This window comes from Macaca fascicularis, chromosome 4 (genome assembly GCF_037993035.2).
Source record: "Macaca fascicularis isolate 582-1 chromosome 4, T2T-MFA8v1.1".
Classification (NCBI taxonomy): domain Eukaryota; kingdom Metazoa; phylum Chordata; class Mammalia; order Primates; family Cercopithecidae; genus Macaca; species Macaca fascicularis.
In genome coordinates, this window is record NC_088378.1 from 27,119,322 (window position 1) to 27,696,037 (window position 576,716).

The following is a 576,716-nucleotide window of genomic DNA, read 5'->3' on the forward strand; positions in this document are numbered from 1 at the left end:
GAGTTATTCAAGGCAAATGTAGAGCATCAAATGCCTACATTAAAAAGGAAAAATTATGCAAATCAATAATCTAAGTTTCAACCTTAAAATACTAGAAAAAAGAGAAAAAAAAGTAGCAGAAGTAAAAAATTACCAATATCAGAAATACAATATATCAGATTGTGCAGACATTTGCCATTATTATGAGAGAACTTGAGCAAGCTTTCATATGTTTAAAGGTCATTGGTCTATATTTTACTTTAAACTTCTGTTCATACCTTTTGCTCATTTTCTATCAGCTTTCATACTTTGAAAATAATTTTTATAAGAGTTTTTACATGCTAGTGAGAGAGTACTACATTCGTGATATGTGTTACCAGTATTTTCTGTACATTTGATTTTTTGAGTTTGCTTTTGATAATTTTCTATGCAAAATATTGTATTTTTTACTATTATATGGCTGAATTTATTGATCTTTTTAGTGCATCAAGGTTTTGAGTATTCTTTAAATGTTCTTAATGCTGGATTAAGAAAGAATTCACTAATATGTTTTCTAGTTTACTATTTTTCTATTTTTTTTGCATTTAGATCACTGATACTTTTAAGTTTTTCTTATGTGTAGTGTGAGATATGAGACTTGTTTTATCATTTACAAATGGCTGTCCAGTTGTCTCAATTTAATTAAAAATGTTTATCTTTTACTCAGTGATGTTAAAGTGCTACCTTTATCATATTCTATTATTATGTACTTGGTTTATGTGCTTATGGAATATTTATTCTATTCCACTGGTCTGTTTTTCCATGTGCCAATATTACAAGATATATTACAGAGGCTTTAGGTGTTTCATTGTCTGGTGGGGCTTGTCCCCTTTTATTGCTTATTTCCCTCTCCATTCCAGTGCTGGAATTACAGGCGCCTGCCATCACACCCAGTTAATTTTTTGTATCTTTAGTAGAGATGGGATTTCACCATGTTGGTCAGGCTAGTCTTGAACTCCTGACCTCCAGTGATGCACTCGCCTCGGCCTCCCAAAGTGTTGGGATTACAGGCATGAGCCACCGTGCCCAGCCTGATTTGAAACATTTTAAACGATTTATGCAGCATTGGGATTTCATGATCATTGAAAGTATTCATGAATTTATCTGTGAAACCATCTGATCTTTGTGCTTTCTATTGGATAATCTTTGACATTTTTCTCTATTTCTTCTTTGGATAACTGTTTTTAATAATAGTAAATTGTATTTTTTCTAGGAAATTTTCTATTTTACACAGGTTTTCTAATGTATTCATACATAAATAATATAGTCTCTGGAGATTTTTATTTTTATTTCCTTTGTGTCAATGCACAGCAAAAGTTTGGTGTGTTTTCTGATACTGTGATTCTGTTTTTGTCTTTTAACTTCCAGTCCTGTTTCCTTCTTGCTTTTCACTGCCAATCTCTAAGTGATGCCTTCCTTTTTTAACTCACACCACTTTCCCCCAGAGGCAGTGCCTTCTTAAGTGGTGCCATATCTAGTCCCAAACAATTTTAATCACTTCCTTTCAACTCTCCAGTACCTGACACTTCGCTCTATCATGTGTGTTCTCAGTATATCAGCTTCTAGGGTGGAACCTTCTCTCTCTGGGGTGACTGGTTTATGTTCCATCACCTCTCTGACCCTCTCCCCTTTTTTTTTTCTCCATAATATTAGTCTCACTCTACTCTGATGTGGTCATGAAATGGGCTTTACTACTTTCTGGTATCTATTTCTTAAATTATGCAAAATGTTACTTTGGGCCTTTGTCTTCTGGTTATTCCCTATGTGAAGATTAAGCTTATTTAATTTGTTCTCCTTGTTTATGTGTTTGGCTAACTTGCAGGATGTGTAGATAAATCTACTTTGACAGTTTCTATTATATTATCAGGTGCTGTTTATGAATTGATGTTTCTAATCTCTTTAAGAATCATGATAACTTTCTCCCACATAAAAGACTGTTAAACCTTTTTCTTCTGAAGAAAAAGAAGAAAGAGTACAAACGAGATATCTGCATTTTGCTCACCTCTACACCCTTTTATATTTCTTGGAGACCATATTTTTCAATGGATATATTGTTTTGTGATGTGTGAACATTTCTACTGTACTGAGGTTATGGCTTCTTCTTTTGAGAGATGAAATGCTCTCTAAGTCTTCTTTATTAAGCCTGCAAATCCTTTTGATGTAGCTGGAGTTGAATAGATTGCAAAACAGATGACAAATGGGGCACAGGTCAATGTTAATAGAACCATCTTTCTCTAAAATGAATGAGAACAGGAAAAATAAATGGTATGACCTATTCAGAATTATTGTGGGTGGAATTCTATAATTAAACAATAAGAGAGAGCAAGAGCGTACAATGTTTGCCCTGAATTTTGAAAATTTTTGAAAATTTGCAACTGCAATCTCATTTCTTTTGACCACATTTTTGGTATATACATTAAGATACATGAGGCAGTTTGCTAGATAATGTAAAAACAACGTATTTCAGTAAGCTCCAAGTAACTTCAAAGGAAGTTAATAATTGAAATAAGGAATACAAGACAAAAATGACTATAATTAGATTAAAGGACAAACATGATTATAAGCAGAAGGTGAAAGCTGGGCCAAATCAATACAATTTCAGCTTAGATTTTACATATTAGCCTAGTGGGAGGGTGACAACTTAAAAGGGTTATAGATGGCTGACAGAAAAAGAGTCAACTTGGTTGTTGGTAGAATGTTGGCATTCCCAACAATCTTGGTATGTTTAGTGAAAGTAAAAGATAATACTAATGATTTCAAATTGTCTTGAATTATTTTCAACTTACAGGCAATGTTTTCTGGATCATTCAAAGAAAAACTGTCTAATTCATACATAAGTTTCCATGGATTTTTTTTTTTTAGTTAAATGGGTGAAAAATAGAGCCTTGCTATATATCAAACTCAGCTCTTCACTAAAGAAAGCCATAGTATCTGACCTCAAACCCTTCTTCTAAGCTTTCTGGAAATTTTCATATTGGGAGTTCCTCAAAACTGTTTACATTCTTCAAAGATCCGAAGAGCAGCATATCACTTCAAGATAGAGTTATCCCTCATAATATAAACGTTCTATAATATTTACAGAGACATTTTCAGTCATTAAGACTGATCTATATGACATGATTAAAGAGGCAGAAAGAAAATTTTCAATATCTACAACTACCTGCCATTAATCCTTGATAAGATTTTTTTACGCTTTTGTGATAAGTTTATTTTAAATGGAAATGTAAGTGGCTAAAGTAGCACATTAATCTCTTATCAGTAATTTATTCATATAAATAAAGGATTAAAAATGTAATGGTAAAGAGATGAAAACACGAGGGTTCTGGGGGATGGGAAGAAAGAAGTATTAGGAGCTGATAATATTACGTGTATTTCATGAAGGTTAAAGAGCTCTCAGACAAAGCCTGCCATTTAGTTTACATCAAAATATCTAGACAGAAAATAAAATGTTGTTAGTCATCCAGTTGTTTTGACATTACACAGGCCATATAACATTATGAAAAAATGAGTATTACTTTTCTGCTAGATGTTTCTCAGTGTATAATCACAGCCATAAACATAATAATTTTTACCAAAGGTAGTTAGAATATGTCAATGTCATTAATTCAAGTTTTTAAAATATAGAAATTAAGAGCAAATTGATATTGTAAGTTATGAGCACACTGATCACACACATCTAATTTGGGTCCCACATCCCCACTAAATTATAATAAATCTTTTAAAGAAATTTTGTGGAATATGTTAAACCACAAATAGAAAGAGAAGAGGACAAACAACAGAATCTTAGAAGCTAGAAAGCAAGTAAAAGAGGAAAAGCTGAATTAACGAAATGGAGAAGACGGTTCCTAGGTAAGCCGAGGGGAAAGCGCAAACCAATATATATATTTTTTTTTTCCTGAATAATTGTCAAAAAGCTCAGAAAATACCAGCCCCAAATATCTCTGAAAATTGGGGCAGGCAGGACACTCACATAAAGATGATGTAGGTAAAGGATATTTGTGTAAGAGCCCTGAATCCCTCCCAGAGTTTTTGCCTCCAGATGAGTGTTTCCCTCCTACACTAGCACAGTTATGAAATGTTATTTCTTAAACAGAGGATAAAGTCTTCATCCTGGAGATCTATAGAAACAGTAAAAGCCATCGGTTTCTTATTGAAAATAGGGCCATCAAATGACCTCATACATACTCATTGCTGCATCGTGATTCTCTTTCCTCTTCTCAACTCCCAGAATGCTGGCAGCCAAAACTGTATACTTCACACAAGGGATAAATCTCAGGAAAAATTTTTATCTCTGGAGGAAATACTTAAAGATACTGGTGTTGAGCACTTTCTCCTCAAAATATTTTCAGACATACAAGTTTCAAGGAGTATCTCTCATGAACCCTTTGCCAATAGAGGTACCAAGAGATATACTCCAACAAAATAAGCTAATACACTAAGAGAAAGTGGGCCCCAAAATACAAGAACCAGAGAACTGAAAAAGCAGAGTGGCAAATCGAATCCCTGGAATAACACAAAAGGAAAGCTCAGGGTGATAACCTGCGTATCAGACATGGAGGGCAAACAGTTCAGCTTGGGGCAGTCTGACTCAAAGGACGTGCGCACTGAGGCTACCATCAGCAGACCTTTTTCTGTGATAGTATTTTATGATCTGAAATAATTATTGGGGCATATATTTCAGCAAAATTGGAAAATAAATGAAGAAAGAAAAAAAAAAAAAAAACAAGAGAGAAATAATCCAGGGAATCCAACCTAGAGGAAAAGCAGAGAGAATTCCAAGATAAAGCTAAGGATGTCCCAAGATGGCAACTGGGCAGCAGATAGGAGAGTAGATGTCTCCAGGTAGGTTATGTCCAAGAAAAAATGGCAACATATGGATGGCCTAGTGTGACTGACATTGTTGAAAATTGTACTGAGAGGCTGCTGGAAGATAGGGGAAGAATTAGCAACAGATACAAATAAAACAAAGCAGGAAAAAATTGGGTGATATTATACTATTATAGTAAAATACAACATTCAATTATGAATAACATTTTCATGGATAGAACAATGTAGACACAGGTAGGGGATCCAGCAAGATGGCTGAATAGGAACAGCTCCAGTCTGTAGCTCCCAGCGAGACCAACACAGAAGGCTGGTGATTTCTGCATTTCCAACTGAAGTATCCTTTTCTTCTCATTGGGACTGGTTAGGCATTGGGTGCAGCCCATGGATGGCGAGCAGAAGCAGGGTGGGCGTCGCCTCACCCTGAAAGTGCAAGGAGGGAAGGGCCTCCCTTTCCCAGTTAAGGGAAGCAGTGAGGGATTGTGTTATCTCGCCCAGGTACTATGCTTTTCCCAGGGTCTTTGCAATCCACAGACCAGGAGATTCCTTCGTGAGTTTACACCACCAGGGCCCTGGTTTCAAGCACAAAACTGGGTGGTTATTTGGGCAGACACCGAGCTTTCTGAAGAAATTATTTTGTGTACCCCAGTGGCCTAGAACCCTAGCAAGACAAAACTGTTCACTCCCCAGGAAAGGGGGCTGAAGCTAGGAAGCCAAGTGGTCTCGCTCAGCAGGTCCCACTCCCCTAGAGCCCAGTGAGCTAAGAACCACTGACTTTAAATTCTTGCTGCCAGCACAGAAGTCTGAAGTCGAACTGGAACGGCTGAGCTGCTGAGCTTGGTGGGGAGCGGGGTGTCTGCCATTACTGAGGCTTCAGTAGGCGGTATTTCCCTGACAGCGCTAAGGAGGCCTGGAAGTTCAGACTGGGCAGAACTCAACACAGTCCGGCAAAGCAACTGTGGCCAGAATGCCTCTCTAGATTCCTCTTCACTGGGCAGAGCATCCCTGAAAGAAAGGCAGCAGCCCCAGTTAGGGGCTTATAAATAAAACTCCCATATCTCTGAGACAGTACACCTCAGGAAAGGGGCAGCTGTGGGCGCAGCTTCAGCGGACTTAAATGTTACTACCAGCCTCCTCTGAAGACAGCAGCAGATCCTGACAAGGAGGGTTCTCCCACCACAGAGCTTGAGCTCCGCTAAAGGACAGACTGCCTCCTCAATTGGGTCCCTGACCCCCGTGCCTCCTGACTGGGAGAGACCTCCCAACAGGGGTTGACAGATGCCTCATACAGGAGAGCTGCAACAGGCCAGTGCCCATCTGGGATGGATCTTCCAGAGAAATAAGCAGGCTAAGTTCTGTGGTCTCCACTGGTGATAACCAGGTAAATAGGGTCTGGAGTGGACCTCCAGCAAACTGAAGCCGATCTGCAGAAGAGAGGCCTGACTGTTAGAAGAAAAACTGACAAACAGAAAGCAATAACATCAATATCAACAAAAAGTACCCCCACACAGAAACTCCATCCAAAGGTCTTCAGCCACAAAAATCCAAGGTAGATAAATCCACAAAGATAAGGAAAAAAAAAGCACAAAAATGCTGAAAATTCCAAAAACCAGAATGTCTCTTCTCCAAATGATCGCAACTCCTCTCTAGCAAATGCACAAAACTGGACAGGGAATAAATTTACAAATTGACAGAAGTAGGCTTCAGAAGGTAGATAATAACAAGCTCCTCTGAGCTAAAGGAGAATGATCTAAACCAATGCAAAGAAGCTAAGAACCTTGACAAAAAATTACAGAAACTACTAACTAGAATAACTAGTTTAGAGAAGAAAATAAATGACGTGATGGAGTTGAAAAACACAGCACAAGAACTTCGTGAAGCATACACAATTATCAATAGCCGGAATTGACCAAGCAGAAGAAAGGATATCAGAGATTGAAGGTTAACTTACTGAAGTAAGGTGTGAAGACAAGAGAAAAAAGAATGAAAATGAATGAACAAAGCCTACAAGAAATATAGGACTATGTGAAGAAATCAAACTTACATTTGACTGGGGTACCTGAAGGTGATGGGGCGAATGGGACCAAGTTGGCAAACACAATTCAGGATATTATCCAGGAGAATTTCCCCAATTTAGCAAGACAGGTCAATATTCAAATTCAGGAAATACAGAGAACACCACAAAGATACTCCTTAAGAAGAGCAACCCCAAGACACATAATCATCTGATTCACTAAGGTTGAAGTGAAGGAAAAAGTGGTAAGCACAACAGGAGAGAAAGGTCTGGTTACCCACAAAAGGAAGCCCATCAGACTAACAGAGTAACAGTGGATCTCTCTGAAAAAACCATACAAGCCAGAAGAGAGCGAGAGCCAATATTCAACATTCTTAAAGAAAACAATATTCAACCCCGAATTACATATCCAGCCAAACTAAGCTTTGTAAGTGGAGAAATAAAATCCTTTACAGACAAGCAAATGCTGAGGGACTTTGTCACCACTAGGCCTGCCTTACAAGAGCTCCTGAAGGAAGCACTAAATATGGAAAGGACAAACCAGTACCAGCCACTGCAAAAACATGCCAAAATGTAAAGACCATCGACACGATGAAGAAACTTCATCAACTAATGTGCAAAATAACCAGCTAGCATCATAATGACAGGATCAAATTCACATATAACAATATTAACCTTAAATGTAAGTGGGCTAAATGCCCCAATTAAAAGACACAGACTGGCAAAAAGACTCAAGACCCATCAGTGTGCTATATTCAGGAGACTCATCTTACATGCAATGACACACATAGACTCAAAATAAAGGGATGGAGGAATATTTACCAAGCAAATTGAAAGCAAAAAAAAAAGAAAAGAAAAGAAAAGAAAAAGCAGGGGTTGTAATCCTAGACTCTGATAAAACAGACTTGAAATGAACAAAGATCAAATAAGACAAAGAAGGGCATTACATAATGGTAAAGGGATCAATGCAACAAGAAGAACTAACGATCCTAAATATATATGCACCCAATACAGGAGCACCCAGATTTATAAAGCAAGTTCTTAGAGACCTACAAAGAGACTTAGACTCCCACACAATAATAGTAGGCGACTTTAACATCCCACTGCCAATATTAACAGATCAACGAGACAGAAAATTAACAAGGATATTCAGGACATGAACTCAGCTCTGGACCAAGTAGACCTAATAGTTACAGAACTCTCCACCCCAAATCAACAAAATACATATTCTTCTCAGTACCACATATGAGTTATTCCAAAATTGACCACATAACTGGAAGCAAAACACTCCTCAGCAAATGCAAAAGAACAGAAATCATAACAGTCTTTCTGACACAAAGCAATCAAATTAAAACTCAGGATTAAGAAACTCACTCAACACCACCTAACTACATGGAAACTGAACAACCTGCTCCTAAATGGATTACTGATTGAATTACAAAATAAAGGCAGAAATAATGAAGTTCTTTGAAACCAAATGAGAATAAAGAGACAACGTACCAGAATCTCTGTGGCACAGCTAAAGCAGTGTTAGGAGGGAAGTTTATAGCACTAAGTGTCCACATTAGAAAGCGGGAAAGATAAAATTGACACTCTAACATCACAATTAAAAGAACTAGAGAAAAAAAGCAAACAAATTCAAAACTAGCAGAAGACAAGAAATAACTAACCCCAGAGTGGAACCAAAGGAGAGAGAGGCATGAAAAACTCTTAAAAAAAAAAAAAAATCTGGAAGCATTTTTTTTTTAAAGATTAACAAAATAGATTGACCGCTAGCTAAGCAAAGAAAGATGAAAAGAGAGGGCCAGGTGTGGTGGCTCACGCCTGTAATCCCAGCACTTTGGGAGGCCAACGTGGGTGGATCATGAGGTCAGGAGATCAAGACCGTCCTGGCTAACACGGTGAAACCCCATGTCCACTAAAAATACAAAAAATTAGCCAGGCATGGTGGTGGGCTCCCAGCTACTCGGGAGGCTGAGGCAGGAGAATGGTGTAAACCTGGGAGGCGGAGCTTGCAGTGAGCTGAGATCAGGCCGCTGCACACCAGCCTGGGTGACAGAGTGAGACTCCATCTCAAAAAAAAAAAAAAAAAAAAAGAAAAAGAAAAAGAAAAGAAAGAAAATAAAAGAGAGAAGAATCAAATAGACACAATAAAAAAAGTATAAAGGGGATATCACCACTGATCCCACAGAAACACAAACTATCACCAGAGAATACTATAAATACCTGTAAACAAATAAAATCTAGAAGAAATGAATAAATTGCGGGACACATCCACCCTCCCAAGACTAAACAAGGAAGAAGTCGAGTCCCTGAACAGACCAAAACAAGTTCTGAAATTGAGGCAGTAATTAATAGCCTACCAACCAAAAAAAGCTCTGGACCAGACAGATTCACAGTGGAATTCTACCAGTAGTCCAAATAGGAGCTGGTACCATTTCTTCTGAAACTATTTCAAACAACAACAAAAAAAAGACAGACTCCACCCTAACTCATCTTATAAGGCCAACATCATCCTGATACCAAAACCTGGCAGACACATAAGAAAAAAAAAAAAAAAAAATTCAGGCCAATATCCCTGATGAACATTGATGCAAAAATCTTCAATAAAATACCGGCAAAACAAATCCATTGGCACATCAAAAATTATATCCACAATGACCAAGTTGGCTTCATCCCTGGGATGCAAGTTTGGTTCAACATACACATATCAATAAATGTAATCCATCACATAAACAGACCAATGATAAAATCCACATTATTATCTCAATAGATGCAGAAAAGGCCTTGAATAAAATTCAACTCCCCTTCATGCTAAAAACGCTTAATAAACTAGGTATTGATGGAACATATCTCAAAACAATGAGAGCTATTTATGACAAACCCATAGCGAATATCATACTGGAAGCATTCCCTTTGCAAAAGGGAAAAAAACTGGAAGCATTCCCTTTGAAAACTGGCACAAGACAAGGGTGCCCTCTCTCACCACTCCTGTTCAACAAAGTATTGGAAGTTCTGGTCAGGGCAATCAGGCAAGAGAAAGACAAAAACAATATTAAAATAGAAAGAGAGGAAGTCAAGTTCTCTCTTTGCAGACGACAAGATTGTATATTCAGAAAACCCCACCATCTCAACCCCAAAACTCCTTATACTGATAAACAACTTCAACAAAGCCTCAGGATACAAAATCAATGTGCAAAATCACAAGCATTCCTATACACCAATAATAGACAAGCAGAGAGCCAAATCATGAGTGAACTCCCATTCACAATTGCTACAAAGAAAATAAAATACCTAGGAATACAACTTACAATGGATGTGAAGGACTTCTTCAAGGAGAACTACAAACCACTGCTGAAGGAAATATAAGAGAGGACACAAACAAATGGAAAAACATTCCATGCTCATGGATAGAAAGAATCAATATCATGAAAATGGCCATATTGCCCAAAGTAATTTATATATTCAATGCTATTCCCATCAAGTTACCATTGACTTTCTTCATAGAATTAGAAAAAACTACTTTAAATTTCATATGGAACCAAAAAAGAGCCTGTATAGCTAAGACAATTCTAAGCAAAAAGAATAAAACTGGAGGCAGCATGCTACCTGATTTCAATTTATATACAAGATTACAGTAACCAAAACAGCATGGTACTGGTACCAAAACAAATATATAGACCAATGGATCAGAGCAGAGGCCTCAGAAATAAGATCACATATCTACAACCACCTGATCATTGACAAACCTGACAAAAGCAATGGAAAAATGATTCCCTGTTTAATAAATGATGCTGGGAAAACTGGCTAGCCATATGCAGAAAACAGAAACTGGACCCGTTCCTTATACCTTGTACAAAAATTAACTCAAGATGGATTAAAGACTTAAACATAAAACGTAAAATCATAAAAACTCTAGAAGAAAACCTAAGCAATACCATTCAAGACACAGGCATTAGTGAAGACTTCATGACTAAAATACCAAAAGCAATTTTAAAAAAAGCCAAAATTGACAAATGGGATCTAATTAAACTAAAGAGCTTCTGCTCAGCAAAAGAAACTATCATCAGAGTGAACAGGCAACCCACAGAACGGGAGAAAATGTTTGCAATCTATCCATCTGACAAAACGGTGATATGCAGAATCTACAAGGAACTTAAACAACTTTCCAAAAAATAAAAATAAAAATAAAAAACTGGGCAAAGGAGATGGAACAGACACTTCTTAAAAGAAGACATTTATGTGGGTAACAAACATATGAAAAAAGCTCATCGTCACTGATCATTAGAGAAATGCGAACCATAACCACAGTGAGATACCATCTCACAGCAGTTAGAATGGCGATCATTAAAAGGTCTGGAAACTGCAGATGCTGGAGAGGATATGAAGAAACAAGAACAGTTTTAAACTGTTAGTGGGAGTGTAAATTAGTTCAACCATTGTGGAAGACAGTGTGGTGGTTCCTCAAGGATCTAGAACCAGAAATACTATTTAACCCAGCAATCCAATTACCGGGTATATACGCAAAGGATTATAAATCATTCTACTATAAAGACACATGCATACATATGTTTATTGCAGCACTATTTACAACAGCAAAGACTTGGAACCAACCCAATTGCCCATGAACAATTGGCTGAATAAAGAAAATGTGGCACATATACACCGTGGACTACTATGCAGCCATAAAAAAGAATGAGTTCATGTCCTTTGACAGGATATGGATGGAGCTGGAAACCATCATTCTCCACAAAATATCACAGGAACAGAAAACCAAACACCACATATTCTCCCTCATGGTGGGAGCTGAACAATGAGAGCACCTGGACACAGGGAGGGTAACATCAGACACTGGAGCCTGTCGGGGGTTATGGGGCAAGGAGAGGAAGAGCATTAGGATGAATACCTAGAGCATGCGGAACTTAAAACCTGGATGATGGCTTGATAGATGCAGCAAACCACCACGCCACATGTACACTTATGTAACAAACTTGCATGTTCAGCACATGTATCCCAGAACTTAACGTAAAATTTAAAAATATTTTTAAAAACACTGTAGACATTGAATAATACTTAACACAAACACACTCATTGTTAGAGTAAAGGAGAAATATCTGAGGGGATGGCAATGCTTGCAAATTCTATTACCAAAAATTAAAACATGAGCAATTAAAAATCCTTGCTGTGACTTAGATTTGTCATTATTGTTATCATAAGCATTATGTTCTTTTCAAGAGAATTCTATTTTTATTTATTGATTTTACAGTCAGCCTGATCATGTCTGTAGCAACACTAAAAAAAAGTTGCAGTATATTGATGAGCTTTGATGTGATTCTGATTTAATAGTAATGGACCAATATTCGGAGACTAGTGGTTCAATCTTAAATATACTTATTCATTTAACATATACTGAGTACTGGTCCCTGTTCTAGATATTAGTTAGGAAAAAAAAAAAAAAAAATCCTGTTCTCAAGAAGCTTGTATTCCCGTGAAGGAAAAGCAAACTATAAGCCTAAGTTGAATGCTGATAACTGCCATGAAGAGAAAACGCAGGATAAAGATAAACCAAAAAATGCAGGATATTGATTATCAAATTACACTGAGTAAAGCAAACATACACAGTCTGATAAGTGATCATTGATCATCAAAATAATCATGTGTTTATATAAATGTATACAGTGTCTCAAAATGAGATTTGGCAGGTAAGTGTTTTCTTTATAATACATGATTTGCAAATATAAGATGAACTTTTCAAGGTGAGAAACTTTTTCCCCATCTGTGTTAGTTTACGAGGGCTGCCATAACAAACTATCATAGGCTGTATAGCTTAAGCAACATAAATTTATTTCTCACGATTTTGGAGGCTGGAAGTTTGAAATCGAAGTGCCTTCATAGCTGGTTCCTTCTGGGGGCCGTGAGGAGAAGATCTCTCCCAGCCTTCTCTCCTTGACCTTTAGATAGTGACATTCTGTGTGTGCATGTCCTCACATTATCTTCTCTCGGTATATTTCTGTTTTTGTGTCCAAATTCTCCATTTCATAAGGACACCAGTCATATTAAATTAGGGTATGCCCAGTGATTTTATTTCAGTTGGTTAGCTCTGTAAAGTCTCTATCTCCAAATAAGGTTACACTCTGAGATACTGGGGGTAAGGACTCCAATGCGTCTGTTTTTTGGAGAGGAAACAATTTAACTCATGATAGCATCTTAGGTCTCTTAAGGGGTCAGATCTGGAATTATTGACATTTCTCTAGGCCTAGGAAATCTCAGGGTTTCTCTAACATCTGCCCTGTAATAGTTGGTCCCTGCCAGTGCATTCTACATACTTCCTGTGATGTGGGATGTTCAGGAGAACCAGCCCATCAAGGTAGAATCCTGTGCTGCTCCTGGAACTTAGCAGCCCTCTCTTATGGATGTGGGTCTCATTTCCTGTATTAGCGATGCAAACTAGAGTTGTACAGTGAGGAAATGCAGATCTCTGTGTTGCTATTGACAGCCTAATGATAATTACCTCTGGTCACAAGGCTACAACCCTCCCAGCAGACTGGATCATTTCAGATACTGGCGCTCAAAATCACTAACCAGCTTTGGCCATGGATATTATCAGTACTGTTCTTCCATCCTTACTTGGCCTTCATGCCATCCTCACTCCCAAATAGCTCAGGAAGTTGAGATTCATGAGTACCTTAGGTCTGAGCCCATGTATGTGATAGAATGCAATGTAAAAGCTACATAGAGATTCTAGATAATATTGATTTTTAATAACTTTTAAAATCCAATATGGAAAAAATAGTTGATTTGTAGATATACAAAGCTTAGAAATATCTAAAGATTCTGTTTGTGTGCAATAATAATTATACTCAATATGGAGGAAACAAAAATGATGTTTAAGAAGGAAAACTACCTAATATGATCCAATCTTATCTAAAAGTTCAAACAGGGCTAGAATGTCCTCTTAGGTGTGGGGAAATGCCCAAGATATTCTGATTTTTTCCTCCATCTGCACTGGAGAAAGTATAATATTCCTCATATGTGAAGTTATATATTTATCTGTTGTTTAGTTTTTATACTTAAGGTATCTTATCTCAAGATTTTCTGGAAATAAGATTTTATAGCCTATGTTTTCTCATTTCATTTCATATCACTATTATGGGCTGAATTGTGCCTTCTGTACAAAATTCATATGTCAAAGGCTTGAGCCCCAGTGCCTTAGAATGTAACTGCATTTGTAGATAGTGCTTTTAAAAATATAATTAAAGTTAAATAAAGTCATAAGGGTGAAGCTCAAACCCAATATCTGTGTTGACCTTCTAAGAAGAGACAGGTACACCAGGTGTATGTGTATGCTCAGAGAAAAAGTCATGAGACAACACAGCGAGAAGGCCACCATCTGCAGGCCAAAAGAGGGCTAAGGAGACACCAACCCTGCTGGCACTTTGATCTCACATTTCCAGCCTCCAAAACTGTGAGAAATTCCTGTTTGTGGAGACAAAGGTGATTCCATCTTGGATGATAATCTGCCATATTGACATCTGATTAGCCCCAGTCCCATGAATGCCTCCTGATTCTTATTTTATGTACTGTCCTTAGTGTGAGAACATGTCAACCTTGATGTTACTGTACAAATTACAGGAGATGACGCACATAGCTTTCTTGCCTGTTCTAAAGGGTTGCCTTTAATTGTCTCTATAGAGCACATACATACTGGTACATCAGCTTTTCCTCTGTAGTTCCACCGGGCCTGCATCAGTTGAAAAGTGAACTGAAGCAGATGATTTCTTCTGAGTCTGGAGAGTAATAGTGTATAACTCTAGTTATCCTGTGGCCACCCAAGACCACACTCCTGTCTGTAAGTTCCTCCAATAAACCACCCTTTGCCAACAAATTGGATTTGTTTGCCTAACCCTAACCTTAACCCTAAGCTTTACATACTTCTATGAATAAAATTTGGCCTCAGTTCTCAGAAATTCAGAATCCAGTGAGAATGGCATATCCAGGGAACTAAGTGCCATAGGTTGCTATAGGACTGCACTGCAGAATTCATTTACTCATTCTTGAGTGGTAAAGCAAAGTTTCCATGAAAATTTAACATGAAACTGATTCCTAAAGGATAATTGGAAGCTAAGGCAGGAAATCTATGGGAAGGCTTTACAGTTTGAGAAGTTACTCTACGTTGGTAGGAGTGTAAGGGGAACTATACGTATTCTAGCGCTGCAAAAATGTGGAGTGAGAGGGAATGGCTACAGAGAGTTAGCTGTGACAGATGAGTCTACAGAGAAAAGCTGAACACAGACAGTGAACTGTAGCAATGCTATGATGAGTTTAGACTCTCTTCTATGGGTAGACACCAAGAAGAATAGCAGTAGAATAATATAATTAGATTTTCACATGAACCTTTGATGACAGTGTAGGAAATGGACTGAAAGGACAAGACTAGAGGCACAGAGATCACTTAGAACATTGCTATAGTTACTCAGTGATGGATGCTGGTGATCTGAACTAAGGAAATAGAAGTGGAGATGGAGAGAAATGGATGGACATTGAGAAGACAGAATTGTCAGAACTTGGTTTGAAAAGTAGTGGCTCAAAAGGAAAGGGAGATGATAAGGGAAAACACACAGACACAGACAGATTTCTGGCTTCAGAATCAATATCTGTGGACACAATTTTCTTCTTAAGACTTAATTGAAAACTATGAAGACTGACGATAGAAAACTCAAGTCTTTGATGTATTTAGCTGAAAACAGTAAATGGCCCAACAGTGTAAAATAATGGCACTGATAAATTAGTATTGTCCACAAATATGCTTGCGAAGATAGCACTTACATAAATTACACCTTAGTTAGGTTGCTTTTATTCATTCTTCCAAGTCAATTCAGCTCTGAGTGTGGGGATAGGAGAATGTTTGAATGCCCAGAAGCAATTTCCATGAGATATCATTTGAAAGAAATAAATGATGACATAGTTGTCTCCAACTATGTCAGGAACTGTGTCAGGAAATATGTAATATGTAAGGAAACATCACGTAGAATCAAAAGCAACTGATTTATGTATGCTTCAGTAGATAAAAGAGTTAGTTTAGCTCTCGTTTCATGTCATTGATTCCTTGGTTAAACATTCTCAGTGATATTATGTAGCCTTTTTCTGAAATTTAAGGGCAATCAATATTTTCTTTATCATGAATTTCACACTCAGGCAACAAAACTGACTGCTTAGAAGCATCTTTGGTTAACTACTTCATGTTCCTCATTTCCTCACTACTCTACCTGTCCTTTCACATGGCCCTCTCACACAACAGTAAGACTGCTCCTTCCAAACACCATCACATTATGATTTTCACAACCTTAGGCCTTTTCTGGTAATTCTCCCCTTCTCCTGAATTGCCTTCTACTGCCATGTCTCCCACCTTACTGCCATTGGGTCTGCCCTTAAATATCCCCACTTTGTCCTTTTGTGTCACACAGGTCAGAATGAAGCACATCATCCTCTGGGCTCCCAAAAACAGGGTGTGTGTGGTGTGTAACCATTTTATAAGCATGATATCATTGTTTCCTATTTGCTTACAGATCTGTCTCTTCTTCTTGACCTGACATGCTTGAGCCAAAACCCATAACTTATTCATTGTGATATCTTAACCCCTAGTGGCTGTGCTATGGGTCTGGCGTGCAATTAATGATCACCAAATGTTTGTAAATGAATTAGTGTGAGATTGTTGCCTAGAATTCTTATAGAAAGACCAACATTATGTTGTATAATCTGTGCAATTTATTCCCTGGCAATTTAAAAATAATACTCAGAATGTGTAATGATATCTTTAAAAATAATGACAAAGCTTTACTTTTACAAGTAAATGTGACAGAGTAGCTATTTTAGGACATCACTCTCATAGTTAAAGCTGCCCAGCTAGGGCTATAACTTTAGAGCCTTCTAATTGAGAGACAGGCTTAGTCACTAGCTCTCTTATTATACCAGTTTTCAATTTAGGGAAGTTAACATTAACCAGTCAACCATTAATCCTTTTGATGGGAAATTTTAGCACAGATGATGTATTCTCCCAAGAAGGGCAAGAGCAGGCCTTATCTTTTCTGTACCGATAATGATTTTTTCTTGTTAAGTTCAGAATGGTTGCAGAGTAATTGGATGTAATTATTTGCTAATTTAATTTAAGTAAACCACTTATCTGAATCATCATTAGCATAATAGAGTTTCCCCACAGCTCTGAAGAAATTGAACTAAATAGGGAGAAAGGTGTTCCTAGAAGATGGCATCAGGGGCAATGGATTGTAAGGGAGCAGAAAATTACACATGCTGATTAAATTATCTTCTCTTAAAAACATCAGTAGGCAAAATGCTTTGTGGTGGCAACTGCCTGTTAGAAAGGCAGCAGAGACAAGAGAATGTAGTATCTCTAGAAATTAAATGAAAGGGAACGTTAAGAAGAAGTGCAGCAACTCTAAGACTGAAAGACAGATGGGTGAGAATGAATTGATTCTCAGAGACATTTTGAGCAGACTGAGAGTATTGTTCTCCAACTTAAGTAAAAGTTGATTACTACATGCTGCTGTGAAAGTTAAAGTCCAGGTAAGAAAGCATTATAGGAAGACATTTTGGACTACATATTTTTTTTGGAAAATATCTATGTGGTCTAGTATGGATATGTGTTTGCTGCTCCCTTTCCACATCGCCTTGTTTTTTCACATCAGGAGGCTCTCCCTTATGCCAAAGCTTAAACTCTCCTGAGCACTGTGTTGGAAGTGGTTGCTAGATTCTATGATCTGTTTCCTCTAGACAAGGCCACTTTGGGAAGAAGCAGCACAGGCATAGCCTTGGAAGCATGATTTCTGGGACATGGGCAAGCTATCTTCATCAAAACAATTTATTCTTCCTGAGGTTGATTTTTGGTGGCATTCTTATATCTTACCTCTGGGGACAAAAACAAAACAAAAATAATAAATAATCCCCAAGAGAGAAAATGTCCTTAACATTTTTTTTTTCCAAGTCCCTCAAAATGAAGAAAATAATTGTGGAGGGCACAGGCGGGAAAGCAAGATGGGCTTGAGAATATAAAGATGGGACGGTGAAAGCAGAGGAATCAGCAGACATAGGAATCTGCAAGGTCATACTGGATATTGACTGGCTAAAGTCAGAGCGCTCCTCAAGAATCATATGGCCAAAGAATATCAATGGATCAAGTAACAATTGATTGACCTAGACACTGAAAAACAAGGCAGGGTGGTTGCTAGGAAATTAAGACAGAAAAGAAGAAATAGAGGGTAGGAATAAAAGAAACTATCCTTTATTGAGTCCATAGAATAAGTCATCCAAGTATTTTATAAATTAATCTTCCCAACTGCCCAGTGAGGCATAACTGTTATTAATATACGTGTTTTATATAAGGAAACTGTTTTTTAAAGAGGTTAAGTAAATTTCCCCAAGGCAAAAGGCAAATAAGATTCAGAACCAGGATGCAAACCTAAATCGGCCTGACTTTAAAGCCAAGTGATTTATATTACAAAGTTTTCTGAAGTAATCGGACTACAAATTTCTAAGTGGGAAAAAAGCCAATAATGGGGCTTAACCCATCTCAGGCCTGCAAGTACAAATGGGTACATTTCACTAGCGGAAAAGAAAGGAGTAAAGTGGATTTTCCAGTTATGGTCTATGAACAATGATACATCAGATCAGGTGGTGGCAGCAGATAAAACAGCATGAAGACATTTACCAAGTGAGATGGGGGGAGGTATAAAAGAAACATAAATGACCTACTTAAGAAAAACTGACCATTTTTCCCCAAAAGTGACTCCAAATTAGACTTAAATATAGGCTTGTCCCAGATATGGATCCAGAGATATTTATATCAAAATATAAATATGGGAAATTCTTCACTTTTATATTTAATAAAAGCATTGCTAATGATTCTAATGGGGAATACATTTAGGAATATTCTGGAAGAGAGGTCTTATAAGGAAGGACTTTGCTCAGTGTTAATGCAGTTGAAAGTTAGAACTCAAACAAATGAAACCGTGGTGGGACCTGGAGGGGTCCTAATATAAAGACATTTATTTGCTGTCTTATTGGCTGAGTAAGGACCTGCCCTCTGCCTTTTTCCTCAGAGAGCTCCGGCTGGTGCTTCGCCATAAGCCAGCATTATGTTAACTGTTGCCTTCACTGAATATACTCCAGGAGAGCCTGTTTTTTGAGATTCACAGCCTTCTTCATCCTGGAACTGTTGACCTATGGTCATGTTTGGATCCTATCCAACACACACTTCTGAATAGTTAATCAAATCATTTTCCCCCTGGGCAACTTCTGTTTAGTGAGCAACCATAAAAATGTCTCATTGCTTAATGTATTATCTCTGAGTTAAAATTGCAGTAATGCACTGAAAAAAATAACCAATTAGAAAGTATTTCTACAAAATTTTATATTAAAACCAATGAATTTTAATTTTTATTATATATCAAATTATAACAAAAGCCATTTTACTTTTCTTTCACCTTCTACTAGCTATACACGCTTCATAATTAGGCTTTTCTCATTAAGTGAATATACTTATAATGAAGAATAAATTTATTTAAGGACACAAATAGCTACCCACAAATGACTTTATTCCTAAATTTAGATTTGTTTCCTGTGAAAAATATTTTAATATGTTTTCTTCAATTTTTGCTTTCAGCCTCAGTTCTACAGAGCATTAGTACTTTAGGGAATAGTGTGAATGAGAATCCATTAATACTTCTCATTTCACTCTCATGCTTTAAGGGTTTACAAAGGTTCAGCCTAAAACTACAGGGTACCTTGGCCACTTCCCTAAACCTTATGTCTTCTTACACCCAACACTCATACCACTTTTTTTATGTGACCCTGTTCACTTGGTCAGTTCTCTCCTGATATGGCTTTATATGGCTATGACAATACAAATTTAAGCCCCAAAAAGCTGGTGATGCTGACATTGTCTATAAAAATGTGAAAGGGAGTGGAGATTTTTACTTCCGACCATGATAGAATAACTGATATAGTACTTGTTCTTGCACCATAAACGATTAGAAACCTGATGAATATAAATAGCACAAATTGCCTGTACAAACTGAATGAGAAGCAGAATAGAATATGGATTCATTGAAAGAAAGAAAACAAAACTATAGGAGCAATGATTGCCACATAATTCTGTCTGAAGAAACTTTTCAAGTTGTGGTGCACAGAGGGGAAACCAAGGCAGGACACGGCAGGCACGGTGCATTAGGTAGGAAAAGAGAAGACTCAGACAGGCCGGTATTTGTACAGCAGAGTACTGGAGAGGAGACTGATACAAAGAGGGTTTCAGAAATACACATGAAGTCAGATGCCGAATACTAATCCATGCTTACCTAGGGTGAAAATCTATGATGCAAAGTAAATAATGACTGGGGCATTTTCACCTGAATAATTCCCTGAGTTCTCACAGTTAATTCTAACCAACCAAAGTGGAGACTTCTCACTGAAAACAGATCATTCAGTGGAGACCACAGAGAATAAAATATTAAAGTAATGGATAATGAAGGTGAAAAATAAGGCTTAAAGAAAAAAGCTGATTCATATTTGGCTTGATTATTACCAGAAGAAGTTGAACACTCTCTAAAGGAAAACAAAAATTCCAACATTCCACCGCATAATAAAAAATGTTCAGCATTAATTAAATATTACTAAACATGCAAAGAAACATAAAACTGTGTCCCATATCAGGAATATCAGTCAATAGAAACAAGTCCAGAAATGACAGTGATGAAGAAATTAGCAGGAAAAACCTTAAAATAGCTATTATAAATATGTTAAATTATTTTTTTAAAAAATTATGAACATAATGAGGTAAAAATAGATAAAATAAAATCAAAAGAAATATTAGAAATAAAAATTTAACTGGGTCTGCATATCAGCAGATTACATAGTATAGAAGAAATGGTCAGTGAGCTTGTAAGCATAACAATGGCAAAAATTTTCAAACTGAAGTATAGTAAGAAAAAAGGCTTAAAAGATATGAGCAGAGCCATAGTGAATTCAGCAGTCTAATATACATGCAATTGACGCCCAAAAAGGATGAAGGGCAATTAAATATTTGAACAAGTGACTACGTTTTAAAAATTAATCAAAATTATAAACCCACAGATAAATATCCTCAACAAAACTGAAGCAAGAGAAAAACAAAGAAATTCACACCAAGATACATAAAAATCATATTGCTGAAACAAATGTTAGCAAGAAAATCTTAAAAATGGAAAGTCACATCACATACAAAAACCAAAGACTAGAAAGTCTGAAGATTTCTCATTAGAAATAATACAAGTCAAAAGACAATGAAATGACATATGTAAAATACTTAAAGAAAAATACAAATGGAATTTTATATTCAGTGAATAAATCCTTTATAAATCAAAGCAGAGAAAATATTTGAGACATAAATAAGCTGAAATAATTTGTTGCCAGCTATATTAGTCTATTTTCACACTGCTATAAAGATATTACATAAGATTGGATAACTTACAAAGGAACGAGGTTTAACTGACTCACAGTTCCACGTGGCTTTGAAGGCCTCATGAAACTTACAATTGTGGTGAAAGGTGAAGGGGAAGCAAGGACCTTCTTCACATGGCAGCAGGAGAGAGAAGTGTGTGTATAGGTCAGGGGAAACTGCCGTTTATAAAACCATCAGGTCTTGTGAGAACTCTGATATGGTTTGGCTGTGTCTCACTTTGAACTGTAGTAATCCCCACGTGTCAGGGGCAGTGCCAGGTGGAGATAATTGAATCATGGGGGTGGTTTCCCCCATACTGTTCTACTGATAGTGAATAAGTCTCATGATATCTAATGGATTTATAAATGGGAGTTCCCTGCACAAGCTCTCTTTGCCTGTGACCATGTAAGATGTGACTTTGCTCCTCCTTTGCCTTCTGCCATGATGGTGAGGCCTCCCCAGCCACATGGAATTCTGAGTCCATTGAACCTCTTTTTACTTATAAATTACCCAGTCTTGGGAATGTCTTTATTAGCAGTGTGAGAACAGGCTAACATAAACTCCTTCACTATTATGAGAGCAGGATAGGGAAAACTGCCCCCATGATCCAATCACCTCCCACTAGGTCTCTCTCTCTCAAGACCTGGGGATTACAATTCAAGATGAGATATGGGTGGGGACACAAAACCTAACCGTATCACCAGCCAAACTGCACTTATTCAGAGGAAAAATAAATAAAAAGAGATGGAAACTCATTGGCTATTTTTTATAAAGATAAACACACACTTCACTTGTAACCCAAGAATTCTACCCCTAGGAGTTAACCCAAGAGAAATGAAAACATACCCACCAAAGCCTTGAACATGAATGTTTCTAACATCTTAATTCATAATAACCAAAAACTTTATACATGCCAATTGTACCTCAAAGATGATTAGACAAACAAATTGCAGTATAACCAAACTATGGAATGAAATATTACTCAGCAATAGAAAGGAATGAACTGCTGATACAATATTATGGATGAACCTTTTTTTTTAACTTTAAATTCTGGGATACATGTGCAGAACGTGGAGGTTACACAGATACACATGTGCCACGGTGGTTTGCTACACTTATCAACCTGTCATCTAAGTTTTAAGCCCCTGCATGCATTAGGTATTTGTCCTAAGGCTTTCCCTCCCCTTGCCCCTCACCCCCTGACAGGCCTTGGTATGTGATGTTCCCCTCCCTGTGTTCATGTGTTCTCGTTGTTCAACTCCCCCTTATGAGTGAGAACATGCAATGCTTGATTTTCTGTTATTATGGAGGAATCTTAAAAACCAAAGCTTCCCAAATTTTCTTGGTTCATAGAGCCTGAAGTGTTTGTCATATTGTTGTAGGCCTTAGACCAAAAGAAATATATTACACTACTTAATTTGATTAAGTATTTAAATCCAAACAATTTACAATTATTTATGTATTAACATTTCAATAGCTGTTTAAAAGTAACATATATTAATAGAAAGAAAAATGATATTACATATTTATATTATATATAGTTTTTATTTTATTTTTTAAAAACAGCAATTATTTCCCATTTGGATTTGTGTATCAGTTGAGCATCATATAACTTTCTACACAGGAATTAGACTGGAAACTACCACCACCATCCTTTCCTATTTCACAGTAATTTTCACGTATTGCCTATTTTTTTATTGAAGCAATTACTGAAAATGCAGCTTCATAAAGAATTCATGTTATCAAAAGGAATGGAACATAATTTAATGTTGAAATTGCATATTGCTTTAAGCTATGAGTCCACAGAGCATTTGGCAGATATGACTATGTTTCCCTCAAAAATCTAAAATATGTGGTGTCCTTGTGAATTTCTCTACCGTGTCCCTGCAGAGTTTTGGAACAATGATCAAAAACATTACTCTGAGTGAAAAAAAAATAGCCAAAAAACTATGCATCATATAACTCTATGTATATAAATTCCTTGAAAAGACAAAATGAACTACAGTAATAGAGAGAAATTTGTGAATTCAAAACTGTGCTTAAAATGATAATGGCCATAAAACTTCATCTGCAATAGCTATGTCCTCAGTGTCATAGTTAATTTATAGGATTCAATTAGCGATGTATTTCTAATCAGTTATGTTTCCAATTGCATTAGACCAAATAGGAGAAAGGTGTTTTTCTAGAGTAGCTTGAGTGAGTGGAGAAAAGGATGAGACATAGGCGGATGTCTTTATTAATTTTAATTATAAACTGTACCACTGAGGTATGAACCTCATATCTAACAGCAGATAATATGAAGCAACTGGGATCTTCATTTTTAAAGATAGAGACAGAAACAAAGACTTTTTCCTTCCACAATATTGCTTAGGGCTCTGCCTTGGTTGTATAAGCTTGTCAAGGGACATAATGTTAACATGAAATGCATAGCAGCATAATGTCTTTATAATGCTTCTTAAGAGCATAGCATTGTTCTTTACCAAAGCGTTGGATGTGTACTTCAAGTGACCTCTACATGTAAAATTATTAAGACATATTTTCAAAGATCATTTGGACAAATAAAAAAATTGGGGTATGTGACTGCATTCAAAAAATAAGAGACAACAGAGGGCAGAAAATCAATGCCAAAGTCAAGACTCAAGAGGCAATAAAGGACCAAGTTTTATGCTAACAATGTATTGAGAAAGCAAAGATTTTCCTAGATTAGAAACATTACTAAATAAAGGCAAGTAGGAAGAAAATGAAACAAACAAACAAAAAAACAGGAAATACCTCAGCAGGCAACACAGATAGAGGTCAGACATGCAGAGTTTAGACGTGAGAATAAAGGGGTTTTAAAGGGAGTCTGTATTAGTCTGTTTTCACATGGCTGATAAAGATATACCTGAGACTGGGTAATTTATAAAGAAAAAGAGGTTTAATGGTATCACAGTTCCATGTGACTGGGAAGGCCTCACAATCATGGTAGAAGGCAAAAGGCATATCTTACATGGTGGCAGACAATAGAGAATGAGAACAAGGTAAAAGATGTTTCCCCATAAAAAAATGATCAGATCTCATGAGACTTATTTACTACCATGAGAACAGTATGGGAGAAACCACCCCCATGATTTAATTATCCCCCACTGGGTCCCTTGCACAACACTTGGGAATTATGGGAGCTATAATTCAAGAAATTTGGGTGGGGACACAGTCAAACCACATCAAAATCCAAATCCATTATCTATAATCTTCAGCTTCATATGAATGCATATGAACAATTTCACAGACTAGAGAAAGGTTTACACTTACAGAAGAATACTTATAAGAATTTCTTAGTATTTCAGGGATATTTGTTATAAATGCATTTATTTGAAAAATAGAACTTCAGGATTATTTAACCCTTAATAGTTTTGTCAACATGATCTAAGGGCAATAACAATTCCAACTGTACTCCATTATCAAGTTAAATACTTCAGAATCTTTTTCCAGAAAAATTAATTTACTTTCTTCTAATATATAACTTGGATTAGCAATTATGTAAATGAAGTATGAAGAATTTTGTCTTCTGGTAAGATGTACAAAGCTAGGAGAATGTTACTCTGACCATAAAAATAAGAAAAAGATCAGAACATCTACAGAATTATAACTTTTCTCATACTCATCAAAGAGCTGTAGCTAACCTGTGAAAACTAGCATGCAACCTCAGGAAAGATGGGTACCTCCAAGTAAAGACCAGATGTAATTCTTGGCTTACTAGAACAGCAGGAGAAAAAATTGTTTCAATACCAGAAAGAAAGAAAAAAATTTCCATTAATGCCTTAAAAATAAATATGAGCTAGATGAAAGTATTTAAAACCTAAAAGTCACAAACACAAACACAAAGAGAGTTCACCTTCCTCCCCAGAGTTCTTATTTATGGACCTCACTTGGTGCTTTTGAAAAAGATTGAGGCACAGCAGGAGAGTAAACAAAGCTTTTCTCAAAAAGGCAGCCCTGGATCAGGGAAATCAGGACAGGCATAGAGCTCCACCACGTCTTTTTGTCCCTGAGGAAAAACTTTGAGACAATGAAGGAAGGGCAGAAAGCTGCCTTTCCCAAGCCAAAGATGAAGACAGGCTGTGTTGGGGTAAATGTAAAAGAAAAACTTTCCACTTCAGAATGAGGGGCAAGATTGTTAAGAAAGTCTCACCTTGGCACCTTGATCTTGGACTTCCCAGCCTCAAGAACTGTGAAGAAAAAAATTTGTTAACAGCCTGAATAGACCAAGACAAGGTGACAGTAGAAATGATTACTGAAAACAATAGAGTAAATCAATAAGCCCCAAAGCTGTTTTTGGAAAAGAAAAAAAAAAAAAGATAAAATTTTAGCCAGACTGAAAGAGAGAAACAGAGACAGGATACAAATTATCAATTTTAGGAATAAAAGATGGATCATCACTACTAATCATACAGTCATTAAAAGGACAAGGAAATAATGTCACAATTTTATGTCCATAAATTTAATGACTCAGATACAATGGATAAATGCTTAGAAGATACAAATTACTAAAGTCATGCAAGAGGAAATCGATAACCTAAATAGTTCTACATCGCTGAAACATGAATTTGTAGTTAAAAGCCTTCCGACAATAATAACAAAAACTCCCAGCCTAAGTGACTTTATTTTTGAGTTCTACAAGACATTGAAGGAAGAAATATTACCAATTCTGTATAAGTCTTCCAGAAAATAGAAGGACTCACCTTTCTACTGACATTATGAAGCCAGCATTACCCCAAGACCAAAATCAAGCAAGAACATTACAGGAAAAGAAAACTAAAAATCAATATCTGTCATTAATTTACAAGAAAAATTTCTTTTTCTTTTTCTTTTTCTTTTTCTTTTTTTTTTCCGAGATGGAGTCTGGCTCTGTCACGCAGGCTGGAGTGCAGTGGCGCTATCTCCACTCACTGCAAGCTCCGCCTCCCGGGTTCATTCTCCTGCTTCAGCCTCCAGAGTAGCTGGGACTACAGACTGCGGCCACCACGCCTGGCTAATTTTTTTGTATTTTTAGTAGAGACGGGGTTTCGCCATGTTAGCCAGGATGGTCTTGGTCTCCTGACCTCGTGATCCGTCCGCCTTGGCCTCCCAAAGTGCTGGTATTACAGGCGTGAGCCACTGCACCCAGCCAAAAAAAGTTTCTTGGCAACATTTGCAAATCAAATCCAGCAATTGTGTTAATGAAATATAGATATCAGTGGAAGAGAGAAAATGTTTCTGAAATAGACCCATATACATACATATATATGAATATATGTATATATATGACCAACTGATTATGGAAAATGTTATACCAACCAATTCTATGTGGAAAATTTAGTTTTTAACAAATGGAATAGAATAATTGGTATTTATTTACAAAAAAAAAAATGAACTCTGACCCATACCTTGCACCATATGAAGAATTAATTCAAAATAGATCACAATCTTAAATGTAAAACTCAAACCTGTAAACTTCTAGAGAACAACATAATGGAATAACCTTATAATCTTGAGTCAGGCAAGAATGTTTTAGATAAGACCACAAAATCACAATCTATAAAAATTATTGATAAATTGGACTTCATCAAAGTATTTGCTCTCTGAAAAGCAACATCAAGAAGATAAACAACAAGCCACAGACAAGGAGAAAATATTTGCAAAGCACTTATCTGGTAAAGGACTTAAATACATAATGTGTACATAATGTTTAAGAATCAATAAGAAGAAAACCATTTTAAAATGTGCAACATATTTGAATAGACGTTTCCCTAAAGAAGATATATAAATAACAAATAAGCATATGAAAAGATGTTCAACATCATTAATTATTAAAGAAATTCAGATCAAAACCACAATAAGATATCACTACAGACCTATTAGAATGACTAAAATAACCAAAACAAAATAAAATAAAATCCATGACAGTATTTATTTATAACATCCCTATTGTCCTCATACTCCCTCTATTGCAAACACCATTTGATTGAGGTTCCGTTTGAAAGATTATTAAAGAACAATGTGTTGGGGTCCACGTGTTTCCTAAACAAAGGAATGAACACACAAGACAACACAAGCCAAGACAAACATGGCGGCCGCCTCGAATCGCGCACTCTGCTTTATTTTATACAGTCGTTTGTGGAATGTTACCAAGTCACAAGACACATTGTTGTTTTTCTGACCTTTCCCTGACTTCTTTTGCAAGAGCAGGACTTATGGAGAATGCCCTGCTTCATTTGCGAGAGCAGGACTTATTGGGAACGCCCTGCTTCGTTTGCAAGAGCAGGACTTATCGGGAACACCCTGTTTGTGAACGTAGTCCTCTACATTTCCCCTTTCCTTATTTACAAGTTTGAATTTCTTTTAAAACCATCATTACATGTTGGGCTCGCTGGGATTTGGTGTTTGCCCTTTGGCACCGTCTCCAGCAGACTGTGAAAATGACAAAGGCAAGAACAACAATCAATACATTACTACAAACAGAGGTCAGCAAAGTTTTTACAGGACTCATAGGGTTCAAAGGTGTCAAACTTTGTGCAATACCAGTCATCAAATCTGCACAAGTCAGCAACGGTAACTGATTACAAAATGTTTCAGAAATGTTCTGTGTTAATTCTTGTATTTCTAGGGAAAGATTATTATGACCAATTAAAAGTCTCTTTATCTCAGTCCAATTATGTACAGTGCTGTTAAAAGGAACAGGAGTAATACAAAATTGGGTAGTGTTCCAATCACATTTCAACAAAACTCAGGTATTCAACACTGTTAGCTGATATCCCAACCAAGAAACCACTTGTTCCAGATTATCTACTCGTTCAGTCAAATGAGCATCTATGTCTCGTTGCTGCTGCCACAACAAATGTGATTGTTCATGCCATTGTTGCACAAATTCTGCATTTTGTATACTCTGGTGTAGAGCTAATACAGCAACAGCGGCGGTGGAAGCAATTGCTACAAGTCCTATCACCGCGGTCACGACGATTCCAACCATCCTCCGACTGCGGTGGACAAGATCTTGCATAACCTTGTAAATCTGAGTAACCCCAGCAGATTCACTCCAAGTACGTGTTAAGTTTACAGGTAGCCAGGTTTCTTTTCTGGCTCTTAGTATATATAAATCGGAATGAGACTCATTCCAATTATTATTCCACCAAGTAGTATTTATACAACTTAAGAATGTACAATTGTTTGTACAGTTAACTACCCCTGTATTATTATCCCATTTAAAAATTCCTGTTAACAACAAGTAAGGCTTTCTTACACATGCAATAACATATCTAGAACTATTTCAATGCAAAGATATATGGAAAGGGTTAGCAATATTAGTAAGATTTAAGGACATGTTTCCCACGAAAGTGAACATTGGTTTACCAGCAGCTAGCAACTTCCAAATATGACCTTGTATTTGTGAGGTATTAGCCAAATGTGGCATAGGGGGTGATAGACCACCATCATGCCAAATAATAGTTTCATTGCCATCTGCAGCGATGTTGTGATTACCTATATGCCAACGCAGGTTGACATGGTTGAATTTAGTCTGAAAATCATGTACACTCCAATCTGTAACAAGGTATTTACGACTCTTCCCTTTTACTTCTAACAACAATCGTGGCCCACTACTTCTACATCTAGTCCACTCTAGTTGGGAAACACCTCCAGACACATCAGGGATAGGGCATAAAGATAATGTACTTGGCAGAGTTTCATCAAGTACTGCAGTATGATTATACTTGAAACTTTGAGCTACAACAATCATAGTAAAGGCAGAGATATGACTATGGTTATAGCAAACAGCCCAAGCCTCATGAGAAAGATGCAGACAATGCGGACTACCCCCAAGACATATAGGTAACGCTTCAACCCCAAATTGATATGAACTATTTACTGTGCCAGTGTCTAATTCAGGATCCTGGTTTAAAAAAGGCGATGGCATCCAAGCAGTATCATTAGTAAATACTGGGACTTCTCTGTCTCCCCAGGCCACACCTTGATATAAGGGTGGAAAAGGAATATAAGCCCAGTATGTAAATTCTCCAGCTGTTACCTGACAATTTACTACAGCCAGCATAGCCAGGAATAAAGTCAGTGGAGTTTTGGGCTGCCCAGCTTGTTGAACAACCCCTTCAGCTTCTTAACTGTTTCAGTTGTCCCCATGTTGGGGGCTCCGCACCCTTCGAGTTCTGAAGGTGAATGTTCTCTGAGCACTCAGATTTGGCTCCTGGAATTCCTTCAGGAACTCTTTGGATCGGCTTCTCTTCGCCATGGCACTGTTTCAACCGTCGAGATGGAAACCAATCATCTCCGGCACCTGTACGGAGAAGAGCATAGCCTCGGGCCCATTGTAAAACGTTTCCTTTTAAATATTTCCCTTGTAATGAAGGATAATACACCCACAGATTACTGTTTTGTGGCTTTTCTAAAGGCTGTTGAAAATATTTCACCGCTGCAGACTGCTGTAATTGGCGCCAATGGTTGAGAAAATTTAAAGTAAAAAGGGCTTTCAGAATTTGATGTTTTGGGGAATCTCGCCCATCTCCCCCTTTTTGCTTTAAAAGTTGTAATTTTAAGGTAGCATTGGCTCTTTCAATAATTGCTTGACCTTGACTGTTAAATGGAATACCAGTGGAATGATGAGTATGGTATAAAGAGAGGAAGGCAGCCAATTTGCGAGAGCAATAAGCAGGGGCATTATCAGTTTTTAATTCAGCAGGGACTCCCACAACAGCAAAGCAAGTAAGTAAATGAGTAATAACAGAGTCAGCCTTTTCAGAGGGTATGGCGTAGCCCACTGGAAATGTGACCACATATCAATAGTATGATGAACATATTTTAAACGACCAAAGGAAGGAACATAAGTTACATCCATTTGCCAAATGTACTTTGTTGAATGCCTCGAGGATTAATACCTGGACTTAAAAAAGGTGCAATAATAGGAGCACAAGATGGGCAGGCTCTGACAATAGCTCGGGCTTGACGGCGTGTTATAGAAAATCGCCGTTGTAATCCTAAACTATTAGTATGATGTAGTTGGTGCTCATCCTGAGCCCATTGGACACTGCCAATAAGTAAAGAATCAATCTGACTATTGCCAAAAGATAAAGGTCCTGGCAAAGCTGAATGAGAACGAATATGAGTGATAAAAAGGAGGGCAGTGCGGGAAGTAAGAGTTACAAATAATAAAGAAAATAATTTTTGTAAAGGAGTTTGAGGAAATAATGGTAAAGAAGTCTGAGAAATATATTTAGTTACATATACAGCATATTGGGAATCACTAACTATATTACAAGGGGTTTGAGGCCAGTCTTGTAGAACCATAAGAATAGCAAAAAGTTCTCCTTGTTGTACTAATTCAAATGGATAATGAGAAATTTTTGAATTGTCTGAAGTCCAGTATCCAGCCTTTCTATTGCTTGAAGCATCAGTAAAAAAGGTGGGACCTTTAACTGGAGTGTAAGAGATAGGATTATATGGCAGTAAAGAATATTGTTGCAGAAAAGCAAACAATTGATTACTAGGATAATGCTGAGAAAAAGAACCAGTATACTCAGTGCAAGCCACTTGCCAACCCTCATGAGTTTCCAGCAGAGATTCAATGTATTGATTAGATAATCGGGTAATAATTTTTACAGGGTCAGCACCAAGCAACTGATGAGCTCGATGTCATCCTTTAATAATTAATTCAGCCAATTTATCAATATATGGGTGAATTTTCTTAATGGCTTTATTAGCCAAAAACAGCCACTCCAGAATATTATTATCTTGGTGTAAAACAGCCCTTGGCGAATGGGGAGTATGAAAAAGACACAACGAAAGTGGAAGATTGGGTGCAATATAATCAAGGTGAGCTTCACTAATTCTATTTTCTACAAATGACAATTCTTCTTCTGCTACAGGGGATAAAGTTCCCATAGGTTGAATACAAGTATTTACAGCTCTAAGATCAGTTTATAAGTGCCATTTTCCTTTTTTTTTTTTTTTTTTGACAAGACAAACACAGGGGAATTCCATGCAGAAGTACTTGGTTCAATATGCCCCTCAGCCAATTATTCCTTAACTAAATTCTTTAAAGCCTTAAGTCTTTCTTTAGATAATGGCCACTGTTCCACCCTAACAGGAGTTGTAGTTTTCCACTTCAATTGTAAAGTTTGAGGCTTGTGGGCAGTGGCTAAGAGTTTAAAGGATTGTAGCCCATTTTGAACATCATATTTTTGGCAGCTGAAGAAATATGAGGAATGCTTAAAAAGGCACCAAATTGTTGTAAAAGATCATGGCCCCAAAGGTTAATATTAATGGGAACAATATAAAAGAACACTTTTCCTTGTTGTCCTTCAGGTCCTACACAGCTCAGGGGCTCGACAGTTTGGTAGACTATAGAAGCAGTACCTAGGCCGGATAGAGTAACCGATACTTGTTTCTTTTTCCAATGATCAGGCCATTGAGCCAAACATTATTATATACATCCACTGCTGTGTCGACTAAGCCCTCAAAAAGTATCCCATTAATTTGCAATGAACATAAAGATTTTTGATCAGAAACTAAAGTTTCCCAGAAAACAGTTTTCCCAGTACTACCGAAACCTCCTTGACGAGACACATCTCTAGATAAGAAAGGAAAAAAAGGCAATAAAAGCAATTATGCAATACATTCCCCTGCCTCTAGGTGCATAAGTTGTAAGACTTGTACCATAATAAGGATTTCATCAGTAAAATCAGGATCAATAATTCCTGGGACCACCATTAACCCCCACATAGCATTGCTGCTTTAACCTAGTAAAAGTTCTACATGTCCCTTTGGCAAAGGACCACACACTCCGGTAGCCAGCTTATATATTCCTCTATTAGGAGATAAAGTATAAGGTTGGACAATAGCTAGGTCAGCAGCGGCACTCTGCTTAGTGGCAGCATAAAGCTGAGAAACTGGGGTAGGGTAAGATGTCTTTAAGGAGGACTTGAGGTCATTCCTTGATGTTGTAAGCCACTGCTCACTGGGTACTGGGGTAGGCCTGCATTGTAGTTGTTGGGGCCCCAAGCCTGCGGGCCCCGGCTCCCGTTTCCTGAGAGGGGTGACAGTACATTCCCACTTTTATCAGTTTTTGAACGGCATTCATTGGTCCAATGTCGACCCTTGCCACGTCGTTTACACATATCAGATGGTAACCTTTTTTCTTTTAGAGCAGAAGAGCCTAATTTTTTCTGGCATTCCTTTTTAAAATGACCGGGTTTCCCACATTGATAGCATATACCTTGTTTAGAATTGCCTTTTAAAGCCTTAGAAAGTGCCCCAGCAAACAATTGAGCATTGTAAATAGCTCCTCCAACACCTGCACAAGCCCGAATGTATTCAGCGAAATCAGCTCCACTAGCATTTAGAGGACGCAGCAATTTTTGGCACTCAGGATTAGCACTCTCAAAAGCCAGAGTATCCAAAAGAATTTTAGCAGCAAGGCCTGAACCTACAGTCTTTAATACAGCATCTTGAAGACGGGCTACAAAATCTGGATAAGGCTCAGTGGCTCCTTGTAGGATCTTTACAAAAGATAAAGAAGTTTTACCCACTATTCCAACCTTAGTCCACGCTTTTATAAACAAGGCTTTAATCTGAGTGAGAGCAATATCATCTAGGCCTGCCTGAGCATTAAGAGTGGCGTATTGTCCTGAAGCCGTAAGCTGCTCTTTAGTAGCCCTGGGGGATTTCGCGTAGCATTTTTTCTAGCTTGTACTCTTGCTTCCTCCCACCACCAACTTTTTAATTGAAGCCATTGCCAATGATCAAGGACAGCCTGTCCCAACGTTTCCCAGTCAATAGGAATCATCATATATTCTGAAGAGAAGGAATCGAGAAGGCCAAGGACAAACAGTGATTGAGGTTCATAATTAGAAATTGCAGCTTTCATTTCTTTCAAAAATTTAAATTGTAGGGCTGTAAAAGTCACATTCTGGCCACCGTTTGGGAACTGAGCATTGGGGCCAAAAGCAGCCCGTGTTATTGGGAATAAATCTAATTCCTGAAAATCATCCTTTTCCTTCGATTCCTTCTTTTCTCCTACAGGAGGAAGAGGCACAGAGAAAATCTGACCTGACATAGGCAAAGAGGTTGGAGGTGGAGGCAAAGGGAAATCCTTTTAGCAGAAGGGAAGGTAACAGGGAAGGCTCATGGCGGAGAGATAGAAGAAACAGGAGCAGCGGTATCTTGCAATTTTAACAACTGTTGTAACATCTCTAAAATGTGCTGCAAATCAGAATTTCCTTCAGATGAAGGAGGCATTAGCTCTTTTTCCAATTCCTTGTCCTCAACAACCGGGGCATAAACATGTTCCTCTCTAAGATCATTCCTCTCTAAAGCTTCAGATGCCTCACCTCCTGTGGCAGTATCCCCATGCTCTGAGTCAGTTTCAAGTAACTCTAATGCCTGAGTAATGGAACTACACACAAAGTCCACAAAGTCAGAGGCATCATTTGCCCTCACTGATGAGCTCGACGCAGTACTTTAACCACTTGTAACCATTCCCTTCGATTTAACTGCACTTTGGTTTGATATTGAAACCAATAACAATGTTGTTCAACATGGGCAAACAATCACTTCAAAGTCTTATGTTCCTTAACTAACTTCTACTCCTATAGACATCAACAGTCCCTGCAGTAACCACAAATATTCAGAGGCCAGAGAGGTGGAATTCCCCATAATTTTCCCGTGGGTCCCCCTTTCTTTATTTACCTGCCCAGGGTGTTCCCCCTCCGGTTCCTTGCTCTCATGGAGCCACAGACCCTGCTCGCTGCGCCAGATGTTGGGGTCCGCGTATTTCCTAAACAAAGGAATGAACACACAAGACAACACAAGACAAGACAAACATGGCGGCCGCCTGGAATCGCGCGCTCTGCTTTATTTTATACAGTCGTTTGTGGAATGTTACCAAGTCACAAGACACATTGTTGTTTTTCTGACCTTTCCCTGACTTCGTTTGCAAGAGCAGGACTTATGGGGAATGCCCTGCTTCGTTTACAAGAGCAGGACTTATCGGGAACACCCTGTTTGCGAGCACGTAGTCCTCTACAAAAATGCACAACTTCAGGTCAATAGAAAAATACTACACATCAAGGAATTGCTGTCTTAAAGATTAAAATAAAGAACACACCATTGAAAATTATTGAATAAAATGGACTAGAAAAATTAAAAGAAATCAAAAAAAAAATTAGAAGGCAGTGGACATGTTAACTATGGCATAAATATATAGCTTTAATGAACTAATTCATAACATGTAGTAAATGGCCCTTCCCCATTACCATGTTATTCAACCAATATCATCATAGAGTAAAACTAGACATGACTTTTTTTTATTTTGCTGTCTATATATTATCTAAATAATATATAAGTTCTGCTTTTAACAAGTTTGTGATTTGGGTAAGTCAGTGAGGTGCTCTAGTCTTTAGTTATCCTATTTGTCAAATTGCAGGATTGTCTCTTCAAGTTCAAAATTTCTATGATTACATATGCAAGCTTTCTACTTACATGTGTAGGCTTTTCTCTAGACATTTAAGACTATTCATATTACACTAGTAACTATTTTTTTAAAATTTGTATTATTTTATAATAAAATACTAAATGTAAAGAATTTTTTTTCTTTTTTCTTTTTTTTTTAAATTTATTTATTATTATTATACTTTAAGTTGTAGGGTACATGTGCATAACGTGCAGGTTTGTTACATATGTATACTTGTGCCATGTTGCGGTGCTGCACCCATCAACTCGTCATTTACATCAGGTATAACTCCCAATGCAATCCCTCCCCCCTCCCCCCTCCCCATGATAGGCCCTGGTGTGTGATGTTCCCCTTCCTGAGTCCAAGTGATCTCATTGTTCAGTTCCCACCTATGAGTGAGAACATGAGGTGTTTGGTTTTCTGTTCTTGTGATAGTTTGCTAAGAATGATGGTTTCCAGCTGCATCCATGTCCCTACAAAGGACACAAACTCATCCTTTTTTATGGCTGCATAGTATTCCATGGTGTATATGTGCCACATTTTCTTAATCCAATCTGTCACTGATGGACATTTGGGTTGATTCCAAGTCTTTGCTATTGTGAATAGTGCTGCAATAAACATACGTGTGCATGTGTCTTTATAGCAGCATAATTTATAATCCTTTGGGTATATACCCAGTAATGGGATGGCTGGGTCATATGGTACATCTAGTTCTAGATCCTTGAGGAATCGCCATACTGTTTTCCATAATGGTTGAACTAGTTTACAATCCCACCAACAGTGTAAAAGCGTTCCTATTTCTCCACATCCTCTCCAGCACCTGTTGTTTCCTGACTTTTTAATGATCGCCATTCTAACTGGTGTGAGATGGTATCTCATTGTGGTTTTGATTTGCATTTCTCTGATGGCCAGTGATGATGAGCATTTTTTCATGTGTCTGTTGGCTGTATGAATGTCTTCTTTTGAGAAATGTCTGTTCATATCCTTTGCCCACTTTTTGATGGGGTTGTTTGTTTTTTTCTTGTAAATTTGTTTGAGTTCTTTGTAGATTCTGGATATTAGCCCTTTGTCAGATGAGTAGATTGCAAAAATTTTCTCCCATTCTGTAGGTTGCCTGTTCACTCTGATGGTAGTTTCTTTTGCTGTGCAGAAGCTCTTTAGTTTAGTTAGATCCCATTTGTCAATTTTGGCTTTTGCTGCTGTTGCTTTTGGTGTTTTAGACATGAAGTCTTTGCCCATGCCTATGTCCTGAACGGTACTACCTAGGTTTTCCTCTAGGATTTTTATAGTATTAGGTCTAACATTTAAGTCTCTAATCCATCTTGAATTAATTTTCGTATAAGGAGTAAGGAAAGGATCCAGTTTCAGCTTTCTACTTATTGCTAGCCAATTTTCCCAGCACCATTTATTAAATAGGGAATCCTTTCCCCATTTCTTGTTTCTCTCAGGTTTGTCAAAGATCAGATGGCTGTAGAAGTGTGGTATTATTTCTGAGGACTCTGTTCTGTTCCATTGGTCTATATCTCTGTTTTGGTACCAGTACCATGCTGTTTTGGTTACTGTAGCCTTGTAGTATAGTTTGAAGTCAGGTAGCGTGATGCCTCCAGCTTTGTTCTTTTGACTTAGGATTGTCTTGGAGATGCGGGCTCTTTTTTGGTTCCATATGAACTTTAAAGCAGTTTTTTCCATTCTGTGAAGAAACTCATTGGTAGCTTGATGGGGATGGCATTGAATCTATAAATTACCTTGGGCAGTATGGCCATTTTCACGATATTGATTCTTCCTATCCATGAGCATGGTATGTTCTTCCATTTGTTTGTGTCCTCTTTGATTTCACTGAGCAGTGGCTTGTAGTTCTCCTTGAAGAGGTCCTTTACATCCCTTGTAAGTTGGATTCCTAGGTATTTTATTCTCTTTGAAGCAATTGTGAATGGAAGTTCATTCCTGATTTGGCTCTCTGTTTGTCTGTTACTGGTGTATAAGAATGCTTGTGATTTTTGCACATTAATTTTGTATCCTGAGACTTTGCTGAAGTTTCTTATCAGCTTAAGGAGATTTTGGGCTGAGACAATGGGGTTTTCTAAATATACAATCATGTCATCTGCAAACAGGGATAATTTGACTTCTTCTTTTCCTAACTGAATACCCTTGATTTCTTTCTCTTGCCTGATTGCCCTAGCCAGAACTTCCAACACTATGTTGAATAGGAGTGGTGAGAGAGGGCATCCCTGTCTTGTGCCAGTTTTCAAAGGGAATTTTTCCAGTTTTTGCCCATTCAGTATGATATTGGCTGTGGGTTTGTCATAAATAGCTCTTATTATTTTGAAGTACGTTCCATCAATACCGAATTTATTGAGCGTTTTTAGCATGAAGGGCTGTTGAATTTTGTCAAAGGCCTTTTCTGCATCTATTGAGATAATCATGTGGTTTTTGTCTTTGGTTCTGTTTATATGCTGGATTATGTTTATTGATTTGCGAATGTTGAACCAGCCTTGCATCCCAGGGATGAAGCCCACTTGATCATGGTGGATAAGCTTTTTGATGTGTTGCTGAATCCGGTTTGCCAGTATTTTATTGAGGATTTTTGCATCGATGTTCATCAGGGATATTGGTCTAAAATTCGCTTTTTTTGTTGTGTCTCTGCCAGGCTTTGGTATCAGGATGATGTTGGCCTCATAAAATGAGTTAGGGAGGATTCCCTCTTTTTCTATTGATTGGAATAGTTTCAGAAGGAATGGTACCAGCTCCTCCTTGTACCTCTGGTAGAATTCAGCTGTGAATCCATCTGGTCCTGGACTTTTTTTGGTTGGTAGGCTATTAATTATTGCCTCAATTTCAGAGCCTGCTATTGGTCTATTCAGGGATTCAACTTCTTCCTGGTTTAGTCTTGGAAGAGTGTAAGTGTCCAGGAAATTATCCATTTCTTCTAGATTTTCCAGTTTATTTGCGTAGAGGTGTTTATAGTATTCTCTGATGGTAGTTTGTATTTCTGTGGGGTCGGCGGTGATATCCCCTTTATCATTTTTAATTGCGTTGATTTGATTCTTCTCTCTTTTCTTCTTTATTAGTCTTGCTAGAGGTCTGTCAATTTTGTTGATCTTTTCAAAAAACCAACTCCTGGATTCATTGATTTTTTGGAGGGTTTTTGGTGTCTCTATCTCCTTCAGTTCTGCTCTGATCTTAGTTATTTCTTGCTTTCTGCTAGCTTTCGAATGTGTTTGCTCTTGCTTCTCTAGTTCTTTTAATTGCGATGTTAGAGTGTCAATTTTAGATCTTTCCTGCTTTCTCTTGTGGGCATTTAGTGCTACAAATTTCCCTCTACACACTGCTTTAAATGTGTCCCAGAGATTCTGGTATGTTGTATCTTTGTTCTCATTGGTTTCAAAGAACATCTTTATTTCTGCCTTCATTTCGTTATGTACCCAGTAGTCATTCAGGAGCAGGTTGTTCAGTTTCCATGTAGTTGAGTGGTTTTGATTGAGTTTCTTAGTCCTGAGTTCTAGTTTGATTGCACTGTGGTCTGAGAGACAGTTTGTTATAATTTCTGTTCTTGTATGTTTGCTGAGGAGTGCTTTACTTCCAATTACGTGGTCAATTTTGGAGTAAGTACGATGTGGTGCTGAGAAGAATGTATATTCTGTTGATTTGGGGTGGAGAGTTCTATAGATGTCTATTAGGTCTGCTTGCTGCAGAGATGAGTTCAATTCCTGGATATTCTTGTTATCTTTCTGTCTCGTTGATCTGTCTAATATTGACAGTGGAGTGTTGAAGTCTCCCATTATTATTGTATGGGAGTCTAAGTCTCTTTGTAAGTCTCTAAGGACTTGCTTGATGAATCTGGGTGCTCCTGTATTGGGTGCATATATATTTAGGATAGTTAGCTCTTCCTGTTGAATTGATCCCTTTACCATTATGTAATGGCCTTCTTTGTCTCTTTTGATCTTTGATGGTTTAAAGTCTGTTTTATCAGAGACTAGTATTGCAAACCCCGCTTTTTTTTGTTCTCCATTTGCTTGGTAAATCTTCCTCCATCCCTTTATTTTGAGCCTATGTATGTCTCTGCGTGTGAGATGGGTCTCCTGAATACAGCAGACTGATGGGTCTTGACTCTTTATCCAGTTTGCCAGTCTGTGTCTTTTAATTGGATCATTTAGTCCATTTACATTTAAGGTTAAGATTGTTATGTGTGAACTTGATCCTGCCATTATGATATTAACTGGTTATTTTGCTCGTTAGTTGATGCAGTTTCTTCCTAGCCTCGATGGTCTTTACATTTTGGCATGTTTTTGCAATGGCTGGTACTGGTTGTTCCTTTCCATGTTTAGTGCTTCCTTCAGGGTCTCTTGTAAGGCAGGCCTAGTGGTAACAAAATCTCTAAGCATTTGCTTATCTGTAAAGGATTTTATTTCTCCTTCACTTATGAAACTTAGTTTGGCTGGATATGAAATTCTGGGTTGAAAATTCTTTTCTTTAAGAATGTTGAATATTGGCCCCCACTCTCTTCTGGCTTGTAGAGTTTCTGCTGAGAGATCTGCTGTTAGTCTGATGGGCTTCCCTTTGTGGGTAACCCGACCTTTCTCTCTGGCTGCCTTTAAGATTTTTTCCTTCATTTCAACTTTGGTGAATCTGGCAATTATGTGTCTTGGAGTTGCTCTTCTCGAGGAGTATCTTTGTGGCGTTCTCTGTATTTCCTGGATTTGAATGTTGGCCTGCCCTACTAGGTTGGGGAAATTCTCCTGGATGATATCCTGAAGAGTGTTTTCCAACTTGGTTCCATTTTCCCCCTCACTTTCAGGCACCCCAATCAGACGTAGATTTGGTCTTTTTACATAATCCCATACTTCTTGCAGGCTTTGTTCATTTCTTTTTCTTCTTTTTTCTTTTGGTTTCTCTTCTCGCTTCATTTCATTCATTTGATCCTCAATCGCTGATACTCTTTCTTCCAGTTGATCGAGTCGGTTACTGAAACTTGTGCATTTGTCACGTATTTCTCGTGTCATGGTTTTCATCTCTTTCATTTTGTTTATGACCTCCTCTGCATTAATTACTCTAGCCATCAATTCTTCCACTTTTTTTTCAAGATTTTTAGTTTCTTTATGCTGGGTATGTAATTCCTCCTTTAGCTCTGAGAAATTTGATGGACTGAAGCCGTCTTCTCTCATCTCATCAAAGTCATTCTCCGTCCAGCTTTGATCCATTGCTGGCGATGAGCTGCGCTCCTTTGCCGGGGGAGATGCACTCTTATTTTTTGAATTTCCAGCTTTTCTGCCCTGCCTTTTCCCCATCTTTGTGGTTTTATCTGCCTCTGGTCTTTGATGATGGTGATGTACTGATGGGGTTTTGGTGTAGGTGTCCTTCCTGTTTGATAGTTTTCCTTCTAACAGTCAGGACCCTCAGCATTAGGTCTGTTGGAGATTGCTTGAGGTCCACTCCAGACCCTGTTTGCCTGGGTATCAGCAGCAGAGGCTGCAGAAGATAGAATATTTCTGAACAGCGAGTGTACCTGTCAGATTCTTGCTTTGGAAGCTTCCTCTCAGGGGTGTACTCCACCCTGTGAGGTGTGGGGTGTCAGACTGCCCCTAGTGGGGGATGTCTCCCAGTTAGGCTACTCAGGGGTCAGGGACCCACTTGAGCAGGCAGTCTGTCCCTTCTCAGATCTCAACCTCCATGTTGGGAGATCCACTGCTCTCTTCAAAGCTGTCAGACAGAGTCGTTTGCATCTGCATAGGCTTCTGCTGTGTTTGTTATTGTTTACTGTGTCCTGTCCCCAGAGGTGGAGTCTACAGAGACAGGCAGGTTTCCTTGAGCTGCTGTGAGCTCCACCCAGTTCGAGCTTCCCAGCATCTTTGTTTACCTACTTAAGCCTCAGCAATGGCGGGCGCCCCTCCCCCAGCCTCGCTGCTGCCTTGCCAGTAGATCACAGACTGCTGTGCTAGCAATGAGGGAGGCTCCGTGGGTGTGGGACCCTCCCGGCCAGGTGTGGGATATGATCTCCTGGTGTGCCTGTTTGCTTAAAGCGCAGTATTGGGGTGGGAGTTACCCGATTTTCCAGGTGGTGTGTGTGTCAGTTCCCCTGGCTAGGAAAAGGGATTCCCTTCCCCCTTGTGCTTCCCAGGTGAGGCGATGCCTCGCCCTGCTTCAGCTCTCACTGGTCGGGCTGCAGCAGCTGACCAGCACCGATCGCCCGGCACTCCCCAGTGAGATGAACCCAGTACCTCAGTTGAAAATGCAGAAATCACCGGTCTTCTGTGTCGCTCGCGCTGGGAGTTGGAGACTGGAGCTTTTCCTATTTGGCCATCTTGCTCCGCCCCCCAATGTAAAGAATTTTTAAACATTCTTTTTAAAAAATAGGTGGCCAACTGTTTCTGAAAGAAAACAAAAAGTACTCATTGTTGCCATTTATTAAATTGATGTTCCATAAATACCAGCATCTATCTTCTTGTTAACTCTCAGTCAGGAGCTTTAATTATCAATTTGATTGCTAATACACAGATACTCCTCAATTTATAATGGGTTTGCACGCTGATAAACCCAGTAAATATCATAAGTCAAAAATGTGTTTCATACACTTGTCCTATGGAACATCATGACTTACCTTACCTAAAATGTGGTCATGACGTATTAGCCTACAGTGGGCAAAACCATTTAACACAAAGTCTATTTTAGAGTAAAGTATTGAATCTCTCATGTAATTTCTTTAATTTTTTACGTTTAAAAATTAATCTCATTGGCCAAACCCAGCATGTAATGTGCTGAATTATTGTAATGTATTGAATACTATACAAGACTGTGATGCTTTCATACCCTGTAAAGTTGAAAAGTCACGAATTGAGGGCTGTCTGTATTCCAGCTGTTAATCTACCAAAAGATCCTGACATCTTTACTCTAATCTGGTTAGAGTTTTATTTTAAAAACATCTTTGTACATCTAGGAATTGTTCTGTTAACCGAACAATAAAAATCTTTCAGTATGTCTCAAGATTATTTTCTCTATTTCCCCAAACTGCCCAATTCTTGACTAAAAGTAGTGCCACTGAAATTACAGAAAACATACTGTGTTGCAGTCCTATTTTCTGTAGTAGATAGCTCATTTCACATTAAATATGTTATTTGTGACCACTTTACACAAGACATAAAGTACAATTTCTATACCACTCCTCAAAATGAGCTCTGAACAATTATAACATTACATATGTTTTATTTTTACTCAGTTTTAGCATTATGCTATAGTAAAAAGTGATAGAAAATCACTAGTGAGGCAAACAGAAATCACTAATTCCTCCTCAGCCACCTGATAATTTGTAGTCAATGATGAAAAAAAATAATCTGTAACTGGGCTTCCAAAAGCAAATTTCAGTAAAATGGATATCAACACCATAAACTGAAGTTATTTTAAGTCTTTTTGTATTTAACAGCTTTTAGCAGAGCTAAGCAGTCTAGCTAAGTCATTTTGTTTATTTTATTTTATTTTATTTTATTTCATTTATTATTATTTTGAGACTCTCGTTCTTTGCTCAGGCTGGAGTTCAGTGATACCATCATGGCCCACTACAGACTCGAACTCCTGGGCTCAAGCAATCCTCCCACCACAGCTTTCTGAGAAGATTGGATCACAAATGTGGGCCACCATGCCTGGCTATTTATTTATTTATTCATTTATTTATTGTAGAGACAGATTTCCCCTTCGTTGCCCAGGCTTGTCTTCAACTCCATGGCTCAAACAATCCTCCTGCCCTGGCCTGTTAAAGAGCTGAGATTAAAGGCATGCAGCCATCTTGTCCTAGGCCCTAGCTAAGTCACTTTAGATACGCATATGATAAATTTCCTCCTCCCTAGACAAGGACTTGCAAACTCTAACAAAACTAAATAAAATGAGATGTGAAGGAAAATTTTTATAGACTTTAGGCAAAGATTCTTTTGAACTAAGAAGTACTAAAGACTCTTTCACATCAAAGGTACAATTGTAAAGCTGAGGGTATTAATGGTGTGAATCATGACCTTTTGATTTCTTTAAAGTACATTTTATGGGGCTCATGATGAGATTAAAAATTTGCGTTATTTCCAGAGTTCTGAAAGCAGACATCAGATTTCCTGTTATTCAAAATGACCTACTAGAAAATCTTTGCCTAGTAGTCTTACATTTCTGTAAGTAAATATTACACATTAAAATTCTTCCATATTCTTCAAAAAAATATCGGTAATTTCCTCAACCACATCAAAACTTTATTTTAAAAGAAACAAACATTTACATTTATAAAAGCTTGTGCAATATATTTTGTTTCAGTCATGCAAAAACTTATCACCAGACTGGTAGTACTGCCATTTATAGTTGTCAAATTTCCAATTATTAAAATATTCAATTTAATTTTTTAAAGGAATGTATTTCTCATATTAATGGAAATATGCCAGCTGCTGAATTCTAAATGTTGACACTTTCTGGAAACTACATGAAACAACAAAGAAAACAAGACAAAACAAAACAAAGTGATCCAAAAGCATGTATCTTCACCAAAACTTGGAAGCAAAACATAGAGTCAAAACTATATATATATACACAGCCAAAATAAATGAGACCAATGAAACCTACATGGGCAGTCGCAAACAGTGCTCAGAACTACAGAATGTGGCAGGACCCTAAATTGGAAGATCTCAAAATCCAACAGTGAACATTCATTCACAGAGGGAGAAAACCTCATCAGAATGCTAACTGTTGTGAGCAACTCTGGGACCTTAAAGGGAGCAATAACTGGGGATGCTACTGGCAAACAATCACAGCTTGTAAAATTACAAATGCATATATTTTTGAATTGAAAATGCCCCTTCAATGAGTTTGGCCGTGTGTGTGTGTGTGTGTGTGTGTGTGTGTGTGTGTGTGTATACATGTGATAGTATCCAAGATTATTCATTGCAACATTGTCAATAATAGCAAAATAATTGAAAATGACCTAAGTGTATAATTGAGGACTAGTTCAATAAATGATGGTATATCCATACATTGACATCCTGTACAATTGTAAACAAAATATGAGCACTAGTTTTACTTACAAGCATGATGTAGTAATTTTATCAAACTAATCCTCTTGCTGAAAACAATTACTAAAGCTAGTTGGAAAAAAAAATCCATTTCAAGGAGTCAAAAAATCAAGTATAGTAGCCAAGAATCAAGGGTCCAAAATTCTAGAGAAGAAAGGAAACATACTGTGGTGAGTTCCATATTCATCTGTTTTGTACGTTGGAGGGATTTGACAAGTTACATAATAAGGAATGGAGGCCAAGATAAATCTTTCAGTGGCCTCTATGAGCTGGCAAGACAGAAGTTGGAGTTCTGGCAGTGAAGGTGGTTGACACTTGAGGGGTTCAAGACTACAGAGAATGCAATTCCTGGAGAACACATTTACCATGCAATTTTTCCTCAAAGGCATTTGCTTACTCCTAATCTTCCATATGTAGGGTAAGACACAAGAAATCAAATAAAATGGACAATCTAAGAGGCTAGAGATTGAAGCACAGCATTCAGCAATCTGTAGTAATACAGAATGAAGTTCAGGTCCCATTAGAGTGGAGATAACCTTGTGAACAACCCAGCTTTCATTGAGAACACGATACCCTAGGAGTAACTGCTCTAAGGCTGGGAAATAAACTAGCCCTAATACAGCTAGAATCTCAAACTCAACTGTATCAAAGCAATCTGTTCACGGTCTGCCAGTGAAACATTAAATATTCTGAAACCAGGGCCTCTACAGTGTTTCAGGATTTAAAAAAGTCATGTATGAAATAGGACCAAATGCAGGAAAGAAAAAGGATCAAAACCAAACAATAGAAATAGATTCCTTGCAATGCAGATATTGTATTAATCAGCCAAGGAGTATGCAACACTTATTTTTAAATTAATCATATTCTGGGCCATGAAGAATACATCAGCATATCTCAAATAATTGAAAACACATAGTGGAATTAAGCTAGAAGTCAAATAGAAAAAAATAGCCAGCAAATTTATAATTGTTTGTAGTTCAGCAATATGCTTTAAGTAACCCATGGAATCAAAAAAAAAAAAAAAAAAAAAAAAGAAAATAAGAAAATATTTTAAATTTTATGATAACAAAACATGACACAAAATGTGTTAAATGCTAAGGCAGACTTAAGAGCAAAATATTATATATACACACACACCATATACACTTCAATGCAGATGTTGGAAAAGAATCAAGAATAAGAATGAATAATCTAATCATCTGTTTTAGGAAGCCAAGGAAAATGACAAACTGAAGTTTATTTTTATAGGTGTAAATGCAAATATCAATGAAGTAAAAACAATGCGCAAGAGAGAATATTAGAAATAATGGACAGTGAAAACCATTATGAAGAAGACAAATTGGGATGAGTAACACTACTGTTGTTAACATTTACTATAATGTTACCACAATTAATCCATGTGGTATTGGCACATTGGAACTGAAAAGAAAATTGAGACGCAGACTCACACATATAACATTTATCTCTTTTACAACAAAGGAACCCTTACAACATAGTGGAAAAAAAATGTCTTTTTAGTAAATGGTGCTGAATTATCTCTATATCCATATAGGAAAAGTCAACTTTGACTCCTACTTCACATTATATACATAAAATGAATCCTACCCAGATTGCAGACCTAAATGTGAAAGGTAAAACAAAACTTCTGTAAGTTCATAGAGGAAAATATCTTAATGGCATTAAGATAAGTAAGAATTTCTTAAGTTGGGCATAATAAGCACTATTTATAAAGGAATTAAAAATTGGGCTACTTTACAATTTAAGTTTCTGATAAAGATGAGTTTAAGAGAGTAAAGTTGCAAGTCACAGAGTAAGAGAACACATTTATAACAGATATAGCTAATTAAAGATTTGTAATAAAAATATATTAAAAATTCCTATGCAGTTATGCATCACATAACAATATTTTAGTCAATGACAGACTTCATATACAATAGTGGTCCCATAAGATTATAATGGTGTATTTTACTATATCTTATTTATGCTCAGATATGTTTAGATACATACATACTGTGTGTGTTTGTTTTCACACTGCTGATAAAGACATACTCAAGGACTGGGCAATTGACAAAAGAGAGAGGTTTAATGAACTCACAGTTCCACATGCCTGGGGAGGCCTCACAATCATGGTGGAAAGGAAAAGGCACGTCTCACATGGCAGCAGACAAGAGAAGAGAATAAGCGCCAAGGGAAAGGGGTTTCCCCTTATAAAACCATCAGTTCTCATGAGACTTATTCAATACCATGAGAATAGTATGGGGGGAACCGCCCCCATGATTCAATTATCTCCCACTGGGTCCTTCCCACAATACGAGGGAATTATGGAAGCTACAATTCGAGATGAGATTTGGGTGGGGACACAGTCAAACTCTATCACATACTTTTCATTGTGTTACAATTGCCTACAGTATTCAGTACAGTAATATGCTGTTTAGGTTTGTAGCCTAGGAAAAATAGGCCATATCATATAGCCTAGGTGTATAGTAGGCCTTACCATCTGGATTCCTGTAAGTAGCACATTCTATGATGTTTACACAATGACACAATCACCTAATGATTCATTTCTTAGAATGTATTCTCATCATTAAGGGTCCATGACTGTATTTTTAAAAAGACAAAAATCTAATTAAGAAAAGTCCAAAAAGCTTAATCAGAGTCTACATAAAAGAGGATATCCAAATAATCAATAAACATAACACAAGTGTCTCAATATCACTAGTCATCAGGAAAATCCAATTTATAAGATCAATGATGTTCCACTTCATACCCACCAGAAGTTAAAATTAACAAAACTTACAATAGCAAGTGTTGGCAAGGATCTGGAGCAGCTGGAACACATATACTCAGTTAATAGAGTGTACATCGGTACAACCAATGTATTAATCCATTTGCATTGCTATAAAGGAATACCTGACACTGAGTAATTTATAAGGAAAATAGGTTTATTTGGCTCACAGTTCTGTGGGCTGTACAACCATGGCACCAGCATCTGCTTAGCTTCTGGTGAGACCCAGGAAACTTCCAATCATGGTGGAAGGCAAAGGGGGAACAGGTGTGTCACATGGTGACAAAGTGAGCAAGAGAGGGAGGGAGGAGGCACCAGGATCTTTTAAACAACCAGATCTAGTGTGAACTAAGAGTGAGAAGTTACTCATTATTGTGAGGACAGCACCAAGACATTCATAAGGGATCCGCCCCCAAGACCCAAACACCTCCCACTAAGCCCATCTCCAACACTGGAGGTCACATTTCAACATGAGATTTGGAGGGAACAAAACATCCAAACCATATCAAGCAGTTAGAAAACTGATACTATCTACTAAAGACGAACATTCTCATACTTGATAAGCCAGCAATTCTACTTATATATATAATGTGCTCCCCTACTCTGCACACATATAAACGCAGTAAAAGTCACTAACCAGACTGTTTAAAGCAGTACTATTTTTAATAGACAAAAACTTGAGACACTGTGAATTACCACACATAGTAGAATGTGTAAATAAATTTGTTGGTATATGCATACATGGATAATACAAGACAATGAAAAAAATACTTCTGCGTGAAACAAAATGAATGAGTCTCAAAGGTGTAATGTTGAGGAAATAAACTGGGTACAAAAAAGATGTTATTTACTATTTCATTCATATGAAAGTCAAAACAATTGAAACAGTTCTTCAATGACAGAAATCATAACAGTGGTTGCCCAGAGGGTATCGACCAGGTGAAGCATGAATGAGGCTTCTGGGGTGGTGTTAATGTTCCATATTTTTATTTCAGTTGTGACTTCATAGATGCATCAAGCTCTACACTTGAGATGTGTGCACTGTACTGTGGGTATGAGATCTATCTATATCTGTATCTACGTCTGTTGGTATAAATGAGGAAACTTTGTATATACCTGTATACAGATAATCTAGGATACATTGTTAAGAAAAGAAGGCACTGAATAATGCTTGTAATATGTAACATTTGTGTAAGAAAAATAAACAATAAAAATATATTTTTGTTTCCATTTGTATTTTCATGAGACCCTATAAACATGCTTATCCTTAGAAAGTATAGGAGTGAATGGGAAACCGAGGCAACAGAGATGAAGTTAAAGGACACTTTCCGTGTCCATTTATAATACCATTTTGATTTTGAATGAAGTTAACATTCCTAATTTTAAAAATATTCTTTGATACATATACGTTCCAAAGATGAAAATAATTTGTTTGCTTGCTACATTGTTCCTCAAAATTGCTAGAATGGTTATGTTTCCCTTTTCTATAAAGCATTGCTTCCTTTGTGACGAACGTACCTTTCATTCAGATCATCCATTTAGATAAGTTCAACTGTGCCCATGATTACATCAAATATATTAAATAGTTTCTCACTGAGTTGTGTGTGTGAGTGCACAGAGACACAGAGAGAGAGAGAGAGAGAAAGAGACATGCTTCTTTCCTAGGCAAACACCATACACTAAATGTTTTAATGTTTTGAGATGCTTCCTTTAGTGTTTATTTTAACACTACCTTTGCTAACTTAGATTGCCGGAATACCTTCAGATATTTTACTGAGTGCTCAACCCTTGGTGTTGTCTTGGGGTACATGAGTCACTTTTCCATCTCAGCTGTCATTCAGAGTATCACTTTTCCACAGGCCTCTTATATGTTCCATGTATTCTGATTCAGTCACTTGAAGGACATTCTGCTGTCATTGATTTATAGTAATTGTGAAAATGACACAAAACTAAATTTTTTAAATGCAAAATTGTTTTTGTCAGTGGTAATGTTCCCATTTTTATATTTGGTTCGTGTAGCTCTGATTTTTATTTGCTGCTTTGGCTGATGCCACTTGGCAACACTAGGTCTTCAATGCAGGTTGCATTTGGATCATTTAATAACAAAACTGGAAGGAAATTTGAAAGATCTTAGCAATAATACCACTTTACAAGGTACTTTTCCATAATATTCCTCGCCAAAGATGAAAGTCCTTTTGCTGCTGTAGCACTTCTATTTTCATTTGGAGATGAAGCATTGAAGGACAGAGAAGATAAATGACCAGAGTTACTCCTAGAGTTAAAGCCTGACCTTGGGTTTGTGGACCCCTCATCCGGTGGGCTCTCCACCACAGCACGGGTTTTCTGAAAAGACATCTGGCCTGGCAGAGCTACTCAGAGGCATGGAGTATTCTACTGACCTACCATTGTTATTTAAGAGAATTTGGGATGGGGTGGGTAAAAAAATAGTACTAATGACTTAACACAAGTACTAAACTCATGCTAATAGTTCAATAAGAAGCATAGATAAGTGAAATGATGACATTGTAGAGGGCAAACGGCCTGGAGCTGGATGTGGCTATACGAGAAACGAAGAATTTCCTTCTTTTTGCTATCACTGCTTTGCTAACATGTGTTTCTTACTGGAACTTGTATGACTCAAATACTAATATGTAATAATTCACTTCATCAATTATTCTGAGCTCTTCTTTAGAGTTCAAGTATGTTTTACAATTATTTGTCTTCTTATTTTATTAACCTGAATCTTCGGAAAGCTGAATTTAAAGAAGTTGTTTTTGCTTTCTTCTTATTTGGGGCACATTTTTTTTTTTAAATGACTAATGATTTTCAATAGTTGGATAGTTTGGGAAAATAAAGGTCTCTATTTTATACACAAAGGAAAGCATCTACAGTAATAACTAAATGTTTTATGGGCATATATGATTAATAAGGGGGAAAGGAAAGGTAAAGGGTAGTGCTGATATAATCCTGAAATGAATAGAGCAAAGAATGTTGCAAGGAGGCCAGCTCCTGGGAAGTCGTGCTGAGCTTCCATTTCTTAATTAGTTTGCAAATAACAAAGGGAAGCTTTTATGATGGTGACGATATCATATGGAGTCACAAAGGGCAGGAAGGATATGAATAGGATTAGAAAAAGATTTGAGCTCTCAATTCCATTGGTTCTGCTGCTAACTAACAATGTGCCTCTGGGCCTGCCACCTAAACTCTCTGACATTTATTTTCTTTACTCTAAAGCAAGTGAATGCAACACACTCTTAAGGCACTTTTCAGCTTTCAAGTAGGAAAAAAGACAAGTCTTTCCATAGGGTGTTACATCTCTATCACCGATTATAATTTGCAAGATGGATTTGGGGATACTGGAAAAATAAGCCAATATTTGTAATAATACCCTGAAAACTGAAGAACAATTGGGAGTTACTTCATCAAGGTTCTAGGCCTGGTTTTGAAGTAGTCAGTTACTTTGGGCAAATTTTCACGTTTCTCTAAGGATTAGTTTCATTTTCTGTATGTGCCACTTGACATATATGGACATTGAGTTTTCTATCAGCAATATTTGTTATCTCTTTGCTTTTTTCTCCAGAAAAATTACTCAAGGGTGCAAGTTAAATCTCTAAAATATACAGTATCTCAATACCAGTTTCTAAAATATTTCTGCAAGAAGTTGAGAAGTTTTGAAAAGATATGCCAGAATGAGCCATCATACAGGTGCTTTTGCTAGGGTTCATTAAAGAAAAAAAAAACTTGCCCTATTTGAATAATGATTTATCAGGCTTTAAGAAATCTAAACATAAATCAAAAACCTTGGGAAAAATCAATTCTTATTTTCAGATCTTTATTTATTAAGAGGGGATGAAGAGTGAGTAAAAGCAGGGATGTAATGGGAGTAGTGTATACCAATTGTGCAAAATAACTAAAACAATTATGAAATACTTACATATTCCTGGCCAGTATAACTTGAATTATGAATGAACCATTAAAGACAAAGATTCTTAATCAACCTTTTATCTTTTCCTTTTAAAATGCAAGGCATCAAACTTGAAAGAGTTATAACTATTTTATTTGATGGTAACATACAAACAAATGACAGTTTAGATAATATTTTAAAAGTGCTATGATCATTGTAACTTTAATCAGATAAAACGTAATTAGTATTAACATCGTTTACATTATAGCTGATTTGTCTAAATTCTAATTACAATAAAATATGTCATGTTTTATCTCATCAAATAGTTTTTATATTGAGAGTGAAGGAAACAGTAAAACAGAGGAAAAATTAGTGCCATATTCAAAAGCATTACTTCAGAAATTTACTTTAATATCATATTTATATTAAAATATTTCATTTGTCTCCATGATATTTCTATGAGATATTAGACTGTTTGTCGCTATATCCCTATTTTACTCATGGAGAAACAAACATAGTATGTTTAGTAAATTTTTCAGGTCACTCACTATGTCAGAATAGCACTGGGAATATAATTTATTATATTTTTCTTATACAATCCAGCACCTAACACAGTGCCCTAAAAGAGTAAGTATTCAATAAACAGTCATTGAATGAAAGAATGGGCAAACCATTCTGCTCTATGAAATCTAAAACATCTATCGCATTTGCTATTTCTTTACTCAGTAAATTGAGCAGGCTGGAGGAGCAGTTGAGCAATCAACTTTATCCACTCTCCTACCCACAAGTTTAGATTGTCACCTGAAGGGGCTTTGCAAGATGGTACTGCCTGGTCTTTCCTGAAATTATGCACTTCCAGGATGTCCCACATTCCCCATAGAGTCATTGATCTGGTTCATGTAACACTGGCTTTCGTGGTGTGAATGAGGTCCACCAGCTTCTGGCGGAGGCCAAATATCCATTATTAGTAATGAACATATTACTGATACCTAGCCTAATGATTTTTAGTGAAACCGTTTTATATCTTGGTCCTAAAGAACCATAGTTAGTGGCAATCCTTGAAAATAAATCATTCGGCTAGTATTGGCTCTGTCTTTCTCAGGCCTTGAATAATTACAACGCTAGAAAGGATAACTCAATTTATTTCCTGAGTTAATTTGTCATAAGTTCAGCCGCAACTGTAAACATGATAAAAGTCACAGAGACATGACTTTTAGAGTTGATAAAAACAATGTGGTAAAGAACACGAGTATTTATATTACTAGGAATATGACAAAAACGTAACAGTCATTCCCAGTGAAGCACTGTCGTGTAGATTAAAAATTGTTATCCATGTCATTGGCACTGATGACCAGTTACCTAAAATATAAGTAAGACATCTCAAGAAGACATTTAAGGCTAAAATGAATTCCTTAAACTTTAATGGCATTCACATTTTGCCATTATGAGAAAGAAAACATTTTATTTCACAGAAAGAATATATTAAAGTGAAATGAAAATACCTTTACATCTGTCACCCAAATTTAGTGATTGATCTAAAATTTCACCCAGGTGACATTTTTATTAGGACACAGTCTGGAGAAATTTCAGAATTCTACATCTCATTTGCTAATATTTTAAACAAATGATTCACCAGACCTGCCTAACTGAATGGTGTATTTCCACTGGACTGAATGTCCTAATTATCATTCAAGACATATCTTAAAGATTTATCAAGCATTTATTCTCCATCTTACCATGTCTAAAGCTCAGAGATATTTTGAGCTCTAAAAGAGTATCACAAGAAATTAATAGCAGTCTGTAGTACAACTGCTACCCATTCTTAGAGCAAAGCCACAACTAAAATAGAAATAGACATAAATAAAATAAAATCATTAAGCATCAACTTATTGGGTAAATTAAGTTTAGATACCCATATGATGCAAAAAAGTCACTTTTATATAAGCTTTCCCATCTTTTAAACTTAGAGCACAGTCTGTGTTGTCATTAAAAAAATAATAGCTAACTGAAGCCAGGAATTCCATTTTGTAATTGTGTCAATTATTTTAAAGACACCATTATTAAGTAAACTTTGAATTAGCTTGTGTACAACCTTATAGTGATCGGAGATAAGATAAATACAAGCACCACAGCAAACACACATAACAGATTCTTGAGACTTAGACCCTTAAACATGTCTGCTCATCGCTCAATCCATTTGGCCACCTTTTCTGTCCACACCAGGCCAAAGAGCAATATGTTTTCACAGAAATTCTCTGGGTTGCATAATCTTAATTGCCTGAACCATTGTGGACAAAATATCTCATTTTAAAAATCTTAAAGCACTTGTAAGGGTCATACTGTGTGTTTACTGTCCTTGTTGCTTCTGTCCCGGAGAATTTGCTTGGCCAGAGCTCTCTCCAGGGCGGGGTGCGGGAGTGAAAGGAAACTGAAATCCATAGCCATTGTACCCATCCAAGTAGACACACTGGAAGAAACTGATGGGACCTGAGGAACAGAGTATGACAATTTGTTAAAACATGCAGAACATGAGTGAAAAAGCACAGTGAGGCAGTACAGTGTGGCAGATAAGGTCACGGATTCTGCCATCAGCCTCTGTAGCTGTTGGCAAGTTACTAAACCTCGTTGTGTCTTGGAGTCTTCATGTATAAAATCAAAACAACGAAAACCTCACAGAAATATTATGACAGTTAAACGAGTTACATGTGCTCTTAAAATTCCTCCTGGTACACAATAAGCCTTTAATAAGTGATAATAAAAATGGCCTGGCAGAGAAAGTCAAAGTTCTGATCATACAGACATCTGTTGATATACATAGCAATCACAGAGACATAGTCACAGGTTTCAAAACATGAGCTTATCAATATGCAAAACAACAGACTCTGTGTGTGTGTGTGTGTGTGTGTGTGTGTGTGTGTGCATGTTTTATGATGTCACAGAGAGGTGGCTGCCAACATCTAGAAGTTTTGTTTGCCCTTACTTTAGAGGCAAGAACTTTCCTAAGGTGGTTTGATTGCTCTTTAAGCAACCAAGGTAGCAGCCAGGTAGCAGCTCTGAGCAGAAAGCAAAACAGGAAAGTTAATGGAATGTGGTGCAAGTAAGGATTCTGGACTCAGTAAGCCGGTACTCTCAGGTAGCAGCTTTGGTAAAAGATGGCAGGTTTAGCATCTCCTCACAATCTTGGGTGCCAGATTTCCAGTGTTTTCTATCCTACCCGTTGGCATTCTGTCACCCAACCATAGATTTTTGCAGAAGGCCAGGAAAGAAAAATGATAATTAAGGCTAGTGGTGTGCGGGAGATAAGGAAGATGGCCCAATCTATACGAGACTAGGGGTTTATGAAGTAGAATAAAGCAAAGGATAGGAAAAAGGAAGCTGGAGATGCAACCAGGCAGTATTCCGATTCCATTTCCATGGGTCACTGAGTTTTCAGGGATGATAATAGTTTGAAGAATCTTGAATTTAGTTCTCTTTTCCAATGCATCTCATCTGGAATGATTTCTCTTTTCTTCTATCTTCAAACCGAAGCAATAATACAACTCCCCTCTCTTCAAGTTTGTGGAGGTTATGGGGGCTTGGGAGTTAGGCAGGCTACAAGAGGGACAGTAGTAAAGCCAGCCCTGCACGAGGAGGAATGGCAACCCAGTGCTAAAAGTAGAAGGGCCCATCGATGACAGGCTGCCTTCCAGCTGCTTATCAGAAGTGGACACTGTTCTGACACATTTATTTAGTTGATGTTGAATAAGCTGATAAAATATTATTATGACTGCAAATATCAGAGCTTACATTAAAGGTTCATGAGTATCAGGCTATAGAACTGCCTTATTGTAAGTTGAAGATACCAAATATCATTTTGATGCAATAGACCCCCCCAATGAAGTTAGAATATTTGACACCATTTTACTAAAAGTATTTGTGTTTTGTTTTTAATTAAAATTTTTACTTCAAAATAATTGTAGATTCACATGTAATTGTAAGAATTAATACAGAAAGATCCCACATGTCTTCACCTAGTTTCCCTCAGTAGTAACATATTGTAAAACCATAGAACAATATTCCAACCAGGAAACTGGCATTGACACAATTCACCTATCTCATTGAATTATATTTTAATAGTTATTTATAAATATGAGATTTCAAATGTTTATGTGACATAGCCACAAATTATTACCAGTAGGTTAATAATTGGGAAAGTGTTGCCATATAAAGTGAAAATATGTCCAGATTGACCTATAATTCTTTTTCTTATGGATTTTGTAATATTACTCAAAAGTTTCATAAGACTCTGCTTATTTCCCTATATTTCTCACAACCTTATTATATGAAGGATTATAATAAGTGTCTTATCTACTGCACTAGTTCCAGCATCCAAAGAAGTACTTGGAACACAGTAGGCGTTCAGTATCTGTCTAATGAATCACCTATTAGTACTGAGCAGGAGGCATTTGCTATTTTAAGGGCATTTTAGTAATTTCCTGCACAAATACATCCAAGAAGCACTGGAGAATCAAGAAACATCATTTCTTCAGACAAATATCTAGCTCTTTACTTTAAAAGCATTCTGTGAAAGAAACTTCAGTTATACCTATTTCAAAATTGCTTCCTTTACGCTGTTCTGCAATGACGTTAATGCATATGTAGATTCAAAATTTATTGCTTTACCATATGAACAAAAATGTCTAATTTGGAAGAACCAAAATAATGAGAAACTTGGGCATTGAATTTTGTAACTGCATATGAATATTGATTAGATTCCAAAATAAATGATCCCAAAGATTGAATATTTAGAATCTACCATATATCTAGAAAAATCAAAAAGAATCTTGAATCTTAGAAGTGAGTTTCCAAGCAATCGAATTGCTAAAACCTATTTCTTCATTTTTTTTCTACCTGATATAAAAAAATTTGGCATATTACTTCAGCTGTCCTATTATAAAGCAGACGGTAACACACATTTAAGCATAGATTCAGCCATAGTACTAAGGATCAAAAATATGCAGAAGGATTTGCGATAAATGCCACTTCAATCATTACTTGTAACTCTTCCAACTATGTGCCTCTTGCCTAACACAAAAGTGCTACGCTTCTCTTTAAAATATAAATGACCTACTTTAATGTTATTCTTCATGTCTATGCTAAAAATTTTCTTCTTCGAATACTGGTCTTAAAAGAGTTTAACATTTTTACATAGATGTAGCATCTTTAATATAGAATGATTTATTACTTTTAATCTCATTACAAACTTACTTTTCTGCTTCTTTGTTGAAGACACGTCTTCAGTTTCTTCTACTGGATAAAAAAAAATGAAAGTAAATAACTTGTACATTTACAGCTATTATATAAATATGTATGGGACTGAGAATGTCTAAACAGGAGCACACTGTGAAAGAAACAGGAGTTACTCTTTTTATAGTATACCCCAGATTTGTACACAGATTCTATTAATATTTTCACTATAAAATTTGATAGGCAAGAGCCAGAGATAGAAAGGGAGCCCATGAAAAAAAATGGCATGCTGCAAACAATTGTTTAAATAGGAAAACTGGCCCTGATGTGTCACATATTCACTAATGAGGATAGTTGACATGCATCCCTTTCCTGAGAAGAGATCTTTGATGCTCAGAGTTACAATTTGGTAAGGGTAAAATCTGGCTAAAGATGACCATTTTAGTCAAAATAATTCCAAATTTGGAGGGACATATGTTTTTCATGATCATCCTTGCCATGAAAGTAGAGCAGCAGCCCACTATCCTGCATTCTTCCCTTTTTACATCTGATTCACTGACTATTTATTTTTGCTGTAGCAATATACATCACAAGTTTATGTAGTGTTGGATAACTTGGAACTATTCCTTTGAATCCCTTTCTTCTGATTAGAAGTTCTTAACTGGTATCCATGAATGGGGTTTTGGGGGGTTTTCTATAAAACATTGAAATAGTAAGTTGTGAGAGAGAGAGAGAGAGAGTGTGTGTGTGTGTGTGTGTTTGTGTGTATATGTATGTTAGTGTGTGTGTTTCATAGAAAGTTAGGTTTATAGATCTTATCAATTTTTCAATTGGTTCTAGAGCTGTTCCCCTCAGAGTGTGATCTATGTACCAGTAGTTTCAGCATCACTTGATTCATTCATATAAATTCAGATTTTTAGGTTTTAACTCAGACATTTAATTCTAAGGAGACCTACAGTTGATCTGTACGAACATTAAAGTTTTAGAAGCACTGGTCTATGAGTAGAAAACCTATTAGGGTGGCTATTCTTAATTCAATTTATATATATATATATATATTATATTATACATATTATATATATATAGTATTCAGAAAAGTATCTTAATTCAAGTGTAAATCTTAACTTTTATTTCATAAGGTACCCGTCCTGTGTGTCTTTCTCAAAGCACTATTTTCCACGTTGTAGTTAATTTTGGGCAATGGCAAAGAATTTATACTTTGTTGGCTAGAACAATGCTTAGGCAAATTCTTATTGCCTGCAGACAAATTTAGAAGTGGAAGAGAAAATACTTGTTTTTTATATGCCAACTATATACCTGACAAAGGTCTAATACCCAGGATCTATAAAGCACTTAAACAAATTTACAAGAAAAAAGCAAACCACCCCATTACAAAGTGGTCAAAGGACATGAACAGATACTTTTCAAATGAAGACATACATTCAATCAACAAGTGTATGAAGAAAAGCTCAACATCACTACTCATTAGAGAAATGCAAATCAAAACTACAATAAGATAACATCTCACACCAGTAAGCATGACTATTATGAAAAAGTCAAAAACATATGTTGGTGAGCTTGCAGAGAGAAGGGAACACTTACAGACTGTTGGTGGGTGTGTGTATTAGTTCAACTATTGTGGATAGCTGAATATCCACATTGATGACAGTGTGGTGATTCCTCAAAGAGCTAAAAACAGAACTATCACTCAAATCAGCAATTCCATTGCTGGGTAGATACACAGAGGAATATAAATCATTCTATCATAAAGACACATGCATACATACATTCATTGTGGCACTATTCCCAATAGCAAAGACATGGAATCAACCTAAATGCCAATCCATGGTAGACTGGATAAAGAAAATGTGGTACATATATACCATGGAATACTGTGCTACCATAAAAAAGAACAAGATTGTGTCCTTTGTAGGAACATGGATAGAGCTGGAGGTCATTATCCTTAGCAAACTAATGCAGGAACAGAAATCCATATATTGCATATTCTTACTTATAAGTGGGAGCTAAATAATGAGAAAACATGAACACAAAGAGTGGAGCAACAGACACTGAGGCCTATGCAAGGGCTGAGAGAGGAAGGAGAAAGAGGATCCGAAAACATAACTAATGGAGAGTACGATTGATCTGTACAACCAACCCCCATGACACGAGTTTACCTATATAACAAACCTACACATGTACCCCTAAACCTAAAATAAAAGTTCTTTTTTTTTTTTAAGATAATACCTTTTTTAATACCAGACCATAATGAAGAAGCCAAGAACCTTTCAGAACAAAAATCAAGTCAGCTGAAGTCCTCACTCTACAGATGGAGAAATTTTGTCCTGGAAAAACTTTATGAAGGTCATATATCTGGAGACTGCAGGTTTTTCTGATTGCCTGTCCTCTGGCTTGGGCTGGAAGAGTGCAGGGGTTGAGTCCTACCTTCCATTTCTCCCTCCCTCTCTCCCTTCTTCCTTCCCTCCCTCCCTCCCTCCTTTCCTTCCTTCCTTCCTTCCTTCCTTCCTTCCTTCCTTCCTTCCTTCCTTCCTTCCTTCCTTCCTTCCTTCCTTCCTGATGGTGATGCTAATATAGGTGACTCGTGTCAAGTCTTCTTGATAAAATCATGGTATTCTTGTAATTCTTGATGGAATAGTGATTTTGAAGTATTATTCCCGTAGATTGGCCAATAAATGCATCTGATAATTGAAAATAAACCAATACCCAACTAGAGTCTTTAATATGTGAAAAGATGTATATATTCTAAATAAAGTTAAAAAGCTGTTTGTTTTAAAAATAAGCCTACCATGTAAACGTTGCCTAGAAAAGCTGAGGACTAGATCAAGAATAGCTAGGAAAAAAATAAAGACAGATAAAAACCTTATAGATTTGAGAGAAAACTTGTAAATGATCCAAAGACAGCAAACTCACCTTTAGCTTTCTTTGAAGCGGGTACATCTTCAACATCTTCTAGAGTACAGAAAAAAGGCACATAGAATCACAGTCAATTTTTCAGTTTTCACAAAGAGGAAGTATTGTATTTAAAGGTTTTTAAGAGTCACAAGATCCCTGAATCTACAAACTCAGCACCTACAGTCTCCATAAATAAAAGCTTTATGACCAAAACAGGCACTTCTCTGACATGGAGAGAGGATGTGGAGAAAATGATGAGTGCTGCACTATGATAATCAGGCTGGCAAAGGTTACTTAGAGAAAAGGCCTGTGGTGACCTCCAACACCCACCCCCAGGTTTCCCTCCTCCTCTGACTCCTAAAGCTCCTTGCAAAAATCATAATCACTTATAGAATTTAGGAAAGTTAAGGTAAATGGATTCACACATACAGGCTAGATAAAGAGATCGGTGTCTACCCACACAATTTATTAGCAGATTGATTAGATTTGAGCCTCTTCGACAATTCTAAAAAGCCCAGAAACAAACCCATGCATATACATGGGTCAACTAATCTTTGAAAAATGTACCAAGAATAAACAATGGGGGGAATATAGTCTCTTCAATATACGCTGTTGGGAAAACTGGATATCTATATGCAAAACAATGAAAGTGGACCTTTATCTTTCACCACCCCAAAATTAATTCAAAATGGATTTAAAGACTTAAATGTAAAATCTGAAACACTTTTAAAAGTAAACGTCGGGGAAGAGCTTCTTAACATTGGTCTTCGCAATGATTTTATGAATCTGACACTAAAAGTATAGGCAACAAAAGCAAAAATAAACAATTGGAACTACATCACACTAAAACGTTTATGTACAGCAAAAGAAAAAATGAACAAAATGAAAAGGCAAATTATGAAATGGGAGAAAATATTTGCAAGCTATTTATCAAAAGGAGATTAATACCTAAAATATACAAGACATTGATACAACTCAATAGCAAAAAAAAAAAAAAAAACAAATAAATGAGCAAAGGACCTGAACAGACACTTTTCTAAAGACTATACAAATGACCAACAGGCACGTGAAAAGATGCCTTATGTTATTAATTATCATGAAATGAAATAAAACCACAATGAGATATCACCTCATATCTGTTAGAATAGTGATTATCAAAAAGTCAAATAAGATGTGTTGGTGAGGATTTAAGAGAAAAGGGAACTCCTGTACACTGTTGATGGGAATGTAAATTGATATTGCCATTATGGAAAGTAGTATGGAGGTTCCTCAAAAATTTGTTTATTTATTTATTTATTTCGCCACTAGACAATAGTCATCCTCAACATATTTAAGAAGTAGTTACCATATGATCCAGCAATTTCACCTCTGGGTATATATCCAAATATATATCAAGTATATTGTATGCTTGAAACTTTCTAAGAGAGTACATCTTAAATGTTCTCACCACACACACACACACACACACACACACATACACACACACATACATACACACACATACACACACACACACATACACATACACACACACACACACACACACACACAGAATGGTGGTAACTATGTGAGGTGATGGCTATGTTGATTAGCTTGATGTTGGTAATTATTTCATAATGTATATGTAGATCAAAATATCATATTGTATATAAAATATATATATATAATTTTTATTTGTCACTTATACCTCAATAAATTAGTGGGGAAAGGAAGATACTACATTTGAACTAAAGCTCAAATACGTATACAATGACTCTTAAGTTGTATTGTGTAAATCACTTGGTCTTTTCTGCATTCAACTTACAAGCACATATTGGAATAATGTGGAAGTAGTTTTAAGTCAGGTAATTCTAATGCATTTTAATGGAATTATGCTTTAATTTTTAACATTTGAAATTATCTGAAAGAAGGTCAGTTTTGTATTTTTTATTTAGATTTTGCATACCAACTGTTCACTAATAAATGAAAAACGGGTAAGATAGGGTCAGCATGCAAATTTCCTCTAATAGGAAGGCAATGTGACCTTTATAGAAAAATGTTATTATGTAGAAGAACATAACAGAAAAAGAATGAAAATTACTAGAATATTTTTAATATATATTATTAAAGTTTAGTTCTGATCAGTTTTAAATAATATTTAAACATATGTTTAATTAGATTAAATACCGGATAAAATGACCATGGTCTTGAACTGCTTAATCAACAGCTATAAATAATAGAACAGTACAAACTGTTACATGATGTTGTGAAATAATGTGTATATTTTAAAAATGATTTCAGTTCCTAAACAAATCAAGTAATATCTTAATTGTGTAATAAGAGCCTACTAATTTCTATGAAAGATCTGTAAAAAAATAAAATGAGGCAAAATCCGTGTCCACAAGGAACATATATTTTATTTTTGTAGATTATAGCACACTTGAAACTTATTCTTTGGGTCCGTTTATTACCACTAGAAAAATAAATACAAGTGGAAGGAATGAAGACCTCCGTGTCTTCAAATTCTGTATTCTGATCCAGCATCAACTGGCTATAAGTGATAAAATCTGGCAAGAGTTGAGTCACATGTCAATCGCTCAGGAGACAGAAGCACAAGAAAGTCAAGCCTAGGACAGTTGCTATAGAGATGCAATTTCTGTGGAAGTGACTTAGCAGCAAAAGTTTACTGAACTAGGAATAAAATTCAAGAAAGGAATAAGGCACTTACTGTCCGCGTATTCTTACAACTTGCACATTGAGTGAGTGGTAGTTTTTACAAAACAAATATTTGACTCTGAAAAGGTAGAATCATGGCAGTGAAAGGAATGTCAAATGTGCCAATGAAATTTTAAAGAGTGACCTACTTTTGTGGGACAGACAGTCAGGAAAATGTTTAATGAAGGAAATAAAATTTGAAATGGGACTTGTAATATTTTGAATAAGGAGATGCCAAAATTAAAGTGAGGGCAACAATAAGAAAAAAGGCTACAGACAGCAAAAGACAGAGATATTCAGAGAGTAGAGGGAATGTTTTGGAAAAGTTGGATAAGATTATCATGTGGAACATCTTATACATCAGGCTAAGTACCCTCAACTGAATTTCACAGCTAGTAAAATTGCTCAAGAGATAAATAATGTTTTAGAGATGTAATCGGTAGAAATAAATAAGACCAGAGCATGAGAAAGTGAATGCAGAGAATGATTTGGAAAGTATTCTAATAGCACAGAAACAATACATTCTCCAAGTAAGAGTCAATGAAGGAGTTAAATACAAAAAAGGCTTTGCCAAAAGAATGAAATAGAATTAAATACAAGTAAGCACAAGAGATTAGTACTATAAGGAATATTAGGATATGTTATCTGAGTCTGGAGAAAGACAGTGGTGCCACTCCCAACTACAATGAAATCCCTAGGGGACATTGATATTTGCTGGGTATAATGAAAAGTTCAATTTTCTATGGGTTGAACCGTGGTGCTAGGCCAGTCACGAAGTTGCAAATGCTTAGTAGGAAACAAGACAGAGTTGGCAAGATGTCTGAAAAGGTTAGAAGTGATATGCATCAAGTTAACGGGCAAAACTGGGTAAATTGCGACATCATCATTTCTAATTCTGGCAAAATAGTCAATATTTCTTAAGACTTTCTACGTGCTGGGCCCTATTAAGTTATTTCATATGTGTTAACATGTTTGATCCTGACAACAACCATATGAGGCAAGGACTTTTTTTTTTTTTTTTTTTTTTTTGAGATAGGATCTCACTCTGTCACCCAAGGTGGAGTGCAATGGCACGATCTTGGCTCACTGGAACCTCCGAGGTGAGGACTCTTTTTTTTGTTTGTTTGTTTTGTTTTGTTTTTGTTTTGTTTTGTTTTATTTTTGAGACGGAGTCTCGCTCTATCACCCAGGCTGGAGTGCAGTGGCCGGATCTAAGCTCACTGCAAGCTCCGCCTCCCGGGTTTACGCCATTCTCCTGTCTCAGCCTCCCGAATAGCTGGGACTACAGGCGCCCGCCACCTCGCCCGGCTAGTTTTTTGTATTTTTTTAGTAGAGACGGGGTTTCACCGTGTTAGCCAGGATGGTCTCGATCTCCTGACCTCGTGATCCGCCCACCTCGGCCTCCCAAAGTGCTGGGATTACAGGCTTGAGCCACCGCGCCCGGCCTAGGTGAGGACTCTTATATTGAATCTACTGTACAAATGGAGGAGAGAGGGGTTAAATGCTGCCCAAGGTCACAAAACTCATGAGTGGCAGAGCCAGAACAAGAACATAATCCAAATCTGCCTACATCAGGGCCTCTTGAAAGAGGATTGAAATTTATCCCACAAATACTACACTTGCTATGTGCCAGCCACTGTTCTAAGCACTTTATAAATGTTAACACTTTTCACCTCCTCAGAGAATCTGTGAGGAATATACTCTTATTGTTTCTATTTTATAGGTGGGACAATTAAAAATCAGAGAGATTCAATGTCTCAGAGCTATAAGAAGTGAAGGAACTGGTTTTTAAGACTATGGCATTCTGGTTCCAGAGATGGTGCTGCTAATCACTAAGCCATTCTGCCTGTATTAGTCTGTTTTCATACACCATAAAGATGGGCAATTTATCAAGGAAAGAGATTTAATTGACTCGCATTTCAGCCTGGCTGAAGAGGCCTCAGGAAACTTACAATCACGGCAGAAATGGAAGTCAACATGTCCTTCTTCATATGGTGACAGGGAGAAGAAGAATGAGAACTGAGCAAAGGGGATAACCCCTTATAAAGCCCTCAGATCTCCTGAGAACGTACTCACTATCGTGAGAATAGCATGGAGCGACTGCCCCTTTGATTCAATTACCTTCCACCAGGTCCCTCCCACAACACGTGGGGATATGGAGATATAATTCAAGATGAAATCTCGGTGGGGACACAGCCAAACCATATCACTGCCTCTGAAGGATGACATTCTAAACCCACTTCTCTCTGATTCTAGTACCCGTGCATTACGTTGCCTAACACACCTGCTGGCAGACTCTGACAGAGTCAAGTCATGCATGAGCCACACACTTGTGCAGAACAGAAATGAAGGAGGAGGCATTCCACTAACCCCCTTAGAATGAGAAGGGGTGCTAAGTGTGTCCCTCTGCACTTCCAACAATCTATTCTCCCTCAGTGGCAATGAAAAGTTACTTAATTTTCTTTGAAACTGATAAAGACAATGAAGAGGTAAGCATAATATTTTATTTCTGCTTGCCTAAACATTATAAGTACTGTAAGCTACTGTTATTTCTAACATTGAAGAATAAAAATGTACTATCTTGACTTTCAAATTGTAGATTTCATTCTTCACTTACATAGAAACAGATTCCAGAGGAATCAGAGATAGCAGTGAATCCATCCTCCCATCCAAGCAGTTGTCTGCACTATAAGAGTCATGAAAAAATGGGCCATCTTGTCTGTTTGGCTGTCATTTTAATCAGGGACTAGGTTTTGTAGAACTCTTTAATACTTATTGAATTGGCCTACTGACACAAGGTTTCTTAAATAGCTATTAAAATTAGAATGATTACAATAGAAAGTCCTGGATTTTGTTTGGTCAAGCAGTCCTTGCATCTTTTGGTTTACTGAAGGAATTTCTCCTTTGTCCAAAATCCATGATTTGCCTCATCTCATATAACTGTCTGTTTCAATACTTAAGAAAAATGTTATTCTGTGATCAAGTGGAATGCCTGAAAAAGTAAGAAATTACCTCTCTTTTCTGCCTGAAAGTTTTTACTTATCTCCAATACTGCTCTGCAGCCATGGGTCAAAATTTTCATGGCCAATGGGATTTTTAACAGGGTTCAGGTATTAAGTCTTCATCTCTTTGGAGTCAAGGGTGGCCTTGGTTCTATAAGGTTGAAGACAGAGATGATTTAAAGACTTAATGTGTTGATATTTAGGAGAGTGTGTGTATGGACTCTAATAAATATGGACTCTAATTAAAATTGGCTGATAAATATTCCAAGTATATTAGAAAACGTAGAGGCTAGCCTCAGTACCAAATGGTAGGTATAGTATATAATTACATATATTTTTAATTACGTGGGCTTGATAGTGAATTTGCAAATTTTATACTAAAATGCAGATTTCTTATTCTTAGCAAGCAATCGTATCTTGGTTCTACGTTTTATTCTCTAGAGCAGTGGCTTTCACTTTTTTCTTCACAGAATTCCTTTATAATCTTAAAATATTAAGGACTCCAAAACATGTTTTTATGAATTATATATATTGATAGTTGCCACAATAGAAATTAAAGCAGCATTTTCTAAACACAACTATCTGAAACACATATTCTCTTAGAGCGATGATATACTCATAAGTTATTTAGGTTCTGGAGAAGGTATAGGAGCAGGCAAACATAAAGAGCGACTTAGGTTCAATATGTAACATGTTTTGACTTCATGGAATGCTTGAAAGGATGTCAGGGACTTCAGTAATCTACAGCAATCCACCTGATTTTAGTCAGTTAGACATAAAACTTTGAATTCTACTTTGCCTAATCACTATTCTTTGTCCTTGACCCAAATTTGGTTTCAAGTCATGTAAGGTTTTAGAGAAACCTCTGAAAAAAGGCTATTCTAAATAAATAACTAGCCAGCATACTACACATGGAAATAATTAAAAATAAACTTGTCAAAAGGAAGAGATGTTTATTAAAAAATAAGTTTGCTAGGCATTTAAACCAGTGTCATGTCAAACTATTTTTTAAAAAAGAGAAAAGTAAAGGTTACTTCTTGAGAAGAAAGATATGTTGTTTCTCTGGCACAGAAATACACATAAAATAATGCAAAATATAAGCAAGAGCACAAACAGGGCAAAATGGGACTCCTCAAAGTAAGAATTATTACAGAGAAAAAGCCTGGTTGTATTTCCACCTTACTTTACATATTTTGTGGAAAATGAATATACAATGTCAATTGCCTGCCAATTGAAAATGCTAATTTTGCATTTGAAGAAACATTTTGAATTGAGTTGAAATATACAATAACAATAAAAGTTGTGAGACTGGATGCAGTGGCTCACTCCTCTAATCTCAACACTTTGTGAGGCTTAGGCAAGAGGATCACTGGGGCTGCAGAGTTTGAGGCTGCAAGTGAGTTATAATCTCTCCACTGCACTCTTGCCTAGGTGACAGAGCAAGACTCCATCTCAAAAAAAAAAAAAAAAAAAAAAAAAAAATGGATGTTAGGGAAAGAGGGATAGATATTAGTTATGAAAACCACCACTTCTAAATTTGGATAACTGGAATACAATCAACACCCTTATATATTTGCAAAACATTTTACTAGAAGCATATTCACAGCATTTTTCATAGATAGTTGGAATCTCAGTTTCTTCTTCATATAAAAGATTAATTCATAATGTATATTTTGTGATGTAGGCTGTGTGTTTATAATATAAAAAGTAGAATCTTAAACAGATTTTTTTAAATTTCAGTCTAGCTTTACAGTCAAAGTGAATATTACCTTGAAGGTTTCCTATGATTTATTCATTTAAGATAAAGTTACTTTTCCAGCAACAACTATAAGAACTATAATGAGATACTTTTCTGTGCCAGATACTCTACTAGGTACAAGATTTTACATATGTGTTTTAACCTAAGTCTCATCAATACCCCTATGAATTATGGGGGAAAATATCTGATTTTACAAGAGAACTTTGCGACCCAAAGTTTTGAAAAGAACTTCCCTAAAGCAACACATTTTAAAAAGTGTTGAAAGAAGGCATGAAGCTAACTTTTCTCAACATCAAGACCCTCACTCTTTCCACTAAACTGTACTATCTTTACTTGCAAAGCACTTGGCTCAGTGCCCTGAAGGAACCAAAAGGTAACAGGATGCTACTTAGAAGTAATTTACAGTCACATGTAGAGAAAATGAAAAAGTATCCAACCAAATAGAAGGGATTCTGAAGTACGAGATAGTATAGTATGTGACAATTGATAGTATAACTGCAAGGTAGTTTCAAGAGTGAAATGGTAACTTCCTCTTACTTAGATCAAAGGAGTTTTTTATGGACTCTCTTCCACTGGTGATGGACTTTGAACAATTTTAATGAATTGTATAGTTAGAGGTATGAAGAATTGTTCAGGAAAAGAGAATGATGGGATCAAATTTAGGAGGCAGCAGTATTAGGAACATGAAATGTTCAATTGGGCTAATACCTACAATATGTATAGAAAATGATGACACCAAAAAACTTTTTAAATGTAGTTTATACCTGGATTCTAGAGTCCCTAGACTCCTGGGCTTAGAAATGTAGAATTTATTCCAAATCTGCTATGAAGAAATAGTCAGTGTTTCTCACATACATGGCCCAATCATTTTAAAGTTTGGAAAATTTAATGTCAGTGGACATAAAAAGGAAGAATGACAAGTCAGAAAAGGGGCTGTTGGGGAGTGAATGTAATGGTTTAGAGGAGAAACAGTAAAAGCCTACATGACTTAAAACAAAATTAGGGTCAGGGACAAGAAATACCGATTAGTCAAAATAGAATTCATAGTTTTATGTCTAAGTGACTAAAGAGTAGAAGTCAGATAGCAAGAGAAGAATCTTCTCTTGGGATATGGAGAGGGTGGAGGGATAAGGGAAAGAAGTTTATGATAGGAAGATTAGTTGTAAACTTGTGCAGACAAAGGGTGAAGTTAGGAATTGAATATGTGACCAGAGCTAAAAAATAGGTTAAGCGTCAGAAGAATTTTGGGTCTTATCCACAAAGAGGTAGATAATGTAGATAACAAAACTGGATGGCCCCAATGAGGAATAGTGCAAAAGAGCAGGAAAGAGAGCTGAGGTTGGAAGAATTCAGCCTCTGAGGAAAAACAGCAGAAGCCCAGTACTGAGCAAATAGACAGAAAAATAAAAGGAATCCTATATTATGAAAGCCAAGAGAGGAAAACATTTCAAAAAGGGCAGGTGACCTACAATGTGGAAGGCATCAGAAAGGTTAACAATAGGGGAGAAGTGAGCAAAAGGTAATTCACCTTTACAATTTGGAGCTCAGTGTTGAACTTGAGGTTAGCTATTTGGGGAGCGTGTTGGGGCAGAAATGGGGGCAGATATCCAGGTTGCATGGAATTAAAGCTGGAGGAGTGGAGAGAAATCACTGGGAGATCTAGTTCAGAAATGGCTGCACATGCAAGTGGAGCAAAAGGACAACAGCTCTGAGAAGCAGAAAGGGCAAGGAAAATTTTGTACAAAGGAATATTCATAGGCAGAGGTAGGAGAAACTCTTACAGTGAGAACTACAGAGACATGATTGAGGGAGAAAGCAAGAGAGGATGGAATCAAAAAGGAATAGAGAATGGTAAATCTTCGGAGAAGCAATGCTTCTTGATATGAGAATGGGAGGCTGGTGATAGGGAATATGCAAAAGAGTAAAAAGAGATTTTAATTTGGGGAGAAGGCAAATTTTGAAGAACCCACATTTATGGCATAGATTAATTTTGTCTTTCTCAGTTTTAAACATAAAATTTTTCTGTGTAGTGTCCAGTCTGCTCTGCATGCTCTTAGCAAACACTATAAATAAATCAAAGCCACCTAAATAATGCATGTATACGTACCAGCGCAGTTACTCTATGTTCATCTCTACCAGCAGTCTATTTTGACTTCTGCAGTTACAAGAAATCCTCGGAGTAAACATGTGGGATCCTTAGTCATAGATGCAAAAAAAAAAGCTTAGCATGAATTTTTGTATTCTTCCTCAGCCCTCTTCCTTTATAAAATTCACTGCCTTTCTCTGTTTCTGCAGAGATACCCAAAGCTCCAAATTATTTTCTCAACTAACTGGCCGAATTGTGTGTAACCAGTTTAACAGAATATTACATTCTAAGAGTTTACATTTTTCTAAGAAATATTAATAACCCACGGTCGTTCAAAGCAACATTAGACAGCCAGTTTATTTTAGTCCTCAGGTGTGAGATGCTCCTTCTATATGTGCTATTACTTAAAATAATCATGAGTTTTAAAGAAAATGAACTGCTACACTGATAACTCACTGAAGATTATTAAAATTGAGTCTAGGGAATAATACACTGTGCAGGGAAAGTTCATATTTGGGATTTTGTAGGCAGCACACAGTGAAGCCAGGAGTGTTCAATAAATGTATGCTACCCTTTGTTAGTGTCTGTCCCATCACTCCCAGGATAAACACGGCTCTCTTGAGGGCAATGTCAGAACAACTTAACATCACCTTTAAATGAATGAGGCCACAGTGCTGGGACCCAAAGTCTAATAATGAACAGTGACAAATGTTTCACCAAATGTGCCTTATACACAACCTTTCTCTGGAGTCTAGCAAAAAGGGTGATCAGAGTGCTGAGTATGATCACTGGTACCTATTAAGGAGGCTTCAGCCAAAGTTAATAGTTCCATTTTTTTCTCCTAAAACAAAATCATCATGAACTTAATCACCCTTGCTCTAAAAAGTGATATTGTTTTAAATCCAAGCAAAAATAAGAGATATATGCTTTCTTTTTATTTTTTCATGTAATAATTGCATGAATTTTGACACAAAAGTTTAATAACTGAAATCTGTCCCTAGTTAGGGGAGTAACCCATTGTCATTACATAATAATCATCATCATCTTCATTCTTATAGTTACCAATTAATATTCACTTATTATATACCAATCCCTATTTATGCACTCTATTATTTTATCTTAATCTACCCAAAATTTATGAGATGAATATTGTTATTCAGAATTTTAAAATAAAGGTATTGAAGCACAAAAATGTTCTAGAATTTTTTTCAAGTTATTCAGCTTTTAAGTCATGATGGTAACTGGTACTTCTGAAGCTAGTTTCCCTGGTATCAGCTACTACCCTATGATACTATTTGTATATGTATGTCTATTATGAATTTAGTGCTAATTTGTTTAGCAAAAACTACAGTAGTGTTGCCATTCCATTTCAGCATGTGACCTCTAACAAAATAGAAGTCATTTTATAAAAACAATCACTTTTAAATCATATATGTGTGTGTGCATATATGTATAGGATGTATATATACGTTTATAAACACACATATATCAAATATATATACACCCATGTGTAGCCTGAAATAAGCTTTAATCCGTTCATTACAAGAAGACTTTTTTTTTCAGTTTGTATATATCTGTTTTGCTTTAATAAAGATTAAATTTAGGATTCTACGATGAAGTACTTGCTAAATTTTTAATGACATAATTAGTTTTACACAATTGTCTAGAACTGGGATGTAAGATAACTTGTTTTTTAATTTAGAAAAAGAAAGACAATAATCTTGGTTAAAATAAGATTTGTGGATAAAATCTTAAAAACAGACACTAATACTTCTGAAGATATGATAGACAATACACTAAAGTGTTCACTCACAGCAACAAAAATTAATACGTTTTGTTGAAGGACTGGGTTTAGAGGAGGTAAAGGAAATCTTCAAATAGAATTGTCCCTTCTGTCCCAGGGAAATTAAAAACAAAACAAAACAAAACAAAAAACTAACCCTGCTGATACATGAAAAGTGGAGCCACATTAGGATAAGTGCTTATATTGAAACTGAAACTCAGTAATTAAGTGTGCAAGGAGCAAAACGGTGGTGTAGAGGCTGAGATCCTTTATTAAGCCAGGGAGAGTGGGACAATGATAAAATTGTCCTAGGGGACTGTGAGAACATAATAGCACTATAGAACTTAAATTTCCTTCATATTTCTTCCCCCAAAATGGATAGAATAGGTAGACAGCAAAAACCATGAACAATATTTATAACAAATTAGATGAACCCTAAGATACCTATGTATTCAGACAAATTAGTCAAAAATCTACAAGGAATCAAAGTCTGTGGAAGAGGAAGCAGAGGGAAACCATGGGGAGTCTGAGAGATGGGGATCAGTCTCTCAGATAGCCAATAGGTATTTCCCAAAGGAAATCAGACTGATGAGATCATCAGCTAAAGTTGTGAGGGACTTTGTCAAGTCCAACAGCAGGTAAGCATTGAGAGCTGAAAGTGCTGGAACCATCGGATACCCTGTGACCTTGGGAAACTGAGAAGCCAGGGCTCACTTTCAGAATGGAGTCCCACAAATGGTAAGGAACTGCTGGGAGTGGAATAAAAGGTGAGCAGGACAGGGTCAGTAAAGACAAAGAAAACGATAAGGTCAGGTAAGTGAGAAAAAGTAGCCCAGCTAGGAAATCTCAAAAAGCTATCTGTCACAAGTTTTGTACATTATTTATTTTATTTTTTAAGGTTTATTTTTTAAAATAATCACACAGTAAATTGAGTTTTTTTGGTGCAAACTTCTATGAATTTTAAGACACATATAGATGTGTGTGACTACAACCACAATCACCTCCAAAAAACACCTTTGTTCTCCTCCTTTACAGTGACACTCTCCCTCTGTCCCTAACCTTGGGCAACTACTGAGCTGTAACCCAATGGAAGAATCTCATATGCATGAAAACTTCCAGCATGTAACTTTTGGAGCTTAGCTTCAGACGAAATAATGCATTTGAATTCATATAACTATTGCACATATGAATTTTTATTCCTGAGAAATATTCTGTTGTGTGGATGTACTACAGCTTCTATATCCATTTGCCTGTTGAAGGACATTGGGTTATTTTCAGATTTGGTGATTGTGAGTATAGCTGCAATAAACATTTATGTTCACGTTTTTGTGCGAACATAAATTTTTATTTCTCTCATCCTTCAGGAGTGAGATGGTTGGGTCATAACATAAGCACGTGTTTCTCTTTATAAGAAACGCTCAGTTTTCTATAGTGCCAGCACCATTTTGCCTTCCCAACAGCAATGTATGAAAGTTCTGGTTGTTTCAAATGCTTGCCAGCACTTGTTTTTGGTTTTCCATGTTTTTAAAAAGTTGACTTATTCTAATAAATGTGTGCTGTTATACAATGGTGGCTTAGTTTGCAATTCTCTGATAGCTAATAATGTCAAATATCTTTTCTGGTTCTTCTTTGCCACTCATACATCCTTTTGGTGAAGTATATGGTAAAATCTTTTGTTTATTTTTTAAAATTAATTTTAACTAACATTTTATTTCACCCAATTTGTAAAAAACACAAGGCCTTTGTTGGATATGCAGTCTTTATTCTTCCACAGAGCATATATTTTTGATTTTCAGATGGTATACAATTTATTATTTTTTCTTTTACAAATAGTCCTTTTGGTGCCATATCTTATAACTCTTTGTCTAATGTTACGTCTCAAAGATATTTTCTCCTAAAAGTTTGATAATTTCATGTTTTACATTTAGAGATATATCTTTCTGATTAATTTTTGCATACTATGTGAGGTTAAGATAACAGTTTATTTTCAAAAAATACATAGATGTCCAATTGTTTTAGTGTCATTGGTTAAAAAGGCTACTTATTCTCCACTAAATTGCTTCGGAACTTTTATTACAAATCAAATGCTTATGTTATGTGGTTCTATTTCTTGGATTTTTAATGCTACATCTTGTGATTACTGTAAGTGTACAGTAACATTTAAAATTAGGTAATATGATTATTCCAAATTTGTTCTTTTTAAAAAATGTTTTTGCTATTGTAAAAGAGATTTTATATATTAAGAAATTCTGTCTAAGATTTTGATTGTAATTGCATTAAATTATAGATCAATTTGGGGAGAACTGACCTCTTTGCTGTGTTGAATCTTCCAATTTATGAATATGGTATATCTCTACTTATTTTAGATTTTCTTTAATAATTTATACCATCTTGTGATTTTCAACATATAGATCATGTATACATTTTGATTTATACATAAGTATTTCATATTGGGTAACCTGTACTAATTTTTTAAAATTTTGTTTCCAATCGCATGTTGCATGTGGAAAATAATGAGTTCTCCGTATTAACTTTATGCCCTATTACTTTTTTTTTTTTTTTTTTTTTTTTTTTTGAGATGGAGTCTGGCCCTGTCACCCAGGCTGGAGTGCAGTGGCGTGATCTTGGCTTACTGTAAGCTCCGCCTCCTGGGTTTGCGCCATTCTCCGGCCTCAACCTCCCGAGTAGCTGGGACTACAGGCGCCCACCACCACGCCTGGCTAATTTTTTGTATTTTTAATAGAGACAGGGTTTCACCGCGTTAGCCTGGATAGTCTCAATCTCCTGATCTCGTGATCCGCCCGTCTCAGCCTCCCAAAGTGCTGGGATTACAGGCGTGAGCCACTGTGCCCGGACACCCTACTAACTTTTTAAACTCCCTTACTAATTCCAGTTTTTGTGTTTATACAGGTTTTAGATTTGCTACACAGAGAATCATGTGAATAGAGATGGTTTTGTTTTTTCCTTTCCAAATGTATTAATTTTTTTTCTTGCTTTTTTTGCAGTAGCATAAAGGAGAAAATGGAAAAGAGACAATATTTTGAAGAAACGATGGTTATGGATTCCTCAAGTAGGTACAAGAAAACGATAAATTCCTGTGCCCTGGATGATGTGAAAGAAAAAAGAAAGGTTTTCAGGAATGAAATGATGTAGAAAAGCTGTCAAATAAGTAAAAACTGAGAATGTTTTCTACTAATAGAACTCTACCCAAGGCAATTTCACAGAAGGCACTACTAGGAAAAGTATGCTATTAAAAGAAAGTCAAAAAGGCAAAAGAAATGGTGAACAAACTGGTAAACATGTAACTACATATAGGCACATACTGATTAAATAAATAATACTAATAAAATTCACATATTCAGGATTTTGAACAAGATTACCATGTAAATCAAAATTAGATGTGTTAGAATTTAAATGTTTTCATATTCCTCTCTTGTTTAGAAGGGGTTTTCAAATAGCAATTTTATACTTTGTTAGGTGGGTATGGTAAAAATGTAAGGATAATCACTAAAGTAATAGAAATAAGGTATAGTGTCTGCAAAATGGAATAATGCAAACATATAAAAGGAAAAAACCCTCAATTTATGAAAGTCGAGAAAGATGATAAAGAAGCATTGAGAGAGCATGAGAAAGAGAAAGCAACAAGTAAGACAGTGAGAACCAGACCTACGATATTAATAATCACGATAAATGTAAATAGTCTACATTCATCAGATTAAAACTAAAGATCATTGTAGTACATAATGTAAAATAAAATTTAGCTCAATATTTTTGGATAGACACGTATGTAAAACATAATGTCACGAAAGGACATAAAGGTTTAATTGAAAATACATTCAGATAAAATATTAACCAAAAGAAAGCTAGAATAATTAGACTGGGAGAGGTGGCTTATGCCTGTAATCCCAGCACTTTGGGAGTCCGAGGCGGGTGGATCATGAGGTCAGGAGTACGAGGCCAGCCTGGCCAAGATGGTGAAACCCTGTCTCTACTAAAAAATACAAAAAAATTAGCCGGGACCAGTGGCGAGCACCTGTAATCCCAGCTACTCAGGAAGCTGAGGCAGGAGAATCTCTTGAACCCGGGAGGCGGAGTCTGCAGTGAGCCGAGATCCCGCCACTGCACTCTAGCCTGGGCGACAGAGCAAGACTCCGTCCCAAAAAAAAAAAACAAAAAAAGAAAAGAAAAGAAAGAAAGAATAATTATATTAATATCAGACATACTGCATAATACTCTTGTTTTGTTTTTGTTTGACACGGAGTCTCGCTCTGTGGCCAGGCTAGAGTGCAGTGGCACGATCTCAGCTCACTGCAAACTCCACCTCGTGGGTTCAAGCAATTCTCCTGCCTCAGCCTCCCAAGTAGCTGAGACTACAGGCATGCACCACCATGCCTGGCTAATTCTTTGTATTTTAGTAGATACAGGATTTCACCATGTTGGCCAGGATGGTCTCTATCTCCTGACCTGGTGATCTGCCCACCTCGGCCTCCCAAAGGGCTGGGATTACAGGTGTGAGCCACAACGCCCAGCCATACACTCTTTTTAAAAAGTGCATTGTAAGGGATATAGAAGTCATCATATAAAGCTAAATGTTCAATATATCAGAAAGACACAAAATTGATATAAAGTTATGTATAACATGAAATAGCACCTGATATAAAAATTGATTGAACTACAGGGATAAACTGATAATTTCTCATCATAGAAGGAGATGTCAATATAGTTTCTTCAGTTATTGATACTTCAAATATACAAAAAGTCAAAGAATATGCAGCATAATTGAAAGTACAATTAAGCTTGATTTAATGGCTACAGAATTGTGCTTTCAACCATTAGGAAAGACACAATCTTCTCAATGATATATACAGTATTCACTGAAACTAATAGGTTAGTACACAAGATAAACACTGAACACATTTCAAAGAAAAGACTCTTCCTGTGATTACTACACAATTAAATTGGAGTTTGGTTAAACAAGAATAACTTCAGTAATTCTCATAGTTTTGGAAATTTAAAAATATATTCTATAAATAAAATCGATATAATAAACTAGTTAAAATTAATTATAGTGGAAATTAAATATGCTTAACATTGAATTGTAATGAAAATACTACCTATAAAATTTTGTGGGATGCTGCTGAAGTAGTGCTTAAAGGAAAATTTATAGCTGTTACGTACATATGTAAAAGTAGAAAGGAAATAGATTAATAAACTAAGCATACATATTTGATATTTATAAAAGAAACAGAAAAACCTCAAATAAATGGGAATCAATGCAAATATCCATCAAGAGTAGAACTGATTAAATATGTATGTTCACAAAGTAATATACTATATGGCAGTGAAAATAAGTAAAATGTAACTACCTAAAAATACTGATAAACCCGAGAAGCATAACATTAAGTAAAAAATTTCAGAGTATGTTCTACAATGTGCTATACACACACAGAGATGACAGACCAACACATGTCATAAAATTAGGAAAAAGTAATCAAGGGAATCATAAAAATGAAACTCATTGTAGTAGTTACTTCTGATAGGAATGGAGGGTTGGAATAGTGAAGTCCCAGTATTTGTAGTATCCAGTTTTCAACTATATGTTACTTTGTATATACCAGAAACTACATAATAAAGTATTTTTAAAGAATAAAATACACTGGAATAATTTACATTTGTAAGAAGGATAGGAAATTCAAATTTTTGATATTAATTTGTATATAAATGAAAGTTATGAAAAAAAATGATGATCTCTCTCCCAAAACTTTATTTTCCAATGAATTATTTTAGAAATGGGAAGGTCTTTTTTTCTCTTTCTGTTTTTGATTGCAATATATAATCAATCTTACTTGCTGAAACAATGTAAGAAAAAAAGCCATACATACAGTTATATATTTATAGCAATGGATTTTTTTTTCCACAATCAATATTAACAAAGTAGGAAAAGAGACTTAATAGTCATTTTAGTTTCAACGATTCAGTTTACTTTTTGGAAACATTTAGATCTAATTTTAGACAAATGAATTCAAAACATAATCGGGCATGAATAACATTATTCACACTCATTTTGTAAAGTTAAGTAAACAATGTTTAAAGACTTCTTCTGTAACTACATCCGAATTAGACTATGAAATTTTCTTGTGCAGTGCTAGATATGGGACTGGCATATGTTGTAAAGCAATAAAATTGATTCATTTATTTAAAAGTTAAAATGTTGATATGTCATTTTATCTTAGACAATTTAATTAGTCTGAGATAACATAAATTACTTGATTTTTGAGGTGAATTTACTCTGAAGTAGCTTTTAGGTTGAATTTGATTATTTTAGAAAATATCATTAATTTAATTATGTAAAAAAGGAAACTAAAGATCCTATCAACATAAAATGAAGCATATTCTGTTTGTGTTTAAGAATTTCTGTGTTTAAGAAAATTAGTTGTTTTCTGCCACTGAATTATCATTTTATAATTTACTTACTCATTAATAGTAACATTATTATTTGACAAATTGAAATATTCCTTCAAAGGGGAATGACATTGGGAAATTCTAGTTTTCTGAAATTATTGAACATTTTCAATTTGGGAAAATATAATCAATAAAAATAGCTTACACTTTTATTTATTCATCATTATATATATTATAACAAATAACATGCCTTAGTTATGGTTAATTATAGTCATTAAAAGAATCCATACTAGATATTAATTTCAGAGTTTTCTTTAGAGACATAAGATACACTAAACATGTAAATTCAGAAAAAGACTATTAACTTTTATATCTATGAAATCTGTATTTAATTTTACCTTATGCTTAAATTTCAGATGAATTTTCAAAGTGCTTAATTCTGACATCTAAAATATCTATTATACTCTAATATTGAAACAACTACCTTATTTACTTAGCATATTTATAAAGGAAGGAAAAAATGCAGAGCCAAAAATCTAGATCAGAATATTAAAAGTTATAAAGCTTATACCACAAAAGTAAGACAGAAAGAAAGTTGTTTAAAACATGGAAATCCTAAGTACTTTTCTAGAAGGCTTGGTTGAAACTTCATTGTAAAGTAATAAACTTCTTGAAAACACTAAATTTATTATTATAGCAATGTCAAAGTTAAATTTATTATCTTGGACTAATATCAAAATTGTATGTCAAAGATTATAATGATCTCAAAACTTGGTGCATTCACGTAATTTTGATGAAGTACTAATGGCAAAAATGCTCCCCTATTCAAGAAAAAAAAAAAATTACAGGAAAGACGGCAAAGTTAAACCTCTACACACAATAATCTCAAGAAATGTTCCTACTACATTATTTCATTTGAATTATTCATTTTGAGGATCTAATCAACCTAGCTTTATTTAAATGTTGACTACCGGACAATAGCAAGAAAATAACTATGCACACCTATAAAATCTTTTTCTTTGATATACCCAAATCTATTTTGGGTATATCAAAAATAGACCCCCTGTAGCCTTATGACTCATCTAGTTGAAAAACCTTCCCTCAGTATTGTTTGCCTTTTAAGAATGTATTTTATCATCCCTTGGTTTTATTTCACATTTTGCCTTTGGGTAAGTTCCTGGAAAATAATATTTTAGGATGTATTTTTGCTTTTTTAGAGAAAAAGTTTTCAAAAAATTTAAAATGTTAATATCAGGAATAGATAGTGGTGTTATTTAAATTTTAAGAATGTAGGTTTTTTTGCTTTTAATTTTTAAGATAATAAGTACTGGAGGCCGAGATGGGCGGATCACGAGGTCAGGAGATCGAGACCATCCTGGCTAACACGGTGAAACCCCGTCTCTACTAAAATACAAAAAAAAAAAAAAAAAAAAAAAAAAATTAGCCGGGCGCGGTGGCGGGCGCCTGTAGTCCCAGCTACTCGGGAGGCTGAGGCAGGAGAATGGCGCGAACCCGGGAGGCGGAGCTTGCAGTGAGCCGAGATGGTGCCACTGCACTCCAGCCTGGGCGACAGAGTGAAGACTCCACCTCAAAAAAAAAAAAAAAAAAAAAAAAGTACTAAATATAACACAATCTCACACATCCTCCTCCCAATGTCTTCCTCCAAACTCCATGAAAAGCACACTATTTATCATATATTTACCATATCTACAAAAATAAAGATACAGAATGAAAATCAAATGACTATTTAGAAATTAGAAAGCCAGAGGCTGGGAGCAAGATGGCTGTCTAGATTCAGCTAATACGAGCCTCTTCCATGGAAAGAAACAAAAATATCAAGTAGATAGTCAGACTTTGAATAGATGGTCCAAGAGATTACACTGGAATTCAACAGAGAAGTGATAGGAAGCACCAAAAGCAGAGAAGGAAAACAAAGTGTAGCAGTCTGTCTGGCTATGATTGGCTGGGAGCCAGGAGAAGCTCTGGAACATGGGGAAAGTGTAAGTAAGTGTTTCCAAGGGCTCCACATTTCAACCACAGACTAACAGTACTGGATATGGGAGAGTTCCTCAACTCTTGCAGGCCTGAAGACTAACATGGAGAGCTGCCTGAAAATTATGCAAAGGCATTGCTCCAAAGAAGGAACTCATATTGAGTCCCACAGGCTTCCAAGCCCTGAGCAGCTACAGCTTGACATCATTCTGAGAGCTCAGCTCCAAAAGGACTATGTCCTGCCCTGGAGTCAATGCTGCCATTGCCACCATAAGGTCAAGGAGGGAGAAGGAAGGCCTGACACTTTCATGTGCCCTGAAGACAAATTCCACTGTTGCTGCTGCAGGTTGCTGCAGGACCAAGGTGCAAGAAAACTACATGCCCCTCGTTGCCTGCCTGTGCCACTCTATTGAGAGTGGCCCCATCATCCTTAGTGGCAGGTCCACAGCTGTCCCCAGTCTCAGAGCACAGCCCCAGAGAGAACTGTGTTCTGCTCTGGGGCTAACATCACCATGGCCACTAACGAGAGAGAGGGAAGGCAGGCCATTTTCAGACACCCAAAGTCAAAGCTAAAGTACCCTATCCAAACCAACAACACATACACATCTTTAGGAAAAAGTCCTCTCCTATTAAAGCAAATCCATAAAATTGGAGGAAACAACTGTTACACCAGATACACAGATAGCAACATAAGGATACAGAAAACAAAACAAGAAAATACGACACCTACAAAGGAATACAATAATTATCTAGCAATAGATACCAATGGAAAAGAAAATCACAAAATCCCACATAAAAATACCAAAATACTGATTTTAAAGAAGTTCAGTTAGATACAAGAGAAATCTGAAAAACAATACAGAGAAGTCAGAAAAACAAATTAGGATATGAATTGGAAATTTAAAAAAGAGATAGCTATTTTAAAATGGAACCAAATTGAAATTCTGAAACTGAGGAATTCATTGATAAAATACAAAACACACTGGAAACCTTTTTCAATAGGCTAAATCAAGTAAAAGAAAGAATCTCAGAACTTGAAAACAGGTCTTTGGAAATAATCCAGTAAGCCAAAAATAAAGAAAAATAACTTAATGATGAGCAATTTTTTTTGTTACAATTAGGATGACATAAAGTGACAGAATATTCAAATTATCAACGTCCCCAAGATCAAAGAGGGTTGGAAAGGGTTAGAAAACCTGTTTAATGAAATAATAGATGAAAACATCTCAAGTCTAGCAAGACACTTGGACATCCAGTCACAGGAAAAAACTAGCAGGAATTTATAGAACATTTTGTCAACAACTACAGAATATTCAAGTTTCTCCAGTTAGAGAGAAAACTGACTAACAGAAAGCAACATCAACATCAACAAAAGGGATGCCCATGCAAAAAACCCTATCCAAAAGTTACCAGCATCAAAGATCAAAGTTAGATAAATCCACAAAGATGAGAAAAAGCCAGTGCAAAAATGCTGAAAATTACAAACCAAATGCCTCTTCTCTTCCAAAGGATAACAACTCCTTGGCAACAAGGGAACAAAACTGGATGGAAAATGAGTTTGACGAATTGACAGAAGTCGGCTTCAGAAGGTGGGTAATAACAAACACTTCCAAGCTAAACGAGCATGTTCTGACCAAATGCAAGGAAGCTAAAAGCCTTGAGAAAAGATTACAGTAACTGCTAAGTAGAATAACCAGTTTAGAGAAGAACATAAGTGACTGATGGAGCTGAAAAACACAGCACAAGAATTTCCTGAAGCATACACAAGTATCAATAGCTGAACTGATCAAGAGGAAGAAAAGATATCAGAGATTAAAGATCAACTTAATGAAATAAAGTGTGAATTCAAGATTAGAGAAAAAAGAATAAAAAAGAATGAACAAAGCCTCCAAGAAATATAGGACTATGTGAAAAGACCAAACTTATGTTTAATTGGAGTACCTGAAAGGGATGGGGAGAATGGAACCAAGTTGGAAAACACACTTCGTGATATTATCCAGGAGAATTTCCCGAATCTAGCAAGTAGGCAAACATTAAAATTCAGGAAATACAGAGAACACCACAAAGATATTCCTTAAGAAGAGCAACTCCAGGACACGTAGCCAGCAGATTCACCAAGGTTGAAATGAAGGAAAAAATGTTAAGGACAGCCAGAGAGAAACGTCAGGTCACCAACAAAGGGAAGCCCATCAGACTAACAGCAGATCTCTCTGCAGAAATCCTATAAGATATAAGAGAGAGGGGGCCAATATTTAACTTTCTTGAAGAAAACAATTTTCAACCAGAATTTCATATCCAGCCAAACTAAGCTTCATAAGTGAAGGAGAAGCAAAATCCTTTACAGACAAGCAAATGCTGAGGGATTTTTGTCACCACCAGGCCTGCCTTACAAGACCTCCTGAAGGAAGCACTAAAAATGAAAAGCAAAAACTGGTACCAACCACTGCAAAAACATACCAAAATGTGAAGACTATCAACACTGTGAAGAAACTGCATCAACTAATGTGCAAAATAGCCAGCTAGCATCATAATGACAGGATCAAATCCACAGGGAACAATGTTAACCTTAAATGTAAATGGGCTAAATGCCCCAATTAAAAAACAAAGACTGGTAATTGGATAAAGAGTCAAGACCCATCAGTGTGCTATAGTCAGGAGACACATCACACGTGCAAAGACATACATAGGCTCAAAATAAAGGGATGCAGGAACATTCATCATGCAAATGGAAAGAAAAAAAAAAAGCAGAGGTAGCAATCCTAGTCTCTGATAAAACAGACTTTAAACCAACAAAGATGAAAAGAGACAAAGGAGGGCATTACGTAATGGTAAAGGGATCAATGCAATAAGAAGCACTACCTTAAATACATACGCACCCAATACAAGAGCACCCAGATTGAGAAAGCAAGTTCTTAGAGACCTACAAAGAGGCTTAGTCTCCCACACAGTAATAGTGGGAGACTTTAACATCCCACTTTCAATACTAGACAGGACAAGAAGACAGAAAATTAACAAGGATATTCAGGACTTGAACTCAGCTCTGACCCAAGAGGACCTAACAGACATCTACAGAACTCTCCACCCAAATCAAATAGATATACATTCTTCTCAGCACCACATAGTACTTACTCTAAAATTGACCACATAATTGGAAGTAAAACACTCCTCAGCAAATGCAAAGTAATGGAAATTGTAACAGTCACTCAGATCACAGTGCAATCAAATTGTAACTCAGGATTAAGAAACTCACTCAAAACCACAAAACTACATGGAAACTGAACAACCTGCTCCTAAATGACTACTGGATACGTAACGAAATTAAGGCAGAAATAAATGAGTTCTTTGACACCAGTGAGAACAAAGACACAATGTACCAGAATCTCTGGAACACAGATAAAGCAGTGTTTAGAAGGAAATTTATAGCACTAAATGCCCACATGAGAAAGCAGGAAAAATTCAAAATTGACACGGTAACATCACGATTAAAAGACCCAGAGAAACAGGGCAAACAAATTTAAAATCTAGCAGAAGACAAAAAATAACCAGGATCTGAGGAGAACTCGAGGAGATAGAGACATGAAAATCCCTTCAAAACATCAATGAATCTAAGACTTTTTTTTTTTTTTTTTTAATGATTAACAAAATAGACCACTAGCCAGGCTAATAGAGAGGAAAAGAAAGAAGAATCAAATAGACACAATAAAAAATGATAAAGGGGATATCACCTCTGATCCCACAGAAATACAAACTACCATCAGAGAATACTATAAACACTTCTATGCAAATAAACTAGAAAATCTAGAAGAAATGGATACATTCCAGGACACATACACCCTCCCAAAACCAAACCAGGAAGAAGTCAAATCCCTGAATAGACCAATAAAATCTTCTGAAATGTAGGCACTAATTAATAGCCTATCAACCAAAAAAAAAAAAAAAAAAAACCCAGGAGCAGATGGATTCACAGCCAAATTCTACCAGAGGTACAAAGAGGAGCTGGTACCATACCTTCTGAAACTATTCCAAACAATAGAATAAGAAGGACTCTCCCCTAACTCATTTTATGAGGACAGCATCATCCTGATATCAAAACTGGCAGAGACATAACAAAAAAAGAAAATTTCAGGCCAATATTCCTGATGAACATTGATGCCAAATTCTCAACAAAATACTGACATACCGAATCCAGCAGCACATCAAAAAGCTTATCCACCACAATCAAGTTGACTTCATCCCTGGGGTACAAGGCTGGTTCAACGTGTGCAAATCAATAAACGTAATCCATCACATAAACAGAACCAATGACAAAAACCACATGATTATCTCAATAAATGCAGAAAAGTCCTTCGATTAAATTCAACACCCCCTCATGCTAAAAACACTCAATAAACTAGGTATTGATGGAATGTATCTCAGAATAATAAGAGCTATTTATGACAAACCCACAGTCAATAGCACACCGAATGGGCAACAGCTGGAAGCAAGGATGGCCTCTCTCACCACTCCTATTTGACATAGTATTGGAAGTTCTGACCAGGACAATTAGGCAAGAGAAAGAAATAAAGGGTATTGAAATAGGAAGAAAGGAAATCAAATTGTCTCTATTTGCAGATGATATGATTACATATTTAGAAAACCCCATTGTCTCAGCCCAAAAACTCCATTAGTTAATAAGCAACTTCAGCAAAGTCTCAGTATACAAAATCAATGTGCAAAAATCACAAGCATTCCTATACACCAATAATAGACAGAGAGCCATCTTGAGTGAACTCCCATTCACAACTGCAACAAAGATAATAAAATACCTAGGAATACAACTAACAAGGAATGTGAAGGACCTCTTCAAGGAGAACTACAGACCATTGCTTAAGAAAACAAAAGAGGAATAAACCAATGGAAAAACATTCCATGATCACAGAGGGGAAGAATCAATATTATTAAAATGACCCTGCTACCCAAAGTAAGTAATTTATAGATTCAATGCTATTCCTGTCAAGCTACCTTTGACTCTCTTCACAGAATTAGAAAAAAACTACTTTAGACTTCATATGGAACCAGAAAACAGCCTGTATAGTCAAGACAATCCTAAGCACAAGGAACAAAGCAGGAGGCATCATGTTACCTGACCTCAAACTATATTACAAAGCTACAGTAAACAAAACAGCATGATACTGGTACCAAAACAGATATATAGACCAATGAAACAGAACAAAGGCCACAGAAATAACACCACACATCTACAACCATCTGCTCTTTGAAAAATCTGACAGAAACAAACAATAGGGAAAGGATTCCCTATTTAATAAATGGTATTGGGAAAACTGGCTAGCCATATGCAGAAAACTGAAACTGGACCCCTTCCTTAGAGCTTATACAAAAATTAACTCAAGATAGATTAAAGACTGAAATAAAAATAAACAAAAGATCAATAAAATTGTGTACTGAAATAATAAAATTAAAACAGCTAGCTAGCCTGAGCAGAAATATAAGAGAACTTAAAGTATAATAAAAAGAAAAAAAAGAAAAAAAAAGAAATAAGACCCAAATAAACTCAGAGGAAAAAGGAGACAGTACAACAGATACCACAGAAATACAAAAGATCATCAGAGAATTATATGCACAACTATATGCTAGGTAACTGGAAAACCTATTGGATACTGATAAACTCCTGAAAACATAAAACTCACCAAGATTGAATCAGGAAGAAATAAGACCTGAACAGATCAACTGTAGCAAAATTTAGTCAGTCATTCCAAAAAATTCCAGTCAAATTCTATGAAACATAAAAAGAAAAACTTCATACCAGTTTTAAAACTATTCCAAGAAATTAATGAGGAGAGAACTCTCCCTAACTCAATCCACAAAGTCAGTATTACCCTGATACCCAAACCAGACAAGGACATACAAAAAAATAAAACTCCCAGCGAGTATCTCTGTTGAATATAGATGCAAAAATCCTCAACAAAATACTAGCATAATGAATCTAATATCATATCGAAAAGATAATATACCATGACCAAGAAGGATTCATCCCAGGGATGCAACGATGGCTCAACATGTGAAAATCAATAAACCTGATACATCTCATCAACAGAATAAAGGACAACCCCTTTGAAAAGAGGGCAAATGAACAGACATCTCACAAAAGAGTACATACAAGCATCCAACAAACATATGAAAACATACTGAGCATTAGTAATTATGACAGAAATTAAAACCATAATAAGATACCATCTTACACCAGTCAGAAAGTCTATTATGAAAAAGTAAAAAACAAACAAACAAACAAACAAACAAAAAAACCCAAAAAACAACAACAACAAAAAAGATATTGACGAGGATGTGGAGAAAAGGAAGGCTTATACACTGTTGGTTGGAATGTAAATTGGTTCAATTTCTATGTAAACGTTATGGAGATTTCTCACAGACCTAAATTAGAATTAACATTTGACCCAGCAATCCCACTACTGCATATCTACCCAAAGGAAAAGTAATAATTAAATTAAAAAGATACCTGCACTTCTATGTTTATTGCAGCACTATTCACAATCGCAAAGTCATGGAATCAACCTAAGTGCCCATTAAGGGATAATTAGATAAAGAACATGTAGTATTTATATACCACAGAATACTATAAAGCCATAAAAAAGAGTAAAATCATGTATTTTGCAGCAACATGGATAGAGTTGAAACCCATCATAATACGTGAAATAACTCTGAAACAGAAAATCAAATTTATCACGTGTTCTCACTTATAAGTGGGAGCTAAACAATGTGTACACATGGACGTAAAGATAGAAATAATAGACGTGATGACTTCAAAAGGGGGAAGAATAGACTGTCCTAGCCAGATAATCAAGACAAGAGAAAGAAATAAATAGAATGTTCGAGTGAACAATCAAACAAGAGAAAGAAATAAAAGGCATCCACATTGGAAAAGAATTCAAACTGTTCCACTTTGCTGATGATATGATCTTACATTTAGAAAACCCCAAAGACTCCACTAAATAACTTCTAGATTTGATAAATAAATTCAGTAAAATAGCAGAATACAAAATCAACATAAAAATGAGTAGTATTTCCATACACCAATAATGAACTAGCTGAAGAAGAAATCAAGAAGGTAATCCCATTTATAACAGCTATAAGAAAAATACCCAGGAATAAATACAATCAAGAAAGAGAAAGATCTCTGTGAGGAAAACTACAAACACTGATTAAAAAAATTGAAAAGAACACAAACAAAAGACATGACATGCTCATGGCTGTAAAAGTTAGAGGACCTGGTCCCTTCTAGACAAGATGTGCAGGCACTAGAGTGGAGTTAGAACATGCAAGGGGAAGAGAGTGATGGCCACAAAGCACAGCTATTTCATGAAACTCCTTTAGTTAAACAGAAACAAATGACTGAAAAAAAGTTCTGAGCCCCAAAACCCACTCCTACCACCAACGCTAACAAAATACACATATACATAATGCTGTAAAAGGATTCAGACAAAGAATGATACTTGTTTAGTTTCAAATATATATAGTATGCTCTTCTTTATAAATACCTAAGGCAGTTTTTTGATGCTGGCTCCTAAAAAGCATGATAAAAACAGTGGTGTGTGCTATAGAGAAAATAAGCTTCACATACTCAGAAAACCACCTTTTAAACAGAATCATTCCATGATGTCTCTGATCATTTATTTTAATATGGTCCCTATAAATGATATATTTTAAATGATATATTTTTCTTTCTCAAATCTTTCCCTTTTCAGTTACTGCTCATAATCTTACTCTTATTACTACAACTGCTATTACTATGAAGTTAGGTGTCCCAATAATTCCTTGACTTTTTACTTCCCTCTGGGAGGAAGTAAACCATAGCTTTCTGCGGCACATTCTAAAATCTTTTGGCCTTACATGTTCTCCACCTGATAGTTTTACCTTAAATGTGCTTACTTCCCACTTCTTTCTAACACTACCCCTCAACTTCAACCAATACTTCTGATGCTGTCTTTCTTTGTTAGCCATTTCTATCCTTTTCTCCAGCTAACCAAATCCTAACCATTCTTCAAGGCAAAAATCTTGGCATTACCTCATTTATGAAGTCTGCTCTCATTACCTTTGGCTATAGGGGAATGGTGTGGAATAGGGTAGCTTCCAAGGGCCTTTGCTTTTATCTACACATTTTGCCCTTGCCATCAGTGAGACAATTTTGGGTCCTTACAATATATTTCCTTTTTTAAATTCCTGAGGCAAGTCTACGATCACCTGAAATCAAAGACCTTTGAATAACATATGTGGTAAGTATCATATTTTAATGATTCATTTTTATTGTCTTCAATATTAGCATTAGGTACAGTATAAGCACTCAGTTGGACCTTCTCTATCCAATTCTGTAGCCACTGACTACCTGGGGCTTTGGGAAATTGAAATGTGACTAGCACAAGATAAAATGTGCTGTAAGTATAAAATACACATAAGATTTCAAAATCTCAATACAAAAAATGAATGTAGAGGATAAATACATTTCTATATTGATTATATATTGAAATAATACGTGTATAAAATAAGTTACATAAAATAAAATATTACTAAAATTATTTTCACTTATTTATTTTTGTCTTTTAATGTGTCAACTAGAAAATTAATATTACATATATGTCACATTTTATATTTGTGTTGGGTAGCACTTATTTAGAATAACTTTTTTATAAATATGGAAATAAAAAAGGATAAATTGTTATTTCCTTGAATTTTAAGAACTTGTAAGAATATTTACAGTTATATCCTATATACAGAGAATTTCTATCTGTACCTGGATCCTGCTATTCTAGAGAATCTATTCTGGGAGCTGTGGTTTATACTATAGAAGATACATCCATTCCTAACTATGATGTTTTTCTTAGATATACAATTATATTTAGGTTTCTTAGATATACAATTATATTACAATTTATGTTTACAGTTAAATTATAACTATACAATTAAATTACAATTTAAGTTTCTCAGATATACAATTTTATTTAGGTTAATGAACATTAGAAAACAGCAGCAAAAGCATCACTTTTCGACCATATGTGGTCTTTAACAAATTTCTAGTGATTGACAGTTTAAGGCAGATACAGAATTATTTTATTTCACTTGACTTTAATCACTGAAAGTATTTATTTATTTAAATGCAAATCACTTTTATTTTCAGGCTGGAGAAAATAATAAGGCATTTCTGTTACAAGTTGTAATTTCAACTAGCATAGTTCTTTTTTTTAAGTTTCAACATAAGTAGCAATAAAAGCTAATAAATTCCTGTCAGAGGATTTAGTTTAGAATAAACTAAAACTGAACACATCAAAAATAGAAATATTTTATGAATTTCATCTTGAAATTGATACCATATATCAAAGAGAACTTGGCATTAATACAAACTGTACTTACTTGATACTCTTGCAGATTTTTCTGCTAAAAAGAGAATATAAATAAGTTTTGTTTAACTGAGATAAAATGCAAGGAAATTATAAATCAGTAGACTTTATAAAAATATCTAATTATTTTGTTTCTTGCTTATTATTTAGGAATGAATGAAGAAATACAGTCCTCTATTGCCTGTCAACATGAGTCTTTGTTTTATCATAATTTTTAATTTTAAAAAATTTTTATTTAGAGATGAGGTCTCAGTTGCCCAAGGGACATGAAGTAGTACAATCATAGCTCACTGCAGCCTCAAATTCCTGTGCTCAAGCAATCCTCCCCCCTCTGCCTCCCAAGTAGCTGGTATTACAAGTATGAGCTACCATGCCTGGCTGATTCTTTGAATATCTTGGTTAATCTATTTTATCTAAGAAAATATGTCAGCTATCACAAAAGCTATTCATCAAAGTGTCACAAAATATTTATGCTTTTTAAATACTCTTACTAAAATCAGGATCTTTGTAAAATTAAGAGTTTTGGCTCAACTATTATTATGCCTAACTTGAATAAAATTACTTTGTATTTTGTAACAGCTAAATATTTTCTTTAAAATTCCCAGACTTCATGAAATATATCATTTAGAATTATTTTTCTTTCAAAAAACAAGTAAGATAAATAATTACCAGACTATAAAATAAATCTTAAAAAACAACATGCAAAGTAAGTCAGTTTACTTTTTCATAATAATTTATTTATTTCAATGAGAGGTTATTATTTTTCAAAGAAATGTGCTTTCTTATTAAGCTGCATGTAGGACAAAATAACTAAGGTGAAATTATTATCCCAAACACTAGAGCAGACATTCTAACTTCTTGAAAAAGACTAGTAACATGTCCATTCTAACATTAGTCTCATTTAAAGAGCCAGGCTAGAATATATAACTTTTAAGCAATCTGTATTACATGGTTTATTATGAGATTTGTAGAGTTTCTAACATAAACCTCAGGATTAAAATTTTATTAAAATTAGATTATTCCTATTAAAAACATTTGCAGCTTGGATAGATATTTTCTGTATCACTAGAGTACTATGGTTCATGCATAAAATTATAAAGTAAATAATTTGGAAAACTATTTCACTAAGACTAACACGTTATTATTTTTTTCTTTAAAAATACTAGCATTGGTTAGAAAGGTAGAAATTTAGGGAAAAAATAGACTTTCACTGATACATAATGAACTGTTAAATGAAGGAATGAATAAGAATATGCCTGCTCTCAATTATCTCTGCATTGGACTTGTGCTTTCGTATGTAATCACAATATGAAGACTTTAAAATGATAGATTCACAGAACAGAGTAAGAAATCTGAATCAGAAGTCTGAATCCCTTGTACAGCTGAGTTACAGAGGTTTCCTCAAATCATCTCTCTAATAGATCACTCCCTTGGGGGCAAAGTGGGATAGACTCTATCCTTGGGCTGCTCTGATTGGCAGAAAACTTTCTCTTGTATTTGCAGCAGCATAATAGAACACTGAAGTGTCAATAGATGGCCTTAACCATTATAGTGTTTGGAAACATAACAAACTTGGAGTCAAATCTTGTCTGTACCATATAAATGCTCTTGATATGTCAGATTTTCTTTCATTGCACTTATCTCATCTTCAAACTGGACATGATAATTGGGCTTTCCTAAGGATTGAGTAAACTAATAATAGGAAAATGTATAACCATACTTTTTCTAATTAATTTACTTTTCTCATCATTCTGGCTGATTATCTCAAAGGATATTAAGCAATATTTAAAAGAATGTTTCAATATAAAAATTGTGCCCCTATATTATTCTACAGATGTAATTTTCCTTTGTATTGAAAGTTTTACCTCTTAATATTAGTGATAATTATGAATACATTAATAATTTTATGTGTAAGTGGTATGTCTAGATATATCTAGTCATTTCAGGGATATGTACCACAGTGAGCAGTAAAAGGGAGTCAGTGAAAAACAAAGCTTTTTCTCCACCTACTAGAGATCTATGTATTTGCTATGAATGGAAATAGTTGTCTTAGTTATGCTATGTTTACCTAGCAACTTAGAATTTACAGCACTTTTTTAAAGTAATTGAATTTGCCTAAAATTATGTTGCCAAGGCTACATAATTTAGAATAAACCTTATAGTTTTATGATAATAATATCATCAAAATAGATCATTCTCTTTTTAAGAAACACATGTCTCCATTATGCATGCTGGCATTTCCTATTTTGTGTCTAGGTTGAATTAATTTAAAGGTCTAATTTATAAGTAATAAAAAAAATTCATAATCTTAACTGTATGTTATTTAATCATAGATGAAAATAAATCCCAGTAATATTTATTTTTACTACCATATTACTTTTGACATTGTTCATGCTAAAAAAGTCTTTTGTAATTGAGAACATTTTCTTCTGGTGTGTAACAGAATATTTTGTTCACGTTAATGTTGCTGACAGTTTTGATTTCTTCACATTTTCTTATTTTCTATTGAAATGTAAGCCTTCTGCTAGATTTTCTACCTGTCCACTTACTCTGCTGTTAAGAGAAGTTTGTATCTTTTAGATTTCTTTGTTTCAAAATAATTTAATATTAATATTAAGCAACAAAATAATTCAGATATTTTCATACCAACATAGTACTTATGTAATTCAAGATTACCTTTTGTCACATTGTGTAACTGAAGACTTTCTTTTCTTGTTGAGACTGTTAATAAGGAAAATGTAAATTAAAATTAAATTTTTAAAGTAAATTTCCATAAAAATTGTCTCACATCAATGCTGAGCTTTAAAGAATGAAGATAATTTAAGTGTTATAAACATTTTCTCAAGGTGGTTTTCAAAAATTTTTTCTATCTAACTGGTACCTAACAAAAATAAATGTTAGCACTAGACATTGTTTTATAAACAGAGGTATAACATGAATGTAGGAACAAAATTAACTAGAATCTATGAAAAATGGGTCATTCTGATTAACTGGATTTGGAGATAAACAAAATGAGTTATTTTGTCATTGACAATAATTCTGATATGCCTAAGAATGCTTTCCTACTGATCTAATAAACTATCTCTTTGGTAATTAAGACCTTTGTAAGCTTTATGATAATTACACTCAAATCAGTAATTGTCATATTATATGGTGTAGTTTTCTAAATAAATAAACCCAATGCTAAGAAAAATGGCAGCACTGTAATTCGTTTTATACCTTGCTCATCAGTGGCAGAACAAATCAATGCTTATTTGCGTGGGTTGACTTACATCCATTGCTTCTTTGACACTGCTGTTACTAGGTATCCACCAATTACTTACCACATTTCTTCTCTTACTCATGCTAGCACTCATCACATACATTTTTAAAAGTTTTTTTTTTTCATATGGTATAAATACATTTTGACTTAAAATATTTTAGCTTCTGGGCTTTGCATTCTATTTTTTTATTCTTTTAAAAAATTACCTTTTTCTTCTTTGAGATGCTTCATGTCTGCTTTTTCTGTGTAGAAGAAATAGTAATGGTAATTTATTTACTTATTTATTTTTAATTATACTTTAAGTTCTGGGATACATGTGCAGAACTTGCAGGTTTGTTACATAGGTATACATGTGTCATGGTGGTTTGCTGCACCTATCAATCCGTCATCTACATTAAGTATTTCTCCTAATGCTATTCCTTCCCTTAACCCCCACTCCCAGAGAGGCCCCAGGGTGTGATGTTCCCCTCCCTGTGCCCATATGTTCTCGTTGCTCAACTCCCACTTATGAGTGAGAACATGCGGTGTTTGGTTTTCAGTTCCGGTGTTAGTTTGCTGAGAATGATGGTTTCCAGCTTCACCCATGTCCCTACAGAGGACATGAACTCATTCTTTTTTATGGCTGCACAGTATTCCATGGTGTATATGTGCCAATTTTCTTTATTCAGCCTATCACTGATGGACATGTGGGTTGCTTCCAAATATCGGTCACATGCTATTTCTGGTTCTAGATCTTTGAGGAATTGCCATACTGTCTTCCGCAATCGTTGAACTAATTTACACTCCCACCAACATTGTAAAAGTATTCCTATTTCTCCACATCATCTCCAGCATCTGTTGTTTTCTGGCTTTCTAATGATTACCATTCTAACTGGTGTGAGATGGTATGTCATTGTGGTTTTGATTTGCATTTCTCTAATGACTGGTGATGATGAACTTTTTTTAATATGTTTGCCTTCTTTTGAGAAGTGTCTGTTCATATCCTTCGTCCACTTTTTGATGGGGTTCTGTATGTTTTTCTTGTCAATTTCTTCAAGTTCCTTTTAGATTCCAGATATTATTCCTTTGTCATATAAATAGATTGCAAAATTTTTCACCCATTCTGTAGGTTGCCTGTTCACTCTAATGATAGTTCCTTTTGCTGTGCAGAAGCTCTTTAATTTAATTAGATACCATTTGTCAATTTTGGCTTTTGTTGCAAATGCTTTAGGTGTTTTAGTCATGAAGTCTTTGCCCATGCCTATGTCCTGAATGGTATTCCCTAGGTTTTCTTCTAGGGTTTTTATGGTTTTAGGTCTTACATTTAAATCTTTTTCTTTGTTTTCCGTTTTATTTTATTTTTATTTATTTATTTATTTTTGACAGAGTCTCACTCTGGCACCAAGCTAGAGTGCAGTGGCACGATCTTGGCTCACTGTAACCTCCGCCTCTCAGGTTCAAGCGATTGTCCTGCCTCAGCCTCCCAAGTAGCTGGACCACTGGCATGTGCCACCACGCCAGGCTAATTTTTGTATTTTTAGTAGAGACAGAGTTTCACCATGTTGGCCAGAATGGTCTCGATCTCTTGACCTCATGATCCGCCCACCTCAGCCTCCCAAAGTGCTGGGATTACAAGCATGAGCAACCACGTCCAGCACATTTAAATCTTTAATGCATCTTGAGTTAATTTTTGTATAAGGCATAAGGAAGGTGTCCAGTTTCTGTTTTCTGCATATGGCAAACCAATTTTCCCAACACCATTTATTAAACAGCGAATTCTCACTTTCCCCATTGCTTGTTTCTGTCAAGTTTGTCAAAGATCAGATGGTTGTAGATGTGTGCTGTTATTTCTGAGGCCTCTGTTCTCATTGGTCTATATTTCTGTTTTGGTACCAGAACCATGCTGTTTTGGTTCCTGTAGCCTTATAGTATGGTTTGAAGTCAGATAGTGTGATGCCTCCAGCTTTGTTGTTTTTGCTTAGGATTGTCTTGGGTATGTAGACTCTTTTTTGGTTCCATATGAAATTTAAAGTATTTTTTTTTTCTAATTCTGTGAAGAAAGTAAATGGTAGCTTTATGGCAATAGCATTGAATCTGTAAATTACGTTAAGCAGTATGGCCATCTTCACGATATTGATTCTACCTATCCATGAGCATGGAATGTTTTTCCATTTGGTTGTGTCCTCTCTTATTTCCTTGAGCAGTGTTTTGTAGTTTTCATTGAAAACGTCCTTCGCATCCCTTGTAAGTTGTACTGCTAGGTATTTTATCCTCTTTGTGGCAATTGTGAATGGGAGTTCACTCATGATTTGGCTCTCTGTTTGTCTATTATTGGTGTATAGCATTGCTTGTGAATTTTGCACATTGAGTTTGTATCCTGAGACTTTGCTGAAGTTGCTTATCAGCTCAAGGAGTTTTGGGGCTGTGACGATGGGATTTTCTAAATATACAATCATGTCATCTGCAAACAGTGACAATTTGACTTCCTCTCTTCCTTTTTCAATACTTTTATTTCTTTCTCTTGCCTGATTGCTCTGGCCGGAGCTTCCAATACTATGTCAAATAGGAGTGGTGAGAGAGGGCATCCTTGTCTTTTGTAGGGTTTCAAAGGGAATGCTTCCAGCTTTTTCCCATTCAGTATGCTATTGGATGTGGGTTTGTCACAAGAAGCTCTTATTATTTTGATAAAAATTCCATCAATACCTAGTTTATTGAATGTTTTTAGCATGAAGAGATGTTGAATTTTGGCAAAGGCCTTTTCTGTACTATTGAAATAATCATGTGTTTTTTGTCATTGGTTCTGTTTATGTAATTGATTACATTTATTGATATGTGTATGTTGAACCAGCCTTGCATCCCAGGGATGAAGCTGACTTGATTGTGGTGGATAAACTGTTTAATGTGCTGCTGGATTCGTATTGTCAGTATTTTATTGAGGATTTTCGCATCAATGGTCATCAGGAATATTGGCCTGATATTTTCTTTTTTTTTTTTATGTCTTTGCCAGGTTTTGGTATCAGGATGGTGCTGGCCTCATAAAATGAGTTAGAGAGGAGTCCCTCTTTTTGTATTGCTTGAAATCATTTTAGAAGGAATGGTACCTGCTCCTCTTTGTACCTCTAGTGGAACGTAGAATTTGTCTGTAAATCTGTCTGGTCCTGGGATTTTTTTTTTGGTTGGTTGGTAGGCTATTAATTATTGCCTCAATTTCAGAACTTGTTATTGTTCTATTCAGGGATTTGACGTCTTCTGGTTCAGTTCTGGGAGGGTGTTTGTATCCAGAAATTTTTCCATTTCTTCTAGATTTTCTAGTTTATTTACGTAGAGGTGTTAATAGTATTCTCTGATGGTAGTTTGTATTTCTGTGGAATCAGTGGTGATATCTGCTTTATCATTTTTTATTGTGTCTATTTGATTCTTCTCTCTTTTATTCTTCATTAGTCTGGTTAATGGTTTATCTATTTTGTTAATCTTTTTAGAAAAAACAGCTCTTGGATTCACTGATTTTTTAAGGGTTTTTTGTGTCTCTCACTCCTTCAGTTCTGCTCTGATCTTAGTTATTTATTGTCTTCTGCTAGCTTTTGAATTTGTTTGCTCTTGCTTCTGTAGTTCTTTTCATTGTGATGTTAGGGTATTGATTTTAGATCTTTCCCACTTTCTCTGTATCAGAGTAATATATTTATTAACAAGTCTTCTTAAGGTGAGGAATTGAATTTTGTGTAGGCAGTTTTCACAGTTCAGTAGTAATATGAAAAGAAGTCTGTAGCTTTAATTTAGTAGTAACAGGTAGAGCCTGCTTTCGGCTTTACATTCCTGATCCTTTTAGATATTTAATAAAAATGCAATACCTATATGTTTTGCATGATGAACTATAATTATGATATGTGCTATAAAATCAGTGTCTTCATTTTCATCAACTGTTTTTAAATCATGTAATCTGTATAATTTTGTATTTTTGTTCCTGTTTATGTGGCTACTTTGATGTATATATCTTAAAATGTCATCTTTACCTTTACTTTCTTTTTCAGATATTTCAGTTTTCTTCTTCCCTAGGGGGGAAAGAAAAAAAAAAAAAAAACAAGAAATCATCATTTTAGAAAACATGACTTTCTTCCTCCTCCTTTTCCTCCTCCTATTTCTTTTTTTCCTCCTCCTATTCCTCTTCTTCATTTTTTGAGACAGAGTCTTTCTATATACCCTCAAATTCCTGGGCTCAACGGATCCTCCCTCCTCACCCTCCTGAGTAGCTCGGTTTACTTACAGGTATGACCCTCTTGCCCACCTCCTCCCCTTTTCTTTTATGCTTTGAAGGGAGAAGCTAGAATAAGCCATGCCTTTGTTAAAAGTTTAAACTAGAAACAACAGGAAAAACAACTACATGTTAAATTTTTACCTTTAGGAAATAAGAATTTGCCTGGCATGATGGATTCATAAGTAAACTAATGAATTAAAGCAATAAAAATGTAACATAATATTTCTAAGCAAAATATGGATCCAGTTTTCAAAGCAGTCTTGGTAAATTGATAATTTTCTTGCTACACCTTTTAGACAAAAGTGAGAAGAAAAACAATATTTAATCGGTGACTTATAAGTTTGTATGTGGTAAAAATGGACATATTGCATCATTTACTCCTTATAACAAGCCTGTAGGGAAGTCATTATGCTGTTCTGTAGAACAGAATATCTGGAATTTGAGGAGCTAAGGGATTTTCTAAATGTTGCACAGCTAGAAACTTAAATTTACATACCGTTTCAACAACTCTATCTTATCTCCTCTGAAAAAGTAAATATTTACCTGATTCTGTGACTTCTGATGTTGCTCCTTTAAAAAAAAAATGTAGAAATAAAGGAAAAAAAATAAAAGAAAAAGTATAGGTTTTTATTCAGTAGCAGACAATTGAAACTTATCTTCTGATATTTCCTCCCAAATTACAATAGGCACATATACTCAAAATGGCAAGAAAATGTACTAATGCTTAATATTTCTGATAACTGTAACTAGACATCTATTTTAAAAATAGAACAAATACTCAATTAATCTAAAATGGTATATTTAAATATTATAGAATTGGTTAGATAGAATAAATAAGATCTAGTACTTGATAGAACAACAGGATGATTAGAGTCGACAATAATTTAGTGTGCATTTTAAAATAACTAAAATATTAGAATGTTTGTAACACAAAAAATATGATAAATGCTAATGTGATGGATACCCCATTTACTTGCCTATATAAAAATATTTCATGTACCCATAAATACATCAACTTCTAAGTACCTATCAAGTTAAAAATAAAATAAAATGAAATATAAAAAATTGAAAAACATACATGATATAATTAATGAATTCTAAATTCTATGGCTCGTTTTCTTAATTACAAATTATAAATCTGTTACATAAATTCTTAATCTTCATTGATGTATGCAAATATTCATTCATATAATATTTATTAAAGCAGCTTCATTTATAAGATGCTGTTAGAAATGCAGTTGAGTGTGGTCATGGGATGAGATTAAAAGTATAACAAAAACAAACTCAGTTCATGTTGATTACAGTCTGATAAGTGATAGAAGACATAAAATTATATTTGCCTTTTGCCTATGCTCATACAGAACCATGCTTTCTTCTTGTTCCTTCAGTAAATTTACAGATTAATATTTCTAAGTATAACCTGGCAAGTGTTTTTTAAAAAACTTTGTATCACAAATAATTTCAAATAATAACATTTCCAGAAAATAAAAATTCTCTGATAGTTTAAGAAATATCTCTCGTAAAATGTCAATGTTTTCTATAAATGTGATATCAGTTTTATCAGTCTTACATAACTATTTTGGGTAGCTATTTTCAAAATTCAAAAAAAATATTTTTAAACAGTGAAGGTATACAATACATAATATTACATAAAAATATAGTATTTTTAAATGGCTTTATAATGATGTTTCATATTAGCATTCTAGTTTTGGTTTTCAACCCTTAATTTTGGTACCAGTGTTCACATTAGTAGCAATAATACAAACTATACTAGAGAATTTCTCCAGCCTCAAGGCTGTACTTAATGTTTGAAATTGGCATTGAATCCATTATGAAGTAAACTGTAGCTGCATTATTAAGGAATCTGTCATGTGTTGTCCAGAAGACAGGTTAGTTCTGGGTATCAAAACATATAAATACAACATCCAGATACACTTTGGATTGAAGTACTCAATTTTTAATCCAGGTTACAGTCTGAGTATTCTAATAGGATTAAATAAACAGTTTTATTGTTTACTATGGCATTTTTATTATTGATTAAAACGTCCAGGAAACCCCAGTGATTTTGAATTACAAAATAAAATGTACCTCAGGGCTTTAAAAAAATTAGAAAATAAAAAGCTAATGTGTTAAAATTAAATAAATTGAGGACATATGTGCTCTTAATTTTTCTTAACCCACATAATAACTGTTAAAGGGTTCTTCATACTGTGTTTATTCAATATGTCTAAACAAACAATTGAAAGTAGACAAGAGAGAGATACAATTACTGGGGTTTTTTTTATTGTTGTTTTGTTTTGTTTTTTTTGCACAGGTATTAATTATCATGGTGAATGTGTTAGCAAACCAGGTACATCAACAGAAAACAAGATAAGCATTCCCTCATACGTCCTGGTCCAGTGTCATATACCTAATATGTGCTCAATAAATACATGTTCAAGGATTAATGAGTGGAATACAAGCATACTCATTTTATTGTGCTTCACTTAATTGCAATTCTCAGGTATCACATTTTTTACAAGTTAAAAGTTTGTGGCAACCCCATATGATTAAGCCTATTGGTGTAATTTTTCCAATGGTGTTTGCTTCCTTCTCATTTCCGTGTCTCATTTTGGTGATTCTCACAATATTTCAAATTTTTCATTATTATTATATCTGTTATGGTTGTCTGTGATCAGTGATTTTTGATGTTACTATTGTAATTGTTTTGGTGTGCCACACAACACCCATATAAGCTGGTAAAACTTAATGAATGTGTGTATTCAGACTGCCATTCACCAGTCCCTCTCACTTTCCTTTAGTCCTCTCTGTTTCCTGAGAGTCAATAGCTTTGAAATTAGACCAGTTAGGCACCTAAAATGGCCTCTTAAGTATTGACAAGAAAGAAAGACTTGCACATCACTCACTTTAAACCAAAAACTAGAAATGATTAAGTTTAGTGAGAAAGGCATGTTGAAAGCTGGGATAGGCTAAAAGTGAGGCCTCACGTACCAAAGAGTTAGCCAAGTTGTGAATGCAAAGAAAATGTTCCTGAAGGAAATTAAATGTTACTCCAGTGAAGACATAAATGCTAATAAAGGGAAACAGCCTTATTGCTGAGACAAAGAAAGTTTTAGTGGGCTGAATAGAAGATCAAAGCAGCTACAACCTTCCCTTAAGCCAAAACCTAATCTATAGCAAGGCCCTAACTCTCTTCAATTCTATGAAGGCTGAGAGATGTGAGGAAGCTGCAGAAGGTAAGTTGGAAGCTAGCAGAGGTTGGTTCATGAAATTTAAGGAATGAAGCCACCTGCATAACGTAAAAGTGCAAGGTGAAACAGCAAATGCTGATTTAGAAGCTGCAGAAAGTTATCCAGATCTAGCTAAGATAATTGACCAAGGTGGCTACAATAAATAATAAGCTTTCAAGGTAGACAAAATAGCCTTCTAGGGAAGATCACTTGAGCCCAGGAATTTGAGGCTGTAGTGAGCTATGATCCCCCACTGTACTCCAACCTGGTGACAGAGTGAGACCCTCTCTTTAAAAGAACAAAAACAACTTAACAAATAGCCTTTTATTGAAAGAAAATGTCACCTAGAATTTTCACAGCTAGAGAGAAAAGTCAGTATCTGACTTCAAATCTTCAAAAGACAGACTGACTCTCTTGTTGGAGGTTAATGAAGCTGGTGACTTGAAGTTGAAGCCAATGCTTATTGACCATTCTGAAAATTCTAGGTCCTTTAAGAATTATGCTAAATCTACTCTGCCTATGGTCTATCACGGGAATAACAAAATCTAGATGACAGCACATCTGTTTACAGAATGATTTATGGACAGTTTTAAGCCCATTGTTGAGACCTAATGCTAAGAAAAAAGATTCCTTTCAAATATTATGGCTCATTGACAATTCACCTGGTCAATCAAGAGCTCTAATGGAGCTGTACAAGGAGATTAATATTGTTTTCATGCCTGTGAACACAACATCCGTTCTGTAGCCCATGGGACCAAGGAGTAATTTTGACATTCAAGTCTTATTACTTAATAAATACATTTCATATGGCTGTAGGTGTCATATATAGTGAGTCATCTAATGAATCTGTGCAAAGTAAATTGAAAGTCTTCTGGAAAGGAATCACCTCTCTAGATGCCATTAAGAACATTTTTGACTCATGAGAGGGAGTCCAAATGTCAGTACCAATAGCAGTTTGAAAGAAATTGATTCCAACTCTTATGAATGACTTTGAGAGGTTCAAGGATTCAGTAGAAGAAGTAACTGCAGATGTGGTGGAAGCAACAAAAGAATTACAAGTGGTGACTGAATTGCTTCAATTTCATGATCAAACTTGAACAGATGAGGAGTTATTTCTCATGGATGAGAAAAGAAAGTTGATACTTGGGATGGAAACTACTCCTGGTGAAGATGTTGTGAACATCGTCAAAATCACAACAAAAGATTTAGAATATTCCGTAAACTTAGCTGATAAAGCAGAAGCCAAGTTGAGACAATTGACTCCAATTTTGAAAGAAGTTCTACTGTGAGTAAAATACTGTCAAATACCCATACGAACTACAGAGAAATCTTTTGTGAAAGAGTCAATGTGCCAAACTTTATTGTTGTCTTATTTTCAGAAATTACCACAACTACCCTAACCTTCAGAAGCCACCACCTTCATCAGTCAGCACCCATCAACATCGAGACAATACCTTTCACCACTAAAAGTATTACAACTTGCTGAAGGTTCAGATGATCACTAACATTATAAGCAGCAAAATACTTTTAAATTAAGCTATGTACATTTTTTAGTCATAATCCTCTTGCACACTTAATAGACTATAGTGTAAACATAACTTTTCTGTGCACTGAGAAAACTAAAAATTGTGTGATTTATTGTGGTGGTCTGAATGAAACCTGCAATATCCCTGAGTTATGCCAGTACAATGACATCTAATTTTCCTTGAATTGCATTTTTTGAGTAACTAAACATCTCTTCATGTGCTTATTGGTCTATGGCTTCTTGCTCTCCCCATTTTCCTTTGGTTGTGCTTTTTGCCTCCAAGGTATGCCTGTACACACAATATCCTTTGTCAACCAGACTCACTTATATGATAATAGTATAATAGCTATTACATTAACAAACACACCATACATTTTAAACTTCATACATAACTCAAAGAAATTGTGAAATTAAGACAATGAAATAGGACATTCTTAAAATTCTAAAATGGTACACTTACTTGGAGTTGGTTTTGGTTTGTCTAAAAAGGAAAAAATAACAAAAGAAAATCAGTGATAATTTTCTATCTATGGGCGATATATCAGCCCTTTATATTTCCTATTTTTGCTTTTTACAGTAAAAATAAGTCTAAATATAACAACAATGAACAGTAGGGAATGCATTTTTAGTAATTTTTAAATCATTCTCCCAATGAGTTTCCCACAGAACAGTAAAGCCTGAAAGTGTGGAATCTTTCTTGGTCTCTTTTTTTATTCCTGTAAATCTCATATTTGATTTGATACAATATTAATGAATGCTCACAAAAATCTCAACTTCTTACTGTTTCTGAAATGACATAAAATATATATTCTACCACAGTCCTTTTAGAATACATATTAATATTAATTTATACTCACAATATTAATTATTAATGTTAATTTATACCAACTCTCCCAATCCAGTATGTTGAACAATAAGGCTCTTTTATAAAATCTCAAGAATGAATCGGTGGTAGGTAAAAAAAATCATAAAGACATTCTATTTTTTTCCAATATAACACGTGTTCTAAAATATATATATATATATATATATATGTGTGTGTGTGTATATATATATTTATTTATTTATTTTTTATTTTTTATTTTTTTTTGAGACGGAGTCTCGCTCTGTCGCCCAGGCTGGAGTTCAGTGGCACCATCTCGGCTCACTGCAAGCTCCGCCTCCCGGGTTCACGCCATTCTCCTGCCTCAGCCTCCCGAGTAGCTGGGACTACAGGCGCCCGCCACCTCGCCCGGCTAGTTTTTTGTATTTTTTAGTAGAGACGGGGTTTCACCGTGTTAGCCAGGATGGTCTTGATCTCCTGACCTCGTGATCCGCCCGTCTCGGCCTCCCAAAGTGCTGGGATTACAGGCTTGAGCCACCGCGCCTGGCCTAAAATATATTAACTAAAAGCATTAACTGTGTCATCTTATATCTAAAGTTCTATTTCTTCATAAAAAGTAGAAAAGATTTAGCTATGATTGCAGTTTTGAATCATCTAAAATTAAGTCAAATAACTAGTATGTTAACTGTTAATGGAGGGAATACAAATTGATACATTTTTGTAGAAAGCAATTAGGAATATCTATACAAATTACATTTAATATACCCTATTACTAAAAAAACAATTCTACTTTAAAGAATTTTTCCCATAAAAATAAAAAAACTAGACATATTGTTAATTAAATTAAGGGAGATCTTTAAAACAACTTTAACATATGTCAGTTAGAGTCTAATTAAGTAAACTATGTACAAATACACAATAAAATAGTGTTTTTATAAAATATTTTATGTGCTGATATAAAAAAAGCTTCAAGATATATTCTGAAATAGAAAAAACTAGTGACAGGATAATTTATAACATGTCAATATTTGTGTAAGAAAAACAAAAGAGGCATATATATATATATATTTGTACAGGTAGATAGATAATGCTAGAAGGATACATTAGGAAATAACAGTGATTACCTATGGAAATTATCAGATATTTTTGAAATGAGAACTGGTAGAATTTTAAAAAAGAGAGAGAGATTTTTGCAGTTAACTTCCTATGTGCCTCAGTGTTTGAACCATATGAAGTGTTACATATTATAAAAACTGAATGACATTTTAAAAGAATTAAGCTAACTTTTAGAATAGGGTAACTTCTCTTTTAAGAGGATATATCAAGCTGAAATTCACAATTTGTGAAATTTAACCTATGTAATTTGATAGGATATTTTAAAATTATCAGCAGTTAATCAACTTCATTAGTATGATAAATTATATTAATATTGACAACAGTGAAATATTGAATATTTTCGAAGGACCTTGTGAATCATGAAAGCAAATCTAATTTGTTAATTTTACTTATCATAATTGCATATTTGGCAATCCATGTTTGATTGACAGCAATATTGCCCTTAGGTCAGATAAACTAGATTATACTACAAAACCACAGGACCACACATTACCAGGAAACACAGTGAAAATCACTTGTATGCATTACTTTAATTTTTGAATATAATAAAAACAGTGAACCTAAGACAGAATATAAACCAAAAATGGTAAAACACCTGTTTTTATAGACGGAGGTTCTCTTTCTTGATGTTCAGCTTTTTCTAGAGAAAGAAATCAAATTTCACTGGCAATCTGTGGATTCTTCAGCAAATATTTCTTATTTACACATTTGCAAGTGATCCGCAGTTTACCCAAGAGGCATGCCCCAAAGTCGTTTTCATGTAATTTGAAACAAAGAAAGCATATTGCCATAAAAACACATTATAAACAGGGTTAGGTTAGGTTCATTCTCTGGACACCCAGGAAAAGACATTTTTCTACATTTGGCTGAAAGACAGTATTAGGGTTTTATCTCTTTGGGGGCTGTGTTGAATAAGAGGATAGAATATGGCAAAGAGGAGATAAGAATACTGTTTCATTTGCTGAAAGTTGAGTCATTCTTTGGGGACATTTTTAGTGGATGGTATTTGTCTTTGGCATTTTACCAATTCCTCTTTTTTCCTCTCTGAATCCTAGCTACCTTCTTGCCAGTAAGAAGCAATGCACTGCTGAACAGTAGTTTCTTATTGAAAATTTAAACTATATCCGTTGCATTCCAGAGAGTAACACATTTTGTATTTTTATTGACCTGTACCACCCTCCCTTTCCAGGTTTTCTTAAAACTCTCATAGCTGAATCTCAACTATTCTAGGATACGACAAAATGAAATAAAAATGTATGAATAATAGACATCCCTCTTAGTTCTCTGAAAAATATTTGAATTGAAAATTTTAAAGAGATCATTCTCTTTCATCAAAAGTAGAATTTAAAGTCAACCATACAGGTGGAATATCTTGAATGCGATTGAGAATATCTGTCAATTGAGTAGGACTCCGGACAGACCAAGTATTACCTCTAATGACCTCTAGGATCAGTTCTTCTGAGCTGTTCTTGATGTTTACTTGTCCTTTCTTTCCCTCACTCCTGAATTTGGAGTTTCTCTAAAATTACTATTTTTCCCCCAAATCATGCACCAATAGTGAAGTAGGTGGGAAGATGTGGGACCCCAGGTGTCATCAGATTAAACAGATATTTGTAAATTAGGAACTGACACCATTCAAGAATAAACTTCCATGAACTGAATTTGCATAAATGTCATAGTAAATAAGCATTCAAAATAAAAGAAAATGCAGAAGCCAAAATTCAAGGTATTAAACTGTTATAACAACATTAAAAATAAATCAAGGGAACAATAATAATATAAAATATATATTCAAAATACAATTCACAGGTTCTAGGATGTGAATATATTCTGATTACAGCCATGCATTTGTGCTATATATCCTAAACCATGTTTATGTATTCCTAAGCTGTGTCACACATTTACCTTTGGGCCTTGTGAAGGTATTTTGCATGCAAGAGCCAGAATATATTTGATCAAAAGCCATTCATGCATTTGTCTAAGCTTATGTTCCACAAATGTACACCATTTAACGATTAACATCACAATTTTGACACAATATTGAATATATTTACTACCACAGTGGGTAAATATTTATGTCTTTCTGAGTCCAAAAGTCATCTTTAAACTCTCCATCACTATACTCTCTGTGTCACACTTGTACAGTGAAACGAAGGATCTTCAAAGTCCACATGTCCATAATTATAATGGACAAATGGCAAAATGTTTATAAATTAAATGGATTTCTAAATGCCAAAGTTTACCTACAGTTTAATTAATGTAGCTTAAAGCAAACAAATTAAAAACAGTATATAGTTCACAACACTGACAACTGTATAACATTTCATTTTCTTTTGTTATTCATTAACGTGTGATTAAAAGATTTCTCACCTACCTTAACTTACTGTGAGTGGTATTTCATAGCCCATATGGATTCCCTCTTTTAATAAACAATAGTGACACACTTTTTCTTTTATATAGTTATAGTCATTAATTAGTAGTGAAACACAAGAATGTTAAATCAATGCCATAGCAATAACATTAATTCATCACGAATAACAATTACATAGCAATCACATTAATTTATCATTAATAGTTATTTAGCCACAGGCAACACTGAAAATAACATTTTTCTTTAAAAAAAAAACTAAGCAAATTGCTAAAGCTGAAATGGTCAAGCAATATTTCTCAGGTGTTATTCTATTCATCTCTTACTTGCTGGCTTGGGCTTGGCTGTGGAGAATGGAGGGAAGCACATGGCATATTGATGAGTACAAACCATGGAAAAACTAACTTTAGTGTTTGTATTTACTTATTCTTAGCTTTAGGTCCCCTTCTTAGCTTAAGCTTAACCTGTTTTCTTTGACCACTAATATTTTACTGTCAGCAAATACATTAATTCAACTGCAAAAAACTAGTAAGACACATGGTATACACATAAAATTTAAAACAATCTATATATTTGAGTCACAAATACATTGAGCTAGCTTCTTCATAATTCCCAAACATCCATACAACTGAATAAGATACTCAGGTGGTCATATTAATACCTCAGGGTACAAATTAAGGGAACATTTACTAAAATTCTAAACTTAGGCAGTGGCTGGAATAAAGTACAATGGTCATATAAAGTAATGTGAAAACGGCCTCATGAGATTCTTTCTTTCTGCTGATAAACTAGTCTATAATTTCTACAAATAATTAGATCTCTCCTGAATTCTATTATATTTTTTTCCTCCAAGAAACTATTTAAATCCTTATTATGTGATTATCTCAGGAGAAAAAAAATGTTTCACAGAGTTTTTCTTTTGGAATGATTATTAGTAAGAGATGAGGTTCTCTTCATGGCTGAGGTGGGTAGGATTTCTGTCTTGGAATCAAATAGAGGAAGTTTAGTCACTCAAATGTGAATTGATTTCAAGTCTCATAGGTTTTCTTTTTCCTTACAGGAAAAACTTCTGAAATGCAAGAGTATGTATCTTTTCTTTTTCATACGAACTAATGAGACACGGAGTGTTTTCAGTTTAACATTTTATGTTCTGTTGATCATTCTTTAAGGCAGACTTTAAAGTTATATAACCATATCCCTCTCTATGGAGCTTTCATGAAAGTAAATTATTCCAGCTAATTTATAAATAGCAGAAAGTTCCAGACTTCTGTTAAGATTTGAGGAAATGTGGTTTAAAAATAAGATTAAACATCTAAGTATATATGATAATCAATGCATTATATAGATTTTCCCATGAATTACACATAAGCTTAGGTCAATCACACTTAAAGTTATGCTACTCTAGTTATTATTTTTTAATAAAAATTATATTGAACACATTTTTAGTCATTCACAAGAATTCAGAATGTTAGCAATTATGGTACTAAAAGCCTGCACACTTCATTGAAGGGGTGTGTGTGTGTGTGTCTGCATGCACACATATGCGTGCACCACATAGCATATAATAAGACGTAAAAAAAGATATAAAATACCTTATTTACCTGTTTTTTCTATTGTGACAGCTTTTACCTGCTTGAGAAGTTTTTCTTCTGTGATAGGAAAAAACATTAACACAAGTAGGGAATTTGAATACATCAGTGACATATTTCAACCATGATTTTTGTATTCTTTTTGAAATAGTACCAATGCCAAGGAAAACTTGTTGCCTCAATAAAACAAGCAAATAATATCTTCTATTCAAATTGGATGAAAGCACAAAGAAAATCTGTCCAGCTGAAATGTCCTTTGCAGCTATCTTGCTATAGAAGTTTTCCTAACTTAAATTGTTCCCTAACGTGCCAATATGAACCCTATTTTTCGCCTTCACTGTATTTCAGTGTGTTTATCTGCCCATAGGTACTGCTTTATAAAATACATGTTCCCTTTCTATTATTAAATTAGAATAGGAAGAAGCAATTTTTGATCTTCTTGTGCCTATACTTCCCTGGGAACCCAGGAATAGGTGGAGAACCCAAATTTCTTACAGTGTGAAGCTGGGGAAGAACAAAGTTGATACATTTGCTGGATGTCCTCTGTTCTCAGTGATTTTTCATAGTCAAAGATGTTTGCGTCAAAGTGAAGAAATTATTGCCCTGATACTACATGAAATTAAACTTCTCAAGGATTTCGCACTGGGTATGAATTGACTGATCAAATATCCTAAGAAGAAATTTTCACTGGATAACAGAATTTAAAGACCATGATGGTGTAACTGAAGTAAAAGAGTCGTTCCTACGAGACAATGCATTTGATGTATGCTCAGAGACTAAAGTCTGTCACTTCTCTTTATTTCACCTCAAATTGACTAATATTTGGGACATAAGAAAATAACAGTGTTTCATTTAATGATAAGCTTCTAAAAGTTGTTTCTAACGTTCTGCTTTTGTCAATACAGACAGCTCTTCTCACCTCTCCACACTCCAGCCCTGCTTTCTTTATTCCTATATATTCTGTCATTGATGTCTAATAGTTTTTTTCATAGCATATGGAAAACAAATCAAACAGACTAAAACCCATTGTGTACAGATTTTTTAAAGTACAATTTATAAAAGTAAGCAAAGGATTTCCTAAGATTTGCTTAGAGAAAGTATGTTTTTCACTTTTCAAAGATTCTGGCCTAACTATATTCACAACATTGGGTACATAATTCAGCCTGGAATGAAAAATAATATTCTACAGAATAATTGGGGCTTGGGTGGCCTCAAAATTAAATTCATATTTAATTAGCTGAAATAAAAACTTGTTTCTATTCTTAAATAAAAATTAATTCATAACCTTGTTTTGATAAATTATGTATCTTTTTTTTACAAGCAGAACAAATTAGCTTACTTCTACTTTCTACAAAATGCAAGACCAGGAATAAAAAGAAAAGAAGAAAGGGAAGGAAGGGTGAAGAAAAGAAAGAGTCAGGAGAAGAAGCAGGGAGAAATGTTGATTTCTTCAGCATTTTTGGGACTTGGAGAGTCTAAAATGATCGTATTTGAATAAGCCAATCTGAATTACAAGTTTGGTCAGAATGCCGTGCCCAAATCAGAATAAAACAGCAAGTATAGAGCCCATTCATCTAAGTGCTGGGTGACTATGGTTTTTGTACAAAGCTAACTCTCTGGTGGGAAGGGAAGAGTAGTGGTCCAGTTACATCTCACTGGTTAAGTTCTTCGTACAAAAAAAAAAAAAAAAAAATTCTGAAGATGACTAAAATTGGAGATGGTCTAGAAGCTGATGACTTAAGACATGAATTGTCCCAAATAACTTTAAACTTGCCTCTAAACTCTTACTTCTGCTAAAATTAAACCATTGAGAGATAATTTGAGACTACAAATACCACCTGCAAAATACCTGGTTTACCATGAGAAACAGTCTTTTCTGGTTTCACTATGTCTTGTTCTGAAAATAATAAAAAGAAAATCTTTTTAGGTATTTGGAAGCTGGGAAAATAACTAGCAGATGTTAGCAAATGTGCCCACAGAGAAAAATATTCTGAAACCTTCATATCATCCTTGTTTCTATGTAAAACTTGAAGGTTTTACTTCATGAAAACAATATGCCAAGAATTCTTATTTACAAAATTTTTGAAACTATAGTTTTCAAGGCATAGGCTGTAATAAAGCACAAATATAAAAGTACAGATTAAAAATACATGATTTTGAAAACATTTCAAAATTTTTTGTAAAAAACTCTATATAAGCATAAAAGATAAAATTAATATACATACTGTGTATTTGAACTTTTTCAGATACAGCTAAAAAGAATAAATAAATAACATATTAGATTAAATTACCTGCAAAATGGAGTATTTAACAACAACAAATATAATTGGTTATTGTAAATAGAACTAGGCATAACTAGTTTTAAATAGCATTGGGTTTCTGGTTAAAGTAAAACTGGCAAACATACAAAATGCTTTTATCTGGTAAAACATACCCACCTACAGCAAATAAATATAATCAGGAAAATAATAAAATATAATAAATCATAATAATATTTGTAATGTAACAAGGTTGCTATGAGCCTTGATATATTATAAATATATCACAAGAGCAACTATATCCAAGCTTATAATCAGCTGCCAGGTAAGTTCTGGTGAGAATTCAGGGGCTGAGGTACTATTGAATATATATCTAGATTTTGATTCTTGATTTGTTGATATTGAAGAATCTTGCTAAGTAACCTTTTATAATGAAGAAATAGCTACTATAGAGCCTGAGGGTTTTTTTGAACTTGCCTCAGGTCAATAGCTAGTTGGTACCAGAGGTACGACTTAAACGCTAAATAACAATACAGACTTGGAAAGGTCACCCTTTTTTTAAGATCAACCTTCTAATAAAATGATAACATTTTAGGGACAATCTCTTAAAGGGAGCACCCAGGGTTTGGTGCAAATCAGAAGTGGGGCACACCCCTAGTTTCAAAATTGATTAACTTGAAAATTCTGGAATAATAACTTATTTTCTGAACTTGATCTATTGAACTGCTTCTTCAGATATTGAGTATAGATAATAATTGCCATGCTGTCTGTTTCTCATAATGATATGATGAAAGTAAAAATCCTATGCTAGTCCTTAGCTCACAATAGATGCTTAATAAATTCTTGCTCTCGTTCCCTTCAAACCACAATAGTCTATAACTTTGTGATTTTATGATTCTGGTATATTACTGGAAATAATTCAGAATTATGAAAACAAAGCCACCAGAATTATGGGAATAAAGCCATAAGTTAAACATGATTATTATTAATTTCATAAAAACCTTAGAAATGTCTAAAGAAACCTGGAGTCTCGGTTGAGATTTATTTAAGGCCATTTTCTAGATGCTTTTGTCTAGGGAATATTTCCATTCTCACCTAATCCAGTACTATAAAATCATGTTGAGCAATGGAGTGGACAAAATAATGAGGAACTTGGAGACTCTGTGCATGTCTCCCTAGTGAGATGTAAGCCTCTTTTAGTACTTAATAAAATAAAGGTAATGTCAACTCTGAATCTACATAAAATAAAGCTCGTGTTACCTGGTTTTGCTTCTTTTTTAATTTGGGGCTCTGAGGGAGAGAAAAGGCAGAAAATTTAAAACCTGAAAACATAAACTAGAATACAAATTAATTTTTAGAAATAACTTTTTTGGTTATCATAATAGGCAGGAGAATTGCTTGAACCCAGGAGGCAGAGGTTTCAGTGAGCTGAGATCATGCCACTGCACTCCAGTTTAGGTGACAGAGTGAGACTCCATCTCAAAAAAAAAAAAAAAAATATATATATATATTAACGAAAATTTATTCCAGTTTTACGCTGGTTTGTCAATGATGGACTATTAAACACAAAAGAGAAGCATGCTTTGCACTTGTCTGTCAAGTTGTTGGTATAGCTAATTCTTTTAAATCTAAATTTTCTACTTTTTTCTAAGATGATTGTTGCAGGAAATGGTTCCAAAGTCAACATAAGACAAATTATTTTAACAACAAGAGTTGGAAGAGACTCTTTGAAATAGCTCTAATTGGGTACTTAGGTGATTTAGCAATTTAGACATATAGTGTTATGGCTCAAATGTGTTCTCCCAAACAATCTGTTGAGTCCTGACCCCCAGTACCTCAGCATGTAACCTTATTTGGATAGAGTTGCTACCTACGTAATTAGTTAAGATAAGATGAGATCATGCTAGAGAAGGGTAGGTTCTTAATCCAATATGACTATTGTCCTTATAAGAAGAGGAGAAGAGACACAAAGAGAGAGACACAAAGAGAGAAGATGACCATGCGATAATAGAGGCAGAGATTGAAGTCATATATCTTCACACCAAGAAACACCGAGGATTGCTAGAAAACACCAGAAGCTAGGAGAAGCAAAGAAATATTCTCCTCTACGGTTTAAAAGGAAGTGTTGCTTTGTCAACACCTTGATTTTTGACTTCTAACCTCCAAAATTGTAAAAGAGAAAAATTTCTATAGTTTTAAGCAACACAATTTGTGATATTTTATTGTAGCCATCTGAGGAAACTAGTCAAGTTTGGCTTAGGAACATAGGTGCTGCTGAAACAAATACCTACACATGTAAAAGTGGTTTTGAAATTAGGTAATGGGTAGAGGCTCGAAGAATTTTGAGACACTTAATATAGAAAGCCCAGGTTGTTTTTAAGAGACTATTGGCAGAAATATTGACATTAAAGGTTATTCTGATGAGGGCTCAGAAAGAATTCAAGACAGCCATAGAAAAAGCTCTTGTCATTTTAAATGATGCATTTCTGACTTAGTCCATTTTGTGCTGCTATAATAGAACATCACAGACTGGGTAATTTACATGGAACAGAAATATATTTCTTATACTTCTAGAGACTGTGAAGTTTGGGATTAAGGTATTAGCAGGTTTGGTCTCTGGTTCGAAGATGGTGCCTTGCTACTGTGTCCTCCAGAGAGAAGGAATGCTGTATCCTTACAGGGCAAAGGCAAAAGGGGAAGACAGCAGGCTAGTTGAACACCGCATGAAACCTCTTTTACAGGGGCCTTGTTCCCATTTACAAAGGAGGAGCTCTCATGGCCTAATCACCTCTTCAAGGCTCCAGCTCTCAATACTATTTATTCTATTTATTACACAGATAACACTTAAATTTTGAGAAAACACATTCAAATCATATAGATGTATATTATTATAAGTAGAAGTAGAATGTCGCTAGATAAATGAATTTTAAAGATGAGGTCTCAAGAAAATGAGGAATATATTATTGGCCACTGAAGGAAAGGTAATATTTGTTATAAAGTAGCAGAAAACTTGGATAAATTGTGTTCTTCTGTTAGGTGGAAGGTGGAGATCGTAAGTGAATACTTAAAAATTTAGCTAAGAACATTTTCAAGCAAAGTATGGAAGGTGCAGACTCATTTCTCCTTGTTGTTTATAATAAAATGTGAAAAGAAAGATACACATAAATTGAAGAAGAAAGTGTTAATCAAGTAAGAACTGGCACTTACTGATTTGAAAAATTCTCAGCGTATCTAGACAGTGTGCCATGGAGATAGGGCCAAAGATGGCTGGACAAACTTTTGCTAAAGAGATTAGATGTATGACTCATGGAGCCACTTTGGCAGAAGACAGAAATAGAGATGTGGTTATCCAGGAAAGATCTGTGGAGGACCCTCTTATCTAATAGTTTAGATGCCCCATGAATTAATTGTGATACTAGTCAGGTTTTCGAGAATTTTAAAGAAGCAAAAACAATGCCAGCCTGGACAAAAGGGAAAGAGGCATGATAAAATGAAGGGATAATGACTCTAAGAGAAGAGCCATGAATTCAAACGCCTGGATTGATGGGACCTCCTGTGGCAGACAAGGCAGGGCTCTCGGCTTGCTGAGCTAAGAGGGCAGGGCCACTGTTCCACCAGGCTCAGAGTACAGAGCACTGAGGCAGAGAGAATATTCTCAGGCTTTGAAATATGCTAGGTTTTGGATTTGCTCTAGGACTCAGGACCTCTTTTTATTTTATTGTAATTTCTTCCCTTTAAAATAGGAATGTCCATCCTATACCTGTCTCATCATTTTATTTTGGGAATAAATAATTTGTTTCATGTTTTCACAGGTTTATAGAGAAGAGGAATTTTGCTGAAAGAAGAATCATACTCCAAGTTTCATATATACTGATTTAGATGTTTTAGATAATGAGATTTGGAACTCTTGATTGATATTTAGAAAAAATTTTGGACTTAGAACCATGCTAGAATGGTTACGACTTTTAGAAATGTTGGGATGGTGTGAACGTATTTTGCACCTGTGGAGGACATAAATTTTGGGCCAGCCAGAGAATGGACTGTTAGGGATTTAATTGCGTCTTTCCAAAAGGTATGCTTACATCCTAACCTCCAGTACCTTAAAATATGACCTCGTTTGTAAATAGGGTTATTGCAGATGTAATTAGTTAAGATGTTGTCATAGGGCAGTAGGGTGGATACTTAATCCAATATGGCTGGTGTACTTATTAGAGGAGAAGGGTTTGCAGAGATAGAGACACAAAGGGAGAAGGTTTCCAAGTGATGATGGAGGCAGAGATTAAAAGTGATGCTTCTACAAGCCAAGGAACATTAAGGATTGCTGGAAAACACCAGAAGATGCAAGGAAGAATTCTTCTCTACAGATTTCATGGAAAGCAGGTCCCTTGTGACACCTTTATTTTGGACTGCTACCCTCCAGAACTATGAGAGAATAAATTTCTGTTGTTTTAAGCCACCCTGTTTGTGGAATTTTACTACAGTAGCCCTACAACAATAATACAATTATGAAACATTAAACAAAATTTTAACTGTGTTCAGAGCCAGACAGTTGAGTGTTCTTTTGAAAAAGTTTCTACTGCCTACTGTAGCCTTCAGAAATGTGCATCTGACTGAAAAGCCTCAAAAGAGAGAAGGATGAGAACAGATGTTTTGCTGATTGAATGTCTGTGTCCTACAATAATCAGAGAAAATTTTGGTTTTGTGGGAGTCAATTCAATTAGCCAGTTACTTCTTCTGAACCATATAAATTTCTCAGAGATTTCACCTACGCAAATAGAGATTTTTCTAGAAGTGGGTAGCATAGAGAAATATATATTTTATTAGTTTTTTTAAGTTGATCAAGGATAAAATTTGATATAATATTTGTGCTAGGACATGACATTTGCAAAGAGATATTGTGCTATTTATTATAAACATAGAAAGCATATATGTCTATAAATAAAATATACATACCTGGCTTCTCTTCTTTTTTTCCTTGTAGTTCTAAAAATATAGATGAACATTAGTAAAAATGATTATAGAAAGATATTTATTTCCTGTATTCATGTATATTTATTTTTATATAATTATTTTCTATGTTATTCATTGGTTTCAATCTCATATTAACTTTGAAAAGTTAATGTCATATTAACTGCTTTCTTATGATTGTGGCAAACTAGTACATAACAACAAATTCCTCACTATTGATCCCAATAAGAAAAATTTCGAGGGCCAGGCATGGTGACTCATGCCTATAATTTTAGTACTTTGGGAGGTCAGCCAGGTTTGTTGGTGGGTGCCTGTAATCCCAGCTACTGGGGAGGCTGAGGCACAAGAATCACTTGAGCCTGGGAGGCAGAGGTTGCAGTAAGCGGAGATCGCACCACTGCCCACTGCCTGGGCAACAGAGTGAGAGTCTGTCTCAAAAAAAAAAAAAAAAAAAAAAAAAATTTTTTTGGAGAAAATAATGGAAATGTGAGCTGAGATTTTTAAGGACAAGGTGAGGAAAGATACTTCTAGTGAATAAAGGATGAAGGAAAATTTCAGCATAGCATTTTCTCAGAAATACACGGAAGAGAATGAGTACATTGTCTGCACAAAACAAGCCTTTGACTATAAGCAAAATATTCAACATGAAATCAAGATAAATAACAGCATGCATTTAAGATCTGTTTTATGTATGTGTCTACATATGTATGTATTTGTTTTTTGAGCATGCATATAACATACGTGGAGGTTTAGGCTTGACTTCTTTGCCTAGAAAAAAATTTTAAAAATTATTAAAGGCTGAGTCATATCATTCTTATTAAATTGACTTTATTGAATATGATATAATATTATATATTTGAAAATAAAAATCAAACAATATAGACTCCACCTATCCTTTTTTGTCAAAATTCTATAGAATGTGTAACTTATGGCTAAATTCTTCAGTGCAAGATTGACAAACTTTTTCTGTAACAGTTAGATAGTATATATTTTCAGGTTTTAGGCCATATGGTCTCTCACAATTCTTTATTTGTGTGGATATAGAAGTAGCTATAGATAATAATGTAAATAAATATGAGTGACTGTGTTCCAATAAAACTTTATAAAAATTAGTGGCCAGTCTGTGGGCCATTTTGTTAGCCTCTGCTCTATTCATGGTCAGTTTTAATTTTCTGTCTTTTTTACATCAACAAATATTTGAATAGTCAACAATTTTCTCTGATTCTGTTTTCTTGCAAATGCCATCTAGTACCTGTCCATCACTGTTCAACTCAGCTTTTTAAGGTATATAATCTTTACTTGTTTTTTCTACTTCTCACTCCCAATTCATCATTAATTGACTATAATCTAGTTTCTAGCTCCACCATTCTATGTATTAGTCTTTCTGGTCACCAATTTTCTGTTACTTTCCAAGACTAATGAACACATTTGACCATACTGATCACTTTCCCTTTGCTTTTAAATTCTTGTTCACTTGACTTTTGGGAAAGGTAAATATAATATGTATGCTCTACTGTAATGGGATAAATATTAATACTGCCTTCTTTTAATTTCAAACCTATCCTAGTGACTTTTTCTTTTAGCAAAGATAACATAACAGAGGTCTAATTAGTCCTCATACTGGAAACTAAGGAAAACAGACAAAATATATAAAACAATGATTTTAAAGATATTGAACATCAGACAACAAAGAACAGTGATAATTTAGTGATGGGAAACAAATCAGATGTACCCTGTGATTGCTTCTGTTTAGTGCTTGGAGAAAGTTACAAGGCCTTAGTGCAGCAATGAGTTGCCCAGAAACTCAGCCTAGGCAAATTGCTGAACTTATAAGATGGAGTTGGGAGTCTGGAAAGGCCAAGACAGTTAGTGATCACAGGTCAGTGTAAGGTAGAGTATTAGAACACAAAATACGTGTGACAGTTACTGCATAGTTTCTTTGACTTGGGTTGCAAATTTACCTCTCATCTTTCTGATATTCAGGCGAAAACAAAAAGCACAAATGTTAATTTATGATGTTCTTAAGATATAAATACTTACTTTGTTTAAGAGAAGCAGAGTAATCACTGGCAATGATAACTGAGATAAATTTGTTTCCTGGGTTCTCAGAACAAAAGGCTGTATAATGTAAATACCAGCCTCAGTAATATTTTTACCTTAATATGTAATGGTTTTTATAGAACTCCACCTATTGTTCTCAACATGCACCAGAGATGCTATACAAAACACAGTTCAATAAGAAAAAAGTCACTTTGAGCCCAATAAATGGGATTTAGGGACACAGCTATGTGTTCTGGCTAAATGTAAGGATAAAATCAAGGTTACAGAGATTCTCTCCAGTGGTATTGGAAAGGACAAATAGTCATATTTCTTTCTGAGAATCTAACACGTGTATTGACACAAGCCTCTAAGAAACATGAATGGAAACACCAAAAAACCCTAAAACACACGTACAATTGTGTGAAAATATATATGTTCAGTTGTGCTCTTAAAGCCCAACTAGATTAAGATAACGTTGACTTAATAGTTCTGCTATTTATAAAACCAAGTTGTGATAAATACAGGACAACTGCCTATTCCCACAAAGCTGTCTAATTATAAAATTTGGGTTTCAAGTTAGTTGTCCACATGCCATGTCCTATATCAGCCTCATCAGCATTCACATAACATCTTTCTAGTTATTCTTTCTCTTTATACTATCTGTTAGAAGCTGACTTCTGTCTCCCAAAATATATGTGAAAGTCCAGACGCCCAGTACCTTATGAATGTGACCTTGTGTGGAAATAGAGTATTCGCAGTTATAATTAAACTAGGATGAGATCATTAGGCTGGGCCCTAATCCAATATGACTAGTGTTCTGATCAAAAGAGGAAAAGAGATACAGAGACGGACAAACATAGAGGGAATGTAATATGAAGACACACAGAGAGAACACCGCGTGACAACAGAGGCAGAGACTGGAGCATGGGAGTGATGCATCTACAGGCTCAGTTCCAGAATTTATATATGTATCAATAGTCAGAGGTCTACAATGAACCTAGGTCTATATAGTTTAGCGTGTTAACAATTCTAGCTTTGCAGTCATTATTGAATAATGTCAATAAAGGCTTTTACATAATCTGTTTTATACCAAATTTCTTCCTAAGATGATTGTTTAACAGTGATCAACGGTGAAATAATTTTATAATCTTTCTGATCCACATGTCTGTAAATAGATTTAACATATTTTAACAGATATTTGTTAAATTACTATATTAATTCATTCATAAATTTTCTGTCTTATATTTACATTAAACTTTATAACTACCTCTACAATGTAAGAGAAATATATCAAAAACCAATCAAAAGTGCCCTAAAGCCTACATATTATGTGGTTTAGAATTTTCATTGTAAAAGTAGAAAAAAGTAAACTTTCCAAATACATAATTTGGTTAATTATATCACAGAAACTGCTTTATTATTAGATCAAATGAGGAAATTAGTCTTGTTCCTCAACAGAGATTTATTATATTTTAATTTTGTCAAGACAATGTAGGTCATTATCATAAAATTTGACTTTTGTAAAATTTATAAGTGTAATATTATTTGGGGCATACAACACACATACAGGTCTTCACTGGAAAAAATTTTACTTAGATAATCTTATAAAGACTCATTAAATAAGTCCATTAAAGTTTAATACAAGATAATAATTTGATGTAAGAGCAGCAGGACCTTATAAATTTTATAATGCAAAATGAAAGCATTTTAAAACTTACAAGATCCTAGAAATCATCTGGAATCGCTTTTTTGATAAGCCACAAAACAAGTCTTTAAAAATTTCAGAAAACCGAAATGATAACAAGTACTCTTTCAGACCACAGTGGAATAAAATTGGAATTCACTTCTAAAAGGAACCTTCAAAACCATGAGAATACATGGAAATTAAATAACATGCTTCTGAATGATCATTGGGTCAACAATGAAATCAAGATGGACATTTAAAAATTCTTTGAACTCAATGATAATAGTGAAACCAGCTATTAAAAACTCTGTGAAACAGCGAAGGCAGTGATAAGAGGAAAGCTCATAGCCTTAAATGCCTACATCAGAAAGTCTGAAAGAGCACAAATAGACAATCTAAGGTCACACTTCAAGGAACTATAGAAACAAGAACAAACCAAACCCAAACCCAAACCCAGCAGAAGAAAATAAATAACCAACATCAGAACAGAACTAAGCGAAATTGAAACAAACAAAAAACATATAAAAGATAAATGAAACAAAAAGATGGTTCTTTGAAAAGATAAATAAGATTAACCAAGGAAAGAAGAGAGAAGATCCAAATAAGCTCAATTAGATACAAAATGGGAGATATTACAACTGACACCACAAAAATATGAAAGATTATTCAAGACTACTATGAACACCTTTAAACACATAAGCTAGAAAACCTAGATGAGATGAATAAATTCCTGGAAACATGCAACCCTCCTAGCTTAAATCAGGAAGAATTAGAAACCTCCAACAGATCAATAACAAGCAGCAGCGAGATTGAAATGGTAATAAAAAAATTACCAATGAAAAAAAAATTACAGGACCAGAAAGATTCACAGCAGAATTCTATCAGGCATTTAAAGGAGAATTGGTACTGATTCTGTTGACATAATTCCACAAGATAAAGAGGAAAGCCACCCTAAATCATTGTATGAAGCCAGCATCACCCCAATACAAACAAGAAAGGGACATAACAAAAAAAGAATACTACAGATCAATATTCCTGATGAACATAGATGCAAAAAATCCTTACTAAAATGCTAGCTAACCAAATCCAACAGCATATCAAAAAGATAATCCACCATGATCACGTGTGTTTCATACCAGGGATGCAGGGATGGTTTAACATATGCAAGTTAATAAATATGATATACCAAATAAACCGAATTAAAAGCAAAAATCACATGATCATCTGAATGGACACAGAAAAAGCATTTGACAAAAAGCAGCATCACTTTCTGATTAAAACCCTCAGCAAAATTGGCATACAATCCTAAATGTAACAAAAGCCATCTACCACAAACCCACAGCCAACGCAACACTGAATGGGAAAATGTTGAAAGCATTCCCTCTGAGAACTGGAATAGGACAAGGATGCCCACTCTCACCACTTCTTTTCGACATAGTACTGGAAATTCTAGCCAGATCAATCAAACAAGATAAAGAAATAAAGGACATTCAAATTGGTAAAGAGGAAGTCAAACTGTCGCTGTTTGCCGATGATAAAATTGTACACCCAGAAAACCCTAAAGACTTCTCCCAAAAGCCCCTAGAACTGATAAATGAATTCAGCAAAGTTTGAGGAAACAAAATTAATGTACACAAATCAGTAGCTCTGCTATATACCAACAGTGATCAAGCTGAGAATGAAATCAAGAACTTAACCTCTTTTACAACAGCTGCAAAAACGTTAATATACTTAGAAATACACCTAACCAAAGAAGTGAAAGACCTCTACAAGGAAAACTACAAAACACTGCTGAAAGCAATCATAGATGACACAAACGAATGGAAACACATCCTCATGGATGGATAGAATGAGTATTGTGAAAATGACCAGGGTCGAATCAACATGTGAAAATGACGACACTGCCAAAAGCAATCCACAAATTCAATTCAATTCCCATCAAAATACCATCGTTAATTTTTACAGAACTAGAAAAAAATCCTAAAATTCATATGGAACCATAACAGAGCCACATAGCCAAAGCAAGACTAAGCAAAAAAAAAAAAAAAAAAAAAATTCTGGAGGCATCACATTACATGATTTCAAGCTATATTATAAGACCATAATCACCAAAACAGTGTTGTACTGGTATAAAAATAGGCACAAAGACCAATGGAAAAGAACAGAGAACTCCAAACTAAAGCCATATACTTACAGTTTTGCTTTTGACAAAGCAAAGGAAAACATAAAGTGGGGAAAGGACACCCTATTCAACAAATGGGGCTGGGATAATTGGCAAACCACATGTAGGAGAATGAAACTGGATCCTCATTTCTTACCTTCTACAGAAATCAACTCAAGATGCATCAATGACTTAAATCTAAGACCTGAAACTAGAAGATAATATTAGAAAAACTCTTCTAGACATTGGTTTAGGAAAATTCATGACCAATAATCCAAAAGCAAATGCAACAAAAACTAAGATAAATTGATGGGACTTAATTAAACCGAAGAAATTCTGCAGAGCAAAAGGAACAGTCAGCAGAGTAAGCAGACAACCTACAGAGTGGGAGAAAATCTTCACAATCTGTACATCTGACAAAGAAATAACATCCAGAATCTATGACGAACCCAAACAAATTAGCAAGAAAAATAAATCCCATCAAAAAGTGGGTTAAGGACATGAACAAATAACTCTCAAAAGAAGATATATAAATGGCCAGCGAAAATGTGAAAACATGCTCAACATCACTAATGATCAGGAAAATGCAAATGAAAACCACAATGTGATACCCCCTTACTCCTGCAAGAATGGCCTTAATCAAAAAATTAAAAAATAATAGATGTTGTCATGGCTGCAGTGAAAAGGGAACACTTCTACACTGCTGGTGGGAATGTAAGCTTTATAACCACTTTGGAAAACAGTGTGGAGATTATTTTAAGAACTAAAAGTAGGACTACCATTTGATCCTTTAATTGCACCACTGGGTGTCTGTCCAGAGGAAAAGAAATCATTATACTTAAAGGATAATTCCACAGAAATGTTTATAGCAGTGCAATTCACAATTGCAAAACCATGGAATCACCCCAAATGCCCATCAGTCAATGAGTTGATGAAGAAATTGTGGTATAGGCTGGGCATAGTGGAATACTACTCAGACATAAAAAGGAACAAATTAATGACATTCATGGCAACCTGGATGGAACTGGAGACTATTATTCTAAATGAAGTAACTCAGGATTGGAAAGCCAAACATTGTATGTTCTCACTCATAAGTGAGAGCTAAGCTATGAGGATGCAATGGCATAAGAATGACACAATGCATTTTGGGGACCCAGTTGAAAAGGTTGGAGTGGGGTGAGGGATAAAAGACTACAAACTGGATTCAATATATACTGCTCAGGTGATAAGTGCGCCCACATCTCACAAATCACAACTGAAGAACTTATTCATGTAACCAAATACCACCTGTTCCCCAAAAACCTATGAAAAAGTAAAATAAAATACGTAGGAATTAAAAAAAAAAAAACCCACAAACATCAGGTTTCACAAACTCTTCAGCATGTGAGGCAGTGTTGTGTGTCTGTGTTTTCTCACTAAGAAGTCCCTGTCAGTCTAAGTTCTAGTGCAATGGTCCTCAAAGTGTACTTTCCAGAGCAGCAGCAGCAGCAGCACCTGGAGAGTTGCTAGAAATGTAGCTCCTAAGACTCCATTCCAGACCTACCAAATCAGAAACTCTGGGGGTGGGGCCCAGCAATTTGTCATTTAATATCCTCAAAGGATTCTGATGACCACTTAGCTGTACAGATTATTCCCCTGAAGAGATAAAATCATCATTCACCCCATATAGTGCATACAAGGATAATTTATTAGGATTTGTTAATCAACGGATAAGAAGCACAGAAAGAAGAGTGCAAAGAGGTCCTAATAATGAAATCTCACCATTAAAATATAAACATCTTTTAATTGTTTTACATGTCCAGTTTCATGAATTTATATATTCAGTTAAGAAGATACTGGACCCATTTCAAATCTGAAGACACTTTGCAGTTAAGCACATATCATATTAATGAATACAGTGTGTGTATATGTCTGTCTACCCATGGTCTAAGTCTATGTCCTCTCTAAGGTCTATATTTAGGTGGCAATAGTAAGCCCAAAAGTAGATTACTGGGGGATAATTCTGTAAGGCAGTGGTTCTCAAACAACAATATCACCTAAGAACTTATTAGAAATGTAAATTTAATCTTCCAGGTGTACCTGATGCATGTTGAAGTTTGAGAACCACTATTTGATAACCATAGTTGCTTTTTTTAAAAACAGCATTCATGTCACATAAAGCTATGGATGTTTGTCACAATTCTGAGTCCCATATAATTGTATATATTATGTTTCAGCAAATAAGGCTTAATTAGAGTCAAAGAGAAAGCTTTCGGTCTACTGAGACATCAGTAGGTAAACCTAAAAGCAGAGCATGTTTGTGTTGATCATGGTGTGTCAACTTTTCAATCTCAATGACAGTAATATTCAAATTAGACATTTGTGATTGAGGTCTATAAAAGATATGGTATGAAATCAAATTTATGTAAGAAAAAAATATTTTAACAAATAAAATCAAACAGTAGCCTTGATGTTCTCATGGAGGTAGTAATGGGCTCTATATGATAGAATATGTTTCAAATAGTAAGTAACAGTATAAAAGTATACACATACACCCATATATGTTTATTGTAATGATAGGAATTTTAGCCTTTTTTATTATAGTTATTATATTTTCTGTATTTTCCAAATTTCTTTAATTGCATTAAAAGCAAATAAAATGTCAAAGACATGTTTCCCATTTTTGCCCCTATTATGCATAGATTAATTTTAAAAATAAAAATATAAAGGCCATATTCAATGAATTAGCAAAGAATTAAAAGGGAAAAATTGAGAGTCAAAACTATCCTTAAATATCATACACATGAATAATAACAGTCATAGCAGTTTAAAATTATGGCTATAAAAATAGCTTATCTGCACTGTATTAATTAAATTTTGAAAGTAACATTTATTCAAAGTAATAAAATTTTGAACCATTATAATCAGAAGTTATTTATTGTGTAGTACACTGGGACAAGGAAGAGATAAGGGTTCTTAAGTCTTGGATTCTGGTTCTCACTTGGACACTCATTTGCTATGAAACCTTGTCATGGCCATTTAACCTGCTTGGTTCTTCTGTTTCCAAAAAAAAAAAAAGAAAAAAAGAAATGAAGAAAGTTGAATTAGATGATATCAAAAATCTCATCTAGATATAAACTGATATATTTATGTTAAATTTTAATTTAAATATTCAATGCAATTTCTATGAAAGTTTCAATGTAATTTTCTACAAAATAGAAAAAAGAATGCTAAAATTTTTATAGAACCAGAAAAGTTTCCAAATAGCCAAAGCAATCTTGAGATAAAAGAACAAAGCTAGAGACATTACTCTCCCTGCTTTCAAAATATACTGTTAAGCTATTGTAATTAATACAGCATGGTACTGGCATAAACCAGATACATCAAGAAATGAAACAAGATAGAAAGACCAAAAATAAGCCCATGTATTTAGTTAATTGATTTTTGACAAAGGTTCCAAAAACACACAATAGGAAAAGAACTATCTCTTTAATAAGTGGTGTCAGGAAAACTGGATATTCACATGCAGGCAATGAAACTGGGCTCTTATTTCACAGTGTATACATAAAATCAACTCAAAATTATAGAAGACTTAAGATAAGACCTGAAATTATAAAGCTACTGAAATAAAACACAGAGGAAGAACTCCACTGGTCAAAGGAGTTATTTCTCAGATAGGACTCCAAAAGTACAGGGAACAAAATAAAAAATAGACTAATGGGATTGTGTGAAACTAAAAAGATTCTGCACAGCAAATGGAACAATAAAAATGAAGAGACAACCTATGGAATGGTAGGTAACATTGACAAATCATACTTCTGATAAAGGACTAAAAGCAAAGAGATTTGAGGAACTCGAACATCTCAATAACAGAAAACAACCTTATTTTAAAATGGGCAAAGCATGTGAACAGACATTTCTCAAAAGCAAATATACGAATGGCCAACAGATATGTGAAAAGATGCTTGACATTTCTAATCATGTAGGAAATGTAAATTAAACTACAATAAGATAACACCTCACACCTGTTTGAATTAGTATTATCAAAAAGATGAATGATAAGTGTTGATGAGAATGAGGAGAAAAGGAATCTTGTACACTGTTGGTGAAAACATAAATTAGTACAGGAACTTAGGAAAATAGCATGAAGTCTCCTCAAAAAACTAGAATTACCATATTCAGCAATTTTCAGCTAGTTTTCAGCAATTTCACTTCTGTTATATCCAAAGGAATTGAAATCAGGATGTTGGAGAGATATATGAACTCCCATGTTCATTTCAGCATTATTCACAGTAGGCAAGATACTAAGTGTCCATCAACAAATATATGTATTTAAAAATGTGGTGTGTGCGTGTGTGTATATATATATACACATATAGTGTGTATATATAAACTATATGTTATATATTATATATAATATATATACACAGACATACACAAAATAGGATACTACACAGCCTTAAAAAAAAAAAAAAAGAAAATTCTGTCATTTGCAATATCAGTGGAAATGAAGAATATTCTGTTAAGTGAAATAAGCCAGGCACAGAAAGACAAATACTGCATGATTATATGTGGAATCTAAATAAGTGAATCTCATAGAAACAGAGAATACGAAGGTGGTTATCAGAGGGTAGAGACGAGAGGGAGAGATGGGAAAAGACGTGATGTTGATAGAAGGGTACAAAGTTTCAGTTAAACTGGAGGAATAACTTTTAGTAATCTATTGTACTCATGGTGATCACAGTCAATAACAATGAGGTGGGAGGCAGAACTCAACTCTGGAGGTGGCGCTCAGATTGAGGCCTAGCTAAAACAGGGCCTCAGTGAAAGCAACGTTCAATCAGATACTTCCACTAGCAGACCATGTCAATTTACCATTGCCACGACAACACTCAGGAGTTACTGTCCCTTACCATGATAATGTTCCAGTGATTACTACTCCTTTCATAGAAATGTCTGCATAATCTGCCCCTTAATCTTTATGCAATTGAAAGTGGGTATAAATATGACTGCAAAACTGCCCTGAGCTGCTACTCTCTGCCTATGGGGTAGCCCCTTTTCCCTCAGAGTTACCCATCTTGAGTAAAGGTAGTGAAGTCAGTGTCTACAACACCCAGACAAGAGCTATCAACTTGGGGGCCCCAGAGCCAGAATCAATGTGCCTGCTACGAGCAAGGGATCCATTGACACTAAGAATATTTTTACTATCCCTGGTGAGAGAAAAAAAGAAAAAAAGTTCTCCATCAACTCTAGAGCAAACTCTCTCACTGTCCCCAGTAAGCTGCAAGCTGTCTTGCTCAGGTAAGTTTACTGGGAGTCTTGAACCCTAGGCCCAGTGGAGAGTTTCCCACAGTGGCAGATAAACAGTTGCCTGAACATTTTTCTTTAGTGTCTCCACTACTGGGTGAGCTCTCTGGTGGCTTAGGGACTCCAGGATATTCCCTTGAGTAATGCAGTTCACACCTTCCCTTCTTTATTTGATTATTTGATGCTATGGATTCCCCTTCCCTGTTTCTTTCTGTTTTCCACACCTATTGAGGCAAACAAAATTTAGTCAGGCAGATGGGTCCCAATTTTGTAAATAATTTGAATCCAGTTGTCTTGTATAGGTCATTTTATCTAGTGTGCTTCTTTAACTCTGTCTACAGGCACTGTGATATTTGTTGTGTCTAGCACGCTTTGAAATTGGCTTATAAATAAAAGAGCACTCATAAATTAAATAAGACTAGTCAAAGCTAATTAGTTTGAAGAGAATATTATGCCTTCTAAAATTTAACATTAGAATTTTTATCTAAGTAAATCTCTGATGTTCATAGGCTTTAAAATGGTTAAAATGGCTTTAAATGGTCATGAGTTTTGCATGGTATCTTGTTTCTTAGAAGTGGTCTAGATAAAATTGTTAAAAGTGGAAGAATGGAATCGATGTTTAAATAATGAGCTTATTGTGTGGTTTAAAGTCTTAAAATGATAGAATAATCCTCATCTATAGGATGTCAATGTCTGCTTGGCAGTTCAGGATTTCTTCCTGTCTAGGTTTATATAAAATGTGCCAAAGAAATATATCCTTTATTTGGAAAAAAAAAATTTTGTCTAATTTGGAAGTTATTAAAAGGGAGGTTCAAAATATGAGGGAACCAGTGAGTAAAAAAGAGAGATGTAAAGAATGTTATGGATAGAAAATGTACTTTCTGGTTTGGTGCAGTGGATCACAACTACAATCTCAGCACTTTGGTAGGCTGAGGTAGGCAGATCACTTAAGGTCAGGAGTTGGAGACCAGCCTGGCCAACATGGTGAAACTCTGTTTCTACTAAAAGTACAAAAATTAGCCAGACATGGTGGCACACATCTGTAATTCCAGCTACTTGGGGGGCTGAGGCAGGATAATCATTTGAACCCAAGAGGCAGAGGTTTCACTGAGCCAAGATTGCACAATTGCACTCCTGTCTGGGTGGTGCAGTGAGACTCTATCAAAAAAAAAAAATGTATTTTCTTTTGCAAGAAAGTATATAATAAAAGAGTAATTTTATATGAAGAGGGATCTTTTATAGTCAATTTTTATCCTAGTGCAAAATGACTGGCTATTTAAGACAGAGGTAATATAGGACAAGTAAGAAAGTTCAAGCATGTTGTAGATAGTCTGTGTAATTTTTGGTAAGATTCATAAAGGGGAATTTATAAAGGGAACTTTGTGTATAATTAAAAACTTGCTACGATTAAAGAAAATTATTTGTAAAAACCTTTCCAAAAATGGCCTATATATTAAAACCAAATTTTCTAAAGGTATTAATTTGCTAAATTACTAGACATTTTTATTTTCAATTCTGCAATGTATTTCTTTTGAAAGCTATGCAGATTCATGTAACTCTCTCCTTCAGCTTTTTTGTGAGCTCCTCTTATTTTTTCTCCTCTGTTTATGACTGCTGTTGTAGTCTGACGGTAAAGTGTTTTGTCCTAGATATCTGTGGGAGGAGTGTTTTCTCCAAATATAGCTAATTCTATGCTGTTGGTTTTCCTCAATGTATAATCTCATTTTGGCTTTTGGTTTTTAACTCTTAAGTTGCTTAGAAAGGTTTTAGGGCTAGTAGGTACCTGCTCAATTCCATTCCTTTTGGCCCATGGATCTTGATTTTTGTTTTGTATTATCCCTTTTTGTCATGGTCCGCTAGAGGCAGCATCAATGGCCAAATTTCGTTTTGTCCTTTGCTGATGACAAAGTCATGTGCTGCCTGCCCTGGGTCCATCATGTCCCTCAGTGGGACCCCCGTGACTGAGGCATTTGGAGTCAGGGGACTTGTAGCCAGTTGGATGTTCTGGCCTGGATCAGAGTGGAAGTGGGTGGGCACTTATTGGCCCTTGAACCCCTTTTAAGCAGTGTGGGAGCCAGAGACTAGGAGCCAGGAAATGAGTTTATAAAAATGACTTGTCTATGGACAAGTTTAGCTGCTGTGGTCTTAGCTTATAGTAATTAGCTACACAAACTTCCATTCTCCCTTCTGGAATTTAGGTCAGGTTCAAAAGGCTCTCCACTATAAAAATAAAATATTACCCTTCTTCAGAAAGGAAAAATAGCTCCCCTGTTTAACCAGGAGACTTACTTTTGCTAAAGCTTAGAAAGAAGAATCCCCTGAAGATCAACTACAACCAAAATGGAAGGGCCCTTATCAGGTGTCACTGAGTCCCCTCACTGCTGTTAAGCTTCAGGGAATACCTAGCTGAGTACATAGGATTAACCTATGTCTTATGAGTCACAGGTACAAAATGGGGACACCAACACCTATATCTGTGAACTTTTGGGGGACCTCTGCTATTTGAAGAATCAACATCTCAGCCAGAAGTGGTAACATGATGCTGTGGGTGAGAATGAGAGCTTTAATTTTTCTTATTCCTGATTCGAATACTTCTTTTGTATCACTTTAACCAATCTCTTGGGAAACATCTCTTTTGTCTTTGTTGGGTATAGAGGCCATGTTAAGGCCCAGCTGAATCATGGTGTCACTGTTTATCCTGTTTGCTCTTCTAGTTACTATGATCCAGTATGTGTGGGAACATAACTCTATAGTAAATATTTCAATAATTATTGCATCAGGAAATCATCTTCACAGTTGCTGGATTTGTCATCAACATTCACAGGATAGAGAGGTCTATCTTATGTCTTATCTGGAAAATCACTCACTACAAGTCTCACTTCCACGTCTCACCTGGTTTTTACCTCAGACCTAACTAACCACAGTGATGCTGAAATATTTAAATCCCTACTTGGTAAATAGAACTCTCCTCAATTCATGGATTGTACCGGAATCCTCCAGCCACCATTACTTGGACCGAAAAATTGTGTATCTATATCTACAGTGCACAAATGAGTCTATCATTTGCACCCACTGTTGTGTTACTGATGCAACAGCAGAAGCTTCCTTGTGATTCTTTGATTCAACTACAGTTGGCAAGTTCCCAAGGCTGCAGTAAGGTAAATGGTATTCCACTTCTAAGTTAGGAGACCATATATGGTGCATTCTTCCAGATCACGACATACAAGGGAAAAATCACTGCCTAGTCTGGAAAGGTAGGAGTACCCCCCTTCTGAAAAATAAAGATTGTCCTGCTGCCCCCATTGGAACATGGAAAAAATATCTCTATAGACCCAACTTGGAAGCAAAGGATAAACATCACACCCTGTAGGGCTTCAGTTTGTGCCCCCTGCGGGCTCATTTTTGTTTCAGGTCATGAATGGGAAGAAGTAAAACACTGTCACCTTTAGGAACTCCCTAGGGAATCACCTGTTTTCTTAGGAGTAGCTTTCCCTTGTACATCAAAAACTTGGAACAGAGGTGAATGTACATTGGCCAGTGTTTTTCCCCCCAGGGGTCACTGTGTATTATTTCATAAGACCCAAGAATACCAGAAGCCAGCCAGCAATAGGGTTGATTCTGGCAGGAATCAAGGCAGTGATAGGACTAGCAGCACCCTGGGGAGGCTTTGTCTACCATAAGTCGATCCTAAGGAGCTTGACTCAAACCCTAGAAACCTTAGCCACCAACACAGGTCAGGCATTAAAGGGAATTCAAGTGTCCTTAGACCCTTTGGCAAATGTAGTTTTTGATAATAGACTAGTGTTGGATTATTTACCTGCTGAACACAGTGGATTCTGCACAGTTAATAATAAAACCTGCTGCACATATATTAACAACTGTGGACAAGTTGAGATTAACATTCAAAAGGTCTAAGAGAAAGCTACCTGGTTACATAGATATGACCAGGGCACTGACCCCAGCTATATCTGGCCAACTATCAAAAGTGCCTTCCCAAGTCTTACCTGGTTTTTACCTCTCCTAGGAACTTGATTGCTAACTTGTTACTAATTTTGGCCCTTGCTTATTTAATTTCCTAGTAAAGTTTGTGGCTTCAACATCAGTGGACCCCAACCTTTTTGACACCAGGGACTAGTTTCATGGAAGACAGTTTTTCCACAGCCTGGGGTGGGGGGTATGGATAGGGGGAATGGTTTCAGGATGAAACTATTCCGACCTCAGATCATCAGGCATTAGATTCTCATAAGGAGCATGTAACCTAGATCCCTTGCACATGCAGTTCACAATAGGGTTTGCACTCTTATGAGATTTAATGCTGCTGTTAATGTAACAGGAAGTGTAGATCAGACAATAATGCTCACTGGCTTGCCCACCACTCACATCCTTCTGTGCAGGCCTAACAGGCCACAGACTAGTAACAGTCTAGTAACTTGGAATTGAGTAGTAACTTGGAAGCAAAGGATAAACTTGGAAGCAAATCCCGGGGATTGAGAATCCCTGTTTTGGGGACCCCTGTTTTAGATTACCATGATTCCAAGTAAAAACAGTGCTGGCACAAGACTTCCAGCCAATCCCATCTACTGACCTGGAGAATGAAAGTGTCCTGCTTCGGGGCCCCTTACAGCAGGTATCTGGAGATTTTTACTCCTCTAGTGCTAGGCAGGGCCTACTCCCATAAACTCAGCAAGAAGCAGTTACAGAAAATGAACCTCGCCCTTCTGCAGTCCGCTTAAGATTAACGAGGAGTATCTAATCTTTGAGGGGGCAGGAAATGAGGAAGGAGGCAGGACTTTGACTCCAGAGGCAGAGTTCAGACACTGGACGAGATTAAGGACTAGCTAAAACAGGGCCAGGGCAAAAGCAGCTTTCAATCAGACATGCCCACCAGTGTGCCATGTAAATTAACCCTTGCCATGACAACACTCAGGAGTTACTGCCCCTTTCCATATGACTCAACGATGACTACCCCTCCCCTAGAAATTTCTGCATAAACTGCTCCTTAATCTGCATGCAATTAAAAGTGGCTATAAATCTGACTACAAAACTGCCCTGAGATGCTACTCTCTGCCTATGGACTAGCCCTGCTCGGCAGGAGCAGTCACAGAGCTTAACACCCCCAGAGCTGTAAAGCTGCCTCTTCAATAAGGCTATTTTTATGTACCTCTGGCTTGCCCTTGAATTCTTGCCTGAGCAAAGTCAAGAACACTTGCAGGCTAAGTTTCACTTTGGGGCTCGCCTGCCCTGCATCTATAATATATTATATATTTTTAAATTGCCAAAAGAAAATATTATTTTATATTCTAATTACAAAACAATGAAAAATTGGTGAGGTGACAGATATCTCAATTAAGTTGATTGATTCTTTCTACAATGCATCCATAAATCAGAACATCACATTGTACCTCATATATATATATACACAATTATTATTTATCAATTAATGTGGCAACTCACGCCTGTAATCCCAGCGCTTTGGAAGACCGAGGTAGGTGGATCACTCAAGACCAAGAGTTTGAGACCAACCTGGCCAACCTAGTTAAACCCCATCTATACTAAAAATACAAAATATTAGCCGGGTGTAGTGACACACCCCTATAATCTCAGCTACTCTGGAGACTGAGACACTAGAATAGCTTGAACCAGGAGGTGGAGGTTGCAGTGAAATGAGATCGTGCCACTGCATTCCAGCCCGGGTGATGGAGTAAGACTGTGTCTCAAACAGAAAAAAAAAATGAATGAATGACAAATTAAAACTTTAAAAATGTTATTAATTTAAATCTCAAGAGTAAATTGTTTAATGGGGAGATGCAGTTCAGATAAAAATCAATCTGAAATGTTGTAGCACTATTTTCTCCTGGGTTTATTGCTCTTTAAGAAATCTATTTACTCGACTCCTGATAGATTTTCTGCTGTGGGAGCATGTTTAAATTTAAGGGCATATTAACAAATCTCGTTTTTAAGGCCAGTGATTCCGATGCAGATATATCTATGCCTACCACTACTTAGAACAGAGCACAGGTTGACTCTGCTGTAGATTTCCATCTTAGCTATAAAGAGCCATCTGACAGGCATTTTACCATTTAAATTGACTTGAAGATTAATATCTAAACTTTTAACCACATATATTCAATATGAAAACCATTAGGAGGATGCAATGAAATATCATAAGGACTTTAATGGGATGCTTCAATCAGTTTAGAAATTTTATCCCATTTTACTAGAAGTATCCCATTACTAATATCCCATTATTACTCAGAGACACGTTTTCTGAGATTCACAAAACTTTTAGTTCTCAAGATTAAAATGGAAATATAAATGTTAAATACATAAAATATAATATAAAACTATAATAGAAAACACCTTCTGATCTGTATATGAATTAGAGTAAACAAATATTCTTTTTTCTTCCTTACTTATAGAGGTATTCTCATATAAAGGCAGTCTTGTTTATCAAATGTGCTGTAAAAAGTTACTTGAATAAAATAATATAGTTTAATGTATCTAATTTTGGAAATATGTTTTTAGGGATTTCATGGATAATGATGTATGTTAATATTATTTACACATTGCTGAACATCAGGGAAGGAAATGGTAAACGCTTTGAAAATTTCCCTTTAGTCTTCTAGAAGTCATTTGGTAAGCAAGAATTGTCTCTGACAATTAGAATAAATTTCTGGAAAAAATTTGCTTCACGTTAGGATAGATAGAAAAGTGGCCTGATAGATAAGAAGTAAAAATAATATTTGTGGTGTTTTTTATTTTTAAAAGCAGCAATACTGGGCAAGATAAGATAGTGTTTGGAAAGTTCTTTAACCTAGGTCATCTGTAGCAAGGTCTGTGGTTGATATGACTTTTTCATCCTAGTTGGTATGCATTGGCTATGCATTATGCTAAGTTTTCTAAGCACCCATTATTTTTGAAGTTTTTTTTTGAGGCTGCACTACAATAATTTCTATGAAATATTTTTACTTGTTATTTAAGCATCTTACTGTTGACCATTCTGTTCTCACTTTTCATCTCAGACAGTTATCTCGTATTTTGCCTCAAATGACTAGTGAGAAACCCTTTGGGTCCTGCCTCTTGATGTTCAAAGGTGATTAAAGTGATGTTAAAGAGACTGTCAAGCAGCAAATTTTTGTTCGCACCATGATCAAGCATGAAAGATTAGAGGAAGTTAACAGAGAAGTAGATGTGATTAATCAGAAACACTACTTTGAAGCTTTTTTTAAAATATGGATCTTAGTATAACACTGATATTATGCAATGATTATTTAATCATCCAATCATTCATTCAGTAAACATTTAGTATGTGCTAAGCCCTTCAGTCTCCCAAGAATTTTTTGCCAATCAGGCTTACCTATCAATTGAAACTGAATTCTTATGGATGAGTTTAATTCTGAGCATAGCCACAGAAATAAGATTTGGTTGAAAGGTCATGCTAGGTATATTTCCTTCAAAGGCCATGCAAAGGGCATGTGCATTCCAGACATCACACATTTCCCTTGAAAATATGGAGAAGAATAGAATATCAAGGGGTAAACGAACCTTTTCCACTATTGAATCACATATCCAACCTTCTGAAACAAAGTGGATATACCTCAGTAATTCAAACTTAAGTCCAAAATTGAATTCATGATGTACTATTTCTTCATCCACACATGTTTCCTATATTAGTAAATGATACCATACTTCCCCTACTCTTCCAACCAGAAGGTTGGAAGTCTTCTAAGATTCCTCTCCATACTCACAAGTGTGAATAACTTCATCACAGACTTGAGAAATATTTTTATATATAAACATTACATTAATCCATGAAATTGAAAAAAAAAAACAAATTTGAGCTAAGAGCATTGTTTTAAACACTAGATAATATATTGAGCATTACAGATAGTACATAAGCATGGTTAGTTAAAAAAAAAAGAAAAACAGGGGATTATTAGGTTCTAATAATTAATGAAACTAGCCATCTCTATTGTCCATAGAGTCCTGTTGATTCTATTTTGTAAAGATATCTTGAGTATGACCCCACCTGGTTATTTCTTCCTCCATTTCTGCCTTCATTATGGCCTCAAATATATCATTTTTCCTATTCAAATGTCCTTTCTCTTTTTTGCTACTTTTCACTAAACCATGCCCATTTACTAAGACTCAGCTCACTCTTCATCTTTCTCTGGAAGCCTTTCCTGACCTCCTTCCACCGAGGGTTAGAGAAAATTTGTACTCTCAACATCTTATGTAAGTCGCCATCCCTTTACATTGTAATTGCAATAGTTTACACTCATTTACTCATTTGTGTCCCCCAAATAAGGTATGAAATTCACTAGGCAGGGGACTGCAGCTATCATCTTTGTATTCTTAGCACTTGTGCATTGTCACACATAATAAACTGTAATTGTCTTTAATAAACAAGTGACAACACCATATAAAATGGAGAATTTCTTTGCTGAGAAATTTACACTCCAAATACACTTCTGCTAACAATTCATCAAAATGTTGCTAAAATATTAGGGAAGGAGTTGCAGAAAAAGAGAATTACTCTGTAACCCTTTACTAAAACATACCATTAAAGGAAATACTACTTTTTCTCTCTGCATAGGAGATTTTTCAAAATTATATCATGGCCATCTTGCTTTGGGATATGTGAAAATAAAACGTGTATAAGTTTATATATGAGATTTCTCATTAATGTTGATTATAATTACTTTGCCTAACAAATGGAGATAATTATGCCATGTTTAGGTGTGACTATTGGATAGCTTTGGTCTGGAATAGAAAATGCATTGGAGATAATTTTCTATTGATGAGTACTCTCTGGCACAACATGTTTTATTTGTTAAGATTTACTAAACTCTGTCACCCTAATCACCTCCCCATCATACCCTAATCCTTTAAGTGGGTCTTGGGAAAAAAAAAGTTAGACAATAAGAAATGGGGTCCTACTATGATATATGACCTGGGAGATCCTATTCTTGTTTGGAATGTCAGGACATTGATTAGGGCATGGGAAGGGGGTGAACGGTTTGTGAGAAGGAGAGCACAGTAAAATGTCTGAATCTTGATGGACATGGCTAAAGTAGTCAAGCATGGCCCTTAAAGGAACCATTATTTCTCTCAGGTTTGCTATTTGTCACTTCAGTATCAGCACCTGGGCTTGAGAATGTCTTGTTCTGAGACGAAGGAAATGAGACTAGAAGAGATAGGTAGTTATTATGTCTTTACTTGTCCACTGCACTCAAATAAATACTCCTATTTTTCTTTCTTAAGATGTTTTGGGTTATTAAGTGTCAAATTTGAGCAGCAAGTAAAAGAAAAGGAAAGACGTCACACAGGTGCCCATAAGAGGCATCTGACACAGTTTCCTCTGGAATATTATTTAATTATTAAACATCAGGCCTCTTTAAGCATCTCACCAATGTGAAGTACTTCATCACAGACATGAGAAAATTTTCCATACATAAATTCTATTATATTAATCCACTAAACGGGAAAATAGAAAAAGAATGAGCTAAGAGCTTTGTTTTAAAAACTAGATAATATAATTGAGCATTAAAAATAGTATATAAGCATGGTTGGATGAGAGAATGAAAAAAGGAGATTGAGAATAGGTTAAAATAATTAATGAAACCAATATATTTTAGAATAGCAAAGAAGCTATAAACTAAGCAATATGTTCACATGGAGAAAACTTGTTTCTTTTAAATTTCTGAACGTTCTATCAGAGGAACTTACAAATTAGCCTAGAAACAGAATGCTTTCTAAGAGAGCTGACTTCTTAATAGTCAAATGTGTAAAAAGCTTCCAAGTTTTTCTTTTAATTTAGAAGAACCACAGCATCTGCTTCCTATGTGGTAAGTAATAAGGACTTCTCCAATGAATGGCTTTTACCACTCTGAAAGATGCAGTTTAAATTTCATTACTACCACCTTCCTGAGTTAAAGTTTAGTTTGGGTTGAAATTGGGAAGGAAGATTTTCAGCAATTTATTTTTAAAAGAAAAGAACAGAGCATTATTTTTTTAATTCCCATAAAGTACATAAGCAAGAAAATCAGTCTGAAGAAAGCTCGAAAAATTCAAATTATGGCTTTTGGAGGAGTCTAAAATACAGACAATTGAAGATTAATAAGATTAACTATCTGAATGGTGGCCAATAACACTTTATTTACAGTATATGCATAAGTAATCTTTAGTAATTTTAATGAAGTTATCATCGTTCTGTCTTTTTTCTCTTGAAAGAGAGGATGTGTATATTTCTGGAGGATCCACAGAGAATGAATTTCTCTGAGATTTTAAATCAGTTGAGAAAACTACATCTGTCATAGACTGGTTCAGAAGCTATTAATGAGATTATACTTGATTGACTGAATTGGCTAAGAAATAGTTCTTCTAAGAGTCTGAAGATAAATTCAATCAAAAGAATATTCAAGACTGTAGCATTCAAGTGACATGAAATAAAAATTGATTTTAGTTTTGTAAGCAAAATGGCCAATGATTGTGTTCTATTCAGATTTTGAAAGATATAGCAATGTTTAATTCTAGAAAGTTGTTGTCTCATGTACTTATTAGTATAATATATAACTAAAATATTAGATGTTTATTTTGTGTCCAGAACCACTGTAAGCATTTTAAAAGAAATATCTTACCACTTATAGTAATCTCCACGAAGTCACTTTCCCTATTTAATGAATTAAGAAAGAGGCTTCCAGGTCTATTTTACTACATAACGTACATATCTTATTGCCCTTGATCATTCAAAGACATTAACTGGGCTCTTACTATGTGCCAGCGACTGTTTCCAGCACAGGAAATACATGAAATGAACCGCAAGCGTTTCTGCTCCAAGGAATATGTAGCATACTGTCCTGATAGCATCTACATTTGTTATCTAAGCTTTACTTTAGGTATCCAATTCAAAATAGCCCACAATTCCAAATTTTTCCCCTTTCCCCCTATCCCACTCATCTCTGTTTATATTGAGAACAAAATTGTAGTGGTATTTTTCAAGTTCTATCTTTTGTAGCAAAATAATATGGAGGACATGTTGACAAGAGGAATATACACTGCTTTAAAGGTTAAATTGAAGTAAAAGATAACTACCTGTGATATTGTAAATCTTTCTCTCATGTCCTTGAAGTGAGTAAGGCCATGTGAGTAAGGTCATTGATAAGCTGAAAGAAGCCAGGTCATCTACCAATTTTGTAACCCGGGTATCCAATTGATCTTTGTGAGTCTGCTTCCCTGTCTGTAACTTGGGCAAAATAATGAAACCTAACTGTCAATTTATGATTTTACATTATAAAATCAATTTATACATGTATGTAAATGAATCCTCTTAATTAATTGATTGATTGCTCCACTAACATTAGTTATTTTTAAATTTTCCAGGATCTGGCTTAGTAGGCACTCAATAAATGTCCTTGAACTAACGTGGTTAAAACCATTACAGCTTTCCCAGTTTATTGTACATCCATTGTAAGTTTTCTTGTAATAAACCAACCTCAATACATATATGTACATATATGTATATATACACATATACATATATACACATATATACATACATACGTATATATATATATACACACACACATATATATAATAATGGCAAATATCTGGTGGTTATTCAATAAGCCATTTTGTTAATGATAGAAATGCTGATTTACTGCCGACTCATAAATGAAAAATTCACATGCAGGTCTCCGTGTATATTTATGTAGTATTTATTATCAGTCATCACAGATATTAACTGTTTAGTAATCTTTGCATTGATACATTTCTTGAGTGTTTAAGTTATTCACCTATGCATCCTTAAAGGTTAGCAAAGCCTAATACATGATAAAAATTTAATTTTACATATAATATGTAAATATATGATTCTACATATTGTTATAAATATATATATATTTCTCTTGCAGGATCACTATGGTAACTTTTAAATAGATATTATAATATATTTAACCTATGGATGACAGATATAAACTAAATAATCAATTAGAAGTTTCTAAAGTGATATGAGCCAAAGAGACTCTGGTGACTGATAAGTATCAATGCATACTGTTTTGCTTTGACTAAGTCATTCACCCATTATGTAAAATTTTCAGCCAATTGGTAAAATATAAAGACAGTTTACCCTTGATATACATGTTCTAGCTCAATATGGGTTTATTTATTTATTTTAAGCTCACATAAACACACAGGTAAGCCAGTGATCCTTTGCATATGCAGTGTCAGAATAAAGGAACAGTTGTCTTCTTCAGTCGTTTTTAGGATGACCAAAGTCCAGAAATCACCCATCAAGTGAGTGGGTGAATGATGCTAACCCGTGCTTAGGACAGGCGAGGACCTCACTTAGTTAGCAAGCAACCATACAGTAGCTTGGTGCATGATCATTTAACAGATAGGGATAATGGAATAAGTGAATAAAACATGGAAAGATCAACAAAAATAGGACCAAACACGTCCATTTTGAATTAGCCAAGTTTGTGGCAAGAGAGAAACTTGATTTTATATATAAATTTGAGATAATAAATTTCTATATTTCTATCAAGTAGCCAGGCGATGCTGATGTTATTCTGTGGACCACACTTTGAATAGTAACTGTATAGATTATAACCTTTAATATTTTTCACTTGCTTTACTGATATATTTTATTTATATATGTTTATAGTTCTTTTAGGCATTTTCGTTATGTCACATTTAGATATGCATTACCTCACTAAATTCTTACAATAAACTTGATAGACTGGCATGGAATGTACTGCCAGTAATTCCATTTTAAAGAAGCTGAGACTTAGAAGTTAAATGATGATGTCAAATCACTTAGAAGTTAAATGATGATGTAAACCACTCCATATCAATTGTCCTAGAGCTCCTCTCTCTATACCATTCTGCCTTCATTGATCTTTTACATACAGAAAACTGCTTTTGCATGTGATATATATCATAAAGTCAAGAAACATGTCAAAAATAGATTTTAAAAAATTGTTAACCAATCATTTCCTTTCCATAAAGATAATGTTGGACCTGCTGTGGCTATAGTGGATTTTGAAAGATTTTTTCTGCCTTAGATATCAAAGATATAACCCATAGAAGAGATAATATAGGAGCTAAGACACAACATTGGAAGAAATCTAATCTATGCAACAAACGACATGAATGCCACATGATACATTAGAAGAAAACACGCGCAAACAAACCAAGGATAAAGACATGTTTACCGCTAGAGAGTCACGGGTAGACGGGATAGTTTGTTGATGAGATTGGAGGTAAGATGAATAAACAGGATGTTTTTAGTGAGCGATTAAGTGAAAAGGGAAGATTCAAAAGATATTGAGAAGAGAAAAATTCACAGAACAGGTAATGGTTTTTAAATGTCTATGTGGGCTTCTGGTGATGGTTATGGTGGATTAGACAAGTAGAAACCATGAAAATAAATATGTGAGGGCAGTATAATATAACGACAATGAATGACAGTAACCTAGCACCGTTCCCTACAGATGTCCATTTTGTAAAGATAAGTAGCATAGGCTTGTGGTGGATCTTTAAAGAGAAAATGGAAACAAGATAAGTTAATGAGTTTTTATATTTATTCAGGGAAGAGATAAATAATAATCAGAAAAAACAGGTTTTAACCAGAAGAGGAAAAAAATGGAGAGAACCAAATCTGGGAGACACATAACTTCGTGCCTATTTGGATCCTGGGTTCCGAAACAGAAAGAAGAGGTGTAAATGATTCAGAAGTTTAAGCCAATGTAACTGAATGGCAAGTCATGACTTCCATGAGATAAGGAATAAAAGAAAAAGACAATGGAACAGATGTTGAGTTCAATTTTAAGGAAAGTGTTTTGCAGACAGAATAACGATATAAAGAAGTTGATTAAGAAGTTAGAAATGCAGTTACAGAACTGTGAAAATTTTGTATATGAATATTATGAATATTAATTTTCTTTTCTGTTCTTTTTTTTTTTTTTTTTTTTTTTGAGATGTAGTCTTGCTTTATTGTCAGGTTGTCAGACTGGAGTGCAGTGGCGCGATCTCGGCTCACTGCAATCTCCACCTCCTGAGTTCAAGGGATTCCCCTGCCTCAGCCTCCCGAGTAGCTGGGACTACAGGCATGCTCCACCAAGCCCGGCTAATTTTTTTTGTATTTTAGTAGAGACAGGGTTTCACCATGTTGACCAGTATGGTCTCGATCTCCTGATCTCCTGATCCGCCAGCCTCGACCTCCCAAAATGCTGGGATTAAAGGTGTGAGCCACTGCGCCAGGCCTAATTTTCTTAATATATAAGTTAGATAAATGATTGCATATTACTTGTGTAAGTCTTTTTTATAAACATATTTTTTCTCTTGTGTTAACTTTTTTAGTTTATTTGAAGATTGTTTGACAAAAAAACTGTGTTTTCGGTGCACAGCATTAAACACAGGTTTCTGATAATTTTAAATCAATGGACCAAATAAAATTGTCCATGAAGAAACTGATGGATCCATGAAACTGCTAATAGGGATCAAGCTGAAAATAAGCTGATTCTATAAGATTAAATAACTGGTAAAGATAAAGTTTTATGACTGTTATTTAAAATATTATTGGTCCTTGACTTAAATGCTTTGTTTTCCAGGTTTCAAAAAAAGTCTTTCTTAAGCAATTTGGTAAAATAGAGTTATGTAAACAAAGATAAAAACATATTTCCTCTTATTTAATTTCTCCAAAAATTTAAAAACTATTTGCAAATATTTTTATGGCAATATGGTTATTTACAAAAGTCCAATAAAATCTGCTCTCTCTTTACAGCAAAATACAATTGAAAACATTGCTTATACTACCAAGGTGCCAAGGCTTCGATTAAAATGTCACATTTGAAAATATGCCTAAAATTCCTGACCTCAAGAGTTCTCATTCTTACAATGAGTAAGTAAAAACTGCCACTTCCTGGAAGGCCCAGGAACCTGAAGACAGTAAGTAAACTCTAAGGTCGGCCTTGGTTTGGCTTCCTAGCTTCAAGAGATTTTTAAATCCAGGGTTTCTATATGATCAATTAAAAATATATTTATAAAGAAAAGTTACAGTACACCTGTTATTAGATTATAACTATATATATCATTTTTGAGCTATTGTTATCTATCTATAGGCTAGACTAGGTCTTAAATTGTTCTAGGTTCCTCCAATTCAACTTTCTTCCATAAAAGTGGCAAAATGAGAACTGCTCTGTCCTTAAAGCCCTACAAGGTAATGCTAGGCAAGTTTTAAAGAACAACTCTCATGTCTGGTATATGAAACCCAGAAAGTTCACAAAACCACCTGACGCCATGACCAAAGACATTCCAACTACACACTAGGACAAAACGTTGCTGTTTTCCACATGAAACAACTTTCCTTGAGATTTTGCAACAAGATTCCATATTCTTATGAGACTCTTACACCGCTCAAGACTGCCTTTTTCATTTGACTAGATAATGGCATAATTAAAATTTCAGTCAGTAGATTCTGTTGGTAACTTGATATATCTTGACCTAAAAATCCTTTTAATCTGTATTGTGAGCAGCTCTGACAATATCCCTTTCACAACTTTTTGTTCAAATTGTACTGGCAATCTTTTTGGCAAAGTTGGTATTCTCTGTTTTAATTCAACCCAGTCATAAACTATTATTCAGTGGCTACAAGTCTGACCAGAATATGTTAGACTTTTAGATGTTTTGCTGGTTCAGAATTAGGTTTAAGCTTTCAAACTATTATTCAAGCCGGATTTATTATATGTTTGCTGATTGTTTATTTCTGTGATGATTTTTCAGTTTTGTTCCTATTGCCTGTCAAATCTTTGTAAAGCCACTCTTCCAACAGTATAATATTAGTGCAAGATCTCAAGATGATTGTTGACGTCTGCCTATGGACAGATAAAATGGAATTTGATGCTGGGCTCCAGCCAAATCTGCCCTGAGAACAATTTTCTTTCTGGCCCATTTGTTACTTTAATGTGGTCTGAGTCTCTGATGACCCCAAACATTTCCCCAGACATGGGACAGAGACAAGTGGGACGGGTTCATCTTGGCACCAATGGACAATTAAGCCTAACTGTAAAATGATTGATTAGTGATGCTTTCAGCTAAGGATGTTGATCAAAGGGGGGAAATGTGAAAGCTGATATTCTAAATTGGGACATTCTTGTCATAATCAACTGGAACAAAGTCTAGAGAAGCCAAGGGGAGAAAACACTTAGGGCACAAAACAGGGCTCCAAGAATGTAATTCTCTGCACATACTTGACTACTGGAATTGCTTGTTGTAACCTGAAACCAGTTTTACCTATAGCTTCTGAGACAACTTGCTGCAACTCTAGAATGAATTTTGTCCACATGTGTCACTCACCCATGGGAGCTAGCAAAACTTTCTCAAAAAGCAATACATAAAATTTCTCTTTTCTTAATAAATCCTCTAATCTTGTCTTTGTTCTTTGGACATAATCAAAGACCACTGAGTCTGCAGGTATGCCATGAATTGCAATTCTTTCTTCCCAAATAAAACATGAAATTTAGAAATTTGTCTTTAGATCTTTATTTTTACTTCAAATGCATTTCATGTTTGCCATCATTTTTATAAAGGGGTAAAGAAAAAAAGAAATTTGGTGTCCAATAATATGCTATACTAAAAATAAATAATTGTTATACTGTTGCTCCAGTATTTAAAAGCATAGTCATTTCTTGTTGTTTTATTTTTAACAGTTATAGGTTAAATGATTTAGCTTTGCCAAAGAAAGGATTTTTTTCTTTTTCTGAGAAATAAGAGGTGATAACCATTGTCTAATATCGCTGAGGGATCACAAAAAGCAAGAAAATCATCCTCCGGATTTGGCAGCAAATATTTTATTGGTCACTTTTACAGGAGAGGATTTAGAAGAAAAGATTACTAAGCAGTACTTCTTCATAAATACTCAGCTTTAATTTAATTTATCTTTTCATCATTCCTACAAAACTCTGGGGAAATTTTTTCTTCCTCTTAATTAAAAGAAATGTCCTCCACCTAGAGTATGTATTCCAACACTTCTTATATCTGGGACAGTTCTTTCTTAATTAATATCTCTCTCTGTTGGTTCCTTGCTCCTCCTCTTCATGGAATACTTCACCCTATCATAAACATGAAGACAGTAAAAATATTTCTTTGATTCTACATACAAGAATGTCATTTTTGGCCTCCATTTGACAACAAACTCCTCACAAAAGTAGTTTGTGCATTTTCTTCACTTATGATTTATACTTTTTAAAAATTCCTATAAACTAATTTCTGTTTCCACCACTCTACTGCAAATGCTCTCCAAACATTCACAGGATGACAGGGTTTTGGGTCATATGTATTGGCTTTGTCTCACTCATCATACCCTCATGACCTTTCTGAGACATTGATGCTGACTTCTGACATTCCCACTTTTGCCTGAAAGTGTCTACGCTTTGGGAGGCTGGCACACTGTATTGCCTGATCTTTCTGGTAACACCTTTCTTCTCTTCACTAGCTCTTTTGCTTTTCCAAGAAGTTGTAATCAGTTATTTTCTCTTTTCTTATGCTTATTTTTTAAAAGTAATTTCAACTTTTATTTTAGATTTAAAGGGTACATGTGCAGGGTTGTTATCTGGGTATATCGTGTGATACTGAGGTTTGGGGTACAAACGATCCCATCACCAAGGTAGTGAGCATAGCACCCAATAGTTCGTTTCTCAACCCTTTATCCCCCCCTCTCTCCCCTCTCTAGTAGTCGCAAGTGTGTATTTTTGCCATCTTTATGTCCATGAGTATCTAATGTTTAGCTCCCACTTATAACTGAGAACTTGCAGTATTTGCTTTTCTGTTCCTGCACTGATTCGCTTAGGATAACGACCTCCAGCTGCATCAATGTTGCTTCAAAGGACATAATTTTATTATTTTTATGGTTGCATAGTATTTCATCATGTAGCTGTACCGTATTTTCTTTATCCAATCCACCACGGATGGGCACCTAGCTTGCTTCCATGTCTTTGCTATTGTGAATAGTGCTGTGATGAACATATGAGTGCATGTGTGTTGTTTTTTTAGAATGATTTATTTTCTTTTGGATAAATACCCAGTAATGGGATTGCTGGGTTGAATGGTAGTTCTGTTTCAAGTTCTTTGAGAAATCTCTAAACTAGTTTCCACAGTGGCTGAGCTAGTTTACATTCCCATCAACAGTGTGTAAGTTTTACTTTTTCTCAGCTTTGAAGAGCTCTTTCTTTCCTTTGTCTTCTACTCTAAACCTCTCACTTCATAAATACAAAACCCAGCCTGAGATTCAAAGTGAATGTTCTCAACTTACAAGTGTCTATAGAAAATCCCTATGTAGAGACTCCACAAGCATCACCCCACATGAATTCCCTTTGCAACTTCCAGTTAATCACCTCCATCCTCTCACGCTTCAGACCTTGTAGTTATACAGAACTAATGTCATCAATATCTACTATTTTCATATGAAACAGTTTTATGATTACAAAAGCCTTTATAATACAGTGCAGGGAGAATGATTGTCTTTTTAAAGCATAAGTACTCAGAGGCCTGAAGGAATATGTAACAAAATGTCATTAGTAGTTTTCAATAGATTTCAAAACTGAGTGATTTTTTAAAACTTAAAAAATAATTTACTGAACATTAGTCATGGCTCTAAATACTTTTGAAAGTAATCAATGTTAATAAATTTAATGTAAATATCACAAGGTCATTACTTTCTCTTTATGCCACCTTTATGTTGCTCCTACTTTTATTTTATAATACATAGATTGTTATAAAAGATTTTGGTTCTAACTCCTGATTCTAATTTATTTCAATGTAATTTCACTCTGCATGCCAGTATAAGACTAACAATTCCACCTTCTTCTCAATTATGGCCTCAGGAATCCAAATTTCACTTTAGTCTTCTAAGCCCCCATTCCTGAATTTAAAGAGTCACCTTCTTTTTTTTTTTTTTTTTTTTTTTTTTTTTGAGACGGAGTCTTGCTCTGTCACCCAGGCTGGAGTGCAGTGGCCGGATCTCAGCTCACTGCAAGCTCCTTCTCTCGGGTTCACGCCATTCTCCTGCCTCAGCCTCCCGAGTAGCTGGGACTACAGGCACCCGCCACTTCACCCGGCTAGTTTTTTGTATTTTTTAGTAGAGACGGGGTTTCACCGTATTAGCCAGGATGGTCTCGATCTCCTGACCTCGTGATCCGCCCGTCTCGGCCTCCCAAAGTGCTGGGATTACAGGCTTGAGCCACCGCGCCCGGCCAAGAGTCACCTTCTTTTGGCTGTATCCTACTACTGCAGCTTTACCACCTTCTGCTAGCCATGTGACTCCTGGAATGTCCTCACCTTTCCCACCAATGCTGTGCTCATTCCTGTCTCTGGGCTAGCTCATAAATATAGCTATCATACTGAAACTGGACTAAATAGAAAGCATCACTTCTGTTTCATGTAACACATATCCTAGGTGAGTATGATGAGCTTCACTCAATAGATAAGAAAATTAATGTTCAGAAAAATTAAGTAATTTAAGTAAAGTTATACCCCTAAACAAAGTGCAAAGGGAGTCAAATTCATGTATCACTAGTATAAAGACAACACTGTTTCCATCATACTTTATAGTAATGTAATCTCCTTGTATCAGCTGCTCTTACATGGTTGACTCTTGAACAACACGAGTTTGAACTGGGCAGGGTCACTTATACCTAGGTTTTTTTTTTTTTTTTTTTTTTTCTCAATAAAGACATTGAAAAGTTTTGGGGGAGGTTTGCAACAATTTGAAAAACACACACATGAACTGTGTCGTATAAAAATACATAAAAAAGAGGTATGTCATAACTGCATAAAATACATGTAGGTACTAGTCTGTTTTGTCATTTATTACCATAAAATATACAAATATATAAATCAATTATAAAAAGATAAAATTTGTCTAAACTTCCACTATAAACACTTCCAGATCATACTAGGTGCCATGCACAGTCAAGAGAAAGGTAAACAAATGTAAAGATGCAGTATTAAATGATAACTGCATAAAATTAACTATAGTACATACTGTACTACTGTAGTGATTTTGTAGCCTCTCTTGTTACTATTGTGATGAACTGAGGTTTTGTGAGTATCTGCTTAAAATGTTGTGTGACATTAATCTCTGCATGAGCAGTTCGTCTGTCCAGTAAATTGCATATTTCAGTAAAAGGTGATTTTTTTGTAATTCTTATTTATCATTTTCAGTGCAATACCATAAACCTTGACTAAAATGATGGGACCAATATGATATGAAGTGCCACTAGTGACGCTGGAAATGCTCTAAAGAAGCATAAAAAGTCATAACATTACTGGAAAAATTTGAATTGCTTGATAGGTACTGTAGATTGAGGTCTGCAGCTGTGGTTGTCCAACATTTCAAGGTACATAAATCCAGCATAAGGGTAATTATTCAAAAAGAAAAGGAAATTTGTGAAATCATCATTGCAACTACACCAGCAGGAGTGAAAACATTGTACTTATTGCAAAATACTTTTTTATCTCATTTCGAAAATGCAGCTTTTATGTGAGTGCAGGATTGCTATAAGAAAGTTGTTCCTATAGACTCTAACATATTTGAAGAAAAAATGAAGTCATTATATGACAACTTAAAGAAAAAGAAAGGTGAAGAATGTAAAGTTGGAGAATTTAATACCAGCAATGGATGGTTTGATAATTTTAGAAAGAGATTTGGCTTTTAAAATGTCACAACAATAGGAGAAGAAGGTTCAGCCAACCAAGAGAAGGCAGCAGACAAGTTCTCAGACACCATTAAGAAAATCATTGAGAAGAAAGCATATCTGCCTGAACAGGTTTTTAATACGAAGGAAAGTGACCCATTTTGGAAAAATAATAATACTACAAAGGACATTCATTAGTAAGAAAGAGAATTGAGCCCCAGAATTTAAGCAGAAAAGGACAAGTTAACTCTACTATTCTGTGCAAATGTAGTTGGGTTTATGACCAGGACTGACCTTATCTAGAAAGATGCTAACTCCCAAGTCCTGAAGGGAAAACATAAACACCAGTTTCAAATCTTTTGATTGTACAAGAAGAAGACCTGGACAATGAGAACCTGTTTTAGTCTGTTTTCATACTGCTAAAATAAATACCTGAGACTGGGTAATTTTATAAAGAAAAGAGGTTTAATTGACTCATAGTTTGCATGGCTGGGGAGACCTCAGGAAACTTATAATCGTGGCAGAAAGGAAAGCAGGAACATTTTACATGACAGCAGACAAGAGAGAGCAAGTGTGAAAAAGGAACTGCCAGACACTTATAAAACCATCAGATATCATGAGAACTTACTTACTATCATTAGAGTAGCATGGGGGAAATTGTCCCCATGATCCAATCACCTCCCTTACAGTCCCTCCCTCAACACATGAGGATTATGGGGATTACAATTTGAGATGAGATTCGGTTGGTGATACAGAGCCAAGTCATATCAGAAACATTTTTTCTGGAGTGGATCCATCAATTCTTTGTCCCTGAAGTCAGGAAGTACCTTTCCAGTAAAAGACTGCCTTTTAACATTCTCTTGATAATTGAATAATGCCATTGGCCACCCACAACTCTCTGAGTTCTGCACCAAAGGTGTTGAAGTGGTCTACTTGCCCCCAAACAGAATGTCTCTAATTCAGTCTCTAGATCAGGAGGTCTTAAGAACTTTTAAGGCTCATTATACATGGTTCCTTATGGAAAGGATTTTCTGCTATAGAAGAGAAACTTGACAGAGAGAACATCATGAAAGTCTGGGAGAATTGTATTATTGAAGATGTCATCTTTGTTAGAGGAAAAAGCTATGAAAGTCATCAAGCTTGAATCAGAATGTTTCTGTTGGAGGAAACTGTATCTAGATGTTGTGCATGACTTCACAGGATTTATGACAGAGTCAATCAAAAAAATCATGAAATAGACAATAGGTATGACAAAAAAGGTGGGAGGTAAAGGATTTCAACATTCAGGTCTTGGACAAATTAAAGCACTAATACACAGCATGCCAGAGGAATTAATAGAAGATAATTTCATGAAGATGATTACTTCTGAATTAGTACCAGACAAAGAGGTAGAAGATTTGGAAGAAACAGTACCAGAAACACATTGACATTAGAGAATCTGGCAGAGGGGTTCCAGTTACTCAAGACTGCTTTAACTTATTTTACAACATGGACCCTTACACGAAGCATTGCTTCAGTCAAGTAAATGCTGGAAGAAAGATTGGTACTATCTAGAAACATTTTGTGGAAATGAAAAAGCAAAACAGTTAGATAGAAATTACAATCCATTTATGTAAAGTTACACTTCTCCTGACCCATTTGCATTTATTCCACCTCTTCGACCTCTGCCACCCCTGAGACAGCAAGAGCAAACCGTCCTTTTCCTCCTCCTCTTCAGCCTACTCAACATGAAGACATGGATGAAGACCTTTATGATGATACACTTCCACTTGATGAATAGTAAATGTATTTTATCTTCCTTATGATATTTTAAATAATATTTTCTCTTCTGTAGTTCACTTTATTGTAGGAATATAGCACATAATACATATAACCTACAAAATAGTTGTGCATCAAGTTTATATTACCAGGAAGGCTTCTGGTCAACAGGAGGCTATTAGTAGTTGAGTTTTGGAGAAGTCAAAAGTTACATGTGGATTTTTCAACTGCATGGGGAGTTAATGCACCTAACTACCACATTGTTTAAGAGTCAACTGTATATTCCTGAATTTCTAGCTTAAATATATAATCTCCATTAACTTTTCACTTACTGCTACTTAGGAATGGATATAGGAATGGCTCCTCTCTCTAACTTCCTAGGGAACTTTTCACTAACATCATTTCCTTGTAGCCATCTTTCAATAGCTCATGTATATGTCCCTGATGACACTCTTTGAGAATGGAAATAATATCTTACCACTTGTTTGTAAACTTCGCATCACTGAGCACAACTTCGGGCATATGGTAGTGACATTAGCATGATACATGTTTTCAATAAGTTGATTGATCATATTTTATAATAAAAGATGCCTTAATGCTGATTTATCTTTCATAATAGTAAATTAAAAACAAATACCACATAAAAGTAGACATATTCTTTCCTCCGCTTAGTCTATTCTGCTATTAATACTTATGATTGCATTTAGATTCTTGTGTTGTGTTTTTCAGTTCTATCAGGTCACTTATGTTATTCTCTCTACTAGCTATTTTGTCTGTCAGCTCCTACAATGTTTTGTCATAATTTTTAGCTTCCTTGCATTGCATTAGAATGTGCTCCTTTAGATTAGTGAAGATCAATTGTATCCACATTCTGAAGTTTACTTCTGTCATTTCAGCCGTCTCAGACCCTGATCGGTTCTGAACACTTGCTGGAGAGGTGATATAGTCATATTAAGGGAAGATGGTACTCTGACTTTTTGAGTTCTCAGCATTCTTGCACTGATTCTTTCTCATCTTTGTGGGCTTATCTACCTTCAACCTTGAGGTTGCTGCCCTTTGAATGGAGATTGTTTATTTGTTTGTTTGTTTTTTGTTTTCCTTTTAATAGCCTGGTTTCCTTGCCATAGTGTTTCTGTAGTTTGTTGGGTGTCCACTCCAATCCCTAGTCACCTCAAATTTTCCAGTACCTGGAGGTATCACCAGTGAAGACCGCAAAATGACAAAGACGACTGCCTGCCCCTTCCTCTGGGAGCTGCATCCCAGAGTACAAGAACAGACACATAAGCCAATAGGTTAGAGAACCCAAAAATAAGACTCACACCTACAACTATCTGATCGACAAAACTGACAGGATTCCCTATTCAATAGATGGTGCTGGGATAACTGGCTAGCCATACGTAGAAAATTGAAACTGACCCCCTTCCTTAGACCATATACGCAAGTTAACTCAAGATGGATTAAATACTTAAATGTAAAACTTAAAACTATAAAAAGCCTGGAAGACAACACAGGCAATACCATTCAGGACATAGGTATTGGCAAAGATTTCATGATGAGGTCGCCAAAAGCAATTGCAACAAAAGCAAAAATTGACAAATGGGATCTAATTAAACCAACAAGCTTCTGCACAGCAAAAGAAGCTATCAACAGAGTAAACAGACAACCTACAGAATGGAAGAAAATTTTTGCAAACCATGTGTCTGACACAGGTCTAACATCCAGCATCTATAAGGAACTCAAACAAATTTACAAGAAACAACAAGCAACCTCATTAAAAAGTTGGCAAATGACATGAAAATACACTTTTCAATAGAAGACATAGATGCAGCCAATAAACATATGAAAAAAGGCTTAATATCAGTGATTATTAGAGAAATGCAAATCAAAACTCCAGTGAGACCATCTCACACTAACCAAAATAGCTATTATTAAAGTCTAAAAATAACAGATGCTGGTGAGGTTGTGGAGAAAAAGGAACGTGTATACAAAGTTAATGGGACTGTAAATTAGTTCAACCATTGTGGAAAACAGTGTGTTGATTCATCAAAGACCAGCGTGGCATACCATTTAACACAGCAATCTCATTACTGGGTATATAAACAGAGGAATATAAATCCTTCTGTTACAAAGACACATGTACACATGTGTTCATTGCAACACTATCTACAACAGCAAAGATATAGAATCAAGTCAAATGCCCATCAATGATAGACTGGATAAATAAAATCTGGTACACATACACCATAGAATACTATGCAGTCATGAAAAAGAATAAGATCCTTTGCAGTGACATGGATGGAATGGGGGGCCATTATCCTTAGGAAACTAAGGATAAACTTATAAGTGGGAACTAATTGATGGGCACATATGAACACATAGAGGAGAATAACACAAACTGGGGTCAATTGGAGGGTGGAGGGTGGGAGGAGGAAGAGGATCAGAAAAAATAACGAATGGATATTAGGCTTAATGCCTGGGTGATGAAATAATTGGTACAACAAATCCCCATTACACACTTTTGCCTATGTAAAAAACCTGCACATCCTGCACATGTACACCTGAACTTAAAATACAATTTAAGTAATAATAATAAAATAGACATAAATACTTAATGTAAACTAATAATAGGAAATTGTTAGTGCATGTTACTTTTTCTATTATATATCATCAGTAAAATAAAGCATAAATACAATGTTATGCAAACAGGAAAGGACAACATAATGCACCTATTTTGTACACAGTTTTTCCTTTTCTGAAGATAAATCTAAAGTTCAGTTGTAACTTTTGATGTAAACACTCAATATACCATTTTATCTCTATTATGCTTTCTTGCTCAGTTGCCCAGACTGGAGTGCAGTGACGCAATCTCGGCTCACTGCAAGCTCCGCCTCCCGGATTCACGCCATTCTCCTGTCTCAGCTTCCCAAGTAGCTGGGACAACAGGTGCCCACCACCACGCCCGGCTAATTTTTTTGTATTTTTAGTAGTGACGGGGTTTCACCAAGTTAGCCAGGATGGTCTCAAACTCCTGACCTCGTGATCCACCAGCCTCGGCCTCCCAAAGTGCTGGGATTATAGGTGTGAGCCACCATGCCCGGCCTCAAAATTGTTCAACTTTTCACTGATCTTCCAAAGAATGCATATTTTAAAATTACACAAAATTACTTCAAATGGGCATGCTCACTCACTAAAAATCACTAAAAATAAGAAAATAACTTAAACAATTTATTTTGGTCTAATGGCAGTGCTCTTAAGATAAGTGACTTTAATAATTTAATATTTAACATATACATAGAAGGGTTAATTACAATAATTGCTTAAATATAGACTACGATGTGTGCAAATGAATACATGCAAACATTTTTAGACCAACAGCATGAATGTCTGCTTTTATGTAGTATCACTTTCACTATACAGAGAGATACAGATATAGATAGATATAAATATATAAATCTCCTTATATAGATATAAAATACTTGAATTAGGATTAACAAATGGAAAGACTATAATGGAAATTTTCCTTAGGATTTATTGTCTTCCTTTTTTACATTTTCCCCTATTCTATGCTACTCATCCACTCAACCTTCATCACTTGCCTTGAGTGCCCTGCTAATCTCTTGAATTCTTCCCTTGCCAAACCTGTTTTTAGAAAGTCTATTTTAAAAATATTTCAACTTTCAAATTAATAGCCAATAGGTCAATGGATTACGTCTCCATAAAATATGTGCACATTTAATTGTGGGAAAGAAAAATGTTTAATCTGTTAGGTTGGATCGCGTGGGACTCCTTTTTTAGAGATAAAAAATGGTTGAAAGCAGGTAAATACAGGTTCATAAAAATCAATGCATGATAATAATAAATTGTGGGCATTTGTCTCGCTCTGTATGGAGCCTCTGACATTTAAGGTGCCCTCTTAGCATTTCATAAACAGTGTTCAATTGCCCAGTAAATAAAGAAAATGGTTCTAGCGCTTTGATAAACTTACCCAAAATCTGCTACCAGAAAGCAAGGAATTTTTGTTAACTTTAGCATACATTTAATTTTATTGCTTATTACTTGTAAAATATACAGCACGTAGCATCAGTATTTTTTTAATGTTTTGGATGTCTAAATGTTTTATCCAGCCATGATTGTAAAACTGTAAAACTAGCTTTGTTCCAACCAAACAGAACATCTCCTTGTATGTAAATCTTACAAAATACCCTTACCTGCTTTGGACATCTTTTCATCTTTTTTAGTTTCAGGTTCTGTGGTAAAACATACACATAAACACGTACAAACAAAAGGGGAAAAAAAATTTGAAAAATAATCAGTACAAAGTGGATTAATAGGTAGGCTTCACTGATTTTTCTTGTCTGTTCTCAATTTCAATTATAGTTATATACTGTTATCAAAATATTAATAGAATATGTATCTTTGGTAAATCATAAAGTAACTTAAGCAAAAATACTTTGATTTTAATATCCAGTTTGCAAAAAAGTTTAATGCTAATCAAGTAATTTGGCTTCTTGTCTTTAATAAAAGCCAGGACTTATAATTTATGCTTTCTCCAAATATTGCAAATTTAAAAATTAATAAAAATTGCTCAGAAGAAAAATGTCATAAATTTTCCTAATTTGATCAACTTAAGTAATTTTTTTGGACTACTATACATTTAATTCATGGGGCTCCACCTGGTGGTTAATATAATTATTGTTTTCCCAGTATTTCTATTAGTATTAATTTTATAAAATAAATCAATTTTACTTAAATTTAATATAATAATATAAACAATCAGTGAAATGAAGTATCTTGTTCTCTTATTGTCCTGGGACAGTGTCTTTTGTCCAGAAATTCTGCATTCTAAAAACACCAGTATAAAATAAATTCATAGCTTCTTTAAACTATTCAAGTAATATTTATAGCCCCACCCTAATGAATAGATACTTGCCTATATTTTCATGTTGCCAGCCTATCCTCTTATTTAACCAACTTTGCTTAGGCTTTATAGTTATCTGTTCTTGGTATAGAGTCTTCTTTTGATTAATGGAAGAGTTCTGGTACTTTATACTTTTCCTCCCTTCAAACAGCAGAAAAACTTACGTCATAGTTGGAATACCTAGTGAGCATAAACTATGTATAAGGGATAATGCTACCAGTTTTATTTGGGTTTTAGCCTAGCCATGTCTCATTTTCTGTAGTTATAATTTAAAAAGCTAAGTTGTTTAACTGCAGAATTGTATATAATAAAGAATGTCATAGGCTTGTACATCCTACTCCCTATAATACTTGAAAGCACTCAGTATGCAAGTATGGAATGCAAGTAGTATTGGTGCTATTAATGCACTCTGACACTCTTTGGCACATATTTCTCCCCTTTTTTTGACACATTCACTTAGCTTGTAGATATACCCTATTTTAATGTTTTCTATGTGCCACAGTATTATAGAAAATTTTGTTATTGTCTGTAACCACTCTTTAGATTTTAAGCTCCATTAGTGCAAGAACTGTGTTTTATTACTCAAATATCAGCACTGGGTGAAATATCTGACATGTGGTATATGATCAACGAATATTGTTGAAGGAATGAATGAGTGAAATAAATGGAATATATAGAAAGACTAAAGGTCCCTGTTGGGTATCCATAGTCCTAGAAGAAATTGATTCATCTTGTGCCTCTAGAACTAGAGATAAAAGTTCAATGTCGCATAGCTGTTGCATTTACATTTTATTTCAGAAACTTAAAAAAATAAGTGATGTCTTTATGTTTCCAATGATAGCAAATATGGCCTCCAATAATTCAATGATACCTTCAATTGTTGGGTTTCCTGATGCTATGTTTTGTCTCAGTCAGTTTAGGCTAAAGTTAATTCCTACTTAGTCTACAATAACACAATTCTCTCTTTTGATGGTGAGTTCTGATGAGATTTTGGCTTCTTTGGAAAGGAAACAACTTTTTTTTTTTCTCCAACAGTTCTGTCTTTATTGAATCTACGCTAGGTCAACAGTACAGTTTAAACTTTCAAGCAAATTAGCACAATTCTAGTAATAAGAATTATTTTTTCTGGGGTACTTATTATGGCTCAAGTGCTGGTCAATTGTTAACTTGTGTTATTCCGTTATTTTATGAAGTACATGCTATTTTAATCCCCATTTGGTAGATGAAGTGACTGAAGCTTACAGTTCATTCAGCTGCTAAGTGGCAGAATTATGATTCCATTTTCCCTACCTATTTCCCTTCACCCGGGTCATATCCCAAGGTCTGGATAGAATGATCTTGGTCTCCTTCTTAGTTCTGTTTCTGAAGTATGGCTAATTTTGAATATTTGGATTTCTTAGAAACAAATTACTGCAAATTTAAATCTTTTTTTCCAAGGACACAGTTCATTAGCATTTTGCTCATCAAGAATAGGTATCTATTTGAAACAGTTTTGCTTCCCACTCTGCACACAGCTCTCACTCCTGTCAATCACATTGTTATTGCAATCTTGAAATGAAATCTTCTCGGACTTAATGTGTGTCTAACGATCTTTTGGAAAAATTGTGGAGTATATTTTTATCAACTATGGATACAATACAACCAGAACCAACTTCGGTCTTGTACACAGAATTTTGTATGCATTCTTATGAAAAGATGCTATCTAATGTGTAGCTATGGGCCCTCTTTCTAGAATAGAATTACTGGCTTTAGTGTTATGTGAACAGTAATGCTAAAGATGACCTAGGATAAGTTTTTTTGGTGTATGAAGAGTCAGTTTTTGGGTTCTATAATCTGACTTTAAAAGCAAGCCCATTTCCTAAGTTCTGTGACCTTGGGCATTACGTAAAACCTCAAGTTTTTATTCTGCCATTGCTAAAATGGAGAAAATAATGTTGTAAAATTGATGTGAGAGTTTGGAGTGATGTGTATAAAGAGCTTAGCTATTTTTAAATTATGCTCATAAACTCAAATTGCATGATCTTTCAAAGTAATTTTCTTTTTTTTTTTTAAACAGAATTGGGACTTTGCCCTTGAATATTCGAGGCAGGAATTGATATGTGAGAAATAGGCAACGGATTTTCTAAGTTGAACAACTCTTTTATTAGGCTACTCGATTTTTAAGAACTCAGTGCACTTATTTTGTAGATGGTATTTCTACTGACAGTAAAGTATTTTTTGAGCCATATGAGATTGCAGTTTCTAACCAGGATTTATTTCAAGCCATATAAAAACAACTATATATATATTTACATATGTGTGTATATATATATAAACTTTGTCTATATATGAAGCTCAATAAAAAGTTATAATGAGATGCTTCTGGAAACTAAGGACAGTTGTTAGTTAATACTGGCCATTGGGACCGTGAGTTCAGAGAGGCGGCAGGCAAGCATTTATTTTTCATTCCATCTTCACTGTTTAATTTTTTTCTACCACTAATTACTATTGTAGAATAATAACATATCTAATTTCTGTAAACATTTGCCACTGAAGCCTTTCATTTTGGGCTACACGTACAAGCATTGCGGAAATATGGAACCAAGAAGGCCCCATGCTAAGTTGTTGAGGCAGGCAGCCTGCCATTTCCTGTGCAGACTTTTCCAGGCTGTTGATTTCATTTGTGAAATGTAAATTGCTAATGGGCCTGGGGAAGGGAGCTTCATTAGTGATTTTTCAATGTTATCAATAGTATTTTTAAGTAGAATAAGCAAACCAAAACTTCAGCATGCAAGTGCTTAAGTCAGAAGGGCAGCAGTGGAGACCAACTCTGTTTAGGAGTCTTTGCTTTGTCTTCATAAAATGAAAAGAAACACATTTATTCAATATATAAATCCCAAGAATCTGCATTCTTTTCAGAATGCCTCTATTTTAAGTACTTTGCAAGGCAAAAGCTAAATATCATTGATTTTTTTCTCATTTTTTTTTTATTATCACAGTTGCTTCTTTAGCACATAGGTATCTTACATGTGCAATAAAATAAAATAATAATTATTATTATTTTGCACCAATGACACTTTGCATTTGCCACATGGTAATCTCTAAGGTAAGTATATTATATATGTCATCTATATTTTATTTATATAATATTAAACATTCATTTGTTTATTAGCTCTCTAACCCCAATAGCATATAAACTTAATGAGTCATGGGATGAATTTTTATTTTCCCTAATACATGACAGTGTTTAGACTGTTCTTTGCACAGAAGAGAGATCAACAAATATTTGTTGAAAAAATGGACAAATTTCACAATCCTTACATACCACTCCTATGTGGTAAATGTTATTATTAGACTCAATTTACAGATAGCAATACTGAGACTTAATAATATGTTTAATAATATGTAAATATACTTAATAATATGTTTAAATATCCCTAGTAAGTGCCAAAACTGGGATTCAAATTCTGTTTTCAAAGTTTTAAGCTCTTAAACACACTTCTAAAACTAAAGTTGCTACAGATAGAATTGAAAGCTTTGAAGCACTGAATACATGAAAACTATATGGCACACCACATTCTACTTCTTATAAGTTGTCCGTCTATATTATCTATGTTGTGTTATCTACACAAATTACTAATAGTCATTAGGATTATAATTAACATATACAATATAGTCACAGAGGTTTCTACTTTTTTCAAGCCAGTCTTTAAATCATAAATCATATTATATAGTTTCCTATGTTGAGCTGGTAAAACTAAGCAGTCTGAGCACTGATAGAAAATGAATAACTCTCTCACACACTCCTGGAGTAGTATTCAATGTTTAATGACATGGGAAGTTGTTATATTTAAAAGCAGTTCACAAAACCTACTTCTGTAAAATATATAAAGGAACATTAGCAGTGTTATCGCTGGTCAACCATAGGTGAGTTTTAGTATGAGGGGGTTTGGAAAACATGGTGGCTAAGGACATAGGTCTAAAATCAGACTGCCAGACACCAGTTCTGGATGGCAACTGTGTGACCTGGGCAAGTAACTCTCAGTGCTTCCATTTTCACGTTAATGAAAACAGGATTGCTGTGAAAATTAAACACTACACGTGAAGTACTTAGAATGGTGCCAGGTACAAAGCAAATGGTGGATGTCAACCATTTCATTAATATGTTAAACTACTTTTCTCACACTTTTATAACACAATTTTAAATACAATATGGATTTTAAAATAAAAAGAATTTTATTTGTTACAGCAACATTCATACATTTATTCCAAATCCATGGATTTTCCATCATTTGAACCATTTTTTATTCAGGATCTACTGAATATTTTGACTTTGATGAAAACCTGCTACTATTCCTACTACTACCTGCTATTACTACTATTACTACTACAACTACACAACTACTACACACAAAGACACACAATTTCACAACTTTGTTGTTGTCCTAACTATATTATTTAAAAGAAAATGTGATGCAATGTCCGTGTGCCTGTACACACACACACTCACGCTCTTCTACATTCTGTTTTCTGTACGAGGAAGTATTTCATGGAATATAGAAATACTGTCACTCCAAATAGCTTGACTTCAATATTTCAGATATGGGATAACCCTCCCTAAATAAGTCTTAAGAGGAATGCTTATTTTGCAAATATTCAGTCTGCTGTTCTGGATGGTATCTGATTTCTTCTGCTGCAGACACATTGCTTTGTGGTCCAGATAAATATAACTGCGAAAAAGACAAGATTTGACTGCCTTTGAGTTTGATTTTGAACTTCTTCAGTTCATAGATTGTCAAAAGAAGAAATTGTTCTAACTTTGGGTGAGGTCACACAGCGAACCAACACCCAACATCTACTGCTACATAGCTTTTCATCTTATCTGGCTGTACATTTCTTTACTTCAATATTCTACTGACTGCTTAACATTTTCCTTTCTCTTATTTAGCCACATCCATATGGTCTTGACACTTCATGCATTCTCTATGCTCCCATTTTTCCTGATTATCTTTCTAAATTAGTATCATCTTTGCTCATGAATTGAGGAATCCTTCCATGCATAATAAAGAAGCAAGGTGTTTATATTCTCAAGTGATAGTTCAACCTCATTCATGTCAAGGAGTTGCAGAGATCATTTTTGCCACTGCAGTTGAAGGAAAACAAACAAACAGGCAAAAGCTAACCAAGCAAACAATTCCTCAGTTTGAAATTTATTTCCTTTTCAACCAAGTAATCTAATATGTGGTCTCTGAAACTCTCCAAATTTCCATTTTCTTACCTTTTGAAATGGGAACATTATAATTATCTCAGGAATTTGTGGCTAGAATTAGACTGAATAATTTAACAAATATTTCCTGAGCATTCAAGTACTAATATTGAAATAACAGATCTCCATTGATTGGATGAAAATTTGGCCTGCCTTACTGAAGGGAGCATTGGCCAACATTTCACTTTTCCCCTGTCCCAGCTCTTTTTTCACTGTCTTGTGAGATCTTTGAAGACAGGAAATTTATCTTTTCGTCTTTGGAGCCTCGCTGCCTAGAACAGCCACAGAACATTATGTGAACACTCAAAAATTGTTATGGATATGTAACTAAATTAAAATGCTGTTTCAAAACGACAGGGAAATCAAAATGCTAACTTCATTTTTAGGGTGTTTAAATCAAAATATGAAGCAGAATCCCTGTCTCACAATCCAAAACACTTACATGTGTGGAAAAACACATTAGAACTGACCCACCAGACACTGAACCCTGGTGCACATTATCTTCAGATATTTATATTTAATTTGTCTGTCTGATAAAACTATTCAGAGTGGCTACATGAACTAATTTATTTATTGCTAGTTATTTCAGGAAGCAAAAGCCTCAAACTACTGACATCAGTGCTTTTTCCATAACACATAGGCACACACAGAAGCACACCTCCACACACGCATGTTCTCTGTCTCTCTCTGTCTGTCTCTGTCTCTCTCACACACCTCTCAGACCCATTAAGTCAACAACAGAAACAAAACAAAAGCAATTATGCTTGATAAGTTTCTGTAGGTGTAGTTTTAAAATGACTCCAGTTTGTAATGCAGGTGCTTAAGTCATGACTCAATGCTTTATGCCTGAGTCCTGATTCTGCAATCCTTCCTTGGCAACATTCCCATAGGAGTTTGATGCTCACAGAAAAGCTTTGCTGAGTGGATATTAAAAACACAAAATGGGCCACAGGGTATTCTCTCTTTGCAGCACAGAATAAATGTATACATTGTCCCTGCCTTATTCTGTCATCATTTCATTTTCATTGTCTTTTGTCTTTTGTATATGCTAAATGCAATGTGCCACGCTTCTGATAGTGTCACTCTGCTTTTATCTGTTCTTTCTTTTATGCCTACTTATATGTGCCTCATTATTCTTTCCTTCCCTGAAGCTTCCCAATGTGAAGAGTGGGCATTTAAATAGGTAAGATATAATTGGAGGTGGCTGCATGCATTTGTAGGTCCTGCAGAAACTGTCAGAACCAGGCCCTGTGTTGTTATTTGAAGATGGCAGATGGCAGGTTGGAAATATTTCAACTAATGAACCTGCTGACTTTAAACCATTCAATGGGTTCGGAAAGTTGTGCAAAAGCCTCTTATCAAGGTAAATAGGCAGGCATTCCTTAGTTCTCCTTTACTGAGGGGAAGTCACTAGACTCTTGCTTGTTTTTCTGGGTACCAGTATTGATTTTCTTGAATTTGAAGTAAGAATAATAAATTAAGTAGATAGAAGGTCATAGGTTTAAGTATGAATCATCTTATATCTTGTTCAAAAATGTAAAAATAATAGATGACTTACAGTAGAAATAATATATTTTTTAAAATGTTAATAGACAGAAGTCAGGTGTGTGGTGCATGCTTACAATTACAGGTACTCAGGAGGCTGAGGGAAGAGGATCTCTCGAGCCCAGGAGTTTGATGCCAGCCTGAGCAACAGAGCAAGACTTCATCTCTTAAAAAAAAAAAAAATCCCTTCAAGGAGAGAAGCATATTAGAACATATGCATAAAATAGCTTGGAGTGGTAAGAAGGGTTGCAGTGCGATAGCAACCCATTCTTTCATTCAATTCTGCCTTTTTAATGAGGGCTGACATTTAAAAAATACCCAGGAAGGAATATTGGAGCTCTATGCTTAGACTTGCACGTGTATTTCACATACACACAGCTGTACACATATTGTTGTTGTATATTAACATTTAGGATGAAGAAAATAAAAATTCTCAGTGCTTGGATACAGTACTTTTGTAAAGCCAGTGCTTGCAGAGAAAATCCTGGCCCCCTCAACTACTTTTGAAAATAATACATGACCTCTTTCCATCCTATCAACTTGACATTTTGGCATAAGGGACATAATGAGAAATGTGTCAGGTTGGAAATTCCTGCCTAAAGTGAAAGTGCTACTGTTATGGGTCCACTTTTCACTTTCACAATTCTTCAGAAAATGACTAATCATGGTTTTTAAAGGCATCTTCTAAGATTTTATTCTTTAGAATCTTGATGGGTCTTTTTTTTATTAATCAACAGATTATCTGTAACCTTCCTCCATTCCTAGCAAACACAATAAAATTATTACAAAGACAAAAATTTTGACTATGAGTTAGGATAAGTTTTGCTAATATATTCCAATATTGAAAAAAAAGAAAAATAAGATTATTTTTAGTGGTTATTAAATCTGATAGCTAAGTAGCTAATTCAGCATAAAAATCTTGGACAATCATTTGGTCTTTGGGCATCAGTTTCTTCACTGTTAACATGATAGTCGTAATATTTCTCCCTAAAATACTTCAGGGCAGAATTAAATCGCACTAAGAATTTGTATTAGAGACTAGGCACCAAAAAACTCAGAAAAAGGAAAGAAAAATTAAAATACTAAACCAAATATTCTAGACTCAGTATTAGACTATGGAAATGTTTTACCGTAAGTTCTAATATTTTGTAGAGGACGACAATGACATGAGTGAAGATGACATATGTGAATTGCAATACTATTGGAACATTTTAAACATTTAGAGTGGTGAATAAAATATATATAGATTAATTTAATCTTCTTAGAGTTATCATTTTCAAAAGACAAAATACATCCCTGTTATATCAGTTTAAACAGAATCAGAACACTGAAGACTTTGAAACTGGAATTTTTGGGACAAAACTCAAGCTTTTTATGTTAATCACTGGACACTGGAATATCTGTGATCTCTAGATGTAGCAAGACAAAAACATTGGTTAAGTTTGCTATGGCATATGTTGAATCAACTTATTTTGAAAGGTGCCTTTTGGGGTAAGTCTCTGAGACCAACTGTCTTGATACTTTCTCAAAAAAGCAGATGACACAACACATACTCCTTCGATAAATCATTGAGTTTTCCCCTGCAGGTTTGTGTCTGCATTAATCAATATTAAAATAGTGCTTATAGAACCAACATTGGACCTTTGCAATGAGTCATAAAAACTAGTGACAACTGAACATGCAAAATTACCAGTTTCTGTAAAATAAATAGCAGAGAGAGTGATTACTAGTATTGGAATTCAAGTTTGTTGGTTATACTCATGTTAAGAAGAAGGTTTAGGGTTCCTCAATTTTGAGACTTAACTTTACTCTCTACTAACTTTATTTCTCTTACCCTTGGCTCTTTCCATAAGAAATCTCACCCATGCATGGCATGCCCACATCTTCAAATTCAGAATACAGGCTCATAAGTGTATCTCCAACCCCAGTATTTTTTCTGATACACCCAGATAGCCAGCTTCCAGTTCTAAATTTCTATTAGAGTGTCCTAACAATACCTCAAATTCAGCATGGAGTAAACCAGATGTATAATCTTATATTCTAAGCATGTTCTTTTCTAGTATCCCATCTCAAAGTTCTATCTCACCTCAGTGTAGCATCTTATTTTGATTGAATCTGGCTTCTAATATGTTGAAGCAATTTTGAAATGTATTTCAACTTTTTAAAATATTATCAAGTCCATGACATTGAATTCTGAGTATATTAATATTTTTCTTAATGTCACCCAAATTTTCTTATAGACATACACCTATTATTAATGTTTGGTTTACATAAATGTCTTGTAAAAACTTTATGTAGTTTAGAGAGATTTCAGCTATTGTTTCTCTATCATCTGTTTGAACTGAACTGTGTCATAGAAATAAATTGTTAGTCCACACTATAAATTAACTAAGAAGTACTGATTACAAATATCACCCACATTTTTCAGTGATCATAAATTTATTATTTGGTCATTTGTTCAATTAGCTATTTTTAAAATAAATAGAAACTGGCAAACTTTAAATTTCAAGTGCTTGCTTTCCTTTTAAAAATAAAATCTGCAGATTTTTAAAATATCAGTTATTTTTCTTTGTTCATTACATGCATTGCAATATATTTTTCCAATCTGTGGCTAATCTTACTCTTCTGGATTTGCTCTCTTTGTGTCTTAAGAAATTCTACTGTAACCAAAAGCTATATATATTTTCTCCTCTATTTTTCTGAATGTTTGGAGTTTGTCTTCTACCATCAAGTCTTGAAGATGTCTTAAATTTCTTTTTGCCCAAATATGAAAGCGGAATTTAAAATTTTTCCTACGTGAGAAGCAAGTGTGGTTTTCCATTTATTTTCTCAATGATACATTTGTCATCTAATGTATTGTCTTACATTTAGGGCTTCATTTCTGGGCTCACTGTTATATTCTCTCAGTGTGCTTTACTATACCAGTACTATTTCCGTATCATTTTAATTAAAGCAATTCTATAAAAAATAACTATGTTTGGTCAGGCAATTCCACCTTATTATTTTTCAAAAAAGTATTTTCTTATTTTTGTCCTTTCAAATTTAAAGACATCTAAGAAAACATTTTTTTCCACTCTAAAAATACTGTTGATATTTTTTATATGAATCATATGAATTTATACATTACTTTAGAGGGAAATGGTCACTTCCAGGGAAAAGGAAATATTGCTTCACTTACTCAAGCCTTTAAAAATGGATTTCAAACTTTTTTCACTATTTTTTACATGAAAATGTCATCAATATTTACCTACATTTATTCTTTGTAACAGAATTTGTTTCTGAATTTGTTTGTGAATAGGGTACCCTGAACTAATAAATTTTTGAATTATTCATCACTTATGTTTAGGAATGCTAAATATTAATTTTCATAAGATGCTCTTGTATTCAGATGTTTTGCTAATTTCTCTTATTCATACTAATATTTTGTTTGTGAGTAAACTTGGAATATTTATGAAGATAACTTTTCTGCAAATACAACAACTTTGATTATCCTTTTTCAATTCTTATACCTTTTCTCCATTGATACTATATTTGATACAATGTTGAAATCAGGATGACATTTTTAGTGTGTTTTATATTTAATATTTAAACATAAGTACCTATGTATAATTTGCTATGTTATATAAATGCATATATGTGATCATATTACACATATTCATGCACATTGATTTTTGCGTTGTTTCGTTTAGTCAAAATCATTTTAAAATTCTTGTATCAACCTAGTCTAAATCAACCTAGTTTAAATCACTCCATATTGTCCATATTTTCTCCATACTATTATAATAATCTTCAGACATATAGAAAGGCATATAATGGCAGAAAACCCTGACTAGCCAACACAACTTGTTCTTCATTCCTTCTCTCACCCAGAATCCCTTGCAGTATCAGGAGCCTAAATCTTCCCTGGTGGCAAGGGGATGGGACTGATGCATGCCACCTGGCACACATGCCCTCACACTCTCTCCTCCTTATTGCTGGCTGCAATGCCGATGCATAGGCAGAACTTGGAACCACGTGCTGAAGATGGCAGAGGCAGCCTCAAATGACCACACACCCCCAACCAACACCAACATCCACCTGAAAACCTATCTTATTATTAACTTTTTTCATATGATTTGGAATTTCGGGTTGTATGTCAGCCTGAGTACTGCATTATTGTGGTCGTTGCCGTTTCTGTTTCTTTTTTTTTTCCTATGGATTGTGATTGTGTGTCCTTCCTTTGACCCCAATCTTTCACTGGGCCTCTAGTCCCAAGTATACTTTAATGGCTCCAAAACTTGGCTCATAGTGTCAGTAGGGATATTACTGAACAAGTAAGTCTCTCTTCCAATACGTGACTTGCTTCAGGTCCTAGATGAGGGGCTGAGTTTATTTCCTCCACTTTCCTGAGTCTGCGCTTTCCTATTAACTGTAGCGCCAGAGAACTATTCACAGCAAATGTTTTTCACCTTCTTTTCTTGAATGGGGATTCCACTTCAGTACCGGGTTAACTGCAATGAGACTTGTGCAACATCCCTGCTTATTCCAATGAACATTATTGCCTTATGTGATCCTGGTCAGCAATTCTGTTTAAAGATCCAGAGCCCAGCACCCCTACAGCTTCTTTCCAGCTTACTACCTTGTTTTCACTCTGTTTTTCAACCAATTAAATGTTTCCCTCTTGTTTGCATATGGTTATGGCTTTTAAAATTTATCCATCTATATTTTATCTTTCATTTTAAAGACTGAAGATGAAAAGAGCCTTCAAATCTTGAACATGCACTTCCATTTTCCTGGAAAATGACAGTTAAAAGGCCAGAGTCCTTGTCTCCACTACATGATTACTGAATCAGAATCTCTGGTCATGAGTCCTGAACATTTTTATTTTAATTCAATAGGAGAGTTTAGTGCATAAGCAGATTTAAGAGCATAAATTAGAACATGGTTCTACCTTTACTCAAAGAAGAATATGCTGTGGCTATTTAAGTATTATAGGATTAACATATAATAGATTAATTTCTCATTTAATTGTGCATGATATTGTCATATTATGTCTGATGCTCTTTTAATGAAACGTTTTAAGGAGCTCTCTAATTGCTAAAAGAAGAAGTGTTAAACCTTTAACCAAAAAAACTTTCTTTTAAAGTTAATTCCTGTTACTAAAGATTTATTTGAGATGTGACTGTTCCAATATGTGTGAGATGGTACTCATCCCCTTTAATGAAAGAAAGCCTAATGAGATAACACCTCCTACAGGTGAAAGTTAAAGTTGCTTTGCATGATATGATTACACTTTGCTGATAAAATATCCCGGAGTTGTCGTTCACATTCAGCATCACAGGTCTGAATTTTGGCTGCTCATTTGGAACAAAAAATAATAAGAAATTCAATGCACAAAACTTTAGAGCATCATTAATATTCTGGCAAATTATCTGGGAGAGATCATTGTCACTCTAAATGGGAAAAATTAAAATGACTAATTAAAATCCTGACAGTAATTTAAGGGCTCAATTTCTAAAATAATAATAATAATAATAATAATAATAATAATAATAATAATAAAATGAGATTTAAAATAATTATTCTGGTGATTACATTTAATTATCTTTTTGTAGAAACCATTGTCTAGTCATAGTCCTCACTAAAAATTAGGAAGAAAATGGTACATTGAAGTAAAACTGAGGATTTAGCTAATGTATCTTCTTCAATATGTTATACGTTGCCCCTGTCCCCATCACTAATATCTCTAACCATGAACCGGCTGGTGCTAGATCTGACCACCTGGTATGGGATTATGAAAAGAAGATATTTGGAAGAGTAGAAGAAGATTCTTGAGAATATATTTCCAGACATCAGATACTAAAATAAACAAAAACTAAACTTTTAAAATAAAAATATAGATAGATAAATAATATTCCTGTCTGCACCTTTTAAAAATATTTCCACCTTGCATTGGCAAAAGAAATATAGCATCATTGTGTGATTAAATTACTTAATGATATCTAACCATTTCAACTTACATTGCTATATAATATCCAAGTCAATCAACAGTAAGATAATGTTAAAGAAACCTAGAATTTATTTAAGATGAATTAATGTTTCAGTAAGTTCAGGATATTTTTCTTACCTTTCTCAATTAATTTAAACTTTGAATACTAAAATATAGCACTATTTTTCTGCCTGTTGGACATTTAACATAACATATATGAATCCTCTTGCAAAGCAAAATATACTAGTTTACATCTTATGCCAAATTAACACAATAGTGTATAGCAATAAAGTAACTACCATAAAAGCTGATAAAAAAAAGTTTTAGTTATAATAACACATTTCTAAAAGAAGGCATAAGTGCCTTAATAGGTTTGAAGTCATGTTGCATTAATTATTATTTTTTAATTAGGTACATATGAAGTTGAGAAAAAGATAATGTTGTGTTCTTACATTTCATTAAATAACAGTTATGTTTATTTTAACATTAATTGAAAAATTAGGAAAGTATGACTTAAGGCTATAGTTTTATACATTGCTACACTCACTAATGGGGGGTCTCCATGCATCCTTCATTCCTCTTACTGATCTGTCAGGTTTCCTCTCCCGCTGATCTCCATACCACTTCCAACCCCAATCCATGCCTATGTAAACTCACCAGAAATCCTTCTCTTATCAATAAAATAATCTCAGTAAGATGAAAATGTTACCGCTAAGCCCCTCTACTAAGTGTGGTCAATATTTTACAGGGAAACGGGCTCTTCTTCTAACATTCACAATAGTAAGTATATTACATGGTTTTTATAATTTCAGTGACTCATTAATATGGGCACAATGGAAAATTTTTAATGTTTACTTTGACACCAAGAAATATTAGACAACTCTGAGCACAATGCCATGTCCACAGAATATACTTGGATTAGTTAGAAATTTAATGTTTTACATTGAATTTGGCAAGTTTGTTTGTGTTTTAGGGGACATAATTTGATGTACGGCATATCAGAATCTATCTTACTTCAAGCCTATCACAATGGAAAGGCTAGAGATGCACCACGGCACATTAGAAAAAGCACAGTGCTTGATTTAGGAGACTGAAGTTCTAATGCTGTCTCCACTACAAACTATAACTTTGAAAAAGGTCTTGACTATTCAGGTTTCATTTGTCTGTAAGACAAGAGGATTGGACTACAGTTTCTAAGTTCCTCCCAGCTATATGATATGTTTAGGATTCTATTATACATGAACTTACAGAATCAAAGGATTTCACTGAGAATTTTTTACTATTTCATTTTATCTTAAATCTTTGGTTTCCATGGCTATTCCTAAGATCCCCCTTTGGATATTTATACAATGTAGATTCCTCCATTTCACTACAGACCCATGGAGTCAGAATAGCGTGAGACTTTTTAAAATTTTTGCAGTATTTCTGACGCAGCTACACTTTCTTTTTTATTCCATAGAACAATTTGGAATTTAATGATGGCATATAAATATTTTTTCTTTTGCTTAAAAACATATGAAGGCAAACTAAAGCTATGGTTTTGAGACCCTGAAAATGAAGTGATTTATTACTTTGTTGCAAATAACTTAATATGCAAAAGGCAGATCAATGTGGCTTCGCATTTCTTTGTATAATATTACCTTTTTCCTTTAGGGAAGCTGGAATTTTCTCTTCTTTCCCTTTAATAGGTTCTGAAAAGAAACATCGAACATTTATTTGAAGCCAAGACAAAGAGATTTTCAGATATCTATATAATGAAGTCAGTAAGCTGAAAATATCAGTAAGCTGAAAGTAAGCAGAAATTTTATAATGCACTTTAAAAATGATTTTACTCATATAGAAACAAATAAACATCAGTATAGACTACAATAAGCCATAAACTGATCATTTTTCCTTAGCACAAACATGTTGTTCAACAAGTTATAATCTACTTGTTGATTTAAGAGAATGAGTATTTGGATGGATAGGACCTTATTTATCTGTAATTTAAAAAAAATCACATGACTTCAGCATCCAGAAGTCTTCCAAAACTGTTTAATCGGCACAGAACCAGTTTATTTCTTTTAGCCCACATTATGTCAAAAAAATAAACAACCAAATAGAAAATCCTGCACATATCATGTATGTAGTGGTGTTTCAGTCTTCAGACTCAAGTTAAACTTCAAGAATGAGACTAAAACAAAATTTGAGAGACAATTTCACCTAGCAGACAATTTTATCTATAAACTTTTAAAGTCTTCAAAATGAAGGCCTTGGTTGAAGTAACGTAAATAAAACTTTACTTATTCTACCACCTTCCAAACATATCTTCAGTGTGATTCAGACCATATCATGGGCTCCAGACATATATATGAGCAATGCCTTGAATATCATTATAATTAACAGTCTAATAAAAGATAAAACATAAACACATTTTATTCTTCCTCTGCAACATTAACGCTCAATATACATTTTATGGACGAAAATGAGTTTTAATACAATTATAAGGGAAAGAAAGAGATCTATCCTTTCAGTCCCTTTTTCTATTCCCACCATATGATTTGGGTGAAAATACAGAGACTATGATGGTGGTGCTTGTAAATGGAGATGCCACTGTAGTAGTCACTTAGAATTAACTCTGTCCAGATAGTTTTGGATGTATTAAGAATTGATTTTGAGGTTTCATTAAAAGAACTGTATCTTTCACAGCAAAATTTTCTTGTTGGGTAAGCTGTAGCTTTAGATATCCATAAGCAAGTAGAACTTTTTTAAAAATGTATTTTGTGGCAAATAAATGTTCATGTTGCTATTTATGGTGCTATGTATAAATAGGGCTATTTTTTTCATATACTTCAGCATATGAAGATGAAATCAAGAGCCATGAATTGAACAAACACACTGGGAAGCTTCATTAACTGTTTTTCAAGCTGATGGTGGTAATTTGCTGCTCTTGTACTTCCTGGCTAAGCCAAAAGGATTAATGTGTTGTGAAATGAGAAGTGGTGGTGGAAACAGACTCCCAGTGGGGCGGGAGAGTGCAATGCTTTGAGTCTCAGAATTCAAGATTCAGCATGTTGATCTAAATGGGTGAGTGTGTATGTTTGTGTGAGGGTTTAGTAGTTATAAAATATAGGACCTAGAGTGACAGCCCACAGAACTACATTGATTTTGGTGGAGAGAGAAGGAAAGGGTGGAGTAACAGATACACTTTTATAGGACATTCAAAGATTGTAAACCCATTACCTTAAGCTTTGGAGAATGATCTCAGAAAATAAAAGTGATTTCTATTTCCAAGTTTGCTACTGGCAAGATGCCTTCTGTTCCTAGGCTGAGTCATCACTTGCACTGACTTTCCTACAGATCATTTATTCTCAGCATCTGTTTTGTCCTCAGGGGCTTTTGTCCCAATTTAGGAAGTCCACAGACTTCTCTGAGCAATCTCTAACTACTCAAGGAAGTGAGTAGGATATTAAATCCGACAAAAAATGAAGAGAGTATTACATGGAAACCCTGTACTTCTTCACTAGGAAGGAGAGATACGTCAGTGGTTTGAGTCAACTCTTAAGCCACTTTTCAACTTATCTAGCTTGTTTGTCAAAAGCAGAATATTGGAAAACATTTTTTAAAATATGGTAGTTTCTTCGTGTGTGTTCAAGAGCCTATAGGATGATTTATGGTTCTTGGTGATCAGGGCCTATAAAGTGTTTAATGGTGCTAGGATATAAAGTGGAACTCGCTCAAAATTATTGAGGTAAGAAGATTGTGATGGAAAAACAATTCCCTAAGGAATAGGAAAATCGTTTCAGATTTGCCACTGCCTTACACTGCCCCCAGAGACAAAGGCAGTAAGGAGGAATTGGGTGAGTATCCATGATGACGTACAGCATGGTTGGGGAGCAGTTTCAAAGTCCTCAGACAACTTACCCCAACCTTAATTCTAGCTTGGAATTGTTGGGTGGAAATGTCTACAAAAAACATGTTGAGGACAAATTGAAGTTGGGGGATCGTAAGTTGCATAGTCCTGAGCATAGTTAAAGAAGATCAGTTCTGTCGAGATTCCTCTCCCATTATATCCAAACATACACAGACGTGGGACACAAAACTAGTCAATAATTCTGAGGCCCAATTGCATTACTCCAACAACAGAGAAACCTAAAGGTGCTATCATCGTGTTCTCAGAGGAGGAGAAATTACTTAACTACTGTGTTGCCTGTTTGGATTCAGTTTGCTCTTTCTCAGTCTGTAGGTGAATCTGCCGTACTCAGATATGTTAGGCCAGGAGTTAGAAACAAGTTATCTGGGATAAGGTTGAATGCCACAAGGAGGATAACCAATATCATTGGTCACTAATAGGATTTTCTGTGTTTTGGATGGTCAAGACCTCATATGCAAGACTATGTCCCTGTGGGTGTGTTGAAAAGGCTTAAGTGAGTCCACTGGTCCAGGAAAGTCAATAACTGAACCAGCAACAAAAGTAGCAAGACATATCATTCTCCTGTTTTTTTTTTTTTCCTTTGAAACAGTCATCCCTAGAACTCTCAATATTTCCTTACATAAAGACAAAAGCCTAATAATGTATCTCTGAATGCCTAATTGACTCATGGTTGTCACAGCTCTGATCAATGTGGCTCCAAATGATTTCCTTGTAATAATGCTGGTTTTAAACTTGAAATATCATTTTAAAATGAATTTGGATGTACACATGCAAGTGGAATGTATGAGTAACAGGCAAATGTGGACAACCTCTTAGTGGTTTAATAGAAGTAGCTGACAAAATACAACTCTAATAAAATAAGTGAATTTTTAGCAAGTGAAATTTCTGCATTCTGATTCTGCCACAGCTTAGCAGCAGGCTTCAAAGAGACTCTCCAAAAACAATAACATGGCAGATGCTTTTAAAGTCCCTAAAATCTTATAGGAAATATTAAAATTTTCTCTTTGATTCTTAGTAATGATAAATTATATTCAGAAAAAAATAAAATTCTTCTAAAACAGTATTCAACTTATATATAACAAAGGCATTTTGGGGACATTAATGCAGTTTGAATTAAAAAGTAGATATATTTTATATCATACTAAATCAATAATCATATGCTATAAACCTTCATATACATTATTTTCTAGTGATTGAAAATTTTAGAGAAAATAGTAGATAATTTTACATTGAACAAAAAATTTTCAGTAAGGAATTTCAATTGTAAAATTATCTATGTTCTCTAAAATTTGAAATCACTAGAAAATTATGTATATAAGTTTTGCAGCATATGATTATTGATTTAGGATGATATAAAATACACAATTGCAACAATATTAGAAGTTACAAGAGCCTGCTTAATGAAGTGGTCAGTGTGGATTTATTTCCTCCAGGTAATGCTTTCCAGGAAAGATTTTAACAATCATTCTTCCAACTAGTTTAAACTTTGGCACATGTGAAGATGTTAAGTAATAGTTAAAAGTTTTGATAATTATCATTGCCCAAAGTGAAGCGTTGGAGTTAAGCCCCCAACTTTTCTTTTGAGCTGCTTTCATAGTGAACAATAACATGTGTTTCAAATATTCCTGTGATATAAATGCAGACTAAAATAAAGACATTAATGCCCCCCAAATCTCTTCCACATGACAATGGAAGAAGAAAATACTTAGATTTTACAAATGTTAATTGCAAATTATATATGTATATCTTTTCCTGGTAGTATGTTTTCATGACACTTTTGGTTTTCACATAATCAAGGACGCTGTTTTTATTGATTTTCGTATTACATGAGAGTGGAGTCTGGGAAGGGAACTGTCCCAAAATACAGGTAATCACTAAAGAAAAATAGATTAAGCCCATCTGTGAGAATTAAGTGTAGTTACTCCAATAGCAGAAGAACTAAGACTATTTTTCATAGTTTATGTCCAATGCATCCATGCCAAATAGATTTTTTGTGTGTTTTTATAAGATCTACACTCAAAGCAAAAGTGCTTTTGTGAATACAAATATAAGACCCCTATTCTAAGGTGCAAGTAGTGTCTGTGTTAAAAAGAAAAAATAGAATTTAAAGTGGGGCAGAGATGACTTTGACTCTTACCTTTCCCTATTACCCACAGTGTGACACTGAGTAACTTATATTGCTAGACCTCACATTCCTTGTTCATAAAAATTGAGGTAGCCAGTACATTTTGCTGAAACAAATATGTTAATTAGGTATCAAGGTGCCTGGCAAAGAGTAGATGCACCACTTTTGGCCTTCCTCCAAACAATTCCCACACCTTTACCAGGCTAACTCTTCATCTCCTCATTTACATTTCATTTTATTTCTTCAGGAAAAAAATTCCTGGTCACATAAAATTGATCAGAATCTCCTATTACACCCTCTCATAGCATCCTGGATACCTCCTAATTAATTCATGGTCCAATTAATTAGGATACCTCCTAATTAATAATAACATAATTGTTATAATTTTAATTATGTTATTAATACTGTAACTTCTCAGAGAATATAGTCTATGCTTTTCTTCACCCTTCGTGTCTAGTGAGTATCTGATTTAATTACTGCATATTAGATGCATAATACTTATTGAATATAGCACTGATCAGTCCACACAAAAAATTAAGGTGAATGATATCAGATCTTGATGTTTAAATAGATGAATTTTAGTTAATTTATTATATATACATATATAACACACATATATAATAAATTATATATTATAGTACATATATAACACATATATGTACTATAGAATACATTATAAATATTACAAGTGTGTTAATTCAGAAGAGAGGGGAGTCATTGAAGGCTGAAATAGGTAGAGAAGACTTGATGCTTTATGTGGACATTATTCTTAGGATCAGGTTAAATATTTACATAGGCAAAGAGGAAAGCAGTTAGTCCACTCAGGAGATAGAAGTTTCAAATTTTAATTAAGAATTTCATGCTTTTTCATAGAAATACAGAGTGTGACAAGACTAAAGCAGGCAGAATATGCCTCAGAGCATTTGAAAATATCAGAATGCAGAGGTCTAATTACCAAATCTTACTTCCTGTTTGTAGCTTTACCATTTTTGCTGTCATCATCATCTCCAGTGTTTACCAAGCACTTGGGATATATTATGCACTAAATATATATTTTAGGACTAGAAAGGAGAGAATCAGAGAATTTGAGGACAAGTGCTTCTTAATATTCTTCACTTCCCTTCTATATTTTTTACCTTTTTCACTAAAAAAATCCTTTTTAAATTTTTCTTTCTTTTCTTTTTGGGAACTGTAATCAGAGCAATTCCTGGGTAACAGTGAGAAGAAATAATTTTAGGGACAAATACATAAATACAAGTTTTTAAAAATATGTGGGTGACCTCTGCAGTTCTGGTTAACATATTTGCAAAGGGGATGCTGTTAATGTACTATGTTCTCAATAATATATATTTCCTAATACATTTGTACTATCATATCAAATTAACTCTGTTACCTTTATCTTTCAGAACTGAAGAAGTTTTCCCAGATTTTTCTTTTCTAATTTCTGCAAGAGAGATCATGGGAAGAAAAGGTTACAAAGAATAATAGAGAAAAAAATGCAAGTTTCTTCATGTGTTTTGTGTACTGAGGCTTAAAGATCACAGGGCATCTGAGTTGATATTCACAATGCAGATATCTCCAGGCATATTTTGTCTATAAGACATTGGACTAAATATGAAAACAATAGAAAATAAGCCCATGAACTACTATCCACAAGTACAGACTATGCCATATATATTTTAAAAGGTACAAGTAAACTGACCTGGACTTTGAAGAAGAAAGATATGGTAAAAATGATAGCTAATGTTGTGTACTTACTATGTGTCACGCAATGTTCTCTACCAATTTCTCATTCAGTTCTCTCAACTCCATGAGGTAGGTAGGTTCTGTTATTATTCCTGCTTTTCACATAAATTAACTAACTTTCCAAGATCTTTAAATAGGAGACCTGGGATTTGAACCACTATATTGATGCTCTCAAGAACATAAGTGCTGGCTCCAGTAGTTGCATAATGGACCCAGTAAAGGATGTAAAAAAGCATGTAGTGCTGAGGCAGAACTTGACAAGGGAAATAAATTAGACCTGCAAACATGAAATGGAAAGTAATACACATTTTAGAGAAACAGACAGAGAATAGGAGACCTGGACAGGACAGATCTATCAGTTTTCTGTGCAGGCCATTTACAACCAACAGAAGTGGAGGTGATGCTGTGTGACTTCCAAGGCTAAATCACAAAACGTCATGCAGTATTCATCTGCGAACCTAGTGACACTTGCTTTGGGAAATGTAGCTGCCATGTGAGTAATCTAATTAACACTACCATGCTAGAGAGGCTACATCTAGGCAGTCCAACTCACGGCCCCAGCTGAGCTCCCAGCCAACAGCTAGTATCAACTGCCAACCCTCTGAGAGAGCCATCTTTCACATCCAGGAGTCAGTGATTTTACGTGACTGCAGCCCAGCTGGACATCTGACTGCAATCATATGAGATAATCAAGTGAAAATGGCCTACTGTATCCTCCTGAAGTCCTGACCTACTAAATGATGAACAAAATGAAATCAGCTGTTGTTTTGCATCACTAAGTTTTGAAATGACTTATATCTAGAAATAGTTGTGAAAAAGTAGTTAACCAACAAACAGCAAAAATTTGAATCTGTGATAAGTACTCCAGTAAAGTTATACAGATAATAGGGAAAAAAATTATTAATTCTAATTTTTAAATTGGGGAAGGTTTTCACTGAGAATATGCCTTTTAGGTTTAGGCTTATAAATTGGGTAGAATTTCATTGGCCAGGAAATGCCATTTTAATTGCATAACTGTAAGTAGGTGTATTCAGTTTTTTGGGGTTTTTTGTTGTTGTTGTTCGTTTGTTTGTTTGTTTTTGTCTTCCTTTGTCGCCAGGCTGGAGTGCAGTGGTGTGATCTCGGCTCATTGAAATCCCAGGTTCAAGTGATTCTCCTGCCTCAGCCTCCCGAGTAGCTGGGATTACAGGCACCCACCAGCACTCCTGGCTAATTTTTGTATTTTTAGTAGAGACAGGTTTTCACCATGTTGGCAAGGCTGGTCCCAAACTCCTGACCTCAAGTGATCTGCCCGCCTCGGTCTCCTAAAGTGCTGGGATTACGGGCGTGAACCACCATGTCGAGCCATGTACTAGGGTTTTTTATTTTGTTTTTTAAACTGAGAATGATTCCTAGAGTTCTTACTTGGTTTACAATAGGAAAATTTTCCCTCACCTGAGATACAAAATGTAAAAGGAGAGGTCTTTGGAGGAAGATATTATTTCTGTTTTGAATGTATTGTGTCTCATATGTTGACAAGACACCCAAAAAGGAAACATCCAGCCAGCAGTTGGAAAGAACAGGTGAAATGCAGATCATTTACAGGTACTACAGGGCAACCTACAGTATTGTTTATGAATGAAAACTATCAATATAACTAGTAGCATTTTTTTAAAGGCCCCAAATTAATCTGATTTGCTTTGTTCACACAGATTGACTTGACTTATTAAGCAAACTAATTATATAAAAGCAAAATAAACCAGAAAGTGAACAATTATTTTCTTAATAATATGTGACAGGTGAAAACACACTCACATACAAAGACTAGTGTTCTCAGCTGTTTTTTTTGTTTGTTTGTTTTTGTTTTTGTTTTTTTACCAACATGTTTTAAATCCAATCTCATATAATTTGTCTATATTGATATATCATTTATGTATTGGTAGTGATAGCCTTAATTTTATACATTTTGATGTGCTATTGTCAGACCTTTAAAAATTTAAAATACAGATTATGATCAAAATAGCTATAGACATCAAGCTTTAAATAATCTGAGATAAAAAGTATTCATTTTGAAAATAATACTCAATAACAATGCATCCAGGAATTTTTCAATTTAAGTTATAGGCCTGAGTATATTTAACCAAAAATAAATAGCAAAGAGCTTTTACTTTTAATTGTATTGTAGAATATAAAAGGTATATATGTGTTTCCTTTTCCTTCTGCAAGAATTCTTAAAAAAAAAAAAAAAAGAGGCTCATGAAAAAGACAAGACAAAAGGCTGAAATAATGGAAAGTCTCATAACAGAGTATCCTCTGTATCCTCAGCCCTAGAGTTCTTTCCTGACACAAGCACAAACATTTTGAATCCAAACTACAAGTGTTCATCTGTTTAAAGGAAACAGTAGTAATTATTAATACCATGGATCTGCCTATTATTTATTATTGATTGCTCTGAATGACCAAGTATAAATTCAGTTTTATCATTAGTGACATTTAATGAGGATGTTAATAAAAATATTTTGTTGGTGCTTTCTAACATAGCTAGACCAAATAAAGAAAGTGAATTTGGAGAGTGTAAACAAAATTACCATGCAATTAAGATCCCCTGGTTCTATAAAGAATCAAATCCAAAATTCTTAATCTTTCTTACCCAGCTTGCTCTACTGAAGTGCTCAGAAACTTAACTTAAAAACTGTCTCTCTCTTTCTCTTTTGTAGATGTAAGATGCTTGCTGATCTGAGATACTTTTTTTCACAAACATAATGAATAAAACCAACGTACCAAACTTTTTGGGCTTTTCTTCTGATGGAAAGAATAATTATAAAGAACCACCTGACAAGCTTTATCTGAAAGTGCAACGATATCTGATAATTTCCCAGAGTGTAACTTATAATGTACATCATCACACAGCATTAAAAAAGTAAAATTGTCTCATAACATCTTTTGGTTGCTTCCTAACATGATACTGCACTGTTCCTAAAGTTATCTAATAGTGATTAATTGCATGATTGTTTCCATAGTTAATATGTGAATCCCTTACATGAATGTCTCTTTGTTTTATTTTAATTCGAATGCAATTTTGATAAGCCAGGATATTTTAGGGAAGATATTTTATAATATTTTCAATCTACTACAAACTCCAACATATAAAATTTATAAGTAAATACAGAGACATAATTTTCAAGTCGCCTAAATGGTTTAAAATACTGTGTTTATAATTATCATGAAGGAAATAATAATATATTGATGCTTTATGTAACAGTAATTTTGAATTCTTCTGAAACATAGACTAATTTTACTGGAGACACTGTTCATTAACTTTGTAATTAGAGATAACTTGGTCAGGACACCATCTTTAACTTTGTATAATGATACATTTAACTGTTCTGTATTCTATGGGCTAAAGAACTTGGTACATCTATTTTTTTTAACATTTTACTTATTTTTCCTGAATATGTGTTTTAAAATCCTTACAGCATTTCCAGTTGAATTATATCTATACATGGCTATGTTTTTAAACTTGGAAACTTCATTTTATTTATTTCATAATCTTTGTGTTTTATTTAAAAAGAATAAAATTTTGCAACCTATGTAATCCTCTATCTCTAACTGGACAAACCAATTCAAAAGCATAATATAAAATTTTCTTGAATGACATCTGAACAGTGTTGTCAGTACGTGAAGACTATGGGAAGATCTTCCTCAAGAAATTGTAAATAAGGGAAATTAGACTATTCTCTCAAATTTAAGTTATATATTTAACAGATTGGGGGGATGGAGAATAAATGAATTCCAAAAGCATCAACTAGAAAATACTATATAACACTTTGTAAATACTTCTTTGAAGAGCTTCCTTCAATTACACTTGTATACTCTAGACAAGCTGGGCTGTATCGGCATGTTAAAATGGTGACATATACAATGGCATAAGAAGGCAAAATAACAGTCTTATGCAGTAGTCTCAGTATTCTAGTCTTTTTGATAAGCCCTTCCTTATATTAGTATAGTTCTTCAAATTACCTTAGCTGAGTGACTTCTCTTGAAACAATCTGAATATCCTTTTCCTTTGACTAAATTCTGGTTCAATTTCATAATTACTTGGTTTTGAGGCTGTGTAGCTTGGCTGCAAGCATTGAATATTCATATATACACACTTTGATATTCTGATCCTTATGCGCCTTAATAATCTGACTACTAATCAAAATTGGTAGGGTGCACTTTAGTTCATCTCTATCCAGCTCTTTCAGAAAGATCAGCAGTATGTAAAGATACAAAAACATAAAATTAGCCCTCCTTTATTTGATAAGAAATTAGATATGCATTCTGTTAACTTCTATTTTAATGTTGGGTAGATGAGATGAACTAGGATATCTTAGCGACAGGGTTAGCTACTGAACCACTAAAGAAGACTTTTTCAAAGAAAACTTTATTAGTCATGAAATTTTTCTAGTGGAGTCTCGTCATTTTAAGATGTCAAAGTTTCCGTGTTTAAATTAAGATAATAACTTTATTACAATATTGTAATTTCCTTGAGGGCAGGGCTCAAGGAAATTCTGGTATCCACGTATAATGATGAAGCATTATTTTGTGTAGTTAGGCATTTTTAACATAAGATCGCTTCAACTTCTCACTTGTCTCCAATGAGGTAGGTGTTATCCATAATTTTATAGATATTTTACCTGAAGCTAAGAGGTAAATAACTTGCCCAAGGTCACAGCTAGTAAATTACCAATGGAAAATTTGAATCCAGGCTATGAGATGACAAAGTTAGTGTTAAACTGCTACACTATGCCTCTGGGAGCTTCCTGGATTATAGAGTAGATATCACCACAAATTGTCCCTAAAAGCGAACAGGGTGTACATTTGAATCACCAGATAACATCAGTGTTCTTTATGATTGCCAGCCTGCCACAGTCTTGTAAACAATATATCTGAAGCAGGAACTAGGTAGTCTAACACATACTAGAAATTCCACAACTATTTGTTGAATGAGTTAATAAATTTGCTAAATTTTGTGCCAATCACATTTTATCAGGAAACTTCTCGTCAAATCTTTACACAGTAGCCTGATCATCATTATAAGCATCTTTCACGATTAGCTATTTTCCAATTCGTAATCCTAGTCTGGCAAAAATGTCAAATACAATGAAATGGCCAATATCTGATAGTTTTCCTGGACAAAAAATGAAAATTATGTATATTTAAATCTAATGTTTACCTCACATTTTATTTTTTTGTTGTCTAAGAAATTTTGAGTGACTTTCCAAAGTTCAGTAATCTCATACATATATTTACACATTTTGACCATTTATTTTTTTGTAATAACCTCTGATAATCCATTCATTTAAGATATAATACATTCTTTATTTCTATAACAATATTATTCATTATACATATTCTATATTGTCTTTTGAAATTTTTAAAATAGAAATCCTGTCCTAAAACACATTTATGTGGGATCTCAAGAATCATTATCATTGTAGTGTAACTGTTCAAAATGAAACTTAATTTATAAGATGACATATATTGAAGAGTTGAAGAAATATAATTGAATATAAGAAAAAATGTTAACTGAATAATTATTAATATAATCAAAATAAAGGAGACTTTTAATGTATCTTTCTGCTACTCATTGTATAGAATTTCAAAATATACTTCAAAATTAACTTAGTGAACTGGACTAATTCTTCAAGATTTCCATGCACTTAAAAAAATTAATAGACCTTAATTTTTGAAGCAGATTTATGATTACAGCAAAACTAATCAGAAAGTGCAGAGTTCCTGTACATTCTTTCTGTAACAATCTGAATGTGTCCCTTCAAAATTCATATGTTGAAATCCTACTCCCAAAGTGATGGTATTAGGAGGTGGCACCTCTGTGAGATAATTAGGTCATCAGCGTGGAGCCCTCATTAATAAAATTAGTGGCCTTAGAAAAATTAAAGGAACCCCAGAGAGCTCTCTTGCCCTCTTTTTGTATGTCAGGATACAAAAAGACAGCAGTCTGCAATCCAGAAGAGGGCTCTCACAGCACATCACCATTCTAGCAGCCTGATTTGTGAGAAATAAATTTTTGTTGTTTGTAAGCCACCCAGTCTATGGCAGTTTGTTATAGCAGCCCAAACTAAGACACCCTCTTCAAGCACACTTAGGCTCTATCACCATCAGTATCCCTCAAGAGTGTGGTACATTTATTACGATCCAAGAAGCAATATTGATACATCATTATCAACCAAAATCCATAGTTTACACTAGGGTTCACTCTTAGTTTTATACTTCTTATAGATTTGGACAAAAGTATAATGACACATATCTGCCATTGCAGTTAAATTCAGAATAATTTCATTATCCTAAAAATTCTCTGTGCTCCACCTATTCACCCTTCTCTTCTCCCCAAACCCTAGTAACCACTGAGTTTTTAACTTTCCCCACAGTTTTGCCTTTTCCAAAATATTATACAGTTGTAATTATACAACATGTTGACTCTTCACATTGTCATATTTCACTTAGAAATATAATTTAAGGTTCTTCTATGCAGTTTTGTGGCTTGAGAGCTCATGTATTTTCCACACTGAATAAAAATCTCATTGTATTAATGTACCAGAATTTATTTATCTGTTCACCTGTTGAAGGACATCTTGGTTGCTTCCCAGTTTTAGGAAATATGAATAAAGCTGATATAAACATTCGTATGCAGGTTTTTGCATATATGTAAGTTTTCAGCTTATTTGGATAGACACCAAGGAGCATAATTGCTGGATTGCATCGTGAGAGTAAGGTTAGTTTTCTAAGAAACTATCAAATTGTCTTTTTGCATTTCCGCAAGCAAAGAATGAGAGTTTCTGTTGCTCTACATCCTCCCCAGCATTTTGTATTGTCAGTGCTTTGCATTTTAGCTGTTCTAATAGGTGTGTATTGGTATCTCATTGTTTTAATCTAATTATATGTTATGTTGAACATCTTTTCATATGTTTATTGCCATCTGTATATCTTATAAGCCCAACTTATAATTTTTTTCTTTCATGGACTGTGTCTTTGGTGTTTTATTTAAAATATCATTGTCAAACACAAGGACACCTAAATCTTCTACGTTATTTCCCAGGAGTTTTATAGTTTCATGTTTTACATTTAGATCTATGATCCACTTTGAGTTAATTTTCTTGTGGAGGATGTAAAGTCTATTTTTGAGGGTTTTTTGTTGTCTTTTTTATTTTTGTTTATGGATGTCCAGTTGTTTTGACACCCATTTGTTCAAAAGTCTATCCTTTCTCCAGTGAATTGTTATTTCTCCTTCGTCAAAGATCAGCTGATTCTATTTTTGTGAGTGCATTTCTGAGTTCTGTTTTCTCTTTCATTGATTTATTTGTCTATTCTTTCATTAATGTCATACTGTCTTGATTATTGTATTTTTACAGTAAGTTGTGAAGTTCAATAGTGTCAGTTTGCCACTTAATTCTTCTTTTCCAATGCTGTGTTGGCTCTTCTGGGTCTTTTGCTTTTTCTTATAAACTTTAGAATTAGTTTGTCAATAGCCACAAGATAACTTGCTAGAATTTTTTTGGAATTGTGTCAAATCTGTAGCTCAATTTAGGAAGAATTGGCAGCTTGACAGTACTGAGTCATTCTATCAATGAATATGGAGTATTTCTCAATTTATTTAGTTTCTGTTTATTTCTTTATGTGGTTTCCTTCCAACAGATCTTATACATAATTTTAAAATATGTACCTAAGTGTTTATGTTTTTGGTGACAATATAAGTGATCATTGTGTTTTTAATCTTGTTCATTCAAATTTTTCATTACTGATATATGAGAGCAATTGACTTTTGCATACTAACTTTGTGCTCTGAAACCTTGTCATATTCTCTGATTAGTTCCAGGAAGTTTTTGGAATTTTCTACATAAATAAGTATGTCATCTTTGAACAAATACAGTTTAATTTTTTCTCCCAACTTATATACCATTTATTTCCTTTTCTTATATTGTTGCATTCGCTAAAACTTTCAGTATAATGTTGATGAAGTGGTATGAGAGCAAACATCCTTGTCATGTTTCTGACCCCAGCAAGAGCTCTTTTAATTTTGCACCATTAAATAGAATGTTAGCTATAGGATTTTTGTAAAAATTATTTATCAAGTTTAAGAATTTTCTGTCTATTTCTAGTTTGCTGAGAGTTTTCAACCATGGGTGCTAGATTACCTCAAACGCTTTTACCATTACTATTCATAAGGTCATGTGTTTTTTCCTTCTTTAGCCTGTTGATGTTATAGATTACTTAAACACTTTTCAAATGTTGAAGCAGACTTGCATATCTGGAATAAATTCCACTTGGTCATATATAATTCTTTTTATGTATTGTTGAATTTGATTTTTTATATTTTAGATGTTTATTAATCTTTTTAAAAAATCTCCACACTAACTGTGTTGTAATCTTTGTGATGGATATGTATACAGAAAGAAAATTGAGGTCCAAGACTCTCAAAAAGGGTTTGGTTGGAGTAAAATAAAAGCCAATGCCCTCTCAACACACCGGAAACTGTTCTTTTTGTTGTGCTTACCAGAGTGACAGCATGCCTCCCCTGTGGATAAAGAAGTCCAGGAGCCCTCGAGTCCTTTCTCTTGAAAATGATATTATAAAAGGAGGACACAAGTTTGTGTTTTAAAATATAAACCGTATTATATTTAATAGATATTTATTGAGTGTCTCTTTTCTACTGAGACCTGGAAGAACAAAGAAGACTGTGTGGAGTTCGAACTGTGTTGTAATGCATCCACACAGACAGATTAAATACAACGATAGAGGGCTCAGAACTCTGGGTGCATGGCAGAAAGACTGGCAAACTCGACCTGAGAAAATGAAAGAAGACTTCACAGAAACACTGGCATTTGTGATGGATTCAAAAACTGATAAAATTTGCCATGAAAGAAGAATTAAAAAGGCATTTCAAACATAAAAAAAAGCATAAGAATACCATGGAGTGTGAAAGTTAATGTGGATTCTTGAATGGAGAAAGTGGGATAATGAGGCAGTGAGCCTTGGCTACAAAGTCACACTGAGGCTTGGTAGCAAAGGCACTTGTGGTACCCTCTAAGGAATTTAAATTTATAGCTTCCAGTGATAAGGATTTAAATATCCTAAAGCCAAACTTTTTTTCCTGCCATTGTATCAATTTGCAAAATTTTGCTAACAGAATATGTGAAAATCTGACTTACAGTACAAAGTAATTATTGCCATGTTGTAAAAACAATCAGAAACCACCAGTCATATACAGTTGTTATCTGCATTATCCTATCTCCAGAGACAGTATATTCTTTTGTTCCACTTTTTATAGTATTTTTGTGCATGTATCAAGGGCATAATTTCTATATCCTGTGTGCTATTATTACTAATTCTCATGCTTACAATCATACTTAAAGGATTTTATGTCATCTAATTTGGCATCTGATAGCATGCCTTGTTGCTGAGACATTTTTGCAACATATCAGCAAAACTTTAAATATTATCAGTCCACTTAGTAAATTTAAATAATATTTTAAGATATTTTCATTTTATAATCTAAATTGGACTTTCCTGTTGATTGATTGTGCTTGCAATCGGAAGACAGCTTGTTCTTCAGCATTGGGGGCGATGTGGAAATGTCTCGAGCATGGAAAACATGTCTTATAAGTGAGAAGTGCACAATATTAAAGATAGAAGGTCCTTTAGAGATGGCTTAATGCAATAGTATTTGCTTATTTAAAAAAAGGCAATGCAAGCAAATAAGTAGCCCAGTCACAGAACTAATTATTGATAGAGCTAAACTAAGCCCGAAGTGTTATTTCCAGATAGCTCTGTGCTCTATTGTTCAAGCAGGTATTTTATAATCGCCACTGGCTATCATCAATTACTTCTTCTTTGAAGGCCAAAGTTGTAAGTGCTAACTCCAAGTTAAGAATTTTTGACGATGGAATGTAATGTAAAGGCTTGAAATGAGGATGTAGATGTTTTGTTTGGGAAAGAATTTTTCCCTTTCTTTCTGTGTAAAAATCAAGTGAAGTAAAACTCAGATTTTCAGGTCATAATGACGAAAAACTTTTTTTTTTTTTTTTTTTTTTTTTTTTTTTTTTTTTTTTTTTTTTTAAGACGGAGTTTCGCTCTGTCGCCCAGGCTGGAGTGCAGTGGCACGATCTCGGCTCACTGCAAGCTCTGCCTCCTGGGTTCATGCCATTCTCCCGCCTTAGCCTCCCAATTAGCTGGGACTTCAGGTGCCTGCCACCACGCCCAGCTAATTTTTTGTATTTTTAGTAGAGACGGACTTTCACCGTGTTAGCCAGGATGGTCTCGATTTCCCGACCTCGTGATCTGCCCAACTCGGCCTCCCAAAGTGCTGGGATTACAGGCGTGAGCCACTGCGCCCAGCCAAAAAACTTTTTAACTACTATTTTGCCATTCCAAGATCTGAGTTAAATTTTGATTTTTAAAGCATTGCTTCACAACTAGCTTGTACTGTATCATCGGTCTATAAAAATTGGAGTAATAATAGTCATTAAGATGCAGGTAAATGTTGTGTAAAATATTGATAAAACGTTCATTTTCATTACTAAAATTACTTGACCTGAAATATGTGACTTAATTTACAATGAGAATACAGTAACAATGCGTTTTTACACAGGGCCGATGGTTTCAGATTATGTCTGCAATTTAATTTTAGAGTATGAAACTTAAACTTCATTAATTTGTTCCAGGATCTGCAACAGCAATTGATGGTAAGGAACTTTATCTAAGATAGTGTATACCAATCCATTTTTCTTTTCATAAATAGGCCTTTAGTGGACAGTCAATCCGTGAATAAAAGAAAAAAGTAAATAAAAAGGAAACAAAATTTCTCAGGAAACAATCTTTGCTCTGACCACTCAACTTTGTAATGTAGCAGCTTGTAATATACTTTCTATTAAAAATTCTTAAGGGAAAAAGAGATACAACCCACTGCGGCTTCAGCATAATAGTAAGAGTGAAAGTAAATATTAATAGATAAAAAACGAAAACAGCAGCTCAATAATCTTAAACTCAAAAAGTGTTTTCTTGCTGTATCGTATGGTGAACATTATAATGCATTTCTAATTTATTTTATATAATCTTGTCTAGAATGTCAAAGGGACACATAAAGTTGATTATTCCCTCACAAACATCGTTGACACACATTGCCCATTTTGGGGGGCTGAAATTCTCTTTAGTGTTGAATGGCTATCCTACCAATGTCTGAATCACATGATTCAAATGTTGCATGGCAGCAAGTAGACCTCTATAAGAAATTAATGTAACAATACAAACTTCCATTGAATATGTATTATTCTGCTGTGATAAGTAGGATTTAGATCTGTCTCTTATTAAAGGAATAAGGTGAGTGGGAGGAAAGAGTTAAGACAGGAGGGACTAGGCCGGGCGCAGTGGCTCACGCCTGTAATCCCAGCACTTTGGGAGGCCAAGGTGGGTGGATCACGAGGTCAGGAGATCGAGACCATCCTGGCTAACATGGTGAAAGCCCGTCTCTACTAAAGATACAAAAAATTAGCCAGGAAGGTGGTGGGAACCTGTAGTCCCAGCTAACTTGGGAGGCTGAGGCAGGAGAATGGCGTGAACCTGGGAGGTGGAGCTTGCAGTGAGCCAAGATAGTGCCACTGCACTCCAGCTGCCTGGGCGATACAGTGAGACTCTGTCTCTAAAAAAAAAAAAAAAAAAAAAAAAAAAAAAAAAAAGGAGGGACTAGAAAGTAATTTCCCATTAATGAGATAAAATAATTATAAGAATAAATTGTTTAGTAAGAAGAAGTAAAATGTATTATGTGAGTAAGTGAGACAGTGGAGTGGAGAACTGAGTTGCTAATGGTTCTCTTGAAAATATATAAACTACATGAACATGGAGAGTATGCTCATTTTCATGCATTGCCTTCGGATAGACCATCTTCTCTCCAAAGCCCATGTCATACCCCTCATACCCATTCCCCAGCGCCTAGCCAGTTGTGGGCGCTCAATAAATATTAAACAAACAAAGCACAAAGTATTTTCAAAAAGTTTAGAATTCACAGGAATCTATAATATTGTTATTATAATTTAACATTTATTGAGGGTCAACAGCATGACTTAGTCAACATGTGCAAATAAGTTATTTTATAATACATATTAAGCAAATAATTAAATACAATTGTGTTAACTAAATCTTGTTTTACTTCATTGATTTTAAATGAAAAATTGTTTCCCTCTTTTGTTATAACTTTGATACACCAAGAAATATGAACATTCATTATATTCAAATGGATAAAATTTTCTCAGGGAAATCATGACTCTTAGATATTATTAACATTCACTTGAAAGTACGGAATAAACCTACAATCAGTATACATCACAGATTTTAAAAGGACCAGTGCATACACAAAGAAGAGAAGAATCTGATAAGGTGGATGAGGACAGTGACAGATTTACAAAACTTGCAATAGCACTTGGGTTTTGCCTGGTGTTGTGACAATGTAAAACACTATTACAATTACATAGGGAACCATTGTTTACAGAATAGCATCAAAAGCAAAGAAAGAAACTCTTCAAGTGGACACAAATTAGCCTATTTATGAATTTTGAAACATTCCTTAATTTAAGGCAAAGTTGAATCTTTTATTATAGTGACGTGAACTCTGATACATTTACGATCAACAGGCTCCAACTTTACACTTAATAAAATGATTACTAATTATGTTAAAATTTATTCTTGATGGTTAGTAGACAATCAAATTTTATTTAATTTCCCAAAAATATTTTTTTGTCCTGTTTCTACTTAATTGACTTTCGAAGTGACTTTTAATTGTTAAGAGAAATTGAATACTACGCTATTGTGTAATAAAACTTTCAACTTAATTTTGAGATACTGGAATATCCATAAGTATCTAAGTCCAGAGATTCAATATGCACAATTATACTTAGATCACAAAGTGTACTTAAACTCCATTAAGAGTTACAAAAATCATATAATTTTTCTAAATAAAGTGTACATGTTCAAACAAATAAATAAAAATAAATCTTTAAAGAGGATTTAACCGTATTTCAATGAATTATAAACTAGTAATAGATTATTTATACTTCTGAAGATAACTAAAAACTACATAAGAAAGCAAAGTATACAAGTCTTAAAGCATTATGCACAACTATTAGAATAATATGAGAAAATTTATAGAATGTCATTATCACTTCTCATACTACACAAAATATCTATTTTTCATATCAGTTATTAGTAATATACTATCATAAAAATATGCAAAATATCCAAATATATTATTTCCTATGATTATGGTTGAAAATTATGAGGCCATTGTCATACAATATTTAAAATTGAAATGATTTACTAAGTCAATATAAAAATAGCCATTGAAAGAACCTCATCTTTTTCACACAATCCAAGAGCCTAAGCTTTGATAAGATAAAAAAGAAGATTTTAGTAGACAAAATTATAAAATCATCTGAAGGAGTAAGATCATATCTCTATGAACCATTTCCAGTCTCTTGTCCACTAGAGGAGACATTATAGAATTAATGAAACTGACACCAATGTGATGATAAGAAGAAAGAAACAATCTATTTTCAAATCAGTTGTCTGTTTGGTACTATTATTAGCGTGGGTGTTTCATATTCTAGTCAATTTTCTTTTGATATACTGTGGCTATGAAAACAACCTATGAATGTCATGAGTAATCAGCACTTTTATACTAGAGTGGGAAAGCTATAAACTCAATGAAATCAAAGTAGTTTGGTAATTTATGTCATCTGTGTTGAAATTGATTTTATAAGAAAAGAAAAATGCCTAAGTATGTGTTACATGCTTATCTAGAAGTTTAAAAATGTTCATATCCTTTCACATATGTTTTCGTGTTTGACCTGTACAACATCTTGTCAGATAGGCAGGTCAGGGATAATTATCTTTATTTTTTAAAGCATAAATTTAGACTCAGAAACGTGTGTAACTGAACACACTGAAATTAGGATCCAGTGTTTCCACTTTATGTTTCAGAAACTAAAATTCCACTCTTCTTCAGAAAGAAACCGACAGAAACATCTACTGAATTGTAAAATTTCAGAGTCCCCAGAAGCCAAAATAAATTGGAAAACATTTTCCATGCAATTATAATGGGATTTTATTTTGAAAAGCCCAAGGAAATAAATTCTTAACCAATCTTTTTACTTAACTGAATTCTTAACTTTAGTTTATTTATTTGGCATGTGAGGGATTGAAGGATTTTCTTGATATATTTATGTCAAAAGTTCTTAACTTCTGATATTAGAATTTCATAAATTTAATTGCATCTCAGATTTGAAGGAGAAATCATTTAGACTTTGTTCTTGACAAAATTATTGCAAGTTCTAATTTAATTTATTATAATAAATATAGTATTATTATATAAAAGCAAAGACATGAGGGAACAACAATTAAAATTATTAGCACACTTGAGCTCTAAGCGAAACCACATCACTTTAAATGTTTTAAGTTTAGTGTACTATAGCATTTTTTCTCAAGCAGAGTCTGGAGTGATCTACTTATGATATAGCTACATAAATACAAAGAAAATTCATTAACTATTTTATATCATTATAGTTTATAACACTGAAATTTCAGACCTCTTGGGAGAATGAATAGTTGAAGGCATAATATGTCATATAATATACTCCACTTACTTTTGCTGTTGTTTTCTTCATTTTAACTTTTACATATTATTTTTTTCAAGCAATAGAAATAGTTGTTGCATATATAGGATTGGGCTATCTTTATTTTTCAAATTATGATCAGTAAGGTGGTGTTAAAACCACAAATCAAATAGGAATATGTCTACCAGTTCCCCTGGATCATTGTCTTATTCCCAACAATCTTCAGCATGTCTCCTGATGTAATTAAGCAGTTTGTAGAGTTTTCCTGTTCAGAACTGATATTCAAAGTTTAGTTACACAAAAGAAAGACCAACCCAGATTGCTGTCTCACATTCTCCCTGGCACAGAAATACATGCAAGGACAGTGATAAAGAGCAACAGACTTAAAGGTTATTGTCTTCCGCCTGTCTGAATCCAGTGCTTTCCTCCGCATGCTGTTGTCTTTCTAAAGAAGATAATGTCAACCTCCTTCATTTTTTTTTACCTTGCTCCACTGTCTTGGTTGTTTTCTCTTCCTTCTTTCCAGGTACAGCTGCAAAACAAAGATAAGGTTTAAAGAAGATTTCCAGACAGAAATACTGCTTCTGCTCAAAAAAAAAAAAAAAAAAAAAAAAAAATTAAAATTAAAATTTAAAAAAAAAAAGCATTTTGGAGTTATTTTAATACGAAATTTTTCTTTTACACAAGTTATTTTGAAGCTTCTTAAACATTTCTCATTTCTCTAATAATGCAATTGAAACCAGATTTTATATCTAAAGAATTAGAGAAAAAAGTGACAATCCTTTGCATTCTTCTGCCTTCATTTCTACAATTGTATCTGATTTATTCCTTTACACTCCGCTTTGATAAACAAGCTCTACATAGAATTCCACTTGACAGGACTATGATTAATCTACTTACATTCCAGGTTATTGCTGGAGTCACTTAGTGTCTTGTAAATGTCAACTAGATGCTCCTTTAAATTCACACTTAACATGGTTTAATCAGCTGAAAGAATAGTGTAGTCATGCTTTAGATTCATTTAAATATTAAATGAAACTATCCCAAATCATCAGTAACCCAAAAAGGATTATCTGGGTGCTGTAGCCTTTCTCTAAGATGTTTTGCTCTCAGTGAAGTATTCACTGTTTACCTATTTACAGTAGTTGACAGTCGAAGAGTAGAACAGTACAAATTATTCACTCAGAATTGGTGCACCCCATTGAAAGAACTAATTCAAGAAAATATTCAGAGTTCATTAGCAACCATTAGATGAAAGATTGCTGAGGAACTGATTACTGCTATTGCACCCAAGTATCATCCCACATAGAACTGCAAGAGGAAAAAACACAACTTTAAAATGAAGAAATGTGTCTGTAGCCAACTTAACCCATCGATGAAACTTAGAAACATTCATTCATATCAGGACATCCAGACATCTTGTGCTTCCTGATGAGGTGCCGTGTGGCATATACAGTATCATCTCTAAAGTATTATTTCCAAAGTATCCAACTGAAATTTAGCTAAGCCAGATTTAGCTTTCAGTTTAATCAAATACAGGATGTACAGAACATGTTAAACCATATTGTGAAGAAATAATCAGACCAATTCAAAATGTCTATAAGGTAACTGTCCTGATCTTTCAAAAAAGTCAATGTAATTAAGAAGGAAAGAAGGAAGGAGGGAGAGAGGGAGAGAGGGAGAGAGGGAGAAAATGAGGTGAATTTCACTTTTAATTATATCTGTTGAAACAAAAATATATCCAAAAAATTGAATATGCACTGGTTAGAAAAAATAACTTATATTTCCAGGAAAGTAACCTATTATTTTACCCAGTTATGACCCAAAAATAGAGCAAACCATATGACTGTGAAGTAAGGAAAATGTTAAACTAAAAAGCAAATAGATATGTATGAACCTCTCAAATCACACCTGTAGAGAAATCTTATATAACACAAGGTATTGTAGGGTAAATGCCAATGAATGCTATGTTCTTTATTTTCCTGTTTTTGTTAGATTATAGTCAGTATTAGGGTTAGGACAGTGGAAAGGGTTAAGCAAGTTGGCCTTTAATGCTGAAATAAAGGCACAAGTCCCAAGATACTCCTGAGATGACTTTCCAGAACTGATTTATTACCAGAAAACAACTATGCAGTTTAGCCTGGAATTATCAAATTCCCTTGAAGGGCAACCACAATTCTGGTTATTCTAATGGATTATATGTCCTAGAAGAAGGAGCAATGAATGTTTTAGAGTGTATAGTCCAGTTTTACCACTGAATTGCTGCAAAAATGAGTGCACATTATTTTACCTTGAGCCTTACTCTTTATGTTAAAAACACAGATCGTGCTACGAGGGCTGTTTTAAGGTCTAAGTGAAAACAATTTAAGAAAATCAGCCCCGTGGCGGCCATATAACGCAGTAAATAGAAGCTGTTATTATTTTATGTACTTCTGCCTAAAACACATCTCACTTTTACAAGCTAACACCTATTTATTCATCCAATCTTATTTTAGGGCTAAAATACATTTTCTTTAAAAGGCAAATTAAATTTGAAAAATAAAGAAAATTTCTACAAAAATAACATTAACATTGTTCATAGATGAGTTAGATGTAGGTAAGGAGTAAATTGCAATGTAGAAATAAATATCTGAAGAAATAGCCTGGAATTCACCCTAGAGAAACAAAAAGATGGAAAATATACAAGAAGTTAACAGACCTAGAGAAGATATAATTCATCTTAACATACATGCAATTGAACTTATAAAATAAAAGATTAGAGAATGTGAGGAAGAAGTGATATTTGAAGAGATAATGGCTAAAACTTCTCCAGAATTTCAGACACTAGCAATAGGATTCTGGAAGCACAAGAAATCTAAGTAGGGAAAGGATGTACTAATTTCATTCATATCTTTCCCTTACACTGTAACAATAAAATAAAATAAAACAAAATAATTTTCTTTTAAATTGCACAAGTCCTAATATTGTCTCTTAGAAAAATATCATCTTTCTATGTAGTAGTATCACATGTTGGCTTTAATTTCAGTCTTTCCTGATACTTAATAATGCCACCTGCTTCTCATATACTTATTGGCATTTAGAAAACTTCTTCTGTGGAGTGCCTCTTTAGATTATTGCCTAATTTCTTAATGTTTTTTAAATTGATTTGTATGCATTTGTAATATTCTAAATGAGTCTTTTTAAAGATATATATATATATACACACACATATGTATACATATACTGTAAATGTCTTCTTCCACTTACATTTTTTCATTCTGGCTTACATTAACAGGAGTTTTAATGGTAATTAAATTCAATTTATCAGTCTTTCCTTTGTCACTCATGCTTTTTGTATTCTATTTAAAAAGATTTGCCTCCACCATGGTTATATTTTAAATTTTCCACATTTTTTCCTGGTAGCATTATAATTTTTAATCATTTAAATTTAGAAACCCAATCCACTGAATTATTATTGTGTATGACATTGTGAGATAAAATTTTACTTTTTTCCTTACTGATACCACTCAGTCTTAATTACTACTGTAGGTTTAAGATAATTCTTAATATCTACTACTACAAACCTTCCAGTTTGATCTTGTTCAGGATTGTCTTGGCTATTCTTAGACATTTGCTTTTTCATATGAAAATCGAGCCAGCTTATCAATTTAAATAAAACAATAGCAACCACAAGAAATCTGCTAGAATTTTGACTGGTATTATGATGAATCCATAGATCAATCTGAGAATCGATATCTTTACAAAATCAAGTCTTCTGATTGGTGAAAATAAAATATCCTTCCATTGAGTTTTGTATTCCTTAATTTCACAAATGTGTTAAAATGTAAGAGATCTTCAAGAATGTTATATATAATTTGTTACATTTATCTCGAGGTATTTTATGGATTTGATGCTATCATATTAGAACAGCATCGTAGTCATCTTTCACTTTATTTTCCAAAGTTTTGCTCTTGATTTCTAAAGCAAAGTTATGTTTCATTTGACAGTTTATGCAGAAAACTTGCTAGTTACTCAGTTGTAGCAATTTTCCTCTATAGATTGTTTTGAATTTTTTAAGGGGATAATCATATCATTTGTGAATAATGCGTTTTACTTCTTACTTCTCTATTTGCATACTTATGACATCTTTTTCTCATCTTACTGCACTGGATGGAAAACCCACTATGGTGTGTGATAGAAGTGGTGATCGCAAACATCCTTATTTTGTTTTGATTAGCAGAGGGAAAACCTTTAATTTTTTCCATTAGGTATGATGCTTGCTAATGGTTTTTGCAGATGTTTTATCAGGTTAAGTAAGTTTCTACTCTGGTGATGAATTATATCAAATGCATCTACTATGATGAATATAATTTCCTTTTATTCTGGCTAATTACATCAATTTGTATGTATTTTAATTTTTTTGAGCTTGCATTTCTGAGATTAAGCCAAGCTGACTGCATTTTGTCTTTCATACATACTAGCAGACTTAATCTCTAATATTTTGTTTAGACCTATGCCTCTAGGTTCACAAGAAATATATATATATATATATTGCTCTAATTAAGTTTTGGTATTAAAGTCATTCTCACCCCATATAATGAGAGAATATTACCTCTTTTTCTATCCTCTGGAAAATTTGATGTAAGATTGGTGCTAATTTTTTCTTAAATATTTGAAATAAATCACCAGTGAAACCATCTGGCTAAAATTGAGGGAGGGAAACAGAATTACAATTATAAATTTAAAATTTTAATTTTATTAAAATGTTTTAGTTTATTAGAAAATCTTTTTATTTGCTTATTATCTATAGAATCTATAATGATGATCTTTTTTATTTCTGATATTGATATTTTATACCTTCTCTTTTTTTCTTAATATATTTTCATAAGCATTCACAATTTTTATTGTATTTTATTGATAATATTTTGACTTTTCCTGTTGTACTATTTGATTTCTAAATTAATAGCTTCTGCTCTTTCATTTATTTCTCTTCCTTCTACTTTCTTTGGGTTTAATTTTATGAATTAAAAAATATTGACTTCTTAGCTATCTGTTATTCATCCTTTTTCCTTTTCTGATGAATGTTTCTAAAAGCATATAAATTTTATCACACATTTGTTCATTAGATCTCCAAAATTCCACTTTTTTTCTTTGACTTACAGCATACTTAGAAACGTATTACTTACATTTACCATAGCACCTAGCATTGTTCCTAACATAATTAATTAATATAGATTTGTTTTGTGGTTGGATGTATCACTTGACAAAAGATATGTCTTGATAACAAATACTTTCATTTGAGAGAGAAAAGAGATCAGTTTCAATGTTAGTGGTTTTCCTGGAAAAGGAGGTTTTAAGTGTAGCCAGTGATACATGAGGAAAGGCAAAGGAGTGGGAAAGACTTAGATGTTCCTAGAGGAAGTGTAGTTGGAGCAGAGGATTTCCAGAGAGGAGATAAGGGATAGTCTAAAACTAGAGAATAGGACCAAATGCAGAAACCTTTGAAAGCCAAATTAGAGCTACACTTTACAATGTACGCTATAAGAGGCTAGTAAGATGTGTGGTGCCTGAGTCTATTCTATGAATGTTCTGTCTCAAATCAACATGGAAATAAAACATTGACCATTTGTAACTATAAAAGAGCCACATAGGTAGGTATTCCTATTCATAATTCTTTTATTCAGAATAATCATTATAAGTGTGTTTAGGAAATATGTGTTTTTTAGTTATTTTAATTGAATCCCCTGAAGAGTAAATGTCTCTCAGAAAACAACTGTAATGTGACTTACCTATAAAGACCAAATTTTCTTTCCAATGATAGGTTCATAATTCCTGGCACACATATTAAATAGAGGAGGCTAGTCCTTTAAAGCACTATGTTTTTTGTTGCTCACAAAAGATCACTGGAAATGCTGATTATCTATACAGAGAAGATGACATTTCACATAAAATGTTTATCCTTTCATTTCTGGTTCCAATGTAAAATTCATCAATTCTAATTCTATGAAGAGCAAACATTAGAAATAAATAGCTCATCTAAGTAAGTGAATTTTTGAACTGCCTGGAGTCAAAAGAAGACCGTCATCAATTTCTCTTTCTATACCACAAGATATCTGGAATATCCTTTAGTGCTGAGTGAAGAAATTCTCTTTTTTCTACATTTGTAGAAGCTTACTTAGAAAAAATAGATTCGTATTTCACACTTCAGAAATCAAAACTAATGAAAAGGAAACAAAGCAGTTAACACACTTGGAACGTAATGCCCAGATTAGGGCTATTCTTGAGCTAAATTGGGAGCTGGGACATTGGTTTTATTTAGTTTCAGGCATTTATTTCACTATTCTTCCCTACAATTTTCCTTCAGCACACAAATCTCCAATACAGTTGACATCCCTCCTTTTTTTCGCTATATCACCCATGGAGGCTCTTATGTATGCCCTTTATTAGCAGTATTAGCAGGTACTTTTTTTTTTTTTTAATAGAGTTTTGCTCTTGTTGCCCAGGCTGGAGTGCAATGGCACAATCTTGGCTCACTGCAACCTCCGCTTCCCGGGTTCAAGCAATTCTCCTACCTCAGTGTCCCAAGTAGCTAGGATTACAGGTGCCCGCCACCACACCCAGCTAATTTTTTGTATTTACTTATTTTATTATTATTATTATTATTATTATTATTACTATCATTATTTTGGTAGAGACAGGGTTTCACCATGTTGGTCAGGCTGGTCTTGAACTCCTGACCTCAGGTGATCCACCTGCCTTGGCCTCCCAAAGCACTGGGATTACAGGCGTGAGCCACCGTGCCCACCCTAGTAGGTACTTTTAAAGGAGAAGTGAGACTTGTCTGGAGGAGAAGTATGCTAGAATAGTGGTGAGGAAGTGAGAAGTGGTAAGAAAATATTGTGCAGTGGTTTGAAGTGTCTCTCATATGACACATATTACTTCCGAGAGGTAGACCTACAGCTGTAGCATGATGAACTATTATTTCCAAAGATATAAGAAACTGCCAGAAATATAAGAACTGTCCAGGATCTATTCAGATTTTACAGGTACTGCCTGGAGCGGTCATTGACTGAAACATTGGAATAAATCACTAATTATGAAAGAAAAAATATTGCATCAATTTGGTCTCCAGATGCATATTATAGTGGAAAGAGGAAAGAGAGGTTTCTCATCAATTCTCAGGTGATGTTAACTACTTAACCTGTTCACAAGGCTATCACTTCCTGCTGCAATCTTCCTACAGTCTTCTAACATACTCGGAATTATGAACATAGCATTATGGGATTGTTGTAGCATAGAAAACAAGGCATGTCTAAAGATGAAGTTGGAAAGGATATAGGAGCCAGTTCTTGAGGCATGCTATATGCCATTTTAACAAGCTTGGATTTTAGTTTATGGAAAACTGGGGAACAGAGTATTAAATTTTAAGCGGTTTATTCAGTTTTGTGGTTTGACTGAATTATTGTGGCTATTGGGATGTTCTACTACATGAATATTAGTGGAATAAAAATAAAAACATGAGGGCAGCATGAGGTTATTTCAGTTGTTCTGGCAGAAGACACTGAAGGCTTGAATTAGTATGGTAGTAATGGCTACAAATAAGAGAAAATATGCTCAAGAAACAGAAACAGTAAGTTGGAAAGAGAAGATGAGGAGTTTAGATTAAGAAAGGTTGAATGTGAAGGGGCATTTTTTTTTTTTTTTTTTTTTTTTTTGAGATGGATTCTCGCTCTGTCTCCCAGGCTGGTGTGCAGAGGTGTGATCTCGGCTCACTGCAAGCTCCACCTCCTGGGTTCACGCCATTCTCCTGCCTCAGCCTCCCAAGTAGCTGGGACTACAGGCGCCCGTCACCACACCTGGCTAATTTTTTTTGTATTTTTAGTAGAGACGGGGTTTCACCGTGTTAGCCAGGATGGTCTCTATCTCCTGACCTCGTGATCCGCCCGCCTCAGCCTCCCAAGGTGCTGGGATTACAGGCATAAGCCACTGCGCCTGGCCGTGAAGGGGAATTTTTTTTTTTTTTTAAGTGTTAGTTTTATTTTAAGTTCCGGGGTAGAAGTGCAGGAAGTGCAGGTTTGTTACATATGTAAACGTGTGCCATGGTGGTTTGCTGCACCTATCAACCTATCACCTAGGTATTAAGCCCAGCATGCATTAACTATTGGGAAGGTGATTTGAAGGTATTTATTGGGCAGTTGAACATACGAGCCTGAAATTCATATAAAACTGTGAGATGGGGACACAGGATTGAAAAAACTTCGTGATATAGGGCAGAGTTTCAACTTTGAAAGCAGATATATCTCAAAAGAAAATGGTACAGAATGAGAAGTTCAGAGGATTAATAATGAATTATGAGGAACACCAACAATTACCAGGCAACAAATGAAAGAAAAAACACAAAGAAGCCGGAAATAAAGGCCAACTATATGGAGAGAACCGGCAGACTATACTGTCATGGTAACCTAACAACAGAGAAGTTTGGAGAAGAGACAAAGTAATAAATGCAATGAGAAATCTAGTAACATGAGGATGGAAGGGTTCTGTTGGCTTAGCAATGATGATGTCATCAGCACTGGCTGGAGCTTCAGTGGCATGGCAGGGGCAGGAGCTTAGTCTTTGTAGAAGGCCAGAGGCAGCACTAGGACTCCAGCATTCAGAAAGCTGGCTAACATGGGAAGGAGATAAAATGGTAGAGAGACAGAGAGAGAGACACAGAGAGAGAGAAAGATGTAAATCAAGGAAATGAAATAATTTTGAATCAGGGAAAAAACATTTCCAAGATGAGGAACAATGCCAGTAACAAGAAAGAGGAGGATGCCAGAAAATGGGATGGATAACTGATTTGGAAGGAAAAACTGGAGAAACTGGTCTTGAAGGGAAGGAGAAACACTACCTCTGAGACTAAAAGAGAGATGGATATGTGCCACATTTTCTTTATCCAGTCTATCATTGATGGGCATTTGGTTTGGTTCCAAGTCTTTGCTATTGTGAATAGTGCCGCAATAAACATATGCGTGCATGTGTCTTTATAGTAGAATGGTTTATAATCCTTTAGGTATATATACCCAGTAATGGGATTGCTGGGTCAAATGGTATTTCTCATTCTAGATCCTTGAGGAATTGCCACACTGTCTTCCACAATGGTTGAACACCATGGAATACTATGCAGCCATAAAAAATGATGAGTTCATGTCCTTTGTAGAGACATGGATGAAGGTGGAAACCATCATTCTCAGCAAACTAACACAGGAACAGAAAACCAAACACCTCATGTTGTCACTCATAAGTGGGAGTTTAACAGTGAGAACATATGGACACAGGGAGGGGAACACCACACGCCAGGGCCTGTTGGTGGGTGGGGGACAAAGGGAGGGATAGCGTTAGGAGAAACACCTAATGTAGATGACGGGTTGATGGGTTCAGCAAACCACCGTGGCACATGTACACCCACGTAATAAAACTGCATGTTCTGTACATGTGCCCCAGAACTTAAAGTATAATAGAAAAAAGAGAGAGAGAGATGGATATAGGTTAAATAAAAACACCAGCTACTATCCTATTTTTTATTCCCAGCCAACTATCTTCATCATCATTTCTCATACACTTCACTCCCTCTTTCCTCATTCGATTTGTCACTCTTTTAGTTTTTTGAGTGTCACTCCCCTGAGAATTCTGTATTGAAAATTATTAATATATTATGTACCTGACAAATCCCATGACCACCACTTTTCTATTGAAAGTTTTTTTTTTTCTGCAGTTACTGAAGTTATTTTAGTCTGCTTTTATATTTCTCCTTGTTCTTTCCCCAAACGAATGCGAATATAAGTGTTGCTTTATCTCACTGCGACAAGCTCAATTACCTCCACGCAAAGGGCACCCATGTGTCCATCTCCAGCCTATCGTTGTCTGGAGCTCTAGTTTTACTTCCAGAACTACCTATGTGATGCTACCTTCATGTGCTACTAGCACTTTGACTTAAATTTATCTAAAATTAATCTTGCCTTTCCTCTTCAAATTCTTTCGCTTTTCTTTTTCATTGTTATTAAGAATATTAACAATATTCTTCTAGCAGCCAGTCTGAAGAAGGCTATTGTCATTACATTATTTTTATTTTCTTCCCTCCCAAAGCTTATCATCAGTTATGAAATTCCACTGCATCTACTTCTTTATTAGAGCTAACGAAATTTCTCTCCCTTCCAATCTCATAACTAATGCCCTAGTCCAGGTCCTAACACAGGTCACTACATTGTTGAGAATCTTCCTAATCTGCCTATTTCAAAATTTTCCTTTATGAGTTACTCTTCCTAAAGCATACGTTTGAGTGTTATTTATATACTTACAATTTTTCACCACCCCGCTAATTGCCCATGGAATCAAGTCCAATTTTAAAATAAGGCCCTTTTACTGAATTCTTAGCCCAGGTTATATTAATTCCTACAATGGTCTTGAGATTACTGCTGTTCCTCATATGCATACTATAAATTTGTATCACTTTGCCTTGCTCTGAAATCTATGCCCAGGATATTTTTTTTCTAACTTATTTACATAGCAAAACCCCATCTCTTATTTAAGGCTTAACTCTAAAGTCATCTTATGCCCTAAACATTGTCTTTTCCCCAGGTAAAATTAATTTTTAAACTTTGGGTAGAACTTTATCTGTATCTCTAGCCTGATGGCTTTCAACCTTGAAATATGGTAATACAAGAAACTTTCATTGATGGTAAAACTTCAGGCCAACTTAGTGACTTAATAAAGATTCTCATATTTTTAGTATTTTAAATAACTCAAGAACAATATTAACATTTAAAATTTTTCTTGATTTTTCATATAATATATAACCCATAAATATATGGTGAGTAAATATGAAAATGATTAGAAAACTGCAAGGTGAAAATCAAAATAAATTAGCAAACTGATATTATATTAATGATTAAATACTATATATCTCCAAATAAAATATGACGTAAAAGTAGGGTTGAGATAAGGCAATTTATGCTACGTATAAATAGACACATTACAGTTAACACCTTAAAATATTATTCTTCATCTTCAAGAACTTTAAAACAATTACAAAATTAGTAATTACCACTTAACATTGCACACAGTTCCTAGTTTAAGCCTCGATTTAGAACAATTTTTTAATACCTTAAAAACCAAAAAAATTACTTTCTTCTTCTACTTACATGTGAAAGGCTAGAGGTGGACAAGCTGTAAAGTATGCTAAGTATTGCGGAATTTGGGGCTTGGGTAGTAAATACGTGATGAGAACAATATTTTTTTTCACGCACGGCTGATTGTCAGTGAGAGGTAGGAGATGAACAAGTTACTTGACAAATGAGAAAAGTCTCCTTTGATTTTTGTTTGTAATTTGTCAAATTGGTAAAACCCTTCATGAGTTTTAAAACAGTTATGTCACTTTGAAAAGAACACTTACTTCTGTTCATTCTGTAGTTGAAAATAAACTCAGTATGTAGAATTATATTTAAATTGAGAATTGGGGTATAATATCTATAATCAGCTATAAGCAAAGTAGTTGATGTCAACAATGTATGTGAATAGATAGATAATTTATTTCCTTTCACTTCCCTCCAAGCCTGACAAGCAAGTCTACTTAACCCCAACCAAAATGTTTGGCCATACTCTTTCAGTGAGCACTTTTGGTTGAGGACTCTTGGTGAGCTCACTAATTGATGGTTCAATTTCAATTCTGTCTCTCTGCTAACTCCAATTTGTCCTGATTGAAGCCCATACTATGTGAGCTTGTATTTCTACCCTAAATACTGTTCAATCAAGCCTAGCCTGAAGTTGCCTCCTTATTTTGCGTTTGACCTAGAGGTTTCTCTGTACATAGTGAACCCAAATGGAGGTAGAAACAGGCTGTAATCTACTCTTGTGCTAATCACCAAGTTTTGGCCAACCAAAGAGGACCAGTTGTTCAAACTGTGTCCAAAAAGAGCAAACGTCAAGCTGTAACCAATCTAGCTGTTTCTGTATCTCACTTTCTTTTTCTGTATGTTATGTTCCTTGTTTTGTGCAGAAATCCTTCCACCATGGGGCTATGCTGAAGTTTCTCTGAGACTACTCTAGCTCAGGAAGCTGCCCAATTCATGAATCATCTTTTGCTCAATTAAACACTGTTAAATATAATTTGGCCAAGGGTTTTCTTCTAACAATATCCAGGCTCTCAGTGACACAGAGTGCAGAGTCTACGGATCAGCTACTAGGAGTTCAATCTTTGCTTCTTAACTGTGTCTCCAGACTGTCTTCCACAACATGGATTCACTAAGGCTCTGAATATAAAATCTAATTCCAGCTGGGCATGGTGGCTCACTCCTGTAATTCCAACACTTTGAGAGGCTGAGGTGAGCAGATCACAATATTAAGAGATTGAGACCACCCTGGCCAATATGGTGAAACTCTGTCTCTACTAAAAATGCAAATATTAGCTGGGCGTGATGGTGCGTGCCTGTGATCCCAGCTACTCAGGAGGCTGAGGCAGGAGAATTGCTTGAACCTGGGAGGCAGAGGTTGCAGTGAGCCACTGCACTCCAGCCTGGTGACAGAGCAAGACTCTGTCTCAAAAAAATTAAAAAAATACTAATAATAAAATAAAAATAAAATCTTACTCCAAAAGAAACCTATCTTCTGCTGTTTGGACATTTGTTGCTTTTAGCCTTGTCTAAATTTTGAACATAAGTTGGCCACACTTCTGTTCTTCTTTCAACATAAATCAGTGTTGTTGCCTTAAGTTCACTTACTGGGCCCATGAACTCTGCATCTATGTCTAGGTTAGTGATTTTCTCTGACTCTATATTAAGACTCACTTTTTTCTTGTTACTACAGTTACTCTTTTTGAAGCAAACAAGTTTAACCCACATTTCACTTAATACCAATGAGCAATGTCGATTCCAGAATATGACACCACATAATAAGAACCGCTGATAAATAAATTACTCTGCCATTTACAGTACAAATGATGTCAATGAAAGATGTATCATGATCACCTAGTTAAAAATTGACATCACAAATATTAGATTATAAGAAAAAGAGATGACTAGGAAACAGATTTTATCCCTATCTACTGTGAATTCAGAACAATAGAGTTGTATTTGAAAGAGAGCATCTATTAATATCAGTAACTTAATTGCTTCTAATTATTACTTTCAAATACAGTTCATATTTTTCTTAAAGAATTCACTATCTAATCTTTGTTGCTTTCCCATAGAGATATATGTATATATAAAATAATCAATAAATTAATTTATATAATAACATTAATTTATATTGTATTTATTAAGAAACATAAATTTATATTAGATATTGAGTTACATTCCTATATTCATTTATATTCATATGTATACATTGTTTGGGATTGAGTATGTGAATATGTGTCATATATATTTTATAGCTCCCTACAATCCTGTTATATGTTTTCTTTATAAAGCATGTGAAATAAAATAGTCTTTTAGGAGAACCTGTTACGTAGTTTTAATGGGGTATGTGTGTAAGGGTATGTGTGTAGGTTTGTGTGTGTGTATGCATAAGTGTATTTTGAGGATAGGCTTATTAAATTGTCTCTTGCTATACTTCCAAAGACATTGGCTACATTACTGATTTCATTTCAGACTTCCCAATGTATTTCTTAAAGTGAAATGTTTCCAAGTCACCATCTCACATAATACATTTCATATTTTTATACCATTCTTGAACAAAGTGAATTTTGTTCATGTGAGTACTTTCAGTTAAAGTTTCATTTATTTGATTCCTAATCTCTTAAGGCAGTATGTTGCAGTCGAATGCTCTCCAGATGATGGGGATCCTATGGAGTTTAAACAGTTACATTTCTATAATTTTTCAAAATTAACTTGCAATTTGACTAGCATAACTAGCTTTAATTTATGGTCCTAAAGGAATCACACGTTTTTGCTTTAGAACAGTAACGATAAAATCTTGTGCAAAATAGGTTTGTTTCTATATTAACAAACTAGTAAAATCAACAAATAGAGCTCTTCTCTAAGCACAAAACAATACATTGTTAGAAACCTTAGCAGAAATAAGGTAGAGTCATGACATCTTTATCTTTAAGCTGCATTTACCTTTTTTACTTGAAACAGCACCAACCTCCTCTTTGACTCGTTCAGTTTCTGCAAGTTCAGATATTAAAGGAATGAGAAGTGGATATGAGTGATGCGAAATTCATATTTTATACTATTGAGAATAAAACTAAACAAAAGATAAAATGTATGTTGCACACGAGAGCAAAGCAAGCTGTAGAGAAAGCCAAAATACAAAGTGCTTATATGTTTTTTCAGTTAATAAACTTCCTTAAATAGCAATAAAGAAATTCTCTTCCAAGGTGCAACATTATTATCTTAAAAATGTAGGTAGTGACCATAAAAGAAAGTGTCCTATTCCATAGAGTTTAGATCAATGGTTCTCAAAATTAAGGCCACATTCAATACAATGGGATACTAATTTATTAGTCTACCTTTTTTTTTTTTTTTAAATGGAGATTCACTCTTGTTGCCCAGGCTGGAGTGCAGTGGCACGACTTCGACTCATTGAAACCTCTCCCTCCCAGGTTCAAGCAATTCCCCTGCCCTAGCCTCCCCAGTAGCTGGGACTACAACCGCCCGCCACCATGCCTGGCTAATTTTTGTATTTTTAGTAGAGACGGGGTTTCACCATGTTGGCCAGGCTGGTCTCAAACTCCTGACCTCAGGTGATCTACCTGCCTCGGCCTCCCAAAGTGCTGGGATAACAGGCGTGAGCCACCACTCCTGGCCATAGTCTACAAATTTTAAGTTACATATGAATTATAGGGAAGAGCATTTGAAAGGGCTTCTTTGTTTGTTTAGCTTTTAATTATGATTGAGTCTGCTTTTAATTAAAAGTTGTTTAATACCGATTGCAAGCAAACAATATATGACCTCAATGAATTAGTTTTACATTGTAAAATATTAGCTGTAATGTTATAGAAAATTTCGTTTGAATATTTCTTCAAGAGAGACAAAGAGAATAAAAATAAGAAAAAATGGTCTTTTGGTTTCTCTAAATACTAAGAGTGGAAGATATGAGAGCTGCCCTGAAGTCATAATCTGAAATGTTGGTGCTAGGACAGAATATTGGACCACAAATCAAAACTAGTTAAAGTCAAAGTTTTCTCTAGTCCACAGCAAAATAATAATAATAATAATAATAAGCTCGTGAATTTTCACGAAGTCTAATTTACTCATTTTATAAACTTTTGATTAGTTGAGGTTATTTCCCTTGGTCATATATATTCTAATTTTTATTCTTATTGGCATTTATATGTATCAGCCTTCACCCATATATGCTCAGCACTGACTCTGTGAGAACAACCAAATCAAACAAGGGGAGCCTTTACACCCCTCATCCTCTCTGTGCAACAAAACCCTGGCTTTTGAGAGACATCAGACATCAGAAGGAGATCTTCATGTCACTTTCAGGTTTTAATTCCACAATGATAGATGCCCCAAGAGTCACAATTTAAACCCAGGCAAGAAGTGACATAAATAACCTCTTCTTCAAGCTATCTCAATACCCTGATCTTCAAGACTGAACAGACCCCCGGCTGTTTTATACCTTCCAGGTAAAGACTTTAGATCAATGGTTCTTAAACTTAAGCATGCATCAGGTTCACGCTGGAGGGCTATTGAAACAGATGCTGAGCGCAAAAGGTCTGATTCAATATGTCGGAGGCACGTTCCGAGAACATGCATTTCTAACCAGTTCCCAGGGGATGCTTAGGCTCCTGATTTGGACCACACTTTGGAAACTGATTACCAAATTTCCCCTGTGAATCTGTCAAGACTAATCCTACTGTGAGTCCCCTCATTACTTACCTCAGTTACTACCATGAGTTTCAGCCTTCTAGCAGAAAACAGAGTCCATATGACTTTGTATTTCTCCTAGAAGCTGACCTACCTCCAAAGCCCTTCCTCTGTGTCCTCTGTCCATCAGCAGCACTCACTCCTGTATCTTCAGCCTCTTCTCAGAATGTTCACTTTACTTTCTTCCTTTAACCAAATCCTAGCTCACTAAGGCCACTGTATCCCCTCCTAACGGTAGTCTTCTAAAATGGGGAATGCTTTTCCATCCTCCACATACCAAGGTGTATAGAAGTAATGCCTATTTATATCCTCTTTGTTTCTCATTTTTCTTCATAGATTATCTCCTTGCTTCCTCCAAACCCTAGTTCTTTTGAGGTACATGCTATCAGGTTGCACCAGTCTCTACTTCTCTTCATTGTTGTCATCAACCAGTCTTGTGGCCTCTCCTGACATTCCATGATTATTTTTGCACATAGTTACCATCTTCTCTACTATTACTATGAATATTATTAAGAATCATTCTTAACCCTGTCTGCACCTTAGAATAAACTGGGGAGTTTTTCTAAGCGTATGATTTTCAGATATCTAGGGTGGGCAACAGAGCTTTGAGATTCTAAGTTAATGAGTCTGGTGTGACCCCTGAGTATATTTTTAAGATTTCCAAGATACTCTAACATTTTGCGAGGGTTGGGAGTCACTGTTATACATAATTCATACAACTACATGATCTCTGACCTCCTTGGCCTCCTCAATTCAGAAAACTAGAAACCCCACTTCTCTGGTAATTTCCAACTATATTAGTACTCTCAGAATTTTCTTTTACTGCCAGAACTTTGATTTTAAAAATTCTGTTCTTAGGAACCATTTTTTTCTTTTTTCTTGAGCTCACTTACTCAAGAACTCCCATTATACAGTATCTGATCCCATTAATACTTCCATTCCTTGTTCTTGCCACTTTCTTATTTTTCAAGATTTTCCTCATATCTTTACTTTACTTCTTATCAAGCTTATGCATAAATGAGCCATAGTTAAATCGCTCGCATATTTTCTGTTGTTGTATTCATCTGCTGTATTAATTTCCTAGGACTGCCTTAAAACTGTTGGGTAGATAAATACAAAACAAATGTATTTTTCCACAGTTCTAGAGGCTAGAAGTCCAAAATTCAGGTGTTGGCAGGACCCTAGAAAGCTCCCTGTAAAGGATCTTGGGAAGAATCCTTCCTTGCCTCCTCCTAGAGTCTGCTAGTTGCCAGGAACCCTTGGCATTCCTTGGCTTGAAGCTGCATCACTGCAATTTCTACTTTTATGTTCATGTGGCAGTCTTCTATACACGTCTGTGTGTACCAAATTTCCTCTTCTTATAAGGATACCAGGCATCAGATTGGTGGCCCACCCTAATCCAAAATGACCTCATCTTAACTTGAGTACATCTGTGAAGACTCTATTTCAAAGTCAGGTCACATTCACAGGTACCAGGGTTGAGCTTCAACACATCTTTCGGTGGGAGGCACAAATCAACCCACTATGTCTGCCAAAACACCAAATATACTTTATGCCTATCACCTGAGCAGTCATCGAAGCTGAAGGAAGACCCCCACTCTGCAGCAGACCACACTTCAAATGTGGATCACATTTATGAGATCACTTAGCACTGGCCAGCAATATTACCACAGACCCAACAAACTTGCTTTCTCACACTCTTAACAAATGTTTCAATTATTCTTTTCCCTCCATAAACATCCTACAACATAGAAATAAGCTGCTGTTGAGAAATTCATAGAGAAAATAGGGGCAGACTAAACTCAATCACTGTTTCACTACCTCACCAGCACATACTCATGCATTTTTCTTTCCAGTTCCAAAAGGTCATCAGTTCCTGCCCCTTTAGAGTACCAATCCTTCCATATTTTGTTCTGGATTCCATCTCCTTTTGCCAAGTCAAGGCCTTTGTTCTTGCCAATATTGCTTCGATCAGCTCCCTCATCAGTTTTCTCCTTCACTGATTCTTTCACAATGTCTCATGTCACTCTTTAGAGCCACAGACAACCACATCCTTCAATTCTATATGACATTTTCAGCAACCTCATGTCTCTGCATAGAGCTGCTGCACTCAATGTCACTACTTCTATCCTCTCACTCTCTATTTTTTAAACCTGTCTTATTATGAAATATATTATAAATAGAAGGCATATAACATTTGTGCACAATCTAATGAACAGCAATAAAGAATGTTCACCTTTGAACCTCCTGCACACCTAAGTCATAGAATAGCCCCAAGGCCTTTGAAACCTCTTACTTGTCCTACTAGCACTGCAAGCTTCTCTCTCTATCTCAAAGTTACAGTTGTCCTATATTTTGTAATAATTATGTCCTTATTTTTCTATATGGGTTTTTATTACATATATTTGTCTCTAAATAAAGGTAAGATAATTTTATATGAATTAAATTAGATTATAATATTTAGTGAGATAACATTATATAAATTAAACTGTATTATTTAATTTGTGTGATTTTTTGAGATGTTACTATGTTGATATGAGTAGCTGTAGTTGATTAACTTTAACTGCTGTCCAGCATTCCAATGTTTGGCCTACAAACTACAGATTTATTCTCCTGCCAATGGACACTAAGTCACGTCCAGTTTTATGTTTTCTAAATAATTCTGCTATGAACATTCCCGCACATGGGTCTCCTTTTGCACATTGGCAATAACTTTCATAGAAGTAAACTTGCTAGGCATGTACCCTAGATAAATGACACATTTTTCTCCCTAAATTCTGCATTCATGTCAGCAGCATATGTGCAAGTTTCTTCTGCTCCATATCACTACCATCATCAGAATAAGCCTATTCCCTAATTTTGAAAATTTATTCTTATGTAAAATACTATCTTGTACTTTTAAGTACAATTCCATTATTACTTAGAGGTTGAACATCTTTTGATATGTTTATAGAACATTTGCATTTTCTTTTTTTTAATGCAGTCTTATATCTAGCGGCCATTTTCTTTTCTGCCCATTGTCTATCAAGGTCTTTGTCTTTTTAAAAAATTTTTGTAGTGTTCATCTATTTTTGCTATTAATCTCTTGCTATTTAAATATGTTACAAGTATCTTTTACAAGTTGGTGGCTTGTCCGTTATCTTTCTTTATGGCATTTATTGATAAATTGAAGTTCATAATTCTAATACAATAAAATGTCAGCTATTAAATGTATGACTAGAATTTTGAACATCTAGTTTTTCAAATCCTCCCATATTTCAAGAAACTACATATTTTCCTATGGTTAAAAAAACGATAATGCCATATTTTGCCTTTAGTATTTAAGTTCTTGAACCATTTGGAAGTGATATTTTAGAATTGTATGAAATAAGAATAAACTATATTTTTGTATTGAATATGAGCTATATCAGCAACATTAAAAATAATCTATCCACTCTCTGACTCTCTGAAATGGCTGCTCTTTCTTATGTCAGATTTTTACTCAAGCGTGATGTATTTTAGGTCTCTTTTTTTCTGTCTTATTGGAAAATTTATATCTACACCAATACCATTCTACCCTTTATAATACAATATCCAGGGACTACTTTATTACTAATACTTAAGATACATAGTCCTGATCTCAATAGCCATGCTTTATAGTGCCATGTTGCTGTGTTCATTATGTCACTTTTATAATACTAAAATTTATTTCTGGTTTCCCATTTGAAATCCTGTCCCTTTCTCCCCTACCTCTTCATGTCTTAATTGAACTTAGATTTTACTTTTGTTAGTACTCATCAGTCTAGCTTAGATCTCTTTGTGTCAATCTCGATGAACATTCTTTGACTCTGAACCATGGCATTTTTCAGCTTGGGGCTGGCACTCAGAACACCAACCTCATCTTTATATATAGTTTCAAATAAGAAGCACGCCTTACCCTACCACCTAAGGCAGCCCTAGGTCTCTCACATCTTACCTTTCCTCATACTTAAACCTCATAAAATCATCACTCTAGTGCTGTATGAGTGATGTTTTGAATATATTCTGGCAGCACCAGCTGTGATACTATTAGTAATTATATAATATATAATACAAAACTGAGCAAGTGAAAATAGGTGCAGGTAATAATTATTCTGGGACAATATAGTACATGAAGACTGTTCTAACTGACTAAGATCATAGATCAACCAAGATTATATTTGGCATGCAGCATGTGATCTAGAGACAATTCATTTTATATCAAGCACTATGTTTCAGGCCTATAGATCTTCCCATAGACTTTTGCCATTCCCATGCTAGAGTACTTAAACTGAGTCAAAAAAAACATGCAATTTTATTAAGAGCAATTGTCTCCAAATATTCTTCTAACATACATAACTGAATAAATTCAATGGGACTTTACTTTTAAATTCTGCATACAGACATCTCCTAAATGATCCTGACATACATTAGTAGATTTGATGATAGATACCTGACTCACACGTTTAGACACTGAAATGTGATTAAGGAGATAAACATAGTCAGGCTTGGTGGCTGAACATAGCACCCAATCTGTGCAATGCTAAAATCAAGGGGTGAAAAATGCCCGATTATTAGAACCAGAGTTAAAAATGACTATAGTTTGGCCTTATCCTGCATTTTGGTGGTTATTTTTCTCAAAATTCAAACTGACCACTGACTGGCTGACCATGCATATGGAATACATCATCCCAGTCCCAAGGTCCTTGAGGTGGAATAAAGTGACCTGGGACAGTGCTACCCAAGTTCCTGAAAAATAGTGATCCTTGATGTGGTCATTGAAAGAGAAAGGGGTGATGTGGTCACATATATTTGGTAAACAATGTCTATTATATTTCTTCTTGAAGATTCACCATATATGCAGTGTTAAAGCCATGAAGTGCTCTACAGTCTACACATCTACTTGTTGGGTCCTCTTCCTGCTTGGAAATTGCTGATTTTATTGTCAGCCTCTGTGTTGCCATCCAATGTGTGGAGAGGCACATGAAGGGGAATGCAGGCAGGGCAGTTGGGTGTGTTGACATATTTTTGCTTACACTATGATAAATAAAGGAGTCTTTGCTGAGTTGCAGAAATGGCCAGGCTAGGTTCAGCATCCCTGCCTAGTCCAAGGTACCCTTTCTTCATCCAAACCACACCCTAACACATAACTTTTGATGTGGAAACATGAAGTGCTCTTGTTTAGCGTCGCACCAGTAATCTGAAAGGTTTTCATTTTCTTGAAGCTCATGTTACCATGAGACTCTATGATATGGTTTGGCTGTATCCCCACCTAAATCTCATCTTCAAGTCCCACACATTGTGGAAGGGACCCGGTGGGAGGTAATTGAATCATGGGGGTAAAACTTTCCCATGCTGTTCTCGTGATAGTGAATAAGTCTCACGAGAGCTGATGGTTTTTAAAACGGGAGTTTCCCCACACAAGCTCTCTTTTTGCCTGCAACCATCCATGTAAGATGTGACTTGCTCCTCCTTGCCTTCCATTATTATTGTGAGGCCTCCCCAGCTATGTGGGGCTGTCAGTTCATTAAACCTCTTTCTTTGGTAAATTGCCCAGTATGGGATATGTCTTTATCAGCAGCGTGAAAACGGACTAATATATACTCTACTCCGAATTTGATGTACCTCCCAAGCTTGTCCATGTCCTCGAGTATTTTTCCTACAGTGATTTCAGGTGTTTCCTCCAGATCTAGAGTAAAAAATCCCATACCACAAACTCAATCCACCTTCCAGTTATTTCCTTTAATCCAGTCTTAATGACAAATCCCCTTTTACCTTTTTCTTTGACTGGCTTTAACCCTGTCAATCTCATCTATCCCTTTAAATTCAATACTATGGAATTGCATCACATAAATACATAATTTATGTTAAATAATCTATCTCTATCACTTTCACTTGCTCTCACAACTTAACAGACTGTAAAATCATATCCCAAATGTGCAGGTTATATACAGAAAACTATTACTATATGTATGATTTAAAGGCTTTTCAAGAGTATCTGTAATGACATGTAATTTTTGTTTTAGGCATTAACTTTATAAGTAGCCTTTATAGCAGCTGAATAAAAATTCTCCTGCTGTATGACTTCAATACCAAAATCCATTTTTAGTTGGGAAAATGGGTGGTCACCTTGTTATCAGGTAATTTAAGCAGTTTGTGAATTATGTCTAATTAATTTTTGTGTTGAAGGATAATGTTTGTGTCAAGTGCAAATCTCTCAACTGTATAGGGAGTAGAATATTAACTCTTATGAAACTTATATTGGGTTTAAGATGATTTGGCAAGCTAATTTGCTAATTTTCTGCAAAATATGCTGATCTCTTCAAAACCTGATTGGATGATATGTTTCATAGATAGCAGAACTTACAGAATTTTTTATTGCAAATGAATATTTTTATCTACATGTCACATTTTTCTAGGAAGAAGATGTTCATCTTCAGAGCAATCTTCAATCTAAAGCTCTCTGCCAGTGCTACAAAATTATCAGATTTGTTTGATATATTTTCTTGATTATGCATTTCTACAGACTAAGTATCAGCATAGTAAAGACTCCATGATATAGAGTTCCAATCAGCTGTACATTTAACTAAAATTTTTCATGGAAATATAAATGGAATTTTAGATTCATGTTAAACCTCTCTTGCAAAGTTCTCAATATCTATGTGTATACTTTCAACTGTAATTTTTTTAAAAGAAGACATTCCTACCAAGCTACTCAATATATTTTTCAATTATTATCTGATGTATCTACTGATGTAATATGTCTCAAAAACTACTTGGGAGGCTGAAGCAGGAGAATCGCTTGAACCCAGGAGGCAGAGGTTGCAGTGAGCCAAGATCATGCCACTGCACTCCAGCCTGGTGACAGAGCAAGACTCCATCAAAAACAAAAACAAAATTTAAAAACAAAACAAAAAACCCTCAGCACTAAATAAAATATGCATTTGTTTTATGTATTAGTAGCATTACCAGTACTTGTTTACCCCTAACCTCTCAAAAATATATATAAGCACATTGATGTCATGTATAGAACTGAGGACTGACCTAAATCCCATAAACAAATCTTATATATTTCTTCCTAAAACAAAATATTTTCCATTATGCTTAAAATAACTTTTATTAATAACAGTCAGGTACTTCATCAAACTAAGAAATATCAACAGTTTCTCAGTATTTTTCCCTAAGCATATTGTCAAAGCTCCCATTGCTGCAAATGCCAAGGTATGTTATGGTTATCAGTTAATATTTCACAATCCAAGAATAGAAAGCTTAAAAGGGAATTGTGACATTCCAAGAGCAATGGTTAGGAAAATGTTGAGGGGCTTCCTTTCGTTAAAGATGGGATATTCATGGTAGACAAATTAGGTTGCCTACTGGTTTGATCAACTGATTAATCATTAGGATAATTCAGTATGATGTGTACTGAAGAATTCACTTATTATACTGCAAAATGAGAAATAAAAATATAACACTTCGCAAAGGTGTCATGATGTGGCCAAATTAACAAATGAAAGCTCTATAGATAAATTTTAATAAGAATGAATTCACAGAAAAGGAAGGGATAAGTAATTTTGCATATTCAACACAACAAATAATCATTCCAAAAAGCTGGTAAGCCATTCTCAAAATTAGCACTAGCATAGTCTATAGCAGAAAACTCAAATGAGTAAGCTGCTAAAATATGCTCTTCTTTAAAAATTTTGTTCAACATACTTGCTTTTACTTGTTTTTCACTTGGAACTGTTAATGACAAGAAATAATAAGGTTAACAGTAATAACAAGTCTGCTTATCTCTTTCCAAAATAATTTTAAGGTTATTTTAATTGTTTAAAGATTGTGTGTATAATATTGGAAGCTAAACAAATACAAGATCTGAGAAACAGAAAATAAAATACTGTGCAATTTTTTTGATATAATCCAAATATATTCTATGAATTATAGAATTTAATTGTTTGTTATTCATACAACTTCTTCCAACACAGAATGTTCATTCAAAACTCATTCATCTTGCTCTCCATTTTTAATTATCCAAATATCTCATTTTTTTATACACAGGCAAATGCATTTTCCTCAAAGTCTATAAAATAGTGTGAAAAGAATGAGTTTGTTTGATAAATTATTCAAATCGAAGGTTTTCATTTTTGAACTACAGCTGATTACTGCTAAGTTGCTGCATTGTAATCACACACCAAAATAAAAATATAATAATTTCAAGAAATTTATCTTATTTTGTCAGGTTCAATATTAGACAGTAATATTTAACTATTAAAACTTTTAAAATTGGCTACACCAACAGTCATTCTGTATGTCTCTCTATCTTTCTATAATGCATGCACTACCTTGGGTTTCTTCTTACATACATAAGTGAGAAGATGTGTTATGCTTGAGGAAATGCAACTCTGAACCAATAGGGTGTTCTCTGGAAAGAAGACAAAACATTTCTTCCCAAACGTCAAATACTGTGAAAATGTGAAATGCTGAAATGTGCAATTATTGTATCTTGTAAATTATTTTAAAGGTTTCATTTTCTTAAATTTATAAAAATGTAATTATTCTATTTGGTGTTTCTTCCTTCACCCAATAAGCCATCATCAAGTGCCCAGTGTGTCCTGGCATTACAACAGGTGCTCTGGGAATAAAGAGAAAAAACAGTCGGCTTCTTCTTATTTCTGACTATATAAGGTAGAAAAGGGAAAAGATAATGATTTTAACAGCATATGGAATATTATAAAAGTAAGAAAATGATGCTATGGGAACTAATTGGACAGACACTTACAACAGATTTGAGTTGTCCCAGGATGTTTTATAATCTTTAAAAATGAATAATAAATGTGGATTCAAACCTGTAGTTTTCCATGGTTTGTGGCAGGATGGGAGTACAATTGAGCCCCTTTTCATGGTTATTTAAATAAGACTGAGCAGATGCTATTTCCATTTAAATAAAATGAAATGAGAAGAATGACTGATGGGTATCACATGAGGTTATGATCACCTATACACACACACACACACACACACACACACAAAAAAACACTAAATAACTCAGTGAAGCTCCTTCAGTAGGAGTTAGCCAGGCAAAATCAAGAGGTGATAGTTTTAAACGAGGGAAATATAAATGGTTTCAGACATTTTTATTTGAAATGATTAATTGGGCAGGTTAAATGCTAGAAAACTTCAAAACAATAATTTGGTCTCCATAACGACTGCACTTTTAGGGTTTTTTTTTTTTTGATAGGTTTATTTGTCTGGTTGTTTGACTCTCAATCATTTGTTTTTCTTATCAGAATGTAAATATATTTAGGGCAAAATCTACTTTTACTCTCACTGAAACTCCCTTGAACACTCAGGAAATGTTATTAAGATTATGAATTGGGAGATAATATTTGCTGGAAGTGATTATTCCATACTATAAAAACAAAGCAATGTATAATGTATTTACAGAAAGTGTTTTGTTCTTGTTTTGTTTTGCTTTTACACTAAACTGTGAAACAGTACACTTCACAAATACTGCACAGATGAATTCACCAAGGATCTTGTGAAGTTGCAGACTCTGATTCAGTAGGTCTTGAATGGGACCAAAAATTCTGCATTTCTAATAACCTCTTGGGTGATCCTGATGCTGCTAGTTCACAGAACACACATTGAGGAGCAAGGGTGTAACATTTGGCTTTCATTTTCTAAAGCTGCATTGATGTTATGTCCATGTCAAGAACTTGGAAAAAACCACTGTGAGATGGAAGCATTCCCTGCCTTTTACTGCCACTGTCTTACCACCTGTTTGAGGCTACAGCATTAATAAACACTGGACATCAGTATTTGGGGTCCAGCAACAGTGGTCTTACTCACCTGAATGTTCTTTCTTTGGTGACTTTGCTGTATCAAAAAGGAAAGAAAAAAAATCAACATTTTATGTCATTCAATTGCAATTCAGTATTCAATTGCAAATCAAATAATATTATGAAATTGTGAGAACAGAGGAATTTAAAAACAGTTACCTGGTTCCACATGTTTTTCTTTCTTTTCCTGTTCTGAAACATATTATTATTGTCATTATTATTATTATTCTAAAGTTTATGAATCCCAACTTAATTATTTGAACACAAAGAAACATGCATGTGCTGATGCCAGATTGCAGCAACTAATAATAGCTTACATAAAAAGACTAAGATTGTATACTTAAAATAATTATTTCTTCCATTTATCTCAGGAGTTGCCTTATGGGGCAGCATCAAAATATTCTGAATATTAGAGGAATTTGAATTTTTTACAGATGATAAACCAGAAAAATAAAATAGAATCCAAAAAGGGTAAAAAAATGAAATTTGCTATTATATTAGATCAATATGAAATGAATTTGAGTCAAAATAGTAAGTACAAAAGACAATTACTACAGCTTTTTAAAAAATTGCTTAGTTTTTTGAGACAGGGTCTCATTCTGTTGCCAGGTTGTAGCGCAGTGTTACAATTCAAGTTCACTGCAGCCTCTACTTCCTGGGCTTAATTGATCCACCAATCTCAGCCTCCCAGATAGCTTGGGTCTACAGGCACACACCATGTGTAGCCAGATTTGTTGTATGTGTGTGTGTATGTGTGTGTGTGGAGACAAAGTCTCACCATGTTGGTCAGGCTGATCTCAAATTTCTGAACTTAAGAGATCCACCCACCTCAGCCTCTCAAAATGCTAGGTTTACAGGCATGAGCCACAGCACCCCACCTTATTGCAGTTATTTTAAAATAATTCTCAGAACGTTGAAGATTAGCGCATTTCATGTGGACTGCCTCTTCTAAGAATCTTCTTACATGGAAGAAATAGCTATTAAGCTAAGACAAAGGCTTTGTGAGATACATTTAAGACACTAATATAGAAAAAGAAGTTTCAGGGTAAAACATTTGCCTTGCTTTTCGGACAAATGCTCCTTTTGGAGTCCTCTTTATATGGCATTTCTTTTCAGGAATCTACTTTTGTCAATATTGTATGAGACAAAGCATTATTTTGTTCTCAAGATTAAGCTGATATTTACATTATAATAAGCACTAATTTTATAAGAATTGCAAGTACTAATTTTATATGAAGTGCTATCATCTACATTTCTATTCTTATTTATTTTGCCTTGACAACCTTGTCAAATTAATTTAAAAGAAGATTTTCAAGAAATACTTTAACATACACACATTTGTATCTGATATTTTAAAGAAAAAGAATGGAAAGATTCTTAAAGTTTTATTTAATGAATAGATTTTGAAGACTAGAATATGTGCATGCTGAAAGAATTCTACAGACTATATTTTAAAAATACAGAGTGTCATAGAATGCTATGGTCACCACATCAATTTCTCAAGTATACAATTTTGTTAGTCAGGCTTTGTAATTAAACAAGTATGGTATGAGCAACTTATCCTCCTTTAAGAAAGCCTTTAAGCAGTAAAACAAAAAAATGAAACAAATGGTTTGACCAAGTGTTTCAGGTCAAAAGGAAGAAGCTATGACAATTTAGCTAAAATTAAACAAAATTAGAACATTATCAAATGTTGTCTGGCAAATGAAGAGCAATTCAATGCATTGTTTAAGGTATTGCTTAACTGAAGCTCTAATCATAACACATTTCTAAGAAATTTGTGATGACAGTCACAAATAATCAGTGATGACAGTCAAAAAAGTACTGGAAGCAGATTTCGATATGCATCAAAATTGAATACCAACTATACATAAGATTAAAAGTTAAAACAAAGTCCCCTCAATCTTATCAGAAAGCCATTATACAAGCTGGAAAATAGCTGTGCTAATTTGTTCATTATACAGGATAGCTCACGGTGTAGTTATTGAATTACCATATTACATATACATTGATTTACTCTTTAACTCTATAGGGACCACAAAATCATGCTATGGTTGATTTTTGAGGCCTCTCTCTTTTACTTTTTATTTTGAAAAAAATTATAGCTCACAAACATTTACAAAATGTACAGGACGGTCTCGTACTCTTCATCCTGTTTCCCCTAACCATAATTAAAAATATCTGAAAAGTGAACAACCTTTAAGTTGTGATTATTGGAAAAGTAGAAGCAAAATAAAATATAAAATTGGGCTGTACCATTGAATAAAGCAACCCTCAAGACAAAAAATCCAAATCAAAGAAATTCAAAGATACAACACTAAAAATAATAAAAGCAAGTCTAGATGATAAACCACAGCAAATGAGTGAATTTGAAAAGAATTGATAGGTGTTTTGAAGAAAACTATTTCTTCTCCTTATTGCTACCCAAGTCACAATCTGCGGACCTTCTCAAGGAGGGAAACCGCTGAGTTGTGAATGAATGCGTGAGAAGGCATGTTTATTTATTAAGTGCATCAGTGCCCTGAAGATTGCCAAGGAGCTGCAGTGTCTGCAGGAACTTTTAAATCATATAAACTGTAATAAAGGGTCTTAAGGCTCTCTCTATATATACTTTAATACTATTTTTCGAATCTCCAGTTGTCCTCCATTTTCCTGCTGGTTCAGTGTTTATAGAGTGCCTTCTGTATCACTGTGCCAGTACTCATCAGCAGCTCTGCACACACATAAATCTGAACTGAGAGAACTCACACCTCTCTATAGATGGATTGCTCCCCCTGGCTGAGTTGAAGTATAATTTCATGAGTGTCTCCACAGGGCATTTTAGAGCATTTTTACGACATTGAATGTCTCAGCATCCTTACTTTATGTAGGGCCAAAACATACATAAATATATTTCAATTGGTATGTATTTTAAAACATATTTTTGATACTACTAGACTCTTAAAATCTCTATATTGCTGCTAATGTGTTAATTTTTAATAGTAAATGGAATAAGTTTAGGTGATTTTTTCTTTTTTTTTTTTTTTTTTTTTTGCTTTCTTTTGTTAAATATATCTTATTTTCTTCAGAGGAGAACATATATTTGTGAAAGACATACCTTAAGGTATTGAGCTTGACTGAACTGTTAGCAAACAGCCTTAATAGTGTATTAAAGCAACAGTGGATGAGGCTGAATAGCAACACAATTAGACAGAGCTCATAGTGCGTGTTGGGGGAAATTATGTTATGGGAAATATGTCATATATCACATGTACATTCCAAAATGCTACAGATTACAAAAAGAAAGATAGGAAAAAAGTTGTAAAGCTAGCCTGGAAAAGAACTTCTAGTCAATCTTCAAAAGACTGAGAACTAACCAGATTAGGACTAAATTTACAAAAACATAAGTCAGTTTGGGTTAATGGAATGCAGTTTTACTTTTGATTACAAGCTCGTCAAGAGTATTGTTAGATGATTGCATGAGCTTGAGAAAGTGTTCTAAAAATGATTACTATGCTTCTCAGTCCACTATAACCCCCAGACTGTGTATTTTTTTCAGTTGGACAAAAAACAACAGAGTTCACATGCATAAAACGTAGGAAAGGCGGATTCAAAACTCCAGGTCTAAATACAGCAGCAGGCAAATAATAGTAGTAAAAAAAAAAAAGTACACAAATACACTGCATGCATTTCCTTACTTTTTCCCTTGGGCTGTTCTACTGAAAGAAATACAAACAAAATCATTGCTCTTAAAACTTTAAAGATAAAATTTACTACCCTACATACTGATTAGACTAATTTTTCCCACCGCTCCTTCCAATTTTCTCTCCTTAAATTTCACAGTGAGGTGAAATTTCACAGTGAGGTTATGAGGTATTGTTAATTACTGTAGGTGCTTCCATAATTTGATTGGCAAACATTATTTGACAATAAATTAACCCATGATTATAATGTTTAACCATTTTAAATTATTTACACCTGATGTGTGTTTCTTAAACACATAAAAACACTATGTGAACAAGTCTAGGAGGCACAGATATACTTGCCAAATGAATTATTCAAGACTGAAAGGGATAAATCAGTTCCTAATTGATGCTGGTCTGTCAAAAAGTAATTGAGTGTGTGCTTTCTAGTAAAATAAATGTTTGATACTGAAAATTTTTCAATTTCTTGTCAAGTAAACATTTCTTTGGAAACAACTACTGCGAAAGGTAAATACATGCAGTGTTTACTTCTATTACTGCCAAATACCTCTCATAGCAGTACTGTCAGAATAGATTTGGCTCTCTCTCTCTCTCTCTCTCCCCCCCTTAATCTCAATCATTTTTTCTTCTCCTCTATACCACACATAATTCCTTCTTCTATGTCAATCCTTTAAGAAGGTATGCTATTTCAGGGTTAATCAAACATAAGGCAGAAAAAAAGAAATATGTCCAGTACCTTCTGCAGGTTTTTTTGTTTTCTTGGAATCTGAAAACACAAAGATAAATTATTAATAAAACAGATATAATAAATCAACCAGCTGATTAGCTCACAACAATTTTCTATAAACAATGAAATAAAATTGATTATTCAACAAAATTGATCATTTGCATGATATATTTCTAGAATATGAGACTTAGAAACTGTTCTGTTTTGTGGGAATGAGTATTAGAGTGAAGCAGGAGTGAGAAACTCTTTATAAAATATTTTATGTTAATATTTTATAAAGAATATAAAACATTGAAAAACATAAATAAAAATATATCCACATACAATTTATAAAGAAATTTTGTTTTCCTTATATAAGTTAATAACCTGTTAATGGAACATCAAACTGAGTAAATATATGGTCTATTTCCATAAAGATGCTTAGGAGTTCATGTAGTTAACTTGAAACTTTTCATTTGTTCGGCCGGGCGCGGTGGCTCAAGCCTGTAATCCCAGCACTTTGGGAGGCCGAGACGGGCGGATCATGAGGTCAGGAGATCGAGACCATCCTGGCTAATACGGTGAAACCCCGTCTCTACTAAAAAATACAAAAAACTAGCCAGGTGAAGTGGCGGGTGCCTGTAGTCCCAGCTACTCGGGAGGCTGAGGCAGGAGAATGGCGTGAACCCAAGAGGAGGAGCTTGCAGTGAGCTGAGATCCGGCCACTGCACTCCAGCCTGGGTGACAGAGCAAGACTCCGTCTCAAAAAAAAAAAAAAGAAAAAAGAAACTTTTCATTTGTTCAATCTAAGTCAGTCCAGGTGAATTGTGCTGCACTCTCTCTGAATAATCAATACACTTTCAATACAGATATTCAGGTATTCTTATGGTAATAGAAAAGAAATAGATTAGTGCTGACTCATGGGTTACTGATGAATACATCATTATATTTATAACTGTTACATAGTAATGTCTATTTAGTGGTCGAAAGACATCTATTTCATTTATAGTAGATAAACGTTCAGCCTAGATCTGATAAATTTATTATTTTCTATTATTTAGGCCATGAAACTTTCTGCTCCTACCACTTGAAAATGAAAACAAGAGGTTTTAAAGTTCATTTGTTTTAAGATGGAAGCACCTTAGCTTGAATTTTTGCTTCGGATATTTTATTTTTTTAATCTTCTTTGTCCTTTTACGGTTTCTGTTTTACTGTTTCTGAATTTTTAAATTCTCTAATTACTGTAATTAGAACCATAATAATAAACTATGAATTGATACCTGCAAAAGGTAGCTAAATTGTTTTCTGGCTTACAATTATCTGGCTTGGAACCTAGAATGGTAGACATTTACTAATAGTTTGCAAGTTTACGGATTTCTGTGCCTTACAGTGGTGTGGTGGTATCACGACTTCACTTCCATGATGAAGAAAGGGAACTAAAATGTCTGGATATGATAACGGACTCATTGTCTCTTCACAAAAGGCAGTTAGATGGTCAACAAAATTGTTTTATGTAAAAATGATAATCAATGCCAGTAACATTGTTGTGAAGGTAATGTCCCACTTCTGTAGATGTGTCAGCTAGAAACACATTTTAGGAAACAAACTAGGAAAAGAATCCAGAAAGTCATAAAAGTGAGCATGTTTTTTGATGTGGTGATTCCATTTCTAGGAGTCCAAAGAGAAAAAAAGCAATATTATCATAAAAATATATATGTAGGGAAATGTTTTTCTCATGACATTACTTTGTGTCTCTCAGTAACGGGAATATTAAACACTACCCTCTGAACAATAAGAGAGTGTTGATGAATTTGTGGTATATTCACACAATAGAAAAATACACAATTATTCAAATGATGTTTTTGCTGATTATGCCACAATCTGGAAAATATTAACTAAATAAGATAACTTAAAAAATGCAAAATGAAAATCAAAGCATAACATAAAACAACTTGTTGTGTGATGTGAGTGTGTATGAACAAAGATTAGAAGAAAATATGCCAGCATACTAATGTTAGTTGTGGACAGATTAAATAATTAGGCAAGATTTTATTACCTCTCTTTCTGAATTTCAAATTTTTCTGTAACACGAATATGTTTTATTTGTAAGGGAAAGAAACAAACCTTGACTTAAAAAATAATAGATTCCTGAGACAAAACATTTACTTATTCAACATTTATTAAACCCTATTGTGTCCAACCCACTACAATGAAAGTAATTTTAGAATAGATTTTTCTTAATTAATCCCAGCTCTGAAAACCAATCTAAAAAATATTCTTGCTAATTAGTTTGTCATCAGGAAATTTCAATTAGTAGGCTAAGTTTGCTATCTGAAACACGTGCTTTGCAAATATTTTCTCATTCATTTTCTTCCTGAATAATTATTTTAATTGGATAAGCAAGCAATTCAAATATACAGAAAAAATATGACAAGAAACAGTTTTATATTAACAATATGCAGTGGCCACTTCTACTTAAAATATGAGAATCTTATAACACAATAGCCTAAGGTATGAACTTGATAGTTCAATGTCCATTGTAAGTTATCAATTAGTTTGACTCCAGTATACAGAAATAGTATTTCTGCCTGCCCAAGCAGTTGCGTGTTCCTCACTGACCAATCTCTTGAGTCTAGAATATAGCCAATAGGAAAAGCACAGGAGGATTATGAAGAGAACATGGTCATGCAGTAATAAATTCAACCTAAAGTTTGGGGGAAATGTGGGAACAGAGAGAAGATAAAACATGCCATATTAGAACAAGATTATTTCCAATCCCTATATTCTCTGACCAGATACTGGAATGGATAGAAAGCTCAATATAGCAAATGTAACAAAAGAATATCTGTAATTTTAATCTGCCTTTCTATTTCCTAATAATAAAAATCAATAATATATTTTATCAGATATCAAATGTACTAAAATGAAAGATTAAAACATCATACGAAGTCCAGAGTCAGGCAAATGAAACTCAGAATGTCATGATAAAGTTGTACATTTTCTTTTAGAGTCAACAGTGCAACAGAAATATAGAACTAAAGTGATAGAGCAACTTAAAACTATAGTGCTTGTGTCCAAAGATCACATACTGACTCTGAAGAGCTATTAATACTAGATGGTAATATTCATGCTATTAAACTTCATTATGCCCTTTCAGCATTCTTGGCTCAAACAGCTTAAAACATTACAAAGGCTTACTTGGTGAATATACTTCCCTGAAGACCATCTGCCCAATAATCTGGCCAGCAGTTTTTTAAGAACATTGAGGCCCCCAGCACCTGTGATTTAAAATCAGTGATGTGTTTGCAATCTGTTAAATCCATCACTCACTCATCTGTAGCAGTGTCTCAAGTAAGGCCTTTTATGTTCGTAAGTGATGCCAGATGAAAATGAAATACCAATTTATATTGAAGGGAAAAGTTAACTTTCTGATAGCCTACTAATGGTAGTACTGAAGTATCCTATCTCCTTTGTGGAACCTACTTGATTGACAACTTCAGTCAATTAGAATACCAGGAATTTTGCTTTGTTTTTCAGCATGATTTATCTTCTGGTCTGAATCCAGAAGCCGTAGAACTAGGGACTAATTCTCACATGTATTCAACTCTATTTGCTCTAGTTGTATCCAAAAATAAATCTCATCTGGCTGGTTCTCAGTGAATTTCTATCTTTCAGAAGATAACGTGGAATTCCTAGAATTCTGGTGGCTAGGAATTCATCAATCAAGCTGAGTTTGGATGAATAATATCTACCTGGATCTGCTAGTACAATTCAAGGAGCAACTAGTGATTACATACACCTAAGAACAGTCAATAGCTGATTATAACTTCCCAAACCTAAAAAGCTCACTGGAATATACCTTCCAGTAGTTAAAAAAAAAATCATTCCTTGCCTGTGGTGTGAGAAAATAGGTACTTATTCATATTTCTTCTGGGTGTTATATTTATCTCGAGTTCTGAATACTACCGGTGCATGCACAGAATATATATTTGTTTAGAAATGTGCAAACCAAGGAAATGTGCTCATCCTCCATAAGGGATAAAAGTTAATTGGACATAGCCCCTTTAGACAAAAGGTTTAAGTCAATTAGAGGAATAGGAAAATAAACACAAGTAACATGAAATACAAGGTGGCAAGAAATAAATAATAGTAGAGAGATACAAATGGGAGATTATACATGCAGGAAAGTATTTTTAATTGGTAGCATCAGACCTACTTCTCAGAGACAGGAAAATATATGAATTTTCAGAGAAGGAAAAAGGATAACCTCTGTTAGGATAACAACAAGAACAAAGGCAAGATGCCACATTGTACATGTAAAATAGAGAACGACTTGGTACAGATGAAGATGATAAAGGAAGAAACTGGGTGAGTATCGGATAACAGCTCACCATGATGTCCTGGCAACCTTGCACATGTCCGCACAGGCCATGCAGGTAAAGTTTTGAACCACAGTTAATTTAAGTTTTGATAGGATGCCTTGCGATTCTCCCAGAACATAGAAAGAAGGGAGGCTTGCAAAGACCTGCTGTGAGACCACCTCCCACATGGCTCCCTATCTCTCCCAGGAAATGTCAAGAGGCAGTTTCTCATCACCTCCTGATTCTGCCTAAAGCTGCCTGGAATAGAGCTGCAGACCACAAAATCATTTTGCTGTAGTCTGGATTAGCTCCTCAGCAATGACGTGTCCCCAACTTGTGTTGCATTTTCTGGCCCCTTTTGTTTGGGCTTCATCCTTTTTGGTGTGTGGTGCAACAACCTTGGAGAGCTGGAACCTCGAGTTTTGCTATGAAAGTAATATATTGCCTCAATCTCAAATGGGATTATTGCATCTTTACTGTTGGAATTGTTTAGGTCTCGATCATGACCTTACCTTGAGGTACTCTTTTTTTTTTTTTAAAAAAAAAAAAGACATTTATTCAGCATCACAATCAGACTATTACATTTAGCAATCAACAGCATGGGTGCAAAAAAAAAAAAATCTACGTTAAAACCCTTTGTTGGAATGCTTTACACTTTCCGCAGAACAGAAACTAAAATAACCTGTTATACAATTAGTCACAAATACAGTCCTCGAGTTTTTTGCCCATACACATGAGTATTTGTCTAAAACATGTCTTCTTTGTAGCAGCTAGGCCCTGCCACCACTGTGCTTGGCTGAGTTCACAAATCTGTTGTGACCTGAAGCTTCCCTGTCACTTCTCTGGCTCTCCTCTCCTGCTAAGCTTTGTTTCCTAATTAAAATCTTCTGCCACTGCCACAGCTACTGCTGCTGCTGCTGGAACCGCCATAGCCACCTTGGTTTCGTGGTTTTGCAAAGTATGGGCCTCCACCACCATAGGGGCCAGAGCTTCTGCCTCCAAAATTTCCTCCCTTCATGTCTCCAAAATTTGAAGACTGATTGTTGTAATTGCCAAAATCATTGTAGCTTCCACCACCTCCAAAATTGCTTCCATCATTACCAAATCCATTATAGCCATCCCCACTGCCACCATATCCACCACCACCACGGCTGCCACCAAAGCCACCACGATCACTGAAGTTTCCTCCACGACCGAAGTTGTCATTCCCACCGAAACCACCTCCACGACCACCACCAAAGTTTCCAGAACCACTTCGACTTCTTTGGCTGGATGAAGCACTAGCCATCTCTTGCTTTGACAGGGCTTTCCTAACTTCACAGTTGTGGCCATTCACAGTATGGTATTTCTGAATGACAGTCTTATCCACGGAGTCATGGTTGTCAAAGGTTACAAAGGCAAAGCCCCTTTTCTTGCCACTGCCTCGGTCAGTCATGATTTCAATCACTTCAATTTTCCCATACTGGTCAAAATAGTCTCTCAGGTAATGTTCTTCAGTGTCTTCTTTAATGCCACCAACAAATATATTTTTCACAGTTAAGCGGGCACCTGGTCTTTGAGAATCTTCTCTTGAGACAGATCTCTTTGGCTCCACAACTCTTCCGTTCACCTTGTGTGGCCTTGCATTCATAGCTGCATCCACCTCCTCCACAGTGGCATATGTGACAAACCCAAAGCCCCTGGAACACTTGGTGTTTGGATCTCTCATTACCACACAGTCCGTGAGCATTCCCCATTACTCAAAATGGCTCCTCAGGCTCTCATCGGTTGTTTCAAAGCTCAATCCTCCAATGAAGAGCTTCCTCAGCTGTTTGGGCTCTTTAGGAGACTCTGACTTAGACATGACGGCAGGGAGAAGAGAGACTTTAAGGATGCTTCTTCGGCAGCTTCCACGGGCAGAAAGGAGCAAGCTGACCGCCTTGAGGTACTCTTAATAGGCAGTCAGGAAAGACGATTCAGAAAAAGAATTTAAAAAACTTTAATTGCAGGTTAAGTCTTGTAGAGTACATTCAGTGGTCAGTGTAAAGCCACTCAATATTTTAAATAGGTTATGACATGAAAAGTTGAATAAAATCAGTTGAATATTTTGGAAAGAGGTAATATTAGAGGCAAATTAATTATCTTGGTCAAAGTTTTTCGTGTTCCTCTCAGGACTCCTTTAAAATCTTAACTATTAAAACTCCCAAACAGCCTTTTTTAATGTAGCTTCTATTGATACTTATAATTTTAAAAAATTAAAGCTGAGGAAATTTTTCAAATATGGCATTATTTCTGCATTTGTTAAAAATAATAAACCTGTTAAATGTTAACATAAATAACATGTTTTTATGACCAATACACTTCCCAATACAAAAAAAAAAAAATGGTGACATGAGTGACTTTTTTATTGCTTTTGTGAATATTATTAATGTCTGGTTTAATGAGAAAGCAATAGGATTTGCATATCTGCTTGGGCATTTACTGTGTTGTATTATTACCATTATTTAGCCTCTAGAAGTCTCTACTGCAAACTCAAGTGAGAACGACAGTGAGAAAGGCAAATGAAAACTTCCTATCACTTATAAAAATAAGTGAAACCTTGTAGAACCACTGAAAATGTCTCAGAGATCCACAGGAGTCCTTGACCACTGATTTTGTAGATCATTGTTCTGGTTGACATGAAAAGTTAGTAAGACCAACATGAGATCACAAATGGCAATGTGAGATCGCAAATAAAGAACTGGATCCTGCAAATGAAGATTAGTTGTTCTAATTATTATAGGAAGAATTAAACCAAAGGATCGTTCAGTAAAAGTGAAAATTCTGGAGGACTAAATGTAAGGGAAAAAATTAAAAAAAAAAATCGGGGTTGAAGGTTATACCAATATTTCAGTCTTGCTGTCTACAAGGAGTGTTTTATATGTTTTTTAGCTGGTCATGGACTCTGGATCTCCTGAATCTACGTAAGCAGAGCTCATCGCAAGCTCCTCCAATATTGCATATTGATTATGGACAATGTTTCAAAAGGAGAAAAAATGAAAAGAGGTATATAAGCCAGAAAAAATAGAACAAAAATATCCCAGAGGCAGAGCAATGAGAGAAAAATAAATAAATAAACAAACAAACAAACAGATAAAAAGCTTAAAGAGGTGAAATTGAAATTTGACTACTGTTTTATATAACCCAAAGGGTTAGAAGACTTTGATTTTAATGCCGATGAGAATGGGTCTGTATGTTACATAGTTCTGAAATTTGATAAAACTGTCAACATAGAAGGAGCCCTAGGATTTTGAGAAGTTATGCTTTATTCCTTATATCTTGAGAAAGATTAGATTAAAATTGCTTTCAAAAAGTAGCTCACCCTTTTGTGTGAGGTGAAGTAGAAAAAGCACATTCATGCAAAAGTATGCACATAATAGATACAGTTATCCGAGGGGAATATAGACAGGATAGCAGTCAAACCCCAACTCAGGATATTGGTAAATTGTACTCACAAAAGGCTCAGTGGGATTTTGCATAAAACTTACCTTCCTTCTTTTCATCCTTTCTAGCTGCTGCTGAAATAATGAAAATGGCATAAAGACATATGAAATGATCATTCCTCAGAATACTCCCCAGAATATGAGAATGTATTCCATATATTCACAAATTCAGTGGTCATCTACACACTAATAAACTCATCCAAATCTGTGATAGGAGTGTAACCAGAAAATATCACTTCATATAAAGATTTTTGTAAACTCAGAAATAAGCATTAGCAAAAGAATAATAAAAATATATGGAGTTACACAGACAAGAAGTCAAATTTATATGTATATGCTTAGTGTAAATTCATTTTACATCTTAAATTGTTGTATCTGAGGAAACCACAATCTTTTCTAGAAGGTCATAAAATATAGACTATGAGTGGATTAATCAAAAAAAGTGGAAGTGATATTCCAAAAATTATCTATGCTTAGCTACTGAGGAGTTATATACCAGTCTGCAGTCTACATTTGCATTTATAATAGCCATGAATAAAATACCCAATTTTAGGATGGGTAAATAAATATCCTACCCTCCTTTTAGTAAACTTATGCCTTCTTTTACATAGAGAAAAAGGTACAGAACACTTTAATCACCTTTGAATTCTGGCTTCCTCTGTGCTGATATTTATCTAATTCTGAACCATGAATCTAAATCTGGATCCACGTTGTTGCTTAAGGGTATTACCAGAAATATTAGGGAGAGGCACTCAACAGACTTAGAATTGTTCTAAGCAATATGACCCCTGGTTCTGTTTTATGTTCACCCAGGAGCTAAAATCATTCAGAGGTATCTTAGGTCACATTAGTTGAATTTGAGATTGTGCATAATCCAGCATGGTAATCCCACCTCAGTGGGATAGAATGTTGGGGATCACTTAGAAACAACACTTAGAAAACACTTAGAAACAACTGCTATGGACATTTGCTCTATGATACAATTGCCAAAGCTCTTTCAGGTACATCCTCTTATTGGGTTTTCATCATGACCTTGTTAAAAAAAGCAGCCCAGAGCAGAAAATGAAGCCTCTGAAACAATAAAATAATTTTCAGAGTATAAGCAGCAGAATTGGCTCTAATGATCAGGAATAAAAGACAGGATAAGCAGCAGAATTGGCTCTAATTATCAGGAATAAAAGACAGGAAGAAAATGTATTTTAATTTATGACAAGTTATTTTTCTCTATTTTCTAAATGCTATTGATGTGCTGTTACTTTTGTAGTAGAAAAGTGAATTTATAAATAAATTAATTTACAAATAAGATAATTCTACTTTGGGATATTTGTTTCTTTTTAATGTAGTTTTAGCTAATAATACACAAAATGTATTATATAACAATTATATAACAATTATATAATATAAATATTATATATTATTATGTTATTATATTATATATATAATAAAATATATAATATTTATATAATATATCAAATTATATAATATAATATAGACTATAATATATTCTATATAATATGATCTAGAATATGTTATATATAATAAATATCCTACCCTCCTTTTAGCAAACTTATGCCTTCTTTTACATAGAGAAAAAAGTACAGAACACTTTAATCACCTTTTCTGGCTTCCTCTGTGCTGATATTTATCTAATGCTGGACCATGAATCTAAATCTGGATCCATGTTGTTGCTTTATTATATTTTATTATTTTATTTTTATTATATTATATATTTATTTATTATATAATGTGTAATATATTATATAATATATATAATATATAATATAAATATAATATATTACATATAATATAAATAATATATTTATGTTATATATTATATATTATATATATTATATAATATATTACATATTATATATTATATAACATATAACATATCACATAATAATATATAATATGTAATATATGTTATATATAATATATATCATATTATATGTATATGATATATTATATTATATATTATATTATAATATATACTACATAACATATGTATATTATATATTATATGTGATATTATATATCATATTATATCATATATCTTATATACTATATTATATATTAATACATTTTTAATTTATATATAATATATATTATATATTATATATTTATGTATTATATATTATTTTTTATATGTATAATATATAATATATTATATAATATGTATAATATATAATATATTATATAATATATAATATGTATAATATATATAAATAATTTATATTATATATTATATAATTATATAATAATACACAAAATTCATGGCCTGATGAATTTCAAAGCCATGAGGTTTAATTTCAGTAAGTCTGTGAGTTTGACTCAATAGACTTGTTTATTGTTGATTCTTTACATTGAAAATAAGAATTTCCTTCAAAAAATTTTATAATTTTCAAAATCATCTGATCATGATTTGGATGGATGGGAGTGGGGAACTCTTTAAAGAAAGACAAAATAAAACAACACAAAATTACCCCCTTGAAGGAGCTCTGGTCAATGAATTGCTCTGAGCTCTAAACTTCATCAATTTAACCATAAACACTTGTGTAAAGGGCAACCTGAAAAAGGCCTTGACCAATGACAAAAAAAAGGGCTGAGAATGTGAATACATTTGACAAAACCATAGTTTCTTGTCAATTCTACAGACAAGAAAGCCTCTGAAACTTAAATTCCTTCAAGAATTAGCAAAATCTTGTTAAATTGCAACAAATTTTTTGATTTCTAAAATAATACATGAAAAACAATCTGCACATAGGCATGTAGAGATGCAAGCATGCATGCATGTACATGCATCTTCTTTTATTCCCATCCTTATATATTTGATAGTTTCAGTTTCCAGTTTATAGTGACAATGGAGATAGTTGAATGAAGCAGTTTGACCTATTCCATCATAACTGACTCTGTTTTCTGTTGCTGCCCTGGTTCCCTTGAAGGTGCATAGCTTTTGTTTATTGCCAGTTGGAAGGCCATGTTATCTGCCAACCTGGATTCCAGGCCCACAAGCTAATCAAAGCCAGGGTCTCGGGATTCAATTGCTTCCAGAACGGTTTTGTAGCTTGTGTTCCATGTGTCCCACTTCTGGTCCTCAAATTCAGCTTGCCTGGTTCTCATCTATTTAACTCTGTTATGGGATTGGATGACTCTTGAATTTACTGAGTAGACATGGTTCTGAATAACTGAGGTTTTGGGTTTTGCATTGTAAAAAAAACTGGAATGGCTAACATTCTAGTTTTGTTGATGTTGTTCTCTTTCTATACTCTTCCTATAGTATCCGGGAAATTCTTAATATTTGCTTTAGGAATCCAGAAGAAAAAAGCCAGTGGAAATATACTAACACAGAGTGCACATAACTCCATCTTTTAAGCTGAGTTTAATTTTTCATGTGTTCTCTCTTTGGCATTTTGATATCACTAGGTGTCTACCTCACCATTGCACCTGACTAAAAAAGTAATTCCCCATCTCTCTACTTCCTTTCCAATTTGGGTCTATATGGATTTCTTCCAACAATTTTTTTATGTAATACCTATGAACTAGATTGATTTCCCACCTAAATTCTAATTGGCTACAAAAAAATTATTGTACAATTATTCTCCTTCCGCTCAACATTCATCCACTGAAGAGTGAATCATCTTTTCCCTTCAGCTAGTCTCTTCCCTTGAAATCTGTACATAAGCATGAAGAGATGCAAGCATGCATACATACACATGTATCTTTTTTCCCCCATTCTTATATGTTTGATAGTTTCAGTTTCCAGTTTATAGTGACAATGGAGATAGTTGATCTCCTCATTACCCAGGTTCCAAAGCTCAGTATCATTTTTGTTCTTTCCTTTGTTTCTTTTCATATATTCTATCAGACATTAGTTCTTCAAAATGTTAATGACATTTGTGGTTTTTCTCTTGACATTGCCACCGTCCTAGTTGAGGTTATTGTCTCATGTCTTAATAGAAACAAAAGCCTTTCCTTATATTTACCTAAATTTGTTAGATCTCCAAATTGGAATTTCCTGTAGTAGTGAGATATTTATTTTGTAGTCTCCTCAGCGCCTCAAAAGTTTGGAAAAATAATTTTTCTTAAATTATTTTAAAATTCCAAAGAATCTATGCTAAATCTTAATAATAGTTATAAATAAATATCAACGTATACACATACATATGCATGGAAACCAGATTTTTAATATGTCCTTGGTTGTAAAAGTTCAAAATCAATAAATGAACAGATCTAATCTAGCGTTTTACCATGCCACAAAGATCATGATCAGTTTTACCACTTATACTTCAAAAACATCAGTCTACTATAGGATTATTGCCAATTTTGTTTAAGTTTTGTCTCCACGTGAAGTACTTGCAAATATTAATTATTTCTCTGCATAATTTAATTATATGCCTATGACATTAAAATAAACATATCTAAGAAAGATCTATGCGGGATTTGCAAAGAAGTGAAAAAAATGCAATTCTGCTTTGGTGTGTCCCTGCACTGGTGTGTCATTTTTATTTTAGTAAATGTATACACAGAATACCTCACTCTTGCCTTGTTCACTGTGCTTCACCAATCTTTTCATCCAATTTCCTTCCAAGGATAATTCTAACAAGACTTTGAAACTCTATGTTACTATTTACTCAAAAATAAATATTTTATTCCAAAACAATAAACTCTGAAGTTGCCTTGTCCAATGTATTTTAAATCTTGAATGGTTAAATGTAGTTTAAAGAGCCCCTACCCTCAAGCTCAAATATGAAGCAAATTTTCGAATATCTCTTAATTTTCTTCCTCATGAACGCCTCTAACATGAGGCTGAAGTAACTAACACAAAATTCCTGCCTCAAGTCATAGTTTCATATCTACACTATGGTCCTCAGAAGTCTCAGTTAAACAGAAGGAGTCTAAGGTGATTGTGGTTTTCTATGAGAACATATATACACTAATAGCAATGATTTCTTAAACTGGTAGTCATTGGCTTGAGGAACTCACCCTGACCTGCATTTTCATGTGTGAAAAAATCAAAGGTAATACAATTTGTCCTGCCTTTTTACCATTCATAATATTTACTATATTCCCTATCAGAACCTTCCTAAAGAAAAACAAGTTTTTCAACATGAAAACTAAAAACTGGTGTCACAGCTTTTAACAATTCTAGCTTATTTTGCTCACAGACAACATCCTTGAGTCAAATGGCATTTAACAAACCCATGCTACCAATATTTGGGGGGGTGATTCTGCATGTTGTTGGGTCCGAGATTAAATACAAGAGAAAAATGTTGCTCAGATATAATACACGCAGTCATACATCATGTAATACGCTGAGTCTCCTATGAGAGCCTTCTACCCCCTGAAAATTGTACCACCACCTATGTGTATCTCCTTTATTGCTTGATATTATATAATCTAGCATAGAAGAGATGGTAAAGATCGTCTCCAGTAAATATTGTATCTTTTATTTTCTAAGTGTGTTGCATAAAGTTTTGCCACATGACAAAAACAGAACACTTGTACCCTTCCCTTATGCTTTCATCAAATTAATCCTCATGGTGTGAGACAAAAGGACTTTTGATATCCTGAAGATATTTATAAATGATGAAGCTAATTTTCTTAGATGGCTCATAAAAATAGGATAATTATTTTATAGCCATATCTGGAACCCAATTTTTACAGTTTTGATGTTTATGAAGTACTATTAATTTAATAACATTCTGATTCTCTCATGTGACATAAATTACAAGGTATACTGAAAATTATAGAAAAATGCACATTATTTTATATCTGTCTGTATTTCCTTATGCACATCTATGGCTTATTTTTAAAAATACACATAAAGCTCAAATACTGAAACTTGGAGCCAAGACTAGTTATTGGGTCCTTAGGCATTTCCTCTGCAAATCTGGCATTACTCTCAGTCATGTTTGCTAATTACTAAATAAATACTTGAACTGTGTATTTTCATTCAAAAATATGTTTTTTTTGCAATATCCCAGCAGATGGTGCTATTCTGCAATAAACAGTTTTTGCTTTTGTCAATCAAGTGCTATAGATGTTTAAAAAAAAAAAAAAAAAAAAAAGCCATGATTTTTAAAGTATCTTATTGCTTACCTTGTGCTGCAATTTTTACAGTCCCTTGTTTGGTTTCAGGAGCTTTTCCCGGCTCTTAGAATGAAAAAAACCATAAATTACCATGAAGTACGATTTTGGAAAAACATACAAATAAAACAGGGGCAGGGGAGCACAAACACAAATGAGCATAGAAAGTGTTGCCTTTGACACGCAGAATTTTTGTTAAGAAATAAACAGTTATTAGAGGAATTGCTGAGAATTGAGCTTACTGAAAGAAAGACATGACTGAAGCAATTTAAAGCATAAGATAAGGATTCTAAAAACTGTTTTGCCTCACTGTTAACTGGCCATGGAATATCACTTTGCATTTGTTGAGCATCCGAATTTGAAAATCTCAGAATTCTATGTAAATTATGTCTGTATTATCAGTCCTTCGAAATCAATGGTACACGTAGAACCAAATAAGATGACTTACTGAAATTCCCTTAGTGACTAATGTGAGAATAAAGCCTAGAACAACCAATCTCAAGTTCAAGCCTTTGACTCTAAAATGCCCTTCCCTAAACTGCAGTGGCACCAATCACTATTAGTGTGGCCCGGGGCAAAATATATACGAGAGAATGAGCAAGCTTCATTTTGGATCTTTCTTCCCTCTTGTTCTACATTTTTTACTATTTTTTTTCTCCTTTGTTCAGAATTTTTCCTTTAAAGAAACAGGATTTATTTTAAATAGCTTATATGATAAACATTTAAATATACTTAATCAGAATGGGAAATAATGGGTAAATAAAAATTTCAAAATATAGTGGCTCACTTCACATTTGACTTAGTGTGATTCCTGATTGTCTTTACTGTTTTCAATAATTTAATTATTATTTAATAATGGAAAGTAAGATTGGGTCATTTGTTTTATATATTCACTTTCATTCATTCATCACATGTTTAGGAATAATTATGTGTGGACACGAAGTTAGGTGTATATGTAGTAGTTGATTCACATATATGTTCAATCTTTCATTTAATTGTTGTCAAATGTTGATTATAACTTGTTTAATGTTGATTTGATTTCTAATTCATGCTTTACCTCTTGGTAAGATAATTATTCATTTATATATAACCATGATTATAAAAATGCTAATTTTTATTTGTTGTTATATAAAATACATATTATTTGATCCATAAATAATTCTAATTACTATTGCTATTTCTTCAGACAAAATATCTTTTGCCAAAACTGAATTAAGTCTACCCTTGATATTTTCATAATTAATTTTTTTCTGGAGGAAAACTGCATGCATGCTAGTACCATCTTTGTCAAACCTAGACTAGATGGTCTCAATTAGTAATTATATATGACTGACATTTAGTGGACAAGTATTAAATTATTGTTGACCAAAACCAATGGAAGAAAGGAAGAAAATAATATGACCAAAATTTTCAACAAAAGAACACCATTCTGCTCAGATGTTTTACTTCCTGGAGATCTCAAAATATTAGAAAATTATACTGTAGTTTGCAATTAAATGTTAAAGAAAAAGATTTTAAAATATCAGTAGGTAAAGTACCTTAGAATTTGTAGAAATATTTGCAAAACTTTGCAGCCAATTTTCCTTCTATCTTCTCCTTTTTCTTTATATCCTCTTAAATCACTGATACTAAACAACCCCATCACACCTAAGATTATATTAGACCACCGAGGTCACACACACCTGCAAATTATGTAGTGCTTTTCCTAGGGCCTTATCACTTCTCCCACAGACCGTTGGGTTTCTCTGTCAGCTGCTTTCTCCCTCAGGGATCAGGTTCAGAAACATGCCCCTGATTGCTGAGCTTTTCCCATTTGAGTGTCCCAACAGGTTGGTCATCTCTCAATGGAATTTACCTCTTTAATAACCTTAGCCTGTCCTGGGTTTGGCTGTGTTCATATTGTGCATATTGATTGGGCGTGTTTTAGGGTTCCTTACTTATGGGCTCTTCTTTCTACTAAGACTTAGTTCCCTCCCTAAGTCTTCCCGACACCTCATTGTCTCATCCCCAACCCATGCCAAATAAAACAGTCCACAAATGCACACTGATGCATTGAAGATACTGTTTCCAGGTAAAAGTGTATTTTAAAGAGGTCATTCTACAATGTCTACCTGCAAAAGTATGATTTTAATGGAGGAAAATCTCGGGATCGTAGCAGTATAATGTTTGGCCCTCATAACTCCATCTATTCCTTCTCTGATTTTAAGCTTTAAAGTTCATTTATGAGGTTGGTGCAAACGCAATTGAAGTTGCACCAACCTCAACTGTGTTTGCACCCTTCTAAAATATTAGTTCACAAACTACTACATGATCTACATCTCAATAGAAATTAACAGTTTAAAACCAAATGCCTTTTCAGTAATTCTGCCAGCTTGCATCCAACCAACAACAATATCATCCTTGAAACTATTGAGGACACATGCAAAGAAGATCAGATTTGACATATGCTTTTGAACAGCATTTCCATTTTCAAAATTGCATGACATTAGGGGAGGAAATCGACCCCGAGTCCATACATGTATGACACAAGAAAGCTGCACCAAATATTGTACTACTGAAAACACATTAATCCAGACAGACAATTTTCGTTATAAATAATTTTTCTGTCTCTTTTTGATTTCTGCCAACTACAAAAGAAACTACATTTTTGTTAGGGAAAATTCTAAACCTATACAAAAATAAAGAAGACAGGATAATGAACCCACTGTTTCCAACACCTACTACAGTATTTCATCTGTACTGCCTGCACTATACATATTCTAATGAGAATTTCATTATATCAAATGATTTTATCTTGTCATAGTTTTGGTTATAGCTATGTTTTTGGAAATAAAGTACAATGATTTAAATAAAAAACAGATGACCAAACAATATTCAACTAAAGATTATAGTAATTCTGAAATTGATAAATAGTATTTTGGACTTTTAAATCAGAGACAGGATGGACCTAGATTAAAATGTCAGCACAATTCACTTGGGGGTGTTTTCGCAGGAAATTATCAGAGAAGTTAGTATTTGTAGATCCCTGAAACATGTAGTATTTATATAAACAAATTGTCATGAATCAGATGGGCCAAATGTTTCAATGTCTTCTGATTCCACAGACATGGAACAATCTGATTTACAAAACTGAAAAGATATCATTAGTCTGCAAACATTTTGTTAAAGAGCCAATTTTTGCACAGAGATTTAAATATTAGTTTAATATAATTAACTTTTCATTTCTAGGACACTGTTTACATTTTGACTTCATTTAATGTAAAGTGCAAATCCAATACATTTTCAAAAATAGGTTTCATATAACTTTAGTGGCAAATGGACTGCTACATTGTCAGCTGCCAGAATTGGTCTTTGGCTAATGGGCAGCAGATAAAGAATAATAGTATTGTTGAAAATCCTATCCACATCTTACATGTTTTTGAGCATTCTCCCATCTCTGAAAAAAATCAGTGTATTTATTACGTTTTAATTTTAGAATAAGTTGGTAGAGATAAATTACTACCTCACAAGAGACAATAAGCAGTGTTATTCAAATACCTGAATAACATGTAAGTCCCTTACTTATAGTAACAACAAAATAAGAAAGAAAGATCCTCCCAGCTGCAGTGAAGTGACTGGACATTAGAGAGAGGAACTGACAGGGGCAGGAGAATGAGTAGCAGCAGATGGTAAAGCAGGTAGTGGGCTCCTACCACACAGACTTTGTCCTTGTTATTGACAATACCCAGCCCACTGACCTCCACACTACGGATTTCCATTTCAGTGTGAAATAATACAATTATTTACTCGTACAACTTCCCTTCCTAATACCCTATAAATTCCCTGAGATCACTGATTGATTGTCACTTGTTCAACTTTATAACTCCAGAGTCAACAACCTGCTGGAAAAATTGTCTCTATGAAACATGTAAGAAATGGCACAGAATATCTAAGTATAAAAATGAAAACAGAAATCCAATTGACTGCTTTGAAATGGAACATTAAGTTCGGGAATCTATTTCACTTTTAAGATGATGCAAAATCTCTTTTTCTCTTTGATCACTGACATGTGTTATTCAGAAAGTGTATTAACTCTAAATTTTAGAACTAGATTTTTAGTAGAATATATGGTATCCCACATTGCATTTGGGAATTTTGTAAAATTAACTAATTTAGACAAATTTGCAAATTTTTAATTAATTTGAATGGATTTTGATAAAAGAATAGGGGGGAAACAAACAGCAAAAAATGAAAATATTGGAATTCTACTTAAGAGCATGTTTGAGATAAACATTTTTTCAGGGTTCAAATTATGAATCAAATTTCTTTTATTAATTTTCCAAAGAAAGGAAAACAGCTTTAAAAGCTGTCTCTTGCTATTTCTTCAACATTACAAGGAACTTAGAATCTTTTTTTTTTTTTTTTTTTTTTTTTTGAGACAGTGTCTCACTCTGTCGCCCAGGCTGGCATGCAGTGGCACAATCTCGGCTCACTGCAACCTCCGCCTCCCAAGTTCAAGCGATTCTCCTGCCTCAGCCTCCTGAGTAGCTGCGATTACAGGCATCCACCCCTGCGCCTAGCTAATTTTTTGTATTTTTAGTAAAGACAGGGTTTCACCATGTTGGTCAGGCTGCTCTCGAACTCCTGACCTTGTGATTCACCTGCCTTGGCCTCCCAAAGTGCTGGGATTACAGGCGTGAGCCACCGTGCCCGGCCAACTGTTCTTATTTTCTTAGGTAAGAAAACTAAATATAGAAAAGGTAAATGGCTTTTCCATAGACCAGGAGATAAATTCATGTTTATTAATTCAGCAGCTACAATTTGACCCAGCAATATAAAACCTTGACCCCTCAAAATATATACATCCTTTGTTTTTTGCATAAGACAGTGGAAACTAATGACAAATTATTTTGCAGTCCAATGAGTTGCTAGATCAAATTCTAAATTATTGTTTCCTATTCTTATAAAATCCAGTGTTATTTTTAGATATAGATAGTAACAAAATACCAAAATAGAGAAAGGTTAACATTTAAGCTAAAAGTTACTACATACTTGAAAGCTCTAGGCTAAGCCTCTTGTACTTAGAGCTCCAGGAAAGCATATTTCAGGGGCACTGCTTCATTTCAGTATGATAATTACCCTATTGAGATGAAATTAATCATGAAGCAGCCTTTGGCCATCCTGTGTGACCAAGGGGACTGAAGCCTGTAAGAAGGGCCTATTTGCAGCCAGATATGCAAATTGCAAAAGGTGCACAATGCAGAAATATGAATAATTTATCAAAATAATCTGTTATTGCTAGAGGTTAAAAATCTAAATAAGTTGGCAAAATGATTTACAATAGGTAGCATAATTTTGCTAGATATTTTTCCCCCCAGAAAATCTTCACCTCATCATGCCAAGTATTTTGTTTTGGAATCTAAGTAGCCTTTACCTTAATAACTTAGCATTATAGCATTTAATTCAGAAAAAAATTGATTATTCCACGGCTACTAAAATAGTCTATTTTTTAATTTTTTAAAAAGAATATCTCTTCCATTTAAATCATTCCAAGGATTTCTTAACTTGAAAAAGAAAGAATTTGGATGCTTTTACTACATGTAAGTCAAAATCTACCTATAGATGTTACACATAAAATCAGCTTTCTCCAAAAATTAAGCATAGGAAAACAGAAAGTGTTTGGGAAATATTAATCAGAATAATGAGCATTTCCCCCTCATGGCATTAACTAGCTTTCTGGATAGAATGTGTGAGAATGATAAGTTTCTTAATTAATCAACAATTTAGGATTGAAGACCAAGGTATCAATATATTTAAATGATTAGCAGAAGAAACTTTTTTTAATATAAAGGAAAGTTATGTGCAAGAAACAGATCATCTGGCCATTTACTCTTCAAAATATTTGCCATATTAAGGGCAGATTACATTTAGACCAAGAAAAAGGTTTATTCCATGTATCTAATAAAACAACAGAATGCAATACGACAGGAAGATATGAAGTCCCATTTCTTGAGATGCCAGAGAAAGAAATACCTGTCTTAGAAGGGTCCTAGACATTTTTGCCTAAAGCAAAGAGAGAGTACCAGCTGGTCACTCAAGGTTCCTTTCTACCTTCTATAGCAACTTTCTAAAATCAGTGATTATGAACACAGATAAAAGTATTAGAAGAATTTGCCTACATTATCTGTGATGGCAAATTTCTTGATTATTTATTCATTTGTATTATTAAGACTTATCCTGGTAGTCCTCCACTACCATAAAATAAGCATTCTTTTTGCATTGATAAGATTTTAAAAGCAAGCATCCTGACCAACAAATTGGAATGATTTCCTTAGGAGAAGCATACACTTTCCAGAACAGTTAGGACTCAAACAGAAATGTGAATTCTACTTACAATTTTAAGTAGAAATTTGACACTTTAGTGAAATAAATATTATGATTTGGAAAGACTATTGCATTCTCCATAGGAATGATTTACGTATTGGGCTAGGATTGATTCAGACTCTAAGAAAAAAATATAGTAATGATTTTAAAAGTCAAGAGTTTATTTTAAAAAATAAGCCATTTTATTTGACATAAAGAATATGTATACACACACACACATACACACACACAAACATATAAAGGAAACAAAATTTCTGATTATTTAGCCATATTCTCCAGTTAGAATTTCTATTTTAAAAGTTAAATAAGGTCTAGTTGACAGGACCTCTAATTTTGACAGTCCCCAACATTTTTGGCACCAGGGACCGGTTTTGTGGAAGACAATTTTTCCTCCCAGGGACAGTGGAGGATGGGGGTAATGGGGGATGGTTTCGAGATGAAACTGTTTCACCTCAGATCGTTAGGCATTAGTTAGATCCTCATAAGGAGTACACAATCTAGATCCCTCGCATGAGCAATTCACAATAGGGTTCACGCTCCTATGAGACTCTAATGCCCCCGCTGATCTGACAGGAGGCAGAGCTCAGGCTGGGATGCTCCCTTGCTGGCTGCTCACCCTCTGCTGTGCAACCTGGTTCCTATCAGGTCACAGACCAGTACAAGGGTTCGGGGGCCCCTGCTCTAATGCCCAATTTACATATAGGGTAGAGAGTGCTTTCCTCATTAAAGGGTGTCCTAGAACAATATAATCTAAGTTTAGCACTTAAATAAAAAGCCCCTGTTTTTCTAACATTAGTAAGCAGTGTATGTGAATATCACCATTCTGTTTTTCCTTTCCTAGAAAATAAGAAACACACACACCACTTTTATCTCCTTACCCAATTTGGAAATGTTATAAACAAACAGAATTGTGTGAATGTAGTCCTCTAAAAATATATCAAAATAAGAAAAGTGGAAAGAAAAACTAAGGCCAAAGACTGGCTTTTGTGTATCTTGTATCTCTAACACAGTTCTTGGTACTGAGCAGGCATCCCGAAACATTATTGCAGTGAATAAGTGAATAATGATTGGGAGACAAGGTGTTTGAAAAGCCAATATTATATGCCTGACAATTCTAAACCAAGTATGTGGCAATTATCCTCACAAAATGACTCAGACTTCTTGAGCCCTTTTTTTCCTCTACAGTTCTATAGATGTCAAAATCTAAACATGTTGTAATCAGATTCAAAGAGAATTCAAGTTTTTTGTAAAAGTGGCTAAGTTTGTAAAATGCAGATTACATTGATAAATTACCATGATTTCTAAAGGGTAGAAATCCTGAATGAAGAATTCTAAATCAAGTAGACCAAAGAAGAATTCAGAGGTTATTTCTAAGCAAACACTTTCCGGTAAATTTAGTCCTCAGATTAAACAGGGGGTTAGAGGTTGAACATTGTGCAATTTGATTTTAAATGAGAAAATGCTTCTCTAAATAATTGCTGAGGTTTGTCACTTACTCTTCTGTATTTATTGCTTATTGGTAATAAGGCATCTATATTACCTAAACGTAAGAACTAGTTTCACCCACAGTTTGGTTAGGAACGTTGTGTGAAAAAAACTAAATAAAGTGTATGGTAATCTGAGTTTTAGAGATTGGCAATTTTTAAGAAGGCAGGATATAGATCAGATTTAAAGGAGGTTGGGTGTAGTGGCTCATGCCTATAATCCCAGCACTTTGGGAGGCAGATCACCTGAGGTCAGGAGTTCAAGAACAGCCTCCTGGCCAACATGGTGAAACCCCATCTCTACTAAAAATACAAAAATTAGCCGGGTGTAGGAGTGCGCACCTGTAATTCCAGCTACTAGGGAGGCTGAGGCAGGAGAATTGCTTGAACCTGGGAGGTGGAGGTTGCAGTGAACCAAGATCACGCCACTGCACTCCAGCCTGGGCAACAGAGCGAGACTCCATCTCAAAAAGAAAAAAAAAAATTTAAGGAGAGATAAGGTGTAGAGTCACAAAGGGCGAAGGGAAAGAAAGCTGTAGAGTGAATGATAATGTATTCGCCTAGAATTGTAAATCAATCCAGCTGGAGCAGAAGAGCCTTGTTTGATGTTAAGAAGTAAAACATGGGAAATAAGCAGAAGGCCATTAGCCTGAGGCTGTCTTCACATTGCAAGTTCCTACCTAATGAACTGTAACCTAACTCAGTATGTAAACAACCTGAAACCTTACTTAGGAGTATAATTTTTGTAACAGAAAACAGAGTCTCAGTCAATCACAAACAGCTGAGCTTCAGCCAGTCATAGGCAGCCAACTGACCAGACCATGCCCAAATAAGGCAAATGTCTAGATTTAACCAATCAAGCTATTTCTGTAGTTCCCTTCCCGTTTGGGCTATAACAGCTCACTGCCCACCTGAGCAGAGCTCTCTGAAGCTCTTTAGTTTTGAATCATGCCAGGTTTATGAATCATTTTTTTTGCTCAAGTAAATTGTTAAATTTAATTTGTTTAAACATTTTATTTTAATAAACCAAATGTTAAAGTTTGTTTAAAAGTAAATTATGGTTAAAATAATTGACCTTGAAATCTCAGCAAATAACATAGACTTTTGTCTTAGTACATTGAGCACTACCACATTTTTGGGCAGGAAAGTTACACGGCAGTGGTTTGAAGAGATAAAAGTGTCCAGGATTGTCTGGGGAAAGGGTTTCTATCCCTGTAGCGTAGAAGCCAGGTACAATGTCGCTGGAATACTCGATGTAAGGTGATAATACCTTAGACTAAGCAAATGTTAATGGAAATGAAAAAAAAAAAAGCTAGATATTTAAAAGAAGAACCTAATACAATTTTGAGATTTGTTTGACATATACAGAGAAGGAAAGAAGGCTGTTTGTTCAAATTTAAAAGAAGAACCTAATACAATTTTGAGATTTGTTTGACATATACAGAGAAGGAAAGAAGGCTGTTTGTTCAAATAAGACAGACTGATAAACAGAATAGGTTTTAACATAATTTAAAGCTTTTGACACATGTTAAGTTTGAAACAATGGTAGAAATTCAAATGAAAATATTGAGTAGACATTTGAAGAAAGGAGGGTCCTTGAAAAGATATGGAGATTCTAAAGTCATATACGTCGAGGTGTAAACTGAAATTAAGAGAGTGAGCAATTTTTCCCAGAGACAAATGAACAGAAGGACTCAGACTACCATCCTATCAAGAAATATATTAGTTAATAATCTATAAGAAAAATCCAAATGTTGATTTCAACAAGGCCAGGGAAAAGACATTTTTTTTAAATGAGGCAATAAACTTCAGGGTTAAATAAAAGAAATAAAATTTTGTATCTAAGAAATCTCTGGAAACCACTGTGGACATGGTTTTGGAATAGAAATGAGGATAGAAGGAAGCCTACCTTTAGCGCTCTAAGGTGGACAGTAACAAAATGGAAGTAGAGCATGGAATCCATTCCTGTGACAAATATGGCAGAGGCACTAGGACAAAAAGAAACTACAAAGGGGCTTGAAGATGGCAGGAAGAACAAGCAAAGGTTTTTTTTTTTCCTGTTTTGTTTGAAAAGAGTAAAGAAATACCAAATGGAGACAAATATATGGAAAAATCTGGGAAGTGGGAAGACAATTAGGGTAGCAAGATCCCAGAATGTGTGGGAAGAAATAAGAAAAAAGCATAGGTACAGGTATCTGCCTACGGAGATAAAGCACATCTTAGTCTAGAAATCAAAATTCCCCGGTTAAAATAGCAGGAATATATAGCTGCTTCCTAGAAGGACAGTATTCTGATCAATGATGACACATTGCAGAACATAAGGAAGAGCTCCAAATTTTAAAAACTCAACATAACTGAAAATAGAATTTTACTAAATAGAGAAAAGTTTTGAGAGTCAAAATCAAGAATTAAGAAAATACAGGAGAAAAGAGGAATTGAAAAAATGTAAGTAATACAAATAGAAAATAGTGAGATAAAAGACAGCAGTTGAAGGGAGGAAAATGGGACAAGATATTTGATATTCAAATTATTACTGAAACGATTCAGGTTTTATAATATATAATTAGGATATTACATATTATTGGTGAATATTCTAAAATATTAAGGTTATAGGGCAACTTTTCCTTCTCAAACCAAAAAGGACCACCTAATAAATAGTTAAGAAATCCCTAACAAAGACAGACAAGTCACACTTGATTATTTCCTTCTCTCTGATATTGGACTCTCAATCTTCTCCTTGGAATTTTATAAACATTCATTAAAAGCAAAGCAAAAATTAGGATGAAAGGACAATTAATGTTGAAGCTATGTACTATGATAGATGCCACAGGCTTGATGTCCTTTCCAACCTAATATATAAAAATATTCATTTCTGTAAACATGGAAATGATTTTATATGTTGTTTGTTATCTCTAAGATGTGTGGGAAAATATGCAGTTAGTATTTGAGATGCAATATCACTGAATTACTGAGCCATTTAGATTATAATCTATATTTAACATTTTTAATTTTAGAGACTGTGGACTTTTTGTAATGTGTGGTGAACTGTTTTTTGCTTTTTGTTTTGTTTTGTTTTTTGAGAAGTTTCTGTCACCTAGGCAGGAGTGCAGTGATGCGATCTCAGCTCACCGCAACCTCCATCTCCCAGGTACAAGCAATTCTCCTGCCTCAGTCTCCCAAGTAGCTAGGATTACAGGCATGCACCACCACACCTGGCTAGTTGTTGTATATTTAATAGAGATGGGGTTTCTGCCATGTTGGTCAGGCTTGTTTCGAACTCTTGACCTCAGGTGATCCACCCACCTCAGCTTCCCAAAGTGCTGGGATTACAAATGTGAGTCACTGCGTCTCCCATGGACTGTTCTTTAGTTCACGTTTGTGTCATGGTTCTAAGAGTTCAAATGCTTTAACTGTCAGCTCACAGGCTAATGATCTAGATAAATAAATGGGCTTCTCAATATTGGCTTCCCTGAAAGGGAATTTCACCACTTCATTCTTTCCTTTCCATCAGTGTTAAAAGGAATTATGCACAGCTCTGAGGAACAGTAGTCCCCAGTGTTAGGCATGCAGATCTAAACTTAAATTAGTATTTAGCTGGCAGCCTAGTGGTTCTCATAATATTAATACAAGCTAAGGTTACTGAATATTAACATTGCTTCTGGAGCCTGCATTTTCACGTATTGCAGCAAATGTACCACTTTCTTTGGAAAACTATTCTATAAAGCATAATGTGTTTCTTTAGCAGTCAACCTGGAGGTTACCTTGAACCACTGAATATTCAAAATCTATGCTTACATGCACAAATACATGAATCAATATTCAATTCTAGACCAATGTGCATAGAAGTGTTTGAGAGCAAGTGAGTGAATACTAGTACCAAAAAACAATTTCCCAAATACCTTGGTAAAAGGCAAGGCATTTGTCTTCTAACAAATGGCTCAACTGAAATCTACTTTTATAGCTACTAGGCTTTCCAGTTAGTCCATCTCCATCATCTCACAGATGGTCTGAATTCCAACTAACCCATTTGAAGGCAGTAGAAATTTTATAAATATGAACCGTACGCAGAGTTTTAAAATTAAAGAGTTTGGAAAATTCATTTAAGGATAAAATGTTACAATGTTTTCTTCTGTGGAGTACATTTTTGAAGACTTTAGCATCAACAAGAAATCTCAGAAGCAAACACAATTGGTTTTTGTATTACATGACAAAATGGCTAAAGGAAGGATGCAGTAGAGGTTACCATAATAAATTCTCAGACCAAAAAGTTTACTAATTCTCATCTTTCAACCAGGCTCATATATGATGTACAATTTAAAAAGTCAATTTAATTTAAAAAACAAATAATTGCATTTTTTTTTAATCAAAGGAGGAATGTACCTTTCACCAATGGCCCCATATTAATTGTAATCCTCCTGGGTACCTAACCCAATACTTCAAGTACTATAAGCAGAGAACACTCATTAGATTACTTACACTAAGAAAAATCTCCCATCTATTGAAAAGCAAATGGAAGCTTAATGATAGTCCCACAGTATTGTGTGCTATAATGTTTTATAGTTCATATTTAATTTATCTTGAGACCATATTTGACTCCCAATAATAGCTAAATATGTCTACTCAAATTTCTAAAAACTACATTGATTGTTCATCCTTCATTTATTGAATTTTCTAGAAAACCAGATAAACACAAATGCACAGATTAAAATTTTAGTCAGAAACATTTTTAAACCAAGTAAAACCCAAAATAGAATGATGTAGGACCAAAGAAAACCAACACTTATAAATATTCTGAATGTTATATTCAACAAAAAAAATTTCACAAACATCAAGGTTATATAACACATTAAATTCAGAAAGCATCTCCAATATACCGAAAAGTTACTCTACACTAGTATTTGAATAAAAAGTTAAATTCTAAACACAGTATTTCAAAAGTCTTTGCATTAATTACTGCACTTGATCTGTATCATTGCTTTATAAGATAGGCTGCTAGGCCTGGACTAAACTGCAAGCATTCTGACCCTCGTCCAAGATGCTGCCAATATAACAGGAATTACCACTTCTCTTCAAAATAATGCCATTTTTCCTTGCAGTTTTAAACTATAAATTTTAGTATAAAGCTTAAAACTTTATATGATGTAATATATAATACATTAAATTTTTTTTACATTATATGCATGTATATAAAATGAAGAGCCAATATAATTTCTCAAAGGTTTGCTGCGACTCATTGTGATAGCCATATATAAACATAGGAAAATATTTTACATAAATAGCTCTGCCTTTAAAATAAAATAGCAACAATGGCAATTATAACAGCTAATTTCTATACAGCAAATTTATAGAAAATACCATATTGTTTGACTTAAGAAGAGAAAGTATTATTTCACATAACAAGCAGTCCAACATAGAAGGGTTTCAAGGTTTACTGATTCAAAAACCAAAATTGTCATCTTTATCTCTGTGCTCTCTCCTTGCTCCAAGCCTGGTGATTTGGCTGGTGGAGTAATTAATTTCAGGGGCTTCCGTAGAGCAGGAAAAAGAGACAAGAAACCCACAATACCTTCCTACTTTCAGGCTCCAAGCTCAGGGTGCTTGCTGAGAGGGCCCAAGCTTAGGTGGGGGTGAGGTGGGGGAAAATTTATTTGAATGAAAGTTGGGAGCTTTGATAATATACTGGATTGAACATCTTTTAAAAAGACACTATTGTTTTATTATCTGAGTTGAGCATGACCAGGCAAGCTATAGAGTCTGTTCCTGATTTCACCCAAGGGGTGAAGAGAAGCAAGTCTACAGAGTGGGTTTGCGTTGAATTTTTACGGAAAGAATAAAGTTGCTTTCTGCTTATACCAACCGAACTGAATGGAACATGTTTTATTAACTCTGTACATACAGAAACAGAGTCAGGGCTCTTTCCCATGCCCTTATTTGTCTTGTTCTACTATTCTGTTTTACTTCGCAGTCAACCACTTCTCACCCTCCAAAATGAAATACTCTCATTTCTTGGAAACTTTTCTGATCCCTGTATTTCTTTCTCCCTCCCTGGGGCCGACGTAGTGCTTCACCAGTACTTTCTTACTTAAGGCATCTGTCCCTTTCTATGCTTGCTTTTGCTGTTCACAGACATGTATCTATCTCTCCCCCTAAGCTGCATACTCCCCATAAAATTCCCATATGCATTTTGTTTTTTTCTCATGCCACCCTCCCTGTGGCTACGGACAATACATAATCTTTACCCTTTTTTTGTATACATAATGAACTGAAGGAACAAGCCCCTTGAATAAAAAATGTTTATTATTTTGAAGAATTAAAGAGCAAGGGAAAAAAAAGCATGGCAATTTTTTTCTTGTGAAAATTAATCGGAAGGAAGGTAAAAGTAAGGCCTCTGCCTTTTATGTTGCTTGATTCAAAATTGCTATAAACCTTGAAAATGATAACAAAACATGAAACACTTTTGTAATAAGAAATTATTTTTCCACAAAGACCTCACCACAATAAATCACCTAGGAAGTAGCAATATTGTAAACACATTAAGAGCGTAAGTCCTAGAGGTGCCTGGTCTGGGTTTAAATCCCACTCCAACCAATTTCTGATTGCGTGGCACTGGCGAGTCATTCAACAGCTCTCTTCCTCAGTTTTCCAAATATGGTTTTAAAATGTATTAACAATAGTACCTGGTTTTATGCTGCTACAAACCAGTGCATTGGAATACAATGAATCAATGCACTGAAAAATTCTTATAGGAGAACCTGGCCAATAATAAATAGTCAATACCATGTGCTTAGTGCTATTTGTCTTGTTCATACCAACACTGTGCTCACAATATTTCATCATCAAAATCACTGAATTTCATTGAAGCATCTCACTACGCATGGTACTAATTAAGCACTTGAATAAGGTCATATTTTATATTTTCTAATATAAAGTACAAAATTCTCAAATCTATGTCTTAGAGAAGTAACTTGATAAGAATTGTTTTGGGCCAGGCGCAGTGACTCACGCCTGTAATCCCAACACTTTGGGAGGCCAAGGCGGGCGGATCACCTGAGGTCAGGAGTTTGAGACCAGCCTGGCCAACATGATGAAACGCCATCTCTACCAAAAATACAAAAATTAGCCGGGTGTGGTGGCGGGCACCTGTAATCCCAGCTACTCAGGACGCTGAGGCAGGAGAATCGCTTGAACCCAGGACACGGACGTTGCAGTGAGCCAAGATCCCGCCATTGCACTCCAGCCTGGGGGACAAGAGTGAGACTTTTTCTCGAAAAAAAAAAAAAAAAGAAACTGTTTTGCAACGTACGTATATAAATTAATTTCCATACTCTACCATCCCAGAAGTCCTCTTTCAAATTCCTTGTTTAAATTTACATAGCAGAACACATGTTTAACAGTAATAATCTCTGACAAGAAAAATCGTTTTACAAGTGATTTATAACACTTTAAAGTGGAATCCATGGAATACTAGTCCAGATAGATGCTCTTCTAAAAAACAGTTCAGGGTCAAGTAACACTAGAGAGCACTGCATCAAAAATGTTACCCTCCTAAGACTTTACAATGTACTTTACATCTATCAGACTGAAATTCTACAGTAGAGAAACCAATCTAAGGGCATTGTTTCCTAAACATACTTGATGATAGAATTCTTCTTTAATGCAACACTCATTAACGAGGAACATAGACTGGGTGATGTTACTCCTGGAAATGGAAATAATCAGTATTCCTTGCTTCTCTTTCAAACGAACTACAATAATAATATCATATAGTCACTTAGTGACTCATTTAACAGATGTGTCTTGAATACCTACAAAGTTCACAGTACTTATGTAGAATATTTACAGTTTACAAGCCTCTTTGACATATATTCTTCAATTTAACCAACACGATGGGTAGTAGTCAGCAACACAGCTTTCACAGATTCTCAAAAGCAATGTGGATTAGTGAAAAGAACATAAATATTGCAGTCAGAAAGGTCACGCTTTGAATTCTGGCTTTGCCATTTCATATTTTCCTTGAGCATGCTTAAGTTTTCAAAGGCTCATATTGCTGTGAGGATTAAACTAGGTGACATATGTAAAGTACTAACCATAGTACTTTGAACATAACAGGCACTTGCAAAGGTATTCTTTCTTCCTACTTTTGAATGCTAGCAGACAAAGATTCTTCTGGTTATGTATTACAGTTATTAATTCACCTTAATTTTGAACACAAGCATGACATTCACTTTGCAAAATGTGCTTCGCTCTGTCAGTTAAAACAGATAATGTAATTTAAACACACACACACACACACACAACTTAGAGTTTAGTGAGAAACAATTAAATACCCAGTATTGTATGCCATGTGCCATTCTGTAGGATAGAGATTTTATGAAAATTCATTGAAAAAGACACCTGCCCAACCAGAGGACCAGTAAGGGGTGAGATTTTATGAAAATAGCAACTGGTATTCAAACAAAGGGGAGGTGGAGAGATGAGGATAAGGATTTGAACAAAGAAGCCTCTGAAAGAATCATAATTGTGAGAGATAATGGATTGACTTTAAACAATTAGATGGACTTTTATATGGATAGAGCAAAGGGTGAGGAGAGAGTTATCAAGAGATGAAGCCAGAGAGAGATCAGGAAAGGCATTGAAACTCTTCAATTAAGACTTTATCCTAAGGACAAAGTAAAGCTTTGGCAGATTTAAGTGGAGAGTGAAATAATCAGATATGCCTTCTGTGAAATCACTGATGCAGAATATTTGGTGTAAATTACACATGGTGAAGGACTAGCCAAGGAGGACCAGCCTGGCCAACATGGTGAACCCCGTCTCTATCAAAAATACAAAAATTAGCTGGGCATGGCTAATTTTTCTGTTCCAGACTAGAGTAATGACCCAGACTGTTCCAGACTAATGTTCCAGACTAGAATAATGATGACCTGAACTAGGACAAAGGCAGTGGAGTCCAAGAGCTGTGGGCAGATATAAGAGATCAAATTGGTAAGACATTTCTATGCCCAGTCACATAAAGTAAAACAGAACACCATGCATTTCCTCTCCTTTTGCAAGCACCTAGCATCAGGACAATAAAATATTACTCACTGCACTCACAAAAATTACCAAACAGTTTTACAGCAAAACAAAAAGCGATCAACGAAGAAATAAAATGAACCAAAATATAATGTTAATCATTTCTATAACATTTATTGTATTTTCTCTTCACATATTGAAACTAAAAGTATTTTAAGTGTATATTTATTGCGTGTCCACAATAAGTAACTAGGGAATTTATGAGAGCAACAGCAACAAATAAACACAGGGCCAGGGAAAATACATGCTGTATTAATTAAATGTACAGTGATTTATACATAGTTTTACTAAAATGATAGTGGATTACATCATTGTTAATACATATCTAGACATCACAAATATTAGTATTTAAGAGCCAGCTTTGAGGGTGAAATAGAATGTGTAATTAAGAGGAAGACAGAGATGAAAGGCTGAATCTTTCCAAAGGTTGTAGCCTTTATTTCTGTCCCTTAGTGTGTTAATATATTTCTAAATTTTGCTTCAAAAATACATAATAAAATGACACCTATTGATTGTCAACGTATGTCAGCAGTGTGCTAGGCACTTTGAAAATTATTACACCCAATACTAATATAATGAAGGGCCAAATTTGATATTTACAAGCAGAAGAGTGCCTGGCCTGTAGTGCCTGTAGTTGTTATTCAATAAGTTTTGTTACATGTATGAATAACTTTCTTTCTTTTATTGTTTTTTTTGAGTCAGAGTCTCGCTCTGTTGCCCAGGCTGGAGTACAGTGGTGGAATCTCGGCTCACTGCAACCTCCACCTCCTGGGTTCAATCCCAGCCTCAGCCTCACGAATAGCTGGGGTTACAGGAGCCCGCCACCATGCCCCATGCCCAGTTAATTTTTGTATTTTTAGTAGAGATGAGGTTTCACCATGTTGGCAGGGCTGGTCTCGAACTCCTGATCTCGTGATCCGCCCACCTTGGGCTCCCAAAATTCTGGGATTACAAGCCTGAGCTAACGCTCCCAGCCTGAATAACTACTTTCTAAGGAAGATTGATTATGGCAAATAAAGGGTCCTTCAAGCAACGAGATGAGTGTGAATATGAAAAGGAGAGTTTGGGAATAGAGGCTGAAGAGAACTGAATTGCTTTGTATGACCTAGTTGGAAAGTTTGTAGTTTCTGGGGGAAATCCAAAAGTCAGGGAGTGAGGATAAGCTATGGCAGAAGGAAGGCACCAAAGAGGAGTCAGAGAGATGACATGCAGGGGAAGGGAACCTGGGAAAGGGAAGTGAAGAGTAGTCTGAGGATATTAAATAGCAAAGATACCAAATACTTAATCTATATTTATTAATATTGCCACATAGTGAACTCTTTCCCCATCCCCTCTGCCATCCACAGATCTCTTTTTTAAAACAATTCTATGCTTTGTACAAATGGTTTCTGAAAATGGATTTTATGGAAACTAAAGAAAAGTGCTTCTATGAAAAAAACAAAAAACAGAAAACAAAAGGCCAGCATACAGAGAATTAAGAAGCCAGTCCATGAGCTGAACCAAGTAAGTAAGAGCAGAACTCACAGAGAGAAGTGATCTAGGGCATGTAAACCTTAGCAACATTTAAGAGAACATGGGAAGGATTTGGGACTTTTACAGAGTGTAGGTATATTAGAGACAGTTTGTACCAGCTTATGAGACCAGATAGTTAAATTTTCAGAAATCTTCCTGGCTGGTTAATTTCATGTTGATAGCTTCAAATTGGCCTTGGTGGAATTATGTACACCTTGGAAATCAGCAAACACTATAACTTAGTACTATTTTTATCTCCCCAAAATATAGCTTACCAGCACACCATGGAATCTTATCTAGTTATTAGAGGAACACAGGACCTGACCATTGACTTAACTAAAACCACAATTTACTTCCCAAGTCTATGTTATTGGAAAACAAGGGAAATGGGTGGGAGCTGGGGAGGACATGGTAAATTTAAAGAGTAGGCAGTGCTGTCCAATATGGCAGCCAATAACCACATTAGGCTGTTTAAATGCAAAATTAAATAATTTAAAATTAAATAGAATTGAAAATCTGACTTCTCAATAACTAGTCATATTTCAACAGCTAAAGAGCCACCTGTGGCTAGTGGCTGCCACATGCAACAGTGCAGACATAAGATATTTTCTACCAATACAGAAAGTTTAATTGGATAGTGCTAGAAGACCATTCATATTTTAAGAAATGTCCTATTTTTCTTCCTAGATTTAGAATTTCATTGTGGTCTTGCTGCCTGGTGAGATTGTGAATATTCTTCTGTGTCTCTTAATGTTCTGTAAGCAAGATGCCTGATCATCACTGTTTACATCTCTTTATCAACAGACTATTGGCTACCAAACTCTGAGATGTAGCTTTTAGTAACTTCTATGAATAAATATTTTGTGGCAAACATTTTACAAATTAAGTAAAACAGTATCAATTTTTTAAAAACTTCTAAATAATAATGGTAAATCTTAAAATGAACAAAATAATTCATATCATGTGATAAAATCATAAGAAAAAAATAAAGAAAATTATGTTGGGTTCATTAGTAACTAGCTAACTTAGACCTTGACAGCTTCCAGCAGATTGGAATTCTTCCAAAAATATCTAAAATGTCCAATAATTCTCTGTGTTCCAACATAGAACTAAACGTGATTACTTAAAGAGGAATGTGGTGGGCAACGAAAAAAATCACATTAAAAAGAAAATAGCATGGAGAAAAGGGGGGAAAGGCAAATAAGAAATCAAGATATCATAGTACTTCTTGATTTCAAAAGTTAACACTCTTTAAAAAGTTTGGAATCCATGCAATGTGATTCTGTGAAAATGTCATTTAATGGTTTCATCATCCTGTTCTCAACAAATTCCCAGTGTCAGGGGCAACAGTAGCAGTAATGTCAATGACATCAGCATCTCAGTCTCTCAAACTGAATCTTGGACATAATATCCTGTGATTGCTCCCAGAACAATTATCAAAAACACTTCAATTTCAGAGACTTGTAAATGTCTGGATTTTCTGGCATCAAATAATCAAACTGCTACTTTAATTAGGATTACATCTGAAATCACACCTTGGTGAAATACCAGAAAGTACTGGCTATAAAAAATAATTAAAATAGTTTTTCTAAAGGGTATAGAATTGACTATTACTCAAAATTACTTAGGAGTGTTTTAAGTTCTTAAGGTGAAGCTTTGATTCTTTATGGTGAACTTGAATTGATGACTTTATAGCGTGATCAAAGTGAATTCTGCAGGAATAAATAGGGCGTTGTAAGAAAAAGCACTTGAGAAGAGAAAGAGTGGTGTTTAATATAGCCAGTTGGCAAATGAATATAGTTTCCCAAAAACCATTCTTTTTTTTTTTTTTTTTTTTTTTTTTTTTTTTTTTTTTTTTTTGAGACGGAGTCTCGCTGTGTCTCCCAGGCTGGAGTGCAGTGGCGTGATCTCGGCTCACTGCAAGCTCCGCCTCCCGGGTTCACGCCATTCTCCCGCCTCAGCCTCCCAAGTAGCTGAGACTACAGGCGCCCGCCACCACGCCCGGCTAGTTTTTTGTATTTTTAGTAGAGACGGGGTTTCACCATGTTAGCCAGGATAGTCTCGATCTCCTGACCTCGTGATCCACCCGCCTCGGCCTCCCAAAGTGCTGGGATTACAGGCTTGAGCCACCGCGCCCGGCCCAAAAACCATTCTTGAAGGTGTTTTTTCACATAAAATTGTAACAAATATCATTGGCTTTGAAGATGTGCTTGCCTATTATGATAACAAACATGTCAAAAAACCATTGACAAATCATGAATAGGCTTCTTACAGATAAAGAGATAGTCAACAGTGTCAAATGCAAAATCTTTTCAGTAATGACTAAATCCAGAGACTCTCAGGAGAGGATGAAGCCCCGTACTCACCATTAGACATCTCTACCAGATTAAGAGTTATCCATTACTAAGTGTTGGTTAGTAAAGGTTCAAGGGGTAACTAGTTGTCTCTTGCATTCAGCCCATTTTCTTACCTTTCAATCACACATCGAAATGCACTTTTTCAAATGCTTTGCTACACATGCATTAAGTCAACACAGTTTCTCTGATCTTCAAGTTCTCTATCTGATGAAGAATTAAGGTTAATTTTACATGACTTCTTTAATTTTGATGAACCTATGCCACATCTTTGCATTTAGCATTCCTTTTAGGTTCCAATTAATAATATTTTCTGAAATATTGATCAAGGTTAACCTTAAGGTTACCAAATCCTTTCTATTGAGATTTTTAAAAAAATTCTAGAAACCACTGAAATATCATTAAAACACAGGATAAGTGTTACCTCATGTTTAACAAGAACTTACTCCATAGGATTTATATAAATATGTGAGTTATAGGAATGTTCACATTGCCATGATACTCTGAGATGCATTGCTTGAGGGAGGCTGACCATGGACATATATGGGATATTAGCAAGCAGTTGACATTGTCCTAGAGTTCATTTGATAAATAGCAAATGTGTATATACAAATATCAGCTTTTCTTTAAGTCAGGAAAAATCAAATCTTTTGTTCTGTATGTTGTGGAGGTTTTAGTCAAATAGAAAATATATGTGTAATAATAAAGAGTTGCCAATCAAGAACTTGGAAACAGGAAAATGGAATTGCCATTAAGTCTTAAAACACACATTATATTTTAGGGGAAAAGCCACTACATACAAATTTAGCAATTCGCCTAATAGTTTTGCCAAAATTCCTCTCTTTAATTATTCTGCTCACAATTAGTAATGCAAGAATCTTTTGATTATTGCTGGAAAATGAGTACCCTAGGATTATTATTGATCTCATCTTCGTAGGTAAAAATGTAATGATAGGCCGGGCGCGGCGGCTCAAGCCTGTAATCCCAGCACTTTGGGAGGCAGAGACGGGCGGATCACGAGGTCAGGAGATCGAGACCATCCTGGCTAACGCGGTGAAACCCCGTCTCTACTAAAAAAATACAAAAAAACTAGCCGGGCGATGTGGCGGGTGCCTGTAGTCCCAGCTACTCGGGAGGCTGAGGCAGGAGAATGGCGGGAACCCGGGAGGTGGAGCTTGCAGTGAGCCGAGATCGCGCCACTGCACTCCAGCCTGGACTAAAAAGCGAGACTCCGTCTCAAAAAAAAAAAAAAAAAAAAAAAAAAAAAATTAATGATAATACAATTTTGAATATCATTTCAGTTTTACATACATCTATATATAGAAACTTTAACTCAAATTTTATTAAATAATTACATGAATAAGAAGTAAAACTAGGTAATATTTATATTTAAGGAGTCCTTTCTAATTCTCTCATTCAGCAAATATTTACTGAGCATCTACTCTGTGCCAGATGCCACTCTAGGCTCTGTAAACACAATTATTAAACCCTCAGAGGCTTGTCCTTTTGTAGCTTTGCATACTTCTTGGCAATATAAATGTATGATGGATATTCCCGAACGGTGTTTACTACAGATAAGGAATTCAACTAAATGCTTATTGAGTGATCAGGCTGAACTATCTTTACAAGCTAGATACTTTTTCATGTTTAATTTTCCCATGAGACATGATTTGACCTTTAGCTTATCAAATGCTACATACCAAATACATAAAAATAATAAAAATATTTACCATGTATTGGCTACTTGTAATATTCCAAGTACTGGGCGAGACAGCTTACCTATATTTTCTCATTTAACCTTCACAAGACCGCTGTAAAGTTAGAGCCATTAGTGTCTTTCCATAGAAGGAAACTAAGACTCATCCATAGAACTTGCAGGTGACTGAGACAAGGCTCCAAGCCAGACAGTCTAAGCAGGTAGCCCTTGAGCTAAACATCTATGTAATGTTAAAACATAGTTCTTTCTATCCCATATGTAAATATATATTTATTAGGCAAACACTATATACAAATAGGAAGTATATTAGCCAAATAATCATAACCACAAATATCACAATAAAAAGAAAATGATGTGGTCTCTCTCTGAATTCAAGAATACTACTGCTGTAGAGACCTAAGAAAGACGACCTAATAAAGGTCAATGGTTCCTCAGTGATAGGTAGACATTAGGCTAATTTATTTATTACATACTATATGAACTGCACTGCATATACTGTATAGACAAAAATAACTATTGGCCTAAACGAAAAGATTGCTCAAAACACAAAACAACATCAGCCAATATTTTAGCCGAGTTCCCATATTCTAGTTTTATATGTGCTCAATAGACATATTTACCTAGAAGTATAAGTATCATTGAAAGCTTTAGCACTGTTGGGCCTAAATGTTTTTGGTTTTGCAAATACTCCAGGATGGAGTATGAGGTTCACAACTGCGGCCACCAGATGGCACTAGCCTTATCCTTTTCTGAAGAGAATTTCATATGCAAAATTCAGTGACAGCAGTGTCACTAAAGTTAAGGGGACAGAGCAAGAGGCAACTAAACAACTTTTCCAGCCAACAAAACAGATGAGAAATGTGTTGTTGCTTCTAATTGTTTTCACCTTTATAATTGCTTAAAATGATCTGTACTCAGGCCCTTTGAAAGCATCGGACCTCACTTAGGATAATACCTTTTGTGATCCAGATCTCCACAACTCTGTTAACTTCACCTCCTACCACCTGCTCCTCACTCATGCTATTCTATTCCACTGCTTCTTTTCCTGTTCCCTGATCTTTGGAGTTTTTGCATTTCTTCTGTGTGAAACTTGGATTTTTATGGTATGAAACTATTTTCACAAATGTTTGTATAGCTCAATCCTTTCTTCATCCAAGTTTCTTCTCAGATAGCATCTCCTTAGAGAGGCCTTCCCAGACCACCCAGTGAAAACATAGCACCTTCTTTATTCTCTATCCACTTGCCCTCTCAATTCTTCATAGCAAGTATCATTCTCGGATATCATACTACATGCCCTTTATGATTTGTTTCCTTCACTGAACTATGAAGTTCTATACATGCAAAAATTTTGTCTCCTTGTCACCACCATTATTCTTTTCCTTTTTTTTTTTTTTTGTTTGTTTGTTTGTTTGTTTGTTTTTGACAGAGTCTCTGTCGCATTCAGGCTGGAGTGCAGCGGCATGATCTTAGCTCGCTGCAACCTCCACCTCCGGGGTTCAAGCGATTCTCCGGCCTCAGTTTCTCAAGTAGCTGGGATTACAGGCACCTGCCACCATGCCTAGCTAATTTTTTTGTATTTTTAGTAGAGATGGGGCTTCTCCATATTGGCCAGGCTGGACTTCAACTCCCGACCTCAGGTGATCCTCCCACCTCAGTCTCCCAAAGTGCTGTGATCACAGGCATGAGCCACCACGCCCAGCTACCATTTTTCTTTAGTACCCAGAAAAGCATCTTTCTCATGAAAGGACTCAATAAGTGAACAAATGGATTAATGAATGAACACCTAAGGAGAATAAGAAAATCATTAAGTCTACATAAATCATTTCTTAAGAATGTGGATTTGCATACCACCAAGGTCACTCTCAGTCCTGCATCTCCTTTTATATCTGTTTCATACAATTATTATATTATGATCTCTCCAAATTTGAAATTTTCTAAATTAATTTGAGGTAAGCATATTAGCTATACCTTTCAGATTCAGGTATTTTTGACTTAACATCCTATAATATAAACATTTTTGATCCCTATTACCAAAATCACAGAATGCAGTTTGGTTTTACTTTCAGTCAAATGAGATAGGAATGGTTTTCCACATTCAGTTCCAGGGATTCAAATTATTCTTTATATTCTAATGCATGAAGACTGGTAGCAATGTATATAAATAACATTACAAAGGGCTATTTCTGTGATTGTTTTGAAGATCAGAAATATGGTCATAGGGGCTCTTTTCATGCCTTTATAGAGCGAAATCACAAAGGTCAGCCAATGAGAAGAGAAAAGAGGGTGTTTTTCCTCATTCCCCTACGTATCCTTGCCCTTTTGTACTGTAAATTGCACAAGCTGGCATTTAAATGCACAATATCAAAGACAGAGCACATGCGTTCAACCTGTGCAAAAAGACAGCTGGCTAGGGGCAGAAAGAGAAAAATACTGCCCTAACGCCTTCAGGGCCAAGCTGCCAATGATACATCCCACCTCTCCGGTTTCTCATATCACAGTATTTGCCCTGTGGACAAAGAAGAAGTAGCGAAAGGAGCACGTTCCTTCCAACAGAGCAACAGCTATATTCCACCTCTGAGACCAATAACCCCTCCTAGCTGCCTTTGTGAAGCAAAGACACCAGGGATGATGATCTGAACCATTTCAGCCCTTAAATCACGTTTGTAACAGTGGCTATTTTTGTCAAAGGCTAACTCCACATTTTGCTTATTTGGTTCTCACAATTAAAATTACTCATCCGGGACTGGGTAGGTATAACACACAAATGAAAGTGGGATTCAGACACTAATAAGAACATGCTGTAATAATTTCGACCAGAGGTAGCTTGTCATAATGGGTAGGGTAAGTGTGATGGTTATTTCCCTGGTTTAGGAATACACGCCAGCTGGCAAGGAAGGGTGGATGTTCGCACTATTGTCCTCCAGCAACTCAGTAGGAAAAAGACTAAAAAAATTCATTTGTGCTCACATCATCAAATATGTCTTCAGCTGTTGTTTCACACTGTGTGTGTGTGTGTGTGTGTGTGTGTGTGTGTGTCTGTGTGTGTGTGGTTAAACTAAGCAGCTGAAAAGCAAGTTATTGAATCAAGTAGTGGCTAAATCCAATCTTTTTTTTAATGTTTTGATTTAGAAATAAAAATTCAGGATCATCTACCTCAGTTTCCATGCTTTCTTTTTTCCTGCTCCAACATAGGCAATGATGATGTCATACAACACACTTCCATCCCAAACACTAGCACTCTCTAAGCAGTGATTTTCCAAAAGACCAAGTATCTCTTCACTCACCCTCAGTCCCTTGGAGACAGGTGGCTATAAGAATCTCAGAATCTTGTATAGTTTGACAAAGTCTCACACTTTGAGACTTTGTAAGGTACTCTTTCCCCTACACTCAACCCCCAACCCCAACAGAAAGCCACTGACTCCATTCCATCTTCTCGGTTTATAAAGACAAAGCAGAAGCCTGAAAGGATGAGGGCTGTGCATCCAGTGTCAGGGTTAGACCTCAGGGCCAAGCTCCCGACTCCAAGCAGAGCATTCTGTTTCACTGCTCATGGCTGCTTTTTAAATGAGCTTTGATGAGTGTTTTGCTTACCTGGCAGCACAGAATCACCCAAGGATCATTTTTAAAATACAGCTGTCTTTCTTATCCTTATACCAGGCCAACTGAATCATAACCTCTGATGGGAAGAGAGATTCTGGTATTCTAAACCTCTAGAGATGCTGTTTCAAGATGAGCAGGTCTATGTGAACCTACTCCCAGAGGCCATGGGAGCTGAGAGGCTAAAAAAAGAAACCGACAGATCCAGTTTCTCTGAAAGAAGCATTTCCTGGGGATTTATGAGCAGAAGCCATATCTCGGGTGGCTGAGAGGTGGTGGATCCCCGCACTGTTACCTCCGCAGAGTCAGGGCTTCTATACCACAGGGAAAGGGTGTAGATGTTTCAGGAGGAATTTGCCTATTATGCAGGATTTATGGTAAGTACTTGAAAGTAGAAATCTGGGAGGAACTGAGGTTAAGCAGAAGTCAGCACAGTGGATTAGTTTCCATGATGGAGTTGCTTTAGCCTCTACACATGGATAATTTTTTAAAATTTATTTTTTGTTTTAGAGATAGGGTCTCACTCTGGCACCCAGGCTGGAGTACAGTAGTGTGATAACTCACGGCAGCCGCTTATTTCCTGGGTTCAAATGATCCCCCTGCCTCAGCCTCCAAAGTGGCTAGGACTACAAGCATGTGCCACAGCCCCAGGTTTATTTTTTAATTGTTTAGAGAGAGGGGGTCTCACTATGTTGCCCAGGCTGGTCTCCAACTCCCAGTCTCAAGTGATCTTTTTACTTTGGTCTCCCAAAGCACTCACAAATGCATAATTTTAAAAGCTTCTGAGATGGAGCATAATCATCCACACTGGACATCTCTGAGAATAAAAGAAAGTGTGATGAATAAGTATGTCAACGCTACAGGAGAAAACGGGTGTGTATGTCACCTCAACCTTGGGTGATACTACTGAATACCTCCTGCCTCCCAAGTGCTAATGGTCATTGAAATTTTTACAATCATTTTAGAATCAGAGAAAACAGATTTCAAGTCCTAATTCCTTCCTATATCAGCGCTAGAAATTTTTACTCTTGAGAACAAATGAATGTGTGCTTTTCTGTGAAATGAGGGTGACAATTTTCATCAGTTTTTCTTCAGTACCCAAGGAGTGATTGAAATCTTGTAAACAGAAGTGAATGTTGACATGAATGGTCAAACCACAGGTAAAGGGGGATCCTGAAGTTTTAAGGAGTTAATGCAAGCAAAGTGCTTGTAATTTAATGGGTGGAAAATAAATGTAAGTTCCTTTTCCACTCAGGGCTTTCATAAACAAAATTACAATGATCTTAAATGATCTAATTGTATATTCTTGCATATAAATCATTTTTTAAAAGCTTATTTTATAAAGCTGTACGAAAACAAATGGTTTTCATAAAGTTTAGAAATGACTGTCCTCTGACACGCACTAATTGTAAAAGATGACAGCCCAAATACAAGCAGCCTTTCAAATGTTCTTTCTGGTTCTACTGTTTTCCTGGCAGAGATGCAAGGATTTAAAAAAAAAAAAAACAGCAAAACTGTCTATTACTCTCTCAAAACAATTAACACGAAAACTTTTGAATTCAGTGAAGGTCAGAGGATTAATAAGTTTTATCTGCAATGTGTTTGAAAAGCTAATTAAGACTCCACATACAGCAGAGGAGACTGGGAATACAATATTTAGTTTTTCTCTACATGACCACAGTGAGCAAAAGTGAATAAAGACAAAGTGAATGTAGCAATTCACAGATGGGAGGCAAATCCTTTTTGAAGGATATAAAACTAAAAATACATCTCATGTGATGGAAGATGCTTCCTTTGTTTATTCAATGGGTGGATTCAGCATCTGCTTCATGCTGGCATTACACTAGGTGCTAGATACTCAGTGTCAAAAAAAAAAACAGAATGGACTCACTTACTTCTTTTTTTCTCTAGCCTAAAGATTACTTAACTAACAAAGGAACCACATTATAAATTAATTGAAAAAAAATTAATTGTCCTTAAATGCCAAAAGGAAAATGGCTTTTGGGTTCCCCAAAATATTGTTTAACAACAACTGAACCAGCCAACTGAAGTGCTCATGTGAAAACAGTGTTTTAAAAAGTCATCATGACAGAAAGGTATCTATTTCCCTCTGATTCTTTTTTTTTTTTTTTTTTTCCTAGCAACATTCTTCTTCCAGTTAAAAGAGAGGAAACAGCAGAGATCACAAAATTCTCTGAGGAGATATATCCGCTAAAAAGCATTTAAATAAATAATGATACATGTTTTATTTTCCTTCCTTTGAAGCTCAGTTGCTACATACTGGGTGAATTCCCTTTATAATGCTTTCCGTGGCTCTCTCCTCCTCAATCTGCCACGTTGGATCAGACTCTCCTTACCTGTCACCAGTACTGCTGTAATTGACTTGAGCTCTGTAATATTTATTGATATAACTTTCTAATTACTATTTCTCTTAGTCTCTTGCCCTTGACAATATATTGGCAGATTAATACTTTTTAGGCAAAGATATGATTTTGTCAATCCCTTTCCTTTACACATTTACCTGTCAAATGAAGTGTAAATTATCCACTTGTGCCCACAAACTTAATTACATCAGCTACCTGATAGGAATATCAGGATCTGTCTTCCCAATTTCATTTCCCACTGTCTCTGCTGTTCTCTCTTCATAGTTGACCTGAACTTTTCTTCATCCTCTTCCCACCTAATCTCTTTTGACTTTTTCAGGAGGACTCAGTCATAGAAGTAAGTATATACAGATGGCCAACTCTGCATCAACAGGCTCTGCATAGGTGAGCGCCACCATGTTTTTGCAGATCAGGAATATTTGGGGACAGGTGCAGTGGCTCCTACCTATAATCCTAGAACTTTGGAAGGCCTAGGCAGGAGAGCTGCTTAAGGTTAGGAGTTTGATACCAGCCTGGTCAACAGAGTGAGACCCTTTCTCTCCAAAAAAAAAAAAAAATTGGCTCAGAGTGGTGGCCCACTCCTGTAGTCCCAGCAACTCAGGGGACTGAGGCAGGAGGATTGCTTGAGCCTAGGGGTTTGAAGTTGTAGTGAGCCATAATAGCACCACTATACTTCAGCTTATAGAGAAAGGTCACATCTCAAAAAAAAGAAAAAAAATTGAAATATTTCCAAAAAAACAATAAAAACACAAATATAAAAATATATACATAAATTATAAACTGATACAGAACAACAACTATTTACATTACATATATTTTGTATTATATATTTTAAGTAATCTAAAGATAATTTAAAGCATATGGGAGGATGTGCATAGGTTATATGCAAATATCTCATTTTTAATAAGAGACTTGAACATCCTTGGATTTTGGTATTCTTGAGGGATCTTGGAACCAATTGCGGGGACATAACTGTATTTAGTTCTGCCCACACATCTAACATGTTACCCAAGTTTGGCCAATCAGAAAATTCCCTTAGAATTTTGAGTTCAGAGTGTTTTTTCCTTGGAGTTCAGCATTTAACGACTTTGTAAGCCTGACATTTACAGAAGCAATCTTGTTACAAGGTATAGAGTTTTTATCCAAAGCCTTAACTAAGCAGGAAAGCTGATGGGAGATGGGAAAAGAGAGATTGAGAGAGAGAGAGTCATGATAATATCCTTTATAACTCTGAATCCAACATTCCTCCCATTGGAATTCCAAGAAAAGCAATCCAATATATATTTTAAAAACCAATTTGGACTAAATTAATAATGATGAGTCAAAGACATAAAAGTTCCCCACAAAATAGTGGGAATTCCACACATTTAAAAAATTTTTGAATGGAATCATTGTTGCTCACAATTTATTTTAGGTGAAAATGGTTAAATAAAATGAAGGAAGTTTATGTAACAAGACTTAGGCCTAACAAAGAAAGTCTTCAGTACTTATTACCTAAGGTTAAGTTCTAGATTGCAAACCCCTCTACTTACCCTCAATGACAACTATAACAGGCTTTAAAACCTCCTAAATCTGCTGTAGATACAGATTATAATAAAGAGGTTGTGTGTTTCCTTCAAGGGGCTATTAGGAAAAAATTAGTAAAAAGGTATAACAGGAATAAATTATGGATTACTATCTGGCACAAACGATAGTGGATATTTTCTAACTATAATTACTAGCAAAGCAAATAAATATAACAGCGTTATGGGTAGCTGTGTCTAATTTGTCTTGGGCTGTCTCACTGTGTTTATTAATAGTTTGGAGGAATAAACATGTTGTTAATTTTATATTCCAGCTATAAAATGCCATCTTTTCACATTAAACATTTAAAAAAACAGAAGTTAAAGCTCAGAATAAAATTAAAAGAAGCATTTGAATTTTGTTTCCTATTTTATTCACAAGATAAAACCAATGACAGTTACCCCTGCTGTTAGTTATAAAATTTTTTAAATTTACATTAACATAATGTTTTCTGGCAAGTAAATACTGAATTGACAAATATATTTTTCTTCCTAAGTCTCATTAAATAAATACATATTTGTTCACTCTCTAAATCAGCTACCAAAATAGACATATTTAAACAATTATCAGAGAAGTTATTTTCCTCCTATAAGAAGTTGTGCAACAAGGTGAGTTATATCAAACATAAAATGTTTTATTTAGTTTGTTATCTCACTCTCATTATTCAAGAGTTTTAAAATTGCTATAACTATTTTAAATCTGTATGGATGTTTATTTGAGTAATAAACATTTAGTTTGAAAATTACAAAATACAAATATAAAGTAACTTAGACAAAATGAAGAATTAATTACATCATGTAGTGTAATGTCAGGAGGCCAGGGGAATAGTGCTTTCCAGGGATACATGAACCATAGTATTGAAATACCTTTAAACTTCTACCTTAGTATGTTGTTTTGTCTTATTTTATGGGGCAGCATTATTTTTAAAATGCTACCACATCAAGGATGTAAATATGGCCACTAGCATTTCTTGCCCTCACTCAAATTACAATCTATAAAAAGAAATCATCTTCCTTTTTTCCTTTTTATTTAAAGCATAGGGACAGCACTCTGGCCCAACCTGGGTCATGGGTCCACACTCACGGGGAAAGTGACAGGTGGAACGATGACGGGAACTTGAAACCCCAGTTGAGCCTACATGGTTGGAGTTTAGGGGAAGGGTCATTCACCAAACGAGCAAAATAAGAAGAAAAGAGAAATGCCAGAGGAAAATTAGAACTATCCCTTGTCATTTTTTCTTGATTCAGTCTTTTATTAGGCAAGAATATGAGTTTTTAATCATTGTATTTATATACCCTACCCATCCACATTCAAAGGCACATATGGAAACTTTATGTCTCGTGTTACCAAGGCATCAAACTGAAAAAAAAAAAAAAAAAAAAAAAAAAAAACTGTTTTCTAACCTGCAGTCTTTAACTCCCTCCTGCCTAATTGTCCTTTCCTGTCCCTAATTGGTTATTCGGCCCTACTTCTTTCACAATGACATTCACACATCCACACCTTCTCACCAAGGCTAAATCCTTTCAATAGGGACCATTTTACAGCAAAGTTGAAGTCATGGCTCTTTTTATATGCATTATGTTTTCACAGGCCCTCTATAAACAAGAAAGAATAACTCATGCATCAATTAGCTTTCTGTCTGCGTTTTTTTTTTTTAACTGAGAGTTAAGATTTCATACGCTCATTTGTCTTGTCATTTTGATAAAATTTGAGTGAAGCTAAAATTCAGTTACAGTAGGAAATTAAATTGTACATGTACTTTTGAAATCTAAATGCTGAAACTGTGAGTTCTATTGGAAATGGAAGAAATTTCTTCAAGTAACAAATGATTACAAATGGCAAGCATGTGCCATTAGGACATCAGTTAATGGCTTTGCTGCACGAGAAAGGCTGCTCAGGTGTTATCTTCATCCTTCAGTTGATGAATAGCCTTTTACACCTTTGTGGAGACTTCAGATTTTACTCTGAGTGAAGTGGAAGCTTCTGTAAAGGTGCATCAACCTGGGTGCCTAAGCGGCTATGATGAGTACAGCAACTTTCCCAACTTATGCATGAATAAGAAAAAGCTTTCTCATTTTTCAAAGTTGCTGAAATTCTCAAGGGTTTTCATATTGTTGTTACACTATCAACTTGACTTTAGAGGAAACAGGCTATGGTACCAGAGCTGACGTGGTTCATAAAGGTAGTGAGAAAAGTTCAGCTACTAAACATATTTCAAAGGTGAAAATGAGGGGATTTAATAATGAAGTCAGGAAGAGAAATAAAGGAGTCAACAGTGGCTAGAGAGATTTAAGCCTGGGGAAGAAAAAGTTGTAGTAATTTACTAATAAGAGGAAAATACTGAGTATAGGGCCACATTCAGAGGTAGAGGGGTGTGTGTCTGTGTGTGTGTGTGTGTGTGTGTGTGTGTGTGTGTGTGTGTAGATGAGGGGTGTTGTTGTTCTTTGTTTAAAAAAACATATTAACTTAGAGAAGTCTACTGGATATTTAAAGTCTACTGGAGATGGTGAATAGGCAATTGGATAGATGAGGGTGTGAGTTTGGAGTTCAGTGAGAGGCCACAGTTGGAGATACACATTTGAGAGTCATTATTATAAGAATGGTTTTAAACTTATAAGACCATGAGATTACCAAGGAAGTGAGGATAGAGAGAGAATTGAGCCCTAGAGTGCTTCCAATTTGAGATTCCAGAAAGAAAGGGAGGAAACCAGCAAAACAAAACAAGAAAGTGACCAGAGAACTTAAAAGGAAAGAATATTGTCTAAGAGGCTGAGTGAAGAAAGATGCTGTGAAATGCTCTTGAGAATGGAGTTCACCTTTGGACATGGTAATATGGAGAGTTGACAAGAACTGTGGTGGAGATGAAAGCCTGAGTACAGTAGGGATGAGAGACTGGAAGGAGAGTGTAGACAATGCTTATGAGGAGTTCAGCTGTAAAGGGGATCTGAGAAATCAGGCAGAAATTTGAGAAGGATGTGCTGTCAATACCAGGATATTTATATAGCACACAACATGTCTGTCTGTCTGTCTATCTATCTATCTATCTATCTATCTATCTATCTATCTATCTATCATCAATCATCTAGCTATCTACACACACAGAGAGATACATATGCACATATATGACATAACACATTTTATGCTACTGAGAATTACCATAGAAATCAAAATGAATTTGCAGAGGAGAGAATTCCAGGAGTGATGCTCTTTAGTTAGCAGGTGGGGAAGGCGTATACTGTGCACCAGTGGAAGGATTTTTCGTAGAAGTATGAACATTGAAACCATTGTATTGTATTGTATTCCACCAAGAAGGCAGAGAATGTAAGGAGACAGATGAAGTACGTTATGAGATCTGATGGTCAGCACTTGTGGGAGATCTCTTCTAATTTTTATTTTCTGAGAAAAATAGGAAGCAAATAATTTGGCTGATTGAGAAGAAGGGTGAAAAGGTAAAGGAGAGTTTTAAAAAAGGAACAGTTCAGAGAGAGTAGTCTCAGAAAAGAGAGGGTGAACTATTAGGATTCCATTTCTAAAACATAATGGAATCACCAGGCATTCTTTCAAAAGTTAACTTAGGATTGATTTCACAAATGTCCACTGAGCCCCTGCTGCATGTGCGGCATAGTGGAGCAATAATAGTAAGTAGTACAAATTCTTGGGAATGTTGGTGTCTATACATATTTTTAGGGGGAAGACAGTCCAAGTGGTTTACCATATTCCAGTGATAGGCTTGCATCACATGTCCAAGCCATGGTGTATTTTCTCCTTTCTCCTCGGATTTGTATAACATATTCTCACCTCTACACCAGCACGGTATCTTTCAAGGCAATTATTTTATGTGCCTTTCCTTCTAGTGTTTTTTAGCATTAGCTACTTTGTCTGTTAGCATAAGCTACTTCAACATTTTTGGCCTTATATTCCAAAATTAATATAGCTAACAGGATATGTGCAAGTGACTAACAGAATTACTTAATTGTTTATACTGCCATAAATTATTTTTTGAAAAATACTGTTTTAATTGCAGAGACAATTTATTACACGTGCTCCTCAAGCCTCCGTTAACTACTTACAACAAACAAACTTTCAAATAATAACCACAATTCTTATTTTCTGGTCTGTGTGAATCATTTTTCCCTATTTTTTTGCATTATAAATAATTATTAAACTTTCTTTCCTACCTTAGGCTTATTGTCTTTGGGGTTTTTCTACTGAGATGTCTCAAGATATTTCTTTGCCCTGAGGACAATTAATCATTATTCCACATGTGTAATAAATTTTAATTTTTTAGTGCCCTTGGTTTATGCAGACATCAATAAAACATTCTATGATAAGATTCACAGTGATGTATTTTGCTGGAATAGGCAGTCAGGAGAGATGGTGGAAATACAGGTTATATATAGTGAACATTTACTATGGCCTCACTTCCTGGAATAAACTCTTGACCACACCATTTTTATTTTTTTTTAATAACTAACCTTCTAGAAGAGTTAGACAAGTGGCTAAATTTAAGACAATGATAACAATAATAATAATAACTTCACTTCAAAATTTAAATAATCTAGATATCAGTTTCATTTAGCCAGATGTTTAATTTTGAAAAAAATAGAATCTTGTAAGTCTTGTCAAAAGTAATGTAATCCTTCTTCTTACAGGATTACCTCCACAAATTCAAGAAAGGTACCCACTCTTCCTCTGTTTGAAAACTTCAAATGGCAGCGTTCACTGACTTAAAAGTTTCCCCATATAATCTTGAACATCCCACATTGTCTACTTCTAACTTCCACCATGGAGTCCTCATTCTTAGGGATAATAAAAAGTAAATCTACACCTAAATAGGAGAGTAGATCAAAGTTAGAAACATGGCTTTGATGTTCTCTGTTTCCTCATTTCCATATTACACATCCACATTTCTGAACTACTCTCTCCTGAATATAATCTGGTTTGTTTCAAAATATCTTTATTAAAATTAAAGACTATTATCCAAGTGTAATTCTAAAAGTACAAAGTAGAGGGAAAGGATTTCAATCTTTACTAGACATAATATTTTTATGAATGAAACCTGCAATTTCATTTGCTTTTGCTGATCACACTACATTATTTTATGTTGGGTTGGTTTTCTAAAATACTTAAGTTTTCCCTCCATAGATGACACTAAAATTTCTCCCTTGTTATTCTCTAAATAAAAATAAAGAAATCATATCACCAATATTTTCACCATCTAGAAATGACTTCTTGAAGAGAATTCTTATATTTCTCTTTCAATGTTGTAGCTACTCCATTTCATCATTTTTTAAACCTAATCTAGGGAATCATCACCCAATCCAATTTCAGCTCAAATGTTTTGGACAAAGTTTATGTAATTTCTCTGCTGGAGGGATAGGACCCATGGCCTAAGATAAAACAATCAGATTATTTTTTCATCCTCACCAAAAAGGTTAGTTCAGGAATGGGCTTATGGAGACTGATACTACTCAAGTTTTTGTTTGAACTTTCAGGACACTGATCTATTCCACTCCTGCCCCCACCCCCCGCCCCCCGCCCTGCTTTCCCAAGCCCCTAGCAGGACAGGAACAAGAGAAGATATAGGGCAGCACCTATGGCCAATTCACAGCTACATGGGCCAATCCCAAGGGACTAGAGTCCAAAAACAGAGAGAGAGAAATATCCTGATGATATCATGTGACCTCTGCATCAAGCTAAACTCAAAGCCAGTTTACTACAGAATAGTAGTTGGATACACTAATAAATTCCTTCTTTTAGATGACGTGCCACTTGCAAGATCGAGTATCTTCAGTGATATACCACTGTTAAAAGTGTTTGTCTCTATCCGGATTAAAAATAAATATGATACGTGTCTTGGTCAAATACCTAATTATATAGGCCAGTGGTGTCCCTGTTCTAGATCTGTAATAGTCTCCCACCTACCATAAAAGTGAAATAATTTCTATACTTATGCCTTGATTTTTGTGTGAGCCCTTGCATTTACCCTATGATAGTGCTCATGGTATAATTTTTACTTATCTGTTTGCTAAAGTCCTTGGAGACAAGTTCTATGTCTATTACACTGATCTATGTCCAACATTAAGCAGATTTCCTTGCATATATTATGGGATTATTAAATATTTGTTGAGTGAATGAATGAAGGAAAGCATAATTTCTACAAGAGAAGTAAGAGTCAGACCGACAGGATCTCTTCTGCATTTTTTCCTCCATGTTTACCACTGTCTGCAATATCATCTCAAGGAAATTAGCAAAAAAAAAAAGAGGATGGAAAAAAATAAGACACTAAAGCAGTCTACCACCATTGTTTCCTAGAATTAGAAGACCACATGCTTTCAGGTCCCACAAGACAGTGAAGCTTAATTTGGCGACTTTCATACTGACTTCACTCTACTTACTGGTGATGATGGGCAAGTTATTTACCTATCCCAATGCTGGATTTCTCTTTCTATAAAAGGTGGATTATAATGGTTACCTTACAGAGTTCTTATGATTAAATGAGAAAACAGATTTAATAACTGTTCTTATGATTACTTTAAAATGTTCCTGATAAAATGAATCTAACCGGCAGAATTTGCTGTTGTTTCAAAAATACACTTTCGGGATATCTAGAGAGGCTGCAGTTGAGGGAGATATCACTTTGATGTTTTTAAAGCTTTACTTGCACTGAAAGGAAAATCCTGTAGACTTCTAGGATATGTAACAACAAAATTCGCCTGGATATTTCACATCTGCAAGATTAAATACGTATCTCAAATCACAGAGAAAACTCAGGCCACACTGTCACATTGTTGTTTAACAAATTGATCAAAATCTCTCCATATTTTTAAATTGAGATTAACAGATTAAAAATAACTTGGTTTAACTGACATTCCACTTCCTGTGCCACTCTGCGCCATTTTCCCAGGAAAATTTAATTTATGACATTTGTGAGACTACTGTGTAATTACATATTTTATTTCTTTTTTTTCAGAAAACAATTTATCCTATTAATAAGTATAAACTGGAATTTAAAATAATTTATCTAATATGTGTGCAAGACCTGGTAAAAATATTGATATATCAATGCATACAGAGAAGAAATATGCGGTCTATTTACTGATATTTATTGATTCTTCTTTATATATATTTCAATTCTCCCTATTGAAAAAACTTAATAAAAGATAACACAAGGCTGGGTGCAGTGGCTTATGCCTGTAATCCCAGCACTTTGGGAAATGCAGGCAGGAAGATCACTTTAGTCCAGGAGTTTGACACTAGCCTGGAGCTTGACAATACCAATCAGACGCATTTGTTAAATCACAGTGAGACCTCACCTCTACAAAAATAAACAAAATTAACCAGGCATGGTGGCACATGCCTGTGGTCCCAGCTACACAGGAGGCTCAGGTGGGAGTATCACTTGGGTCCAGGAGGTTGAGGCTGCAGTGAGATGATATTGCACTACTGCATTAAAGCCAGGGAGACAGAACGAGACCCTGTCTCAAAATATAATAATAATAATAATAACAATAATAATAATAATAACAACAATAATAAAATAGGCTGGGTGCAGTGGCTTATGCCTGTAACCTCAGCACGGATCACGAGTTCAGAAGATCAAGACCATCCTGGCGGACATGGTGAAACCCTGTCTCTACTAAAAATACAAAAAATTAGCCTAGTGTGGTGACATGTGCCTGTAGTCCCAGCTACTCGGGAGGCCGAGGCAGGAGAATTGCTTGAACCCGGGAGGCAGAGGTTGCAGTGTGCCGAGATCATGCCACTGCATTCCAGCCTGGTGATAGAGCAAGACTCCGTCTCAAAAAATAAATATAATATAATACAATGTAATATAATATAACACAACTCTCAAGTTTAGGGGTGATCTTGTTTATGTCTTCAGGGAGGGTAACCCCAAGTCCCCAAAATAAACATTAAAAAGATGAAAAATAGTCACATATATACTAGTCCATTTTTTCCAGGCCTAAATATTTCTAATATGAACCTTCTCTCTTTCTGAGTTTTTATATTTATTTTTAAATCCCTTTTTAAACTAAAATGCCCTTACCTCATTTTTGCATTCAGCCCAAGCACACTTTTGTATTGTTCAAACCAAAAGTGAATACGTGAAAAGTTATCTCAGATATTCCCACAATAAGTCATGGTGGTAACTCCATTTTACCTTCTCTAAAACAGATTAGCTTCCATATGCCTAATCCAGAGCTAATATCAGAGGTAGTCAAAGATATCATAGTAAGTGACAAGTCAGAAGACTTTCCACTGTTGGAAAATCTCTTACTCTCAAAGGTGTAAACAACTATTGTCTTACATAAGTTCCATGATTATAAAACACTTGAAAATATACTCTGTTTCCTTCAAAACCCTTCAAACATAGCCAATGTTTTCAACACAGTCAAGCTTCCATCATCGAAACTCAGATTTGCAACCTAACCTGTTGCAGAACAAAAAGCTAACTTGAATCTACTATTGCCTTGTAATTGTGAAGCCTCACTAAGTCAAGGCTGGGGATTACTGATTAAACCAGGTCTAATTTGTACTAGACTTCCCATTTTTTACTCATCTGAATGAACTTTTAAAAATTTTTATCTGGAATATAAACTAATATAACTGTCCCAATATCGCTCAAAAGTCTGTGAATTATCTACATGTTATAACTTGATAGTAACTCCTGGATTACTATCAAATATCCTGAAAAAATTTATCTAGATTTCAGTGTTTAACAATACCAATCAGACACATTTGTTAAATCTTGCCCAAACACATGTTTGCAAAACCCCAGAGAAAAGATAACTTTCTAAAACCAAGTGCTTTTCAAATAAGGAGAAAGATGTGGGTGATCAGAAAAAAGAAACTATAATCGTCTCAATACACAAGTCTAGAAAATGGAAAGATGTTCATTTAAACTAAAACTTAACATGAATACATATGAAAGATACTACATATTATTTTGTACAATTATAAATGTACACATAAATATTTCAAATAGGTTTCTTTTAGTTACATGTAAATGTAGAAATTTAAGTGATTTGTAGTCTGCCATATATATTATTTTGAGCTAGAACAACTGTTACCAAAGATTCAAAAGTAAAATAGATGATATTCTAATGCCTGGTAGACAATAACATTTAATGATATATTCAAAGCAATAAGCTTCTGTAAAGAACTCTTTGCAATTTCTCAATGACAAAAGTAGATTTTGTAGAGAGAAAGCAGATAGCCAAAGGTTTTAGTTTGTGCAGAATTTAATATTATTTGCCCCATACAGTAACTGAAAATATTCTATGGAAATAGATATGAATGTATCTCTCAAAACAGCACAAATTCTTTATGAGTTCTATACTAGACGAATCTTACCTGATCAATTCATCACCACAAAGATGTTTCGGTGTAAAGCTCTAATGGCATATTGTAAATGAATGGTCCTTAAAGAGCTTTGCTAAAATACATTTCACAAACTTTCCTCAGTGAGCACAAAAGACATTTTGGATACATCTTTTTCTAAAATTGAGGCTTTTATCTCAGAATGTATTTATTATTGGAGTTTTAGTTTTATCACCAGAGCCATCTAATCATATATTGTATATCTTACAAATGCATGCCTCTCTTTTAAGGCAATCTGCACAGAATCCTAGTCATGATTTGAAAACATCAACTTTTAAAATATCAGAGCACCTGTGGTATTATCTCCAAAAATAAAAGAATATTTTTCACCACATACTCATCAAACTATGATTTCTCAATTATCTTTTCGATTTCTGTTTATATATTCTGTCCCTCTGAGCATCAATCTCCTACATTCTGTTTATGTACATCGGGCACTAGATTGAACTATTAAAGCAAACCTAGACAAAACACAAAAGACTTTACTCCTCATACAACCATAATCCTTCCCCCTTCCCCGCAAAATCTCCACTTCAGTCTCCATTTTTGCACCTCCCATTCCAACCTGGCTTTATCCTTTCACTCCACCGACTGCCCTTGTGTCTTCTGCCCTCGTAAAACAAACTGTAAGTGACATTCACAAAGTTGATAACTTTTTGCTTTTTGTAACATCTATTTCTGAAACATCTGTAATACCAAGCTCTTAACTTTTCCTTTCATTTCTCTGGCAATTCCTTTCAGCCTCTCTTGCTTTATTTTCCACTATTGAATTTGTACGTGTTGCACTTCCCCAGGTCTTGATCCTGGATTCTATTCCCTTTTTCTTTTGACACAACGTCTCTTTTTAATCTCGTCTATTCCAAGAGCACTAACTATAATCTATAAAGATTGCTGTATTTAAAACTTCAACTCAATTTCTTCCATTACACTTTTAATAAAATCCAAACACCCATACATGTTCCTTCATATTCTGACTCCTAGTACCAACCAGTCTCTCCTTCCCCGACACGTGGTGTATATATATATACGCATCACACAATGATACAGGAATCAATGGCTGAGTCCTTTCAATACATCAGATCTCATTGTAAATGTTGTCTCTCAGAGAGGCCTGCTCTAATAACCTTATCTATTTAAATAGCTTCCCACCCCAACGCATTATTTTCAATCATTGCCTTAAATTTATTTTCTCCACAGCCCTTACTCAGAGTTCAACTTATGGACATTTTGTCTTTATTCACTGTGTGCCTCACTTGTCAAACTGTAAGCTCCATTGGGGCAGATCTTGTCTGTTTATCCACTTCTGTGTATTCAGCACCTAGTACAAACTTGGCATATAGTAGGCATTTTTTTAAATATTTCCTTCAAGATGCATGCATGAATGAATGAACAAATTCATTCTTTTCTAGTAGCTTATTACAGAAAAGCTACGTGGCTTTTAATGTCCTTCTTGTAATTTATAGTTCTATACATGTAATTCCTGGAAAAAATATCCTATTGTAAAGTGTGATAATTAAATATGATTTTATACCATTATCAACAGTTATTTTGTCAAAACTATTTTCACAGTTAATAAGTTTATAAACATATAAGATAATGACAAATTTAACTCCAAAAAGTTTACAATTGTAATTATGAAAAGGCCAACCCAACAGCAACGGGTCGTCTTAGCTTTGGCCTGTTTCTCTTGTGTGTCTATATGTTTTGCCCAGGTTATAATTGCTTGGTTATGAGACAAGTCAACTTGTTAATTGTTCACATATTATAATCTAATCAAGTAGGTGAAACGTTATTTCTTCAAAAATATCACCTTGTGGTGGAAGAGAGAAAGAACATCCATGCTTCTTTTATCTACAATGAAGGTGAAGAGCAACATAAACTTCAGGTAAGTGTGACTTGTGAACACTTGGAATTTCCAGATTTGATCATGTTGCTTAGTTGTATCATCCTTTTCATCTTTTGGGGGAACTCCAAGATAGGTTTCATCACTATAAAGTGTAGGCCTTCAAAAATCATCTCTTGTTGTGTGAATTGTATCATCTTGGACATTTCTGAAAATATCATTTTTATAGATACTGTTGATAGCCTCTTTCAACTTCCATTTCACCCCACTTCCACTTGGGAGACTTGGGATGCATCTTACAGACTCACTCGCAGCCAGAGTTCTGGAGACATATCAAGTTCCACCAGACCGAAAGCAGAAATGGTTTGGCAGAGCAGATGAATGATTTGGCAAGTGAAGATGTTAGTAATTTGCTGAGGCCTGCCTCCACATTTCCAGGATCCAGTCTTCGTGGGTGTGAGGAGACAGTGCTAGTGAACAAAGCAGTCTCCTAACCTATTGATCTGCCCTGATGCTTCATCCTCCAAATTTTGATTATTTGATTTCAATTCTTTTAGTCTTTTAATAACATTGGAGGTACTCAGTTCCCAGTATGAAATGTCTTCTTGTAGAACTAACTACAGTGTTTAGTGTTTCTAGCACTGAAGTCCTATGCAAACCTAGAGGTTTGTTTTTAAAGTCTTTATTTCTTTTGTTGATTTTTTTTCATGGTATTTCTTTAAGTGAAAATGTACCTTATAACATTGCAAAAATATCAAGATTATTTTTTTTATATCATGTTTTTAAGTGGCGGGTATTTTTTTTTTTTTTACCATGGATGATTTCAAATGAATACTAAATAAAAGAGTGTTATAATTAACCCCAATGTGCCAATTGCTCAGTTTCAACCCTTATTAATTAATGGGCTGGCAATTTTGTATCATATAAAGCCCACCCATCCACATCTTCCCCAGAGATCACTGACAAAGTGTGGTTTACCAGTGTCATACAATAGAAGCCCATTTATCACTGAGTAGAGTGTAAGCCTTAGGTTTGTTGTGTCAGCGTAACAATAAAATATAAGGGGAATAAAATAAAATAGCATATAACTAAATGCATATATTTTGTAATAGAAATAATATTAACATTAACATAAATATAATAAAATATCACAATAACACTCAAATATTAAATAAGCATGTAGGCATATCTTATGCCTTATAAATTTGCTACTATTTGGGGCCCCAGTAGTGAGATCATACGCTCTGCCATATTCCTCTATTTTAGGAAGAAATGAAATATTTTCCCCAGCTCTTCAAGATTTCAGGTTATTCTCAATTTCTCTCATTATCTCTATAAAATTTTACTACTTTCATAATAAGCTTAAAACTTGCTGTTTGTAAACCAGATTGCTGTCACATGAAAATGTAAAGAATTATTAAACCCTAAAAAGAAACGAGTTAAAAACTAGCACTAACTGAAACTCAATCTCTCTGTCTCTCTCTCTTTCTCTGACACACACACACACACACACACGCACACACTATTTTGAGTATTTGGGGGTTAAGGGATGGTAAACAAATAAACTGTGCATATTTTTTATCAGGAAGTTGAACTGATTTGGAAAAACCAATGGAATTTTGTGTAATCAAAAGTGAAAATGTTAAGCGTACAAACAGAAAACTGGTTCCAAGTAGGACAAACTTGTTTTGCAACGCTGAGTAGTCCTGCCCAGATGTGCTGAGCCATTACCCCAGTTTGGTCTCTGCTTTGGTAGCTGAGCACTGTCCTTGTAGGAAGTGATATTGGCATAATCAGTTCTCTTGCCAGTGGCTCACAACCTCACTTTGACATGACTGCTGGGCTAATAACACAGGTCTCCCAGTGGCAGGGGAGTATCAGATTTTCCCATGAACCATTGCACATAAACATGTTTCACCATTTCCCTCAAAAAGCTAAAACCAAGCCAAATACACACACACACACACACACGCATGAGTGTGCTCGCACACACCCACACACACAAATCATTGAGTTTTGCCAAAAACATGTTTTCAGATTTTGCATTTGCATGCATATGAAGAATGCTTGAAAATTACACCTCAAAATTTTCTTCTGCAACTCTTTTAGTAAAATCAATAGCAAGGAAGAAGTATCTTGGTTTATCTTTAACCCTCAATCATGTAATTTTCACAGATCCACTGCTCTAAGCAAGCAGTTTCTCAGTATCCTCATAGAGTCGGAACTGTTTTTCCCTTCTTATGATAGAATATATATTTCATCAGAAAATAAGAAAGCTTTAAAAGAAAATGAGTGAATATTTAATAGAACAACAGACTACAAAAATACATCCTTAATAATGGAAACTTGGATGCAAAGGAATGGGCAATCGACTCTTGCACACACAGAATGTCTGGCTGATCCTTCCTGCTCATTTCATGAGCTGTTTAATCATACAATTCTTAACATTTTACATTTTTTCTACCCCATTTATAGCATGATACCAGATATTTTTAGGCATTTCTATTTGCTGCTTGCTAATCGTAATCTTTATATAGTTGACATCCTATTCTTTTCTTTTTAGGGTTCTCACCACCATCATTTTTTCCACATACACTATTACTACCTAGAAAGGGAAAGATTTTCACTAAAATGCCATCTAACCCAGCATGCCCTCCCCAGACGGTTCCCCACCCTGAAGTTTTCAATCTTCTTTGTTTAAGCTTACCTACCACCTCATTTTCTAGGGTACAATTTTCAGCTTACTATTACACAGGAAAGATCTGGAAATCTCATTTACTTTAAGTTCTTAATAGCTGAGAGGAATTAGGTTTTTACCCCATATACACAAGCCTTAGAAGATTTGCATTTTAATAGGGGACAATTCCTTCATAAGTCAAAGGAATGGAATGGTTCTAATGGTAGAATTTTAAGCATCACTGAGATCTGTGGAGGAAATCTTTGAGGTGAGAATGCTTATCACCAAACCATAATACTTGAGATGATTGTCTTTCCCACGTAAACTTAAGCCTAACCTGACTAGAAGCCAATATTCATGTTTGAACAAGAATAGAAACAGAACAAAATTTAAAGCAAAAATTGAAACTGTCAAATAGTTGAATAACCTTATTTCTTAATAGGGTGCATTATTCTCTCTCAGCTTCTTATCTTTGCAATGTGGTATTGTTATTACTATGTATCTCTTCTCAAGTTCATTGTATCTTGACCAATGTTGCCTTCACCTTGATTAAACCTTAATAGGTTTCTTTCTGACTTTCAGTGGCTCCTGATCTCCCTTTTCTTAGAACATTTACTTCAGAAAACTGGAAAACTTGTCATTGTAAACTCTTTCTCGGCTCTGTTGAGATATAAACCTTGTTTTGTTTTGTTTTTTTTTTTTTGGTAGGGGGATGAGGAGACAGGGTCTCCCTCTGTCATCCAGGCTGGAGTGCAGTAATGCAATTAGGGTGCTCACTACAGCCTCAACCTCCTGGTCTCAAGCAATGTTCCTGTCTTGGCCACTCGAGTAGCTGGGACATTTGCAAGCCACTTTCCAGTTTCGCAACCCATAAAGCCTTTCTCAAGGAACTGAGAGCCATCCCTCTGAAATGTAATCACCAAGAAAGACAGTGCCCCATCTCTCAGTTTCTGTGGAAGAGTAGGAGCCTAACTTCCTTAGACTCCTTGCTCCACATTGTGAAACTGCTTCCTGTCATGGAGATATAAAAGTGAAAGTTTATGTTTTGAGGGAGAAAGGCTAATATGCAAAAACAGATGTCCTGCGATTCCCCATACCAACCATTACAAACACTCCTGTGATTTTGTTTTGTTTTGCTTTGTTTTGTTTGTTTGTTTTAGTGGAATTGAGTTCAGGCTCAGTTCCAGTCTCTCTCCTATTCCAATAACCTTGAATAAAGTCTTCTTTGCCTGTTTAACTTTCTCTAATGCAAGTTTTGCTTTGACCCCTTCACTTTTTGGGTAGATATAAGTAACTGTATACACTTTGTGTATGTTGCATGAGGAGTCTTTCATGAAGCAAACATCCTGAACATAATCCATGTAAGGAAACAAAGAAAGTGCAATATCTTTTTTTTCCACTTTCATGAAGCAAACATCCTGAATATAATCCATCTAAGGAAACAAAGAAAGTGCAATACCTTTTTTTTCCACATCAACGGCAGTTTCCTTCTCACTTTTCTTTTTGACATCTTTTTCTGCTGGTAAAATAAGAAAAGTATAAGCCTTTACCTGTTTAACTTGCATATATTATAGGCTATGCATGATTGCCAGGGAGGCATCTAATTTATCTTGTATAGAGGAATCCTAAATCAGCCATAAGTCATGTCAAATATGAATAAGGTAGCACTTTCGTAACACACTAGTGGCTTAGGTATAATTTCTCTTCAGGAAACGGATTTTTTTTTTTGCCAAAGGCAAAAATTATTTAATAACAGTAAAAACATTAAATGGCATTATTAATTATGGTATTATTTAACAGCTTTCGTAACATATATTAAAAAGAATATGTCGAATGTTCTCTGAACTATGAGGTCACCAGAACCATGTCAAAATTTCTGAAATCTCTAAAGTTCACTTAGGACATCAGATGAATTATTTGAAAAAAAACAATTTAAAAAAACTTATGTACACACACATATATATATATGTATGTTTGTGTGTGTAAAACAAACCAATCAAGTATTCAAATATTTTCTGCCCTCTACATAAAATGACTTGATCTTTTGGTGGGCTTTTAAAATTAAACTGAATTATTTAAATAGTAACTGTCATATTCACATATATAGTTAAGTAGTGAATCAGAGAGAATTAAGCAACTGCTCTTAAGAAAGAAAAAAATAATCACAGTAGTAATTTTCAAAAAGTGTTTAGGCTTGAATTCCTTTTTAAAAAATTGACAATTTTAATTTTATTTGGAATATTTAGACATGTTAAGAGTGTTCATTAATAACAATGACACTGTATTTATTAAGGGAATTTCTTTCCTAGAGAATAATAGATTTACCAGTAGTATTAAGCATGGACACTAATTGATTTATGTGGTACACAGTTTTTAAATTTCTTACCTTTCTTTTTTGTTTCAGGAGTAACTTTCTTCTCAGCCTTCTTCTTTTCCCCTTCTTTTTCTAGAGAAGAAATTTAAAATATTTGCTTTAGGGAAATTTAGTATGAAAGCAAAACCAAGGTTGAAATGAAGGATTTTTGTTAAGTCAGTTCTGCTTCCAGCTAGCTTTGTTACTGAGCAAGTAGTTTAATCCCACTAAGCCTTGTTTTCCTCATTTATCAAATAATAGTACCTCCCTCAAAGTTAATGTTTACAAAACACTCTGTAAAGTGCCTGGCTCACAGAAAATGCTTAACATTGTAGACTGCTAATACTGTTTACAAATAATAAACAAGATAGTTTGAACTTTCTGAACTAGACAATTGTTTATCTAGTGCTTAAAAGTATTGATATATAAAAATTAAAATATATTTCTTGGAAAATAAACTACAGATAAACTAAAAGAATTAATTTTTGTTTTCTTTAAATACATTCAATTTCATTAGAAATAATATATTAGGCCATTAAAAAGATATCTATTTTGATATAGCTGTGTTTCATATCTGGCTCTTGTCAACAGGCATTTAAGCCTGATGACAAGCGTTTGGCAGTGTGGTGAAGACATAACTTCCACTGTCCTTTCTGAGTGGTTGTATCAACAAGGTTGTTCAGTCTTTGCACCCAGATGTTGCAGTAAGTCTGGATGCACATCAAACTGTTTGTGGTATTTCTAAACTTCGTGGAAGAACCCTGTTTCATAAATCTGAGACCGTCTTGGTCTGAGGGGGCAAAGACAGAGAATTCATGTGCTGCCCAGGCATAGCAACGTAGCAGATGGACATCCCTGGACACTTTTCTGGTAAGCATAGTCATTTCAAATAACAAAGTTCTGTACTAATACATAGTTGTTTAAATTGAATGTTCAGTGGTTTTAGATTTGAGGCAATAATAGCTGTTGCTAATGTTGTAAATGTACTGATTTTTATCTTCAATTAGTGCTATTGATCGTATATTTGAAATGCCTTTCTCTTTGTCAGTTGTCTCTCATCTCAGGTACAGGTACATTCAAAGACTTCTATTATCCAGAACTATTATAAGATCATTATTATGCTAAAGAAATTCAATATATAGTTCTACGATGAATCCTTAAATTGTGTCTACTAATGACTGCATCTTATTAAATATGGGAATTAACACATTCTCTTAGGTATAGAGCTTTTTTACCTACAAGATCAAAGACAACACTTTCTTTCAATGTTAGACACATAATTTTTAAAGAACCACTTTCATGACTTCTAGATATAATCTAATGTCGCAGGGAAAAATGTATTCACACTTTGTCTAAACGTGTCTACAGCATACTATTCCAGCTCATCCAATCAGAAGTAGAAAGTCAAGAAGTCAAATTTTGATAGTTCCACAGATAGAAATAAACCAGTTGATTTCCACTTTTCCTTTTCCTAAAGATTTATGCATATTAAACATGCAGATCATATTTAAAATTCTGAATAAAGATACTTTCAAGTATCACTACTTTCAGCTTCTCTGGGAGAAATTTTATGTAGCAGTGAATTTTACATTTTCTCTAAATAATTGTATATGCCAGACAATTGAATAGGCATTTGCTAAGCATCACCTCTGATGTCATGTATCAGAAAAGGGGTTAATTAAAATACAAATGACTTGTAAACATTTCTAAGTTCATGCTAAACACCAATGCCATAATCACCATAAGATCAGAACTCAGCATCCAAGTCTCCAAATTCCATAAGGTTAATGAATAAATATTTCATTAAAAAGTTTGTGCCAATTAGTCAGTCTTACACTGAACTTCACAAATAAAGTAGATATTTGAACCCGGAATATGGAAGGCATTCATTTCTTTTTCTATTTGTTGCTCTTGTGCAACAATTTCTACCCTTCAAATTAATATAGCTGGGATTTTATTGTGGTGATATAATATTCTTGTCTTAGTCCAAATTGAATTAATTCTCCCATTATACACTCTGCTTGTGATTACAGTCATACACTGTGAGAGTCATGAATAAGAGCAGAAGTCCACAAAAAGCAGATACAAATAATGTCCTTTAATAACATTTTTATGAATTAGACCTTTAAGCTGTCCTTATGAGACTTACTTTATTCATAGTGAATTTCATTTAAAATGTCAACTTCTGAAGATTCTACATTTCTTCAAGCACTATAGTCTCTGTTCCATAGGTGATTTGGCAGTAATGGAATTAAATTTTTCATTTATAAAAACTTAACAATTTAATTATATCCTACTTGGATATAAAAATAACCCATGTTTCTTTTATGAAAACTTCCCTGCCCCTGACTTTTTCTTCCTCAACAGCCAACAGTACTCTTCCCTTTCTGTTTATCTGACTTTGAACACACATAACAAGTTCCCTCTTCCATCTCTTTCTTATTGGTTTGCCGTTTTGTTTGTAACAGCTAGAGAAGAATTAGAGCATTTAAGCCCATTGATGTTCAGAAGGTTAAAAATTAAATATATCTATAGGATATGAAAGTATCAGAATATTACCTTTCCCTGACAAAAGTATAATAAGCCCTGAAACGATGGCTGTATTCTGGCAGGGATTACAAGAGAGTGTGGTTGGGAGAGAAATCTTCCCTACAATGAGAAGCTCTGAGTCACAAATATGTTATTAGCTTCTGCATAAATTAACATCAGATGAAAGAAAAATTAGACGACTTACTTCTTACTTTCTAAGCCCTCACAATGGGCTTTTCTTTTGCTTTTAAATGTTTTTATGCCATCTCAAAGCCAGACAATAACACAATACTTAATTACAATTGTAAAACTTTCTAAGATGCTGGTTTCACGAGGAAACAAATGCAAAATGTTTTATTTTTGTCTTATGTCTTGTTTCTCCCCTCTTTGCCCTTCTAGTGTAGAGATTATCCTAATTCTGTGTGTCAGATGCGTGCTTTTATTCTAACACTCTGGCCAGAATTGATGTATTCCTGGTTCCAGTTAAGTAAATAAGAACTTGTTTCTTTAAGAACAACACATTCCAACATATCTCATCACTGTCACCTTGTTTTCTTAGAGTGGTAGAGATTGACCTGGAACCCAGCTCACAATATGACCGTGGAAAATTTTACATAAGCTTAAGATAAGTTCAATTACACGAGTGATTATTAGAGTTGTCCCATTGTTATCTACAGAGGGGTGTGGAGCACGACAGAAAGCACAGGTGCTGGCATTGATGACAATGGTCTGAATTCTGTCCATGACTCTTCCTAGTTGTGTGACCTTGAAAAATGTGCTATAGCACACCGAATTTCATTTTCCTCATTTGAAAAGTGGAGCTAATAAAATCTACCTTGCTTACTTGTAAGAAAAGCAGATAACTGGGCTAAAATGCCTGAAACAGAGTAGATGTAGAAAAATAACGATAATAATGACAAGTTCTACTAGATTTTACAAATAATAAAAATCTGACCACATATAATCTTTTTAGGTTATTTTTTTAGGTGTGACATTTACTGATCTTTTTGAGTAAATACAACTTTATTCTTATTTTTCTATATCCAGGGATGGTATGTCTAGAATATTTTTTATTGAGAAATTAAAGGGAAAAAATACCCATAAGCAAGACAGAAACATGTTATGAAGGGTACTATACTGCAATGAGGTGGATTCAAGTCTCTATTTTGCTGTAATTAGTAGTCATTATCTTATGCAACTATAGACGAATGCTGTATCTTCTGTCTTCAACCATAAAAGTCAGAGAAATGAGTAGAATATGTTTGAGTCCCCTTTCACCTGCTTACACCTTATTTACCAAGTGAAATATGCATAATTTTGCATTTATTTTCTAATTTTTCTGGGAATAGGTAACCTAAAAAGAGTTGCAAATATCTATTGTGTGTTGTCTGGTTTTGATATGGCTTAAAATTGTTTAAAGCAAGAGAAAAGTCCATTTTAGAGGCTTAAAATGAATACATATGTATATGCTATATACATATATACATATACATATTTTATATATATAAATTTTTTGGACAGGTGATGATAAAGATTAGAAAAAAAAGAGAACTTTGTTTTGAGAATTAAAACCTGAGACCATAGGAGGTGGCTTGGTTTTTTTAAAGGTGGATCGGGGTAAACCTTTCTAAATGGGCAATTGGAAAGATTATTGAAAACAAGTGGAAGAGCTTTGGGCTATTAGCGAGAAGACTTTTCAGCAGAGGAAAAATGTCTGCAGAGACCCTGAAATCAGAGCAGGCTAGATTAATTCAAAGAAGAGCCAGTGAGGCCAGAGTTGAGGACTCAGTAGGGGAGTGCTGAGTGCTTCAGCCGAGATGTAGTGGGGCAGATCTCCTAGAATCTTGTTACCAGTATGAATTTTCCATTTCCCTGTGAGTAACATAGGAAGCCACTGAGAGGTTTAAGCAGAGAAGTTACACAATTCTGAGTGAAGATTTAAGAAAATCTTTGGCTGTTGCTAGGTGGTGTCAAGTGTCTCGTTGGATTTTGTGATCAAATTGAAAGGGAGAAGACTTAGTGAAAAAATACTTCAGAACAAATATTCTTCATTTTTTTTTCCAAAAATTTCCTTGGAATTTTATTTGGGACTCTGGAAGGCATGCAACTTTATAGAAACATGGTAAGAGTACCTCCCTTCACATTGTAATTAGGTTGCTATAACAGAAAAGCTTTTTAAATTAAGGACTTCACTTGAGTGATGTGGCATAACTAAGCTGGTCTTTCAGGCTCTGAATCCTTTTTTTTTTTTTTTTTTTTGCCTTGACTTTTCTTTAGTCATAGCTGAATTATTCTCAGAAGTCTGCTCTTCTCATTATTAACTATTAACAACAAACAACTAACAAGTAGCAATTCTACAGCACTTTCCAGCGACTACCCGAGACCTTTAGTCATACAATTTATTCACATAAATCAACAAATGCTTATCTAGTCTTATGCCAAAACCCTTTGCTAGTGTTTGGAGTTTTAAAAACCTCCTTCCAGTAATACTAGGTGTGAGAGCAGTAAGAAAGTTCATAATTACAATAAGGACTTTGAGAAACAGTGGACGTGAAGCATGTGGGAATCAAGAGAGACATGCAACTCATCACAGCTGAGTGGAGTGGAAAGCTACTCCTGGGGATGTAACCTCAGACTGAGTCTAAAAGGGCCTGTGGGGCCTGGCGTGAACTGTGGATAGCATGTGTTATTATAAATGCCAGAAAGGAACTGAGGTACAGTCATAGCTCATGTCTTGTAGATACAGTTGAGAACTCAGTGATACTATATCATTCATGAAGTAAATGTTGTAAAGGACTCTAGGTCTTATCTGTTTAAATTCAAACTTCCTCAAGATACCATACTACAGGCAGTGACCCAAGATTGTGGCCACTGCACTCTAGTCTGGGCCACAGAGTGAGATCAGTTTCAAAAAAAAAAAAAGGCCGTTGTGAATGTTAGCTCCAGATCAACTGCAAGAACAAACCAGCAATCCTAAGAGGACCCACAGACCCTCTGAAGGAAGCAGACTGCTTCTGCAGGCCCTGGGAGACACCTCAAATACCAATAGTGCCTCAAATGTGGAAGGGGGAAAGGGAGACCCTCCTCTCCCAAACATACACCCCCACTGTAGAAACTGATGGGCTGTTTGTGGGAGAAGTTTCCGACTTCATCTGGAGCTGAGCCAATTTAGAGAGTTGAGCAAAATACAGGGGCAGAAGAAGCAGCAGAAAGACCCTAGGAGTTCATTGGGTCCCCTAGCAGACCATTCCTCCCTGGTGCCACATGGATGCCTCAGGAGGGTGGCCAGAGGAGCAGGGGGTAAAACCACAGGGAGGAGAAAATCTCTAGCTGAACTTCGTAACAATTTGAATGGAGTGGGAAGCCTCCTGGCCAGAACTCAGGGGAGGCTACAAATCTGGTGTGCAGACTCCACAGGTGGAGGGAGAACCAAGCCCTTTTCTTTTGCAGCTGGGAGTTGGGTAGCCTGAGGCAAGTTTTCAAGCCCATCTCGCCCTCCACCTGGAAACAGACTTGGGCTATTGGCAGGGGACACGGTGGGAGTGAGACCAGCCCCTTGGTTAGCTTGGGAACTGGGTCAGGCCTGCGACTGCCGGCTTTTCCTAACTTCCCTGTCAATCTGCATGACTCAGCAGAGGCAGCCATAATACTCCTACATACACAACTCCAGTGACCTGGGAATCTCACCCCCATCCCCCACAGCAGCTGCAGCAAGCCCACTCAAGGAGAGTCTGAGCCCAGACATGCCTAGCCCTGCCCCTACTTGATGGTTCTTCCCTACCCACCCAGGTAGCAGAAGACAAAGGGCATATTATCTTGGGAGTTCTAGGGCCCCACCCACTACTGGTCCCTCTCCATAAAACTGCAGCTGATGCTCTGTGGAAACGGCCACCTCCCAGCAGGAGGCCAACCAGCACAAAAATAGAGCATTAAACCACAAAAGCTAAGAACTCTCAGAGTCCATTGCACTCCCCTGCCACCTCCACCAGAACAGGCACTGGTATTCGTGGCTGAGAGACTCATAGATGGTTCACATAACAGGATTCTGTGCAGACAACCCCAGTATCAGCCCAGAGCCGGGTAGACTCACTGGATGGCTAAACCCAGAAGACAGACCACAAACACTGTAGTTCGGCTGACAGGAAGCCACATCCATAGGAAAAGGGGGAGAGTACTACATCAAGAGAACACCACATGGGACAAAAGAATCTGAACAACAGCCCTCAGCCCTAGACCTTCACTCTGACAGAGCCTACCCAAATGAGAAGGAACCAGAAAACCAACCCTGGTAATATGACAAAACAAGGCTTCTCAACACCCCCCAAAAATCATACTAGTTCACCAGCAAAGATCCAAATCAAGAAGAAATCCCTGATTTACCTGAAAAAGAATTCAGGAGGTTAGTTATTAAGCTAATCAGGGAGGCACTAGAGGAAGGCAAAGCCCAGTGCAAGGAAATTCAACAAACGATACAGGAAGTGAAGGGAGAAATATTCAAGGAAATAGATCACTTTAAAAAAATTCAACAATTCAGGAAACTTTGGACACACTTTTAGAAATGTGAAATGCTCTGGAACGTCTCAGCAACAGAACTGAACAATTAAATAAAGAAATTCAGAGCTCTAAAACAAGGTATTTGAACTAACCCAATCCAACAAAGACAAAGAACAGTGAATAAGAAAATATGAACAAAGCCTCCAAGAAGTCTGGGATTATGTAAAATGACCAAACTTAAGAATAATCGGTTTTCCTGAGGAATAAGAGAATTCTGAAATCTTGTAAAACATATTTGGGGGAATAATCAAGGAAAACTACCCCAGCCTTGCTAGAGACCTAGACATCCAAATACAAGAAGCACAAAGAACTGGGAACTTCATTGCAAAAAGATCATTACCTAGGCACATTGTCATCAGGTTATCAGAAGTTAAGATGAAGGAAACAATATTAAGAGCCATGAGACAGAAGCACCAGGTAACCTCTGAAGAAAAACCTATCAGATTAACAACAGATTTCTGACCAGAAACCCTACAAGCCAGAAGGGATTGGGGCCCTATCTTCAGCCTCCTCAAACAAAACAATCATCAGCAAGAATTTTGTATCCTGTGAAACTAAGCATCATATATGAAGGAAAGATAGTCTTTTTCAGACAAACAAATACTGAGAGAATTTGTGAATACCAAGCCACCACTACAAGAACTGCTAAAAGGAGCTCTAAATATTCAAACAAATCCTGGGAACACATCAAAATAGAACCTCTTTAAAGCATAAATCACATAGGCCCTATAAGACAAAATAGAAGTTAAAAAGCAAAAACAAAAACAAAACAAAGTACATAGGCAACGAAGAGCACAGTGAATGCAATGGGGCCTCACAGTTCAATACTAACATTGAATGTAAATGGCCTAAATGCTCCACTTAAAAGATATAGAACCACAGAATGGATAAGAAATCACCAACCAACTGTCTGCTGCCTTCAGGAGACTCACCTAAGACCAAAGGACTCACATAAACTTTAAGGAAAAGGCATTTCATGCAAATGGACACCAAAAGTGAGCAGAGGTAGCTATTCTTATATCAGACAAGACAAACCTTAAACCAACAGCAGTAAAAAGAGACAAAGAAGGAGATTATATAATGGTAAAAGGTCTTGTCCAACAGGAAAATATTGCAATCCTAAATATATATGCATCTAATACTGGAGCTCCCAAAGTTGTAAAACAATTACTAACATACCTAAGAAATTAGATAGACAGCAACACAAAAATAGTGGGGGACTATAATACTCCACTGACAGCACTAAACTGGTCATCAAGACAGAAAGCCAACAAAGAAACAATGTATTTAAACTATATCTTGGAACAACCGGACTTAACAGATATATACAGAACATTTCAACCAACAACCACAGAATACACATAATATTCAATAGCACGTGAAACTTTCACCAGGATAGATCATATAGTAGGCCATAAAATGAGCCCCAATACATTTAAGAAAATTGAAATTACATCAAGCACTCTCTCAGATCACAGTGGAATAAAACTGGAAATCAACTCCAACAGGAATCTTCAAAACCATGCAAATACATGGAAATTAAATAACCTGCTCCCAAATGAGCACTGGGTCAAAAACAAAATCAAGAAGGAAATTTAAAAAGTATTTGAACTGAATGACAATAATAACCAACCTACCAAAACCTCTAGGATACAGCAAAGGCAGTGCTAAGAGGAAAGTTCATAGCCCTAAATGCCTACATCAAAAAGACTAAAAAAGCAAAAACTGACTTCTAAGGTCACACCTCACAGAGCTAGAGAAACAAGAACAAACCAAACCAAACCCCGCAGAAGAAAGAAATAACCAAAATCAGAGCAGAACTGAATAAAATTGAAACAACAACAAAACAAAATACAAAAGATAAAAGAAACAAAAAGCTGGTACTTTGAAAAGGTAAATAAAATTAGCAAGATTAACCAAGAAGAGAAGACAGAAAATACAAATAACTTCACTAAGAAATGAAACAGGAGACATTACAATTGACACCGCTGAAATGAAAAAGATCACTCAAGGCTATTATGAACACCTTTACCCATATAAACTAAAAACCTAGAAGAGATGGATAAATTCCTGGAAAAATACATCCCTCCTAGTTTAAATCAGGAAGAACTGGATACCCTGAGCAGACCAGTAACAAGAAGCAAGACTGAAATGGTAATTTTAAAATTACCAACAAAAAAAGTTCAGGACCAGATGGATTCACAGAATTCTAGCAGACATTCCAAGAAGAATTGGTGCCAATACTTTTGACACTATTCCACAAGATAGAGAAATATGGAATTCTCCCCAATTCATTTTAGGAAGCCAGTATTACCTGAATACCAAAACCAGGAAAGGACATAACCAAAAACGAAAACTACAGACCAATATCCTTGATGAACATAGATGTTAAAATCCTTAACAAAATACTAGCTAACCAAATCCAACAACATATCAAAAAGACAATCCACCATGATCAGGTGGGTTTCATACCAGGGATGAAGGTATGGTTTAACATACACAAGTCAATAAATTCAATACACCACATAAATAGAATTAAAAACAAAAATCATATGATCATCTCAATTGATGCAGAAAAAGCATTAGACAAAATCCAGCATCACTTTGTGATTGAAACTTTCAGCAAAATCAGCATATGAGAGACATACCTTAATATAATAAAAGCTTTCCATGAAAAACCCACAGCCAACGTATATTGAATGGGTAAAAGTTGTAAGCATTCCTCTGAGAGCTGGAACAAGACAAGGATGTCCACTCTCACCACTTATCTTCAACATAGTACTAGAAGTCCTAGCCAGAGCAATTATACAAGAGAAAGAAAGAAAGGGCATTCAAATAGGTAAAGAGGAAGTCAAACTGTCACAATTTGCTGACAATATGATCATTTACCTTGAAAAACCTAAAGACTCCTCCAGAAAGCTCCTAGAACTGATAAAAGAATTCAGCAAAGTTTCCAGATACAAGATTAATGTACACAAATCAACAGTTCTTCTGTACATCAACAGCAACCAAGCCAACCAAGCAGAAATTAAATCAAGCACTCAATTCCTTTTACAATAGCTGCAAAAAAACATAAAATAGGAATGTGCCTAAACAAGGAGTCAAAAGACCTATACAAGGAAAACTACAAAACACTGCTGAAAGCAATCATAGACAACACAAACAAATGGAAACACATCCCACACTCATGGATGGGTATAATCAATATTGGGAAAATGACCATACTGCCAAAAGCAATCTGCAAATTCAATGCAATCCCCATCAAAATGCCGCCATAATTCTTCAGAGTTGGAAAAAACAATTCTAAAATTCATATGGAACCATAAAAGAGCCCATATAGCCAAAGCAAGACTAAGCAAAAAGAACAAATCTGGAGCCATCACACTACCTGATTTCGAACTATACTATGAGGCCATGGTCACCAAAACAGCATGGTACTGTTATAAAAATAGGCACATAGATTAATGGAACAAAATAGAGAACCCAGAAATAAACCCAAATACTTACAGCCAACCGATCTTCAACAAAGCAAACAAAAACATAAAGTGGGGAAAGGACACCCTTTTCAACAAATGATGCTGGGATAATTGGCTAGCCACATGTAGGAGAATGAAACTGGATCCTCATCTCTCACCTTATACAGAAATCAACTCAAGATGGATAAAGGACTTAAACCTAATACCTGAAACTATAAAAATTCTAGAAGAAAACATTGGAAAAACCCTTCTAGAGAGTGACTTAGGCAAGGTTTTCAGGACCATTAACACAAAAGTAAATGCAATAAAAACAAAGATAAATAGCTGGGACCTAATTAAATTAAAGAGCTTTTGCACAGCAAAAGGAATAACTGGCAGAGTAAACAGACAACCCACAGAGTCGGGGAAAATCTTCACAATCGATTCATCTGACAAAGGACTAATATCCAGAATCTACAAGAAACTCAAACAAGACAGTAAGAAAAAAAAAAAAAAAGACAATCTCATCAAAAAGTGGACTATGGACAAGAATAGACAATTCTCAAAAGAAGATATATAAATGGCCAACAAAAATATGAAAAAATGCTCAGCATCACTAATGATCAAGGAAATGCAAATCAAAACCACAATGCGATACTACCTTCCCCCCTCAAGAATGGCCATAATAAAAAACAAAAATCAAAAAACAGTAGATTTTGGCATGTATTGGTGATTGGGGAACACTTTTACACTGCTGGTGGCGATGTAAACTAGTACAACCACTATGGAAAATAGTGTGGAGGTTCTTTAAAGAACCAAAAATAGAACTACCATTTGATCCAGCAATCCCACTACTGAGTATCTACCCAAAGGTAAAGAAGCCATTATTTGAAAAAGGTATTTGAAGACGCATGTTTATAGAAGCACAATTCACAATTACAAAATCGTGAAACCAACCCAAATGCCCATCACTCAATGAGTAGATAAAGAAAGTATCGTGTGTGTGTGTGTGTGTGTGTGTGTGTGTGTGTGTATGTATAATGGAATACTACTCAGCCATAAAAACGAATGAATTAACAGCATTTGCAGTGACCTGGATGAGACTGGAGACAATTATTCTAAGTGAAGTAACTCAGGAATGGAAAACCAAGCATCCTGTGTTCTCACTGATATGTGGGAGCTGAGCTACAAGGACACAAAGACATAAGAATGATACAATGAAATTTGCAGACTTGGGGGAAGAGTGGGAGGGGGACGAGGGATTAAAGACTACAAATACGGTGCAGTGTATACTTCTTGGGTGATGGGCACACCAAAATCTCACAAATCACCACTAAAGAATTTACTCATGTAACCAAATACCACCTGTATCACAATAACTGATGGAAAAATGTTAAAAAAAAAAAAAAGATGTCTTACTACATTTTTTCCTTTAAGCTTCAAAAAGGTGTGATGAAAGGATTTTAATAATCACTTTATTTTATACGGTCAAACAAGGTAAAAAAAATACGTTTTAGTTTGGGTTGGAACTGCAGTAATTTCAAGATGATAAGATTTATAGAATAAAGCGCATGATCTTATATGCATTAGAATATACTTCATTCTCAGGTAAAAGTCTACACATCTTATAACCTATGAGGAAATGGGTTCAGGAAAGATGACTAACGTGGCCAACTTCACGGGTCATATAAGTCAGGGGTCCCCAAACCCTGTGCTGCAAGCCAGTATTGGTCAGTGCCATGTTAGGAACTGGGGTGCACAGCAGGAGGTGAGCAGAGTGCACATGAGCATTGCTGCCTGAGTTTCGCCTCCTGTCAGATCAGCAGTTGCATTAGATTCTCATAGGAGAGTAAACCTTCTTGTGAGCTGCACAGGCTGCACATGCGAGGGATCCAGGTTGTGCACTCCTTATGAGAATCTAATGCCTGATGATCTGAAGTGGAACAGTTTCATCCTGAAACCATCCCTCCCCTCACCCCGTCCATGGGAAAACTGTCTTCCAGGAACCAGGTTCCTGGTGCCAAAAAGGTTGGGGAATGCTGATGTAGGTGACAGAACAAATATTTAAATTTAAAGATGATCACAAACCCTGTTTCTGTCCTGCAACACGGATAATGAAACTTGAGATAGATATACTCTCTGAAAAACTTTCAAACTGATTGAGTCATGGGCAGAAAAGAAGTGCCACCTTTTATCTCATCAATGCCAAACTTACCTTTCAGCTGTCTCACAACAAAAGTTCTTTGACTTCATGATTTTTTTCCCTGTTTCTGAATTTAGTATGCAAAAGGAAATGCAATGAGCAAGATTATTTAATACATTTCAAATTAATTAAACTTAGCATTTAAAATGGATAAGGTAGATTCCTCCCATACCTTTTGAAAATGGTAAAGCTTTTTACATGAGTGATTGCATTTATTTAAAATGGGTTGTGTTTATATAGCTGAGGGGTGCCACATCTGTTCTTTCTCACTTTCTGTGAAACAAAAAAGGCAACCACTGTGTGTGTGTGTGTGTGTGTGTGTGTGTGTGTTAGAGAAACAGAGAGAAGGAAAGAGGAGCAAGATGGGAGAAGGAAAGGGAGATGCTATATTTTATTTTTCCACTCAGTGCTTTTGCATTTCAGAAGGCAAATGCTCAAAGTTTATTGACTTGGACTCAGAGAAGAAGCTCAATTCACATGCACTTGTCTATTTAGATAACTCCATAAATTACAATTGCTTTTGTTTGTTTACTTGGTGTTGCTGACATTTGGAAATTCTTGAAAACTCTTTAAAATTTTTATGCAGAATCACTGCTTACTCAAGATGTTTTATTGTAAGCTTTCCCAAAGTGTCTTGTAGAAATAGTAAAGAAAACATAAATATAAGTTTCTTTTCTAACAACTTTTCATTGACAATATCATGTTATTTACATAAATTTACTTTTTCCATATTTTATCTATATGTTTTTCTACATTTTTCTGTAATTGGAAATGGATTGCAAGAATATTTCATTACATTTAAAATGTCAAAGATGCCTAGAAACATTAGAAAATTGAGCTTTTTCTTTTCATGACTAAATTATCAGTACAAGAAAAAGTTGGTTGCAACTCAAAAGCAAAACATACATTTCCTTAAAGTAGTATTTCAAAGATACTGCTATTTTTATAACAGTTTTGGACTTGATTTATTAAATAAATTAGTAAGACCCAATAGCTATTTTAAAATATGATTTGACTTTAAAATAAAAAATTACTAGTATATGGAACACATGTATAAGTCTGATTTTCAAATGAAGCCTTTCAATTTTTAAAATTATGCCTAATGGATATCAGTTCTTAAAATAGAAGCAAGTGCCCATGTAAAGACTACAACTTTTTAAGTTGTAATCATTTGAATATGCTGAATTCAGGCTTATTTGAACTGATACACTACATACATTTTACCATCTTTTATGGATTAAAACAAACTAGTAACACATTACGTCTTCTACTTCTTAATATAAAATTTATTCTAGTAAATTAAAAACTTTTTAATATAAAATTCTCATTTAATTGAAGCAGCCTTTTTTTTTTTTCTTTTTTTTGAGACAGGGCCTCACTTTGTTACCCAGGCTAGAGTGCAGTCATAGGATCTCGGCTCACTGCAACCTCTGTTTCCCAGGTTCAAGTGATCCTCCCACCTCATCCTACTGAGTAGCTGGGACTACAGGCATACACCACCATGCCCAGCTAATTTTTATATTTTTTGTAGAGATGGGGTTTCACCATGTTGCCCAGGCTGGTCTCTAACTCCAGAGCTGAAGCGATCCACCCACCCTGGCCTTCCAACATGTTGGGATTACGGCATTCCTTATCCTTTATTAAATGAGCAATTTCTAAGACTCTTTACTCCATCTATGTAAAATACACTTGGTCTTGAAGATGCAGCCACTTTTCTCACTCATTCTAGAGAGGGGAAGGATGATGCCATTTGAAATTGTAACAAACTGGTACAGTAGGAAGAAATATTTATGTCGAACAGACCAGATAGCAAACAAATGTTTTATAAGGAAAAATTGGTACTTGTAAGCAAGAACATTGGAGGAAACATTCTTTTCTATAAAATGTTTTATGAGAAAATGTGCTGACACAGAAAAGTTTCAGAATTCCATAATAAGAAAGTAATTAGATCAAATTCGCTCAAATTCACAAACTGTCATCCTTGACTTCTTCTTTGGTCTTTTAAAGGTCAAAATGCAGGTGAAAAAACATTTCTTTTATACTAGCGTTAACAGTTAGGAAAGGGCTTGAGGCAGGAAACTGGCCCTGACCTGAACAGAAGGCCCTTTTCCTGTTTCCCACATCATGGGGAACATTCTTGGTCTTCAGAGTAAATATCTGTTGCTACTGAACAGTCAAGACAGACAGATGCCCCTAGCTATCTTGGCAGATGTAGAGGGTAAGAAAAACAAAACTACTTCCTCTTATGGATACGACAGTGAGAAAAAGTTAATTGTTTTCACAAAAGGTCTTTTTAATAATCGATAACAAGAAATCAAAACCAATATAACAAAAGAAGAAAGTTGTAAGTTTAGAGATACAAGTTTCTTGTCTACTAAAATGTATTTATAGCTCATAATTCATGGGGAACTATCATTTCTTACCCTTTTCATTTTCCTTTTTTGGGGGGGATGCTTTGCCACCTATTAGTTTTTGTGTCTTTTAAGAAAATTTACTCAACAGTTATTAATACTTACCTACTTTTCCATGACACTAAGTTGAATTATACTTGTTCTAACATATTAACTCAAATATACCTATATTACCTCAGGCCAAGCCCTAGTACAGTGTTTCAATTAAAAAAATAAAAAAACAAAAGTCTAAAATTCGAAGAAAAAAAATTGAAGATATGTTTAGATCTTTATTGAAATCTCTCAAATAGTCAATATCATATGACCCTAAACAAAATATTCTAAAGGTTCCATTCTTAATCTAGTTCCCCAAGCCTCCCCCATCACAGCTTTCTCTCCAAAATTCTTTTTTCTTCCAAAAGCACTACCAAATCCTACTAGTAAATATCATCTGGCAGATGAGGAAACCCAGTCTTTCAGAGATTAAGGGAACTAATAAAAATCTTACAGTTAACCCTTTAGTTCAAACTCATGACTACAGCATCCTCATTTATATGTAGCAGAGAGAAAATTTAGAGTCAAGAGTAGATGAGCATAATTTTCTAATTGACAAATCTAACTTTTCCTGGCCAATCTTGGTGTTATCCATCTCTCTGGAGCACTGGGGCCTCTTACATCCTTTTCTCTTTCATATTCTCTCATCCTTGGCTTTATCAGTTTGTATTCTAATGACATTTGTGATAAATTTATGCATCAATTCGGCTAGGCTTTGGTAACACTTATTTCATCAAAGATAAGTCTAGATGTTTCTAAGAAGGTAGTTTTTAGATGTAATTCACATTTAAGTCGTAGACTTTGAATAAAGCAGATTACCCTCTGTAATGTGGGATGGGCCTTGTCTAATCAGCTGAAGGACTTAAAGAGAAAAGACTGAAGTTCCCCAAGGAGGAAGGAAGTCTTCTTTCAGACTGCCTTCAGACTCAAGACTGCAAAATAAACTATTCCCTGGGTCTTCAGCCTGCCTGCATGCCCTTCAGATTTTGGACTTACTAGCCCCTGCAGCTGCATCAGTCAATCTTTTAAAATAAACAATATTTTCTCAATAGATAGATAGTCAGATAGATATCTCCTATTGGTTTTGTTTCTCTGGAGAATGTTGACTAAATCAATGTGTTCTACATTTCCTTTCTTGGGTCTATGCTGTGTTCTAGACAGCTTCAGATTCATGGCTGACCTACTCTTTAGTTATATTTGAAGCCAACCTTTGTACGACAGTGTTTTTGAGATCATTTGCTCCTTAGGATATTGATGAGTATTATCAGAAACAGAAATATTTCTGTGATTAAACAAACAAACATGGGAACACTGGGTTTAAAAAAGTTAAACAGATTTCCTTAATATACAGAATTTTTGGATCCTTTGATATATGTGTGTGTGCATTGTGAATGCAAAAGAAAAACTACAACATATTAAGCTGCCCAAAAGTTATTTTGTCATGAAAACACTTTTTAACAAATAATATCATAGAACTAGAGTTTCTCATAACATACTCCAAGAAATGCTGTGCCAGGGCTAACTTATGACTTCAATATCTATATCTCCCTCATTTGTAAACTCCTGACTTATATATTCAGTTGTCCACTGCAGATTACCACTTGTGTGAATCAAGCTCAACATCCTGCCTGACACGTGGTAGTCTCCATGTTCTCTCCAGGTCCCGTCTCTACCCTGACCCTTATAGGTTACGTTAATCAAGCCCCATGTCCTCTGAGTGTGGGCTGTTTTGACCTATGAGAGCAACATCAAGAGATAATAGAGTAAGACAAAGAGAGAGATCTGGGCGTTTATTCTCTAGTTTCCCCCAAGGCTCACTAAGAATTTTACATACTTCATTTTGCAAAGTGTTGGTTGGTGGTTGTGGTCCCCTGCTGAAGGACACGACCTTCAGATGTTCTGATTGGACATCTTTCCCTAAAGCTATAAGGCCTTCTGGATGTCTAAACCATTCTATTCTCTTGCCTCTTCAGGCATAGGAGTGATTTGGCTAGCTCTGGGGTGCTCCACCAAAACCCTGCAAACCGTTAAAAATAACATAGTCATTAAACTCTCTTAATCACTCATGTAAGTGTTCCAGGGACCTCAATAAACCCAGCAAGCCCCAAACCTAACTCATTATTGTCTCTCAAAACCTGTTCTTATTCTTAATGCCATTCAATTAACCAAATCAGATAAGAACTTTAACAATTATACCCAGCTCTAACACTTAATTGCCATTTTAGGATAATGGAAATAGACTGAGCCTTGGTAGGAGACACCTAGCTTCCAATTCCAGTTATACCAGATTTAGAGCTGTGTTATCTTAGGCAATTTACTTGATTTCTCCGATCTTCTCTGTAAAATGACATAAATCATGTTCACTGCTTGCAGTTGTTTTGAGAGTAAAATGTGATTGTTTAAAAAGAAAAGTAGCGTAAGTTTTCCCATGGGCAGAATTCTCCTAAATTTGTCTTATACTCCCAACTCTTAAGTTCACCCCTCACCAATTCATCCTTTCTATAGTTGACACATAATCTTAAAGACAAATTTAATCATACTACTCTTTGCTCAATTGCTTAAGCAGTACCACACAATCTATAAGGACATGTAAAAGCTTTAGCTGTGTATACAAAGCCCTCCAAGATACGGTTCCAGTACTGTATTGAAAAATTATATTAGAGTTTTATGTATACTGACCAATGTCATGAAAGCAATCACCTTATCAGCTTCTATGGATACCAATAAAGAGCTACCATAAAATTAATGTTTTTTATATGTTTAAGAAATGTCCTGATATAAAAAAAAATTAATAGCAACCAATGCTTGAGTACCTAACTGTGCTAGAAAATGTGCTATATTGTTATTAGCAACTCTCTAAGTTAAATAGGTGGTAAAAGTAGTTTGGTTTATATATTTTATCATAATTTATAAATAAAGGCCAATCCTATTAAAAACCACCAAAAGATATGATTTTATTTCTCCACAAAACAAAGAAAAAAATATTATATTGACCTGAAGTTCAATAAAATCTATTGTGTCATAGAGTTAATGAAATAAAAATTGAGGACAAATTTCTATTTTATTATTTTATTTTATTTTTTACTTCTCAGGATATATCTCACTGAGGAGCTAAGGTAATAAAGTTCTTGGTTTAATAGAATTATAAATAAAACCTTACTAGCTCCTGTAGAATATTGTCTTCAGATGTATCCTATGGTAAAAAATTATCTTATAATAAATTTTATATAATGTTCCTTTCTCCTCTGTATCTATGCAATTCAACTAACTTACTCTTTATGGCTCAATGAAAGATTTGCGGTTTCACTTCATAACCCGGCCTCATTTATATCTCATCCTCCTCCTAACTTTTACAGCCTTTATGATCTCTGTAACTTATTTTTGTGTTTCAGTAAATAATGCTTCATAGTATTATCCATCGTCCCAAAACGTTTGACATCTCTATCATATCTATAGTTGCTATTTAACCACTAGGCAAAGCTATGTAGGGTTCACTCTGTTCTTATGGCAGTTTATTACCAATCTACCAGCCTGAAAAAAAAGTTGTGAAATATTTGGGTATAAAAGCATAGAGGGACTTCAGAGACTATTTAAGTTTGGTTCATAGGTGAAGAAATTGAGGTCCTAAGAAGTCAATTGATCTGTCAAAGACCGTACAACTCATTAGTACCAAAGCTGAGATTGGGCAGACTCTGATCGGCTCTCTAGAGTTCTCCTGTTCACATACAAGTGATAGCATTTATACTATTATTTATAATTGCAAGACTAATTATTAGTTATATATTTATTCAACAAGTTATAGTGTACTTGATAGTAATTTACCTTTCTCTATTTGACTTAATTCATGTAAATTGCAGCTATTTAATGTAATATTAAAAGTAATTTAAGTATAACTTAACTTCTTCCTTCCACATCTTTGCCACAAAAGAGGAGTCCTGGTAATTTTATACTAAATGCCCAATAATTACATGCGGGTGAAAGTAGTGGGAAAGACATTATCTGGTATTGTTGATTAAAGATGAATGGAATCATATATGGTAATTTTGCTTATATAAGGATTTTATGAAACAGCTTTTCTGCCTTCCTTGGTAATTGGAAAGAGGGTGGGCAACATTGCCTGAAGTTGTTCTGTTTAACCACTCAAGGGTCTGAGAAATACAGCTCTTGGGGTAAGGGGTTAGCAGGAATGCTGAAAAACATTTGACGATAAAGGACTTTCATGCTAAGAGCTAAAATCACCTATCACGTTAATATTATAAGATACCATTTGATTGGAGGAAAAAACTCACATAAGTCAGCTCCATTTGTGAAAGAAATGGATAACCCTTTGAACTTGTAGGCATTTCAGCCCTACTAAGAGCTCTCAATAGACATGGAAATTCAAAATTGTTTAAAAAGATGAGAATTAACATTATAGTTACAATAGGTTCATTTTAAATTAGTTTGAGTTATATCCATAATTAAATACAAATTGACAACAATGACCAGAATGACGATGTAAAGTGGTTATTATATAAGATCTTTTCAAAACCTATTGTAGCCAATTTGTCCTGGCCAAAGAAATCCTAAAACATAAAATAAGAGTCAAAGGAAATAAATGATTTAATATATAATTCATCCTTTTGTATCAAAAAATTCAAAGTAATAAAAACTTCATTATGGCAGACAAAGCATGCAATGTGGGGACAACACAGAAATCCAAGAAAAGCAAGAGCAATTTCAAGGCACTAAATAAGTGGACTTAGAGAAGAAGTACACAGATACTTCCCCGAACAAAGTAAGTGCTGTGGAAATTTTGTTTCTTAAGTGCTATGAAAGCACAAAGAAGGCTTTTATGGGCTTTACAGATGTGTAGTATTGGCTTTACAGATTTGTAGTATTCTTTTACACACAAAGAGAGCCACATTTTTTTTTTAGATTTCTACTAATGAAGTTTTATTTGTTTCTAGTCTCCCGTGAACAAATTTAATAATCTAGTCTCTACATGAGCTCTACTTTTTAAAAACATTAAAATTGAAATATGTACATGCTCCTACATTCTGACCTGTTATAATTGTATTCCTCACGTATAATAGCACACTTTAGTGCCAGATGAAAGTTCCCCCTTTTTACATAAAGCGTTTTATTTTTGTTTTTTTGTGTGTGGTTTTTTTTTTTTTTTTTTTTTTTGCAACTTGGTACTAAGGAAGTTCCAGACTAAAATAGTGCATCAAGAGGACTGGCATAATCAGCCTCACTAAAAACAGCTTGATTAATACTAAATATGTCCTAGCTCCTAATCAATTATGTTAATGAAGTCATAGGCAGCACATCTGCAAGCCCTGACAAAGCCCATGATCTCAGCATTGCCTGATAATATAGACTCCTCGAGCTGCTTAGGGTTAGCAGCCTCCAAGCTTTCAGAGAAGACACTGACAAAGGCTTGTGGTCCTCAAACCTTGTTATTTTATTCACCACAACACAGTACTAGGTTCTGGGATGAACTGTCAAATTACATTGCTCTTTTAATACAATAACAGAACCTAAGAGTCCTACTTAACAAATGACACATCCTTTTCCAAGGGACAGATTGCTAGGCAAAATATATGCTACTTGGTGTTTTATGAGCCTCTGCTAGGAGATAACTTGGCACCAAACACTTGAATAATCTGACTATCAAATTCTCCCTCAAGTTGGGAAATCTGAATTCCTTGCTTTATGTCCATCTGGAACAACAACAGAATTAGAATCCCATGAAAAATTGAGGTAATGCTATTATTTATATGTGTTGTCTTGTCCAGTGAACATTTTGTTGAGTGAGATAGTCAGTTTTGTGTCAAATTCTCTTAAGTAATATGACATATTATAGTCCAAATGCCAAAAGAAATGTAATTCTGATTTTTTTTCTCTCTCTCTATTTTCTTTTTTTTTTTTTGGACTGGTTGTTTCTAAATCACTTGTTTACTCTCTAGATAAGTGACATACAAGAGTAACCTCTTCCTGGATGAATCCTCTTGGGTGTCATCACTTAGTCTCAAGGGATGGCCAAAGTCAATGGGCAGTTGTTGAGCTGAGTGGGAAGATCTTGAACAAGCAGGTTGGAGTGTCCACATTGCACACAGAAGATCTTTTCCAATGTGGGACAAAGCTAGGGGTTTCTACCCCTTTCTAGGGTGGCTGTGATCTGAGGAAGACCTCCATTTGTACTCTTGTAAAAATTTAATGGTGCTTTAGCTTTAATTACTGGTGTTTTTATATTGGCAAATTGAGTCTTGACAGAGAAGAAAATGTTTTCTATTCATCTCTGAATCCCTGGTATTTTGGACAATATTTGAAATGATCCCATGTTTGGGTTTTAATAAAAGTTTAAGAAATGAATGAAGACTTAAAGAAATGACTTTAAATTTCCAGCAAAATTTATTACAATACTGATCTTGAGACATCATATTTTTCAAGAATTAGTAGCAGTATTGTGTATAGTACTTATAAACTATACATACATGTACATACAACAGTGTGTATTTGTGTGTGTGAGTGTGTGTGTTTGTGTGTGTTTGTGTGTGTATGAATATACACACACACAAAGCTAGGAAAAGGTGGAGCTCAGATTCAAACCCAGCAACTCTGGCCGCAGCCTCTTCAGAGACTAAATTGATCAAGCTGCGGTAAAACCGCAAGAGTTGCAAGGCATAGCCTTATCTGTTTGTCTCTATATTTTTTTTTTCTTGATTCCCAAAGTACTAGAGTTGGCATCCTTCTGGAAGCTGAGGGTCACCAATATAGGATCTTAAGGGGAAATTTTTGGTTTTCTAAAGAATGGCAAATTGCAATTTTAGGAAAAGCAAATTGTAGTTTAGAAATACTAAAAGTATGTAAGAAAACATTGGATTTTGCTGTTGCTTTGTGACTATTTTTGTTGTTTTTGTTTCTCTACATTCTATTTTATCTACAATAGAGATCTTTAAGAGAAAAAAAAGTACTTGCCTTCAAGGGCAGGTGATGCCAGGGTGGGTCTGGAAGCTTGTTCTGTCGGTAATGGAGGTGGAATGGCTGGGCTTTGTCCTGTACGTACAATGCAGAAGTAGGCATTGGAAAAAAAAAAAAAAAGTATTAACAAATCTAATATCCACAACTAAAAAGCTAGATCTGTCCTCTACATGCATAATTCATAAAACCAAGCCAAGTATAAATCATATTATTATGCAATAAGAAAGCTATTATTAAGTGAGATCTTCAAGAAGATACCTTCGCAGATTCAGTTATCTTCAGAGCCATTTCTGAATATATTATTTTCCATAGATGGATATGCAATGTTAAATGTATCTACTGGACTTCATTAATGGAAAATGTACATGTACTCAAATTAAGCAATTTATTTTTAACACGCACATTAAATTATGGAAACTAAAATCTCAGAAGCTGAGGGGGAATCTTAATATAAAAGAAATCACTGTGTTTTTTCCATTTAACTAAAAATTCTCAAATGATATAATATGAGCAATAAAAGAAGGTTGAAATTCATAGGCCTTTTCATATTGAAAAGACACATTTTTTTTCCTGCCATAATAAATGACCTGTAGTTAAGTAAACAATGAGCCAAAGAGAAAATATATTCAGTTTTATAGAACCTTGAAAGCTTCTCTCAAGTCTCTGAGCTTATTATGAACTGAAAGAGAGAGAGAGAGAGAGAGAGAGAGAGAGAGAGAGAGAGAGAAAGAAAGAAAGAAAACCCACAATCATTTCCAAGTACTTCTTTATCCCAAGTGATTTCTTTAATTAACCAATACCATCCAGGCCATGAACTCTCAACATTAGCTATCATATGATCCCATATAAATTGCTTGTAAAACATTTTATCATTACTTTTCATTCCATAAACTTCTGCTGTGTGTTTTTTATCCTGAAATCAACATGCAACATGGACATGTATACCTTCTAAAATCTCACTGATAACTAGATATTATCAAATGTCAGCAGACCTGCCTGCTTACTGAAAGGTTTCCTTTCTTAGAATTCACCAAAATTAGTTCTGGATGGTGTAAAATGGTTTGACAAGCAAAGTAATTAGAGTTGCACAAACACCACATTCCAGGCCTAGACCCTCCTGCCACATGGAGCTCTGTTCATCATATTGTGATCTTGTAGTTGTTACACCCATACAGGTTAATTACTGAGCATGTTTAAGTATGTACAGAAACCATACATACTGTTTCATAACTTACAGGCCATATGCCTACAAAAATATCCATTTATAATATTGTTAATTTTTTTTCCTTATGGAAGTAAAGATTGACTTAAACATGATATAACATGGAAGTTTATTTTTTAGTTAGCAAAGAAAAAAATAAGGCTGGAAACACTAAAAAGATTGATCCATATTATCTTTCCCTAGCTAATATTTATATAGTGTTTACTATGTGCCAAGAATGATCCAAATGGTCTTCCTGTATTAAGTCATTTAATCTTCACAAGCTCTTTAGAATGTACGTATTAGTCTCATTTTGTAGTTTTTAAAACTGAGGTTAACCGGAGTTTAGGCTACTCAGCTCCTAATATGTGGAACTGGATTTCAGTGCAGGTTCCCAAGTTGCAGTTCTTAAAGCTCCTCTCAGATTGCCTAAGCCTAACAGAAGGGTCATCTATCAGGAGACCATGACTACAGCTGACGAGGGACAGGGGAGTGAAGCCTCTACCCTAAGTTTCTACTTTCTCGGTGGGTTAAAGGGATTTATGCTTGGAAAGATCTATTCCCCAACCTTGTTTGAGGGCCATTCTTGAAAAAATAATTCTAAGGTGGGGTAGTATTTTGTGGCTTTGAAAATAAGCCTACAAGGACAAAGAAGGAGTCAGTTAAATGACAAAACTTTTAAAATACTAGTGTCCATAAATATACATCAGTTGTTTCTAAATACTAAGATATATCACTATCTTCATAGAATGGTGCCTGTTGAGCCTCAGCTGTTTTCTACCCTGTCAGAATAGTACCTGTCGACTACCCTGTCAGTGAATAGTAGTGGCTGTATAATTATAGTCTTTTATAGTCTTGTTGAGTTATTGAGGAACTTATTATACAATATATAAAATCATTTCCCTGGAAATTTCACGTAATTTACACTATTCCATATTTTTAGATTTATCTAAAGGAACTATAAAGTTATTATTTTATTTAAAACAACTTTATTGCATTCTTACTATATACAAACACTGAAGAATTATTAAAACCCAACCCTGTCTTCAAGAAGTTCCCAATATACTGGCTGAAACAGACGTCTAGACAGATCATTACGTTATAGTGTGTTGAAGGAAAATCATATATACAAAGGATATACTGCAGAAAGAGTCTTGAAAGAGAGTAAGTTAACAGCCTAAAAGGAGCCTGCCAGGTAAGGAAGGATGGGGAAGATGGAGGGATTCTAGGTGGAAGGTATGTGGTAAATTGAACAAAGAAAAGCCTGAATGCCAAAATAGATATATTTATTAAAACACACAAACTGGTGCTTCTGCAGCATAAAATGCAATATGCAGTTGATATCAGAAATTCTCCACAACTATAATCTCTTTTTATTCTGCTCTCTAACATGGCTGATGGCATGGTTGTAAGGCGGTGGATACAATGGGTACAATGGGAAAGTAGGAACACAAGCAAAAAAAAAAATTAAAAAAACAAAGGAGAAGCCAGCTGGCTGCCTGTCTCCATGGCGACAGTGATACTAGCCCTGGCAGGGAATTACTAACTCAGGACAAGGTTTTGTCGTGTTAGGGTGCACCAAAACAAATCAAATGGGTCATACTTGAGCATGACACACGACTTTGATCCTGACTCGTATAATAAGTGATGTCAGAAAACTTACTAAAATCACACATTGTTTTGCTAGGTGAATGAATACATCATATAACATATACAATAAATACATAATAAATTATATTAAATGTAATATTATATTAATAATACAGTCCTACCGCAAAATCAGAGTTGTTTAGTATAAAGACTGCATGCTTAGGAGTCACATGGGTGTAAGTGATGGCTTCAGATCCGTCACTTAGAAGCTGTGTAAATTTGAAAACATCATAACATCTCCAAGCTTCAGTTAGGATATTTATAAAATGCGGATAGTTATAGGGGTGTTATAAGGATTAAGTGATGAAGCACCCAGTGCATGGGAGATACTCAAAATATTAATTCTTTTCCTGATAATGTGTTTACAATTTAAATCCCATCTAATTACACAAGAAGATTTGAAGCTGACTTTTGAAGTAAGAAAACAAAAACAAAGAAAATTGAACATGACAGAAATAGCAGAATTCATTTGCAGAAAAGAGGCTTATAATTTTATTAGGAATATATTCTTTTGGAATTCCTGAAGATTGTTACTCTCTGAAGGAAAGATTTAGCCTGTTGAAATTTACATTCGAACTCTAAAGGTGCCCTTCATTTTACAAGCTATTACCTGAAAATCCCTCTGACATTCAAACACAGTAAGTTGACTTCATTTCTGTTCCTTGAGTGATTTGGGCTGGCTTATTTCCATAATACCTGAATGGTAGGTTGGCAAATTGCTAATATTTTGTTGTTCTGAGTTCTTTCCCGTACAAATCAATTTGGTTGTTTTTGATTTAGTCAAATTCTTTTGGGGCTAGTATACAGTGTGCATTCATTCTAATGATCTAAGTTACTGATGTTTTCTTTACTTTGCTAGAAATGATGAATGAGATTACTCAAAATCTTGTCAAGGTAGGAGGCTATGAGCTGAATTCTGATTGCATGAAGGAAGAAAAACAATTTACTACACTAAAGTTTAATGTATCTAGTTTCTTTATGAATGAGATTCCCTGATTGAAAGCCATTTCTGAACATCTGAAGCCTACTCCCTCTATCTTGTAACAAATGTTGAGGCTATTTTTTTCTCTAACACCTAATAGAGATTTTATGTCATAGACCCTCATTGGATTTTCCTGGAAGTATGGAGAGTTACATCCAGAGAACTCTGAACATTTTGGAAGGACCCCAATCATGCAAACAATGAATGGCAATAAATCCTGGTACTGGAAAGTTATGAGGACCTCCAAGTAACCATTGAGTTGAAATTTATTTACATTAAAAACACACGATATAGGAAATCATTACAAATCCCTGTGTCAATTTATTCTTTCAGGTGCATAGAAGGCATTTATAAATCTATGACTAAAAGTAAAGTGAGAAGATGTGAGTTTAATAAGGAAATGATAGTCATGTTTATTAAAGCAATAATATTACTTATGTATTGGTATAAGCTTCCTAGACTACTTTTGTAAGATGTAGAATATTTTCAAAGTTTGGAATTTAACAAATACTAAAATTAAATGAAAAGATGATTTTATATTTTGGCTGAGACATGGGATTGTGCTAAGGTCCTGTGTTAATAGGGGCACCTTGACCTTCATGCTTCCTTACTATCACTTGCTTCTGCCTTGTACTTTTGGACCACTTAGAGATGGAAGGAGGGGACCCTAGAGATATGGAGTAGCAACCACTCCTCCCTTTCTGAACCCCATCTATTAAAAATAATTGAATTGCCACTCATATAATAATCAGAGATGTTCAAATTTGCCTGTTAAACAAAGACCTCTCCAACTGGGAATAATCTGAAGAAGTTCAGGAGTTTGTGTGAGGTGGGCAGGCACAGGAGGTTTTTACTTCAAACACAGGCATCCTTATACCTTTCATTTGTGTATTGCTAAATGTCACCACTGTACTTTGCATTTCTTTTCTTCCTTCCAGGGACTTCTCAATCCCAAGGGCAACCATAGAGTCCTATACAAAGAAAGATAGAGCAGTGTGAAAGAGGCCTGGATGGAAAAACAAAGACAGAGCCAGTGAGCCAGAGCCAGAGAACCGGGCAGAAAGGCAGAGAATGGAAAACACACAGAAGGCAGATGCATAGAGAGACAGAGATTCAATGGGGAAATAAGGAAGGAAGAAAGAAAGGAAACCAAAACGTTCTCAGCACTACAACTTCTGCCTTGTTCTGTTCCAGAACATTATGAGCTCAGTATTTTTTCAGTCTCTCAATTTTCTACAACTAATAATTTGCTCTTTCAGTTAATGGCAAAGGCTTAACAACAAAGGCTTATCTTTAATACTAGAGAGGCACTTTTAGAATTTATGATGATAAGCCTTTTGTTCTGGATATGGTATGTTGCACAGGTCTAGGGACTGGGATTTCAAGTGTCTAGTCCATACCCTTATTCCTTTATTTATTAAATATTTTTTCTCTTTTTTTTTTTTAGTATATATTTATTGAGTCATTAACATACAACATATATAGGACTTCCACTGAGGACACAGTAATGTATATTATGGGAAAGATATGTAAAAGTGCCTTGAAGAGACTTGGTCTTGTGAGGGACAGACAGGAAATGGGCAATTGTCATCTAACTTAGGTCTGTTGTTTCAAAGTAAAATAAGAATAATAACATCTGTGTTAGCTGGGATGTTGTGAGTGTTTGTGGAGATAATAGTACAAATGAAATTACTGAGGGACAATGGTGAAGATAGGGCCGTATCATGGAACTTACATTAGCGATAGAAGGAGACGGGAGATACAAAAGCAAGACAATATTTCAGATTTCATAAATGAATGGCAAGCATAGAGTGGTGAGGCAGAGAATGAGTGGAGAAAGAGACAAACTAAACTGGACGGTAAAGGAAGAGCAGGGCCCCACTAAACTATATGGAGTTTTGTGCAAATCACATGAACACACATAGAACATTTTAGGCTGCTCATGTGAGTTTGGATTTGTCCTAAGGGCAATAGTAAGCCTTTGAAGGGCATTAGCATGATAGGATTTTAAAAGATCGCTGGCTGCTATGTGAACAAAAATAATGTTGTAAAGAAAAGGATATGAGCTGTATCAGATCAGTTGGAAACTATTGAAATAACCCAAGCTGGCTTGGACTACACAGGGGCAGTGTAAACTCATTCATTCATGCAGGAAATACTTATTGAGTGCCTACTCAGTACCAGACCCTTTCCTAGGACATGGAATTATAGCAGTGAACAATATAGAAAAAATCCCCTAATTCATGCAGCTAAGACTCCAGTGGGCAGAGACAAAAAAAAGAAAAATAGTAACTAAATAAGTAAAAAGGAAATGAAGTACCCTATAAAAATTTATCAGGGAAATGTTATAAGGAATGCCTTTCAGAGTAATGGGTAGTGATCTTACATGTATGGTCAATGAAAATCAGAAGTTGTAGAGAAGTGGATAAATTCACAGCACATTTTAAAGTAGATCTAACAAGACTTAATGAATTTGATGTGGCAAGTGAGAAAAGTAAATCAAGGATGACTTTTATAATTTGACTTGCGTATCTGGGAACAAATAATTGCAGTGCCCAAACAAGGGCAGAAAATTTTCCATTCACCCAGCTACTTATGAACTCATTTGCTTAGTCTTTATTGCCTCTTGCATTATATAGTTTTCACCTTGCTGGAGTACCTGTATAGAAGATCACCAGTGAGGAAGCCAGAGATGGCTTATTTGGTTATCCCAATAATACATCTTATTGTTAATTAACTCTCAAGGGTTTTTTTTTTTTTTCACAATTTTAGAAAATTTTTAAGCAAATGAATTATTCAAAATAAATTGGCTATGTGACCCTACTATAAGGTGTTTAAAACACCAAAAGCTTAAACTTCTTAGATCAAAGGACATCCTCCAGGCCAAAATGTTTCCACTGGAACGGTTTCTTTGCTTCCTGATTAAAAGCTTCCCTAATATATTTCAATGTGTTATTACATATTTGCGTATTCACTTTGATAGAAAGCAAGAATAGCAGCCAAATACATATTTCATGCTTTCTTTTGATTAAAAATGATAAAGGTAATATTAGTGGTTTTTTTCTTTCTCATCTCCAATTTATGAAGTAAAAATAATTTTCCATGGAATGGCCAACTAAAGAAAGGAAATATGATAAATTCAGATCATATCATTGTTCCATTTATCCTTGTACCCTGTTTATGACAAAGTACCTGATGTTTGGGGTATAATAAAAATAGATGCATAGAATCATAGAGTTTAAGAATGTAAAAGACATTTGAAATCAACCATTCTAACACTCTAATTTTTAAGATAGACAAAAAATGGTCTCTGGAAGGATAAATAGCCTAACAAAGATCATGCATTGAGGACAAACCTAATATAAGATCAAAATTTTTAACTCCATTTCATTTTCCTATTTAATCAACTATTTGGACAGTCAAGATAAATGCCAATCATTTTACCTGTTACCATAAATTCCTCATAACCATTGACAAATCTATAGGTATTCACTTCCTAAGACTTAAAAAAAAAAAAACATACTATTTTACATGATCATTTTCTGCTTAACCTTTGTTAGACATTGAATGGACTTGACATATCCCATAGAATAGGCCCAATACTTTAAGACCAATCTCCACATTAGCTGACCAATTTCTGCAGTTCTAGATAGACTGTCAACTGGGATATTTTTAAAACTTTCAGAATTACCAAATCTTCATTTTTTAAAAATAATTTCTTCTAGTTATCTGAACAATATCTCTTTCAACTCAACAGAAAATCATATTTGCATATAGGTAAGGGAAAGGGGAGATGGTGAAGACAGAAGATATAGGTAAATATGAATTGTGTTTTTATTTTAGTACAAAGACCAAAGCTGATAGGGAAAGAGATTAATGAGGCCAAGTGGATGGATTGAAGTCTTAATTAAAAATAATAAATCTGTTTAATACGCCCAGCATGTAATGTCCTAACTTGCCATAGAATCATCCAATGAAATGTTCAATACATGGGATTTCAAATTTTCAGTGATAAACTGCCTAGAACTTGGCTAATTTCAGTCAATCCTCAAAGCTTAGCTCTTTTAGCTCTTCTTGGACTCCCCTCTACCCATTCCCCTGAAAACACTTTATGCTCTCAGAGGACCCAATGTATGCGTTATCCTCTGCTTCCGTGGTTCTCAATACATTTGTTTATTTACAAGTTTTTTTTCTTAATCCTCAGCAGACAATAAACAACTTGAAGCCAAAATATGGACCATATTAGGCAATATATATTTAGTAAAGGAAAGAGCATTATTAAAAGTGAAAATTATTGCTTAAATGAGTGAGTAAACAAATGAATATTGCTAAATGAGACTCTATTTTACTGCTTCTGGAGTGTTTTAATGTAAACAGACTGACTTACAGTATTTTTAGAGCTCTTGGTAAAATATGAAATAATACCAAAGATATACAATGAAACTTTAACTTATATATTTATGGGTTTTTTCCCCAATTATTTATAGTTCTATACCAAAGTATTTATTTTCTTTCTGGGGGAAGTGTACTAATTTATGAGTAGAACACTAATCTTTCAAAGAAAGTTATACATTTTTCCATGATTAGTGGGAAAAAGTGAATTAAAGCTTCAAGATGAAGAAAGATAGCTTCATTATTTAAACAGCTCTACTAACATATAGCACTTTTAATGTATTCTGAATATCTATAACTCCCTGCAAGTGGAAGGACTACGTCAATTATCTATTGTGGTATCATTCAGCCTAACGAATTCCGCACTCACATATGAAACTTGAAGAGTGTTTTAGTGCCTGAAGATGCCTTAGAGTTCACTGAGACCATTGAAACCCAAACAAAATGGATAATTTGCCAAATTCATCCAACTGATTTACAAGTAGGACCCAAGTATGCAGAGTCCCAGTGCAATGCTCTTATACAACAGTATCCTGTCTTTGAGCTTGCATTTGCAGGTATTTTCAAAAAAGCATAGGGGACAGGGAATGAACAAAACATAAGATAAAATTTTAGAAAGGTGCAAAACAATTTCAATTAACTACAGACAAATATTATATTGCCATATTATGTTTTAGAATTCTAGTTTATATAATTTTAGAATAATAAAGAAAACAGGATTAAAATGTAATATTCCATATTACAGTAGGAAGATATTATTGATGGGCATTTTAACACTTTTTTTATTTGAGGATACCTTAAAATACAAAGAACACATGTTTTCAACCATCAGTTATGATAAGACAAAATTCAGTTATAATGAATTCAAGTTTCTGGATATCTTTTTTCAATCTCAAAAATATTTAACATTTTTTAATCAAAATAGTGATACCTATTCTCCGAGGTGTTGAATGGTAGGAGAGGCTGTAGAACACATATCATTCATTTCATTAGAAATCCATTTTTCTTCATGGCAAATATTTAAAATATTAGATTTATGTATAAATTGTTTAGGTCCGTATTTAAATATAATTAAAAATGAATGACTTTCACAACAGAGTGAGACTCCCTTTCGGAAAAAAAAAAAAAAAAAAATGAATGACTTTCCAGAAAAAACACAAAACTTTAAGTAAAACTTCAAGCTAAAATCCTAGGCTTCATTTATATCCCTCGGCATGCCCTTCCCCTCTCACATGTTAACATACTGGCTCACTAATAAATAAATAATAACATTATTCATTTAATTTAATTGATCCCTGCTGTGAATACAGAAGAGCTATCAGTTCTCATAAGGCTGTTGTTTACCAACCAAGTATTCGCAATGCATATTCCTGAATATGGGTATATTGAATATGTCATAACCTCTCAAGTTGAAATGTAATAGTTTAGGTTTTATATTCAGTATTACTTTTCAGAGATCCAACATGTATTAGTGACTCACTAAAAGACTGAAAATTGAGTCACATCTAATTTTTCATTTTTGGTAATATGAATGGCAACCAGAAAGGTGGAGAAGTAAGAGGAAAAATGGTTCCCAGAAGTAAAACCATTACATTTACAAAATATATTAAAATAATTTAGAAACAGAGTAACAAATTTGTTCTTAAGAGATAGGAGGCTTGACATTTTTGTAAACTACCTAAACATAGAAAATAAATAATGCCTCCTGTCTCCTATCTTTTCTGGTTGTTTGACTTTAGGATTCTACTAAAAAGGTTATTGACAGAGAGCAGCTGGCATACTTGATTACTAAATCAATTCCCAGACTCCTAGAATCTGTTGTTTTCATTCTAAACAACCTTAAGATCCACCAACAACTCCAGAGATAAATTTACTCTGTGTTCTCTTTCATCTCAATTTGCTGTCACTCTAACCATTAAGAATACAATTTACATTTAAAAATCTAATCATGGAACTGGATGATATTTTATCAGGCCTTACAGTCAGCTTAGTGGATACTCATGAAATTTGAAAGTAAACCATATCCAAGACTCTCTCAACAATTTTGGTGATAAACCATTTGTGCTGTCAAGTATAAGATCACAGACAACTCTGTTTGTGGTTTCTATGCCAGATTCCTTTCACTCACCAACCAACAAAGGCAGCTCAAAGTTATTAGCCAAGTATCTGCTTTATTTGGCAATTATATTGACAAGGTTTAAGTGTATATGTCATATTTAAAATATAAGGGAAATAGCAATTATACATTTGTCTTAAATTATAGCACTTAGGAAACAGAGTGAAGAAAAAGGAAAAAAAAAAAAAAAAAAGAAAAAGACCTAAGTGGTAGGGAACCACTGTTTTTGAAAACATATTTGTAATTCTCCCTAAGTCCTGGAGACAATATACAGCCATTTGAGAAAATTCTATAATTGCCCTTGGTTCAATTTCCTAATTTCTGAGTTGAAGAGGTTATAACCCACCTCACAGGGCTTTGTGAGAAATACATAAGATGATCCATACCTAGAACTTAGCACAGTACCTGGCATACCATTAGCACTCAGTACCACACGTGTTACATCTACTTTTACTGTCCTCATGTTGTCATCATGATCATCTCTAACAAACAATCTCCAAAACTTCAAAAATCCTTAAAGAGTAGATGTAGAATAATCTCTTGAGAACTACCTGAGTTTTCCTCCAATTCCACTTAGCATGCTAAGCCAGGCTCTTTGTAAATTTCCTTTCTCATTATCCTTAAATGCAAGGGAATGATTTTTAAAGCTATTATATGGCACATGAAAAAGTGTTGCTTCTCTGTTATACAGAGATCTAATTCCTATAAAATAAAATCAATTTGGCACTTTAATCACCCCGGTAAACTATTTCCATCCTACTTGGTATTTGGCAAAAGGAAGGGATGTTGCAACTGTAATACCTCCTTTCCCCTTTGTTTCCACGTGTGGGAAAATGCCTTTTTTTCCCCTCTATTTTTTGGCTCCTACACATGCAAATATTCTATGTTCAAAAGAAATTAAAAGAGACATGAAAAGCGTAAAACCATATAGCCAATTAAAAAGAAATCTAGTTTTGGAGTTTACCTCAGAAGGAGAAAAAAGAACTTGAGGTTTTACTTCAGCAGAAAATTTTCTACAGTGTGCTTTAATAAAGATAATAAAACTTCACACATTTTCAACCACAGACATATAACATAAACTGAAATATTTTATAGATAGAGGATAAAATGGAAGCATGTTAATACTTGTTATTTAATAGGCTTAACATGACAAATTCACAAATATATTCTCACTTGAACGACACATTTGGAAGTCATCCAATCTCTCTCTCTGCTTTGTGTTGTGTATAATTGATACTATGTTGTCATTTAAAACAGCACACAGTGCTTATCCAGTGTCTGCCAAGAGGCTATTTATAATCACATAAAAATAATATTCCTCTGGGAGAAAATCATTATTAATGTAAACATTGTCATGAATTATAGAAAATGGAAAATGTTTACATTTTAATGCAACCAATATATAAGAGAATATTAAATCATCATTTTGTTTCTAACAAGGAGTTTCAATGACAATATTGGTACTTTGTTCATATCTATTTTCACTCACTTCCTATAAGAAATTGGAATTGGAATTGTTGCAAACGAGTCTTATTTACTAAACAAGGGTTCTTTCCCCAAACACTGTGGACGCTTACAATAGAAAGTGGTTTACAGGTGACACTTTTCCCTCAGGAAAGCAGCATATTAATCACAAAACAGAAATATGGAATCAAATAGGGCAGTAGGCATTTGTAAGACAGAATACCAATAATTAAGTGTGAATAACTAAGGACAGTCACAAGTATGAATGGTCTAATTTGGAAGAGAACACAATGGTATAGATCACATCAATATGGTGCAATGTTTTGTTCAGTTTTTACCCTGGATTGATTTCTCACTTACTATTATTAATTTTGTTTTTTGTTTGTTTTTGAGACAGAGTCTCGCCCTGTCGCCCAGGTTTGAGTGTAGTGGTGTGATCTTGGCAGACTACAAGCTCCACCTCCCAGGTTCACACCATTCTCCTGCCTCAGTCTCCCGAGTAGCTGGGACTACAGGCACCTGCCACCACGCCCGGCTAATTTTTTTGTATTTTCAGTAGAGACGGGGTTTCACCATGTTAGCCAGGATGGTCTCAATCTCCTGACCTCGTGATCCACCCGCCGTGGCCTCACAAAGTGCTGGGATTACAGGCATGAACCACAGCGCCTGGCCAGTATTATTAATTTTTAAAAAACACATCTAATTTTATTACCACTTCTTCCCCTATTTGGGATGAAAAAAACAGACAAATAAATAGGAAACAATACTAAACTCATTGCAAGCAATTAATAATAACAACCACAATAAAGCTGAAGATAAGCATTGATAAAACACGCCTCGATAAAGCCTTTTCTAACCACTGTGGCCCTCTCTCTGGAATTTTATAGAGTATAATCTGCATCATACGATTTAGTGCTTAATTAGCACCTTCTTCCCTTTTTATCCTACAGCTGCTTTATATTATTCATTGTTTTATTCATAATATCTGACTGGATTGTTATCTCCTTCTGGTTTGAAACTCTTGTTATGACTGCTAGCATTAAGTATATACTAGAGATTCAATAACTGCTGAGAGATTGATTAATAGAACAACTTCGAGCATAGCAACTCAGATGTTGATGAGGATGTAAATAGGAAAATACGCTGTCTTTTGAATGTGGAACAATTATTAGAACTATGTAAGAATAACAGTATTATTACGTCTTAATGTATGATACTTTAGAAACCAAAATCTGAAATATACTGAACTAGAATAAAAGTCATAGAATTGACTAAAAACTATTAAGCAACTGGTTGAATAGTCTATAATCAGTACAATCAGTATAATCATTAATGCTACAATCAGTAACGTTAATGTTAATATTGCAAAATTCGTTTTTGTCTTCATCTTTTGCAAACACAAAAGCATCCTCTACAGAGAAGAAAAAAAAAAAAACTATAGAAAATAGATACTTGTTTATCAAATAGCTCTCTCTGAAAATAGCCAATTATTTATATCAAAATTGATATGAGCATATTTATTATTTCCATATTTAAAAATAAGTCTTGCTTAAGAAAGGGGATAAGAACTATGCATTTATAGAAATGGTTAGAAAGAGTCCTATTCTCTACTTTTTATCCACTAGGCCACACAAATGAACCTTAGAACAGCACTGGAAGAATATATTCATGTAATTTTCTAGAGTTCTTTTTCAATCTTCACTTGTGCATATAAACTAACAGATATGATTATTAAAATACATGGTGCATTAATAAATAACACATAATTATTTCAATGATTCTTTGATTAAACCTTAATTTTCCTTGTTTCTCATGCAGCAATTCAAATTAGTCTGTATTATTTCTTCCTTTTCAGACTATTTTAGAACATGCTTTTAATAGTCCAGTGGGTTACCTGAGAAGGAATTTATTCTTGTCTGACAGCAAGCCCATGCCATTAACAGTGACAAGGCTAGACCAAAAAAGCCACTTTAAGGAAAGTTCTCTCAAAGCAAAGATATACCTATAGAACCTGCCTCCTCTTTCAAACGACTAGGAGACAAAATTTTAAAATTGCAAGAAAAATGAAAGCTTAAGCCTTCATTTTGTTTTCTTTTCTGGACACAGAGGATGTAAATTAATATGAACACTGTATTAAGGGCAAAGTAGTCACTAGCCTTCTCCAAAAAACTGAAGCGTTTTATCACAATGAAACTGACAGAGAGAGTGGTAACAGCTGCAGAGGAAACCTCCACTCAGAAGTACATGGATCTATATCTGTGTGCATTCCAGTTACTTATAGTGACTAGAACGTTTAATGGATTGATTTCGACAAATATGACGATCTGATACATTTATCTTGAATAGTTGAATAGCTTCCATAGACTTCATATAATCAGAAAGTAACTCTCATGAGGGTATGGCAAGTCCAGGAACTCTGCGCTTCCATAATTAAGCCTAGGCTTGCTCTCATTTTTTCTCTCATTGTAGCCAAATTCTGTATGCTGCCTGTAGTTTACTCATGCATGCAGCAAACCAGTCTTTGTTAATTCTGAGCTTCTGTCTCTAGAGATAAAACCAATAACTCCTTTAAAAAATCTTTACACAGGTCTATTTGCAATGCTTACAAACCTGTCATCTTTTAAAATAACAAGATTATTTCTACAAATGAATAAAAAGGGCTGCTCTGGGATGATCAGCAATTTTTTTCATTGAAATAAATATTCTACACCCTGAATTTAATTCAACAAACATATCAGGTTTCTGGCAAGGTATGAGGCAGTGGAGATTTAAAGATAAATATTTATTGAAGGTATATATAAGCAGCAAAAAAAGATGTTCTAGGGAGAGAATAATAATGCTACCTGAAAATTAAATCAGAAAGCTATAAGAAATGGGGAAAAAAATCACAATTCTGCTATATATGGGAACATCATCCCCACCAAACACTTAAATAATACTTATTATGGTTATTAGAGTCAAGAGTGTTTTATGTGTATGTATATGCTTGTTGTTTAAAAGGTACATTAACCCTATAAACTTACCTCATTTTATAGATGAGGAAAGAGGCTCAGAAAGTTAAGTAACTTGCCCATGTTCACTTGAATTTTTTCTTATATAATTAATTCATTTTATGACACTAGTTACTCTATTTAATTCTTTTCTCTCCTACTTATTCCACGGCTTTGACCATTTTCTCTTTTATTTGCTCCTGAAATCTTTGTGTAGTTCATTCTGTGAATGTTGTATCACTAGTGGTTTTGTTATCAGGTAACTGAGGAATCCAAGGACCTGGGCTTTCATTCACAGTAAATTGAGAAGAAGCTCCATTTCCCAGACTGTAGTTCGTCTGATAAATAGTCAAACTCTTCCATTATTAAATTTAAAGGGCATGCAAGTGGAGTTCCAACAGAGGCATAAGATGACTTCAATTACAATAAACGAAATGGACCCAAACATATTTTCTGAAAGATTTTACTCTTAGAAAAATGTTGTATGTCTAAACGTCTTATAACATCTTGGGTTCTCTTGGTGTAACTTCTTTTTTTATTAACCTCTGTTGAATAGTAAGATTTATGATGGGCTTATTGGGTATTTTCTCTCAAGTTGGAGATCTAGAATATTTCCTCTGCGTAAATATGCCAATCTATTTTTGCAGTCTTATTCAATAAATTCATTATACTATAGAAGTTGCCTTTTAGCTGATAATTTTAATTCAATTATAATAAGACACTTTTATTGTATTCCCCTTGATCCTTCAACTAAGAGAGTTAATGTTTGTAAACATTACCTGAGGCTTTTGGAATAATGTTCTGTCTCACAGAATCACATTTCAAGTTTGTATAAACCAAATAGAGCAATTTATTTTTATCATATTTAATAAGGCCAACTATATAACCTTATCAAAAATATAAGCAGATCTACAACTATAGGCATTAATCATTTTAATCATTCTTCTACTTTAATAATCATAACATTTTTTTTTCTGGATGTGTATGTATGCTTGATGGCTAGCAATACGTTCTACATAAATTCTACCTGGGCTTCATGAGGGCAGGTACCATACATAGTTTGTTTACTGCTGTATCTACAGAATCTAGTACAGTTCCTAGAATTCAGAAGACGAACAACATTTGTCTAAATTCTATCAGGACTACAGAATTTGTCCATATGATCCTCGTAACACTCCAAATTATGTAATATTATTGCTCATGTTATATAATAGATAATAGAACAAAGGCTAGGAGATATCAGATGGCTACTATGGGCAAAATGAGTCTGGTATGTTATTTGTTGATGTGTTTCTGAAAAAATATTTTTCTCTCATTATCAAAATTCTACTTGTAATAGTCATTATATATGTGCTCAATTAGTAAAGAAGAGCCAACACTCAGAGAGCCATGTGCTGTAAATGCACTTTGACCAGAAATACAAAACAACAGGACTCAGCCAAAGGAGGGAAGGAAGATACATTGCTCCATTTCAGGTTATAAACAGGTCAAGTTCTAGCAGCATCCTTACTGCATTATATTTTTAGTGGATAGTCATGCACATGTCACTGTTGGTCCTCCTTTAAGTCTAGATCTCATTTAAATATCCACCACATACATGAATTTAAATTGTCAAGATACTTTGTAGAATTTTGTGTTGCAACAATAATTTCTAAAGTCACACATAGTGCTCATTGCCACCCATGAATAATGGCTTCCTAAAGGTTACCCTTCCTTCCTTCAAACCTATGCTTTACACACACCAGTTTTGGCCATATTCTACAGATTTTTTCTCATTTCTGATCCCATAAACAGACTGCTACTCATCATGCTTCATGAAATGCTGCTTTCCTTCACTGTTCTGCTGAAATACTTCAAAGACTTCCCTTTATGCCAAACCTCACCTCTTTCTGATTAACCAAGTGTTCTATAATGTCATCAAAACATATATCGCTTATTATTGTCTGATGTTTGCCAAATTTAGTTTATCCTCTTTCAATCTGATATACTCATTGTCTTATAAACACATCAACTTCACATGCACTGTAATGTTTGCATTCATTTTCTCTTTCATTCACATACAAACAAAGCAATGCCAATGTATTCCTCAGCACTTAGTCAAATATTATCCATCTTTCAAGTCCTAGATACACTGCAACTTTTTTTGACAGCAGGAATCACAGATGTTTCTCCTCTGAAACTTAAAACATTTGGAGTTTGTATTACACAATCTAATGCCTAAGTCTAAACTTATTCTATTTTTTTTTGTCTTTTAAATAGTTATTCATTTCACTTGCTCCAATCAGTGATCATCTTTTAGTATTCTTATATCCTCTACTATGCTGAGCCTAGGACTGCTGAGCATGCAGAAGATATTTAATATTTGTACTCTGACTTATTTTACTCTCTCTCTCCTAGTGACCCCTTCTCCACCTCTGACCTTTCTCCAAAATTCCACACCTGATTATCTAGCTGCTTACTTCACTTAGAAGTGCTGTGAATTATCATTGCACTATATAGATGTCACAGTTGGCTGTGAGAATTAATGAGATAAGTATGCAAAAAAATGGTAATGACCTTTGGTATTTGGCAGATGCTAAACAAATGATATTTGGTTTGGAATCTTCACATACTTTCCTTTTGCAACTAGATAGCATTTGTGGCTTGAAGAACATGTGATGAGTTCAAAGTCTCCCACTTCTCCCAGCCTTGTCCAGTCCAGTGAGCACTGACCCCACTCTCTTCCTATACTCCCTACTTAAGGTATCCTTTTATATTTTACAGACCACCAGCTTCTAAATTATCTTTTACTTTCCTATATTTTTATTTCTACAAATCCCATGACTCTACCTCTGTGATAGCTCTAAAATTGTCATAATTTTCCCCATCCCATATTCTAGGATCAGACTTTATTTCCTCTCCTTGGACCTTCCCTGATTGATATTTTTAATTTCATTCTCTCCAAATCACCTTGTACAACATTTCCAATCCTGTTATTATTTTTTTCTAGATTTCCCGAATACTAACCAAAGTGACCTCGTTTGCAATTCCCTGTCTATGTCTGGGATAAAGATAGATTTGGTATAAAGATACTACTGAGGACTGTGGAATTCGGCAGTCTTGGATTTCAATCTCCTGTCTGCTACTGTGTGCCACCTGGACAAACCACTTAAGCTCTTTGTGTCTCAATTCTTTCATCTATAAAACATGGATGATAATACACTCTTTTGAAGGTTTTATTAGGATTATATAAGATTTCAAGAGCCTAGTGGAGAGTAAATATTTAGCAACTGGTATTCACAGAAAGCACTTAACATTTTGTGATTCCGTGCTTTGATATTATCACCTTAGCCATGTATATTTTTATTCTCAATTTCACATAGACATATCCTACCAATATCTCAAATTCTATTTCAATTTTTATGTCTTCCGTACCATCTTCTTTGGTCTTTCACACTACGAGTACTATTTTATTTTTTGCAATAAATATTCATAATAAAAAAGAAAGCAAAAAAGGGATTTGGGAGAACATGTACATATGTGTCATTTAATCATCTAAACAACCTTAAGTAATAAATCTTATAAATAAACTGAGATTCAGAAAACAAAAAAATCACAAGTGAAGGACTTAAATCTTGGCTTGTGTGATCACTGTGTTTATACTTTTCCCATTGGTTCTCATTACACTATTAGAGTCTACTGGAGCCAATCATAGTTTTTTTAATTTCTTTTGTTAAGCAGTTCTGTTTATAAAAATTAATATTTCTTGACTTATTTGTTTTCTTATAGGTCTTCCAAGGAACAAAAGGAAATTTACTTATTTATTAAACAGAATAAAACCCATTATATCTTGTAATTACCATGTCGCAGCATTGGATAATTTTAAACATTTAAGGCACTTTATGGAAACTTCATGATCTTTTTTTTCTTATATTGAGTATTTTCTGTTTCATCCGCATAGGAACTGTTTCATCATTACTCATCAATTGTTCCTAACAATGCTTAAAACTAAAATAATAAGGAAACGGAATAATAATGAAATTGCCTAGAAAGATGATGCAACTGTAACATATATCATTATTACTGCATCATCACTATGATTGTTTATAGTGTTGAAATATCACATCATCATTCAAGAAGATATAAAAGAAGCCTGGAGACACCTTTTTTTTTTTTTTTTTTTTTTGAGACACCATTTTTATGGTCTACTTTGTTTCACTGAATACAGTTTATAATTCAGAATTACTTTTTCCATCCATAACTGCAAACAGAAGAAAAGTGACAGAGGAAGATATTTCTAAATTATTAGATGAATCAGAAGATGAATGCAAAAAGACAGACAGCAGTAAGCTAGACTCTAATGATTAGGGTAAAATTGAAATTGATTATACAAGTGAAATCTCAGACTATGAATCTTCATAAGACAATGAATTTTCTTACACTATAGAATCAATGAGTGCACAATACATTTCAAAGAGAAAAAAAGGAAATATATTATGGTAGTTCCCTCTTATCCATAAAAAATGTATTCCAAGATATCCAATAGATACCTGAAACAATGAATAATGCTGAATTCTATGTATACTGTGTTTTCTTGATCTGACATCTGAGATAGCTAATAAGTGTCTTACAAGCAGGTAGCTTAGACAGCGTGGATACACAGACAAAGGGATGATTCACATACTTGGTGGAATAGAGCATGATAACATGACATGCTACTCAGAATGGTGTCCAATTTAAAACTTGTGAGTTGTTTATTTCAGGAATTTTCCATTTGATATTTTCAGACTGTGGTTGACTATGGGTTACTGAAACTGCAATAAATCATGGATAAGAGGACACTACTGTATTCTCATCTAGTTAGCTCTTTAACAGGAAGGACTTTATCATGGTATATTTTGTGACAAGAACCTGAGCCATTTCATTTTGCTAAAAGAGCATGTCACGGTACTCTTTATAAAATTCATGTGCCAAAATCTGTGGTTTCTAAGTGCACAAATGCTTAAGAAAGAGAAAGGCAGGCATCCAAAAGAAATGGACAATGTGAATTTAAAAATAATTGAAAGTTTTACTGTAATCCATGTTTGTAAATATAAAAATGAAAACTTGGCTGGGCACAGTGGCTCATGCCTATAATCCCAGCACTTTGGGAGGCCAAGGCGGGAGGATCACAAGGTCAAGAGATCAAGGCCATCCTGGCCAACATGGTGAAATCCTGTCTCTACTAAAAACAAACAAACAAAAAAATTAGCTGGGCATGGTGGCGCGCACCTGTAGTCCCAGCTACTCGCAAGGCTGAGGCAGGAGAATCGCTTGAATTAGGGAGGCGGAGGTCGCAGTGAGCTTAGATGGTGCCACTGCACTCCAGCCTGGAGACAGAGTGAGACCATGTCAAAAAAAAAAAGAAAAAAAGAAAAAAAAGGAAGGAAGGGACGGAGGGAGGGAGGGAGGGAGGGTGGGAGGAAGGAAGGAAGGAAGGAAGGAAGGAAGGAAGGAAGGAAGGAAGGAAGGAAGGAAGGAAGGAAGGAAGGAAGGGAGGGAAGGAAATGTTTTATTATGAAATGAAGATGACATTTTCTTTTCAACAAAATTATGGACCATCAAAGATTACAAAAATTAAAGTACTGCATTTTGACGATGCACGTTCTAGAAAAACCAGAAGTAATAATATATAATAGAACCTATTAAAGATCTATTCAAAATTTGAAATTGGTATCTGCAAGATGAATACACTGAAGGCTCAGAGATGATAGCTGATGAGCAGTTAGTTTCTTTCTGAAGATATTTCCCATTTGAAGTATATATATCTTTGAAAACAGGGAATATAAGATAGAAACATTTTGCTTTACTATATTTAAATTCTTATCAAAAGTTTCACTCTCCCGTTATTGCTACTCCTGTAAACTATTAGAAAAAATAAATATTTTTTTAAATAATTAAAACTCCAAGTGGTTGATAAATAGAGAAAACTACTCATTCCTGGTATACTGAGATTAAAATGTATATTTTCTATGTCTTCATTGTATACTTACCAAGTTATCCTTTATCATACAATTATTTATGTCTTAGCTTACCTCTTTTCTGGACTACCAGCTTGCTGAGAGAATTCAACAACTACTTACCGAGTAAACATTAAAATTCCCGAAACTTTTGTTGTGTGAAAATAATTAAATGATTGGAATTAGAGTGCATATGTTTTAATGGAACTATGCCTACCTTGGAGCAGGAATTTTTTTAGACGTCTAAAGCAAAGCTAAATTGTACCTAGTCTTGTCAAATACAACCAGTGAACTCTAAAATACATTAGATTAAACCATTAAATAACAGTGACTATAATGCAATTACATTTGACCTCTTCTCAGTGGGATTTAACCAAAAATATACTTAAGCATCACTAAAGTTCAAGGAAAGGATCTTAATAAAATGAGAGTACTAACTTCCTTGAGGCTCTTTCTAGCTACAGACTTAAAACCCATTGAATTAGAATACAGGCTGCCAAAGAATGCCTTATTACAATCAGAGAAGATTTTGATAGGTGAGTACACTCAATTTAAAGAATATAAATGACACAAAAAGCAGAATAAATTACCTTGACATAATTCTTGGCTCAAGTAAAAGTCAGACAGTAGCTGAAATTTTAATAGTGGAATAACTTCTAAGGGATAAACTTTAACTTATATTAAACTTTAATCATAATAGCTACAGAGATGAAAGCTAAAAAAATTATTAAAATTACTAAGCAAAAGCACACTAGCCCTGGTCCTTGTACTGGACGTTTAAATTGGTTTCTTTATCTATAGTGAATATAAAGAGGTCTGTGAACCATGTGATTTCTTCCTTACAGAAATTTGTCTCTTTAACTTGGATGACTCTGCCCAGAAACCCATGCAATTTATTAAGCCCAGATAGAAGTTGGTGAAGAAGGAATATGAAAATGCCAAGCAAGATCCTGATATGTTTTCTTAAAAATAGTCTACCTAAATGAATAAAATTATCAGTATAGCTGTCACTTAAGAAAAATGTGGTAAGCCACACAAAATTGAAAAGGAAATTGGAATTACTGGAAGGTTGATAAAGATAAATAAATCTGGAGGAATATACCTTGACCATCTGTAGTATCAATTTCCAAAAAAAGAAAAAGAAAAAAACCCATAAATTGTGTTTCGATGTTGCAAATAATGTCTATCTTGACCAGTTTTAATAGTTCTCTTATAAGTAAGTGACAAGTAGACTACTGTAAACCCTAGGAAAAAAAGTGGAGGTTAGTCAGTTTCAAGACAGCTACCATAAGACGGAATCAATCTTTTTCTTTCTCTCTCAATCTCTCCCCAGCCCTCCTCTCTCTGTCTTCCCTAAGGTGGGTTATGAGTTACTAAAACACATCCTATATAATGCTGACTATCTGCACAACCAAAAAATCTCAATATGAAGATGTTAGGTCATTAAAAGGAGAAAGTATTTCTGGAGACGGGAGATCTTCGGTATTCATAATATACCTAAAATTACGAAACGTAGATACAGGCCTATGCCAGTTGCCCATAGGACCAGTGTTGATAGCATGCATTCACTGAAGAAAATATAATTTATAATTTTCTTCATGTTTCAACTTAATATAGAGTGAGTCAGTACAAAAGAATTTTGATTCAATACAACCAAATGAGCAGATCTTTATAATTTATACTGGTTTATTAAGATGGTCCCTATAATTGAATTGAGGATTATTACTGACCCTAGGATAGTGCATATTCACTATTCACAACAGAAAATCAGAAAGAGCAATTCAATTAATCTTCAGGTTATAGACAAAATCTTAGCTAAAAATTTTTAGGATATCTTAGAAGCATTTTATTTGATGGGATAAAAGGCAAAACTTGTGACTTATATCATCGTGTCAGCACATTTCATCAGCAAGGGTTTTCAAATTAGAACTGCAATTTGGGCTACTTTGTAGGGTGTGACAATATTCTACAAAGGAAAAACTGAATCCCAGAGGGAAAATCAAATTATAGTTTTAAAAACTCATTACCAATAATTAATAATGAACTCTAGCTAAACAATAACAGGTGTTCCACTAATCCCAAACAGAAACAGATGGAAGCACAAATGTTTTATAAACAGTGGATACATGCAGAGCAATAAACTTGGCAAGAATTGTCTTATTCTTTAATTGTCAGTCAGAGTCAATGTCTCATCACTTACATTTTCTCTAAATTAATATGCCCAGATTAAATCTGTGTTTCTCATTCCTTATTTTTGAAAACGCAAGTCATATTTAGGGCTTTTTCACTCCATGTTTTGTATTGCCACACTGACAAAGAATATTCCTGAACTTTGTTTAGGTACATTTACATGACATCATATCGTTTATTAAATGAAACAACAGGCATACTACAAAGGCTTCCCTTCTCTCCCTTCTTCCTTTCCAACTCCTGGACAAGAAATACTCGCTTTTCAAGTATTTCTTTCATTTCTTAAACCTTCAAAATAATGAATGTAGGTAGGTTAAATAAATTAAGAAGTCAATTAGTAAGTCAATTAACGATACAAAGAAATCTAATCCTATAGAACTGGGAATTATTTTTAGGGGTTGGAATACTCGATAGTGTGTAGATCTGAACTTAGGACTTTTTAGAGTATGTTTGCATATGCCTTTAGAAGGGTTCTCTGTGTAGTCAATAAAAAATCATCTTTGCTTCATGCATAGATGATTTTATTATTTCTTCTGACCTTACTCTCTTAGATTTTCAGAAAGAAATGATTGGTATTGTGACTGTTAAACTACTAGCATCCCTCACTGAATTTCTTAGTGCATGGTTCTCTGTGTCCTGAGACTTTCTTAGGAATTATATTTTATGATCAATAAATAACTACTATGAATTATTTCAGTGGGACAGAAAATACATTATTTTCTTCAGGTAATGAAATTTTAAAACTAATGGAATGTGAAGAAAATAATACATGTTAGTCATTTATTAATTCGTGATCATCAGCAACATAGATTCATCTCATCTCATATGTAAGTAAACACCTAGTTGACTTTATAAAAATTATGTGTAGAGTATGACTTTCTTGAACCAACACAGGTGAACAAAATGGTCAGCACACCTCTGACCTAAAATTGAACTTTTGGTCTTTTGAGACGGAGTCTTGCTCTGTCACCCAGGCTGGAATTCTGGGGCAAGATCTCAACTTACTGCAACTTCCGCCTCTCAGGTTCAAGCAATTCTCCTACCTCAGCCTCCCAAGTGGCTGGGATTACAGGGACCCACCACCACATCTGGCTAATTTTTGTATTTTTAGTAGAGACAGAGTTTCACCATGTTGGCCAGGCTGGTCTCAAACTCCTGACCTCAGGTGATCCACCCGCCTCAGTCTCCCGAAGTGCTTGCATTATAGGTGTGAGCCATCGAGCCCGACTAAATTGAACTTTTAAATTATTTATTTATTTTGAGATAGTGTCTCACCCTGTAGCCCAGAATGGAATGTGATAGTGCCATCATAGCTCATACACCCCTGCAGCCCCAACCTCCTGGGCTCAAGCAATCCTCCCACCTCACCATACCAAGTAGCTGGGACAATGGGTACGTACCACCATGCCCAGATAATTTTTATTACCTTTTTGGCCAGTCGCAGTGGCTCACGCCTGTAATCCCAGCACTTTGGGAGGCCGAGTCGTGCAGATAACCTGAGGTCAGGAGTTCGAGACCATCCTGGCTAACATGGTAAAACCCTGTTTCTACTAAAAATACAAAACTTAGCTGAGTATGGTGGCAGGGGCCTGTAATCCCAGCTACTCAGGAGGCTGAAGTGGGAGAATCACTTGAACCCAGGAGGTAGAGGTTGCAGTGAGCCGAGATTGCACCATTGCACTCCAGCCTGAGTGACGAGAGTGAGTATCTGTCTCAAAAACAAAACAAAACAAAAACAAACAAAAAAAAATTGTAGGGATCTGGTCTCTCTAGTTTGTCCAGGCTAGTCTCAAACTCCTGGGCTGAAGTGATTCTTCTGCCTCAGCTTCCTAAAGTGCTGGGATGACAGGTATAAGCCACCACACCCAGCCCTAACATTGAATTTTTGATATATACAGACTGAAACTTTTAAGTATTGAAAGGTTCTCTTCATGTAGGGAACTCACCAGGCAGGCGGTGGTGAAATGAATGAATTAAAGTTATAACATTTGTTTATAGTCACTAGACGGTTTGTCAACAATGCAAGGGTGTGACTGTGGTCTTCATTTTAAATGTAAGAACACTAAAGATGAGGTGGAGTTCAATTATTTGCTCAAGACCTAATACCAGAAAAGGATGGAGTTAAGAATTATCACTGTATTTCTATCCAAAGCCTTGTCTTTCCACCATATCACACTACCTTCCTGAAGGTTTATTTCCGATTATGCTATGTTACTATACACAAACATCGATAGTAATTAGCTTTACCTATTAAGTTGTAATATTTCACGATTTTCCTCCTCATTTAAATTTCTTACTGAAAATGCAGAAGAAGGAAAAGAGGAGGAGGAGGAGGAAATTATTTAATTAGAATAAATTACTGGGATGAACATTTTCTGGAGTCAAAGGTTCTCATTGTCTAGTTTTCTAGAGCCTAGATGTGTTACCTATTTGTTTTAGAAATGAAATGTCTCTTTGACAACATACGCATAAATTATAATTATATATTTTAGAAAGGCTTTCACAAAAACAGTTAAGAAAATAAAAATATAGTGGATTTAAGCAATTAGCTTCATTTATTCTCATATAAATGAACTCCTTTCTTAACAATACTGTCTTCTTGGAAACATTTTCCCAAACATGAACATAGTTCTGTCCTTTTATAAATCTGCAAAAGGCATAGTACAAGCAATCAAGTTACTCATACTTAGTTCAGATGTTAGTAAAAAATACCTTTTTATACTCTGGACAACAATTAAAGATATAAGACAAGGTAGATATATTCCTTTAACTCAAAATCCTACCCCATTGTTTTGATATTAATTCCAAGTTTATCTATCTCCATCAATAGTTCTTTGGAGTGCCTAAACCGAGTTCATGTATAAGGGAGAAAATTTTAAAGTTTTGCAAAACCAAGTGTAAATATTTGAAATGTGATGATTTTAATGTGAATTGTATTCACTACTAAGAAAAGAAAGATATTTTCATTGTCATGGGTCTTTTCTTCTAAGTTTACCAAGAATAAAATAAGATGATTCACTGCTTCACTTCAAGACATTATTAAAGATTTTAGCGTTCTTTATATAGAGAGATATTAGCACATATTTTACATTTCAGCTGACTTCATTTGCAATAGGCCATGCAGTGACTGAAAGTAAAATTAAGACTTTAATGCAAGTTATTACCGCTGCTTTTTATTGGTTTTATTCTAGATCTACACATGCATTATGCAATTCTTAAAAAATGAAAATACAGTTAGGTACATAAAAAGCCAACAATCTTAGAAACAAAGACTATTAAAACAGACAAGTACAAGAATTGCTTGGAATACCTGGTTTTAAATCCCCATGGACAAACATGTCAATCATATATCGACAGAATGCATACTGATCTGACAGAGTAGAAAGAAAAAAAGCAATGAAAAAATGTCATCAACACGTCATTTTTCTACAGAGAAATGATTTAACAAAACAAACAAAATAGCACAATTCTATTTTGGTTACTACAATATTTTCTTTAAAAAAAATAATTTGCACTTATAGGAAAATACAGAAGGAAAGAAAGACAACAAATGTAATGTTTCATTTCTTCCATACAAAAATAACCTTAAAAACTGAAAAGGACCAGTTCAGTGTAATCTTATAGTGGTTGTTTTCAGAATAAAAATCTGTTTTGTAGAATAATTGATTACAAAAGTCATCATAGTAAAGCAATTTTTTCCCATTTGTCTTTTTATAAACTTTCAATAAAGAAACAGAAGTTTTACAAGAGGAAATTGTTTCCAACTTGGAGTGTTTTATCAAATACTCGGTCCCAGCCCTTCTGCTAATTGTCTCTATGGAGCTGCAGAATGTCTTTTCCAAAAGACCATCAGGAGAACTAACCTCTTTGCCACCTGTTAGGTGACCTCTGAATAAAAATGCTGTTTAATTGGGAGAGTAAATCAAGAACAGAGTAACAGAACCAAATAATATTGTTGTTAAACTAATCAAATGAGTAATCTTCTTAAGATCATCTTATGATCTTGACTGATTTATGGCCTATGGTGAAAGTAAACAAACAAACAAAAAAGAACATAGTATGTAAACATCATTTTGGGCAGACTTGGTCTTCAGGAGTTGGGTTTTTTCTATTGCCTCTAGATTAAAGACATTGCACTTAACTTTAAATCCTCACAGAACTTTAGATTCTCCTGAGGTCAACCCAACTCAAAGCTCAATCAATGAATCTTTACCGTATCTTCTTTAAAGCATACATATTATGAAATAATTTACATTTCAATATTCCTGAAATATGCATTTTATTAATCCACCAAATCCAAAGGTAGCTTCAGGACCAAGAGAGTTTATTGAATTTAAGCAACATGTTACAATCTTAATTGCTCCAAATTATGCATGTCAAACGTATGAAATAACAAAACTTGTTACTAAACAGATACACCTATAAGGATTTTTGTAAATCTCATTCTTTTGGAGTAGTAACAGCATTTTTAGAGGAATCCATTTTATTATGAAATTCTGTTAGGTCTTTGAAAATAAATATAGTTACTGAAGAAGATATAAAAATATAATATTTTTCATTAATACCTAAATATGGGCAGGCCAAAACTCATAAAGTTCCAAAAATTTAGATGTATTTTAGTTGTTGAAATTGTAGCATATTTTCCCACAGGAGAGGTAGGGAAAGGGAAGGCGGCTAGTCCTGAGGTCAGTCCATGCATTGATTTGCCCTTTGATGTACTGGCAGTAATAGCTGGAGTTTCTAATCCCAGGACCTGGGACCCCTATGATTGGGAAAGACATAAGGCTAAAGTAGAGAGTATTTTCTCTTTCCTAGACAAAAGACTGTTTTCCTGAGCAAAACTGTAGAAATGGCAACTTGACCCTAAGACAAAGCAAAATGAAAAAGTACATTTTGCTTAAATGAAAAGTTTGAAGTTAGACCAGTATGAACTTTTTGAAATTGGCAGTATGTTCCCTTTATTTCAGTACCTTAAGTGACTATACTATTTTTATATTTGTTCTCCTTATACTCTAGGAGTAGTACTCAAAGGGTAACTTAAACATGAGAAAGAGAGGGGAGTTGTCAAAATACATATTTTTGGGCTCCATCATCCACAAAATTTAAACGCCATAGATCTGGACCCTAGGAATATGCAATTTATACAAACTCCTTAGATGAATCTAAATAGACTGCATTTACAGAATCACTGATCTAAAATCTTTCATTCGTTTTTCCCAAAATAATTACTCTTAAAGGCACTATAGACTCCCATGACAGCAAATAAGAGTGTTTGTTTTTATTTACGTTGGAAGTTTAAAATGCAGGGACCATTTGTAGTATAACATCTCCTCCAAATGAAATATTATCTGCCCCAAGTTGTGATGGGATGGTTATATACATAACATGTTGAACAGTGTACTGAATTAATTAAAATCTTCACACTTCGGAGATTCTTCTTTAGCTGAACACTGACAATGTAATGAAACTTTTCAGCTTGTATGCTGAAATATTATCAAAGTACAGTCAGCCCTCCATTTCCCTGGGTTCCACATTTGAGCATTCAACAAACCACACGCCTGTAATCCCAGCACTTTGGGAGGCCAAGGTGGGAGGATCACTGTAGGTCAGGCGTTCAAGGCCAGCCTAGCCAACATAGTGAAACCTTGTCTCTACTAAAAATACAAAAACTATCTGGGCATGGTGGCGGGCACCTCTAATCCCAGCTACTTGGGAGGCTGAGACAGGAGAACCACTTGAACCCAGGAGGCAGAGGTTGCAGTGAGCCGAGATTGTGCCACTACACTCCAGCCTGGGTGACATAGTAAGACTCCGTCTCAAAACAAACAAACAAACATATATATATATATATATATATAGTTATGGCTATCATGTTGCATCTGTACTGAACATATACAGACATTTTTCTTATTATTTACTAAACAATACAGTATAATAAGTATTTACAAAGCATTTATTAAATACATTAGGTAGTATAACTAATCTAGAGATGATTTAGTGTATACAAGAGGATGTGCATAGGTTATATGCAAATATTACTCAATTTTATATGAAAGACTCTGAACATCTGTGGATTTTGGTATCCACAGGGAATCCTGAAACCTATCCCCCACAGATACTGTGGGACAACTGTACCTTACTTATATTTCTTATATTTCCTAGATCCAAAAATCATTCATTTAATTAATACACCAACAGCCCAATGAACTTCTAATTATAAAAATGAAATTTCTTATGAAGTCATAGGATTTTTTTAACCTAGAAAATTATTTGTTACAACACTTAGAAGGTTTTGTTATATGTAAATAGTGCTCTGATCTTGTATTCTAATGGCACCAATATATCAATAGGAATATGAGAAAGATGTTTTTATTCCTATCAAAGCTGATAGGAATTTTCAACTATTTTAAGTTAGGATGCCCATTTCCACCTGTCCTTGGCAATGACCTTAACAATGTATAAGAATTCTAGGTAGGTATGGGTTGGGAAGTCTCCAGTTTATTTGCTTAACCTATCTAAGAATACAGAAAAACCAAGCCTTCCTGATTTTGAAAGATTTGTTTTCTAAAAGTGTTTCTTTAAACCCAACTTAAATATCATAGCAGAAAACTTTTCATAAAGAAAATATAAATTGTCCTGCCATTCTAACTTTCATAGTTCTGAGATAATAATTTATATAATGTTAAATTTGCTCATCATTGTAAGCACTTTTTTCCCAAATAAACACCCTTCTTGGAATAACACATGCTGTCCTCCATTTCTCTCCTTGATCCTCAGGAAGCAGTGATACATGTCATTCAAAGGATACCTAGTTGGTGTTCCCTGTGGAGTGGTAACCAAGGGAAAATACATTCTGGGTGCAGAGTGTCAACAAAAACAAATTTAAAAAAATATGAAACCTCTAATGAGAATGGGGAACATGTGGTCCAGTGCTCTATAACAGATTCACATTAGCTATAATTTCTCTGCCTGCCACAAATATTTAAATAGTTGTTTAAAAAGAAAGAAAGAATGAATGAATGAGCAAAGTATGTGGCAGCTGAAAAATTTGTTTTTCCTTCCCCACGGACCTCCCAGAGGTCATCAGAAAACTAGGGAGCAATGTCTGATTATGCCAACTCTTCCTACTCTATATAAACAGATTTAGATGGGTTCATAAAAACTAGATTATTTGATATGTGTTTGTGTGTGTGTATGTGTGTGTGTGTGTGTGTTTTTATGGTATGTGTGTATATACATATGCATCTTATCCCTAATGCTTCAAGCAGAAAAAGAGATGTATTATTTCCGTATACCATATTGAGAGTAACTACATTGAATATATTCACATGTATACTATGCAATTCAATAATTACTAATAAACATGTGCCATGTAAAAAATCTGTTTCCAAGTGAGTGAAGGACCTATGAGCTTTGTTTCTTTAAAAAGAAGTATTTAGAAATCTATATGAAAAGAATGCCTCAAACATATTAGGTCTAACTTAACTATGTGAATGAGTATTCTCTTGTCCAAAAAGCTAACTCAACAGTTATACTAAGTCATCATATAAAATTTTCAAAACCAAAGCATCAGAAATTAAAAAAAAAAAAACTATATCTTTGTTTATCTTGTTTAGTTAAAATCATAATGTAATTAGCTTTCTTTAATTTAAAAATGCTCTTAATTAAATCTTTACTTAGTAAAAAATAAATGAAAAGTAAAATGACATATTTACATGTCTGATCTGCCATTAGAGGTTAAGTTTTGATTACTTACCTAATGACACATTTATATAATTGATGGCAACTGTTCTCAATACTGAGACTTGCTTTAGCAATTGCAATTGTTTAGCTGATAAAATCACATTTGTGCTTTTGTTTTTAACTCTAAAAGATATTTGAATGTCTTTTTAATAGATAAATAGCTCTTTGCATAGAAATAAAAATAGTAGACTGAAAATGGATATGGTAATATAATGCTGTCTTTAATAAATCTGATTACTGATAGAAATGAAATACAATATTTGTGGCCTGGAAAATAAATATTATTTTAAAGTGTTCTGGTGATGAGTTTTTATCAATAAAATATGGCTCCAAAATCCCCAAAGATATGAAAAATTAACATCAAAAAAATACATTCACATTCCTAGTTGCTAAATAAGTATTTTGACATTTCCAAATATAACTGGCATCAATTTTTACATTCTGTATTTATGGTTAAAAATTAGAATGTACTTTGTAGGTTTTCACTGATTTCATGTGATTATTTTTCTTTTCGAACAACCATCTAAAGTGTAAAGGATTTTAGGATCTAAGTAATCATACCAGTGAATCCAAAGATTATTTCGGCTGTTTTTTTTTTTTTTAAACCACAGTAAAATATTGTATTCAATGTATTTTCTCTTTATTTACTTCATTCTTTTTTCCTACCAAAATACATCATTAACGACAAAATTTTGATAGAAGTAATAATTAACTTTTACATTTTTTTCATGGTGATATAATCACCTTGAAAATTGGAAAAAGTTTTAGAGCTCCTAAATTTTAATATGACTTATAACTTAAAATATTAAGTAAATTAAAATTATCTAAATTAAAAAGTTTGTAGATAACTAAAAAAAGAAAAACTCTTTCCTTTTTAAAATATGTATTTTTTGTCATATAAATCAGAGTTGACAAATACTACATGTGAATCGTTTACAAATGCAAATTCAAGAGAAAAAAGATGAAAATACAGTATGAGCGGATTGCAAATTTCATCCCTTGTCCCTTATAATGAAGAAAAATTAATTTCAGTTTCATCCTCTAAATAGCTTGCTCTGTAACAAAATTGTAAGATGTCTTAAACTAAAATCTAATAGAAACCAATTCTTTGACACAGTCCTTAGATAACATTAATCAAAAGTTCTGCAAAGTAAAGAAAAATTTGGTTTTGCAATGCCTCTAAGAAACATCAGTTATAGAAATAGTCCCTACATATTAGATCCCCGTATTCTGTAAAGGAGTCTTAGGATTATATAGCAACCTGGAGTCAGGAATGGACTTAGGAAAAGAAAGAGTCAACGAGTGCCAGAGATGTGGTACAATAAGACCCTTAGTTGCCCTCCTAAACCTTCAGCTCTGTATATTCACATAGCAACCTTCCATAAAAAAAAAAAAAAATTCAGGTTTATATTCCACCTGCATTTAAATGCTATATTTTTGCAAAGTGGGGATGTAAGTTTGACATCACTCTTGCTGAAGAGTGGCACAATATGTCACATTCAGAGCTTTCTAAAGTTAGAAATTTAGTCAATGGAAACTGAAAAAGAATCTTGAGAGCTGTCTTCTCTATAACATCTTGCCTATTAAATAAATTTAAAAATTTGATGTATATTCTAAATGATGTGCTCTTGCCAATGCAACAGTAATGTATGGATAGTTTTTATGATATTTACTCTATATGATGCCAACATGTGCCCCTTAACAAACTCCTTAGGAATTGCTGTCATTTTGGGGGACCACTTTCCTCCAAAGAGTACGACATATGCAATCTTTATTCCACCTCTTAATAGACATTCTATATCTCAAAAATTCAACATTTATCCCTAATCTTTATACGATTTTGGATGCTACCTCCAAACCCCTTTTAAAAATATTTCAAAATGCCCCTTTAGATATGTGAACACATTTTAGTATTTTTATAAATAAACACTAATTTCCAATGTACTGTATTTCCTTTCTGATATATTTACTTTAATGTCTTTTACCCCCGTTTGAAGTCTGGTTTTGGTCTTTCTCAGCTTTTAATTTCACTGCATGTGCTTCTTGCCCAATATTCTCTTAGAACCTCTGGCAGCCTCCTGCTCTGAATGTTTACCTTTCTGTTCATGCTTTGACACAGCTGTTTTCTCTTTGTCCTCCTTTTCTTTGGGTTTTGATGGTGTTTTTTGTACTTCTTTTACTTTTGCAGCTGTTTGCTTCACTTTCTCCTGTTTTCCACCTTTCACTTCCTTTTTAGTCTTTTCTTCACTCTTTTCTGCAGTCTTAGCTTTCTTCTGTTCTGTATAAAGTTAAGAGATGTTGAAATATTTTTGTTTATTTACAAACATAATGTTTCATCTGTACTATGTCATTAAGGAAAATTGGAAAAGAAAGAGGGAAGAATGGAAAACAATGAAAAATACTGTTCTTAACATAAACACTTGTGACTTACCAGAGTTTTATAGTTTATAAAGTGCAATATTAGATAGACTACTAAAAGTGTTGTGGCTCTAATTTGTACATGAAAACACTATTTTTTAAGGCAATAGTAACTTAGCATGTCAACAAGGAGGCATTTGTAGTATGCAGTGGATGGATATACAGGCATGTTCAGTGAAAGACAACGTCCATACCAAAGAGTCCAGTGAAGTAGTCTCCTTTTATAAGCACATGATCATTTTGCTCCATAACTGAAAGATCTTAAGGGTCATTCAAGAAACTGAAATGCCAATAGTCTTTTTTAAAGACAACAATTAGGAATGCAAGTGTAAAATTATCCACATTGGTGTTGACTAATAGAAATAAAACAATAGAATCCATTAGAGGATAACTGAGAGACATATAGTCTCTAATGATTTGGCTTTAGAAAAACTGAAAGTGCAGAAATTGAGATATTGGCTCCTATTTATCTTAAGTCAGCAATAATTCTACTAGTTTTTAAAGTCCTTAAACATATCCTGAGAAATTCAAAGGGCTATAAATAAAAATATATATGAATAGATACATAAATTAGAATATATATATATATTACACACATATATTCTTAATTTGATATTATCTGCATTTTGGAAGAGGGAACTGGGATGCAAATTAACTAGTCTGTGGATCATTCAAGCATCTTTTAAAAAGCAATAATAATGCAGCACATAATGTGTGGAAAATTGTTCATAATAGATGCTGCGTATTGGACATTCCTTATTATATGTGACTACACATAACCACTATATGCCACAGCAGCTCTACTGCAATGTTGGAATCCTCCATGTCATTTGCTAATGTACTGTGGAGGCTTTATTGTCACCCATGTTAAAGAATTTGATGAAGGCCGGGCGTGGTGGCTCATGCCTGTAATCCCAGCACTTTGGGAGGCCAAGGCGGGCAGATCACGAGGTCAGGAGATCGAGACCATCCTGACTAACATGGTGAAACCCTGTCTCTACTAAAAATGCAAAAATTAGCTGGGCTTGGTGGTGCATGCCTGTAATCCCAGCTACTCAGGAGACTGAGGCAGGAGAATCACTTGAACCCGGAAGGCGGAGGTTGCAGTGAGCCGAGATTGGGTCATTGCACTCCAGCTAGGGTAACAAGAGGAGCGAAACTCCGTCTCAAAAAAAAAAAAAAAAAAAAGAATTTGATGAAAAAATGTAATCAAGTTTATTGACTTTGGTACCCTAAATGATGATTTCAGGCTAAACCAAGATAATATCAGAAGGTCCCATTGAGATAATGAAAATGATAATGCCAGATGCTGGTTAGCTTGCAAAACAAAAATGATCTGTGGTACTGCACTTAATTGACTATGCCAGCACTTCCCAAAACACTGTTTCTCAGATACTTCAGATATTTACAGGAAGATGTTGATACTGTATTAGGTGCTGGAAAATATTCTCATGACCAAATTCATTTGGAAACCATAAGCTAACCTGGTCATTTAACTTGGACTTTCTCAAAACTGAAGTGTACTGAGAATTTTTAAGAAAGGGAATTATGATATACATTATTCAATATTGTTTAATCATAAAATTATTATACAAATATTACCCAATTACTGCATAATTTTTTTTAAATTGAGATGGAGTCTTGCTTTGTCATCCAGGTTGGAGTGCAATCGCATGATCTTGGCTCACTGCAACCTCTGCCTCTCAGTTTTAAGCAATTCTCCTGCCTCAGCCTCCCAAGTAGCTGAGATTACAGGCTACCACCACCAAGCCTGGTTAATTTTGTATTGTTAGTAGAGATGGGGTTTCACATGTCCATAAACTTTCAACATCTTTGTGGCTTCTATGACTACACTCAGGGGATTTTCTTCTTCTTCCTGTAAATCATTTCTAAACCTCCTTTGCTGGTTTCTGCTCTTCCCTGCAGTAAACTCAAACATTTCTGTGACTGAAACCAGCAACTTTCTGCGCAGGACTTTAAATTGAAATCATACCAGAATTCCACACTGGAATGTTTATTAGTGTCTGTCTGGGAAGAAAGTTTCACTGGAATGGTCAACAGCACCTCAATCTCATACAACTCATTATATGTTCACCTAAAAACACTTCTAGAGACTTTGTGTTGACCAGGACTCATAGCTAATTGCTGGAGCTCTAAAAATCAGCATAATAATAAAACTATCTGAATAAATTTTAGCATAGCAAAATTAAAACCCTGCAGTATCTGACTTCCTCCTATCTCCCATCTTACAGCATCTTTCCAAAAATTTATTCCACTACTGAACGGCTTTCTTTCTTTTGAATATTTTATGTATTTTTCCATGTGTCAAATATTGTCAGATTGAATTCTCTATATTTTCTATATTTTTCCACATATTTAAATTTCTTTCTTTCTTTTTTTTGTTTTTTTGTTTGTTTGTTTTTGTTTAGACAGACTCTCAGCCCTGTTGCCAGGCTGGAGTGCAATGGCATGATCTCGGCTCAGTGCAACCTCCGCCTCCCGGGTTCAAGCCACTCTCCTGCATCAGCCTCCTGAGTAGCTGGGATTACAGGCATGTGCTACCATGATCCACCATAATCGGCTAATTTTTGTATTTTTAGTAGAGATGGGGTTTCACCATGTTAGCCAGGCTGGTCTTGAACTCCTGACCTCAGGCAATCCACCCACCTCGGCCTCCCAAAGTACTGGGATTAAATTTCTTCATGGTCAATTCATATGCAAAAAAAAAATGGCTCTCCCAATTGAATTAATAATGTCTTCCCCTGAGCTTCCATTTGCCTGAATTTTTATTAAAGTATACATTTTATTCTTCATTATATATCTTGAATTATAGATAGTTTGATCTATCGGTCTTCCCTACCAGACAGAGAGTGCTTGGGGGTAGGAATTCTATTATTCATTTTTGTATCACCATAGTGTCTAGCACAATGCTTTTTTCAGGGAAAACACAGGATAAAGGTATACTTGATTAGGAATTTTGATGAAGGAGAGAGTAAATATTCCACTATACTCAGTCATATGTATAATATAGTGATATAGAGACTGCATATGTACATATGTGTTTAGAAATAAACTTGTCTAAACCTGTTAAATTTGACAGCTTTTTTTTGTTTATACTAATTGGTGTGAAATTGCTATATTTGCTTACTCTAAATGACAGCTATTTACTCCTTGTAAGTTACAGTTGATTTAACCTTAACTTGTAGTATGGAATTATAGATGTGCGAAATTCAGATTTATTTTTAATGCCATTATAATTTATAAGTGGGCAATTATTATTTTCTAAGAGGTAGAACCACATATATAGCCAACTCATTATAATCGTTGACTTTAAGTATAAAAATAATAAAATATTTTCTACCTATTTTAGACACTTTTCAATCACCTTCACCCTGGAAATAGATAACTTTGCCTTATACTAGAAAAAAATGAGTGAGAACTAAACAATGATGTGGCTATAATAAAGAAAATATCATGAAACTAAAGCAACACCCAACTTCTATTTAGTTTTAAGTTGAGTAGATATTCTTCAATTTTGTGCCAAAATATTTTTCCTGATTTTTCCCTAAAGTAATTTAAGTGATGAACTTTATTAAGGAATGAAAAAAATAAAAAGTATTGCCATGAGTATTCAAATCACCCGGTTTTATTTAGGAAGGCATTTTATTCATGACTTTTGTCAAATGGAAAATAAAACGGCTAAATCAAAAAAATTACATCAGCATATTTCATTAGATCTTGGAATTAGCATGATCCATTAGCTACTGCATCAGATTCAGAATGTCTGATGCCAAAGTATTAAATAGAACAATATCCCTCAATAAACATACTACACATGTTGGGAGTTAGAAAATAACAAATTTTATATCTCATTCCATAAAGAAATGCAAACTGCTTAACTTATCTTTGCTTCAGTTTCTTTGCATTGAAAAAAAAAAGAATCGCCACTATAGCTGCCTCTTCCTCTATGGAAGCTGTGGAGATAAGTAACACTGAGCAAACGAATTTGAATTCTGCAAAATAAGTACATAAACATTTCTAATATTATATCTGCATAATCCGCATGTCTAGAGCTCTTGGAGTTTCCCTAGAACTTGCTCAAAGTTTAACGTACAGCAAGAATTACTATTTCATTATTATTTTACATTTGAAAAATCTAAGTATCAAAAAGCCATTTATCAAAGATGGTGCAACTAAATGAGTCAGGAGTAGAAAGAGTAGAATCAGAATGACTAACCCAATTTCTAATCACAATAAATTTCACACTTATTAATATTAACCTGAAAAGATGATACAAAAAAATGTACTTTAAGACATATAAGGGCAGATGTAAATATACATGAACCATGTGAAAGTGACAAAATGTCTTCCTGAAAGTGACCAAGGAAACAATAACCTCTCTTCATCAAACACACAGACATCTGAAGGTCACACTGACATCCACATCAAATAGACAGCCTGGCCCAAACTTAGCTCACCTCACTCAACTTCTCTTTTCATCATTGTTTTCTTCTTCTTCTACCCTGTCTTTGTTATTTTTAATGAACTACAGAAATAGGCTAGTTTTCTCAGTGGATATGGGGTCCTACATATGTATCAAGGTAGACATTAAAGGTCCACTCTTCCCCAGGAGAAATCCCTGAAGTGTTCTAACCAGTGACTGCCTTTCAGCAAGCAGTATGCAACAGAGCAAGAAACATGCTGGGTTCTATGCAAGTGCCTCTGGAAATCACAGCTCTTCAAAGGGAGATTCTACTTTAACTGATCACACCTTTCAAAGATACTTTATAATTTTTTCTATCTTTAATGTCACATAGAAGGCTTATGACTTTTTTATCTTATTTTGTTTCACCAGAAACCACCTATTATATAAAGAACACTTTCTATTAATTTCTTATAACATAATACATATACATATAAAATAAAAATAAAAAGTATATACTGTATACAAACGTGTACACACATACACATACATATACATGTTGTAAACAGACACATATATACTTATGCATACATATATATACACATACATATGTATGTTTGTGTGTGTATGTGTATGTGCATGTGTACCTCCCCCAGAAGAATGATGTAAATATGTAAATGGAAAGTATTTATGGCAAGCAGACTCAAGATGGCCCCCAGTGACTCCCAACTTGTGGCATTCATATCCTTGTGCAATCATCTTCCCTTCAATATGGGTTGGCCTAGGAATTTGCTGCTAACCCATATGGCAAAGGTGATTGAATATGACTTCCATGATTAGTCTAGATAAGATTGTAATTTCTGTCTTCCTGTTTCTCTCTCATTAGGTTTAATGAAGCCAGCTGTCATGTTCATAGGACTCATATGTCAAGGAACTAAAGATGGTCCATAGCCAACAGCCAGCCAGGAACTGATTGACTAGTAGTCCTCGAGGAACTGAATCTCACTAACAACCGTATAATGAACTTAAAAATAGTGCTTCCTCAGTTGAACTTTCAGATGAGACTGAAGTCCTAGTTAACACTTTGTTTGCTGCCTTGTAAGATTGCGAAACAGAGGCCTGAGCTAAGCCATGCCCAGATTTTTGATCCACAGAAACTGTGAGATAATAAATGTGCATTGATTTAAGCCTCAAATGTTGTGGTAATGCTCTACAAAGCAATGCGTAACTAATGCAGTATTCAACAAATTTTTGGAAAAACTGTGATGCTTGAAGACATGTATTTAATTATTTTTGTGAAGAATACTCAATTTATACTTACCGCACCTGGGTTTTTAGTCTTACCCCAATCATAAAGTAGTTTTATGACCTGGCAAAAATTTATTTCTCTCTCTCTAGAGGTCACTTTCTTCATCTGTTAAACTAGGCAATTAATTTATGTGATCTTTAAAATGTCCACTAGATTTCATACATCTATCACATAAGATTCCATGTATACGTAATGAAAATAAATTATATATATGCAAAATGTGTTTTCATTTATATTTATGAAACAGGAGAAACAAAATAAAATTACTTTTATTTACTGTAATTTAATCTTGAAAGTAAATTCATGTTATCTTCTAAAAATGTTTCAATTTACAATTCATCCATATTAAATTTAATAAAATGATATTTGGTTATCTAATGGAAGATTTATTGAAAATATATCTGCTTCAAATATCTCATTATTTTACATTTAGTAGATAATCAAACTAAATCTTAAAAATGCTTCTAAGTTTTACCTAAATGGGTAGTTTCTTAAAACTACTGAATTGAAGCTTCTAGCCGATCGCCGAAAATGTATATTTAAAAAAAAATGGGAGAAGTTTAAATGTAGGGAATAGGATTAAATTATCAAATAAACTCCATTTTTTTCTAGTAATTGGCAGATAAATTTAATACATAAAAACTTTGTTATTCAATATGCCAAAATATATAATATTAAAGTGATATACTAATGAATATATTTGGCATATTATTATGGTACTTTCAGTTCTCAAACTTTTAAAGTAAAAATATTGATCAAGATTTATGTATGACCACTTTCTTTTTTTATTTAGACAGTCTCACTCTGTTGCCCAGGCCGGAGTGCAGTGGCACTATCTCAGCTCACTGCAACCTCTGCCTCCAGGTTTCAAGATATTCTCCTGTCTCAGCCTTCCAAGTAGCTGGGATTACAAGTGTGTGCCACCACACTTTGCCAATTTTTAAATTTTTACTAGAGACAGGGTTTCACCATTTTGGCCAGGCTGGTTTTGAACTCCTGACCTCAAGCGATTCACCTGCCTCAGCCTCCCAACATGCTGGGATTACATGTGTGAGCCACTGTGCCCAGCCAATTCTTTCTTTTTGATACAAGAAAATAATTTACTGTGCAGAAGTTGCCTATATGTCCATTTTTGCTTTGGTTACCTATGCTTTTGAGGTCTTGCTCAAGAAATCTTTGCCCACACCAACGTCCTAAAGCATTTCCCCAATGTTTTCTTCAAGTAGTTTCATAGTTTCAGGTCTTACATTTAAGTCTTTAATTCAGTTTGATTTGATTTTTGTATATGGTGAGAGATAGGGGTCTAGTTTCATTCTTCTACATAATCGGTTTTCCTAGTACAATTTATAGAAGAGACTGTCCTTTCCTCAACATATGTTCTTGGTGCTCAGTGGCAAAATAGAATGACTATAGTTAACAATAATTTATTGTATATTTCAAAATAACTAGAGAGTGAATTTGGAATGTTCCCAACTCAAAGAAATAATAAATGTTTGAGGTGATGGATATCCCAATTACCCTGATTTGATCATTATATATTGTATGCTTGTATCAAAACATCACATGTACCCCATAAATATGTACAACTACTATGTACCTATAAATATTGAAAATAATTTTTTAAAAAGAAAATTCTGAATTTGAGTATTCTAAAATCAAATTCAAGGTATAATACTGGTGAAAAATTGTGAACCAAATATGTTATTTTAGTTTCTTTATTGTTGTGGTAACAAATTACAACAAACTTAGCCAATTAAAATAACACCCACTTATATTATCTTCCAGTTTTTATGATTCCAAAGTGTTGGCTCAGCATGGCTCTACTGAATTCTCTGCTTAGGGCCCACAAAGCTGAAATCAAATTGTCACCTAGTCTTTGTGTTTTACTGGAGACTAGAGGAAAGAACTGGCTTTAATGCTTATTCAACATGGAGGCAGAATTCATTTTCTTCTCACGTTTTCAAGCCAGCCAATGGGCAAAAGTCCTCATACTTCAAATCTCTTTGTTGTCTGCTAAATCTCTCCACATTTAAAGACTCATGGTATTACATTGAACCCACCTGGATAATCCAGGATAACCTCCCTATTTTAGAACAATCTTCATTGTCTCTGCAATTTTTTTTTTCCATGTAATATAACATAGCCACAGGGATGACACCAAGGGGTGAATGAGGGTCATGGGGCTCAAAATTCTGTCTACCACATATGATGAAGCTCTTCATTTTCCTCTCACATTTTGAGATTCTCTAGTAATTGTTCAGTTTAATTATTCTTTTAGATATTAAATTTTAAATGTAAGACCAAATTAACTTTTTAATGTAAATAAAATGATAAAAGTTTACAAATATCCAACTATCTGTTACCCAAAAATTAATTTTTCAAAGTAAAAAGAATTTAGTTATGGAAATAATAAATTGAAAAGTTACCTTTTGCCACTGTCTTTGTTTCTGGTTTTTCTTTTTTCTCAATTTTTTCCTTGTGAGTTGCTTAAACAGAAAATTTTACATTAGTACACAGTTTTAATAGATTTCAAAACCAAGCTTTCTTTTGACCTCAGCTTCATAAGTGCTAAAACCTAATATGTAATATTTTGAAAATTTATGACATTAATAAGTCTAATTCAGAAATAAAGAGTTACCAATGTAATAACAGTTGTATAGAATTCAATGTAAAAGTCTAGGCATTAAAATTTAGCTTTTTGAAAATCAGATCCACTCTTTTTCAAGTCATTATTACAAATAGATAAAGCTTTCAGGGAAGACAAACTGAGAGGGAAAATTTTTTATAAGAATTTGTCAAAAAATATATCATTATGTTTATTTTTAAATTTCAATTAAATTGTGTCATTTGGTAGATTACCAAATAATCATACATTTTTTCAATATTTACATACTACTTTTTCAAGAATAACAATGGTAATTAAATAAACTATGAAAATTAAGTAGTAAAATATGAGATTTAATTGGACAGTTGATAAAGTATATGTATTGAATTACCAGAGAAAAAATTAGTTCCACAGATTTCCATTTCTCTAACGTATAACAAAAATAGTAAGAATGTACATCAGCTTTATTTACATCATCAAGAAATGTTTAAAATATGTACTCAAAAATCTATTATTTTTAAATACAGTTGTTGAATAGTGTCCTCCAGAATCTTGGAGAGATGATTTAAGCCTTAGAAAGCCTAATGTTCAGTTGAAGACCAGTGTCCCTGACAGATGCAGAGTTGCTGAGAGCCCAAGTGCCTCCTCCTCCAGAGTTTCAGCCTCTCCACCATTCAGGCCTGCCCACAGCCACCTCCACTACCACTTGGGATTATGCGTAATATATTAGACAATGTTAACAAAAGGAGCATTATGCTAGGCTAAGCAAGGCATTAGTCACATAAGGTCACAGGATTACATTATAATAACATATCTCCTAAAAAGTAAACATCTTTTAATTGGCATAAGGTAAATAAAAGAGCACTTACAATGTAGAATTTATTTCTGCTTTTCAATTTGAATACATTTTTCTGCAGCACTTATAATTTAAGGGCAAAAATTCCTAACTTTTTTTTTTTAATAGAAAACATTTAGCTACTGTGAAGTTTGAAAAAAAAAATCACAAGGAATAGCTGATTATTTCATTAAGTCAGAATACACAGAACCTAGTGCTAATAATTCTGCTTAACCCAATAGCAGACAAGAAAAGGTCATCTATTTCTAGAACAGAGAAAGGAGATGGTTGTATTGAAGTTCATGGAAATTGAACATGAAGAAAATATGATAAGAAAATAAGAAAATAAACATGAAGAAAACAACAACTATTTAATTGAAATTTTCTTTTTTTTTCTGTAGGTTATTGGGGTACAGGTGGTATTTGGTTACATGAGTAAGATTTTTAGCGGTGATTTGTGGGATTTTGGTATTTTTAAGTGTAAATATACCATAAAAAATATTGAAACGTATTTCAACTGATCTGATTCCTAAATGTCATAATGTGTTCTACCTAACTGGAGTGTTTAACAAAACAAAAACTTCAGCAGACTATGCATACTCTGGATGCATAAATCAGCTGAAATCTGGCCCGGTTATCCTAGACACAATCCACCATAAAACAATAGCAAAAATTAAGTTAGAATTTTACTTCACATCATACATTGAGATGGATTTTTGAGGAATTAACGTACATTTAAAATAGGAAACAATCTTTTTTGGATGGGCACTGTGGTTCACACCTGTAATCCCAGCACTTTGGGAGGCTGAGGTGAGCAGATCACTTGAGGTCAGGAGTTCGAGACCAGCCTGGCCAACATGGCAAAACCCCATTTCTACTAAAAATACAAAAATTATCCAGGTGTAGTGTGTAGTGGCACATGTCTGTAGTTCTAGCTACCAGAGCTGCTGAGGCATGAGAATCTCTTGAACCCTGGAGGCAGAGGTTCCAGTGAGCTGAGATTGCACCACTGAACTCCAGTCTGGGTGGCAGAGTGAGACTCTGTCTCAAAACAAACAAAAACAAAAACAAAAACAAAAATCTTTTTTCAACTTGAGGAAAATATTAGTGGCTATTGAATTAATTATTGAATGAAGATTCAAAGCCAGAAACACCACAAGAAAATATCAGCATATCTAACCACCTAAAAATTCAAGAATCTAAACATATGCATACATGCATACACACATATATGAACTCACACATGTCCGTTCACAAAGACAGAAAGCAAAATATTAACTGTAAAACAAAGTCAGAAAAATATTTGAAAATAAGTTATAGATGAAGGGGTATACATATCCAAAACACACACACACACACACACACATATCATTTGGAGAAATGGGCAGTGAGTATGAACAGTTACACATGATATATACATCGCTAAAAACCATATTTGAATCTTTCAACTTATAAATAGTAAGAGGTTAAAAATACTTTGCAGAGACATGGATGAAGCTGGAAGCCATCATTCTCAGCAAACTAACACAGGAATAGAAAACCAAACACTGCATGTTCTCACTCATAAGTGGGAGTTAAACAAGGAGAACACATGGACTCGGGGTAACATCACACAGTGGGGCTTGTCGGGGGTTGGGGGCAAGGGGAGGGAGAGCATTAGGACAAATACCTAACGCATGCAGGGCTTAAAATCTAGGTGACAGGTTGATAGGTGCAGCAAACCATCATGGCACATGTACACCTATGTAACAAACCTGGATATGTATCCCAGAACTTAAAGTAAAATTTTAAAAGAAGAAAGAAAAACTAAGAAAACATGATACCTTCAAAGGAACACAATAACACTCCAGTAACAGGCCTCCAAAAAAGGGAAATCTATGAAATGCCTTCCAAAATAATAATCATGAGGAAACTCAGAGAGAAATAAAGAGAACACAAAAAATAAAAAGGAAGGAGAAAAATAATTCACGATCTGAACATGAAATTCAGTAAACAGATAGATATCATAAGAAAGACCCAAACAGAAATCCTAGAACTGAAGAACTTAATGAATAAAATAAAAAATAAAATTAACCTTAACAATTAACTAGATTATCAGGAAAAAATACAGAGGAAGAACATTCTCATTTAAACACTATGCAGCTTTTTAAAGAGAATGAGAACAATATTTAGTGATATGAAAATATTTCAGGATGTATTGTTAAATTGTAAAAGTCAGGTTATAGGACATACTAGATTTTGTGTAAAAATAGCAGGAAAATAACATGTACTATCTGGAAAACACATAATAAAGCTCTGGAAGGATGCATGTAAAATTTACGGAGTGGTTTACTGTGAGTATGTGGGTTTGGCATGATATGGGAATCAGTAGGCTGGGAGCAAGGTAAGAGGAAGGTTTTCACAAAGTATCTTTATGTGTAGAGCAATTAGATCTTATTATCTATTCTACATAAATAAATAACAATTAGAAATTAAAGCAATCTAATAGATAATCAAAATATGCAAGTTACAATAATGACATCTACTTTCTTACCTATCAAACTGACAAGTACTTCTGATATAGTACCCTCATTGCTGTCTAAGGCAGTCTGAAAACTGCCAGAGGAAAAACTGACACAACATTTCTGGAAAGTAAAGTGGTAACTGAGTTCAACAGCCTTAAGTATTTATCTCAATTCAGAAATTCCTTTTTTCAGATTCTAGTCAGAGAAAATAATCCTAATTTAATTTGTAAAACTGCATGGTCATCTAATATCTGAATGTAAAGAGTAGGAAGTCAATGGGAAAGGAATCAGTGTGTTAAAACAGTAATAAAAATAACTTCATACCTTTCTTTTCAGGTTTTTCTTTTTCTCTTACTTTTTCTTTTTCTTTGTGTGTAACTAAAAAGAAACAGATAAATAGTTTTCATCTAAATAACAGGAATAAATGAGGAGATGCTTGCATGGCAGTTTTTTATGTCAAAAACTTACCTGCTACTTTTAGAAATCTTTCTTTAACTGGATTGAGATTTTATGTAGTTAGAAGTTTAAACTTCAAGATAATTATAGATTTATTTCTTATTTCTATTTTTATTTCATATCCTCCAAGCACAAACTAGTACCTAAACCAAGTTTGATTGCAAAGATAATAATACCCGTCAGCTTTTCCAAATCCTTAATTGAAATAATTGGAAAATTTAAAAAATTATCATGCTATATGCCAAAGGAGCCTGGCTTTGATATTGGATGAATGCCAGAAATATGAGGATGAAAATATAGAGAAATAATTTTCTGATCTTGAAGCAGAGAACAATCAACCTAAATAGTATGTATTAATCTTATACAGAAACACTCCACACTAGATGTTTTAAAATATATACTGGAATAAGACTAGAAAATACGAAATCTTTTCAGCAAAAATAAAATTTAACTTAATATGAGCAGTGATCTCATCAATTATTACGACTAAAATTTAAATCATAATCTTACCCCATACCTTAGTCATAATTCTTATTCATTATCCATGCTAGAAACATGAGACTCATCCCAATTTGTCTTTCTCTTTTATTTTTCCTTTTCATTCATTCACCAAGCTCTTTCAATCATGCCTTTTTAATATTCCTCTTACTTGTTTTCTTTTATCCAATATTATTCTCCTTAACTATCACTTATTTACACAAGAATGTAGAAAGAACACCTGCTATGTGCTAAAGACTCTCAACAAGATAGAGTTCATTCCTGTCGCCATGATGTCAATAAACTAATGATTAGTGGATGCTAAGCAAATAATTATAAAGGTAGGTAATTGCAGGGAGTCAAATTGCTATGAAGAAAAAATGCAATGTGGAATGTTGATGTATAAAATGACCTAATCTAATCTGTTTGTTGGGGAGGAGTCCTTGGTAGAAATGACATTTAAGAGTATGAGAAATGAGAAGAAATTAACCTAGTAAGAGATTAGGAGGGCAAAGGGGAAGAGACCAATTTCCAATTCAGCAGTTGAAGCAGGATATCTCTTTTGGGCGTATTATTTTACCTATCATAATATTATAATATCCTGACTTCTCTTTTGAACTTTTAGATTTTAGATTTTTATGTCCCATATTAACCTTTCTAACATGAAAATCCGATATCATTCACTCCTCTGTTACAAATGTTAGTGCCTCCTCACTGCTTAGCGTGATATCTGTCACATAGTGGGTGCTATATCAAAATAAAAATATTTTACTGCTCTAGGGATCTGACATTTGCTTACCAACCCCGTGTTTACCAACCCAATGTCATCTGCAAAGAATTTCTCCTTGAACTTTATACTCTAGTTATAACTAAATGCTAGTAGTTCCACAAGCACACCATGTGCCCTCATGATGTTTCTGCGTCTCTGCCTGTGTGTGTCTTCCACCTAGAATTACCACACCCACATTTATTCATTTTCCTTTCCCTATTCCATGCACTCTTTCATCTTGGTTCAAATGTCTCCTCTGGAACATTTTCTTTGATCTCTACTTATTCCATACACCAATTGCACCATGTACATAATTTAATAATAATATTGATACTGTTAACATTTCTAACTACTCAGTAAATGAAATCCTTTGGGGCTACACCATATTTATTATTATTATTATTTTACATTTCCAGGTCATCACAAGATCTCAGTCACATAGTGGACTCTGTAATATTTTTGAATAAGTGAAATTCTAAAATATTCTAAGAGCTAGTTTTATTGTCTAGTTAAATTCTATTTATGGATGATGTGGTGGAGCTATAATAGACACTGCTTGCTTCCAATTATGTGAAATTTTTGACAACTCATTAAAATTTCTCAAATAATTAAAACCTATTGAGAAAAAGGAGGAAAAAACTCACCTTAGAACATTAAGATTTTTTTTTTCCACATCTAATGGTTCTTTTAGTTGTTTCTGAGCTACTAAGTTCAATATAAATAACTCACAAAATAAGGCGAGGAAATAACTATTCATACTGACCACAAACGGTTTATTTTGGTTCCTTTGAATCCCTATTAATTAAGCAGAAAACCAACAGAAAATTTTGGCAAAAACAAAGCTTCTTTTAAAGCTTCTCTGGGGGGACCCAGGTTTGTGTGAGATAAGCTGTGCTTTCAGAGCCCCGATTGGAAAGACCTCCCAGGGAAACACCTAATCTCTTGTCTCTGCCTCTGTAAGAAATGAGGACTCACCCACCTTGGACAGCTGGTTGTCCATTTCACTAAAGGATTTTCAGATTGACGTGTGCATAGGCATAAACGGGAGAATTAACGCAAAATCAAAAGAGCAAAGGGACTGAATTCGGACTCAAATTAGCATATTCAGGCCTCATTCCTGTTACCCTAGGGAGAAATCTAGTTCCTCCCAGTTGAAGTGTTGATTTACAGACCCTGTACTGTATGCTAGCATTTTATTATCCCCCTCAGAAATGGTATCACAACACTTCGTAGTGAAGCAGCTGGACCCTTGGGCCCTAGGGAGCTTTTCATAATGGCAGACGGCCACCGAAGCTTCTTGGACAGAAACTACAAACTTTGGCAAGACTGTGCTCAAATACCAAGTTGTGAAACGACTTTCAACACAGCAATGCAACAATCAGCAACTGCCCTGGTAATCACTCTAAAATAAAAATCACCTGATACAACAGCTGCATTTGTTTGAGCGTCTCTTTGCTTAGAGCCCACAACCAGGAGATTTCATATGGAAGAAGAGTACCTCCTTGTCACCAGCCCTGTTTGGCAAGTTATATCTTAGCCAGCACAGTTTTTAGCTCAGGACGGAATAAGCTTCTTGCACCTGCTAGAGTTTAATTTGTTTGTCATCCTTATTTACAAGAAACAAAAGTCCCTTTGGTATGCTGATAATTAAAAACAAATGGAATCCACCAGTTGGAATGGCGCTGATGTCTGGTATCTGAGTTGGCACGGTCCTGCTATTCCTACCCTTGCCCAGACTCTGACCTTTCCCTGACCAGAACATTCAGCTCAACTGGACCCAAGCACATCTCTCACCCTCCCATCTGGCCCTTTTCCAGCCCTCCCCAAGCTGTGCTCTGTGCTTTTGCTTTTGACCCTGGTAGTTGCCAGGCAGACTATGTCTTTTTCTCAGGTATATCAGAGCTCATAATCTGCCTGACCCTGTTTTTTTTTTGTTTTTTTTTTTTTGTTTTTCCACAGGGAAAAACAGTCTCTTGGGGTCAAATAATGAGAGGTAATGAGAGCCAGATTGTCAGAGTTCTTTACTTAATCTTCCTGTTCTTAGCTTGAAAGTCAAAAATTGTAATGCCAATATTTTTAAAGTACTGATTAGTATAGGCTACTACATTCTTCAATTGATGGCTAACAAATAAATTTAACCAAACTCTAGAACATACTTAACTTTAGACTATTGTATAGGACTAATCTTAAATACCCAACCGCAAAAAAAAAAAAAAAAAAAAAAAAAAAAAAAAAAAAAAAATATCAGAGGGATAAGCAGGTAAGCATTACACCTTTTCATTATTAACAACAACAACAAAATACTTTGAGGATCCTCTCATTTTCACATTTCTTGTGCTTTTTTGGTAGGTATTAGTGCTAAAATAGTCTACAGACTTTAAGTGGGTGAACATTGCAAACAGCTTCATAAAATTCATATGTATTTATATTCTAATTTGTAATGTTTTATGAAAGAGCATGATACAAATTCATCTTAAACCCTTAAATTCCGTTTTAGCCACCAGTAAATGATAAGGCCAGATCTTTTGGTTAGTGTCTATGTCTTTGTGTGTATGTTTCTTTTTTATTTTGGGTAGCTAATTTGTAGAAGTTCAGTTCCGTGGTAAGGCAAGATGATCTCGATGCTTTTTAAGAGATAATCATAAACTCCATAGAAATGCAATATTGAGTTAAAAATCTTCTTAAATATTATATTATCCATTTTTCCTAAAGGAAGAATTTATTATTTTAACTTTAATACAAGCATGTAATTTTGGAGCTGATAGGAATATAAGAGGTAACTACCCTGAACTTCTTTGTCCACGGATAAGAAAACATGATCATAACAGTCCATGACAGACCAGGAAAAGAATGTAGTTATCTAATTGCTAAAACAGTACTCTTGCTTCAAAACTACACTGTTATGTCCGTCCCAGGTTCTGTGCAGACTGTAAACTCGTTCTCATGAGCCAAATTGTGCTGATAGAATTCTCCAAGCACATTGTCTGTGATCTACCTTCCAATAGTGTACTTACTTCTTTTTCATAATAAAAGTACTTTCATTTACCTATTAAAGTGAAGATTTGGCAAATTACCCAAAGTTGTAAAACTAATCTGATACTTATGCATTAAATCACAAAAGATATTTTATAATTCTAAAATATTAGTTTTATTTTCAAATTCAATTTAATTGTATGGACAATTTCCCCTTCTCCTGGGGCTACATAGCCATAGTAAGAACTGCAATCGCTTTCTCATAAGTGAACATTCACTATGGACACTGTGATGCGTAGCTTTGTGCACACTCTTCTGGCTTCCTTGTCCAGGTTTATTTTTCATGATTGCCAGACAGGGAAAGAAAATATATTTTGTACTCTAAGGAGTTAATTAAGTGCAGCTAAGAGAAGACAAAAGTAAAAGTTTATACAGTAGAGGATGACTAAATGAATTTGTGGGCTTTAAGAGCATTTTTATAAGGGGGTTCAGGATATTTAAACACATTTTAATGTATTTGATTACATTTTGACTTTTCAGCCTCACCATCAGCTAAATCCCTTGTCAGCCTATGATTCCAATCTTGCAATTTGTTTCCCAAAAACTGAAGGAGTTCTAGACAAATCAGTGTTATTATTCTGAATCACCCTTTTTAAAAACTCCTTTTGATTTTTTTTTTTTTTTGTGCATGTCATATTGTTATGGGTTGAATTGTGTATCCCCAAAAATCTATGTTGAAGTCATTACCCCCAGAACCTAAGAATGTGACTTTATTTGGAAATAAGGTTTTTACAGAGACAATCCAAGTTTAAGTCATGAGGCTAGTCCCTAATCCAATAGGACTGATGTCGTTATAAAAAGGGAAATTTGGGCACAGAGAAGGATATGCACAGAGGGAATGCATATCCTGTGAAAAGACAGAGCCACAGGGAGAGCATCATTTGAAGATGAAGGCAGGAATTGGAGAACTTCATCTACAAGGCCCGAAAGCTTGCCCACAATCCTCCAGAGGCCAGGAGAGAGGCATAGAACAGATTCTCCATCACAGTCCTCAGAAAAAACTCATCCTGTGGAAACCTTGACTTTGGACTTCTAGTCTCAATATGGTAATATTAAGTCTAATGCTGGTAATAATAGTAATAATTAGACTTCCGTTGCAGCCATTGAACCAAGTTTCCACCTGGTTCCTTGACGACTGACCTCAGCTTAGCTTTTGTGTCTTCCCTGTTAGGTTTCATAGTCCACACCTGAACCACAAACCACTAACTCCTCTGAGGTCCTTCCAGAAAACTGCAGTCACACCTACTCAACAACGGAGGTTGCCAAACCCCAAACTACGTCTCTCCTCCAGGACATCTCTGTGAAGTACTTACTACACGGTGGTATAGTTGTGTATTTACTTTTTCAAATGTATCATTAACTGGATCTTATTCATCATGGAATTTGTAGTGTCCAGTATGGTGTTTGGTACAAAGTAGGTACTGTGAATAAGTGAATGTGTATTCTCACCTAGTGGCTGTGGCCACTTTTTCCATTCACACTATCTGCCTGTCAGAATACACCCTATTCCCACTGTCTAGCCCACTCTGAAGCTGACCGAATGCTGTCTGTCCAGTATACATTTCTGTTAAGTAAACTTTTCCTTTTTTGAGGTCACTTGTTCACCCAACCACCTGACAATACAGGTGGATGTAGCAGAAACCTACTGTTCTGCCTGCCTAGCAGGCCGTCCTGTGGTCTAGGAGCCTTCTCGGAAAAAGTTCACATATTTAGTTATATGTTTACCACCGGGTTCCTGCCTTTTCTGATTTGTTCTGTTCTACAAGTAAATTGACATGTTTATTAGTTAAATAGAAGCCCAAATCTTATCTAATATCACCAATAAAACTCACGATTGCAAAAAATAAGGCAATATACAATAAACAACTACATGGGGTGGGGAAAGCTAGAGGAAACTTAGAAATACATTACTGTTTTTCTCCAGATAATTGGATTGTGGGGGTGCGGTTCCTTTTTTTTTTTTTTTTTTTTTTTTCATTTTCCAAATCATCCATATTTATCTGTATTATTATAATTTTTGTTGTTTCAGTGTGGGTGTTTTCAGATTATAAATTCAACTTAAATTACAATGGCTTAATTAAAGCTAAGTGGAAAGTTGTCTGTTGGAATGTCAAATGCAAAGTTTTCTGTAGGAATCCAGTAGAGATTAACAAAATAGAAGAATACTTCATTCACAAATTAAATCATTATTTCCATATTTATTGAGTGTGTTGGGTACTCTGTTAGATGTTAGAGTGGTTTTTAATTTGATATAAGCACACACATTCAGACCTGGGGAAAACCTGAGAGACTATGAGCCCGTATCCCTTTGTTCATGGATAAGGAAACAGAATCATAAAAGGGAGTGGCAAAGCTGACCTAGAACATACATGAAGACAAACATAGTTCCCTTCCTCAGTTACTTAGGTTGACATACACCCACAATTAAAATATGTTGTCAAAGTACTTGGAAGAGCAAAAGCTGGGGTGTAACAGCATGGACAAAGTGCTTAAATGTCCCCAGTGAAGAACAGCAGTGAGGACTTCTTACAGGAACTGATATTCCATATAAGAATCAAAGAAATAAGCAGGCTTTTGCCGAGGGACTACACAGGAAGGGCCTGACGGCTGGAGAGAAGAGAGCATACAAAAGCGCACAGTTATGAGACAGTGACGATGCCTGCTTAGGGACTACTCAACAGCTCAGCCTGCCTGCAGTACAGGGGGCATCAGTGGGGTCTGTAGTGCTAAGGGTGGCAGGGAGGAGGAGGTTGTATCTGTGGGAAAGCCTGGTAAGGAGGTAGCAGAACAGGGAAGACGTGATAAACTACGAAGCTGGAACATTGTAGGGGTAGCAGTGATCATATGAGGAAGGTTTTATAAGCCAGGTTAGAAAATGTCACTTTTATCTCTTAGCACTGGGGCACCAACAAATGGATTTAAGCCCATAAGTGACTGGATTAGCATGGACCTGAGGGGTTAATGCTGGGAAATTAGTTAAGAAGTCACTGTCACAATTTAATTGAGAGATGATTGTGGAGAAGATAGCAGTTTGAGAAGAGAGAAAGTAGACTAAATTATAGTAAAGAGGAGCCAAATATATTGAGCTCTAATGTTGAGATACCAAGAGGTCTATGACAGGGACAAGCTTTGGCGTTGAAAGAGAACAAGAAGTCTATGGCAGGAACTAAAATTCAAATGCCTTCATAGATGAGGCAGGTAAATTAACATGTACCCCAATGGTGAAAGAGGGAGTGGTGGAGACTGTAGTAAACAGAGGGTGCAGGTTCTACTTCAAGGCATCCAGTTGCTCGTTATCGAAAACACTGGCTCGTCAAAAGAAACCACCGTGGGATATACTTGAACTCTAAGCCATGAGTTCAGCAGACAGTGGTTCTAACTCTGGCTACTCATTTGAATCATTAGGGCAGCTATGTTCAAACCCCGGCATTACTTCCCAAACATTAATGGCCCCAGGATGGAGTCTGCACATGGATATATATTTTTAAAAGCTATCCTGGTGATCGAAACTGCAGTCGGGGTTGAGTATCACCCCTGGCAACAACAGCTCCTAGATATTTAGCCTGAATAATTTGGGTGCACAGTGATGTCAGTTATTAGGACAAAGAATACAGACAGGTGAAGACATTGTCTGCAATAGATGTTAATATGGGCTTGAATATATTAGATGAAAGAAGTCTTTTAGGCCGGGCGCGGTGGCTCAAGCCTGTAATCCCAGCACTTTGGGAGGCCGAGACGGGCGGATCACGAGGCCAGGAGATCGAGAGACGATCCCGGCTAACACGGTGAAACCCCGTCTCTACTAAAAAATACAAAAAAAACTAGCCGGGCGAGGTGGCGGGCGCCTGTAGTCCCAGCTACTCGGGAGGCTGAGGCAGGAGAATGGCGTAAACCCGGGAGGCGGAGCTTGCAGTGAGCTGAGATCCGGCCACTGCACTCCAGCCTGGGTGACAGAGCGAGACTCCGTCTCAAAAAAAAAAAAAAAGAAGTCTTTTAGTTACCTGTGTAAAGTCAGGTGGGAATTTTATAAGAAGGCTCAGAGACTTTTTATATTCTATACCTTCAGACTTTTCAAATATCAAAATTAACGAACCACATGGGCTCCTAAATTAGTTGATGGCTTAAATGAAATACTAAGGGATTATCCAATTAAGAAAAAACTCAGGATATTCAAGACATTCTTAAGATTTTGTTTAAGATATGTGCACGTTAAAGATGCATTTTTAATGAGGAATTTATAATATCTTAAGGGAATGATGACACTACATTGGTCATACATAAACTGTGTCCTATTGTCAATGTGACTAAGCTCTTCACATATAGTAAGAAAAGCAAAACAAAAACAAAACAAAATTTTAAAACCACCAAAAAAACAAAAGAACTCATCTTGCTGCCTAAGGAAAAAGCAAAAATAGTAGTTATTCTGACTTGTTCTGATCTCCCAAATAATGAAATTTTGAAATTTCAGAAATTTTCATAAACCTGTGATCCATAAGCATAGTAACTTTACGTTTTACTTTTGCTATGTTGATATCTGAAGATATGCAAAAGTCTTTGTGATAATGCTATTTTTCTACCATGACTGTAAACTTGGTAATATTTGCCATTTTGTGATTTCTGTCTTTAAATACTTTTATCTTTCTATTCACAAACATAAAAATTGCTCAACATCAGTAATCATCAGAGAAATGCAACTCACAGCCACAGTGAGATATCATCTTACACATTCAGAATTATTACTATTAAAAAGTCAAAAAAAACGATGTCATGGATGCATAAAATAGGGAACACTTATACATTGTTAGTGGCAATGTAAATTTGTTCAACTTCTATGGAAAACAGTATGGGGCTATCTCAAAGAACTAAATATAAAACTACCATTTGACCCAGCAATGCCACTATGAGGTATCTGCTCAAAGGAAAAAAAAAATCGTTATATAAAACAGACACCTGTACTCACATGTTGATCACAGCACTATTCACAGTAGCAAAGTCATGGAACCAACCTAAGCATCCATCAGTGGATGATTGGGTAAAGAAAATATGATATATATATATATATACCATGGAATACTGAAATACTATGCAGTCATTAAAAAAGGAATGGAATTATGTCCTCTGGAGCAACATGGATAGAGTGGGAGGCCATTATCCTAAGTGAACTAACTCAGAAATAGAAAATCAAATCAAATATTGCATGTTCTCACTTACAATGGGTACACATGGAAATAAAGATGGAAATAACAGACACTAGGGATCCCAAAATGGGGGAGATTAGAATGGGGACTGAGGCTTGAAAAATTACCTATTGAGTATTATGCTGAATATTTGGGTGATGGTTGTACTAGAAGAGCTCAATTCCCATCATTATGCAACATACCCAAGTAACAAACATGTGCATGTATCTCTTGAATTTAAAACGTTTTCTTAAAACTTGTATTTTTGTATTTAATTATCAGTCCCTCTAAACTCTGACTGGCATACATGCTTGTCAAGATTCCTTTCTAAATGGTGCCTTTAATTAATCCTTTGACTCCAGGATGCTGTTTAAGTAATTAGATCTGGTGATTTGAAGTTTATTTATTGAAAAGACAGTGTAATAGGCTAAATTATAGCCCTCTAAAACATGGCTACATCCTACTTTCTGGAATCTGTGAATGTTTTATACATATATACACACATATAAATATATAATAGATATATAATAGATATATGTGTGTGTGTGTCCATATATATATATATATTTGCAACATGATTTTGCAACATGATTAAGTCAAGGATCTTGAGATGGTGAGATTATCTTGGGTTATTCAGGTGGGCCCAGTTTGTGGTAATTTGTTACAGCAGCCATAGAAAACTAGTACACCTATGACAAGCCATCTGACCTGTCTACCGAGATAAGTACTGCCACATCTCATTTCTCAGTTGTGTTAAGACTGAAAATAGTGGAAAGGAGATTTAAAGGTGCATACAGTCTATACATCTTTTATATGGTGTGTGCTCTACAGGTAAGCTATTAGAATTAGGTAAGCCCACACCAGGCTACATGGCACACAGACTGATGGGAAGGGAACAGAGATGGTATCTAGGAACTGGTAGATATGTGCAAATGCAAGCAGATCAGTGAGGTCAACCAGCAGGAAGCGAGGTCCTAACCACAGGGTTTCAGAGACAAATTCTAGATCCTATGGCTATGAACAAATTCTGGTGCTACAGTCTCAGCAGGCACCAAAGAACAAAAAGAAAAAAGAAAATTGGATATAGGATGTAGTGGAAAAACCACATGTTCTTATGTTAGAGATAACAGGCAAAAATGTCGCTCTACAAATTACTAAACTTGACATAATGATTGAGTCCAGCTAAACCTACGTATTCTTAGTTTAAATGGAATTATATCTACGATGCTAGATTGTTCTATGAAGATTAAGTGAAATATTAGACATAAAAAATTATATACAGTATTTGGTCCATAGTAGATAAACACTCATACAATATTAATTTTTTAAGAAGGGAACCACAAATATAGAACTGACAGGGCAGTAAAAGTAGTTTAGTGTTGTGTTACAGAAACTTGGGATGACATATCTTATATTTGTTCAGCCTATGATCAGACAGATATCAAATGATACTAAAGATAGAGAAAAAAAGGAATTCAGATAACAAACCTACAAGAGACCTCACTTATCCAATTAGAGGTGGTTAAGATGATTCATTAATTAGCTGATAGTTACTGTTTAAAATTAGTCAATAATTCTTTCAAGAATTTCATATATACATTTCATAATTATTTAATCCTTATGACAACCCTATTATACCCATTTTACAGATGAGGAAATAAAGGCAAAGAAAGATTAATTATCTTGCCCGAAGACAGATAGCCAGAAGTTATCAAATTTGGATTCTAACCCAGATAATTTAATTAAAGACCTTCTAAAAGTAAGAAAAGTTATGGTAATATCACCCTTTATGAAAATCATACCTTGTGCTCTTAGTTTATTTATTTATTAGAATATCTGAGTATTTACCATGGGTAAAGGAAATGTTCTTTAATAATCATGACTGGAACCTTTTATGTATGACAAATAGCAGTCTCTCTAATTCTCTGCAATTAGTCTGTATCTATCTTCTTATTTAAAACACCTGTGGGCAGAGTTATTTATGATTACAAAGGATCCTCAGACTGTTGACAGCTAGAGAAGACTGGTTAACATTTCTTATCATTTAACATGTGGACCTACATCTAACCATGGGTATCCATTGTTGGATATAGCTTTAAATATGATTGTATTCTGCAAGATCATTTTGACCTACAAAAACTTTAATTTGAAACCATCACCCTAATGTGGAATCTTGTGCGTTCTTGTAGGTAACTTGTACTAGAGCGCTCTGCTTGGTACTCACAACTATTCCATTGCTGTTAACTCATTCTGCCTGTTCCCCAGGACCATTTATATGAGTCACAATTTAGTCAATGATATTTGGTAACCCAAAAAATTCTTCTAAGCAAATGCAATGTTCCGCTATATTACTATATACGTTCAATACAAGGTCACACATACATACAGTATTCTGATTATATTTATAAAATAAAATAAATTTCTACCTCTTTTATGAGGAAAAAATCCAAGGTTAATTTAGTTCAAGGTAAACCTTAACTAACATGTCAAAACTTATGCCCTAAAACCATAATAAGTACTCATTGCCTGGTTATCATTTAAAAGGCATATTCTTTAGCTCCGTACACTGCTGCATTCTTCCCTGAGGAAAATATCAAACAAAATAAACAGAGGGACAAAGTAGAAATAAGTTAGCTTGATATGATAAATTAAAATTTCTTAATGTGGATGCCTATAAAAGTAACTAATTTTTATAGAAAAGGAGTCAGAATTGAAACTCATTTTTTGACACTATGAAATCAATTAGTTAGCATATTAATATAGAATTGTTTTAGGAATATATATCTGTGGGATTACATACTCTGTGTGGGGGTTGTTTTTTGTGGGTTTTTTTTTTTTTTTTTTTTTTGTATCCCACTTGATGGGTAAATTATATAGGTGTAAACTCCAAGGCTCTCCCAATGAGTTCCATGCTACTAAAAACTTTTAGAATATCATATTGTCCCTTAAAGGAGAAAAAAAATATATAGAGAAATAGAATGTGATCTAGCTTCCACCATAACGAAAATCTTTTGTCTCCCCACAAACACACCACTTTGAGCATAATGAATCTTTACACTCAAGTATTTATTGACTCCTTTATAATCATCACAGACTACTACTACCTTTCAAATACCATATCTTTTCTTCTAAGGGTTGAAAACGCTGTGATAATAATTTAAATTCCTAACTATCTATCACATACAACCATAACTGACATGGAATATGGCATGCAGAAAACAGTATTTATCTATATACAAGAGCAGTTGCAAAACAAAACATTTATTTTCACTGAACTATTTGAGAATAAAAAGCAAGCATTAGTTTACCTCATTTACAGATAGGAAACTAAGCAATAAAGTGAAATCTTTTGTTCATATTCACACAGAAAAACTGTGGAAAAAATAAGCTATCTCTGATTTCCAGCTCAATGTGGAACAACTGAAGCTCTACTTTCACTTTCTTGAGAAATAGTTACTTTTACAAAACATATTTGGTCTACTCAAGAAATATATTCAGATTAATAATCTCCAGCTCAGTCTTTGAAAAATTTATTTTAAACTTCAGCCAAATTCACTGTTTTAATTATGGAAGACTTGCTAGTTTAATAAACCTACTCTACAGCCCACTGCTCAAAGTCTTTGACATCAGAATTCTAATATAGCCAGGTCCAAAATGCAAATGGTGCCATCTGCATTACCACCTCCACTCCAGCAGCACTGTTATTAAATTAATAGCACAGTCTGCAAGAAAAAAACAGCAGGGACCCAAATGATGTGGAACCAGTTGAGTTTCTGTTTAACCTTCAGCAGATAGAAACACAGAGCCAGTTCAGTCATGGTTCGCTTAGTCAATCCGTACTCAAGAGCTGTGTCCAACTTCTATGACCAAAGGAATTAAGAACCAAAAAAAAGAAAGAGAACAGTAAGAAGACATTAGCTGCCTAAGTACAAATATAAATAGGCTTCAACTGAGTGAGCTTCAATGTTCTGATTGTTGAAGAATTGGCTGACCAATCTAGAATGAATTCAAACATTAGGATTAAAGACATAATATCTGTAGAATGATTTGAGCCCTTCACAAAAAGGAAGAACATGAAGTATATTTTAAAAACAACAGCAACAACATGGCATTGTATTAATATAAACTCACATGCTAGTATAATTTAATTGGTACTTTTGTTATTTGAAAATTTACTATCTGCAACTGTAGCATTTACTACAGATAATTTTGCATTAGCTGGTTTATGACACAGCAAACACTGGATAAAATTCCATTTTTATCTCAGAAACAAATTATCTTATTTTCTGTCTGGATTACACAAATATAGTTATTATGAAATCTTTATTTTTGCCCTGGCTCATTCAAAATCACGTGAAACTAACCATTGGGAAAACCTGGGCATGCTTAGAGAATATATTTTCGAATGTCTTGCTTCCTATTAGTTTCTTTAAAGTTTTATGACTATCTCTGTCACCCACAGAAAAGTTATGCTTATAAGATGAGCAACACAATGCTGGCCTTTCTTAATATGCTTCTGCTGCAAGATTGCTGTAACTGGATTTAGTTCAGTTGAAAGTGATATTCACCATCATGTTGTCACTGTCCATCTACCTCTTGAAGCTGTGCATTATATGACCTCTGCCATGAGGTCATATAATGACTCTGCATTTCTGCACCAAAGATTGTAAAGATATTGCATGACAGAAGGAATTCAGGTTAAGACAAAAATAAACTCTGACTTGTTACAGTAACTTCTTAAAGAAAAAAATATATTTCCTCAGTAAGTCAACATATATTTGAGCTACTCTCTTAGTAATTGTAAATAATTAAAAAATTGTTACATATTTTGAAGTTACTTTGATTCCAATTATAAGGTATTATTTATGTTATTTATACATTTATAACTGAAATTAACTGAGGAGTAAATGTACTTATTTAATTTCAAAAATGTTACAAAGAACACTAAACATGAAAATTTTTCTTTCTCCCATATGAATACACAAAAATGTATCTTTAAATGAAGAATAACCATAAAATTAAACATTTACCTTTAGTTTGTATTTTCCTTTCAGGTTTCTCTTGTTTTTCAGTCTTATCTTTGTGGATTTCTAAGAAAAAATAGAATTTATAATTTTAAAACTCTGAAAATGTATAAAATCTAAGCCATAGCTATGACCTAAACTTTATAAACCTACCACAAAGTTTAAATTATTATACAGTCACTAACAAGTTTATTGGAGTCTAAAAAAGTCTTTGTAACATATTGCTAAACAAATCACTTATTTATAGAAATAAGGGAAAAAATGGAGTTATCTCAAAATTAGAGTCATTTGGAAAAGCTTAAACATTTAATAGACAGAGCTATGTTGTCACCATTTTCAGTGCTAAAATTGGTCACAAACTATAATTATGTTTTATTTCAATTACTCTCAATACAAATTAAGACTCCTTAATAAGAATGTCATTTAGATTTAGGAAGATTTAGTTTTTACATATTAAATTAAGAATTTGTGAAATGAACTGTAACAACTATCTAATAGGAAATACATCTCAGAAGTATTGACTCTGAGCTATGTTTATAATCAGCATTTGGCATTACATTTAACCAATAATTACTGCAAGCAGATATGACACATTTCATATAATAAGTTAGTTGTACGTTTTTTTCTAAACATCAGGTTTTAGTAAATACATTCAATTTTCTGCTAGCTTCAGTATACATACATTGCCAAGGCTAAGAAAATGGAGTTAATTCTGAATTTGCAGTTAATTTGGATAGAAGTAAATTTGAGATTAGAGTTTACAAATATGATTACTACCTTTGAAAAGTGACTTAATTTTAAATATCATGTTTTTTCTTAGAAAAATGCTAATGAGGTTTACTTATTTATTTATCACAACTTTATTCCACAGATGGTCTGAGATGGTGTTAATTACTGTACATATTTTAAATTCTCCATTTGTAAATTTGCATTTGCATTTTTGTAATTTTTCCAAAACTCTACTAAATTAAGATCAACCATAGAAACACCCTAAATATCTTCAGAAAAGACAGTCACTAGTTTTCATTTACCTGTTAAGGAGGTAACCACCATTGTGAAGATTTTCTTCCTAATTTTCCTCATTAATCAGTCATCTTACTATTTACAGGGTCACTAATCAACTCTTATCTCAACTCTGACTTTGAATATGGTGATGGAGATATGAACAGGTAAGGCACTCATTCTTATCTCTGAAAACAATTCTCCAAAATGCAAGGAAATATCTCCAAACGATATAGGAAATGTCCATCTTCCTGCCTCTCTCACTATTTTGTTTATTTCTTCTCTAGTCTCCAAATTTTACTCTGCAGCAGGGTTTCTTACCTTAATACTATTGACTTTTTGAATTGGGTGAAGCATTATTTGGGGGAGGGGCTATTTTGTGCATTTTAGGATATTCAGCAGCATTCCTAGCCTCTACCTTTTAGATGCCAGTAGCCCCCATATCCACCTCCCAGTCTTGACCATGAAACATGTCCAGAGACTTTGCCAAATGTCTCCTATAGGGCAAAATGAACCCTAGTTGAGAACCACTGCTCTAAACTTACATGATAACCAGAGTAATCACTATCACTGTCCAGACCTATACTATCCAATGCAGTAACCATTAGACATGTGTGCATATTAAGGACATGATATATGGTTAATCCAAATTGAGATGTGCTATAAGTGTAAAATATACACTAGATTATGAAGACTTAGAATAAAATATAAGTAAAATATCTCATTAATAATTTCTATGTGAACTGCATTTTGAAATGATATTTTGGTCATATTGGGTGTGATGGTTTTATTAATGGCTCCATTTGGCTAGGCTATTATCCCAACTTATTTTATTTAACACTAACCTAGAGTTGCTTGCAGGTATATTGCAGATGCAATTAAAATCACTAATTAGTTGACTTTAAGTAAGATGATTTTGCAGATTTTGTATAATTTGGATGGGCTTCTCTGATTTCTTTGGAAAGCCTTAAAAACAGGCCTGAGACTGACCAGGGCAAAAGGAGAAATTCTGCCTCTGAATGACAACTTTGGTTGACAGCTTCTAGGCTCAACTTGCCTGTGATCCTCCCTTCCTGACTTCCTGTCATATGGGTTAAAAAATGCGTAGCCAGTTACCAACATTTGCGTAAGCCAATTCCTTGTAATAATTTTTAAAAGTATAAAAGTGTCTCCAAGATATTCTATTGGTTCTACTTCTCTGTTTAATCCCTGACTGATACATTGAATTAAATAAGATATATTATTAAAGTTAATTTTATATTTTTCTTTTTGCTATTTCAAATGTTACTACTAGAAAATTTTAAATTACATATGTGGCTCCTATTATATTACTACTAGACAGGTCTAATGCAGGTCTAATCCCAGGGGGAGCAAAGGACCTTTATAAATAACTTTAGGTCATCCACAGAGACAAATTGATTTCAAATGAACTGCAAAAACCAACTTGATATTCTCTCCTGTCAATACTGTTTTGCTTGCTCCCTCCTCTCCAAACCATCAGATGCTATGAAGAAGACTGGTGCTTTGTTTAATTCAGGTCCATAAAGCAAGCAAAATATCAAAGATTTATAATGATCTTTGGATATACTGAGGGAGTTTGCCTTTAAGAGATCATACCTTACTCCTAGTAGGTATTAACTGGAATATAGAGATGGCATGAAATTTTTAAAATTGAAAAAATGCATGGAATGCTACAGTCACCACGTAATGGGGAGGCCTTAAAATTGTCATTTAGAATAATATTTTTTGTAGAGGTAGGGGTGTGTGCATGTGTGTGTGTATATACGTGTGTCTTCCGTAGACATCAGTTGACCATTCAAAAGAATAAAGAAGGGATTCTGGAGCTCACATGGGAGAATAAGACGTGAGTTAGACTCTTACACAGAATCTGGTACTGAAGGCAATCTTTGAAAAATCCTGTCGAATCTCCCAGTATAACTTAGATTTTGGAGAAAACACTGGACCAGAGTGGTGGTGGTTTGGGGGACTAGAAAGCCAGTCCTTGTTGATCATAGTAGGGTTTCCTGCATGGTAGGTGTAAATTTGCACATCAGAAAACAGGTGAAAGAAGTACTAGCAGGAGCTACCTTGCTCCTCTTAGCTCTTGTGTACTCAGTCATATCCTGACAAAGGGAATGAGTGCTAGGTAGTAGCAGTAATTGAAATGAGCTAGGGACCATCCTGAACAACAACAACAAAAAAAGACAAATCTCAAAAAGACTAGGGTCAAGACCACCACTCAGGTGAAGGGAAAGGCCGGGGCAAATATATTATCTCCCTTTTCCAAATACATGAAAGGGAGGTAACTCTAAAGTGAAAAGCAAATACTTGCATGTTGGATACACTTCATTATAAGCTTTACTTAAGCAAAAATAAAAATGAATAAAGGAAAATTAGACTGAAAAAATGGTAATTTATTTCAGAACAGTTATTTTTTACTCTGTGGTAAGTACAGTAGATGCTACCTAGTTCTGCAACTTAGATCAAACTCACAGGTAAAGCCTCATTCTTTATTTTCCTTATTCTGCACTTCAGCCTTAGAACAAACTAAGACAACCTCACTGCTCTGGGCAGATGCAGGCAGTTTTCTTGTAAACAGAGGTCACCCATTCTTAAAGAGATACATACACAGTAAAGTCTCTACAGCTCACAACAAAGTATACAAACTTACATAGGCAGATTTTTGTTTTACAGGTACATTATTGACTATTTTTTAGCTGAAATATTAATATTTCTACAGAGGCAAGCATAGATAAACACAGCTGAACTAGTAAAGACATACATCCACCTACATTTCTTTGCTCAGGAAGACAAAAAATTATTTCTGATGATTCAGACTTAAGGGGAAATTAAATGTTTCTCTGCATATTTTATTGCAACTTTGCATTTTCTTTGGGGACTGGATTCCATCACTGGTGTCACTGACTACGGGTATCTGATGTCAGAAGAATCCAGTAAAGCCTCCACATGGTGTGCCAGTTCTGTCGCCTTACACTTTAGCCAGGAAATGATGACCATTCAAACTCCTGTCCAATTCAGTAACATGTTACTAACGTAGACTTTGGAAAGATATTTTTCTCATAAGGAGGCAATGCCTGATTTGTTACCTTCAATTGTTCTTTCCAGCTAAGGCTATATTTGTATAAATTGGAAAATCAAATTTAAAAGATTCAAGTCATTAAAGGTGGTAATTTATCGTCTCACAATCTTCAAATAAAATTAAGTTTTCTATATTATGTTATTACTAGCTTCTGGTTATTTAATAATTTGCAAAGATAGGTGAATGTCTCCACTTAATATAACATGAAATAATGTATAATAGCATAAAACTTTACTTAAACATCATGACACTTTTTGAGGACCAGTTCACTTAAACCTGAACCAAACCTGGATACAAGAGACTTAGAAGAAAGGCAAGGCAGTCGTTATTCACCTCCACATATATGTCCTTTGCAATTAGGTGGATGTCCAATGTCTCTGAAAAGGTGTTAAGTCTCAGCACCAGATGCTAGTTGGAATCATAAGCCACGTTTGTAACCGGTAAATCTTGAAAAATGTTTTGTATCTTAGAAAGCACAAAGGTCAAAGTATCTTAATCCACGTGTGAGTCTGTCCATAAATTCTTAAAGATATGAGTTTCTATTTGAATTTTGAGAAGGGGAGAAGGGAAAAAGATGTGGGAAAAGAAGTTACAATTATCTTAATGTGTTAGGAGGCAACCAAGGGAAATCCCTTTGTTCTACTGAGTCACTGGCAGCTTTGCCTAATAAGAAAGAATCAGTAGTACTCCACTAAAGTTGCCGGTGTCAGTAACGGTTTCAGTGGCACTGGAGGATTTAAGAGAAGGGCAAATTAATTTCAAAGAATGCAGGAAGTGTATTTCTACTTCTTTGACTACTCCTGACTTTGCCCTAACACTTTTCCGGCAGCTGGTAGGGAGATATGAGAGAAGATAAGTGGAGGAAAAGGTAGTATCTCCTCTTAGATTCTTATCACTATTCATCTCTCACTCCAAGACTAAAAGCTTTTGAAATTCAAAGAAAACATTATCATACTAGGCTTAAATGCATTTATAACTTTATTTCATTAAGGAACTCAGAGAATTTAAACTCTGACTTTCATGGTTTATCATTCAACGGCGATAGCAATGAAATATATCTTCCTCACATACACTGTTTTTCCAAAGTACAATGCCAAACAGAGGAGGAGGTATAATAATTTATTATGCTGTTGAGAATAAATAAAAACTAGTCGTATTTTTAGACTATTCTTTATTTGAGGATTCCAATGATCTGTAAAGAATTATTTTAATTATTTTAATAATCATCTGAAAGATGTTATAAATCTATAGTATACCAACATAATTAAAATATGCATTTTGATAGGAAAATGTAGACATAGATAAAACTATTAAAAGATCTATACAAAAATATTTGCATCTCTGACATCCATTAAAATACAGCTTAATGTTGAAGATAATTAACACTGGAGTCAATCTACTCTATTCAAATCTGATTTCCATACTTACTAACTGTGTGAACTTCATTTCCTCATCCATAAAATAAGATTAACAGTAGTATCTACCAGATAGGATTAATGGGGATTAAAATAAGTTAAAATGTAAAACATTTAGAGCATCATTTGTGTCAAGTAAGCATCATGTGAATGCCAGCTATTATTATTACTTGTCTCTCTTTCTCACTAAATAACTAAATTTGATGAGGGCAAGAATTATGTCTATTTTGTTCCACATTAAATTTTCAATGCCTAACATGACTAGAATATACTAGACACTTGAGAAATGCATACTACTTGAAAAAATATTCAACCATGATTACGAGTTATCAGTTCTTCCATATTTTAGAAGGTGGTGATGGATCATATTTTACTTGTTTTTATGATACAACTTTCAAAATACCATTTAACTACTAAAATGATTACAGTTGAAAATTTGAAAAAATATTTCTTTTCTAAACGTTTTAAATTTCTATTCGATATACAGGGGAAAGTTGCAAGATTTTACTACTTATGGAAATAAAATATGCCAAAAGTATTTATAAACTGCAATAATTGGCCAGGTGCCGTAATTCACACGTGTAATCCCAGCACTTTGGAAAGCTGAGGTGGCCAGATTGCTTGAATCCAGGAATTGAAGACCAACCTGGGCAACATGGTGAAACCCCATCTCTACAATAAATAAATAAAATAAAAATGAGCTGGGTGTGGTGGTACACACCTGTAGTCTGGCTGCTTGGGAGGCTGAGACAGGAGGATCCCTTGAGCCCAGGAGGTTGAGGCTGCAGTGAGCCATGATGGTGACACTGCATTTCAGCCTGGGCAACAGAGTAAGACCCTGTCTCAAAATAAATACAAAAATAAAAGAGAAAACAGAAAAACAATTGCAACAATTCAAAGTTTTTTATATTTCAGAAATGTTTTTCATACTGTTTTTTCTAGAGCACTAAAAAGCTAAATTATAGTTAAATTAAGGACATTAAGCATGTTTTTAACATTGCTTTATTTCAAAATTTACTTATAGATGCTCATACAAAAACTAGATAAACTGTAGTTGAATATATTATGCCTATAAGAAAACGTTAACAAAATATAACTATTTCAACAGAAAAAAATCGAGAGCAAGATTTAAAAACGGAAAATATTACTTAACTGAGCTTAAAGGAAGGGACTCAAAATTTCTCTTCCTTTGTTCTGCAGGTTTAATATTATTACATTTCTCTAGGATTTGTTATTACTGATTAGGGTTTTTCAGTGATAATCTATATTTTATTTTGCCTTATAACACTTGTCTCTATATTTATGGTATTCTATATGCAGAAATTGCAAAATTTAGCCCTTTACTAAATATATTTATGCTGGACATTTGAGAGGACAAGGATAGATTTAATGATCCTCTTGGTAGTCCAAGTGAAGAGTTTTCAAGTATAATGGAGAATTTTCTTGTTCTCATGATATGTGCTGAATGTCCCATAGGAACACACAATTACTCAAAGGGTGTAATCTCTAAAACTTCAACAAATTCCTAGTGAAGAGTCACTTCATTGGTTTTTCTTCTTCCTCATTAGGCTGTTTAATTTTTTCGAAATGTTTACATAAGGTCTGTGTCTGCCACAGTGCCAATGTTACTAATCATCAGGCCAATGCATTTTCCCAGAGTCTCTGAGCTCAACTTCCATATGTAACTGGGAAGAGAGGCTACAGGTATTCGAAATGAGAAGGCTGGTAGTAGTAACAACCAATGAAATCAAAATTGGTGAAAACAGATTGTGTCAGTGATTCCTATGAATGAGTTGATTTTGCAGTGACATATTTCTAAGTTATTTTATTATATTACATGTATTTTGCTTATGGTAGTTTTTTTTGACAATAGCGACAATAACAAAATACTTATTTTATTGTCTATTTATATTCATATTTTATTATCAAATACTTTTTTATTTTTATTTTTATTTTTATTTTATTATTATACTTTAAGTTCTAGGGTACATGAGCATAACGTGCAGGTTTGTTACATATGTATACTTGTGCCATGTTGCTTATGATAGTTTTGATCTACTTATACAATCATACCAAAGTTTGCTGTTGAGTAGATAGATAGTTTGTAATTTTGTCTAAGACCTTACATGGCCAGTTTAAAGCATGCAATTTTTCTCTATTAATATGTCAGCTGTTAATAAATTCAAAATATTATCAATTGAAGATTTTCAAATGACAGATTTGAGAAGTTAAAAGGATAATCTCTGTCACCAAGGCAATCATCCTGATTCTTTTAAGATGACAGTTTTGTTTATTAAATTATTAAAAGAGTTGTGTATTTCAAAGAATGCATTATATTATGGTACTATGTTTTCTCTAGATACCTCACAAGCAACGATAAAATAAAATGCCTTCTTACATTATTTCTCATTTTAATATCAAAAAAATCAAATTATTCACTTAAACATAGAATCCTTATTTGTAAGAATCTGCCAATTGTTATTAGGGCACAAAAGATTAATTGTAAGAGATGAACAAGCAAATCTTGTTATCTATTTAGTGACTAATTAAATAATGCCAAACACAGTTATTTTGCTGAATTATCAATATTTTAAATAAATATTCCAGATTATCTGTAGGTATCTATATATTCTTTGATTTTCTAATACTTTTTATGTTTGATTGGTAAACAAATATTTCTGGGAAAAGTGTACTACTCACCATTGATGAAGACTATAAAAAGGAGTATTATTTCCCCCTTGAAGCACCTAGTATGTGTATGACTAAATGGGCAACCACTCCAGATACAGTGATAGGAAGATATTAAGAACAGTTTCTTCACAGATGTTGAAGCCCATAAATGTAAATTATTTTGGATCTTTATTTTATCGTGTTTGATTACTTGGTAAGGTAAGCTGAACTTTATCAAGAAAAAATAATAGATTCAACACTGTATACTAATGACCCTTAAAATTTTTCAAAAATAAATATACTAAGATGATATCTACCTAATCTCACTTTTGCCATTAAATTTGTTATCTTAGGTTAATTCATTTTTCTCTTTGAATTTTATTTTCTCCATCTATAAATGATATATCATCTCCCATGTGTACATAAACCAGACAGAGGTAGAAATTATTGCAAATAATACATTTTATAGATAACCAGTGGTGAAGTTTGCAGATTTGGAGATCTGAGTAAGATTTTGGCTGTGTTAGCATGTTTCATATTTGATGATAAGTGCTAGGTAAGACCGATGTGTCTGTACATCAGAATTATCTGGGAAGATTTTAAAACATATTCCTGAACTACAACTCAGATGTTATTAACTTGTCTCTCATGGCAAGGAAATTTTTAGAGATCTACAATTTAAATAAACTCTCAGGTAATTTCAGAACCACAGTCCAAAGTGAAACTACTGTCTTGATCAATGTTTCTCAAATTTTAATGTGCATATGAGTCATTGGGGTTCTTAAAAGGCAGATTTTGATTCATTATGTCTAGATAGAGCTTAGATGCTGCAATTCTAAATAGGTTCCATATAATGCTAACATTGCTGGTCCATGGGTCATGCTTTGAATTTCAAAGCTCTAGTGCAGATGAAACTCTCGAAAAAATTATCAATGTATGGCATCACAATTTAATCATAGAATTGTAAAACATCATAGCTAGAAAATACCTGGACATCAGTAAATCCGGCAGTTTTGTTTTACAGGTGTGAGAACTGAGAGCCACTGAAGTGACTTGACCATAGCCAGTTAACAGCACAAAGGGAAAAAATACCATTACCTCCTTGTTGCATTCATTCAAGCTTATCTCAGTCATGTTTAAAATTTTGATATGTTCAGATGATGAGCATCAACTATCAATAGTTATTCCAATGGCTCAGGTCAATGTGACAGTGATATATATATTAACTTAGTTTGCATTCTATCATTCATGTTTTGGGATTTTGAACAGTAGATTTATATATACATACACTAGTCACTGTGTGTAAAAATATTGTGCATTTATTCACTTATCCTCGACTGTTTCCCTCACTGGCCTCAGGATGCATACAATTCCATATTTTTAGAATTACTCTTTTGGGTTGCAATGGCTCTCACCCTGATTATGAGTTAGAATAACATTGTGGAGATTTTAAAAATTCAACTATTTAAGGCTTGAGCCCTAGAGATTCTTATTTAGTAAATCGGAGATGGGAGGTAACCTGGAATTCTGAATTAGAAACAAAAATCAGATGATGTAGACATTTGTGGCTTTCCAGCTAGAATCCATTATTTCTGATAACATTCCTCTTAATTTTAGGAACCACTTTTTTCCCCATGCTAGCCCACCCTTGGGTTCCAAGGACGGGTGCCCATTTCATAGGCCTTGACAAAGTGCATATTTCATCTCTCTGTCCAACTGATTGGCTCCAGCAAGGATATGCCACTAAATCCAGATTAATGGGAATGAACCAAATGCTTTTGCAGAGACATTGTGGAAGAGAACAGGCTCTTCTACTAAGTTGCTAAGGTAAAATAATTTTGGCCTCAACTTTCTGATCCCCATAGGAGCCACTAGGAGAGAAAAGCCTGCCTGAGACTGAAACAAATGAAACGGAGGAAGGAAAGCAGGTTCCAGAAGTGAAGAAAGAGGATTTATTAATAACATGATTTTAAAAAAAAACTGTATCAAGTCATTTTGGAAGCCAACTCTCGCTCTGTCTCCCAGGCTGGAGTGTAGTGGTGCCATCTCAGCTCACTGCAAGCTCTGCCTCCCGGCTTCATGCCATTCTCCTGCCTCAGCCTCCCGAGTAGCTGGGACTACAGGCGTCCACCACCATGCCCGGGTAATTTTTTGTAATTTTAGTAGAGACGGGTTTTCACCTTGTTAGCCAGGATGGTCTCGACCTCCTGACCTTGTGATATGCCCGCCTCAGCCTCCCAAAGTGGGGTTACAGGCGTGAGCCACCGCACCCGACCAAAAAAGTTTTTTTTTTTTTTTTTTTCATTAAGCAAGTGTGAATTGGATTTTGGTCTCTCATGGGCAAAATAGTTCTAATTAAGACATCACTTGAATCTGACACACAGAGTTGAGAACCATTGGTAAGGCTTCCATTATGCTTTTTTTGGTTGTTGTTTTATTTTTCAACAGACCCTTTCTAAATGAAAATCTATAAAATAGGTAAAACTTTAAGCCATCTGCACTCAACTAGCACATTAGTTTCTCTTGAATTTGAAACAAGAAACACAGAACTGCAGAGAAGATTCTGAAATACATTAGACCTAACAGCTTCCCCCCCACATCCTTTTCTCTATTACTCATCTTAGGTACAGGTAGAAATATAACACCAATGAAATTATTCTTGCTCCAAGAAGAACTACATAAAATGATTGTGCCTGAGTTGAGTTGCTTCAGAGACTCTTTTAATATCTTCTGATGTTGGCACCAAAACCTGATCTCTTGCTTTTCTTGGCCTGTTAATTCAGGCTCTGGTTTGACCCACCATTATTTGTTTCATCAGTTTGCGTGCCTTGACAGAGATGAGCTCTTTTAGTAGCACAAAGTGTTACATTTGCCTGAGTCATTGGGCTTAGAGTTTACTTCTTAGCAACTACCTGGAGAAGTGACTGGATCCTAAATCTCCTTTTACCTCACCCTCCTCAGCCTTTTTCATTTTGAGCCAACCTCCACACCTACTGCCTATTCTCTCTGGGCTTTGTCCTTCTCCCATCCCCATCACAAGTCTGATCCATGCTTGGAAAAGACAGGCAGAAGATAAAACTCTAAGCTCCTCCTGCAGCCTGAGAGCGATATGCAATGGTGCAGTTATGGAGATGAGTTTTGATCTAGATTTATTTAGAGGAGACATCCAAAGATAAATGTATACTTAACAATGTTACTAAGGCCTACCTAGTAACCAATATTCTGAGGCTATGAATTTTAACAAGTTTAGTCATCTTTCCATTCTCCTTCCTTTTTTCATGCACCGTATTTTCCAGACACTTAATGTTCAGCCTGGTGTAAACCACTGAAGCTGCCAGCAAAGATGGATGCAATGAAAGCTCTGTCACACACATATGTCCATCCATCTTACTCCCGATGATGCGATACAACCTTCTGAATGGCCTAATCCTAAAGTCTTGAATATTTATGATGCTTAAATTTTCTGGCTCTTTCTCATTCACTCTGACTGCAAGAGCTATTGTGGATTGTAATAAAGTAAGAAAAATACACAATGAAAGAATTGAGTTAAAATTTACCAGGCAGCTCTTTTCAACTCGCAAAGTTTTAGGGAAATTTAAACATACAACTATAGGGGGAAATGTAATTTGTTTTGCTCTAAGTGAGGAATCTCTTCCTCTGCCATTGACATACATCAAGTACAATCTCATAGAACATCAGCCTTTATATTGGGTCCAGCTTATCCTTAAGGACAATTTCTTATTTCAAAGAGCAAGTAGTTCGCAACAAAGGAAATTAAACAATGTAGATTGGCTTCTGGTGCTTTCCTCTAAGGCAAGAGTAAACCTATAGCCCACAAGGCCACCATGCTCCTAAAATTAAAGATCAGTTTCTCCTGTCCAAAAAACTAAATGTGCATAACTCTGAATGACTGCAATTATTCTTTCTTAACTTTAAAGCTACATGTCAGGAAAAAGACATTACAAAACCTAATTTCTTGTTAGGAGCCTATTATTCTCCTCTAAAATTACATATTCCAAAGGATATAAATGCTGTAATGATTATTCTTATATACAGATATATTATAGATGGAGGTTTAAGTAAGAATAAACTGTAAAAAGGAGATAGAGATAGGTGTATCTGTTAAGTTGCACTTAAAAGTGTTAGTACCAGTATTTTGTTAGTAAAATAAACCAGTAATAAACCAGTATTTTATTTTGCACATAAATAGAGAAAAACATTAAGATACCTATGCTGAAAAAAACGTATATTTTTTAACTTTGCATTAAGACTTTTGGATTTTCATTTTCTCTTTATTTCCCTCCCTTTTTCTTTCTCTCTGAGTGTGTGTGTGTTTGTGTGTGTGTGTGTGTGTGTGCATCTCTATCTGTCACTGAGTCTGGCCCTGGTTTTAACTTTAACTTTGGGTCTTTATGAATAATTAAGGGAATTAAAATTAATTTATATTTCTAAAAAATAGAGTATGTCCATTTATGATATCATTGCTATTATTCATATTTTCATATTCTTTCAGTTCAATTTATTAATGATAAAATCATATAAAGATTTACCCTCATCTTTATCAAATATACAATGCCCCAACTATTCTATCTTATTTACTGTCTTGTTTAATCATGTATTCATTAAACTTTTAACTGTGGTATTTGCAGGACATTTTACTAAGTAAGGTGATCTTTTACACCTTTGCAATTACTTAAGCTGTAAAATAACATGTTGCATTGATCCTGATGCTAGCAATACCACGTCAAAACTCCATTATGGTCATTTATTATTTTATTTAATAAATTTTCATCATTAGTCTTTGGCAATGTGGTAAGCACATAGTACATGTTCTGTTCTACCAGCTCATTGCTTGCCTCATAGAAAACACTTGAAAAAGATTAATTGAAAAATACATTTGTTGATTGAGTTTAATCCCAGAAGGCATAAAACATGTCCGTATTCTGTTGTAGTGATTAGCTAAGGATATACATTGTGCCGTCATGAAATCTTAGACCTCTGTGCTTTGCTCTCACTCACAAACCTAGGAGTTACCCAGAAAGCAAAATGTTTATTTTCTATTACAATCATGTTCAATTTTTTCCCTTTTACATTTCTTAGAAATTTTGCAAAACTCTGCATCCCTTTCCACAAGTTCTAAAATTTTTCATCATAAGTTAAAGGATTACAAGTGATATAATTTATAGATTATTGTAAAGTTGCCATATCCCTTTTAAAAACTGAGTTAGTGGAATCCAAACACTATAATATTTTTAGATGTCATTATCAACTTAAAATATTTATCAAAAAATTATTTCTTAACATTTGGAAATTTTTTATCTTTCTCTTTTTGAATTCATATTTTCATTCCACCTCTCTCATACAAATTTTACTCAAGAGCTACATTATGATTCTCTAAGGAAAAAAATTGTGTATATTGAAATTTTAAAATTTCCTTCGTATTCTGTGATTTCATATCCTGTAATATATTAACCTTTAGACTATAAGAATCTAAGAATCTAAAGGTTAATATATTGCAAATCTTCATAAGTTATTATTAAGCCTGAAAAGTGGAATTTTTTTTAGAATGCCATCTAGTGAATGGGGCTTTAAAAGTAGTTCCCCTATCTGTGGATTAAGGTATTTTACAGTTAGAATGAGACAGGCTTCATCAACAAATCTAACCTTATATTTTACTTTTAAAGATACAAATATTGAGAAGCCTTATGCACATCTGTATAAACACACACACACACACAGACACACACACAATATTATTAGGGCAATGTTACTTAATTTTTTTGTCTCCTTCCAAGTAATGTCAAACGACATGAAGAACCAACAACAAATGTATTTATATCTGAAGTGAAAATAGTACAGTTATAAACCTGGGCATGCTCTCAAGCAGATCAATTTTAGGAAAACACTCAAATGGCATTCAATTCCTTTAAATCTCTCTGCTCTTATTTACCTCTTAGAAAGGGAGGTGTTAACATTTCCATGATATATACCCTGGTGTCAAAAATATTGCTTAAAAGCACACTTCCAGATAGTATACCACTATATACAAAATATAATTTTTTCAGAAAATGTGATTTATAATAGTATTTGGTTTTCATAGTTGTAATTTTTAGATAATTGTGTAATAAAATATAGTATTTTCTAAAGATTCAGTGCCTGGGGGTCTCATCATGAAGTGTTTTGTAATAGAACTTAGTATTTTAAAATTTTGACAAGTTGAAAAATAACTATGCATGAAGAACATAAAGACACTAGGTACCACATGTAATACCCTGAAGCTATATTTATATATAACAACTGATTCCACGGACTAGCAGAATCACATATTTCATCCATATTAATAATCCGTTTAATAATCAATACTGCAACCCTGAGATTAGTTGACTACACCGTTATTCCATATCAAATTAAGAACTGCAGACTTCAACCACAAATAACAAGCTGGCTGAAACTTTATTTTGTTAAGAATAGCAATAACTCAACAAATAAAGCATACTCAAATAAAATGTTTTAGGTAGACATAGGACAGTTGAATAAAAAATGCTACAGCCTGATAATTTAGGCAATATAAAATGACTAAATATTATTGAATATATATGAATTGACAAGGGTGTTAATGAAGAGTCATTTAGATGGGTGAAAAACAAATGTTTTAAGAGACTATCATTCTACATTGCCCCCAAATTCTTTCTTAAACCAAAATTTGTAAATGTAAAAATGAATAAAATAACCTATAAGACAAGAGTAATTTATAGAATTTTTCCCCTGATAATAATGTTAAAACTATACTTGAAATGTAGAATATATACTATAAATGTTTTATAAAATATTACCTACTACTTTAAAGCTCTCATTGCCTCTATACTTCTATGAAAGAAAAGCTTACACATAAAAAATAATAATTACAGTGAAATGATCTTCTTGAGTTCACTTTCAATTAAGGTTTATTATTACATAGCCTCTGTACCCAAGATAGGGCATCTGAGATTTTTACTTAAATGTCAATTTTTTTCATGTAACTGTGAATAATACTATTAAGAAAATATATTCAGGTGATTTAAAGTCAGTTCCCCTAATTTTGAGTATGTAATCTTTAAAGACATTAATGTACATGTGTTGAAGGACATATATCCCTTAGACTATTTTTAACTAATAAGCATTTCTAACATTTTTTAAAACTACCCTAAACAAATATTTAATAATTTTTCTGGTAAAAATTTGATATGCTCAATCAAGGAAATAATTTAAGAAACAATAATAAAACAGCTTTGTATGAATTTGCAGTTTATACTAATTATTATATGAAGCTTAATTTTTAAAGAATTTCAAAGAAAAATTTAAGTCAAAAGAACAGATTTCTTAAATAGTAAATATCAATTTATGAAAAATATGGCTTTATGATAGTCTTATGGAATTCAGTTTATAAGTATAAATGAGCAAACATCATTTATCTGTTTTCCCCTCTTCCATTTCCAATGAAAATAAACACGCATAAGCTGTTATTTCCAGATAATGACTGATAGCTCACTTAAAGTTTGTCTATGTTCACTCTCTATGGGAAATCAGCTACAGAAAGACACTGCTCCTGATCTCTTGAAGTTTATAGACAAATCTAGAATCTCTAAACCTGAATTTCATGGCTGAAGTCCATCTTGAGTGCTCGAGTTCTAATTCTGGATTTCTAGGTGTAGAAACCCTTCCTTTCTCCTCACAGAGCTTTATAAACATTTTCATTTCTGGATGCCTTTGCCACAGTTGAGTTTGACTGGCTTAGCTCTTTTTTGCTGCATGAGTTACAAATCCAAAGTTTCTAATTTAACATACACTAAATGGATTTTACCCCAGATAGTGTGAGGTACTCATCATTTTCTCGGGGAAGGCTGAAACTGTAAGTTTGGATCCCGCTGTTTGAATCCACAGTAGGTATTAGGAGAGAGCAACAGAAGCCAGGGTTATCTTCCTGGGTAAGTACCTTCGACAGCCTGCCCATGTGTAGCAGTGACTAAAACATTGCAATTGTTTAAAATCTGGCTTAAATATTGGCTCTTTTCTCACAACAAATGTACCTCAGGATGTACTATCTGCTCCCCAGTGGAACTTCCATGAAGTTCCTACCCCTGCCTGTCAAAATTCCTGCGCTTCTGAAATTCCTGCCCCACTGCTGTCCTCCTTTGTCTGAGGTTTATCATTCTCTTCATTCAGGTTGTGACCACCTCACTCAGTCACCTTATCTATTCCTGCAAGGAATTCCTCCACAGCACATCCAGGCACATCCAGGTGACTCCACTCCATGACAGTGACATATCACACATACTGACTGGATATGCCTTTGCCTCCTAGACTGTTATGTCCCTCACCATCTTGTTGTCCTGGCCCACGGTCATCACCTAACTTGCAAAATAATGATGGCAAGAAAATAAGAAGGAAAAGAATAAGAATAAAAATTTAAAATCAATACATCTGATCATGGTGAGAATAAATCATGGGTGTCATCATTTTCTGGGCTATTTCTTTTTTTTTTTTTTTTTTTTTTTTTGAGACGGAGTCTCGCTTTGTCACCCAGGCTGGAGTGCAGTGGCGCGATCTCCGCTCACTGCAAGCTCCGCCTCCCGGGTTCACGCCATTCTCCTGCCTCAGCCTCCGAGTAGCTAGGACTACAGGCGCCGCCACCTCGCCCGGCTAGTTTTTTGTATTTTTAGTGGAGACGGGGGTTTCACGGTGTTAGCCAGGATGGTCTCGATCTCCTGACCTCGTGATCCACCCGCCTCGGCCTCCCAAAGTGCTGGGATTACAGGCGTGAGCCACCGCGCTCGGCTTTCTGGGCTATTTCTAAGGCTACAGAATTCTCCCCTCATTCCTCAAATTCCAGCTCATATTGGTCTGTATATAAATGAATCCATACAAATCTACTGAAGAAGGTATTTTAAAAATAATCATCAGAAAAATAGTGAGACCACCTTCATTGGAAAAGAAATTGAGTATATTTTTTTACTGACTATAAATCTTGACCTAATTATTAAACAAAACCTTCATATTAAAATAAATTAAGCCTACAACTCAAGTAAAATATATCTGAACCATGCTGAAAATTGATATTACCATAAGAGAAAAAGAATTATTATCAAAGGTGAGAACAACAAACCTTTTTTTCTCAAGGGAGGCTCCTCTACTTCTCCTAGACCAAGATTGAAACAAAAAATTAGAAAATATTTTAACATAGAATAAGACATCATTATTTCCCCCTTTCTTTGTTCATTTAAAAAAACTATTAGTTTTAACAATCATAGTCTTTACATTACTTTGCTTCCCAAATTCCAGTTTTTAAGTATAAACTTTGTTTATATACATTTATATAAGATTGTTTCATTTTTATGAATTCAATAAAATTATGGCAGTGATCCAAATTATATATTATAGGTTATAAATCATGTTAATTTCAATTCTCTATTGTTCGTCTTGTACTCTTACTGGGGCCAAAACAAATATAAATTCAGGAAAAGTTATAAAAGTACTCTAATAATAAAAGCATTCCTGGTAGTCAAGGCTGAATACATGATTTCTGATGACTAAGACTGACCCTAAAAAATGTTATCTAATAGATGGAATCATAATGCTTTGTTTTTTTCATACGCATTCAATGGCAGTTTTTATGTGGTTTGAGTTGGCTATTTCCTTTTATTCATTAATATATATAAGAGAGCACATAGGTTAGTTGCATAATTGTTAGGACATTTAGAATGTGCCCTTCTATTCTACACCACCATTTGGTTCAATAAATTTACTCTTTTGATTGTACTTTTAGTAAGATTGCTTTCTGCTATTTGACTATAAACATGACACATGTGTATAAAACACTTACATGTATTTTTAGTTTTACTGTTTTTATTTTAATCTTCCTAGAGATAAACTTGAAAAATAACTACTATTTTTTCCAAAGAATCATATAAATGTGAGTTTGTATTGTGGTTTTATAGTAGTGCATAATGAGACTCTCTTTGCTGTAATGCTACATTAATATCAGCATTTAATGTTGACATCTTTACCATACTGTCAGATAAGCTATAAGATAAAAATTAAATAAAGACCAATTTACTGTGTTTGGCAGCCTGTTGATACGCTTTTAGCAGTAAGAAGTGTATACATTTTGTTTTAGCTTGACCCAAGGGCTCATTTGAATGTAAACTGAGGCAAGCCACTATAAAACATATCTAATATTGGTCCTAGCAGTTAGATATATCTCTATGTTCTTTGTACCTTTATCAGTGTCTTCGTCACCATCATCTTCTTCATCAGCTTCAGATGAGATTATGTCGGATAACAAAGAAAAGAAGCCATAGATCCAGTCCGTGGTTTCCTCCACAGCATCATGTACAAGTTTTAAAGGATCCGAGCCAATCTTGGCAATAGAGCTTGCTAAAAGTAATTTAAAAAAAAAAGAAAGAAAGAAAAAAATTGCAATCATTTCCAAAGAACTTAAGAAAAGCTGTTTTTACTGATTTGTTCTTTTGACACAATGAATATGTCAATTTCAACATTCTAAATATCTCCTGGCTACAATTTCTTGCTCAGAAATAGAAACTTTATCTTGCTATAATATACATGCATGCCAAGAAAGAAAATGCCCTTGGGAAGTTTATAATCCAAATAAGAGTTAACACAGGAAAAAAATTAGGCGTGAATTAAAATAATGTGTATTTATGTTACCCAGATTGCAAATAAACGCTGTGTTACGGATGTTCAGGAATGGAAGAAATCATTTCGGCCCATATTGTATGGGACAGCATTATAGAAAAGATGACTCTGTAAGTTTTCAGACAAATAACAAGTTCTGCAAGTTGACTAAGGTAGTTGTGGCAAAATTAAGACTGATAGGCCCATTTATTCTAATTTGTGATACCACAGGAAGAATCTGGAGTAGTCAAGTTAGTGATCATATCAAGCTCTAGTTGGAATAGATTGTATTTATCTGTTAGTCATCCCTGTACATTAAATTAAAAAGTATTCGAACTGCTAGTAACTTCAATGGATAGAATCTATAAGTCTTCCCTTTTCTATGTCCTAGGAGATATAAAATGTTTGTGAAATGAAAGATTGAATCATAAAATGTGCAAGTAAATGATTAGGAATTTCCAAAATTTTGTTTTTCCAATCATATGAAAACTGCTCTGAAGAGGCAAGCATAGCCTTTAGGATGTGATTACAGAGGTGATCTATCTAGAAATATGGTATAAATTACCTCTGATTTTTTATCCATCAGTAATTAAATTTTAGAGCTATGTTTTCCTTAATTTTAAAAACTATTTTAGCTTTTCAGAGATTCTTCTCTGTTTGACATATTTAAGAGATGAGAATTATATCAATATATGATATTATCTAAAGGTTAAGTACATAAAATTAGACTTTTACTCTGATTGACATAGGAAGTCATTGGAAGATTTGAGCAGAAAGATGAAGTGATTTGACTTCCTTTGCTGTGTTGAAGATTGAAAGGGTGCCAGGCTGGAATCAGGAAGACAAATATGAAGCCAACTGAAATAATCCAAGAGAAAGATGATGGTGATTTCTATCAGGGTGGTAACAGTGTGTGTGGTGAGACGCAATCAGATTCTGAATGTATTTCAAAGAAAGAATTAATAGTAGATGCTTCCAGTGTGGTTGTGATGTGACAGAAAGAAATTCAGGATAACTTCGAGGTTTTTGGTGTGAGAAACTGGAAGGAAGGAAATGCCCTGAGCTGGGGGAGGACTGGAGAGAAACAAGATTCTTGTTGGGTGCGAGTGGGGTTGGGAGTAGAAAAGTAGCTGAGTTTTAGACTTTCAAAATTTGAGTTGCCTATTAGATACTTACATCAAGATGTAGACATTTGTATAATGCAATGTGATGTAGAAAAGAGGAGTTCTACATGAAAACAGAAACTTAAGAATCCAACAGAAGACAGAAGGTATAAAAGCCATAACAATGAGTGAGATCACCAAGGAAGTTGACCCAGAAACACTTAAACAAATGTCAGGGAGATAAGTCAGAGAGATAGGAAGAAGGCTGCAATGGATTCTGAGGGGACATGACGGAGAGAGTGACAGGCAGAGCAGGAGTGAGCAAGAGAGAGAGAGGAAGAAGGAACCAAGAAGGTGTAATTCAGTAGAGGCAGTGAGTATATTTTTCTGTCTATGACAGAGATTGAGTAATACTAGAAGAGGAACTAGGATCATAGTGAGTTTTTCTGTTTTTACCACTGTTCAAATAGGAAGAATGTACCATGGTTTATACTGATGGGAAGATCTCATAGAGACGGGAAAATTATATGAAAGAGAGTATTTCTGGGGACATTTTTTAATTTTTAATTTTATATTCCATTCTGAGGGATTTGTGGAGCACACAGACCATTCAGTGACCCCCGGTATAAAATGCTGCTCTCTGGGAAGCCTGTCTCCATGATTCATTGATAACGTATTTTCACTCTTTGCACCCCATTTTACTACATTCCTGAGTGTTTCGTGTGAGCAAGAAATGGCCATTTGAATGGTGAGATTAAACCTTAGACAAAGGAAATGAAATATAATTTTATAATTGCAATTGAGGATTTTAAAAGAATCATATGTAAGGAACTGGATTGTTCTGGCACCATTAAAGGCATTTTTAGCACTGGTATATTTTATACCTAATGGAAAAATCTGCAAATGAGATTTTTATGATGAGAATAGATTGAGACTATTTCTCCATTTCCCTTCTTTCTAAGTGTTAACTGAAGAGCTTAACAATAAAATCCAACAAAATTGAAATCAGTTTAATTATGCTTATGCTTAAATGCACTATATGTACTTTGCAGACATATATATATTGCCTGGCTCTAAAATAGTCAAAGCAGGCTATTTTTATGAAGTTATCATTGCTAGCTTGAGATCAGCTTCTGATTTTCTGATTTTCAGCCATGTGGACCACTTTTTCCGAAACCTAAATACACACACACACACACACACACACACACACACACACACACACTTAAATAAGACAGTAGTCCTGAAGTTGATTCTTATTATCTCTTTCAGACCTCACATCCAAATTCAGATCATATCAATGGAAAAAAAAATTATTCAATGCAAACTAAAAATTTTATTGATGTCTTTTTTTAAGGAGATACTTAGGTAATTTTACTTTCTTAGCTTTCATGTTTCCCTAAGTTTAATTGCATACATGACAGTGATGATCATCTTAAAAATAATAGTCAGACACCATTATAAAAACTTTACATGTATTAACTCACATTTTCTTCTCAATAACCCAGTGACGTAGGTATATTATTTTCTACCTTTTTGTAAAACATAGGAAAACTAAGGCACAGATAATTTAAATAAGATGCCTCAGGTTACATAGCTAGTAAGTGATGGAGCCACATTTACACCCATTTTAGGTCACCAAAACAAGATTCTTAACTATTGTGCTATACGCTGTCAAAACAAAAAGCATAAAATCACAATTGATTCTAGGGTCACGTTTGGGATGGGGAGATTTTAGAAGGGGTTTTCTTGCTCTTAAAAGGAAGAACAAAGACTTTACTGCATGGGAACAAAAAAGCTTGCAGCTGCTGCAGTCATCTTGTAACCATGAGAACAGTAGCTGGCTCTTTGAGAAAGGCAAGGACTAAAACTGGAAAAAAAAAAAAAAAAATGAGTCCACGATGACATTGCTAAGGCCTTGAAGTATCCAATGTTGAAATCACCCTACCTTCAGCACTTCTGTTATATGAGATAAGAAATGTTTCTCAGTGTTCAAGTCATTCTTAATTGTATCCAAGTTTTCTTACAGAAAAATATACCACTGAATGCCGGGAAAACTGCTTTAGGTTACTTGTGGTCAGTAATTGGATTCTTGGCACTGATGAAAGAGTGCCAAGAGAGACAAGAGAGGCCAAGAAAAGTTTAAAGTTAAAGATTTTTGTTTGTCCTCTGGTTTTGAAGCTAAGCTATGCACATAAACTTAAGTTTCTAAATGGGACTATACAAGAAAAATAATCATTTTCTCAGCTTCCCTTCTAAAAAATCAAGTCCATAGTTTCACTGTTATCTTTGGCCATCAGTCTCAGAGTCTGTAGGTAATATTTGACCCTTCTTTATTTTTCATATCCTGAGAAACATCAGCAAACAATGGTTACAAGCTTGGGCTCTGAGTTCAGACTGATAGCATTCAAGTTCAAGCTTCCTACCCAGTGCTGTGCCAACTATACTGAAACAAAAGAAGAAACAGTAATAATCATTCTTCCTTTATTTAAAATGTTGATATTTTCGTCATCATAGATTTTTGCATTAATTTTGAAAATTTAAATTCTGCATGAAAATATTATTTATTTCAATTTTTGAGTGTTTTGGAGGACTCCAATTTTGCACCCATGGTACTTTGCTCCCTTTTCTCTAGTCCTGGTACTTCCCCAACCTATTAGCTCTATGATATTGAGAAGACTAACTTTTGCCACATCTATAAAAGTTAGCAATGCCTTGCTTTTCCAAAGTCACTATTCTAAATCAAGACCTCAACCCTCTAGTGCCTGTTATTCCTGTATTCAACCTCTCTGTACTCCAATTTGTAACATATTCAGTTAGTGGGAAAAAGGATAAAGTACTCCGTGCTTCCATTTGCTGAACCATAAAATGACAATAAAAATAAGACTGCATAAGGATCTTATGCGTAATACATGAGATAATATAGACACTTCAAATGGTACAATGCCTGGTAATTAGTAAACATCAATGTGAAGAAATAAGCAAGATTGTCTGTTGAATGACCAAAAGTTCTTCTGAGCTTGCTAGCCGGAACTAATAGCTTCCCCTCCCCTCAACAAGGAGGCCTGTGTATCATCTCAATTTCTCCCAAAGTCTTCAAGTGCTACACAACTGGTGTTTCCAGTATTTCCTGATGCACTTGGCACCTAAACTCTGACTGCACAGCACTCAAACTCAAATGATTAACCCCAACCTTAATGCTACCCTTATGCTTTCCTTCAAAGGAAAGAACAGCTAAGAGGTGGAGTCTCTAGATTTGCCCATCTGCATCTGTCTGAGCCACTCCACAGGAAGGCAAGAAAACAAGGGTCCCAGGAATCTTCTGCCCTTCTGCCCATGACTCTGCTTGCACCAGATGGCACTTATTGGTGTTCACTGAAGCACAGTATACATAAACTTTTTGGTGTAAAGCATGTGTATTTGTCCGTTTTCACACTGCTGATAAAGAGACACCCGAGACTGGGTAATTTATAAAGATAAAGAGTTATAATGGACTCACAGTTCCACGTTGCTGAGGAGGCCTCACAGTCATGATGGAAGGTGAAAGGCATATCTTATATGGCAGCCAGCAAGAGAAAATGAGAGCCAAGTGAAAGGGGAAAGCCCTTATAAAACCATCACATCTCGGGAGACTTATTCACTACCACAAGAACAGTATGGGGGAAACTGCCCCCTGTGATTCAATTATCTCCCACTGGGTCCCTCCCACAACATGTGGGAATTATGGGAGCTATAATTCAAGATGATATTTGGGTGGGGCACTACCAAACGATATCAGCATATAGGGCAGAACATATGATTTAATAAATGTTAGATAATTATCAGTTTAAATTTCATGATCATTTAACTCAAACATACAACAACACTCCATAAATGCAGGTTGCTGTAAATATTAGCATGAGATCACTTAGTCACTGCGCCCTCATAGCCAAGCTTGGTAAGGTCCATGAAATCCAAAGACTGTTTTCATTGGAACTCATGAAAGAACTAATGCTTGCCCCTCACCTCCCAGAAAATATTCAGATCCAAATATTTGGAACTAAATTGAGGTAAGGGTTTTTTATAATGTAATGAATGCTACCCAAACCAGGACCAGGAACAAGTAAACTTGGTATGTGTTGCTGTATGTACCTTCTGTATGGTAGTACTCAGTATGAGGTTGGCTAAACAAAACACAGATTTCTCTTTTACAACAATTATTGAGCACTGATTATGTACAATATTCTAAGTGTAACATATAATTGATATCTAGGTGGTTCTAATTTTGGTATGTGAGGAAACTTATTTCAAAATACATAGAGATAATTTTCTAGACCTAAAGAAATAATTTTAAATGACTAGTTTTTCTCCATTTCTGCAAATATGTATATGAATACTTTTGCTTCTGTTGGTGAAATTTTTATCAAGTTAAGAAAAATTTTAGTAAATTATGTGTCATTTAATATGCCCCGAGTTACATGTCATTTTTTGCTTAAATTCCTGTGAAATTACTTAGTCTTTGTCTTGAAGGTAAACAAATTTCCTCAACTTTCCCAGTGCCAAATGAAACTTCAGACGTGTTTCCTCATTCTCAACCCACAGCCTCAGATGAGAAGAAAGGAAAAACAGATAGGAAAACAAAACAAAAATGTTTTTTTAAAATCTGAAGTGGTGGGTCGGTATAAGCATAAAACAATGCTGTCTCCACTAAGTTAATAGGTTTCTTAGACTCAGAAATGTAGCTCAGAGCATACAAAGGCTTATGAAACAGTTTGGGCTCAAGGTCTGGCATTCTTTGTAATAGTCAACTATTTCCTAAGGATGTAGGGTAGAAATGCTAATTTAATTTATTTCTAAGCAGAATTCATTGGAAACAAAAAGCATTCATAGTGAATTTAATAGTCTTCTGAGACTTTGGGTCCTGGAGTTTCCAGCATCAACAATACTAGGCACAGGTATTTATGAATAAACAAAAATATGTGCCCATACATTCACAGTGAAATTTGGTGTCTTCATTGACTTGATGTTTACTCAAGACGTTGTACTTTAGAGCTTTTTAAGTCCAAACAATTTCTCATAAATTAGGCCACTTGTCCTCGGTATGTTTGGTTGACTTCGATGATGTTAGAACTGCCATTTTTAATTACTGTCATCACAGGGGAAGGGGTTTCAACCTCTTAGAGCCAAATGCCTTTTTTTCTCCCATGAATTTATTGCTTTCTTATTTTCTGTTTTATTTCAAATTGAAAGTAAAGACAAAATTAGAGACATAAGTAAAACATCCAAAAACGTTTATTGCAACACCTTTATTCCTCTGTATTTAACCCCTAAGATGAGTTTATATCCTGCCAGTGGAGGTTTCTAAATGTATAGTACCGGAATTACACATTTTCCTATTATTTTTTCTTGAAAAATGCAGGAAGGATGGCTATATTTGTATAAATTGCTTCAGTTCCAGAAGCAACACTTGATATTTGGCATCTGATAAGCCACTTTTGTTGTAACCAAAATAGTAATAATTTATGGTCCTAAAACCATGTTTTAAAAATAGATTTTCCACACAGAAGCATTTTAAGAGAGGCTCATTTTTTGAGATCCTCTTTTTATATTCACTTATATTGACTCTTTAAAATTATTTATACTAAAGGATTAATTCAGGAAGACCTGGCTAACTGATAGCAATTTGAGAGGAACAAGCGTAAAAATAATAATGAAACTCAGAGGTGGAAGCCAATGAAAATTGAATCCAGTTACTGTGCTATATTCTTTGCATTTGATAATTTTGTTTACAGTATATACAATCCTCACATGGACAAAAATGCAGAATAAAAGCTATGCTGTAAAATTTTCTTGAAACTAAATATGTACATTAAAATGAATTTTTTATTTAACACCTTATGATTTAGCAAGATATAGAAATATTGAAAAATTTGATTTCAGAATGAGTAATCAGATTGTGAAGTAAGTTATGAGATGCTTCAATGCAGCACCTTTCAGATGCTTTTGTAAAGAGAAAAGTACGAGGAAACCTCATTTTCATATATTTAAATGCCTTACTTTAAAAATAAGTGAATATTTTGCTATTGCCATACTTAGGAATAAATGTTCTATCTTAAAAATAGAACATTTAAATAGTTGTATACAGTCATCTGAACAATAAGTCAAAATTATGTAAGCGATTTAACTTCAAAATTAAGTGTCTGAATAGATTTTCATTCAGTGAGATTTTTAACATAGAGACCATATACATAGATTGAAATTATCTGGAGTCTCTTTACTCTCAATGAACACTCCTCAAAACATGATGACATTAAAAGTTGAGTTAATACAAACACCACATGTTCTCACTCATAGGTGTGAATTGAACAATGAGAACGTTGTGCACATGTACTCTAGAACTTAAAGTATAATAAAAAAAAGTGGGTAAATAAAATACCCATGGTGCTTCTAATATTAACCTCACTTGGAGGATTGATTTTACAAAAATTCTAATTGCAATATAATTTTTTCCTCTTTTTTCCTGTTCAGTCTCTCTTTCCTCCTCTTTCTCTTCATCCTCCTCCTCTTCCTTCTTCCTTCTTTCTTCTTCTTTTTTCTTTTCTCTCTCTAACTCTCTCTCTCTCTCCTTATGACTTCTGGATAATACCAATATTAGACTAAAATGACGAGTCTGTCCCTCTCCTTTAGTGAGTTCTATGATCTAAATGTCTATGCCCCCACAAAAATCCATATGTTGACATCCAAATGCCAAACTGATAGTGTCAGTCCTCTGAGCCCAAGCTAAGCCATCACATCCCATGTGACCTGCACATACACATCCAGATGGCCAGTTCCTGCCTTAACTGATGACATTCTACCACAAAAGAAGTGAAAATGTCCGGTCCCTGCCTTAACTGATGACATTACCTTGTGAAATTCCTTCTCCTGGCTCATCCTGGCTCGAAAGCTCCCCCACTGAGCACCTCATGACCCCCACCCCTGCCCACCAGAGAACAACCGCCCTTTGACTATAATTTTCCTTTTCCTACCCAAATCTTATAAAATGGCCCCACCCCATCTGCCTTCGCTGACTCTCTTTTCGGACTCAGCCCGCCTCCACCCAGGTGAAATAAACAGCCTTGTTGCTCACACAAAGCCTGTTTGGTGGTCTCTTCACATGGACGTGAGTGAAATGTGAAATTTGGTGCTGTGACTCAGATCGGGGACCTCCCTTGAGATCAATCCCCTATCCTGCTACTGTTTGCTCCGTGAGAAAGATCCATCTACGACCTCTGGTCTTCAGACTAACCAGCCCAAGGAACATCTCACCAATTTTAAATCGGGTAAGCAGCCTCTTTTTACTCTCTTCTCCAACTTCTCTTACTATCCCTCAACCTCTTTCTCCTTTCAATCTTGGCGCCACACTCCAATCTCTCCCTTCTCTTAATTTCAGTTCCTTTCCTTTTCTGGTAGAGACAAAGGAGACGCGTTTTATCCGTGGACTCAAAACTCTGGCGCCGGTCACGGACTCAGGAGGACAGTCTTCCCTTGATGTTTAATCACGAGGGGACACCTGCTTGATTATTCACCCACGTTTCAGAGGTGTCTGACCACGCAGGGACGCCTGCCTTCGTCCTTCACCCTTAGCGTCAAGCACCGCTTTTCTGGGGGCAAGCACCCCCAACCCCTTCTCTCTGTGTCTCTACCCCTTCTCCACTTTCCTGGGGGATAAGCACCCTCCACCCCTTGTCTCCGTGTCTCTATTCTCTCTTTCCTCTGGACTTGCCTCCTTCACTATGGGCAACTTTCCACCCTCCATTCCTCCCTCTTCTCCCTTAGCCTTTGTTCTCAAAGACTTAAAACCTCTTCAGCTCACATCTGACCTAAAACCTAAATGCCTTATTTTCTTCTTCAATGCCACTTGACCCCAATACAAACTAGAGAGTTGTTCTAACTAGCCAGAAAATGGCACTTTTGGTTTTTCCATCCTACAAGACCTAAATAATTCTTGTCATAAAATGGGCAAGCGGTCTGAGATGCCCGACATACAGGCATTCTTTTACACATCAGTCCCTCCCTAGTCTCTGTTCCCAATGCAACTCTTCCCAAATCTTCCTTCTTTCCCTCCTGCCTGTCCCCTCAGTCCCAACCCCAAGCATCTCTGAGTCTTTCCTCTTTCCAATCTTCCTTTTATACAGACCCATCTGACCTCTCCCCTCCTCCCCAGGCTGCTCATCGCCAGGCCAAGCTAGGTGTCAATTCTTCCTCAGCCTCTGCTCCTCTACCCTATAATCCTTTTATCACCTCCCCTCCTCACACCTGATCCAGCTTACAGTTTTGTTCCATGACTAGCCCTCCCCCACCTGCCCAGCAATTTCCTCTTAAAAAGGTGGCTGGAGCTAAAGGCACAATCAAGGTTAATGCTCCTTTTTCTTTATCCCAAATCAGTTAGTGTTTACGCTCTTTTTCATCAAATATGAAAAACCCAGCCCAGTTCATGGCTCGTTTGGCAGCAACTCCGAGATGCTTTACAGCCCTAGGCCCTAAAAGGTCAATGGGCTGTCTTAATATACATTTTATTACCCAATCTGCTCCCAAAATTAAATAAAACTCCAAAAATTAAATTCCAGCCCTCAAACCCCACAACAGGACTTAATTAACCTTGCCTTCAAGCAATGCGTTTCTGAGTTGCAATTCCTTGCCTCCACTGTGAGACAAACCTCAGCCACATCTCCAGCACACAAGAGCTCCAAATGCCTGAACCACAGCTGCCAGGGATTCCTCCAGAACCTCCTCCCCGAGGAGCTTGCTTATAAGTGCCAGAAATCTGGCCACTGGGCCAAGGAATGCCCGCAGCCCAGGACTCCTTCTAAGCCATGTCCCATCTGTGCAGGACCCCACTGGAAATCGGACTGTCCAACTCACCCGGCAACCACTCCCAGAGCCCCTGGAACTCTGGCCCAAGGCTCTCAGACTCCTTCCCAGATCTTCTTGGCTTAGCAGCTGAAGATTGACACGGCCCGATTGCCTCGGAAGCCCCATGGACCATCACAGATGCTTTGAGTAACTCTCACAGTGGAGAGTAAGTCCGTCCCCTTCTTAATCAATACGGAGGCTACCCACTCCACATTACCTTCTTTTCAAGGGTCTCTTTCCCTTGTCTCCATAACTGTTGTGGGTATGGATGGTCAGGCTTCTAAACCTCTTAAAACTCCCCTACTCTGGTGCCAACTTGGACAACATTCTTTTCTGCACTCTTTTTTTAGTTATCCCCACCTGCCCAGTTCCTTTATTAGGCCGAGACATTTTAACCAAATTATCTGCTTCCCTGACTATTCTTGGACTATAGCCACATCTCATTGCCACCCTTCTTCCCAACCCAAAGCCCCCTTGGCATCTTCCCCTTGTATCTCCCCACCTTAAACCACAAGTATAGGACACCTCTACTCCCTCCTTGGTGACTGATCATGCCCCTCTTACCATCCCATTAATACCTAATCACCCTTACCCTGCTCAATGTCAATATCCCATCCCACAGTATGCTTTAAAAGGATAAACACCTGTTATCACTCACCTGCTACAGCATGGCCTTTTAAAGCCTATAAATTCCCCTTACAATTCCCCCATTTTACCTGTCCTAAAACTGAACAAGTCTTACAGGTTAGTTCAGGATCTGCACCTTATCAACCAAATTGTTTTGCCTGTCCACCTCATGGTGCCAAACCATATACTCTCCTCAATACCTGCATCCACAACCCATTATTCTGTTCTGGATCTCAAACATGCTTTCTTTACTATTCCTTTGCACCCTTCATCCCAACCTCTCTTCACTTTCACTTGGACTGACCCTGACACCCATCAGGCTCAGCAAATTACCTGGGCTGTACTGCTGCAAATCTTCACAGACAGCCCCCATTACTTCAATCAAGTCAGAATTCTTACACAAAGAGCCAGGACCACACCCTGTAGCCTTTCTGTCCAAACAATTTGACCTTACTGTTTTAACCTAGCCCTCATGTCTGTGTACAGTGGCTGCCACTGCTTTAATACTTTTAGAGGACCTCAAAATCACCAACTATGCTCAACTGACTCTCTACAGTTCTCATAACTTCCAAAATCTATTTTCTTCCTCACACCTGACGCATATACTTTCTGCTCCCCCCACCAACTACCTCTCAGCAAGCCAAACTCATTGCCTTAACTAGGGACTTCACTCTTGCAAAGGGACTACATGTCAATATTTATACTGACTAAATATGCCTTCCATATCCTGCACCACCATGCTGTTATATGGGCAGAAAGAAATTTCCTCACCATGCAAGGGTCCTCCATCATTAATGCCTCTTTAATAAAAAATGCTTCTCAAAGCCGATTTACTTCCAAAGGAAGCTGTAGTCATTCAGCGCAAAGGCCATCAAAAGGCTTCAGATCCCATCACTCAGGACAATGCCTATGCTGATAAGGTAGCTAAAAAAGCAGCCATCAAAAGGCATTAGATCCCATCATCAGGACAATGCTTATGCTGATAAGGTAACTAAAAAACCAGCTAGCGTTTCAACTACTAGCCCTCATGGCGGCTTTTCTCCTTCTCATCTGGTCACTCCCCCACTGAAACTTCCACCTATCAATCTCTTCCCACATAAGGCAAATGGTTCTTGGACCAAGGGAAATATCCCGTTCCAGCCTCAGAGGCCCATTCTATTCTGTCATCATTTCATAACCTCTTCCATGTAGGTTACAAGCCGCTAGTCTGCCTCTTAGAACCTCTCATTTCCTTTCCATCGTGGAAATCTATCCTCAAGGAAATCACTTCTCAGGCCTTCTCCCTTCCCTACACACCAAACTTGGGGATTTGTCCCTGCCCAGGACTGGCAAACTGACTTTACTCACATGCCCCGGAGTCAGAAAACTAAAATACCTCTTGGTCTGGGTAGACACTTTCACTGGATGGGCAGAGGTCTTTCCCACAGGGTCTGAGAAGGCCACCGTGGTCATTTCTTCCCTTCTGTCGGACATAATTCCTTGGTTTGGCCTTCCCACCTCCATACAGTCCAATAGTGAACCAGCCTTTATTAGTCAAATCACCCAAGCAGTTTTTCAGGCTCTTGGAATTCAGTGAAACGTTAATACACCTCACCGTCCTCAATCTTCAGGAAAGGCAGAATGAACTAATGGTCTTTTAAAAACACACCTCACCAAGCTCAGCCACCAACTTAAAAAGGACTGGACAATACTTTTACCGCTTTCCCTTCTCAGAATTCAGGCCTGTCCTCAGAATGCTACAGGGTATAGCCCATTTGAGCTCCTGTATGGACATTCCTTTTTATTAGGCCCCAGTCTCATTCCAGACACCAGCCCAATTTGAACTGCACCCCAAAAACTTGGATAGAGCCTAAAAACTCACCAACCAAGCAAGTAATGATGCTGAACCACCTTGGGCACTCTCTAATTGGATGTCCTGGGTTCTCCCAATTCTTAATCCTTTAATACCTGTTTTTCTCCTTCTCTTATTCCATTTAGTTTTTCAATTCATACAAAACTGTATCCCAGCCATCACCAATAATTCTATATGACAAATGTTTCTTCTAACAACCCCACAATATCACCCTTACCACAAAATCTTCCTTCAGCTTAATCTCCCTCACTCTAGGTTCCCACGCCGCCCCTAATCCTGCTTGAAGCAGCCCTGGGAAACATCGCCTATTATCTCTCCATACCACCCCCCAAAAAATTGTCACCACCCAAATACTTTACCACTATTTTGCTTTATATTTCTTATTAATATAAGAAGACAGGAATGTCAGGCCTCTGAGCCCGAGCTAAGCCATCATATCCCTTGTGGCCTGCACATACACATCCAGATGGCCAGTTCCTGCCTTAACTGATGACATTCTACCACAAAAGAAGTGAAAATGCCCGGTCCCTGCCTTAACTGATGACATTACCTTGTGAAATTCCTTCTCCTGGCTCATCCTGGCTCATCCTGGCTTGAAAGCTCCCCCACTGAGCACCTCATGACCCCCACCCCTGCCCACCAGAGAACAACCGCCCTTTGACTATAATTTTCCTTTAACTACCCAAATCTTATAAAATGGCCCCACCCCATCTGCCTTCGCTGACTCTCTTTTCAGACTCAGCCCGCCTGCACCCAGGTGAAATAAACAGCCTTGTTGCTCACACAAAGCCTGTTTGGTGGTCTCTTCACAGGGATGTGAGTGAACTGTGCAAGACAGTTTTTGGAGTTGTGGCCTTTGGAGGCAATTAGGTCCTGAAGGGCAGAGCCCTCACAAACAGAATTAGTGCCCTTATAAAAGAGGCCTAACAGAGCTCACCCCTTCCACGATGTGAGGACACAGCAAGAAGCCTATGAGCTAGAAAGTAGGCTCTCACCAGATAGCAAAACTGCTAGCAATTTGATCTGGAATTTCCCAGCCTCTAGAATTGTGAGAAATAAATGTCTGTTTATAAGCTATCCAGTTTATGGTATTTTGTTATATCAGCAAAAGAGACTAAGAGAGTGAGACACATGCAAAAAAATAAAATAAAATAAAGGGTAGGATGCAAAACTCCTGAAGTACATTGGATTCTAAAAGATAAAATCCATTTGATTTGCAATTTTGAAAAAATAAAATACTTGCATCTGCAAGTATTGTTGAATATTTAGATGCTTTTAAACCAAAGGAAAAGCTAAGATCCTGATTTAAAAGCACTTTTGGTGAGCTAATTGTTTTATTGACTGCAGAAGGAAATGACTGTCACTTTGCTAATCTACATTTGAATAGTCATATTGTAGCTCCAATCCTTGCTTTTCAATATCTGAGGCATGGGCATTTTCCCTCTGCTTTAAAAAACTTTCTCAATTGAAATTTTCCACACTCATCTTTACTATTAACTTACTTCAGTAGTTTAGAAATGTGCACTTGTGTGGGACCTAATGAAATTAAACGCAAGCATCCCCAGTTACAATTATGTGGTTATCTCAGTATATCATAGTTTATGGTAATGTAAAACTAAATTACTCTTGTTGTTACTCAACTGTTACTTCTTGAGGCAAAAGGAACATTACTGAATGCAAATAGATGTATATTTCACCTCTCTTACTCAATATGACCCCAATCAACCAACTTTTTTACCAGCAAAATTGTGTGACAGATGTTTAAACCTGGAATATTTCCAGCTAACTGGGGCTAGACCTATGTCAAATAACGGGCACTTTATATTTCAAAGCAAAATTAAGAAATATCTCAGGCTTCTTTTACCCCTGTCAAGTATCCACATGAAAATTAGGGCATCATATTATACTTTTATTAATAAATATAAATAAAAGGTGTGACTATTGAATTTGCTTTTCTCTTCTTAGAAAAATCCATGTTAAATGTAAATGAGATTTGAATCTATGCATATAATAAGAAATGGGAACACATGGTTTTTGTAGGTTTATAGATTTCCATAGATTTGTTTCCAAGCTAAGATTCAACAGAAATAATTTTCTGGTAGCATAAAAGTCAAAATATTTTACTACTCCAGTTGGATGATTTACTTAGATCACTGTATTATAAATTTATAAGATTAGTGGAGAGGAGATACTACAGCAATTAACATATTCTGACTAATTATTTAATACATATTTGTTTAATGAGGTTGAGGTTTCATTTTGGAAACTTTGTTTTTTGTGGGCTTTTATTTTATTTTTATTTATTTTTATTTATTTATTTATTTATTTTGAGATAGGGTCTCACTCTGTCACCTAGGCTTGAGTGCAGTGGCACAATCTCAACTCAGTACAACCTCCGCCTCCTGGGCTCAAGTGATTCTCCCATCTCAGACTGTTGCCTTTATTGAAACAATAATAAAAACAATATCTGGTTTTACCACAATTTCAAAAGAGAATTTTAAGACTAAAAATGTAGGCACAATATAGTCTAAGAATTAAGAACACTTCTTAAAAATGAATACATTTTTCTTTATCTTTTTCCTCATTTCGTGAAGAATCAATACACTTTCTATTAGAGTCTGAGAAATATTGAATTATAGAACTCTTTGTTTCCTTCAGGTACTCATAGACAGACTGAAGTTGGGTAGTAAAATGCATCTTTTTAGGTGTAATGACCAAGAGAACCAAAGAGGCCTGGGGCAGTGAGCAGAAAATATGGGATTTGAGATAAGACTTGAATCAGAATAAGAAACACACAAAATGTGCTTCTTGAAAACTCAGTACACATGAGAGTTGATAGAGTCCTAAATGTTGCATTTAGTATTTCAGTCTTCCACGTTTCCTAAAAAGTAATAACATATTTGTGTGTGTGTGTGTGTGTGTAAAAAATTAAATGTTAAATTTGTACTTTCTGACTGACTTTGGGCCTTCCCTAAATGATTTTACTCTGCTAAACTCATAGCCTGACAAACAGTGCACCTGCTTAACTGGGCTAAGTGCCAAGAAAAGAAAAAAAGTCAGGAAAATTAATTTCCAAGAGCAGTAGATAAATGGCACACCTCATTAGAAAATCTATTTAAAAGGCACATCAGGAGATGTCTGCAAGACTTTTCATAAGAAATTGATGGTTCCTACCATTATGTCCTTGCTGGCTCTCTTCTCAGATTACGGATCTTACTTCCTGGTAATAAGATTCAAATTCAAGTTACGTTTAATGAGTCTCTCCTATGTGCCAGGCACGTATGTTTTACATAGATTATTGTATTTAATTCTTACAATATTGGTTTGAAATAAGTATATTTTGTGGAATGCTTGCAAAAATTACCAAATGTGCTTTGAGACATGCTGGTACAACCATATAACGGTGTTTTCCTCTTATGGATGAGGACGCTAATGAATGATGATCCTTGTTCTTAGGAAGGAGGAGATTTACCACACTCTATTGCTGTGCATTCTGACCTTGAGGAAAATCATCAACATCCACTAATACCTTAGTTTGTAGTCATTTCTTTATAAATCCTATTTGTTTGCACTGCTGATTGTTTAGAGAGAAAGTTGTCACTTCATAAATAAAGCAAAAGAAATGTATAAGAAATTTCAACCAAAGCCTACAAATTCTGGCCCCAAAAGATCAGAATACATGATCAAGACACCCCTTCATTTTCTGAGAGGGTGGTCTCTCTGGCTGAGTCTGCGGAAGCTTGGAGGGAAGAACTCCAGCAGCCTTTGTAACTCTCTAGCCTCAATTACTAAGAGAGCAATGTTCCTCTGTCCCCCCATCCCCCCACTTAGGGTTTCCAAAGACATTCTTCTTTGAGGAGAGAACTAAAGTCAATGTGGAAAACAGAGCGATCATACGTCTTGGTTTGTGTCTGATGTCCTGAGGTAAATCTTAATTGCTCTCCATTTCACTCTCACAAGTATCCTCTTTCAGCTGTTAGATGATATTGTTGTCCTATATGAAGATTTTGTACACTGTCAAAGCGCTAAGCTGGAACTATCGTCCCAGAATTCCCTTATATGTATGTTTTCAGGTAACAGTTGGAGACAAGACATTTTTGCAAGTTTTGGAAGGCACAAATGTGGCAATAATGAAGCCATTATTTATTGTCTGAAGTTGGTGTAGGGCAGGTGCTTTTGCAGCTCACACTCATGATCCCAAAGAGTCTAGCTGCCCTTGTTGTGTGGCAACAGCCGCCACATCTCCAGCTCGCACTGGGCTGGTTCCTTCGGCATCTCCAAATCCTGGCCAGGTGCACGTGCAGTTCCGTGGGGGAAAGGCATCAATTTATCCTGCAGCTCATCCGCATAATTGTAATTTGTGGTGGTGAGAGACAAACAAGTCTTCCAGTTTGTTCTTGTTAGTTTCAGTTTGTCCCAATTCCCTCCCATTCTATTCATCTTCCCTTCCCAGTTTCCACCGTGACTACTTTCCACTCAACACCAGATGCATTGCAACAGCCTTACATAGATTAATCAGCTACCATGATTCATAAACGGTATAATAAACCCTTATTCTATGTAATTCAGAGTAGCTTTCAGCTATTGTGTCAAACATTGACAGATATACATAGTATTGTTTGAATATTATTTGGATGTTATACTAAGTAAGAAATGTGGTGTAGGTGAAATATCTTTCCCAGTCTGTTTATTTGGTGCCCTAAAATTTGTCTCATTTGATAAAAAGAATCAAAGTCAAAAATTTTGCAGAATACAAAGCAAGATGTTATCCCTATTTCAGGGGTAAGAAAATGTAAGTTCCTAGACATGTTAGTTTGTGGGTTCATAGAGCTGAACAATGAACCCAAATCATCTAAATGATGCACAAATAAAAGCCAATTCTGCATGTCCCCCACTAGTAGCAAACATATGCATAAATCAGACAGAATTCGGAAAATAGGGATTTGTAAATGTTGCCCAGAAGAGAATTGTTCTTCTCAATCCAGTACAGTATGTGCTTATGAAAACAGATTTTCACTTTTCTGTGAACAACCTTTTCATGGCTTCACAGCATTTACCTACTTTTCTAAACTTCCAGAGAGTAACTGACAGCTGCCCTGACTTTCTGACCTTCAAGATCATTTCCAGCTTATTTCTTTTCCCACTAGCCTTGTTTTGTAAATACTAACAATTACATATTCCAAAGATTATCAGATAGTACAAAAGATTCATCATGATAATACTAATCCCTAGCAAAAGTTTGAATTGTGTCTATCAAAATTAACATTAAATATGATAGTATAATTTACGTTTTGAAGCTGTTGTTGAAACCATAATTTATATAGTTCTTTCATTTTTATAATACACATATTTCAAGAATTGCATATAAATCAAATATTTGTAAAGTTAGCAATGTACAAATGTACTACAGAAATTATCATTGAAACGAATTTGTTCTTATTTTATAAAATGCACAACTACCTATAATTAGATTTTTAGATTAGATTACTTAAATATAAGGCATATTTATAGTTCACAGTAGAGCTTCCATTGGAGCGCTGCAATTAAATTCTATGGGCAATGCCTATGTTACTAGCATTTCATCTGATAGGGAAATACTTCAGTCAATGCAAGCTCAAGGGAAATGAAATTTTGTAGAGTAAGGTAACCAAGTGTCTTTTACTTAAAACTCTAGGTCATACTTTACATTATAGACATTTCAACCGTGTATATTTTAAGAGCCTCTATTACACAGTAAACTATATATTGCCTATTTACGTTAAGCCTGCAGACATGCAGAGTGCAAGAGGAATGCCCCAATGAGGAATTTGTGTGGTTGGATCCTCCAAACACACATTTCCCTTCTGCACTGTCCTAGTAGAGGTTCTCTGTTCCGGCTCTGACACTGCAACAAGCGTCTGCCTGGGCACCCAGGCTTTCCCATACATTCTCTGAAATCTAGATGGAGGCTGCCAAGCCTCTTTAACTCTTGCACTCTGCATGGCTGCAGGCTTAACATCACATGAAAGCCACAAAGGCTTATGGCTTGTGCCCTCTGGAGCGGGAGCCTGATCTGCCTTTTAAGCCACAGCTGGACCCAGAGCATCCAGAATATAGGCAGCACTCTTCTGAGGCTGGCCAGGGTAGTGGGGCCCTAAGCCTGACCCAGGAAACCCTTCTTACCTCCTAGACCTCTGGGCCTATGGTGGGAAAGCCTGCTGCAAAGGTCTCTGAAATGCTTTCAAGGCCCTTTTCCCATCTTCTTGGCTATCAGCACGTGGCTTCTTTTTAGTTATGCACATTTCTCTAGCAAGTGGTTTCTCCACAGCCTGCTTGAATTCCTCTCAAAAAACGCTGTTTCTTTCTTTGTCACATGACTAGGCTGCAAATTTTCCAAATTTTTATAGTCTACATCCCCTTTAAAGATAAGTTCCACTTTAAGTCATTTTTTTTTGTTCTCACATCTTTGAATAGGTTGTTAGTTAGAGGCAGCCAGACTACATCTTAAATGTTTTGCTGCTTAGATATTTGTTCCAGCAGATACACTAGGTCATTACTCTCAGGTCCATACTTCTACAGATCCCTAGAGCATGAACAGAATGCAGCCAAGATCTTTGCTAAGGCATAACGTGCATCACCTTTGATCCAGTCTCCAGTACATTCCTTATTTTCATCTGAGACCTCGTCAGCGTGTACTTCATTGTTCATATCACTATCAGCATTTTGATCTCAACCATTTAACCAGTCACTAAGAAGTTTCAATCTTTCCTTCCTCTTCCTATCTTCTGAGCAATCCAAACTCTTTGAACCTCTGCCCATTACCCAGTTCCAAAGTTTCTCCACATTTTCTGGTATCTTTATAGCAATACCCCACTACTGTTGCCAATTTTCTGTATTAAGCTGTTCTTGCATTGCTATAAAGAAATACTTAAGACTGGGTAATTTATAAACAAAAGAGGTTTAATTGGCTCACAGTTATGCAGGCTTTACAGGAAGAATGATGTTGGTGTCTTGGATTCTGGGAGGACTTCAGGAAGCTTGCAATAATAGTAGAAGGAGAAGAGGGAGGAGCAGGCATATCATATGGTCAGAGAAGAAGCAAGAGGCAGAGAGTGGAAGGGGAAGGTGCCACACACTTAAATAACCAGATCTCATGAGAACTCACTATTGTGAGGACAGCACCAAGGGGACAGCACCAAACCATTCACTAAAAAATTCATCCCCATGATCCAGTCACCTCCTGCCAGGCCCATGTCCAACACTGGGGATTATAATTCATCATGAGATTTGAGGGGACACATATCCAAACTATAACACACCTTTATGCCAATAAACCCAAATAAAAGAGTTCTATATTTTCATGATTTTATATTGTATTTCTTCTTGACATCTCTGGCATAGCCATTTCCTGACACAAAGAGTAAACATTTGATAAATAATTGTTGAATGAGTAAAATTCCATAATGAGAAATAGGAGAACCCTGACTATATAGAATACAATTAATAGTATTTATATAGTTTTTATAGTATTATAGTATTAATAGTTTATATAGTGTCTGGGTCCTACACATTCTCCTCCTGTTGGAGAAAGAAAAAAGGGGAGGGGAGAGTACATACAAGAGAACACATTAAAAGATTAATGAAATGTTTCTGCTTATGGTAAAAAAAAGTAATAAGAATAAATTAACTCATCAATAGTCATTTAACATTTACTGAGCACTTGGCTGATTCCTTTCCTTAAGGAGCTCACAGTCAATAGAGGGTGTCATATGTGAAAATAGATAAATACAGTTTAAAATATGTAAAATATCACTGAGCAAAAAATGAACAATTACATGTAATTTTGTGAAAAACTCTCTTTATTTTCAGGAACTCGAAATAGGATGGCTTGCTGGGAGAAGCAAAGAGTTTGTCTGGCAAGTACACTTAGGACCAGATGACAGCGGGGCTTAAAAATGCTTTAAAATATTTTCCATTTGTCCAAAAGTTTTTTGATTGGTTTGGTTTTATATTGCCAAGTGTAAAACCTACAAATTATTCCTTATTAATGCTTGATAAAGTACCAGTTCCAAATGAAATCTTCACCCAAGCTTTTTAACTATTATCTTTATGAACTGCAACATTCAGCCTTTGTTCAGCTCTTACAAATAAGGATATCAATTTCATTGGAAATCAGTAAGTACCCCAGACACAGAAAGAGAACAGGAGGAAAAGGAGAAGAATGAAACAGATTTCAGTGATCCTTAAGCACATTTGTGAGGTGCTTTCTTTCTCACACTAAGATGAAAGAGAAACCAAACAAGAACTGGAGGGGACACTGTTTCTTTCCATTTGAATTAATTTTAATTTTAAAGCCAAATTTCATGGATCTTACCTGAAAAGTTTTTGTAATCCACTAAATCAAACATAACCACGGCAACTGCTGACCACGTGATTATCAGGGCAATGACCAGAAGCCAGGCTGCAGGAGAGCTGAACGTGGTCACTATGTCTTCTGTGACTGTCCTCTTCAGTACTTTTCCAGGGGATTTGGGCACAGATCCATTTTTGCTGTCTATCACAGTTGTGGTTGTAGATGCATTTCCTAATCAAACATTCAGAAAGGAAAATATAATTTAGAAATTCACGTTAAATATTGATGAAAAGAAGCACTGACTATATGAGTGTTGAACCTGTTCATACCACTTTCTAGAACAGACACAACTCCTTAGTGGCAGGACAAAGCCTTCCTGCCCACTAGCGCATTATTTTCTCCTCAGCATTTCCTGTTCACCCTAAAATTCCTGTGCTCATACAATCAGCATTTCTCATCTCCCAAGTCCTCTGAGGGAGAATCAACACAAGTGATAAAACGGTTCAACTGGATAAAACTTCTTCCGAATATCTTTTATTTTATTTTTTTGAGACAGAGTCTCACTCTGTCGCCCAGGCTGGCGTGCAGTGGCGACTGCAAGCTCCGCCTCCCAGGTTTACGCCATTCTCCTGCCTCAGCCTCCCGAGTAGCTGGGACTACAGGCGCCCGCCACCACGCCCAGCTAGTTTTTGTATTTTTTAGTAGAGACGGGGTTTCACCGGGTTAGCCAGGATGGTCTTGATCTCCTGACCTTGTGATCCGCCCGTCTTGGCCTCCCAAAGTGCTGGGATTACAGGCTTGAGCCATCGCGCCTGGCCTCGAATATTTTAACTTAATTGCATAATTGACCCATCTAGTGAGGTCATCTAATGAGGTCATTCATGTTTGTGTGTTTGTTTGTTTGTTTGTTTGTAGGGGCACAGAAGATCTAAGAGAATGATCTTAGAAAATCTTACTATATCCAGTAACTCTTATATTCCTGATTTTAAGAGTCCACATGTTCATGAGAGAAAATTCAAAAAATATAAAAATAAAATAAATAGATAAGTAGATAGACAGTTTTAATCTCACCACCCGGAAATAACCACTGTTAATATTTTGCACCTATATTTCTGTACATACATATAATATATAAATATGATTTATCTGGTTTTGACAAGTCATTAGCACATTGTCTTTTACTTTTATACTAGGCAATATATCAGAACTGTGTTTTATTGCCATTATGTATTTCTCAAAATACCATTTAAGTGGCTTCATGACATGTAATTTTATGGCTGTGCATAATTTAATCAAAAAGCTTTCTTCTGTGGGACAGGGCAGAAATTTTCTCAGCACATATTGTTATTTATTTCTTAAGGACAAAGTCCTAAATATAGAATTCCAGGGACAAATAACATAATCACTTTTATAGCTTTGAGAATACACGCACATATTTGAATGCTAGTATCTTTTGAAAATAGTGTATGCCAGTAGTTGTATTACCTTATCCTTGACAATACTATTAGTGATGTTCAAAATTTTTGCAATGACATAAGAGAAGATTTGGGTTTTATTTTCAACTATTCAATTAGTAGGAATGAGCTATTTATATATTTATTTTTCCTTGGTATTTCTTTTCTTGTGGGTTTTTCCTCCATTTTTCTGTAAACCTCCTTTTAGTGGTTTATAAAATTGCATACGTACACATATACATAAGATAGTAACACTTTAATATTTATGTGGCTTTTTTTTGATGACTCTTTACCTTTTATTTTAATGCTATTTTTATATACAGAACATACATCTAATAATGTTGTAGCTCATTCTTCTTCTATAAAATTGATACTACCTTATGGCTAGAAAGCCTCCTGGATGGAGACAAGACATGTCTGATTATCTTGGCCACTCTTGACTCACAGAAAGTTAAATCTAGAAGTAACTTAGAGATCATCTGAAACAACTATTTCATGTTACATTTAAGAACAATTGAAGACCTAGCAGAAAATTAAAGTGATGTTCATAGCACTTAAAATCCCAAATTACACAGATGTGAAGTAAGTAATTGAATATTTAAGGGAAAACAAAATTCTACCAATCCAAATATTTTTGCCAAAAGCACAGTTAAAAAACATATTTTTGGGGGGATTAAAATGTAGACCACATTATCTATAATAATTTAATAATTACATGCCAAGAAAGAAAACTTTGATTCAATATAAAATACATGATTACATTTTTTCAATTTTACTATTTATCTCAAAATTGCAACATTTCTGTGTGATGGATACATAAGAAAATCTAAATTTTCAAATTTCTTTAACATTTTTCATAAAGTAAATTTTACCCAACTGGAAAGAGTTGCTGTAGTTTCTCTTAGAATGTGTCCAATAATAATTGGAAGATTTTAGCCTTTGTGCTCTTTGAAGTCAGGGTGGAATTAAAGTGCTTCTTTCTATCAGTCTCTTGCTCTACCATCAAAACTCTTCCTTTCAGGTATGTCTAGCTTTTTCATGGAAACAGTCAAGCAAAAAAGTTATGCTTTGGGCATTATAGATAAGAGATTGGAATTAACTCCTGGCTTCTCTCTGCATTACCCACGTGGCTAGAAGGTCACTCTACACTACATCTCTGAGTGAGAAGCATCTATATCTGATGAGTGAGATTGGTAAGACTAAATTTGCAGGTGTATGATGGTGGAGAAATAACTCACGCAAACTGTTTGACACATTTCCTGGTACATGGTAGTCATTTAATAAGTGACAATGCAACAACTACTGAACTACATCATAATCATTATTATCATCACCACTATATTCATTTATTACATCATCACCTCCATTGCTATCAGCACAACTGTGACTCTTAATACAACTACAAATGTCACTCTAAGAAATGGCCCGAAAGGCAGGATTAACCTCAGAAACAAAGGTGGAAGCACCAGCTCTTCAATAGATGCAGGCATTTGTTTCCATTTAATAAGCGCATATATTAGGCTAAGATATTTTCAGGGAATCAAAAAAGAATTCTCTGACTTCCTTGGCATCCTGTCCATTCAATTGATTTATTTCTTGTAATACAGGCAAAGAGGAACATAGAGTATAATTTATCCATATAAGTAGAAGCTGTTTTTCCCTATTAGCAAAATTAAGAAAGATGATCTATAGCAAATAGAGTTATTTCATTACGGTGCAAACATTATCACTATAACTGAATTTGTTAAATTAGAAAAATAATATGTGAACCTTTCAAACAGATATGTACACAGGATGCTTGTAATATAAATCCAGTTTATAAGATAATTTTTAAGTATTGGAGAAAGAAATAACACTGCCAGCAAAATTAAGTACTTTACTCTTCTGGTTTCTTTAGTCATAAAATAATATTATCCTTCTCTTTACAAAAATGAGATAAATAACATGAAATTCTATGACTAATCAGGAAAGAAAATCAAATGCATTCAAGAGTACATACTAATAGGTAGTAGTAACCAAACAAAATTAGTTTTTAAATTATTTTTTAGATAACAATGATAAATTTAGCCCCATATTTTCAAAAAATTCAAAAGCTGATAAGGAACATCAGGAGCAAAATAATTTAATTAAGATGTTTAAATTACTTTAGGTAGGAATTAACAATAGCAACAACAAATCTCTTTTCTGAAAAAAAACTGTGGAATACATATTCAAGGTTCATGAACTCAATTTAGTGAAAATGATAGCAAGATGAAAAAATACCTCTAAAACTCAGATTTTACAAACTGCACTTGAGGTGGTGCTCAAGAAGGAAAAATGTAAAAGGAGTCATACAATATCTTCTCATTGATTATTGTGCCAAATTCACATCACTCCTAATGGTAGTTCTGAAAATGGATGAATGATAGGAGTGCTTTGAAATGCAATTGAAGACCCAAGTGGGGCTACAAGTGAATCAAACCTTTGGAATAATGATTTGCAGCAAAGTAAACAAATTATGAGTGTTTAGGACTGGCCCACCTGAAAGTTGATATGTTGTAATCTGCAGTGTTTTAACCACTGGAAGCCTTCCTACTAGCACTAAGCAGAGAACACAAGAATTGCTTTTGCACTTCAGATTCACTTTATTGAGTTGTATATTAGAGTCTATTTCTGTAAACAGTATCACACACACCTGCTTTGTATACTGAAACTCAAGGAGTAATTTTACTGAGATTTGATACAAATTAGTTGAATCCTGGTCACATTTTAAAAAGGCAAAACCTTTAAAACAGAACATGAATTTATATTTATATACACACACACACACACACACACACACATTTTCCTTTCTTTGATCAAAAAATTGAGAAAATATATTCAGAAATGCAAGCTCTGAGTTGAAAATGAATTTTATGTTTTTTAAACAACTGACATAATATGGATTCTAAATTTTTATTCACTTAATGATCCTTCCAATCCAATAATGGTACAACTATTAAATAGGTGAAAATGATAAATTAATACTAAGTTATGTTTTTCATTGTCCTTTTTTAAATCTTCACACCCTCAAAATTTCCACTTAAGAATTAATCATGACTCAAAGGTAATGAAAATATGTTCTGAATATACAACCACAAAGCTATAAGCAATTTGAAAGTAATCTGAAGGTCATCCTTCTTAAAGAAAATTATGTGTTGCCCTTGTTATGAAACACATTAAGTTGTACCTTTCAATTTCCATTCAAATTTACTGCAAAAGCCACACAGAGCCAAGAGGAATAAAATTGAGAGGGAATAAATTGCCTTCTCTGACAGCTGGTCAAGATAAATGCAAAGAACAGAGTGTGTAATCTGAGACTATTTAATGTTTGAGAAGCACTTTAAAGATGACAAGAGCTAGTTATTGATATGGCAGGAAAAATGAGAGGTAAATATTACTGAGCAATTTGACATGCGCTATGCTTCTTGAAAGTTGGTATCTCAGAATTGGAGCAGAGCAGCTAGGATATGTGAAGCACTTTCCAGGCCTACTTTTTAATTCTATTCATTTTGATCTCATACAAACTTTTGATTGTCAGGCAGAATCAGCCTCAAAAGAAGTAGGGATCTCACTTAATGGCCATGTGACTCTTTCCTATAGTGTAAAAGGAGGGGTTCCTTATATAATGGATCCAAAGACTGGCTCCAGAGTCAGGTTATACAAAGAAGAATAAGCCATAAGCATCCTGATAGAAGTTACTTAACCGCATGATGCCTTATCGATCAGATGAAGAAACTGCCAAGTGCACTTCCATATTGTTATTCCTTATTTTTCCTATGGGATGCTGACAATGCAATTTCTTTCAGGATGCTCAAGGAAGACACCTACATTCTAGAATGGTATAAATGAAACATTGCATTCTCATTGCATAAGAGCATTAATTATGAATTTTGCATTTCACCCTTAGTGTAGTACTCTTACACTATATCTCTCTTTCAAGATGTGTAGAACAAATGAGAGAAAGGAAGTATATACTACTGATGACATTGTATGTGTTATTCCCAAATTACATTAAGAACATAATTCCCAATCACATGTAAGAGTGACCCTTGCTATATTGTTTGTGTTCCAAAATACATGCATGTAAATAAGAACGTCATAGAAATTCGAGTGGAAAGACACTTGGGCAGATAAAGCTCAAAAGTAATAAATTCATTATTTAACTTAAAATGTTTTTTTTACCAATTCTAGTGTTTACAAAATGTAAACTAGTCTCCTGACACTTTTAATGAAAGCCCTAAATTGCCACCTTTTCTCCCAGGTTTTTGGGATATGATCATCATAATGCAATTTGAGAGGATGTTTTTGCCACTTAATATGTCTGCTGAGGTTGAGATATATATATGGTTTTTCTTTTTTATTTATTTTTATTTTTATTTTTATTTATTTATTTATTTTTTAACATTATCCAGCACTCCTTCCTACCCATCGACTCCATTCACTGTTCCATTAAGTGGAAGGGGTGAGGAGTCTCTCCCAGGCTACTTTTATAAGTCACTAATTCCATTCATGGGCTCCACCCTCCTGCCCTAATCACTCCCCAATGGCCCCAACTCCTAATGCCATCACCTTAGGAGTGAGGATTTCAGTGTGTGTTTTGGAGGGACATAAACATTCAGACCATAGCAGTGAAGGTCTACTGCCAGGAAAGGGAGATCTGGGAAACAAGGACTGGTTCCATTTCTAGTCCCACCACTAGAAAAAGAAATTCACTTAATGGAACAGTGGATGGAGTGGGTGGCAATGTAGGGCTTTCGTTAAAAGTATCAGGCGACATGTGACATGAGTTTACATATAACTCACCTGCACGTGTACTCCCAAACTTAAAATAATAATAATAATAATAATAATAATAATAATAAGAAGAAGAAGAAGAAGAAGAAGAAGAAGAAGAAGAAGAAGAAGAAAATGCAAACTTCATAAGGTAGGGGGAAAGTGAATTTACAGGAATTAAAATAAGAAGGAACATCTGTTATATGCCGTTAGCACTGTTGAGAAGTAGGTTAGCAAATCACAGCAAGTGTCTTCATTTGCTCAGGCTGCTTTGACAAAATACTATAAACTAGGTAACTATCAACAACAAATATTTATTTCTTACAGTTCTGGTGGCTTGGCAATGGCAAGTCAAGGGAGATTTCATTTCACGGGGGTTTGTTGTACAGATTATTTCATCACCAAGTAGTAAGCTTCGTTACCCAACAGTTATTTTTTTCCTGCTCCTTTCCCTCCTGCCACCCTCTATCCTCAAGTAGGACCCATTGTCTGTCATTCCCTTATTTGCCTTCATGAGTTGTCATAGTTTAGTTCCCACTTGTAAATGAGAACATGCGGTATTTCATTTTCTGTTCCTGCATTAGTTTGCTAAGTATAATAGCCTGCAGCTCCATCCATGTTTCCTCAAAAGATAAGATCTTGTTCTTTTTATGGCTGCATAGTATTCCATGGTGTATATGTACCACATTTTCTTTATTTAATCTGTGAGCATGTAGGCTGATTTCATGTCTTTGCTATTGTGATAATGCTGCAAAACATTTGCATGCATGTGTCTTTATGGTACAATCATTTCTATTTCTATTTCTCTGGGCATAGACCCAGTAATGGGATTGCTGGGTTGAACGAGTTCGGTTTTTAGTTCTTTGACGAATCACCATACTGCTTTCCACAATGGTTGAACTAATTTACACTCCCACCAACAGTGTATAAGTGTTCCCTTTTCTTTGCGATCTGACATCTGTTATTTTTTGACTTTTTAATCATAGCTGTTCTGACTGGTGTGACATAGTGTCTCATTGTAGTTTTGATTTGCATTTCTCTAAAGATCAGTGATATTGAGCTCTTTTCATGGGTTTGTTGGCTGCATATATATCTTCTTTTGAAAAGTGTTCATATTCTTTGCCCACTTCTTAATGGAGTTGTTTGTTTTCCTCTTATAAATTTAAGTTCTTTATAGATGCTGGATATTAGACCTTTGTCAGATACACAGTTTGCAAAAATTTTCTTCCACTCTGTAGGTTGTCTCTTCACTCTGTTGATAGTTTCCTTTGCTGTGCAGAAGCTCTTAAGTTTAATTAGATCTCATCTATCAATTTTTACCTTTGTGGCTATTGCTTTTTGTATCTTTGTCATGAAATCTTTGCCCATTCCTATGTTCAGAATGGTATTGCCTAGGTTGCCTTCCAGGGTTTTTATAGTTTTGGGTTTTACATTTAAGTCTTTAATCCATCTTGAGTTGATTTTTGTGTAAGGTGTATGGAAGTTGTCCAATTTCAATCTTCTGCATATGGCTAGCCAGTTATCCCAGCATCATTTATTGAATGGGGCATCTTTTCCCGTTGCTTGTTTTTGTCAGTTTTGTCAAAGATCAGAGGGTCATAGGTGTGGGGCTTTATTTCTGGGCCCTATATTCTGTTCCATTGTTCTATGTGACTGTTTTTGTATGAGTACCATGCTATTTTGCTCACTGTAGCCCTGTAGTATAGTTTGAAGTTGAGTAATGTAATGCCTCCATCTTTTTCCTTTTTGCTTAGGATTGTCTTGGCTATTTGGGCCCTTATTTTGGCTTTATATATATTTAAAAATATTTTTCTAGTTCTGCGAAGAATGTTATTGGTAGTTTGATAGAAATAGCATTGAATCTATAAATTGCCTTGGGCAGTATGGCCATTTTAATGATATTGATTATTTTTAACCATGAGCATGAGATGTTTTTCCATTTGTTTTGTAATTCTCATTGTAGAGATCTTTTACCTCCCTGGTTAGATGTATTCCTAGGTGGTTTTTGTCTGTATGTGGCAATTGTGAATGGAATTGACTTCCTGATTTGGCTGTTAGCTTGGCTGTTGTTGGTGTATGGGAATGGTACTGATTTTTGTACATTGCTTTGTATCCTGACATTGTGCTGAAGTTGTTTATCAGTTGAAGGAGCTTTCAGGCCAAGACTATTGGGATTTTTAGATATAGAATCACATCATGTGCAAATAGGAATAGTTTGACTTTCTATATTCCTGTTTGTATGCCCTTTATTTCTTTCTCTTGCCTGGACAGGACTTCCAATACTATGTTGAAGAGGAGTGGTGAAAGAGGGCATCCTTTTCTTGTGCTGGTTTTCAAGGGAAATGCTTCCAGCTATTACTCCATAGTATGATGTCGGCTGTGGGTTTATCATAGATGGCTCTTAATATTTTGAGGTATGTTCTTTCAATACCTCGTTTATTGAGAGTTTTTAACATAAAGGAATGTTGAATTTTATCAGAACCCTTTTCTTCATGATTATTGAGATAATCATGTGTTTTTTGTCTTTAGGTCCATTTATTTGATGAATCAAATTGAACCAACCTGGCATCACAGGGATGAAGATTACTTGATAGTGATCTAATCGTTAGCTTTTTGATACGCTGCTGGACTTGGTTTGCAAGATTTTGTTAAGGATTTTTGCATCAATGTTTATCAAGAATATCAGCATGAAATTTTCTTTTTCGTTGTTCTGTCTCTGCTAAGTTTTGGTATGAGGATGATGCTGGCCTCATATAATGAGTTGGAGAGGAGTGCCTCTGATGTGGTTAGGCTCTGTGTGCCTACTCAAACTCATCTTAAATTGTAATGCGTATAATCCCCATGTGTCAAGGGAGAGACCAGGTGGAAGTAATTGAATCATGAGGGCAGTTTCCCCATGCTGTTCTTGTGATGAGTGAGTTCTCACAAGACCTGATGGTTTTATAAGGGGCTCTGCCCCCTCCCTCACTCAGCACTTCTCCTTCCTGCTGCCCTGAAAAGAAGGTGCCTTACTTTCCCTTCACCTTCCACCATGATTGTAAGTTTCCTGAGGCTTCCTCAGCCATGCTGAACTGTGAGTCAGTTGAATCTCTTTCCTTTAAAAATTACACAGTCTCAGGCAGTTCTTTATAGTCATATGAAAAGGAACTAATACACAATTTTAGAAGAAATGGTACTAGCTCTTCATTGTATATCAATTAATAATAGAATTCACCTGTGAATCTATCTAGTCCTGCATTTTGTTTTGTTTTTCTTTTTTTGGTCAGTAGGGTACTTGTTACTGACCATTTCAGTCCATTTCCGAGCTGGTTATTGGTCTTTGACTTTACATTTTCAATTTAGCAGGTCCTCACCATTCAAAATACTAGTTTTTCTACAAATAGCAAATTGAATTTAAAGGTGAAAAGCAATGCTTAGAGCATAACTATGTAAAATCAGTAACATTTAAAAGCTAGTAAAATTTTAAAGCTAAAATTTAAAATTTAGAACCCCCCAAAAATACTTTAAGCCTTGAGAAAGATGGGACTGTGATCTGAGTTACCTGGAGTTACACTTTCTTTTCTCAGATTATAGATTAACTTACCTACATATTTTTCTTGTTCTCTGCAATGGCTAGAGAGAATTAAATGACATCAGGGGAAAACCTCTTGCCTCCTAATGACATTGTTATAGATTAACTTCCTCTTTGTTGTCCTGGTTTGCTTAGAACAGATGACAGAAAACCATGATTGTTATACCCTTTATAAAAAAATATTAAATGCACCCTCACAAAAAGAAGCCCTGCCTATCACCAATCAAATAGCTGCAACTATGCAACAACCTTGTATAAATAATGTTGGAAAACTGCTTAGAGCTCCTCTCTATGTAAATAAAGCCCCAGCATCTCTACTTTGGAACACTGACTCCATTCCTTTGTAGTTGGTGTTTCCAAGTGGTCCATTCTCACAGTTTGCACTTGAAGAAACTCTCTTTAAATTATTAGATGGTGATACTTTTGATTATTTTAGGTTGAAAACTAGAAATCATTTCATAACTACTTTTTTTATTATTTTTAGAGACAGGGTCTCGCTATATTGCCTAGGCTGGTCTCAAACCCAAGCCTCAAATGATCCTTTCCCAACAGCCTCCCAGGCATCTGAGACTACAAGCAAGAGCCACCATACTTGGCTAGAATTCATTTTCTGAAACCAGAGATATTGAATTCCTAAGACATTACAGGTGAAACCCATTGCATTTTACTAATTTAAAGTGGCCAAAGGTTCCTGATGAATCTGTATTTATTTATTTTTTAAATCTTATTAAATTCCCACTGTATAAATCTAAACTCCTCTTCCAAGATTTACCTCAGATGTCAACTCCTTGACAATATTTCCTTAATCTTTTGGCCTGAACTCTACTGTTCTTACTTGTAATACTATAGCATTTTTGATGAATACAGTGATGTGAACAAAATTATTCTGACTGTTTTATAGCTCTCTGTTCTTCAACAAGGCACTAGGTAGGGATCAAGTCATCTATCCTTTCATAGCACTTTCATAGCACATTTTGCACAATAAGGTCCCGATACTTATTAAATATGAGAAATATTAGAAGTGTTGCTACAGGAAATCAGCTTTAAAAACTGTCATGTTAAATAACCTCAATATTTCTGCATATAGAAGGTTATGCGGTACATAGTGAACTCTAATCAGAGAAATAAATGAAGTAACAAAGATAACATTTTCATGATATGAGAAAACATTGAGATGAGAGGTATGCTAATGGTAGAAGTAAAAACATATCTGTTCAAGAGAATCTCATAAGAACTGCAAAGTTTTGCTGGTCCAAAGAAGGCTAAAACCGTACAGGAAAGACTAGTGGGTTAGAGAAAAATGGCTGAAAGAAAGCATATATTAACTAAATAATGTCAATCATTAAGCAGAGAAAACTTTTTGTAGGGAGACAATTTCAGATGTTATTAAAGCTTTTAAATTTCCAAGTGGCAACATCTAGGAGAGGTTTCTAAAACCAGATTGAAGAGATTAAATGTGTAGATGGCCAATCAAAAAGAATCAAACTCTGTAACATAAATGAATGGATTTATTCTGAGCCAAATATAAATGACCAAAGCCCAAGGCACATCTCAAGAGGTCCCAAGAACATATGCCAAAGGTGAATGGGTTACACCTTGATTTTACACATTTTAGGGGGACAAAAGTTACAGGCAAAGCCAATAATCAATACATGTACCATATATATTGGTTCAGTTCAGAAGAGTGAGACAACTTGAAATAGGGGGTAGGTCATAGGCAGATTCAAAGATTTTCTGATTGACAACTGGTTGAAAAAGTTAAGTAAGAGTAAGGTTATTATCTAAGAACCCAGAATCAATAGATACGCATGTCTGGGTTAAGATAAGGAGTAAGGTTATTATCTAAGAACCCAGAATCAATAGATATGCATGTCTGGGTTAAGATAAGACCTGGAGATCAAGGTTCTTGTTATGTAGATGAAGGCTTCAGAGAGAATAGATGGCAAATGTCTCTTACCAAACCCAAAAAGGTGCTAGACTCTCAGTTACTCTCTCCTGCATCAGGATAAGATCTGGAAAGGGAGGAAAATTCTCTACAGAATGTAGATTTTCTACAAGAGACAGCTTAATAAGGCCATTTCAAAATATGTCAAAAGTATTTTAGGGTAAAATATTTTTATTTCTTTTAGGGTCTGCTATCTGTCATGTGACGCTATACTAGTGAAGTTGGGATCTGGTATCTTATTGCTACAAAGAGTCTGTTTTGTAACTCTTAAAATCTCTGTTTTAATGTTAATGCTGGCCAGTTGCACCTGAATTCCAAAGGGAAGAGGATATAAGGAGACATGTCTGACACCTCCTTCCCATCATGACCTGAACTAGTTTTTCAGGTTTACTTTGGAATTCCCTTGGCAGAGAGGAAGGAGCCATTCAGTAAGTTGGGGGGTTTAGATTTTTATTTTTACTTTACAAAAGGAATAAAAATCTGATTATCAATTTACAAATGTGTGATGATTCATGGTCTTAGCCTGCTTGGGCTGCCATAACAAAATACTATCCCTAGAGTGCTTAAATAGGAGACATTTACTTCTCAGCGTCTGAAGGTTGCTCTGAGGTCAGGGTGCCAGCAAGGTTGGGTACTGGTGAGGCCTCTCTTCCTGGCTGGTAGATGGCTACATTCTGTCTGTGTTCTCATATGGCAGAGAGCAAAATCGCTGGTGTTTCTCCTTATAGGAGCACCAAGTTTATTATGAGGGCCCTGCCCTTATGACTTTGTCTAATTACCTCTCAAAAGTCCCTATTTATAAATACCATTACATTAAGGGTAAGGATTTCAACATATAAGTTTTATGGGGCAGGGCTGGATGCAAACCAGTCCATAGCATGTCTCTTTTTCTTGAAATGTTTAAAGAAATGCTCTAAAAGACTATTAGTGTATGTTAAACTTGATAAGCATAGCCATTTTAATAGAATAAATATCTTTCATGTTAAAATAACAGAAATCGTGGCCAGGATTCCTTATTACCACTACATGCCCAAGTAACCTAAATCAAAATGTCAGAGGGCACTATATATAGTGGGCCAGGTTAGGGATAAAAATTAATATGACTCATGAACAGACCTTTTATGAAAATTAATTTGACAGGTTGAATCAGGTTCATTCTAGAAAAATTATTCATCTTCCTCTCATGAACCCAGGAAGTCTCATGCAGTAAGATAAGCCATTCCAGGATTTGTCCAATTTTGTGAGTTAGAAGTTTTGGAAAAGAATCTGCAGAAAATCTCCCAAATTATGTGGATTCAATCTCATGGAAATAGCAGCAAGGCTCTGATTCTTAGCAAATATCATTTGAATAAGATAAACATAAGATACATGAGCTATATTCGGTTCATTTGGGAAATTAATTTTCTAGTATTTTATGTTTGTGTTGACATATTTTCTTCCTGGGCCAAATTTGCACAAATAAAACTTTACCTAGCCCCAGCAGTCCTCCTACTAAATTGTTCCATTGTCATTGAATCGCAAACCCACTGAAACACAAAAGCCTTGAGTAATGATGTGCCATTTCAATTTGGAAAAAAATACTAAGCTGAATGCTTCAGAATCATGAGCTTTCCGTGATTTGTTGACTCTAATGTGTGTTTTTTACTTTCTCTTTCCTAAAGATATTTTCATGGAAATCAGCTCTTCCTTAAGAATTAATCATTTCCTGCTGCTTTACCCCATATGGAGTCATAATCATACTATTGTGTCACAATAGATTCTATTTTATTACCTGTAAGAGAGTATGACAGCCCCCCTCCTTCAAAGGCACACAAGGTAACCATAAGTTCATGTAGATGTATTCACTAATAATGATAAGTACTTCATATAAAGCTTCTGCTTAAAACTATAGTCAGAAAATGGTAGATTTCTCATATTGCCAATAGCTACTTTCAGGAAATTTATGGAAATGCAAGAACTAAAACCTAAGTTTCTTTTCTAAATTTTACTTTTCTCAGTATTCAGGCAAATGTGATGAAGCAACCTATTTTTCAAAATATATTTAAATATAAACAAAAGTAGTCATATTTTCTACTTATAAGGAAATTTCCATCCATTTATTGGAAAAGTAGTGAAAATTTAATAATTACAATTTTTAATACGCATGTGTATATGAATAGAGATATGTTACAGCAGGAGTCACGAACCCCCAGGCCATAGACCCATTAGGAACCAGGTCACACAGCAGGAGGCGAGTGGTGGGTGGGCAGGCAATGCTTTATCTGTATTTACAGTCACTCCTCATGGCTTGCATTAGTGCCTGAGCTCCACCTCCTGTCAGATCAGCAGCGGCATTATATTCGCATGGGATCACGAACCCTGTAGTGAACTGTGCATTGGAGGGACCTAGGTTGTGTGCTCTTTACGAGAATCTAATGCCTGATGATCTGTCACCGTCTCCAGTCGCCCCCAGGTGGGACTGTCCAGTTGCAGGAAACACACTTCAGGGCTTCTACCAGTTCTGCATTATGGTGAGTTGTATAACTACTTCATTATATATTACAGTGTAATAATAATAGAAATAGGGCCAGGCGCTGTGACTCATGCCTGTAATCCCAGCACTTTGGGAGGCTGAGGCGGGTGGATCATGAGGTCAGCAGCTTGAGACCAGCCTGACCAACATGGTGAAACCCCGTCTCTACTAAAAATACAGAAATTAGCCAGGTGTGTGGCTCATGCCTGTAGTCCCAACTACTTGGGACGCTGAGGCAGGAGAATTGCTTGAACTCAGGAAGCAGAGGTGGCAGTGAGCCGAGATTGTGCCATTGTACTCCAGCGTGGGTGACAGAGTGATACTCTATCTCAAAATAATAATAATAATATAATAATAGAAATAAAGTGCACAATAAATATAATGTGCTTGACTTATCCTGAAACCATGCCCCCTGCCCTGGCCTGTGGAAAAATTGTCTTCCACAAACCGGTGTCTGGTGCCAAAAAAGAATGGAAACCACTGTATTAAAGTGTATAATCAGTAAACAGGGAAATGACTGATTTTATTGAGTAGCCCAAGAGCTTTGATATAAAAAAAGTATAATAAAGTATGTCTACTTTCATGCATCTTTAATTATCAGTAATATAAATTTGAGGCCGGGCGCGGTGGCTCAAGCCTGTAATCCCAGTACTTTGGGAGGCCGAGGCGGGTGGATCACGAAGTCAGGAGATCGAGACCATCCTGGCTAACACGGTGAAACCCCGTCTCTACTAAAAATACAAAAAACTAGCCGGGCGTGGTGGCGGGCGCCTGTAGTCCCAGCTACTCGGAGGCTGAGGCAGGAGAATGGCGTAAACCCGGGAGGCGGAGCTTGCAGTGAGCCGAGATCGGGCCACTGCACTCCAGCCTGGGTGACACAGCGAGACTCCGTCTCAAAAAAAAAAAAAAATATATAAATTTGTCAGTAATATAAATTGACACTTTCTTCAGTGACTCCAGAATTAATGCTATTACCACAATTGTGTAGAAAACAAATCCACAGAGTATTTTTCTCTCTCATATAATAAAATATTTAAGAATTTTGTGAGAACAAAAATATATTTAAATGTGGACACCATTGTATTAACATATTATTATATTTGTTTTACTTGAACCCCAATTTTTTTTTCTTTGAGATGGAATTTCACTCTTGTTGCCCAGGCTGGAGTAAAGTGGCACTATCTTGGCTCACTGCAACCTCCACCTCCTGGGTTCAAACAATTCTCCTGCCTCAGCCTCCTGAGTAGCTGGGATTACAGGCATGCACCACCACGCCCAGCTAATTTTTATATTTTTAGTAGAGACAGGGTTTCACCATGTTGGCTAGATTAGTGTCGAACTCCTGACCTCAGATGATCCACCTGTTTCAGCCTCCCAAAGTGCTGAGAATACAGGCATGAGCAACCATGCCCAGCCCAAATCTTTATTAAGTTATTTAAAAGGTTTAGAACAGATCATGATAGTTTTGCCCAAACCTCTATCTTTCTGGATTGAGTATACATGTCTCATGAAGGAAATACACATATTTTATGATGAAAATGCAGCCTGAAAATTTAGGGAGATAAGATTTCCTATGTGTTTTGTTTTTATCATTTAATCTATGAAGAAAATAACCAGCAGCTTCCTGTGCCTTTCAAAGGACTTTTAAATGAGCCTGAAGCTCCTTTATGTGCTTCTGAAAAGAACATTAAGGTATTCGTGCCCATATTTCAAAAGAGCAAGCAATTAGGTAAACACAAATAATACTTTATACAACACCTTTCTTCTAAGGAACTCACACAGTTTTAGAAACAGGCTGATAAAGCTGCACACATCTAGAGAGTGGGGACAAGTATTCTTTTCCTCTTTGATATGAAAGGAAACTGAAAAAGAAGAGTTAAAAAGAACCAATTTTCTGAAGTCTACTCATTATCAGAGTTTTCAAAGTACTGTGTGTTGCTTAGTCTTCAACATTCTCATCCTGCTCGTCCAAATAGACCTAAGATGGGGGTCTTAAATTTTTTGTGAGGAAGAAATGCCACTCATTGGCAACTAATAAAAGGCTTTTTCTCTGGGCAATTGCAGTGCTGATAGAAACTGATTTTAAAAGCAAAGATATAAATAAAATAATGAATGGACTTTTTCTATCTAGCCCCTTCACACTGAAATGTGCACTTCAAACTGCACATTTCAGTTTTTACTAAGCAGGAGGGCAGTCATTTTATTAAGTATTCCAAAGATAAAATTACATCCTCAGCATCTAAAGGAGGTTAAAAAATAAATGAAAAATGAGACCCTTGTCCTCTAAGAACCAAGTTGGTATTTACTGTCGGGGGACTCAACCTTGTATTACTGCTAGAGACAGGGAGGAAGTCACTTTCCTTGGGGTCAGTCCAGGGTGGACTCTAGGCATTGGGACTGTCAGTATTACAAGGAAGAGTGAATTCCCTATCGAATCATTTCAAATAGCTTATCTGAATAGGATTTTACTGGGAAAAAAACAATGACAAGCCCACATTTCTGACATTTAAATCACTCAAAGCAGTAGTTTCTGTGGAGTGAGCTTCATAAGCTTTATTTTACTAAGCTTATTCAAGCACTACAACTGCATCAGTATCAGCAAGCCATAGCTGATTCAGTAAAATAGGCTTTATAAAATTGTGGTTGCTTTAGAGCTTGTGTTTTTGGAAACTACTAAGCAGCCTCCCTTGAATAGTGTGGATCTAGGGTTACACTCTGCAAGATGTCTGCCATTCAATGTCTGCTTCTACCTTAGAAAAAAGTAAGAGAAATGAAAAACAGTTTAGGAATCGTTTTTTTTTTTTCTTGCATAAAAATCACTTTCCTTCTTAATCTGATAACAACAGGGATACACATTATATATTCAAATTTGAATATTAAACTCACTGGTTCAGTATTACAGGAAGTTCTTCAAAAATAGTATCAATTATTTTACCCATGTTACTTCCAATTAAATATGTCTTCTTTCAAAAACTCTACAGATCATCAAAAGAGCCAGATCATTAAAGAGTTTTGCTAAGGCCGTTTTCATAAGAAAACCATCATGGAAAATATGCTAGCCCCAAAATTGATCACAATTGCATTGCTATAGGCTTATATAACATCTCTGTACCAGTGAAACTGATAATCGTCACTCAAGCCAGATTTCTGGAGGTATATATGACTTCTGAGAAATATTCCATCGTTTCAGAAGCCACAATGTCTCAGTAAGAGCACTTCAGTAATAAAATGAGGCCATCGTATGAGTAGGGCTTACCAAAACTTAACCGTGGATGAAGCCTGACTTGTCATCTGGCAAAAAAAAAAAAAAAAAAAAAAAAAAAAAATGCTATATTAGTTTGCTAAGGCTGACATAACAACATATCACAAACTGAGTGACTTACACACAACACAAATGTGTTGCCGCACAGTTCTGGAGGAAGCGGAAGTCTGAAATCAAAGCATTGATAGGGTTTCTTCTGAGGTCTGTGAGGCAAGAATCCATTTAAGCTTCTCTCTTTGTCTTGTAGATGGCTGGCTTCATGTTAACATGGCATTCTTCCTCTATGTGTTTCTGTCTCCAAATTTCCCCTTTCCGTAAGGATACCAGTTATAATGGATTGGATCACACCTTAATGACCTAATTTTAACTTAATTACCTCTGTAAAGACACTATGACCAAGTAAGATCATCCTCTGAGTTTCTGGGAATTAGAACTTCAACATAAGGATGTGGGAAGATACAATTCAACCTATGACAAATGCTATATGGTCTCCTCACCATACAACAAAATTATCTTTTAAAAGTTTAAGTTAAATGTATACCTAAGGCATTACTATTAATGAATTGTATAAAATAAAATTTGATTAAATTGTAGAGGAAATTGATTCCTTCTCAAATTCCAGATGTAGCTAAAAACAGAAATCATCCAAGGGATGGCTTCCGGTCATAATTAGGTAGGCTGGATTAAAAATATTTGTATGTAGACAAGTGTATATTTTAAAATATGTACGCGTGTGTGCACATACGTGCAAACACCATAGGTCAGTGAGGCACATACCATCAACATATTTTAATGAAATGATAGAATGTCAGAATTCAAAGTAACTGCAATTCGACCAGATATTAAATGCAGCTATTTGCGCAAAATTACTCATTTTTTCAATAAATTGAAATATTAGATTCTTTAAATAAGATTTTAACATTCAAATAATCCTATTATTTATACCTTATGAATCTATAAACTGTAAAAGACCACATATTTTATTCTTTCATCAAAAAATCAATATTTATGGATGCCTAATCCAGCCCAATCCAGACCAAGGCACTAACTCTCTTCAATTCTGTGAAGGATAGAGCTTTCAGAGAAAGTTTTAGTATAGGTTGTAGCTTTTACATAATTTAATTATATCGTGTCATTGAAAAAATTGATTGTTAAATTAAAATATTTACAAAAAAAAAGTTTCTCCAAAGGAAACCCACTTTCTTCACTTATCCCAGAAGAAGAAAACATTTATCTAATGATTTAAAAATGTCTAAAGCATGAATGTTACCAAACAGAATGAAATCCTGGTTATAATATATGTTAAATGATTCTATGATAATTTATTCAACAAAATCCACTACTCTCAGAACCTAAAATATAGGGATCATTTTAGGGTTAATAAACAACTGAAAAGTTATAGTGTGAAATGTCAAAAATTGCGTTTTAATATATTTTTAGTATTATTTAGTTAGCATGACTTTAGTTTTTAAAAATCAAGCTTATTAAATTTATCAATTAATCCTGAGAAATTCTAAGTTGTGAAATGAACAAATCCCATTCTCTAGCAAGAAGGCCTGATCCTTGAAACAAAAAGCAAACAAACAAGTGGAAAAAAAAAAATTCTAGAACATGACTCCACCCAGAATATGCCGCTCTGGTATGCAAATAGCATTAAGTTGTGCCATCTTGAGATTCACAGTTCTTTATACAGAAAATAATGACCATTTTTGAGTCTTTGGAATTCATAATAATGGTAAAATGTGTGTTATAGCTAAATAGTAACATTTCCTGGTGCCCTTCAAATTATTTCTCATGAAATTTAAACTGAGAATAATCTCTAACATCTAAGTCTTAATTATGTAAAGCAGAACATTTTAATGAAATCGCTTATTAATTTATTCCATTGGTCATTTGTACTTTTCATAGTTCTTTTGAATAAAAGTCTTTTATAAAGCTCATTATTCTAGTAGTGTTCCCTATGAAACAGGATTTTATTATTTTTTATATGACACTTTCTGTAGTCACATTCTTCTCAGACTCTATGACCTAAAGCAAGCTATTGGTGAATGGGACAAAACCAATTTGCCCTGCAGTGGATCCTGATGAAAGACTGACTGGTTACTAAGTGAACTTACCCTAAAGAGATTTGGAAATTGAAGTGAGAAATTAAAAGCATACAAGTAAAGGCATACAACCTTTCATTGCCCTTCACTTTATCACATGTTGCAGATCCTGCACTTTTACAGATTGAAGGCTGTAGCAACCCTGTGTCCAGCAAGTCCATTGGCATCATTTTTCCCGTAGCCTGTGCTTGCTTCATGCCTCTGTGTCACATTTTGGTAATTCTCACAATATTTCAAACTACTCCATTATTATTACATGTGTTACAGTGATCTGTGATCAGTGATTTCTGATGTTACTGTTGTATTTGTTTGCACCCATTAATTGTTTACAGGTTCCATGAATCCCACCCATTCAAGAAGGTGAACTTCATTGATAAATGTTGTGTGTGTTCTGACTGTTCCATTGACCGGCCACCTCTACTCTCTCTCCCTCTCCTTGGACTTCCCTATTCCCTGAGACACAATCAAAACTAGGCCAATTAATAACCCTACAATGGCCTCTTAATGTTCAACTGAGAGGAAGAGTTACACATCTCTTCTTTTAAATCAAAAGCTACAATGATTAAGCTTCGCAAGGAAGCCATGTTCAAAGCTGAGATAGGCCAAAAGCTAGACCTTTTGCACCAAACAGCTAAGTTGTGAGTGCAAAGGAAAAGTTATTGAAAGAAATTAAAAAGTGCTACTCTGGTGAGGACATAAATGATAAAAAAGCAAAACAGCCTTAATGCTGATCTGAAGAAAATTTGAGTGGTCTGAATAGATCAAACCAACCAACACGCTCCCTTCAGCCAAAGCATAATCCAGACCAAGGCAATAACTCTCTTCAATTCTATGAAGGCTTAGAGAGGTAAAGAAGCTGCAGAAGAAAAATTGGAAGCTAGCAGAGGTTGGTTCATGAGATTTAGTGAAATAAGCCATCTCCATAAGATAGAAGTGCAAGGTTGCCAGGCGCGGTGGTTCACGTCTGTAATCCCAGCACTTTGGGAGGCCAAGGTGGGCGGATCACGAGGTCAGGAGATCGAGACCATCCTGGCTAACACGGTGAAACCCCGTCTCTACTAAAAATACAAAAAATTAGCCGGGCATGGTGGCGGGCGCCTGTAGTCCCAGCTACTCGGGAGGCTGAGGCAGGAGAATGGCGTGAACCAGGGAGGCGGAGTTTGCAGTGAGCCGAGATCACGCCAGTGCACTCCAGCCAGGGCGACAGAGCAAGACTCCATCTCAAAAAAAAAAAAAAAAAAAAAAAAAAATAGAAGTGCGAGATGAAGCAGCAAATGCTAATGTAGAGGCTATACGCTGCAAGGTGTCCAGAAGATCTAGCTAAGATGATTGATGAAAAAATGGCTACACTAAACAACAAACTTTCAAAGTAGATGAAACAGCCTTATATTGAAAGAAGATGCCATTTAGGACTTTCATAGCTAGAGAATTCAAAGCTTGGCTTCAAAGCTTCAAAGGACAGGCTAGCTGTCATTAGGAGCTAATGTAGCTGGTGACTTAAAGTTGAAACCAATGTTCATTTACCATTCTGACAAACCCAAGGCTCTGAAGAATTATACTAAATCTACCTTATCTATGCTCTATCAGTGGAACAACAAACCTGCATGACAACACATCTGTTTACAGCATTGTTTACTGAATAGTTCAAGCCCACTGTTGAGACCTATTACTCAGAAAAAAAAAAAATATATATATATATATATATATATATCTTTCAAAATATTTCTGCTTATTGACAATGTACTTCATCACTCAAGAGCTCTGTTAGAGATGTTTAAGGAGATTAATGTGGTTTTTGATGCCCCTTAACACAAAAATCCTTTCTGTAGCCCGTGGATCAAAGAGTAATTTTTATTTCTAGAGTTATTTTTTAAGAAATATGTTTTTGCAAAGCTATAGCTAGTGATTCTTTTCTTAGATCTAAATGAAGTAAATTTACAATCTTCTGGAGGATTCACCATTCTGCATGCCATGAAAAATATTTGAGATTCAAAGGAGGACGTCAAAATATCAACATTATCAGGATTTCCTTAACAGCTGATTCTAACCCTCATGATTACTTTGAGGGGTTCAAGACTTCATTAGAGGAAATAACTGCAGATGGAATAGAAATAGGAAGAGATCTAGAATGAGAAGTGGAGCCTGAAGATGGAATTGAACTGCTGCAAGCTCATGATTAAACTTGAAAAGGTGAGCAGATGCTTCTTATGGATGAGCAAAGAAAGTGGTTTCTTCAAATGGAAACTACTCTTGGTAAAGATGCTGTGAACATTGTTGAAATGACAACAAAGGATTTAGAATATTTTATAAATTAGTAGATTAAAAAACTGGCCTAGTTGTAGATTATCTCCAATATTGAAAGAAGTTCTCTTGTGAGTAAAATGCTATCATTGTTGCATGGTACAGAGAAATCTTTTGTGTCAGAGTCCATTGATGCAGCAAACTTCATTGTTGTCTTTTGTTAAGAAATTGCCACAGCCACCCCAACCCTTAGGAACCACCACCATGATCAGTCAGCAGACATCAACATCAAGGCAAGACTCTTTACCAGCAAAAAGATTATGACTTGCTGAAGGCTTTGATGTTTGTTAGCATTTTTTAGAAATGAAGTATTTTTAAATTAAAGAATGTATATACTTTTAGACATAATGTAATTGTATACATAATAGACTACTCCATAGTGTAGATATAACTTTTATATGCATTGGGGTACCCCCAAATTAGTGTGATTTGTTTTAATGAGATAATGGCTTTATTGCAGTGATCTGGAACTAAATCTGTAGTATCTTCAAGGTATTCCTGTATTATTTTTTCCTTTGAAGATGACTTTAGTTCTTCTGAAAGTAAAGAATAATTAGAAAAAGTCTTATCAGATTATTTTAATAAGACATTAAGAATATACCATGGCTCCATAGCAAAAAGTTGTAGATGGAACAGTAAACTGGGTGCTGGAAGAAGAGTTTGCTGGGGGACCCTGGAGGTATCACTTCATTTGTCTAAAAACTAGTCATTTTCTGCAAATACAAATTAGGGACTGACCTTTCCTACTATGGTGACCAAGATCAATGGAAAGTGAAAGTATGTAATATTCAAGGTAAACAGCAGTACTCAGTAAGTGCCCTTAAGGGAATGTACCCTATAGCAAAATCCTAAGTACAATAGACATGCTATCGTGAGGTTGAAGCAAAAATAATAGATCATATTGTATGTATATTTTCCAATTCTACATTTAAGGCCCTGTGTATAGCCTCAAAATTACAAAAAAACATAGACGAGTATCAAAGATTGCACACACGACGTTTAAGAAACCCTAGCTCCCATCACTCATCCCTTCTAGTTATATACTCCAGCAAACCTGAAACCTGTGTGAGTCTTGGGACTCAAAGTGATCTCTTGGTCCTTCATGAATTTGAGTATTCTGCATTTTAAATCTGAAATAAGTTCACCTGATTGTCTACCTTGCTACCTACTCCCTTTTTAGGACTCAAGTTTATTGGAACACAGCTACACCCATTCGTTTTCGTATTGCATTTTGTCTATCGTCTATGCATCCCTCCCACAGTGGCAGAGTTGAGCAGGAGTGATACAGACCATACAGTCCACGAAACCTAAAACATTTACTAACAGGCCCTTTACAAAAAGAGTTTGCCAATTTCTGCTCTTTTAGTCTAGAAAAGTAACTGACGTAGTAAAAACTTTAAAAAATATTACATGTTTTAAAAATTTGGTACTAATAATTTAAGCTGGCATTTCATAAATATGAATCAGGCATAGGGGAGGCATGTGGCACAGGAAATAAAAGTGCTAGGATGGGACAGTGCTGGATTTGAATCCTGACTTTGTATTAGCAACTGCACCTCTGTGTTCTCTACAAAAACAGATCATTAAAACTACCTCATAGGATGATCATAAAAAATAGTTGCAGTATTTAGCAAGATGTCAAGCACAATAGCTGTTAACTCCTCTTCCTTCTATTGACAAACTCCCTGACTATTACTTGATAACAATGATAAATATTCTTGCATATAAATATGACTTTTTACAATGTCTCTCAGAGGGGAAATTACGCCAGCTCTATCCATTTATTCTTTGCTCTGTACATGAAATTCTAAAATACTGAGATTAAACTGCTTTTTCATGGATATGATAATTGGGGTTATATAACTGAGAATATAAGCCCTGGAGGCTTAGAGTTTCATTTATTTGAAGAGACTTTACATTGCAAAGCACACAACTGATGCTAAACTCATTCATAACTACCATTGCAATAAAGCCACGAGATGTAAACAGTTCAGACATTTATTTCTACAACCAATGTTCAGAATGCATAATAGGTAAAATTATGCATTTTCATTCATGTAAAAATCATACTGTTTTTAATGCGTTCACTACCAATTGCAAAAAAAGCACACTATTGCCTTTTTTTTTTTTTTATTAATCCCTTCCACAATTTTGTGCAATTTTTTTTTCTAAACAAGCATTATGTCCTGAAAGATTTTTGTAAGATGGTTATATGGACCACAAATGTATTCCCCATTTTAATTAAAGAATGTATGAGGGTTGGTTATGGTCTCAGTATCAAAACCTTTTTAATATTATGCAACCTATCAAAACCTTTTTAGTATTATGCAGCCGAATTGTTATACAAATAAAACTCTAGACATCCTCGCACTTTTAAATATGTTTACATTTTATCTATTGTGGAGCAGGTGCTAGTCAGCTCAAGCTTCAGTTCTTTCAGGAAGCCATGGATATATGCCTCTGAGATGAGATAAATGTCCTTCCCGGATATTTCCAGAATACCCTTTTTGTACATATTGGCATATTACGTTGCAATTGCCTGTTTATGTTTCCAGATCTCCCATTAGAACATAAGCTCCTAGAAGCTTCTCATACTCATTTGTATACCTCTGGTGCCCAGCACAATGACTGGCACTAGGCAAACAAAAGTGCTAGGACATAATTTGAGGGAGCAGAAATAGTGGTAGTTGTTCTCAGTTTTTCTGGATCCTAAAGTTTTGTCCTGGTAGAGACACACAGGGATAGGAAATGCATTCAGTTTTTTGTCCAAAAAATATTAACAGCTCTGGTTAATACGGCAGTTGGAGAAAGAGGGATGAGGCAGTAGAAAATTCACCATTCAAAATCACAAATACTTATAAGTATTGTTGAGAGATATTCATAAGTACAGGGATAATTCTATTGTCCAATTTTTGTTTCCCACATTTAAACCCTAGGGTAAAGAATTCTGTCTTTGTTTAGCACAGTTGCATCTATTAAATAGTATTACATGTACTTATGGCTGTTAGTAAATTGTTTTAAAAACAAAAAAAGTTATTTATATTGTACTTATCAGTTAGATACTGAACATAACTGAAGAGTTCCAAATATGAAAATTGGAAAAACATACATGCTGTATCTACCTAATTCCTTATTTTTTCCCCACTCTCTCACCAGCAAAATTAGACAATTTATCTATGTTAGTATACATAGCTGGCCAAGAAAGGCTATTTAAAGCCTACCATAATCAATTTTGTGATGATGACTATTAAATATGTGCACATCTGTTTTTAATAAAGATATCAGTATTAAAGTTTTGCATTTTTCTGGATGCACAGCAGAGATAGAATTTAAGTAGGTAACAAAATGTCCTGCATTGACAAGTCTGACTTTTGAGGACCAAAATGTATCAACTTTCTATGAACAGCATAATGCTTTACCTTGTAACAGGTTAAAGAAAGTCAAAGTGATAGTTGTCATCAGTACCTTTTGTTCACCCCTGCGGTATGCCCACCCATAGGATTTAAGAAGGATAAAGTTGCAGCTCTTTCTGTACATTGAATAGCAGGTTTCATTATAACAGGGACTATATTTTTTAACACTAAATCGAGTATGATGAAGAATCAATGGTGGTCTTTGCCACGGCTCCAGTTACTCCACGTGCCCCATTGGTGCTAATTGGTAAAAGGAGTTCCCTCCTCTAAGCAGTCAGGGCTGCTACACCGGAGCTCAGGGTTTGTTGCATAGAGAACGTGTCAGATTTGCACTCATTCTCCCTTCTTTGTCCAGGCATCTTTCTGCAACCTGTGGCAGTCCCAGTTTTGATCTATATGAACTGGGGAACTATAAACTGGCAGGTAACAAAAGACCACTTCCAAAGTTTTACTTGTTTGTTAGGTTAATAATATTATATTAATACATTTGTGCAACACTTCAGTTTGTTACACAATTCACATACATCATGTCAACTGATCTTCTTGAGGTTGGTTAGCAGCTAATCTCACTCTCACTTTAGAAAAGAGGAAACTGAGGCTCAGAAACATTATGTGATAAGTACTGGAAAACGGTGGTATCAAGACTAGAGAACTAGACTTTGTCAATTCTATTAGCTGGAACTAATCAAAAATAATTGTAAATACCTAATGAACGGTAACTATATGTCAGGCCCTCTTCTAAACACTGGCAATATAGTCCCTGCTCTCATGATGTGTACATTCTAGTGAGGAGAAGTTGCATTTGAATCTGTTTTTTTTTTTAAATAAGTTTGAATAAAAATATATAACCTACCTAAATGCCCATCAACCAACAAATGATAAAATGTGTTATATATATCGCATGGAATACCATTCAGTCATAAAACAGAATCAAGTAATGGCCTTTGCAGCAACTTGAATGGAGCTGGGGGGCATTATTCTAAGTGAAGTAACACAGGAATGGAAAACCAAATATCGTATGTTCTCACTTATAAATGAGAGCTAAGCTATGAAAATGCAAAGGCATTAGAATGATATAATGGAATTTGGGGACACAGAGGGAAGGGTTGGTGGGGGAATGAGGGATAAAAGATTACATATTAGGTACAGTGTACACTGCTCAGGTGATGAGTTCACCAAAATCTCAAAAACAACCACTAAAGAACTTACCTGTGCACCCAAAAACCACCTGTATCCCAACAATTATTGAAATAAAATTAAAATTAAAATTAAAAAAATACAATGAGTTTGAAGAGCAAAGAGGGGTTCCCCAACTCAGCTGACTCCAGGAGTTACCCTATCTCAGTGTATTTCCTTCCATGTGAAGGGTACCACTGACAACATAGAGAAACTGGACTCCATGAAAATCATACTCCATAAGATAAACTTCCCTCTCTCTGCACTTAGGGTGGAAAGAGCACCTTTTGAAAGGAAGCTTTGGTTATTTCCATATGTCAGTGCACTAACACCCATAGCCCAGGACAAAATCTCAAACCAGCATTAAAAAAAAACAACTTAATTACTGTGTTATTCACACATATCAAAGACTTCATGCTATTACTTCAGCCAAAGGACAGTGATTTAAAAAAAAAAAAAAATCAGTATGTGATTTAGATTTATAAGATTATGAGGCCGGGCGCGGTGGCTCAAGCCTGTAATCCCAGTACTTTGGGAGGCCGAGGCGGGTGGATCACGAAGTCAGGAGATCGAGACCACCCTGGCTAACATGGTGAAACCCCGTCTCTACTAAAAATACAAAAAACTAGCCGGGCGTGGTGGCGGGCGCCTGTAGTCCCAGCTACTCGGAGGCTGAGGCAGGAGAATGGCGTAAACCCGGGAGGCGGAGCTTGCAGTGAGCCGAGATCGGGCCACTGCACTCCAGCCTGGGTGACACAGCGAGACTCCGTCTCAAAAAAAAAAAAAAAAAAAAAAAAAAAAAAGATTATGCAGCAGCACTAAACTGAATTTTAATGTTGGATGTATTATTTAATCTAGCATTAGTTCTCACTTAAATTTCAGATATTTAGAACTCAGACCTTTGTTATTCCAAAAACTAATGTATCACACATGGATAGATCAAAGAACTACTGAAATCCAATCACAACCATAATAGTATTTATTTTTACTTTTTTCTCTGTGCTAGTTTCCTAAAGTAATTAGCACCAAAAAATAAAAAATAAAAAAAAAAATTAGAAAGGCGTTAAAGAAAAGAAGAATGCTTGTGTTTCTGAGTTTGGTTTTTCATGAATTGTACACATAATCTAAACTAAGATCACAGACACACAATTAGAACTAGAAATGAACAGCCTGATTTAGTCTTAGTCTTATCTCAGAGGCCACAGGAAAAAGGTCAACACTCAATTTTTATCTTTCTAACCAAACTCAATGCATATCTTATCCTTTACTGAAATTTTAGTGCTATAAATTGTGTTCAGAGTTATTTCCCATCCTCTCAAAGCCTCTTTTATTTACATATATACCTTTTTTTTTTTTTTTTTTGGTATTGAGGTCTGTGATGATTTTTCAAGACATCTTATTTTGATATTTGTTTTGTTTTTATCTCATAGCTAAATATTATAAAATGGGATCAATTTATTTATTCAATTATCCCTCCAATATTCATGCATTTATTCATTCATACATTCATTTATCAAATGTTTACTGAGCACTTACTATGTTTCACACATTGTTTCATGTTATGATAATGAAAAAGATGGACCTACACTTTATATTCCCTAATTTTTAAAGATTTGAGATTCTTTATACTTTGCTTACTGCCATTGTCTATCTTCCATAGATTCTGAACGCTTCACTGACAATGATAACTGGAAATTCCTTTGGATACCTACTTTGCAATCATTTCTTAAAAGTTAGATCTTTCCAGAAATTTTTACCTTGCAACTTGCATTTCTGAAGATATAATTGGACATAAACTGAAATTAGCAATTCACATGCATCTAATAGTCTACTTTTCTCAAATGCATCAGTTCCAATAATGTACTCACCCCTATTGATATTCTCTTATATGTTGTTTAGAAAATGTGATTAGAGTTAATATTTTTATCCAAAGGAATAACATTATACATATCTGGAATAAATTGATGAGTTACTGAAAGATTGCTACAACTAACATTTCATGACATTGCAGGTCTATTCATGTTGCTGGAGGCAAAGACACTTGCAGCAAAATGGAGAGAGAAGAGGATAAAGAGATAGGTAGGCAGAAAATACATTTACAATGACCATGAGTGCTGAAACGAAGAGGCTGGACTTCATAACAAACAACACAGAGTTAAATATTACAGAAGGATCTTAATCATATTTGTATTTTGGAAAGTTTATTTAAACAGCTGGGGACAGTAGTTGGGGTAAGACTCAGAAGCTAAATTATAAGATTTTGCCGAAATCCAGGTTTTTGTGATAAGAGGCCAAACTCTCAGAATGACACAAAGAATAGAGAGAAAGAGATGGAATTCAAAAAATATCCAGGAAACAGTGTCTGCAGGACTTAAATTATTTGATGATTAGAGAGTGTTTGTGTTGGAAGAGGTAATGATATGATAAATCGAGGGTGGGGAAGGTCAATGATTTGATTATTAGTCTTCTATTTCTAAAAAGTAGGTAGATAAACAGACAGTGACGTCATTCACCATTATGGAAAATCAAGGAAAAGAAGTAAGTTTGCTGGGGAAAATTATGAATTTATAGGCACTAGAATAGATTAGTACCTAGATTGGAAAAATAATGTTCATTTATTGGTTCTTAATATTTTATAGTATTAATGAATATGCCAAACATTTAAACACATACACATATCTCATTGTGTGTACAAGCAGATGTGATTTGCATATCATTGTTGATTAGATGCATGTAGATATATTTGTTTACAAAATAAGACTTTAATTTGAGAGGTAAGCTGTCATCATTATGACTCTTGTAACAAAGTAGCCAGATGGTATGCTGCCTTCTATCCTCATTTTATTCTAAATGATACTTTGTCAAAATAAATATTTTAATAATTATTTCCATAAAAGCCATACATACACATATATATAAACATATATGTATAAAATATACATTAACTCTTTCTAGGACTAGGCAAAATTCCTCTGAACATATTGGAGAGAAATAAGCAGATATTTTGGAAGAAAGCCTGAAATAATTGGCATAACACATCAGATATGTACGAGGATTCATATGATTCAAGACGGTTTAGTAATGGCAGCCAACAACAAATAAAAATGTCTTTTGGGCCAGGTGTAGTGGCTCAAGCCTGTAACTCCAACATTTTGGGAGGCCTAGAGTTCAAGACCAGCCTGGGCAACGTGGCAAAATCCTGTCTCTACAAAAAAAAAAAAAAAAAAATTAGCCAAATGTGGTTGTGTGTGCCTATAACCCAGCTACTCAGAAGACTGAGGCAGGAGAATTGCTTGAACCCGGGAGGTGAGTCGAGATTGTACCACTGTACTTCAGCCTGGGTGACAAAGCAAGACTGTGTCTCAAAAACAAAAACAAACGCTTTTTAAACAAAAGCATTCCTGAAGAAATTAATATTTGTAAAAACTATAACCACAGTTTAATTAACTTTTATGCCTATTAAGCCTCCTATTTTGTTTTTGATGGTTAGCATCACTAAGTAAAATTTTCAAGTTGAAGTTTCCGTGGCATGAGCAGAGACTGGCCTCATTATCTCTGTGAAAGAGGAAGCCAAGCCAATGATCATTATTGGAAAATCAATCCTTTCAAATGTGTGGTCATTCGATGTTACCAAGCTGAAGTTCATCTCCTAGTTTCCCGTGAATAAAGAATTTGCTAAATATATTTATAGTGCAAGCAAGACAAAAATGACATTTAATGAAATTACAAAGAACAAAATTAAATAGTAGAGTGAGAAAGACCGTAAAGAGATTTTTCTGTAATTTAAATATCAACTTTATTATTTCTAACATAATCAAGTATCACTCATATTATTTTTAATATAATCTGAAAAATATTTTATTATAATGTTTTAATCCATAGATACATATACATACATTTTACATACGTGCATAAATACATCTGACCAATATAGACTTCTATTGAACAAGCGTGTTTTTTTCCCTTTGTTTCCTATTTGCTTTGTTTATGCCATAATTTGTTGTACAATAGATTGTGTGTGTCTGTGTGTGTCTGTGTGAGTGTATGAATATGTCCATCTTATTAAAAAGTATGTTCTAAATTTTCATTCTCAGGAAGTTCCTCATCATTAGGCTTTACATACAGTTTTCTAGTTTAGTCAACATTTTTATTGTTTTGTTTTGTTGTGTTGTGTTGTGTTTGAGACAGAGTCTCGCTTTGTCACCCAGGCTGGAGTGCAGTGGCCAGATCTCAGCTCACACTGCAAGCTCCGCCCTCCGATTCACGCCATTCTCCTGCCTCAGCCTCCCGAGTAGCTGGGACTACAGGCGCCCGCCACCTCGCCCGGCTAGTTTTTTGTATTTTGTCTCGGCCTTCCAAAGTGCTGGGATTACAGGCTTGAGCCACCCGCCCGGCCTATTGTTTTGTTTTTATATTTAAGATGTTAATCCTTCAGTAGTTACTCAAATATGGTAGAAACAGAGGTTCACTGATTTTTCTTCCTGATATATAAATGTGTCCATGCAGTATTTATTAAATAACCCATTTTTAATCATAAGCAAAATATTCTTTGTTATGTATAAAGCTATAATATTTTTAAAATTATTATGTAACAATTTTCAAAAAATATAACTTCATCAGCTATAGTCTATAAATTGTGGGTTAGATGTGCTAGTTATATTGCTTCTAATAAATATTTAAAGAAATGTATGACTATTAAAATAGAAATGCTCATCTTTACACTATATACAATCATCTTTACCATTAGTGGCACCTGTTACATGTTGGCAAGCACTAGATTAGATACTGAGGTCCCCTGGGAACTTGTTGCCTCTGGGAGTACCCCCACACATTGATAAGCCTAAGTTTTTGCCTTTGCCTCCACTGAAAGAATCTGGAGGGTTCTCTTTTTACAAAACAATTTGAAAACACTGCAATGCTTTCAGACACAGTCACAAGTGGTTCTCAAAAAGAAACTGAATTCAATTACAGTACTGGATTATTGTATTAATTAGGGATTACTTTATTGATTCATTTTCATAAATTATTTCTTAATGAATTTCTGCTTCCATTATGAAGTACATGGTCTTTAACATTTTAATTCTGCTAATTTGGAAATGTGAAAGTAAATATGCTTCATAGACTAAACTCAATGGGACTTATAAAAGCACCATTGTGCTGGAAGGATATAAACTCACTATTGTTGGTAAAAAATAAAATAGGTTATACATGTTGATATATGCCTATGAAGAAACTCAGAAGAAACCTCAAAAAAGGTTCAGAAACTGTGATCATATACTTTCTCTATATATGCAGATTACATTAATTTAGAAGATTACTGGGACTTAACATGTGTAGACTGTATTTTCAGCACATGGCCCTTTGCTATGTTAAACAAGCGTTTGGATGAAGATTGCAGTCTCTCCACACATGGTTTGTGTTTGAATTTACAAACATGCCATTTGTCTCGCTGCAGGAAGAGTGTTTTTTTTTTTTTTTTTTTTTAAATCGTCAGATGCTCTCCATATAGAAAGTACACAACTTTCAGATTATGTTTATTTGCCATATTCATAAATTCTGATTTACAACCTGAAGATACTTTCATTTGTAAGGAAAATATTAAAGTCTCTTTCCTTTACTGTTAGGCTACTCCATGGCTTCACAGCCTACTATGTTCTAAATATGTAACTTTATTAATGCCACATTCAGATTTACGCTTTCTCTTTTCTTCATTTTTTTTTTTTTTTTAATTAGAGATGGGGTCTCATATGTTGCCCAGGCTGGTCTTGAACTCTTGGTCTCAGGCAATCCTCCCACCTCGACCTCCCAAAGTGCCTGGATTACAGCATGAGCCTCCAAGCCCAGCCCAGATTTATACTTTCAAGATAGCTTTGACTATGAAGAAGTGCCAATAAGGTGTCAAATATACTCCAAAATGTACTAACTGCAAGTGAAAATAATGATATTGAACTTAGGAGCCTGAGATAAATGTGATGCTTCAATGTGTAAACTTATAAACATATATATGAACTCAGGCAACATGGGCTTAATTCCTTTCTGTACATCTTACTAATGGATTGGGTAAATTATTTAATATCTCTGTACTTTAATTTCCTTATCTTTAAGTTTCATTATTATGATCTATCTTCTAGGGCAGCTATGATAATTTAATTTTAAAAATACTTGTCAATCACTTGCAATTCTATCCTGATCCCAGCACAGTCTTCAAAAGTGTTATCTTATTGCCAATTTCACTTTAGCCTTCTTAAAACATTTTCACAAGAGTTGTGTTTATCATAAATATCTTAGTGAAAAAATGACTACATCAGTGAGAATTGGAAGCAACCTAGTAAAGGTCTATATATTTCAAATATATGGTTATAACTCATTTGAATTTGACAAGATTTATCCTGAAATGTGTAGGCAATTCACAAAAGAAACAGAATTGAACAATAAATGATAAACCTCAATCTCATTATGCAACTTTAAAAATGATATATTTTTTCTTATATCATCAGAAAACATTCAAAAGTACATTACACAGTATTGGAAAAGGTATAAAGAAATGAAGATTAACATGTTGAATACGGTTGTTAAAACTGGGATAAGTTTTCTGGGGAAAATTTGTCATTATGTCAAATGCTTAAAATCACATGCCTTTGAATCAGCATTTTAAAGTTTTACAAAGGAATGAATCACACTGAGCAAAAATATGATGATTTCTGTATTGTTTATATTCATGAAAAAAAAATGGAAGCATTCTGGGCTGGGTGGCTCACACCTGTAATCTCAGCACTTTGGGAGGCCAAGGAGGCAGATCCCTTGAGGTCAGGAGGTTGAGACCAGCCTGGCCAACATAGTGAAACACTGTCTCTACTAAAAATACAAAAATTAGGCGGGCATGGTGGTGGGCGCCTGTAATCCCAGCAACTTGGGAGTCTGAGGCAGGAGAATCACTTGAACCCAGGAGGCGGAGTTTGCAGTGAGCCGAGGTTGTGACACTGCACTCCGGCCTGGGCGACAGAGGGAGACTCCATCTCAAACAAAAAAAAAAAAAAAAAAAAAGAATGGAAGCAATACTCAACAAAAAAGGATCAGCTAAGTAAATAATATAATGAAATACAATATATCCATGCATATCTATGCTGAGTAAAATTTGTATTTACTGATAGGAAAAATTCAAGAAATTTTTATGAGAGAACTTATTGTAAAACGTTAGTCAGCATAACCTCATTTTTTGTAAAAATATATAATTATATATGTGAAAATAAATTAGAGAAGCATAATATTGTTATAATGACAAGAGTGTATCTCTTTTTCTGTTATCTGTACTTTCTTACTTTTATAACTCAAACATATGTTATTTGTGTATTTATAAAAAAAGAAATCCATCTTGCCAACCTCAAACTGCTTGATAAACACTTGTTTTTTTAATTATATGAGAGAATTAAATATAAGTTGGCAAAACACAGATGGAGCAAAATTAGGGAATTAATCACTTCTCTCTTTGTTCTTCTCCAAACTGACTTGAATTGGTTCTTAAAGACTTCACTCATGTATCTCCTCTAAATAGAATTCATTCCTGAGAATGTTCCCACTTTTATCCCTAGCCTATGGACTAGTATATCCTGCTTATGTGCTATCATGATATTGTGTGCATGAATCATAATTATTCTCATATAAAGTTTATAGATATACTACATTAAAATTCCTGTCTTTCCACCCTACCAGTCTCTATTCCTAGTTCTTTCTACTATATCTAGCTTAAAAAGGAGGCACTTAGTATATGATTGTTCAGCAGATGGACGATATATAAGAAACTTTCCAAATAATTAGAAGTAAATTCATACTAGAAATCCTGGAATAAGCTTTTTCAATAAACTAAAGTTACAACTGGAGAATAATTTTATAAGGAACAACCACAAGTGATTTCAAAAATAGGTTTAATTTTCACCTGTCCAGTTGACCTTGCAAGTGAACGGAATGATTTCTTGCATGCAATAGCTATTAAGAGTCTCCAAAATATACTGAAGTTTAACAAGTGCCATGTCTAATGATGCCTCAGTAGATGCCAGGGTATTAAAAATGTTAGAGAAAATAGAGATAAAAATGAATATACCAAAGAACAACATGGCTCAGCCATAGTAATGCACCATTCTCACTGTGAATTTCTTTCTTCCCTTAAAACAGGTCCCAGCTTGAAATCAATGCAGCCTCTATTGCTTCCTGATGCTTGGTAACATCACTTATGTGGCCCAGGAAGAGCTTTGAGTTACTGATGACTCTCATTCCATGTGGCTATGTGTTCATTCACTCTGCAATGATTTACTGAGTTCCTACTATGTACCAGCACTCTGCCAGGTGCTTGCGTTCAAAAGGTAAGCAATTTTTTTCATAGTCTCTATCTTTACTGGGCCAAGAGTAAGTGACACAGATATCTATTAAATAATCATATAAATGAACAATTGTATCTGTGACAAATGCTACCAATGAGACATATCAATGCTATAAGAGCCTATAATGTTACCTTCATCTTAGACAGCGACAGTTGGACTGTGAGTAGAACTTAATGCAAGACCAGACACCAAGTGCCTCCTCTTTTTAAGTATGAGGGCTCTCTGTAAACAAAGTTAAATGTATGTGGTCCCTCATGTCTTTCATAACATGTAACAAAAGGAAAAAACTGCATTTAGTTTATTTGAGCACCCAAGTGGGACTCCTGGAGTCTAAATACATCTAGGAGAACAGATCAGATCCTAAAAATGTGCTGCAGATTTGAGAGACCCCGAAGTAGAAGACCCAGTTAAGTCACGCCCAGACTCCTGACACAGAGAAACTGTGGGATAATCAAGACTGCCTTTAAGCTGCTGAGTTTGTGATAACACTGTAGCACAATAGAAAAATAACACAAGGCCCCAATAAGCTAAATCAACTCTGAGAAGACTCTATTTGCCTTAGTCATTTGTGAGCATTCTTAGAGCTGAAAGAAGTAATTTACTTAGGAACTTCATAATTCCTGTAAAATACTAAAATGTGATTAGTATGTGAATGAAAATTGAAAAGTGAAACCTCAATGTATGAAAATAAGGTTTTGCTTTAAATTCTAAATCTGATAAATGCAAATGCGAATACTTTTGGAATAACCAAGAGAACTGAATTGAGTAGAATAAAAATTACACTATATTCACAAGATATGAGAGGGCAAAAAAGAACAATGTAACAGTTGCCCACACTGTAGTCTGCTTAAGTTAGAGGAACATTATAATCTTTACTATTATGAATAAATAAAAATGAAATAATGTTTATGTATTATCCATTTTATGTATGTATGTTTGATTCATGCATACATCTATGCAGATATATAATTCTTTAGAGCTCCCATAATGTTGTTTGATCAACATAAGATAAAAGAAATAAATTCATATTTATGATGTCCTATTATGTATAAGGTGGTGCTGGTACTTTTGTATATATAGGATATGAACCGTCATTGTAATCTTTCTATCATAGATCAAAAAAGCTGCATTTCAGAAGGATAACATGGATAAGTCACATTGTGAGTGCAGGATTTTAGATCTATGATTGTCTGACTCTTCACACAATTTTTTGACCAAATATTCTTGATACACAGAGCTGATATTTAGTCAGTAAGCACAAGCACAGAATCAAGGCTGGCATTCCATCTAATTAGTTTGGTGGAGATTTTTGGATCAGTCAGAACCTTTGCTTTATCTGATAATAAAGTTTGAAATATCACATCTACACATTCCCAAAACACACTATTGAGATTTGTGCATAAGAAGTTAATATGACTAAAAGTCTGGAAATAATAAACAGTATATGAAGAAAAGTTTTTCTTGGTTCAAATCTTTCAACTTAAGTCAAAAGCTAAGAATGATGTTTAAGATTAGTGTTCTACAAAACAGTCTCTATAAAGATAGTGGTGATCTGCCATTTTCAAGTTTGAAAATAGAAGAGGGGGCCAAGTGCAGCGGCTCACACCTGTAATCCCAGCACTTTGGGAGGCTGAAGCGGGTGGATCGCCTGAGAGGTGAGGAGTTCGAGACCAGCCTGGTCAACATGGTGAAACCCTATCTCTACTAAAAATGCAGGGGAAAAAAAATATATCTCTGCATGGTGGCAGGCGCCTGTAATCCCAGCTACTCAGGAGGCTGAGGAAGGAGAATCGCTTGAACCTGGGAGGCAGAGGTTGCAGTGAGCCGAGATTGTGCCATTGCACTCCAGCCTGGGCAACAAGAGGGAAACTCCGTCTCAAAAACAAGACAAAAAAAAAAAAAAAAAAAAAAAAAGAAGAAGAAGAAGAAGGAATTGTGTTAAATCTTAACAGGAGAGATTAGAAGCTGACATCTTTTAAGTGCAGTTGCTGTTCACATGCCTGATGATCACGTATCACAGCCTTGAATTCCTGGCCTCAAGGGATCCTTCCGCGTCAGGCTCCCATATAGCTGGGACGCACCGCTGTGCCTGGCTTAGATGAAGACATGTTGATATAAGTATGGTTAGGCACAAGTAGTTTTCTAAGGAAAATATTCAGTACCCGTGCAGGGACATATTTAACTATAGGGTAGATATTCATTTTCTTTGACTTTCTCACAGTTTAAGCATATTCCTGCCTAGGGACAGTAGAAAGACTAGAAGTAGTCTCCAGGAACATAATTTTTAAACATGAATAACACCTGTGTCTTAATATGAAACTGTTTGAGGTGGTATTCAACTCATTCCAACTCTATTTTTCTATAATTCCACCTACTTATTATCCTGACATTTCTTTCTCATCATAGAAATAAAATTGGCCGGGCGCGGTGGCTCACGCCTGTAATCCCAGCACTTTGGGAGGCCGAGGCGGGCGGATCACGAGGTCAGTAGATCAAGACCACTGTGAAACCACGTCTCTACTAAAAATACAAAAAACTAGCCGGGCGAGGTGGCGGGCGCCTGTAGTTCCAGCTACTCGGGAGGCTGAGGCAGGAGAATGGGGTGAACCCAGGAAGTGGAGCTTGCAGTGAGCCGAGATCGCACCACTGCACTCCAGCCTGGTTGACAGCGCGAGACTCCGTCTCAAAAAACAGAAAAAAAGAAAATCAATAACTGACTACAGCATAAAAGTAAAATTAGATGTATCAAATAACAAGGAAAAGTGGTACATTTGGTTAATGACCTAAAATAAGTACAAAGAGCAATTGCATCATCCTTCACTTACCAAAGCATTGGGAAATTTTATGCATTGAACAAATCTGAGGCTCATATTGTGTGCCAACGGTAAACAGACTCATGATTTGGGAATGGTCAGCTAATGCCAAACTTTCCATGAGTAAAATCCCAACTTAAATTAAAACTGGGAAACATTTCCAATTTCAATTAAAATAAACGTAATGATTTGGTATCAGTTTAATTAATAAGTACATTTAAACATGTATTTGCATATTTTATGTTTCCTAATTATTACAAGGAATTAAAAATTTATCACTCTTAACAGAAAGAGAGATGAGCATAATATTTTTCAACACTAATCCATTAAAGGTCAACACTATTAATTAATCAACTATTTTATTCTGCTCAATGAACTCAATTATTCAGAGCTTGGTTGAAACTTTTTTTTTAAAATTAAACATGGAGACAGTTTGCAGTGCATTGTAGAGAGAAATGTATTCAGAAGTGTCAAACCTAATACAAGACACCAGATGATATTCAGTAAATATAAATTGATGGTAATTGATATTATATAAGTGTTAAAAGCATCGCAATAAAATGTCTTACAATTAATATCCATTTAAAAAATCTAAGCCTTCCAAAGCAATCATAAAAGTATCATTAAGGGTAAAAAAAATGTTTTTAGATTTGGCAGGATTGAAACTATTTGATACCACATAAACAATGAATATGAGTTGGATGGCACACAAACAACCAGTGTTGTGAACTTGCCTTCTTAAAAAGGCTCATATACATTCTTTCAACAGTCACATAAAAGATAAATGATAAAAGAAAATCTTCTTCCTCTGGTCCTTTCTTACAGGTTATCCATTGTTTTATTCATTTCAATTGAAACCTAGAGACTGGAAGCCAAAGCAGAGTTATTTTCTAGTTACCCTTTAAGATGCTCTAGGATATTGCTACTCAGAACTGTGGTCTAAGACCAGTGCCTCCTCATTACCTGGGGAGCTTTTTAGGAATGCAGGTTCTCAGGCTCCATCCTAGAGCTACTAAATCAGAATCTGCCTTTTGACAAGATCCTCAAGTGATTCATATGCATGTTAAGGTTTGGGAGGCATGGCTGTAGGTATGTATAAATCACTTCCTGCTCCAAACTCCCCACCATACGATGAATGTAAGAATGTTACTGTGGGACAATGCTTCATTAAAAAAAAAAAAAAAAAAAAAAAACTCTCAAATTGACCCTTTTAATATGAATTCAAAAATACACAAAATGTAAATTTAGAAAATAAAACACTTGCAATGTTATTCTAAAATAGAAATATTTAAACTAGCTACTGACTTTAAGCTACTGTTATGCTATTACATTATTATATATAAAAATACAATTTTAGAAATTATTTTTAATTACACTTATTAAAGAATATTTCTTTATATCAATATTATAACTGCAGAATGGTCAAATATTTTTGAAAAATGTAAATGTATTTAAAATTTTAATTTAAACTTATTTTAAATTAAAATTTAATTTTAAATTAAAATTTATACAAAAATTAACTCAAAATTGAATAAACACTTAAATGTAAGACCCGAAATCATGAAACTACAAGAAAATTTAGGGGAATTCCTTTAAGACATTGGTCTGTGAAAAGATTTTATGGAGAAGACCACAAAAGCACAGGAAACAAAAGCAAAAATAGACAAATGGGATTATATCAAACTAAAAAACCTTCTGCACAGTCAAGGAAACAATCAACATAGTAAAGAAATAACCAACGGAATAGAATAAAAGATTTGCAAAGTATTTGTGTTACAAGATATTAATGTCCAGAATATACAAGAAACTCAACAGCAAAAACAAATAATAAAACAAATAGTGTTATTCAAAACCTGGCAAATGAACTGAATCAACATCACTCAAAAGATAACATACAAATGGCCAACAGGTGTATGATAAAAAATACTCAACATCCCAAATCATCAGTGAAATATAAATCAAAACCATTACGAGATATTTCACTCCAGTTAGAATATCTATTATCGAAAAGACAAAAGATAATAAATAATGGCAAGGATTTAGAGAAGGGAACTCCCACATACTGTTGGTGGGAATGTAAATTAGTGCAGCCATTATGAAAAATAGTATGGGGCTTCCTCAAAAAACTAAAAATATAACTACCATTGATCCAGGAATCCCACTACTTGGTATATATCCAAACGAATTGAAATCAGTATGTTAAAGAGAGATCTGCACTCCCAGGTTTAGTGTGGCACTATTCATGATAACCAAGATATATAATCAACCTAACTATCCGTCAACAGATGATGAAGAAAGAAAATGTGTGTGCGTCTGTGTGTGTATATATATATAATGGAATGTGTGTGTGTATGTGTGTGTATGTATGTATATAATGCCCATTCACATTTGAAAAACATGTATACACACACACACACACACACACACACACACAATGGAATACTATTTGTCCCTAAAAAAGAATGAAATCCTGTCATTCACAGCAACGTGGATGAGCTATGTCAAGTGAGATAGGCTAGACACAAAAAGACAAATATTATTTGTTCTCACTCATATGTGGAAGCTATAAAAGTTGATCTCATAGAGGTAGAGAGTAGAATAGTGGTTACTACAGGCTAGAAAGTGTGGGGATGTGAGGATAGCCAAAGGTTGGTTAATGGATTTAAAATTACAGCTAGATAGGAAGAATAAGTTCCACTGTCCTACAGCATTGTAAAGTGACTATAATTAACAACAATTTTTTGCACATTTTAAATAGCTAGAATAATGGATTTTGAATATTTCCAGCAAAAAGAAATGATAAATATTTGATGTGATGAACATGCTAATTACCCTGACTTGATCATTATACGTTGTATGTATGTGTGGAAATATCACATGTAACTCATAAATATGTGTCAGTTAAAAATACATAATAATCAAGGCAAAAAAGACCTATAAAAATTAGGCTGGGAGCAGTGGCTGAAGCCTATAATCCTAGCACTTTGGTATGCTGAGGCAGGAGGATCACTTGAGGCTAGGAATTTGAGATCAACCTGGGCAACACAGTAAGATCCTGTCTCTACAAAAAAATTAGCTGGGTGTTGTGGCATGTGCCTGTGCTTGTAGCGACTTGGAAGGATCCCTTGAGCCCAGGAGTTTGAGATACAGTGAGCTATGATCATGCCACTGGACTCCAGCCTGGGTAACAGAGTGAAGCCCCATCTTAAAAACAAAAATTATATCCATAATATACATTACACTTTATTTATAAAGCAGGTTTGCAAAAAGAAATCAAATATTTTCTTTTAGTGCTTCATGCAGTGTCTGATATGTTGTAGGAACTCAGTATTTATTAAAATCTTTAATTTTTCATTTTCTTCTGTGCATCACAAATCAAATATATATATACTTCATATTTATTCATATGCATTTATACTGTGTAAATGCTGTATAAATATGTATGTATGATTTCTTACCACTTACAATTTTGCGCTGTTGTTATTGTTGTTTTCCTTCCTGAATATTTTCTTTTAATACTCCTCATCAAAGGTATGTCTATATTCTGCCCTTTAAATAACATCTGGTATTTCCAGGTCAATTTGATACAACTTGCTTTCCTGTAAACCTAACTTTATGCTTATTTCACATTTTTCTTTCTAACTTTTATTATTTCAACAAAGTCAGTTAATCACCTTGTCATATCTTCTTGTATCCCACATTCTGATGACCTTTTTTTTTCTCTAAGTTGTCTTATTTGGAAGATGTTTAAGCACAAAAATTGTTGCAGAAGTTTAAAATTTGCATGATTTTATGCAAAGATTAGAATTCCTAGACAAATGAAAAAATATTTCATGGTGCAAATATATATTTATTTGAGTTTGAACAACAGAGTGATCACACATCCTTCACCTACCTCAAACAGATCATCAGATCATATTTAGCTGACATGACTATGGGTTTCATGAAATTAATCTCTGACCTGATTTTTTTTTTTAACCACAGCAGTGTCAGCTTTCTATTAATAGGCTCTTATCCAGCTGAAAATGTACATAGCTTCCTGGTGTGTGCAAGCCCAGGAAGGTGAAGGATACCCATTCCAAAGTAGGGCAAGGTGTCCTGGTCTAAGAACAGAGGTGTTGTTTTTAAAAATTCAGTTTAAAATTCAGATGATATGTATTATATATTGTATGTAGGTGGCTGAATATATATATACAAACACCATTGATTATATAACAAGTCACAACTTGTATTTCAGAAAAGCTCGTTGAATTGAATGGAAGCAGGTTCAACGTAGCAATATAAGAAGAAATAAATATTGACAAGCTACAATCTCTCTCCTAAACTTTTCAAATATCCATTTGTGGAAAAAATAAAGTGCCTCTCTAATTTTGCTGATTATTAGCTGGAAAATGTTACTTGCTAGATAACTTCATTTCTTGACGTGAAAGTCGTTGCTACAGAAAGAGTAATCTTGTTCATCGGTGTATCATTAGTTGTCACAATGATGAGCTCTGTGACCTTAATAAAGGAACTCCTTTTTAGTTTCAGATTGCTAATATAAAAGGGAGACTATTTATTTATTTATTTTTTGAGACAGAGTCTTGCTCTGTCGCCCAGGCTGGAGTGTAGTGGCCGGATCTCAGCTCACTGCAAGCTCCGCCTCCCGGGTTTACGCCATTCTCCTGCCTCAGCCTCCCGAGTAGCTGGGACTACAGGCGCCCGCCACCTCGCCCGGCTAGTTTTTTTTTTGTATTTTTTAGTAGAGACGGGGTTTCACCGTGTTAGCCAGGATGGTCTCGATCTCCTGACCTCGTGATCCACCCGTCTCGGCCTCCCAAAGTGCTGGGATTACAGGCTTGAGCCACCGCGCCCGGCCTGAGACTATTTATTTTTAAAAATATTTATGTAAAAATATTTCATGAAAAATAAATTTGTTTGTTTTTCGGGACGAAGTTCTGCTCTTGTCACCCAGGCTGGAGTGCAGTGGTGCGATGTCGGCTCACTGCAACCTCTGTCTCCTGGGTTCAAGTGATTCTTCTGCCTCAGCCTCCATGTAGCTGAGATAACAGTTTGCCTGCCACCACACCCGGCTAATTTTTGTATTTTTAGTAGAGCCAGGTTTCACCATGTTGGCCAGGCTGGTCTCAAACTCCTGACCTCAGGTGATCTGCCCATCTCGGCCTCCCAAAGTGCTAGGATTACATGCATGAGCCACTGCACTGGGTCTGTGAAAAATGAATTTGCCATTCTCCTATGCTAATTTTATATGAGCCCTCTAAAAATTTGTCTTCTAGTGAGTAAGAGAGAGTTATAGTAACCAGATACACACTGGTATATTAGTTTTTTACTCCATCATAACATAGTACCACAAACTTTAACACAAATTTATCTTACAATTCTGTACATGGAAGTCCAACATGGGTCTCAAGGGGCTAAAATCAAAGTGTCATCAGTGCCACATTCTTTTCTGGGGCCTCTAGAGAGAATTCATCTTCTTGTACTTTCTACTGTCTATAGGTTACCACATTCCTTGGCTCATAGCTTCTTCCTCTATCTTCAAAGCCAGTAGTGGCTGATTGCATCTCCCACTGACCACCCACAGAAAAAGTTCTCCAATTTTAAGGACTTCTGTGATTTTATTGGGTCCACCTAGATAATTCAGGGTCCTCTCTCCTTCTCCAGGTGCTTAATAAAATCACATCTGCAAATTCTCATTTCCAGGTAAGATAACATATTTACAGGTTCTTGGGATTAGGACATGAATATTTTGGGGGATAATTATTCTGTATACCACAACCAATGTTCTCACTACTCGTCATCAGTAGACATTGTGTGAGCACTCAGTTTGTTTGGGTTTAGGCCTGCTCAGTGAAATTCAGTATTGCTCAAATTCCATGGCTCACAACCATGTATCTTTTGGGCACTCTAATTTAAAAAAATGCCCATTCACATTTGCAAAATCTTCAAGTTGTGTGACAGCCTTAGTTAAGAATCTGCTTTTATCTCTCCTCCTCCTCCTCTTCCTCCTCGTCCTCTTCCTTCTTTTCCCCTCTCTCCTCCTCTTCTTCCTGGTTCTTTTTTATGAATTTATCTCCAGTAACTCAAACATTTTATTATAATAATCAACATTTCTAAATATATTTTACTCAAGGAATGAATGTGTAAAAACATCAATGATGAAACTGAAGAAGTATAACAATTGTAAAGTTGCCTAGCGTCATTTTGAATTTGTCTGAAACAACTGTACACTTAATAAGTTACCATTATTCATTGGGTAATGTAGTATTATGAACCTAACTTAGTGTGCCAGATTGCAAGATACATTAGAAGTCAGGAGATTACAAAGATGCTAATATAATGTATTATCTGTAGCTGTATAATAAAATATTCCAAAGCTTAGTGGCCTAAAACAACTATAATCATTTACTTTGCTCAGAAATGTGTAATTTGGTTAGAGTTCAGCAGGTATGGCCTGCCTCTCTCCACAGTTGTCACATGTGGTGGCTCAACTGGGGACTAGAGGATCCATTATCAAGATGACTCATTCACATTGCTGGAAAGTTGGTGCTGGCTGTTGGATAGAAGCTTGGCTGGGTTTGCAGGTCAAGGTCTTGGTCTCTTTCATTATGGGCATGCTTCCAGGCTGCTTTAATTTTTTCACAGCATAGTTTCAAAAGCAGATCTCCCAAACTAGCAACCTGGATATGTCTGGCATTTTTATGATCTAACCTTGGAAGTCATTTTCTCTGTATGTTCTTTGTTGAAGCTGTTATACAGGTCTGTTTGTGTTTAAGGGGAGGAAAAATAGACCTCACCTCCCAAGAGAAGAAGAGTCAAGATCACAGTATAAGAACACATGAGATGGGAAATTTTGATGCAGCCACTTTTGAAAAATACAATCCGCCGTGTACAGACATCCATATATGAAATAACAGGAGTTTAAATTAGAACAGGAGTTCTAATTTAAAAAATAACTGGAGTTTAAATGAGAAGAAATAGGAAAAGGTGAATACAAGAAATGAGGACTCCAAAATTTAGAGACTGAGCGTATGAATAAAAAACAGAACTCTGCAGTTCCAGAGAAATAGCTGATTATGGGGGAAGTTCATGAGTTTCAGTGGGCACTTGTTGGGCTCTTGGCCTCCACACACTTTTGCTCTCTTCCAGGCAAATAGTTTCTTTCTTTGATTTTTTTCCCTTCATCTCCATTCTTCAGATTTCCATTGCCTATTAAAAGAATCTTCTTGTGCATGATCATAAATTTATCATGAAAAGAATCCTCTGTTACTGTGAGTTTTAAGCCACTATACTATATGATTGATATGGATCTTCATTCCTAATTAATTGGAAGCAGTAGGAAATTTGTTTTAAAAGTCTATATGTAGTTAACTAGGGTTGTGGCTCTCAACTTCAACATGTGTCAGAATGATCTGAAAGGTTTGTTAGAACACAGATCACTACGCCCTTCTCTCCTCTTATAGTTCGTGATTCTGAAAGTCTGAGATGTATCCCAATAACGTCCCTTTCCAATAAGTGCCCAGGTGATGCTGACGCTGCTGGTCTGGGGACTACACATTGACAAACTCTGATCTGGGAGAATAAAACTTATTTGGAATTTTCTCAAAGTTGTTATGTCTACAAAGCTCACATGTATTCATACATTTTGACCCAAATCAAAAAACAGAAAAGAATGTCTGATGTACCCATGCTCTTCATAAAGTTTTACAAATAGAATTTTTGTTTTCATTTTCATTTTTGGAGATAATAAAATATAGAAAAATGGAGATAGAGTCTCTCTTATCCTTCTTTTCTCACACACTGAGGCAGAGTTAGGCTTTCCACCTCAATAAAACCTCCTTCCATTAGATTGAATATTGAATAATTTTTGAGAGCTTAAGCTGGCAAACTAAAGTGGATAAAATTAACTGCCTGAAGTTGTCACCTTTTAAGGATGGTCAATCTTAATCTAAAAGCAGGAAGAGTAGAAGTGGAAACCTAAGTTTTGCCTGAATGTTAACAACAGCAATATTAGAATAAATGCCAGTAAGTCAAATTAAAGATGATGTCCATTGGATAAAAGTGTACCAAGGATCCTAGAAGGAGGGGCCTCAACAAGCAAAAACTCAGTTGCACTCACAAGTGCCAGCCAGTACAGCAAGGTGCAGAACCTAGTGACAACGAAGATTCTAGTCAAAAGATGAGAGTGTTCTAATAGCAGCAGGAAAATAGGGACCTTTTTTGTCTACTGCTATTGGCCCAGCTCCAAGTAAAATGCTTGGCAATGAGGAGACATGAAATTCAATCAATATTAGTTGAATGCCTCATTCTATATGTCAGTTTTTACATTGCTGCCCATACAATCTCAAAATGGGGTTACTATATGGTGAGGATTACTATCTCAGTGACAAAACTCTGAGAAGTCCTTAGGATTCTATTCATTTTCTCTCTGCTCCTCCATTTTATATATCTTGTGAGACTAGATCAATTTATTCTAAAAAACAGGACATTTCTAGGAGATATCCACAAGGTCATCCTTTCTCCACATTTTCCAACTAGATTTAAACAATCCAATTTGAGTGAGCACAGTGGCTTCATGCTGAATGCACCTTTTCACCACAGAACATAGTGCCATGAAATAAATATACATTGATAATAGAATATTAAAACTAAAAAAAGAACCCATAAAAATGTTGTTCATCATAGCCTCCCAAAATTGAAACAAAAATCCAATGCATAAACAGTGATTTTTCTATGCAATGGAACACTGTACAGAAAGAAGAATAACAAACTCTAGCTACATACAACAACATAAATGACTCTTACAAACAGAATGAGGAATTAATGCAGCAAAACACAACAATACATGCCATGTTGCTCCATTTATATAAACAACAAACTTAGCAGAACTATATTGTTTATCGGTGTTGAGGTCATAAAACTATAAAGCAAAGGAAGAAAACCATTACTAAAAAAGTTGGTTCACTGGAGAGGAAAGTTCAAAGAAAGAGGAGCCTTTATTGGGAAGCAATACCAAAGTGAGAGTCAAAGTGTGGTTAGATGAAGATGTGCTTTCCAGGTGCTGGGAATAGTTTCCTGATCTAGGTGTTGGTTAGGTGGATGTCAACTGCGTTGCTCCTTAGTAAATGATATATAAAGACAGTTGACTCTTGAAGAACATGGGTTTTAACTGTATGGTTCCACTTATGTGAGGATCTTTTTTAATGAAAGTTATAGCAAAAGTGCCTGGCTCTCCGGCATCCCCCTCAAACTTCTTAACCTCTTCTGCTTCTGCCACCACTGGGACAGCAAAACCAATCCTTCCTCTTTTTTCTCCTCCTCAGTCTACTTAATGTGAAGATGATGAAGATGAAGGTATTTATGATGCTCCAATTCCACTAAATGAATACTAAATATATTTTATCTTCTTTATGATTTTCTTAAAAAACATTTTCCTTTCCCTAGCTTACTTCATTGTAATTCTCTCTCTCTCTCTCCATATATATATATATATACACACACACACATATAACATACAAAATATGTATCAATCAACAATGTTATTGGTAATGTTTCTGGTCAACAGTAGGCTATTAATAAAGTTTTGGGAGGAGTCAAAGTTATATGTGGATTTTCGACTGGGGAGTCGGTGTCCTTAACCCTTGTGTTGTTCAAGGGTCAGCCGCATATGTGATTATGAACCTTTCAGAGTCTGTATTTTACTAAAATGAATTTTTAAGAAAAATATTTTTAAAATTATGATGACTCATACCATTTTTTTTAACACTGAACTGAGGAGGCGGCTGGTCTCTTGAAAATTAAGCAGGACAGCATTATTCAGCAATCATAACAGTATCCTAATTTTTTTACATTTGTATGTAGAGTTCTTGTGCATTTTGGCCTCTAGCTCAGTATTACCTAACAACTTAATTTTAAGCAAGTTTTTATATGATTTGAAAATACATTTGTCATCATGATAGTATTGTAAAGGATTAAAAAAACACTGGAGGTACTCTAAGCAAACACGTAGAGTTCAACATAACACAATATAGGGTGACTCTCAAGTAAAAGAAATGTAATCCACCTTGAGGTTTGTTATTTAGCTTGTGTAAAACTATCGGGCAATTTCACAGAGCACTCTCTCACTTTGCCCATCAGAACTGCTTCCACCTGTGCCTCTCCTCAAATTATGCTGTCACTTTTCAACTCATTAGTTAGCTCAAGGACACAGAAAATAAGCCATCACCTTTCACTGATTTTTCTCAAGGGGGAAGTATGTCATTCCATTTAGTTTGTGAATCTTTTTGCCCTATATTTCCCTGAGGTTATTGTCTTTCTTATTCCTTTCTACTGTAGAATTATAAGTAGCAAATTGAGGCAAACAACTGATTAGAGAAGCAAAATGACCTTCTCACCAATCCAAATCCCCTCTATTGACATCAAAAGAATCTTATATATAAAATTGAATGATAACTAAGCCTAGAGTTTCTCATAGTTGAGGATTTCAATCCCATCTCCTTTGAAGTTACCACTAGCATCTATGCACATCTTTATTTTATGTTCTTGTTAACTGTGGTGTAGTTTATTATCTCTGATAGGAAAATTTTGGGGGTGTTTATGGAGTCTAAATTATAGTGAGAGGTGCTACTGGGTATTAATTATTCTGCAATCTCTGGGGAAGGTCGTTACAACAAATTTTTCCACCCCGAATACCAATGAAGTGTGTCTCCTCCAGTTTTGTTCATTGAACCCAAGATCAACATATTTATTAATTTAGTGTAAAAAATCAAATAATTGTTTCTAAAATGAATTAACCTTTCATGAATTTTTAGGACCTAGGGATGTTACAAACTTAATTCTTTACTCTTTCTTCTGTGTCCCTGTCCTTTAATTTAGAAACATTCTTCAAATGTTAACATAAGTTCTCCTCCTTTATATCAGTCCCTGATCAAACAAATCTGTCCATTCTCCTAGCTTCTCAGATTTTCCCAATAGTAATATCTCATAACAGTTGATTTGCTTATTTGTTTTATATTGATTTATTCCCTAATAGCTTTATATATGTAAACATTGTCTATTTTAAATCTGATGAGAAACCAAGAAACATATCTCACAATTTTTGTATATAATTTTATACATACTTGTTTCAAGAAACTTTGAACTGGCAGTCCAGTATCAGAGAGTTACATATACAATTATCTCATCATTTCTTGAGGACTAGATTTATGTATATTTTACATTTCATCCCTAGAATTAAAAGAGTAACTAGCAAAAGTAGATACCAAAATTATATACAAGTAATGTTTGTTAGGTGCATGATTATCACTCAGGGGGCCAGACTTTTTGTTCCTCTCCATCCACAGGTAAATAATGGAGTGATAAGAAGAAGATAAAATACTATGTCTCAAAGCACATGAGTATTGAGAGCTCATGTCCCTCAAAAACAGAGACCCATAGCATGATGAGATAGCACATCATTCTAGCCAGACCAACAAGACGCTTCAAATCCTGAGGGACTGGGCAGAAACTGAGCAGTGAAGTCTGGTGTACATAATTCAAGAGGTAGCCAAAATTTTCTGGAAACTGTCAGAACTATTATTTCTAATGTTAACTCCCAGTCACTATGAACAAAGGCCCTAGAGAATTCTGCTGTCTTATTGCTTTAATCTAATCATTACCACTACCCTAAGTACTTTCTGCTTACATTTTCAGAGGCTTGGTCTATGGACCCTGTCATTGCTTTTACAGGAACTCTTGACAAGACCACTGACCTAACCACTAGTTCTCATATTATTTAGAACAACCCATGCTGGTAGATTTGGTTTTACTTTAGGAACTGATTCTTCTTTGTTAGCCTGAAGACACTTGTTTAATCATTACCTGACAGTTCGTATTATTTTATTATTTCTTCAGGAACTGGAAATGGTCTCTATACAAACACAGTAAGCTCAAAGTAGCGTATGTGGGGATGGAAATCAGCAATAGAAGTTAAAATAATGGGAGAACACTCAGATGGGATGATAGAGAACTAGGAAACATAATAACTAATTACAAATGAATCAGAAACATGAAACATCTAGATTTTATAGTATTATAGCAACAGTATGCCTGACTGAAAATTGAGTATTTAAATCAGGACTTTTACCCAGTTTCTTAGTAAGGTAACTTGGTACCCCAGTCTTCACAGGGCTACATCCCACAGACTACTAATTTTTACCTACCTCCTGTCTCTCTCTCTCTCTCTCTCTCTTTTTTTTTTTTTTGTCATTTCTGCATTGATCAAATGTACTCTTGATCTCCTTACTCCTTGAAAAATTATTACACCTTCACAATAATGTCATGTGCACTGAGAATTATCAGTGTTAAGAATAGGACATTCTTTACTTACCCTAAATTATTTTCAGCAAGTTTCAAAGTGAAATAATTAATCATAAGATTTATGAACAATAATATGACATTCTTTACATCAAACACCATCAGCCACACCTTGGAGATATCATACAATAAAGCAAATAATTGCAAGAAAGCAAATCACACTTTTTTTTTCTGTATCCTAGTGTGTATAAAAGTTATATATGCAGTGCATTCTAGTCTGTTAAATGTGCAATAACATTGTGTCTTAAAAAGCAATGTACAGACCTTAAAAATACTTTGTTGGTGGGGATGGTTAATGGGCACAGAAATACAGTTAAAAAGAATAATATCTAGCATTTGATAGCACAATAGTGACTACAGTCAACAATAATTTATTGTACATTTAAAAATAACTAAAAGAGTATATTTGGATTGTTTGTAACACAAAGAAAGGATAAATGCTTGAGGTGATGGATACCCCACTTATCCTGATGTGATTATTACTAATTGTATGACTGTATAAAAATATTTCATGCACTTCATAAATATATATACCTACTCTGTGCCAACAAAAATAGAAAATTAAAAAAAAACTTCATTGCTGAAAAATACTGACAATCATGTGAGCCTTCAGTGAGTCATAATCCTTTTGCTAATTGAAGGTCTTGCCCCAATATTGATGGCTGCTGACTGATCAGGGTGGTGGTTGCTGAAGGTTGGGATAGCTGAAGCAATTACTTAAAATAAGACAACAATGAAATTGGCCACATTGATGGACTCTGCCTTTCATGAAAGGTGTCTCTGTAGTATGTGACATTCACTGTTAGATAGGATTTTACCTATAGGAGAACTTCTTTTGAAATTGGAGTTAATCCTCTTAAACCCAGCCATTGCTTTATCTTCTACATTATGTTATATTACAAATCCTTTGTTGTCTTTTCAACAATGTTTACAGCATCTCCATCAAGAGTAGAGTAGGTTCCTAGAAATATCATACCCAAAGGATTATAAATCATGCTGCTATAAAGGCATATGCACACATATGTTTATTGCAGCACTATTCATAATAACAAAGACTTGGAACCAACCCAAGTGTCCATCAATGATAGACTGGATTAAGAAAATATGGCACATATACACCATGGGATACTATGCAGCCCTAAAAAAAGGATGAGTTCATGTCCTTTGTAGGGACGTGGATGAAGCTGGAAACCATCATTCTCAGCAAACTATCGCAACGACAAAAAACCAAACACCGCACGTTCTCACTCATAGGGGGAAATTGAACAATGAGAACACTTAGACACAGGAAAGGGAACATCACACACCAGGGCCTGTCGTGGGGTGGGGGGATGGGGGAGGGATAGCATTAGGAGGTATACCTAAAGTAAATGATGAGTTAATGGGTGCAGCACACCAACACGGCACAGGTATACATATCTAACAAACCTGCACGTTGTGCACAGGTACCCTAGAACTTAAAGTATAATAATAATAAAAAAGAGTAGAGTAGATTCCATCTCAATAAACCACTCTCCTTGCTCATTCATAAAAAGCAACTCCTAGGCCAGGAGTTGCAACTCCTAGGCACGGTGGCTTATGACTGTAATCCCAGCACGTTGGGAGGCCAAGGCTGCTGGATCCCTTGAGACCAAGAGTTCAAGACCACCTTGGCCAACATGGTGAAACCCTGTTTCTACAAAAACATACAAAAATTAGCCTGGCAGGGTGGTACACACCTATAATCCCAGCTACTTGGTGGGTGAGGCATGAGAATCACTTGAACCCAGGAGGCAGAGGTTGCAGTGAGCTGAGACTGTGCCACTGCACGACAACCTGGGTAACAGAACTAGATGCTGGCTCAAAAAAAAAAAAAAGAAGTCATTCCTCATCCATTCAAGTTTAATCATGAGATTGAAGCATCTTCAGGTTCCACTTCTAATTCTAGATCTCTTGCTATTTCCACCGCATCTGCAGTTACTGCCTCTACTGATGTCTTGAGCCCCTCAAAGTCATCATGAGGGTTGGAATCAACTTTTTACAGAATCCAGATAATGGTGATATTTTGACCTCTTCTCATGCATCAAAAATATTTTTTAATCGCATCTAGAATGGTGAATTCTCGAGAAAGTTGTCAATATACTTTGCTTGGATCCATAAGAGGAATTGCTCCCTATGTCAGCTATAGCCTTACAACATGTATTTTTAAAAATTTTTTATTTATTTTATTTTATTTTTTGAGACAGAGTTTCACTCTTGTTCCCTAGGCTGGAGTGCAGTGGCACGATCTCGGCTCACTGCAACCTCCACCACCCAGGTTCAAGTGATTCTCCTGCCTCAGCCTCCCAAGTAGCTGGGATTACAGGCACCTGCCACCACAGCAGGCTAAGTTATGTATTTTTAGTAGAGACAGGGTTTCACCATGTTGACCAGGCTGGTCTTGAACTCCTGACCTCAGGTGATCCACCCACCTTGGCCTCCAAATTGCTGGGATTATCGGCATGAGCCACCTAGCGTGGCCCACAAAATGTATTTCTTAAAAAGTAAGTTTTGAAAATCAAAATTACTCCTTGAGCCATGAGCTGCAAAATAGATCTTTTAGTAGGCATGAAAACAACATTAATCTCTTTGTATATCACCATCAGAGCTCTTGGGTGACCAGGTGCATTGTCAATAAGCAGAAATACTTTGAAAGAATTTTTTTTTTTTTTTTTTGAGCAGTAAATCTCAACAGTGGGCTTAAAATATTCAGTAAACCATGTTGTAAAGAGATGTGCTGTCATCCAGGCCTTTATTATCTCATTGATAGAGCACAGGCAAAGTAAATTTATTATAATTCTTTAGAGCCCTGGAACTGTCATAATGGTAAATGAGCATTGGCTTCAACCTGAAGTCACCAGCTGCATTATTCCCTAACAGGAGTCAGCCTAAACTTTGAAGCTTTGGAGCCGGGCATTGACTTCTCCTATCTGACTCTGAAAGTCCTGGATGGCATCCTCTTCCAATAGAGGACTGTTTAGTCTACACTGAAAATGTTTTGTTTAATGTAGCCACCTTCATCAATGATCTTAGCTAGATCTTCTGGATAACTTGCTGCAGTTTGTACATCAACCCTTGCTGCTTCCACCTTGCACTTTTGTTATGGGGATGACTTCTTTTCTTAAACCATGTGAACCAACCTCTGCTAGCTTCCAACTTTTCTTCTGCAGCTTCCTTACCTCTCCACATCTTCAGAGAATTGAAGAGATTTAGGGCCTTGGTCTGGATTAGGCTTTGGCTGAAAGAGAATTCTGGCTAATTGGATCTTCTATCCCTATCCAGAGCACTCAAACTTTCTCCACATCAGTAATAAGTTTGTCTCACTTTCTTAACATTCGTGTGTTCACCAGAGTAGCACTTTTAATTTCCTTCAAGAACTTTTCCTTTGCATTCACAACTTGGCTATTTGGTGCAAGAGGCCTAGCTTTCAGCCTATCTTGGCTTTTGGCATGCCTTCCTCAGTAAGCTTAATTATTTTCAGCTTTTGATTGAAAGTAAAGATATGCAACTCTTCCTTTCACTTTAATACTTAGAGGCTGTTGTAGGGTTATTAATTTTCCTAATCTCAATATTGTTGTGTCTCAGGGAATAGAAAATGCCTGAAGAGAAGAGATAGTGGGAATGTCTAGTTTTTGGAGCAGTCAGAATACACATATTTATTGATAAAATTCACCATCTTATATAGAGGCAGCTTGTGGTGACCTAAAACAGTTATAATATTAATAACAAAGATCAACGATCACAGATCACCAAAACAGATAAAACAATAATGAAAACATTTGAAACACTATGAGAATTACCAAAATGTGACACAGAGACAGGAAGTGAGCACGTCCTGTTGGAAAAATGGTGGTGATAACTTTATTCATTTTCTTTGAAAAATGCAGTATCTGTGGCATGCAATAAAGCAAAGTGCAATAAAAAGAGACATGTCTGCAATTTCAAATTTGAATCAAATATTTTAAAATCTGTCCAGTCTTTATTCTCACTATTATTTCTGGCTCTTTCCTTTTTGTTTTGCAATGTAGCGGGGACCTTTTATTATTAATTTTTGTGTCCACATTGTCAGGCATTCAACTTGGTGCATAATAGGTGTTAAAATATTGAATAAAACTGAACCTCTGGCATGACATACTGCTTTATAAATCTACGTCTAGGTTGATAATTAATACCATACAGTCTAAACTTTTGTTATATTTCAGATGGAGGTAACTTGCCTTTTTCTAAATGCAATGCCTAATCTTTCTGCAGATTTAAATTCACAAACTTGGCATTTTACTATACTATAGTAACTTTCAGATTTTACAGTACACTTTTTCCCCTAGGCAATAATATATAGGTTAAATAAGAATAACCATGGGCAAAAATAATAGATCCAGCAGTGAATGTCAGAGAAGTGCCACTTCATATCTGTTATTTTTGTCTTGACATTATATTAAATGTCTACCTCAAAGAGAAAATTCCCCTAATCACATGATGATTTTATTTTCAAAGTCAACAAACAATTTTCCACAGAAAGTTTGCTAAATATGTATTTTGAACGTCTGTATAAATGGAAACTGAATCTCTCACATCCACGAGCTCACGAATGCCCTAGACCATATTAAAACTAAGTTTGAAATACTAAAATTTTTTTTGTTTCTTTTGTTTTTCTTAACACTTTAGTAACCTGTGTCAGGGAGGGGAGAATGATGCAGCAAATGCGTAGCAAAGATAAAACTGGTTTGTCACAGTGAGTTCCAGCTTCATGCTGTGTAAATGAAACCAAGTTTCCCCTATGAAGAACGGGTTGCTCCATTTAAATTATCTTTGTTCTTATAGGTCAAAATATCATGTCTTTTACTTGTTTGGGTGAAAACCACATGCACTAGCTTCTGGCACAGATAACATATTAGAAAATATCTAAACCACATATATTTAAATGTAATATTTAAAGTACATTGTAACTGAGATAGAGTCTGCAGTTTATGAGGAAACAGCTCATTTACATACCAAAGAATCTCTCAAAATTGTAAATTCTGTGTGTCTTTGACAGTTTCACTTCAGGCATGGAGATGTGGAGATGTTTGAAGTTTAGAGAGCATTAACTTGTATAGAGCAGAGCAAGACTTTATTCATTGCACATTTGCCAAAGATACTCTTTTTGGTTTCCTTTGAAGATAAAAATTACTATCTGTTTGGACCAGGAAGTTCATCTGTCTCTGTATAACTCTCACTAGGGGTAATATATATTTACGTGACAATCAAATAAGTATTCTCTATAAAAAACCAAGCCTGTCATTCATATTATACAGGGCAGGTGGGAACTGGGGGCAGCAAAAACTTAACCTTGACAAATCTTCCTAGAACTTTAAGTAAAATGGGGCCTAACTCCATAAACTTGACATTATTGTATGATGTTAATGCATAGTTGCGAGATGAAGATTTTTTCCCTACTTTGTTCTTTTTAACTGTGTTACATTAGATAACATGTATTTTTACAAAATACATTAAACATGTACCCAACGGGTTTCTTTTTGTTTGAAAGAAGAAAAGAATAATGTTTTAATACTGTCTTTGAGCTCCAACTAAGCATAAGTATAAAACCAAAAGCTTTGCTGGAAAATCTTAACCATTTTCTTTTCAAATTGATATATTCAACACAAAGGTCAATGTAGATGATTTTAAAATTGCTTAGTTGCACTGTTTTATGTTTCTCTCATATTAAATATTGTTAACTGATTAAAAATTAATGCAAACAGTATTGGAGACTTTAAGTCTCTACGGATTCCTAAGCCTTTAGTATAATAACTGAATAGCCTCAATTCGTTTTTGCATTGTAAAAGTAGCATGAATTTTAAATTACTGTCACAATGATGACCAAAAGTAAATAGGAAAAAAAAAAAAACATACATTTAAGCTGATAAACAGAACATTTTCATGGATACTATGTGCTTATGGGATGGGAGAAAAATAGTTCCTATTACAAATAATAATAAAAACTATAAGAAAAAGCGTCTTAGTGGAACCTAACAAGGGCTGACACTACACAGCTATATTTTCTGCTCATTGTCACTGCAAATTTTGCATCATGGATGACTTGCACAATTTAAAAAGCGTAAAGTTAATTTGCCAAATAGCATGATCCTGTAAAATTTTAAAAAATTCCTCTGGCCATACTATTTTTAATTAACCAAGTTCATGACCCTTCTTGTGAGGCTCCATCCTCCCCAGACCAAGAGTGGTTGAGTAGTGGAGATAGTGCCTGAACCCCAATTTCTGACTCAAGTAAAACTCCATGCACTTACTACTCTATCACATTCTCTTTTCTTAATGCTTCTTTCTCTTAGCTCTGCACTATATTTTCTCTCTGATTTTCAGTGAACTATACTCTCCTGGTTTTCAAAATTGCTCTTTTTTTTCTCCTTTTTTCCTATTTTCCTAAAGTCAACTTGAGCAGTAAAGAACAAGAAGTTTCAGAGTCAGACTAATCGGGTTTATTTGATACCTGCCTTTCACAGTTTCTGTGATATTTCAAAGAGATAGTCATACAAAAGCTTCATACTTAATACCCTGTCAATGAATGCAATGTTCCAAGCCATAGCAATTTTTAGAACTATTTTTTCTTGCATCATGTTGACTCCTTAGGCTTTTGAATTGTTCTCAGGTTTTCTCATGACCTATCTCAAAAACAAACTGTTTCTAATTATTGTCTCTAATTAATGTCACCAATAATATGAAACTTCTTGTTCTTTACTGCAAACATCACATCACCTCTTTCATAAATCTTTGAATGTGTATCTCCAAATACTAAGTAATTTTAAAACACAACCACAATACAGTTATCCCACTAAAAATATAATTATTAAGGTTATCTAACATCCAGACTGTATTAAATGTTCACTTATTTCATTAGAATTTTTTAAGGTTGTTTGCTTGAATCATGATCCCATCATTACATACATTGTGATGGGTTGCTAACTTTTTACATTTCTTTTCATCTATTCTCCAGATTTTCTTGTTTTTGTTCCCAGGAACTTATTTGAAGTAACTGGGTTGTCTGTACTGTAGCAGTTCCCATAGCCTACTGCCTACTATGGTGTAGATTTTACTATATTCCTCATGCCTCTATTTCTTAAAAATTGGAGGCAGTGTATTTCCTTTTCCTTCCCTCCTTTCTTGCTTTCTCCTTTCTTTCTAGTCAGAAGAGTCAGTTCTAGCTATCATTTTACTGGTTGGTTGGGTTTTGCCTTACATTTTGCCAACAGTGTGCCTTTTTTGTGGCTTCCAGACTTTTATCCACGGGTCTGTGCATTGCCCTCAAGTGTTGCGTAATGAAAAAATCCAATCTTCTACTTAAACAATCCATGCACAAATCTTTTCATTTAACTGTGACTTTCACCGTCGTGGTCCTCCTCTTTTGAATAGGCTATCTTTCTAATGTCAGTTTTAAAATGTACTTATGAGACTAAAAATAATATTTTATATGTGGTATGTTGTTTTATCAGGAAAATGAAGAACATCCCCTGGAAGTAACCACGGCTTGAAACTAGTGCTACAATCCTTTGTACCCCCAGGTCATCCCCACTTAAGCCAGAGCAGCTGCCCTTTGTTTTGACGAGGTAAATGAAGAAACATAGGTTGGACCACCTCATAATTTCACCATCTGTCACGCTAGATGATATAACTTGTTTGCCTAGTTGTTAAGTAGTCTGGCTGTGAATTCTTGAATTTTTTTTTTTTTTTTTTTGAGAGCAACTGTGAGTAATCTTGTGCTGCAGAGTCTATGGGAGCAATGCGGTGTGTAGAATATAAATGACCACTTTTGCTCAAATTTTGAATATCAAATCCTCTCCGAGGTTTGATTGTTACAGAAGCAGTGAAATGTGATTCAGCTAATGGTAAGGAAAGAATTCCATGCATAGTACAATAATTTTTCTCCGGAAGCCTGAGGTTATATAATGGTTTATAAGTTGACAGTTTGACATAAGCTCTTCTAGCATTTTAAATAAAAAGCTTTCTTGAACTAAGCGTTCTAGTAAATACTAAGTTAATTATATATAGGATTCCCAGCAACTTGGACACATTACATTGCAAGGAAGATAAAGGACTATTTATAGCCCTGAACCTGTGTGCTGTTTGAGTGTAATCCAGTCTGGGCCTGATTCAACCTCCTAAATGTAACATGGTCCTAGTGTAGGCTCCAACAACAACCTAATTGACCAACCTAACAGTCTCACACAGCAAGAAGACATATCCAATATGACTCTGTGGTCAGGCATGATAATGAATCCTGGCTATATCACATACAGTTGTGTGAATTCTAGCACATTCTTTAAACTCTCTCAACCTCAGCTTCCTATTCTCTTTTTTTTTTTTTTTTTTTTTTTTTTTTTTGAGATGGAGTCTTGCTCTGTCGCCCAGGCTGGAGTGCAGTGGCCGGATCTCAGCTCACTGCAAGCTCTGCCTCCCGGGTTTACACCATTCTCCTGCCTCAGCCTCCCGAGTAGCTGGGACTACAGGCGCCCGCCACCTCGCCCGGCTAATTCTTTGTGTTTTTTAGTAGAGATGGGGTTTCACCATGTTAGCCAGGATGGTCTCGATCTCCTGACCTCGTGATCCGCCCGTCTTGGCCTCCCAAAGTGCTGGGATTACAGGCTTGAGCCACCGCGCCCAGCCAGCTTCCTATTCTCTAAACAGCAATAATACTAGCCTTTATCTCATTTGGTGGCCCTGAAGATTAAATGAATATTTATCAAGCTTAATACAGTGCTTGATATCTTATGTCTTCAGAATAAATGTAAGTTGTTATCATTGCTGTTATAATTATCTTTATTAATTTATTGTGCCAGAATCAAAGGTGTTATTACTCTAAAATCCTTTAGGGTTCAACTTTGTCCTATTTCTAATTTATCTATTGCTCTGTACCTGAAACACAATTCTGTAATTAAGATTATTTCCTTTCTTCCACTGGATGAAGTAAGCCAGCTTGGAACCTGCAGTGGAAATTGATGTGAGCAGCTAGGTGAGGTTATAGGAACAGCATCACTGTAGTTGAATAAGCTATGGGATGAGGCACAGGAGGCATGAAATGTATCCTCAGGTCTCTCCTAATTTCCCATGACCATCAGAGAGTCATATAATATGTATGAGCCTCGTCTTCCCAAAACCTGAGATGAGGACAGTTGGCTAGAGCTTTCTAAGGTAATGAGTTACCTCTTATATTCTTAAGTGCCACAAACTGTTTTGTTTGTGTGTGTGATAAATGGATGGAAATTGTAATTGATAGGTGGCATAGGTCTACTGATAGAGTGCTGGCATTTCAGTAATATGTCCAAAAGTGATTGCAAGCCCCAGGCGTGGTGGTTCATGCCTGTATTCCCAATGTTTTGGGAGGCAGAGACAAGAGAATCTTGGCTTGAGGCCAGTAGTTCAAGTACAGCCTGGTCAACATAACAAGATCCTGTCTTTACAAAAATAAAGCAAAAAAAAAGTTAGCCAGGCATGGTGGTGCACACCTGTAGTCCTAACTACTTCTGATGCTGAGGTAGAAAGGTTGCTGGAGCCCAGGAGTTTGAGACTGCAGTGAGCTATGATCATGCCACTGCATTCTAATATGGGTGACAGAGAAACTCTGCTCTAAAATAAATAAATAAATAAATAAATAAGTGGTTGAGAAAGAAATATAGCAGATGAGATAAAATAAGACTATTCCAGGCTCAGAAAATAGCCTGTACCAAGGCATTGTACAAAGGTATACCTTTTATAAAGGACTGGAGGAAGGCAATTGTAGCTAGGGCACAGAAAGTGAGAATTGCCAAGGTAACATGAAACTGTGTAGTAAAACAGTGTGCAAAAAACTTTGGATATCCTCAAAGAATGACTGTGCTACCTTAAAAGATAACTTCATTTGAGTTGACAGTCTAATTTTCATTTGAGAAATATTATTAATAAATCACTCCAGAAAATGAAAAAAAGTACATAATTGATGTTTAGATAATATAGATCCTATGAACTGTTAAGACCCGGAAGTGGCAAATGACCATCACCCAGGAATTAGATGGTATTTCTACTTTTTAATTTTATTACTAATTCAATTACTTTTATGGGTGACTCCAGAAGGTCTTCTAAGGCCCTTTTAAACCCCTGCAGAGTGGAGGCAGAAACAAAAGTTCTATTTCATAATCACGAATTTTCCTGTAAAAAGTCTTTTGAATCAACTGCAAGTTCTACAGAACATAAGCCACAAACAAGCCCAAGATGGTTTAGTCAACCGACCTCCTGAATCACCTGGGAGCCCAAACACTGAGCAGAGGTAGAGAAACAGAAGATTAAGACACTCATAGCTATCTTAATACCTTGTGCAGAGCTAAGCAATAAGTTTTTATAGATAGCTTTCTTTAAGGCAAACTAAAAGCAACGTGACACAGAATATTTAAGGAATAGGAAAAATGCTATTTATATTTAGTTAGCAAATTCTGAACTAAAACTGGTAAAGAGTAAACCTGATATCCTCTCACAGAAAAGAAAACACACACACACACACAAATGAGATTTAAAGGGGCTGGCTTTAAATGTTAGTAATGCTATAGTCTTGAGCGAGTCACAGAACATGTTAGCTACAGTTCCTTTTTCTGCCAAACTGAGATAATAATGCCTCCTTAATTGAATTGTGTCAGTTTTAAATAAGTAAACACCCATAACATTCTGAGCAAAATACCTAACACGCAGAATTCTCTCAGTAATTGTTATTAATTTGGGGTGTCAGACTGAATTTCTCAGTGTAAGGTACAAATAAGGCAATTCTTACAAATATTGACTGAAAATCTCCAAGAGAAATTACTGTGTGTCGATACTAATTTCTACCCTCAAAATAAAAACACATATTCTATAGTTCAGTTGTATTATTCAAAGCAAACCAGCACAGCATTTAACTTGGAAGTTGTTAAGAGCACCACCTGTCTGAGTTTCTTACAGCTGTCAGAAGCAAATTTTAGATCCACCTCCAAAATTTTACCTCAACTAGAACCAGACTGTGACTGTATTCAGAGTAATTTAGTTTTGAAGGGCTTCTTCATTCTAAGAAATATGTACACATATATATATATATGAAGCATATATGGAATATAAATATATATAACTAGCAACCATCAAATAGAAGATATGTATTATAATTATAGTATGTAGCTTTCAGTAAAGCATTGAAGCAGAAAATATTTATTGTAACATAAAGATAGAATTTACCATTTAGAGGAAAATGAAGAATGAATTTATGAAAAGAACCAGAATTCTAAACTTAATTACTTTATTTTAAAAATCATATTGATGCACAGTAAGTTTGTGGAATTCCAATCTTTATCTCTGAATTTCCATTAACGGTCAAATAAACACAAATTTTGTGAGACCACTTATGTCTTAAATTGTATATAAATCATATATATGTGTGTGTGTTTTACATACCCTAGTAGGAAAGGAAAAACAAACTTAAGGTCTCCATTTAAAAATATCATAAAGTAAAAATGCTTCAAATTACTTTTTAAGTTTAAGTAAGCATTAGTGTAATATTTTAAGTTCATCATGGTCTCCATCCTTGAAAACTTTGTAATTTTTGCTGGATAAGATATCATCCATCATGTTACATGACCATAGCTATTTATAGAGGTGTGAGTAACAACTGTTATCTAGTGGGGCCTTTGGTATAGCAGAGAATAGTTTCCACATGCAAAATTTAAGAGAAATCTCTTTTTGCTCCCCCAATATACAGATCTGGCAGCCTCTCAGCTCCTAAATCCACTTCTCAGATCCTGTATAGAATCATTGACCACGACAATTACCTTAAAGCAACGTTTTAAATGGACACATCAACAGTCCATGTGGCTGTCAATTTGCATATTTTTTTTCCTTACTTGATACTATTGGAAAATGGTAGCAATACCTTCAGCAGTGATCTCAGTCATGGTGGTCGTCAAAAGTAAATGTCAGTTGAAAAGTTCCCGTCAAGTAGCACTTTGCAGACTATTTGGGGATTTGAGAACTCTGGTAGAGGATTCTGTGTCAAAACCTGGGGGCTCTTCTTTTTCCTGGCTGTTTCTGCTGCTTCTTTGTTGTCCTGTTGAACTTTGCCTCTCCTCTGCAGAGTTCTCCCCCTGGAATCAACCTAAGCCCTTTCCAAGCAGCACTTGTGGCTCAGTTAGAAGTATCAGCTTCAAACAAAAATAGCCTCATCTCCCTAGGACTCTTCAGCATGTTTTTTTTTTTTTTTTTTTTTTTTTTTTTTTTTTTGGCACTCTAGAGGAACACACACAAAGACACACCAGCTCTCCAGCCCCAAAGAGAGACAGGCAAAAAAAAAAAAAAAAAAGAAGAAGAAGCAGCCAAATGAACTACAAAGTACCATCTAAGCCCGCACAGTTTCTCTAAGACAATTACAGATCTTGGGGTCTATGTCAGAAAACATGAAGTAAAGAGTTGAAAGTAATCTTATCCATGAGAGCTCAGATTTATTCTTAGTGCTTTTAATGGTCAGAACATTCTTCTTTCCCTTATTTGGCTTGGGGAGGGTCCCAAATGTCTACCACAGGCAAACGGGAGGGCAGTCTTAAGTAATTTTCTAAAAGTTGTGTTCCTGTTGATACAAATCCACTTAGCAAGTGCAGTTATTTTTATAGGGCTACACTTAAAATTGCAACGATTAAATCCTAAAGCTTTCTTTTAAAGTAGTCATACTGTAGAAGAGTAATATTTTCTGAACACTGACCAATAAGAATTACGTAATGTGAATTTATAGTGTGATACTTGAAAACCAATGGATTCATGAATTACTATGTTTTTAATTCTCTTTAATACCTAACTAAAAACTAAATATCTGCATTTATCCTTGCAATAAAAGGAAGCGAAGGTGACATAAAATTTAGTGGTCCACAGCCAATATTTTAGTAAAATATTTCCTTATCTCAACTTAAAAAAAAAAAGGATTATAGCAGCCACTAACAATTAACCAAATTGTCTGATTAGCATTTCACCTTCCCACTCCTAGACAGGTGTTAATGAGCAAAAAAATATTCAATAGTTGGTAGCTGGAAGGAAAAGGATAATCGAAGGGCACTGATAATCATAAACTCTAGCCAATCCGTAAATAATCAAGGGTGGGCTACACTTTTATTTTATTCTCATATTCAACCTACTACATGCTTGTAGTTTAATCTTTTAGCTTGAACTTGCTACCTTTTGTTTTCAGACCTCCTGAATTCATATGGTACTTCATAGATCATGAAGCAAAGCCATGTTTGTTATTTTTAAAATTCAGGCTCAGAAGAGTACTGCAACAGCTATTTCTGTAGGCAATGACCTCCTCCCTGTTAGTGGTTCTGTCTTTATCTGCTGCCCCCATTCCTGGCACAATAGAAAGTTGCTCATATATCAGCTGAATACATAAATTAGTAACAAATCTTAATTTACAAGGAGGAAATGATTACGTGATTGCATTCATGATTTTATTCAAATTCCTACATCTAGGACTGGGCCTAGAGCCTTTTAACTACAAGTTTGCTATCTTTCCCAAGAAGTGAGGCCTTGTTGCAGATACTATGACTTACAGGTAAAGGGGGTCACTGCAAATTAGGCCCACTAGTGGGATGAAAAGATACAAAATCCTCAAGAGCAGCTTCCCAGAGTTCTGGGTTGGTCTAAGGAGGTATCCTAGGAGAAAAGCCCTCCTCACACTGCCCCCCAAGGAATCTCCAGTAAATACTGCTGCAGTACTTCCAATTGTTTAAAAAAACATAGCACTTCATGTCTCCATTCATCAGTTACTTTCATAATCTTTCATTGTAGTTCACTGAAGGAATGACATCTTATGTAACTCATTAAGACTTTTCATGGGTCAGATCCTAAATAAAATTAGGCTCTGGAACAGGAAAAAACTCAACTTTTCAAACTCATTTTACTTAATAAAAAGTTTGAATAAGACTCTAGAAAAGAAATACTAAATTCCTAGTATTGATGTTACTCTTAGGTTCCCAATCACTATTTTCATGGTAAACATACCGGAAGGAAAAATAAGCAAACATTCTAGCCAATAAACATGTTTTGAAGATAATAGCTTTTTCAAACCTCTCTGTGAGATGAGTTGATGAATGTTATTAGACAGTGAGAAATTGGCATGGTTCTCATTTTGAAAAGTTACTAGGATTCTTTCAATTTATCTGAAACTCAATTCATGAGGTATGTCTTTGAATTCCAAATGGAACCCTGCCAAGTTTTATGAAACCAAGCAAATGACATTCTTATAAATGTGTATACCCACTCTTCAGGGAACTCAAAGAATAAAACATTACAAACAATTCATTTGTCCTTGTTCATTTTTAAAGGGTCGTCCTTTCTAAAGAGGTGTTACCAGTTCATTGGGCTCTTTCAACGTGACCCAAAAGTGATAGTTCTCTCGTCTCAGCAATAGCTCCTGTAATAACTCTCACATTCCACTTCTGTACCATCAGCACAGGTAGATTTATCATAGTTTTTCATACAGGGATATTTATAAAATTAGGACATTAATAACTGAGCTAGTCTAGATAAGTAAATGATAAACTGTGAAAATGTGTTCTCCTATTAATGTTGCATTTAGGTCAAGGGGCATCTCCTACCTGATTATACTGATCATTATCCCTTGAAATATTCACTAGGTATTCTAAATAGTCAAATTAGTAGATAAAAATATTCTTCCTTAGATAAATGTTTAAACCTTGCTCCTGTGTCTGCTATTATCATAAACACTCAATAAGACATGCATTCTATTTAGCTATGAGCAAAATACTGTCATCCACACCAAGTTTCAAAATGGCAAAATATTTGGGAGGCAATCAGAGAAGTTTTGTTGATTTTTTTGTTTCCACCAAAATAAAATAAAATTATTTTTTAAAAACTGTCAAACCACACTGCATTACCTCTTTCAGTGCTGATTTGTTTTTTCTGTTGTGTGCAAGAAGAGACATAGTTGGGTGTAGATTGCTATTTACCATTAGTCATTTATTTTCTCAAGGACTGGGGATATTTGAGAGAAAGTAAATTTTAGAGTTTATTGTCAAGGTTTTCTGTTTCTTAATTTACCGACACAAATGGCTTATATACTTGGCTAACCTACGCATAAATTTGTGGTAAATGGAAATAATGGGAAACACACTCTGTACAATATAGCATGTCTAAACAGAGTGCAAATAAATGTGTAGGATATACAATTGGGTGAGAAAGCTATTTACTTGGATTTAAAAATAATAATTGCCATAACTTCCACATAAACCTAAGTTTTCAGGTTCATTTTAATAGGAGACAAAAATAAATAACCAAATGGAATGATTTCAATAAAGAGAAGGAGAGGGCAGAGTATCATGATGCAAAAAACTTCCAGAATTAAGAGCAAACAAAATATAAGCTACTGTTCTAGTGACTCAGATGAAGTAGCTTACAAGGGAAAATAGACATAAGTTTACTTTCAGCTTTGCAGGTGAAGAAAAACTGCAAACACAATTTAAATTTGTAAAGAATAAACATTGGCTTTTTAAACATTGAAATGAAGAAATATAGAAGAAACTAGGAACAGTGGAAGTGAATGTGAGACTATTTGCCTTCATTTGACCTTGAGATAGCATCAAATGACCTAGAAATTCCTCTGACCCTTGCATTTAATAAACTTAGAATTCAGAATCGCAAGAAAAGCCTCCAAGCCTCCATTGAACTATTATTTCATTAATCTTACTTCATCTCAGCACTGCTGTTCACTTCATTTTAAATTGTTTTGTCTTCTATTTGTGTCACGGAAAATATCATTCTGCCCTCATTACTATCTCTAAATGGCCTGTGCTCATTTCTTTAATCAAGGTTGAAAGTCATTCCATAGGTTTGGCTTACCATCTGATTATTTAGAAACTGTGTAATCCAGATCGTTTCAAATGACAGAAGGCATTCCAGTGCAATTAAAAACCTTCCTTTCTTTAACTCTGACTCATGAGTAGCTGAGTCTCCAATATCAGGCTTCTTTCCTGACACACATTTGACATTGTCAAACATTCTCTTAGAAATTTTTCTGTGTCAATCTGATTTTTAGTTAACAAAGGCGATGATTGCCCCTTCCTTCTTAGAGATTCCATTCTCTGAAGACCTGGCATCTGTCCACTACCATTGTCCTGTTTAAGAGGATCTGCAGTATCCTGCAGTAGTTGGTCCCTGTGGAGTCCATAATTCAGATTACTGCTTTCTATTCTGCGGTCGATCACATATGACCTTCAGTCTGCGTTCCTGGTTGCTATTCAGAAGCAATTTGTGATTTATACTTTTTTATTTTCTTATAAAGTCACACACACTTTTCTTATAAAAGATAAAATATCTGATGACCAATTCTTAGATACAAATTTTTTTCTTTTAAATAATTTAAATGGATATTTCTATTTCTAATTTTGAAAAAAATTATAATGTCATCTTGTTTTTGGCATTGTGCTGTTTCATATTACCAACAATGCTATCTGCTGTATCTGGTGTATCATTACTAAATACCTCCAAGAGTCACCATTTTTGTGAGCTTACTTATTAATAATGATGCAACTTATTAATCCCCTTCCTCAATAAATATATATTAGCTATTTGCTCTGGACACTAGGCTAGGTTCTAGTGATACAAAAATTAAGACAAGGATTTTTTTTTTTCTTCAAGGAGTTTATAGTCTAGTAAGAGAATTAAACATTATAACGCAGCGTGTTAAATTCTAGAGTAAACTCTAAGCATTATTTGGGCAGAAAAGAAGTTGTAACAGTCCAGGAAAAACAATAAGAGAAAGGAAATACGGGAGTTGAGTCTTGAAGTATAAGAAGCTATTTAAACACATGGTTGATTGAGGACGTACTTTCTAAGTAGAGGAAACAACTCAGGAAAAGTTAGAGAGACCTAAGCATCATGAACTCTAAATAGTTCAGTAACATTTGGTCACGAGGTACTTGTAAGGAAACTACAGATAAAGAAATAAGAGAATAAAAAAGGGACGGATACTAAAGTATCTCATAAGTCATACTAAGGTATTTGGTCTTAACTCTGATTTAGGATGACAGTAAAGTGTTTTTAAGAAAGAACGTGAAGTGATCACATTTACCTTTTAGAAAGACTGGATACAGCAACAAAATGTTCATCATACTTTCCTTAAGACAATTTCAACGCAGCCTTAGATATATAAGCCAAATTGTAGGATGAAGGGCAAATGAGAGATCACACGATGAAGAATGAAACTAAAATACACTTTAAGGAAGCTTTTTTGAAAAGCAGGGAAGTGAAATGGATTAAGAATTAGATAGGGATACAGGCTAAATTAGGAATAATTTAGGATACAGGCTAAATTTTTAAAAATCAAAGAGTCTTGATCATGATTATCCTTTAAGGGAAGAAATACAGGAATGAGGGAGGAGAGATTTATAATATCAGAGAGAGAAAAAATAAGAAATAGAGAAGGAGCTTGAAGCAGATGGAAGGGTAAAATTTAGAACTCATATGGAGAATACTTTTAAAGAGAAATAAAATTCTTCCTAAATCTAAAAGAAAAGAAGTAAGATTTGGCACAAACATGGATAAGTTTTCAGTTGTGAAAGGAGAGAATTAAAGGAATTCATGCCTTGTGGCATTATTTTCTCTGTAAGTCAATGTAATCTGCTGAGAAACAAAGGGTGAAAGTGGAAGGATACCTTGAAGAGAGTTCTGAAGGTTTCAAAAAGCTGCAGAGTTAAAGTAAGAAGCAGCTCCATAATGGCTGTACAATGCTAGTGAGAGGCCACTGGGCTTAGAGGCCATACATTTGTAGTAACAAATCCAGACTTGTATTAATTAGGGTAAGTAAAGTGCAAAAACCAAGAAGACCTTTAAATATGCCTCAAAAACAAAATAAAACTTACTTCCATCTCCTGTTGACACTCAATCTACCAAGAATGAAACCATTTCTATGATTGGATATCAGGGCATTTGACTTCCATTTTTATAAGTATTTTTTAAGCATTTCTTAATTCAATTCTCTTCTCTCTTTCATTTTATTTGGAGAGGGGAGTGGACTATCACCTGAATGTACCCCTGCAGAGTGTTTCATCAATTCAAATTAAAGATGTATTTTATAGTCATTACAGAAGTCCAAGGAGGTATTCCAGGTTCGAGGGCAGCTATTCTCTATAGGGGCATTTAGAGATACAGAATATTGGCACTTCTGCAATCAATTATGTGACTTCCCAAATTGCTCTGGTCATTAACACTCCAGCCAGAAGAAAGGCCATGAGAAAGGGCATATGAAGCAAGCCTAGAAGCGATATGAATTGCTACTGCTCCAGTCCATGGGGAAAATTTGATTCTTGGTCATACTTGACTGTAAGTGGGTAGAATTGTGGGATGGCAGTGACATCCTATTAAAACACTGTTACTAGGAATGAAGTATCCACCACAGCACTGTTTTGGGGTTCTCCGTAGCTGTGATAGTAGATTGAGCATGAGAACAGATCATTAGATGGTTGAAACAAAACCTTTAGAAAGTTTGGCCTTCAAGAAAATTTTAGCTAAAGTTCAACCAAGGCAAGGAAATGGGAAGAAGAGTACAGATATGAGAGTTTGGGAGAAAATACATAATCTGAAGGGCTTTCATTTAAAGTAGTATCTAAGGATTACAGTGCATATTTATAAATCAATCCTTTTGCATTCAGAATGAGGATTACCCCTGTACTTCTAAATACATGAAGAGCTGTGGCAGCTTATGAATATTCATGTGAGTGAAGAACAAAGACATACCTACCAAGAATGAAATCATTTCTATGATTGGATATCAGGGCATTTGACTTCCATTTTTATAAGTAGTTTTTAAGTATTTCTATATTCAAATCTCTACTTTCTCTCATTTTATTTGGAGAGGGGAGCGGACTACCACCTGAATGTACCCCTGCAGAGTGTTTCATCAATTCAAATTAAAGATGTATTTTACAGTTGTCACTGATACATGACTTTGAGAATATGAACTGCTGTATAAATGTTAAATGTTCCCATCCTCATGAAAATCACATTTCACCTCAGAGCCGTGTCTGGTTTTGTTATTCATTATTCATTTGCAGTCAGAATTTTTCATTTTCAATATTATAATTAATTTGAATATTATTAAATGTTGTCACAACTGGCAGATTGTCAGCTTTCCTTAACCTCCTAACATGCATTCACTTTCATTTTAAATACTTTATTTTTATTCTTAATCTCCTTCAAAACAAACCAGAACCATTTACTCTGTCTCTAAAAATTCCATTTAACAAAACAGATCTGTTTCTCTTTCCTCACTTCTTACGCTTTTATTTAACAGAAGTTATTTTCTGTCTTACACGCCTCCGACAGTGTCAGCCTGACTACCTCAAAGTCAACGCATGTAGGATTTGCATTAGGAAAAATGTACGTGTTTTGTCAACTTTACATCCCACACAGAAATCGTGGGCTTTAAGTTTAGAATATAATTTCAAACCAATATAAGTGATATTTCACACTGGGAACAAATCAGAGTTGTGAACGACATCAGGGATAAAAATCCATGCTGTCCTGGATGGTTAGTAAGTAGAATAGATGGTTGAATATGAAGAATAATGTAGAAAGCACCCTTATCCCAAAATGTGTCACCCAGTAGGGAAGCCTGTTGTATACAAATCAAAGATTCCATCCTATAATTTAAAAATTAAATTTGAAGGCTACTTTTAATCAAAAGGGGAATAAAATTTGGAATACAAAATTAAGTTAGCAACTGTATGGCATATCCTGCCATAGAATCCCTGGTTTTCAGGATTGTGCCCTTTACAGATATTGCTTATTTATTGTAGCATCCTCTCTCAAGAGTCTAGATACAGTCTTGAAACCCTGTCCAACATCACAGTCCATGCAGCCACTACAGCTTACCTGGTTGGTCCTTATGATGAATCTCAGTGCCATGAGCTTGAAAAGGGAGTCAGAGAGACTGATTGAGAAGGTTGAGATCTCGCTGAAGGGACAAACAGGGGCATTGCCAATGCCAAACTTCACAAACCTCTAAATTAGGGTAGGGACTGCTGTGTTTTTACGTACATAAGTGCTCAGCATTATAATCTGCAGAGACAATTCTGACAATTCACTATATCATTGCAACTATAAAAATCAGCAGTTACTTCAGCTGGTTCAAATCAGAAAGATCTATAATTTTGTTTTTGCTTTGGAAATGTTGTGGACTACAGACACGTTTGATTTAGTCACTGATTGCATTTACATTCCACTAGATTAATCTAGCAGCATCCTACTTTTTTTTTTAACAGAAAGTTTAAAAGCAAGGAAATGAAAAGAAAAAATAAAATATTATTATCAAAAAATTATTAAGTTTCTACCTACTCACAGGTGGCACTTATTTCAAAGTGTGATTACTTTAGAGATGTTTAGAATGTGCACATTTACAGTTTTAAGGATATCAGAAATAGTTAAAGCTAATGTTGGCATTTTACAGGGGAAAGAACTCTTGGAAAGGCTAAGTGATTTACCCACATGTATATAAATTATTAAAGAGCCTAAGCTAGAAAATCAGCCCAGTGATCTTTACATTGCTCATTGCTGGGTTTCTTACCCCCTTATCCAGCCTTTCTGGATTTGAACAAGAGTCCCATTTATCATAAAAATAAATCCCCTTCGGTCTACTCTGAATCCTAAAAAGAGGTGGGTTGTCTTATATATCATTGAAATAAAGGATGGGAATAATATCACCGTTATTTCTCCATTTTTCAGCTCTGTTTCTATCTATATATTTGCTCCATTCACATTTTTTAAAGACATTTTCCATGTGATGGGGGCAAGTTATGGGCATGACTACAGATAGCCCCAGGTTCATTCAGATCAATCAAGATTATTATCTCAGAAGAAAGAGATGATTATCTTTTCCAAATCTCTGCATATAAAAATTATAAAAGTGGGCCCTTAGAGATGGTCTGGCTTAAAATACATGCACATTTCCCAATCAATATCTTAACCAGGAGAATGGAACACTTTGATAGGCCCAAGCCAATCAAATCTTATGGCCCACAGGGCTCAGTGCAATGATTGACAGCCTCTCAGAAGTATCCAGGATAGGGGAATGAGGGAAGAGCAGTGACCTAAGGAGGAGATGCTATTGCCAGAAGAGAGTGAAAAGAAGTATAGCTGACCCTTGAACAACCTGAAGTTTAGGTGCACCAACCCCCATACAGTCGAAAATCTGCATGTAACTTTGTCTTCCCCAAACCCAACTACTAATAACTTACTGTTGACCAGAAGCCCTCCCAATAACATACAGTTGATTAGCACATAATTTGTCTGTTTTGTGTATTATATCCTCTATTCTTACAATAAAATAAGCTAGAGAAAAGAAAATATTGGCTGGGCGCGGTGGCTTATGCTTGTAATCCCAGCGCTTTGGGAGGCCAAAGAGGGTGGATCACAAGGTCAGGGGATCAAGACCAGGTGGCCAACATGGTGAAACTCTGTCTCTACTAAAAATACAAAAAATTAGACAGGCGTGGTGGCAGACACCACTAATCTCAGCTACTTGGGAGGCTGTGGCAGGAGAATTGCTTGAACCTGGGAGGTGGAGCTTGCAGTGAGCCAAGATCGCACCACTGAACTCCAGCCTGGGCGACAGAGTGAGACTCTATCTCAAAAAAAAAAAAAAAAGTTACTAAGAAAATCATAAAAGAAGAGAAAAGATATTTACTATTTATTAAGTAAAAATGGATCATCAAAAAGATCTTCATTATCTTCATGTTGAATATGCTGAGGAAAAGGATGAAGAAGGGTTGGTTGATCTCACTGTCTCAGGGGTGACAGAGGTAGAAAAAAGTCCACATATACATGGACCCACACAGTTCAAACCCATGTTGTACAAGGATCAACTGTACCAAGCCAACAGAACAGTTGTTCCCTCTTTATTGCGTATATGAGAAAACACACACATACAATCGTGTGTACATTTTTCAGTCATGTATATGTGAAATGTCCTGTTCTTCTAACACAAATATCCCACATACAGGTAGGACACTTTTCACCTCCTCACTAAAGGGTTGAAACACAAAGTCATATCAGTTAATTCATCTCTGGATAATGGGCAAAGCTCTTGATCTGGTCTAGATGTTTTATTTTTATAATCCTGAACCTAGAGTTAAATGATACATTTAATCAATCTATAGTCACTTAATATACAATGGTAGAGAGAATAATCTCCTTAAAATGAAGAAAAAAAGTAACATGTAGTTGTCCCTGGTTCAGAATGTCATACATAGTTTGAAAAGAAGCACGGACTAATTGTTTTCATTTTCCACAAAAACTACACATGAAAGGTGCCACGGTACCATCTTAAAACCATAGTGTATTGGTTTGTTCCCACACTGCTAATAAAAACATACCTGAGACTGAGTAATTTATAAAGAAAAAGAGTTTAATAGAGTCACTGTTTCACATGGCTGGGGAGACCTCACAATCATAGTAGAAGGCGAAGGAGGAGCAAAGGCACATAGGTGGTGGCAGGCAAGGCAGCATGTGCAGAAGAACTGCCCTTTATGAAACCATCAGAGCTCATGAGAGTTATTCACTATTACAAGAACAGCACAGAAAACTGCCCACATGATTTAATTACCTCCCACTTGCTCCCTCCCATGACATGTGCAGATTATGGGAGTTAAAATTCAAGATGAGATTTGGGTGGGGACATAGCCAAACCATATCACATAGTCTTTTTTCCACAAAAGTCTCATCCTTTTTGTGTTCTCTTTACCATTACACTTCCGTCAAGTACTGACCATTCCTTGAGGATACCATTTATCATGCAGTCTGTCAAGCAAGCAATAGTTTCTCTTGTATCTTAACACCTAGAGGTATTTTGTGGGGTCTGTCTTAATTCTTGTCATCTTTTTAGAAAGGTTTCTCCCTCTTCTCCAAAATTCATGTATTTACTACACATACTCCATCTTGTCACTGCCGTCTATGTCCCAGCAAGCCATTCACTGGAAATGTTAGCACCCATCAACATCTCCTCCATTTCTGTTTTCATCAGACAGTTATGTAAGTGCTATACGGAGCCATACTGGAGCTTGAGGCCAAATTGAAATGTTCTCCTCCATGTACTTATAAAAACATCTTCCCATATTGTTTTAGTCTATCCAGGCTGCTATAACAAAATACTATAGAGTAGGTAGCTTATAAACAACAGAAATTTATTTCTCCTAGTTCTGGAGCGAGTCTGGGAAGTCCAAGATCCCCCTTTTTTTGTTCATAGGTAATCTTGTCTCACTGTGTCTTCACATGGTGGAAGGGGCAAGACAGCTTTCTGAAGCAGCTTTCACAAGGCACTAATCCTATACTGAAGAATTCTGCCTTGTTATGACCCAATCACCTCCCAAAAGGCCTAGACCTCACCTTGGACGAGTCAGGATTTCAACACATGAATTTGGGCAAGACACAAACATTCGGATCATAGCATGTATTTTGAACCAAGCAGAAAGGTTAATAAAAGTCCACAATTAAGGCACATGACTACATGGAGCCCTCCCATTGTCTAATCTGTTTGCACATTGTTGCTCATTCCCATAAATTACTCAGTAGGGACACAGAAGGGGCCTAGGTATTGTCAGCTATTTGGAAATGGCTCTGTATACTGATACATAAAAACAGTGTTTGAGTACATACTATATACCAGGAACTGTGCTTTTTACCAATTATCCATTTAATTACCAAGAACTTTTTACCAATTATCTCATTTAATCCTAGATGTTTTCATCATGTCTCTCTAAACTTCTTTAGAACAACTGCTTTGTCTATTTTGTTCACACAGCCACATTGTATTTCTATAGCTAGCATAGTTCCATGCCCTTGGTATAAGTTATAATAGTAACAATACAAATATTTAAATAGAACTGAAAATGAACTTGGAGAAAAACCTTCAACTGACATCTCTTTTCCAATATTTGCCTGAACCCTTTAAGACTGGATAGTTTGGGATGGTTTTCTGTTTGTAAAAAGGCTTTCCTAATTAAGTTAGAGTTTTTCTGTTAAACAAACAAGGCCTCAAGAAATTGGATTCAGTTTCAGTGGCTTTAAACTGTGTAGATATTTTTGCTTATCTGGCATAATGGGTTTATATGGGAAAAGTAATTCCACTTCTAGTAATGTCAGATGAGGTAATTTGCACCAATTCTCCCACCAAAGACAAGAAAATCTTGGATGACCAGGAAAACATATTTTTTAGCACCTGTATTTTAGAACTAATGAAACAATGATTAATTGGCAGTAATCCAGTGACAAAGGAAGCCCAAGTTATGAGCTTCTCTTCTCTTGGGGTTCTTTCTTATTTCAGAAGGAACAGCTGAAAGTTGAGAACATGAGTGGGACTGCTGACAGTGTTCATGCATGAGAATGAGGATTTGGAGTACAGGTCCTCACAGAACAGAATGGAACTTCTGAACTTCTCTCACTGAAAGGCTGTACCCTAGGTGTAAAGTTGAATCAAAAACAGGCCCCAGAGATCCAGAAACAATCTAAGCACCCCTTAATAGATAAATGAATGGATAAAGAAATTTGTGGTGTGTGCATGTGTGTGTGTGTGATTTGTTATATATTATATAAATATAAAACAAAATATTATTCATCCCTAAAAAGAAGAAGAGCCTGTCATGTGCCACAACATAGATGAACTTAAAAGACATTATGTTAAGTAAAATAAGCCAGATGAAGAAAGAAAATAATGCATAGTCTCACTTTCAAGTGAAATCTTAAAAAAATAATACATATTGAATACAGAGAAACAGTAAAACAGCAGTTATGCAGAGGATAGGAAGGGATGAGTAGTTGTAGGTCCAAAGGTATAAAACTGCAGTTTTGTAGGCTAAGTCTAGAGTTCTAATGTATAATATGAGAACTACAATTAATAATATTGTATAATATACTGATAATTTCCTAAGAAATGTTAAGTACTCTTAACACAAGAAAAAAAAGGAAACCTAATTATACGAGATGATGAGTATGTTAATTTACTTGACTTTAATAATCACTTCACTATGTATATCAAGATAAGTATACAAAAATACCATGTTGTACACCATATATATATATATACACACACACAATAAAAACATCACCAAACCAAAAAAAAAAAAAAAAGAAAAAAGAAAAGAAAAGAAAATAGGCTCCCACAAGGATGGCAGCTCAAACTCACGTAATATTTAATCCAGAAATTGTATTAAGATAATTTTGAAAAGCTGTTTCCTTAAGATACCTGGCCAAAGCAATAATAAAAATAAAATATAAATCCTCTCTGGAGGAAGATAATATTCTATGCCAGAGTTTATTTTTACCAAATGCTTGCAAATACTGTTCAAAGACACAGTTTAAAAATACTCAGGCAATAAAGACACAAGATTACATGAACACACAGAAGCAGAAATAACAGTGGAAAAAGTCTCTAAAAGCTTCTGATATTGGAGTTATCAAATATTGATTTTAAAATAATCATACTTACTATGTTCAAGGAGATAAAAGACAAGAGGGAGAATTTTGAGGGAGAAATTTTAAAACCACAGAATTAAAGGGAATCCTAGAACTGAAAAAGTCAATAAGTCAAATAAAGGATTCATTGGATAGTTTTAATAGCAGATTAGGCTCTGCCATAGATAAATAACTATAAATAACTCCAGACTAAAGCTGAGAGAATCACCTGGAAAATACAGATGATGGGATGCAAGACAAAGCTGATCGAAAGAATGCGTACTAAATATAAAATTGGAGACAGGTGATATTTTAAAATACAATGACTAATAACTTTCTGACACTGAAGAAGGTCATCAAGTAAGTCATAGATTCATGAAGTATGAGAAACTGTACAGAATGAATACAAAGAGACCTCTGACAGGCATACCAATAAAACCACTGAACACCAAGGACAAAAAAAAAAAAAAAATGTAAATACTGCAAGAGAAAACAAGAAAGGTTATCTTAGAAGGAGCATCAGTTAGATTTAAAACTGACTTTTAAGCAGGAAAATGTAAGCCAGACAAGAATAAAATTACTTCTTTAGAATGCTGAAAGAAAACTGATAACTTAGAATTCTATTACCAACTATGAATATCTTTCAAAAATGTAGGTAAAATTAAGACCTTTTCAGGAATATAAAATGTGAAGACTTAATCATGAGTCTGCCTATCATGAAAAAAAAAAATTCTAAAAGCCACTGTTTAATTGCATAAGAAGAGAACACTTTGAAAAAAATTAAGAAGCAACAAAAAGATAAATATTTGTGAATATCTCAGTGATACTGATCATACAAAACAATAACAGTGATATCTTGTGGCCTTCAAAATATAGAACATAATTACATTATATAAAACAATGGCATAGTTAAAGTGTTCCAAGTTCCTTGAGTTGTTCAGGATCAGGGTGAAAATAACAATTAGTATGATACTTTGGGAAGTGAAGAATGAAGTTTTCTCTAGAGACCAGTACAAGAATCTTAAGACTGCATATCATCCAAGCTAATAGGAGATGAAAAGAAATATTTAAAAACTCAATCTAACAGAAGGACAGATGGGATAGAAAACCCAAAACAAGAAGGACAAATAGAAAGGGCAGAGTAAGATGGCAAAGCTAAAAGATATTGGTAATTACATTGCATTAAATTACATTAAACGTAAAAAGAATTAAATACTCTGTTTTAAAGATAAAAACTGAATTAAAAATCAAAACTCAACTATATACTCTCTATAAATCCTTCATCTGAAATATGACACAGAAATATGAAAAGGTAACAGATGAAAAAGTTATACTTTGTACTATCAACCAAATAAGGCAGGTGTTACTATGTTAATATCAAAAACAGCTGAGTCAGAAAGCATGGCTAAAAATAAAAAAGGGCACTCCATAAATGGAGAAAAAGTTAAAATGAATCAGGAAGCTACAATATGAAATTTGTATGCACCTAATAACATAGTTTGAAGAATACAAAGCCACAATCTACACAACTTTATTGGAAAAATAGGTAAACCCACACATCTCTCACTAGCTGATCAAACAAAAGGATAAAAGAGAATCAGAAAGATACAGCAATATAAAATATTTGAACACCATAAACACCATAATTGGATATGTACGCTATAGTCTACTCAAAGCTACAGAAGAAACATTCTTTTTAAAATGAAACATAATATTAAAATTTGATTATATGCTAAACTATATATAAAACAAATCTCAAAATATTTTGGAGAACTAAAATAATATAGAATATATTATCTGGTCACTAAACAATTAAGCTAGCAATAGCAAACGATAACTAGAAACTGATACAGTTTAGATATATGACCCCACCAAGTCTCATGTTGAATTATTATCCCCAATATTAATTGGGCCTGATGGGAGGTGGTGAGATCATAGGCGTGAATTTCCCTTCAATGGTTTAGCACCATCCCCTTGGTGCCGTGTTCATGATAGTGAGTGAGTTCTCATGAGATCTAGTCATTTAAAATTGTGTGGCAAACCCCACCCCCAACTTTTTCTCTCTTGTTCCTGCTTTCACCATGTGATGTGCCTGCTCCCACTTCACCTTCCGCCATGAGTAAAAGCCTCCTGAGGTCTCCCCAGAAACCAAGCAGATGCTGGTACCATGTTGTATAGCCTACAGGATCATAAGCCAATTAAACCTCTTTTCTTTATAAATTACCCAGTCTCAGGTATTTCTTATAGCAATGCAAGAACAAATTAGTACACAAAACTTTAGAAACATACAAATTATAAAAACTAACAAAAGAAGATCTAGAAACTATAGATATCTGGAAAAAATGAAGTTAAATCCATAATTTTAAATTTTCTCAAAAAACAAACAAACAAACAAACAAAAAACAAAAAACTCCAGACCTGGATACTTTCACTTGTAAATCCTACTAAATATTCAAGAAAAAATGAATGCAAGTTTTAACACAAAATCTTCCAGAGACTAGATAAAGAATACTCTAAAATATGTTTTAACAGTTCATAAAAACCTCAATAAAAATCTAGACATAAAAATTACAAGAAAACAGCTGCAAGTCAGCCAATCTCTTTATAAGTATAGGTGCAGAAATCCTAATCAAAAAAAGAGAAGACTACTCCAGAATATATAATAAGATGCTGCATACATGTATAATTTGGGTTTACCCCAGGCATATGTGTGGCTTAACATTAGAAAATCATGAATGTAATTTATCATATTAACCAAATAAGGGAGAAAAATCATATGACCATCTCAATAGATGTAGAAAACATTTTTGATATATGTATGTATGTGTGTTTAAAAACATTAACGACCTTTCTTAATCTGACAAATGGCCCTTACACCAACGTTATAGCAAAGAACTCACCTGATCATGAAATGTCAAAAGCTTTCCTTGTGAACCTGGGAACATAACACAGACTTTTCTAACCAACATGTCGTGGAGATGGTGGTCTTATTGCAATAAGGAAATAATAATATGTTGAAAGATTTGAAGGGAAGAAATCCAAATGTCACTAATCACAGTTGACATGATTATGTACATAAAAAATACAAAATAATTTCCAGATACACTATTAAATTTAAAAAATTAGTTTAATAGGTAAAAGCTGGTAAAACATGTTAAGAAAACCAGCACTAATACTAATTTGACTCTCAAGCACATACGTAATATAAATGCAAGCACATGTACCACATGTTCCCCTAGAGACTTATTCAAGAGTGATCCTAGTAGTATTGCTAATAATAGCCAAACACTGAAAACAAATCCAAAATTAATTAATGGTAGAATGAATAAATTATAGTGTATTGATACACTGGATTACTATTCAGTAAGGAAATTAAATGAATTACAGCTATAACAACTTATGTAAATCTCACAACCTAAAAGAATACGTATTTTATGTGCATCTTTCTATTTGTATCATTTTTAAAAATAGACCAGGTAAGATAATATTTGAGAATGCATACTTAGTTAGACAGCAATCAAATAAGTCATGAGATCAATTACCAGAAATGTTAGGATACGAGTCAACCTTTCAGAAGGAGAAATGGATCCTTATTGGGAGGGGGCATGAGATGCTGGTAATGTTTCTTTCTTGATCTAGGTGGTAGTTACACCTGCATTTACTTGCTTTGTATTAAGACTTCAAGATGTATACATTTATTAAAATCTATTTTCTACATGTCCTATCTATTTCACAATTGAAATTGTCAGAACAAAAAAATTTTTTCTTCAAATTTGACCAGGAACATCAAGAAAGCTAGTAATAATAATAATTTAATAAACAGGGCAAGGATTAGTATGAAAGGAGCAAGACACTTACCTCTGGTGTAAAATTTAAGGGAGAGACAAAAAACTCAGTAATCAAACAAAATAGTATTTTAATGGAATATTTTAAACTATTATAATAAACAAAATTCGAAAGAATCATTAACAAAGCACAAATATGAAGACAGGATTAATATGGACCAGGCATGTTTTGAGTGATTTACATGTATTAATTGATTTAATCTTTGTGAGAACCCTATGAGGTAGGGTTCATTATTCTCCATTTTACTAGTAAGGAACCTGTGGCACAAAGGAAAGCAGTTCGTGTCTCAGGGTCACCCAGCTGGTCCATGGCAAAACCTCAGCGCAGACCCAAGTCATTGAATCCAGAGGCCATGCTCTTACACACGACACTCCACCTACCCATTTGCAAGAGTATCCAATGCAGTCAGGTTGTAACAGCTAGTGGTCCCCTTTAATATTGCTCTGATTCCGTCCAAATCATACACCAATATTTGCAATAGATTATTGTGTTGGGAGGGGAGACAAAATTGAAGAAAATCTTTATGAAGCCTCCTTGTCTTCAGTAAGTCTGATTCCCGTGGTGTGAGATATGCCAAGCAGCCAATAGCATCTCTTAAGTCCATGGACTCTATCTCACTGCCATAACTCATGCTGCTCTGGGACTCCTGTAAGAGTTGTTCAGAAAAGGTAGTATTTGATAAATATAGGTGAACAAAAAGTACAAATGTATAGCTATTAATTTGAAAACTATACCACAGTGTATTGGTATATTTTAAGAGCAGCATAGAAAACTGAAAACTTTGATGGCTTTTTAAATAAGGATGAGGACCTAGGAAGAGAGTGTGTGGCCTCAGCTTAAACTACCTTTGGATATACCAAGTTATTAATCAAACAACATCATTAGTCTCTTGTCTTCTGTTAAAATAAGCTCAGTTTGGGCCAGAAAAAAAAAAAAAAGTCAGAGAATGAGTTTGATAAAAATGCAAAAGGCAGCTTAAATTTCAAAGGTGGCTCAAAAATGAATGGCTCTTAGTTTCCCCAAGGTGAAACAGTATGCTTGGAGAACTGAAAAAGAAACGGAGGGAAAAATTAGGGAACTAAATAATTCCAATAAATATTAATGAGAGGCACTTTTCAGGCAGAGCTTTGTAGGTAGAAAGGAAATAGAATTTGTGAGAAGGTAAATTTCAATAAACAGTTATTTATAGATACAGGAAATAAGTTCAGCTGAATTTCAATCCTTCTTAAACTATGAAAATGTCCATTTTTTTCAAACAAGTCGAATTTTTTCAGAAATAAGGCTTGCTATAGGCTGCCAATATATCTCACTAGAAGGTGAAAAATCCCATTAAACAACCACTTTACAAAATCTTCCCTAAATAGCTACTTTGATGGTTTCAAAATGGTTTTACAGAACTGTAACTCTTTGTCTATTTCCTGAATCTTAAAAACTGTCTTTAAGTTTTTCACCTTCTTAATTTCTGTTTTTTGTCAAACTGTGGCATAAAATATCACCTTTTAAAAATGAGAATTCTGTTTCAGGAAAGCTCTATAGACAATAGTGATAGTAACAGAACTGAGAAAGTGAAACCGAAAAGCTGAAATACAACTCTAGTGCCCTGAGGAAGGTGGTGAGTGAGTTAAGGTAAGACCCAGGGTATGGATCACAGCAGGAAAACTTAGAACTAAATGTTTTAAAGTGCCATTGTGAGAAAGTTACAGTTTTCCATTCTAAGCTTAAATTAGCAACCTGTGAAACAAATTTCTCTGAGGCTCATTTGGAAAATTTTAGAATGAAAATTAGTATTAGACAAAATGTCAGGCCCAAAACTTTAGAATAATCTTTGTGATATTCAGTTGGGTCCCAAAGTCTTTCAATTCATCTCCTTCTCATTATTTTTTATAACAAAAGGAGTTATTTTTGACTGTTAGTGTTTCCATGCAACCATCTTTGACTGTTAATGTCAGAGATGGATCTGTCAGAGCTGTCAATATTCTCTGTGTTTGGGATTTCAGCCTTTTATCTGAACATAAATCTAGAGCTCTTGTGTTTTGCAGTTTTGTTTTTTAGTGAGTATGAATGCGAAAGAAACTGAGCTTAAAATGGCAGCTATAACTCTTCTGACAAAAAAAAAAAAAAAAGATAATTCAAAAAGGACCAAGGACCAATTTTTTAAACAGAGAAATTGTTTGGGGCATTAGAGGTTTTGTGACTAGCAATATGTTTCTCTTTTCTGAATTGTTGCTCATTACTGTCAATCACCACTCTATCCTAGAACTCTAGATACTGTCATTTGAATTTCCAAATGTAAATTTAAAAAAATATGCCTTTTCAATCCAAGTGAACTTTTTCAAGTTCACTTTAATAAAGGGTTTGTTGTTGTTTGTATGTTTTCTGCATAGGGATCTAAGCAAACATAAGCAATACAGAGTTTTCATCTAGTCGGGGTTGGAGGAATGAAAGCTCCATTGTTCCAAGGAGACCTGATTATTTGTTCCAAATGTCAGAATATTGCAGTGAACTGTGCACCACTCTTTCAGGGAAATGAATGACGGACACTGGGGAATATAAATAGACCCTAGGAAGAGTTAATAATTGTGTAGAGAGAACATTAAAATTCTCCATTCTACCTCCATAAATTCTCTTTTCTTCAACAAACAGTAATTGAGTCCTATTCAGTTACTGTGCACTTGGGGATGTAATGGTGAACAAGTTACCACTGTAGCTCTAAAACATTGTGGACAGTTAAGGCGAACCAGACTAACACTGGGGAAACAAAGTGAGGTTTCCAATGCCACTACCCTTGTTTGCCCCTAGAAGACAGGGAGTCGGTTACATAATGATGCAGCAGAGTCCATTTTTGAAAGGCAACCAGAAATGGCAAGCTTTGTATTTTAGCTATTTCATTTTTAAGGTTCTGAAAGACCCTGTGCATTGACTATATGGGAGAAGTCTGTTTGTGAGAACATGTGAGTCCCCTCATCTCACAGAAGCAAATGAACCAGTGATCAAACTAGACCACTGTGCTGCTCAAACCCTCGATGACTTCCCACTGCAGCCAGAATAAAATCCAATCTCCTGCTATGCCTATAAGGCCTTGCATGACATGGCCCTGAATACCAATCTGATCTACTTTTATCTCTACAACTAATGCTGCTATGACAAGACCCTCGTTTCTGCTTGTGCCAAGCTTGATCTCAAGTCAAGACATTAGTACGTTCCTTTGGCTTGAAATTATCTACCTGCAGATGATTGCATGACTGTCTTCTCACCATTCAGGTCAATTCACAATTGCCTAAAACAGTAACTTCTTCTTGCCCCTTTCTCCCTTTCAGCCCCTCAACCTTGTTAATCTGCCAGAGTTTCTAGTTTTACTGTTTTTAGCATTTACTTGCAGTCTCAAATTACGTATGTGTCTGTGTGTTTATTGAATGTCTTATAATCCTGTAGGCCTTCCAATGTTTTCATCTCTCTACTCCTAGAATCTAAAGTGTTGCCTGGCATCATAACAGGTCCTTGAAAAAATATTTGCTGACTGATGCACTGACTTGTTTCAAAGATTTTCAGAAATATTCATGGGAGAATGGGCAATAGAGTTTCTGTGGGTACAAGTCGTGGGCAAAAACAGAACATGTGCATTACTGTCAATATGAAGTTAATTTGCATGTACAGACTACAGAAACTATTCATATAAGATATATACATTTCAATATAAGTGCTATAAAGGAAATAAGTCAGAATTTGAGAGGGAAGAAATACCCAGGAAGTAGTGATATTTGAGCAGAGATCTCAAGGATAATAGGATATAGCTAGTTTCCGGAAGAATGGGAGATGAATGGACAAGGGTGTTCAAAAAATCAAAACCCAAAGAGGTTTAAACTCTACAAAAAAAAAAAAACTAGGCCGGTGCAGTGGTTCACACCTGTAATCCCAGCACTTTGGGAGGCTGAGGCGGGCAGATCACCTGAGGTCAGGAGAGTACGAGACCAGCCTGGCCAACATGGTGAAACCTCGTCTCTACTAAAAGTACAAAAATTAGCTGGGTGTGGTGGCAGGCGCCTGTAATCCCAGTCATTCAGGAGACTGAGGCTGGAGAATCACTTGAACCTGGGAGGCGGAGGTTGCAGTAAGCCAAAATTGCACCATTGCACTCCAGCCTGGGTGACAGGAGCGAGACTTCATCTCAAAAAAAAAAAAAGAAAGACTTTGAAAAGTGTGAAATGAAAGTAACACTAGCATACTTGTATTATAGATAAATAAATAAGTTGAGACTAAAACTAGGGAACTGATTTAGAGAGCTGCTAAAGAAATCCAGGAAAATCCAGGAGAGAGAAGTGATGGTGTTCTTAAACTTGAGTAGATACACAGGGGGAAGAATGGAATTGGATAAATAAAAAGATTTAGATGTGATCTAGACTCAACAAGACTTGGCTAATTAGTTGGGGGCATAAACAAAGGGTGTATTTTTTTAAAAAATCTAATTGTCCTTATTAGGTATTTGGATGCATGGTGGCTCCCGTCAATGACATAGAGGATTTTGGAGGATATTTCAGGTTTCAGTGGACAAGATGATGTTCTTGCTGAGCTTAAGTTATTAGAGGAGCAGCTAGGTGGAAATATCCAGGAGGCTGTTGGAAATACATGCCTAGGAGGATACATTTGTGAATCATCAGGATATAGATGACAATTAAGTCATGGGAGTGAATGAGGTCAGGCAGTAATAGAACACAAAGGGAGAAGAAAATAAAACCTCAGCTGCAACCCTGTGAAACACCAATACGTAACACATAAAGAGAAACCAGCTATCACATTTACTTAGAGCAGCCAGAAAGATAGGAGAAAAACAAACTAAGTGTGAAAGCAACCAGAACCAACAAAAGAGAACATTTCAGTAAGAATAACAATTCTACAGTGTCAAGTACTAGGGAAAAAAAAATCAAATTAGATTAGGTTTCTAACATGCCCATGAGATTTAGTGAAGTTTCTGATTACAATCACAAGAAGGTTTTATTGCAGTGGTGGTGAAGGTGGGTTCCAGACTGCAGAAATCTAAACAGGAAATGGAAGGCGAGATATGGTCATGATGATTGGAGACACATTTTAAAGAAATGTAGCCATTGGTGGGAGAATAATGAAAGATTGGAGCAGAGAGGTGAGGAAATATGGAGGTTATGATCGAAAGTAATGGAGAATGCATAAATGAAGATGGGAAAGAGCCAATAAGGAGGATGGTCATGAAACTACAAGAAAAAGAAGAGATAATTAATGAGCAAGATTGCTGAGGAAGTAGGAGGAATGATTGTATAAGACTGAGACAGACAAATTATAAGAAGGGACACTTCTTCCTATGAGAGGATTATAATAGAAAGAATATATGTAGAACAAGTAAATTATATATGTGTGGAATAGGAGAGACAAATAACAAGGAAAATGCAGGGAGAATGACAGATGGTATTGATGATATGAATTTTTCAAGGCACAGTGAGTCTATGATTTCCTTCAGCAGTGCTCAACTGCTCAATTATAGAAATGAAAAGGTGGTAGTTATATCGGTCAAGATTTGGGGGGCCGTTGGGTATTCAAGTTAAAAAGTAATGTAGCAATAGAGTTAAACTGATTTGAAACTGTGAACATATGATCTAATATGAACAGGAAATAAAGATAAGAGGTGTTCACAGCCCAGCTGGTAGAATTCCTAAGAGCTGAATATTCTGACTTATTTTCCTCTCATTCTCTTTTTAACTGATTCCAATCAGACTTTGTCTCAAACACACCATAGAAATGGTAACTGTGAAGAGTATTCATAATTTCCATCATGCCAAATACCCATGAAGAATTCTCAATCTTCATCTTTCTTGACCCTCGGTAGCAAGATCAAAAAGAGACAGGGGATCACTCTCTTTCTTGAAATTTTTTTCTTTACTTAGGTTCCTGACAACCATTTATCTTCAGATTTACTCCTACCTTCCCAGTCACTCCTTTGTGTTGCTCTCCTGTTCTATCTCCTCTTTCTGAATCATAATTTTGGAAGCACCTAGCACTGAATCATTGAGCCGTTTTCCTTATTCCCTAAGTGATCTCATCCAACCTCAAGGCTTTAAATATCACCTATTTTCTGATAGCTTCAGCATCAATCTCTTCTGTTCCTACTCTCCCACCACTTAACATCTCCATTTAGATGTCCAAAAAACAGTTCACACTTCAATTATGTAAAACAAATTTTCCATTCTTACCACCAACCCCATCCTTCCTTCAGTTGTTTCCGCTTAATAAATGCCATGCCAATTACCAACTTATTTTGACTAAAAACTTAGCAGTCACCTTTGATTCTTCTCTTTCTCTTACTTCTTATATCCAAGCCATCATCATATAATATTGAAATGGGAGAGTTCCCTTATCCCCCTCACAGGACATTCAACAGGGGTGTGGCTGCCTGTTGCTCAAATCCCTCCGGGGAGCATGCAGATGGGTGGGTGCAGAGGTCATGGGGATGGCTTTTGGGTGTCTAGGGCTGAGTGTTTACAACTCCCGAAGGCCGAGTGGGCATATGTTACAGTGTGCTCTTTCGACTTTGCCGTCTGCAGACTGCTTGTGTTAGCTCAATTGGACTCCGCCTATTGCAAGGTCAGAGGGCTTTCTGTATCCCAAGTTCTTGTCCAGCATACTGGAAAAACCAGATCACACATGGGCTTGGAGGATGAGTGCAAGGTTTTATTAAGTGGTGGAGGTGGCTCTCAGTGGGATGGATGGGGAGCCAGAAGGGGGATGAAGTGGGAAGATGGTCGTCTTCTGGAGTCTGGCCACCCAGCGGTTGGACTCTCCTCCAACCATTCCTGGTCAAAGTCCCCTTGGCATCCACATCATTCCATCATTGCTGTTCTGCCAGTGTCTGCTGATGTGTTCCTCTCAACATCCATCTGCTTGTGTCTGCACCTACTAGGTCTCAGGTTTTTATGGGCACAAGATGGGGGTTGTGGTGGGCCAGAGTGGTCTTGGAAAATGCAACATTTAGGTATGAAAGCAGGAGTGCCCATTCTGACTTAGGTCTGTGGCCACAGGCCCGAGGGTAGAGCCCTCACCCGGGATCCCACCCTTCTCTACCCAGCACTTCCCTGCCCCCCTCCCATATTAATATAGTCTTGCCAATAATCTGGATCTGTATCCAGAATTCTACTTCTTACCCTCCACTATTAATATCCTACTATGAGTCATAATCTTTCTCTCCCTAGTATTTCCCAAAAAACCTCGTAAGCGATTGTTCTCTTTCATTTTTGTCCCCTCTAAAGTCATTTCTCTACCTAGCTGCTTGTGATTTCTTTTTTCTTTTTTTTTAGAGATGGTGTCTTGCTCTGTCACCCAGGCTGGAGTGCAGAGTCACAATCTCAGCTCACTGCAACCTCTGCGTCCTGGGTTCAAGCAATTCTCCTGCCTTAGCCTCCCAGGTGGCTGGGACTATAGGTGCACGCTGCCACGCCCAGCTAATTTTTTGTATTTTAGTAGAGACAGGGTTTCACCATGTTGCCCAGGCTGGTCTGGAACTCCTGAGCTCAGGCTATACACTCACCTCAGCTTCCCAAAGTGCTAGGATTACAGGCGTGAGCCACCATACTGGCCACTGTGATCTTCTAGAAACAGAAATTTGATTACGTATATTTCCTGCTCAGAGTATTCCAAAGGCTTCCAATATACTTATTTAAAAATCCAAATTTCATTGATTTAAAGATCTACTGAAATGTTATCATTAAACAACTTTCGACTTTATCTTCTACTGTTAGTCTTCCTTCATTCACCCCATGTTTACCATTCTAAATACACTGTTATTTCTCTAACTTGTCTCTACTTTTATGTCTTTGCACTTGTTGTTTCCACTACCTGGTCTGTTCTGTTCTCAGTTATTAATATCACTTCTTTAATCCCTTATTCAAAAATTAAATGAAATGTCAATGAAATTTCCCCCTTTCACTCAAAATGATAGAGTGAATAATTGGACACAACTCTTCACTCCTCTGCATTAATTTTTTATAACGCCAACCTTTCATGGCCTTATGCACATGTAGGCGGCCTGTATTTCTCTGATCCTTGATTTGGGGCCTAGCCCTGTGACTTGCTTTAACCAATCAAGTATTAGCAAACCTGACAAAACCAAGGCTCAAAATGTGATTACCCAATTTGTCTTTGCCTCTTATTCTGATCTTTTGCCATGAAAAGAACATGCATGAGTGGCTACTGACTTAAACGGGTTGAAGAAAGAGGTGGAAAGGAACTGAACTCAACCTGTAGCATGGAGCCAAGTCAAGGTAAGCCCAGCCTAAATCAAACTTTAGACAGCCTGCAGATAGGTGTGTTGTACTGAAATTTTGAAGTTACTTTATTTTGCAGCAATATTGTGGCAAGAGCTAATTATTACACTCTTTTTAAAAGAGTCATATATATTCCATCACTTTTTATTCTTTTTCAGCTAAATTTTTGATGCCATTCATTTCTACCCAACAGTAAAATATGTTTCTTCAGTTTTTCTCTCTCTCTAAAATATTGATGTCTCAGAAAATGTCCTGTATGTCTTATTTAGCACCTTATTCCCAGAGCCTAGAACCTGGTTCAGTACAGAGGAGGCATTCAATAGATAGTTGTGATCGAATGAATAAGAAGCTAGAGGAAGCCAGATATTAAACGTCATGATAAAGTTGGAAGAAATCTGCTGGAATTAAGCAAATGAATGAAATGGAATGTTACATGGCTGAAGTCAGCAAGTTCAATTTGAATTTGATATTTCAGAGGTGAAATACTTCTAGGTCCATAGATCATATGACAGAAAAAAATAGTGTGAGCGAAGCCTGTGCTGCCTAAACGGATAAATCTCTCTCCCCTCCCCGCACCCCTGACACCATCAAAATGTCAAACAATCACATTCTGCATTTCTTAGGTCCCTTGTATGGAGAATTGGATATAATAACTTTGCAATGTGAATAGGCAGGGAAAATATGTCAAACTATTAAAGTCACCACAAGTAGAAAGCAACATAACAGATGAGTAAAGACATTCTTTTATGAGAGAAAGGGGGCACTTGAAACTCTAAGTGTAGTACTAAAATTATTTGATTTCATCTATTAATATTTAACAAGTAATTCGAGTTGAGATTGGCTTCCTCTTCCTACGTAGTAACTTTTTAAAAAGATAGTACCTCAGAACATCTGTTTGCATAATGGTCTTCCAGTGTTCTTGAACTAAAATGTCAATTGGCAAGTAACATTTAACATTTTTAAATGCCTGTAAACTTGGGATTTGTTAATTATTTCTCCATTTTTCTGTGATGCCACTCTTTTCCTCTTAGAATGCTTCATTTCCTGAAGGCTATCTAATTAATGGTCAGGCAATGAATACATGCTTAGCATTGGAGTGGTGCAAAGTCTATTAATCCTGACAGTAACTACTTAACATTTTTATGCCAGTACTACTGAAAGCAGATTGCATAAATTGGAGGCTGATAAGAGTGTTTATTCCAAGATTCAGCACTCAGGAATCTGATTGTGCTGAGTTTCAATATATTGCTTTCAATATATTGTGACGGGGGAAAAAATGATGTCTTTTATTTTGTTGATGAAACACAAGTATTCCAAATATGTTTAGAATTTTGTTTCAAATACATTATGAGAAATAAGTAATTTATGTAATGTATAACTTAAGGTAGTTTGTTGCAAGCAATTTAAACTAAACTAGGCTAAGTTGGGCAGAAAAGAAATATACTTGATTTAGGTTAACTTACCTATGGGTAGAAAATTAGCTAAAGGATCAAGGTCTTTAAAAGGGCAGGAACTAGAGTAGCTCTAATGATATAGGGCTCAGGAAATTTCAAATTCTGGCTGTGGTTAGAATGAATTGCTGACCATTGGCTGCTCAGGCTAGAGAGAAGGACAGAGCTGTGGCATCACAGCTTCATTCCTCATGGGAAATAAAACAAGTGCCTAGAAATTTATGAGAGAACAGAAAAAAAGAAAAGCTTTTCTTGCACTTCTACTCATAAAGACCCAGTATTTAAAATAAACTAAGTAAAAGACTGTGAACTTAGCAACTGGGCTCAGAGTACAATGATATCCAATTGCAAAGCAGAAGCAGGGTTGGGGTGGGGTCAATGCTGGGGATTCACTAAACAAGAGCATCAGACCACCGTTTTTTCATATTTCTGTCTCTCTCATCAAAAGTTACGTACCAGAACAGAAGTGCTAACTGTCCAAGTTTTGGTCAGATTTGAAACATGCTGGGGAAAAACAAGGCACAGATTATACGTAATAAAACAGAGAAAAGTCCCCAAATTGCAATGGGTATGCTGCTACTGAAAGAAGCAATGAATGACCAAAAGCAATGAATATATCTGTCTTTCTCATGAAACTCGCCGTCCTGATTAAGGAGTAAATATCCGTAACAATCATTCTTTAAGGGATGCAGTTTGTCAGTTTTTACTTACTATTTGATCATCAGAATCTTGATTTTCTTTTTAAAGTGGGTAAAAGCAGTTCAACTCTCAGACACAACGAGGCATAAAATATTTTAACTTGTGGTTTTTACGAAGATAAAAAATTCCTTAAGAAAGTGAATTAAAACTCTGGCTTTATACAATTTACTTTTTGATATGGTTTGGCTGTTTTCCCAACCAAATCTCATTTTGAATTGTAAATTCTCATAATCCCCACGTGTTGTGGGAGGGGCCTGGTGGAAGGTAATTGAATCATGGGGCGGTTACCCCCATGCTGCTGTTCTTGTTATAGTGAGAGAGTTCTCAGGAGATCTGATGATTTTGTAAAGGTCTTTTCCCTTTGGCTCAGCTTTCATAATTCTTGCTGCTGCCATGTGAAGAAGGACGTATTTGCTTCTCCTTCCGCCATAACTGTAAGTTTCCTGAGGCCTACCAAGCCTTCAGACCTGTGAGTCAATTAAACCTCTTTCCTTATAAATTACCCAGTCTTGGGTATGTCTTTATTAGCAATGTGAGAACAGACTAATACACTTTTATTGTAAGCAAAGGAAAGTCATTCTGTGTGTATGTTGGGTGTATTACATGCATATGCATAAATATGATTCTATATATAAATTTTTCTGAAATTATTCATCTATAAGTTGATATAAATCCTATAAATCAGTATAAAAAATATATATATTTTTTGTATTTTTAGTAGAGACGGGGTTTCACTGTGTTAGCCAGGATGGTCTTGATCTCCTGACCTCGTGATTCGCCTGCCTCGGCCTCCCAAAGTGCTGGGATTACAGGCATGAGCCACCGCGCCCGGCCAAGTATAAATATTCTTTAATGGAGCTCTGATATACAGTTAAATTCTTCTTCGTAGATAACAGGATAATATTAATAGTTCTTAGACAGATCAGAGTTTTCTAATTTAATTTGGGCTTTTTGTCTCTTTTCTTTACCTTGGTCTGATGCTCTTGTTTAGTGAATCCCCAGCATTGACCCCACCCCAACCCTGCTTCTGCTTTGCAATTGGATATCACTGTACTCTGAGCCCAGTTGCTAAGTTCACAGTCTTTTACTTAGTTTATTTTAAATACTGGGTCTTTATGAGTAGAAGTGCAAGAAAAGCTTTTCTTTTTTTCTGTTCTCTCATAAATTTCTAGGCACTTGTTTTATTTCCCATGAGGAATGAAGCTGTGATGCCACAGCTCTGTCCTTCTCTCTAGCCTGAGCAGCCAATGGTCAGCAATTCATCTTGGGTAGTATGAATAGAGCATTTCAAATTCTTTTTTTAGTAGACTATTCACTTCCACTTGAGTTCCAGGTTTAAAAGTAAATGCTTTGTTTGGCAATGGTATAGTACTTCCAATAAATAATTCCATTAATAGTACTTGCGAGTAACGCTGGTTAATTAATTTCAACCAATATTAATTATAGCACTAATGATAGTACCTGATCCTAGTACTCGCCAGTAATATTAGCTAATTAATCCTTTCCCAATTTTGAATGTCCTATAAATAGTCTATTATCAAATACTATTTTAATGAACTAAAATATAAAGATATGTTGGGCATTTCTCAGATTCTCTCCAACTTTGTCCTTCAACATTCCTTTTGACACTTAATAAGCCTGTCAAAATCAACTACATACCAATTAAATTCAAGATATTCAGTTTGTAAGTACATGCTAAAACATTTGATTATATCATTTTTTCTCAGACACAGCAAGGAAGGTAAGGTATAAGACATACTTAGGCATTAGAAATCTAAATCAATTTAATTTTCTAAGTATAAGTTTATTTTATCATATGGGGTTGGAAAAAATAAAGAAATGGTTTTTCCTTTTATACTCACAGCACTTTCAATATTCTCACACTGGTCACCAAAACATGGGATGATGTTACCCATACCAAGTGTATTAGTGCATTTTCATACTGCTATGAAGAAATACCCAAGACTGGGTAATTTATAAATAGAAAGAGGTTTGATGGACTCACACAGTTCCACATGGCTGGGAGGCCTCACCATCATGGTGAAGGCGAAGGAGGAGCAAAGGCATATCGTACGTGTCAGCACGCAAGAGCATGTGCAGGGGAACTACCCTTTATAAAATCATCAGATCTTGTGAGACTTATTCACTATCATATTTTCCCTGTGTGAAATGGAAAAAAACCATTTTTTCCCATTTTTTTCCCATCATACATAGGGATTATGGGAGCTACCATTCAAGATGACATTTGGATGGGGACACAGCCAAACCCTATCACCAAGCAGTTCTCCAATGCTCAGTGAACAAGAACTGGGTGTGCTACAATTTAACTCAATTCTGATACTATCTAGCTAGAAATAACCTCAGAGCCTACAGATTAAGACCTCAATTTTACAAGACTGCCTCCCACTTTAGAAGTCAAGCACAAGTATTAAGTCCCCAGGTTACCACAACTTTTGTCCCACCTGGTTACAAATCTGAGGTTCTCACAATCCCCTTCTCAGGTTCAACAATTTGCAAGAGTGTTTCATAGAACCCAGAAAAACAGTTTGGTTACTATTGCTGATTTATTGCAAGGATATTGTAAAGTATACAAATAAACAGCCAGATACAGATATTTATATATAGGCTACAGTTTGGAAGGGTACCAAGTGCAGGAGCTTCTGCCTCATAGAGTTGGGTGCACCACCCTCCTGACAAATGCATGTCTTCTTGTTCACCAACCCATAAGCTATCCTAACCTTTTCCTTTTGGGTTTTTATGCAGGTTTCATTATATACGCATGATTGATTAAATCATTAGCCACTGGTGATTTACTTGACCTTCAGCTTTTCATCCCTCTCCCAGAGTCGGGGATCCCACTCAAAATTCCAAGTCTTTTTTTTTTTTTTTTTTGAAATGGAGTCTCAGTCTGTTGCCCAGGCTGGAGTGCAGTGGTGCAATCTCGGCTCACTGCAACGTCCACTTCCCGGGTTCAAGTGATTCTCCTGCCTCAGCCTCCCAAGTAGCTGGGATTACAGGGGCATGCCACCACACCTAGCTAATTTTTGTATTTTTAGTAGAGACGGGGTACCACCACACCCAGCTAATTTCTGTATTTTTAGTAGAGACGGGGTCTCACCATGTTGGCCAGGATGGTCTCAATCTCTTGACCTCGTGATCCACCCGCCTCAGCCTCCCAAAGTGCTGAGATTACAGGTGTTTGCCACCGTGTCCGCCCAGTTCCAAGCGTTTAATCACATAGTTAGTTCCCCTGGAAACCAGCCCCTGTCCTTAGGGGCTTTCCAAAAGTCATCTCATTACATAAACCCAAGTGTGGCTGAAAAAGGTTAGTTAAGATTAACAAAAGTCCCTCCTTTCACCTTTATGGATCTTATCCCTTAGGAAATTTCAAGGATTTTAGAAGATCTGTGCCAAGAATGGGAATGAAGACCAAATATAAATTTCTTATTCTAAATCACAATATCACGGATATACAATCTCAAAGTTTCATGTACATATTGTAACTGGCTGAATCAGCTGTAGTGTGATTTGCCATATGTTTTAACCTACTTTTTAAGGAATCTGATACTGACAAAAAAAATCACTTAAATTATAGCACATGGTTTAACTTATTCTTTTACTTTGCTAATATTAATGTTTCTATTCAGTAAGCTCTTAGAGCCTACCGGGAAATTGTAGCATATGACAGCACTTGAAACTTACTAGTGTCAAATGAAAATTATAGGAGGTCATTGTTTTGGGCTGTTTCTGTACTAGGTCCAACAGAATAAGCTAAAAATCAATATGAAGTCTCCCATGCTAAAGTTTCAGGTCACCAAACCCAATCTAAATTGTTATCTGATCTTCTGAGAAGTTAGGAGAAAGATACTAACATCCAATTTCTCAAACCATCCAGTTTCTATATATATATATATATATATATATATATATTTTTTTTTTTTTTTCCTTTTTGAGACGGAGTCTCGCTCTATCACCCAGACTGGAGTGCAGTGGCACGATTTTGGCTCACTGCAACCTCCACCTCCCGGGTTCAAGCAATTCTCTTTTCTAAGCCTCCTGAGTGGCTGGGATTACAGGTGCCTACTGCCCGGCTAATTTTTGTATTTTTGGTAAATACAGGGCTTCTCCGTGTTGGCCACGGTGGTCTCAAACTCCTGACCACAAGTGATCCGAATGCCTTGGCTTCCCAAAGTGCTGGGATTACAGGCATGAGCCACCACCCAGGCCTCAATCTTTAATCAGCATGATAATGAGATTTCTCCTGCTTTAATTCTAACGCAAAGAGGTAGCCTGAAGTAACCTGATGTTAACTATTTAGTCACTTTTCTATTAATATATCTCTCTGTCCCCACCTTATAAGAAAAATAACTTTAAAGAACTAGTAACTCTTAGTTACAAATAATAAAGTAATACAAAGCCAACTCTTTCTGCTCAGTAGTTCATTGGAACACTTACTCTATTTTATAGAATGAAGTGTTACCTAATTCTAGATTGAAAAATAAAGCTAATTGAGGTCTTTCAAATTGTAAAATGGAAACCCATGCCAAATTTTGTATATGTTCAGCATGGTGTGGCTTATAAGAAAATATTCAACACAATAATGATCTAAAATAGATATAAATTAATGCTAGGATTAGATGATATAACACAAAGAATTCTGATACACATATTCCCAATTTTTATCAAAACAAAACCTTCCTAAAACAAAACGAAATGATAGTGGAAGTAGTTAAAAGCAAAACATCTTTTGTTGATTTTTCACGTACAATGATGTTTATTGCAGCCTTAATATTACAGGAAAGAAGACTGGATCCAGACCCAAGAGAGGGTTCTTGTATTTCAGGCAAGAAAGAATTCTGGGCAAGTTCACAGAGTAAAATGAAAGCACATTTATTAAGAAAGTAAAGCAATAAAACAAAAACAATGGCTACTCCACAGACATAGCAGCTCCAAGGCTGCTGGATGGCTACTTTCAAAGTTATTTCTTGATTATATCCTAAATATGAGGTTGATTATTCATGAGTTTTCCAGGAAAGGGGCAGGGATTTCCTGGAACTGAGAGTTCTTCCTTTTACACTATATAGGGTAACTGCTGGACGTTGCCATGGAACCTATAAACAGTCATGGTGCTATTGGTAGTGTATTTCAGCATACTAATCCATTATAATTATCATATACTGAGCAGTGAGGACCACCAGCAGTCACTTTTCTTGCCATCTTGGTTTTGGCCAGCTTCTTTACTGCATCCTGTTTTATCAACAGGGTCTCCATGTCCTGTGTCTTGTGATACCAGTTCCTCTGGCCTCCTATCTCATCCTGTGACTAAGAATGCCTAGCCTCTTGGGAATGCAGCTCAGTAGATCTCAGCCTTATTTTACCTGGCCTCTATTCAAGATGGAATCATTCTGGTTCCAACACCTCTGACATTAACACTCAAGATTAGATAAATTCCAGTATCAGTGGCATTTGTAGAACATAATGTTTAAAATATCTACTGTTTAGAAATAATACTAATAACATAAGAATAATAGAAGGCCAGACATGGTGGTTCACGCCTGTAATCCCGGCACTTTGGGAGGCTAAGGCGGGTGGATCAGTTGAGACCAGGAGTTCAAGACCAGCCTGGCCAACATGGTGAAACCTCATCTCTACTAAAAATTAAAATATATATATCAGCCAGACATGGTAATGCACGCCTCTAATCCCAGCTACTTGGGTGGCTGAGACATAAAAATTGCTTGAACCTGGAGATGGAAATTGCTGTGAGCCAAGATTGTGCCGCTGCACTCCAGCCTGGGTGACAATGCAAGGCTCTGTCTCCAAAAAAAAAAAAAAAAAAAAAAAAAAATACTCACAAATATATTGTCTCAAATCATGACTAAAATTATTTCTCCAATGCCAATATTTTTCAAATGGATATACACATTCACATAGAGACAAAACTGATGGAAAATACATTACTGATTTAAAATATGTATCTCTCTATGAAAAGGATGTAGATGACTTTCATTTAATTTCTACTATTTTGTTAGTTTTCTGTAAAGACCACATGTTGCTGATATGAAAAGAAAACTACAGAGAACATTATAAAGCAAAGAAATCATGTCAATTTTGATTCCTAAGTGTTTTACCTATATTTTGAGGCTTACACAGAGTTCAATAAAATATATTAAAATTACCTTTTAAATAAACTTAGTCTTTTTTTTTTTTTTTTTTTTTTTTTTTTTTTTTTTTTGAGACGGAGTCTCGCTCTGTCGCCCGAGCTGGAGTGCAGTGGCCGGATCTCCGCTCACTGCAAGCTCCGCCTCCCGGGTTTACGACATTCTCCTGCCTCAGCCTCCCAAGTAGCTGGGACTACAGGCGCCCGCCACCTCGCCCGGCTAGTTTTTTTGTATTTTTTAGTAGAGACGGGGTTTCACCGTATTAGCCAGGATAGTCTCGATCTCCTGACCTCGTGATCCGCCCGTCTCAGCCTCCCAAAGAATAAACTTAGTCTTTAAAAGATATACTTTTTACATCAAATTAGACTTTCCTTATGAGACAAAGCAGTTCATTACACTTATATATAATATCAACATTAGCACTTATAATTCTTTCCCCTTCCTCCCCAAAACCTCGGTGAGAATTCCATTCAGCATCTGTATAAAGGATGGAATTTATTTAAAAAAAAAAAAAATGTACCTCTTACTTGCCCTACTGAGAACTAGTCAACAGACAAACTCCCAGGGTATCATTAAACACATTATTTAGTTTTTTTATTTAAAAAGTTTAAAGCAGAATGTAGAATTCTCAAGATTGTTGGCAAGAGGAAATTATTTTAAAATTCTTTTCATAGTTCTTTGAAATAAACATTTCTTCTCTGAAATGTAATTGTTTCAATCTAGGATTATTTCAATTCAAGCAATAAGAATACCACATAGCTCAAAAAAAGAGGTGTTCATTTCAAGGATTCCAAGCCACTTTCTGAGAATCTAGAGCAGAAATCAGAGGTCACTGTTGGGTAATGGAAGTGTAGAACCCACAACCCATTTGTATCCTGAAAGCCTTTACTCACAGGCTCTCTCTGTGCATCTACCTCTTGTTTCTTTCTCCTTCAGCTGATTTATGATATCTGTTTGTCTAAGTATAATTGCCTCAAATGGCCTGACACATTTGTAGATTTTAAATTCTCATGTATACTGAGTCCCAGCCCTAAATTCTTGTGCTGAGAAACTGATCTGCGTAACATGAGTAAGGCTATCCCAGAGACATATCCCTGTGTGAAAGTAGTTTTTCAACAAAATGGGTAGTGCTTGCAGACATGCAGAATACTTCCATAAACATGACCATATGCTATAAAATGATGACCAGTGGGTAAAAGCAGGTACGATAAATGTATAATGTGTATGTGTATGTATGCATGTGTGTATAACAGTTCATATAACTTACCCTTGACAAGAATAAGGCCAACTCATATATAATACTTACGTATGTTACATACAAACAAAACAAAAATGCAGACCCCAAAAATTCGTAATTAAAGAAAATAAAACTGATTTTCCAAATTTTCACTCTAAAATTGTACTGCAAAAATTTTAGAGATAGGAAACAAAGGGGATTAAAGTACAGCTCTGGAGTTAAACTGCCTGAGTTTGAATCCTGACCATTTATTAGGTACAAGCTTTCCAGATATCACCCAATTTCTCTGCCCTTCAATTTCTCCATCTGCTAAATGAGAATAATAATAGGCACAGGGTTGTCCCAAGGATTAAAGAAGTTGCTGTATGAAATGCTTAGACTAGCATCTGCCATATAGAAATGTAATGTATTTTAATTATTAAAATTTGTTGTATGCTTTGTTTTCAAATGACCAAGCCCTCAAGTTTCTTTAGACGTGGACTATTAAAATTGTTTGTGGCTATAAATTTGATTATATGAAGTTGTTTAATAATATAAACTTTGCAATTAACTGCTATCTGATATAAATATTAATTATAAAGAAAACATATGCAGCACAAATATCACTAAATTAAATGCCTTACTTTTCATAATTTCTGACTATAAAATATATACTAATTTTAGATAATTTAGAAAATAATATATAATTAAGTAGCAGAGCAAATCACTGATAATCTCATCCCTCAGAGGAAATTACTGTTAACTTTTCTATTTAGTCTTTAAATCTATCCATATTTATAAATTAGTTGAAATAATTTATACAAATAATTTTGCTTTTTCACTTGCCTCTTGCTTTTACATTTAATGCTAAATAAAGATTTAATAACATAAAACAATGATTGACATAATCACTTTATAATCATATTTTTGTGGCTTGGTAACTAGTCCAAATTGTGAACCATTTAAAACCAAGACACTTTCTAGGCTGTCATGACTAGTTTGAAGTCATGGAAGTAATAAAAATATTTTTATTAGTCATGAGGCTGAGGCAGTAGGATACCTTGAGCCCAAAAGTTCGAGTCTAGCCTGAGCAACATATTGAGACCCTGTCTCTAAAAAAATAATAATAATTGAACTAAACTAATTTAAGAATTGTTATCCCAGATTTCCAGGCTAGATATCATGGAAATAGATTGCAAATACAATCATCTTTTAAAAAAAAAGAGAAAGAAAATATTTATACACCTATAATAGTTACTTAACACCTAAGTCATAAAGTCTAAAAGAGCACTTTAGCTACAAGACTTAGCTTGTTCACATTCTCAAATGCTTGTAAGCACTTACACACACAAGATTTCTCTATATCCTACCCACTTCCTGACCTTCTCAGTCATCATATATGTGTATATATACATATATATATTTCTTAATCACAACACTGATTGCCTCTTTTAAATATTATCTCTTGCAGAAATATGAATTTTATGCATACTCAATCATCCTATGATATTCCTGTGTGAGGGAAAAAATTGATTAGAAGAGTAGAAATCTTCATGTTAATGATTTCACTGATATAATTTTTGATATATATATAAAATCATATATATGTTGTATTAATTTTTATTTGTTTCTATAACAAATTAAGTAAGTCCTCACTTAACAGCATCCATAGATTCTTGGAAGGTGCGTCTTTAAGCAACACAAGTGTAACAAAACAAATTTCACCATAGGCTAATTGATATAAACAAGAGTTCAGTTCTTGCAGAATATTTCTGGTCACAAAAACATCACCAAACTTCTAAATAAAGACCAAAACACTTCTCATATTAAACAATGAAGTAAATGTGAAGTATACATACATGTAAGAAAAATTAGTAAAAACAAATAAGATAATTATTTACTCAATTATTTCAGTTCAGAAAAGTTCAGGGGTCAAGGCAGAAATCAGCCTGGTCAGGACACCATTCATCATAGGGTGGGGATACACTCATGCACACACCCACACTCACTCAGGCTGGGACCACATAGACACAAAGAATCACTGAATGTGCACATCTTTGTGATATGAGAGGAAAGTAGAATACCTGGAGGAAATTTCCTCAGACATGGGGAGAGTATGTCAACTCCACATAGACAGTGGCTCTGGCCAGGAATTGACTTTTTCCTCATCAACATTATATTATATATATTTTTTCCTCATCAACATTATAATACACAACATTGAATGAAACAATGTTTGCTCTGCAAAGGACCAGCTTTCTACAGGTCTTTTGAAACCTACTACAAACTTGATGGCTTGAAACAACACAAACTTGTTATCTTAAGGTTCTAGAGGACAGAAGTCCAAAATCAGTTTTATAACACTAAAGTCAAGATGTTGGTAGAGTTTGTTCCTTCTGGAGGGTCTGAGGGGAAAATTGTTTCCTTTCCTTTTTTCAGCTTCTAGTGGCTATCCATGTTCCTGGACTTGTGGCCTTTCCTCCATCTTCAAAGGACATTGTTTTAACTACTATTTCTGTCATCATATATAGCCTTCATCTCTAACTCTCACTCCTCTTGCATCTTTCTTATAATGACCCCTCTGGTTATATTGGTCAACCTACCTAATACAGAATAATCTTCCCTCTCAAGATCCTTCATTTAATCACATCTACAACATCCCTTTTGCCATAAAGGTAATTTTCACAGACTTTAGGATTCAAGTGTAGGCATATTTGAGGGCTGTTGTTTCACCTACTGTATTAGTCCGTTTTCACACTGTTGATAAAGACATACCAAAGACCGGACAATTTACAAAAGAAAGAGGTTTACTGGACTTACAGTTTCATGTGGCTGGGGAGGCCTCATAGTCATGGCAGAAGGTGAAAGGCACACCTCACATGGCAGCAGACAAGAGAAGAGAATGGGAGCCAAGCGAAACAGGTTTCCCCTTATCAAACCATCAGATCTCATGAGACTTATTCACTACCATGAGAACAGTGTGGGAGAAACCGCTCCCATGATTCAGTTATCTCCCACTGGGTCCCTCCCACAACATATGGGAATTATGGGAGTACAATTCAAGATGAGATTTGGTTGGGGACACAGAGTCAAACCATATCATTCCACCCCAACCACTCCCAAATCTCATGTCCTCACATTTCAGAACCAATCATACCTTCTCAGTAGTTCCCTAAAGTCTTAACTCATTTCAGCATTAACTCAAAAGTCCATAGTCCAAAGTCCCATCTGAGACAAGGCAAGTCCCTTCCACCTATGAGCCTGTAAAATCAAAAGCAAGTTAATTACTTCCTAGATACAATGGGGGTATAGGTATTGGGTAAATACAGCCATTTCAAATAGGAGAAATTGGCTGAAACAAAGGAGCTACAAGCCCCATGCAAGTCCAAAATCCAGCAGGGCAGTCAAATCTTAAAGTTCCGAAAGGATCTCCTTTGACTCCATATCTCACATTCAGGTCACACTGATGGAAAAAGTGGTCTCCCACAGCCTTGGGCAGCTCCACCCCTGTGGCTTTGCAGGGTATAGCCCCCCTCCTGGCTGCTTTCATGGGCTGCTGTTGAGTATCTGTGGCTTTTCCAGGCACACGGTGCAAGCTGTCAGTGGATCTACCATTCTGGGGTCTGGAGGACAGTGGCCCTCTTCTCACAGCTCTACTAGGCAGTATCCCAGTAGGGACTTTGTGTTGGGGCTCCAACCCTACATTTCCTTCCATACTCCCTCATAGAGAAGTTCTCCGTGAGAGGCCCATCCCTGCTGCAAACTTCTGCCTGAACATCCAGGCGTTTTCATTCATCCTCTGAAATCTAGGTGGAGGTTTCCAAACCTCAGTTCTTGATTTCTGTGCCCATAGGCTCAACACCATGTGGAAGCTGCCAAGGCTTGGGGCTTCCACCCTCAGAAGCAACAGCCCAAGCCACACCTTGGCCCCTTATAGTCATGGCTGGAGTGGCTGGGACACAGAGCACCACGTCACTAGACTGCATACAGCAGAGGGACCCTGGAATGGCCCACAAAATCATTTTTTACTCCTAAAACTCCAGGCCTGTGATGGAAGGGGCTGCCACAAAGGTCTCTGACATGCCCTGAAGACATTTTCCTCATTGTCTTTGTGATTAACATTTGGTTCCTCATTACTTATGAAAATTTCTGCAGCTGGCTTGAATTTCTCCTCAGAAAATGGAATTTTCTTTTCTGTCACATTTTCAGGCTGCAAATATTCCAAACTTTTATGCTCCATTTCCATTTTAAACTCCTTGCCTTTAACAGCACCCAGGTAATCTCTTAAATGGTTTGCTGCTTAGAATTTTTTTTTTTTTTTTTTTTTTTTGACAGATACCCTATGTCATCTCAAGTTCAAAGTTCCACAAATCTCTAGGGTAGGGTAAAATGCTGCCAGTCTCTTTGCTAAAACGTAACAAGCGTCACCTTTGCTCCAGTTCACAAGTCCTCATCTGCATCTGAGATGACCTCAGCTTGGACCTTATTGTTCATATCACTATCAGCATTTTGGTCAAAGCCATTCAACAAGTCTCTAGGAAGTTCCAAACTTTCCCACATTTTCCTGTCTTCTTCTGAGCCCTCCAAAATGTTCCAACCTCTGCCTGTTACCCAGTTCCAAAGTCACTTTCACATTTTTGGGTCTTTTCAGCAGCACCCTACTCTGCTAGTACCAATTTACCGTATTCGTCTGTTTCCATGCTGTTGATAAAGACATATCAAAGACTGGCAATTTACAAAAGAAAGACATTTATTGGACTTACAGTTCCACATGTCTGGGGAGGCCTCACAGTCATGGCAGAAGGTGAAAGGCACATCTCACATGGTGGCAGACAAGAGAAGAGAATGTGAGCTAAGTGAAATGGGTTTTTCCTTATCAAACCATCAGATCTCATGAGACTAATTCACTACCACAAGAACAATATGGGAGAAACCACTCCCATGATTCAATTATCTTGCACTGGGTCCCTTGCACAATACGTGGGAATTATGGGAGTACAGTTCAAGATGAGATTTGGTTGGGGACACAGAGCCAAACCATATCACCTATATGTTTAGTGACTCATGCCCTTAGCTAAACTGTGTGGTATATTTATGACATCTTTCTACAATTATCATATTTGATTCCTATCTTGGTATTATCTATATCTTCACCTCAATTATTGTTTTTGTTCTACCAAATGCAAATTTTTAATTCATAGCCCACAACCAAAAATAAGTCCCACAAAACATGATCAAATGCAACAATGCCATACATATTTTCCAATTTTGGAACACTTGAAAATAGCAGCAAACTATTTTTGTCTAAGTATTCAACTATTTTGTATTGTAAAATACTAAAACTTTTAAACTAGCTTAATCTGTTTCTATTATGCAATCTCATATTTTTCAATTTTATTATTTTTAAGTGGCCTATGAATGAATATCTTTCTTTATTTGCATATGTATGTAATAATCTCCATATCCTTATTTAATAAAGCTGTAGTTTTAAACAAAAATTATAATAAATTCAAGTACACCAGTCTCAAAAGTATATCCTGTGGGTATCTCTGTAAGCCGCAAGTTAAAAAATAATTTATTAAGAGTTATCAGGATGACTCTCAAACATTTCAGTAGTTTTCTTCTACAAAAACTATTCCAAAAAGAAAAGAAAATGACAAAGTACATAATAGCCTGCATGTGACATATCAAGACTATGACATACCGACAAAGAGAGCAATGTGAACAAGGGATTATTCCTTTCCTATCTTTTCTCTTCTTCCAAAAATATTGCAAATGTCTCAAGAAGTGTGTAGGGAAGATTTATGGAGCATAGATGATATAATACTTGGGTAAATGAACAAACTTCGGAATAGCATCAGACTTAGAATGTTCTTGAGAATGCTTTGGATTTGGGTCTTTAATTCTGCCAAATTCTTCAATGTCTGTGCATGTATTTAATACTTATGAAAGAAAAAAATCATGATGGCATTTTTCTGGCAATTAATATTTGAATTCACCTCAGAGATATTTTCCCCACCATAGACAGTCATTATGCTGACATTTTGATACAGGGATTTGCAATTGCAGACAATTGGTATCTAAATGAGTTGTGACAACTGCAAGAAAAACTTCTGTTTTAAAATTTTTCTTTCATATGTCAAATCATTTCATTACTTAATTTCCAATGACAAATCTAATGGCATTTTTCATTGTGATAAAAGTAACACAATCCAGAAACTGGTTTTTTGACATGCAATGTATTTTGACATAAATCAAAAGACCTATTAAGTTTTTTAAATCACATTACATTGTGTGTATCTTGTTCATTGTTTCTCTGTTGCTAGATATCTATGATATATAAGGTCTATTCAAAATATCTGAAAACTCTCTGATTTTCTAAGGAAACATGTTTGGTGGTTATTTATTTTGTAGAGAAAAGTTTATTCACTTAGAATTCCCTGGAGGTGGGTAGAGAGTGTGGACAGTTGAAAAGTTCCTCTGGCTGCAAGGTTATCCATAGTGGGAATTAATTGCAGTACACAAGCTTGACTACAAATTCTAATATTATGTATAGCAAGGAAGTTTCCATACCAGGAGTGGGGCTTTTATATGGTTATGAATATGATGAAGAGATAAGCCACAATAAAAAGAAAAAGCAAAGTTGGAAGTCAACTAGAGGAGCGAATCAATACACTTTGTAAGTTACTCCATCTTTTACCTCATCTTGCAAATATTCAGTTAAATCACGAAAATCACAATGTGTCTGAGACAGAGTTTCTGATGAGGTCAGTAAAAGGCAGAATCCAGTCAGTCTATTTAAGCTCAGGGACGGAGATGCCTGGGGAGCTGAGAAAGTAAATGAAATGGGTGAACTTAAAGTGAGCCCTCACATACCCTGTGCTGTTGGCGCCTGTGAAATGGCATGTGGCCTAGGGATGTCTAGGGGCTAAATTCAGCAAGAAGCCATGTGCCCTGACTCAGCAGTCTGTCGGCCTGCTACAAGAAGAAACCATTCTACCTCTGGCTGACATTTGGTGTAAGGATTTTCTTACAAAACTATCCGAATTGGGAATTAAAATAACCAATTTAGAAGTATCTCAAGAGTTCACCTACCTCTTTGTTTAATGTATAGTCCTTGGAATACCACTTAGTAGTCAACAAAGGTGTTGGAGTATTCTGAGAGTGTTATATAATTACAGCCTTTGGCAGATGAAATATTTTAGATCAAGTGATTCAGAGAAGTAAGAAAGTTTACTGTATGACTTCTGAGGTGAGTACATCAACTAGAAAATTTCAGGTTGGAGTTTGGATTTCAATCCATCCTTCACTGACATAAACTTCCTTAAGAAATTAGAGCTTTTTCTGGAAGGGGAAAATTACTTCATTGTGGCAGATGAGGATTTTGGACTGATAATGATCTCTGTCCCATTTCACCTGATAAAACAGTGATCCCTTGGGGCTGAAAAGCTAAAGGGTAGCTGGCTGCTGGGACAATTTTTCAGAGCTAAAACTCATAGGAATTCTAGCAGGGAATTCAGCGCCAGAGATCTGAGAATGTAGGATTTAGAATCACAGTTGTAACAAACTCCTAAAATATTAAAGGGTAGCTCTCAGAAGAGGAGAAAAGAAATGATTATGGTGGTCAACAGACAACTCTGAATACTCTAAAAGTCATTGAATTGTTCATTTTAAATGACTAAATTGTAAGGTATGTGAATTGTATCTCAATACATTTTTTAAAAGTGAAGAAGCAATGGCCATTACTAGCAAGTTGCAGGATCTGGCAGAAGTGTGTGTAGACTTAAAGCCTTGAACTGTACATTAAGTGACTTTCAAAGAAAATAAAATGTAGTAACATTAAAAAATAAAGGCTATTGAGAAAAAAGTGCTGTAGGATAAATACATAGGAAAAAATTGCCATAGAAACATATGAAATAATAATAACACATATAGTACTTATTTTATACCAGATTATTCTAAATGCTTTATATGTAATAAATTATTTAATCTTCACAGCAATGCTGTGAGTTAGATACCATCATTATTTTCACTTTAATAATGAGAGAACTAAGGCTCAAAAGGGTTAAGATATTTGCTAAGAATATATAGAACACACAGATATTTGTTAAGAACATACATATGGATGCTAAGCATACATATTTGCTTAGCAAGTAGAAGAGCTAAGACTTGAGCTCTGAGATTCTAGGTCTAGAATCTTCCTTTAACCATTGTGTATATTATATAAGGTAACACTAGGTGCTATATAGACAAAATGCAAAAGTTTATTAGCTTCAAGTAATATAAATGTATTTCTCACGCATATAAAATGTAATATGAGTTTTCTCATTTCAAGGCAGCTTTCCTTCCCATGCTTCTTAGATCCTGCGGCTCTGCAATCTTCAGCATTCAGATTTCAAGGTGGGTATACTCATTTTCAAGCCAGAGAATGGAAGGAATAAGAAGTATGGCACACGAATGTTATTATGAACCAACTGTGGAAGTAACATCACTTTCATTCACATTCTATTGGCACTCGGTCACATGACTATATTTAACCACAAGACAGGTTGGAAAGTATGTACTATCTGTGTGCCCAGGAAAACAGGTAATGATCAGGTGTTCAACCTACAGTCTCTGTCACTATGCTGAACTTTGACTTCTGACTCAATATCTATCTTGAAATATGCGTCTTCTCTGAGGAAATCTCTTTCCCTTGTCCCAAAATTAGGGTCAGGCAATGACAAAGTCTAGTAAGACCAACCAGTCTGGTTTGCCCTCAGGACCTAGGATTTTCCATTTTAAAACTGGGATAGTTTTGGGCAAATCAACTCCAAGAAAATTAGGCTAGTGTTTACTTCTTCCTCCTTGATATGACTAGATTCCTAGTGGAAGCAAAAAACAAGGCAGAGTTTTGCCTGTTGGATGATGGAAAAAGAATCTAGCTGGGTGTTTTGTGTAGGCATGGGAATGGAGCCAGAGGGTTTAATAATGGAGCCATTTGTGAAACATAAATCTCATTCGCTAAGGGCCAGGGAAATCTCAGTAAATAACTCCACCCAAAGGGATTCCATTCCTGGGTTCCTTTTGTTTCTATTTTGTCAATTATTTAAGTAATTTCAAAGCAGTTACAAACCACCTTATTTTCTCAATCCTAGCTTCTCAATTCCTTGCATCCACTTATCTTTATAATAAGCTGTCAACAAAACAGGAATTAAATCTATACATAATAAAAGCGAAATGACAAGAATAAATGAGAAGTGAAGTAAGACTTTAAACAGTCCATGTTCTTCCTCTTTGTTTTAGGATAATTTTTTAAGTCATCTGAAACAAAGTTAAATGATCAATAAACCTTTAGAATTATGAAAAAAAATTATCCTAACTAGCATTGGAAAAATAAAGAACCCATCTCCGTCCTCATTGGCGTGGTTCTTCTATGTGCCCTCAAAATGATGAAGTTTGATTTCTTAGGTTACTGACTAAACCTCTTGTCACCAAGCCTCAGACACTAAGAATTTATTGGGCATCTATATGTAATTTCTGTAATGTGTACATCTTTTTAAATTAAAACACACTCGGATGTTATTAAATGTCATTTTACAATGTATTTTGATAAGACAAAATATTTAATAAAGTATAATTGTCTTTTCTAAAGGTTACCATGAAACACACTGCCAACATTTCAAGATTTTGTAAACAGTATTTGAAACTATTATTTTTAGTACTCGAAAATATATATTTTGCCATTTGTTTTTAATCTTTTTATTAGTTTTTTTCCTTATAAATGTGAATTCTATTTTATCAAGTATTTGTCTGTGACCTAAATGCACTGGGTTTTTCAGATTCACACGTCTGCAAGGTAAAAGATATTCTAAAGTATTAATATACCAATAAATTATTTAAAAGATTTATGTAGGACTTTATTCTGAAAAACAAACGCATTTACAGAATCCTTCCCAGAGCCATTAATCTTTCAGTCTTTGACTGGTCTGGAAAAAGAGAATTCTATTATATTGTAAGTTTGTGAGGTTCTGGGTATAAAACTTAATTTGCAGGTCCATCAGCACTATTCACTCAGCTCCAGGAAGAGTCATACCCTAGTTAAAAGTACTCAGTGGAAAAAAAAATTCAAACCATTTTTGATTAACACTTAATCTGCCTTTTAAACCACATAAAGGTAAACTTGAGAACCATAGAAGGTATGAACCTTCAAAGTAAACAAATATTTACACTTAAGAATATATACACACACACACACATATATATATATGTATTTTTCTTTTACAAAAAGAAAAGCATTGGGGCAGTATTTGGAAGTTGAGAGGAAAAATCACAGACATACCAAAAACCACCATATGCCCAAGGTCAGGAAGTTTTAACAATACTCATGATAAAAAATAGTTTGGAGTACTCAAATCTCTCAGGTACTTTGATACACTATTTTGGAGGAAGTATATATTTATATATATATTCTTGGTACAAAATATAGATTCAAAATACATCACTAACCCTATGTGAAAATAAATAGTACCAACTCGAGATGTCCAGAAACTCAGGAGAAAAATTACCCTTTTATAATTAAGAGCATTTCTTTATGTTATAATGATATTTTTACAGTTCTGTTGTTTTTACAAAATTATCAAGGTCAGTAACAAACTGGAATCAGCATTAATCATCAGAGGATCTTCAGAAATTTTGATTAACATCAGTAGAGTAAGTGCTTTTGGAAATGAAAGTAGCATTATCAGGCTTACTGTTTGCTAATAAGAAAAGGGGATTGCAACTTCATTTGTTCTAATTGCATTTTTCTTAATGGTAGACTTGAGATAACCACAGCTGAGAATACGTTGCTTTCGAATTCGAATAGGCGGGTGAACCGTATCTTCCTCATCTGATAGTGACTCTATTTCTTTATTGACGTCTCTTTTTAAATATCAAGTCACATTAGTGTCTCTTTTCCCTCCACAAAAGATAGGCTTTCGTGTGTCAGAAACTCACCGCTGATCTGTAATCCTCAGAGAGCAGAACCCTGGTAACTTAGGGGTTTTACACACCTGCCTCTAATTTAATCACCTACTGTGACTGTTGCTCAACACCAAAATAACTCAAGTAGTCTTCATCTGCCAGGGGGAAAAAAAATTGAATTCTTAAAGAGGAAGCTTACTAGGAGAATTTCAACCACCCTGACACATCTCTAAGAAAAAAAAAAAAAAAAAAGAACCTAAAAGCTATTTTTCAAGTGATTAACATTGATTAATTCACAACTAAAAAGATCATTTGCATAATTTTAGAATATATAATTAACACCGTGATTTCTCTGAACACTTCAGACATAAAGAGTTTAGTTTTTGGAGGTTTTCTCCCCCGCAGAATCAATTTACTATTTATACCTATACTTAAGGTAGCGAAATCAAGATGGCGGTGGTCTGAGCGACGCTGAAGAAGGCTGGAGAGTGTGGGTGTTAAATAAAGGGCTTTGGAGTTACCGATCTGAGTTTTAAATTTGGCCCCACACCTACTCTGTAACCGTGGATAAGTCATTTAATCTCTCCAAGACTTTCTTTCCTTATCTGTAAATTAGGGATCAAATTCTAACCTGAGAAAGTTTACTGCTTATTAAATAACATAATATAGATTACACATTTAGCCTAGGAGTACATTAGTAATTAGTTCTCCTATAATTATTGCCATAATACTAATAATTTTTAATGTTTCTATCATTGCCTTTAGATAGATTTCAAGGTCCTGCTACATTTATAGAGCACTTAGTATATTATTGAGTATCACAAATGGCAAACTGTAGTGGGAGTGAGGGGTGAGATGGGAATAGCAACTGGAGAGCTTGTCTTTCCAGAATGTCTCCTCACTTCTCAAAAGTATGTGCCTAATCAGAGTGGTAATAAAAACTCATACATATATTGTGCCTCACACTTGACGGAGCCTTGTGTATACATATCTCTGTTTAAGTTAGCATATAACTAGGCTAGCCTTACTGAGAAGATTGGGTAAACAACAACAAAAAATCAACAAAAGGTACATGGAGCTGACAAAGCAGAGACCAGACAGGGTGGCAGGGAAGTTGCTACCTCAGCACAAACTATAAATTTGATAATTAGCAATAGTAAATGGGTGCTAACAATAATAGGAGATAACATTTATTGACGGCCTATCTGAGGCAGACCCAGGTTTAGTGAGCCCTAAAATTCTCATGATTTGTGGGGCTATTTGCAAGAAAAAAAAAACACACACAAAAAAATATAAACACAATTTTAGAGCTTTGAAAGGTGTCCATGCAGTTGAGGGTCCTGATGCTTAAGTGTTGTTAACTTTTTAGTAAATTCACTCTGGTGATTACTATATGTATAGTCCCGTCTCTGTTAGTCAGTTAAGAAGATGCTATTGCAAATAATACAAAGTAAGACAGCCCCAGTCCAAATCCTGACTCTGTTCCACGGGGCTATCTCAATTTGGGCAAGTTACATTCTTTCTTTTATTTTCCTCTTTGAGCCTAATTTCCTTATTTCAAAGTGAGAATAATGATTTGTGGGTAACTATGCTGTGGTTAGGTTGAAAAAAATTATAAAGTGAGTGACACATAAATTTTATCATCGTGACTGTTATTATTAATATATTTTGGTTTTTTTGTTTTGTTTTTGAGATGGGGTCTTACTCTATTGCCTAGGCTGGAGTTCAGTGCTGCGATCTTGGCTCACTGTCACCTCTGCCTCCTGGGTTCAAGCAATTCTCCTGTCTCAGCCTCCCGAGTAGCTGAGATTACAGGCACCCGCCACCACGCCCAGCTGATTTTTGTATTTTTAGTGGGGATGGGGTTTCACCCTGGTTGGCCAGGCTGGTCTCGAACTGCTGACCTCAGGTGATCCGCCTGCCTCAGCCTTCCAAAGTGCTGAGATTACAGGCGTGAGCCACCGTGTCCAGCCCTATTAATAGTTTTTAGTCATCATTTTATTAACAAGTGAAATAAATGATGTAATTTGGCCGCCATCAGATATAGAAAATGCATAAAAGCAGATTCCATCCCAAATTGGTTAGGTGGCAAAGTGCATGCTCCTAACTACTATATAACACTCTACTATCTTCAAACTCAGAGTAGAAGTGGATCTTCTGAAAATATCTAAAACTTTGAAGAGAAATGATAACTATGTGGTTATTTTAACATTCTTTCTTGTTGATGTAGAGTTTCCAAAAAGAACCAAACCCTAGAGAGTATAGCAAATGATAATTTACATTCTCAATTCAAGAACCAAGGCCAATTCCACGTACAAAAAATATACGGGTATAGACATGCTTAGAGAAAATTCAAATACTGCACTACCACGGAGGAGGTCTTCTTGAATCTCTGCGTATTTATAAATTTCAGTGAGGTCCAGGGCACTTCTTCAACATTTTTTTCCATTAAGGAAAATAGCTATAGTCCTAAATATGCTTGCTTAGAAAATTGGCATAAAATATTTAAAACTGTAAAAATATTAAAATTTTAAGATTTCTCCATCTTGAGATGGATGCAAAGACAGTATGAGAAGGTATCTGGTTGTGGTATAACAAAAATACCTTGCCCAGTTCAAATCCAGTAAGGAATTTTGCATTCCCAAACTTCAACATTGATTGTTAAATAGACCGAAGGTAAATACCCTATATGCTTGTAAGATTATATGACCTATTAGGAAAGAAAGAGTGAGATTTGTGAAGTATAGAGGCTTTCACAAAGTCTGGGATACTTATAAGTATCTGTTATAACAGACAATCACAAACTCACCTTGAAATCTATAGGTTAAAATGATTTAAAGCTTTCCAATTTATGTGACTTGTTTCTGTATACAAATTAACCTTATTTCTGAAGTTTCATTACATTTTCGTATACAAAGATTTCCATCACAAAATTATTGGAATATTGGTCAATAAAAAGAACTACCAGTAAATCTAAAGAGAAACTCAGCATGAGGCCGGTTTCCTTTTATTCCAGAGGGATAGAAAGGTAGATGGCAGCATAAGGCTTTGGAACGAGACTATCCGAGTTCAAATCTGACCCCACCACTCTCAAGATCCCTCACTCTTTACTAGTTATGCAAATTGAGGAAATTATTTAATGTCTCTTTGTGACCAGGTTTTTAAATCTCTAAAATGAAACTTTGAACACATGGACCTCATTGAGTTGTTCTGAGGGTCAAATCAGTAAATTCATGTGACGTCCTTAGAGCAGTACCTGACACAGGGCTGAACACTCAATAATTATAAGCTCTAGTGTCTATTTTGCTACTTTAAATATATTGTTCCTTCCATAAACTACCCTAAAATAAACAAGTAAAAAGCAGTTATATGATCAACACTCCAGGTATTTGCTTTGGATGGTTCTGTGTTTATCCTCTCACTGTTTATGAGAGGTTGTTTATAAGAAAAAGAACACAAAATAAATACAATTTTAGAACTTTGAAAGGTGTCCATGCAGTTAAGGGTCCTGACCCTTAAGTGTTATTGGCTTTTTGATAAATTCACTTCTGGTACTTACTGTATGTAGTCCTGTCTATACTAGTCAGTAAAGAAGATGCAATAGCAAATAATACAAAGTCAGACAGCCTCAGCAGCTCCTTGATCATCTTGCTTCTAGGTTCTCAGACTCTCTTATCCTACTTCCTTCTTCTGGGACAGCACATTTAGCTTCTGATCTTGGCTTCAAAATTGACTCTAGTTGTACATTTTTGCCCAATTTTTTCCCCCAAAGTCTCTTAAAGAATTCTGATAGCAAAGACCCCAATCTGACTTTCCAGGTGTTCTAATTCTTAACAAGCCTCTCTATCTATTGCACTCACCACCCCTAACCAGAAGAGCTTTAAGTATGTTTTTAAAAACACAAGGATGATTAAGATCTCTTACAGTAAACGCTCAATTTAAGAGTACCCGAGGAAGACAAAAAAGCTGTTTACTCCCCAAATGCAGATCATACTAGAAGAGAGAAAAACCTCCTAAGATACATGGTTTGAAATATTTTGAGTTCTGCCATTATGAATAATGATCACTCTATAGTATGTCACCATCTAGCAAGGAGTACTAACCATCTAGCAAGGAGAACATGGAATGCAGACCTAAGGCAAATAAAGAACTAGTGCAAAATATATGTCCAAAGGAGAATGAAATAGAAGGACTAGCTACTCTTGGATTCAGTGCTTACTTTAAAACTAGAGTAATCAAGACAATTTTCTACTGGTGAAAAGGTAGCTATATCGCAATGAAATAGAATAGAGTGCAGAAATAGATTCATACATCTGTGGTCAATTATATTATGACAAAGTATCAGGCGATTCAATGGGGAAAAGGAATATCTTTTCAAAAAATGGTGCTGGATCAACTGTATGTCTATGTATATTTTTAGAAAGAATATCACTCCAACTTTGTATCATATTTAGACTTGAAAAAAATTTTCTAGAAGAAAACATATTTTTTAGAACAACAAAAAAGCATAAGCCATAAGATAATAATATATTGAATTTTTATCAAAATTTAAAAATATTGCTCTTCAAAAGACACCATCAAGAAAATAATGCACACTGGAAGAAAATATTCATAATACATATCTTACACAAAGTACCTGAATGCAGAATATGTAAAGAACCCTTGTAACTCAATAATATTACAAAAATAAAAAAAAAATCACTAAATAATGGTCAAAAAAACTAAGCACAGAATTTACAACAGAAGATGTACAATAAGCACATAAAAACATCTTCAAAACGATTAGTCATCACAGGAATTCAAATTAAAACTACAATAAAATATCACCACATGACTATTACAATGGCAAAAGAACTGACCATACTAAGTGCTGGCAAAAATATGAAGAAACTGGAACTCTCATGCATTGCTGGGCAGAATGTAAAGTGGCCTAGGCACTTTGCAAAACAGTTTTTCAGTTTCTTAAAAAGTTAAAAAAAAAAAACCTATATAAATAATTGTCTATACAAAGACTTGTATAGCAATGACCATTGTGGTTTTATTTGAAATAGTCCAAAACTGAAAATGTTTCAAATGTCCATCAATAGGTATATGGATAAACAAATTGTAATATATTGATTCAATGCACTACTGCTTAAAAACTAAAAGAAATAACTGTTCATGGATATAACAATGTGGATGAATCTCAAAATTATTATGTTAAGTTAAAGTAACCAGATAAAAAACAGTACACACTGCATGACAACATTTACATAGAAAATGTAAACTATCTATAGTGACAGAAGTATAATTGTTGTAGAGAAAAATTGGTGGTGGGAGTTTGGCCAAAATGTTCCCTTATTGATTGTAGTAATGAATTCATAGTTGCATATTTATGTCAAAACTCATGAAATTATATACCTTAAATATGTTAAGTTTCCTGTACATCAGTTCTACTTCCATACATTTGTAAAAAAAAAAAAAAAAAAAATCTTTAGAAAAATTTTGCCCATGTTTTACTGCCTCCTTCTGATGTAAAGTAGAAGTTAAGAATAAAACTAGTAAAACTGGTAGTGCATGTATATAAAGCAGAAAACCGGATGGAGGTTTTTCCCTTTCTTTTCTAAGATATAAAAATGGCTCTTGAAGAGGCTAGTTCAGGGCTAGAGCGTTGGAGTAGAATAGGAGGGAATTATATGATTTAAAATAGCTCTCTAAGGATGCACTGACAGTCCATTTTTTGCAGAGAAAACTGGAACAGTGCATCGTGAGAAGACTAGGAAGAGAAGTGAGTGGGAATCCAAAAGATATTCAGGTAAAGACAATAGGAAAAAAAAGTTGGTGTATTGTGAGACTTTGGCCCCATCCAAAATTCAATCTGTGGCCCAAAAAGTGCCAGATCTCCTAGCTCAGAAGAACTCTGGGATGAGTCAACATTCAAGTGAACTTTGGGATGAATCAATATTCAAGTGACTGGGAGTACACCCAAATAACCAACATAAACCTCAAAGCAAGGGAACAACTGGTCTGACCAGACTGCTCATCTCTTGTGTAGAACCATCACACCACTTGAGCCTCAAAACTTCACCCTGCTATGGTGTGAGTAGATCACCACCCGATTGATTCTCTGGGTCCAACAAGTCGAATTGCTGGGCTACCTCCAGAAGTCATATTCCTAACATATCCCAGGATGCTTACAAATGCTCTAGGAATTATTGGGCAGATATCAGGGTGGTGGAAGAGAAAGTTTAAATTCTTGTATATTAGGACCAAACTGGGAAAATCTAGGAGTATTCTAAACTTAGAACAGAGGGGTCACCTATTGAATTAATATTTAAAATAAATTATATAAAACTATATACATTTTAGATAAATTATATAAAACTATAAATAGTTTTTCAGTACAGGAACAGAAGACCAAACACTGCATGTTCTCTTATAAGTGGGAGCTAAATGATGAAAACACATGGACTTAGAGGGAAATAACTCACAGTGGGGCCTTTCAGAGGGTGAAGGGTGGGAAGAGGGAGAGGATCAGGAAAAACAACGAATGGATACTAAACTTAATACTTGGATGATGAAATAATTTGTACAACAAACCCGCATAACACAAGTTTACCTGTATAACAAACCTGCACTTGTAACCCTGGACTTAAAAGTTAAAAAAAGAAAATGAAACTATGTATAGGTTTTCCACCTACGGTGTTACTTTGATTACTTCTAGTTGCTATTTCTGCTATCTTCATAAACTACTGATTTAGGCAGACATCTGGATCAGACAGACTTATTCAACTGGCCAACTGAAATTAAGAATCCAATGCTCCAAATGGACTAACCAGGTAAGCAGCAGAGCACTCACTCTTCTGGGTTAAAGTTATGTTTAAGAATTTGGAAGATTCTATTTTCAGTAGGATTAACTTATGTTTATTAGTTTATTATTTCTGAAAGTTTCTATCTTTGCAATGAAAACACACATACACATGTATATACAAACACACACACAAATCCACCTAAGGAAGTTCTGTAGAACAAACTGATGGGATGAAATATAAAAAGACACCAGTCATCCAGAAAAAAATATACACATCGCAGTGGGTGAAAAAAATTAACATTAGAAGTCTTGATTAGTAAACCTTGAATAAAGATAGAATGTACTTTTTCTGTGGTTTTACCTCTTCAGAGCAATAATTTCATACTTTTATTTTGTTTTACGTTACTATGGGTTTGTTTTGAAAGAACCATTAGAAGTTTCTTATCACAAAAGTTAATATAAATAAAAATACAAAACAAAGGAATAATCCTATTCTCATAGTCATGTTTACATTAAAATTCTATTGGCTTTGAAGCATAGTTGAAGTGTTATTTTACATCAGTTAAATATAGTATCACTTAAATATGGTTTTCAAAACTGGGCTAACATGCTGTTGGCCACTCAAATTCACTAATGACAGAACATTGTTTTGAAAAGTGCATGGGGATTTAGATGTATACAAAAGTGATCATTTTAACTCCAAATTTCATTATCTGTGTGACACTGGGCAAGTTCATTATTATTTTTTGAATCCCATTCACAATACTGGGATATTAATACTTGTATTAGGAGATTTGTGAAGTTTTAAAGTGATAACATATAAAATTTATGCTGGGTGCTGCCTTCTCCTACACCCAGAATTCAGATTTTTGTTTTGAAAATATTTGTTGAGGAATTTTTATGCTGGAGAATTAGAATAAATTCATTTTTAGAGACAATAGAAAGACCAACATGTGTGGTTACCTCTATCATTCATCATCAGACATCAATGAACATTTGTGTTCTTTCCTCTTGTCTCAGAGATTAAGTGGCTATGTCGCTTCTCTCTTCATTATTAGAAAGGTAGAAATAGCTATTCTTCTGCTATTTCTAAAACTGCACCAAGATGATAAGAAATATACAGATATTTCTGGTGGTAAAATGCTCAGCCTCTAAAGTCGGCCGCCTGGAACTGAAACCAGCTATACCATGTATTAACTCTGTGACCTTGGGTGATTTTCTCAGTGTCTTAGTTTCTCATCTCTAAAATATGTAAGATTATTTTTGGGTTAAATTTGTTAACATACAAAGAACAATGCCAGACACTAAGCAAGTACTCAAAAAATAATTGCTATTATTATTTCTCTTGTAGATTTCTTAGCCTCAAGCCAACAATTAGCTTTCACTTGAAAAAGGAATCTAATATCCTGCTTCCATTCTTGATATTAGAAACATTGATGTAGAGAGGGGATACTAAGTGTGCAACTCTCTGCCCTCAAGCTTCATTACTCATTCATTGGGGAAGAGGAGAAACAGACTTTCAAAGGGAAAACGTGTTGATGAACACAAATAGTATTTTTGCCATGATAATGTGGAAATTATTATAATTTGTTTGCTTGTTTTTTAGTTTTGTGATGTTCAGAAATAAAGTAAGAGAAAAGGCCATGGGGACCAGTTTGAGAGGAATTGAAAAGTGGGGAGAAGGGAGGGAAAAGCTGCCTCTCTCTGTTTAACAAAACAATATTTCTGGGGGTAAAAGGTGAGGAAGGAGTGAGGCGACTAGTTGTGATTCTTCTTTTGTACACTCTATTTTCTACCCATCAGTATGTTCTGTCAGCTCTTCCTCCAAATATATTCCACATTTGCACCTTCTCATTGTCTTTGTTAATTGCATCTGTGGTCCTATTTTTTATAATCCTTCTGTGGATTTCAGGAGCTCCACTGAGCTGTTCTTCCTGTCTATTCTTGACCCCAGAGTGTATTGCCACACAGCAGCCTGAATGATCTGTCTCAAGTATACATTAGATCACTTAACCACCCTTGTAAAAGCTCCAGTGGCTACCAGTTACTCACAGAATAAAAATCTAAACTGTAAAATTCTGTTTCTTGAGTGAGGGCTTTTGCACTTGCTGGTCTTCTTACTTGGAACAGTCTCTCCCAGATTTGTCATGCAACTGCACATGTCTCATTATTTAGATCTTTGTTGAAATGCACCTTGTCAGAGAGGATTTTTCTAACCATCCTACCTAAAGTGCCTTTCCCTACCATTTTATCTTCTTCATAATACTTCTCTGTACCTGAAATCGTCTTATTTATTTTCAGGTTCACCTTCTATCCCCTTCAACTAGTCAAGCTGCTTGGAAAGAGGACTAGTCTGCTTTAGTCCTGTAACCCCAACACCTGAAAACAATAGCTATTTGTAGCTTGACTTACTCATAGCCAGGTACCAGGAGCCTGGGACTGGCCACCTCTCAAGTTTAGAACCATTACATCATTGCTGGCCAGGCTCCTCTGGGCTTTACCAGCTCTTCCACTCTTAGACGTCATTTTAGAAGCTAATAATTACTTTTAAAATGAATCTTGTGTCACTTGTAAGCAGGTAAATTTTAAAAGTATGTGCTCTCTTAAAAGTTATACAGGCCGGGCGCGGTGGCTCAAGCATGTAATCCCAGCACTTTGGGAGGCCGAGGCGGGCGGATCACGAGGTCAGGAGATCGAGACCATCCTGGCTGACACGGTGAAACCCCGTCTCTACTAAGAAATACAAAAAACTAGCCGGGCGAGGTGGCGGGCGCCTGTAGTCCCAGCTACTGGGGAGGCTGAGGCAGGAGAATGGCGTGAACCCGGGAGGCGGAGCTTGCAGTGAGCTGAGATCCGGCCACTGCACTCCAGCCTGGGCGGCAGAGCGAGACTCCGTCTCAAAAAAAAAAAAAAAAAAAAAAAAAAAAAAAGGTTATACAAAAAACTGTAACACAAATCAGATGGATCCCAAGGTTTCTGTGTCCCTGACCTACTAGTTACCCCTATTCTTGACTAAGGTTTGTGACAGGGGAATGAAACATCACATTGAAACATACCTGTAAGTCAAATCTATTTTCAGAGATTACAAAGGGAATGTTTACAGAGTAATTAAATTTTTCCCAAAATATTTTATTGTCTCTTTATCAATAAAAACTGTATCTGTTTGCTGTATCTACCCAGGCAAAGCTAAGCATAGAATGAAAAAATTATTTTTAGTGCATATATGTACATAGTTTTACATATATATACACATACATAGTTTTACATATACATACATAGTTTTACATATACATACATAGTTTTACATACTTTTGTACATATATGTACATAGTTGTACATATATACATAGTTTTACATATACATACATAGTTTTACATATATATGTAAAACAAAAAAATTTTCATTTTATACCTATAGATATATACATACATATACACCATATATTATATATACATATATATGGTGTGTGTGTGTGCGTGCGCACACGTGTGTATGTATCTTTCTCTTGAAATTGTCAAACTGTTGAGGCAGTACATACACACACACACACACACAGATACAGGTATCTATATTCAAATTATAAGATTCCACTTCAACTTACTGCATACACTAACACATAACTAGTGACTATATTACTGAGCCATTCTTCTTAAGTAAACCTTATGCAAAGACAAAATTGTGTTAATCCTCTTTCATAGAATTTTTTTTTCATTTTATTTGAGACAGAGTCTCATTGTTGCCCCAGCTGGAATACAGTGGCATGATTTGGACTCAAGCAATACTCCCACCTCAGCTGCCCGAGTAACAGGGATCACAAGTGTGCACCACCATGCCTGGCTAATTTTTTATTTGTTTGTTATTTTTGGGAGAAATGGGGTTTTACTATATTTCCCAGGCTGGTCTCAAACTCATGAACTCTCACGATTCATCCACCTCGGCCTCCCAAAGTGCTGGGATTACAGGCATGAGCCACTGCGCTTAGCCTTATTAAAATAGTTTTAGTTACTTAACATTTAAAGGAGTTTTGTTTTGTTTGTTTTCTTGTTTTTAAAGAGGTGAAGTCTTCCCATGCTGTCCAGGGTGGAGTGCAGTAGCTATTCACAGGCATGATCATAGCACATTACAGCCTCAAATTCCTGGCCTCAAGGGATCCTCCTACCTCAACCTTCCAAGTAGACTACAGGAGCATACTATTGTGCCTGACTCAAAACAGTCTTTCTAACCCATTAAGAGCCACTAGATATTTGCATCCTTCATTTAAAATTTATATATCTGAATCTCTGACAAATAGATATATTATTTTTATAAATTACTAATTATATTCCACATTCTTATTACTACCAAATGACCAACATATACCCAGGAAATCTCAGACTCTCCGTTTGAGGTTGAAGAGTACAGTTACTTACTAAGACAAGTTAGGATATCACTGAAGAGTCAAATTAAACCTCAAGAGTTGACTGAATAAAAATAATTCAGATTGTGTGGGAAAGTACACTCTTAGAAAACAAGAAATTTCTCTGGGAAAAAAGGATAACAGAAGACCAATGGGAGGAAATTGATTTGGAGAAAAGCAGCTGTATCTTCCACCTGCACTCTCACAAGAGAGAAGTCTAAACATTACATCGCAGCAGATTTTTCACCTCTCAATTGTGAACACACAAAAAGCAAATCCTGTTTCTGTAGTTGGTTTATAAACAGCATTCTTTCTGATTTTATTGAGATGGTTTCAGGAAGAAAGGCTTAGACAATATAATTTTGCACCCAGAAACAAGGTTGCCAAGGGGCTGGAGAGGGTCCTCTGCAAATGCGCACTGATGACAGGACCAGGCAGCAGAGGCCCTCAATGATAATGACCCCATAAGTTGAGATACAATTATTCAAATGAACCAATATGAGAGGGATATTCTATTAACTATATGAGAAAAATCCAAGGAAAATTATATATGATCTGCTTTCAGATGGAAACAGTTTTTGTTAGGCAAACGCAATATTTAATAGGCTTGTAAATTGGTTTGTGGCATTTACTAGAATTAAAAGGAAATAAAATGATTAGGTAGCCTGGATTGCTTAGATTTTTCTTCTTATCCCAGGGATTTTATCATATTTGAGGCGGTGAATTAGTATATGAAACAATGTTTTCCTAGCTTCTGGTTAGCAGCACCAAAATGACAGAACAGAACATTATGCCCTTGGTCAAAATGTGGTAGAGAGAAAGATGTTTTAAAATGTGACGTTACACATGTGACGGGGATGAAACGAACAATGCCATATAATACTGAAGGATCTCTCTTAATTAACCAGAATTGCCCTAAGTCAGAGAAGTTTTGGTGGAAAATGAGGCAGCTTGTTATACACATTTTAGTTTGAAGTGTCAGTGGAGATTTCAAATTGTATGTTCAGAAAGAGAGAAAATTTGGAAACGAACTTCCTTAGAAAAAAAAAATCAGCAAGGAAATATTTTGAATAAAGATTTTGGATTGCTTCACACATAGAATATAACATAGCTACCATATGTGAGCATAATGTAGACCAAAGCTAATTTTATATTCCTCTCTTAATTGTCACAAGTATCCTTTAAGTATTATCCCTATGTCACAGACAAAAATAGGGCAGAGTGAAATGAAAAGCCCTTGTTAAATTACAAGAAACAGAATCAAGAGTTAAGATCGGGTTTTCTGATTCCAAGTTTCCTGCTCCTTCATTTATGCAACAGCTCATCTGGAACAAAGAATAAAGAGAAAAAAGAAAGGAAGGTCAAGGAAAAACCATGGACAAATTTATGACTCAGAATTAGGTTAGCATGAATTTTCAGTCAGCATAATTTTGAGAGTTTATCCAGCAAAGTCCAGCAACCTGGGAATACAACCTGCAAAACAGATGGTAGAGTGATTCACTGTTGAAGATTGGCAAGTTGACACTATGCAAGGTTAAATATGCAAGGGTTTTTTAAAGGTGGTAATGAGTACATCACTGGAAAGTGGGGCCATGTTGGCAGAGGGGCAGGTGAAGCTAGAAGGTGACTCATCGACTAAGAGTTTGAAAATGTCTGGCTGCCTCCCTACCACTATCAAAGCTCAAAATATCAGATTTTCATTTTCTCAGACTCTTTTGATTCCAGAACATAGGTGCACTGGAGATTTCTAAAGCTGATTCTGCAAGATTTAGAGCAATTCTCAGAGCTTGCTACTATCCTTTCAACAGATTCCACTTCATCTTAAGTTAAGGAGAAGAGTTCCCTCCTTTTTCTTACTAACACAATATTTGATCAATTTTGGTTTTATTTTTGTCTGCCCTTTCTCCCTCCAAACTCTTTAACATTACAGAATGCAGTAAAGTATGTAATCCAGCATCCAAGGCATTTGGGAGAAACTCTTAGAAGGTAGAAAACAGATGGCATTGGTTTGACATGAATAGAGAACCCCATAAGCTTAAAATATGCACATGAGGGAACTACTGGAAAGATTCAGACGAAGAACAGTTCCAAAGATGTTCATAGACGTAAGTGTACAAATGGAAGAGAACTGGCTTCCAAACACAATCGTTAGGACAATTAATGAACTGCATTACTCACAGCATAACTGGTAAGCCAAGCAAGGTTCTTCCTCTTTCCTCATACATGGAACACTAGCTATTAGGAGTTGCATTCATCCCCAGGATAAAAAATTAAAACCACACTCTAAGAAAGTGAAGCCCCTGCCTAGGGATGCCTTCTTAGAAGACGTGAGGGGCTGGGAGAGAAGGAGAGAAGAGCTTGGCAGAAGGTTGGATGTCCAGGGAGGGAACTACCTTAGATCTTCAAGCGGAAGAAGTGGGAGGTCATCGCCTTTTCTACGTATTACAGGCTCAGCCTCCTGAAAGTGAAGTCGGCTGGTCCACATTTTCCATGGAACTATACAAAGCCCACAGTCAGTTCTTCATCTAGAACAGCACTCCGACTACTTCAGCTGCATTTAGCCATAGCAAAAGTCCAAAGAGAGTAAAAATTGTCTTTGCATTATTTATATGTTTGTACTCCACTATTTTAGTTTGTTTAAACTAAATCATTCATAAAATAATCTGATACCATTTACTTATACTTTATATCTAACTGTCAATAAATGACCCTTTATAAAATAAATTCTGTAAATAAAAATGGGCTTTTTGATGGAAGGATCTTCCTAGTTTCTCTAAAATCAGTGTTTTCTACATTTTTCCTACAGTGTGAAAAGACAAAATTAAAACAAATTTAATGTAAAGTTCTGATCAGCTTATACTGGTGATTCTAGAATAAGGCAACATCCCGTTCTATAAAGGATAATGGGTGATCTGATAGGCTGAGTGGAGGTGGTAGGCTTTATAGGCAGAAAATAACTGAAGACAGCAGAAACAGGAAACACCAAGAGGACTGGTTGTTTCAGAGTTACTTTCCTTTTAGGGGGACTTCCTTATGCCTGCTCAGGAAAACTGGGCCCTTTCTGATTGGCTGCTGTCAATTTCCTGTTTCTTGGAAAACTGGTCCATTTCGAAGTTCAGTTTGATTATGTGGCACTTAGCTTGGGTTTGTTCTGGTCTGTTAGGGCTAGTGCTGAATCTTGGTTCAAAACAATGATCCCCCACAGAAATTTTATTTAACCATAGTAATCACCTGTGGAACATGTGAAGAAACGCACACACACACACACACACACACACACAAACACATACACATTCCTGAATCCCACTCCAGACCTACTGAATCAAAATCTTCATTGTAAACCCATTGAGGGACTTGAAAATCAAAATCTTAAAGAAGTAAGCCAGGTAATTCTGTAATATCATGCATATGGGGAATACTACAGAATATGGAACTATGCGCAACCACAAGTATACTCATTCACCTACCCCTACACACCTACACACAAAGCATTTATGCTTTACTAAAAACCACCTTTCATAAACTTTTTCCATGTTCACTGTTTTCTAGCACTATAAACTCAAAGCTGTAAGTGTTTAAAAAGAAGGAATGATAACTTCTAGTGAGACCGTTAATTCTTTTGTTGGCCAGGGTTGTTGTTCTCAAACTTCAGGAGCCATAGGATTATCTCAAAAATAATTAAAGTAGAGGTGCCCAGCACCACGTTGCCCCTTCCCCCTGCAGAATCTCTAATCAAGTTGGTTAGCAACAGACAGGATTCTTCCTATGTAAAACAAGCATCCCTAGGTAATTTCATCACTTTGAGGAAAAATTTCCTCCTCGCTCTTTAATTTCTCTGTGTCTCTTAGCCGTAGTCCACTCCTCACACCATTATTTATCTTCTTTGCTTCATTTCCTCCTCCACTTTCCCTGCCTTACCTAGCCCTCTTTAAGTGACTGGAAATATGATGTAATTAATAAGTGTCATACCTATTTGGGTGAATATTATCAATACTATTTGCAAATGCCATGTGTGTTAGTGCCAGAAAAAATAAAAACACTTTATTAATCTGTTCTCACACTGCTATAAATAATACTACCCGAAATTGGGTAATTATAAAGACGGAAAGAAATTGATGAAAACAAACAGGTCTTCCCCAATACCTGCTAAAAAAAAAATAAATGGAGTTTAAGTTGAATTGAGGGTAAATATTTTAGATGAATTAGAAACAGATGAGGTAAAAGGAACATTTGAATGCTTTGTACTCCAAAAAAAAAAAAAAAAAGCGGGGGAGAGATTAGAGTCAGCTCCTCTTTTCTGAGTAAGACCTGGAGAAAGAGCAAAAGGTGTAACAAGAGGTATTTTTATTTTTATGAATGCCTATACAAAGAGTGAGAGGGAAGTGAGAGACAGATGAAAATTTTGAAATAATCTTGAATCTCAGAATAGATAGGGGCAACTTGACCAATGTCAAAAGCAAAATTAATAAGAAAAATCACTGTCAACAGTATTAAGCCTCAGAGGTCTTTAGGCAGGTCATAGGAGGTTTATATTAAGCATAATCAGAAACAAAACAAAAGAAGACAAATGGAAAGGTTTGCACTGCCAGAATAAACAGTGTTTACAGACTTTTGTCTGGGCATGCAGGAAGGATGTTACCCAAATGTGGAGGTTATCTTTTGTTTCGACAATAAGGATGTACATAAATTGGCTGGTTATAAAATATAAAATGACAGCAAATGTACAAGTAATACTGAATTTCCACACCAAAAGACTCTGGAAGATAAGAAAACCTCATTTTTAGAAAAAAACATGTGGTTAAGAGGAGCTGTAAATTCAGATAAGTCAACTTATTTTCCTTATGTAGGAAGGTAAGAAGACTCATTTTAAATTCACTCATAGGACACTGAGGACAAACGTCGGCTCCTCAATACTGAAAAATCAACTTCTTTAAACAAGTCAACCTGAGATGACTTCTCCAGAACAAAATTTTAATTATAAATTAATAACACTCTTTAATACAATGAAATAATGGTGTGTGTGCACACCACACACACATGCACACCCCTTTACCCTAGTTCAAAACATTTTTTCTGATTCCCACCATCTCCCTTTCCTGTATTACATAGCCTAACCTTCTGAAGAGAGTATTTGTAACTTTAAAATGTGATAAAATGGAAGTGTATCAAATGAGCTCTCTAAATGCATGTGCTATTGTTGTTTTCTGACTTTGTAAAAAATTTTCATAAAGCTAAAAATACAATTAGAAACTAAATTAAAAATTAGTACATATTGTGGAGAAACATACCACTACCCCATATAATTTAATTTTTCCACATGTAATCTTTTTGCTGCAGACATCATAATATTGAATGAGAGGTGAATACATGTAGAGAAGAGCTTGTTGTGAATTTGTCTACCTGTATAATACTCCTTTTTGGGCTTTCCTCTGTTGTCTGCGCTTGGAAAAATCCATTGGTTTATTTTAAATACACCTCTTACTTCACTGATGTGAAATCCAATCATATTTAGTTGAGCACATCCTCTTCTTCCAATATTGGCTCCATTTAAAGCACATCTTAACTATCCTAATGGCTGTAACCCAGTGCAAGTGTGAAGGCCTGAGAAGCAGGGGAGATGACGATATAACTCTCAATCTGAAGCTGAAGGCCCAGGAACTTGAGGGACCAGTGCAAGTCCTGGAGTTCAAAGGCTGAAGAACCGAGAGTTCTAATGTTCAAGTATAGGGGAAGATAGGAACTCCAATTCAGGAAGAGAGAGCAAATTCACCTTGCTTCTGCCTTTTTGTTGTATCCAGGCAGTCATTGGATTAGATGGTGCCCACCAACATAAGGTTTGGGCAGATCTTTTTTACACGGTCCACTGATTCAAATACCAATCTCTTTCAGAAACACTCTCAGAGACATACCCAGAAATAATGCTTTGCCAGCTATCTTGGTATCCCTTACCTAGTCAAGTTGGGTAAAACTAACCATCACAGCTGGTGACTATTAAAATACGAAAACTAAGGAGTCATTATAAAAAGGTGGTCTGGACTACCAGGATGTGGAAGTCAATCAGTAAAATAGGACTTACTACTCTTGGCAGTAAGAATCTGCAGGTGGCCAGTGGTCCAGGTAGGTAAATGATAGATTAATGATTGTGTAAGTGGCAGATGTCACAGCAGGTGGAAGTAAAGACCCATAACAGGCAACTATAAGCACCAAAACAGAATCCAGGACATCAAAATCAGGCTCCAAAAAGGCCTTGTGGGAGTCTATTCCCCTAGGCCTGCTGAGTAACTCAGACTCCTAGACTTACTAGCTTTGTTAACTTGGTCTAAGTTAGACTTGGTTAACTTAGACTTTGACAACTTGCTTTCCTCTTTCTGTTTTTTGTTGTTGTTGTTGTGTGTTTGTTTGTTTTGAAGTGGAGTCTCGCTCTGTCACCCAGGCTGGAGTGCAATGACATGATCTCGGCTCACTGCAACCTCCGCCTCCCAGGTTCAAGCAATTCTCCTGTCTCAGCCTGCTGAGTGGCTGGGACTACAGGAGTGTGCCACCACGCCTGGCTAATTTTTGTATTTTTAGTAGAGATGGGATTTCACCATATTGGTCAGGCTGGTCTCGAACTCCTGACCTTAGGTGATCCCCCTGCCTTGGCCTCCCAAAGCACTAGGACCACAGGCGTGAGCCATGGCACCTGGCCCTGGTTTGTTTTATATCTTTACTTTTATAGTGCCCAGATCTGCTTTCACCCTTATTTTCTTCTCTTGGCATGACCTTATTTTATTTTTCTGAACATTTGGAGGCTGAGAGAAGTTTACTTCCAAGACAGAAGCTAGGTGTGGATGGGCCATTCGGGAACATTACACAGCACTATGACACAGGTGCAAACCAGAGCAAGAGTGAAGATGTAACTTAGTAAAGAGACAGAGCACATCCAGGACCTGAGTACTCGTGACATAAGTGATTCTATAAACATGAAATAATTATGTTAGTGCACATGATCTCAACAATCAATAAGGTCCACAAGTGATGGCCAGGGAATGTTACTCCCAGTGATACTTCTAAGAATGTGCCAAGAAAAACCTTTTCTGGGATGAAGGAATAGCTTTAATGGGAACTCCTACACATATCAAGATTCAGATCTTTTTATCATCATTTTGTCCTTTTCTGTCAAATAAACGAGAGTCCACAGAAATTTGGAATTGCATTTTAGATATTCTGTAACAACCTTGATGTCCTTCAATGGGAAAAGATCGAATCATTTACTCATGTCAGATTCTCTTACGTGTAGTTGTTAGTCTGGCAAGCCACTCTAAGCTAATATCATGCAGATACCCTTCCCTGAATGGGTCTTTGATTTTCTGATCTATATTTGAGGTCAAAATAGGCAAATAATAATAATAATAAGTATTTGGATGGCAGAATATGTATTCTGGAATTAAGGAGCATATAGATTTTTAAATTATTAAAATATATATATTGGCCCAAACTCTTGCTATCTGATTTTAGTAACTAAATCTATTTGGAAGGCAAAGCATGCTTGTATACATTTTCGTTTGGGGACATATATCTTGTATAGATCAATATGCAATTTTTGTTTATTCATTAAAGGGTAAAATATTCATTTATATCTTTTTAAGTGTTAGGAATTAAAGATGAGTGAGATTGCTTCTGTCAATGTTGATCACATAGTCTGGGATAAGACGGATAAATCTGGGATAAGAGGAGTTGACTAATTGACTACCATGTTGAAGGGCAAAGTACATAGTAATATAAATAGCAACATATATAGTTAATCTTAGCCATCAAGATGTCATTAGGTGATTTTGATTATAAGCCAAGTTTCTTTTTTTTCTTCTTTTTTTTTTTTTTAAATAGAGTCTGGCTCTGTCCCCCAGGGTGGAGTGCAATGGCATGATCTCGGCTCACTGAAACCTCTGCTTCCCGGGTTCAAGCGATTCTCCTGCCTCAGCCTCCCCAGTAGCTGGGCCTACCAGCGTGCACCACCATGCCCAGCTAATTTTTGCATTTTTAGTAGAGACAGGGTTTCACCGTGTTGGCCAGGCTGGTCTTGAACTCCCGACCTTAGGTGATTTACCCACCTTGACTTCCCAAAGTGCTGGGATTACAGACCTGAGCCACCACGCCTGGCCCAAGTTTCTTTTCTGATAAGGTTTTTCTTGTCCTAGCTAAACGCAGTCACATGTCAATAAGTCTGTAAGCTATGGGCTGTTAGCTACTAAAAGTTTAATGAAGAAAGAAGTATTTCCTGGTTGGAATTTGTGTTACATAGGTCAAGTATTTGTCAAAATGTTCCTGAAATGGAATACTTATGATCTGAGTATTTCCTTGTATGTAAATTTTACCTCAAAAGAAGAAAGTAGAGCAATAAAGAAATATTAAACTTCAGTTAATGACATACATGCTGAGGTGTTATGTCTGTAAATAACTTTGAAATGAATCCAAAGATAAGGCGAATTGTTGGATGGACAGAGAGACGTGTGTGGCAAATCTAGTGCGGTAAATATTAATTTTAGTATCTTATTGGTAGAAATTTACATTCAAAATTTGTTATACTTAAATTTTGTGAGGAAAAAAGACCCAGCCCTGTTAAGGTTGGGAGCTAAGGAGAGTTATAATAAAATGTAGCATAATAAAATATAATATACTGGGCAGGCGTGGTGGCTCATGCCTGTAATCCCAGCATTTTGGGAGGCCAAGGCCAGAGGATCACTTGAGCCCAGGTGATTAAGACCAGCCTGGACAACATAGCAAGACTCTACCTCTACAAAAAAATATAAATAAATAGCTGGGCATGGTGGCATGTGCCAGTAGTCCCAGCTACTAGGAGGTTGAGGCAGGAGGATCACTGGAGCCCAGGAGGTTAAACCTACAGTGAGCCACAATTGTGCCTCTACACTCCAGCCTGGGTAACAGAGACTTTGTCTCAAAAAAAAAAAAAAAAAAAAAAAAAATTGAATGACTGACTGAATTCAGGTACCAAGTAATTAAGTAGGCAAAAGAAGTTATCATAAGATTAATGTGAAACTCAGATTCTAGCATGAAGTCTGGGTTTAAAGCCAATAAGGCAAGAGTAGTCCACAGTCCACAGGAATACTCATTACTGTCATTACTTTTGGGGGGTTTTTGGCTTTAAACTTTCGTAGACCTTGTCCCTGCGAGTATGTCTTCATCAATTTTGAATGCAAGGTCTTTTAAACCCAGCATTTCATAAACATACTTGCACAGAATTTACTTAATTAACATATATTTTCTGATTGTATATAATGCATTAAGACATGCAATCATGCTTCATAATAAGCTTCCAATTGGAAAAGACTCAATCACACTCTATCCTTAAAAGAAATCATTTCAATTGGGTAATAAGTGCTCACAATAAGCAGTTTTCCATGATTACCAAAAAAAAAAGTTATGATTGGGAAAATATGCTTACTATAGCAACCTCACTCTAGCAGTGACATAAATTTTCTTTACTTTTTATTCATAATATACAAAATTTTCAGCTTTCTACACTTTTATTTGGTTATAAGTCCTTGTCTAAATAGAGAAGGACCTGGATAACTCACAACGTGGACAATAAAGGGCGGAATAAGAATTGGGCCTAAAAATGAGCAAATCTATTCCCCTTAAGTATCTTCTAGCTATTACAAAGCTCTAATATACTTTGGATTTAATACAATTTTTAATACACTTATAAGTAATTGTAACATGAATTTTTCCAGGGGATAAATTCATGTTATATTTATATCATCATGCCAGTTCTTTGCCTGGAGTTGAGTTGATTTTCAGTACACATGGTTAAATGAATGACTGGTTGTCTTAGTCCATTCATACTATAACACAATACCTGAGAGAGAGTAATTCATAAATAATAGAAACTTACTTTTTCAATTCTGGACACTGGGAAGTCCAAGATTAAGGCACCAGCCAGTTTAGTGTCTATTGAGAGCCTGGTCTCTCTGCTTCCAAGATGGCCTCTTGTTGCTGAGTCCTCTAGAGGGGACAAAAGCTGTGTCTCTACATAGTAGAAGGTAGAAGAGAAAAAGGGCTTAGCTATTTCCCTCCAGCCCTTTCATAACGGCCGTAATCCCATACATGAGGGTTCTTCCCTCATGATTTAATCACCTCTTGAAGCCCCTACTCTTTACTACTGTGACAGTAGGGTTTAAGTTCAACATATGAATTTTGCAGGGACACATACATTGAGACTGACATAAGTAGTAAACACAAGCATTTGAAGGAAGTGCTTGTGTTTCCACATAGTGGAAGAATTTGAAAGAAGGGGTAGACTCCAAATTGCAGGAGGAATAATGCTGAAATTAATACACAAATATATTAGTTAGTATAAAAAATAAGAGAAGTATGTATTAACATGTCCATGGTAAGCCAGGAAGGGAGATAATTAAAACTGAGCAATGTTTAGCTTATTACTAGAACTACTGTTAAAGATTTCAAGGAGGGGTATTCGATTTCAACATGTTAGTACAGGCTGAGCGCCCCAATGTGAAAATCCAAAATGCTCCAAAATCTGAAATTTTTTGAGTGCCCACATGATGCCACAAGTGGAAAATTACTCACATAAGTACTTAACATGAATTTTATTTCAGGCACAAAATTACTTAAAATATTCCATAAAATTACCTTTAGGCTAGATGTATATGAAACGTAAACAAGTTTTGGATTTAGATTTGGGTACTGTCCCCGGGTTATTTTATTAGGTATCTGCAAATAATTCCAAAATCCAAAAAACTGGAATTCCAAAATACTTCTGGTTCCAAGCGTTTCAGATAAGGGATATTCAACTTGTATCTCTTTTTTCCCCCACCATATGCTGTTGCCTACTTCTTCCTCCCAACAGCACATTGAAATGAAGAAAAGAAATGAGCAAAATCTTAAGATACTTATCTGCAGGGACAGCAAAAACTGGAAAGGTCTCTTCCCCAGGCCTGAAAATGGGATTAACTTCTGAGAGATATGAGGCATGTGAGCCTTGTAAGATAAGATTGTTGTGCTGTCAGCTCATTATGCAACACAAGTAAAAAGCTACCCAGTGAAAACGTAGGCAGGTTTCACCTAGGAAGGGTCCTCCTTGAAGCAAGCTATGAGAGAAAATTGGGAGACCCACGCTAGGTGAGAAGAGCCATCAGATCACAATTTAATCTGACCCTGAGCGAAGGAGAAAGGAAAGGAAGGAAGCAGGATTCACTGAAGTTCAGAGGAAACTTCATCAAGACCATTGGAAAGACAAAATTGCTGTCAGAGGGGACATGATTCTCCTAGGACCAGGCCTGCCCTTGAATCCCTGCCACACTCACTCAGAGGCGAGAGTAGTCCATGGGGAATGTGGCATCCATTAATTAGCATGTGGCAACAATGTCTGATCACAGCAACTGCGGTCTCAGAGAATTCTGTTCCTTGTGGTCCGAGACCTGAGAGGTACAGCCGCCTGGCCACAGCATCCACCTCCTCTGTTTTGATATAAGACACACCCTCTATCGATCCCATGGGCCTCTCTTTCTGAGAGAAATTGCAAATAGGCAAGGCAGTGGGTGTAAGATGAACTATATAGTCTCAGTTGCTTTAGCTCATTTGGGGGTTGCCATTGTTTCTTATCTCTCCTTTTTCTACTATTTGTTTCAAATCTGCCCCCCCTCATTGTCATTGGCTATCACATTGGCAGGTAATGGTGCTTACATGGTGATATGACCCAAACCTTCATTGCAAAGGGCATTAAACTCTTGACAGTCACACACTTCTTAGACTAGGGTTGCTGCACATGTTTATTCACAGTTACAATGGACCAAGGGAGCAGCAAGAGCTGCCCAGTGGATCACCTGGGTTCTATACATATGCCTCTCTGACTCCATTGTGTAAGAGCAGCCCTGCCTCTTCCTAGGGATCAGCATCAATTTTGCATGCTGGTATGGCAGCTCCTCTTCTTACCTGCTGGTCTGTGGGAACAAGGAGTCCAAAGGGCCCTGGCAGCAGCCATAACATGTATGTCAATGGTACCCTCCTAATGGCACAGCATCTCTCTAGTCAGGATCTATTGCTTCTTGCTAGACGAGGCAACAGTTTCTGATGCAATAGCAAGTATTACTTTTGTAATACGTTTTGACAACTTTTTAATTTGAATCTTAGTGCCATGAAATCACTTTGGAGTGAACTATAACTATTTCCTCCTCCCAATGCACACTCAGATTGTTATTAGAAGTAAATGAAATAATATAATTTTTTAAATTAATGATAATAGATTAATATTTTCACTACTGGTGAAACATTTGCATTATTACTGAGGCCTTCTGGAATCATTAGCTTAACTTTAGCAATGACTCTATTGGGAGTTTCAGGTTCCATGCCAGCTGACATGAGAAATGTATTCATTAGGGAAATTTTGGAGCCTCTCAGCTTAGGCCACCCATAAAGCTTGGCCTTTTTGCCTCTGTCCCCAGAGTTGGCCCTAATCTATTATAATGCAGTATAAATCAACTTATTTTACGATCATCAAATTATGAGCCATATTTTTCTATCCTGAAAAATAACAATGTGCCATATAATATAAATTAAAATTTTCAATATTTCTGGAGGGTTAGAGTGGATATTATTTTTAAGAATGATTATAAAAAATCCATTTCAAAAGTGACAAAAACATTTCAAATACTTTGAAGCTGATCTTCAGGAACCTTTTGTCTTGGCCTTTTCTGTATTTTAGTCAGTATAAACAATCTCAAAATTGCATCCATTCAAAATCCCAAAATGGTAATTGAGAAAATGGCTTAAAATTCCATTTTTGGATTTTGCTATTTATATGCTAAGTTTGAACTATAATGTGGAATCAAAATTCTTTGAACAATGTTCCCAACATTGTACATCTCGTGATAATTACATTCTTGATTCTCTTATTGTTTGTTCCTTTGCTCATTCTTTTATATTTCTTCCCCTGACTCTCTTTACTTGGCTCACTTTTTTATTATGAAGATTTAAGATTTTGACTGTTTTTTTCTTCAACATATATTTCATTGTTTAAAGGAAAACTTTCATTGCCCAACTAGTCTATTTTTTTCAGTAAACTACACATTGCTACAAAGCTGATATTTTTGATAAGCATAGAGCCTGGACTGTGATTGTACAGAACATCATGGTAGGAACAGTACTCACAGCAAAAAATTCAAGACATTATGACCGAACAAAAGAAGATATGAAAGACAGAATATAATGTTTTCCTGCCTCTAGGAAAGGAAAATTTGCTGTTTCTACTGATGGTACCTATTTTTCATTGAGATGTATTGTTTACTATTTTTTAAAACAAATTATACATGCTAATGAATGTCAGGTAGTATAAACCACAGAGGCTATATCATGAACAGTTTTAATCAGCCATAGAAACCAAATACTGTAAAAATACCCCAGATTTGTACAGAAAGTGTCAGGAAGATGAATACTTGTTTGCTTTACTAGATATCAAAATATGAGTAACACCTATATGCAAATTTAAGGCAAAAAATGACAATACGTATGTACACCTATTAAGAACTAGTTGAAAAGGTTGCTACTTACTAAGGTACAAGTAATATATTAAAATGACAGTGATAATGCACTGTTTTTGTAATTTCCCCTGAAAAAAACTAATGCTGTCATTTCAGTACCAATAAGTTTAAATGTTAAGTGGTAATGTTTAAGTTATTTGTGTAAGAAAGGAGCCACGGTGACATATTTTATGGGCTGAGTTTAAAACAGGAAAAAAAGAACATAGGGTCAACTCTAAATGTGTTAAATAAACCCCATATAATTCATGCCCATGCTTAGTGCCATGCATGGCACAAACTGGTCCCCAATTATTGTGTGTTAAATTAATAACTGATGCTTCAATAATAGTGTTTAAATGTATAACTTATTGCTTATCATTGGATAAGGTTTGGATAAAGATTCAATATTTATCTGATCCCACTTTTTTCCAAGTTTTCCATTAATCTCTTTTACATGTATTATTTCATTTGCTTCTTACAACTGAGTGTGCATTGGGAGGAGGAAATAGTTATAGTTCACTCCAAAGTGATTTCATGGCACTAACATTCAAATTAAAAAGTTGTCAAAAACATATTACAAAAGTAATACTTGTTATTGCATCAGAAACTGTTGCCTCACCTAGCAAGAAACAATAGATCCTGACTAGAGAGATGCTGTGCCATTAGGAGGGTACCATTGACATACATGTTATGGCTGCTGCCAGGGCCCTTTGGACTCCTTGTTCCCACAGACCAGCAGGTAAGAAGAGGAGCTGCCATACCAGCATGCAAAATTGATGCTGATCCCTAGGAAGAGGCAGGGCTGCTCTTACACAATGGAGTCAGAGAAGTATATGTATAGAACCCAGGTGATCCACTGGGCAGCTCTTGCTGCTCCTTTGGTCCATTGTAACTGTGAATAAACATGTGCAGCAACCCTAGTCTAAGAAGCATGTACATCTCAGCATTTCCCTGTCATTTCTTTTCAGTAATTCATGGCCTTTAAGAAGTAGCAGCTGAGAGGAGGCAGAAGGAACACATTATTTCAGGTGTATGGACTCAGAATGTGACACTGTAACATGAGCTTTTTTAACTGCGAAAGTTAACAGATTTGTTTTAGGTATTGTTATCTGTCACTCAATGAAATGTTCTACTCCCTTCATATTTCATGCTCCCATTCTCGGTATCACAGAGACAATATGGCTAAAAACTCATTTTCCAGATGCCCTTGTGATTAGTAGTCTGGATGAGATTAGCGTCTACTATTGAGATATACTCATTCAAGTTTGGAAAATAGAAAGGGTGGGAGTTATTCCTCATTATTTCATTGGAGCAGCAAACAAGCAGGACACAGCAGCTGTTCCATCTGCTGGGTCCAGCTTCTCTGAAAATAAATGTAGGTGAGAGGCAGCTATGAAGTTGTTAGTGGTGGTAACTATTACAGCAGAACTTTCCTGATCACTGGATGGCAGTAGCATTTTTTGCCTTCTGACTTCTCCTCTAACACAATTTTGCAAACACTTTAATTCTGGTATTGAATTATTTTCTGCTTGAAAACATTGAGTGATTTCTGTTCTCTGCCATGAATCCTGATGAAAAAGATCCAAAGTCAGGAATCAGGAAAATAGTTGCTGAGGTCCTATAGCAATACTAAATAAGAGTGATCTCAGATGGATAATTTATATGCGTGACTTAATAGGAAAGTAGCCAATCCCCATGAAATACATGAGAATCCTCAGGACCCAGTGAGGAGTGTTGGGCAGCTGCTGGTATAGGATCTGGGGAAAGGCTGACTTTGTCATAGGTCTGGATCTGAAGAGCTACCTAAGGGAAGTAGACTGAGGTGGAACAGAACAAGAGCCTGGTAGAAGAATAGAACAGCAACTCTGTAACTGATTTTCTCCATATGGCTTTAATAGCTTGCTTGTATAATTTGCAAAATATTAGAAAAGTTTGGTGTTGGCCAAGATTTTTGATTCGTATCTCTGCTTTGTCAATTCAGCATTTATGGCACAAATTAGTAACAGTGTCTACATTATCTTTCAGACCCAAGACATATTTATGAAAATAGAAGGGAAAGAAATATTTCATGAGAATTTGGGGTCAAGATGGCTCCCAACAAATCCTTGATAAGAAGTGCCAAGAGCCTTGTAGAAGATTCTTGGGACAAGTCTTACCAACTGGCATTGGTGGAAATAGACAGCCCTAGGGAAAATAGCTAAGTGGATTAGACAGAGAACTCTAAGCTGCTACTGGCATGATTGATGATAATGAAATCTCTCAAGGGTCAACTAAAAATGTGGAACAGAAAGAAATTTCCCCTAGTTATCCAAAACACATTTTCATGTTACTATGGCTACCTGGTTAGATATTATATTCATTTACAAAGTAGTTTGCTTATTATCATTTATCACCAAAAAAGACTACAGTGGGAGTCAAGGTCCATGGCCAGATGTCCAGGACATCCACAGGGTAGGCTGTCTATTTAATAAATAGCTAGGCTACTTCATGGAGAAATTCTGCAGAAGACTAATGAAACTTGGCTATGTAGATTCCCAGAAGAAATGACTAGGGGACCACACCAATAATTCTAGATTCTGCTGAATGGAATAAATTACTTGGGTTTACCACAGATAAGCAATGGTCTGCACACATTTGTGACCAGCCCCATCATGATGGTTTGACAACTAACTTGATGCAGTAGGTAAAGTTGAGAAGACTTACTCTGAGAGCATAACACCATATAGACCCACTTCTTCCCTGATTAAGACATAGAACACTCCTTCCAAAGCACAGGAATATGTGAGTACAGGTCTTCTTAGGTTGGTTGCATGATGATAAAAAATGGATACTAATTTAATGCTAGTAACTGGTTATAATGCTAGCTGTGAAAGAAAATTCTCCAGTCCCAGGTATCTTACATAGCCATGCTCTTGCAGGCCAGGAAATTATTCAGATGACAGAATATGATTTACTAGACCTGATTTCACTGAAGGAAATTAGTGATGGCAAGACTTGTTCTATCCAAAGTAAAGGTGATGCTAAGCATGGGGTGAAAGAGGAAAAAGAGAACAAAAATAAGCTTAACCAGGTGGGCTTTTTAGAAGGCTGTTGAAGAATGGAAAGAAAAAGGGGAAAATTGAAAGAATTCTAGTACTAGAGGATTCATAACACATTATCAACCCTTGGAAGCTAAGAGAGCATCTTCAAATCTATCCTTGACCCTTATACATCAAAAAAGTCCTGCCAGATTTACTTTCTATATCCTGGTTTGGAAAAATTCAGATCTGCTTATTCCATTCAGAATAGGAATGCTAGATCTGCCTTATCAAACAAGATACATCCAAGTCTGCCCTTTACTAGGTTTAAATTGGGCATTGGTCCAATTTAACCGATGGAGAAACTTGGTATTGCTTGAGCCCTCCTTAGTAATAAATATCAAGCACTATAGAACTCTAGGAGGGCGGCAAGAAATTACAGCTTTGAATATGGAAATGGTTGAAACTAGAGTATGAATTTCCTTTAACTCCTTTTTAAGCAGTCCCATTTGACATACAAACAAGGCAGTCTTGGGACCAACATGGGGTCTGACAGTAGGCTAGCAGAGATTAAATGAAGAAATCCCCTTTGGATGAAACCCTGAGAAGAAAAATATGTTAAAAGGTTTATAAATGCTTGTGTCCCAGGCATTATTCCTCAAATCTTTTAACTCGATGCTCAGTTGATTTTTAAAGTGTCTGCAAATACATCACATGACATTTGGAACATATGGCAGAATCTGCATACTGCTCTTCATTGGAAATTGCTGGAGTTTTGGATTCAAAAGCAACCTGATCGAGGTTCTTCATATAGTCCTTATGAAGGAGCATAGCTAACTGGGTTTTGTTTGGATTGCTCCCACTGCGGAAGAACATCAGACAATCCTGAGATTAAAACGACCTATCAAGTCTTGAATAACATCAGAGAAACAGTAAAGAAATTGAGAGGCCAGGTATGGTAGCTCACACCTGTAATCTCAACAGTTGGGAGGCCAAGGTTAGAGGAGTCAGGAGTTCAAGACCAACCTGGGCAATATAGCAAGACCCCCATCTTTACAAAACTAAAAATAAATTAGCCCACCCTGGTGGCACACATCTGTAGTCCCAGCTACTTCGGAGGCTGAGTTTTACACAGCAGCAAGCTGTGATTGCATTGCATCCTGGGTAACAGAGCGAGACCCAATAGTTAAACAAATTTTGAATATTAAAAAAAAAGAAACAAAGAGAAGAACAGAGCCCATTGTTAAAATACAAATGGTATATTTAAGAACTTGCAACAGGGCTGATATGAATAAAAAGGTTGATTCATGCCGATGATAGAACTCACTGAGAATTTAGCTATTCCCATCACTCTGCAGTATGAGTTCTGATTCTATCCTAACCATGGTAAAAAAAAGACTGCTTGGTTCACTGAAGAGAGTTCCCTGACGACAAATGTCTAAACGAACCTTGCAAGTGGACCATATCAGACCCTTATAGGTAACCCAGGGGTGTATAAGTTGATGTTAAAGGAAATTGACTCCTGTGGTGGATGTGCCACACATCTACTGAAGTGTTATCTGCAGGAATTGCCTCAGCTATAAAGAGCTGCTTCAATGATAGTGTCACACTTCCTAGGGAGGCCCAGAAGCAATGAGTGATCAAGGCTGGCATTATGAATATCTGGTCATTTTGGCCTAATTTACTAAACTCTGACAGTCCAGTTTAGTTCCAAAGGTCACTGTGAGGTTGGCCAAATGTATTCTTGTCTTGTATCACAGCTTGACTTCTCATTATGACCAATTCTGCTTCCTTCCCCTTCTTTTCATAGATATTGATCCCAAGGACATTCCCTAATAAGTATAATAAGTGGTAAAATCCATCCAGAATCTGCTTCTCAGATAATGCTACCTATGATCATATCAGAAGAGGAGCTTCGGAGGAGCATCAGTCAACCATGATAACCTAGTTAGTAATGAGGTCCTCATCAGTAATTGTAGGTGGAGAACAAATTAGTAGACTGATGACAATCTAATCAATAAATCTTTTGTCTATAGTGAATTGAAATTGTATACTTGAATAAGGAAATTCATAGTTGACATTTATCAGGTATTGACACATGTGAGCGAAATTGTAACTAAAGGATTTATATGGATATTGCCCAGCTCTATTGACATTTTCAGAAAACATGGTGAAGAAGCTTAGAGTGATTAACATGTAATTGAAAGCCAAATGTGAAAGCCAGAGAGCCTTCCTGGTAGCATACGAATAAGGAAGATAAAATATAAAACTGAGGACCAGGCCCACTAATCTCCAGACTGTCTGAGCCTGCAGAAATTGCCAACTCCTCCACCTTCACAACAAGCACTTCCTTCTTACCCAGCCCCTTCTCCTTTTAGTGTCACCTCTTATCTCCCCTGCTAAACACGAGGTTTATAACAAAAGCTTAAGGTGAAAGACATACCCTAACCTGTACCAGCAAGAACCCAAGAGAATATAAATGCAGCAGATTCTGAGAGTTACTGATCAAAGGAGGGAAAACAAGATTGAGTAAGGATAGCTTATTGATTTGGGTGCAACCTCCTAAAGTACAGAATTCAACATCCTAGGAAGAACACCCATGAGAGATAGGCAAAGTCCCTAGTAGGAAGGTTCCTACAGTTATGGAAAAAGAGATAGCCCTTGCTAAATGAGGTTGAGATGTCAGAAGTGCAGAGGCAATGGTGTAGGAAAGGATTAAAGGGCACACAGAAGTGGGCCTGCTGGAGTTGATCATCTATCTTAGGCTGGAAGAATCACCAAATAATTATATTCCACTGCAAGATCCAGAGGATATGCCATTCACTAAGATTTTAAAAATATCCAGACTAGACAAGGATCAGCATCACTAAGTTTAGTGTGGGCTCTCTTTCCTAGGTCAGGGCTGTCAATGGGAGAAGCAATCCTGCCATAGAACTAGGATCTCTAATAACAAAGGCAATGTTAGGGTACTAAAACAGTAGAGGCAAGGTGGATCCAGTGTTCTCAGTGAGGCAATGTTGGAAAAGCAGGTGAGATCTGACCTGCAAACAGTTGTTCAGAAAATTAATAAACACAATGTTTTTAGGGACAAACTAAAAACATGGGCAACAAAAAACTATTTAATTTGTATCATCAGAATAAACCAGGAATGAGTGATCAGAAAGCTGAGGGCACCCAAAAACATGTCACGATCCCTTGACTTGAACAAACTGTCAGATCTGGAAGTCACTAATTGAAAAAGAGTCAGTCCCAAATAGATCACTGTGCCGACAGACTCACTCATCAGTTATTTTCCAAGCTTCTAATATACAATTTGGTTAGATACATTTGGCTGTGAGCTTAAACTTTACATTAGGTCCTTGTCCCGAGGGGTATGGGGTATCAGATGGAGAAGGCTAAGAAGATAACACTGAAACATCTTTACAGGAATAAGCCAAGAGAGTGACAAAAACAATATTGCATCCTGAGTGGATAGTGGAAAATAGTACCACCTTTAAGGATCTAAAACAAGAGTTGGCAAACTATGACCCACATGCTAAATCCATCTCACCATCTGTTTTTTGTAAGTAAAGTTTTATTGGAGTCCATCTGTTTACATGTTATACGTTATAGCTGCTTTCACACGACAACAGCAGAGATGAATAGTTGCAATAGAGATAATATAAACTGAAATGCTTAAACTATTTGTTATAAGTGCCTTTTCAAAAAAAGTTTACCAAACCCTGTTCTAAAGGGTACAAGGGCAGTAATCTTCATCATATCTCAATTTAATTCACCAGCCTGGCTCCTGAAATGAGACAGATGCCGAAGAATCACAGTAGACTACCACGCACTCACAGGTATAGTAGTGCCGATTTCAGCCACCTTGAGAGAGAGAGTGCTCTTATTGGAGCAAAGTAATATGGTCTCCAATATATGACACACAACCATTGATTTGGCAAATGCGTTCTTTCCTGTTATAAAAGAGGATCATACATAATTCACATGGATATGGAATGAATAAAATTATATGTTTATAGTTGCCCATAGCTATGTAAACTCTCCTACCTTCTGTTGAAAGATAGCATAAAGAGATCTGGATCATCAGAACATTTCAAAAACCATCACATCCATGATGCACATAAATAATATCATGCTAATTGGTCCAGAGGAGCATATGAGAGGCCTTGGTAAGACATTCATGCTTCAGGGGGAGTGAGATAAATCCCATAAAGATTCAGGGGTCCATCATATGAGTAAAACTTTCCAAGGACTGGTGTTTAGAAATAAGCAGAGATATCTCATCCAAGGTAAAAGTTAACTTATTTAATCTTGTCTTACTAGCAATGAAGAAGATAGTACAATGCCCTACAGGTGTCTTTGCACCCTGGGAGTAACGTGTGTGTGTGTGTGTGTGTGTGTGTGTGTGTGTGTGTGTGTGTGTATATATATTTTTTTTTTTTAGATGGAGTCTCACTCTGTCACCCAGGCTGGAGTGCAGTTGTGTGATCTCGGCTCACTGCAACCTCTGCCGCCCAGGTTCAAGCAATTGTCCTGTCTCAGCCTCCTGAGTAGCTGAGATTACAGGTGACTGCCACGATGCCTGGCTAATTTTTTTGTAGTTTTTAGTAGAGATGGGGTTTCACCATCTTGGCCAGGCTGGTCTTGAATTTCTGACGACTCTATCTCATATCCCAATGATACAAAAAGATGTTGGCTTTCAATTTACCCTAGAGCAGGAAAGGTCCCTGCAGTAAGTCCAGGCTACAGAACAAGCAGCCCTGCCCTTGGGCAATACATCCAGAAGGCCCTAAGGTATTAGAATATATTAATGGGAAAGGTACAACATGAGGAATTTATATTAAATCTCAATGGGAGAATCCAAATTCAGACCACTGGAGTTCTCAAGAAGGACTTGACATCTTCAGAGGGAGATTACATTGGGGCTCAGAAAGCAATACCCCAAAATGAAGGCCTCAGTAGCTGCCTCAGAAACAAGAAGTTTTCTCTGACCTTCTCCTGTTCCCTTCTCTTGTAGTCCCATTCTCCCTGAGGCTAGCCATAGAAACTAGAATCCCTCTTCCAGAAGGTGGGTCATAGAAACAGGAACCGCTTTTACCCCAAAGCCAGTCATAAAACCTAAAAATATTACTCTAGCTTTCCCTCTGTCCTATCTATGTAAAACGTGGCCATAAAGAGATGATCTGACCTGTCTTTTTTGACTGTAGGTCATAAGACCCCCATTCCAGAGAACTCCTGCCCCACACCCAGAAGGAAGGAATGCATGCTCAGAGAGGTCAAGAAGATTCTAGACTGACAAGCCTTGCTGGGCTTCCCCCACTAACTCTATTAGCATTAGAGCATATCTTTTTGTCCAGCCATATTTCTACATGGCAGTCTATACTTTGTTGAAGCTAAGCATTAAAATGGACAATTTCCCCTGTGTCTTTGTGTCTTCATTCTGAAGATATCATTCTGTGTGTAGACATTATATAAATGTGTATACCTTTCCTCCTATTAATCAATCTGCCTCATATGAGTAATTCTCAGCAGAGCTTTAAGGGGCCAAAGTCTTTGGACCCTACCTGATATACCTTTTGAGAAACGACTCCTTTTGTTCAACAGTGCCATGAGAAGGCCTTGGCATAGCAAATGTTACAGTCTGACTTTTGAGTAAGTGGTACTGTTGAATCAAATTCTCCCACCAGGGAAGAAGGTTTAGGATAAAATGGGTAATAACGGGAAGCAATAAAGATTATGGCAAGTAGAAAGGAGGCACAAATGAATCAAAACTCCAGGAAAGGATGTGATAATATTATTCCCACAAGAGCATCTCGGAACAAGAGAATAATACTCTCAGCCATTTCTGTCAGATTATATTTTGATGAATGGCCAATGCTGGGAGAAATCACCTGATCTGTTTTCTGCAGAGAAGAAAAATTAAATTCATGCTTATTTACTAGCTTTTGCCTGGACTCCACCTGAACAATTTTGAAAAAGATGTAATATAGTGCCCCCTGGTGACTCAACTGACCAATAGCCAATTAGAACTGCTGAATTGTAGCTACCATTTTACCATTTATGGACTGTATTTACTACTTGGTTCTTTTTCAGATAAGCAGAGAACTAAATTACCTGTGAATTACACGAAGTATGAGTTGATGAACAGTTTAGCATCTGCGCACTGTGTGTCAGTTAATCAAGATGGCAGCACACCGCTAAAGGAGTTGCCTAGGAATTATAAGAAGCACATTGCTCTTGGCTGCCTCGTGTGCCAGAGCTAGCTTTTCCCTTTTGACAATACCAAATGTGAATGTAGACTGAATAACTTTTGGGAAAGTAGAAATCGAACCAAGAGAGCCCTGAGGAGAATGAAAAATAGGAATAACATAGTTATATACCATAGAACATGCCCATTTGAAGTTTTATGAAACACCCAATATTTTGGGTGTTTATTATGTACCTAAATTGTACCTAATTTGTAGCCCATGCTACAAATGCCTGAGAGTAGCAATATATGGTGGCCCAATCAGCATGCATCCCCATCTAGCCAGACATGATATGGGAATATTAGAAAGTAGTCACTGATAACAGGGTCCGGCAAAAATATCTTTTCTGAAGGCTCATTATTGTGATGAAAAAGAGCTTCTAATCCAAATTCATACCGCATTTCAAGGAAGCCAATAGTAAATTTGGAAAGAAAATGAAGTGATTCATGAGTGGGCTAGAAGTATCATCAAGCTAACAGAACACCATAGCCATTATCAGTGCTAAGTGAGGACTTATCATCTCTCCCAGTGTTTCAGTTATCTATTACTACACAACAAACCACCCCAAAACACAGTCACTTCAACATCAGTGCTTATCTCCGATGGTTCTGAGAGCTGCCAGGGCTCAGCTGTGAAGTTCTAACGTGGGTCTCATAGGTGGTTATAATCAAGTGGTGGCTGAGGCTGGTGTCTTTTGAAGACTAGATGGGGCTGCATGCTTAAGATAAATTTTTACTACCACAGCTAGCACCTTAGCTGGGATGGATAGAATAGATAGGAGCTACCTGGGGGTCTCTCTCTGTAGGATAACTATACATAGCTAACTCAGGCTGTCTCACAGCATGATGGTCTCAAGATAGTCAGATATTATACATGAGGCTGACTTTCCCCAGTGTGAGCATTTCAGGTGAAAGCTGCAAGGCTTCTTATGAAATAGCCTTAGGGGTCACAGAGTTTTACATCTACCACATTCTGTTGCTCAAAAGTGAGTCGCTGGCATCAGAACTCAACAAATGAAAGACTCTAATACTGTATTGTCTCCGGACAACCTGAAAGTCTTACTCCAAACAGCTTCATATTATGTCAAACATTATGTTAATCCCTCTGATGCAGTCATGTGGTTTTTGTTTTTACTAATAGAATTAAATGAAAATCAGTTGGTAATCCCCAGGATACAAAATACTGATTCGAAGCCTGTCACTGATAGAATATCTATGTAAATGATTTGGTGAAAAGCAAATAAGTGTGTAAAAAATTATACACACACTTTAATAAGTACATATAAGGAAGTTCAAATCGCTTTTGATGACTGAAAACTAGTAAGAGAGTATCAACGGGGGATATGGTCATAATTAACGTATTTTATAAAGGTAATTTCAACTCTCTATTGGTGGTTCACATTCTGGTAATTATTGGGATAGTCATAGATTTACATCTTTGTGTTAAAAACCGCAGAAATGTTTGTAAGAATTTAAAAAGAGAAACATGAAGCAAGGAGAAACTGCTGCAGGTCAGAGGATGGCCTGGGAAGGACAGATTTCACAGGAGGTCTGAAACTATCTTCTCAGAGATATTCAAGCCATGAATTCTCAACTGGGCAAGGGATAAATTCTTAGGGCAAAAAAACTTACTTTTTTATGTATAAAGTACAAATGGTATACAACAAAAAAAAATTGTGGCATAAAAATTTCATGGGTTACATTTAGGAAAAAATGTATAAAAAGTTTCTGTAGATGGGTAATAATGACAAAAAGATTGAGAAATCAGGTCTTAAGTCAATTTTGCCTTGGACAGACCACCTTGTATATATTCTAATAGCATTTACTATCTGAAAAATAGCTAAATTTCTGATCCATGGAGCTTTTAGCATAATATTCCCATTTTGCCTAGATTGCTAATTATTACTATACCAGAAATTTATAAAATTATGGATTTCAGTTGCCTAGAAAGTGGATGTTAGACAATAGGTCCTTTAATTTTTTTATTTTTTTTATTTTAGTAGTAAAGTTCTTCATATGCCCTGATTACAAATCTTCATCAGATATGTAATCTATAAACATTTATCTCAGTCTCTGGCTGTTTTGTTTCATTCTTTTAGCAATGTCTTTCAAAATCAGAAGTTCTTAAGTTTGATAGTCTAATTATTGTCTTGTATGGATCATGCTTTTAATATTGTATCTAGGAAGTATTTGCCAAACCCAAGATTAGAAAGATTTTCTATTATGCTTTCTTCCTGAAGGTTAATGTCATTATGTTTTCCATTTAGTTCTATGATACATTTTGAGTTAATTTTCGTACATTATGCAAGATGTGGATCAATATTCAATTTCTTGCGTAGGAATATCTAACATTATTTGTTGAAAAGCTGTCTCTTTTTCAACAAAGTTGTCTTTGTACTTTTGCCAAGTATCAATTGACTATGGGTGTACAGACTTATTTCTAAGCTTTCTAGCCAGTTTGTTGACCCACTTGCCTATCTTTAGGCAAATTTCACACTGTCTTGATACTGTAGCTTTACAGTAGTCTGTTTTGTGCTGCAGTAACAGAATATTTTATGATTCTGGAGGTTGTGAAGTCCAAAGTCAAGGTTCTAGCAGATTTGCTCTCTGTGCTGCATCTTCCAGAGAGGAGAAACGTTGTATCCTCAAATGGCCAAAGAGCAGGAAAGGGGAATCCACTCCCACAAGCCCATTTTATAAAGTGATATTCATCCTTTCTTGAAAGGAGAACCTTCAGGACCTAAACACTTCCCCAAAGGCCCAACCACCCAATAATAACACATTGGGGATTAAATTTCCAATATATGAGTTTTGAAAGGAAAAAAAAATTCAAAACATAGCACCCATCTTGAAGTCATTTATCATAAATACTGTAACTGTTTTTTTTTTTTTTTTTTTCAAATTTCTTTTGGAAAGTCTAGATCCTTTGTATTTCTATATGAATCTTAGGATCAGCTTGTCAATTTATTTCCCTGGAAAAGGCTGCTTATATTTTCATAGGAAATATGTTGAATCTGTAAATTAAATTGAAGGAAATTAACATGTTGGTAATACTGAGCCTTCAAATCCATGAATATAGTTTATTTATCCATTTATATAGGTTCCCTTTAATTTTTCTCAAGTTTTTGTGGTTTTCAGTGAATAGATGTTTCAAATTTCTTTTCAAATATTTCCGAGAATTTTATGTATTTGGTGGTATTACAAATGGTCTTGTGTTATAAATTTTAATTATCAATTTTTATTGTTAGTTTATAGGAGTACATTTAACATTTATATATTGATCCTATATTGTACAACTTTGTTAAACTCATTTACTAATTCTAGTAGCATTTAACACATACATTAGATTTCCACATAGACAATTATGATTAGGACAGGCAGTGGAGAAATTCTAGGCAGATAAGGGTGGATCCCTGGCAAAACCCCACCCTCAAGCCTGAAACCATGGCCCAAAATGGGAACTTAATCCCCGTTTTCCCACCCAAATACTGCTTTTTCCAAAATTACCCATGGCCCTGGCCCCACCTCGCCCCATCCTGTGGCTATAAAGACTCCAGACTCAGCAGGCAGAGAGAGGAGAAGTAGCTTGACATCAGAGACTATGGCTAGATGTCAGAGAGAACAGCTTGATTTCAGAGGGCCAGCTTGATGGCGTAACTTCGGATAAGAACCCAGTCGGAGATGGCCGGAATTCAGGAGAAGATTACCTTCTCGCCCCATGTCTTTGTCAGCTCTCCTTCTGGCTGTTAGCCACTTTTGTCAGAATAAAATCCTCCACATTTACCATCCTTCAATTTGTTCATGCAACCCATTTCTCCTGGACACTGGACAAAAGCTTGGAAGTCACAAGTGCCAATACAAAAGACAGAGGCCCACTTAACACTTAAGTTAACACTTAAGCCATCTGCAGATGGCAGAGCTAAAACAGCATTATACACTTCCTCTGGGGCTTTAGGAGTTGTGGGTCTGCATGGAGTTTTGCTCCTGCTGGCACCCAAAATGCAGCAGTGGAGTTCGCCCCTGCCATAGTGGCTGGCTGCTTCCGACATTCCCACACTCCAGCTCCTGCCTCATTCACTTGCACACTCCCTCCTGCAAGGAATTGAAAACTTCAGGCTGGGTAAACAAGTCACCCCTGTCACAAGTCCCATGAAAGGTCAGGGAAATATCTCGCTTCAATTATGTCATTTGTAAATAAGGACTTTTGTTAGATTCTTGTTCAAACGGGATGCCTTTTATCTCTTTCTCTTTTTTTAACTAATTGCATTGGCTATTACTTCTAGTACAATATTGAGCCAAAGTGTTGAGTATGGATCTATATGTCTTTCTTTCTGATTTTGAGAGTAAGCATTCTGTCTTTCACTATTTATTCTTTTATTTTATTTTATTTTATTTTATTTTATTTTATTTTATTTTATTTTTTTGAGACGGAGTCTCGCTCTGTCGCTCAGGCTGGAGTGCAGTGGCGTGATCTCGGCTCACTGCAACCTCCACCTCCCGGGTTCACACCATTCTCCTGCCTCAGCCTCCCGAGTAGCTGGGACTACAGGCGCCCGCCACCGTGCCTAGCTAATTTTTTTATATGTTTAGTAGAGACAGGGTTTCACCATGTTAGCCAGGATGGTCTCGATCTCCTGACCTCATGATCCACCCGCCTCGGCCTCCCAAAGTGCTGGGATTACAGGCGTGAGCCACCGCGCCCGGCCTGTCTTTCTCTATTATGTGTGATGCTCACTGTAAGATTTTTGTAAATTTTCCTTAACAGGTTGAGGAATTATCTCCTACACTTAGTTTGCTGAGGGTTTTCCTCTAGAATGACAGTTTAATTCCAAGGAATGAATTGTCACTATCTATTGGGCTTTTATTTTGTTTTGTTTTAGTTTTTAAATGTAGCAAATTACACTGATTTTTTATTTTAAACACCTCACATTCCTATGATAAACACACTTGATCATAAGTTTTATTTTATGCATAGTTAAATTATATTTCTAAAGTATTGTTTAGAATATTTCCATCTATGTCCCTGAATGACAATAATTTGAAATTTTATGTAATATTTTTGTCCAGTTTTGGTCTCAGGGAAATACTGACTTCATAGAATAAGTTGGAAAGTATTCCTTCTTCTTCAATTTTCTGGAAGAGTTTTTAGTAAAATTGGTATACTTTCTCTCTTAAACATTTGGCCTAATTCACAAGAGAAGACATCTATGCCTAGAGCTTTTTTTGACAGGTTTTCGAACTAAAAAATTTACTTATTTAGTAAATGTAGGACTATTTGAGTTATCTCTTTCTTCTTGAGTAAGTTTTGGTAGTTTGTGTCTTTCAAGTAATTTATTTTTTTAATTTTTTAATTTTTTTTATTTTTAAATTTTTTTTCTGACTAATCTGAGTTAGTCAGAATCCTGGAAGGAATTTCAGGAAATTCCTCCCGTAAAACTGCAAGATCAAGTTAAGGAGATCGGGGATGAACCTGCAGGAGTAGCTGCAAAATGAGATATTTGTATAACACATTAATATACACCAGAAAGAAGCCCCTGTACCAAGAGAATTAAATATCTAGTCACTGTAGCCACCTCAGAGCTTTGGCATTTGGGTCAAGAATCGAATAGTCATGGTGACAGAGTGAAACTATGCATGAGCCCACCAGCATAGGCTCCCCCTCACTAGGGCTGATCTGCGTTTCCTCCTGTTAATATGTCCAACCTGTCAAGAACAGAGAGAGACCATGCTAAGTCCCCAGTACAGTACCCACCCACAAGGAAACGAATCAGACATTTGGTGGAAAAATGATGACATTGAACCTCTTCTACCCTCAAAAGGGCAATATTTTTTTGTGATCAAAATTGATATACCTTCTGGGTATTGTTCACCTTTCTTCCTCACAGTGATTCAGCAAGCACTGCTACCAAGGTTTCACAGCGTTTTCATCTCCTAATATAATATCCTACATAATAATATCTCCTCAGACCAAGGGACCCACTTTACCTTTAAAAAGAAATACAACCATCAAATTAATTAGTCCTACCACATAATGCGCAGTTGGAAACTACCAGCCTAAGAGAGCAATGAAATAACCTCTTGTAGATACAGCTGCGGTGCCAGCTTGAAGATGTTATCCTCTACAAGCACAGGGTGCTACCCTTCCCCGTGTGGTATATATTTTATACTAATTGTCATTTTATGGTGTTGATCCACAATAGGTAGAGAATATGGATTTAGTAATCAAAGGTGGATGTAGGAGTGGTCCTGGTCATCATCACTTATTCCTAGAGACTTACTTGGGAATTTCCGTTTCCTGTCCCCACAGGTTTAGGCTTTGCCAGTCTAGAGTTTCTGTTTCCCAGAGCATGTATTATTATGCCAGGGTACACAGTTACAGTCCCTCTAGGTATAAAAATATGTCTTCTGCCGGGTCATTTTGTACCCCTCATGCAATTAGAGCAATAAGTATAGAAATGAGCTCCCACACTAACAGGGGAAATTGATTCTGGTCTTCATGAGGATTTAGGGCTGCTGCTACATAATAGGGACAGGGAGAAATATATTTCGCAATCAATTGGTTGACTCTTGATAACTTGCATGCACAGTTATAACTATAAAAACACAAGTGCAGCTATTAAGACTTGATAGGACATAGTAACCAGGAACCAAACAACTTATGGGTAAGGATCTTATTTCGCCTCCCAGGCAAGACATATAAACCAGTATAAAAGCTAGCCAAAGAGAGGAAGAATCTAATGGAAGAGTGATATATTAAGTATTAATTGTAATATTGAAATCAACTGAAACTGTGGCAACTGTAATTTAATGCTGTTCTTAACAATTTTCTCAGAAATTTTGACAAATGAAAATACTAGAGAAGCTGTGTCTGGATGTAGAGAACATAATGTGACCAGCAGGTGGATCTGAGTAGAGCAGGGAGAAGATTGTAGTGGTACTATTGACATCGGCCCAAATACTCATTAAAGTGAGCAGTACCTATTCCCCAGCTAAAGTGTTGGCGGATAACTCCCACCTACTCCCTTGTCTAAATAATTTCCCTCAGCTAGATGAATGCCAATCTGACTGGGTAGTTACGCTCTACTCCCCTCCAGGCCCCTGGAATTGAACTTCGCCAAAGACTGAATTGAATGTTCCACCTGCCTCTAGTTTACTAAATCTATTGTTTGTACATTTCCCTCCAAATTTCATCGTGGGTTGATACTAGACACCCCTAAGACCAAATTATTCTTCCCCTACCATATCCTGCTTCCTTCACTCTCTCCGAAGAGCATTCCCACAATGAACACATGAGGAAGAAACTCTGTATCAAGTTTTAGGAAATGCAACCTGAAAGTCTTTGGAACCAAATCAATACAGGAGACTAAGTGTGAAACTGGAGGAAAATGTAGGCAAACAAGAACCAAATTTCCTTTATTTTGCACTTTTTTAATGAGTGTGATGTGTGTATATATATGTGTGTATATATGTATGTGTGTGTGTGTGTGTGTGTATATATATATCCAGTGGCACTAACTCTAATACATATATATCAGTCTTACAAATATATACAAAAATTACTGAAGAAGTAAGTGAACTGCAATCATAGAAACAAACTACTATAAAAGTAACATGGATACCTTCATTGTATTTAGAATGCTGTTGAGAAATCTTATCAGAGCAACCTCTCCTGGTGTCCAAATACTGCTCAGAGATTATCACAATTTCTTTGGTTCACTGGATTAAATGGCCCTGGATTAAATCCCCGTCAAGGATCTGTTCTCACATGTGTATTTGTTACAAAGAGAAATGCTCAATCTTTCCCACACATCTTCAATAAATATGCTAATAAATATATAGAAAATCTGTAAATCTTAAATGTTATGAACTCATTTTTTTTTTTTTTTTTTTTTTTGAGACAGGTCTTGGCTCTTGTGCCCAGGCTGAAGTGCAGTGGCACAATCTCAGCTCACTGCAACCTCTGCCTCCTGGGCTCAAGCCATCCTGCCGCCTCCCAAGTAGCTGGGACTACAGGCATGCACCACCATCCCTGGCTAATTTTTATATTTTTTGTAGAGATGGGTTTTACTGTCTCTTAAAAGACTGATTGCAATCTATATTTTGAATCAGTTTTGTTTTACTCCATACTGCAAGTCTTTATCTGCCTTTTAGACACAAGAGGCCTTGTCTACTGGACAAAACCCAATATTTGTTCCATGCTATAACCTAATAAATATCACTATGTCTGGTGTTCTCTTGTAGACCCCATATAACAGCTTTCCATTATTTGGTTTTTATATTACAACACAATTAAAGTTGCATGTTGAATAAAACACAAGTACAGCTAGCTAGCCATTATTCAACATAGATTTGTGGTATCTATAGATCATGATATTCTATATAATGAAAAGATGAATTTGATTGATTCTTTCCATAAGGTATTCTAAGATTATCAAATTTCCATTATAATAAAGTAAAATATGCATAATGGCATCATTACCACTTAGTGTTTTACATTAATAGATTTAGTTTAGATTCATAAAGTCCTCTATTTAAACTATGCTAAAGATGCTATTGTTAACCTCATTGATTACAGAACTTTAGATGTGTGGTTCCACTTAACAGAATGTCAGGTGTCAAGTAATTTGCTATGTTATTGTAACTCAATTAAAATAATGAATCATTAGATTCCATAACCAAGCTACAGGTCTGGAGAATGAACAGGAGTGCTGGCTTCATTCCCAGCTCAGTCAATATCCATTACAAATAAATAATCTCACCTGCCTATTTCATTTTCTCCCTCTATAAATCAGAAATGCTAACAGTTACCACATTAAGCCCTCAGAGTAAGTTGTAAAGATTAAGAAAGTAATGGTTGAAAAGCTGTTTGTAAATCTTCAATTGTAAATTGTTATTCAAGGGGTTATAATTATGTGGTTACTATTTAAGTGTAGAACCATATAAAGTCATATTTAATCTTGACAAACTGAGCAGATAGAAATGCCATTATAACACCCCATACATATTCATAAATGCTAGTTTTTGTCATATTTCCAAAATATATATGAAAGATATAACATTATTACAAAAGGTAGTAATTTCCGTATGTTAGTACAAAGATAAAAATGAGAGTAAATTTACCATTTGAAAGTTTGAAGTCACTACCTGATATAAGAAATTTAGTTTTACATAAGTCAAAATCAAAGACTGAATTTAGCATTTGTCTGTAGAATCAATGTTTTAAACTATCTACCAATAATTTCATATCAGTTCTACTTCTCTTAGAAAAATGTATTCTTGTTTTCATAAAACACTTTAACAATTCTTCAAATATATATATTTTATATTCAGGTTCCAAAATATAACATCTCTGACTTCTTTTACTTTAGACCTTGGATCAGCATATCTCTTTATATTCTATTTTTTTCCTTTCTTACAACAAATTTAAATAAATAACTTTTAGTGATATGGGATATTGATGATCTGATCAATACATAATAAGTTTTAGATTTAAGTCTATACTCCATTTTTATTTGATTTTTTATATGGATAGAGATAGAGGTATAGCTTCATTTGTCTGCTTATACATATCCAGATTTTCCAGCATCATTTTTTAAAGAGATTGTCCTTTCTTCAATGTATGATCTTGGTACCTTTGTTGAAAATTAGTTGGCTATAAATGAGTATATTCATTTCTGAATTCTTTATTCTGTTCCATTGATTTATGTGTCTGTTTTTATAACAGTACCATGCTCTTTGGTTACTATGGCTTTGTAGCATATTTTGAAGCCAGCTAGTGTGATGTCTCCAGATTTGTTCTTTTTGCTCAATATTGTTTTATGTATTCAGGGTCGTTTGTGGCTCTACGTAAATTTTGGGTTTTTTTTTTTTCTATTTCTGTGAAGAATGTCATTGTTATTTTGATACGGATTGCATTGAATCTGTAGATTGCTTTAGATGGTATTGACATTCTTACAATATCAATTATTCCAATCTGTGACCATATCTTTCCATTTACTTGTGTCCTCTTCAATTTCTTTCATCAGTATTTTATACTGTTACATGTAGAGATCTTTCACTTCTGCTGTTGAATTTATTGCTAGGCATTTTATATTTTTTGCAGCTATCATAAATGGGATTGCTTTCTCGATTCCTTTTCCAGTTTGTTCACTGTTTGCGTTTATAAATGCTATTGATTATTGTATGTTGGTTTTGTATCCTGCAAATTTACTGAATTTGTTCATCAGTTCTGGTTTTTGGTAGAGTCTTTAGGTTTTTCTAAATGTAGCATCATGTCTGCAACAAGGAAAATGTGACTTCTTCCTTCCCAATTTGGATACCATTTACTTCTTTCTCTTGCCTAATTGTTCCGGCTAAAACTTCCAGTATTATGAAGAATAAAATGATAAAAGTGGACATCTTTGTGTTGTTCCAGATCTTAGAGAAATCTGGTTTTCAATTTTTTCTCCATTCAGTATGATGTTAACTGGAGGTTTGTGGCCTTTCTTGTTTTGAGGTATGTTCCTTCTATGCCCAGTTTGTTGAGAGTTCTTATCATAAAGGGATGTTTAATTTTGTTGACTTTTTCATTAAAAAATGAAATGATCTATTGAAAAAAAATCATGTGACTTTTGTTCTTGATTCTGTTAATGTAATTGTATCATATTTGTTTATTGATTTGTGTATGTTGAACCATCCTTGCATTGCTTGGATGAATTATACTTGATCATGGTCAGTGATCTTTTTAATGTATTGGTTTTCTTTCTTTCTTTCTTTCTTTCTTTCTTTCTTTCTTTCTTTCTTTCTTTCTTTCTTTCTTTCTTTCACAGGGTTTTTCTCTATCACCTAGGCTGGAGTGCAGTGCCATGATCTTGATTAACTGCAGTCTCAACTTCCTGGGCTGAAGCAATCCACATGCCTCAGCCTCCTGAGTAGCTGGGCCTATGGGTGCACACCACCACACCCGGTTAATGTTTAAAAACTATTTTTGCAGAGATGGGGTCTTGCTATATGGCCCAGTCTAGTATCAAATTTGTGGCCTCAAGTGCTTCCTCCACTCAGCCTCCAAAAGTGCTGGGATTACAGGCATGAGTCACCATGCCCGGACCGACTTTTTGTTGTTGTTGTTGTTGTTGTTGTGTCCTTGTTTGGTTTTGGTATGAAGTTTTACAAAACATAGTCTTTAAAAATATTAGGAAGAGATCTTTGAAAGGGAATTTGTAAAGATATTACACTAATTGTAGATTCAGATAAAATAAAAGTTTATTAAACTATGAGAGAATTTTTATAATGGTAAAAAAATTGCAACAAACCTAAACAGATGTCCAAAGAGTGTGAAAATTGTCAGAATCAAAACAGAATCATGTTAAAATATTGAAAAATGGAGCTGGAGATGGTCATGAAGAAAGGTTTTCATGCACAAACCCCTGATAAGAACTATTACAAAAGACTCTGCAAACACCACAATCTTGAACAAAGACCATCACAACTTTACACACAAACAAAAAAAATATGTGTCAAAGACATCTGCCCAGCAACATCTTGTCCAACCTTGAACATGTACCATGCTTGTTATTGATGCTTGAAGCCAAGATTATCTCAAAACAATATGTAGTCCTCCTCATTTTTCCTTAAAAATCTTTGTCTTCCTTCACCTTCTTAAATACACACATAATTTACTATGGCTTGTACAGTCCCATTCTGATGTTTATTCTCAAGTAAATATCATTTTCTTTTAGAGAGTCTCCCCTCTCTACTTGTTATTTAGGTTGACAAGAGTAATAGCAAAATAAATTCTATTTTGTGCATATAATAGAATTGCTATGCAGCTGCTGTATTATTGACTTTGTATAATATTAATACTATTAAAATGCTTAAACATTTTGCTATGTGAAAATGCAGGATACGAAACTATAATACAGGATATTTCAAAGTAAAAAAAAATACTTGTGGAAACATGATCAAGTGGGCTTCATCCCTGGGATGCAAGGCTGGTTCAACATACACAAATCAATAAACGTAATCCAGCATATAAACAGAACCAAAAACAAAACCCACATGATTATCTCAATAGATGCAGAAAAGGCCTTTGACAAAATTCAACAGCCCTTCATGCTAAAAATTCTCAATAAATTCGGTATTGCTGGAACGTATCGCAAAATAATAAGAGCTATTTATGACAAACCCACAGCCAATATTATACTGAATGGGCAAAAACTGGAAACATTCCTTTTGAAAACTGGCACAAGACAGGGATGCCCTCTCTCACTACTCCTATTCAACATAGTGTTGGAAGTTCTGGCCAGGGCAATCAGACAGGAGAAAGAAATAAAGGGTATTAAATATGAAAAGAGTAAGTCAAATTGTCCCTGTTTGCAGATGACATGATTGTATATTTAGAAAACCCCATCGTCTCAGCCCCAAATTTCCTTAAGCTGATAAGCAACTTCAGCAAAGTCTCAGGATACAAAATCAATGTGCAAAAAATCACAAGCATTCTTATACACCAAAAACAGACAAACAGAGAGCCAAATCATGAGTGAACTCCCATTCAGAATTGCTTAAAAAAAAATAAAATACCTAGGAATCCAACTTACAAGGGATGTGAAGGACCTCTTCAAGGAGAACTACAAACCACTGCTCAATGAAATAAAAGAGGACACAAACAAATGGAAGAACATTCCATGCTCAAGGATAGGAAGAATCAATATGATGAAAATGGCCATATTGCCCAAGGTAATTTATAGATTCACTGCCATCCCCATCAAACTACCAACGACTTTCTTCACAGAATTGGAAAAAAAAAAAACTACTTTAAAGCTCATATGGAACAAAAAAGCACCTGCATTGGCAAGACAATCCTAAGCCAAAAGAACAAAGCTAGAGGCATCACACTACCTGACTTCAAACCATACTAAGGCTAGAGTAACCAAAACAGCATGGTACTGGTACCAAAACAGATATATAGACCAATGGAACAGAACAGAGCCTTTAGAAATAATACCACACATCTACAACCTTCTGATCTTTGACAAACCTGACAAAAACAAGAAATGGGGAAAGGATTCCTTATTTAATAAATGGTACTGGGAAAACTGGCTAGCCGTATGTAGAAAGCTGAAACTGGATCCCTTTCTTACACCTTACACAAAAATTAATTCAAGATGGATTAAAGACTTAAATGTTTGGACTAAAACCATAAAAACCCTAGAAGAAAACCTAGGCTATGCCATTCAGGACATAGGCATGGGCACAGACTTCATGGCTAAAACACCAAAAGCAATGCCAACAGAAGCCAAAATTGACAAATGGGATCTAATTAAACTAAAGAGTTTCTGCATAGCAAAAGAAACTACCATCAGAGTGAACAGGCAACCTACAGAATGGGAGAAAATTTTTGCAATCTACTCATCTGACAAAGGGCTAATATCCAGAACCTACAAAGAACTCAATCAAATTTACAAGAATAAAACAAACAATCCCATCAAAAAGTGGACAAAGGATATGAACAGACACTTCTCAAAAGAAAACATTTATGCAGCCAACAGACACATGAAAAAATGCTCATCATCACTGGCCATCAGAGAAATGTAAATCAAAACCACAATGAGATACCATCTCACACAAGTTAGAATGGCGATCATTAAAAAGTCAGGAAACAATAGGTGCTGGAGAGGATGTGGAGAAATAGGAACACTCTTACACTGTTGGTGGGGCTGTAAACTAGTTCAACCATTGTGGAAGACAGTGTGGCAATTCCTCAAAGATTTAGAACTAGAAATACCATATGACCCAGCCATCCCATTACTGGGTATATACCCAAAGGATTATAAATCATGCTGCTATAAAGACACATACACACATATGTTTATTGCAGCACTATTCACAATAACAAAGACTTTCAACCAACCTGAATGTCCATCAGTGATAGACTGGATTAAGAAAATATGGCACATATACACCATGGAATACTATGCAGCCATAAAAAGAATGAATTCATGTCCTTTGTAAGGACATGGATGAAGCTGGAAACCATCATTCTCAGCAAACTATGGCAAAGACAAAAAACTAAACATCACATGTCCTCACTCATAGGTGGGAACTGAACAATGAGAACACTTGGACACAGGAAGGGGAACATCACACAGCAGGGCCTGTCATGGGGTGGGGGTAGAGGGGAGAGATAGCAGTAGGAGATATACCTAATGTCAATGACAAGTTAATGGATGCAGCACACCAACATGGCACATGTATACATATGTAACAAACCTGCACGTTGTGCACATGTACCCTAGAACTTAAAGTATAATTTTAAAAAAATGCTCGTGGAAAAGAACAACTGTAAGAAAATATAACAAAATCACAGAGAAATCATCAGTTTTATTTTTATTTTTTATACATCCTTAGATTTTTCTCAATTTTATTTTCAGCCATTCTCCATTTCCTTAATATCTTGGGAAAAATACATCTATGATGTAAGCATGTTGACCAAAATTTCTGCTTTAGTTTTGTAATGTCATTTTGACATTAAATTTTTGTATTTCCATTTGAAATTATGTCTTTAGCATCTATTGTCTTAAAACTTTAAAAGTATTTCTTACCCTCTGCTTCAAGAAGCCTTAAGTTTTCCAAAATCACGAAAATATTAAAAGTTAATGTTAAAAATTAGCTATCCTTTTATCTATGACATTTTGCTCCTCATTTCTCTAATAACTTATAAATGAATTAAATTATTCCAGAAATGTGTGTTAACCTTCTATTATATGCCCATTAAGTTACCGTATGTCACAACTAAATACTGCAGTTTTTGGCTTGATTTTGATTTAAAATAACTTTGAGGATGTATTTTGGTGGGTTTTTTTTTTTTTTTGCAACTTGTCCTATTACTAAAATATTGTTTTAATCTCAGGGGTTGATACTTACATTGACTTTCTAAGCCTGTATTTCATTCACCTTGTATTTGAAGAGGTTGGAAAGCTAAAAGTTACATTGTCTGCACTTTCAAGTAGCTTGTTTCACTAATTAAATGTACTTCCGCAAAAACGGGAAAGTGGAAATGAGGTAGAGGCAATCCTTCTGTGATTCTGGGCTGTCACCACTAGTAAGGAAGGTCATGGTTTCTCTGTAATAGGTTCCAGTATTCATTTTCAGGAATATCCTCTGATACCTGGTTTGCGGCTTGGTGTGCCCATGCTCTAATTCTCCTGTGTGCAGACTGTGTCAAAGCTACCAAAACTTTAGACGTAGACTGGTACAACTTGGGTAGTGACAACAAACATGATAGCTCCCCTAGTGTGTCAGCTTTATATTATTATTAGAGTCGTTCCAAGAACCCTGCCTAGAAAGTGCTGATTTACCCCCATTCAATAATTTTGCAAAGTATTTAAACTCCTGTATTAGTAATACCTTGCTGAAATATCTAGAGTAGTTTTTGTTTCCCACATTGAACTGTGCCTGATTATCTCATTATTTTCTTTAACTATTTTAACTTTGATACTCATTAAAATATATTTCAACAAAAATTATAGAGAAGGTAACTCACTATTTTTAAAAAAGTAAGTTCCTCTGTCCTTCTTCATGGGTAAAGATTTTTTTCTTTCTTTCTTAAAATGTCATTTTTTAAATATATCTATTTTATATATATAGTATGTGTGGAATCATATATATACACACACATATACATAAAGAGAGACATATATATGTGTGTGTGTGTGTGTGTGTGTGTGTGTGTGTATCATGCAAACAGTTGTATAATTCAAATTTCTCCCTGTGATATGTGAGACTTCAATCCCATTGAAAAATTCTTTGGGCTTTCTCTGACCTTTGCAGATTTGCGATTGCTGTATTGTCTCCTAAAATATTTTAGCATCAGTAAATGCAGATGAACATAAAGTAAATGCCAGCAAGGTACAAGAAGGTATTTTAAACACTCTACATTAATAACACTCCTAAAAAGTCAAAGATTTTATGCACATAATAAAAGCTTCACTCGTCGCCCAGGCTGGAGTGCAATGGCAAGATCTCGGCTCACTGCAACCCCCACCTCCTGGGTTCAAGCGATTCTCCTGCCTCAGCCTCCCAAGTATCTGGGATTATAGGCAGCCGCCACCACACTGGCTAATTTTTGTATCTTTAGTAGAGACGGGGTTTTGCCATGTTGGGCCTGGCTAGTCACGAACTCCTGGCCTCAAGTGATCCACTGCTTCGGCCTCCCAAAATTCTGGGATTACAGGCATGAGCCACTGTGCCGGCTATTTAACATTTTTAATGATCTATTTAAATAAACAGAAATTTGTTGCGCTTCATTCATGATTAATTGTTTGATTGCAATAGTTACAAATCCAAACTAACTCAAACTAACTTAAGAAAAAAATGAGGATAAAAGTTACTTTATGTAATCCAAAAGCAAATAGTGGAATTAAAACTCACTAGATATAGCTAGGGACAAGAAAAGTCAAGAAACAAGTCTACTGTTTTTAGTGTCACACTTTCCATCATTCCCCCATTGTAGTCTATTCTATAGTCTATTATCCACAAAGTGACCAGTGTCATAAATAAAATGGCACAAATGAAATCATGTCCCAAATCCTCCAGAGGCTTCCCATCTCATTAAAAGTAGGGCCAAAATTACGGCCATAGGCTTTAAGACCTGTGTAGTCATCTCTCTAACCTCATGGCCCACTCTACTTCAACAACATTGATTTCCTTGCTGTTTCTAGAAAAATTGTGGGTGCTTTTGCCTCAAGGTCTTTGTGGAAAACGATCCCTCTTGCTGGTATGCTCTTTCCCTAGAAAACTTGCTATTGGTAACGTATTATCCCAAAATGTAGTGACTTAAATACAAGAGTTTGTTATCTCATATTATATCTATGGCTCAGGAATTCAGGTATGGCTTCATTAGGTGGCTCTGGTCCAGGTCTCTCATCAGGTTGCAATTCAAGATGTTGCCTAGTATTGCAGTCATCTGAAATTTTAATAGGACTGGAGCTTCTACTTCTAAGGTTGATCACATGGCTGGCAAGTTGGTGCAAAATATTTGTGATACTCAAAGGAAGAAAATATAAATCGGCCAGGCATGGTGGCTCACACCTGTAATCCCAGCACTTTGAGAGGCCAAAGAGGGTGGACCACCTGAGGTCAAGAGTTCGAGAATGGGCTGGCCAATATGGTGAAACCCCTTCTCTACTAAAAATATAAAAAAGCTGGGTGTGGTGGTGGCCATCTGTAATCCCAGCTACTTGGGAGGCTGAGGCAGGAGAATCACTTGAACTTGGGAGTCGGAGGTGTAAGCCAAGATTGTGCTACTGCACTTCAGCCTGGGCAACAAAGCGAGACTCCATCTCAAAAAAAAAAAAAAGAAAATATGAATCAAGGATTTTATATCCTGCCAAGTTGACCTTCAAACATAATGACCATAAGAAAGTAGTTATGAAGCTGCAAGAATGTAGGTTTAAAACCAGTAGGAATTTACAAAGATGAAATCAGAACAAAAGTCTCATCAAAACCTTATGCACTTAATTACTATACTATAATGAGAAAAGTCAAATCTAAAACTATTTAAACATATAGAAGTAATTTTATGAGGTCACATTATGGGTTCATGTTTGGTCATTGGTTCATGTTATTGGCAATAATTCTAAAGCACAGACTTCAACCCAGGCAGCCTTGTTGCAATTACACAGGTATGAGTGAGCCTAGCAGATATTTGGTATGGGAATGGCTCAGCTAAAACCAATACCCATAACTGTACAAATAACTTGAGGACCTCTCAACTTTTCTTGGGTCAGTGGCATTTTATTGATCCATTAATAGTTTCTTACTAGCCTAACAAGTGCTTATGTTCAATTATTCTTCTAATAAAGTCTAGGTTTAAAAAAAATACAAGGTGACTTTACTCAGAAAAATTCACAAATAGAACTAATAGATTAAATTATGTAATAATAAGATAAAATAATGTGTAAATAATTATGATTTTTCAGTAGTGACTTTGGATAATGGAGAATTATGAAAGTTACAAAATATTCCAAATCCAGGTTAGATTGTTTCTAAATATGTCATAAATTTCCTGTCAGTTTATGTGTCTTATCTTTGCATTCTTTAAAGTCCCCAGTACTATGCCTGCATTGCAATTGATAATGTTAAATATCAGTTTAACATTTTGATTGAGTGGAGGCAAGAAGACTTTTAGTCTACAAAATCAATACACCAAAAAATTGCATTTGTTTAAATCAGCAATAAACATAAAGTGTAACTTTTAAAAAGACAATATTGACAATAGCCTCAAAAACTGTAAGAAATCTATTACATTATTTTACTTAACAAAATATGGAAGAGCTTGTTAAATAAACTTATAAAACTATTTAAAAATCTGAAGAAATGTACATGAATGAAGATGTATCCTATATTTATAGGTTAGAAGATGTAATATTGTGATGATGTCAATATTCCTCAGATTTTATCTCTAGATTCAAACAAATTTGACTCAATATCCCAAAAGAGGTTTTCATAAAACTTAACAAAATAATTGTGAATTTTATATGTGAGAGCAAAGAGCTAAGAATAACCGTGACTCTTAAAATGAAAAATGGCAGTCGTATTTTGGAGGGAAGGTATTGCCCTTCTGATGCCCCTGTCAAGGCTAATTATGAGTCTTTAATAATTTAAAATTGTGATAATTGCACAGAGTTAGAGAAAATAGTAAGATGAGTAGAAAACCCAGAAACACTAATGCAAATTAGAAACAACAATGTACAACAAATATAGCATTATGTATCAATGAAGAAATAATGGACAATCATATGCTAAAGCAACAAAAATCCAAAAAAAAAAGAAAAGAAAGAAAAAGGAAGAAAGAGAGGGAAGAAGAAAAGGAAAGAAGAAAGGAAGGAAAGAAGGAAGGAAGGAGAAAAGGATAGAAAGAAGGAAGTGAGGAAGGAAGGAAGTGAGGAAGGAGGGAAGGAAGGAAGGAAGGAAAGAAGGAAGGGAGAGACGGAGGGAGGGAGGCGAGAGAGGAAGGGAGGGAAGCAGGGCAGATGGGGAGGGAGGGAAGGGAAGAAAAAACGGAAGGAAGGAAGGAGGAAGAAGGAACAAAAATCAGATCTCTAACTTGCACCATAAATACTACCAATCCAAGATAAATTTATGATTCAAAGGTAATTACAAGACTTTTGATTTTCTTTTTTTAATTTCTAACTTTGACATTGTGAAAAAAGTGATTACCATAAGAAAAAAATGCTCAATTGGATGACATTAAAATTGAGAATTTTTATCTTTTAATATTTAAATAAATAGATACCATTAAAAATGAAAAAAACAAAGCCATAAACTGACCAAAAAATATTGGAACACCTATAACTCAATCAATGTTTATTAATTATATAAGGAACTTCTACAGATAAGAAAGAGACAATCTAATATAAATACGTACAAAAGATATAAAGGCATTTCAGATAATGAAAACATATGTGGTCAGTAAACATGGAGTGAGGTTCAACTGCCCTAGTGATCAGGTAAATGCAAATTAAAATCATGCCAAGATACCTTTTTAAACCTAGTACATAAACAATGTTAAAGTGAATTAAAATGGAAACCAGGCCTGAAGAGTCACTGAGCAAACAAAGTCAGTTAGGCCTCATAGTTGACCTTAACCGTGCTTAATTTGTAAATAAAAGTGAAACTTGAGCTATTACTGATAAATGCCTATATGAAAGAAAAATGAAACAAGATTAACTAATCAGAAGCTACTAACTTATAGTTTATAACTAGGAACTTACAATAGGATAGACCAAGTGAAACAGGTGGATAACTGTAACTCATCAAATATTTTCTTTAATTCCACATTTGCCCTATGAAAGCCTTCCCTTGTGTTTCCTTAGTGAAGCCTCCCAAACACTTCTGGATTGAAGCTGTACTGATTTATGAATTGCTGTTTGCGCAAATAAATGCTTTAAAATTGTATCATGCTTCAGTTTAACTTTTACCAGCAATAAATAGAAACTTTGACAGTATCAACTACTTTAGAAGGTATGGATCAACAGGGACGTGGCTATGAGATGAGTGAGTTTAAACAACCACTGTGGGAAACAAGTTAACATTACTTTGTAAGGTTGATATTCATTCACCTAATAACCAGAAATTCCACATCTAGATATGTGCCATAGGAAACACTTGCTCACATTCATCAGAGTTCATGGACAAGAATGTTCAGAGAAGCACAAATTATAATGTCCACAAACTAGACATAATGCCTACTATATTATACAAGTTTAAATAACATTAGGTTTTGTCCCACAGTGAAATATTCAACAATGAAAATAAAATTGAGTATTTAGATGAAATACGATTTTTGTTATATAAGAACTCTGTTCTTAAATAGATATTACTCGTTTATCTTAAAAGTATACAACCCTAGTTACTAGTTCTTAAATGAATATTACAGATTGTGTTTGTGGTCTGGTGTGGTGACTCATGCCTACAATAATAGCACTCTGGGTGGCCGAGGTGGGCAGGTCACCCAAGGTCAGGAATTCAAGACCAGCCTGGCCAACATAATAAAACACTGTTTCTACTAAAAATACAAAAAATTAGCTGGTCACGGTGGTGCACGCCTGTAGTCCCAGTGACTCAGGAGGCTGAGGCAGGAGAATCACCTGAACCCAGAAGGCAGAGGTTGCAGTGAGCCAAGATCGCACCACTGAACTCCAGCCTGGGTGACAGAGTGATACTAGGTCTCAAAAAAAAAAAAAAAAAAAAAGTTTTAATTGTGTTTGTGTGAATATTCTTGTGCATGGACCCTGATATAGCTTCGCTGGGTCCCCATCCAAATCTCATCTTGAATTGTAGCTCCCATAATTCCCACCTATCATGGGAGGTACCCAGTGTGAGGTAATTGAATCATGGGAGAAGGTCTTTCCCATGCTGTTCTCATGATAGTGAAGAAGTCTCATGAGATTTGACGGTTTTACAAATGGGACTTCCCCTGCACAAGCTCTCTTGCCTGCCACCATGTAAGATGTGGCTTTGCTCCATCTTCTCTTTCCACCATGATTGTGAGGCCTCCCCAGCCATGTGGAACTGTGAGTCAAACCTCTTTCCTTTGTAAATTACCCAGTCTCAGGTATGTCTTTATTACCAGTGTGAGAATAGACTAATACAAACCCTAGTGCATATGAGCAAGTGTTTCCTACAGCATATACCTGGATGTGGAATTTCTAGTCATAAGGTGAAGGAATATCAGCCTTACAAAGTAATGTTAACTCATAATAAAGCCACATATCTACAACCAGTCGGTCTTTGACAAAGTTGACAAAAACATACACCTGCGAAAGAACACCCTTTTTAATACATTGTGCTGGGAAAATTGGATTGCTGTATACACAAGAATGCAACTGAACCCCCATCTCTCACTGTACACAAAAGTCAGTTCAAGATGGACTAAAAACTTAAATGTGAGTCCTGAAACTATAAAAGTACTAGTAGAAAATCTAGAGAAAATTAATCCCAGTATTGTTCTAGGCAAAGAATTCATGACTAAGACCTCAAAAGCACAGGCAACAAAAAAATAGACAAATGGGACTTAATCATACTAAAAAGCTCTGTATAGCAAAAGAAGTAATCAACAGAGTGAACAACTTGCAGAATGGGAGAAAAATATTTGCAAACTATGCATACAATAGGGGACTGATGTCCAGAATTTTCAAGGAACACAGACAATTAAACAACAACAATAACAAATAACACCATTAAAAAGTAGGCAAAGGACATGAATAGATATTTTTCAAAAGAAGACACACAAATGACCAACAAGCATATAAAAAAGACTCAACATCACTAATTATCAGATAAATACAAATTATAATCATAATGAGATATCATCTTACAATAGTCAGAATGGCTATTATTAAAAAGTCCAAAATTACAGATGTTGGCAAGGATGTGGAGAAAAGAGAACAATTATACACTGTTGGTGGGAATGTAAATTAGTGCAACGTCTGTGGAAAATAGTATGGATATTTCTTAAAGAACTAAAAATAGAACTACAATTCAATCTAGGTATCTCACTACTAGGTATCTACTGAAAGGAAAATAAATTATTGTATAAAAAAGATAACTGCACTCAGGTTTATCACAACGCTATTCACGATTACAAAGATAAGTAATAAACCTAAGTGTTTTTCAATGGACGATTGGATAAAGAAAATGTAGTATATTTATACACTGAAATACTATTTAGCCATGCATGCTTTTGCAGCAACCTGGTTGGAACTGGAGAACCTTGTCTTAAGGAAACAACTCAGTTACAGAAAGTCAAATACCACATGTTCTCACTTAAAAGTGGGAGCTAAGCAACATGTATATGTGGCCATACAGAGTGGAATAATAGAGATTGGAGACTCCAAAAGGTAGGATGGGGAAGAGAGATCGGGGATGACAAATTACTTGATAGGCACAATAATGGTTACACTAAAAGCCCAGACTTCACCACTATGCAAAATATCCATGTAACAAAACCACACTTGTACCCCTTACATTTATACAGAAAAAAAAAAAAAAAAAAAAAAAACAGAAATGTTTATGAAGGAAGCCTCTATTAGCCAAAAATCCTCACCTATTTCACCTCAGGTTTAACAAAGCAGTTTTACATCCTCTCTTTTATACACACGTAAGTCAACTTCCCAACCCCTAACAGATACACACACACACACACACACACACAGGCACTTTTTCAGAAATTGTTTTTGAATCCACAGGGATTTATTCATTTACAAGTAAACAAAACTAATGTTAAAAAGTGATTAGAGTATACATTTTGATGAAGGGGGAGTCACAGTCACAAAGAAAATATACACAGGAAAAAAACCCTATGTATGTAGTAATATTGAAATTCATAGGAATATATGAATTTTTTACATTTTGAAAGCCATATGAGCCACCACGATAAACAAGGACAACACACACCTGAAAGAGGACATAATACATATTTGAAATGAGAGTCACGGGGTTTGTATTCCTTCTGAATGTTTAATTTATAGACTGAGGAGGGAAGGGTCTGACTTGTAGAACAGAAACAATGTGTCTTAGAAACAATGTTGACCAGAAAAAGCACTTCCCAGATGACTGAAGAAATTATTCATGTTCATAAGGCCTAAGAACAAGTGCAACTGGACAAAATATATTTTATGCAGCTAGAAATACTTGTAAACCTAATTTTATGATTAATTTTTAAATGAAGGTAATAATTACCTCTAGCAGAGAGGAATGGAGATCAGGTAGAGATGGAACACATAATTGTATTGGTAATGTATGGTGGTTTCATGCAGGAGAAAAAAAGGAAAAATGGAAAAAAATTATCCTTGCAAAAAATCTAATAAACTTTTAAATAACCTTTTATTGTAGAAATTATATTTACAGAATTGTTTTAAAGATATGTAAAGAGTTCCCATATATGCTGCACCCAATTTTTCCTCTCATCTTACATTAATATAATTCCTTTATCGTAATTTTTTTTTTTTTTTTTTTGAGACAGAGTTCGCTCTGTCACCCAGGCTGCAGTACAGTGGCACTATCTCGGCTCACTGCAACCTCTGCCTCCCAGGTCCAAACGATTCTCATGCCTCAGCCCCCTAAGTACCTGGAATGATAGGTGCCCATCACCATGCCCAGCTAATTTTTATACTTTTAGTAGAGACAGGGTTTCGCCATGTTGGCCAGGCTGGTCTCAAACTCCTGACCACAAGTGATTCACCTGCCTTGACCTCCCAAAGTGCTGGGATTACAGGCGTGAGCCACTGTGCTCAGTCCATTTGTCATAATTATAAAACAGCATTGATATGTTATCATCAGCTCAACTTCAGACTTTATTAAGAGTTCTTCAGGTTTTCATGTCCTTTTTCTGTTCCAGTATTCCATCCAGGATACCCCATTACATTAATTATCATGTCTTTTAGGCTGTTTATTGGTTGTGACAATTTCTTAGACTTTTCCATTTTTAACTTGATAATTTTTGGTAGTCTTATGGATTGCTGGTCAGAGATCTTGTAGAAGGTCCTCTAACTGGTATTTACCTGAAGTTTTTCTTGTGATTAGAATGTGGTTGTGGGTTTTTAGGAGGAAGACTACAGAGGTAAAGTGCCATTATCATCATTTATATCAAGGAGTCTTATTATCAACATGATTTAATCACTGTTGAAGTTAAACTTGATACCTGGCTGAGGTAGAGTTTGTCAGATTTCTCCACCATTGATTTACTCTTTTTTTCTCCCTTTAGAAGAAAGTCACTATGCACAACTCACACCTTAAGGAGTGGGTTATGTTCTACCTCCTCAAGTGTAGCACATCTACACAAATTATTTGGGATTTTTATCCAGGGGAGACTTGTCTATTCTCCTCTATTAATTAATTAAAATCATTATACACTCATAGATATTTACTTCACACTTTGGGTTATAATCCATGCTATAGAGTAAATGTTTGTGTCCTTCCCAAATGTATATGCTGAAATCCCAGAATGTAATTAACATTAGGAGGTAGAGCCTTTTGGAGGTTAGGTCATGAGGGCTCTGCCCATTCATGAGATGGGATTAATGACCTTATACAAGAGACCCCAGAAGACTCCCTCAGTCAGTCGTTCTGCCATGTGAGGACACAGCATGATGACAGTCATCCACGGACAAGGAAGCAGGTCCTTACCGCACCAAATCAGCCAGTGCCTTCATCTTGACTTCCCAGACTTCAGAACTGTGAGCAATAAATTTCTGTTGTTTATAAGCTACCCAGTTTACAGTATTTTGTTACAGCAGCCCAAATAGACTAAGGCAAACACCTTGTAGGAAACAAATACTGTTCAGGGATAATAAAAGATATTGCCTCAGTGACAAAAGAGCATGCTACGAAAGAGGCACATTCAGAGAAAAAAAGAAAAATATGCCTGGACATTAAGATTATAATAACAGAAATAAAAAAAAACTAAGTAAAAACATTGAAAGATGAAGTTGAGACACTTGCAGCAAATATAGCAAAAGGATAAAGAGATGAAAAATGAGAGAGAAGATTTAAAAAAAAAAACAGAAACAGAAGAAGAATGACTCCAATGATCCTACTTCGGGATAAGAAAATCTCAGTATAAAAAAATTTAGAAAAATTTACTAGCACCTTTATCTTGGACTTCCCAGTCTCCAGAACTGTGAGAAAGAAATTTATGTTGTTTACAAGCCATCCAGTTTATGATATTTTGTTATAGCAACCTAAGCTAAGGCAATCCAATACTACTTTATTTTGTTGCTAAAATTTTCCAGCTGTGGCCATTGGGAAGTCTTTCAGTTGACTTCCGTGTCTTTTGAACATACCCCCACCAATGTAGGGATTTTTCCAAGCACTTCCTTACTTTCTGGCACCAAGATGCTCCAGACATCCTGTATATTTTGTGCCCGGTCCTAGAACCAGCCAACTCCGCAAAGAGTTAGTTTTTTAAATTGGAGTATGGTGTTAGAAACAAGATATAGCTACCAGGTTTGTTCCTTGCTACGGGGGTGTCATTCCTTCTAGGCTTTCTCAGGTGACAGAGCAATGAGACATATTAATATGTTATAACCTGTATACATATATACTTAGCCATAAATATGTATATATGTTTATAAATATATAAGGAAAATATCTATCTATATTAAGCTAACGAATTCATTTTGATATCTCCAACTCTAATTGATTACCAAATGAATCATTTCAGCCTTCTCCCTTGCTTATCTGTAACATTCCACTCTAACAGTGAGAAACCTGGTTCCCACCATCTACCGTTCATTTACTCAATTGTCCAATTCCACTGTATGTACAGTATATGTAATGGTTTTAGAATTGTTAACCCATACACCCATGGGAAACAACTTTATCAAGTAGAGTGTAGTTTTATGTAGAGTTCTCTTTGTCTTTAGGCTTATAGACTCCACTCCCTTCCAAAGTTACTTAGGTCAACTTTTTCCTCCCCCAGTCCCTTCAATGAGATTGTTTTATACATCTGTAATATAGTTAGACTATTTGTTTCACATTGTGTATTTCATTTTGAGATCCTTCAGCTTCCTAAATGATTTTTAAATATTTTGATACATAAAGTTTTACTTTTTATGCTTTAAAGGTCTGTATATTCTGAGACTACAGGACTTATATTAGGTAAGTGCAAAAGTTATCATGTGTTTTGCCATTACTTTCAATGGCAAAAACCGCAATTACTTTTGCACCAACTTAATATCTTGCCCTCCCCTTTACAGTATCATACAGAATAGTTTGACCGCCTCAAAATTATGTTGCTTCAATTTTTAACCCTACCCTATTCCCTGCTGTACCCCTGGCAGCCATTTATATTTATCATCTCTACAGTTTTGACTTTTCTTGAATGTTATACAATTGTAATTAAACAGTAGGTAGCTTTTCACACTGGCTCTCTTCACTTAGCAATATGCATTTAAAATTCATCCATGTGTTTTGCGGTTTAATAGCTTATTTCTTTTTCTTTCTTTCTTCTTTGTTCTGAATAATGTCTTATTATACAGATGTACCACAGTTTATCCATTTACTTTTTGAAGAATATCTTGATTGTTTTTGATTTGGGGCAATTATAAATAAAGCTAACATAAATATTCAGATGCAGGTTTTTATGTGAACATAAGTTTTAAAGTCATTTGAGTAAATATTTAGGAACTCACTTCTGGATCATAGACTAAGATTGTGTTTATTTTTGACAGTCTGAAACTGTCAAATTTTCTTCCAAAGTGGCTGTACGTTCCCACCAACACTGAATGAGAGTTTTTATTGCTCTATATCTTCAACAGCAACTGGTATTGTCAGCATTTTTTGTTTTGGTTTATTTATTTGTACATATTGAAGTTTAGTCATTCTGATCATTGTGTCATGGTAACTCAAAGTTTTAATTCACAACTCCTTAAAGATATATGAGGTCGAGCATCTATTCATATACTTAAGTGTTATCTGTATAACATCTTTGATGAGGTGTCTGCTCAGATATTTTGCCCATTTTATACTTTTTTTGTTTTCTTATTATTAAATTTTAAGAATTATTTGTATATTTTGGATACATGTTTTTTATTACCTATGTGTTTAGTAAATATTTTTCCCTGTCCTTAGCCTATATTTTTATCCATTTAACGGTGTCTTTTACAAAGTAGAAGTTTTAATTCAGTCCAGTATATCAATTATTCTTTTATAGATCATGCATTCATTTGTGGTATATTTAAAAACTTATTATTAAATACAAGGTAATGTAGATTTTCTCTTATGCCTCCTTCAAAAAGTTTTATAGTTTCCCATTTTACATCTAGGTCCATGATCAATTTTGAATAATTTTTGTGTCAAGTCTAAAGTCCATGTCTAGATTTGCTGTGTGTGTGTGTGTGTGTGTGTGTGTGTGTGTGTGTGTGTGTGTGTGTACCTATAATCTTCCAATCAAATTCCATTTGTGTAGATTTAGGCCCAAAATGCCATTGTCCCCCACTCTGAGTTACTTAAAAAACTCAGGTTATAAAACTCTCTTGTTTGATAGGTTATTTATTAAATTCCAAGTTCTAGGATTCTGGTGAAAGTTCTCAGAACTTGAGCAGGAGCATTTTTAGGAAATACCAACAATTGTGGTAGAAATAAGGCAGACTACTTCAATTTTATCTCTCAGGGTAAGTGTCTGTGCCATGGATATACCACTTGGGGGACACACTTCTTGCTCCCTGGGACTTATAGCTATATGTTTTAGATACCTGGCCATCAATCTCAATATTATTTTACTGTCTCCTTGTTTTCTTTCAATCCAAAAGCAAGCTGTTCATTGTGAGTTCTCTCCCAGTGACCCTGCCAGCATGGCCAGATTTGGTGACAATCTCCTTAAGGAGCTAGCAGATGTCCTTGTTCTCTGATTCTGATATGTAGGTTATCTCCCAAGCCATATAAATAGGCCTGAGAAAATGATATTTATTAGTACTAAAACTCATCACTCTTCTGATATTAATCCTAAGACAACACATTTCTCAAAACACTTAATTGACAAAATTCACATTTTTATTTGCAACGGCTAAGTGACAAATTCTTGTTAATATCATTTGGTGGATAGGTTTCAATCTCATATCCAATACATTTAATATTAAACATTGGACGTACATAAGTGAAGTATATACATTTATTTGATTATATATATTTTTGGTAGTCAAATATTGAATTTAGGTCACTTATGATATTATAGTTTATATGTTATAAGCTCATTGACTCACTAACATATTTATTAAATATTATTAGTAAATGTAATTAGTCAATTATTCTTCATGCCTTTTGAACCTAAGAATGTTATTATTATATTCTCCTTGGTTAGAATTTTCAAACTAGTTCAATATTCTAGCACATTCTTTTTATAATGTCTTTATATATTGCTAAAAACAACAATATAAGCAACCAAGTAAGTAAAAATATTCTAAACTTCTAAACTAAAAATGTCTGATCAAGTCTGGAATATTTCCCAGAAAGAATCCATTGAATGTAGGTTACCATGGTGATTAGCAAGAATGTGGAATGAAGTTCATTTCATGATAATTGCTACATATTTGCAGCTGAAGTGCATCTTTCAGTTTCAGTCTCAGACTTTGAGACCATAATAATAGCTCTGGAATATGAGTTGTATATTTAAACCTATAATATTGTGCAGGGGCATATCTAATTCTGTGGAGGTTCTTTTTTTGCAGTGACCAACATGGTAATTTTTAAAAGCTTATTCCTATTTATTGGAATTTCTGTGTGTAGTTAATTGCGATTATGTTTGATCGATTCTTAAAAAACAGAATTTATAATGTCTCCAAATCAATTTAAAGATAAAAGCATTTTATTTTAAAATCCTCCCCCCTTAGAAAGAAAGCTGAATTTAATTTTGAGGCAGCTGAATGCTCTTGCTTTGTAATTATTTCTGAAGAAGTTCATGGTCAGATGCCAACTTTGGTGAATTAATAATAAGTTTTGATAAATTGTGCCAAAATCGGAAAGTTAGTGCTTTGAAAAGCTGTTTTAACACTTTGGGGCTAAGCAAAAATTAAATGCAGAATGTAACAAGTTGCTAAGGGATTAGTGTGTGATATTGAAGTGTTATAAAGAAGCCCAATAACAAAATTCTTAAAAATAGATGTAGAACAGCTATGTCAAAATTCTTTTGCTGTGTACTACCACTTTGAGTGATATTTTCTGCTTATAGAATATTATGTTTTTGATTAATTTTTACAAGAACCTTCCAAATAAAAATACTATTAAAAATAAAAATAGTACATGTATTGAGAATATACTGTGTAACATACAGTATTCTACATGTACTAACTCATTTAATCTTCACAATAATACTAAGGAGTAGGTTACTGTTATTATCTTTGTTTTGTGGATGATCAAATCAAGGCACAGAGCAATGAAGTATTATAATTTGCCCAGCATCACATAGTGTAGGGCACAGCCAGAAATCAAATTCAAAGAGGCATCCTCTTAAACAAATGATGCTACACTGCTGATCTGAAAAAATTTTTTCCCAATGTATAGCACCAAAAATAGAGGTTCAAAGAAGTCAAGTAATGCCAATGTTACATAACCATCAAAAGGCAGAAGTGGAACTCAGGCATTTTTTTCTGATTCTAAATCTAGGGGCCAGTAGAACTCATGGTCATTATGGACTTGAATGTATAGTTCATATCTCTTGTTACCTGGCCAATTTGGAGATAAAACGATGTTCGCTCAAATTGCATGTTACACTTAAGAGCCTTAAGAGTGGACTCACCTATCTCTTACCTATACCTGCCCTTTCCATAATTTAAATATAATTGTCATATGTAAAATACAGAATATATTATTTTATTTATGTATCTGGAGACTGGCAGAAGCAGGTACTTTATTCTTTTTTTCCTTTCACTATTGAAAAACCTATGGAGTTAGTGTTTTTATACGTTAAAAGGAATTTTCAGTCTGATTGCAATAGTCCTTTTAAAGATGAGGAAAATGTAAAGGGAAGTATAGCATTGCACAGTTTCAGAGGGTTAGGAAATTAACTTTTCATATGATTAGCAAAATAGAGTGCAAGGAAGCGTATTAGAAATACATAAAACTGTTATCTAATAAACGTCTACAGAAGTAACCTTACCCATGAAGAAATGGTCACAAGTTGACATTTTGTGTGTGTGTGTGCATAAACTAGGAGAAATTGAAGTTGGTGTCCACATTTTTTAAGTCAAGAAAATGCAGACAAACAAAAGCCTCCAGCTCATCCCAATTCTGTAAAAGTCTGCTATAGAAAAATAAGCTGAGTACTGTGGCATGGGCCTGTAGTCCCAGTTACTTCGAAGGCTAAGGCAGGAGGATTGCTTGAGTCCAAGAGTTTGAGCCCAGGCTGGGCAACATAGTGAGACTCCATCTCTAATATATATATGTATATAAATATATATATGTGCGTGTATATGTATATATGTACATATACACGCACATATATATACACATATATACATATACACACAAAGTGGTTCTGACAGAGAAAGAAAAGCACTTAGTGGCAGTAGACAAACCAGGGGAACTGCTGGCTTGTGACTCTAGTGGACATAGCTAATGAAAATAATTTCAATAAATATTTAAGACTAGAATTTCCATGTTATTTGGAATTTTAAATTTAAATTGACAATAACAATTACATGCATCTAACAGTTTTTCACTCTGCAGTATATTCCTTGCTATTAAAAGAACAGGACACTATTAAAAATAGCCAGCCTTCAAAGTGTCCTGCCAGGGAAAGGTTATGGAGCCTTCGTTTAAGGATATCTGTTTACTCTCTGCTTGTGACTGTATGTGCATATATCCAAGCAGCATAATTATTTTGGCCATATTTAAGAAGAAAATTAAGATATTAGAACAAAATACCATGTCTTTTTACTTAAACATTTTTTAAATTATAGCAACATGCATAATAGTAGTACATTTTTATAACTCAACATAAGTACAAAGATTCAAAATCCTTTGTATTGTAACGGTGAAATAATTGCTGATAGAAACTCTTTTCGGTGCTTATGTAATAAGTACTTTACCTTTGATAATTCTATCATTGTCTTATCATTAGTGAAGGTATATGCTAGATAGTTATTAAGCGTCAAAGTCTATGAGACATTTTACAAATTGGTCCTCACTGATATATAAAAATTAAAACCCCCAAATGAGTAATTTGTTGTTATTATAAATAGTTTGCCATTTAGCTTTTTAGAAAAAATTTCAGTTGTTTATGACCATATAATCTATATTCATTATTGTAATTATTTAAATTATAAGATTCTTTAAAAAGAAATAATTAACATGAAAATGTTTCTGCTTTTGTCGTGCCCATTTAGCAAGAATATATTGAGCCGTTATGGTTTGGGAAGTACGGAATACACTTGATATTGCCCAAGAAAATAGCAGACTATTGTGACTCCTCAAATTTGCTAATGATATTTTAATATATACCATTCTCTATTTAAAAAGTCAAATATAACTAAACATGTTAAGGAATGACTTCCAATATGTAAATGATTCAATAAATATAGGACAGAAATTATAAAGTTGTGAATGTTAATTTATAGTGAAATGTTAATTTCACTACTAAAATAGAACATGCTCTATTATGTACCTCATTATATGACTAGTGTATTTAGATAAAGTTGCCAATTGTTTTTCATGGCACGAGAGTTATTGCTGATTTAAGAAATAATACAGAACAACGGATCCATGTCTGGCTGTGGAAAGTGAAAGGTCACCAGAATCACGCATCAGCTACATGACTCATTCCCATACACCAATCTTACAAAGCTATGATTCAAAGTTGTGCCTCATCAAAATCACAAGTGAGTACATATCACAGGCCTTCCACTAGTCACAGAAATAGAAACTCCAAGTGTTAAATTGGAAAATGCCAAGTATGTTAGCAATTGAGACAGTTTCGAAAGAAAAATGATATCCTTCTTGAGTATAAATAATGTAGTTCGAAGAAAGAAGACTTTCAGGGAATGCTGAAAACAAGCACCATCCAAATTACTACAAAAATATAGTATGCATTAAATAGTTACATTTTTCCTATGAGAGTTTTCAAAATCACATCCTCTGTTAAGTATTCCTGACTCCTTTAAGCAAATTAATATTTTTTCAATAAATGTATGTTTAGTAAATCTTTCTTATTGTTTAGTAAATCTGTTTCATATTGTTTTTGCTATTGTGTCTATCCTCAGAAAGAATTTGAGAATGTCAAACAACACAGTAATCCTATCATATTCATCTTTGGATTTCCTAGCACATTGCCTGAAATATATACTTGTTTATCAAATTAATTCAGTCCCTTAAGCTTTACTGGGCATGGAGTATTGGACATAAATAACTGACCTTCCCCCATTTGCACCAAGAAGGCACTTCATCAGGTGTGATCTGTGGATTCAAATCATGAATAGTAACATTTAAATAAATTGCACACAATTTATCTCACACCTGGGATGCCATGCACAAAGATACACACAGAGAGGTCATGCAGAGGTATTATGGTTGGAAAGGCATACACTGACGTGACAGTAGAGGATTCCCTTCAGGAGAAGATGCTGATACTTTATCGTTGTTTTCTGGGTTTCTCTCCGGATGAAAGATTTTCATGTTTACACTTTCAGAAAAGACAGTTCTATTGCATATTTCACCATTCGCTGTGTATTTATACATTATATTTTATTTTCTGTCATGATTCAGACAGTTACATGTTTCCCCTCCTAGGACTTCCATATGTAAAGCTGTGATAGCAGGAGTTCTGCCTCTGGTTCTCCCTGTCCATGATAACACCTTCTCCACAGCTAGCCACTCATGGCTAGGAAAGAGTGATGGTTGGAGCTACTAAAACACATAGGTCAGGCACACCCTCTACTCCCGAGTTCCTGAGTTCTAGGGCTTTTATCACGAGGGATTTATTGTCATGATTTAATCATTTCTCTTAGTTTTAAAAATAAATCTTATCAGAGAGAAATTCTTACTGTGAGTGAATTGATCAGATCCCTTCCTTTCTAGATAGGAGAAATCTTAGAGTTTCCCCTAAAAGAACTTGACACCACGAGAGAACATGAATGATGCGATTTAGCTTTGTCTTTCCTGGCAATGCCATTTGGTCTCACCATGTTTTGTTTATTTTTTAAGATACCATTAAGGAAAAGGGATCTATGGTATCTGCTTTTAGTATATTCTTCTTCTACATTTCCCGTAAAAGGTAACATAGCGAATGTTACATTAACTGAAAACATTCAATTATTACCTTTTCATCAATTAATCAATATTTGTTTTTTCTCTTTCAATATGAAAGTATTTTTTTCTAAAATTGTTATTGTAACAGACATGTAATTCTGAGATAATTTCTGTTAAGAGAGTGCTTTCATTTAAAACCCCAGAATGTTGAAGCTTCATTTACCAACTATTCAGAAATCATGCTGAGTTGGCACTTGCTTGGCAGCCTAGATTCAGTTGCACTATTGTAGAACCACTTAGCCAATTTAGAGAGTTCTACAGTCTAGTTCAACATGATAGTTAAACAATATAGAGGCTTTTCAGAAAGGGAAAATATGAAGATCTGTATTTGTGTCACACTAAATTATACTAAATATTGATATAATGCCACACAAATAGGAAGAGCTTTTCTGTTCTTATAAACTCTCAGGGGAGTCAGCATTATCTGTCAACTCTGTCTTTGAACTGTTTTCAATTTCTGTTCTTCGTGGCTGTAAAAATAGGTGACTAACAAGGTTTTTCATTGTTGTTCCTTGAAGTGTTTAAATGTATTCTTTCTATCGTTGGTTATTTTCAGGAATACTTTCCACATGTATTCATTTCAAAAATTGCTAGTAAAAAAAAAGAATATAAGAACTATCAGCATCATTATAATGCTATATATATATATACACACACTATATATATATATATAGATAGACAGATAGGGGTGTGTGTGTGTGTGTGTGTGTGTGTGTGTGTGTGTGTGTGTGTGTGTGTATTTTAAGTTGCCTTTTTAACATCCAAAGTTCTACTGGAAAAATATTATAGATGGCCAATTAGCTGAAAAGAACATATAATCAGTGTTTTTTTGTTACTTTTATGTAGAAGCAATATCTGAATGAATTATACATCTAGTTTTTAAATATAAAAACACTGTTTAAAAAATTATGTACACTCTTTTTTTCTTGGAGAATCAAGAAAATTTATCAAGACTGGTTGTGGGGATAGAAGAAGAGGTATAAACTATTTTTTTCTGACATATGGAGGAGAGAATCTGATACTTATGTAACCCCTGGATCCTATCAAAGGTAATACTTTTCCATAAGCAGTAAAATTAATCCTGGGTTTCTTTTGCATTGTGGAGCCTAATTCAGTAATGATTGAGTAAAATTTTTGCACTGTTTTGAAACAGAAAATGTTATGGATGATAAGAAATGTATGAGCTGAAAGAATAATAAAAATTAGCTTTAAAAATGAAAGAGCCAGAAAGATTAGTGCCATGATGCATCTAACAGCAAAATCTAGCAGAACAAATTATTTTCCAAGTAAATATTTTGGAAAAACATAGATTCAGAAAACATTAAAATGCTTGTTTATTTTTTTTTATTTCTAGTACAAAACAAGTTTAGCTTAAATCTTACTCTTATCCTTTTATTTGAATGTCATTGGCAGAGAAAAAAATCTAAGAAATAAGTTCCATGTAGAATTATCTCACTCTGATAAGCTATAAATTAATCACAAATAATTGCAATTATAGTTGACATTATTTAAGGAATATTATGTGCTAGATATAATTACATTTGATCCTGACAGCAACTTTATGAGTTTTGTTTTATTGATGAAGAAATTGACACTCAGAATATTGTTACTTGGTCAAAGTCAGGTAGCCAGTAAATGACCGAGATAGGAATCAAAGTATTAATAGATCTAAAGTCCACATTCCTAAGCTATCCAAGTCGACTCTTTTAAGTAACATCCTTGAATCAATTGATATAACAGAAAGAAATATTGAAATCTAAAAGTTAAGAGAGGAAACACACATATTGTGAAGATGGACAGAACAATAACAAAAATTTTTATTATTTGATTATAATAGAAAATATTATGATTCTTAGAAAAATAAAAGTGTATCATAGCTATAACTCCTTTTTTCCTTTTCTTCTTTCTCTTTTTCCTTCCGTCCATCCATCTTTCTTTCTTTCTTTCTTTCTCTTTCTTTCTTTCTTTCTTTCTTTCTTTCTTTCTTTCTTTCTTTCTTTCTTTCTTTCTTTCTTTCTTTCTTTCTTCTTTCTCAAACTTTGTAGTAGTGTCAAAAATGTGGCAGTTACTGGAATAGCTAAGTGGAATACAAACATGTGAAGAAATAAGCATGTGGAAGCCTTGACAATTTATATATAAGGAGCTCATTGATCATCCAAGATAAAAATGATAGTAGATCTAGGAGGGAAAATTGGTACATGCACACATATGAAACCAGAACAGGAATGGAGGGGTTAGGACAAAAATGTGAGTCAGAGAATGGTCACAGATGACACCCTATGCCAGTAGATTATTAAAGGAAGGAACATGTTTCCCAGACAGATAAGGAAAGGAAGCCATTTTCATGCAGAGCCATTTTCATAAGTACAGAGACATTCATGCATTTGTATAATACTTGTCTATATAACATCTGAAAGGTACCAATGTTTGTACTAGGAACTGGAGAGACAAGAGTGAACATAAGTTCTTGTATTTGATAGAACAGTAGGGAAATTATAGTTAAAAATAATTTATTGTATATTTCAAAATAGCTAGCAGAGAAGAATTGTAATATTTTCAATACAAAAATAAATAT

The 576,716-nt window shown here is 35.2% G+C and overlaps 2 protein-coding genes and 1 long non-coding RNA gene across 56 annotated transcripts; 1 reads left to right on the plus strand and 2 right to left on the minus strand.

Moving 5' to 3' along the window:
• Positions 1-50,670: 50,670 nt before the first annotated feature.
• Positions 50,671-460,926, minus strand: TRDN (triadin). 50 transcript variants are annotated; one of them, XR_012433399.1, is made up of 42 exons: positions 460,708-460,926; positions 398,722-398,931; positions 377,496-377,654; positions 376,384-376,416; positions 359,061-359,120; positions 344,443-344,496; positions 340,601-340,660; positions 332,120-332,302; positions 325,592-325,651; positions 299,316-299,393; positions 277,201-277,260; positions 276,274-276,333; positions 230,874-230,927; positions 224,820-224,849; positions 216,983-217,012; positions 216,241-216,261; positions 212,723-212,755; positions 212,574-212,600; positions 210,441-210,467; positions 200,973-201,020; positions 187,382-187,429; positions 171,903-171,953; positions 166,112-166,162; positions 151,004-151,042; positions 113,915-113,941; positions 113,159-113,188; positions 109,466-109,495; positions 108,173-108,199; positions 107,797-107,844; positions 105,960-106,007; positions 104,685-104,702; positions 102,586-102,630; positions 100,512-100,532; positions 95,840-95,866; positions 95,055-95,093; positions 91,272-91,307; positions 90,480-90,524; positions 87,817-87,837; positions 68,241-68,328; positions 58,697-58,732; positions 55,787-55,828; positions 50,671-53,026 (listed from the first exon to the last, which is right to left on the minus strand). XR_012433399.1 is itself a non-coding variant. In XM_074036966.1 (41 exons), exons 1-41 carry the CDS (start codon positions 460,727-460,729, stop codon positions 52,887-52,889), a joined length of 2,175 nt encoding a protein of 724 aa, XP_073893067.1. In that variant the 5' UTR covers positions 460,730-460,926; the 3' UTR covers positions 50,671-52,886. The 50 variants fall into 50 exon arrangements, 45 of the variants coding, with proteins under 45 accessions (XP_073893067.1, XP_065399359.1, XP_073893066.1 ...); XR_012433398.1 differs by having other exon boundaries at positions 58,697-58,735; XR_012433397.1 differs by having other exon boundaries at positions 87,817-87,840.
• LOC135970530 (heterogeneous nuclear ribonucleoprotein A1-like) lies at positions 218,755-223,180 on the minus strand. The gene has a single exon (XM_065543329.2). The coding sequence runs from the start codon at positions 223,040-223,042 to the stop codon at positions 222,191-222,193; it is 852 nt and encodes a 283-aa protein (XP_065399401.1). The 5' UTR covers positions 223,043-223,180; the 3' UTR covers positions 218,755-222,190.
• Positions 277,845-338,549, plus strand: LOC141410050 (uncharacterized). 5 transcript variants are annotated; one of them, XR_012433404.1, is made up of 4 exons: positions 277,845-278,037; positions 297,018-297,129; positions 334,872-334,993; positions 337,752-338,549. It is a non-coding gene; the product is annotated as an uncharacterized lncRNA (long non-coding RNA). The 5 variants fall into 5 exon arrangements; XR_012433405.1 differs by lacking the exon at positions 334,872-334,993; XR_012433403.1 differs by lacking the exon at positions 297,018-297,129.
• Positions 460,927-576,716: the final 115,790 nt, after the last annotated feature.

Coding starts and splice junctions, on each gene's coding strand:
- LOC135970530 (XM_065543329.2), bottom strand. CDS start 223,042: ATGCTCACGGACTGTGTGGTAATGAGAGATCCAAACACCAAGTGTTCC.
- TRDN (XM_065543277.2), bottom strand. CDS start 460,729: ATGACTGAGATCACTGCTGAAG. Junction 107,845..108,172: donor TGAAAAAGTTCAAATACACA/GTATGTATATTA, acceptor TATTATTTTCAG/AACAAGACATAGTGAAACCA. Junction 87,841..90,479: donor GTTACACAATGTGACAAAAG/GTAATCTTGAAT, acceptor TTCTCTTTTTAG/CAGAAAAATCTGCAAGAGTA.